Source organism: Rhea pennata, chromosome 4 (genome assembly GCF_028389875.1).
Source record: "Rhea pennata isolate bPtePen1 chromosome 4, bPtePen1.pri, whole genome shotgun sequence".
Lineage (NCBI taxonomy): Eukaryota > Metazoa > Chordata > Aves > Rheiformes > Rheidae > Rhea > Rhea pennata.
Window position 1 is genome coordinate 43,261,049 of NC_084666.1, and position 576,716 is coordinate 43,837,764.

The window sequence follows — 576,716 nt, forward strand, 5'->3', positions numbered from 1 at the left end:
TAATCTGAAGAAATTATTAATAAACAGCAGATAAAATGACTATACACAAGATGGTATGCTCTTAAGCTGTAACAGCAAAACTGCTATACAGCAGATATGTACTTCACCCTTGTCTCTTAGAGCAGGCATAGGCATTATTTCAGGTTAAAGAACTAGTATCTCTATGCTGGAAGTCTGGTGCCTTATTCAGTGCACGAGGAGAGGTGGTTTCCTGAGCAGGAATGAGGTCACAGAATGGATGGGTCGTGGAAGGGTATGGAAAGGTGGGTACGGGAACAGGTTCAGTCGCTGGATCTGTGGCACCAAGGTAGAGCACTGCGTGTGCTTGTAAACATGTGAGGTCAGTCTTAGTGCAGGGGGGGAAACGCATCCCATTAAAGGTAATATTTTGTGAACTTCATTTTCAGGAGTAAATGTAGCCCCATGAATGAATGAAGATGTTGGATGCAATCACCAGCTGCAGTCATTCCTATTTATTTGCACAGCATCATGAGCTAACAATCTGGTTTGTTTTGATAAATAGTAATGTTTGGTAAAAAATATATTGCATGTAATATGGAGGTCTTTCTGAAGCCTTGTAGAACTTCTCTAAGGATGTACTAAGGCAGGCAGATAAGGAGATTTTTTGATTGTTTTAGAAGAATGGGAGTCAGTTTATTGGTTTTAACACTCATATGTGGTGAGGGATTTTCAAATTTATTTTCAAATCTATGCGAAATCCAAACAAATAACTGTATTGGTAGCAACAGGAGACAGCAGGAACAAACAATGATTTCCATTGCTCAGTAAATTTGAAAAAAATGAACTGTGTATTTTAGTATAATTATAAATCTGTTTTGGTGTGTGTTTTTAAAGGGCTAAGAGACAATTTTTAACAGTCTGTTTTGTTAGGCCTTTGCTTAACTCTTGATGTTTCTGAACCTAAAATGCAGAAGAATCCAAGATTAATTTTATAGCCTTGATCATAAATTAAATATTACTGGAAATGTTAAAGGTTGATTGAAGACACTGACATATATCCAACTGCATATTGTTCTTTGACATTTCAAAAGAATCATTTTTTTTTTTTTTTGTGGCTATTTGACATTCACACCTGACATTGCTTTTGAGAAGCCTGTGGCTAATTTCTAGCTCTAATTTCACTCTTTCCTGGGATGCTTTACAGCTTTGATGGGAGTTGCTTAAGATTTACAGTTGGAAAGAGAATTCCACCCTAAGCTTTGGAGAGTGTAGTCGATGAATCTTAGATACGGGATGAGCTTCCCTACTGAGTACGGCAATGCACGTGTTGGTAATTTTATCATTTTTCCGTGGAATTACATCAGATGGGCAAAACTAGGTAATCAAACAGTGCTTGACCTGATACGTTTCTGGTTCAATTTAATTAATTTTCCTAATGTGCTAGTTTTCAGCCTATAAATAAGTTATATTTGTATCTTTGACCAGATACAGGAAAAAGGAATGATAAATACAACTGTTTGGTGAGTGCACTAATGATTGATTATTACCACTGCATTTCAGCAAATGGAGAAAAATAAACTATTTGGCTAAGCTATTTGCAAAGCTGCATTCAAACAGTGGTAGATAAAACTAAGTATTTATATACTGATGTCTGATTATTACTAGGTGTGCAGGTTTTTGAATGTTGGCATGAACTGAATATGTAAAGAGCAAGAAAATGATTTATGCATCTAGACTGAATAATCAGACTATCAGTAAAATGAGACACAAGACACAATCATTACAAACACAGGCCTTATTTGGATGCTTATGGAAAGAAGGCAGCTGAATGATACGCAAGAGATTGCAATTTAAACAGCAATTTAAAGGTAAAAAAGTCTTCCTTTTCCAGAAAAAGGTAGATGTGGTTTTGCTGAAAAACATTCAGTTTTATTTACTGAAAGATTACAAAATTTGCCTCTAATTTTATGAAGAGAATGCTACAACTGAAATATAAATTGTTCTCCAGGGCATTTGAAAAAATATCTTAGCCTTTTGAATAGTGTTCTTTTCTATTTTAAATATATTATGTGCTTTTTGCAAGTGAGTCATACTTTTCTGCCTAAAGTAAAATAATTATTCCCATTGAAGAGAGCATCAGAAAGACTCTGATAGATATCTTTTGGTACCTTTTAACGGGTATTAAGACAACAGCAGAATTGCTTAATACAGCACAGAACCCCCCCCAGAAATTATCCATCTTCCTTTTATATATATTTTTTTTCCCATGGCTTATCAGTGGACGCAGTGCTGATATTCCATTCGCTTCTTCCGCGTCGCAGTGACTGGGCAACTTTCAATTAAATTAATTATTGTGCCTAAAAAAGAAGTGTTGAACAACGAGCAATGTCTGGTGCAGGAAGAGCACTGGGGGTATGGAAGAAAGGCAGGGAATGCTGTGGCTGTCTAATCTTTTCACAAACCTGAAATGATGCTGGCAGCCGAGAGAGGAGAGCCATCCAAGATGAAGCGACACACAAGGAACTCAAATATTGCTGACTTTAAGAAGGATTTCATGGAACCTGATATTTGTCATAAAACATTTAGTTGATGTTCTCATTGCTTATAAAAACAGTGGAAGACAAAACCCAGCGCTACCATCACTCCCACCCAAAACCCAACTTAAGACACCTTCAAGAAAGATGTTTTTGAGCTATCATTTCATGGAACTTCTAATGCTTTATCTAAGCAGATTTTTATGTAATAGTAGAATAAAGGTTTGATAATATGATATAATAATGATTTAACTTCACAGTATATGATTAGAGTTAACTTCTCTCACATCTAATAGGATCTAGCTTACTGGGGAGTTTTTTTTTTGTTGTTGTTTTTTAACTTTTAGGTGCTCTCTAAAGCAAGTCTACACCGTTAGGCAAAGTGTACAAGATATCATCTAACTGGCACCAACAGGATAAGAAAAAAACTCTCTAACTAGCACTAGAACTACACCTAAGGTTGTAGTAGTTCGCGTGGTTTGTGGGTATAACAGGTGTCATATGTCGTGTTATTGTTAGTTACTATCGTCTTGCTGGTTGCCAGGTTTGATTTCTTGGTTTCTTGACTCAAAGGGAAACTTCCTGGAGCAAATTGTGGCGGTTTCTTTGTCAGGTCGCTGCGGCTGCCCTCCCTTGGGCATTGCTGGGGGCTGCTGGGCTGTTTGCGGGGCTTTGCAGGCCACCTCCTGCGAGGAGGCACCTTCTGTCTTCAGGCACAGGGTCCTCGTCGTCCTCGTCCAGCACCTCGAGAGGAGCTGGGGCAAGAAGAGGGGCGCTCTGTTTTTATCAGTATTTCAGAGTTGTGGCCTTCAGGAATTTTGGTCTCCAAATACAGAGGCTCTATGGTAGCATAGTCCATCCATTAAGGTGAAATATAGGAGGTGTGTCTGGCTTTCTTTTCAATATACCTCAGCTGAGCAAAGTAGATTTCTCTGTATTCCTTTCTCACCATTAATCTGAATAGCCTAAGATTCTCAATATTATACAGCTTTTCATTATTTTTTCTAAGACGTTTCCATTGCTATTTTTGAATGTCAAAAAATGTTATTTGAGGCATTTTCTTTGGGTAGAGAGAAAATAAAAATAAAAAACCCCAATCTTCAGCAGCATAGATATATGTATGTTCTACTGTGGTATTTTAACAGAGCTATGACGTTATCTTAGATCTATGTATTAAAATGTGTTTTGGTCTTGCTTGACAGGGCAAATGTGACACCTTTAGTATTATGAAGGTGAAAGAGCCTATAAATAAAGTCAAATGCAGTACATATGCAATTACAAGGGTGTGGGAGTTTGCATGCTGATCTTTGAGTGATATGCAAAACTGGCCATTAATATTTAATAAGTTTTGGAGAAACTTCAATAAATATTTCACATTAATATTTTTGAGTGAATACAGCAGAAGAAACCTGATTAGACTGTGTAAAAAAAAAAACGATTCATAAACAATTAAGGAAGCTTTATTTAAAGTCTGATTTTGCATAAAGTAATTCTAAATGCAAACTAAATATATATTCTAATCTACTGGAGACTGGTTGTTTTGTTTTTACTTTTTTCCAAGGGAAAATGTCAACAGTGATGTTTGCCAGTGCCAGGCCAAATTATCACTATTTACATTCTAGTTTAAAAGTCCCATCAAGCATACAAATGAAAGTTAAGCCATACAATAAATACTGCTTATTATATTTTACCAGTAGTGGTCTTGCTTTTAATGGTAAAGATTTTCTTGTCCACATTCAGTTACTAGTTAATGCCTTCTCACTCAAAGCACATTTTTTTTTCCAGACGTACCTATGGTAGTATTCATCCTGCAGCTATTTGATTTGCCCTGAACGTAATTTTGTGTGGGGAAGCCCCTTGGGTCCGCGCTGTGTGGCAGCCTCGTTACGAATTATTCTGTGCAGAACGATTTATCATCTCAGAAATGGTCTGCACAGAGCAGCAGCTAGACTCTTTCTGGTGCCGGATTTATCTGCTTATCTCAGGCAGGCTCTCAGTGTAGACACAGAGCAGGTATTAGCAGCTTTCAATGTACCTGTAAAATCAAACCCTGTAACTAGGCCAGCTGAACATGTCTAGGTCATATATCTGAAATTACTGCTGTCTGAAACTCTTTCTGTGCTATCTGAGCTTATGGCAGTGTCTTCATTAAATGCTCGCAGTTAAGAGGTCTGCACCTGTCAGACGGGTACACGGAAGCGCGTATTCGAGCCTCTTTGAACCCTACGGGATTGAAGCAATGTTTTAAGACAAAGAGTGCATCAAGTGTTTTGCTCTACTTGGGCCTTAACACATCACTCATTTTACAGGACTAGACTCATGTTTCTGCATACGACATTAAATTTGCAAGTACTGTTCTCTATATGCATAGCACAGGCTTTGGCAGATACTACTTGAGCAGTCACTGAATGTAAGAAATTGGTATCTATCAACGGGAAAGACATTTACTCTCATGATGTGACAGCAGAAAAGCTATCCACTATCTGTGTTAGTCTCTCAGTATCTCTGAATATTTCTTACAGAAATGGCTGGTGTTTTGTTTCATACTTCACTTAAAATTTCTGTAATGACACAAACACAGTATTTTTAGAATAAGGATTTGCAAGATGTCAAGTTACAGCTCAGCAAAAATTCTAATCAGAGTAATATACATTTTTTTAATCTCAGTCTCTGAGTTGAAATTGTACAATATGCTTACTGCAAACCAGAATCTCCACAAATACACAGTCACTAGTCAGGAATAATTTACCAGTCTTCTGACATTTCCAGAAGTTCTACTTGGGGTCAAAAGTCTTTCCTCACCCCAAACGCATCTGTTTTGGAAACTGGGTTGAGAGCAGGACTTCTGGGAGGGAATACTTTAATGAGGTCAGTGCACACTGCAATACTCTTTCTCCAGTCCTCTTTGGAGATGCTGGAAAAGAACGTCTCAGAAATATGTAACGTGACAGCTCTTTGCAATTTGTGTGATAGAAAGCAGAAGTTTCTGCATGTGAAAGACAAAATGAAGTCTTCCAAAACTCCAGGCATGTTTAAACTGTGCTGTTACCTTCCGCAGGTGAAATCTGTAGTACTCACTTCCAGATGTATAAATATTTCATTTTGTGCTAGTTAGTGCATAGCTAAATTCAGTTAAGACGACAATGCACTGGAATGTGAGGAATTGTGCTGAGGTATCTGAGATGCGCCACTGACCTTGACTCATACTCTGTGTAGTGTAGATTACTCGATGAAAATGTTGTGTGCAGATCACTATAATGTGCGGTCATCAGACACAAGTTTTATCAGAGGCAGAGTGAAAAAATTTGCTATTTATTTCTTTTGCATATTATACAAAGAGAATATTTTTATGCATTTTCTCTTGTCTATCTTCTTGGGTTTTATTTTTAGTGAACAAACTCTAGGGGAGCTTATCAAGTATTCTCTAAGGAAATAAAAATGTATTTGGTGTTTTTAATTGAAATATCAGTTCAAAAATATTTGCTGAAAGAGCTATGGAGTATACTTCTCTTTTCAGATGGTTATTATAGATATGGATGACTCCAAACTTAAGAGTTTCATTTCCAGAATAAGTAATAATCTTGAATTTATTTAAAAATTTGCATGAAAGAAATAAAAAGGCTAACTGACTTATCACAAAGTAGTCTGCTAGAACATTGTAGAAACTAAAGAAAAAGATTGAAAACTGGATGAGAGACCCTGGGTATGTATCACAATAACTCATTTACAAAAGTAAATAAATGTTCTTTAGTCCATGCAATGTTCACCTAGAACTGAAGTGTTAAAATATGGGATATTAAAATAGGACCAGTGTTTTTTGCTGAAATTAGAATAGAGGCTACATTACATTAATTAATATTTAGATCAATATTTAAACAGTAATTAAACAGTGTTCTAAGCATAATCCAGCTACTGGCTACTGCCTGTGATCTTATAATTGTCCTGCTACTTGACAAAGCTAAAGCACATGTTATGCTGAAAATATTACAGGCAAAAAGAAAACACACCTTTTAGGGAAAGCCAAGAATTCATTATTACTATAATTGAAATCTTAACAGTCTAATCAATATACTATCATTAGTCCAGATTTAATTATTATTTAATTACTACAGAAAAGAATGAATAAGAAAATAAAAAAATACTACTACAGGAAAAAGAATAATAGAGCAAAATTTGGCATATACACACTTCCTAACATTTACCCCTTTTCTAGGTGTTTTTCTTGTCCTTCCACTGCTCATCTGCGTCCTGAGGTTGACATCAGTCTGACTGGGGGCAATGGGGAATACAAAGACATCGGCATCCCTTCTCTTGGAGGAGCATGATGGTTTCCTCCTCCTTGCCCTAGAATCCACATGGGCATCCCATGCCTGGATGCCTCTGCACCACATCCTGTGTCCTCACTTCTCTAAGCCTCTGCTATCACTTCAGGCCTGTATTCCTCTACACTACCTCATTACATTAAAGCCATAAATATCCTATTCTGCACAGAGTAACTACTTGTTACTACCGTTGATCTAAAAGCTATGGTTATACTATATAAAGATAAGCAAACATAAATAATTAGACATAGCAAAATTCTTAATGTCCAGGTGGCTGTTGCAGCTAAACCAAGTACAAAGAAAGCTCCAGGTGAGTCTAGGCAAGATCAGCCAGAGCAAGCCTGATAAACCTCAGTCCTGAGGCCTTGCAAACTCAATACAAAGTTTGTGACCTATTGCTAGCAATGGCAATGTTGTTACTGGACTAAAGAGCTACATAAATAGATTGTTGTTCATCTACTCATAACAGGACAAATCTAAATAATGCTGCTGCTAGTCCAATGTCTGTTTTGATTAAGTATTTACATCTAATTTTAATTGCATGAAGAAAATTACATTATTCATAGTCAATGCAAATATTGATACCAACCGAAATATGCATGTTTCCATTCAGAATAAATTGTTAGACTTCCTGTCTGTTATGTTGAGAAGGTCCTGTTTATTTTAAACAGTGCTCTCACATCAATATGCTATTTGCAGGCATAGCAGCAATAGTTAATGTTGGGGCAAATGACCTTCACCTATGAATTTGTATGGTCAAACTGCAGGTAACTCGATTACATTTTTCAGTATTACAGCATACATTATGGATTTTAGACAACAATTTTCTCAGCAAGGGTTTATCTGGGTGCAGTTTTTCTTGTCCTTTTTTAATAAATTCAAAACAAAAGACTGTCTGATTGGCAGCATTTAAATTCAAAAACTGTAGCTATTCAAGAAATGAGCTCTGCTATGAAGAGGTAACATTATATTAAGGATCCAACATATTAGTTTTTCCATTAGAATACACTTGGTTTTCTAAACCTCTTTAAAATCATCCCTTAGTGCTTGTTTATTGACTTTTTTGAAGTTTGTGGATTAAAAAGCATGAGAATGACACTGGAAACAGATAAAATTCTTACACTTTTCCATGAAATTCTTCATATAATTAATATATTATAAATTGTGAGATTTATGATGTGATCTATAATCAGAAAGGTATAATCTTGGGCTAGGTGCATTATAACTCGCATGAGGAAATGCATCCATTTCTTCCAGTGCACCGAGGAGCTGCAGAAACATGGATCGCTCTCAGACTCATAGAGTAATTTTGGTTAGAAGGGGTTTCTGGAGGCCAGCTAGTCCAACCCACCACTCAATGTTGGATGAGATTGCTGAGCCTCTCATCCAATCAAGTTTTGATTATCTCCAAAGACAGGAATTCCTCAGCCTCGCTGCACAACCTGTTCTGATACTTGACTGCTCTTGTGAAGAATTTTTTCTTGCATATAATTGGAATTTCTGTTGGTGCAGCTTCCACTTGTTGCCTCTCTTTTCTTCAACTGTTTCAAGAAGTTCCATCTTCTCTACACCCCCATGAGGCTGTAGAAGATAGCAATTGTCTTCTTCCTGTCCTTCTGGTATCAGGACCAGCTTTCTCAGACTCCCCTGGCATGTTTTGGTGCTCCCAGCAAAGGGCTGATGGGGTTATGACAGTGGTTGGATAGTTCCTCAAGAGCTCTTTTGGAAAATAATAGTGTCCTGATCGAAACAGGCCCTCCTGATTATTAAAGGCTGAAATTCTGATGTTGTTTTTCAATAGGGAAAATAGATAAAATCAAGCAGAAAGAGGGAAAAAAATGATTTAAATGTTTATAGGGTCAGCAGGGTCACCTAGAGCATGGTATACAGGGTTGCGTCCAGGCGGGCCTTGAAGATCTCCAGAGAAGGAGACTCCACAACCTCTCTGGGCAACCTGTCCCAGTGCTCCGGCACTCTCACGGGGAAGAGATTCCCCCTCACGGTCAGGCGGAACTGCCTGTGCTTCAATTTCTGCCCATTGCCTCTTGTCCTGTCACACGGGGCAACTGAAAAAGAGTTTTGCCCTGTCATAAAATAAGCCAATCTCTTCATAGCTAGTGAAAGCCATTTAATTATCCCTTTCACAGCAAGCAACATTCTTAAAATAGGTAGGATTGGGAGGCCTTTTCAGCCTGAGTAGTGTATCTTCTAGAAAACTGTTTCAGAGTGGTACTCCTGGGATTGCTGAGATGGATTTTTTTTTTATTGGTCTGAATCTATAGCCAAGCTATACTTTGTCATTTATGCCAGTATTATTGTTCTTCTAACATAAGAAGAGAACTTTGTTTGCTTCGTTTTTCACATGAAGCTTTTTTATAGAGATGAATTGCCTTCCATGTCAGTCTCTTTTTTGATGAAGTTAAACAAGCTAAGATCTTCTCCTTTACTCCTGTAGCCTCTATTCCCCAACCTAGCATTTATTTATTTGTTTGTTTACGTGCGTCAGTTGTAGTCTGAACTCATCTCTCCTGAAAACGAGCAATCAGAATTTTATGCAGTCTTCCATGTTAGACTGCGTGTGCTACTGCCTATCTTCCTTGCATGGGAGTTTAAAACCAAGCTTCATTTCCACACGGGAGTTATAGTTTGCCTCTCTCTTCCAGACTGCCAGCTCCTTACTGCTACATCACCCTGCTGCAACTGTTCCCACCTTGGACTGCAACTCCCCAAGCTGGAGGTTCCCTTTAAAAAAAAAGTCAGTTTGACCTAAAAGCAGACAATCATCTGCTTTAAACCTCATAAAACATATAAAAGGAGAGCAAACAAATGGAACAGGCAGGGGCTTTGCAACTACTACAAATGTTCCTCAGAACTCTTCTAAAAAGTTCATTCAAATCTCATCTGACAGTTACAGAGCAGTGATATGCCTCCTGTGACCCCAAATAAACACAGTGGGCACAGGGCTCGTTCTACTCGTTCTATTCCAAGTGCTTACAATTCTGCTAAAACATATATTTGCACAAGAGCAAACAAGGCTTTGACTGCCCCCCCCCAAAAAAAAAAAAAAAAAAAAGCAAAGACTGATTCTAACAATTATTTGTCATACGTGTAAATTCATTTAACTCAAATCAAAGAACATCTACTCTTTCAGTTGAGTAATAAATTCTGTATAAGTCTATTTCTCTAGACCTAATTTTGCAAGACTCTGGTTAGAGTTTAATTTTTGCCATAAAACTACAAATAGAGAATGAACAACGTGCACGACATTAAGATTTTAACTAGGCTTTTGATATGTTGTCTCATGAAATTTTGTTTGCAAAATCAGTTTCATTTGGCTTGAAAATGCCCATAAAAAACTTCCTAAAAGAGTAATTTTTCAAGCTTGATTGATTAGATCCTAAATAAACAAACATGATACTTGAAAATATTTTATAAGTACGTATTCAGTCTGTTGAAAGGAATGGGAAACCATTACTTTTTTGCATAGCTATTTTTCTCTTAATCAAACCACATAAATATTCCATGTGTTGGTGACAACTTTTCAATTTGTACTTTACAGCTAGTCTTACACTTTACAATATGACTTTACCGAGTCTTATTTTATATTAATTACTATTTTATGCAAAATATATATTTTCCCAATATAGTAAAGAGAGGATAAGCTGGCTGCTGAATTTCCAGATGATAATAAAAGAAACTTAAGAGGGCCAAAGTTAGAAGTTGAGTACTTTAACAAACTATGTATAAGCTTGCTGAGCAATCAAATTGGTATGAGAATGAAAAGATGGGAAATTTGTCACTGACTAGGAGTATATACTAAATGAAAAATAAAAGTAATGTGGCCTTGCATCTGAGTTTCCTTTAAGGAAAAAGTGTAGATCTTCATATTCTCTAAACGGAGCTAAGTCATCCATCACTTTCAGAAGCAGAACAAAAGTGATGTGGTTTGCTACTTTTGATTAGAAACCATTGAGTACGTGCATAAACGAGTAGGTAGTGAGCTAAGGAATAACAGATTTACAAAGTGAAACTTAATGCAATTTATTTTGAAATAAATCTTCCTGCAAGAGAAATGTCTCTGAGGTCATATTAAAAAAAAAAAAAAAAAAAAAAAAAAAAAAAAAAAAAAAAAAAAAAAAAAAATCTTTCCAGCGATGTTTTCTATACCGATTCTGCAGAGATTTTATTCAAAATATTTTGGTTTTATTATAAATAGCTGTCATTGAGCATTTTCTTGAGGTAATTTTCTATCTATCTTGAAGTATTTTTTGCTTTCCTTTTCTTTTAAATACAATTGTTCTTTTTTTTATGAAAGATATACTGTGAAATGCCTCAGCTGAAGGTCAGGCCACACATCTTTGCAACACTTAGCTTTCATACTTTAATTAAAGTGCCAAATAAGCACACATTTGCCAATATGCAGAATAAGATATACAGACATATATATTTACAATAACAGCATATGTGTTCAGAAGCAGGAAATGGAAGTGCATGTCTAGAAGTTACTCACTGCAAAAGATGTAGTCTTCATTGCCCTCTCTTTATGTACATAAACATATGACTAAAGTACTTTTATTTTCTGTTATAAGGCAGATCATATTGTACATTCATAGGAATCAGCTTCCTGTTGTCAGAGTGACTCAGGTGAAAGTGTTAGTATATGATTCATTTCGAATAAAGTCAAGGAAAGGAATGCATTCTAACTGCTCAGTGCAGCACTGACACCTGACTTTTATATGTCATAATACATTTTCCACTTAACAGTTATTTTTGGCATTTTATAATATCTTCAGACCTCTCACTCAGTGCAGGTTTATTTTTGGTTGTTCCATTATTAAAATAGTACGTTCTTGGGGTATAGGATGGCACGTGTATGTGAGAGTTTTTAAAGGGGAAAGGCTGCTGAGATGAGACTGGAGACTATCGTGGATGATAGGAATCTAACTAGGCATCGGCCATAAAAAAAAAAACTATCTTATCATCAGCTCTGTCAGAGCTCTTGGAAAAAATGAGTTGTTTTTCTCCAGAAGTACATTACAAAAGAAAGTTCAAAAGTAGTATATTACAGAAACATATATTCAGCTGGACAGTTAAGGGACAAGGCCCTGGAGTGAAATAGGAAACACTGATACCTCTTCTAGTTTCCATTTTCTCCATTTCTGTTCTGTCCTTGTGCTTACTCTCCATGCTTAGCTGCTCTGATCCTACCACCTACATGCTGTACATGTAGCAATATACAAATGAAGAATACTGGTAAGCCAACAACTTGAATTTTTCTTTCAAAATAAAAAAAGCACAGTTGTATCTTAGCATTGTGTTTCTTTTTAGTTTAGGATCAACAAACTGAGATTTTATCCTTGATTGGCTTGTACATCATTATTTGCACATTGTTCAGTCAAACCTTGTTCTCCTTGAATTCAAAGAAAAAACATTGGCTAATTGTAATAGGAACAAAGTTAAGGTTTTAGGCATTGATTCAAATTAAATTTGAATCAATTTGAATTTGACTTGCAACGAGCATGGGATAGTATAAAATATATTCTCAGAGACTCAAGTCTTGCTTTTTACTAAATCACTGTATTTTCCATGATAGCCAACTCTTGTCTAGCCTGTACTGTCATCATTCATTATTATTGTGTATGGAGTTATGGGGAAAAATAAGATGACAGGGAATAAGACATATAGAAGGCAAAGTGAAGTACTCAGGAATTTATTAAAGGTGGTTGGCTGGTAATGGAACTGCAGCTGCAGTTGTGGATACTTATGTGCACCATTACTAAAGCATAAGCTTCTCTACATAGCTGTCAGGAGAATCAGCCAGCACGTGAGAAGTCTGGAGAAGTTTGGGGCTGATTTGCTTGTTTTAATTGAATGCTACAATATTTATAGGACTCCAAAGGCTCAAGTACTGATAAAAAATTTAAGTATTGTAATACTTATGATAAAAACAATAGATGGCTATGCTACTCAGTTGTTCTCTTCTTTTGCTGTGTTGCTTGGTTTTTAAAATAATAGAGTGCTCCCTTGCTCCCATGTGTTGTGGTAAAACAAAACTAAACATCCTAAAATAGCTGTGTGACAGTGAAGCCATGGTCACCGTGTTGCAGCTGTATGTTTGCAGATGTGATCTCGCAAGCCAAGGGCCGTGGGAACTTTTCTGTCATAGAGAAGACATTCAGATATGATGCCAACAATGCTACTAAAGCTGGTACTGTAAGTTATTAGATGCACACAATGTGTAGCTGTTGCAGTTTTGGAGCACAACTTCAGTATAGATATTGCTGATTTAGACATACATGAGTGAATTCAGTTAACTCATTTAACTACTTTGGACCCGATCTAGTCATAGGCTTTTCAGTACAAAAGCTATCATAAGCAGTGACTATCAATAAAGAGCACTAAGAAGAGGTTATGGAACTAAAGAAAAGTTATTTTTCTAGTCCAATATTGCCAAAAAAAGATGAGTGCTGTGCCTCCCAATTTATAGGTTGCTAGAATAAACTTTATAAGCAAAGTGTTTATAATCTCTTCTGAAGACTAGACAGAACATCTGAGTGTGGGTCATGGACAGAGATACGGACAAGGACACCACCACATTTATAGTCTCCCTCTCTCTCTCTCTAGATACATAGATATAGTTACAGCACTCCTTTTTATAAACCACCATCAGTTTCAACGTGTCAGCTTTAGAAAATAGCTACTGTGTATAATGCTGCATCTTCAGTTGTTTTGCTGTTGAATAAAGCCAGTTTATTCTTGTATTTAATAAACATTTATATGTATTTGTTACTGCATCTGTACCCTTCTGTTAATTTACTTGTGTCCTTTTCCATTTTAGAAATTGTGCTACCATTTTGTCTCTTTGTGGCATATAATTGCCTATATATTAATTCTTTTTCTTTTATTTTTTTTAATTTTTTTTTTATTTCCCCAGTTTAAACATGGCTTACAGGTTTCTATTTTTCTTTTTTGTAGGATGATATTTTCGAATCCCGTAATTAATTTTTTACCATGTTTGTGCTCACTTCAGTAACAACCCACAGCTCAAGGAGCTTTCAGAAAAGGAGGTGAATCAACAAACAATTTTACAAACAAATAGCAGTATTCATTTTCAGGTATCCAAATAGCACAGTTCTCATCTTCATTCAAAACTTCCTGGAGGCTGAAAAAAAGCTTACTTAATCATAGTTCCTATCATAGTAGAGATCATTTATGAGCACAAATAATACCATAGGATGCAGAGAAAAGAATAACAAAGATAGATTTTTGGGGATCTAAAAGTCACGATGGGAAGCGGAAACACGATGCTCTGAAATGGTATGTGTTAGTTTGATGACAAAGCATAGAAAAGTCTGAGAATTCGGTAGCAGCAGTGTAGTTTTGTGGTCAACAATATTCAACAACATTAAATGGATATGCGGTTACAATCTCACTCAGCATATAAGGCATTCAGGGCAAATAAAGTATGTATTTCAGAAGAGTGAAGAGATTGACAGAAGACTACCGGTATAAGCCATTTGATACAAATACATAGAATGTGATTTTTATCTGACTTCTTGCAGACGTGGGGCAGGATCAGAAAATGGAAGATATAATTTCCTATTAAAAAATTATACCTTTTCAATTCAAATGCCTTTATATCAGAAAAAGGGCAAAGCAAATCCCAGAATGGGTGAAATCCTGTCCTTATGTATATATGAAATTCCCCCCCCCCCAAAATTTAACAGAATTATGTTTTTATATTGACTCACAGAGAGATTGCACAAAGATGTTGCCTGTATGAGAGGATTTTAAATAAAAATCTTCAGTGGTGCTACCAAAGCTCTTGTGCATTGATGGGAACCACTGAATAGTCTGGCCATTATACTCTCTTGCATGGGATTTAATAAGATTGAAGTGAGTTAAAAGATAGGATAAAAATAAGAGGCATATAATTGTTTTGCTAAAAAGAGTTTAGCAAGAAGGGAGTTTTACAGAGGCACCCAACACAGCTCCTGGTAAGCACTCTCATAAAGTAAGAAACGATTGATGCTACTGAAAAGTGACAAGTTAAACCTGGTAAAAATAAATGGTGTTTGTACAACTCTTTCAACTATACAGTTGAACTGTCAGCAATACGATAATCTATCAGATTAAAACATGATTAAGCATTTAGGTAAAAATAATAAAAACAAACCTTGAGGAACCTCAAGTGTCGAGGTGTGTGTCCAGTCTCTCCCAGGTATGGAATTGAAAAAGGTGTTCTCCTCAATCTTGTTGATTTAATGATTTCCTACCACGAGATATTTAATTCTCTGAGCAGGATCAAGAAAATGAATGGTGTTACTTTAGGTGAGAAACTGAGAACCTGCTCTTGTACAGCACTCTTCATGTTATCTGATGAAAATTTGCATATATTAACTCTAATATTAATTTGCTTAAGGTCATTTAAACATTAGCAAATTTAGAGCAAGTTATGTAATCTGCAGATTAAAAGTGTTCTCATACAAAATTAAAATGTTCCTTTTCTTTCTCAAATTAGTTCCCCAGGTAGCTGCACTAGAAACCAGGAAGATGCAAAAAGTATCACTCTTAAATCAACTTGACACCAGAGAAACTTCATATTTCATAAAAAAGAACTGACAATCAAAGACTGTCACTCGGGCTACCTGTGGGTGAAAGCTGGGTTTCTACCACAGAGTCAAGATATCACAGGCAAGTTTTGCGTTGGGGAGAAATTTAAGATTTCTTACATGAACAAGGTAAGCTCAGTAAATTGCATATCATCCCTGGAAGTATTATGATAGTTCAGTTTACTTATTCAACTAGTTGTATTGACTCCTCTAATGCTCTGTTTCTTGGAGCTAGTCTTCTCCTGCTCTCCTCAGGCCTTTGATTTTTCAGTGTTGCTACCACAGGGACTAATACAAGCAGAGAAAGCGACTGTTTTCTTTTAATAGGGTCTCTGGGTAATGCACTAACAAAGTAAAAACAGAACTTAGACCATCCTACACTGTACCTCAGCTAGCTTAATTAGCAAACAAAAGCCAAGCAAACAAAACAAAAGAGTGCACAACTCCGAATGGTTAAAGCTATGTGCACCATGTAGTGATAGCATGTCACTCTTTTGGTTTCTGTGGCAGGATATAGCAAGTGCATCAAGGAACAGGTTTTTTCTTCTAAAATATTTGTCAAACAATGATATAGATATTCACACCTTTGGTCTTTCTTTTATAATTGCTGGACATGCTTAACCATATTTGTGTTAAGTCGCTGATACCAACACTTGCTTCTCAGTATTGTGACAATGTATTGCTTTCACTGTTTGTGACTTTAAGACTTTAATTATTTAACGATTATTACCAGGAGACCACCAAAGGCAAGTTTTTTTTTTTTTTTTTTTTTTTTTTTGGTGCTGCTTTTTTTTAACATAGCTGGGATATAGATTGAAAGAAAACTTCCTTAATTCTTCTGTTATACACAGCACACAAAGGTAGAAGAAAGAATAATGCTGTGTAAAGAAAGAATGTGATTAGTTGATTCATTTTAAGTAAATGTCAAGTTATAAAAAGGAAACAACTATAATCTTTCATCTTACTTGCGATGCAGAATTAAATTTGAAATGCTCACACTTCTCAAGAGAGTACTTTCTCTTCTAAAACTTCTCATCTAAATTGCTCAATGGCTTCCTACAGCTCCACAGAAGATACTTTTAAGCATACCACACACATTCTGAATCATGTAAATGCAAAAGGAAAGGAAGAAAACAAAATATAGTGAATGTTTAATGTTTTCCAATTTTTTCAATAACACAGGTTACACATGTACATTTACTCTGCAGAGTACTGCACGTGACAGATACATTACAGCAGAGCAAATAGTTTTTCCCTTGTTTCATGTTTGATGAAAAAACGTTCAAAAGATAACAGAAAACTTAGCTTTGAAATAAAAAGCACAGCTGCTAATGCCAGCAAGAAATTCAGAGCTACATAGAGTAACAATACAAAATTGCATATGATAGGGTGTGCCAAAATACAACAGAACATTCATATTGAGAGTTTTCAAATTATTTTACATTTAACTAATCAAAACAAACACTGTTGGAAGTGCTCAAGTAGAATGATGTTGATTTTTATTCACACTTAAAATTAAGTATCTAAATCTTCAGTTGGAGTATGGAGCTTATCTGGTGTTCACCTTAACACAAAAGCTAAAATATGAACTTAGATGCTTGGAGTTGGATTCCTGTATATTAAAGTATTTGTGTCCTTGCCTTAAAGCACTTTGCAGGAAACAAAAGAGGATTAGTCTCGGTCATATGCTAAATAAAAATTAAAACCTCTGCCCTGCACTTAAAATCACTAGAATGGTCCTTCCTGGGAGATTTGGAAAGTTATGTCAGATTATATCAGGAATATAAGTTAACACCTGCTCATAAAAGGAGAAACGTTTGGTTGACACAGAAAAATCTAAGGATTTGAACAGACCAAACATCTTGAGTGAGTATGTTGGTGTCAGACCATGCACAATACTATGTAGCATGTAAGATACCAAATATTGAGGGTGTGCAGACATGCAAAGGTATAAAGTGACTCCAGAACAGGACTAATATGATCAGTAGATTCAGATTTAACACTGAGCCTTGCTGCTGTGTAATAAAAAACTGGAGAGCATCGGATATTACAAAAACTGGAAGTATTGTGCTAATCAGATCTACACATAATAAAATCATGAATTTCTATCTGTGTGTCAGCACAGAATGGAAATGAATTGTTCTTGCCATAGTACAAATTGGAATTTTAAAGTCAGAAGCTGGATGGATTGTATTAAAATATAAGCTAAGGGACTCAGCCGCGTTCTACAGAATTGGTTTTGAGTTAGGTGCCGTCTTACTGAAGTAAAGCCAGCTAACCACTGAAAAATGACTCAAACTATTTTGCAGTGAGAAATACTTAACATCTCAGGAATCGCTTTGTTAGTGCATGCATCAATCTATCTGGATTCTCTTTGTACCTGTCACCAGCTTCCTGGGTGACCTTTGGAAAACCATTTAATTTCTCTGCCTATGATCCAGTTCTCCTTTCTTTAGAAACAGGACAGCCAAAATCAGACATAGTTACTACGGCTGGAATTTTATTTTATGAAAATAATTATTGGCATTTAGTATTGGACAAAAATGATGCCTTTTTTATGAAGTGAAATGTCAGTGATCAAATCAGCCTAGCAGTAGGTCGCTCTCTTTTGTCTGGGGTGGGGTAGAGGGGAACCTGATCTACAGTGAGGATTTTGCTTTCTCTCATCCTAGACAGCTGCTCTAGTTGCTGTACTTCGGATTGTCTTTCTCTAATTGTTCTGACCAGCTCTATTAATTAACCTTACTTACCTACTTCAGAGTTGCTGTGATGTTTTACTAGCATATGTGAAATTCCCAAATACTATGATAGTGAAGAACATCTTAGAAATACTAGTAAATTACTAACTCCTAAATTTTTCTGCATGACTTTGAGAGTTAAGGTCATACTATTAAACATGGTAACCGAACAGAAAATGGCCAATATTCATCTTGGCTCTAATAGAAAAAAAAACCAAGCAGCACTAGTATGGGTTTCAAGTAACATTCATACCGACCTGATCAAGGTCTCATGGGAAATCAGCAACAGAAGTTCCAGTGACAGCAAAGTTACAACATCTAGGATTTTACCAGAAATTGTCTTGTGTATGCCAACTTGTGCTAGCAAATATGAATTTAACACGTCACACAGTAGAGAGCATAAACAATGTTTGAAACCATATAGATTGTTTTCAAAAATTCTGAGGAATGAAGATTGAATACTTTTAAATTATCAGTTAGCTCACACTTTACTGGCTAAGGCTGTGGAAATATATAACCAAATAATAGCATTTACAGAGGAACCATAGAGGTAAGTCTTGTTACAGATTCTGATTTATTCTTTGTAGTGTACAAAACTGAATATGACAAATTGTGCCCATATGCTGTAGATTGAACTATGAAGTCTTCCTGCCTACCTTAAAACAGTAAAACTATGAAGCAGGTTATTATCTATAGGCAGTGAACAGCATAAAGCAGTTAGAGGAAAGTATTAGTCATTTGTTGCTCTTATATAGATGTTATTTTTGGCTTGAAAGAACTATATTAGTTTTCTTACTAGAGTTCTAGCTGAGATAAACTGGCGGATAATCCTGACTGCAAAAGATCTAACTGATGCTAACTTCATCAAGTTAGCTGGTAGACAGTGGTGGGATGATCTAAATTTAGAATTATTATTTGTAGGAGAAACCTGTTTTTTTTTAATTGATTGCTTTCAAATGGGAATGAAATGCGAACTTCTTATGCAAATACTTCTATTTCAGAATTTGGATGTAGAAAATCTAATAAAAATAACATTTTGATTCAAAGAAACACAAGAAGTTGACATAACAAAATAACTCCAAAAATAAATTTAGTAACTTCAAACCAAAGTTTTAATATTGAAGTAAAATATTAAAGCCTTATTAGAAAAGCTTCTATTACTTTTTTAAAAAAATAGTAAGTCTCAAAATTAACCCTTCCCCTTTAACAAAATGATACTTTCTAACATGAAAAATGTCCTGCCAGAACAGTTTTAACTGTTTTTCATAGTTGGCCTGGTCTCTGTATTCCTACAAATAAAACTTTTTAAAAGTTGCAATTAGTAGTCCAGAAAACTTTCTGGTTATAAAGGTCCAGGTTCTCTCTCAGAAGATTAGTAGAGGAAAGAAAACACTGAGTCTTGTAAAACAAAGTATTTTTGGTTCTTATGTTAATTTTTTCTGTTCTTCTCACAAGGCAAACAAAAGTGTGAAAGATAAACTACCAGAAATGATTGCAAAGAATTATTGTTATTTCGTCTCTAAACAGAGAAAGCAAATTATACACAGTTTAATAGGTTTGATAATAATTATAAATATGCATCTTTAAGTCCTGTTTCATAAAAACACTTAAATTTCACCACAGTGATTTCCTCAACAGGGACAGATCTCACTGTGAGTTACAGTTCAGAGATCACCTGTGAATAACCCTTTCTGTAGGCATGGATACAAGCCACACACATGCCATTAAATTTTGGTCTCATGTCCCTGGTGATCTTTGTCATGATTTTCAAATTCTGGCTTGAGATTAGAGTCTTCCAGGATCAACCACAGCAACTCACCTGGATTTGCCTGTCCTGCAAGATTTCTTGCAGTATCACTTTGAGATACAAAACACAAGAAACTGTCTTACCTAAAACTTAGGCTGAATTATCCCAGATCTGCTGCTGCTTTGGTGGTATAGTAATGAGAGTCTAGAGGGAAAAAAGAGAACAACAACATATATGCTTCTAAATTTTTCTTTCCTCTCTCTCTTAACTGTCTTTACTGGTTCCTACATCACCTCTCCTATATTTGCTCTTGCCAGTTTTAGCCTTCTTCAAAGGTTTTTTTGATTGTTCTGATCCTCCAATACGTCTGTAAACTACCCTACTATTGTGAAAGGCATTGAAGAATACAATTAATTTCAAGTCTGTCTAAAGAATTAATTAAAAGTGTCATTTTCAGTTCATTTCTCCTGTTGGCCTGCATGATACCTATTTTTGTGGAAGAAAAAGGTTTTAAATACATAGCGAGTAACAAGTACACTGAGGAAAGCTGCTGAACATTCAAAAGATGTTTTCCACATCTTTTGTAAAAGTTTCATTCCTAAACTGAGTTCTTTCTTCTTTTTACCACTAGGTACTTGCTTAAGAAATCTAATAAATAAACTTTGTAGGTGAGAACGGAATGATATTTAGCTTGCTAACAAAAGCTACTGTCATGAAACCTGTATACCTTAAGCTCCAGAACAGCTAACAGAACAAATGCTGTAAGACAAAATCAATTGCAAATATCAATTACAACTGGGATCAGTAGGAATTTGGTATAATTCTTTCAAAGACAACTCATGGGAAGAATCAATATAACTGAAAAACGTGTTACGGTGATTTTCCTTGTTCTTCAAAAATTTTTTTCTGTTCAAAGTAGGTGTTTTAAGTTGGCCTGTAGATAGAGCATACTATTGTAGACTGATTGCTAATATGCTTAGAAGAAGTGTTCGGTGTATATTTGTATAATGAATAAGGTCAGGTAGTTTAGTGACCTTCCTTTGGCTTTCATTACCATCAATTAATTGTTTCAAAGGGATAATGAATGAGGGATTCGAAACGAAGACTTGAAGGCCAGGATGGAACTTTCAGCAGGTTAACTATACCTTAAAGTAAGATTTATCAGTCATTATTTATAGGTTTGAACTGGTGCTTCTGCATCATAACATAGTGTTAGTCTTTGACGAAAGTGCACTCAGTAAGTACTTTACATATTTGGGATAGAAATAAGTTCCATGCATCAGAATGTTTCTGTATATTCCAAATTATTTTGGTATCATGTTTCTATGCACTCTTCTGACTAGGAAGCTTTTTAATGTACTCTTCTGGCCAGGAAGTTTCTATGTACTCTCCTGGCAGCAAGTCAAAGTGCTTGCCATAATACTGCATTAATGTTTGAAAATAGATGCAAGTTGTATCAATTTCATATTAAGAGGGATCTTTTCTGCACTGTTTGTTTAACTCTGCTCTTTCTTTGCTGCTGGTGGAATGCTTCAGTATGTTCAGAGCGAAATGAACTTGATTTTGCTTTTGCATATCCTAGTCTAGAGCAAGGCTACTCTGTTGACTCTAATTGTATCTCTGGATTTATAAATAAAGGAGACCAGAATCTAGACAAAAGTCCATAGCACAGTTTAATGCTGGGTTTTATTTTAAAATTATATTTCAAAGAGTGTTTATGCCAAATAAAGCTGCACTATAGATAGGTCATATCTTAGGCTGCTTCTCTACTACCATTAGACTGACAGGTGTACCCACGCTAGTGCTAAACTAACTAGCTGAGGTATCTCCATGTTGCATGGATGGAGTTAGCAGCTGCCGCTGTGATAGCCAAGAACTTCACACTTGCTAATTTTGTACTACATTCACAGAGGCTTAGGCTATAATATGGCCCCATGTGACCCCAAAGCAGCTGTTAAGTAAGAGAATGTAATTCTGTTATGCCTTTGTGGTTGGTATAAGCAAGTCTGCTAGCAGGCCTTGGCACCTAACACAGGTTTGAGCTGTAAGACGATTTTATATTGGAGGGCTTTGGGAGATTATGTGTGATCCAGTCATATGATTGCTGATACCACCATAAGCTCCATCATGTTTGGTAGAGCCTGTGCATGTTAGTGCTTAGTACTGGAATAGATATTGTCCTCCTGATTAGTTTTTTTTTTCCTTTTCCCTTTATTTTTGAAGCTGTGTCTAATAGACCTGAGCAAATAAATCACATGAATAACTCATTAATTTTGCCTTTCCTATATTTGCTAAGTCATTGGTTCTTGAATATATTCATTATTCAAGCTTCTACTGGAATTTATTAGAGGAATAAATCTTCACCTGTAGGTAATTTTTAATAGATGATTAGGAAGATTACAGATTTACATTGGATTTGTTAAGTTCTGTAACAGGAGATGTAGGAATTCTCGCACATAATTGCAAATTGTTTCTATGTTCAAACAGACAGATGCTGTAACAAGTTTCCTTAGTCAATGGTAATACAAATATAATTATATTTGTATAATATATATATGTTTAGTTATGTAATTGCCTTGATTGTAATGCAAATATGTGTACAGAGAAATTATCTTATCCTACTTTATCTCATACACAAGAAGAGCAAAGGTCTTAATATGAGCAAGGATTACATAGTGGAAACCTTCTATACAAACAATCTTTTACTAGTTGCTGAAATTTAAATTTATGTAGTGAATGAGACGGCAAGACTGCAGGGGAAGCAAGAAGAGAGTTGGTTTATCCATTTAATTGCTACCTTGAAAATAGTGTGCTGCCTCTGCAACGCTTAGTAAGTCGCTAAGGACATGCATCTTCACAGGTGATTGGCAATTACCTGTGCCTTATTTTTTATATGCCCACTAGGAAACAGCTGAGGCCAGACTTTATAGAGGTGCTGAAACCTCATGAGTACATTAAGCTTAAGTGAAAGTTGACTAAAAATGTGCTTTCAATATACAAAAGTATTATAAAAATGTGCTTTTAATATACAAAAGTATTATGAAAATACCTTGAAGAATCTGTTCAGTTCTCTAATTAGGTATCTATAAATTAGTGAACACTTTCAATTATTTTGATTTAATTCTCTCTGTGTGTCAAGTCACTATTTATAAAATGACAGCAGTGAACCCCTGTGATCTCTACAGATTATTTTATTTCAGTTAATGAAGCATCATACAAAAGTTTATAGAATTATGTATTTTTTTTTACCTTTGTTTCAAAGTTTAAATGGTATATAAATAGGTCTGGGATAGAAGAAAGTAGCTTTCAAAAGTGAAAGACCCTAGAGATTGCCTCATCAGTACCATTTGCTAAACAGAGAGGTACTGAGGAAAAAACAGTTGCTATCTGTGTAAATAGAGATTGTGCTAGAGTATGTGTGCTCACAGAAATGGGCAAATTAAGCCTGCATGTTTTACCTGCTTTTCTAACCCTGTGATTGACTTAGAAATTTCAGAGTCCTTTATTAAAATATTCTAACATAATTTCATATTAATGTCACTGTATATCTTAAACAGGTATACACAGAAGTAGCATCTAATGCGCTTTTTATAATATATACTATAAACTGTGCAGATCTATGAGTTTTAATACCTCAGAATGATGTTGACTGCCTGACTGAAAACAAGCAAATGGCTTAGCACAGATACAGATCTGGAAGTATTGCAGGTATTTTGATCCTATTCCAAAATGCAGATAATATGAAAGCACTGTATGTACCTTTAGAGTTTTTTAGTGACAGAATACAGTGCATGTAAATTAGGTAGCAGGCATTTAGCAAGTGAACATGGTGAGAACATTTTACAGTGAATATAAATAGTTTTACTGAATCAATAGTATTGAAGTAAATCGGGCAAACAGCAGTAAAATTTATTTTCAGGTATCTTTTACATTAAAAGAGGTGCATACTGTGATTTTTATGAACTCTCTATCTGAAGTGCAGTTGTACATCTTTTTCTATTATCATCAGTAGTGATCATCTAATATTTGAATATATGTAGTCATTGCTTTTAAATTTATAAATTAATTGATAAGGAAGTATTATCATGCGGTTAAGAGTGAATGAGAAATGGGAAATTTCTGTTCCCAGCACTGCCCCAGATTTCCTTTGTGACACCTTAAACAATTTAGTCTCTCAGTATTTTTTTTTCCTGTTTCTTTCTTTGTGAAAATATTGCAAGAGTAATAGGTCCTATATTCATGACTACTAGAAAAATAATCAGACATATGATGAGGATCAACACATAAATACCATCTATAGCGAATAAGAACTGCTGACTTATAACCGCTTTTATAAGTGTAATAAGATTTTTTTCTGGCATTTTTCTACCAGGTTTCATTTTATTCACATGAAATTGGGTAATCTTTTTTAAACAACTTTCCAAAAATTTAGAAATAGTAAAGAGGAAGAACATATTCAGCCTGGTTTTGACTCTAATAAAAGCTACACGAATGGTGGGATATTCTGCAAGACATTGCAAAAAAAAGATCTTTTAACTGAATATTTAACAAGCTATAATGTACTCTTTTTTTCTTTTTTTGAGGAAAGCATTTGGAGAAAATCTGATATTTTTGACAAATCCTATAAATTTTCAAATAATACAGTACTGGTGAAAATAGATTTTATACTTAATTGGATAGTTTGTCATATGTAATTAAAAGTCTGTCATTTTAAATTAGCTGAATTTTGGAGAAGAATTAGTTGAATCATGAAATGGGTTCACTGAGATGTACAAGCACTGCAAAGTTTCAAGTAACCCTTTCTCACCCCTAAAATTATTTAAGAAATATATAGTGCCTCTTGACACTTCAGACCACATTACTTTGTATTTTACAGAAGGTTTGAAGCATTGTAACTGTAATATGAGATGTTACAAACACTGCTGGTTGAGGGAGTAAGAGACTACAGACTCCATTGCTGGTTGCCCTAATTGGTAAAAGGATAATGTGCAGAGCATCAGCTGGGCAGGACAGACGTGGTCTCCTATGAATGCTGAAGTTTACAGATATGAAAAAGGAAGGAAAATAAATAAAATAAAATAGATGCAAACTGGAAGTCTGCATCTTTAACTTTGTCCCTTTAAGTATGTTATGGGAAAGAAGCATCAAGATATTCTTCCTGCATTAGGATCTGTCAATATTTAATTGTGGCATGCTGCTAGCCTTTCTGTAGTATCCCATTCCTCTGTACAGGACCAGTACTAGTGGAAAAGTGGTTAAAAGTTAGTTGCAAAGTTGTTATATCACAGTCTGGAAAGACAAAGGAGGATTCCTGCTAAGTAGAACTGTGGACTAATAGCTAGGAGTAATATTGTTCCCTGACTGAAATGTGCTCCATATTTTTACTGTATCTAACTGTCACAACACCAATATGGACTTTTGAAATCTGTCTCCCAGAGAAATGCAAACCTCAGCATACCAAAGTCACAAAGACATTAAGACAAAATATTTGTCCCATTGAATGTCCCTCGCACTCTTCTGTGACAGGCTGGTTGATATCAAGGAGACACAGAGACAAATTCCACTTAGAGGTGCCCTGCACTGAATATATTCTGTTTTTGCTCTTCTGAACTGCAGGAAATGTCTCTTACCCTATACAGATATGGTGGTTCATAGACCTGATTTCTTAAAAGTCATTGAGCACATTTGGTAGAACAGGTTCCTCTGTAGCTTTCATTTGTCTTGGGATGGAATCAGAATCAGATACAGGGTAAGCCAGATGAATAAGCATGGATTAGGCTATACATCATTGTATATTCATTTAAAACTGCCTTCCAGACATCCAGTCGCTATTTGGGTTGGCTTATTCCCTAGCAAAACCCCGCCTGAAAACAAGTGATGGGTGCTCCAGCTCCAAGACACAGGATTAGGAAAGATGAAGGAACTCTCAAATAACAGGAGAAATGATTTTCCAGCTCTGTAGCAACCGGACTCAGGCTGCATTGGACTTTTGAACACACATGATGTTCCAACACTACCTCATAAGTTCTTTATGGCCTTTTACAGTGAAGATTTGTTCTTTCAGTAACGCATAACAAACAGAAAGATAAGGTTTAGGTTGTAGTTTGATATTGCTGTATGGGAGAATCTTGGATGTCTTGTTGAACCAATTAATCCAATGCATAAGGGGATCCTTTTGTGGGGAGGGTGTTACCTAATCTGCAATAAAAGTGGATAGTAACAATTTGCCAGTGTACCTCTGCCTCAGAATAACATTTTTTTTTTTCATTTTTTTTAATTATTATCCAGGTCAAGCTTGCAGGTGACTATTACAGGTCACCATCTCTTGAAAAGCAGAAAAAAATATGTAAGGGGAGTTAGAGATTTGCTGTTTAAAAATAAATCCAGCTTAATGATCATGAAGTCAATATAGGATGCTTGTTACTTCATCAATAAAATTTCAAAAGCTGCCATTTCTGTTACATAAATTAAACAATTCATTTTATTTTATCACAAATTAACTAAAAATCCCAGCTAGGCAGTAACTGTTCATCTCCAGAAGTCTCCCCTACGTGATGCTTTGAGTAAATGAGATGATACAAAATAGTATTTGGTGTTAGAGGACACAAATAAATTATGGCAAACATGTAAAGATGTCGGAATTACTACAACCAAACTTCATAGGCAACAGTTCAAAATGAAAATGAACTAGGTAAGTAGTAAAAGCAAGTTAAAGCCCACACAAGCCTAATCCAAGAACTTGATCATTCCTGATAAGGTTGGGTGCAGGTTTAGCTCAGCCGGTTAGAGCGTAGGTCGCAGGTTCAGTCCCTGTGTGGGCTATGCTGAAGGTTGGACTAGATGATCTCCACAGGTCCCTTCCAACCTTACCATTCTATGATTCATCCTTAATCGCAAGTTAAATGTTCATTATGGTTTTAGTAAATTCTTTATGTAAAATGAATTTTCAGTGTTCTACAGAAGCACACCATGCTGTATTCAGATCAGTACATATTTAAATATTCAAGACTGGATGAGCTAGTAAATTATGAAATGTAAAGTATTTGTTCTTTCATTTGCATCAGTTAGTATTTTCAGCTGTGAAGTTTGAAAGATTAGTGCTAAAACACTTTTCTCATTTGGTTGTTTTCTTTAAATGCTCCAGTCAATCTAATGAGGATGGTTCAGAAAAAAAAAAGTTAGAATTAATTTTATTGTTTAAATCTCTTACTCGCATAAACACTTGCTCTTGTTTTCTTACTCTTTCTAAAGGCTTTCTTTGGAGTGCAGTACTAAGATTCTCCAATAGATGCCCTAAGAGATCTCTTATAAACATCACTGCTAAGGACTGAAACTAAGTATCTTCAGCTTTCTGAGTGTATATTTATAGAATCTGTGTTATCTAATATTGAGTGGTATTATGTTTTCAGATTTCAGTGATATATTGAATGTAGTTATTTGATCCTAAATTAAGTAGAAAAAGGCTGGATGATAAGAAATTAAATATTTATCCTCATTTTCCAATTATTTTTCAATAGTAATTTTTAATTTGGATATGAATTCTGAAGTGTATTATCTCTTTACCGTTTAATAACTTGTTACTTTATATTCAGAAAATGAGAATGGGGGCAATGTCATCTTGTCATAATCATTACCATAACAAAGTTGCTACATACCAAAATGAGCCTATAGCATTTATTTGATTAGAAATAATGGGAAAATTCACAGACCTAACCTCAATGTCAATTTTTTTAATGTCTTTACATCTGTTATTTTGTGGTATACATTTACATTATTTTGTTGCATATCAAAAATAAGTTTTTTGTGGGTGAACATAACAACATATTCCAACATATTTTTTTCTTGAGGGATTGAGTTCCTTTCTGAGAACTGGCTTTGATGAAATGTGGGGTAAACATTAATGTGCCTTTATGACTCTTTTGCCATTTGGGAGTTCTCCTGTGGCAGATGGTTGGCACAACCTCTCTCCAAGCCACAAGCAAGCTAATTTTCTTCTGTATCATTTGCCAGTGTATGCCATCGTGGTGCTCATGATGCCCTGCTGTTATAAAAGCATCGGGCCAGGTCTCAGTTCTCTTTATCGCACTTTTTGATAAGCACAGAGCTTAGAGTGGATTCACCGTTGTCTTTCAAATTCATTAAAACATTAAATAGACACTGACCAGTGGAAGACGAGGTAAAGACAAACCCTTCTGCTTCCAAACTTCACACTGTGCACAACTGAGAGAGAAAGAGATTTAGAGGATAATTCATTTCTTCTCATGTTAGAGCAGGCTGAGAGTTCTCTTGCTGTCATTCGCTTCAAGCTAATCAATGATCTTCACCAGGAGCAGCTGCAGTGAAGGGGCAGCTGCCTTCTTCCAGTAATAAAAGGAATAATTTGGACAGAAGAAGTGGAAATTAAACCTTAGAGTAGGGTGATAGTTTGGATTGTATTTTTCCGAAAGAACATTTATTTATTGCCAAATCTAGCAGACTGCCTAAACCTACTTTTGATACTAGACTACAAGTAGGAGTTTGTTTAAAATATTGAATAATCTTGATTCAAAGAATATTTATACTCCATATAAATAAAAGTATGTGTGTGTGTATATATGTATATTCAGGTTTGTCCAATCTTGTTTATTACTTTGTAACTGTCAGCTTAGCTGGGACAACAAATTAATTGATACTTGGTAGTATCAGATTTTACATCCTGAATTCTCTGGTAACTTGATAATCTGTTCACAGGAGCACTTTTTCCACTTTGATTGTTTAAGGATATACTACAGAAAAACAGAATAATTGAAGTTAATTATCTCATTGTAAAACCTCACTTCATGTTAAAAGAGGAGAAGGAGGTTTCTGCAATCTAAAATACTTTATGATGTTTGGAACACTGCCATTTGGTGTTATTCTGAACCTTGCTAAGTCTTTTATTTTAAAAAGGCATCAGCTCCATTCAAAAAATGCAGTGTGGTTGCACTTACACATGTTGAGTGGTGTCAAGCCATACTAAAGTCACTTGTATGATCTGAAGAGTGACTAAGTGTTAAAGTCTCTGAAATTTCCTTTTATTTTCCTCTCTGTCTTTACTGATTGCTAATACAAAACCACAAGCACAGAAAAAAAAAATATAATTTTGAATAGCTTTAGAAGTGCTAGCACTGGGAAAGCTAAGAAAAGCAAAATATCTGCCTCTGAAATACTATACTTACTCCTTAATTCTACATTCATTTTGCATCCAAAGCTGTTTGCAAGGTAAGTAGTTCTGGAGAAGGGGTACTTGTAGAAAAGCAGATCCAAACTAGTCAGATTAAGAAAGTGGCTTTTAAAACCAATGGGTAAGATGATTCCTTTCATAATTTACAACCTATGTTTTGGACAAATACTGAATAGGTCTCTAAACTTCGGTCATGTGCTCTTTTGTATCAACTTTCCCTTGAAAGATTGAGCCTTTGATCTTCTCTTTGTCTTGCAGAGCTTCTCATTATATTGAATCCTTTATTAAAAAGTGTTCTCATAAATACCAAACAGACGATCTTTATTATTAATAATAGTCTTAATAAGCATAACGCAGCTTTGAAACTCCTCTGTTTCTCAGCTTTACAAGCAAACCTCATAACTTACTATACAACTTCTCAACTGCCCAGTAAAAAATAGCAAATGCTTCAAATGCAATATTTATGTAGAAAAATGAAATCCAAGTATAAGTAACTGTCATGCACATGGGACTGTTAAAGACAACAATTTGTGAAAATTGTGTGGCATACTACATGGCATCTGGTAAGACACTGTCATACACTATCGAAATTGAGCAGTTATGGATATCAGAAATAGCATCAACAATGTCTCACTAACAACTGATTGTTAAACACACTATATTCTTCCTAAAAGAAGGCCTACACTGGCCTACACTGCAGAAAGTGAAGTAATACTCCACTAGAATGCTCTGTGGGCTAAAATGTTTTAACTAAACACAGGGATGGTGGAATCTATGCACCACAAAGTAATGAAAAAAGTTTTTGTTTATTCACAATTTGTTTGCAGAAAAATAGAGCGTAGTATACACAAAATGGAGCTCATAAACCTCAGCCAGCCAGCAGAAGACACAAGGCTGTCAGGGTAAGAATAAGCAGAATTTATTTGTAAATATATTTGTAACAGCTTATACATTTTGTAATTTTTCACCTATTATAGCTCTGTTTGCACTATAAATACATAAGAATAACTTTAATTAAATACAAGCTGTGTAAACTAGATGCCCCAGTGGGTCCAAAGAAGAAAAGAAACAAGGTAAGCATGATGAGATACATATAAAAACGCAAGAATACACAGATGTTGTTTCATATATTACATGGCATTGTATCATTTTTTATACTCAGATTTAAGAACATAATTATCACAAGATTTAGAGTTTTTAAATTTTTTCCTATAGCCTTCCACTGGGATTCTTTGTGTACCAATTTGCAAAGCCAAACCGAGTAATAACATGTCAGACCTTGCATAATTTGATAGACTTCCGAACTACTTCATTAATAATTAGGTCATATATAATAGTTATGTTGTTGTTGATGGTTTGTTTCATGTACTTTCAAAACAGCAAAGGGGAATGGAAAAGCAAGGTCCCTGTTTGCCGTCACAGAATTTCAATTTCTCTTAGTTTGGAACAAGCCAGTTCTTCACGGTTGACCTCTCTCCCAGGAGAGTGTCTAGTGCAGCTGTGCTGATACTACTGACTGTACCTATCAGTTTCGCACCCCAAAAGTTGTCAATAAGTAGTGAAATTTTATTGTGTCTGTAATTTGAAAGCAGCCTGAGAGGGCATAAGAGGCAAAAGAGGGGGAAAATAGACCCACAGTGGTTTAGAAATCTTAAGTGGTTGCCAGCCAATCTGCTTTTCACGATTACTAGCAATTATAAAGGGTTGTATCAACATAAGTCTGATTTGGCTTTTTATCGTACATTTTGTCTATGAAAGTGTGAAAGTTAATTATATTTCTTCTTGCAGTACCATGACCTAATTAGCAGTCCAATAAGAACTCCCTTACAAAACAGGAATAAACTAATGTAGTCCAAAATATCCCATTTTATTATTTCTTATGTTAACTAGTTCAGTTCTTTGAGTACTGGATTTATCTAGTTTTGTTTGTCACTGCAAGTTTATTCCACATATAGAAGCAAAGATAATTAACTTAGCATGCTATTGTAGATCAGAGCAGCTGACCTCAGTCTGTCTTACCCTAGTCATGGATGATTTGAAGACAGTTTAATACTTTAATCTGTAAGATGTTTGCCCCAAAGGCTTGAAGCAGGTAACCCATAATGCTGTGAAAATTAGATACTTAGTTTTCATAATAATTTCATGTTGAAAATTAAGTAGCTATTCTTTAAAGGTGGTGGACTGGATGGTAAATTAATTAAAAAAATACTAAATCAAAGAATTCAATCTGATATAAAGTAGATTCAAGTGAGACTTCAAACTGTTTCTTTGCTTGACTTCATATAAAGATATTTCTAATTTTAGGCCATTTTCTTCCAGTTTGTTTTGTTTCTGTTTATCCAAAGGTATCTGCTGCCTTTCTTATGAGCAGAGGAGCATAGCTAATAGTTTTATCTCCGTACGATTTTTTTTCCTTGTGTTTAATAACTAAAGCTAATCCACAGTAGCACGTCCTTGTTTTTAGCCTGAGTTACCAGTATCCTCGGTTCTGTGAACAGCTCTACCTCAAAACTCAGGCACTAAAACTTGATATGGGTGGTAGGGATTACCGGTACAGGCTGCGCAAAGCCTCCGGCGTACTTGAGCCTTCAGATAGCCGCTTGATATATTAAATCTTATAAACATTGCATCCCTCTCCGCCCCCCCGCCCCAGCTCCCTGGCCTTACAACAGGAAGCGTTGTGCTCCGCGTGGGAACCAGCGGCTCTTCCGCGGCACTTGCGCTCCCTCCGTGCTGCAGCCGGCCCAGGCGCGCACGGGCTGCAGCCGCGCGGCCACCGCGCTTCGGTCGCCGCCGCTGGCTGCGGGCAGCCCGGGGTGCGGGCTGCGGGGGGGTGGGGAAGAGGTAGCGCAGGGGGGAAAGGGAGCGGGGCGAGGCGTGTGCCGGGGGGGGGGCGGCGAACTCCGCTTTTGCAGCAGCCCCCCCAGCTTCCCCCCCGGGAAGGCCGGGCGGGCGGGAAGCCCTTCAGCGAGCCGCGGGGCGCTCCGAAAGGCGCGCAGCCAGCCTCCCCGCCCCGCTAAAAAAAAAATCATAAAAATAAATAAATAAATAAATAAATAAATAAATAAATAAATAAATAAATAAAATTTGTAAAAAAGCAAAGCGACGGCGGGGGGAGTTAATGGCAAGTTTCGGTGCGCGCAGGGTGAGGCGGGCAGCGCTGGGCGGGCGCGGGGCTGCGGCGGGGGCGGGCCGGGGGGGCGGGCCGAGCCGCGCCGAGCCGCGCCGAGCCGCGCCGCGCCGAGCCGAGCCGCGCCGGGCCGCGCCGAGGCGGGCCGGGCCGGGCCGAGCGGGCGGCAGTCGGGCTCGGCGGCGGAGGCGAGCGGGGCCGGTGCTGTCCGCGGCGCGGCGGGTGCTGAAGGGCGGCCGCAGCCTCCCCCGCGGCGCCAGCAGCCGCCCCGCAGCGCCCGGGCCCCCGGGGGGGGACTGGCCTCCCGCCGGAGGCGCCGCGCCGGGAATTGGGAATTGCTTCGGAGTTTGCTCCGGACTGCCTGGCCGCCTCGCCGGATCGCGCCCGGCTCCGCTTCTCGCTTTGCTGAACAAAGAAGTGTTTCTGCGTTTGCGATCCTTGCACGAGGACCCAGCGGTGCATTTTTTAAATTTCTTTTTTTTTTTTTTTTTTTCTTTTTTCTTGGGGACTTTTGTGACTCTTGGATCGGGTAAGCAGTTGTTGTTATTCTTCTTATTCTTCTTATTACTTTAATTGATGCCTGCGTATAAATCACAGGTAGCAGGGTGAAGAGTGAGGTGGAGGGGCAGGCAATTAAAGGCAGAGCAAAGTTGGGAGCTTGTTAGTCCTTAGGTCAGCGGAGGGGCAACACTTGGAAAAGATGTGTGTAGGTTTTGGTAAAACGGACTCTGGAAACAAGAGATGAATCTAGAATGAGTTAGAGGTTTGTTTTTGTGGCAAACTTGCTCTCAGAATGATGCTTAAATGTCTGAAAATATTTGGTTTTAGAAATCTCATAGTGTTTCAAAATGATATTAAAAGGCATTACAGAAGCTACTTGGCATAAGCCCTAGTTTTGGGGGAGACAGGAAAAGCTCCAATTGATCCTGTCTGGAGGAAAAGGGGGTATGTAAGGTCATTCTGGGAAGTAGAGAGCAAAGCAGGAATTAAAAGGGATTTAAAAAAAATAGCCTCACGTCGCTCTGTGTGTACCAGAAGGACAGTGCTACCTTGGGGTACTTGGTTAACAATGTAACACGGTAACAATGCAAACTTGTGGAACAACAAGGTATTTCTTTAAGGGCTCATCCTCACCTCTTTCTCCAAGGTCAGTGTGTGTGCTGGGATGTGCCTGCGTGCGGGAAAGTTGTGGGCTGTTTGCTCTGATATTGACCGATGTCAGGCCTTCCTCCAGGCTACAAGTAGATGTAAATGTGGGTCTCTGATTTAATAATACAGCATTATGTTGCATTATAGGACCGCTGCTGTTGGTAATTGAATGGAACGGGGAAGCGTGGGCAGATGAAATGCTTCGCTATTTCAGCTGCGTTTAACCCCTTGCGGGCTTGGCAGAGTGCTCGGCTTCACAAAGGGGCTTTCTGCGCGTCTGCGAGTTGTCAGAGTCCTGCGCACGCAGAGCAAGCACCGAGCAGCGATGTTTTGTGCTCCCAAAATAAAGGGGTTGCTGCTGCTTGTAGCCGGTGCTACTGAGACGACTGAACAGAACAGGCAGGGAAATGAGGTCCTTGCCACGTATTTTGTAGCGTTATTTATTGCTTTATACTGTAGCAGCTGTGGCAAATTTTCTTTAGAATCAGACTTAAAACACATTTGTTTCTTTACATAGTTGTCCTCTGTGAGTGCTAGCAGCTGTAGTAACTATAAACATTAGGTGGTATCATTTGTTTGTAGTATAAAGCTGATCAAAGGAGAACCTTTAACATTATTTATTCCTGTACTATTTATTTAATGTTTAAGTGGGATGCTTTTACTGAATATATTTATCAGCCAGAATATAAAGAAAACCATCCAGCAGTAGCACAAATATACTGGGGAGTAAAGTTGAAGGCAAGGAAATTCAGGAGAGAGCACTTTAGAATGCTAAGCCTTCAATTAAATTTAAGTAGAACTAGGAAATACAGATGATTTACTGTGCCTTTTTTTTTTTTTTTTTGCTAATTAGAAAGCAGCTATCATCTTATTCTCTTCAAATGGTAGGGAAAGAAAGTTTATTATACAGTCCTTGCACAGGCTGTAAACCTTCATTAACAGTCTATGCATCTACCCATCAGTTAGGACAGGTCAGATCATCTGTCATTGACATGAATATTCATTTGTTTTGACATGTTTAGATACTATTTTAAATCACAGCACTTTTTAGAGTGTGGAATTTCAGGAAGCTTGCTTTCTAAAGTAAATATTTAAAAAAAGTCTTTTGGAAAAGTTAATTTTGAAGCATGTGGTATTGACAGTGCAGTAAAAATTGTGAAAAATACATTAACTATAGGGCCAATCTGTAAACATACAGGGCCCAAACCTGCAAATCCTCATTCACTTGAGTAGTTTTTTGTTCACATACAAGGTCCTGTTAACTGCGAAGGACTTATGTCCATCACTACGTGAGTAAAAGTCATTGATATTGCTGGATCAGTCTTTTTACCAGCAAAAATCAGATGACAAACTTTGATGCTAAATCATTACTTCTCCACTTTTAAATGTGTGTCTTACATGTGATTCTGGTTTTCCGTTTTTAATGTTTCATCTTGATTTGCATTGTGCTACTTTATTTTATAAATCATTTTTAAAAATGGAGTTTTACAAATGATGTGTAGACGCTCAAGGAAATAAAATGGCATTGCTATGTTCCGACAAAATGGTTTTCTAAAGGAACAGATATATGCACTGAGTGTAATTTATACACTGTGGTCCATAACAATTTTAGTCAGCTGTTGCAGTTAGAAAAAGTATGTCTTCAGGAGCAAACGTTTTCCCTTTTTTTCCTGGCACATTTGTATATCTGGAATAATGTGATTGTATAGTGTGAAGTTTCAGGAACTTTAAAAATAACATTCAGAAGTTGAAGAAAAGTTGATGTTGATGACTTGATTAAATAGTTATTGAAAATCTAATGCAAACTCAAGGATGAAGTGTTACCATAAAACCATTACTGAGGCAACCCCTCCGGTTTAACAAGCGCTGCTCTCTGGGCCCCGCTGATGGTGACCACCACGTGTGTAGGCACAGGTGTGGGCATACACTTACAATTATTGGTGATATCAATGGATATACAATACTTCAGGAGCTCCAAGCTTACACTGGATAACGAATCACTTAGCTGCTTACTGGGATAGCTATTGATAGTAAATGGTGCTGATCAAAAAAAAAAAAAAAAAAAGTTATGTTGCTCAGTTCTGGTTGTGTTCTCCATTTATCTAATTATGCTCATTTGTCATGCTGATGTTTTTTTGTGTGAGCTTATCCAATCACCATCAGTATTTACTTAAAAAACAAGGATGCTTAATACTAGAGAAGGCAAATGTTACAATCACATACATTGCATCTGTAATAAATAAACAACTTTTCCCCTTGGGATATATGTAGTTCTAAACCATTATTTTGTATAGTATTTTCTAGAATGTAACTGTTATATCACTTTTGATTTCTTGAGAATTGAATGCAGTGAAAGGAGTGCTATACTTGATTTTAAGTAAAAAGGTAGAACTCCAATACATACAGCTCTGCCCTTTAGCAGTTCTTGATTTGACTTAGAAATTTCAATACTACAAGGCCAAATGAAACTTAGGTTGCCATTTCTCAGTAATTTTTCCAGATTGGCAAATATAATGGAATGATGCATGTTATTAAACATCCCAGGAGTTAATGGCTGGAGCAAGGGAATGAATCAAATGCCACTCTCAACTCTAGTTTTCATTTTTTCTAAGTAAGAGCAAGCAAAAAATAATTAATAATTCAGTGTAGTTTGGTTTATAATGTTACATAATTTTAAAGCAAAGCAAATAGGTTAGCAAGTTTATTTGAAAATCATTTTAAGTCAGCTTTATAGTTCAAGCTTTTTTGATGCATAGGGAATAGCTGTCAACAAATGAAAAGGTTGGGAACTTGTTTACATAAGATATTATACATATTTAATACAGTGTGCTTTTCCTTGCCTTTTGATAGACAGAAAAGACAATGAAAGCTCTTTTATATTAATAAGAGAGCAGTAAGTTAAAACTTTGTCCAGTTTGCCATGTTCTACAATAAAGAGATATTGAGAAAGCTCTGGTTTAAGTGAGAGTTGTGGTTTTCCAGCACTTTTGAAGACAGTGTTACATGTAACTCCCTTTTATAATTCCATTAAAATCAGAGATTATCACTACCTAGGGAATGCAGTCGTGTCTTTAGGAGGGATCAAATCTACCTGTTAACTCTCTTTTGGGCTATTTTCCAAATACTTTTTCTGAGTTCTGCGTTAACTGAGTAATCTCTAGTTGCAAGGTCCTTCTTCCTGCTAGGTGGGTTGTGTTCTTCTCCAGCACTGACATTTAGTAGAGACATGTCTTCATTCTACTCCTGTTTTGTCAAAACAGTAATGATGGACCAAGACAGATAAGGAAATTTCTGCACTGTTAGTGTGGCAGAGAAATTATGAAACTTTTCCCCATCTTCCAGTATCTCCCACTCCCTTTTGTCATTGATGGCTATGGTTGTAGTGCCTGAGTGTATCAGCTCAGTGATGTAATGAACTTGGTTCAAGGCAGTCAAAATTTTGTGGTCCAACCAGGCCCAACCAATTTCTTACAAAGTGCATATTGGAACCACTTGAAAATATGTACTTCTTATCCATTTTTCTAGCTTTATTTGGGTGGCAGTATTTATGCAACTATTAACCCTTACTACCCTAGAAATTATATTAACACATCTATTCAATTATTTGCACTTTTTACCATACATTCAGTGAAATCAGTGGTAAATTATTTGGCTGCATTGCTGATTTGTGCAAGTCCTGAGAAAATAAGTTCTAAAGAGTTAAATGAGAAGAGAGTTGGCAATACTTCTACAGATTGCTTGAAGTGGGTTGGCCCTGATTGCTTGAAGTAGGTTGACATTCATGGTTTATTTGCATTTGAATTAATTGAGATTGGTGTCCAGCAGTGCTTTTCAGAGCATGCTTCAGAAAGACTTTTTGTATAATAAGGTACTTGAAAATGTTAGTTGGAAGATGATAAAGGATATTTTAAATACTTTCTTTCTTTTTCTGAAAGAGTGAATTTTTTCTTCAGTTTTCTTCAAGTAGCTTATTGTAATTCTGAAATATTTTTACAGCAGATTATGCATTCTTGTGTTAAAATGTACTATCATTTTTTAATCAGCATACTAAAAACTTTCTGATATCGGTTTTAGTTTCTTCATGAAAGAGTTATTAATATGTGCAAAAAGAAATAATATAATTTTAAAACAGCTCATAGCATTACTCAGATGTGACTTAATACCTTACCAAAAGTGCTCTTTGAAATGATAGGAACTTCAAGATTACTATTTCATATACTTTTGCTTCTATTAGGAACCATAATATTTTAGATGCTTTTTGCATTATAACTATGAACTGTACATATTTGAATTATTATTACAGAACTTATATTTCTAATTCATCTGTAAATCATTATTTTTTTCATCACACTCAAATAAGTTAGGGGTGATGAAACAAAAATAGAGCATTTTCGTCTTTCATGATGGGTAGTGGAAAGTAAACTCCTTTTTTAAATGCCTTGTGGATTATGATATGCTTCAAAGTAGAGCATTTCTTTTACAGATTTTATTTTATAAACTTTATTTATAGGAAGACTGTATAACTGGTAGTGCATGTTATTAGTGAGGTAATAAGCTCTGTGTCAACCATAACTACTAGGAAGGAAGGGAAAAAGCTTCTGCATCATTGTGACAGAATCAGTGGAAACCTTTACTCATATATAAGGGCAGTCAAAAAAGTAAATACAACTTTGTTTCCATGGAGGGTGAAAATAATATCACCAATATTAGAATTATATAAATAACCCTTTAGCATGAGTACTGTATTCGATGACAGTCTTGTTCTTCCACTGATAATAAGAAACAGGGGGCACCTTAAGGAAGGAACAACAAAAATATTGGATGCATTCAAATGCTAAGATATCTAGGAGGATTTCGTTAGGAAAAAAGGCAAATAAAAGGGATCACGCTAAAAAATAAAGTAGAGAAGGATATGAATAAGGTTATTCACATGTAAATGCATTCCAGTTTAGTCATTATCAGTTATTTTTAGTAGCAGCAGAGGAAAATTAATAAAAACCCTGCATTTTAAACAAAAATCAGGCAGGGAATGAATATTATCATAGAATATAATACAATCATAGAATAATTCAGGCAGGAAGGCATTTCAGGAGGTCTCTGGTTCAACTTCCAGCTCAAAACAGGGTCAGGTATGAGTTAGCCCAGGCTGCTCAGGGCTTTATGCAGTCAGGTCTTGGAAAACCTCCAAGGACGCAGATGACATGACCACTCTGGGCAAGCTGTTGACTGTCCTCATGATGAAAAAGTTATTCCTTAAAACCAGTCTGAACCTACCACATTTCAATTTATGGCTGTTGTCTTTTGTCCTCTTGTCCTTCACCACTGTGAAGAGTCTGGCTCTATCTTCTCTGTATCTTCCCTGTAGGTGCTGGGGGGCTACTTGTGGCTCCCCATGGAGTTGCTCCTTCTCCCAGCTAAACCAGCTCCATTTCCTCAGCTTGCCCTCATTGGGCAAGTGCTCTAGCTCCTCAACATCTTGATGACCCTTGCTGAACTTACTGCAGCAGCCTTCTTGCATTGAGGAGCCCAAACCAAGACACACTGCTCTACATGCCATCTAACACATTGCCTCAAGGTGTTGAAGATGAGTGCCTACCAGTATTCAAAAAAGTTACAATATGTATATATACTTAAAGACAGAATATATGTAAACAAGAAAAGAATTAAACTGAATTTAAAAAAAAATATCTTGACATTAGCCAAAAACTTTGCCTATGAATAATATATACCATAATTTCCCACAGTAGGATTTCTGTTTCTCCCAGAAAATAAAACACTAAGTCCTCTGGTCAACCTGAGCATAAGAATTGTTATTTTGACTATTGTTCTTGGATGTATTTGTTCTCTGTATGAACTCTATATAAAAATATAAAAATAACTGTTGAACCTGAGTAATGAAATCTGAGCCCAAGTACCTTTTGTTTAAAAAAAAAAAAAAAAAAGCAAAAGCATATTTTCTCAGTATTGTCAAAGTGTTCTTCAGGTCTGAGAGGGGAAGGCTCAGAAAGTGGTCAGAAAGATAATACTGTCTCCAAACATTTGCTAGCTAATCTCTGCAGTATTCATAAGAGTGCAAAATTGATATTAAAATGAAATAGCTTATTTTAGCAGTGAATTCTCATTTCCTCTTCTCTCTTGTTCAAGATGGGAACAAGAGTACTGTTCATCATCAGTTTTAGCAGTGGAAAGACCACGCACAGAGAAGGAAGAGATGCTTATCCTGACAGTGCTTTTGGCTTGTCCTTGCAAAATGGAATAAAATTCTGTGGCTTCTCCCTCTCTTTGCAGCAGCAAAGCTTAGCCATAATCTCACCTTTAGTTAGAAATCAATGCCTTCAATTTAGAGTGCTGATTTTTAAATCGAAATACTATTCATATCATTGCTGTTTTCACATGTTATCAAGTCCCTTGATGGAGATAATTCTGATTTAAATATACCAAAAGACACATGGCACTATTGTTTGCACTGATTGTTTGAAGACTAATCATGTTTTTTATGTATTTTGCGTGCCTCTTAAGAAGAGCAAACTTCAGCTACTATAGTGGAGATTTAAAATATTAGTTTTAAATATGCTGGTCCTCCAACATACATGTTATGCTTCTGTCTTCCATTTATATTACCTTTCAATTCTTAGGTAATTCACTAATAATTAGTAAAATAGTAATATTTAAAAATGAAAATGACATTCCTTAGTTGTTATGATTTTTGTTCCAGGGTTCTTTTTGATAAAAAATAATATTCTGTAAAAAAAATGTTCTTCACATTGATACATGAGGTAATTTAGTTATTTGCTTGGAACACTGAAAGAAAGAGAGGAATAACATCACTCCTGAGATTTAACTTTGGTATTATTTTAATATTCTTTGACCTGGAAACAGTTTTTCAAGAGAATTTAAATTGTGTTGCTTAGCTATAATTGCATTTAAGTCTACTGTCTAATAACAGGCTGATTTTCTTCTTTAATGCTTAGTGAACTATTGTCACAAAAATATTTGAACACTCTGCATTGGTATGTTTTGTTGCATTCAGCAGGGGGAGTTGGATACACCTTAGGATTTTCATTCGAAGCATTAGCAGAGTGCTTCAGGCATCAGAACTTAGAACTGGTGCCCCCTGTAGACCAAGAAATCTAATATTTTAATATATTTGTGTCCTTTATATCTTTTCAGTGTGCTCTAGGCTCGCAATAATTTTTTTCATGCATAAGGAAACTTTTCAAAGGGGTCGAGTGTTTGCCTTCATCTGCTCCAGACACATATACACATACATATCCACCATATATATTTTTCATATATAAGGTTAATAAAGCTATAGTGAAGATTTGATTTATATTTCTAAATTCTAGTAAATGAATATGGAAAATAACAACCCCAACACTCTCCATGTTATCATAATTTCCTACATAGAAAAGCTTTCATATTCATACAAAGAAATAAATTACAGTTTCTAATATAATTCAGAATTTGCTGAATGTAATGAGTTAAAAAGTATTTTTATGTAGTTTCATGTGCTACATCTGGCCCCTTCATGAACTACGTGACATGATATGGATACCCATTTTGGTTTTATCATTCTCTGACTTCTTTCCTTGGGAGAGACAAAAGGGCGAAAATTAATGAGTTAGCCTTATATTTTTGATAAATTGAGTATTTGTTTCTGGAGTTATCCCATATGCAAGTGCTGAAAGAAAGTTGGTAAATCTGATTATGAAGTTCATAATGGCAGAAATGTAGGTTGGGCAGCCTTGTATCTTTGTTTTCTTCCAATAAAGAAATTGAATAATAGATTGTATGTATGCATAGAAATTCCAGATTCTAAAAAGCTGTGTTGTTTAAATATTAAATTGGAGTTCTTGCAAAAAGAGTTACAATGCTTTATATATGAAGTGCTTCAAAAATCGCTGATAGGCTTTCTGTAAATTTCTAAGTGAAAGCTCACTTTAAACATCCCATACATCTGAGATTCTTAAGGGCTCAGGTTAACATTTTTGTTCTTCAACATACACAACCTGCAGCAGAAGGATGCTGTCATGCATTATTTTATATCCTTTAGCATCCTTGTAAACTCAGTTAGGTGCTTTTTGAAAGGAAAACGCTTAGCAACTTTTTGCTTTCTTCAGCATTGGTTAGCCATTTCCTACTTGACCTGGATTTTTGAGGCGATGTATGAGAAGTTCTATTGATTTACAAGCTACAGGTAATTAGGAACAGGAAGAAGGAATACCATTTCCTGAAAAGAGTTATTGCTATCACCCTTGTCAGGGAGTAGTTAGGAACAAGCAGCTCCTTGGGGTATTGGTTGCTTTGCATGTAGACTAGCTTTGCAAGCCAACGATCATTGTGACATTTTCATTCACTGCTAGCTTTAACTAGTCTCTGAGGGATCAGTTTTGTCACAATTTTGTTATTATTGCATCTCAGTTATTTAGGTGAGGTGGATGTAATATTTGCCCTACTTATAACTTTACTTTTTATTTCTGGCATTTATGTCCACCAGTAATTATGCACCTCTATTTTTATATTTTACATTTTTTTTTCTCCTTTTGCTAGTCATCTGTTTCTCAGATGCTCTCTTCCTGGATAAACTGAATCATATTTCGATGTTAAGATTCTGTGCTTAATTATTTCTCAGTTTTTAACATGTGCATCTTGTAGTCTCTTACGGAATGCAGAATGTTTTGCAAGCTGTAAAAATTCACAAGTTAAAGCACTTGCTCTGACTACCTTAAACTGTGGCACAGTCAATTCAAAGACGTAAAAAAAAGTGTTACAGAAGAAAGTCAAACTCTTTCCAGTCAATACTGAATGCAAGAACTGAATGAGTAGGCAATGTGCAGTGATGGTTAAGTTAGTTACAAAAATGAGTGATGAAAACAAAGCTTCAGAAATGAAGTTTCCCGGTTGTGTCTCAAGCAAAGTAAGTATTTAGGCAAATATATTCAATCTGAGATTTTTAATAAGCATAAGTGGGCAGAAACAATCCAGAGAAAGGCTCTTCTCAGTAAACTACTGGTAGAGTTTAATGCAACTTGAAATCCAGCCCCTTCCCCTCACACCCCCCCAGAAAGCTGCTATTATCACTATACAAAAAATTGTTATCTTTGAGTTTTCAAACATATGTCTCTCAAACAAGAACCCTTTAAGAAGAGTTACCCATAAATTTCTAATTCAGTAATTTCTGAGCCTGCCTTAGCTCTCGAGAATATTTGCACAATACAGCCAGTGGAAATGGAGAGAGTTTGCTGGATATCATAGCATTTGAGGAGAGAAAAAGCTTTTGTTATAACAATCCTAAAATAAAAAGAATATAACTGATGACCTCCTCAAAAAGGAGATAACTATTTCCTTTAAAGTCAAAAAGGAAGGAAGTTCACAGTATCTACACTTGTGCCATTGCAGAAACTTTTTTTTTTCTCCCACTTTCAAATGGAAAATAAATTGTGGAATTACTTGGGAGACAGGAGTGGAAGTAGCTTTACAGTGTTCCCAGACTGACTGGAAACTGGTATGGTTACATTTACATTAAAATAGCAGATTTATATCAGTGAAAAAAATTGAGGTTAAATCAGACCTTATATGTGCAACTGAAGACTACAGTTGTTAAAAGAACACTTCTGAACTGAAGATTATGTCACATTTTTAAAATTTGCTTCCTTGCATGTGTGTTATTTCTGGTAATATGCAAGAAATATTAGGAAATCAGAGTCATTGGGCAACTCTAACAATAGAAGGATATTAATGGTAAAAATCTGTATTGCTAAGGAAAGCTGCTAAATTACTGGATGCTCGCAAAGGGCTGTTATGACCCACAATGTCAGTCCAACTTTTTTTCTGTTCTGTAACAAAACTACAAAACTGGAATAGTGCATTAGAAATTTCAGGCTAATGAAGCTGTGAAGCTTTCTCGCATGGTGAAAACAAAACTTTGTGGAAGAAGTCTGCAGGATTAAAACATATCACTTCAATCTAGATAATTCAGAATACCAAGAGGAGAAGAGTCTTTTCAATGCTGTGAGTTTCAGGGTTAATTTATAAGCAGAAGAAAGTGAGGTGGATGCCCATCAGCTGAGTTAATCAGCATTTCAGTCATCTTTTAAGTAGAGTGGATTTTTAAAAGTTTATTATGCTCACTTTGACATAATATGGGTAATAAAGCCGTGAATCAGAGAGTAAGTGATATATTTTTAAACTGTAGCTAAATAGATTAGTCCTTATTGGACTCAGATATTTATCAGAAAAAAGAGAAGATAACAGTATCAGGATATAGCAATTTATCATTTTGCAGACAGACACTAACTGGAATTAGCAGAATGATTTAGAAACAGTGCATCTGAAATCAAGATGCTCTTCCAGTGTAGTCTAGAGATATTGAAAAAGTAGGTATGTATCATGCACAAAACTATAAAAGTAGTATGAATTAACTGTTTTACTTAAGCACCAGTTTAAACATCCTTTGGTTTGTCCAGACCTAAATCTGAAATTAAAGCTCCATTAGAATGCTAAGAAATTTCAAAGAGTATGTACTGAAAGTAAGATTAGAAAATATTAGCAAAGCCTTCATAAAACAAAGATTTCCATGATTATAAGACTGAATAAAGGCAAGACATTATTCTGTAATAAAAGGTGAATTTCTAGAGAAGTATGTACTGACCTATTTTGGGGCCACTGCTGTCCTTGCCTACCTATTATACCCATCACTCTGCTCTTCCTTTCTATCTGTCGAACGATGAGTTGGTGCTCACATGAACAGGTACTGAGCTCAAGCAGGGAACAGATCTGGACAAAGATGAATCCTTCCCTGCACAACCTTCCTCCTCAACTGGTTTTCAATTGGAATAGTTTGCTGGTACAATTTATGTCGCCTATTTATCATGTTCTAAGATCAGCTTAAACTCTCATGGAACTGCAACAAAAATTAAAAGATCTACTTTATTTAAAATTATGCAGAGCTGGTTTAAACTAGTTTAAACTGGTTTAAACTTCCTAAAAAGGAAGTTGGAAAGAGCTGGTTTGCTAAGCTCTGTACAAGACAGTTCTTCTGGAGGTTTTATATCTCTTTTCTAGATTTGCATCTCCCTTGGGCTTTTAGAGTAGCTAAAACTGGGGCAAAATGAACACTTGAATCTGATCTTTCATGGGTGATGTTCAAAGTAGTGAAATAACTTTGAACATAAGGGATAATTTTGGATTCTTTGAATTAATAACCTTCTTCTCTTTCTCCAATATATATTGCATACTATTGTGTTGCATACTCTGTATTGTGCGGCACTCAGAGGCTGTAATATTTGTATGGGTATACGAAGCAGTAGGTAGCTGCACTTCTCCAAAGCAGAGCTTGGGCTGTCAGTCAGGGCGGGCTGTAGATGTAGGAGGCTGCCCAAAGCAGAGGACCGTTGGGCGAGAACAGCAATGGCTCTGCTCCTGTTTTGTTTCCGAAACCGTAGAGTCTGGAAATTGCAAACATTGACAGCAGTGCCAACACCGAGTGTTGGCAACCCGTTAATATGGGAGAAATGAGGGAATGTGAGCAGTATGTACGGCTATGAGGGGATCGCTCTTCTGCTACTTCAGCATCACCCCCATTATCCTGTGATCTCCTGACTCTCTGGCAACAGCTGGAGGAGCAGTCCAGGTTGCTCGATACCCTCCTCCATGTTCACTGCCTTTTTTTGCTCCCTGAGCACTCTCTTCTTCCCCCTGAAACTTTCTATTACCAAAGGAATGACTCAGTCCCAGGCCTTTCTTCTTGGAGAAGGGAAAGACTGAGAAAGCTTGACCTAGGTTTGCCATCAGCTGTGATTCAAGAGGATCTGTATGCTGCCTTACTCTGGAGGACAGAAAACGTCATCCTCTCCGTGAAATATACAGTTTTCCTCATTCATGCGGTTAGATCCTTATGCTGATGAATATGAGGGAGAAAGGTGAATTTTTCCTTCTATCTGTAAGCAGATTCTACTGTTTTTCCACACTGGTTCAAACATAATATGAGCATGATTAGTTCAAAGAAAAAAAAAGTTTTTTTCCTCATCTGAATAACCTCCATTGAGGCTCTTTTCTGCTCTCAGTAAACACGTAAGATCTGCAAGAGTCTAAATCTAATAGTTCTCAGATTGTATCAGGCATTGCTGAACAAACATGACTACCTTTTCTGTGTGCATATATATAATCTCCTGCAAAATAATCTTAAAAATTTTTTTTTCTGTTTTGTTTTATCCTCTTTTGCCTAAGCAGTGATGGATTGCAAAAAATCTGATTTGGACATCAAGAAAAGCTTCAAACTGTTGTATGGTAGAGCTTCCCAAACCTTGGAAATACTGAAAAGCAAGAGAAGCTTTTGATTCTGACTGTGTAGAGAGAGAGGCTTACCTGAGTCAGCACGGAGGATGCATTCATGGCAGCAATAACTGATTCATCAATAAATGGCCTGTGTACAGTTTGAATATGCTGCTGTACTTGGGCATTTGCCACCAATTACCTGATCAGCTTTTGTGACTGATCAGGAGGAACAAGCTGCCGTGTTCATCAGTGTCTCCTGGCTCCCCAGCCTGCATTCCTGTGCCTCATATAGGTGTCATAGACAATCCCAAAATATGAATGATGTCAGGGGAGAATGAAAAAGGGAGTGTATAGTTATGCCTAAGGGAGGTAGGGAGGCTATGCTTGAGGCTGTTGTTTCAGAGGGATAGATTTATGTGAGAGGAGGAATGGGATCCTCTTGCCTGTATACACAATACATACTGGAGTGATGGCTGATGGCCAATACCTGAAACATTTGAGCTTGGAATTCTTGTTGAAATATATCTTTTATAGTAACAGGCTATTGCTAGTGTTTTCTGGCACTGAGTATGGTCAAATCTTGGCTAAGGTCAATTTCACAATATAATTTTTCTGTATTTCCACCGTATAAATAGAACTGAAGAACTTTTTGACTTGCCAAAAGAAAAAGGTAAAAGTTAACATTTTTTTTCTTAGTTCAACAGCTGAATGCAACAACTGCTTGTTGTTAATATATGTCTACCTACAAAGGTGATGGGGAGAGTAAATTCATTCCTATTGCAGCTCTTTAATTTTTGTTTTGTAATATACTCATTCTGTTCTTCTAGAAATGACAGTTTTTTTTAGCTACAAAGTATTCAAAAACTTATTTTACAACCCATTTGAGATACAAGCTCATCAGGACACTTTGAGGTTTATGTTTTACTGTCAGCTTTCCAACATTCATTTGGAAGGCTTCTGTCTAATAGATATATTAAGGCACTATAAAACCATACTCAATAAAACCCTTTAAAATGGAATAAGGCAATTAAAACATAGTAGTAAGGCATGAAGATTCTGATCCTAATGAATGGGATTCAGAGCATAATGCATTATTTTATGAGAAATATCTCTGCAAAATTTAAAGGACACTGTAGTATTTCAATAAAATATTAATATGTACTATAATGAGGCATTAGATTTCTGTCAATAGTAGAACATAAATGATCAAGTCAGTTCTTACAGTTAAAAAAAAGCAACACATTTTTCTTTAGATATGACAGTCCAGGAGTAGATAAGACTTAGTATTTTTTTTTCTTTATAGCCTCAGAATTATATATGTTTGCTTCATTTTGTGCTCAATTTATTCCTTTCATTTTACATTGTAGAGAAAGTCCTTATTTTATTCATTTAGACGTTAGTGTCCAAATGAAACAGCATGTCTAGCAGACATCAGAGTTTCATTTCAAACTGAGGTCAAAAATGCGTCTTCGAGCTTGTTCCTACAGTATTCCCAAAGAATGCAGCTAAGCTGACAGGTTCTGGACACTTCCTCAACTGATGGATCTCAGAAAGCTCTTGAATACTTCACGTTGCGCTAGCAACCTGAGCCAGCTTTATGACTGACAGAACAAGTGCAATTTTCTGTACTTGCTTTCTGACTATGCCAGATTCAAACTTACCAACAAATTTGACCTTTGTGGCAGTAAAGAGACAGAGACAAGTCACTGCAAAGCATGAAAGGAGAGAGGGGAAAAACTCTGCAGTGGTTAAATAAGAAAAGACAAAGTACCCGTAACTATTTTTGCTATTAAAGTACAGTATGCTATCGAATGTTTAAATACGTCTACAGATCTATATGATTAGCTACATGTTTTTTTTAAAAAAGATAATCAAGAGCAACTTTGGATTTCCTTCATTTTAGTTAACAAAGTTTATTTCTGAGGTTTTTTTCCTTCCTTGTGAAACTTCATCATCACTAAATTCTATAAATGGGGTAAAATTCTGCAGCTAGCATATTACATGTGGATTTTAGGACTGTATCAAATTAAATCAGGGTTTCATCTGTAGTTGACTTAATTATATTAATGAGGACACTAGGAGAGACTGCTGTAGAGCAAACATATTTTTGTTTCAATCCTGATAAGGCCAGATTGCCCTCAGCTACAAAAAAAAAAAAATAATTGTTTATTGAAATAGCTGCAACAATTGTCAGTTGTATCGGTAAATCATCGAGACGTAGCTAGATCTAGTGATACTAAAATTCACGTGCACTTCCATTCTCTGCAGTCCGATGATGATATCAGTCTTTGTACCGTTGTGTGTAGCCCCCTCCATCATACCAGGTGCACCCATATCCTGGTGAGAGTGAAAACCCTCAGAACATCTTCTTGTCCGGAAGAGCAGTCTCGTCGCCGACTCTGGTGCAGATACAGCTGTTCCCAGATGCTTTGAAGGGTGCGGGATACCTGCTTTATGTCCTAATGGCAAACTGAGGCAACCTAAACTTGCCTAAAGCTTGTGTAGAAGCAATTTCTAAACATGGACTGCTTTTAAAGAGAAAGTAGGGGATATCAAAAACATTAGGAAAGGAAGAAGCATTTATTGAAGACGTCTTTTTAACCTAGTACACTCTTGCTGTGTTACTTGCTCACCTGTGTTTAAGGAGGTATGGAGCTCATAGTTCCTTGGCAGTCTTTCCCTGTCTGCTCTGTCATATGTCCCATAGCTATCTTCCCATGTTGTAAAGGTTCCTGAAATACTACTATCCCTGCCTAAAATTTCCTAACTCTTCTCTTTACATTTCTGTCTTCTACCATCTAGTTTTCTTGTTTAGTGGTTTATAATTTTTCACTCCTTCAAACTCTGTTAGAGATAAGAAAAACCTGCCTGTTCCAACCTTAGCCACTTCCATAGTGGCCTTTAGCCCACATCTCAAGGTGGACTGATCGAATCAGCTGAGATCTCAAAAACCAGCTGAGTTGTTCAACAAAACATTTTCACTGGATAACGTAGATGGTACTTGGCTCTATTATCTAGAGCATTTCAATACAGTGAGTTTCAAAGAGCTGAGGGGTAATTACATAATATTAACCAGAGTATTTAAATAACAGAAAGACATTTTCTAAATTATTATGGTACTTTTCATCAATGGCAGGCATGTCTCCTGGTTCAGCATTCATTCAAGGAGTCCATTAATGCCAAGGCTTCACTATTTCTGTTGATAATTAAGGTTTTACTAAAAAGTAAAATTTATTTGAATAACAAGAGAAAGACCCAAAGATGGTAAATTTGTGTATTATAGCAAATACCGAGGAATCTTATTGTTTAATTTACTAGCTTGTCCGTTTAAAAATGCTCTTCTAGCTTGAATGCCTGTTTTGCCTTCTCCAGGACTACATGCTCAAAAATAAGCTTAACTAATAAGCTATGGAAGTGTCAACAGCTGTTCTTGTTTCTTTTCATTTATAATTAATGTTTGCAGCGAGTAATTTAACTAGGAAAATGAAATAAAAAACTTGAAAAATAAAATATTTGTTTTCTATTCCAACATGCCCAGAGCACACAGTTACGCAGTGGTATGTCAGGTGTTACTTGAATCTTAGCTTAGGTGATGAACAAAAACCAGAAATTGAAAACAAATTTTGTAAAATGTTAACTGTGTAAGAATACTTGACTGAATTAAGGTGGTAGATTTTATACTTCTAATTTCATGACATAAAGCAGTTGAATTCCTGTCAGTGCAGGAGCTGCCGTAATGTTAAACATTAATCCTTTAGGATATTGAAAAAACAGCAGCGCCAAGCTTACTTAACTAGGGAAGAAGGAGACTGCCTAACTAATAGTTTAACTTCCACAGACTAGCATTTATTATAAATATATATCAATAACAGTAAACACACCATTTCCTGAGAGTGATTTTTGAGGACTTAGGAAAAAATTAAGATCAATAGGCTCAACTCAATTCTATTAAAAAAGCCCCTCTGAGACTTGTGAAATACACTACCTTCATTATGTTCTGCTTCCTGTAATATTAAAGAACTTGTGAGATTGCAATTGTGAGATTGTGTGAAGACCAAGATGAGAAATAGCTAAGTTTTCTATTTCTCTTTTCATTGTAATTCATTTAAATCTAGGTCACCGATACTAAGCAATCTAGTCTCATCCTTTAAATAAATAAAAATACTTAAAATTGATAATATTAAATCAGAACATGGAATTAGCAACAAAGATTTCATTTAGTAAAAGGAAGCTACTTCTTTAGTTCACAGTGTTCATGTGGCTGTTTACCGTCATGGGTAACATTCTCTTCTAAAGGTAATGGCTCTACCCAAGCGCACGTTGCTGTTCTCGAGGAGAAGCGTCCCTGCTGCGGCACGTTCCAGGTGTTTTGGGCCTTTCAGAAGTCGCCGAGGCACACGCACACTACTTAGTTCCCGGTTCATGGCATCTGCCTATCAGCCTTTAGGCCCAAGCTAAGCTCTTCCAGAATAGGCTCAGCCCTCTGGACTGAGAAGTGTCACTCACATCACCACACTGACACCAAAATGATGCCCTTAGGGACACATTTCAGAGCCCTTTGACATGCTTCTAATGTTTACACAAGTCCCATGGTAGTACAGGAACAAGGAGTGAGAGGGTCTGTGTTCCACCTTCTGCTTGTGCAGCATGACAGATTTATGATTTAAACCAGCAAAAAGTGATGGAGAGATGGACAGGAGTCAGCAGAAGGCAGGATGTGCATCCAACATGATAAATGTTTTGCATGGGATTAAAACAAAAGTTTTCTCGCTTGTGTATTCCAGCACATAAGCTGTCAGCAGCATTTCCAGCTGTTCAGAAATGCCTTTTTGGTGGGTGAAAGATGGGGGCTGTGCCCGAGTACTCAGTGGCTGCCGCCACGTGAGGTAGCTGCTGAGAGCCAAAACAGATCGGTACACAGATGCACGAGCTGTTGGTTGCCGCGGTGTTTTACTGTCGCAAGCCCTGTAAGCCTGCTGTAAGCAGTGCGGGTCACCTAACAGCTGCTTTCTGGAGAGCGGATGCTGCTTCTGGAGGCGAGTCAGAGGATGGTGGGATGGGGTGTGCTGCGTGTGAAAGCTGGCACCACCACCCGCGCGCGGCAGCTGCTGTTGCAACTTTCCACAGGGAAATCAGCTTTCCGCGTATCTTTTTGAGGAGAGGACGAACTTTGTAGGTGTAGATTGCGGCTTGTGGTCATGGAGAAGATCCGATACCGCGATTACATCCTAACAACCCCAAAGCTGCTGTAGTAGCACGGTCAACCTAGGAGTAAGATCCTTGCTTGCTGTGAAGTTTTTGCAGATGCACTGTTGTGTGGTATAGTGGAGGGACTCTGCCTCAAGGCAGATTAACAGGAGCGGACATAGCTTTGGCTAAAACGGCTGCTACTTCTTCAAAGTTAATGTAATATAATACTCCTTATTATTTATATAGAAATTATTTTATTTGCACAGTGCTTTTTCTGCCATGAAGCCATAACTGTAAGTGAAAGCATATTTAAGAGAGGATGGCTCTATGTTCCTTCGTGGCAGGTATTTGTATCTGTCAAAATATACAATGAAGTGCTCAAAGTCACAGGCAATGAAGCAGGGTTGATATTTATTATGGTAGCTGTATTACAAACCCATTAATAACATTGAATATGATAATGGAACTTAAGCTCTTTGCGTGAGCCATACAAAATGGTCAATTAATTATATTCTGTGTTTTTTAAGATTAATAGTATGTGTAAGATAGAGACTGACATGTCCTAAGGGTGTATAGTACTACTCCTTGATATGTTGAAAATGACCTTTTAAATAAGGTCAGGCTAATGTCTGATGCGTCCTCTCTCTTGCAGACTGGACAAGGAACACAGTGATCTAGCCGGTGCTTAAAATTTCATTTATTGGCCACTGTATATGCATTAAGTTGTTTAAAATAGTTTATTTGGATAGAATGGTTATATTTCAAAGCAATTCTGTTTCTGTTCTTAATGCCGAACAACCTGGCTGGTAGCATTTTAGTAGCACCACACAGCTGTATTATAGATGAATAATTTCTGAAGCAATTTCTTTGAAAATGGAAAAAAAAATCTTAATTTTAAGTATATACACATTTTTAAAATAGAGCATTCTCATATATTTTCATCACATAACTCTAGTTAAGTCAGCTTTCATCAATTAGATCTTTTATATATTGTGTATATGTATACACTATTTATTGCATGGGTACTGGCTGTGTGTAACGTTATTTTTAAATCTTCCCTATTTATGAAAATTGTAGCATTGGGAGATATAAAATAATACTTAGTATATGTTTGCTTAACTCTCATAATAGCAACATCACTTCTAGTCTGTCAGTTCCAAAGCAGACGTAGAACCAAGCTTACATTACCAACAAATGGCTGGGAGGATTTAGAAAGCATAAGGCATTCCTTTGAGAGGAGGTACTCACCATGGTATTCCAGGGTACATTAATCATGATTAGATATTCATAAAGACAGTGTAGTAACTGGGATTTAGTTCATTTTCCACAAAATAATGAAACATATAAACAAGGGTGGAAAGCACTGGCAAGAGAGAGAAGAAGGGAGATAGAGACTCACATTGCTTTTCCTCAAGAAGTAAAAGAAATTATCACTCGGGTGAGTAGCTCAACAATAGAATAACTTTTCTGTGCCAATTCTGTGAAGTTCACATGAACTTCTTTGTGTTTTTTTTTTTTTTTTTTTGTTTTTAAATGACAAAGAAATATTTGACTGAAATCATATACTACTTTTGACACATCCTTTTTTTGGGTAATAAAAATAGATAAACTACATTTTCCCCTCCAGATTTGTTGTTGCTGGTGGCTTCATAGCTGAATAACAGAAACAGTTATTCTCAAAGTAGTTTTCACCTTTCTATTATGCCTAATGACATTAATTTAAAAATAAATTACATGATCTGCATCAGACATGGGTATCATAAGTATCTGTAATTTGTATATATGTGTATTGAAGGTAACATACAGCTTTCACTGTATGTCGGTTTAAGGTGCCTAGGAAATCTTTGCTTAGAGGAGAATGTACACTGAACTTACTAGTGGTGAGTAAAGTTCAAAGAGGTTAGATACTCAGTTTACTTAAGACCATCTACCTCAGAATTTCAATATGTGTTTGAATCCTATCCCAGTTATTAATAGTATTTGTGATTCTGAGAACACTTCAAGGTTAAAGTACCTTATGACTAGAAAATAGTGAAGACTACCCAGCATTAGTTATCAGAATTGGAAACAACTGCTTAATACTTTAACATCAGTAGCCTAAGCTAAGTATAGAGGTATTATATATTTTTCTCTTATTTTATCATATTTTTAAAAAGCAAAATAATGATTTAATTCAGCACCTTGCAGCATAGAGTACTTCTGAGACTGCTGGAAAGTTTCAAGGCTGAAAGATGAGTCTCAATTGCTCTGCTGACCAGACTAAATTGTGCTTGATTCCATGGAGCCAAATGTATTCAATGACTGCTTTTTTAATTAAGAATGAATACAGTTACATTACCAAGCAGAATTTTCTTTAACAAAATAAATGGTTAAATAAAAGATAAAAGAATCTTCTTACGAATAATTTTTTTTTTTTTTTTTTTTTATTTTAAAGTAAGTGAAATGGATAGAAATCACTGGGGAGAATTCTGCACTATGCATCAAATTCATGAATGCTCCAGAGATGGGCTACAAAGTAAGATAGCAGAGCTTCCTTAAGATCCAGAGGAGTTAGGCAAATCTAAATTTAATATGGAAGAATTTCCTATGCAGTGAAAAATAAGGAATATCCGTTCTCTGTTCCACATCCTTCACTTTATCCCTTCTCAGCTTTTAAGGCAAATCTAAGGCTGGCAGAGAAAACTGCAGAAGTAGACTACAATACAGATCAGCAAATTAATAAGAAGTGGTAATTAAATAGTATTTGCCTCCCTTTAAAGTATCGTATCAGCTCTTAGCACAAGTACAATCAGAGAGAGGATTTTGAAAATGCAAGGTACAGTTTGATTAATAGCTGCCTAGTGGCAGCTGCTGGTGAAGCAGATAAAAATTAAAAGAAATGTATACGATAAAGAACATTTAACACAATAGAGTGGTGAAAATACGGTGGCTGGACTGAAATATGTGCCTTATTTTGCAAGGCCTTAGGAGTAGCTCAATACTTAAATGATTCCAGAAGACAAAAATGGGTCAGATGATACCCAGTGTCTAGAAAATGTCAGCTAACTGTAATAATCAACATGTGATTGTCCTATCTTATCTTGAAATCTCTACAAATATGTAAGAGCTGTATTGTATTGTGTAGAGCTTGCATTTATATATGGATATTATACAAAGTAGTATCAGGTATGAAGAAACACATAACTGAGAAAATGGTGAAGGTCCCGTGGGAATGCAGCTGTTTGACATGGATTTCACTATCTTCACGAGCAAATTCACACGCTGCTTTCTGGGTGACAACCCAAGAAGAAGAGAAGTATCTTTCTAATAGCATTTCTCTGAAATTGCCAAATATAACTGAATAGCACCTGCCTAATTCTCATATTGTTTCTTTCAAAGCCGGCCTCTCCTGTGTCTTTTCTGCTTGTGCAGCTGCTTAATGCAGATCCTGAGTGGTGAGTGCCTTGGGAGACAGAAAGCAAGATTAATGCCTTATTCATCTTTAATTAAAAAAAAAAAAATCCCCCCTCCTCTTGAAACTTCAGAGTTCTCAGAAATATATAGATAGACTGTGTGGAGAATTAAAGTAGAACTTTCTTTTCCACTCTTCCAAATAGCAATGGCAGAAAAACATGAAAGACTCTAAGTTGATTGTACTGAGGACCTCTCCAAGGAGTTGTATTTGTTTGCCCTCATATTTAAATCTTTTTAAAATTCATATTACTAGTGCTTTAAATCCTTGATTTTCAGCAGTATTTCCTGAGACATAACTTTGATATTATATTTAATTCCATCAGCCACTTATTTGACCCTGAAATTCCTTAAGCCTACTTATCTTCAGTTCTTGTGAAAGATGCTTTATTTTATATACTATCCTGTGCATTTAACAAAAGCGGTCTAAGTGTCATTCATATGACACTCCCATATATGAATGACTTCAAGTTATTCATATATTCGACTATAATGAATAGATTATTAAAAAGGTTTTTGAAAACTTAAAACTTCATTCATATATATGCAGCCTGATTTGAAACCAATAGAAAAATAAAAGTGGAAATTAAAGCAGTCACATATAATAAGCACCCCAAAAGCAACTACTGTGTAAATGTGTAATTAACAGAAAAATTAACAGAAAAATAAATAAACGGGGAAAAGAGATTATCCAGTCATTCAGACACAAAACCTGTCGGATTATGATAAACATGTAAATAAGATTTACGATACTATTGCAAAGTTGAGTTCATAAATACATCATTTTGACTATCCCAAAGGGGTATGATATAGGCATCCTTTAAAAATAAAAATGACATTTTTTTCCATGATATTTTTGTGATCATTTGGTAATATAACCATTACAAGGAATGCGTCGGAATTGTTTATTTGATATTTGTGCTGCACCTCCAAATAAAAATAAGGACTCAGTTATTTTAGGTGTCACAATTATGTCAAGGTTGATATTCTACTTCTTTTTGCCCATCGATAGAAAGTAATAAAATCTAGATTTGAAATGACACTTTTAAATTTTGTTTTTCTTCTATCTATTTAATCCAATTCATTAAAATCATATTTTTTCTTAAAATACAGACTTAATAATAGTATCATTTTAAGGAAGAACTACGCTTCTGGTACTACATTATAAGGAAAAAATAACAACTGAAGTTGTGCAATAAATTCAACAGAAAATCTGTGAGACTTTGCAAAAAAAATTTTTTTTCAAAAAAGACAAATAAGAACTGCAGACACCATACACACTTCTGGGATTTTAGACAGAGCCTGTCCTAAAAGCTGACTTCTTTTTTAATTTACATTTAAAGTGTTCATCCAAGTAACAGGCAATGAAGTCAGAAGACTGAACATGTAATAATTTTCTCTTCTTTGGACAAGTACAAAGGAGCTGCTTTTTAAGGTCAAACAATTTTCAAAACTATAAGGACTCCGTTCTTTTACACCACATGAGGCTAAAACGTATGCGGTTTAGATGGGAGCGAGGTGGAATGTGGCTGCCCTTACCGTCCTCTTTGAAATGATGATTCTCCAGCCAATTTTTCACTGCACAGAGAGATCGTCCAAAAGTGCACAAAAGGGACGAAGGTTCGAGTGTGCATAGCTGGTTTTAGCATGTATAACTGTTAAACTAATCTGATTCTGACCCTGAAGTTAACAATTTCCAAAGAATGTATTCAATAAGCACAAATAGAGGGTAGTTTTTTCAAGATTAGAAGGCAACGGGTTTCTTTTTGTTTGTTTGTTTGTTTTTGGCAGTGCACTTGGCTTCTGTTGCTGTTACGGGAACAATAACGTGGAGGAAGTGGAGGCAAATGCCGCTCCATGGTACTTGCAGAGTTCTGAAACGATCTTTTATAGTATTTTATGTCACTGTGTTAGAGTTGACCCCCCATTTGAAAGTCCATTGGGACACCTGCCTAGCAGTTCTGTTTCGGTGGGAGTGCAAAGGTGCAAGATGAAAAACAACTTTTCCACTGTGTCCTTTTTTATTATCACTTTAACGTCCAGTTACTGGACAGGTGTAAAAGAGCAAGCTTTAACTTGTTCAGGTAAGATATCTCTCTGTAATAGAGCATGTTATCCTTGCTTCAGATCATTCACTGCTTATCCTGCCCTTTAAGGGATTTCATATAGGAGATATTCCTCCTATGTATATTTGAAGAGCTAGAGTACAAAAGAAATGTAATTTGAAGTGGGAACTGTTGGAACAAGAATAGTTAGTAAGAAGAAATCTTAAATTTCTTTAATAGGGAGACCGAGTATGAGAGGGTTCATGATGGTGGATGGTTTTAGGGTAACATGGTATATTAGTCTCAAGTCTGAGGCTGAGTTAATAGTCAGTGAAAGCTGGGAAGGCTTGTAAGTCAGCAGTGATGAGAACGAAACAGGCAGAAACTGTTAATTGGCTTCAGAAAGGGTGGTGACTGCCCCGAAGAAGGGCGGCTGGCTCACGTGGGGTCCCGTTACTGAGGCTCGGGACAGAGGTGAGGCTCGAGCCCGTTTAATACGACTGTTCTTGATACCTCCGCCCGAATCAGTTCTGTGCAGCCCCTGCCTTCAGGCGAACGGGGGGCTGCCACTATGTGAAGAACGGTGGTAGTCAAAATCACGGTTTGTATAATGGTATTGCCAGGAGCGTGGCTGTAAAATGGTACGGGATGATAAGCGATTCCCTGCTTGCTCACCTGTTATGCTCAGCTGAGTTCCTATAAAAAAGGAAATGATCGGCAAGACTTTAACATTCTGTGCACACGCCGGGCTCTTAGGACACCCTTCTGACTTTTTATGCCTATTCATGTATATCTTTGTTCTTACCAGAGATCTCTGCATTGGCAGGATAAGTTTACAGCTGGGGACGAGGGGAAAAAATTAATACGCACTCATGTGTAAGCCAGCTTGTGTAGAAACTGTGCCTCTTGATCCCCTATTTCTGGATTGAAAAATACTGAACAGAATGGCTTGCACGTATCTCAGAGTGATGAAGAATGGTTTACTGTGTTACCTGTTTAACATAGTTTCAATACAGATGGTGAGTGTCTATAGTAAATATTGAATATCTACAATAGGCACTGAGGCCCATAGTGAAATGAACATTTGTAGGTCTAGTAGGAATCATATGAGGGGAAACTCTCATGCCACATGTACCTATAAAATCTGTGAGTATGATTATTTAGGCTTTCTATGATTCTGATCTTATTTTTACAGAGTTTTAACGTCTTTGTCTTCCCTCAGAAGGAACTCTGACACAAATTCTCTATGATTTTCCAGTACCCCTTGCAAGGCTCTTCTCTTTCCTCTAAAGTTCAGAATTTACGTTTCTTAAGATTTTCAAAATTGGAAACAGTTCTGTTCTTTTTTTTGTAGATTTTTTTGTAGATTGCTGTGTATCTCCCTGTCTAATACCAATATTTAATATCCTTATTTTAAGAATATTAGGGATTAAAGGTTCTAAACCATCCTCTAATTTAAATGTGTCACTGTAGCTGGGTATAGTAGGACTAGCTTATCAGATCAGTGCAGTTTTGTCAGGAAAACTCAAATTTGGTATTCAGAAGAATAGGAAATAGTTTTATGATGAGCTTATGATGATTTACAAATGTACCAGAACTTTGCAGTCATCACAAACTGAGATGTCCTGGTGACTGCACGATGACAAACTGATTGAGGGCAGATGAGGTGGGTAAGATACGTAACTAACTACATGTAGTTGGTTACATACTACATGCATACCATACTGTATGCAATCCACCCTACAGATAATAGTATTTGTTGTTAAAGTTTACCTTTATAATATAAATTTTGGAATTTTTAAGTCAACCAGTTGGTTGATTTAATAAATAAATATTTAAATTGAATAATTAAATATTCAGATTGCAAATGGATGTGTGCGTATCCTTCTGTTCTTTCTCAAGAACAAGAAGTTGTATCAGCCATAGAAGATGGCCTTACCCTTTCCTTTTCTCATTCTTTATAAAACACTTCAATTTATCTATGAAGTGATGTCTAATCAGCCTACATTTTTTAAGCTTTGTGTCAGAATAGAAAAATTGGATGTAAATATTACTTCCTTCAGGTTTCAGTGTGTCATAATACAGTTCTGTAGTTTTGTTTGACTTGTGTGATTTTTAGTACTCTTATACAGCTGTCGACAAGGTTCTGTTTATGCAAGTAAGAATAGCTATTGAATCCCTTCTACACTCAGAGTAAAAGGTACCATGTTACAATATTGTGAAATGTTTATTAAGAGTTATTTCAAAGTCTCCTCCTGGATGAAATTATTTTTCCTGTTACTCACAAAACAGCTGTAACAAGTAGGAAGTGATATGTACATACAAATCCCTACCAACAAAAACATATGTAACAGCTATTCCTGGGGACAAAAAAAAAAAAAAAAAAAAAAAAAAAAAGAAGAAGAAACCAAACAAAGTAAGCTTTTTTGATTAATCTACCTTTGCAGTTTACAGTTTACAATGCTGACACATACAATAAAGCTTATAGAATACACAGAATTTCAATAATGTAATTTAAAAATTTGTCCAGAACATTGGCAGAAAACGCGGAGTTTTGCTCCTGGTTTAGATGTTCAGTGCCAGTAAGATAATAATAATAGAGTATAACAGATATTTTACACTAATATCTTTCAGGATGTGAACAGTGTACCAGAAGAGACTGTACTTACAAACAAAAAACTGGTGACTCTGCCACTGATGATCACTTTTTTCTTCATTTGAAAGAATAGTGCTGACTTTTTTAAATCACTGCTTTTCTGTTATGTCCTATCTTCTTTTGGAGGCTTTTCCTGATTGTTTCTTCAGTCAAGGTCTCATATGAGTACTGAATGCATATAAGAAAATGTTCGGCTCAGTATATCCCAGTTGATTGTGTCCCAAATACTGCTACTTCTTTTTTTCCTGTTAGATGGATTACGCTGTTTTGATTGTATTTATTCAAGTCCGCAAACTGACTTGACTAGCAGTATTGTAAGCTTATATTGTATGACTTGCACCAAAATTATAGTGCAATCTGTCACTGAACTATGATATTTTATTTTGACAGAAACAGACCTGTAAAGATGTTTATGTTGTGGTCCGCTGTTTTATTTCTTGGATGCATTTTGTTGGGAACAGACGGGTGGCCAGCCAAGGAAGGATACAACTTTAAGCCCTATCAGCCTCTAGTAAGATTACGCCACAAGGTACTGCTATTCTCTATTATTTCTCACTTTTATTACATGTTCAAGGGATAAGTTACTTGCCAGCCTGTTATTGCTTGTATTTATTGGAGTAGTGATTGGAAATTAAAAATGACCCGATCTCATGCATTCCTATGTCATTGTATAGGGAGAAGGTACTCATAACTGAAGCCATTGAGAGTTCTGCTTAAATACAATTAAAATGTTAGTCTATTAGCCTATTATTGTAACTGTGTATGTTAAACATAGGAAATTTCTAACAAATAAAAAATAAAATATGCAAATTTAAATTTGATTATGAAATCGTGTGTCCTCTGCGGAATGGTGTTCAACCAGAACAAAGAATGCATCACGCCCCCGTCAAGGAAATACCTGCATATGTGCTTAACCACAGCATTTCCCTCTGAGCTTTTGGCAAAACCAGAAAATTTTCACTTATTAGTTTATTTCTATTTGTCAGCTTTAAACAAAGTAACAACAACATGGTGCAAGAAAAACACTCTGAAATCTAGAAAGAATTAGAGAAACTAACAGGGTATCCATGGAATAAATCGTAGGAGAGAGAAAGTACATGTACAAAAGAAACACTTCAAGAATGTGAGAAGAATCGAGGGCAGGAGGTGAGGTAAAGTAAACACTTTTTCTCTGATATAGATGGCCATCGGTATTAATATTAGGTTACATGTGGAAGTAACAGTATGTTGCCGTTCCCTAATAATACTTCTTTTCATCTAATAACTCTTGCATTGGAGGAGGCTGTAATAAACATTACAAGGTTAACATTGACAGGACTACACACACACATCACATATATATGCATCAAATGTAGAGAGATTTTCCACCTATTTTTCATTCCTTATACTTTATTAATTATATTTTATTGAAGAGCATATGTAAAATGAAAAAATAAAACTGAAAAAAGCATACATATACAACAGAAGCAAATGCTGTAAAATGCAGAAGTTCATGGCACATCCTGTATGTTGGTTTTGTATTTTTGAAAAAGCTAAGGTTGAATGATAGAAGAGACTATACAGAAATAGGAAAAAGAATAATGAAAATATGAAATAAAATTTTATTCTGGTTTTAGCAAAGAAAATGTGGGCATTTATTATTTTCTAGGCAATATTCTTGGTAAAATGCTAGGTGGTTTAGTAGAGTTCAGTTCTGGTATTATGGATATGCATTAGTTTACAGCAAATAGAAATGCAAAACTATTCTAAAGTGAATTTTTAAAATCAGTTCTGGCATAGATATGGATATTCAAAATATTTAAATAATATTGTTAATGAGATTTGCTGCTTCAATCAAGCATTTAATATTTCAAATGTTTAGATTAAGTTAATCAAGATAGAATATTTATTACAAGATGGTAATGAATGTCAGCAAAGTAGTATTCACTGTGATCATGCAATATATATGCAAGTTTATGAGTGCATAGATTAAAAGAAAGAGTAATCACTCTTGCCTTAGTAAATGGGAATTCGATCTAAATTGGACTGTAGTCTAACCAGAGCAGCTCCAAATGTTAGAATAGAAAAAAACCCAATCCCATTGATGCTTAGGTATTAACACACAAAAAAATTGTGTTCCTGTTGAGAGCAGGTATTCATATCACAAAAGTGGTGATGATTAAAATGAATTATAAACAAATTTTGCTCCTTATGTACAGAAATTATATAATTAATTATATTTAATAGAATTATTATAACAAATAATTAAATTATATATATTTTACAATTGATATATCCAATATAATAATTGTGGGGTTTTATTGATGCAACTCAAGAGGTTTAAAGATATTTTATCTCATTGTGTTGTGAAAATAATTTAAACATCATATGGATATAAAAATCTAAATCAATTGCCAGATATATTACTTGGGAAAGAGATAACTGCTATTGAAGGCAGCAAAATCCTTCCTAATGACAGTGAAAAAGATAAAATATTCCTTAATTTACTACTGTAATAAAAGTAAAATATATTATGAACTAAATTGAGAATTTCTTCATGTTTCAACAAATAATATTTGTGGCACAAAGTCTGTTGATATGCTGTTCACCATAACCGTTTGAAAACATTTTACTCAGGAAAACATTTGTATTGCCTATCTTTATACTGACTTGGTTTCCTCCCATTTGCAAATACCCTCTACAATGTCTTCAATAGTTATTGAAGACATCTTTCTTGCCTCATATTCATCATTTATCTGCAATAAATAATCCAACTTGATAATTTAAAACATTTGAAATGTTCAAATCTGTCTCAGATGATTAATAATATTTATCTTATTAATAAACTGTGGTATATTTTGAAAATGTGTCTGTGCCTGAGTTGATTTAAAAAAACTGATGGGTTTTGTAGTTTACCCACTACTGTTGGATGCTATTTTATCTAGGTCATAGAAACAATGGAAGTTTCTTGCCTCACTGGAAGAAAGAAAAATAAATTCCACTATTTTCCTCATCAAAAGACCTTTGAAATTCAGAGCTTAATTGGGACCTTGTAAGGCCCCAGAACGTCACGTCCATTCTGAGAGTTCCACCTCCTCTTTCTTCTTCCCTCTGTGCAAATTAATTAATTAATTAATCTCCCTTTCTCTCTCCCTGTCCCTCTCTCATTTTCTTGGTCGTTTGTTCATCTACATCTCCACACCATTGATTTCATATGACGGAATTTAGCCTAGAGCTTTTTCTTAATTTTCAGACCCAGGAGGTATGTGGTTTGGTGGTTTGCTGACTTTATACAGGAATGTGATGCAGAGCTGCGTGGTCCCTCTCGTCCTGGTTATTTCCAAAGGAAACAAATCCTATTGACATGCAGGTCAGTAGGAAATTCCCGGATGTTTTGCCAACTAAGTCACCTGGTTCTTCATAGAACAGTAAAAAAAAAAAATCCCTGAAGCTCGTCTACCTCCCAGTTTCGACATTGCCTCAGGACTTTTCTTACTTCTCTGTGTACTTGAATTGCATTCAAAAAGGGGCTATAAACATACATTTCTCTTATAATAGAATATTCAAATATGTCATTATCTTTCTCTGCTGATGGCAGTGTCCGTGTTCTTGGTTTTCACAGTATACCTGGGTTTTTTAGACTATTTGCAATAGACTATATATAATACATTTTATATATATATATATATATATATATAAAAAATATATATAATAGTATACTTTGGATAATACTTTGATGATAATATGGTCATATTTTGCTAGTTTAGCTAGATTAAGGCATGGAGCTGATTTAAATTTTGACACCATAATTGGGTGGAACTCATATCCTTCTTCAGTGTTGGAAATCACTAGTAAAATTGGTCTCACTGCTAGATGTTTTCAGTGCTGCAATGTGTGAGAGTCTACGTGCCGTTTTTCCTTAGAAAATCATTTTTCCTTAGAAAATCATTGTGCTGCCTTTAATTAAGAGACCAGCACTTCACACAGGCAGTTTCAGTCTCCAATATTAATTTTTTTTTTGTTAGAACAATGCAGAAAAATCATAGTAAATATGCCTTATGTATTTAAATAACTAAGTTTTGAGCCTGGGCCACAATATTTGCTTGGTTAAAGCCAGGGTAATCTGTTATAAATATGAGAATTTGCCATGTTTCGATGGTAACCAAAAGTTAGTTCTAATGCCATGGGTATTGCCCATTTCTCAACTTTACTTTTTATATCCTGAAAATACACAGCAATTTATTACTACATAGAAATGTAGTTCTGTGTGTTTAACTTAAGCAGTAGGAATTACAAGATTTTTTTATTGACTAGACTTGCTAATTCATTTTATAGTCTATTAATAAAAAGTTTCCACTTTGAACGGTTTTCACAAGAAGATGATTTTTATCTGAAGGTCTAATTTTATTAGTCATTAATTGGAACTACTTTGTTATTACAATGGTACTTTTAATATCCAGTATCTAAAATGAGCAGCTGACTTCCAAACATTTGGTCTATTTTTCTGGAAAATTTCTAACAAAAAATCTGGAATAATTTATGACATATAGCTCTAAGCAATTGGTTTCCAAACCCTTATAATTCAGACCGTGTAGCTCTAAGCCCTGCAGTTGTTCTAGCCTGACAAAGATCAAATGTTTGATTGCATGGTTTATATATGAAATAGGAAAACAAGGGAAGAGCTGAGTTCTTGTGACTGTCTCACTTTGTTTTAGACAGGGACTATTCTGCATATATGAACACACAAGTCCAGGCCCTCCAAAATACCGTGGTGCCCCCAATAAAAGGTGCATATTTTTCCACTCTTCAAAACAATGCTACTGTTTAGCTTTATTTATGTAATATCATTAATTATCTGGTCATATTTAAGTAGCTTATCTTTAATAGTTTCTCATGAAAATCATCAAAATGCCCTGGAAAAAGAAAAAAGAAAATGAGCTAAACAATAACTGTGTTGTTCACTGAAATCACAAATATATCTGTAGCCAGTGAAGGTATAAAAGGTTTCGTTGGTATAATGTGACCATGTGATGGTACCTAGCAAACTCAAGAAAAGAAGGAATTATCTGCTCTGGAGTAGCTTGTAAAATTCTGTAAAATACTGTAGAGTAGCTTATAAAATGAGAACTTCCCAACAGGCCTCCTACTTTTGGGCAACATGAGGCTGGATATCTGAGGTCCAAAGCACCCCAGGAATGTTCATATCAGCATCTTCTACATGCTTCTTCCCCCCAGTACAGACCCTCTACCAGCATGTATAGTCCTAGCTTGTGTGCAGCTCTTCTGGTTTGCTTGGAAGTCAGACTGGCCTCAAGAAGGTAGAACTGGCTTTGCCTGAAATAGATTGTAGCCATTTTTTTTTCTAAACAGGTAGACATTGGTCTAATTCTGCCTCATCTATCATATCTATCACCACTGGCTTGACCTAGAAAGGAGAAAGATCATCAGAGCATTCCTGAAAACTTCATTTCCAGTCACCTTCAATCATCAAACTGCATGGATTACATTTATGTGGTTATGTTGAAAAATATCAGACTATATCACAGTACGTGAATTTCTTGTTAGGCCAATTAATCTTTCAATCTGCATTAGTCAAAACAATGAAAAAGTTTGTAGGGGACTTTCCATTTGGGAACCTTTCTGCACTGCTGTTGAAGTATTGTAGATAATTTGTTAATACTTAGGTTCCCACCTCAAATCACTAGAGAGTGCTTCTTGCATCCTAATGAATTTTCTTATGATTTGCATGGCTCTGACAATGAAAGCGATGTCTAGGCAACGTCTTCAGTGAACAAATGTATGCTGTGAGATTTACAGGTATAAACAGGAAGAAGGCAGCCAACGAGCAATGACAGTCAGTTGCTGATTCTTTGCCAGAAGCAAAGAAATGCAGAGGATAATCCATACATTCACACGTGTGTTCCAGAGCAGGCTAAGCCTGCCTAACACAGGCTTGCAGAGTTCTCCTTTGCAAGGCAGGTGGATTCAAACAGGTAATGGATGAAAGAAGAGGATCCATAAAACTAACTACAGTGCCTCACTGGGTATCATATTATTATGAGTAGGGAGTTTGTTTTTAATCTCAAAAGGTAATCAGTGAAGACTGCTAATTTAGTCATCATCATTATCATCTGGATACCTCTTACTTAAGCCTGATTCTGATCATCTGCAGTTAATGTCTTTGCATCTGTTAAAGTCAGGGTGGTATTGCAGAACTAAGAGCAACCGGTGGCTGGGGAGGAAGGAGGAGCAAAGATCAGGTGAGCGAGGATAAATTTGAGAGTTCCAGCTTAGTTTATGCTTGTGGTTATGGCAGGGAGAGAGCTACAATGCGGGGAAAAGGTATTTGCCCAATTGAACAGGTGGGTTGTAGAGACACTATGGAAGAGGGGATGAACTTTGTTTTTTCTTAATAGTCTTTGTGGACAACTTTTAACTGTCTTTATCAAGCTAATTCAAGCTATTTCCTATCCAGTTGCTATTTTGTCTTGTTTTATAGAAGTGTTAATGGGATCAGATTCAGGTGCACACCAGTCAGTGTTTTCTACATTATTTCTGTAGATCAGAATATTTTTGTTCGGCATTCTGTGAAAAATCTGCCTCTTTCTTCTCTGTGCCCCTATAGCTACTGGTTGCTGTTAGTGAGGAAGTTCAGCTCTGCTTCTTAATTTAAGCCTCAGTAAAATCAGATTTAGGCCCAAGTAAGAGGTACTTGGGCAATAATGACTTGCTTGAAATAAAAAAAAAAATAACAGAAAATAGATATATAATATCAATTTACTAAAGACAAATTAGAATGTGTAGGCACAAAGCTCAAAATGCATGTTTTGTATTTAGTATTTTGCTTAAAGATTATGAATGGTCTCCATGACTAATAGCATGTTCTACATTATAGTGAAACATCTCTACAATATAGACAGGCTTAGTGTTCAATGACCTTATTCCATGTAGGGTTTTATAGTCCAAAAAAAAAAAAAAAAAAGGTAGTATTCAGGATTCATAAATAGTCTGAGTTTGTGTGTTGTTGTTGTTTTGTTTTATTTATTTTATTTTATTTTATTTATTTATTTATTTTTGGTGTGACCTAGTCTCCAAATAACCTGAGGTTTAAAGTTCAGTGTTTATCTGAAAATCCTGTTTGCCTGCAGGCTCTGACAAGTCATAAAACTTGATCCTCTTAACTTCTCTGCCCTAAAGAGAGAGAGAGAGAGGGAGGAAAAAAATGCATTGCAGTAAGATGCAGCAGTGAATTCTGAAGATTAAGAACAGAGATTTCCTTAAGCATATCAGTGCTGTTGTCAGTTCTAATGTATATGAGAATTCTCTCTATTCGGAGGGTCCCTAAACCCTGTATCTGTTCCCTACGGCTTTGATCCTTGGTCTAACTGTCATCAAGAAATCTTATAAAACTTAATTTGTTATTCTGTTTTTCTCAGAGGCAGAGAGAAAATCTTGCATTCTAATCTGCTAACCCTTTATGAGCAGTAGTATTCAAAAGTGTAGCTTTTTTTTTTTTTTAAGACCTGGTACAATCATTACATGTAAATAAGCTGATATCAAATAAACATGTTACTTATGCTATTTCTCACTACATATTCAAAGTCTTTTTTTCTTTTTTTTTTTGAAAGACTGTTAGGAAAGACATCTATAAAATCTCTCTGTAAAACAACTTCTGTATGGCTTAATTCATAGGCATTCTGTGTAGGGGGAAAAAAAGGATGTCGAAGTCTGGAATTAAAGGAAGCATAAGGTTTTTGTATCATGCTGTTTCCTGATGCTTCTATTGCCAACTCTTTAGCAACACACAGCTGTAAACTTTTACTCAGAAAGTCTCTGGGGCTAGAAGAGGAGGAAAAGGTGTGTTTTTACAATTGCACTGAACCTCTTTGTGTACTTCTCTTTTGTGTTCCTGACACTGAAAATCACTGCTGTGGAAAAGGTTAATCTCATCTTGTTATTTTAATGGATGATGAGGTCCACGTGTCTGATCTAGCTTTTAATTAGCATTGACTTATTTTCATGTGTCATGTACATGTTGCACATATTGACAACAAAGACTAAAATATGAACTAGTGTTATATGGAGTTAATCTGATTATCTTTTACCTTAGTCAATTTGACCTTTTCACATTGTTTCCTAGGAACTAGCTTTCTAGTTAGCCTCTGAATAGATGAGATAATGGTCTTTGGGCCTTCCTAATATAATTGGGGTTGATGAAAATACAATCTATATCATGCTGATGTCAACTATGTTATGAGATTCTTGATGCATATATTTTTTCATGTTATATTACAATGGCAAATCATAATCACAAATTACAATCACAGTGGCAAAACAAAGCTAGAAGAGATTTGGTTTATATATAAGGTGGGTGAACCTTCACTCCTGCTCCCATTTGCACAAATTGCATTTCTAAGATTATGAACGATGCTAGAGGGTTGAAGTGGTTGTTGCTACATAAATTTATGCATTTCAGCTTTTTTTTCCCCACTCCTCCTTTACTGCCTCTTGTTCTTCAGATCATCAAGGCTGTTCTTTATATTATTCAAACTCTTCTAACTTTTTTTGTCAGCCGAACTTTTTAACTCATTCTTTTCCACTGCTTCCCTTTTTCAATAGTTTCCCCACCCCCTGCCACTCCCTGCCACAGATTTAATATCTATTTGCATTATTTAGTAGATGATATATGTAGGCCTTTCTAGTGCAAGAGGAGGGCAGAGAAATATATTTACTTAACCTTTGTTTTGGCTTTTTGCTTATGAACCTATGTAGAATATGGGAACTTGAACAGCATGGGGTGTAGTAAATACATGGTCTAAATGAACTGCGGAACTTAGTGTACATATTAGACTTCTGTGGTGTGTTCTCATAAGTAAGGTTGAATCATTGAAGTGAAAGTTATGTCCTGTAGCATGCATAGTGTTTATAATGTGAAAAATATACAAAATCAATATACAAATATCACAGAATGATGAACTTGGGTTATAATGGTGGCAAGTGCAATCAGCTTTATTGGTATGTAGACAAACTAGGATGTACCTTAGCTTCATCATTTTAAATAAATAATGATCCACTTAATATATGATTTATTTTTTTTCACTTTTCTGATTATTATTTGCTAATTAAGTTCTATTTTGAAATGAGAGGAATTACGTACTTCACTTTTTTTTTTTTTTAACACCAGTATACCCTGCAGCTATGCAGTATTATATTGTCAATGAAGTAAATGCAGCACTGGCCTCAAATAAGTGTTGTGTTTTGAAAACTGTAAATTATATTGCCAAATTATAAAAATAGAATTAGATTCCTTTTAGATTGACTCTAGTTAGATTGACTAAATGCTTGATTTTAAATTTGTCTCTTGTTGATATCTATATTTTAAAAACATCCTAAGACTTCTGTTCTATGTTTTCTTTGGTAGAAAATGTTTCTTTTTAACACTAGGAAAATACCTCAGGAGTTTCAACTCTTTCTTCATTGGTTAATTTATCCTGATCACTTTTCCAAAAGAAAGTATACACAATGTCTTTGAAAATTTATTTTCATTTACAGATGTTTGAGATTAAAAGACTCTAGTCACTAACTCCTTTAACTTGATTTTAGATGGAAATTGGAAAATGAGATTTTGTTTTGAAGCCTTTTTTTTTTGACCTTATAGCAAATGTAAATTCATCTAGTTCTTTGTGTAGCTTCATGAATTTTTATCTGATGTTTCTTTTGCTTTTGATTCACTTGGAATAATTTTCAGCTGTCTCTTTGCCTTAAGCCTTGCAACTTTTTTAGTATGTAGCAAAAATGTTTTTGTCATTTTACATCTAAACTTAGATTTTTTTTTTTTGGTCTTTTCTTCCTTAGGAGTAAGACTTCTGTGTAGTTTAATGTGAAATGTGTTGTGAGCAACCTAGAAAAAATTACAGCAGTGGCCCATCTTAAGAAAACCGTCAGTCAAAGTTCTAGAAATTCTTTGCAATACTTATTTGGTGGCCTTTGAAAATATTTATTGATGGGCTTGCTGCTCTATTGTGATTTAACCTGATCTGAATACTAAGTTTATGCAAAAATGCTTCTAAGATTACACTTCATAATGAAAATAAAAGAATATTGGTTGCAAGTGTCTGTCGCTATTAGGAATAATGAATCCAGTCCCACCTTGATTTACTCAACATGCTTTAACAGGTGGCAGAAATCATCCTAATCAAATATTGGGCAGGAATATGCTTATATTTGTCTATAAGCAATGATGAGAGAGACCCTCCAGGAGACCAGACAATACTCTCTCAATGTATTGATTTGGAGGTTTTGAATCAATGCAGGGAACAAAAATTGAACTGAGGAGCTAAAGAATAAATTGTGTGAAATGAAGAGCTTAAATAAGCTCTCATACTGCACAAACTAAGAGAATAGAGAGGTTGGATGCTTATAAGATTAATTGGTGGTATCAGTGAGCTTCTGACAAAATACAGTGATGCATCAAAAAACATTCTGCTTTCCTTTGAAGAGCTCTCTTTCCACATTAATTTTATCTAGTTTCAGCTTCTAAAGGCTTTCACTTCTTATGCCTTTTTTTTTCCTAGCAGTATCTAGTATTCTGAAATGTCCAGTGCAAGTATCTTTTATAGCGTGATCAATTCTCTTGTAACCTAGCGTGTCTGTATGGCTGCAAGAATGGTCTACCCAATTCTCCAACTCGTAGTAAACTTCTTTCTTTCTTTTTACGAAAACAAGTATAACAACCCCATTTACTCACAGATGCATACTAATATTTTATATTAATTTTTATAAGCACCATTTATCATTATTTGGCATGTTAAATATTCTTTGTCTGCTAAAAATATTGTTCCCAAGCTTGTGTTTTTCAACAATTCATAATAATCATGCAATAATTCCCATAGAAAACCATTCCCCACTATTATTCTCATATCCAGGTTTTTAATGAGTTTAACTATTATAGTTAATTTGGACTGTGATATTTTTACTGAGAATGTGATCTGCACTGTGAGCACAAATCCAATATATTTTGGATGAAGCTGTTTTGCGAAATGTTACTATATCTTTTTTGCTTTTACAATATCATTTGTCCTGATTTCATGTTACCAAGATGCTAGTTTAAGCAATCCAGCTACACTTTGTGAACAGTGGCTTTTGTTATCTTACAGTAAAATTATTTACTATTCTTCTATGGTATAGAGGGTTTATTTTCCTGACCCTTTCTATTTTTTTTTCATTTGAAAACTTTGCAAAGAAGCCATGGTAAGAAAGATATACCTAAATTTAGGTATGTTTAATTTATTTTCTTTCAACAGTCTTTCCTTTTGAGAGTTTTGTAACTGTAAAACTTAGGCCATGGCTTATCTCTATTGTTTACAAAATATCAGTAAGAAAGTCATATAGACTCCTACCTTGTGGACCATGGCTATCTAAATAGGTTATGCTTACCTCAAGATGGCTTCAGATCTGGGTTTGGTGAGTTAGTAAGATTACAATAGTTGAAGTGACGTGTGTGTGTTCCATTTTTATATTTGTTGTTGGGGTTGTGTATGCCATCCAAGCCTGGAGCATTCTGTTTGGTTTTGATAACTTATTCCACAGTAGATCTTCTCAGACAAGAGTATTAAATCCATCATTATGCTCAAATCTATCCAACCAAAAAATAAGTAAAATCAATATCTTTCAGTTTCAAATTCATTCTCCTAAGAAAATAAGAACAGCTCCACCCACCCACTCTCTACAGAGACCTCAAACACCACTTTTATTTGCCTTTCAGATATTAGGGCTAAACTTTAAGAGGCCCATTAAGAACTTAAAAGGTTTTGATAACTCTGTTCAGGTCTGACACACAAAGAAAAGGAAAAGCCTAATGGGAGTTTTAATTAAAAGATTCTTATGCCTATTTCCATGGATTGATATGCATTAGTATGATTGTGCTTAAATACTTTCAAGAACATGGCATGTTAAAACTTAAAATAATTAAAAATTCTCCCAAATTTTAGTAACAAGAAAAGTTTTCTATTTGACCTTACTGAAAGTCGTCGAGGAAATAAGCTAGTGATTATTGTTTTACTGGAACTGTTTTCTCAGTTTTTTGGCAATTCTAACTTTGCATTTAATGTAGCTTGTTAAATAGCAGTACAGACTCTTTACACTTCCTGAAACAAGTGTAACAGCAATAAATATATTTTTAATCATTACATGATATTAATGTCATCTGTTTTAATGATCTGTTCATTGCTGGTTCTGTCAGTTAATTTATTGCACAGGAATTCCCCTATTCCATACATTTTAACAAAAAAAAAAAAAAATCTAAGAAGATTGTTTCTTTTATTTCCCCCTCTCCTCTGAAAACTAAACCAAAACTGTCAGTCATTTGTTTCTGGTTTAACCTGTGCATGTGGGAATGCAGCCTAGAATAAGCAAGGGGAGCAAGTAAAAGCAGGGAGCTGCAATAAGAGGCCTCAATTCAGGAAACATCTGATATCCTAAACTAATTGATAGTAGTGTATTTTTTCTATTACCTGCTTCACAGTAGAGAGAGAGGGAGAGACTGTAACCTATTGCTGGTCTATCTGTAGTGTATATAGCTCTACTTTATAATTCATTTTGAAGAGTTAGTTTATATGCAGTAATCATGTACTGAACTAATCTTGAATTTTCCAAGATTTGATAGATAAAAATCTTAGTTTTGTGTTCTTATTTCCTAAATGTCACATAGCAGGTAATGTAATATAATCTCTCCTAAAATCTCTGGTTAGGATGAGCGTATTCCTCAAATACATGTTTTATGCTTTACAAAAGGGCAGGTGCAACTGATTAATATTCATATCATGAACTTCTTTTTCCTTTTCAACTCTACTTTATGTGCTCTTGTAAGATGATTGGTAGAAACAACACACTGTTCCTACAAAATTCTCAGCATAGGGACTTTAATCAATACTAGTAGGTATACTACAATTTTACCCACAATTATGTCCTAAAGCAGACTAAATATTACTTACCTTCCTGGTTTGTAAGAAGGTAATTGATATTGACACTGACATGTCTATACTCTCTAATAATCATTCTTCCTGCAGCTTTCCTTTTATCTTGACAAAATTTGCAGAGAGGAAAGATAAGATCTGAATGAGCTTCAGACAGGCTGAATAATAAAATGCAATGCGTATTATGTGGCTTTGAGAAAATTACACTTTAGAAAATTACACTTAAAAACCATCTCTGAAATTTTAAATACAGAATAGGGGTTTTATGCAAATTACTCCCATTAATGTCAATGGGAACTGTGCAGCTAAAATCCATCTGCACTGTTTTTTGGGAAAAAAAATCTACTGTATTGTCAGGAAATATAATACTTCTCAGTAATTGTGAAGTACTGAAGTTTTAGGAACTCACATGTGGGAATGTAATTGAATACCCAGTAAGATCTGTCCTTTAGAATTTCTAGTGATAATTCAATATGGTAAAATATTACAACTTAGATCTATTTCCCTCTTTGTCTGTTCAAATCTGGAGTGTCCTCAGATAATTCCAAAATAAAAATAAATGCTGAATGTTTTTGTTGCTTATATAAAGAGATAGGTATGCTCATTTATAGCATCAGCTTTCCTGTGTTATCTCACTTTTTTTTGGTAGTTTAAAAGAAAGAAAATCTGCTGCTGTCTGTATAGGGAAATGTAGTTCTACATTGAGTACTTAATATTACTGCACATTTCGCATTAAATTTTATACATTTTTATAATCACCTTTCATGAAATGTTAATAGCTCTTCCTACTTAGCTAAGCATCATTGTAGCCTGGATTTGATGACACAAATAACATCTTGCTCTCTTCAGTATAGGAACTGATATTTTGGTGGTAGTGGTAGTATTCTATGTACTTTTCAATGTATACCTCGTCTACTACTTAAACCATGCATTAATTATTTTAGTGATTAAAGCATTAAGGAAGATTGTTCCTTAAAGTCAGTTTTTTTTTTTTCCTCCCCTGTTTAAGTAACAAAATCTGGAACACAGGCCCTTTTCCGCCTCAGTAAGAGAGACTCTCTGTCCTTTGTTCACTGCTGCATTGGGCCTGTAGAGTGAATCTTAAGGAATACTCTTGGACCAGATCTAGATTGGAAATAAAACGACAATAGGAAAGTACTTTATGATCCTACTAAAAACCAATGATTTAGTGAAATGAGGATCCTTGAATTTAAAGATGAGATAAAAATTGAAACTACTTCTCAGCTTCTCTTCAGCTACAGTACTAATCGGGGCATATGGGCCTAATTCCATCGAGGGTGCTTAGCTCCCTTGGGAGCTATTTGCAACCTGCTGCACGTAGGTCTTTTAACGTTAGGCAGCAGTTTTAGGAAATGGGTCCCCATGTATCATTCACAATTCTGCATGTGGAAGCTCAGCAGAGGAACTTTTGTTTTTAAGATACACTTCTTTCTCATGTCATCTTTTTCAGAAAGAAGTATTACTTGTAGAATATAATCAGGTTTTCAGAAATCTGTTTGGTCTGTATAATGTTACTGTGACATTAGCATGCAGTTACTTCAATGCAGTTGACACTGAAGAAAGTTAGGACTCAGCCTGTGACTTTAGCCCTGAACGGTTATTCCATTTCAACCACCAGGTTTCTGTCTCTGTCTTACATGGGCCAAGGCTGACATTAAGAGATTTGCTTTAAGACAGTCAGATGTGTCTAAATGGGGTGGGGGAGAAATGTGGATTAACTTTAGTGTGGAACTTCTGTGGATGGAAAGTGGACAGGAGAAAGTGCATGGTATATAGAAGCCAGACCTGGAGATAACTTTCTTTGAAACCACATAGGCATAGACTTTCCAAATACTTTTGGGTAAAAATAATTTTGAGTACAAATTGTAGTGCAGTTGATGTGAGTTGTGATGAGGTCTTGAAACATAAATGTTTAGCATAATGTCATCGATCAAATTTATTCTCAAAACAAATTACGAAATTATGTGGTGCTCTTGATCTCTACTAGCTGTGACTGTACTATTATTTCATCCAGAAATAATAAAAAAACTGTACATAATCCAGCTCTTTCAATTAAAATTATTATATTGTTATAAGCTATTATGTTGTTGTTCAACTACCTTAGCTTGTATATTTTCTTTAACATCATAGTAGGAATATATTATCTTGGTATCTCTCTCACTGAAATATTATCTTTAATAGCAACTATTTCTCATAACCCATAAAAAAAAAAATTTTAATATATAGTAACAGTGTACCCTCATTGCAGAATGCAGAAGGAATGTTAAATGTAATGAACACAGAAGTAATTTTCTGTGTCTTAACTACATTATATGGTATGATTGATAGATTTTTTCATTGTAAAATGTTAATCAAGCAAATAAGTGTAGAGCCCCTCTTCCAGCACAATTTCTTTAGTTAGTGGTTTGTATATTTTAATTTGTTCACTTATGAAGGACAATCTAAAGTATGTTTTAGACTAATTAGTACTTTGTTTATTTTAAGAATATTATTAATTCAGCAGTTACTTTTTAAATACAACCAATATGTTCAATAACAATTTGCCTTAGAGTTTTGCAAGAAAGAAATACAGCTCTTTATCACTAGTCTATTCTGGCAGACAGATGTCTAGAATCCAGACAGATAAGCGAGGCTCTGGATGCGGGAAGTATGCATTTGGTTTTTAAGAACACACAATTAATTGGAAGTCAATATGCTTCTACAAGTAACCTCTAAATAGTTTATAAATACCAACTGTGCTTTGTCCGGAAAGGGAAAAACAGCAACATGAAAGCTAATAGCATGCGCAAAATCACATTTCAGTGGGGCTAAGAAATTAAGTCTACTGTTTCTAAAATGTCCTGGTGAATTTTAGTCCAAGGTTATTATCTACCTGTACAGATCAGTTCTGTACTTTTTATTTTAATGAATATCTGTATGTATCTTTGAGAGTCCATTTCACCATCCAGTTCAACTCTCCTTGTTGCCAATAGGAAGCCTTTTTCCTAAATAAAATTTGGAATCACATCCAAATTACTTATCAAATGTGTCACAGCTGACACAAACAACAATATTGTCAGAATGTTTTTAAAAGAAATGGATGTTATTTGTACATTTAGACAAAGAGAAAAGAGCATGAAAGAGGGGGCTTTTTACATTGCAAAAGCATTTCTGGGTATTTAAATCAATTTCTTTACAGCATGGGGTCTGAGATATCTTGCAAGTAGCTTATAACTCGTGATTTACCAGAATAGCAATTTGTATGGTCAACCACCCATAGTCTTTTCTAGTTCACAAACACAGTGGAAAATTTGACATTTTCTCAACTTTTGTTAGCTGTGCTTTGAAAAGTTTGTGCTGAATGCAGTCTGTTGGACACACAAGGCTTCTTCACAGTTCCATATGTTCTGCACTGATACATTTCATGAGACTGATGCAACAGAAAATGATGCAAAGCCATGGAAACTTGTCTGATTAATTGGGCTGGAGAGTATTAGATTCAAAACTGTTTGGGTACACTGATGCACATAAAAAATCCTAGGATGCAGGATGATTTGTTCTGCTTACAGATGACTTACAGCAATGTATAATAATATAACATTGTGGTTCACATAATCTCGTATTTAAACTGTATATATACATGTATCATAGGAGTAAATTTCTTTGGTTGCTAACAAGTGAGATGAAAATGTTTTGCTTATATATAAAGTTTTTCTTAAAAACATATATGTGATATATAATGATACATATATATCACAATGCAACGGGGCAGCAGAATAGCATAAGTGTGTGATAGCAGCTCTATTAACTCTTCCATACTTCACTGCTTTTACAAACTTAGTGTGATAATGCAACAATACTTGCAAACTTACATTTATTTGCTAATGGAATATGTGTGGAAATGTCTCTTCAGGACAGCTTCAGAGCCCTAGTGTACTGTACAAATGCAAGTTGAAACATGTCTGACAGTTTCTATTTCCGTGAACATCTAAACTTAATTTTGCTAAGTTATAAGCACCTATAACATTTTCTCACTAACCTAAGTTATTGCTGCTCTGTGGTTTTTTTACCTAAGTTAGTCCTCATACTTGTATCTTTTAATAAGTTACAAAATATCTTTTACCTGGATTCAGGTAAGGAGGACTGTACTTCTGCACCTTCAATACAGGTTTCTTTTCTATATTTTAAACTCTGTTTTAATTTGAAAAGTCTAATATTAGAGCAGGTTTCTACTAGCCAGGTGAATTTCACAATTCAGAGGTGCTGTGCACAAATAAATGGACAGTCCTGAAATAACGACGGGCTTTTTTTTTTTCTTTTCTTTCTTTTTTCATGGTACAAGGTGTATTGTGCAGAGGCTAGTATGTGATCTGCTAGCAAAGGTTTTCTTAAGTTCATTGGTAGCTTAACACTAAAATTCATAGCCTTTTGAGAAAAGTAAGAGCCATTTTCAGTTAAAATTTAAGTAGTTAAAATAAAGATATTTCCAGCTAAAGCTTTCTTTCTTTAAACTTCTCTTTATGGGAGCACTGAAATCTGAACATGGTTCAAAAATTCTAATTTTTATGATTTTAAAATTTCATCTGAGTCATTTTCCTCCCCCTCCCAACTTGTTATACTCTTTCTTCCCCCCAAAAGGCTTTTCTTTTCCTTTTTTAGTGTTTCTAGTCTTCTCCCTTGAAACTAAGATTTGTGTTCTTAAGATTTCTTTTCTGCGAGGCTACTCTGATTTAGTAATCGATGCTTGGATTGAGTCTTCAGAATCTACTTGTTGTACTCTGAGCTGCAGACAGAGTGTGTAACCTTGAAGCTTTGTCAGAAAAATTTCCATTCTAATTGCAAGCGAAAGCTGGGGGGGGGAGGGGAGGGAAGAGGGGGAAAAATGACTATTGAGCTTTGTGGGACTACACAGTTTTCACTGGGCCCTGAGCCTACGAATTGCAGTATCTGAATTGTAGCGTAACTTGGATACAGATTTGCTCTAAAGCTTGCTTTTATTTATTTATTTTAAGAGCTGGCTTAAAATGAATAAGGTTCCATTGAGTTTAAACTGGTTTGATAGAGCAAAGTCTAAGTTTTGTCCTCTGACCTCTGAAGAGGTATAAAATGAATATGAGAACAAATTATTCTTTGTGAAGACCAAAAGAAAGTACTATTTAGATCTTCTGAAGCAAATGCTAACTGTACTTGAAAAAGAAATGTCAAAGGAATTAAGCAATGCTGAAACTAATGTGGCATGAGAATTAGAACTTTAGATTTGCTTTGCAATTTAACCTACCATATAGTATCTTATATTTCAGAAAATACTTGTCATTGTAATTAGGAAACACTCTGCATCTATGTGAAAATGCTTTATAACCTAGTATACCATATGTTATTGACAGTAAAGGCAGAATTACATTTTCAAATTTGATTGTTTTTTCTTAGTCTGTTTAACACAGTTAAGTAAAATTTTGAAAATGTACTTTCCAGATGGGTACAGCTTTGGCCTACTTTTTGAATCAATAGGAAAAAAAGTCATTGACTTTCCCTATAACCTCATGTTACAAATGTAATAGCATAAACAGTGTGTCACTGACCATATTATTCTACAAAATGAGAAACATTTAAAACAATTTTTTAGTTTTCTGTAGACTAGATGGCCTCATATTAAGTTAATGGTAGCTAACCAGTTCTATGTATCTGTGATTTGTAAAATACTTCTACTGCTTTTACCAGTTTCAAAGCTACTTAGAGTTTAAGCAGCTAGGCGAGTTTACAGAGTTAGCTTCAGGTAATATTTTTCCATGCAACTCATGCAAAAGTTGGTAATAGCTCTTATAAAATTATTTGCTTGATAACCAGAAAAAATACTATTAAAATGGTACTGTGCAGTCTGGGAAGATGTGCGTATGGATGCAGATGCTTGGTTCTTTGCCTAGATTTATGTGGGCATTCTGTGTATATTTAAGACTAAACAAAGCTGGTAGGAGCACCGTCATAACAAATCTTTGGTATTTATAGATCAATTGAAATAGTGTAATTAGTCCTGCATTGTAATCTATTGATTTACTTTGTTGCCAGTAAGTTATAGAACCCTCAAGATACCACTTAGTTTTATTTTTGCTTTTGTTGCCACTTTTAAATAAGTTATCTGTTTTCCTTTTTCTGTTCAAATACTCAAAATCAAGATATTTTGTAAAGGAAACAGGCTTTCAGAAGTATTTTGTTAAGCCTACTCCCTATGCCGTTCTGCTGGCATAAGCTCATAAAGAAGAAACTGTTTGAAGAATACCTCACAGTAGACAAAACAGCATTTCTTTGAAGGACTGTTGTCTGAAATCAGAGTTTGAAATCTTGGGGACAGCTTGCTGCCATGAGTAAATTCTCACAGGGTTTTCTCATATCATTGAGGACAACTAGCTCAGTATATATTCAATGCTGAGTATCATTATGCAGCAAATTTTGTTTACTATGTTCTTTCTTTTGGGAATGCTTAATGAATATATATGCAATTCTGTACAAGGAATAAGGAATTCTGTACTAAGGAATATTCCTTGAGTTACGTGTTTTCAAACTCTTGTATTACATGGACTTCAGCATTTCTGAAGAAATAGCTTGTCAGGAAATAAAATATGCCTAAAACTCAAAACTCAAAACTCGCTGGCTTTTTGAAAGTCTCCTGTTTCTTAGCAGCATCAGCATGTCTCTTGACTCATTTCTTTATTTCTAATAATGAGCTGTTAATACTAACCATGGAATTTGGGCTCTTTAGTGAAAACTGACAAATTGTTATAATGTTTTAGATATGGAAAGTGGACCATTTAAGAGGCTTCCAGTTTAAAAATTAAGTTTCTATGTTTATAATTTTCAGATGGATTCTCACTCAATATTTCTTTAGCTTATGCCAAAAGTGATACAACTGGGAAAATGTGGTTTTAATAATGTCAGTTCAAACAAAATCACTTCAGCAGTGCTCATATTTCATTGTTCATAAACTGTTGTAAGAATTGTTCAAGTGAAATTACATATGGTAAAAAGGTTTCTGAGCAATTATCAAAACACATTTATAGCAAACACGAGGCTGGAAATGCTTGTGTGTTTTGAACAAAATATTGTTTCGACTTCATATTTTAGCTCAGAATATTAAAAGGAGAAATTTCAGCCACTTGCAAATTTCTCATGATATCTTGAGCTAATACCTTTGAAACAAAGGTTTTCCTATAAATGATATTTTGATGTCTTGTTGCTTCAGTAACTTAATGGCAATATCAGTCAATGCATTTAAAAAGCAAGTAAAGCAAACTTGAACAGCATTCTGATAATGTTTTCAGGTTTCTCTTTTGTTTTTAAGGTATAATAATAATCCAAAGTGAGGAATTACTATGCAGATGACAGTGCTATATTGGAGGTTACATGGTGTATGGCCAAGGGGATCACAGAGGAAAAACTTAGAAATGTGTCACACTGCTGTCAAAAGAGACAAGTTACTTGGAAATACGTTAATATATGTTGTATATCGCTGCTGTGGTGATAAGATGAGGTGTTTAAAAATCTCTAGTTCTAGAAAGTTCTCAATCAGGGTATCGGAATGCTTTTGGCAACAAACTTAGAGAAAGGAAAAGATCAAAAAAGACTGAAAGATAAGTGAAAAGAAGTTTAAAAATTAGTTATTGCAGTTGATGAAAACAAGTTGAAGTTGTTTTACTACAGAAAAGACTACTTTCATTTGCTTTAAAGATTTTTTTTTTTAATGTTTACTGGGATGCAGGTGAGCTGGAAAAAAAAATAGAAGGCGGGGGGAAATCTGCTTGTAGCTGAGGAGATCTCAGCTAAGTTTGTTCTGGGATAAAGCTTTGTAGTGCTGCGGGTAGTTAAACTGTGCTCCAGCAATGAAAAGTTCCAGGAATCCCCACGTAGTATCACGGAATAATTCAGGCTGGCAGGGGCCTCTGGGGTGAGCACGCCAGGGAGCTTAAACTCGGGCTAGAGAGGGATCCTTCTGCAGCAGGCAGATGATACCTGCTCAGTACAGGAAGCAGGAGGAACTAGACTAAGTTGCTTTTGGATCTCTGCATGCATGCTCTCCCTATGGTAATTATCACTGTAAATAATATTTTTTTCTTTTTTTTTAATTGCAGCAAGAAAAGAATCAGGAAAGTTCAAGAAATAAAGGTAAGTGCTAACTATTTTCAAAATGTAGAGATTCCTGTAACTGATGCATAACACCTACGGTTGGTTAAATTGTCCAGCCACATTGTTTACTGAGTGTTGCGGTATTTGAAAAGACTAATACATACCCAGGGAAAAGGGAAGGGGAAGGAAATATAGAAAATACAGTAGAGTTACTGTCTTTGCTTGAGATGAACAAGGCTGGCTGCTGCAGTATGGATGGGATGGGCTGCATGGCTTCGCACTAACTTTGTGAATTAACTATGAGTGTTTATTAATGAAGCATCAGTGCAGTCACCCTAGGTTTTTCCCTTTCCATTCAGGAAATCCACAATTGGATATGATTCCAATTTATTTGCAAATTAATCATGTCCTAAGTAGGCTTCCTTGAAAAATAGCTGTCATTGTGTTTTTACGCATACAAATTTTCATATTTTCACAGTACCTTACTCTCTGCCATTGGCAAACACTACCTGAAATAAAATATCCAGGTTAAAATACAGCTCTGTATCAAGGAAACTAAAAGAATCCAGAATTCCAAATTGTAGATTTTTGTCTGTCTTTCCAGCAAAAAGCCCAAACCTTTGTTGAAGATTTGCCAAGAAAGCAGTGAAAGGTGACATTGCCAATACAACGGGTGCAGAGATTGTTGCCTTGATACAATAGATGCTTACAGAAGTAGACTATGGTGGAAAACAGGGGAAAAAAAAAAAAAGAAAACAAAGGCAGACGAGGGGAGGAAAGAATGTCAGTCAAAGTTAAAAAGAGGAGGAATTAACCTAAATGAGAAGCTAGCCTATATCTTTTGTATTGCTTTGGGAAGCAGTGCTTAATTATATCATCTGCACTGGCTGTTCTTGATTCACTTATGTATCACATTAATCTCAATTTCCATGCTTTCCCTTGCTCTATGGCTACATGGGCATGTAAAGATAAGCTAAATCTGAAGTTTGGGTGGAAGTTATGTTAGTGCAATGAAGTTGTTCACGATGATATGATAATTTGCGGCATGTGAAAGCCCTTAGACCTTCATTTAAAGAGTGTGTTTACATAACAAGATAAACAAAGAAAACATTCAATTTCACCCAGTTTGTGATTTACAACTTTGTTTTCTCTTGAAGTTTTAGGGTTTTTTTTCCCTCAGGTAATGTAATATAAAGTTGAATCATCTAGAGATTTAGTGAGTGTACCTGTGATGTAGTGTTCAAACACCTTACCTTATGATGTAGTACAAATTATATGAGTGTGAAAACTGTTTAGATTACAGAAATCAGGTATTTGTGAATAATTTTAGATAAATTGAAGACTTAAAGCCTTTTTCTACAAGGAAAGATACTGAAATTGTTTGTTCTTTTAAAAAATCTAAATGATTTCAAAGTTATGTTTTGGTGCTTGACATTTTTTTTTTTTCCTCCGTGTTGTCAGGTGCTCAGTCACTATGCAGTGAGGAACAATTAAATGCAGAAGCAAAATAATGAGCTAGTTAGGAGTGTGCATCGTGTTCATTAGCTGTTAGTTTAGCTGACTAATTGAAGAAATAACTTTCAAACGCTTACGAAATTGCTCACAACTACAGCCAAAAGCAAAGTGTCAAGCCCTACTTGAAGGGAGATAGCCATTAGCTCCAAACACATGGTGAAATTGGTGCTCAGCTGCACAGAATTGCTGTAGTTATCCATAACATCTCTAGAGGAAATCTTTACTGAATTTTCTAAATACTCTGCATGTCTCTAAGATGACAATTCAACTTGAAGATTTCAGTGGTTTGAAAGAATATTCAAGCATAGGGCAGGCTTTGAGAAAACGATGCCACTTTTCTACATATGCAGACATACTTACAGTTAGTTGCTGAATTTTTTAGGGAGGGATTTCTCTTTTTGTATTCTTTAAATTTCTTCTTTGTCATTGCAATGTTTCAGAAAGTATTGATATTTTATTAGTTATTGTATGTAAGATATTATACTTCTGCTGAAATACCAGATAGATTGGATCAAATAATGCTAAGTTAATGTTTTTGTATAAATATTCCTGCATTGTCAGTGATCCTCACCCTTTACAAGCAGCATCTGAAAGCCTTGAGTTCTGTTTATGTTCTTGTGAGAGAAGTAAATTATACCCAAGTTCTCAGGGCAGAATTTTAACAATATTCCTTACACTCAGTGCATATGACACTACCATATATAGTATATATTTTCCTATCTGTTACTTCTACTGTCAACCACAGTGTCAATCACTTATAGAAGCCAATATTCAAATACACCCCATTTTGCACTAATCCTATCTCTCTGATTTGTGATTTTCTTTCTTGTTTCATTTAATGGAGAACAGAACTGCACAAACACTGTGTAAGCAAAAAAAAAAAAAAAAGCTTTTATGTAAGTTTTTATATGTATTTGCAAACTTCTTGATACTTCTGAGAACTTTCCTGAATTAGAATGATTCACTAGTACACAATACGAATGAGATGAGCTGCATAACATAGGTTTTCTATTTAATAGTGAACACATTTAAACATAACGACAGCAAAATAAGGTGCCAAAGTGTGAAAAAGGCTATGTATAACATTGTTTTATAGAAAATTTTTAAAATACATAAACTATATAAGCATATAAATATATAAATGTAATGGAAGATATTTAATGTGTATTCTTATATGTATATACATGTGCTCAATAGAGATACAGAAGTAACGTGCTGTATAACTTGTTTTGCATTCAAATACCAATTGTTTAAATCATACTTGTTTATTAACATACACTAACTAAACAAAAATACAATCTAATTACAGATTCAGTTCTCCAAAGACACATTTTCAGATCACAAAAATAACAGGGCAAACAATCACTAACTAAAATGTTGTTGGCAAAAGTTACTTGCTGATTTGGAGTCACAGTTTAACCCTCCTCATCTCACTTTCCCAGTGTTATCACCTATGGACAAATGAGCAGCATTTAATTCCAGATCTACAGAGTATGATAAACTAGACAGTTTCTAATGGAATTGGAAATATGTCCGGGATAACAGAATTGGTGTTGTATTTAAGCAGCATGAAAAAATTTTGTTCTTAGCTTGTATTTAATTCAGGAGACTGTTAGGTGCTTTTTAATAGGGAACCTTGTAAACTGTGTTAAAGTGGGAAAAGATCATCATTTTGCGAATATTGAACAATGAGATGATACTGTACACAACTCCCTGTTTTGACCATCTACTTTAGCATCTTAAAGAGAAATTAATGAAAAGCATAAACTACTCCATCTGAGATCTAGAAAAAAATGCTTTTCATAGCATTTGCAAATAAAGATATATGCATGTAAGTAAATGAATATTAACTTGTAGTTAACTAAACTAACATCATACACTTTAAAGACTGCTATTCAGATTTTTGCAAGGCACTCTTGATCATCTGGACTTTGAGTGTCTTTAACATACAAAACTAAACCAGACAGTATTGACTGACAGCATTTTAATTACAAGCTTAATTCTTCATCCTGTTTGATACTTTTCATTTTATACTCACCTTAATAATCTGAATGCAAAATCATTGGTGACTCACAGATGAGTTTCAAGAATGTAATTCTTTATTATGAACATATTGTCAGGCTTTTCAGATGTTATTAACAAACATTGTTCCTTTTATGATCTTTAGCTACTACAAATAAGGAGGATACCATACAGGCATCACTTGCATATCTTATGTGCGTTTTGCTCCTTTAAAATAAACAATAACCCTCGTGGCCTTGTTTAGGATTCTAGACTGTCCTTGTAGTCTTTTTCTATACCCAGATAAAAGTAAACAAGAAGGAGGAGTGATAAAAAGTTAGTGCTCAAAATTGAAATAAACTACGGGACAGAATCAGTATGGCCTTAATTCAACAAATGTAATTTTTTTTTGAAGTGACGAATTGTCTTAACATGTTTTGAATGCCAGTGGGTGAGCAAGCTGTTATAGCTACCTTGCAGTATGGCCCTCTTACTCATTTTGGTACTGAACAAGGCTGTATATGCTATGATGTAGAATATATTCTACATCATGAGTCTTATGTCACATTAAAACAATTAACTATGGCAAAAAAAAACCCACTTTATTACTGTCTGTAATGCATCAAGTGACTCATACTGTGCCTGTGAGTTTGCAGATTCATACTACTCTAAATTCAAATTATTTCAGAAACTTCAACAGACTTGTAATACAAGTTGATTAGAAAGAACTTCTGTATCTTGCCTCCTGGGTTGAACTGATTAATATTTTGGTATGCTACACTGGTAGAACAACTAGTATCAGAAAAATTTATAGTGTATTAGAGAATATATATAAAATCAGGCAAGTTACTAAATGTTTGTCCCAAGATGTTCTTTATATGAGAATGCAGCTGTTAGATACCTGAACTATAACATTTTCTTCTAATCGTCTTTTCTTTATAGTTATGTTCTGACTTACCTGAATTAGAATACAAATTTATGAGGTAGACTGAGGATTGTCTGATTTCAGTGTCTTAAATACTATTTCCTTTTCTCTGTTCCATTCTCCTTCAAAGCCAACTCAGAGTTATATGTCTTTTGTCAGTTGAGCAATCCCGTTAAAAATGCAGATCTGTGTTCCACTGGGACAATTCTCCATTCTTTTTCCTTGCCATACTCCTACAAGGCACCCACAGATGCGATCTTATTAATTTAATGTGGCTGTTATGCTATTAATTGAATGCTAGTAACTTTTTATTCTGCAATGACTTGTTTAAAAAACACACAACCCCCTCTTTTTTTTCCTTCAGTTTCTGAACCAGTTCAGAGTCTGGTTATGAAACACATAATAAAGAAACAAAACTCTTATCCATTAAAATAATTTTAATTTAACTATTAATTGAAAAAATTTTTAAACTACTTGAAATTCATTGTGAGGAAGTAAAATGTGTGGATCAGATACCAGTCCAAATTTAATTGTATAATAAAAATTTAAATCTTCAGTAAAATCATGGAATCATGAAGTGTCATAAAGTGTTGATTTTATTTTTGCTTTTCAACCTTTAACTATCTTCTCACTTGAGCCAATATAAATCTAGATAATATATTTGATAACAATATAATTACACAGGTTTTGAAAGTGCATATTAAAAGTTTATGTTGTACTAAACATCTTTGTGACAAGGTTTCCTTATACAATGTTAAACAAAGAATTAATTGAAAAAGTTAGATCTTAAACAGAATCTATCTGTTAAGACAGCACAGTATTTGTAAAGTAACCTAATCAGACTCATTACTAATGTAATGCCATGCAGATGCTGCAGGGATAACTGTCTTGAATGTTATATTCAAACTATTAAATATTGAAATAGTTACTTGATTTAGTCAAGAAAGCAAGTGAAAGCACGTAAGCAGTAATAAATGAATAGAGCTGGTTCAACTATAAAAGAGCGAATGTAGAATTACAGCATTTAGCATATTTTGAAATACAGATATATATTCTGTACTACTGAATTATCTGCAGTTTTAGTGTGGTGGCATCTCAGGGTGAACAGTATTCATATGGAATTTTTTGACTGCTGTTGCTTTTCTTATAATGTACTTATTTCAGCTTTTATTTGGATTTTATTTTCAACTTCATGTTGGCTCCAAAGTTTATAGGTCCTCTTCTACTTGGACTAGTTATGTGTACTAAAATGATGATAACCAGGAAACAAAATAACTGAAAAATTTTGTAAAGTTGTTATAGGCCACGTAAGAATTACTTAAGTATCATTTTTTTTTTTACATTCAGAATATTGAGACAGGACTAAGTTGTTTTTTCCTAAATGGACATATTCATTATTTCTGCCAATAATCTAAAGCTACTGGAGACATTATGCTTCTTAAATTGTTATGTATACTAGTGATTTTATAATGTACCAGAAGTAGGACTCTCCTGATCTATGAACACACAAACCAACCGCGATAAGGGAGAATGAGTTTAACAGTTGAGCAGGTCTGATCCTCTGTTATATATTAGTACACTAGAAAGGCCAAAACATGAAGATGTTTAAAAAACAAGGCTTATGTTTTTAGCATTTAAAAAAAACCCCAGAATCTTAACTGGCAAAATATAACCAAAGAAATAAAATAGTGTTATCTGGTATAGAGCTATGTATGGGCATTTATTGCATTTGACTTCAAAGTTTATAGACCACTTTGGTGAGAGAGAGATGTGTGCGTGCATGCACACACACACACACACACACACACACATAAAAATAGTAATAATTGGAAGACATAACCTCAAACAGAAATAGAATAAGTATTTATTACTTACAATATTACCTACTGATTATCTAGAGCTTGTAAATATGCATATTCTGAAAGCTTTAGAGGCATGCGTGGGCCAAAAAGGAAAATTAGAATTTCAAACCCTAATATACCAGAAGATGCTCTTGTTTCAAAAGTAATTATTATTAAATATGCTCAAGAGATGTGTGTTTGTGATGAAGTAGTTCTGTAGATAAATATAGGAGGCTAAAATTGTGGTCTTGCAACAAGGCCAATATGTAATGCTGCTTTGTGTTGAGATTTGGATTTTGCATGTTGGGTAAAATGTATTAAACTGCCTTCATTTTATCACTATCTGTCTTTATTTTTCCTTAGGTAGGAGGAAAAACAATGCATGTAGTTGCTGGGTTAGGTTTAGCTCAGTTAGAGCATGGTGCTGCTAATGCCAAGGTTGTGGGTTCAGTCCCCATATGGGCTACGCTGAGGATTGGACTAGATGATCTCCAGAGGTCCCTTCCAACCTTACCATTCCATGGTTCTATGAATGGTCCTTGTCCTATGCCCAGGACAGAAAATCAGGTGTTGCAATCTGCGCAGGAGGAACTACACAGTCTCTCTCCTTTCCTCGGTCATAGCTTACATGTTCATAGGGAATGGTGCGTGCGATGGCCACATAGGATGGATGAATTTAGCTTAAAAAGTAGGGAAGCCAGTTTAGGAGGGATTTCTTGGATCATTTTCTGTCTTTGCCTAGTAGTGCAGGTGCATTATGCATTATTAAAACTCTGCAGGGGCTGATCTTCAGCTATGTAGGAAATAGGAGACCTTGCCAATGAATTTTGCAAAATTAGGTTGAGGGTCTATAAGCTATTAGAAAACTTTACAAAAGTAATTTTATTTTATTCCATGCACAAGTTTAGACTTCGTTGGCTAATTCATTACCCCCAAAATATATTAATTTGTACCCATTCAACAGGTCAGAACATGCAGTCTGTGCCTCTCAGATCTCAAATGTTTTTTATTCTTAGATAAGAACAATCAATAAAATACAAAATTAGAGATATTACTTTTTTTTCCTGAGAACTTTATTTACATATTTTACTGTTGTTTCAGAATATATTTTATTTCTGGAAGAGAAGAAAAGCACTAATTTTCTTGTTTTTATAAGTTAGCACATTGCTTTTGGTGACAAAGGGATTTGTATACAATACACAGTACAAGCTTTTGTGTCTTGAGTAACGTGTGACTGATCCCATTGGTGTGGTGGTTGCAATGCATTACAGGATTAAGTTCTACTCACCTCATGGACTGCAGATAAACAGTTTAAAACATTCAAAGATAATATCTTGGGAGGTGGAGGGAATACAGGATGACACCCTGAAGATCACTATAGAGATACCTGCTGATAATGAAATCCATGTATAGTGGAGAAAATGTGAAGACAGATAGTATTCCTACTGTGTTTTATTGCATTTCTAGTAGAAAGAAATTCATGTGAGCTTATCTGACTTGGTAGCTTTAGGAATTAGATAGCAGAACGCAACTTCCTTATGGCAGAGAAACTGGCATTTACTCCTTCCCCTGCATGCTCCCCTCCGGGCCCCAATATAGTATTAATGTCACTCAGGATGTCCAAGGGGACAAAACGCTCTTGGTCAAAGGTTCGGGAAAGAGCTCTTCAGCGAGGTGGTCCAGCTGTGCTAACGAGAGGCGCAATGGTTGCTGCTGCAACCTCATCCCCCCAACTGTCACCTCCATCCACGTCCTCCTAAAAATGAGTTTTCATTCCATTAAGTTGATAAATCTTTGAAACAGACACTTGGAACTGCAGTAGAGAGAACATGCTCTACAGTAATCACAGAATTTCCCTCTGTAGCGTCCAAAAACTGCATTTGAACAGGTACAAACGATAAGAGGTTCAGTACTAGGAGAAAAACCAGGCCTGAATACTTACTGAAACATTGTTTTCTGTTAAGACTCTACTTTAGAAGTCGTACAAAGGACGAATGTAGTGATTTTTATTTATATAAATGTTTTGACTAACAGTCTGTTTTCTTTTTCCATGTAAAATTAGCTCCTCTTTAATTTGAACACTGTTAGAAATATTTCAGAGAGCTTCTTGCACTATTTTGATACTTGCATTTCTGGTGTAGGCTGGAGAGAGGGAATGAAACACAGAACATCTTGTCCTTTTTTTAATTCTAAGTCAGCCTATTTTATGCCTTCTTTTATTATTAGAGCTGTCAGTTAAAAATTTCTGTTAACAATTTCATAATCTCCTATATTAACATTCCTTCCTGAGCTTAACACCAGATTGACCTTAAAGAAGAAACATTCTGAAGTATGTTTTTTTGTTTTTTTTTTTCAATTATAGTAGACTTACTTCACTTTTTTTTTCTCCTTAAAAAAAAAAAAATCACAAAGCACAGATTACTCATGAAGTAGTTTGAAGTGGCTCTTAAGCACTGAAGACCTAGGCTAAATTCATAAAGAGAATACAGTGCAATGAGAAAGTATTCTTTGATTCTGTAAACCCATACTGTAAACATCAGTGCAGTGTTTGTAAGCTGTGCATGTCATGTTTGCTGTGTGTAGGGAATATTCATTTGATTACCCTCTTAGTGTTTTACTGTTAGTGCAAAATGGGTCATTGTGTGTCAACAGCTGTAAACCTCGGAGCTTTTATGGCTTTGGTGCATTTAGCTGCACTGGTTTGAGTTGTTACTACCCACCTCTTCTTTGCACCCTGCTCCTTTGTGGAAGGTCTTTATTTTTGTAACAAAGAACAAAAATGATTTATATCCTCAGTGTAGTTTGGCATGAGGGCGAGTTATTTCCCAGTATGCGTGATGCAGATGGCAATTGTTATGACTAAAAGTAAAAAATACACAATAAGAAAAAGTAACCTGTATCTCATGTAGCAGAATACTGAAGCAAGATAATTTTCCTATTTAACACTTCAAAATTTTCTTTGTAGAAAGGATTTCCAAAAAGAATAATGTATGTGAGAAACTTACAATGCTATTATGCTAGGAATTATTACATTTAAAGTATAAATCAGTAAAAAAATGTAGTAGCTAATAAATTCTAATTTAAGGGAAACAAAACTTTCATTCTTTAATTTTTTATTTTACTATAATGTAACTCTTGCTGTATCAGAAAATCTCAGTATAATCTCATTTAAAATAGTCTGCTATGGTATCTTGTACCTGAAGAAAATGACAGCTATGATATATGTACCACTAAAATGTACATAGCGATCCTTTTAAAAATCCACAGGGATCTTTAAAAGCTCTACAAATATACTTTTTTTTCTCTTAGATAAAGATTTAAATAATAATATAGTTGATAGTTTGATGAGGTGGTTCATATACAAGTACTTAAAGGAGAGGAGTAATGCAGTATGTGAAGAAAGTGTTTTAAAAATAAGCAGTTTTTCTGCAAGAAAAAATGAAGTCCAAGTGGAGGATATAACATCCAAAAGCCACGGATCTCACACACTGTTTCAGAAATAAATTACATTCAATCTATACTGTTACACAATAAATACCTGTAAATAGATGTTTTTTAATTTAAATAGCATGCCAGTGGTTTTTACTGTACACTTATAACAAAGTTTAAGAGTGATCAGCTACCATATGACTTGCAGATAATATTTCTGTGCTATTTATAGTCTATAAAACATTTCTTTTAAGAACACTTGAGCAGAAAAAACAACAGATTTGTTAAACAGGAGCAATTTCCATACCCATGTCAGATGTAGAATTGTGTTCTGCATTCATTGTGAATTCTTTAGGCTACTATTAATAAATAATTAATAATTAAATTTTCTCATATCTCTTACATGCAGATTAAAGGACAATCAAAACTTACTAACCTTGAAATATAATTTGAGTGAATAAGAATATTTTTTTCCCTTCATGCCTCCTCCAGAATTACAAGACTGTATGTTAAGATACCAGCTGAAACAATCACAGTAATCATTTTACACTTTGCATGGCACGGGTTGATGCATTTCATTATCCATTAAGGTCATGTTCTAGTTTACTCCAAGTATGCTCCTTTGCTACTGCTTAAGACACTAGAGCGCGATTAATAGTGTCAGATCCTGTTAACGTTTACATCATAACTGGGAGCAGATATTAAAGTGAAGTGCAAATTAAAGACTGCTAAAATGCCTGCCACTAACAATTATGGTGGGGCAGTATTAAATTTCTCATTTGTTTCCAAAGGTCAGATTAATAAAGCTGCATGGCACATTATCATAAAGGGTGGACCCAGCTGTCTGTTTTGATTATGCTTAAAAGCCTAGTGTTTCTAAGGAGACTTTTCAAGGAATGAATGCATCCATTTTAACTAGCAATTTAAAAGTGGGTAATTATTACACCCTTTTCTGAAAACATCCTACCTAGAGGTTACTGTGGATCAAATGTCTTTCTATTTTTCAATTTAGAAATACAAAATACAGGTTTCTCTTCTAAATTCCTCTTAATTTTCAGTCCTTAAATTTTCAATAGTTCCTCAAGTAGCTGAAAATCTATCCCATTAGATGTATCTGTACGCTAAGCTGCATTTAATATCAAAAGAAGTAGACCTAACCAAATCTATTCATACAAGACTTAAAATTATTGCCTTTGTTTCCCCCCCCCACACACACACATTTTCTCGATTTAGAAATACTTTTGAGAAGCTACTTGAAAGAAAGTGTCCTCTTCCCAGAAAAGGAACAGCAACAACTTCCTGACATTTTTATATGTAGCAGAAATATGAAAGAAAAAAGTATTCTTTATCGTTATCTTCCACTATGGAGAGCTTAGAGATCTTTAGGAAAAGTGTTGATTCTGTGGGCATCTAGTACCTATATGAATACATGTATATGCTTAATAATACTACTACTATTCTAATAACCTATAAATAGGAACAATTTCATGGGTGTCACACAAATGAGCATGACTCTTGATGTCACAGGCATATTCCTCATTAAGTACTTGAAACACCTCTAATGTTTTAAATTTAGGGAAAAACAACTCTTAGTGCCAGGTGGACACCAATTCTTCTCCCCAGAAAATATACACAAGAGCTGAGGCCCATTTGTGCACAACTTCAGCAAATAATTTCAGTTTGAAGGGACACCAATGAGTGCATCTAAAAAGATGTACTTTTTGGACTGTACAGATGTTGGTTAGCCATAGTTATCCCATAGACCACAACAGGAAGTAATTATTTAAATTAAAATGTAATTCAATTAAAACAGTGGATAAATAGTTTACAGTTTAAACTTTAATTCTCTGCAGTCAAATTAAACATTATGTTTACACTGCAGGTACTTAAGAAATTAATAGAAAAAGATGGAACACATCTTTGATTATGCAGTTGCACACATCTTTCAAAAGAAAACAAATATTTCCATCTTTTCCTCCCATCACTGAAATTTTTAGAAATATGTTTTTAAGCTGGCTCAAATGTAATATGAATAAGACCTCGGCACAAACACAAAGAAAGGAAAAGTAGTGATTAAAAAAAATTTAAAATCCATAGAAATGAATAGAAATTACAGCATACTGTGAAGAAAAAGAAAACTATTGGTTTGGCAAGAAGTTACTAGTAGAGTTACTATAGTCTGGACTTTGCACTGCTTCTATTTTCCATGTTCTAGTAATGGTCCTGTTGCAAAACTGAATTCCTTGATAAAATATGGGAATTACTGTTGTTGCAGGGAAGGATCTCCATATACTGCTGAAAGAATTGAATCACTTACAGGATTATATTGAAAATGACATTAAATTTATTGGTACAAATTTCAAGGAACTGGAAATTTCTTTTTGCTATATCAAGGTTATAATTTTGAAATAGAAAAGGAGCAAAGAAAAAGAATATTAATCAATTGCCTGTGACGTGAGTGAAGAGTATGACGGCATAGAAAGATCAGTTGTGATCGTATCATTATCAAGGAAGGTATTTCCCACAGAGAAAGGAAAATAATAAAAAGTATTATATACGGCACTATTGAAACTTCATCTGACATACTGTATCCATGTCTGAATGTTCATATTTCAGACTGAATGTAGGCTTGACCAGGTACAGGGAAGGCCTGCTGCAGTGATCAGACAAAAGAACAGTATATTTTATATGTGAAAAAGAAAGAGCTTAAATTGGTTTGCCTAGCAGGACTAAAGACTATAAGAGTTGTGACCTCTAGCTTCCAAACACTGGAAAAGGATAAGGAACTACTAAGTTGAAGAGGTGCCAAGATTATCCTTACTTTAAAACTTAGAAGAACGTATACACAAGAATGCACCGCTGCTCTTTTAAGACTATATTTTCTCAGATGTGCTCTGAGTTCCCTGTAGTCCGAGTGAAAGATCCAATTAATTTGTTCTTTGGGGAAGCTAATCGTCACTCCTCACCTAACTGCTGTTGGAGACAAGGCTTGACATGACGTTTTTGAGACAGGACTTTCAAGTTAACGGATCCCTGTCTTTACACAGTTGAAACCCAAAAGTCTTAGGAGAGGTGTCTCCTCAGCTCTGAGCCCTCTGATCTGAGACACCCCGAACACTTTTCACCCTCAGGAGAATTTCCATAATTCTGTGAAACTGAGGAGGTAATTTGGTGTTTTTTGTTGAATGAAGAAAACTCATGAAAATTACCATTGCCTGAAGGAAGAAAGACCCCTACCCACTCCTTTAACTGATGCCATTCTTCTCTTATCTAGAACACTAATTTGAGGCAATGTTTACAGGGTAAAGTAATATGGTTCAATTTTGAGTATGATAAAGCTCATGTTTTCTTGCCTCCTGATTTCTTGTGTAAAGATAACTCTATTTGTGTAGCCATGGCCTGAGTCATTTTGTCTAAAGCCGCCTTCTACAGTGCTCTTTCCCATCTGTGCCCCATTTTGTGGAAGCAAAACTTCCATTTTTCATACCAGCCATTCGTAACTGGTTATGCAGAAAGTAAGCCATGTTCTCAGCAGAGAAGAGACTATTTTTTCTCCTCACATCTAAGGCTTTAAAACATGACTGCTCCTGCATATTCAAGGGTAGAGTATGGTCTTTGAAGCTCTATGGCTTTTATAGATCTTCAGGTAGTTAAAGTGCCTTCTAATGTAGTTTTAATGTAGTCATCAGATGCACAGCTTTCATTTTTGGGGGTCCAAAGAGCAGAGGATGGTATGGAATAGTCTGAGTGAAATAACTCAGATGAGCATCCGGTTTGTATCGTGTAGTTGCCAGGCTTTTGTTTGTCATTTGGATTATGCTTCTGTGTCCCATTAGATACCTTGGAGTTCTGATGAATCTTCAAGAGACAATTGTATTTTATTAATTAATATTTTCCTTCAAATTTCCTTCCTTTTCCTTTTCCTTCCTTTTCTTTGTTAAGTCTTAAATGACTCCTCCTTAAAATGATTTCTTTTTTGTTGTATATAGCATATGAATAATTGTCAGAAAGAGTTTGTCTTATAAATTGTAGTAGTCAAGAACAAGGTTTGCCATTTTTAATTTTGCTCAGATACTTAAAGGAGAGCCACATTGTCACGTACTATCATGACAATGGCAGCAACAAATTCTCATTCTATGTGGCCCTGCACAACTGCAAGAGAAGGCATTTGGCTGTTCAGGCAAGAATTGATCAAAAAGTGTTTATCAGCATTTCCAGCCTGGCAAAGAGTATGATAGAACAGATTTTTGTCTGTATACCTCTTAGAAGAGTCTTGCACGGAGACTGGTTAACAGGTAAGTCCTTGACTGATAAAACTCCTGGATGGTCCTTGGATAAATACTCTGAGAAATCCTTTGACACAGATGACTGAACGTCTAAATACTGTTTTATATAAGCAAAGTTCTCTGTATCCAAAAGCAAGGTAATATAGTAGGATGTTTTCTCCTCTTCATGCTTGCTGAACTTTGTAGAATACAGACTCTATTTGCCTATGCTATGCACTGGTTAGAAATTTTTGTTTTTCTAGCATTTGGCTTCCTGTCTAGACTTAGTCTAAGTATAGCCTTAGATCACTATGCTGGCAGAGTCTCAATGCAAAAATTCCTAATAATAAGATTCAAATTGTTCTCAGTTCAGATTATACACAAAGAAAGCAAATACAATTGTGAATGCTAGCCCACTAGCAATAATTAGTCAAATCTTGATGTCTTCACGCTCTTAAAACTCCATAAAAATCATTGACCGTGCTGCTTGAATAGAAATTTAAGAAAAAGGCATTTCTATTATTATTCAAAAATAAATAAATCTCAGAATATTAAAGTAAGCATTTTTCTTAGCTGTATAAAATGCTGCATAGAGCTGATTAAATGAAGGCTCTCAGGAGGAAGGGAAAAATAAAGAATTTTAGCAAATAGACATACAAAAATCCTATTTGTACTATATATGCCACAGAGGTTTTAATTAGTACACATTGATTCTTCCTCATAAAATGTAAAAGCTGTGATTTTTTTTTCTTTTTTTAGCTTTAAGGATAATTGCCCACTAAAAATGCACTACAAATGACTGAAAAATAATAAAATAATATTCTGCTATCATAATTTCTATGCCCAGAGGATCATTTATGCAGCTTGCACTCTGATCTAATTAACAATACACTCACCTTCTTTCCTCCAGAAGTACTGAAAAATCTTGTTACTGTTTATAATTGTTATTGACATCTCAAAATAAAAGTAGTATGCCATTACAATTATGATTAACAAAATAAAATTGGTAGAACTCACACAGCATGATAAAACTTAGGGATACCAGGCTGCTTAAAGAGAGTATTTCTAGGGTTGTCCAATATGTTTGCATACAGATATATATGAATAGATATGTGTGTACACATGTGCATATATATACACACAAAATATCAGGATTAAGCCATAAAAAAGACTATTTTTATTCAGTTTTTCTGTCCTTTTTTATTGCTGGTGTTTGCGAATTGAGCAGGGAATGAGTCATATGAAGTGTGAACATAGATTCTCACTTGCTCATAATGAAGTGTCAGTTACTATACTTTGTAACATTTCCGTCAAATGCAGGTTAGTTGTAATCTTTATTACAACTTGACAAACATAATTTATAATTACATTAATTGATCAATTTAGATTGTTGTTGTTGTGCATCACTGAAACATTTGTTGTCTTAACATCTGGAGACTCTAAAACCAAGGGGACTTTCATACGCTCTACACTTCTTTACATGTCTGTCTAGTGAAGTTATGACCCCTCTGCAGGTACTTGCTATTTTCCACTAAGTTTGAGAGATTTAGCTCTGATGCTGAGGTAGGAGGCTTAAATTAGACTCCTAGAAGAGTCAGTGCAACTATTTTAAGTACCTTGCTTTGGTGTAAGAGCAGCAAAAGCAGGTGGAAACAAGCCTGTGTAATTTTGTTTTCCAGAGTGAAAATTCACAAAAAGCTTGATAATGATACTGAATGCAGACATTTGAACACATGGTAAAGATTGCTTAAAATTATGTATTGAGCTGGTAGTACAGATAATTTTGCACATAGCTAGTCAACATATAGACTGTTGATTCATTTGAAATAGACACTTCTCGTAGGAGTGTACGCTTTCGAAAGCAGGGTTTACATCATCTGGGGAATTTTACCAACATTTTTATATAACTGGGTATTCTAACATAGTTGCTGAACATATTGATTGCTGATTGTGTAGGTATATTCTCTTCCCTTGCTTATTAAGAAAAAAGAATATTTTCAAATGCCCACTTACATACGAGTAATTTATAATAAACAGTCAGTTACAAACTGCATTTCTTCCTTTCCTTGCATCTCTAGAGAGACCTTATGAGACACGAAGCCTGTTTACCGTCTTTCAAGCTTTCTGCCCTTTTCCAGATATTTTATTCTTCCAACTGTGGCAACTGCTTAAAGGTTAGGGGAATCATAAATGCAAGTAAGCTACATGCTAGCCTTACAGAGCACGAAGGTCAGTACTGTTTCCCGCAATGGGATTGCAGTGTTCCATCAGACACTTTAGCAATCTGATCTAGTTGCTATCAGAAAAGTCAGTATTTGCATTCTGTTGAATATGCATGCCCACCAGTGTTTGGAAAAAGGGCTACTTGGTATCTGCACTTGTATGATTATCTTGTTTGCATTCACAAGATACTATCTTCAAAGCCTCTAATGATTCAAAGACAACATTGTATGGAGTTATTTCATTATTAGGATTAATTCTTTGCTATTCCAAACTAAACGGACTTAGAATTTTATGCTCTTTAATTTCCGCTAGGGCACTGGAAGGACAACTTGAAGAAAAATAGGGATGAACACTTTTATTCATAGAATGTTAAGTGGACGCACAGAAGCTATTATTCTAGTTCATGCTGTGTTAGCATATTGATTTACTAACAGCACTTGAATCACACTGGTTACAGAGAGACATTAGTTTACCTGCACATAATAGTGCAACAGAAATTTCTGATTTTTAAATGGTCTAATAATTGCCTATTCAATATCCTTTTAATAAAAACTAGATTGAAAATGGAGAATTTTTAACCCACATCCTATCATGTTTTGCAGGCTATAGACCTAAATGTGTTCTATATGGGCAGAATTCTACATACATACATTAAACCAAGCTGACTTAATGTTAAGCAGTGGGATTGTACAGGTGTGCAGGATTTTGGTTGCAGACAGGGACTTAAAGCAGATTTCATCATTTGAAAGTCAGTTTTCTGACTAAAGTGAATTTTCTACCCTTGGAATAAGTGCCTGTTGTTATTTTATCTTTCATTTTGACACCTTTTCAACAGGCCTTTTTAAAATAGGGGGAAAAAACTATTTTGAAGATCCATGAAAGTTCCAGAGCGATACATTTACCAAAGTACTCTCTTATAATTTGGGCAATAATGGATAAAGATTAGTCATTTAAAAGTTTGCAGCTCTGTTCATCCTGGTTTAGTTCACAAACATCCTCTTGCTTTCCAAATACCAATGATGCAGACTAACACATGATATTGTGTGTCACTTGCCAATAGTATAATTTCTGCCTGCAATCATTGATTGTATTGAAGTAGGAGGAGTGAGCTGTGATTAGCACAAAATTAGAGGCCACTGAAATCCTGACACTTGCCAGCAACGGATAGAAAGAGCATGTTTTAACGTTTTCTTTTCAAATGAATAAATGTCTGTTAAACAGCATTTCAGCCAAGCAATTTGTTTTTGCTCCTGTCATCTAAGATGGCATCTGTAGCAGATCGAACAGAGCAACCAGGGAAGTTGGTTGTTTCCAGACACTTGGGGGAGACCTGGACACTTCTAATAAAATAATAAAAAGTAAGAGAGAAAACTCTGCACACCAGTGAGCAGTGCCTTGATTTTTCCCTTGGTCTTCATCTCTGGTCATGTGAGCTTTGCATCTAGAGAGATGTGAGAGTCATGTCATCCACAGAAAAACAAAATAATCATTACTCTGTCTAGAATGTTTTAGAACTTGAAATTGTGACACTGATTTGAGAAATATGGGAAATTTTTCTGCTAAGCTAGCAGACAGTGGGGCAAACTTTGTTAGAACTCAGTGGCCAGAGTTTAGGGCTTAAAAATGTTGTTCTTTGTTAAAATAAAAAATAAACAGTAACAGTTATTCAGCCACGAAATACAACAGAGAAATTGCAAAGATACTGTTAAATTTAAAACTGTCTGTGTAGGTCTTCTAATTTGAGAGTAATTACACTGTAAACATTCTGAGGCAGAATTATCATGTTAATATCTGTTTTTGTCAAAGTGATGAAGCATATATATAATTTGTCCAGCTATTTAAAAAGATCTGTATTTGCAGTATCTGTGTACCCTCGGGTGTTAGTAGTTCCTCTGCTCCGAAGAACCCCAGGAGATAGGGTAGGACTTTCAGGATCAGAAACCGAAGTCCATGCTCCATTAAATGAGTTAGAGCCAAGCGAAGCCTTTGCTGAAATGACTGATAGGTGGACACTTGCCTATTGAGTCTATGAGTCTGCCCTGCCTTCCCACCCACGTTCCCCCACACGATCAAGAACTTGAAATATTTCTTGTATTCACTTAAATTCCAATACTCACATATGGATTTCTGAAACCTGGTTATGTCATCTGGAAAATTGAAACTGAAAGCCTCTGAACCCCTGAAGAATGGAAAAATTGAAAACATTTTACATATATAGGATTCTTACACTCAGCTTTGGAAGATTCATAGATTTGGCTTCAGTATGGTATTTTCCTTATTATTTTCTCACTACTAAATATTTAATTGTTTCTCCTCTTTCACTTTTTGGAGGATTTTTCTGAGAAAAAGAATGGGACATGTCTCTCGCTTGTTTTTTTCTGCTTTTATATTTTGACATCGCATTCTTCTGGAACTAGAAAGAATGTCATCCATTGAAGAATGTCAAATTGACTTTTTGAATGTTGGGCCAAAATGTTTGGCTAACCCTATACTCAATAAATAAGCAGCAAACGATAAATAATGTAGTAGTTCATTTTCTTCTACTAAATAATGAAATTCAAATAATGAAAAAATAAACCATTCCATTTTATGTTATCTGAAAAATTGATAACTAGTTTATGGTTTTTACATTATTCAGATAACAGAAAATGTACAATATATTTGGATTTGATCTAATTCTTTCCTTCAACCACACAACCACAAGGGCTAGCAGAATATATATTATCTGCTCATTTATAAACACAGAAATATTGTATACCTTTATGTTACAAAGTAGATATTTGAAAAATCTAAGTATATTATATTTGCCCTCTTTTTAACAGTGCAGTAACAGTCTTTGGTTATAGCCCAAATTATAATCTGAATAGCTGTTGGATTATAACTACAATTAATCTGTATGCATTTTTAAAGTTGCCTGCCTTGCTAACAGAATGTGTTTAACTTGACCTGAAAAGCCCCTTTAAAATTATAGAGATATGATTTGCTTATGCATAAGGACTTTTTGGAAATTATCTACTGATGCCTCATGCTTGTGATTATGATGATCTTGATCTGGAAAGTTGCTAATCACATCAAGTCTCACTTGTGGTAAAGCTGACCAGTAGCCTTCAAGGACAGAGGTCTTCATGTTCCAGTGATGACACATAACAATAGCATTTGGTAAATAATAGCATATTTTAAAATTAGAGTAATATTTTAGATTGTATTAACTTAAAGCAGACTGCTCCATTCCAATATTGATTACAGGAAAACATTAAAATTCTTAGTTCTACTCCCAAAGATAATCTATAGGTTTGGTATGATCACATAGTAATAGTATTTACTGAGGAAGTTCCTCAAAGATGTGAAAATAAAAGCTCATTGCTTGGTACTAAAACAATATTTGTTATTTGTAGTTTAACAAGAGAACTGCGCTTACTAGGTAGTACAATATTTCCTGCTTTTTCAGTAATAATTAATGCTTGCAAAAGTAGTGTTACCTTGATTTCAGTTATCAGATATCACCAACAGAGAGAGAACCATGTGCTAAACATGGAAATTCACACAAAAATGTCTTAAGGATACATCAAATCTTGGACTTCATATTTTAGATAATGTGTTTGTAGTGTATGCTTTAGTTGCCAATTTCAAGATCTGCTGGAACTTTGAGCTTTTTCAACGTGCTATCATATCAAAGAGCTTTGTTATACGATATGCAATGCAGCAAAGACACAGTATGTACTTTTGTTAATACTTTGTAATTTTTTATAGCATCAAAACTCAAAATGGTGTGAAGTTTAGTCTAATCTAAATCACATAAAAAATTTTTGGATGAACCTATGAGCTAAAACCTGCAACATTTCTATCTTTTTAACAGATTTCTTTCTTTTTTATAAAAAGTGATAATTTAATATGTTAATAGCCAAGGAAAAATGAACACAGAAAATTAGCCTATTGCAGTAAAAACTTTTGCATAAGAAATGAAAAGATTTATGGATATGTGCAAGGCCAGCAAAACTCATTTCCGTTCCTTTCCATTCCTTTTTCCGTTCCATTCCTTTTCCATTTTCTGTTGCGTTGTGTTTAAAATAACTCATTAAAATCATCACTGGAGATTATTGTTTCCGGGATATTACAGTGAACCATAAATCTAGATGGACTAAGAACAGAGAAGGAAAAATACCCATAACTATACTTGGTATTTTGTTTTGGAAGATTTCTTCTATCTTCCATCAGTCTTCTATTTTTGGCAGCAAATCTGAGCAGCAAATCAAGGCAACTGTTTGGTTTTGAATGCCATAATATAAAGTTAAAAGCCTTTTTACAACTTTGTTAGTTTAAAAGGCAGTTGACATTAACAATATAAGTGTTTGAAAAAATGCTGAAGTTAAGAAAATGGTATGTATTTTTGAATTCCAAAATTATATTTTGGGGACAGCTAAATTCTATATTGAATATAATCACCACATTTCACCATCAAAGGAGAGGGGAAGCCAGGCTATATACATATTTATATGTGTATATAGGCTATATAGAGCCAAGCTACGTATAAGCCAGAGCCTATGAATGTTCCCTGATGACAGCTGTCACAAAGGTGGCAACTCTAAACTTTTATGTAAAAATTTTCCAAATAGTATTATAAAACATGCATTTTTATGGGTGAAGTCAGATAGGTAGTTTTGTTTTGACTAGTGGACTTACATGTATGTCTGTCCACATGGAATCGGGAAGAGGAAATGTGCTGAGCAAGAAGCTCCTTGAAGTCTGCAGGTACAACGCGCAGCTGCAGCAGCGGAAGGGAACAATCAGGAAACAGATATGAGTCTTTAATCTTAGTCTTTGAGTAGCTTACTCGGAACTACTTGGAGTCATCTCTGTCACTTAATTTTGGGCAAGAATCACTTTCTTAAAAGGCGATTCCATTTTCATTTTGTCATGTAAAAGTTAATATGCTCTGCCAGGTTTTGAAGGACATGAATTTGAGTCAGCTCTTTCCGCTCTTGCTGCTGAAATCAGGCCATGCTACAGGCCAGAAATAAGGGCCAGAAAGAGAATTTGACCCTGTATGTTTAGCAGACATTTTATTCATTTTAATTCAATTTTATATATTAACATTTATTAACAAGGTCTGATCACAAGATGTTTGAAAATTGCTTACTTAAGTTCATGAAGCAGCTGTAGATATTTCATGTTTTAATGACATTCATTCCGTAGTCTTTAAAAAATGCAATGGAAGAGTTTAGAGAAGTTTTTCAGGCAGCAGAACAACCACTGTTTATGATCTTCATGAGCTCCTTTCCTAGGTAGGAGCTCCTGTGCTTTGTGTTCAAACATCTGCTATTGAACGCTCATCTGGCCACTGTTGGTGCTATGTGCAGCTTTAGGCTTCCACCTATATCTCCGTAATGAATAATCCTGTATGTATGGGTTGTCCTACCAAAGATACTGGAGTCCAGTTGCCTAAACTGCAGATGCTAATACTAGTCCACTCAGTACTCTTATGTAGCTGGTTCATACTTCCAGAGTTCTACCGAAGTTATGGTCTACGTACCATTTCTTTCTTTTTTTGCCACTAAATGACAGTAAATGTATGCAACACACCACCTTGGTCAGATACTTTTTTTATGGAGAAATCATATACCTTTTGGAAAATAATATATCTGCATAGACCTTGCTTGTCCTTCTTTACTGTCCTCAGGATTTTAATCTAAGTGTTATTCTCCTGTATGTGTTTTCTATTAGTTTTTTTCATGGTACTCCCTCCCTAAAATACACAAAAACCTCTTCTGGTTTATAAACACCAAGTGGATCACAAGTCATAGTCTTGTGTGCGTAACAGATATTCTGTTGATTTGGTCAGCAGAATTTTGTACTGTGAGATTACATTTGTAATCCTGACTTGCATTAAAGGATTCCAGACTTTTTGTCTCAGAGGGAGCCATTAAACTGTTTGCAAACCAATAATCCGTTGAGGGATTTTCTGTTGTTTATCTAGGACAAGTCTACTGGCTAGTGATTCTCTTTAGTATTTTCCTGTTTAAGGAAACAGTGTTTCTGTAGATAATGCAGGACAAAGCAGGACAGAGTTTGTGCAAAGAAAAAAACCCCACAGTGTTGTCCCAAAAGACAGTAGAAAAGAATCATAAAAATCAAACTACTATGAACAAACCTGCATGGATTCTAAAACTGATATGGACACACATTTATCAATTAAAAGTAAAATAAATACCAGAAAGAATAAAAATCCAACTGTGATCTGGGAGAATTCATAACTCTAGATTCATAAAAACTTTTACTTGACTCATCTAGATGTGATTGAAAGGTCTAATTACATTAGAAAATACTGTGCTGTTGTTAAAATGTCTATACACGGTGTAAGATGACTGTGAATGTGAAAAGGGATGAACTATTTGTTGATTATTTGTAAGTTTGCTTACAGATCCCTAATTTCATTGCAGGAAAATGAGAAGGGCAGACAATGTACATCTGAGGAAATTAAAAAATTCAGTTGTTCAAGACCACATTCCTTAAGATTTTATGTTCTCACTGAATCAAGTGTGTAATCTGGAGGAGATTTTGCTTTCCTCTCCCACCCTCCAGATTTATGTCAATATGCAGCAAGATGATTTTATTTATATCAAGGTTACTTACAAAGGCAAACACACTCTTCAAATTGAATTAGTTCTCTTATTTATTTGGTTTTCATTTCACTTGCAAGAATCTACTTTAATATTTCTCTTCCGGACTGTATCACTCTGTCATAGAGAAGAGAGGCAATTTTTATGTTTTCACAAAACCATCTAAGGTTAAAATTGGAACTCTATTTGGAAATTAATGGAACTCGCATAGATCACAGTTCAGTTTCTAATGTTCCCTGTGAACTTCTCAATTAATAATCTGGCAACAACAGTCTCTATCTGCCTCTCTTTTTCAGAGTTTCAGTCCTGTGTATAAAGTTCACTTATATACTTAAGACAGCAAAAAGACACAATTGACAGTTGCAACATAGAATACGTGTAAGGATTGGACATAGACGCAAACCAGTGTCAAGAACCTAATAATCAGACACCTTTTTGTTTGTTTGTTTGTTTTTTGAATGTTTGTATTCCTTCTCTGGTTTGCAGATTCTTAACATCGCTAATAATTTATCCTTATGTTCTTGGCTTTAGGAAACCAGTTACCAGAATTTAAAAAAACAATTATTTCTCAAAAGATCCTTGTAGTATATCTTGATTGGGTAATATGGAGCATATTGCTGCAATAGAACATAGACTCTCATTGGCTTAACTCTTGTCACTGTTACCTGTACATTTTGAGTGTGTTTCTGCAGTTAAAAAAAGATTACACAAACAAAAACAGAACAAAAACAGAGGTTGAAATAATTATGTGTCCCAAGTTTAGAGACAATGGTAGAAACAGAATAAAAGTCACTAGGATCAAGTACAGTGTACCATAGCCTAGGCCACGTGGCTTCTGAAATACATCTGTAATATCTGTAGATACCAGAATTTTGACTATTATACAGAATAATGGAAAACAATCAAGGTCTGAAAATAATTTTCCCCTTTTCTTTCCAAGTCTTATTTTATATTATTATTTCTTGAAGTTACAATGGGACTGGATGTTATGTAAATAGGAACATCTGTAAATTCACTAGTTAATAAATATTTGTTTATATGATAGTAATTCCCATTTTTCTGGGAGCCAGTCACACTACCCACTACAATAGAAAATAAAATTTCTATGCCACGTTTTATAGTTGACAAGGACTTTATGCTATGTTATTCTAGGCTAGCAGTCTCTGTCCTTCGACCTCCCTTAAAGTAATCTGCACTGTCCATTAGAAAATAAAATTCTGTGATAGGTGCACTGTAGTGTTCTTTCATTATTGATGCTGTTTTTTAAAAAGAAGAATTGTCTTCCTAAATCTTTTTCTAAAGGAAGCATAGTAAAAATCAAGGTAAACTGTATCATGAAAAAGTACATATGTTCAGAACTAAATTGGATAAAGTCCCAGAAGGAAATTGCATTTTCATGTTATCTCCTTACTGCAGAACAATTTTTTGTGTAAAAGCCAAAAAAGCTTGCAAATGGAAGCCTGCCTCAGATATACTGGGATTTCCTTAGGTGAGTTGTTTATATTTAGTATGAGTTCGATATTCCTAGTTTAGACACTTTTCATCAGACAGTTTTGCCTATCCCAGAAAATGCCTGACTTCTGAAATCCCCTGAGTCTTTGTAGTAGCAGCTACAATGTTCTATGCAGCAAGAATGTCTAATGTTAGGAACAAATAGTGCTAATTCCTCTCCGTAATTATACTATTGTAGCATAGTATTAATGATGAGATATTCAGAGTACACAGTGCCTTCTTAAGTATCCCACATCTATAAGCAGCAGTCCATGAAATCTGGCTGCTACCAAATTCTCTAGGTCCTAGGACAAAGAAAAGAGAAGATGACAAATAAGGAAACATTGAAGGACTTCCATTCTTTCACCTCCCTGAAGCTCAATATTTTAGCTTTAAGCTCCCTGTATTCTTTCATCTGTCCTGCTGTTTCTAGATTTGCTTCTGCGGTCTAGAAATTAGTAGTGTGTCAATTCTTCTATGTTATAGAGCAGAGATACACATCTGAATTGGGTCATGGTGAGACTGGTGAGAAAAGAGAAAGATTCAAACCTTGGGAAGAAATTTCAAATATTGGGAGAGTTTTATACTGGTGTGCTGAGGAAACTGAAGATGAGATAGAGGAGCTTTCAGACTGATAGATGGCATTTTTAGTAGAGCTTTAAACAATAATCAGTTTTTCAGTGGTTGATTTCAGAAACGATACTTTAAAAATGTAATCTACCTTAAATACTGAGGGAAAATTTCAGTCTGTCTGCAATTTCAGGCTTCAAAAGTTTGATGCAAGTGTTTAGAATATGAAATGTTCATGTTGTTCGGCTGCATTACCCATGGGTTACTCCAAACCACTTGGGTCCCTCTCCCCCCATCTCCATAAAAGCAAGATGTATTTTGCATATTTCAAGGCGATCAAGATGTCCTATGTAGTAATTAGCAAAATCATATTTAAAATATATTGATTTAAATAGCATCAGGCTAATGAAGTTTTATTTCTGTTGCAGATAAGATTTAAGATTTACATCCTGCCCACTGAAAAAATTCAGAGGAAAAATGGTATATATATTAAAACCTCTCCATATTAATGCATATGGCATGCATATTGGTCACAGAAACCATTTATGATTCAAATACAAGTTACAGATAGAAATGAATTTTAAAAGGACTGCATATGACTGTATGATTGTAGCTCTGAAATGCCTAAAATTGTAATGAGTCATGGTTAAAAGCTCTTTATACTTTTTTAAAAAAAATAAGAGTTGGGTTTTTAATATGGAACTTAGGGCTAATTAAAAGGCCACTCCAGGTGATAAATTGTTAGAGGAAATTATAAGCAAAATTATGCACCAGTGAATACAGCTAGTGGTGAAATAGCCAAACAAATCCATTGGCAATGCTAAAATGAGCTCATCTTACATTCTTAAGATGTGGACTGCACTTGATGAGTATACTGAAACCACTTGCTAGCCCTAGGAATGTGCTTACTTATGATAGATCTTCTAGGTCTAGTACAATGACCTTAACTGCAGGATCAATTTCATCTGGCATTTAAAATTTTGTGAAACCATTTATCTCCTTAATAAAGCTCCTGATAGTTATTCTACTTCATACAGTTTTTTTTTAATAGTTGGCTCTGTCCAAAAGTAAATTAGCTCCTTCGTGCTCAGTACATTGTTAGCTGCTGATTAGCTCCCTGAGGATTCTTTATATTTTTCTCTTCCTTCTCTTATAGTGTGGCTTCCTTAGGAAATGAAGCTTGTGCAGTCACACATTCTGTCTATCAGTCCCTTCATAACAAATTTGGAGATCATTGATCAGATTGAGTCAAATTTGAGTGTGAAATAGGAGTCTCAAAAACATATTCTACAAGTTTTGTTCAAATCAGCAACTTGATAAAATGGAGTACTTAGTTGGTATCTCCCAGAGAGGGAAGGCAGGCAGAACTCAGGTTGTGCACGTTAGTAATGGCAAGCCAATTAGCCTGTGCATGCTAGCGCGCGTGAGACATTTGGTCTAGGCGCCACGTGCCCTGTGTATGGTCTGGTAGCACTGTTTGCACAGCAGACAAGGGTTTCCTGTGAAAGGGGAGATTTGGGGCAAGGAAAAGAAGAGCTGGGAGATAAAGGACAGAAATCTGTGAGCAACCAAGCTTTATTAGGCTCATGCAATTTGTAACCTTTATTTCTTATGGGACACTGTCAAATGATTGTTGTTTTCATAATAAGAAATCAGTGTAAGTTCATTATAAGAGATGGAAAGGACAAAATGGATCATAAACTTCACCTTTCTGCAAAGAGAGGACAGAGTGCCCTCCAAAGAGTGCTCCTCGGATTTGGAGTTGGCAGTACTCTGAATTTAAACCGAAAAGTTTCTGAAAGATCTAATCTTAATCCTTATTGAAGCAGACATGCATGCATTCCCTTCTGTCCTTATTTATCAGGGCTGAATCATGTGGTCAAAGACTACATAACTCAAATGAATCAGTAGCCCATGAGGGGCCGGCTACGTGCAAGTCTTCTGTCCCTGGCTTCCAGGTCTACTTCCAGGTCTTCAGAGGTCTGCATGGTCTACCCCAACAGCTCACTGCTCTTTCAAAAGTGGCATGAACTACTCTGTTTTACTGTAATGACCAAGCTAGTGCCCAGTACTTAGAGATCTGGAGGAGTGTTAAAATGGCTTAAACCTGCCTTCTGACTGATTTGTATTGAGTGAAGCTCAGCTATCTTAAATAAATGTTACAGAAAGTTATTCAGTATCAGGCTGCATACAGTGCTATCACAACAGCACTTCGTTATTGACAAAGCATGAGTATTATTCTGTGATGTTAATATGTTTATTGGAGCATTGCTGTGTAATGACAGTTACAGTGATACAATATTCTGTGGAAGAACTAAATTATTAAGATTGCAACTTCTTTAATAATAGAAACTTCCTTCTTCTTACTTGTACTGGAATTTAGCAGATGTGCATGAAAATTGTCTTGGGGATGAGTGGGGATTTTTTGGCACTTTTATCAGTTTGACTTGGAAGGAATAGCAGGAGGCATTCAGTAGGCTTGATTATTTAAAGGTGGAGTAATAGACATGAGGAGAAAATGAAAAGAAATAAGTGGTAGATTCTATACTTTAGGGCTAATGAGGCAAAATTCTGCACTACAGTATTCGAAGTGACAGAGGAGAAGATGTGCATGTGTATTAGTGCAGAATGAGTAGTATTCATCATTTCCCTTTTCTGAAATGACACTAAAAAGAATACTTATCTCACTGCAAAAGGATGGAAGACTTAAGGACTCTGAATAGATTATAGCAGTCCTGTACTATGTCATCTTATTGTCAGATTTTTATATAGTTAAAGCTTAACCCTAGGTGTACCCTCTATAAAGAAGCTTTATATTTATTACTGAGTACCATAAATGTGAATAGTATTAATGGAAAGCAAGCTGTGAAAGGAACAGAAATTGCTTTCCAATACAGAAGAGACTGTGCTATTTCAGCGACATATAGGGAAAATTTTCCCTGTGTGTGGAAAATATAAAATCTACTCAAGCTTGGACAAATTTGACATTGAAGTCTGGTCGTCTTGTTTCAAAAAAGCAAAATTCCACAGTAACAGTGAATTTAAACTTCTTAGAATGTCCTTGTCATTTGTTTAGGGTTGAAGAGGTTCTTACCCTCAATAAATCCTATTGCTTTCATGTGTGTTAAATTTGAGCTGTTTTAATCTCTTGTATCCTCAGTAAACTTAAGTTTAAACTTAAGTAAAAAACATACTGTTATCTGTTATAGTAATTTCTTTCTTTCTCTAGTTTTCATTAGTCTCAACTGAATCCACTTTGTCCGGTAAATTTTTTTCAGTTGGATGTCTTCCCACAGAAAGCTTTGTTTTCAATGAATTTATATTCTGTAATAAAATGTAGTTCAATGTAGTTGAAAAACATGCAACCAGTTCTGGTAAGAACAGTGTTTTTCAGTCAACTTCATTCAAGATGCTCAGTGTCTTTAGCATCAAAAGGTTTATTGTGTGCATTTTAAACTCTTCAATGACCCTAAAATGTATTGAATAATAAAGCAAATGAGATGACTTTAACTGTATTCTGTGATTTTATCTAATGTTGGAAACCATGTGAGAAGGGTTGAAAATTTGAAGTTAAAGTCCTCTCTGGCAGCAAATAGTATTTATATTTATTTATTCACCAGGATTCTATATTCTTTAATATTTTAGTTAATTTTCTTTAGCTTTTAGGAAGTATATAACAAGAGCATAAAGGATCTGAATGATTTTTCCACTGTTCTTTATCAGAATCTACCATCAGGAAGATTTGATTTTGAAATATAGAGTTTTGATTATTTTTTCATGTTGCTGAAATACATCATCTCTCTTCAGTACAAGTTCAATTTTGGTTGTGTGGAACTACTCTCCATATATTATATAGATTAGATTGCTTAGAATCCGAACAAACACAAAGTGAGAACAGCCACAGCAGAGTAACATGTTATTTACCTGGCAGGTCTGCTTTCTCTAATAAAACACTTAGCTTTTAATGTTAAAGCCATCCTTGAGCTTTTTTAAATAACATAGTAAATTCTTCCTACCCTTTTGATTTACTTTTCTCTTTTTTCTATAGATTATTTGACTTTTCTTTCCCTTTCAGAAGTTCCATATTTTATTGAGGATTTAAACACATAGAAATTTGCCTTTTTTGCATCGAGTTTCATGGAGTTAGCTACCATGTATCATGGAACATGGTGGCAAAATCTAGGCCCATAGCAATACCTGACAGATAATTTAATAATGTTTTTACTTTATTCTTAATCTTTAAATACTGGTACCTTTTGACCTGTTACCCTCTTGAAGACATCATCCAAAGACACTAATATTTAGAGATTGAGTTTGCATGAAGAATAAAAATTGATGAAATGTGGTATTTCTTCTCTTTTATTTCAAATAATATTCTATCACAGTATGTCAAATACTACTTAAAAAAACCCTTTATAATGAGGAGCAGGTCTACTGTGTACAAGAAAACTCTAGAGGTTACTATGTGGGGTTTTTTTAATGATAAAACCCATTAAATTTTGTTCTAATTTTCTTAGATTACATATATAGAAATATTTTATATTAAAGTACAAAGTGCTGGACCTCAGGACTGCTTGCTCCAAAATTTGAAAAGATTATATGTCATTTAAATTATGACAGAAATACTAGATTTATTTGTAGTGTCTTTGATAATATATCTTCAAGTCCATTGGGGTCCATCTGCCCTGAATTTTGATTTCAGAAAGATGATTTAATTGGGATGGTCTTTTGATCCCAATTTGAAGGCTCTCAGTAAACACAGCATGGGCTGGGCCTGCAGCAGGTAGATATGTAGGAGCTGAGAGACATCCTCATTTTGCTCAGTCCTGGTATCTCACACAAGAAAGAGATTTATTTGAAGGAATTTTAGCAACTGACTGACTTTTCTTCTTGAACTGGAGTAAATGATCAATGGCAACTTCCCTCTCTAGATATGCCAGTTTGTCAGTGATATGGATCCCTGTTTAGGGAGACTTTGCCCACTGATTTATTGAAGGCCTCTTTATGTTCTTTTAGTTTTTGTCCAGGGCTTTAGGAAAAAATGCAACCCACTGTTTAATGATTGATATTTTCTTCTTCACCTGTGATAGCTGTTAACCTGGCCTGGATGATGCATTTTAGTTTAACTTTTGACTACTCAAAAATATACTGCTTAGAAAAGAAAGAAACCATATTTTAGATCGCAACTTGACAGTATTAATGTACAGTTTCATGATAGAGTTTTGTATCGAGAAACAGTAATGCTTTCTATGAAGCTTGAAGCTGCTTGCTGTCCTCTGTCAACAGAAGCTGACTTGTCTACACGCTGTTAGAAGCTCATTCTCAAGCTAGTTTTCCTTTAAATAATGCTATAAGCATTGTCCTACTTCATGTATTTCCTAAGAAATAAATATGGAAAAATCATCACCTATTAGTTATAAAGTTGTAATATACTCTGTTTCTCTTCTCTGTGTAACTCTTGTGTATATGTGTATACAGACCATGCCTTTCTTTTGTAATTTTGTGGTACTCTAGAAGGCTCTGAGTATTCCAAAGAAGTCGTTTGATGACACATTGTTAGAGAGAAACTAAGTCACAAGGCAACACAGCTGTCTAGCAGAGCATTTCACATTAAGCAAGTTATGGCTAGCTAACAGAAGGGTGTATGTGTTTGTGAATTGTATGGATGTTTGAGGAAGAGGGATGTTTCTCTATGGCACAAAGAAGAAGGTCATAGGAAGAAAAGAAGCTTTTCTGGAAAGAGAACAGGAAATGCTTGATTGGAACACCTTATTTCCCCGTAAAGAGCCATTATAGTATTTTTTAAGCGCTGCAGACGGCTGAGAGCCACAGCAAGAAAACATTTTTTTCTGAGGGGGAAAAAAAAACAACAAAAAACACCCAACCAATCAACCAAAACCCAACCAACCAAACTAAATTCAACACTTTACATTCTGCTCTATTTTCATTTTACTTCCAGAAAGATAGTAGGATTAGGAAAAGCAATCAAAAATAGTAGGTTTCAGGAGAAGACCTCGCTTCCTTTAAAACATAGAGGAGAGCGCAGGTATCCTTTGCTCTTTATGCGTTCCTATTCACAAGCCACATGAATTATGTTATACAGTCTTTCACAACTGGTTGGTAATAGCAGCTCCACGTCACCTCAAATTTTACTTTCCTTTGTTGTTTTCCTTCTTTCAGAATTATATGCATTTCTGTATTTTTTTACTCAGAACATAGTAGTATATAGCAATATTATATTAAATTCAGTTGTGTAATAGCTTGCAACTCACAGTTTATAAAATAGCTAGATATGTATAGATATTAATATACACATATATGCATATATATATACACACACTAATATATGTATATATACAATACAGAGTTATATGATGTTACAGAGATTATATGTAGTTTTTGACTTATTCAAAAAATATATTGTTCAGTTGCATTTCATCATTCATTGTTCAGTTTAGCATTGGATTGTGTTATACCTATTTTTGAAGGATTGTGTCAGCACTAGAAATAGAATATGTTTCTTTAATGCTATTTGAAGTGATTTTGTGAAGCCTTATATAAGATGAATTATGTACTATTTTATGCAAGCAACACTATCTTTTTAAGAGTAGATTTCATTTTATAGTAGTAGATGGTAGATTTCCTTTCATTTCACAGTTTTATTTAAAACTTATAATCATCTGGGCCTTTGGGCTGTGGATCTTCTACTGTTTTCCACTTCATTTCGGGGTTCATAGTCTTTCTATTTACCTTCTGTTTCTTCCCAAGCCTTTAACAGTTAGCTTTTCTTCTTTGTTTCTTCATTGACTGTTCTTTAGGAAAGCATATTTTAAATTAGATGGTTTTAAAACAGTTCAACAAAATAAGAGACTGATAAACACAGAGTTTCTTTAGATAACCTTTTATTTTCTGATGTTCCTCTGATTCTATGGGGAGTACAGAAAGCAGAAATGATAGTGTTTCCTCACAATCGACTCCTTGTCACTATTTTTTTTTAACAACTGCCATGCATGAGGGAATTCATCTTGCTGACAAAAATTCATAATCTCAAGAACCAATTTCTATTGCTATCTCCAAGTCTCTTAAGATTTTTTTTTTCCCACCTCGCGTAGAAACTTAGGCTATTCAAGGCCCAGAATTTACAGCTGACTGAATTAATGCAAAATTGGATTCTCTGGGAAAATATTAAGAAAGTTAGGACAGGGAAAAATCATAAGTGTGCAAAATAAGGCTCTTGTGAAAAAGCAATAAAGCAACACACACATCCTTACATTGCTTTACATTGGAAAAATGAATTTTGCTTTTGTTACTGAAGAGGGTGAAGCCTGTAGTTCAATACCAGGCTTGTGTTTTATTTTCTTTTGTAGTTCCCCTGTTATTTAGCTCCATCCTTTTCTTAGAATAATCTGAAGCCAAATTATTTTCCGTATGATCTCTGAATGCTTAATCAAGTCCACCTTTGAATGTCACAAACTGAAGTGTTTCATAGTGGCAGAACTCTGATGGATAAATGTTTCAGATTAGGGAAGGTAAAAATTTGTATGAATGGTTATGGGTTCTGGATTCATTTTTTCCTCTTTTCTGTGTGAATTATAAACAATGGAATGGTACCTTGTATAAATAGGATAATCTTTCCACTGAAAAACATCTCAACTAAACTGGTATTGAAATCACATAATGATGGACATATACATTATTAACACATGCTGAGATCATAACAGAGACAGATTTTTTCCCTAAATGTTTTGACTACAGCAAATAAAGAGAAAGAAACAGATATTTTTACTATTTCTATAGCCATATTTTGAGTAATCTCTTGGAAGTGAAATTAGAAACCATATTCACGTACTTAAGATCTTTTGTATTAGAGTGTTGTTCTTTTTCTTTCTTATTCCTCTTCACTCTTTTTTTCTATTTTTGTATATTCCATCAAATTCAAGAGCAGCCGTGGCAATTTTATTTTCAAAGCATTTTACTGACTGTTTTTACAAGCTGATGATTACCCCTAAGCAGCCTAAGTTCTAGGGAAGCTTTTTCCTCCCTATCACAAATTGAGATGAAACAAATAAACATAAAGTAGTCAAAATGATCTTGAAGCTGTGTTGAGAGGTAAGTAATAAAAGTTTGTGTCCGTGTTGATAATTGTAAGGTTATAGGAGTTGAACTGAACTGGGGGAAAAAAGTAAATACTTTGTTCGTCTGTTTTTCTTTGTGGGATATTTTGTCTTAAAAAGGGTCTTAGTTAGACACTACCATGAAAAATTGCAAATTATTTTACAGTCAAAACCATTAAATGCTGAGAAACTGTCAAGATAGATTTTTCCCTTTTATTAAGAAATAATATTATCAAATATGCACAGGATTAGAGAAATCACTAGATATAATAAATACATGTTTTGGTAGTTGTTTTTTCTTTTTTACTTCAATATGAACTTGGCTGTTTATGAATATTTTATTTTATTCAGCATGCATGAATTCAATAAAGAACATAGCTCACTTACTCCACTTTCATATCAATGTAGATATAATGACCTAGGAAGTATCACTCATGAGCTGTATCTGTTAATGACTGATTAAATTCAGGATCTATAGTCTAAAGTGTTATTTCTCTGACTTCAGTAAACAGAAATTGATTGAGGCACACAAAACACACAGCTTGACTTCTCATTCTTACAATCTTGAAGTTAAGCAAATGCTAAACTAAAATGATAAATAGTCCATTTATGGAAAAACAAACAAACAAACAAACCTCAAACCTTGAAAGTCTGCCAAGTTTAATCATCATCACTTGGTATGCTTTCTGTGTTAGCTGCAGGAATCAAGATAGTATTACGGCAGCTTCAGATGGTGCACTTAACATTTCACTCAACTATTGTGAATATTCTGATTTCATGTCTTTGTTCTTTGCATGCAATTTGAATAGTATACATAACACTACATATACAATTATTTTCTTCTAGTTGTTGTTGTTTGTGTTGTTTTTTTTATAAATGGGCATATAAAAGTTGAGATTTGCATACAGTAAGTACAGACTGTGTTGATTATATAGAGAGTCACTGTACCTGTTAACCGTAGTTTTATTTAATATTACATCATTAGTATTATTGTCAGGCCATTAGTGGCAAGCTCAGTAATGAGAGCCAACACGAATATGTTTAACTTCTTGAATACTCAGTGGGAAAACATTTAAAACTTAAAAAATCGGGATTTTTCGTTTTATCAAATATTTTACCCGGGAAGAAACACTTTGGAAGATTTTTTCCCCAGAAAGTGTTTTTCCCTGTGCTTATTTTTTTTTGTTTGATGGTATTTAGACTTCTGAACTAAGACAATAAATGGTGAAAAAAGAGAGTTAGTTTTACAAGATCTCAAGCTGTTGACAATGTTGAATGTCTGATTCTGATTACTTAAGTTCAAAATAAGATCAGCACAGACAAACAGAAAGGGCTACCAAAGACAGTTAAGTTATTATAAGCATTTTATGTTTTTGTACATTTAATTCTGTAGCTGATATTTCAGAAATGCTTCATGATTGTCTATTACTATAGGCCTAGCTTAATTCACGTGTAGCAATACTAGGGACTTGGCTGGGTAGATGAGGGGAGAGCAGTGGACGTTGTGTACCTTGACTTCAGCCAGGCTTTTGACACTGTCTCCCATAACATCCTCCTAGATAAGCTCAGGAAGTGTGGGTTAGACGAGTGGACAGTGAGGTGGACTGAGAACTGGCTGAAAGGCAGAGCTCAGAGGGTCGTCATCAGTGGCATGGAGGCTGTGGCTAGTGGCGTCCCCCAGGGCTCAGTACTGGGTCCCATCCTGTTCAACTTCTTCATCAGCGACCTGGATGAGGGGACAGAGTGCCTCCTCAGCAAGTTTGCTGATGATCCCACGCTGGGAGGAGTGGCTGAGACACCTGAGGGCTGTGCTGCCATTCAGAGAGACTTGGACAGGCTGGAGAGCTGGGCAGAGAGGAACCTCATGAGGTTCAACAAGGGCAAGTGCAGAGTCCTGCACCTAGGGAAAAATAACCCTAGGCACCAGTACAAGCTGGGGGCTGATCTGGAGAGCAGCTCTGCAGAGAAAGACCTGGGAGTGCTGGTGGATGACAAGCTGACCATGAGCCAGCAAGGTGCCCTTGTGGCCAAGAAAGCCAATGGTCTCCTGGGGTGCAGGAGACCCAGCAAGTGGAGGGAGGTGATCCTGCCCCTCTCGTCAGCCCTGGGGAGGCCTCATCTCGAGTCCTGTGTCCAGTTCTGGGCTCCCCAGGACAAGAGAGACATGGAGCTACTGCAGAGAGTCCAGCGTAGGGCTACAAAGATGACCAGAGGGCTGGAGCACGTGCCGTACAAGGAACGGCTGCAAGAGCTGGGCCTCTTCAGCCTGGGGAAGAGAAGGCTGAGGGGGGATCTTATCAGTGTGTATAAGTACCTGAAGGGAGGGTGTCAAGGGGACGGGGACAAACTCTTTTCAGTTGTCCCATGGGACAGGACAAGAGGCAATGGGCAGAAATTGAAGCACAGGAAGTTCCGCCTGATCGTGAGGGGGGATTTCTTCCCTGTGAGAGTGACAGAGCGCTGGACCAGGTTGCCCAGAGAGGTTGTGGAGTCTCCTTCTCCAGAGATATTCAAGGCCTGCCTGGCTGCAACCCTGTCTAACATGCTCTAGGGGAACCTGCTGAACAGGGAGGTTGGACTAGATGATCTCCGGAGGTCCCTTCCAACCTTACTGATTCTATGATTCTATGACTTTTATCCATTTCTAGTATTACCCAACAAAAAACATTTTTTTTCCCATTTTTACAGAAGGGACAACTCATCACTGAAGCAGAAGTTATGCTAGCTATTACAAAAAAATATGCTAGTTGGAATATCTGACTGGAACTGCTCTTTCTGTCGAAAGCAAAATGATTTCTCTTATATAAGCACTTCCTTATAAATCTTGATTTTCCACTACGTTGGAGATAGGACTCTTGTATTTTGACTTTAACTTGCTTTGACATATTTATTAATGAACAGAAAGAATAAAAATAATTGTTTCTATGCTGAAATATTTCTAACAAAGAATACCAGACTTATAAAAGTTGTGGTTTAACAGCAAAAATATTCTTTATTGTTTTTTAGGAATTATATATCAAAGAAATATCATTAATGCAGTGTGGAAACAGAACATATGTTTTCAGTAGCTGCATTGCTTGACTGACTTATCTCACTAGTGCATTATATTTTGTTAGTGAAAGAAATCACTTGTGTGTATTTATTTGAATGGGCTTATCCCTCTTGCTTAACAGGTACTTTATAATATTTAATGAGTATAAAGATGAATACATAAATTTAGATTTAATTTTAAATAGGCGGCTTATGTTGACTTCCTTTTATAATTTTTTCAAAAAGGAATATTCTTATGTAGTCTTCATGTCATATGTCAAGATGAAGCAATTTTGATACTTCAACTTTTCATGTATTTTTTGCTTTTTGTGGAGCAGTATTCTCTCCAAATGGAGGGTGAGCAAATCTTTTTTTACCTTCTCTCATTTTAGTACAGTCTAGCTGTTAGGATGCTTTCTGATAATTGTAGATGCTTTGGGTTAACTGTAATTCCTTCAGATGATTACTTTTACTAAATATATAGAGTTGATAGGCTTGATCCTGCTTTGGGAAAAGTAGTGTACACACACTTTGCTACACATCACTTTACAGATAACTTTGAAAAGTAGGATTAAGTCGTGAAAATTCTAGTCTATTCAAGATGAGGATTTTTGTTCTAAGAAGGTCCAGAGGCAGATGATGTAGCTTCATCATGTCCATTCTTAGCAAAGACATTATTTTAAAGATTCCTTTTTACTGTCCCTCGAACATCCTTTTCAGATGTGTCATACTCATAGGAATGACACATTTTGCTCATTTCCTTTTTTTCTGAAATCCAAATTCACATAGACCATTTGTGTCAAAATTTGTGGGCTGAGTTAAGTGTCTTTGAGAAGTATATTATTTTGTTACAAAAAATAGTAGGTCGAGTCTGATGTGTAATTCTGCATTTATTTTTTTTTGTTCTTAACAGGAAGAGGGTGACTGAGAAACAATATCCTATGCTGAACAATATGTAGCATTTTTTTTCTTATGTATTTGGTCTTCATCTATTACAGGAAATACTTAATGACCAGAAATATCTGGTTGTGAATTAGTGGACAAAATTTCGTGTCTCCTTTGCATCTACCTGTATATGCTGTGTCAGAACCTTTACTAGATTTTTATAGTAAAGTGAGTGGTTCCATAAATGAATAATAATTTTCAGTGTAGAAGCTTTGAACAGGTATCTACATTCTGTGATTGCTGGTAGTCTTCTGCGGATGTCAACAGGCATTTGTAACTGGAATTATGTATGGCTGTGGATGCTGATGCAGATGTAATGTATTGCAAAGGTCTTACCTATTTTGGGTCTTATGCAAAGACAGTTGAGCACAGTTTCTAAACTGAGGTATGATGTATGCAGTGTTTTGCTGTTGTTCTTTCTGACTGTGAAGTTTATTGGAGACTCTTGCCCACTTATGCTGTTATGTTCATGAATTTATGTTCCACACAGCTGATGGAAAGGAGATGGAATAGGTTAGACTTAGTACTTTTCTCAGAGAAAAAATACAACAAATTACAGCAAATTGCTTTAAAGTTCTGTCTATAAAATTTGTCCTCATAATCTTCTAGATCTCAAAAATTCCAGTGATTGATGGTTTACAAGTTATTGTGAGATTATGTTTTTTTACCTGGGCAATTTTATTATTGTCTTGTTTGGTTTTATTTTTTCTCTGCTTCTTTCCCCTTCCTCATTTTCTTGCTGGATATCCTAATGGCTACAAAGTGCCAGCAAAAGTTAAGCTCTTGCACTGTGTTTCTTACTACCAACTTGAAATACATGGACAATGTAAACTTTACTAGGAGCAAATGTTTCTAATCGCTAAAACTGAAAATGTTTGACATTTCTTTCTTAGCCTTCTCTGAACAGTAATGATTCTGCACTTTAATCATATGGTTTAAATGGTTCAGTATCTGTGCTGCTTTTTTCTAGTGGACCTCTCTGGGGGAGGGAGCAGAACAGTTGCATCTCTCTTCTGCAGGGAGGGCTTCAAACTATGTAAAAATTTTTGTTTGAGTAAGTCATACATCAGAATTGTATAACAGCTGCATTATGTTATGCTAATTTGTACCAGGTATAGTTGAATGATCTGGTGATCTACTTAGTCAGAGGATAAGTTAAAATTTCTGTTTATAACATTGTTTGGTACATGAGTGTATTTAATCTCAGTGAAAGTCATATATGCCTATGGAAGATACAATAGGCTTTTAAGTATATAGTATTAATCAAAAATTGGCAAATCTGTTCTTGGTGTGAGAAGTTAACATATGGAGCAGTTAATATCCTGCCTGAGACTGTAGCTTTTACCTTAGTTCTTGAGGCCAAGTCCTAACAACTTTACTGATTTTTAACTAAGCCCTCAGTAAAAGGAAAATTCCAGTCAATAATTTAACAGAGTTTTGCTTCATTTGATCAATGCCTCTAACACTAAGCAGTTTGTTTTTTTAAATAGCAAATGAATAATACTCAGACTGCTTTGTCTGACTGAAGGCTAAGCTAAGCCAAGCCTTTGGGATTTTCAGCAAGTTATATTTCAAATAAATGTTAAAATGTGAGAAAGGTTGTTCAGACTATGACCTTTTCAAAACTGCAGCAATGGTGATGCACATTTCCTGCTGTTACTTGGTGACATTGGGTAGCACAGCTGGCAGGACAGAGGATTGCCCGCCGTGCTGCTGGTGAAAAGCAAGCAGCCATTTGAATACTGGTTCCTGTAACTGTGGTGAGACAAATATGTCACTTCTCGCTTTGTTTCAGAGGGCGTAGCGTTTGCCCCTGGTTTGATGTAACTGAATAATATGTATTTTTTTAAATACAGGATAATATACGTTAACATTAGTTAGAGTTAATGTTAGGTTACAACAAGATATAAGTAAGGATTTGTTTAAACATAGTAAGTTGCTGGCTTGAAACTGCTTGAAGGACATCTATCTACGTTTACGTATAGGCCCAACAGTGCTCTTACTCCAGATCTGTTCAGCTGCTTGTTTCCGGCCTGCGTGTGATTTCCACTTCTCTACAAAGCAATAGCAGGTCTTGAGCTCACAGCTGAATTTACTCAATCTAATGACCACGTGCAAGGAGGAAGACCAGTGAAGGGGATTTTTATGGGGCTCAGTACGTTGCCAGTAGCTTGCCTCCTAGCAGTGGCAGACTGCTGGTTTTTTTTAGTCCCCACGAGCAGGTGAGTAAGTTTATAGAGGGAAAAATCCACCAACAGTTTCACTGGTGGAAGAAATAGAGGCTGTGCAGCTACTAAGCCTTCTCCCCTGTGAGGGGGGGAAACTGCCCGCAGGTGCCTCAGAGGAGCTGGTGAGCCCTGACACAGGTGAATGCTGTCCCTGGGTGGACGCTGGGGCTGGTCAGTGTGGAGCAGGCACCTGCTGGGTCTGCAGGTGTGTGGGAGCCACTGGAGAGGTGGAGGAAGTCTGGGTGGGTATCTGCCAACAGGAGCAGGGAGGAGATCCTCAAGGAGCTGGGAAAGCCTTTTACTAAATAAGGAGATGATTTTATCTGTGACCAGTTGGGACTGTGTTTTTAACCTCTTTTTCCTGCGTGGTGAATTGCACCTTACTCCTCTGAGTCAAGCTGAGGAGGTATGATATGATTTTTCTCCTTTTCTGAGGAAGCAGATTCTTGTGAAGCTTGCTTGAGATAGCGGTGAAGTGCTGGTAGGAGAGAGTAGGGTTCAGATGGGAGTAGCTGCTAAGCTGACTGTTCTTGACCAACACCTCTAGGTGTTTCAGTATTTCAAGTTAATAGTGATGCATGCAACACTTAGAAGTCTTCTTGTCTTGAATCCTACAGGATTTTTCTTCTTCTTGTGCCTGCTGTGGTTTTCTATTTCTTTTCTTTTCTTAGTGTGGATTTTCCTCCCTTTTTGTTCATAATCTACCTTTTCAAGAATGTAAGAAAACTACTTTATTTGCGCACATAAGGCAAGCCTGGCTTTCAAAGGAAAGAAAGATGTGCAATCATGGTGTCTATGCCTATTTCTGTCAGTCGTGCTAGTGGGCTCAGTATTATCATGGAAGGAATACAAGTTGAAGTATTTGAAGCCCTAAAAAAGGGGTAGGTTTATTTGTTTTCCATTTTTTTGGGGGGGGAGGGACTTGACCTCAGCCTTATGGCAGGGACAGGCTCTTCCCTCACTCCCTTTTCCTACTAATCCAGCAGCAGAAGGGAAGAAAACAGATCCTTGTCCCATGCACAACTGCAAAGTATTTTTGATCCCTCTCCTTTTTGTCTTTGCCTTCCTAATGCTGCCAATAGAAAGAGCAGCAAAACTGAAATTTGTGAGAAACATCAAAGCAAGCAGCCAATGGTAACTGGGGCCAGTAAAACTCCTTTGCCACCACATTTGCTGTAGCAGCAGCTGACTAACCAATATGTGTGATTTTTAACTCAAAAGTAGGCACAGAATATTTTCTCTTGCCTAGCAGGGTGGTCATAGAAAACAGTGAGTAAAGAACAGATTAGGGAATTTGTGACGCAATTCTGCATCAAAATCCAATTTATTTCTGTGAATTTGTGTAGTGGCTTAAATTTCTTAAGCTTCTTTCTACTCAGCATGAAAGACCTTGACATTGCAGTTGCAAGAAATATGTTGTTGAAAACAGCATGCTACAAGGAATTGCTTCAGAGGGCTATTAAGAGAAGTCTTTCCTGATATGGAAGTAGGACTAGCTCAGCCTTGTTCAGTCTTCTTTAAAGCCAGTTTACATTTCTACTGTTGAAAATCTGCCCAGGAACCTCCCAGGAGAAGAATGATATCCCATCAAAAGTTTATTTCTACCCCTTAAACTTTTAAAGAGGTCTGACTCTGCTATACTACTATTTTATAATTTTAAACAACTACATAATAGAAAATACTTATTTTAGTAAGTCTTGCATTACTTTTTCTGTGCAATTATCTTATTTTGAATCTTAAACTGTGGTTTAAAACTGTCCCTCACACTGTGTCCATTCATTTGCATAATTCAATGTATGTGCAAGCATTTTGGTTTGGCTAATGAGAGTGATGTAGCATATTAATGCCCCTATATTTTCATAATCTTTAAAGTTCTTTTAGATCCTATGTTTATGAAGCTTGCTCAGTTAAGCTCCTACTCTCAGGAAAAAAATCTGCATTTTGGCTTGATATAACTGAGATGGCCTCCTGCAAAATGTTGCTGACTCTAGCTTTTATTTTTTCCCTTCCCTTCACTGCCCTTTCTGCTGTCAGTGGTGAGAACACCTCTGAACCTACAAATATTGTTAATTATTAATTATTTCTTGGGAGGCAACTTGCTAGGTTCCTGTGAACAGGCTCCGTTGTCACTTATCTGGGTACTTTTTCACCGATATGAATGGATGTGTAGTCCAGGTGGCATTTTGCTATTTTGCACGTAGTCATTTTAGTCATAAAGAGAATCTGAATATCTTTCAACTGCTTCTATAACGATTTTACTGTCTTCCCTGAACTTGGTTTCTTTGTACATGTGACATGGCAAATCTTATTCCTTTCTCCTCTGTAAAATTTAATTAGAGGAAAAAAAATAGCTTTCTATTCTATGAAGAGGAATGAGCTTTGGACATGATTATTGTAACTTTGGATTTTTTTATTTTTATTTTTAAGTGCTAGTCAGACGCAAGGACAAAATGCTACTATCTAAATAATTTTTCTCAGCTATGATTTCTTGCCATAGGTCCCCATTCCTTTTGAGTCCTTCTACTGTCTCCACTGCTGCTTTTAGAAGAAAACTCTGGAATATGTTGGACACAAATGATTTTTTTTATAATCTTTTTGTAATAATTTTTAATTATAACTTTCACTTACTCTAAAATTATCCACTCATTGTTATTTTTAAAATATTCCCCAAAATGTTCCCCACTTATTATTATTTAAGTTTTTTTACCAAGAGTGCTGGAACATGGGGTTATGCAGGTGTAGTTCCTTGGTCAGTCCATGCAAATAGAGGCTCTAGCTAGTGATCTCTCAATTTGTGTAAAAACTTCTGTTAAGTACTACAGCTTAGAAAAAGAAAAGTCTAGGACTTTTAAAGTATTTATGAGCAGATACTCACTGCTGAGGCCATGCTCAGTGTTAATGCCTTGATAAAATCTAGTAAGATTGAGTAAGTGATCATCAATCTTGTTCCTCTTCTCTCTCTCTTCCCCCCCCCCCCCCCCAAAGTTTCTACTTTGTGTGACACTTAACACTACAGGGAGCATTTACTAGCATTAGTAATTGGGCCATGCATGAGTAATATAATGTACAAAAATACAGCTGGGACTAACACTGACAGAATCTGTAAAAGTCATTAAAAAAAAAAAAAATGAGGGGAACTGACCCTAAAAATCGACATCACTTATTTTCACACAAAGTATTCCATATCTTGTTTCCCAGCATAGCTGCCACCTTATTTTAAATGTCATATAGATAGTGCTGTAAGTTATGACAGAAGGCATGAATGCAAACCATGTTATTAGGGAAGAAAGAAGTCTTGAGCTTGCAGTTCTGTTATTTCCTAGGCAGATGGATGAGCCTGGAGTGAGCAATCAACATATAAAAAGGTTTTGTGCTTTCCAACCTTAGGCGAAGTGGAGAAGGCAGTGATTCACATTCTCATAAATTTCCAAAGGTTCCACATGCAATGTTTTTCTAAACTGATTACTTTAGGAGAAAAAAGTGATTATTCCTATGATCCTTTTGCGCACTAGAACAGCTATATAATTCCCAAGTGTAAATGGTGCAAACATGACCTAAAACTTGCTCAACTCTGAATACTGTTGAACTGTCCTTGTAGCTAAGAAACACATGAGAAATCCTAAGTAACAGCTTGAAATTATATTTATTAAATTTGTTTTAAAAAAATTGGAGAAAGTGAAAACTTTGATTTTCTTTTAAGTAAAAGCCCTTTTTGCTTTGTTTATTATTTCATTTTATGTCTCTTTAGAGTTTCAATTTCAAGAGAATATGAAAAGTGTGTAATGACTGTTTTAGTTGTCCTAGGTATAATACATTTTTCATGATATTTCTTCAGATGTGACTTCTTTAAACTTATGGCTATGGTCATTTAAATGTATGCTGACCTATTGACAGGCACTTTCAAATTGAACAAAGGGCATTTTATTTTCCATTATATTATAGACCACCTAAGAGGGCATAGATATGATGCTTTTTTGCCTGAAAATGCAGAGCACACTAGCTTAGCTAATACAGGTACATTGCTATAACTGTATGCGTGCCATTTGGAAGAAATAGGCCATGCCTATTTCTGCATGTCCAATATCAATTAAAGTGCTGTAAGAAGATTAGTATTCATGGGTAGATTATTTTTCTCCTTGATGTACTTGTTCTCAGTCTTTCTTAGAGAAAATTTACAGCTTAACGTATCTAATACTACTAAATTACTGAAAAACACAGGAATCTCAGAATGGTTGAGGTTGGAAGGCACCTCTGGAGATCATTTAGTCCACCCTTCTTGCTCAAGCAGGGTCACCTAGAGCACATTGCACAGGCAGGTTTTGAATATCTCCAGAGAAGGAGACTCCACAGACTCTCTGGGTAACCCGTTTCAGTGCTCAGTCACGATCACAGTGATTTTTTTTTTTTTTCCCCCTCGTGTTCAGACAGAACTACCTGTGTTTTGGTTTGTGCCCGTTGTCTCTCGTCCTTTCACTGGCATCACTGAACCCAATACAGGAGCCTGGATACAGGAACCAAGTTTATCCCAGACTAGTCTACTGTCTGAATCAAAATGTTTAGATAGAAGAGTTGCCTTCAGAAAAATGTGTGTGGGGAGTCTTTAAAAAAATTTTTTTTTCTTTTCAAATGGGATAGGAGGAGGTGGCTCTGAATGGGTGCTGTATCCTAAGCAATGTTGGACCATGAGATTTATCTACACTAGCATTAAAAAGTCATTCCCTCCCCCACCCCCAAAACTTCCATTATCACTCTGTCAACAATACAGATTCATAGATAATAATTCCAGATAGGCAAAGCAATAATGGAGATTTCCTGAGAGTTACTAGAATAGCCAGATGTTTCACATATGGGCTCAAAAGATGATTTATTGTATGATAATGAGAAGATCCCTATAGCTGTATTTCTGGATAAGAAGATGTTGTATTCCAAGATTAAAGTTATTGAGTTGACAAAAAAATTTTGGTGTTTTTATCCAGTAGCTAATAAACGCCCCTTACAAAGGCTTTTCAAAACAACTGGTATCTCCATTGTTTCAATTGCTTGTTCTTTTGTGGATTAGACATCTGATTCTCCCTATATTTCCCCCAAAATTTAAGGAGTAACATAAATAACTGTGGAAAAACTTGATATGGTAGTATTGACAAATAGTACTTTGTGGTATTTTCTTTCCTTTCTTGAAATATTCATTCATGGCCCTTGTTGCTATACCGCTTTTCTCAGGCGAAAGAAAAATCTAAGAACGTGTATGTAATCTGTGCCTTTTAATAATTTGATTTGATTCTTCACACTAAAGGTAATCAGTGTTAACTGGTGCATGATCAAGTCCATGCCAGTACATATAACCTTGATTTCTGTTGATGATGTTATAGTTCTTAGGTTTATGTGGCACTAGTCTTTTCAAAAATACGTTAGTCATGCTTAAATCCATTTATTTTTATTTCACTATCTATTAGTTTGTTTACATTTGCAGATCTGATCCATTTTTTGATTCAGATTTATGTTAAAGTTATGTTTATGAACATTAAACATCACCTGATCTGAAATTGAAGGTATTCCTTTTTTCCTATGAATGTTCTCATAATCACTGTAAGATGATTATGGTGGACTTTTTAAGAATAAACACTTAAACTATTTCTCTTAAATATGTATTGTAAAATGCTTTCTCTTGAAATAATGCATAGCTGATCCTTTCATGAAAGACATTAAAGATCTGTAAGTTTTTAAATTAAAAACAACACAAAACAGCAGTGCTGTGCTTGGTAAATGTGCTGACAGCGCTCCATAATAGCTGAGCTTCAGGTAAAGACTAACTGAAGGTGCAACTCTTTCGACTGAAGCCAGTAGTAAAACTCCTATTGACTTCAGTCCAGAGAACTAAGCATGCAGTGTTGCATACAAACATGTATGGGATTGGAATAGTTTACAGTATAAAATCAAGATAGTTATAAAATCAAGAAATACAATTTTACATTAAGACTTGTATATTTACTGATGTATGCGATTGTTACACTCTGACATAGACCAATATTGTAAACATCAATATGTATTATGCAAAGCATTCTCCTTCCTGTAAAAGTGTCTGTTTTGCATTCAGGCACCAGATTCAATTATAGCACTGAAATGAAGTCCGGAGTGAAGACTCCAATCAGTTTCCATTCCCACCGTAACGTACACATTGCTGAGTCACCACACATCTCCCAGTAATTCAGAGCAGTTGTCAGTCTGAGATCTTTATCTTCCAATTCAGAAAGCAGAAATAATAATGATTTATAGACTTTGGCCTCAAACTACAATAATTCTTTTGCTTCGAGGGAACTTTTGTAATGTGTGTATGTAATCTGTTCTGTAAAGTACTCTCAGACATTGAAAGACTTGACTTTATTTGAAGTTGGTGGTAGTAGAAGAAACTTGGATTTTCATGACTTTTCAATCGGTTAATGTCTATTGCTGACATATATGCCTACATATGATGATACGTTGGCACAAGGAGTAAGGTTTTCAAAAGCTTATAGCAAGCTTATTTTGAATAGAGTTTGCAGGTTCCAAATCAGTCTAATGCCTTTGAAAATTGTACCCACTAACATCAACCTGGCCTAGTCTTTTTTTCATCCATGTGCATAAAATGTCACTGTAATGTAGGTATGCCAGATATTATTCCTGGGGTAAATACAGAGACCTCTTAACTTTGTGCTCAGATTGTTATAAAATAATACAGCAAAAGGATTTGTCATACTAGAGCCAAATTTTATAGTAACTTGCTTTATGTAGTAGATTTGTGTGCAGAAAACAATGGGATTTATAGTGTAGAAGAAAGCAAAGAATGAAGTAGTATTGTCCTAGGTCTAACAGTTTTGTAGACTTAACAAAAAAGGGACAAGAATTTACTTCTGCTATTGAACTGAAGGGTGGTGGTGGTGGTGAAAAACTACATTCTCAATGGATAGAAGGAAAAGCTGTGTCAAATTGTGGTATTTACATGTTTGCTCTTTACTGAAGAAAATCAATTTAATGCTACCAAACTACCATTTCTTTCTTCTCTTTTGATCTCTTGCTACTTGATGTACAAAACTACACTAATCTTTACAAAGGCTTTTATGTTTTGTTTAGGACTTCTAAGACAACTAAAATACAGTAGATCTATTGTACAGGCGTGATCGACTGTGGTATACAGTTGTAGGCCAATGCATCCTGAATGTATTGGATAACCTGCCCAGGCACAAAATATTCAGCCTCTGCATGGGCAATGGCTATTTGTTAGGCAGCATTAGCACTCCACCTGGAGTGGTGACTATCCAGAGCAGAGGTGCATTAGTTCTCGCAGAGCTACGCTTCTAGACAGAAAATGAGATGCAGAAGCATTTGAATAGCTCTATTCTTTCTTTAAGTTTTTTTTTTTTTTTTTCCCTGTGGTTCCATTTTTTTTCTTAAAAAGCTGGGTGATTAAAGTGATTTTTTTTTAATAACATTTCATTCATTTTCTAAATGTAAATTGAATACCATTTAGATCATTATTTCCTTTTTTTTTTCTGAGGGAAAAAGCCACTTCATGGCCCCTTGCAAGGCTTGTTAAAACTGAGTGGGCCTCTCTTGTGCATTGTTTAAAATAAATACTCAGTAGAGATAAAGAAGCAGATAGTAAGGGCCTTATTGTATTGATGATAGTGTACTTTCTCTAAAAAAAGAAAAAAAAATGAGTTCCTATATTAAAATTTCCTTAAAGCCTTTCTTTCTTACCATGTCATTTTTACTTACCTTTTTGGTCTATTAGCATTTGATACTATTTTGAGGCCTGGGCTTGAAAATATTTTCATGTTTATTAAATACATTTAGTAGCATATATTCTGAGATTGATAACCTAATATTCAGTTGAAAAGGAGAACAGATGATAAAATATTGGAGCAGAGTTTAACTAGATGATCTTAAAACGTAGCAGAAAAGGATCATCTAGCAGAATAGATGAGTGTGATAAGATACCCAAGTAGTAAATAAGAGAGCAACAAATGGAAAGTAAAAGCACTCAAAGTGAGAATGAGAATGTGGAAAGATGAGGAATGTAATGGAGAGAGAGAGAAAAAAATGATAAGTGGGTGAGGGTTTTTTGGCTGTTTTTTGGGGGTGGAGGAAGGGATTAAAAAAGAGGAGGCAGGCAGGGAAGAACATTAGCCAGAACTGAGCTTCTTGCCCAGTGAAGACTCTTAAAAATTACTCTGAAGTTTCACCACCTCTTTTTATTACCTTTTATTTGTCTTGTGTAGTCATCTAATTCAGTATTTTAAAGAAAAATGCCAGAATCATTTTTCATTCCTTGACTCTGAAATCATGCTTGCTTAATATTTTGGTGTCCACATTTACAAAAATAGTATTTCAGGTTAGCCTGGGGTGTCTGGAGTTAGTGAAGTACTGAGTTTCATTCTGGGGGAAGTGGAGGGAGGAACAAGGATCCACAGCTGTACAGATAGTTAACATGATTGGTTTTGGTTGGTTGTTTTTTATGCCCTTTCCAGTGTAACTTCTTGCCATAAAACTTATGCAGACTTCTTTATCACAAAGAGGTCTGTGACCAGGAGTGGTAAATTTCTCCTACTTCTTTACCTGCCCTCATCCTTTAAATAACAGAATTCAGAGTACCAAAATGCAAAATTATTGCAAGTAGATCCTTATGGTCACAGTGTACTTACTGAAGCAAAGATATAATGCTATTAACATCCTTATCTCTTCTTTTGTTGCACTATGTTTTACTAAGTCATTTCACTCCATATCATATTGCTCCAGTAATGTTTATATTTCTAAAATTGCAAACATTCATACTTGTTTGGTTAGAGGAGAGGTTTTTGGTAGAATTTTACTTAGTTATTATGGTCTATATCTCATTTCACTTTTAGCTTTTACTCATTTCTGTCCTCTACTCGTTCATGTTTCAGAGCTCTTTTCTTTTTTTTTCTTTTTTTTTTTTTTTTTTTACCCACTTAACATCTACTCTCTGCAGAGAGTAGATGGCAGGTGTCACCAATAATTACTTCAGCTTTAGAACAAGAAGTCTGTTTTGCAAATACATAAAAGAACTAAACACAGAAAATACAGAGTTGGTAAAATTGAATCAGTTTAATGGAGCAACATTATCTGTTATGATACTTACAGTACTATTTATTTCATGCATTATAGAATTATGTTTTTTCTCATTACACTTCCCCAATCTGTTAAGTTCATAAGACATTTTTTATTGCAATGACTTGTAAATATTAACATAGAGGACCTATTTCTGCTTAAAAAGAAAGCCTTTGGGTGGGATTTCATATATTCTATTACTTTGTCAGATGCTTTACGTACCATTTGACAGTCTTTTAACTTTTTTTTTAATTTATTTATTCCCAGGTTATATGGGTCAAGATGGCCACATTGGATCATGTGAAAACAAGTACTGTGGTCTGGGTAGACACTGCGTTGTCAATGGGGAGACTGGGCAAGCTGAGTGTGTGTGCATGGAGCACTGCAAGCCACATTACAAGCCCGTGTGTGGTTCTGATGGTGAATACTATGAAAACCATTGTGAAGTGCACAGGGCTGCCTGCCTGAAAAAGCAGAAGGTCACCATTGTGCACAACGAAGACTGCTTCTTCAAAGGTAAGGATGCTGAACAATATCGAGTATGATTTCATCAAGTGTATGTTTTCAAGAAGGTCAATTAAAGCTCTATAGAGGCTGTGCTGTGTATATAGTAAATACCACCCCCCTCCCCGCGCACACGCTGCATTTGTACTCAATGTACTCTACAAGCAGCCTTTTAAATCTGAATAATGTAAATGGCTCTTTGGGACCAAACCACTGCAATCTGTCTTACAAATATAGCTGGTGCCCATGTTCATGTGAAAGTACTTGCAATGCCAAGGTCCAAAGTATGCTAATCTCTTTTATAGTAAAATGGAATTTAGGATTTCGATGGGGTTCTGTAAAGCTGCAGGCCCTATGCTTATATTCGATGTTGAAGCTGGAGAGTTGTTGATAGACCAACAGCTTGTTCGTGGCTATATGGGTCTTGCTTCCTGGACAGAGAAAAGTTCACTTATATATTTAATGTAACACACAGGTTTAGCCAGTTCTTAATCTACTAATATACCTAATGTTGAGCAGCTTATCGAACAGAAGATATCAACAATTGCAAGTGCACACCTTCTAGGTTGCTGGAACTCTGCCAAAACAGACCTTGATTAAACATATTTGACTACTACCACAGATTTGTAGGTTTTTTCTTTTTTCTTCCCTTTTTTTTTTTTTTTTTTTTTTTCTCCTAGTTAAAACAGACAGATGGCTTTGAGGAAAAGCTGTTTTAAAAAAGGCCAGTTTTAATGAGTCTATGCAGGGGTCAAAGTAATTTATATTCTTTTTAATGACTGTCTTGTTTTTGTTAACACTTTCACATGTTGTGAACATAGTTGTGTTCTCCATAATAGCAAACTTGAGCTACTCACTATGTCAATAATTTGCTTGAATATTATATTAAAAAATACCACAGGACAGGAACAAGTCTACTGAGACTGCTGAACTTGGCTACATAGTTTACTAACTAGTAAAATTGCTAATACTGAAAACATTTCTATTCAATGAAATTCACCTTTGTAGTGAATGCTTGATTTAAGCTGAATATAGCAATTTAAACAAAAATTACTATAAAAGGAAAACCTAAAGAGTTTGTGATTTTAATCAGAATTTTCAAAATATTTTGCTGATTGTATTACGGCATACAATTGTTCAAATACAACAACTATTAAAGTTCTCAGACTTTAATTTTTCACTGATCTGAGGGTCTAGAAATGGTTCTTAGTGAAAAATTGGACTTTCAGTCAAATGCTAGAATTCCAGCTTTTGCACAAATTACAGCATCATGAAGAGGAGTTTTGATAGTAAAACAAATGCATATTCAAAATAGTTCATTTTATTCTTCAAGAACTTAATTTTTTTAAAATTCTTACAATGCTCACACAATTATTTTCTGTTGAATAGATGGGGAGAATGCCACAGTGAAGTGCCTTTCTTCTTTTACCTCTTTCAACAGATGTGTTAGGTTCTGCAACAACATCAAAATATGTGTTAAGGAGTAGTTTTCTAGACCAATAAAACCATGAAGCATTCCTAGTTCCAAAACAAAGAAACTTTTATTAGCAAAAGCTTTAGGGTTTTTTCTATTCTCTCTCTTTTTCTTTCTTTCTTTCTTTTTAGCAACCGTAAAACTTTAAGTACATTTAAAATTAAATGTGGACACTAAATAGAAAGTTGGTATAACATCACAATGTACAGATTTGTAAGTAAGTAGCCTATGTTCTGACGCAGTAGAAAATTAAAATTTGATTTTAGGATTAGAGGATATTGAGTTTATAGGAATGGTTTGTGCAATAATAAAAAACATGGATGCTTTCATCTCCTCTCCAAGCAACCACGATCTCCTTTTTTTTTTTTTTTTAAAAAAAAGGAAGTAATATGTTTTCCTAAGTAGATTAAAAAATAACGCCCCCCCCCCCCCAGAACTCAGTAACTTTTTGTCATAACTGATGCAGCACTCTGATACAGTAAATGACAGTAACAAACACAAAGCTGTTTAAAATTATGGAGCTAATTTGGGTTCATTAGTGTGCAGTATACACTATAAATACATTCAGAGCTTGTTCATGGAAAAAATTATAGTGTTATTTTTCAGAAGGGGGAACAGCAGTAAGAGAACCATTTATTGAAATGGAAACTGAGACTGTGCTTTAGCTAGGAATATTACACAAATGCTGCCAGAAATTCTGTTAGCTCATCTTCATGTTTTAAAATCACATTATTAGCCTCACGTGTACTGTAGCTTATAAGGATGATTATATTCAATGGTATTCAACTTCTAGCACCTAATTTAAATGGTAGATTAGAAAAGTAGGTTTCTGCTTTAGTCAGTGGCAGTCTTCAGAAAGTGGTTAGATTATCTGAGTGAGTTGCTCCAAATTGCCTTCTGAAAATGCTATTATTAACAAGATACTGACATCATCTAATTTGGGCACCTTGTCCAGATGCCTGTACTTAAACAGTGTAAAATATTTTCCTTTCTCCCTGACCTTTCTCATCGTGTGTTGACTTCAGTGGTATTAAGCAGGCAAGACTCATGGCATTTTTTTTCCCTTTATGTTCTTTGGCGTTACATGGGCCTTATAAAGCTTGGGGGCAGGTTCAGCTCAGTTGGTGAGAGCGTGGTGCTGCTAATGCCAAGGCTGTGGGTTCAGTCTCCATACGGGTTATGCGGAGGGTTGGACTAGGTGACCTACAGAGGTCCCTTCCAGCCTTATGATTCTATGATCTTGACTCCTGTTTTCTTAATTGCCGTCCATTGACTGGTATAGGACAGCACAACGAAGGTAAAGCATTGCTGCCATCCATGACTCCTGAACATTTCTCTGTCATTCACTTCTAATAAATTTAAAAAGTGACTTAATTTGCTTCATTTTGAAAACTTTAGGCATTGTTTCCTTCCAGACTAATAAATTTAAAGATTCACATTGTTGACTTTATGGCTTAGATAATGTAGCACTCAGGATAATTATAAGGTGGTGACTTGGGCTTATCCTGGAGAAAATAAGAATTAAAAGGACAAAACAGATGGGATTCATGGATGAAGCAGTGAACCCTCCCACTGCCAGTGGTATCAGGAGGACACTGCAACATTTCCTCTTTGATAGTTTAGCTGGCATCCTGTACCACAAATGATCTTACTTTAATGAGTTGGTGTGCAGAGACCAGAAATATTCAAAATAGGTCTTACAATCCGATTAAACAAAACGCTCATTATTTTTTTTTTTTATCTTTCACTCTTTAAGTGAAACCTTGATTCTTTGGGTTTTTTTTTTGTATTTATTTTCCTCTAGTATGTGCTGTAACACAGCATCAGTAGTCAATGTGAACAGTGACTTGATATACATACAACTCAGTGGTTACAGTTAAACATTTTGCTTTCTATGTTACAGCTAATTAGCTTTTTTTTTTTTTTTTTTTTTTTTTTTTTTTTTTTTTTTCTCCATATCAGGAAAATATGCATTTGGTCACTTTCTTTCTAAATTTCATCTGATCTAAGCCTTGTACTTATCCTAACAAGCTCAGACCTTGAGTTCTGGTTTTCAAATCCCCATACAAAGTTGATTTTTGTTTGGAAAATATTGTTTCGTCAGGGAAAAAATTTAAGATATAAATAGATTAGGTAATATCCTAGAGCGGACCAGAGAACCTATGAAGTATGCTTTTTTTAAAGAAGTAAGCTAACTGGAAAATATCCGGTTATTTAGTGACTAGAGAATAAAAATGTGTAAGCAAATGTTCTATACCCATGATTCGGTACACCTCAGAGTAGCAAATAAGCAGCTATAAATGTTTAAATAATACATCTTAACTGAATGATTTATAAGTTGGTCTCAACATGAAAGCTTTGCTTAATGGTTTGAAAATTGCTATTTTAAACACTTGCCTAACAAATAGAATTAAAGGTATGACTTGCTGAATGGGAAAAGGTCTCTGGTTTATATGCTGAAACTTCATTGACATGACTGAGAAATGCATATCTTGCCTAGGTTGTGTGAGAAATGGACAAAAGCCATCAAATCCCTTTGTAGGACCAGCATCTCAAGCATTTAAAAAATGCCTTTTGAGACTGCAAAAACCACTTATATCCATGCTATAGTCTCATGATAACACAATTTTTCTAAACTAAAACTTTAAATACTTGTCGCTTTGTTTTTTGTGTGGATTATTTATCACTAAAACTGTTTAATTACCCTTTTTTTTTCTTGCTTAAATACCATTGCATGCTCACAGGTTGTGTGGGTAAACAGTTAATGTAACACATGAATCGTACTTCCTACTCATATCTAACATGCACATACACAGATTCATCAGACTCCTTCCTTTTTCATTGGCCCTTGTCATCTTTCTTTCCCCACACTAAATGAAATCATGTTTCCCCTGTTGAGTGAAAGCTTGCATAAAACAGTAAATGAGGCAGAAAGGCTCAGGTTTCTTTGTCTTCCCTGATGACTGCTTCTTATGCAAATTGTACATTTTTAACATGGATCAAGATAATGGCCATCCTGAATTAGAAAAAGATTTTTCTCCACTCCTTTTGTAGTTTTTTCCATCAGTTGCTTATGAGCATGTCAGTACAGAAAAAGGAACTTGCATCAGAGACAGGGTGATTTTTTCCTTATTTTTTGTTAGTATTGATTGTGATCTTTTGTGAATTACTCAATACATTGTCTCAGTTTCTTCTGAGGGGGGGATTTATACAGAGGTGAAATGTATTCTGTAGGGAGGCTAATCACTTTGAGATCCATAGGAAAGGGTATTGTATTACTCAGAAGTATTTTCTATACCTGTGCAGTCCTCTTTCTCACCTGTGAAGTCCATTTTGTGGTGACTGTCAGTGAATTAAAGGATCACAATTTTTCAGCAACGCTCACAGTTCTTATAAAATGTACATGCTTAAAAAGGGTTTACAATCTTATCAGAGTAAGATGGTCTAAACACTTCAGAGAGCATCTTAGGAACTATTTGTGATGTAAGGAATGTGCTATCTAAGGATGATCTCAAACTATCATTGCAGCTACTATAACAGAATGAAGGAATTTGGAAGGAAACCAGCTATCTGGCTACAAGCTTTGTTAGCCTTAGTGATTTATGACTTTTATATTTACGACTTTATTTTCTACTTGAGCAGGACATAGGGGGAGAAAGGCAAAAGGGGAAAGCAAGGGAAGGGAAATAGAGAAGGGAAGGAGGGTAGAAGATAAATTTATCGAGAAAAGTGATTGCTAAGCCCCATGAGGATGGGGTTAACTGTGGTAAGAGATAGATGGTGATGTGATGGTGTGTAGAATGGTGAACCAAAGAAAATACTAATGGAGAAAATTCAGAGCTTAGAATCTTCACTGGATCTGGTATCTGTAGTCTGAATGGGGAAGTTTGATATGTAGATGTCATTCTGGTTTGCTGGCACCGCTTCTGTTGGCTTTCTGACTAGGTAAATCTTTGGAAGTGGGGAGCAGCGTAGGCCACCTCACCAGCGTCCTGGCTGTTTTCAGGCCATGCACTTTGTGTGTCAGAATAGCTTTAAGCTCTGTAGGAGAAAAGAAATTCAACCATCTGGCTGCTACTGCACTTGAAATTACTAAATGACCCCTCCTTCCTGGCTGTTGCCCACCATAGCTTTAACAGTCCCCTGTGGGTGGTGATGGGCTAGAACTGCATTACTTGGTGCATCTGCCACTATCTTTGCTCCCTGCAGTCTTGGCATGAAATAATGGCTTTGCGCCAAGTTTAGAAGGCTGGAGCTGTTACTCTTCTTGGGAACTTCGAAGTTCCCAAGAAGAAGAATAACAGCTCCAGCCCTTCTAAAAAAGTTAAGCTGCACCTTTGTGTGGGAGCGTGAACTACGTGATTGAGCCATGATGTCACCAAACGCTGCTGTCAATGAGCTTTTCAGGCGCAGGGTGCTGATTGCCCCGTGCTGGATGTTGGAGAGGCTCCAGTTAGGTGGTTCTCCTTTGTGTTGATCTCAGTGATTTCATTGCCCTAAATTAAGGCCACTAAGTCTGGAAAAGCTTACATCTAAATAGGAGACTAAAAACTTTCCCCATGACAAACTGCATTGTTCACTTACTCCATACCCTGGTGTCCTGAGAGTTTTATGTAGAAATGTGTTTTTATACAGTGACACACACAGTCATTGGCATGATTAGGCCAAACTACAGTTTACTAGGAATTTTCTGTAATGTAATATATACACTAATGTACTAGCAACTTTATAAATAATACTAGAATAAAGGTCATTTTGTATGTAAGGGGTGTTTTGTGTGTGTGTGTGCATGTGTTTTTTCTTAGAAATAGTTTCTGTAGCATTTTTATGACAATATCAACCACACTGTATTTTCCTTTCCCTCTCCTTGTCTACCTCTAGTTTGTGTCCCGTTATTCATTTGGTGAAACTTTTAACCTGTTCAGTTGTCTGAACTGTGTCTCTCTTGCTAGTACTACAAAAATGGCTAGATTTCTGAGGACTGTTATAATGTTAGCTATTCAGCCTGTTCATAATTGACACAAAAGAGAAAGTGGAAACTTTGAGTGAGAGAGATGATGATATCAAGTAGTTCAGGGCAGTGAAGATAAGAGCTGACTATGAACAATTCAAAAAGGGCGTGGGTGAACTAGAAAAAGCTCAGAAGACAGCAACAACATTGATCGAAGATAACAAATGCCTTATGATAGATACGAAAGAGGTTTAAAATCATCATGCTTGCGAAGGGTAGGTATGAATAGATTGTTCATTTTGTATTCTAATACAAGAACTAAATACAAGAACTCAACTCATATTGAACTCAACTTCAGTACAAGAACTAAAACTCAACAATTTCCCCCCCCCCCCCCTCCTCTATGCAACAGGTCTCATGGCTAAAGCAACACAGGATTTTACAGGTAGACTAGTTCATTTTGCACCTTGGAACCATAAACTACACCCTAAAGCTTTTCACCATGTCTTCTGTCTCCACATGCTTCGAGTTGCACTGCTCTTGAAACTTTGATTATTAGCACTGTTTTTATTCAAGCATCTATCCAGGCTTGGTCACAAAAATCTCTAAATAGCATTGAATGTCTTAAATTTCTTAAATTGTTTAACCTAGAAGAAATGCAAAGAGTATGTATGTAATACTGGCTATTAAATCTCCAAAATGATGTTATATGCAAAATATTTATGAGAACATGCATATAACATGTTTAACTTAAAAACTCTAAAATTCTGTGTCTCCTATATTCACCATTTGTCAAATATCTTTCATTGCTTTGCAACTAAAGCATAGGCCTTTACTTCCTTTTCTTCCCCTTTAATTTAAATTGGTACTTCTAAAATGTAGCATGGGGAGTGACCAGCCTCAAACACGTTGCAAACACAGCTTTTGACTGGCTGAGAACATACTTTAAAAGCATTTCTTATTTTCAGTGGCTGGAGCAGTCCTAATCTTTGCATTTTAAGTCCTGCACCACTGGAATAAATGTGTTAATAAGGTCTAACCTATTATGTATTCTGCATTTGTGTAGTGCTGTAGAATTAGTGTTCTCAAGTTAATCTCTGCACAAAACATAATGAAGTATGAAACTGTTTGTAAGGGCATCGTTACTGTTTGTTATTTCATAAGGAAATAGGTGTTTGGCCATCACAGATTTCAGTGCTGGAAGAATCTGAGTTCCACGTATTTCATGTTCTAGTAATGAAGTAAAATCTGTTGAAAGAAGACTGTACTGAAAGTTGCATTTTAAAGTCTCTACTTATTGCTCATCTGATTCAGACACTATTTTCATTGTAGATACGATTATTCAATTTGTCTGTCTAAGCTGAATGGCAACTTGGCTCTTATTTGTGATAATATACTTTCACAATGTAGGAGCTTAGAATTGTAGTTTTACTGAAACCTCTATTTTTTTTCTTTCTCAATTAAAGGGAAAAGAATTTAGGAAAAAGTAAACAAACTACTACTTAGAGATTTCAGCTTAAAATAGAGATACTGTATTTGCGTGAGTAGTTTCACAAATGCTTGTAACTCCTACACGTATGCCCAGTATAGTACTATAGTTCTTCCAAATGGGTATGCTTAGATAATAGCCAATGAAAAAGGAAGAACGCTGAAGTCTTTGTCATTAGAAGTGCATGTATTGTCATACAGTCTTTAGAACAAGTATGAATATTATTCTTAGGCACTTTATGCATTGAACGAAGTGCCTTGTTCACTTTTTTACTATACCAAATACTGCCTAAAGTGCAAGTTTGTAGTTCACCTGTACTTGGCTGTGGTGCAACCAAGTAAACAACTTAGGGTTCTTTATAAAGGCAGAAGATGTGCACCTGTCTGTTAATTGCTTTTCTCCATATGAGGAAGTGATGGGAGGGAGATCCTGTAGCATAGGACTTATGTTATTGGAAGGTAAAGGGATAAGAATCTCCTACACTTGCCCTTCATATACTAGTTCCCAGTACCCCCATCATGGGGGACCTGGAGGGAAGAGAAAAGAAATGAAGAAAAACAGAAGAGGCTCTAGCAGAGGGAAATCTGTGCAGAGGCAGTGGTCAAGTCCTGCTAGTGCCATCTCATCTAACCTGATAAACTTGTGCCTGCTGTTGCAACAAGGGCAATAAAAGTACAGGATATGTTTTCTTTGCTCTTCCCTTACTGCTGATTCAGTGTGGTCACTGAGTGTTGCTAGAAGTATGTGTGTGTGACACCAAATGGATGTGGAGGTAGGATTTGAGTGTTATCTGCATCCTCAGTTTCTGTGTTCATGTGGAACACAAAGTTATGGAAGAATGCAAAAAAAAAAAAAAAAAAAAAAAATCCCTTTCTGTGGCATTCTAAAATGATTATTCGTTCCTGAAACTTCAGTGTTCGCTCAAAAAAGGCCACTGTAGTCCATAATGTAACCACAAAATGACTGCATATACTCCAAACGTAAAACTTATTACTGCCAGCTTTAATTCTCTATACTTCATAGAATCATGGAATGGTAAGGTTGGAGGAGACCTCTGGAGATCATCTAGTCCAACCCTCAGCATAGCCCATATGGGGACTGAACCCACAACCTTGGCATTAGCAGCACCATGCTCTAACTAACTGAGCTAAACCTGCCCCCTATCAAATCTCATGGTTTTTAATTAGAGGGATTATAGGATAGTGGATTGATTATTATAAATTCACAACTAAAAATTTTAATTTTATTTTGATTTACTGTGTAACAATCAACTTTGAACAGCCCATAACAATGGACAGTCTTCTCTGCTAAGTATGTATTAATATTTTTCCAGTACTAGTAAATAGAATAAACACAGTAGCATACTTCTAAAGATGGCAGCGTATATATCCTATAAAAGACTCTTATGGTTAGAAATCATGTTTCATTGTCAGTATTTAATAGTTCTTAGGTACTGTGCTTATTATCTCAGCAGATAAAGAAAAGCAAAACAAAATGGGAATAAAGTTCTCCATGCTACTTTGCCATAAATCATTGCAAACAGAAGACAGTAATTTGAAGCTAGGTGAAGAACTCTATCTGGAGTGATCCAAAGACTACATTTTGTATATTTGTTATGGAAATGTTGATACTATACTTTTTAAACGTAAACTATAATAAAAAAAATTCTCAAATATTAAGGAATGGAGTTTGTACTGAGATAAAACAGACATGGCTCATAGTAAAAATTTATATGGAATAGCCCAAAAAATCCTGCAAGAGAAATTGTTTTTAAGAGATTAATTTCAGGAATACAGAATAGTTATCGTCTCCATCAAATTTGGTTCTCTTTTTGTTTGAATTTGAATTTATCCCTTTTGCTGTCATTGGATTCACAGAGCTTTGCTATTGATACAAGAACTATTAACATGAATAATGTTTGTACTAGAAGTTTTTACTTTTTTTGAAAAAACTAGACTGTTAAAGAAAGGTTATTTGAGATTAGAAAACACTTCCACAGTCAGTGGAAGTCAGTGCCTTAGCAAAAGTTCTTGTCTTAATAATCAAGCATAAAGTAAATGAAATTTGATAAATTGAGCAATGAAATCTAATTAGATCCTTTAGTTTTCTCTTTGACTGGAATGATAATACTGATTTAATTTAAAATTGTTGAAAGCAACAAACAGAAACAAACAAAAAGAGATTACAGCAAAAATAGGTTAAAATGTAGCCCCAAGAAATGAGCTGAAGTAAAATTATACAAAACTTCCATTTGCTATGAATAATGTTTTATATTTTTTGCATTTACTTGTATTGGCTTTGAGTGCAATTAAATTCTGAACTATATTTTGCCAGGGAAGTTCGTCTCCCTCAGGGCTGGAGCAGATGGTGGAAATACTTTTTTTCACCATTTAGAGACCAGCACAACTGAATCTCTAGGAGAAAAAAGTGTTTTTGCCAATGAAAACTGCTGATGTTAGCCTTAAAGCGGTAGAGCTCCAAGCTGTATTCTCTGTAGGATTATTAATAAGGCTCCCAATAAACATGCAGACTATTGAAGCTTTGCTATTAGCAGTGTTTTAATATGGATTTGAGATCTATTTAGTAATACTAGGCATGTAGAATACAAAAAGTGCTACTGTTTATTAACTTGCAAGCTTTATTTTCTTATTCAGCATTTGTGTTTCGTGAAATTTCACCGGGCAAAAAGGCAGTTGTGCATTTAGCATTCCCCAGTCATCGCTTGGATAATTAAAAGAATAATAATGTTTTAATTACACGGAGAATCTTAATTCAACTTTGGTTGAGAATATACAGTTTATTCCTGCTTATATGATAGTCCCTCTGGAAAATGAGGGGGGAAACACTGTTAGTCTTTTTAAATGGGTAGTGTAATATCAGTATAAAAATCTGACAGTAAGAAAATACCTTTCTAGTATTAAATACTAACGATGGTCAAGTTTGTTTTATTAGTGCTTCTAAACTTAAGACAACTGCTGAATGGATCATTTCTGTGTTATTTGCCTATTTCGGCTTCTCTTTGATTAGATCCTTGTTATTCAAATGGAACATAAAGATTTTCATTGGTCCCTAATGATGCAAACTACAGTTGTGCGATCATCATTTCAGAATATGGGCTCTGTGTGCCCTTAGATGTGCTGTCACTTTATCACAATTGTAGAAGCGTCTTTAAGTGTATTTGCTTAAGCAGATGGTGAATGGCCACACTGGGAATATATCCATCTTTTTTACTGTATGGTGAAGTTTTAAAGCAGAAATTTTAGCTATGGTGGTTAGAGGAAACATACTTCTGTAATAAGCCTTATGTGGGGGGAAGAACTGGGATGAGATTTTAGAGTCCCTAATAGTACTGAACATAGGAAATCAGTATATGTTAGATGCATGAGGATATGTGATGACTTACACTATGACTATGTAAGAAAGGTAATGATTTATTTGTACAATATTTTTCAACTAAACCCTTTTTATGAAGGTAAAAACTGTCTTTCAGATTTTAGTACATAAAAAATAAGTGGTAAGGATTCATGGTGGGGGAGCTTCCATTTAATAAGGTACTTTCTCTGTCATTATCTTGATTTCTTTAATTTTTAAAATACTTTAAATTGACTTTTTTATGAAGGTAGGAAACCCACTTGTCTTGTTTGATGATTATTATGTACAAAAAGGAAGAAATGACAGTAATGAGAGACACTATGAAGACTTTCAATAGGCTCTTTAGCCTCACAGTTGAAGCACCACCCTTGCAGATGGGGAGATGTACTGCAAAATCCCTGTTCCAAATCAGTATTTCAGAGTTTAAATACTTTTTAAAAAAGATTGTTGTGTGATGCCCTTAAAGTCTTAAAAAGTTTAAAGGTATTTAAAAACTTTGGCTGCTTCAGAGAAATAAACAGAGTAAGTTTAATTTCTTATTTTATCTCCACTGCTTGTAGAGAATATATATTTTCTAAAAAAAGGCAAAAGGAACTTGTATTCCTTTTCCTGTCTCTGTTGTGTGTGTGGTTTTGCTTAATACTGTTTGTAAGTCTTGAGATGGCAGAATTTAATATATCTTCATCAATCTTCTGCTTTATATGCACTTATGATAAGATACAGTCCTTTTCCTACGCAGTAGGAAGTCTAAATAGACAAAATTTAGGAAGACTTTAATAGATGAAGTCTTGAGACAACAGTGCAATGGGTGACCCAAGAAAAATAGGCAGAACACCTTCCCAGGCCAGCTTTTGATCTGCTGGACTGATGTACCCTAGCATAACCTTAATGTTTTCTGTAGCTCGTAGATAAACAAGATCTACACACATAGGAGTTGTCTCTGTAGCCTCTCTTTAACATCAACCTGATGATCATAATTTTGGTCAGAACAACTCTCACCTCCCCCACAAACACAAAAATCTACTAACGGGCACTGACCCTGATACCCAGGTTTGTGTATTTGTTTCTGGGGGAGGAAAATCTGTTTAGGTGGAGTAGGAAGAGTTATTTTGCTGAACATTGCTGTTACCTAGGAAATCAGAGGACTGGGACACTAGAATGCACTGTGGATACATCTTCATACGTGTGGATAGTCTCCATCTATTAAGAGTATTTTCTTGAGTTGTATGCAAATGCTTTACCAATTATTCTGGGCCTTTCAGCATAATTAAGAATAATTTTCAAACTGAAAAATGAATGGTGGCACAGATAAATTACTAGATCTGTTCTTGTTTTTGTTAAACTTTAGACAGTACTTTTCTCTTGTTTTGACAAAGAGAATGGGACTTTGAAATGATAATTTGATAGTGTGGAAAATTTATTCAGAGTTCATCTGATGAATGGTTCAATATTTGTGATATTTAAATGATCTTTCAAAATGCATTATTTAAGGACTTGTACTTTCAGTGCAGATAGTTGAATAGGATATTGTTACTTTTAAAAGCCAAAAGAGAAATCAAAGAATAAAAGATTCTAGTTCTCTGGCTTTCGTAACAGGTGGTAAGTGAGCATATGTAAAATACTATAAATATGCAATACCTTAGTTCTTGTATGTAACCTTTTTCTATTTGCTTGCTTTGCTTTCTATTAGGCTTGTTCATAAGAAGAGGTTTATTCCACAGGAGGGAGAACACAAAATTTGTGATAATGAACACATGCAAATATTTACAGGAATGCTCACTTTCAAAATGTTTCTATAATAATTTTGAAAAATATTATTTAGAAGTATCATTATTTTCAAAATTTTCAATATTTGCAGGAAACATATGAACACAGCTTTTCTTTTTCTAACACTGAATAAAGGCAATGCTACATAGATTTGCCAGTTAATACATTCGGCATGAATAAGGCCTATTAATTCTTCAGAAACTTTGAGTTTAACTTATCCACAGTATTTATTTATAAGCAGTTAATTTTTATTTCCAGCTTGTGAATGACTTATTTAAAAAATTAAATATTTAGTGCCAAGAGATACGTATTTTCCCTTAAACAAGAAATATTACTAAAGAGCAGTACAGCCACATCTTTGACCAGTTAAAAGAGGACTTCATTTCCTAAAACTAGGAATGCAATTTTTTTGTGGAAAGAGAATAGAAGAAATACCTTGGGTATAGCGTTCTAACCAAAATTTTCTAGTTGACTTTCCTTCTTTGCAGCACTGCTAGGTTGCCTCGTTATTGTGAATCTTGTAATATGTATTTTTTTTTCCCCCTTGTATTCCAAGTAGTTTGGAGGAATTCCTACTTATATGCTATTAATTTTTTTTCAGAAACAAATACTCAAAAGTGCCAAAATAGAAGACTGAGAAACTGAAATGCAAATATGAATGTAATATTTCATATTTGTGTTCATATTTTACCTTAATTTTCTTGGGAAATGGAGAAGGAGACTTACAATTGCCTGTAGAGAATTAAAAGAACAAAACCAGAAAAAAATCAATACTGCAGATAACCTTACATTGAAAGAGCTTGTAAAACACACCACTGAAACTTTGAACTATTTTTAAGCCTTTTAAAATTTTGATGTCTGTCTTTTCTGAAGTCCAAAGATCTTGGGTCTATCTTTTAAAGTTCATAGAGTAAAGTCAATGAGGACGTTTGGCTTGGATAAACCATGCTATTAATGCTGTTAAATGTTTTGTTTAACATTTGATGAAATCTGTTAAACTGGGATGGTCTTAACAGTGCTGTAGATGTTTATTAATGAATATTAAATGCATGCAATATTCTTATCAGGCTTACTTTAAGCATTCAGCTTTAACTCAAGCATTTCTTAAGCTTCAAGTGATTTTGTTTGTAGCTGTAATATTTAGCTGTGATAGAGAGGAGGTAAATGTGGAACATCAGGGGAAGCTCGCAGCTGGAGGTGCCTGGGTTTCTGCAAAGCACTTTGATTTGGCTAGTGGCCTATGCTATGTGTTAAGACAGCCCAGAACCAAGCTCTTGCTAATTAATGCCTAAACTAACAGCTATAGTAGCTCTACCCGGGACAAGAGTCACACGCCTTTTTATACAACTGCCAAGCTGGAATTCATCTCAAGACAAATACTAAAAAATAGTTACTACAGGCATTTCACACTTTTCCTTGGCGGACAAATGTTGGCTGCTCCAGCCTGTGAATTGGCTGCTGTTCTTGTTCTCCCAAGCTTCTGTCACACTCATGGGACCTGGCAAAATTCAGTCATGCCAGAAAGTAGCCCAGATGAAGCAATGATACCAGTTTAAAGATGTCTTATCTCATTATCAGATTATTAGATTTAAAAAAAAATCTAGTATCAGAGGCTTTGCAACAGCACAGGTATTCATACGCTATGATTGTATCACTCCTTTAATCTTTTTCTTGATATATGAAATGGAGATTCTTAAAGATGCTCTCTGAGAGCTGGAGATGCGCAGCTGCTCTTTGTCCCCCTCCGCCTCCAACTACCTTTCCACGGGAGCAGTAGAAATCCCATGGGCAGCTTTGAGCATTAACTCCTTGTCTGATATGAGCTATATCTTTTTTTTTGAAAAAAAAAAAAAATGATCTGTAGGCAGGTAGAAGGCTGTACAATTCCCTAATAGCAATTTTCTGCATTTCTCACTTAAGGATTGGAGGAAGGTTCCTGTAACTTGATGAGAGGTACATCGACCAGCTGGCTCTTAGCAGCCGTTTCAGGATGAGTTAGACTCTCACCAGTTTTTCTGGAGGCTGAGGGAGGAGACTAGACACATTTGAGCCTGGTCTGCTTGTTTTAAAAAATCACTATGTATTGAAGTTGCAATTAACACATTCCTAACCATTTTTTAATAAATGTACATTTAATATATGCATATTAATACATGCATAATGGTATTTAGAAGAACATAGGGCCTTTTAAGGCAGAGCTAGCACTACCTTGTAAAGGAAGAGTGTATGGAGGGGGGAAGATTTGCTGAGGGGTGCTACGCTATATCCTGTTGGCAGGCTTCATAGGTCTCAGCTCAAAAAAAAAAAAAAAAAATCACGTCCACAGACATATCTTGTAGGTTATCCTACTCGAGAGACTGTTGCTAGAAAATCTTTTTTTCCCTGAATCACTTTAAGGTGTTTATTGTCCCTTCTGAAGAGTGTGGAGTTTCATTACGTGAAGCCATGATCTTTCTATTTTAGGGAATAGAGTCTAGTGGAGGTACCATTGAGTCTGGAAACCTTATTATTTTGCCCTGTTCTGCACTTTGAAAGCTGTGTCAGGGTGTTATTTCCCTCTTTTACGTGGCAAGTGTGACAGTTTGCCTCAGTTGCTGTAACATTAGTGTTCTGTTAGTATTCCTATTAGTATTCACGATCAAAGTGATCTGGCTCAAGGTATTTCCTGGGGTTGAGCTTGCAGGTTTCTTTCTCATCTCCATCAGTGAGATGAGAAATTATTTATTAAAAAATGGTTAGGAATGTGTTAATTGCAACTTCAATACATAGTGATTTTTTAAAACAAGCAGACCAGGCTCAAATGTGTCTAGTCTCCTCCCTCAGCCACTCCATCAGTGTGGCTGTAGGGGGGAACTGTAGCTCACTGGGGTTTCAACAGCAGACTCCTTTTGTTGTGTAAACTGTGAATTTTTATTGTAAAATAGTGTTTGTTGCAATAGTTGCTGAAACAAAGATCATCTACTAAATTTCATGGTGTCAGTGTAATGGGATATTGTTTGTAATTCATTATTTTAAGTCCGTATTTAACTTATAAATTTTTACACATTTACTTGCATCAAAAAGGAAGGATTTGTTTAAAGGAACAATGAGACTTTTTCCTTCTGCTGCTGAGACTGAGTTCTCATCCCTTTATTTTGAAGCTCTGCAGGGTATATTTTCTTCTGTTTGAACATTAGATGACCAGTTCAGAGTTAGCTATGGAATAATGCTCTCTGATTACCTGATTATCATCTTTGCTGACAATAAAAATTGGTCTGCTCTGGGCAGCGTTTTTAACTGCTTTGCAGACTTGAATTTTCTTGACCGTGTTGATAAAATGAAGAAAGGAAAATCAAATAGTTTTGGGATGTATTTCAAAGTACAGGTGTTTAATAGTATTTTAACTTCATTTGCAGATGGTGGTACCATTTTCTCTTCTTAATAGCGTAGAAATCTCTAAAAGGTAGACATCAATTGAACTATTTTCAGTTTCCCCTGCCAACATGCAGGATCAGCTCTCAAATACATCTCATGCTGTTATGATAGTCAAATTATGTCATAGCAATTCAGCCAAACAAACAAACACACAACTGTTTCTGTAATTCAAAATTTGAAAACAATGCCTTTAATCAGTCCTGCAAGCATGGTTTCTATGAGGTATTCCATAAAATGTGCTTTCAGTTATATACGCGTAAGCCTTTTCTTGAAAAATCATACATTAGGATTGTGCAATATTTCTGACTGTGGTTGCAAGTGCAAAAATGTTTTCCTTTAGATGTGTTTAACAACTATGTTAAGGCCACCTCATATCATCAGTCAGTGAGTTGCTTAAGGCTATTTGGCTTCTTTGAAGTGAATTTAATGAGGGAGCTGCATTTCTTAATGCTAAGTCTCGATTTCAGTAAATAACCCACTCGTTGTCACTGTTCCTTGCTCGGAATGGATACACCATAAAAGCATAGCTGCCAAATTTTGGGCAGCTCCAAACTTTATAAGAAGAATAGAATACTTTGTTTATTTGCATATAACCATTTGAAAAGGTTGAAAGAGTTTTGTAAATTCATAGATTTATTGCTGATTAAAGCAATATTATTGTAAACCACTGTATTTAAAACCTTCGAATTAGAGACAGGCAGCATCAATGCAAAGTTTAAAGTTTACCTTCTTGCCATTTAGCCAACATGCTTTTTTTTTTTTTTTTTTTTTTTTTCTTTCTTTTTTCCTTGGCATTTCTGCTGAGTTCAAGGAGAACTTTAATAAATCAGTGGGGCAAATAACTTGTTGGATGTTGTTCCAGGCAATAGTAAGCAATCTGTAGGGTTGAGCAGGACCTTGTGCATCTCCAGGCTAGGGCTGGGCAAGAAATAAGCTCTGCATAAAACTACTGCTGCATTGTGGAAACAGTCACTTGCATGTGCCAGCCCACGACTGCAGATGCTGTTCGCCGGAAAGCATTGCGACTCTTCAGACTTGTTATTTTGCTGGAAACATGAACTATGTTTGAAGGGCTGCCTAAAGTTAACAGCACGTCCCTGTGATATTCCCTCTCTATTTTCTAATATAGAAAAGTGAAAATTGTAGTCATCTGGAGTACATATTTGAGTCTTCAATGGCAAGGGTTATAACTGTATGGAAGTATTGGCAGGAGGGGCGTGTGGCGTAGCCAAGCGTAGACAAAATCACTGGGGGAGGCTCACGATAGCGTGCGCTGTCCCTCGCGCGTGTGCTTCCTCTCCCTTTCCCCCTCTTACCGCAGGTGTTAGAGCTGCCGCATGCCCGTGTTGCACTTTGCAGCCCTGCTTGTGTTCTGTCCCTGTGCTGATCTGAGCTTTGCACGCACCGGACTCCCAACATGTCCTCTGATGATAGCCTCCGTGTAGTGGCTTGATCATATAACATTTAAGGCAGCAACTGCCAACCACCTCCATAAACTAATATAAGCACATGAAGTATCTTTGTATGTACATAACTTTCCAGGGTAAGATTTTTCAAATGACTTGCTAAAGTATATCCTAATAAATCAAGGTCTGTTTTCTGAATGGTTTGGTCAAGTGTTGTATGTACAAGAGTTCTGTGGTGCATAATACAGAATTCTAGTGTAGAAGTTGAAGATTTATGATTTCAAAGTAGTAAGTCAACAGATATTTGAAAAAAGCCTGAATTACATGGAAAAAGTCAAGGTAAGACAGTCAGTCACCAAAGGCTATGTTACTGTAGGCTTACGTGCTGCAGAAAGAAAGAGGTAATACCTGTAGCCATACTGACAGCAATGACCAGTAGGGGGAAAGAGAGACTGAAAATAATCTTAGAGATTAGTGAAGGATAAATGAAATTCCTTCAGAAATGTAATTAGAGCTGCTTCTATCTGTAGGAAAGAATGAAACTGTGCCTTGGTCACTTCTCACTTCTACTGTATGTGTCCTCAAAGTATCTGTGTAAATCTATGTTTGGGGGAAAAATAAGTGTTTAAGGTTTAAACTCACCAAAAAAATAAGAAAATCAGAAATCATCAAGAAAGTATTTTCAGGCTTACAGATCTAGCCTGCAATAAAAATCTGTTAAAAAAAAAAAAAAAATCCAAGCCTTGGACAAGGAAAGGTATTTTGGAATGTTAGATAATTATTATGTGACTGCTGTACAGATTAATTCTATATTTAAAACAGATCCATAAAAGATCCATTTTAGAGCTCTAAAACCTTTTGTCATCTTTCAGCAAGAAGGGGGAATGTGAGTTAGACTAATTATATAAGGAAGCAGTGGTTGAAAAACTACTAACCTTGAAAAACAATCCCACTGAAAAGCACTTTATCATCATATCAAAGCAGATTATCATCATATCATGTACATATCGGTGGTGATTTTCAGAGGCATTTTCGTAAAATCAGCCATGACTGATTCTCCTTATGAAATTACTGTCAAACTGAAGGGAGGGGAGTATAATTATCATCATATATAATAATATTCATATCTTTTTAATTAGTGAGCTATAGTTTTTTTTTCATTTCACATTTTGCATTACCTATAGAAATATTACACTTAAATACAGTTTAAGGCTTTTTACTTTAAATGTTTTTTCTAAAAGCTAAATCCAGTCTAGATAAACACTTATGGAAAAAAAACTTTTTTTTTTCTTACTGACATACTTTTTTTGTGAACCATACAATGTTATAATTTCCAAATTGCCTATCTGTTATTCCTAAATGATACGGCTTTTTTTTATCTATTATTCTTAATGCTACATATTTAAACAAACTCTGGATTATATATTACCCTATTTGCTTTGAGAAGAACAACAATATTGGAGTATTGCTATTTTCTGCTGTAGTTATAGTTTTACAAATGTGTTTCCGTATAAAGTCCTACTAAATACCCACAAGAATAAAAGTGGTATTATCTACTTTCAGAATATAGGTCTCTGACTCTGGTCTTATTTGCTGTTTAGTGTAACTCTATTGGACTCTTTTTTCCAGCTTTGTATATCCCCCCTCCTCCCCCCCCCCCCCAAAAAAAAATCATGAGGGTTGGATGGTACTTATAAGGGATTTTTTTCAGCTAGCTTATTCTGTTTCCACTTTGATTCCAGAAAAGCCTTTCCAAATTCATACCATATTATTTATTTGATAAAATCTTGTATTTAATATTAGAATCTAATGAAAGAAGAAGGGGCATCTGAAAGTCTTTATGCAAGTATACTTCTTAACTAGATGCCCTAGTATGTAGAAGAGATCACAAGAAAATATTAATGATATCCTATAAAACTTACTTTTGGGTTCACAAACTGAAGTGATTCAAAGTTTCATCTTGCATTGAACTTTAATTGAACTGCTATTTTGAAATATTGGTGACTTCAAATCTCATCAGTGATTGAATGCTTTATTCACAGCTGAACCTAAGCTAAAACAGAAACAAGCTGAAGTTTCCTTTCACAGTGCCATAGACATTTCTCTCTGTTGTTTAAACTATTAGAAAATAGAAATTTTTGATGAATGTGTAAGGCAGAATCTTAGATGAGACTACTGATGCCAATCAAAGGAAACATCTGAAATTTGTTAAAATCATACTTTCATCAGTGATATATAAACATAATTATTAGAATAGGTTCTTAAAAATCAAAATGTATGTATTCTTTGTAATTAATATTAAAGAAACCTTGTGATTTAGATGGGGAAATTTTACTGATCGTGTGAGTGGAGAAGGAACACATTTTTAAAAGAAAGATTTCTCGTGTGTAAGATGAGAGGAGGAAGATTACAGAATGTGAGGTTGAAGAGGAAAGATTACAAAAAAATTACACAAAATTCTTTGAGGAATTAGTAACTTTTTGTACAGTATCATAACTTTTTGGGGGGCTGGAATTTACAGGATTACTTTATTGAAAGAATAATGCATAAACAAAATTGAGTCTCTATTTGATATCAATAATTTTTGAATTTGATGTTGCATGACTTTGAAAATGGAATGGAATGTTTTTGTGGTTTCAGACAAGTTCTATTTCAGACAATTTCTATTTCTTTTAGACAAGTGAAAAGTAGATGTCATACTTGAGCTCCACTATTTTGTGAAATAATTAGGTTATATAGAAAGTCTACTGTCCAAATATAAATGTCTGACATTTTTTTTTTCCAGTACTGTGACACTTTTTACATGAAAAATATTGGTAATTTAATTTTCAGGAGATAGGCTGTAAAAGGGTACAAATTTATGACAAATGTTCAATTAATAAATATGAGATATGCAAAGTGTATTTTGCCGGCATATATTTCATGTTCCATGTTCATTATGCAAGGTTAAACTGTATTAGCTTTTGGAGTTTGAGTTAATGATTCTCATTATTTTTAAATTGTTTACAAGACCCAAATATCCATAATGAATTGGCTAAAGTTTGGCTTTATAAGTTAGAATGTAAAGCACTATTTGACTGAAACAGTATTCATATACTTGACTTTTACTTGCTTAGGGTTTCTGACCTGAAAAGTATGATACTGATTTTTGCATATAAAGTGTCCTTATTCATAATAGCAGATTTACCGGAGCTAAGACCCCTGAAAAATGAATACTAACTTCTTGCATTATACTCAGTGACAAATTTTTTGGTGATACCATGAAGAATGATTCTACAATATATTTGCAGAAGATGATAGAATTAGCATTATATATGAAACTTCATTTCTGCTTAATGTTATAACCTAGCTCATTATTTAAGGGCCACCAGTATCTATTGTCTATTTAGAGTACTATCTATTATTTCTATGCATTAGAAGGAAAACTTACAATTTTCTAGTGAGCATCACGGGCGAGAGATTCACTTTTTCAAGTCCTTTGAAAAATTCACCCAGTTTTAGCTAGGCTGAAGGTATTGGTTAATTTGCAGCAGTGTACGCTCAGTCAATGTTTCTTTAAGGTGGTGTAAAATAATCTCCAAAGATTTAATTTGACTTGAGTGTGCAGAGCTAGAAGGCCTGGGCAAAGACGTATCCTCTACTTTACTCCTGGAATCGAAGCAGAACAGAAAAAAGAAGTACTCTTGCTACCACTCACATGAAGAAAAAGTAAATCAGGGGAAGACTGGGTGGGCATAATGAGGAGCAGTTGATGGAGGAGACTGATTGCCAAGTACAAGAGGGAAAAGCATAGTGAGGAGACATAGGCACAACATCTCAGGAAATCACTGTGGTTTATGTGAATAACGCTGTTGCATGAAGGACCTCTGACATAAATTGCTGAAATGAGATGCCTGCTGGTTGTAGGCAACATAAAGCAAGCCAGACTCTATGGACCTAGTCCCCTTTAGTTATGTTATTTTCTGGGCATGCCTAGATGCCCTTTGTTGATGTAATTACAGCAATACAAAGACAAAAAAAGGAAGAATGCTGCATTTCTTTTGTCGTCTTGTTTCCTCACTGCCACAAGAGGAAATTGGGATATATCTTCAGCAATCCCTAAAGTCTCTTGACCTCCCTCTCCCCCTCCTCAAGTGTATCAGACAATCATATTTTGACTTCCTAGGCTCTCTATTCTCTTTTTGCCTTTTCTCATGTATTGGCTGGTGGCTTTGACTGCAAACTCCAGAGACATTAGTAAAAATGCTCTTTTCACTGGAATTGTGGCTGCAACAGCCGGGGCAGCAGATCGAGAGAAGGGGTGAGAGTAGGGGAGGGACCTTCATAAATACCTGCAGAAGAAATGAGAGAGGAAGTGTGAGTTTAGTTACTACATGTGTCCAGAAGGGTCGTAGATGAAACTTTTCTGTGCTGCAGGGACATACTGACTGTATTTTCTGTGAATCTGCTCTAGATCATGCAGAGAGGAATAACTCGGAGTTGGTTGCTATAAGAGTTGCACAGATGACTGTAATGGGGAAGAAGAGAGGCAAACAGGGAGGCACGCAGGTCTTAGTGTTTATAATATCAAAATTGCGTCTGTGTATTTCAGAGATTTTGGAGTGTTCAAGAGATTGTTCTGGTGCATATATGGTCAGTGGATGAACGAGGACCTTAGGATGGTGCCTCCTCACCTTGGGGGGTAATGACCCAGTCAAACACTGGAGCGCACTGCTTTCCTTTCCTCTGAAAGGAATCTAGTTTGAATCAAAAAAAAAAAAATCACTTAACAGAATGGAATCAGATAGGAGTAACTTTAAAATTGCTATGTTCCTCTGAATCTACTGGCTGACACAGACATTAACATTAATGATGTTAATTCTGTCATATTCACATCCTCAGTCATAGATTTTCCTATGTAGTTTTTTGTATGTGTATCATGCTGTGAAAACTGTGTACATATAAGTATATATAGTATTCTTGACTGAAGAGTGAACCAACTGATGTCATTTACCGACAGAGGCTAGGTAAGGTATCATGGTGTTGTTTCCCCTTATGATGATCCTGTGCTTAGAAAAACAAGCTTCTAATGGTAGCTCCTATGTATGTTATACGTATATATAAAATACACCTCTGTCCTTTTAAGGTAAAATTCTGTTTAGAACAACTAGATAAAATGTCAGTCTAGTCTATGTTCTAAACTTAATGTAATTCATTAATTTTTTCTAATTACATTTCAAATATTCTATAATATAAAACTTAAACAAGAAGTCTAGAGAAAAAATATGTAGTTTAGATTTACTTGTTTTCTGTTGGACTTTTTCATTGCTTGAACTTGAAGTAGAAATTCATTATAGTACAACTTAATATTTCATATTCCTTTGATCAGTGACACACCTATGAATTTCAGTAAGACAGCGCCATATAGCATGAAAAATTCTGATTCAGGGAGTCTCAATTCCTACTATTTTGAGGCGTTGTGTATAGTTTTGGTGTTGAGAGATGTCAACATTAATGAGTGAGATTTTTGGGGTTCCCTACCCTAAGTATTTATCTGAGCCTCTTCCATAATGGGCCTATTACTGAAATGAGATTTAATAGGCTGCTTGTCCTGCCTGCTAGCCTGTGTAGGAGTCGCAAAAAACTAACTCAGCTGAAGTCACGGGGAGGTTTCTCACTGGCTTCGTTAAGGCCAGCAAATTGCACCATGGGGTGGGGAAAGCACACGTGAGGAGGCCAAGGTAGTGCCATGTTAAGTATCGCATCATTGGTTTCAATGTTAATTGGTGTCATTCTGTTGTAAGAAGTATTTTATGTGCGCTGTGTCCTTATTCTACAGAGTCAGTTTGTAGGAGTTGTGTTTAATTTATAACAAATTAACTTTAATCTTTGTTAGAAGATCACTATTTCAAATTATTAGTGGCTTTATGAGCAGGAGCTGTGGTTTTGGTGGCAGCAGTTCATGTGAGGATAAGCAAAAATACTATTTGCTAAGTTTTTTGTCAATACTTGCTAGATTTTTGAGAGTTAGAGATACACTTTGGTGTAATGGCTTGGTAATAGGTATGAGGAATTTACCATTGATAAGTTTACACATTGTTTGGATGTTTTTCAGTTAATACTTTTTGGCAAAAATTTTAAGTTTAACTAGCTGAAGCACCAGGTGTATATACTACACTAGAAATTATTTAAGTATTTCTAGAAACATACAGGCATGTGTTCAATGCACTGACAGTGCAAGATCTTTTAACAGAGAACCCTCTTTTAGATCTGGCACAATACGGTCTTAATTCACTCCTGACTATTAAAATCATTAAGCTGTTAATTGATACTGAATTTAGTTGTTAATGGCATTAAAAAGTATTTTAAAATTTTGAAACAACAGCAAAAAGCTCAAAGGAAATACAAAAACATAATTTTGTGATAAACCAATCTGTTTTCATGTTGTTCTTGTGTGTAGCTGTCCTTAGACTAAATGATAATGAAAAGTAGAATAGCAGCAGCAGCAGATTAAATTTCCAGATCTTGGCTAGCTAATAGCTAATAAATGCAGGGATAATCGAGCCTTATTTTGGCTGATATATTTATTATTTTATCGTGCCTTTAGCAAAACTGTCTTTAGATGCTTCTCAAAGCTGCAATAGCTCCTGTGCTTTTGATACTTTCTTAGTATATACCAGTGTATTGACATCAAGTATATGTCAAGTTACTTATTATGTAGAGACTGAAGTGTAAGGAACATATACCTAATTTTTTCTCACGTTTTTTATTTCTGTCTTTCATAAATACATTCATATCCACATTTCTTTAAATTACAAGCAATGTTCTCAGTTGTAATGCTTTTACAGCTTTTTCCCCCATGCTTTTTTTAAGCATTCAGTGTTAGTAGTAGTATAAAATTATACCTGTATATATGTACGGAGAGAGGGAGAGATTTTTTTTTCTAGTTACTTAAGGTACCTAGGTACTTAATATCCTTGTAAATCTTAACTTTTATTTTTCCTTTATGAGGACATTTTTTTCACTTTCTTTACATCAGCATATTGCTTTCTGTGACCATTTGGTGTTACTTCATTTACTAATGCAAAATGTATTTTTTAGAAACTTAAATATTTAGGTGATGGTCTTTCATATTTACCGACTTTAGTCATTCTTCTACTCAATGTGCTGTCACTATTGCTAAGCACATACCTCAGAAACCTATTGTAGAAGAGGTGTGAGTAGCAGTCACACTGTATGTGAGTACAGTAACAGTGATTAGGTCAGATTAAATATCTGTTTAATTTGATATTTTGTTTCTGGTACCTGACAGTGGTGGACATTTATGGAAAAAAAAATATAAAAAGTAGCACATGCATACAGTGATTCTCCCCTGCTATGTATTCCCAGTTCCTGATAACCAGGAGTTCAAAGACTTTGAGCTGAAAATTATATTTGAATATTATGATTAATATCCCCCAATTGGCCTGTTCTGCAGATAATCCCATTTATGCCTTTGGTTTATACAACATCCTGTAATAAGAACTTCTGCAATTCAGTTGTGCCTCACATTCCTTTTATGCTTTAGATGCTGCCTGGATGTTCATTTTCAGTTCCACTCATTAAGCAAGGTAGTTCTTGTATGGCATGGCAATACTTGGCATCACTGTGCCCAGGTCTGGCATTCTTGAGCTGCTTATATACTGTTCCTAGGGCAAATTTTGCCTTAATAAAAATTGTAATATTTACCAGTGAATTTTGAAGATTAGATAAATTTTATCATAGTAGCAGAAGAAACAGATGTTGGGAAGAGTCTTTTAAACAAATAATCAGAGAGTAAAGATGGTTGAGCTGAGTGAGGCAAGCTACTCAGAAAATACTCTCAAGCTAATGATATTGCTAATCAAATAAGAAAGACTTTTGGGGGGAAGAAAATGGAAAAATTCATTGAGATACACCAGTGAACTTTCCTTTCTTTCAGTAATTTTCATTTTAAATATTTCATTTCCTCCATAAATCTCTTGAAGACTAAAGAGTGGATTAATTAATTATTTTTGCTTAGCTGTCCATCTGACATTTTAGTTCAACATTTTTGTAAAAACAAATAAGTACTTTTTTTTTAAGGCAACTACCTAGGTCTATACTGAATTACTAACTCATATAGACAATCAGAACTTAGATTTTTTTCTGTGCACTGCATCAGTGGGACCCATTTTGCTAATTGTTCTCAGCTCACCTGAACCACTCATGAAACTCATTGAAATGGAGGTGTTTTTCTGTCTCTTTTGTTCAACAGACTGTGGGAGACAAGAATCAGATTTCTTTTCAGTCTAACTTAGGATGGAGACTGCAACTAAAGAATTCTACCTCACAACAACAGTGCTTATAATTAACCTACAGGAGATCTGAATATTGGCCTCTTCTGGGTGAAAAAAAAAGTCTTGTTTAAAATAGTCATTTTGCCACCTAACGGTTGAGGAATTTTTTTCCAGCTTGGTTGCTGGAGCACTAGTGTGCAAGGATCAGGTTGTAGTTGTTGCTACAATTACTGTTTAAGCAAGAAATGGAAGCTCAACAGAAGAGATTGAAAGGTACCTTTTTTCATAATACTCTATAATCTCAGAGCTGGGGAATTTCCTGGAGATACAGTATCTGTAAAGAAATAACTTATCTAAAGGATAAATGTTTTAAGTGAAAGTATGAATTGAAAGAAATATTCCCTGCTGTTTTACTTACTAAAGGCATATTCTATTGTCTGATTGTTTTGTAAGTCTGAAGATTTTGTAAATGGAATTCAAGTTAATTCACAGAATTTAATATTGATTTGAAATGATATAACTAAGAGCAAAATTTGGTCCCAAATGGTGCTTTGCTATAAATGTGCTGTTTATTATAAAGTCACTCAACAGTCTTTAACTAGGACTGCTAGAGGTAAAGATTTTAGGGATATTGTTAGCTATCTTGCAATGAATAAAGCAATTTCTTTCTAAAATCTGCCTTTAGTCAGGCATACCATAGAGCTGAAATTAACCTTTTTAAAATCCCTATCTTTCACCTTTGAGATGTCTAAGAAGTAGTTTGAAGTGACTTTTCTTATTTTGTCCTGCTACAGAAGTTCTTATATAGCAGACTCTTGTTTAAGAAAACTTTCTGTGGTAACTTTTTTATTTGTCTGTTTGAGTTGAAATACACTAAATTTTTTGAGTAAAATACTCTATTGTAAGAAAGCTAGACTTTGTCCGATTTTTGTTTTGGATTGCCTTATCTAGTTCAGTTCTTGTTTACAGTTATAAATGAATGAATTCCTGTAAGTGAGGCTGAAATGTGTGGCCTGAATGGCCTGTAAACATGCATCCAGTATTGAGAAACATACTTTGTAGAACTAGATGCTACAGATGGAAACTACTAATCATCATTTAATTAGCAGGAGTCGTGAGATATTTGAATCAAATAAGCTGCTGAGAAGTGGTAGCTTGGCTTAGGAGTTTCTGGCATTGATGCATTCTCTTTGGTCTCTGTGCTGCTTCCCTTTTCTCAGGTCCGAAACCTTTGCCGTGTCACGCTGTCTCCTAATCTTGTCCTGCCCCGGTCATCTTCCTGGCTTCTCCTAGTCTGTAAACATGAGTTTTAAAGATGCTAAAGGCAACTTCTTTAGTTTCACAAAAAGAAAGTTGTGCTAGTACTTTCATTGTATTCTTAGAATATTTTCCCAGATAGTCAAGTTAAATACCTCATTTCTTAGTTTGATATCGTTATTCCTGTTCATGCTTCCCATGTCGATTAGCTCCTCTCCAGCCATATTATTTAACCTTACATGCGAGTTGTTTCTATTCTTTTTTTAGTCCTTGCTGAGGAAAGCAATTCATATTTAGCTCACCTAAATCTTATCATATAAAACTCCATCAGGCGTTTAATTCCTTTGCGGTTCTTGAAGTGTGTTCTAATTTGGCAATAATTTTCTGGTAATATGCCCAGAACTGAACGTGCTGTTCCAGAGGCAGCTGTGGAAGAGCAATATATTAAGTACCCAAGTACTGTCATATATAGTTTTTGATATACACAACACTGCAAAAGCTTTCTTGCTGCCAGTTCACACCAATAAAATATATTGGTTTTCTTCATAACCTCCTTATTTTGATATTGTTGTTCTGAAAATTCTTTTATTGAAAACTGTTCCAAATTACTATTTTCCTACTTGAATCAAATTTCATAGTATTCAGATCATGTTTTAGAAATCTTTGTCTCATTGGTATTGCTTTATCTTGAAACTTATATAATTTGAATATTTCTTTACCTTGCTACTTTTGACTCTTCTAGGCCATTACTGAGGATGCTGAATACTAGGCCAAATAAAGATCTGTGCATTGTCCTAGAAGGGAACTTTCACTATTGAATACGTATCACATCCTAAAACTCCACTGAGTAAATATTGTCAGTTCTCTTTCCTTTTGAATTCAAATAAGTGCGAATTAATTTTGTGACTGTATTAAATGACTCACTAAAACAGGAATAGTTTTAATGCATTTTGTTGTTTTGTTTCTATTTTTCCCCATGCTCTCCTGAACAACTATGAGATTCAATCAGAAATTGTATGACTAAATTGAGTGACTGTTCTCCTCCATGTGAATCGACACTTCTACTTTTTCCATTTTTAAATTAACTTTTGATATTACTTACCCGCATATTACAAATCCAGGACACTAGGTTGCTTTAGATACAAATGACCTTATGTGTTTTACAGTCCTAATTCAGTAAAGCAAACAAGCATGCCCTTAATCGGTCTTAGAGAAGAAAGCATTAATATTCTCTCAAGCCAGTGCGATCTGTCCTCTCTTGTAATATATAGAATATAGCTTTCAGGGCCCAAAAGATACCCTTTATTCAGAAAATAGTTTCATTTTTTTCATCATGGAAAGTACATACCTGAATAAGACTCAGTCAGTTATGGGTAAGCTATGGTAATTACTCATAATCTACTATATAAGTTTCTGCTCAGACACTTTCTGGCTCTTGCAGGAATAATAAGCTTTCTTCTCTTCCTCTATGTGCCCTCTCTGTATTAATTCTTCAGCCTTTCTTGAGGCTAGATAGAAATGCAGGCAATTTTAAAGTGAAAAGTCAGCTCAGGAAAGCAGCATATCCTATAAAATGCTCTTTAAATACAATGTTTTGGTTTTTTTATCTGAACATATGTAATTGTTTAATGTATTATACTGAGGCAGAGATTTGATAACCATTTCTTTGAACTATAATATCTTTTCTGAATGCTCTTTGTCCTATGCATTTAGTGATAACAGGACTGATATTTGTTCCTTTAATTAAAACTGTATTTGAATGGGTATGTTCAATAGAGTTAAACTAAGTTTGAACTAAGTAACTTTAGTTTGTGATTTCCTAAGCTTTACTGAGTTATTTGCAATTCTTACATTCCTTTGATATTTTTTAATGTATTTAAGTATTTTTAATACATAATTCAGAACAAACTAATATGTGGTATCATGTGGCTTCCTACTAGTTGGGCTGGAATTTCTAGATGCACAAAATCTCTCCTGGACGGTCAACTAGGACGATGGGCAGCAGTAGCAGAATACAATCCCTGGCAGGCTGTCATTTAAAAAGAACCAAACACCTATTTGCCCTTAAGTTTTGATAGTTTTTTTCTAGAAAGTTGATAAAAAAAATAGGAACTCAGGATCAGAGTTCAATGAGTTCAGCTCCATCTGACTGTCCTCTGCCATACAATTAGTCCCTTCTCAGTGAGTAGGCCCTTCCCCACCTCCCACCTCTTATTTCCATTAATAGTTCCTTATCCTTTTGTGTACCCTCTAGGGTGCTTTCTCCCACATATCTGGGCAAGAACAACACTGAGATGATAGCTGAAACAAAATCTCTGTTTTTAGTGTGTAGCTTTCTTGCCGTAGCTTCTTTTGGAATCTAGCAAAAGCAATTAAAAAAGAGAAAATCCTTTTGAGATCTACAATCTTCCTGAATTTGAAGCATACCTGTTAGAGTGGGAGTTTGCAAATATAACCACCAGAGTCAATAAAAACTCCATTGAAAATAAATTTTTGAAAGAATCACAAAATGTATCTTTGTAGTCACAGAAGAAATCCCAGTCAGGTATCAACTGTTTGCACTGAAGACATTCTATCTACAGGAAATAAGCATTCCAGAAATTATAGAAAAACTTTAACCATTTAAAAACAGTGAATTTTGTGTATATCCTTATTAAAAAAAAGAGAGAGAGAGAGAGAGAGAGAGAAGGAAAATCCTAATGGTCACTGTTGAAGTTTTAAAATGAGAAAATTGACTTTTTGCATGAAAAATTGCATTCCAAATGGTAAAAATTTGGTTTAATTAAGAACAACTTAAAACAGGGCATGTAATGAAAAACACTAAATCAATACTTGTACAGAGACTTTTATAGCAGCTGTCCCTTAGCAACTGAATAGCAGTGATAATATTTAGCTCTTATAAAGTAATTTCCATTTTCAAAGTTCTGTGCTTAGTTAATAAAATTGGTAGAAGGGAAAATGACTCTCATCTAAAATTCTTCCATTACTTACAATCTTCTCTTAGGATTGAGTGAGGAATCCTTTATAAGGGAGAAGTGCTGCATTCCTATAGAAAAAACTGCCTGATCTTTTTACGGATTCTAAATACAAGAAGTAAATGGCCAAAACTCTCCTTCTAATCTGCCAGGACAGATATTTCAGAGTATGTATGTATTTATTTATTTATTTATTATAGCATAGAGGTATAATCCAGAGTGTAGAAACTAAAGGCAACTTTCATTTACATGTGTCACAACGAAATGTCTCTGACAAATAATTTCTCTCACCATTCAGACTCATGACACACTCTTATTACTTTTAAAACTTGACCTGTTTATATAACTGAAGCAAAAGAGAGAGATACATTTAAGAGATCTCATGAGATCACCATTGACTCTAGAGAAAGTCAGTATAGGTAAAAATGAGATGCAACAAGGAAAGTGAAAACAAAGGACTGTAAAAATATTTATATAGTTTAATAGGCATTCTTTTTTTTTAGGTAGCATTTATTCTTCTGCATCGTATACTGAGTAGAAATGAAGAAGGTGTTAAATTAATCCACTCTTGCAACTATCTGGCGAAAGTAATTATCTGATGCTTACAAGCTGTTTCTAGAACAGATCTTTTCTAAGCTATGTTAAATTTTACTATATCTGTATATGAGTCTCAGATTAGGGTGGATCACTTCTTTAAACAGTGTAAATGTGGCTCAGCCAGAGCAAGTGGAGCAATGCAGCTTTCCTCTCAGGACGAGACAACTCAAAGTAGCAAGCATTTTTAAAAACAACCTGACTCAAAGAAAACAGTTTAGCTAGGATCACAGATTGAAGGAGGATCCTGCTTACAGACTACTCTAAGAAGAAAATATTGATTTGCCATCTTACTTTGTGCATTAGCTGTATGTGTTTAAAGTGTTTGTATTAACTCTCTCTCTGCAGCCTATGTATAAAGCAGGCAAGATAGCGCACGCTTTCATTTTCTCCAGATGTAGCCTCTTTCTTTTTTTCCCCTTAGATACTGGCCACGGCTTCCACAGACTCTTGTGTCTTTCTTCTTGCTTCATAGCAGCAAGATGAAACCCAGCTTGGTAAGGCTTTTGGAACCTGGGAGCCTGTCCTGCTGTGACCGCTTCTAAGCTTGGCATGCCTTTACCAGGAGTGGCAGGCTAGCTATGTTGATCTGAGCTTGAGACAGTCATTTCTCTTCTCCAAATGTGGAAAACAAACAAACAAAAAAACAAACAAACAAAAAAAAACCCTATTTTTGAACCTCAGGTGCCCAGGAATAATGTCTTTACCTGTTAGCAAGTAGATGTTTGCAGAGCTGCTCTCAGGTACTGTTGCTGATGACAATAAAATTGTCAAGGTATATTAGGGCAGTGAATCGGGCTTGTATCAATTCCTTTGAACACAGGTATCTTACTGATATAAATTCCCTAAACATTAAGCTAGGAAGACATTCTCACTGTTACGAACACAAAAAGTCTTTTCTAAGATTTATAAAGTTTTCTGTAAGTGATTTTTTGACACCAGATGAATAATCAGAAGAATAAGCTAATATTTAGCAAGGAGTTTGGTATAAAATCTTGACCTTCTGAATTACTCTCCCTTAGTTGACTTATGACATGGTCCAAATCTGTTTTCCAGTAGTTTTAATAGTAATTTCCAGACCTTATGAAAGCCTGAATGATGTGAGTACATTATCTGTATCTGATCATAATTTACTAATCACACTATATCAGATGTGAAATGTGAACATTAATACTTTGTAAATTGAATAGGATTTTTTTTTAGTGAAAATGAAGTCCATTTGTGCTAGAGAAGTGAGGCAAATTAAAAGTTTATGGAAATTTAAGCCATTCGCTTTTATTTCCTCCCTATGTTGATGCATTTGTATTTGCAGTAATGGGGTTAATCAAATTATACAAAGATGGATCCATTAGAAACATAGAAGTTCAACTTTCAGTAACTTATAATTATATTGGAGTATCAAATGGAAATATGTGAGATCCTTAACCAATATTTTGCAAGGTTTTATTTGGATATTTGGCATTGCTTGCAGTGTGATTTTCATCTCTGATTTGGTCTTGAAGATTTTTGTTTAAAAATTGTCTTTGAAGAACAACTTCTGCACTTCAATCCAACAGCAACTTGATGAAATATTAATCTGTGAAAAATACTGTGAACTTGCTTAGGCCTGAGATTATAAAACAGAACGCTGAAAACGTCAGTTCACTCTCGTAGGTGATGCTGGCCAAATCGCTGTCTAGAAATCAGTGCGTTTTATCAGACTTGCTAGAGGGCAGATAGTATTCTCATATTTGGAGACCTGGCCTGCTTGTTAGAGCTGGGAAGACCTGAAGATGAATAGTTCCTAGCAAGCCAGAGGCACAGAAGCTACTGAGCAAATTAGGCACGCTTCCATTGGACCCCATGTGTGATTACACTAGTTCACTGGGATTCTGCAAGCCTTTAGGGTTAGGGAAGTTAGTCTTCAACATCACATCCTTGTTGGAGAATTCTTAGGCGGTTCCAGCCTTGATCATCTTTCTTATCTGTATGGAGATTTCCAAATGATTTTCTTGCTATAAATTGGAGTGGAATGGTAACTGTCCCCTCTGTGATGTGCTGTAAGATCTACTGATGAAAGATGTTATACAAAGTTAAAGATTTCCCATATGGCTGGAGCTGTGAAAAACCGTGTCCTTAGTGAGGAAGAGTATTATGCTTAGTAGTATTCATTTACCCTATCCAAATGCACTTTCTAAAAAGAAATAAAAAGAAACTTTTATTATATTTGAGCTTTTCTTAGCCAATGAAAAAACATTCGAGACAAAAAAAAAAAATCTATAACACTGTAGGCAGTCGCTTAGTACATTACCTTTTCTAATTCTTCTATTATTGTGAATTATCTTATCTTGTGCTGACAGCTTATAGCCTATTTTTTACAATAAAAATCATCCTTGATACTAGTTCTTTTGTTCCATCAAAATGGATCTCAAAGAAGTATTCCTAGATATTCTTCTGTAAGCCAGTAGTTCTGTTCTTTTCATTTCTCTAAGTTATTGCTTTATTATTTGATATTGCACCACCTCTTGTCATGTAATTTTATTTTTGACATTTTGAAAGTATCAGTGGTAGCAGTTTAGGGGAAACAGCAATAGCAAAAGTGAGCAAAAAAAATCTACAAAATCTTAAGCTTTTTGTTGTGATTTAATCATGAACAGTTTGTAACTAAATCAGAATTCCGTGTTCCTTTCCCCATTTTCTAAACTGATATTTTTTCGTTTTTATATGAATACTGATTCTTTTGTGGGAAATGTTATTGTTGAGGCTCTCCAGTTTTCTTATGAATGTGATCACACATAAAAGTCATCATTGTATTTGTCCTCGTTGTATGCGTGCCTTACCCATGCTGTTACCCACTGAGCCTTTACTTCAGTGTTGAGGCCTTTTTTAAAAAATATAAGAAAGACTCCTGAATTGACATTGAAAACAAACAGAAAAGCTAGCGTACATTGTAATAGCTGTCTGATTCTTTTGGGGTTTCATAACAGATGTGGGGGAATCTTTTTCAAAGTAAAAAGACACCTTTGCTAGGAATAAAACTGTCCGCCAATGCCCTCTGTTTTCATAGCCATATGAGGAAGTCATATAAGATTATAACTTATTTTCCTGGCATCAGTGCATGCTTCTGGTAAACTTTGGAAGAACACTTACTTAAAGACCACCCTGCAAGCCAAAGGAGTGCTGTTACTTTAGATGCATGCAGTTTACTTTGTTAAGAAGCTGTGTACAAAGTAAATCATAAGCACCTGATTTTAATCCAGCATGAAGGCAGCTGTGGGCAATCATACAGCTTGTGTCTCTGAAATGTAACTGTGAAGAGTAATAGAAATACATAAACTGTAGCAAAAGTGCTTTGTGAGTTGTGGTTTTTTTTTTTTTTTTTGTTTGTTTTTTTTTTTTTTTTTTTTTGCTTCCCCTCCACCTTCCACCTTTACCTTTTTTTCGGTGTGTGTTGTGTTGTTAGTTAACACAAACCAAATCTATTAGATTTCCAGAGTATCTTTTTTTCCCTCTATGGGATGTCATACCTGACGTAACGGGAGTAAATTCCTTAATCTGTCTTAAAGATCTATGAGCCACCTCAAAATTTATCAACAGAGTTGTTAATAACTGTTACCCTGTGGTGAAAGGACCATGTATGCTCTGTTGCCTATCCATTTCACAGCCTGTCGGTAATCCAGAAGTTTGACATTTATCTATCAAAGAAAACAGTATGTTGTATAACAAACTTGGTCCAAGATCTGTGATTCTTTTCCAACTTGTCTATACAAACAGTAGTTGCAATGGCTGGAGTTCCTTGTCCGTATGCAGGTGACATACATTTTTTTTCTTCTGTGTAAAAGATTGGATGAGGTTAGCTCAATTTCACTGAAACTGGCTCAGTCTGAACTTAACTGAATCATGCATGAGGTGATGGTAAAAGAGAGAATTTTTCAAGCCACTGAGAAAGTTAATTTGATGGGTAGGATTATAAAACTATGTAGCTATGGAATGATGCAGGACTCGCCAGAGGTGTTGCTATTTGAGGAGCAGGAATCAATGAATAATACTGTCGTCTTTTGATACGTCTTAATTTAAGAGGTTACCTAAGGTTTAGGTACCACATTCTGGAATATGACAATATTGTGAAACCTGAGTATATGCTAAACTCCAGATTCAGTGTTTGGCTTTAGTAAATTCTACATCCTTGATCTATAACAGACTACCTGATGATCTCAGGTGAGCAAAATTAACAATTATCCTCCAGCAAAAAGTAATTTAGAAGGAACTCTGTGGAAATCGTATCGGTGCGGGAAATGATTTTCTTTGGAGGCCTCTGTTCAAGAGCATAAATTGAATTCTGTCAGGAAGCTTTGCTATATTCCGCTTCAGTACTGCACACTTTTCTTGAGCATTGCTTTCTCTAACAGCAGATACATATGTACAACAGAAGACATACTGGCTTTAACAACACCTCTGCTGCACACATGCTAATGAAGTATAACATTGCTCTGCACGCGCCCTCTGACAAGAGGATGTGTGCACAAGAAGGTGAATGTCATGTAATTTCCATTACTTAATGCACATCCCAAAAAGCAATCTGACAGTTGTCTGATGAGCTCTGTAAAAATTATCTTAGGGGAAAAAAATCAGTTTAAAATTGCATAAGCAGGTTCTGATTTCCTTAAGTTATTGCTGATCAGAGTTTTAAGTAAGCTCCATATGCTTTTAATGATGCAAGAGTTAACTAGAGTTTTTTTTTAAAAAAAACAAGTATATGTTTTTACCATTAAAAGAAATGATATTCAGGATTGAAGTGCCCCCTTTTCTCCATAAATTATATGATTTTAGTTGTATGGCTGAATTTGAGTCTAGTGTTCTGCCATCTGTCTTTCAAAACGCTGTAGTGTGTCAATGGAAAAAAAAAATCCTTGGTCCCTCCTTGTAAACAAAATCTGTTGTTGGTTCTTGCCTGAGTACTATTTCCTAAGCCTTTGCAATATGTCTTGGCACTATAGTCAGTCTGAGATATCCTCTCACCACATGATAAGCTAATGATAAGAGCTGATGAAATTCAAAATGATGTTCTTACAGCACACCTGCTAATGCACAGGGACATTGACTGCAGTGGGGCTTTTGTATGCCAAGTGTTTAGTGAACCAGTAGCTAGCTTAAAGAAACATGTCAAGGATAACAAATTTAAAGTTTAGTTTATTCTAAAGCCACGTTTGTGGAATTTTAAAGAATCCATTTCTATCTTGGGTTGTTGTGATCTTAATCCTGAAGGTATCACGTCACACCTTGAAGAACTGAAAAAGAGAAAGGGTGCATGATAAAGGTGAACGAATATGTTTGCATCTAACTCTCATCGTGGAGTTACTTTAGTAAAATGGAACTTTGCTGAATCCTGATTTATATTGAAAAGCAAACAAACCCTGAGGATAGGTGGTCTCTTTCTGGTTCCCTGCTGAGTTTTCAGTATCAGAGTCTAGGATAGCAGTCTGATGTTACCCAATTGTAATTAATTTTGCAAATCGTTATATTTTATCATCTTTCTATGAGGTATTTATAGTAATGGAGCCCATCATAAACTTAGGTTTAAAAGTGTAGAATGTTGTTTTAGTATTATCCTTTCTATTTTATTTCCTTTTCTATCCTTTTCTATATAGGGTATGAAGGTGGAGGCATGCACACTAAGGTCCTAGTTCAGCAGTGTAGTCAGGCATGTATTTGCCTATCCATATCCAGCATGTCACTTAGATGAAGATCTGTTGTCTTTAAGGGAATTACGTGCTACTTTTTTTTTTTTTTTTTTTTTTTTTTTTTTTTTGGTGTGGTTCTGTGTGTCTATCCTTACCTTCTGTAGGAAACAACAGTAAAAAATGAGCATTCATCTAGATTCAAGGATTTCTATTCTTTTGAAATTTGGTGAAGATGTGTGTTTTTCTGCTTCTTGAGAAAGTTATTTTATATTTTGTAGTACGTGATTTTATTAGTAAAGTAAATAGAAGCTGATAAGTTTTTACTTGAATCTTTCAGAATATGTTTTCCAGAGGAAAGAAGTATTTGTAATTAACAGGACAACGTGTGATACCATATGTGTAATCACACTTTGTGAAACCCTTAATTGGTGTTGGACCCTAGTTGTAAAATTTGTAAGTGCAGTCAGATTATTAAATCATTTCAGGCTATATTATTTTGACAGGCTTGATTTGTTTAATGTTAAAGGTGAAAAACTCTGTGACACAGGAAGATTGGAGGGAGAGGGGAAAAAAAAAGTAAAAGCCAGGAACTTTGTTCTAACCGAACAACATACTGCTGGAAGCCCACTGAGATCATTAAAATTACTTCTGGAAACACTACTCCCTGATCTATGTTAACTAACGTAAGCAGCTAGCTATCTTTTAAAGTGCTGAATACCTAAAATCCAAATAAAAAGACTATTCAAATGATAATTTAACATACTCTCTTACTTGCACTTGGTCAAGGGCATCATTATTATTAACATTTTGGTTTGTTGGGTTTGGGAATGTTTTTGTTAACCTTCTTTTGAAGTTATTTTCTGAGTTTTGCAATAGCCAAGAGAATTACTTTAAGAAAATTATGGAAAATTCCAGTATCCTGATGGGGTATTTCAGAGTGGGAGTATCTGTTCAGGTCTACTGCTTAATAATTTTACTTTCAATTGACTTATAGTTTCAAACACATTTACTGACTTTTTCTATGATTTTTTTTTAAAAAAGAATACTAAAAATATTAATTTATATATTTAGTGGCAGCCTGATAAATGCACTCAAATTATATGCTTAAACTTCCACATACTAATAACCTTAAAATCAATATTATAATCTAGCATAATGTACTATAATGTATACAATATATTGTTCTATTTTTTGCTCTGGGTCTGCATAACATATGTTAAAGCTTCAGCATTAGTAGTTTTAGATACTAAATTAGGATTGTGGAAAAGGTGAGGAAAAAGAGAAGAGGAAAATCTGCTGGCTTTTAGGAATGCCACAGGCCCATTAAGAAAGGATGGCAGCTTTAGCATTCAAAAACAAAAGCCATCCTGTGTCTACAACATCTGAACTGAAGAATGAGCTATTTCTTTACTAACTAAAATCAAGTTTTTTTAATTCCTTTGAGATGACATTTGCTTTGTCTTGCGGAAAAGATTTGGCTGCGGGATTTTACACCAGAGGATTAGGTAAAGATCAAGGTGGACTGAAAATCAGCACACGCCGCCCCCCCAACACACACTCTTCACTCATTTTCTGCAGAATTAAACACATTGAAATTTTGCATGTTCTCAACCGTATAGATATCTTCATTATAAATGAAACCAGAGTACAGGTGAGAAAGTTCTAATACCTTCCCTTATTTTTTTTTGTCTAGTGTCAGTTTATTTCTAATATTTTAAAAATAAGTAAATTCTATGTAGAAGAAATTTGAGAAATTTAATAAAAATATTTGTTTTAATACAAAGCAATACATATGTGTAATTAGTTGGACAACACTGTAAATTACAGGACGATGTTAAGTGTACATTCTAGAAACAACATATGAAAACAAGTAAAGGAATTCTAGGAACTCCTGATGTTTTCTTGTGTACTCTGTTTGGAAACATTTATCTCTCTCATGTCACCTCTCATCAAAATCTCCTCAGAATGCATTTCCAGCTGGACTAATTATCTCTGGCTGTAATGTTTCCAGTATTTTGCCAATCTCACTTTTCACTCTGAATTAGTCTAATTTAAACATAGAGGAGATAATAACTAATACAGGTATATGTAATTGCTCTATGTCCAGCAAGTCCTACCCACAGTCAGGACAGCAATGCCTGTCTGTATTAAATGTTCTTTATGATGGATAAAATGAGCATTTATTGACTACTGTAAATACTGAGAATCACAAGATATGTGGGACTCAAATACAGAACACTATATTTTTATTAAACTATATAATACTATTTTTATTAAATGTTTTATCCCAATCAAAGCTTTTTTAAAATATGTATGCTAACACACAGCTAATACAAAATCCTTTTACTTCCTTAGTAGTGTCAGCATTCATGGAACAGATATATGTAGAGCAAGCACCTAATGTCAGTTGGATTCTGGCTGCTTCAGATTTGAGGAAGCCTAAGCAGTCGCTATAAGGGACAAATGGATTTGAATTTCCTTGGAGGTCTACACTCTGCATCTAGACTTAATAAAATGCTCTCAAATTTTGTTTCTCAAGCTCAGAGAAGTGGAACAGCTGCACAATTGGAAGCTTCTTCTGTAACTTTCTGCTCCAGGGGCTTTAAAATCATGTAAATAGTGAAACCTGTAAAATGTGTGTGTGTGTGCATGTGTATATGCATGCACACATGTGCATATGCACATTTATTCCTGAGTTTAAGAGATTTTTTAAAAAAATCTTACTAATTAAAGACGAAGATATGAGGAAGGTCTGCATTGATATTCAACATGATGTTCTTCCAATACACTTTAACTACCCTAAGCAGTTTTAACAGGCTGGATTGTTGCATTAACTTTTTGATTCAAAATTGCAGCTGATCTCTTAACAACCGAGCATTGCAACAATATTGTCACACCTCCACCATTTTAGGGGTGCTGCAGTAATCTAGCTTTGAACCATTCTGTCTTTCCAGAAAAATGCAGACAACTACTTACAAAGTGAGGAGATAATCATGGTTGAAAATAAATAGTCTTTTAAGAATGCATGTAAGATTTCTGGCACTACAAAGAAGCAACCTCAACTCCACATGGTATCCAGTTTCTTAAACTTAGAAAGAAGCATGTCTCTGGAAAAGAGGATTTCCGTTATTTTACCTTAGCTGAAATCCTAGCTTTAGATCCTATTTTCTTGGGGAATGGCAGTCTATATGTTTCTCCACTCTACAGAAAGGTATACAGTTCTTCATACAGAAACATTTTTTCCCTTTATTTTAATGATATTAACAAGATTCAAAAAAAAAAAAAAATAGCAGGTTTATTTGAGAGCTTTCAGGACTAAATTTTAATATTTGATTTTTTTTTTTTGGCTACCTTTAGTCTTAAAATTCTCAGGCATGCAAACCTGTAGTAATTATCTGAGAGCTCCAATATTACTGCATAATTGTGTTATTAAAACTACTATATATATTGAAGCAAATAGTGAAATATGCTATGACCTATTCCAGCATTTTTATTCCATCTTGCCAAGATACAAAGGAGCATTGCTGATTATGTCCTTGTCACTTTGCAGTTACTAGTATTGACAAAGCTGGTTGTTTTTTCTCTAAAATTTTGTGGTCTGTTGTATGGTTTTATATAAATACATTGCATATGTTTGTCCAAAGGGAGATAGAAAGATAGAAATACTGTAGGTGGGTGAGTGGATTTCTTTTTTTCTTTTCTTTTTTTTTTTTTTTTCTTTTTTGATTACTGAGTGTATTGGCATGCGTATGCAGGTGGCAACATGTGAATGCAGGGCAATAACCATTATATTCATTTACTTTACCATTTAGGGAGCACAGATGTTAACTATATAACAACAAGGTGGTTTTTATTTTAACAGACCTGCTGTTAAGTCCACCTGCTTTTGCAGTAGCCAAATATATCCTTGCTTCTTTGGAATATATGAGACTTATTCCTGGAAACTGGAACTTCTAACTGTGTTGCACAATAACTGTTTTATTAATACTGTTTCTAAACTTGTTATATACCATCTTAAGTGAGGAAATTTGTTTTGTGTGTTCTTCACAAGATATTTGAATTTCTGACATTTTAGTCCTAAAGAATATGTTCCTTGCTGCCATAGATGGATGTATCTAACATACATTTGGAATAATAGACCATTTGCTCTAACTCTTTAAGGGTCTTGCTCCTTCTGTTATATGTAAGTGTAAATTACTATCTTGGCTAACAAATACTCAGTTTAAATGATCAAGAATGTACTGGTAAGGCCACTTTTATTCATTCATATGTCCTAAATGATACCAGTATACAGAATACAGTTGGATCCATAAGTTCTTACAACTGTAATTTTAGTGACTAAAAGATCTTAGCTCCTGGAGAACAAGCAGGAAGCTGAAGCTGAACGACGAGACAAAAGTCAGAACTCGGGGGGGGGGGGAGCTTTTGTAGAATTACCCATTTTTGTAATGTCTCTGTTCATCAAACACTTCCTGTCCTTGAGTTAATAAGACCTCGGGGCACTTATGGAATCCTCAGTGATACTACTGCCCAAGTACTTATGTCTGCTTAAATTAAAAAGAAGAAAAAAAAATCCACCTGGAGCTAGCTAGAAGATGATGTCTTGTAATATGTGGCTCCAAACTTGATGATCCATAAATGACCAAAGTTCAAGTATTGATAACTGTTCATAGAAAGAAGATTCAACTCTGAGAAATACTTCAGTATGTTTATAATTCAATAGCCTGGTTAATAACAAAAGCCAGCGCACCGCAGCCCCTTCCTTGCTGTACTGTGCTCGCTGCTCCAGCTCCCTGCTTGAATACCGATTGGAATTCAAGGTCTCGGCTCTAATCGTCAAAACCATCCGCAGGGCTCATCCAAGTAAGAGCGAGTGTCTCTTGATCTGTGCCCGGCCTCCTCCCATAAGAGCTGTGTTCTTCTGGAACAGCAAAACTCTCGGGCACGTCCCTGAGCACCGTCAGTCAGCCCAGAGCTATTCCGTCACTTCTGCTATAAGGGAAAAATGCAAAAAGGGACAATTCTTAACAATACTGTCAGCATTGTTAAGGAGGAACATCTCATAGTATAAGTTAATAAGCAGTTTGGATACCACAGTATGGCAGAAGTACATAGGTATTTTTTCCTGACAACTTAAACAGATCCTTCCCATCTGCTCACTTTTACTTTAGTATTGCTTTCACTTTTCCAAATCGTAAGTAAAAATTACAGAGTGTATGTCCTTACTATTGATCCTGGAGGGTTTTCAGTTGGTGGATTTCATGACAAAGCTTTTGAAGATAGTTACTTCAAATTTTTAAAAAATTCTTCCTAGAAAACATACACATTTCAAGTAACACGTCACAGAATCTAAACTGTCAAAATTACTTGACTAGGAAAGTGGAGCTGGTCTCTCCAGATGTTAAAGGCATATGCAGGTCTCACGGGGGTACCAGCACGGCTATTGTCAGGGTATAATCAATGCATTAATTTTGTTGGTTCCATTGCTAAGGCTCAGCCATCTAGACCTAATGAAAAAAAACTAATATTTTCTTGGACTTCAGAGCAAAATGTTTTCTTCTCTCTGGAAAGCTTGTTTCCTATATCTTTGCAGCATACAACTGGCTAGAGTAATTGATACAATTTTCAGAAAGAGACGGCAGTTCCTAAACTGGAAATCACATCTAGTTTTCTCTTTTGCCTTATCTGTTGCTTTTTTATTTCTCTGCAGGTCCATAGTGACACTGACATTAGTTTCCAACAGTGCAAACACACTTGGTTTTTTCTATTGTTGTTGTTGAATAAAATGTCAGCAGGTGACAATCCATAATTTGCTGGTAGCATTCTGTAGTTTAATAGTCCTGAATCCTGAAGAGAGTGATTTCTTATCCTTTTCAGCAGGTGACAAAGTATTAAATAAATACCTGTGGGTGAAAATAATCTTGGAGAACGAGGAGTGAGAGGTCTTTTTTTTTGTGTGTGTGTGTGTGGGGTAATAAGTAGTCTGATTTAATCTAAATGTGTGATCCGGTTACCAAAGAGGAGGCCAGTTATCTGACTGTGTTACCGTTACGCTGTAGTGACATCCCCAGGCGCTTTGTGAGGGGATGAGGGAAGAGGTTAGCAATCTCCTCCCTACTGTACGCTTTGAGGCTCGTGCCCAGTAACCCATGTGTAGTGTATACCTTCCAGTTGTATCACTGCTGGTGTCTTGGGAACCATACTGGCTCACACTCTTGAGTTTAGCTCAGTTATCTACTGGCTGGTGGTTTGCTTATGCTCTGCTTCAGTGTCTTCCATTCTCACTCAAGAAAAGTTTTCTTACCATTTTTGTCCATTCTGAAGCCTTCTAACTCAGGCGAATAGGTTGCTGCTCTTTTATTTATTTTGTTTCCAGATACTAGATATTATCCTAGCTTGTAACATTCAACACAGTGACCTACTGCAGCAAGTTTTGTGTTCTCTGACACTGAGTTCTGTACGTCTGTCTTATGGCGTTCTTCTGGTAGGCTTTTGAATTCTCTATTACAACTCAATCATCTTTGAGATTACCTTGTTCTGGCGAAGTCTCAGTGCTTCATGAGGAGTTAAATCATGCTATTGCAATGATCTAACTGTTTTGTCCTAGCTGCTTGCCAATCTTTTGATGAGGGGTTACTTATTTCCTTCTGCGATCCAATGAATAGCATATTGCTCCCTTAATGTGGGTCTTGTAGTTGTGAAGAATTTTCTTTTGTTTTGATACTGTCTCAAGATTTTATTGTAGTTAGTGATTCAAAGTCTTTGTCTCTTCTTTCAGCAGTGCTATTTAACTTCCTCTATATAGTTAATAGAAATGGATTAAAATAGCAATTCCTTTAGAACATGCAAATGTTTGAAATTAGGCTGCCGTTTGATGTCTCTGTCTGACATCCATCTGGGCAGGTGTACAGAGCGTTACTGACCAAGTCATCTCCATCTGTCGTCCTTAATTCCAGAGATTTAACTCTGGAATTCTATTTGGAGCAAATTCCGTGGTCAAAAAAGGTGATCAGAAGGATGAAACTGCTTCCATGAGAAACAACTGAGTCATGAGAAACAACTGAGCCAGGCTAGAGGTTAGTACCACAGGAAGAAAGTGTGGTGGTCACCTCTGGGTTGGAGAGAGAGAGAGAAAAAAAAAAAAAAAAAAAAAAAACAGTAGGTTGGAGATAGTATGTTCCTTCTTCCCCGATGCATGAAATCCCTTAGGGCAGCTGAAGTACCAAAACCTAGATTACTAACTCTTCCATCCAGATATATTTTTGAGCTAATCCATCTACTCTCATCTTGAATTTCAAGCCAAAGGTTTGACTTATGAAGAACCTGTTTACTTGCTATTCATTGCTACTAAGTTTTCATTGGACTAAAAGAACTTTGACCTTTTTCTCCTTTTTGCAACACAGATTCCTCTCAGACAATGCAAAATGTTCTATAGAAACACTGTAGACCCTGTTTAATTCTAGTAATAAAGATCAAGGGAGGAGGAGAAGGACATTACTTAGCATAGTGGGGAGAATATAAAATAGTAGAGAGATGAAGAATAAAAAAAAACTGAAAATTTTTTCAGTAGTTTTGGAGGTGCTGAAAAAGGTTCAAAGAATATTGCTGTGCCTGTAGAAATGTGTATTGAGTAATTTTGTTGAGGATTCAGTACAAAATAGTTATTGCATTTTCCCCATAAATAATGTTGTGTTTCTTTCTTGAAATATGTAAGTACCCTCTGTACCTCTTATTATATAGGCTTCAGTGAAAACAGTTGCTTACATTGAATGTTTTTTTAGCAATTTTTGAACAATTATAATTAATTATGATAGGTGGTTTATTTATAAGCTTAAATAATATAGATTAAGTAGCCTATTTTTGCCACTTAGACATTAAATAGAGATTTTTGCGGAATGGTTTCATAAAACTCATCAAACTTTTGTGGTCTGTGTTTATTTCCTTCTTGTAAACTTTAAAAATTGGGTAAAACTTTTACTTTACCTTTTTTTTTTTTTTTTTTAAGTTTACTTTAGTAAAAGTACTCGAGTGAGTGTTTGTAGTTCCTCATGTCATTGTCATATGTCTCTCTAGTCCAGTCTTCAAGATTGACTGGTCTATTTATAAACTAATCTACCTAATTCGTCTGCTGACTTGCTCTATTCAAAACTTTTTTCAAATCAATATATGTGCCAATCATACCTCTTTCAAAATTGTTTGTGTCTAAATGACATAAAATTTGACCTTTAGTTTATATATATTTTGTGTTTTAGTCCTCCTAATAAAAAAAATAAACAAACAAACAATAGAGACCCCTACCTCCAGTGTTTGGTACTTTCAGAAAAATCTTACTGTGTGGAAGCAAGAAAAATGCTGTGTTTCTGGTTTTGGCATAAGCGCAATTGAATGTATTAATCATACTTTGTCGTACTTTATAACTATTTTAACTATTTTACACAAATATTTTTAAACATAGATAGTCAACAGAGAAAAGAGATTTTTCTTGATTTTTACAATCAATTATGATAGTAAAAATTCATAAGAATATGAACACTGATTTCCAAAAGTGAAATCACAGACGTATTCAGGATGATACTCTTTGAGAAAATACATTTGTAGCAATATGAATAATTTAAGTTTTCGTCCTTCAGACTTATTAAAAGTTCATTAAGCCATAAGATTTGAACTGCTTTACTTCCCATTTTCTTTATTTTAAAGCTTTGAAGTCCATAGTAAGAAAAATTGAATGTCGATAGATTCATTTTAGCTGTAAGTAGAATATAGCAAAAAGGTACAAAATCTTTCAGTAAAACCTTTAAAGGTGTTAGAATTCAATTGGACTTGAGATAAGGCATTCCCACACAGGATGGTGTGAACCACAGTTTGAAATTTTCTAGCTATAGATTTCCCAGACCTGTTCTGCAGATCACTTTCAAATATTCTACAGGCTAACAGGATGTGCAAGGCAGCTTTGAGAACTACCACCAGTAAGCTCATGTAATAATTTGAGTCCACTAATTTAGTTTTATCAGTGGAGCTATTAAGAAGCTCCAGCTTAATTTTTTAATTTTTTTGGGGGGGGGGGGGGGGGGGGGGGGGGGGAGGGAATGGGGATTTTTTTTTTTTTTTTTTTTTAACTTACTAAATTTTAGAGAGTTCATTCAAGCATGTGGTTTCTACCCAAGGTAAAAATTCTTTGTGTGTGTGTATATGTATATATGTGTGTGTGTATGTATAATACAGGTATAATGCATGTGTGTATGTATGTATAATGTATGTGTGCATATATATATATATATATGTGTGTGTGTTAAATTGAACAGGGTTGTGTTTTCTGTCAGTTTAATTGCCTATTCATCAACCTATTACAATTCTTTTGGATCCTATTACCTATGCTAAGAATTGAACTCTTAGGCTATAGATAGTTTTTTTTTTTTTTCTACTTGAGCCTGAGTTCTCTTAGCTGTATTTCTGAAGTTACCAAAAATGTTGGTGAGATAGTAGCTTGAAGTGACCAGATTTTAGTGTAAGAGACTTTTGAATGAAATAAATGAGAAATACTGGTTCTCAGTGTTAAGAAAACAAAAAGAATCAGGCACCCTAAAGTACATCTGTTGTATTTTTGGCAGCCCATTAATGTTGTTTGCACTATGGAACGTATAAAAATTTAAGGACAAACCATGATATGGTCATCAGTGTCCCACCCCCGGTTGTTGCCTATGGACAAGCAAGGTTGGGACTGTCCAGATGACCATCGTACATTCCTTCTGCTTTGTGTCGTAAATGGCAAAACAATTTTGGAAGGAATAACACTTGATTATATTCAGTCTTATTTTGCTATTCATGAAGGGCTAGGGTAAATAAAAAGAAGAGAAAGAGTGACAAAGTAACAATTGCTGTCCAGTATAATCCACTGTATTCTGTCTCCTAAAAGCTGTTAGATGTTTAAAAAACAAAACAAAAAGAACTTTTAGCTGTTCCTTTAGAAGCAGTTGTCTGCTAGAAACAGCATTTACAGTGCGTGTGCAGTTTGTTTATGGTGTCTGAGATGGCTTTATTTAAAATTCCTAATTAACTGCAACGGGGCAACATTTGTAGGCTAAACATACAAAACAGTTGCTTGACAGAATAAAATTGCTGTAATTTTAAATTCAATGTAATTCGGATACATGTTCACGAGTGTTCTTATTTTTAATGACTTAGTCATTAACTCTTCCACCTACAAATGCTTCTCTTCTTTTTAGCAGTATTGTCAGTGAATGAACTGGTCAAGTCCTATTTTTAATGGATGTATGGTGGGTCATGTCCTTTAATTTACTTATGGTATAGCCATTCAATTTGTTAAAGTATCTGAATTACATTATTGAAGAAAATCGGTCTAGAGTACAAATTACATCTGAAATTAGAGACGACCGCTTTCAAAATTGTAGTGGTTTGTCAAAATGTAGTGGTCTGCCAGCAAATCACAAAATCCATGTAGAGTTTCTTCAACTTTTGAATGGAATTGGATACAATTGGTAATGTATGTATTTTTCATACAAGTATAATCATAATTTCAGCTACAATGAATATTTTTGGCAACAACTTTGCTTGAAAAATTTCCTGTTATTTTACTGCAAATATACTGTAAAACGAGTTAAAAATGATTACAGGTCATTTTAAGATTAATTTTGCAATTTTTCTTGAGTGAAGTTGATTAAAAAATACTTGACACAAATTCTAGAATATGCAAAACTGATTAAGATTCACTAGCATGTTAAAATCACAATTTATGTTGTTATTGTCTAGATAGAACCTGAATGGCTGATGGTTGTAATAATATGTTTACTGTTCACATAGGTTTTGTTTCTTTGGTTTTTAGTGAAGAAATATGTTTCACATAAGTCACTCAAATAAATAGCATATTATTTTGAAGAAAAATCAAAGAAAAGCAATACAAACCAGTGCCCCCAAACCATCATCTTAACTTGTTTCTCATTGTGCTTTTTAGAATGAACTGGAATATAAAATCAGACAAATTCCAAGATAACTTGTATTAATATATAAACATTGGTTTAATATGATAATGCTTTGAGAAAAAGACATTTTAAAATTAATTTATTCTCTTACGAGAAGTTGGAGTTAATTCTATGGCTAGTTTCTTTCAAACAGCAGTGTAAAGTAGAGGATTTTTTTTTCTCAAGTAATGTAAACATTTAACAGAACAAATGGTTGTTATTTTAATGTAAAACTTTTGAGGTTTCAGGGTTTGTAACTTAATATTGCATTAGGTTACCAAAGACCTTTACAGATTAAGAAAAGTATTTATGGTGAGACTAATTTAAATTAAATAGGTTTTTTAGCATAAATAGTCTTTAGCATAAATAATCGTTGTCTAAAACCTAAGTACATTTTCTAGGTAATAATAGAATATTATGAGTACGTAAAAAAGTTATTAAAGAAATAAACTGCTGAACTCTCTACTACAATTTATGTTTCAGTCTTAGTGTAAAACTTCTGTTCTTTAGAACTAGGAATCTTGTTCTCTATTTCCATGCCTATATAGAGTTAAAATCTCATATTCTTTTGGTCCTATCTTTGCAAACATGTAGCTTCTGGAATAAGCAATACTCCTGTGTAAGCTCAAATACTGGGCTAGACATTTTCTTCTAAAATAATATCCATCTTCGATAGAAATGCTGATCTGATTATTCTAGCAACCCATGTTCTGGCATTTGTTAGAAATAGGATGTGGCTGTGAATAATCCTCACATTGTAGCTCCCCAGAAGGAAGCAGCAGCAAGAAACTCTTAGCAGCTGGGAAAATACGAGCTGATGGAGAGCACTACATACTTACATGGCTAGGTGGTCTGCACACCACTCTGTCATTGGTGTTGACGGGGTTCACCGACTGATCTTGCTCTTCATGACTTCCCATAGATTTGCAGTTGCTGATGTACCTGAATCAAAGATTTGCAAAAGACATTGCAGGTTCAGCAGCAGCAATATGCCCATCTGGCATAGATTTGTATCCATCTGCTGATACCGAAAGTCAGGTGAGAGAAAGGGAGGGGAAGATGCCTCACTAGCTGCAGATACCAAGTCAGTTTCTTACATCTGTGAATAATAATTGATTCAGTAGGATGCTTACTAATATTAGTTCACACTTAGGGGAATGTGGTAACCTTGAAAGGAGATGGACTAAAAAAGAACAACCTCAAACTGTACTGTTTGTGCTTTTTTTTTTTTTTTTTTTTTTTTTGTTCCCCCCTTCACTTTTATCTTGCTCTCAAGGAACACAAAACAGTGGAGCCTGTCAGTAGGCATAGAGGAGTCTATAGCTTGTCAGAAGATGGGACTGCAGGATGCAGTTAAAGACCTTTGTAGACAGCTGTTATTTAAGGCTGAGCATAATGTATGTTATCATGGGTATTTACACTGTGCCTCTCCTCAAGAATGCTTGGCAGGTCTGCACTACGTATGGTGACCAAGAGATGATTTGAGTCTTAATATGATCATATCTGATAAATTAAAAACAAAATGTTTTGTTCCTTTTAACATCAAATTGAGCGGAATGCTCTTAATTTAGTTCAGAGTTAATGTTTTGTCCACTGCAAGAGGTTGAGTTTGCTCTTACTGTAATTTACATAAGTCACACCTCCACAAAATCCTTCAGCCATCTGCCATCAGACAATAAATCCTTTTCTAATTTCCATTAATTCTTATTAGAAAGATTGAGGAAATCCACCCATCTGTTTCATATAGAAGCATTATATTCATGGGGAAAACACATCAAGCCTTTTAGCACCATCCTTTCGAGGTGAGGGAAATGGAGGGTGGGTGATGATCTAGAACAACTGCAATAAGCAAAAGCATTGCAAGTATGCTGGTGAGAAACTTTGCATGCTGATTCACTGAGTAACTGGGAAACAAAATATGATAGTTGAACAATTCAGTGCTGATGTGTGATTGCATGGTCTCACTTGCTTTTAACATTAATCATTAGTATGATTAATTCTGCTGTGATGAGTAAAACTACTTGTGCAACAGTCAAACTATCAAGGAAAATTTAGTGGTAAACAGATAGAATGGGGCAGGGGGAAGATAGCTGCAATCATGTTCTGTGATTTGCCTCTAGGATATAAATTCTTCAGAAATTACAACAATTATATTCAAGTGCAGCAAATTTTGTTAATGTTGAACAAGTAATTGATAATATAAATAAATTGGACCTGATTGTAGTGTCAGATGAGAAAGGGACAATAGTAGAAACTGTATTTTTCTTGAAAGCTGCTATTTAAACGGTCAGTTCTTGTTGCTGACTAAATATTTTTGTTCTGACAAAATATTCGCATCTAACAATATGCTAATACAAAAAAAAAAATATTACATTATGCCTGGTGAAATTCTGCTTAGAGGACTAACTTTGGCAAAAAAGTCACTATTCATCTCTGTGATGAGAACTAGATTTGAAGGGAAAGTATAGACTACTGTCCCAGAAGGTCACAACATGGCAGTGTTCAAGGAACTACCGAATCATGTATTCGCTTGGGAACGTTAGATGGAGAATTTTCTGCTGTGAAGAGTTTCTGACTATGCTTCAGTGTTTTTGCTGAGATACTTATTGGACAGTTGGTCTATCTACAGAGAAAGTATAGAGTCCAATATCTGTAAGAAACTTTGCAGCAAACCAATGATGCATTCAGTTGCATTCGGTATGGTTTTATATATGTATTTTTCAATATATACATATTTTTAGGAGTATTCCATGTATATGCTCAAATATTAGAGGTCACAAATGGATGTGAATGGTGAGTGTTTTGGCCTCAGCAGTACCTGGTGGTAGTGTTTGTACTGATGCACAGATACAAAAGTCAATGTATGTCCCCACACCTTTCATTCTGTCTCTCAGTATGATTTAAAATATTAATTGAAAGTAATCTTGTTTTGGAATCAGACTTACTAACCACCTCTTGCTCAACCTTTTCTACACTTGTTCTTACCATTATAATTTTCTTTTTTACATGTTTGGTTGCCTGGGAAGAAGGGGAGAAGGGAATGGAAGAAGAGGTTTGATAATTTATCTGTGACCTTCATAGCTCCTGAATTGCTTGAGCTGTAGGCCATAGCATATCTGGCACATATGGATGTGTAGATTTATTCTGTTGAGGATTGTTCACTTTCTTTCTCTTGAGTCCATTAGAACTATCAGAAATTGGGAACCTACAGGATCATGCCCAGCAGGTTATAGATCAGTTTCTCAGCTCGTAGCCGGAATAGCCGCTCTCAGAACCCAAAATGGGACCAGCATAGTGGCTCATAACCACAGGGCTCCCACTATGAACCCAGAGGGATTGGCCTGAACCGACAAATGGCTGAGATGCCTTAGGTAGCAACAGTATCGGTGCTCATGCCATGGTTGTCACCATCTGCTCTCCTGAAGAATGTGACTTGGAAGAGTGATCTCAATTTTCTAACTTTTTAGTCTCATACCTCCTCTTAAATCTCTTCTGAAATAGATCTTGTTGTCCAATTCCTTTTTCTTCCAGTTCTTGGCAGCCTCTGAAGCCTTATGTCCTGCAATATCGTACTCAATGAACCAAAAATCAAGAAAAAGTAATAGATTACATGAGAAGGATGTCACTCTGAGATTGAGACTTGTTTAATATCTGAGACTGAGTCTGCCAAGATGCTTCAGGGACATCTCTGAAGTCTGGGCACTGGTCCAAGGACAGGAAGGCTGTTCCCACCCTCCTCAGGGTCAGATAGTTTTAACAGCATGAGCGCTTGTGCTCTTGGTGATATCTCTGGCACAGGTATTGATTTACTTGCATTAGAATTAAGGTCATTGAAGCAAAATGTCCTTTCCTTCATCACATCCTTTCTGTCCTACCTGGAACGTGTGAAAGTCAGTGGGCACCTCCCATGCTGTCCTCTCTTGGAACATACTGTACTCTAAAGATACCCAAATGACTTAAAGGCGGTTAAAAGAGTACTTCAGGTTTTACCCTTTTAATATGAGAACTTAGCTGAAAAAATGAGTATCAGTCTAGACAAATAAGTATTTTGACATAACTGATTTCTTTAAATCCTTCCTCCTTATTCTTAAAGTCAAAAGGGCCTTCTGAAGGAAGCCCTTTCACATCCACGTCTCAGGAATTAATTGAAGTACTCTGTCTTAGGTAATAGTTTTATTATTATTATTATTAAATAACCTATTTCTAACTTTAGAAGTATGTCATCTTGCAACATTGTCACTTTTTTCAGTCACAACTTTGTGAAGCTGACTATGTATCAAATGCTAGATGTCAAATACAGTCCCAGGATTCCTGACCATTTCTCTCTGAAATTGAGAGGAATAACAGATTGCCCTGAAACTTCTTACAAATGAGGCAAAGTAGAATTGCCTGGAAAGCTCATAACACATTTCAGTTGACCTACAAATTTTGCTGTAACATTCTTTTCACTTATGTCTATATCATGGCCCGTTGCTGTTTCTGTTTGCTTTCATGCAGCAGTGAATCCTTGCGGAATTAGCTGGGGCTGACGCAGCCTTTAATGAAGATCCTTATTCAAAGGAACGACTCGAGATAATTTTGTGTGATTGTGCCATTTCTCGAAATCACTAAAAATTTGAGTTGTCATGGTGACAGATCCAAGGAGGTTTGAAGAAAAAATAATTTATCAAAAACTGAATTCTTCAAGAAGTGTAGTCCACGTGCATACTGACTTCCCATTCTTTTCTATTTGGTGTAATGCAACAATATTCAACATGCAGTTTGGGCACAAGGGAACGTGTTCCAACTTTAATGCACTGTGCTAGCCCATTTATTAAAGTTAAAAGAGGTCTGTTACCCTAACTCATCGTAGGAATCAAAGTTTTACGTCTTAGAAAACTCTGGTTGCTAGTGATTATTAATTTTTTTCAGACTTCAGAAAGATTCATTCTGCATATTTGTGTTTTTGATTATTTTGATTATTGCTTCTAAAAACAGAGCAGCTGATGTTAGTGAGGTGAAATAAGCTTATTTATTTGTAAAGGTGAAAACTTGTATCTAAACTTTGTTTATTGTATTTCCTGTTATTATATATAATGGGAGAGTAATGAACTTCTAGGAAGTAGTAAGTGAGAACTTGTTTCTGTTACTGTTTTTCTTAAAAATATTAACGAAATCTTCAAAACATGAAGAAACTGTCCCCATAGTCATAACTCTGAAAAAAGGAATAGAGCTATGGCTTTTAACATCTTTACCTTGCTATAAATTGAGTATTATTTTATTTTTTTTAAAGATAATTTGTGCACTTCCCTTTTTGGCTAAGGAAAATAGAAATGAGAAAAAATGACAGTTTCCTGAAGATTATTTTTGAGTGACTTCTTTTCTGGCAAAACTGCCTTATATTATTTAAGTTGGAGGAAAAGTAGGAAATCATTTTTTTTTTTCAGATGGTGGTGAACAGATGACACACAGGCTAAAAGGCTGGATCTGACTCATGGGCAAATTTAATCTTGCCAAGTTAATTTATGCAGTACTTTATGCAGTATCCCGCTGTTTTCTCAGGGCAAGAATAGTAATAACAATAAAAAGATAGAGATTTCTTGCCTTTACTGCATGAATGTTGTGGAAAGTGAAACCTGTTAATAAATGATAGAATTCAGTCACTGAGTTTGATGACAGACTAGGGTCTGGTGACTCACTAGTGCTAGAAAGCTATGAAAATTAGGCAGTCTGAAAATAATTTTGGAAAAGCCTAAGGAAATATGAAGTTCTTTCCCATATTTTCTCATCTCCTTCCCTTAAGCCAAGGTCTAAAGGAAAATTTAGGTTAAACCTACTCAAATTTACAAATCAGTAAAATAAAAATGCAGTCCCTTCATACAGTGGCATACACCTCAGAAAAATATTTTTTTCCAATTTATTTCTTTGTCTAAAGACTTCAGTCTTTAAAATCAGTTTTATCTGCCTAAGGCTACTAGAGTTAGAGGTCTTCAAGCTGAATAGGAGTTTTTATTTAATTTTTATTTTATTAGTTTTCGAAAATACACTTGAGGTAGCAAAGTTTTAATTACAGAAGAAATAAAAAAAAAATCACAATGCCAAAAAAAAACACCCCACTTTTAGAGTATGGAGGATTTTCTTATATTAAATTCCAAGAGGATTTTTTCTTTTTTCACTATTTTTGAATACCTATAAAACAGATATTCAACCACAACAAGTTTCTATAATCTCTCAGTACTGTATTCAATAAACTATATTTGATCTCTTTATCATGAAATTACATCTAAAGTGATCCCATGAAGCACAGTTAACCAGATATTTAAATACAAGTAAACTTTAATATTACCAAGGAAAAAATTTATTTAGTTAGATTATAAAAATAGTGAACCAAAAATTAAGGAATTATTTCTCTTTTTATTGACAAGAAATAATCCAGACCTAGAATAAGGTTTTAAAAGTCTAAAAATTATGATAAGAATGTTATATATGTTATATATATTCATAAATGGCCTTCAGGTCAGATATTGTAATTTGGCATGAGCCTGGCTTGATTCTGCATATGCTTTATCCTAAAATTTTACCTGAAATCAGAGACTTTTGCAGTAAAAAAGATGTGCTAACTCTTCCAGGAAAAGAAATATGGTTGCAAAATCATTAAAACTTTCTAAATTGTAATTTCTTTCCATGTTTACTTTGAAAATTAGCTCTATTTGGTATATACCTTGACAGTAATATGTGAGACTCCATCAACAAAATTAACTCAATGATCAAATTACATATTAGAATCTGTTCTCTTTGCTTTGGATGAAAGATTATATGTAAAAGATGACCGGCATATAAACTTTTGATTGACCATCTTAATAGTCAATATTGACTGTTGATTTTTATAACTATTTTAATATGCCTGATGGTCACTTTGAATTACTGTTAAGAAAAAATAGGATAGGAAGGCAGTTGTACTAAATTGGTAAGAAAACACTATCCAACAGTCAGAAAAAGCCAGAAGATATTAATTAAGATATTAATATTTTCCTCTCTAAATTTAAATTGAAACTCATCTACTATATGAACAACTTGATGAATAAAGCATAGTAACTTTTGCAGTGTAGGCATATCCTATTGAAAAGTATTTTTGATGGAACTTGATTTGTTAAGCAATATCACACAATCTCTTAATAAATATTCTTTGCAGAGAAAACACAATTGCATAAAAAGTACCCTAACTCTTTAGGAAAATTCAGTGTGGTGGAACTTCCAGTATGCTTTCTATGCCATAGAAACTCAGCTATTCAGGGGCTTTTACAAAAAAGTCAGATTTACACAAAATGAAAGTAGCTTAGTTTATGTACTTCCATGGTCACACACTATAATTTAAATGCATGCCTGTGATTATAATTTATCTTGAGAGGAAATATCCATAGATTAAAATGAGATTGGTTCTACTAAAGGAATGTATGCCAGTCTGACATAGTGAAACTTCAAAATATCCTTTAGATGTTCCTGGAACAAACTGTTAAGCAGGCAGACTGGGACAAGAAACCAGAAGTGATGTAGTTCTAATTTCAAAGGGGCAATTCTTCATTCTTCAAGAGAAATAAAAACAGAACAAACTTAAAACAGAACAAAACATATGGATACTGAGAAGTGAGATCAGGGTGGAGAAACAACAAAATTCTATAGTTCTCATGAAAATTTATGTCCTCAAATCTTTGGTAAGTTAAAGTGACTGAGTTAGCATTGCATGACATAGTATTCTAGCAATTTCAGTCATAAGTTTCCAGCTATTGACTCTTTTTTGAATTAAATAGTATCAAGCTAGAGCTGAAAAATTGAGTATGTTTTCAGCTGTTGCATGTTTGTTTTCTGCATCTAGTTGGTATTTTACAGAATTAAATATACTTTATTTTTAAATACGTAGATTTAAGAACTGTCATAATATTCAGTAGAGAAGCACTCAAGCTAGAAGCAGTACATGAAACTAGTAAGACTTATCAGCTTGAAAATAGGCTTATGCTGAAACCAGACCAGTGTGGTTAGGTCACAATCAGTTGTGGATTCAATGGCAAATTGGCTGTTCCTTACATGAGTTTAACTTTATAGGCCTCTTTTTCCTTCTACTATTGCCAAACTAGCGTTTTTCCTTGTGCCTCTGTGGAAAGAATGACGATAGTGGAGAACAGGTACAGAACTGTGGTGTTCAGCTTGGGAAATGTTCTCTACATGTCTTACCTAGGTCACCTAAACTCAAGTTGTTTTATGTGGATTTATTGGTTTTGGTCGCTTGTAGCTCAGATTTCTCTGAATCACTCTAGCTTATACTTTAATTGTACCTCTAAGATGGATAGCTCCATTAAATGTCATTTTCGCCATTGCTAGTTTTTTTTTAAAAGAAAAGAAAACAAAACAAAACAAAAAATTGTATTGACTTTGCGGTGCAGAGTCTCAGGACTTGTCTGAGCTTATCCTGCCCTAAACTCATTTTACTTGTCTTAAAAATTGCCTAGTGGTCAAATGACTATTGTCTAACCAGTTTTATCGTAAATCCTATTAAAAAACGTGTATGTTAAAGGCCTGAAAAACCTGGTTTAACAAATAATAGCTCCTTATTTTGGTTGAGCCTGGGGGAAGATTTGTCCATCTTTCAAACATAAGCTTAACCAGAAAAAAGGAAACAGGCCCTGATAAGGAAACATGTAAAAATAGCCTGAAGCAGACCCTGGGGCTTGGGAAGAGGAACTTCTCACCAAAACTTCATACTCCTCCTGAGGAACAATGTTAGGATGCTCTTGACTTCTTATAACCCTTTGCCCCTACTCCTCCTGAGGCAGAGTGAAACCTTAGTACCCAGAGGAAAATTGGACTGAAGAAGACACTAGGAATTTTTTTTTTCTTTTTAATGGTAGTTTTATCTTATTATTGAGACTTTTCTGAAATAATTACATAAATTATGCTAATAGATTGTTAAAGTGTTAATTGGTACCTTTTTAGCTCTGGATTTGGAATACTTGAATACTTTTTAATCTTTCATTATTTATTTTTTACAAAAGTAAAACTATAGCATTTTATAGCTTCCATAGTATCACTCTAAATAAATATTGCAAGATAAAAATTATCCAAGCCCTGTGGGAGGAAGTCTAACAGTGATGGTTGGGTTAACTCCACTAGAGGGGAAAATATAACACTACATTAAACTCTTGTCCCAGCCTTCATTTCATGTCTGCCTTTGAGACACTGCTTTTGTCCTTTTCCTTCCTCTCTCAGCTTTTCTTTAATAAACTACAGGGAAGTCCAGGTTATCTTCTTATTAATGTTGCATGTTAAATTTTTCTAGTAAAATTGGAGTTATTTTTGCAATATATGGAACAAATACAAAAAACAAACTGAAAGCTTGAGCCAAATGCAAGGAATCAAAAAGAAAAAAATATATTTCAGCTAGAATAGACACCTTTTTTTTCCAACAGATGGTGAAAGGATTACTTATTCAATAATCTGATATGTTTGGAAAATTGGGCACACTTACTAAATCTTCACATTTTCATCTTTTTGTTCTTACAGTAGAATGTCCAGACTTAAGACTTAATGCTGGCTTCTGTAGTATATTTGTGAGGATAAAGACACTCAATGAATATTAATGGTTCTTGATGCCTCTGAGGCAAGAGTGATTACTTTTTTGTTGATGAAGATACTAAGACATGGAAGAGTTAAAGGCTTATATTACATATGAAACCAGTGACAATAGGAATAAGAAAGCTTGTATTTCTTTTTTTTTCTTAAATCATACTATGTTTCTTGTATACTCTACATACACCAGTATTTTCCAAAAACGAGATAAAAACATCAGATACTTGGATTTAAGGAGCTGTCTCCTAAAAATGTTATCGTGGTTAAATCTTTAATATTTTCTATAAGTGCTAGAATTATGCTGGTGCAATGTGCATTTGCTAAGTTTTCCTAAGTAAGTAATTAGTTTTTCATATGTCTCTTTTTACAAATTAAGTAAGACTTAAATAATCAAATATAATGTTTTTTCCAGTATGATGGGCAAATATCATCTATTCAAAATTGTCTAGGAGGACAACAGCACTCAATCTCTAACTTCAGCTGTTTCCTAGGTAACTAAAACGCAGCTGCAGAATTGTGTTGTACAGAATGGAAGGAAAAAAATTGTCAAGTCTTTCCACTTTTCTGCTATTTTTGAATTTGTATTAAGCAAAGCCTAAGACTACTACTATTTCACAAATATTTTGATTTCTTCGATCCTTTATTTTATTTTAATTTTAGATTTCTGCACACCTTAGGTGAAATCTATAGAAGATAAAATAAAACTTTGACATAAATCATGTTAGAGAAACTATGTACTATGAACTCTATGTAGTAGACTTAGTCCCTTCCCTAGATAAAGCAAGTATTGACATGACAGAACAAGCAATAATGATAAATTAATGTTTATTGCTAGTAATTTTTTAAAGTTTTGTTGAATGTTCCACACACTGATGTTCCAGTGTTGTTCAGGCTTTCATAAATTGTTATGTAAAAATCAGGAATTTTGTATGATAATAATAATGCAATTCATTAATTAATGATGTCTAATTTTATAGTTAACTGAATTATGATTGAAAACTTTAAAATATAAAATACATTAAGGATTTTCTGTGAAACCATAGTATTCAGAACTGAAATCGTACTACATTTTCTTTATCTGTGCTGGTCTGAATGTAACAGTATAATCATTGTGATAAATTTGAAAATGTGTCAGTGGTCTGAAAGAGTCTGTTATCATCATGTATCTTGATAACTGCAAGATAATCCTCTCAAGTTTTGTCAAATGCCATCTTCTTTGGCTTTTATAACATTGCAAGTAATGCAATTTATAACATTTCCAGTTTGTCCTTCTCCATTACGTTAAACACAAGCTGCTTTTCCTCACCTTGAAGGTTGTCATACTTAATCTCTTTTTACCACTTGTGTGCCATTCAGACAACTATTTCACAAGTAATTCTTATTAAATTAGAATGTTAGTAAAATAACTCTTAAGTCTTTCTCTGTGCTGCTAGTCCAGCCTGGGAATAAACATCAGCAGAGCCTCATTTTCCTAATTTAAACATTTAAAGTTTCTTATATATTACAAAAAAAAAAGGCAGTTATGTCAGGGAGAACAGGGTGTCTTTCAAGATAGTTATGTACTGTGTTGACTATGATCTCCTTGTTTGTCACTTACATTCATCTATCATTTTTGGCCTTATGTTGAGTTTTATAGTCCTTGGTGTACAGTCTTGAATTTTTTATAAAACTCAAATATTGTAATGCAGTGCAGCTGTGTAATCCTGTTTTATCACAACTGTAATTAACCTAGAAGATAAACGTGAGGTTAAATTGTCACTGACTTAAAATCTGTGTTGGAATGCATAGTGAGATTTAAGAGATGGACATTAGATCAACATTTAGGAAATAATGTTCTGTTGTGTTCTATTCTATTCAAAGAGATTACTTCTCTCTGCCAAATACAGCGAAAAATAACATAGAAAAAGTAGGAAGTACCTACATTTTTGGGGTAGCATTGCCATATACTGTTCAGGCTATTTTTGAGGCGTGTACACATTTATTTAAGTACACTGATTAAAAATTATAAGTTTCGGACAATACTTTTCTCCCTATTATCTTGTTTGATTTTCTGCAACATAAACTGAATTTAGTGTGAAGAAACTGAATTCTAAAGAAGTTCACTAGCGTTTGTAAGTGATTGCTGCTTATATTTATGTATTTATTCTCATCTGTAATAACAAAGCACGTTCACTAGTTTTTATCATACACTTTAAAATCAATTTGATTATCTTGGTCGATATAATAAGGTAGGGGAACAGATGAGGTAACCATTCATCAAGTGAAGCCTGTACCCTGTCTGCCCAGGCCTCTGAACTTCTACCTTCCTCCTAAAGTTTACCAAAAAGATTAATTTCACACTGTGTCTGAAGGACAAATAAGCCATGTTATTTTTATGTTATTCATTGTGAAGTGTCAAGAACACCCCTTTAAGAGCAACAGAAATGAAAACATATTTTTAGTTTTCTTTTGTAAGCTTATTTTTAAGATACGGTAGACTTCTGCTACTGAAAGTATGCTAAAATGCCCAGATATTGTTTTTCACTCTACCATATGCAAACGGTGTACTTGCGTGCAATCACTTTGACATAATTTTCAGATAGAGGGGAAGGGGAATATTTCTTCTATGTTATAGATAGAGAAGTGCAGCACAATGTGGTCAAAGGAAGTATGATGCATCTGGGAAAGCAACTGTTGATAAGGAGGGTCTTCTATATGGATTAAACTAACCTCTTTAGATAAATGAGAAATAAAATAGCATTTCTTTTAAACCATGATTGATGACTGAAGAAGCGATTTTCTGAAAGGTGTTAGCAGTGTTTTCATCATGAGCACTGGCTCTCAAACTCAATATTAAAAAAAAAAAAAAAAAAAAAAAATTGTCCTGGGCTCTACCAGGACATAGTAAGCGTATGAGAAGCAAACGGATTAATATAACTGGGACTGTAATTCAGACTCAGGTTGATCTGTAGAGTGAGCAATTACAGCTGTTATCTTTCAGAAATGGTACAGACCATCCCATAGAGACAATAGGCTTTAACATTGCTGCTGAGTATAAAATAATCATCTACTGAACATGGGTTATAGAAAGATGGAATGGCTTTGTGAAGCCCAATCACCTTGTTTGTACCTGGTTTTCAAAAAACTGTTATTTTGATTAATGTTTCAGAATCTATAAAATAATTTACTATTTTTTTCCTCTGTAGTTAAATAAGTCTCTTTTCCTAATTCTATTTTCCTTGAGATCAAAGAGACTTTGCTTTTTTCTGTTGGTAATTAATAGAACATATTGACAAACTTAACCTGCATTTATGATGAAAAATATTTTCAAAAGAAATTATGGGAATAGGAAAAATAAAAATGAAATGTTATCTCAATATAGAATGCCTGTAACAGAAATTAGCAACATATTGTCAAACAATTATGGTTTTTTTGCTGATGTGGTAATATATAATACAATGCATGTACCAGTGCAATTTAATGTAAGGTATTTGATCAGAAATAACATTCTGGTAGCATAATTAGGAATGCGGCCAAGAATTTAACTGCTTCCTATTCTTTATTTTTTACTACTTTAAATTTCTGAAACGAAGGAGTCTACTCTGTGTACCAATAGGACTCTCACAATTGACTTTGTATGAGGTACTGTTTATGTTGTATTTCAAAAAGAATGCTAGAAATAATTTTCCCTTTTGGAAAAACGTAAGTATAGATTATAAATATGTCATAATATATGCCCTTATGTGATTATACAGCTAATTTCAGTAATATATGCTAAGTAACAAGAAGCACAGAAAAAAGAAATATATTGCAGAAAATACAGCATTGTCTGCATTTTTTTATTTGCTCACAATACTTCCTCAGAAAAAAAGTAGTTGATTCATTCTGTAAACTTTAGATCTTAAGCAAAAGTCAAAGGCACATCAAAAGTCTTAACTATATCGAGATTGAACTTTTCAGTTAATCTTTTTTAATGAAAATTATTTCAATATTTTTCATTGCAATATACAATATACATTTTTTTTTCTTTTGAACTTAGTCAACTTTATCTTCCATGTGGAAGGCTTTGTATTACACATGTTAAAAGAAAAATTGATCTTTAAAGTTTTATTGAACACTTACATAATAATCTTTTTATAGATGGCAGAAGTGAATGTATATTCACATCCACATCCCAATCAATCATTAAAATGAGAGGCAATGACCTTTGCCCCTTTTTTTTTTTTTTTTTTTTTTTTTTTATGTGATTCAGACATGTAGGGACTCATCACAGATGGGCTCAACTTTTATGTGTTGCGTGTCCTCAGTCTCCATGCCTCTGGCAGGTCAGGATAAATATGCAAATACTATATGTAGCTTATATCGCTTGATTTTTGTTTCTTCCCGTTACTCCAGCTATAGGACTGTCAGCAGCTACCCACAGGCAGTGGCTTAGGGAAGGATCTTACCCTGGGGTGGTTTAGATTCTTGGGAACATTTTGTCTCTTATTTCCATGTTAGGAGGTTAAACTCATAGTTCCTTATAAATACTTGTTTTTTTATCATAGCACCTAAAAATAAGCACGGAACATTCTTTGTGAAGCAGCATAAGTGTTGGGGCCTTGAATTCACGACTTGGAGCTTAACAGAAGAAATAGCTAGGTGTAAAAGTATTTTTGCAACAAAGACATGGTAATTGTATTGTGTTGGTCTGGATTTACATGGCCTTTCTTGACAAACAACTATTTGAAATTTTAAGGTCATCTTTATAAAACCAAAAGCTTCTAAACGCATTGTTTAATTTAAAATGTACACTGATTGATGTGTGAGAATAGCAGAAATAGGCCATATTGTATTTTGTTTTAGAACAAACAATAACTATAATTGGTATTTCCTGGCTGTTTGCTGTAGCAATTTCAACTTTATAAAAAGATTTGATAATGAAGAGATTACTGGATCTTGTCATACATATCCTTTCTCATGCCCTGGCAAAACCACCTTCTCCTATTCAAATTACTTTGGTATGTCCAGTAGATAAAAGATAGGGTCAGTCTATGAGCACTCAATTGCAATTTCTCCTGAAGTCAAATGTTGTTATAAAATGTATTCTTTTTTCATGCACCATTTTCTATCAGGTTTGCTGTTTTTACAGCATATATTACATTGCAGTATTCACTTTATGAATGTTTATACAAAATGCTTTAACAAATAACGCTTTTAAAAATCTTCAGATATGGCTTTCCAGAATGATCTGAAATGGAAAAAGAGTGGCCTTAGAAATTATTAAAAGGCTTTCTTTTAGTTTCTGTATGCAGAAAACTTTCTTAGCACCAAGTACCTAGAAGCACAATTATTTTTTGGCCTATTCTGAAGATCAGATAAACAAATGATTTGGATCAAATCGTTGCAGAACAAATTCCTTGCCTCATAAAGCAATCCTGTTAATGTTATAAGAAGTCAAAACATTCTGCTTTTTTTTTTCTTTTTTCTTTTAAACCTCTCAAAAGAAATCAAATTCAAAATAAGCTTATATTGTTATTTCCTTTTCAGGGGATAAATGTAAACCTACTGAATACAACAAAGTGAAAAATATGTTACTGGATCTACAAAACCGGAGATATGTTGCACAATCGAAAGATAAAAGCATTGATGAGAAAATGTCTTTAAAGAAACTTCTCGTAGATCACATGTTTAATTATTTTGATTCTGACAACAATGGACTTGTGGACAGCAATGAATTATCTCAGGTAAGATTTAGATTTTATTTCCGTTAGCATAATATCTAGTCAACTCCCTTTGGGGTAAAAAGTGATGCCGTTTGCGTACATGGCATATTGTTAGAATGTTTTCACTTTAGAAAATACATATGAGCCTCTTAGATGAAAGAATTTATTCAACAACTTTGAAACAACTTAATTATTCAGAAATTTGAATACAATATTAAAGAATTTAAGCTAGGGGGTTAAAATACTTACAGCTTGTTTTGACTGTGAATTATCTTTTCCTCTCAGTATTATCTTTATTATTCTCTTCTGTGTATGAAACAATTTCTCTATAAGAAGGAGAGGGAATAAATGTTTATGAATGTATTATTAGTGGTTTTTTTTTTTCACATCTCTTCCTTTCAAAAGCAACAGTGTTGTAAAGTCTGACCATATGGATGTATCTTAGAGTTATGAAACAAGAGTGATCTCTTAAAACACTCGTATAGTGTAATGTATTCTTGTTTTATAAGAGGTCTAGAGGAAGAGAGGAGCAGTATCAGGAAGAGAGAGTTCCTGGGAGTCTCTAAACAGGAAGCACGAGGAACTCATCAGAGATCTAAGCAAAAAACTTGCTTGCTTTGGCAAGCATGACCGTGCTAGCTTTAATCTGCCTAAAAGGGTAAGAATAAGTAATAAGTATAGCAAATGAACTTTGGTTTACCAGCCCATGCAGATTTACCAGCTTTGATTTAGCAGCCCATTTCTCCATTCTTGAGAAATCTGAGTGTGACAGAGCTTCCTTAAGGAGTCAAATACTGTGAAGCCACACAAAGTTCAAGAGAGGTATGGTTTTCCATATGGCACTGCTGGACAGAATCCCATATTTTTAAGTTGAGTCACAAATTTTAAAACTGTTTACAGGTGAAGGTATACCTACAGTTTAGAAATGACTGGAATTATCATTTCCATTGCAATTAACTTTTGAAGCTTAAGAGGCAACTTCAAGGATAAATACATTTCTTATGAATAAAATGCAAATGTAAGTGAAATTTTAAATAATAATAAATTATCCATTTTAAAAAAAGAAGGAAAAATAAATCATTCTTCCATACTTTATAAGAATTTTAGATTTTTTCAACTTTTGCAGGAATTTGCATATATGTACATATTACAAATAATATTTTTTAGATTTACATACTGTATGAATATATAACTGAGATTTATAGATATTTATATTTAAGTTTAATACTTGATAGATATGTATCATCAACACTTGAAACAGAATGTGATAGTGATTAATACATTGGTTGGCAATATAAACTGAATTTTAAAACCTCCTGTATTTTACTACTAGGAAACAGTTTGGTCTCTTTGCCACAGTCTCACTTAGGCACTGGAAAATAGCTGAGTATTTTTCATCACTACAAATCCATCACCTGATTATCAGAGAATAGTAATCTTTTCAGGAGAGAATAAAGATTAAGGTACTAGTGCCAAAGATCAGGATCAAGGGACATTCACATGTTTTGCAAGTGTATGTAAAGAAACAATTTTTCTCAGTTTTCAGTTGCTATACCTATACTTTTTTTTTTCTTCCTGCTTTTTCTTCGTGTTGAAGTGTTTTTAAAAACCATGTAGGTTCTTACGATACAGTGTTGTCAGCACATGTTTTACATGCTTTTTTGCATGTCTGTAAAAATGAATTTATAAAGGGAACAACAAGTTAATTCTTTTTTTCACAAGTATGGAAACCTGTCAAGTAGCCTTAACATCCAATCAAGACACTTTAAATTATGATTTTTACTGGAATTCATAGCAGAAACATTGTTAACTAATCCAAAGAATAATGGAAAATAGATTCATTACTAGTGCTTTGTGGCTTGTTATGGCATGTTTTGCGAAGAGAAACAGTGAGCTAACCTGTTGCCCCCAGAAACTGTTCTTTAATCGCTTTGAATGAGGAAGAACAGTGATGAAATTTGTGCTTCTCTTGAAGCCTTCTGGATAGCAGCAGCTTCAGCTAAGAGCCTTTGTTTCCCTTCCGTATGTCGAAAGCAAGCACTGATCTTTGATTTCCGTAATAGCATGCAACGTGGTGGTTAAGACCCAGCACTTTGAGTGATTGAGGGAATTTTTAGCCTGCGTATTTGCTGAGAACAAACAGAGCACGTGATTCAGTTTTCTCTGAAGACTCAAAGCAAGAAGGCAATTTAAGAGAATTTAATACAACATTTTTAAATTAAATGTGCTTTTTCAGGCATTATTGTTGAATGCTTGACAAGTTTAGATTCTACTGTGATTTATCCAACTGAAATTTTTTTTGTTAAACATAAATTTGATAAATCAGAAATTTTTTTGCAAAGTGAGATTAGGCTTTTGCTGTCTTCTGTTCTTAATGGGTGTGATAGCAATCAGTATTTCTGCAAATTGGAATTGTTTTAACAGGAGAGAAGAAACAAAAAGTTAGTCTTGAATATCCTATCTAGAAGATATTGATTTATTTTGTAGGTATTGATTTATAATGTAAGAGGGGTCGCTTGCTGTGAGAGACTAGTGGGCCCATTAACTCTGAAAAGATGGTTTCCCGTCCTTTTTGGGGGGTGGGGGGGATGAAGATGGAAGTAAGGAGGGCAACATGCTTCTGAAAGGTCTTGATAATTCCATTTAACTGAACAGGAGACCTTGTACTCTTGAAAATGTTCTCAAGATTAACATAATTTTTCATCTCTAGTCTGCTCGCAATTCCAGCAAAATTTTGCAATACACAGGCCCATTATACATAATAGTGCTTTTCTGCATTTTAAATTTAAATATATTAGTGGAGTATGAAAAATAACATTTATTACAGAAAACAAGAAGTAATACTGAGTAGTTCATATTCATATGAATTTGAGCTAAAACTTACTTTTTTACTGCACCTAAACTTGACAGCTCCTTGAAGAGTACAGGAGCAGTCAGGTTCTTTGACTGCATTTTATTATCATATCTGTGTATTCATCCTACCTAATGTAAAATTCAAATGAATAACTTGCAGATTTGAAATGATGACATCAGCACTGGAAATTTTATTGGTATATTTTTGGTTCAGAAATTGTAAATTTCTTGTATTTACATCTCGGCATAAAAAAAAGGATTACTTTTTTCTAGGAAAAGATCTTTGTCACAGAAAAGTTTTTAAATAGCTATTTCAAGTAGGGAGAAAGTTTAAAAAATATACTCCAAGTTTTAGAGTAATAAATCAAAAACTGTCAAGCTGTTTTCTTTCATTTGAACAATTCTGTCATCTAGATATGATTTTTTATATGGCTCTGTAATTTAATATAGAATTATAGTCAAAAAATAACTATAGCCCTATTTACCCAGTACAAACATCAGAAAAGACATTCTGCAATGAAGGTTGGAAACCTGCGGGATCGTGCAACTCCATGCAGGCTAAGCGTAAACCTTTTTTGTGGGGGTAAATTTGCCGTATTTCTCAAACTTGACTGCTCTCACTGCTTGGCCAAGTTCGTTTTGTGTTCAAGAATCCAAATAGTACACTGGCAGGTGAGATATGGCTTTGGTTTTTGTAAGCACTGACTGATGATATTAATCTTGTAGCCCACTCTGTTTGGAGGGACAGCTACTAACTAGAAAGAATATCTGCCGCTCCTGCAGCGTAGCAGACAAAATTATCATCACCATCATCATCATCATCATCACCTGTGATTTAACATAAATACAACATATCTACAAGGCTTTAGTAATTGCATCTCTTGGGGTTGTTTCTTGAAGGGATTTAGATGAATCCAAAATAAAGGAAGATAATTTATTCTTCTAGGTTAGTTATGAATTTTCTGCTGTGAAATGACTTTTTTTTTTTTTTTATCTATTACCATTTGCAAAAACAAGATAGAATTTATTACAAATGATCTTCAGTGTTCCTGTTACTGTGGAGTGCTTGATTACTACATATTTCTGTTGCTGCATAGGGGAGAAAAAACATCAGAACTATTATGGGGAGACAAGGGAATAAAATACATTGGGTTTTTTTGTTGCCTCTCCAGTGATGAATGCAGTTATTCCTGTATGGTGGAATTGCCCTTTTATAACAGAAAAACTTCTCTGTTTACCATCACTGAAAGATACATAAGCTTTAAGCACACTTTATCTTGCTCAAGAGTGAAATTAAATTTCCTTTTGTGTGTGAAAGTGAAATAATCTATACTTTATTAAACTTAGAGCTGTTTTCCTTCTGTTTATTTGCTATACTAGTGAATTAATAAAACAAAATTTAATGTAGAAGGGAAAATTTTCCTCAAGTGCCATGATGCAAAAGCAAGTTGAATATAGGATAATTATAAATAATAGATCTTCTTCTTCCTTTTCCCTCTTTTTAATGATTTACTTTCTGAAGTCAAAGAATTTAGCATTCTTATTTATTATTTAATATCTCAAATATCAGGCCATGTTTCTCTTATTTACCAGCTTAACATAGTACAGATACAAATATGGTACATTTTTATTAAAACTCATTTTCATTCCTGCCTTTTAATTCAATATTTTCTCAATGTCATTTAATTCTAGTTATGGAGACCAAAACAAAAAAAAAAAAAAAAAAAAAAAAAAAAAAAATCAAATGAACCGCTCATTCTCAGGAAATTTTACAAAGTTCATCACATTCACGGAGATTTGCATGTCAATTTTACATGCTTCAAGCACAGGTGATATCAAAGTGGCAGACTTTATAAAGTATGGTGAACATTTGAACAGTGTTGCTAAAATTTCTAAATTTCTCTACAATGGGGATTTGTAGAGAAATACACGAGGCTGATGCATGTATAGCATAGCATCTTTATAAACATCAACTCGAGTTCTTATGCAAAATAAGATTTTTTTAACAAGCAACAAATGCCAGTGTTTATATAGCTGTGTGCGTTAGTTGTTGTTGTCTGTAATTTGCAAGACTGCTGCATCGTAGTAGAACAGAGTCTTCTATAGATCAGTAGAACTGTATCAGTGAACAGCTTGGTTATTGTATACTAGCTTTAAAAAAAATCTAATCCGAAGGTATTATAAACATAGTTTTAATGTGTAATGCAGCATTAATTGTTGCTAAATGTAATGATGAGATGATTTTTAATTAGTTTCTTCTTTGGTCTTTATGACCCTTTTCCTCAGATTTGCTTCAATGACTGCCAGGTGTTACATTTAACAACAAAAAGTTGCTCCTTTACTAATGGAGAATAGATGTATGTCTCTCTTTATGCGACTGACAGCTTGGACTGAATTATGGTTGCATCTTCTCCTTCAGAGATTAAGATTCCTAAGCCGTGTTCCCTGTGTTGTGCCACTGAGATCTGAGAAAACAACAACAGAATTATATCTTCAGTTTTTAATTTTGCATTAATGATGTTGCACTTTGTGTCAGCTGATACTCCGTGGCACCTGTTTGCTCAGCTGTATCTAATATAAATTACATCTTTACTTTCACTATTGATATCCCCCCCCCCCCCTTTTTTTTTTTTTTTATCAGTCTACCTTGTGGAGCCGTAACTTTTACTTTTCTACTACTTCTTCATGACTTTTGGTTTTGCTTTTTCATTATTAGTAGAATTATTTATTCTTTATTTGGAGAACTTGGAGCTGGGAGAAGTGGTATTGATCATCTTTCCTTTTAAAATTTTTTTAACGAACTTTGTTGCTTTCTTTTTCCCCCATGCATCACAGGCAGAACTGCATTTTGTCTACTAAACTTGTTTATATATTTTCTCCCTGTTGCTTAAAAATAAATTATTATATAGGTTACACTATTTATTTTTACTATCACTAATTTAAGAAAGACTTAATGCCCTATATTCTATTCTGGATGCAAAACAAAAACAAGAATCCTACAAGACAAGGCTAAAATAGGGGGAAAGAAAAGAGAAGATGTTAAGAACTAGAAGTGGGATGTTGCTTATACTGTGATCACAGTCCCAAACGCCTGACGTCTTGATCTGTGTTTGCTGACTTTGTTTTTAACAAGTAGAAGCACTTCCCATGATTTTCTTGCATTATGAGTAATTCTGGTGACTCTCATGATTATATCATAACTCTACTGGATTAGATAGAATTTATGTAGTTAGCTATTTGAATGGCATGTGGGGAAAAGGGCTATTACAAATGTTTTTCAAAATACGATTTATTCTGATCTATGTAAAGTAAACACTGTATTTATGGAAATGCAATGGAAAATTTGCTATACTTGAGCATGCTCTGAAATGAATCTCAGAAGAGTTTGAAATCAAGTAATTGCATATATGCCTTGCATGACACACTCATAAGAGTATGCAGATCATCTTTATTAAGTTTTAACATTTACAACAAGAATTTTATTTCTAGCATATGATTCACTAACATTTTGTCTGTTTCTCTTCTCCATAACTAATCTTTTTTTCTTTCTGTTTTATTTAAGCAAGGACTGTGATTTAAACCCGGACCATGATAAAGAACTGGTTCAAGAGTCAGTTTCCTTGAATTTTACTCTCCTCTCTTTCACAGAGATTAATAGAATTTAAATCTCAAGGGAGACTATTACATCATCTAATCTAACTTTATCATAGACATGGAATTTTGTTCAATTTGTTTTACATGTTTAGTTCAGAAACTGTAATAACTTGTTTTTAACTAAAGCAAAAAAAGTACAAGAAGGTATGCAGCCTTGATTTGAAAATATCAAGGAAGAGCCCCAGAATTTAAGGTTAATTGTTTTTCTTCTTTGAATTTTAGAGTCTTTATTCAAATTTCCTGTCCCATTAATGTCTGTTTATTAAATTGAAGAGTCCCTATTTATATATATTTTTTCCCCTATGGAGGTACCTATAGAATGTGATAAAGGGACTTGTTAGTCTCCCTTTTGAAAATAAACAATGAAGGTAGAAATTTTTAACTCCCTTAAGGTAAAGTGTCTTCAGCAGATTTCCAGTTACTTTTATGGATCCATTCTAACTTCTAAGTTTTCTTCTCGTTTTTCATTAAATTTAGTATGTGCAAGTCAAAACTGAATGCTGAGTTTTAGTATCAGTCCCACCGCTGCAATATACAGAAGTAAAAATATTATTTCTACTCCCAGTTACCTTGTTAAATAGCCAAAATCATATTGCTTACTTGCACTACAGAATGTATAATGACTTCTGTATCCAAAGTAACTCCTGCCTATTTTTCAGATTTCCAGGGTATGTTTATCCCTGTTAAGATATAGTCTAGGTTCTTGTTTTCGGATGAGTGACCTTGCTTTTGGCTTTATAGAACCACATATTCCTTTTCTGAAAACATGTGATCCATTTCATTCCATATGCTGCCCTGCCTTCCACCTCATTGTTATTCACCTCACCAGGATTTACCATCTGCCAAATTTCTTTTAATATTTATATTTAAATTACCAAAAAGATTGGGATGAGTCCCAGCCCTTTCAAAATCCCACAAGGTTGTTTCAGCCATTGATGATTCCTCATTGACATCTATTTCTTCAGGTTTTGCAATTACTGATGTTTTTATCCATGCAAGAGGTGCCTTATTGATACTGCTTAGTATTAATTTCTCTTGTAACACTGCAGGGTGCTAAATTAAAAATACTTGCAAGAATGTATTATGTTTACCAAGCTGCCTTTATAAACCTCTAATTTAAGTAAAAGAAAATGAAATCAGAGTTGTCTCACAGGCTGTAGTTCCTAGATGATGATGATTAAAAAAAAAATTCTTTCATGGCAACATTTAGTAATACAAAAAATATTTACAATCTTTTTTGTGAATTCCAGTGTTTATTTCTTGAACTGATGTTGTTCGTTCTTCTTTCCCTGTTTGAATATTTACACTGTATCAGCATGGGTCTCATCTTACAGAATTTCTCTGATATTTGAACATGTATTAAAAGTTAATATCAAGAAGAAAAAAGGTCGTGCAGCCTGTAGTTTAGGGACTATAGGACACAGGTTGTTTGATCATGCTGATTTTAAAGCATTTGACCATAAAATAAGTTGTTTAACATCAGCTCTGCTAATCGCTTGGAAAGTAGCAAGTTTTACTGTGCAACAGTCTCATATAGGTTGTAATTTCCTGTAACAGTCAATCTGCTCTAACTAGAGTCTGCTACAGAAACATGTAATTCCACTTTTTCAAAATCCAGATCCCCACATCTTGATGTGTATTTTGTCAGATCTCATGACAGAATATTAATCTCTGCCCCTTGAAGAGAAAGGAAAGAAGAAAAAAACCAACAAAGATTAGTTTTGCTTTCAATCGAGGAATTGATCTGATCCACAGACCACACATAGGGGTGAGAGTTGGTGAAAGTTGGAACTGCTCTTTTGACAGCAGATCATGGTTAATTCAGATTAATGACGGTATAAAATTGCTTCTTTACCTTCTGAAGTCTGTACTCACTGACATTTTTGAGATCTACGTGTAGGTCAAAACTGAGTGACTTTTTAAAAGAATACCAAGGTGTGTTGCTAATGTAGAGGTTATGATATATACAAAGACACTGAATCTCAAATCCACTATCAAAACCATGGGACTACTCAATGTTAAAATTAAATAATCAATAATAAATCAATAAATATAAATTAATCTTACCTGTGTGTAGCATTATTCTTGAAAATGTCTGAAACATTCTGTCAATTAATTTATATAAATTGGAACAATTCTAAGTGAAAAACAACAGAAGATAGATTTCAGACATACAAAATTTCAATCCAAGGGTTTTTAGCTGAGATTGCTGATATTCAATTAAAAATACTGTATTATAATGGGAAGTGTTATGAGACTTTAACAGTGGGTTTTATTGCAGCACCTTAAAATTTTAAAGTTTTAATCCTTGTCTGTATGATCAAAGCTAATGAGAATAAGTGCTTTAAACTAGTTTAGAGCACCTTTTATCAAAAACAAGGAAAGTAACAAGTACTTTTCACCTGAAATATTCTATTTTCATGGATCAAATGTGTTATCAAACACCTTTTGTAGCCTCAAAAGCTTAGGGATTTCTTTTATAATGAAGTTTTCAATACATATCATTTTATCTGCAGTACTACCTTTGTAAAAATAATGGGCTTAGGTTTATTAATTTTTCCTGGCTACATTTCTGTCCCTTACAGAATACAACTTCATTTTTCTTATTCCAGTTTAACGTAAGCCTAATAAACAGGCTTTTAAAGTATGAGTAGTAGCTAGCACTAATGCTCAGGAAGCACAATATGTACCTTTAATAATAGCTAAAGCTATCTGTGTGGCAATTTTTGATGTCTTTGAGTGGTTTTCGTACTTTCTAGCTTACTAACAAGGTTATTGTCATTTATAATGCTTTTATATTACTGTATAGGAGATTAAAAACATTTTTTGCTCTTTCAAGTATTCTGTCTCTTTGCTCTAATATTCCTTTTGTTCTGTGTTTTTTGTTTGGAAATGTTCTATTTACATGAATAAAAACTGAATCTGTTCATCTCTACTCCTGTCAATTCCTTTGCAGAGCAGCTGAAAAAAGTCTCTGTATCCTCTACTTTTTAGAAGCTATCGTATGATAATACAAATATAATGGCTTTGCAGTTCTCTTGGGAGACTGATGGAGGGCAGGAAAAGCAATTATTTTACAAAAAAACTTGAACTATAATCTCTCTTTGAATGTCTACTAAAAAAATTAAACCATACAAGCTTTCAGCAAGGAGTTGTTTTCCCTCAGTTAAATGGATTTTTTTTGCTTGTTTGTTTTTAACATATGCAATGTAAGATGCAAATTCAGAACATTTGTGGTTATTAATATCTTAAAATTCCTTGGCTGGAATCCAGGTAGATGTCTGCAACACATACAGACTTCAAACCTAAATAGTACACAAATTAAAGAACACTTCTCTGGGAGTTCACTTGAGTTAAAATCTAACAACTGTTAATTATAATCCATTTCCAAAGTGGATGTGCCCCCTGTTGAGAAACTGAGCAGTCTTTTCAGGTTGGCTACTTTTGTAGAGGTCTTTGGGATGATAATAGGCTTGTCAAAAGCCTGTAAGAAGCTGATATAATTAGTAATGTAATAGGAGTCTGTTTTAGTTAATTTCAAAAGTTCTCAGTTGCTTTTGAGGTTAGGAATTAGGACTGAGAGGAAAAGAATTACATCATTATTATATGCAGAAAATTATCTGGTGCATATGTTAACTTACTCACCATCCTATGCATGAACATGTGTGCATCCTGCCATTCACAGTATCTTTATAGTGCTTCTGTCTAGCCGCATTATATACTCTATACATTCCAAAAGCTTTTGTATAATCTCAGTGACTCTATTCTAAAGGTATTAACTTTTAAAACTGCAATAAATAATTACAAAGTAACTGGAAATCCCTGACTTTACACAGTTTGCAGTTCATTGCCCCAAAGCAACTTTAAAATGATCTATTAAGTGATTATTAGAAACAATTAATTATGCCAGAGAACTATAAGAGCTCAAATGTAATTTCATGGTTATAATTTTCTTGTCAGGTAATAAAACGGGCTGAGCTTGGCAAGGATCTATCTGACTGCTCTCTGTTCGATTTGCTGAAATATGATGATTATAACAGTGACAAGCACCTAGCTCTGGAAGAATTCTATAGAGCTTTTCGTAAGTACAAAGATTAGCCTATTATTCTCTCAGTTTTCTGTCTCTTGCTTTGTCTTTCTAAAAGAGTATTTTATTTTTGATTTTTTTTTAATTTTGAAATGTCATGACACGGTACTTAAATCATGAGTACAATTTAACAGTTGTGGTGTAGTAGAGAACTTCATAGCAGAAATCAATAAGAGATCCATTAGTGGCCAGATTTCTGAGGGATTCTGGTAATGATGAATTCATAGGTAATCTTTCTTAATGCAGACATGCACTGATAAGTTTGTGTTGTGCACTAATGAAAAATTATTAGTATACTGACATTATCAGTGTAGCTGAAAAAGCTAGGGTACTTCCCCACGTTCTTTATTTATGGGTGTTGATGAAACCAGTTCTGACAAACTGAGCAACAAAAGTAGCACTTTTAATAGGTATTTGATCTCTTCAAAGGAGACAGAAAGAGAGAGATGGATTTGTGGTATAGTTTATGGTTTATTTTTCTAATGATTATATCACAGTTGAAAAATTAAAGCAACAGTGTTTGTAGTGGACATTCTCTGAAATATTCTGGTTTTATTTGTTCTTTAAAGAAGTTTTTAAAAATCAGCTACTTTAACTCAAAAATGTTTAAACCACAGAATATTTGACTCTCCCCACAGTTCTCTATCGCTTGAGCTGACAGAGAGTGTTCATCTTTGATTTTTTCATTCTTATATCTTTTTCCATCTACATATAGATACCAATCTCAGTTAAGAATTGTTAAGATTTCCTCTTCCTCTTTAAAGTATATATGCTCAGCAGCTGGAACAGGAGTTACAGACATTTACTCATTCCAAAGGGTAGTAGAGAATATTTGGGTATGTAATGTTGAAGAAACGGATCTTATTCAAAACTCTGTGCAGAATTTCAAGGGTTCTGTGTTTTGTTCCTTTGTGATTTTTTTTCTTAATATTACTGTAACTCTAATGAATGCTCCTTTAAGTAAGGAAAAGGAGTGGAAGAAAGCAGAGAGAAAATTTGACTGTCATCTAAAGACTGTAAATTCAGAATCAACCATGACAGCGAATAATACTGCTTTGTGAAGAGTTCCCCACAGACAACAGGAACTATTTTTTTTTTTCTCTCTCTATTAGTAGAAAGTAAGCCACTTTAAGGACAAAAATTAGTCATTGCCTATCTTAGAAATGTTAACATGCATATACAAGGGTGTGTGTATATGTGTATACACACACACACACACAAGTGTATATTATGCAAATTACTTTGAGCTCATTTTGTCTGACAAAATGAGTTTAAAATAAACAGGACAACTAGATGTGAATAACTATGCAATGAGATCTGAGATCGAGCAACATTAGGATCATAATGAAGTAAATCTGACAACAGCATCTACTCTGTTGTACTTCTGTTGAAATGTTGGAAGCAAAGTTTCTTGTAGCGTAAAAACATCTTTAAAAAAAATCCTCCAATTAAAATACTAGAATGGACAAATATGCAAAACATGCAAGTAGAACTATAAGGAAATAAGTATCAGTATTCTTCAGTAAGTACTGCGGTATAACTTAGAATTTATTCTGTAGATTCTGAGCTGAAAGCACCTGTAAAATATACGTTAATAGAGAGACAAGCCTACAGCAAAGGATGAAGAGAGTGATAGTTTGGGAACACCGAAACTGAGACAGGTGTGGGTGTGTAAAATGATTGTAATGTTATAAAACCAAGGGATTTAATTTGTCTCTGGGCCTGTTTAGGATTATAGCATAATTCAGGCTGGAAGGAGCCCCAGGAGGTCTCTAGCCCAAAGTTCTACTCAAAGCATGGTCAGATAGGAGGTCAGCCCAGGCTGCTCAGGGCTTAATCCAGCTGGGTCTTGAAAACCTCCAAGGACAGAGATGGAACAACCTCTCTAGGTGCACTGTGCCCATGGGTGACTACCTTCATGGTGAAAAAGTTATTCCTTATATCCAGTCCGATCCTCTTGTTTCAGTTTATACCTTTTGTCTCGTGTTGTTCCACCATGCACTGCTGTGAAGAACCTGGCTTCCTCTTCTCAGTGCCCTTTCCATATGCTCTGGGGGCTGCTCTTGGGTCTCTCCAAAGCTATGTCTTCTCCTGGCTAAACAAGCCCTGTTTCCTCAGCCTCTCTTCACAGGCCCAGTGCTCCAGCCCCTGAACATTGTGGTCATCCTCCTTGAACTTGATTGACTGTTGGTGTCTTTTCTATACTGAGGACTGTGATCTTCATTAAACTTGACTTTTAACTTGTTTACAAACACAGAAGATGCTAATATTTTATTATTATCAATTATGGATTATGCCTCTAAAAAGTCCACGAAATTAAGCTAATAGACTGGACTTGCTTGAGATAGGCATAAACATACCAAAAACTGAAAACTCAACAACTGTCAAGAATATTTTGTTTATGGCTCACTTGATACAGATCAGCTGAAGCTGATCTTCTCTCTGAGTGCAGCTTGCTCCAGATATGTGGTATCACTAGTTATTAAACTTTTGCAGAGCTGAGAAGATACTCAAGTTGCACAGGAAAAGTAATCAAAATAAACTATAAATGAGGGTGCTATTTTTATGAGAGCCTAGATGTGCAAATGAGAACTGATTCTAAGTTCACCGCATAGAAAAGTTGTTTAGAATGCTGTCATTTAGTGCTATTATGAAAGAAAGGTGGCCTGTTTGAGCATCAGACAGACAGACAGATGGCTGGTGCCTAAGAGGAGTAACAGGTCATTCTGCAGCAAGGTACAATGTGTTATTCAGAGAAGAAATGTGTTGTCTACTATGTTGAAATTTGTGTTTAGCATATATTAACAAAATAAAATTTTCAAGTATTGTAGTGTTTGTATATTCCTCTCCTTACTTGTAAGGGAAAACTTTTCAGTCAACTGACAGCATGTCTTGGTTAAAAAAAAAATAAAAAAAATCTAAACAGTGAAAGCAATCTGTCCTCAGATTCAGTCATTTCTCCCCTTTGGAAGATCGAATGCTGAGGTAACAGAAGAGAAGGAAAATGTTTAAGGGGGTGCCCCCCCCCAAAAAAAAAAAAAAAAAAAAAAAGAAAGAAAAAAAAAGCCTATGTAGATGCTTATATCCTGGTAAAACATGCAGTTTTCTGGATATCAGATATTTTTTCGTATATTGTGAGGCGGGTTTTTTTGTGTATTGTGGCTTCTCTCTACTAGATATCTATCTGTTAGATACCCTAACATGTCTGCTAGAGACAGCTGTATCATACAACACATATAGTGTACCATAGCATATATTCCTAAGGGTGTATGAAGAATTATTTCTGTTAGTATAAGAAGATAAAAGTGGAAGGCTCGGATCTAGTTAGACCCTAGGAATGTAGGACTGAAGGAAACCAGTTGGAACGTCAAAGGCAATTCTCTACTGTTTACGGCCACATTATGTAAAATTACATTCCTAAAGAGATCAATCTTTGTTTTAGTTTTTCTTCCCTCAACCTCAAGCTAAAGGATTTTAGGAAATGGAATTTAAGCACAGAAAAAAATATTTAGCTTTTTCTCAGAGAGATGGCTGAAAGCATAAGAAGATGGAGCCAGCCATGGATACAGATTCTTGAAAGCTTTACGTTAGGTAAACTAAAATTCAGCCAATATGTGTCATTTATTTTTCAAGGATTATCTTTTTGTGATGTGCCCTATAATATCAAAATAATTTTGCATTTGCTCTAAATGCTCTCTTTTTTTGTTTGCCTTTCATTGCTGTTTTCTGAAATAAAATATATGCTTTTCTTTCTCTAAAGTAAATTTTGAAATGAAATTTCAGAGTAGGTATTTCAGGTGGTCTTTATGGTGGGTTACAAAATTTCAAGGCATACCACAAGCAAGTAAATAGTGATAAATTATTTTGTTTGATCATTTAACAGATGCCATTATATATGTAGATACTTCCCTTTGTGATCATAGAAGAAAAAATGATGGTAATTTAGAGGTTTATGAATAGAACTGATTAATTACAATGAATACAAATAACAAGTTTATTGTAAATAACAGAACTATTCAATTACTCTGTGTAACAATTGAAACCCTGTATAGAATGAAAAAAAGGTGATCTTTCAGAATCACTTACTATCTTCAGTGTCTATTTTCCATCTATTTTTGATGCTCTTTTATGTTCAAAAGGTGAAATTAAACATTGAGGACTTATTTAAATTTTAAAATTAACACTAGATATACAGGAAATTGTCAAAAAGAATTAGCTACCCAAAACCATATAGGACCTAAATTTATTACTTCTGTTCCAATAGAGAGACCCTATAGTCTCAAAGGAGCTACTTGTTCTTTCAGTTACCACTCAAAATTCTCAACAATATCTTAATCTTTCTCTCAGCTGTTGTTCAGAATCATGTATATTGTTATTGTAGATAATATTGCTTAATATATTTAAAAGTACCTTAAGTTTTGAAATGCTATTCAGGCCACAGATGTCAGATTCAGGTTTTAAACACTCCTTATTGCCAATGTACGTGTGTGAAATAATGTGTAAATCTACAGCAGTAGCAGCTGTTCCAAAAAAAATCCAGGCTGAGATCACAGTGCTTCTCTTTAGGCATAGATTTTAGAGAAAACGTGAGAGACCAGGGCCTGCTGTGGCTGTCCAACTTGGCGCTTGGTGCTATCTTGAATACCGTGGAAGGGCAAGAGGTCCCTGTAAGCACAGGGCCTATGACTGGTTGTGACCAGATTCTCTCATTCCCCTCAAAATGCTTCGAAAACACCACTGTTCACACTGCATGCCTTAAGACAGCCTAAGTTCAGTTTTAAATTTACCAAATGCAATTATCAAAGAGGCACGTTCCAAAATGCTGTTTTGAAATGTTTCTCTTTCTTTCCAAAGCAAAATTGAACAGAGTTTTTTTTTTAAAAAAAACAAAGCCTATACTGAACTATTAACTGAAATAAATGAGTGTCACCGTTGGCTTCTATAAGTTATCCTTAAGGCTACAAAGCCTAACTCAAAGAAATCTTAATCGAATTTATACTTCCATTGAGTGCACTATGTGATCCTAAATATTGTTATTTAATGTGAAACATGAGTCGGAGCTTATATCCATGATAAGTCTTCAATAGTAAAGCAAGTTAACAAATAGTGGAGGAAAGAGTGTCTGAGGGAGGAAGATGTATTAGTCTGTCTCCTGCCACCATTAATTCCTTCTCCAGCAACAGCTAGTGAATGTTCCAGGGGTGTTATATTTTAACACCAGTCTCTGAAAATACCAGTTAACATCCTTTTGAGTAGGAGCTAACGGACGTAGTGGTAATATTTTTCTGTCTAATTTAATCTGTCTTTTAAGTTCCTGCTCGTGTTATACGTATTCTCCATCTAGAGGTTGTAAGCTGGGAAAAGAATACAACCTCTTTTCTTAAGTGGACAGAATTGTAAAGCTGATGATTTCAAAGAAGCAAATATTTGAAATGTTACATAGTGTTTCATGTTTTAAAGTATTGTCTGCCTGAAATTTCTGACGTGACACTATCATAATCAATTTATTGCTATACCAAGAGATTCCCAAATAATCAAAAAATGTGTGTTTGGTGCTTTCCCATTACAACTATGCTTATTATTTGAAAAAAGGGTCTCTGAAAGTAAAATAATGGATTTTTCTTTCTGAAATGTGTTTTAATAAAAGTGCTTTTGCATTCTACTATACATAAAAAAAAATTAAGTATTCCATTTACCTGGGAATCTGGACTTGGAAAAACTTATTCTGTATTGAAAACAAAAAACAACTATAATTCTATTTTAAAAAAGACACCGCATGAAAGACTAAATATGCAAGCTTTTTATTTCTAATTAATTTTTATTTATAAGTCAGTTTCCCCTGTTTGCATTCTCTGTCCATATACAGGCTAAGGTTGAAAGCTCAGTAAGTTTTTCTAAAGATTTCATGCAGCTTTGAAATGAATGCTTTGAACCTCTGCCAAAGGTGGACCCAGCAGTGAGGTGACTGTGGACCTCCGCTGGGCTGCAGTCACTGCTGCTCTGTGTGATTCAGCACAAAGCCAGTAACTCCTGTGCAGTGCTAATATGTTTCCCCAAGTTGGTTCCAGTGCACACACCACACGTAGTATGCGTTATATATGTCTTGAGTGCAGCTTTACCGGTATCGACCTGCTATGTGCACTATAGCTGTAAAAACTGTAGTAGATTTATGCCGTGGTACTAATTCACAGGACTTTATATGCATCCACATTTGTGGCAAAGCTGCAATTAGGATTTTATTTTATGTCAGAAGCCTTACCTCCCTCTCCATCTTTCTACTTTCCACAACACCCTGAATGTATTTTTAAATCTTAAATGTTGCTATTTGGCAAGTTGTGTTTTTGTTGAAGTCTTCAGAGAAATGCTGAGCTCTTAGTGCATTTTTTTTCCTACTCAGATCTGGATCAATGTAGCAAGCAAACACGTGTTTTTAGCATATATTCTTTTTGCATATTCTTTATGCCATGCATTCTGAACACTGGATAATGTCTAATAGTATCATACAATAATATTATGGATGAACAAAGAAATGAAAGATTTTATCAAGGTATACAACATGAGCAGATGTTGTACATGCTTCTCTTGAAGCTCTGATAAGATACCTTATTCGTGTTTTTATGTACCCTGATACTGTCAGTCCTAGGCCTTAGAAGGTTTACACTGAGCTAACTTATGAAATGGATAAGATTTGTCAAAATAAACCAGTAACCTTTGATAGTGAATGAGCCATTATTTCCTAACCTCAGATATTTAGAAATGGAATACTAATATTCATGCTGATACTGCAACTGTGAATGAGTTGTGTATTGAGTTGTATATGAGTTGTATGTCTAGAATTTCACATTTTGCTAAGGCCAGGTGTCTAAGGTTTACTTTTTCATATTATACAAATTACAATTAGAATAACAAATTAGAAGCAGAGGTAGGTTTGCAGGAATAATTGAAACCAATATTTTGCAACATCTTTGGCTATCAGGAGGGTTTAGAAAAGAGAAAATTAGCAGACTTTGTTCATGACTCCAGAGGTCTGCTGGGGGGAGAGATTACTGCCTGCGTGATATTTGTCATTAGATCAAAATGCCGAAGAGCTGACTCTCTTAAGCCGTTCAGTGAGTTTATGATCTGAACTCATTTAAATACTATAGAGAATGATACAGAATATTCTGGAAAAAAATAAGCCCAGAGCAATTCTGAATTTTTGGCTATGATTAGCAACCACCACCTGTCAATGATCGACTTATGATTTATCTCTTGGAAGTCAAATTGCTGTGCACTGTGACTCTCAGTACTGTTGCAACTATTTTGGTTGTTGTTATTTCTGAGACTATTCTCATTTGTGCAGGAGAATATATTGGTAAGATTAGGCTGATGTTTCAACATCCACAAATACCTCTGTCTAGATGTTGTAAGGAAAATTTTAAAATAATAATTTAAAATTTTCAAAATAATATGTATTTAAAATAATAATTTGTAATCACAATGGCCTTTACTAACAGTTTTAAAGGAAGCTCTGTTTCTCCAAAGCAGATGGGGGGAAAAAAAAGGATCTACCAGAATGCAAGTAATGGCAGTGGATTAAAGGAGACAAGCACTAGCTAATCCAGAAGCAAGAACATTAAATATCTGCTTCAAGGCAGAATTACACTTATGGAACTATACTGAATACCGAAAGACTCAAAATACTATATAGTATGAAAGTCTTTAACTATTGCATTGCTTGTTTCCTTTGCACCCATAGCACTGCCTTTTTATCTAGATCTCATAGTTACAATATTTCCCCAGTTTCAGCCTCCAAAGAAACTGGCTATAAACATTGTTAGCAAACAATAACTACTCACTTAAATTGATAGTTTTAAAAATAATTTAATATAAAATTACATAATATTTATTTCTCTATCATAAATATGTATCATATTTATTTCTAAATAGGTGTCCCTTCCCTTAAAAAGAATTATTTTATTAATATAAATTTGTATTATATTAAGACAAATATGTGTCATTGTAAGGTATGAAAGGAAATTCCCTTTTATTTGAGAATTTTGCCGAGTCAGTTTTTGAAACTGAAAATAAGGATAATATTCCTTGACCAATTTTGAGAGAAGACAGGATGAGTATTCTGAATATTGTAATAGCCAAGGCATTTGCTGCTAAAAAAAAAAAAAAGGAAAAAAATTGACCGAAACAAATTTGATTATTTCAGTCAGCTGAATTGGTATGTAACAGGGCTTCAACAGAAATCATATTTCATTTTTTGATTTCATTAGGAACCAGCAGAGAAGCATCCTTTTTCTCTTTCACAAAACCGAATGTATAAGTTTGAATTTAAGTCATGGGTGAAATTTCAAAAATGAGTCTTTGGTATTTTCTGATGTGCATAGATAAGTTGCTTGATTTTCCATGTTACTGAATACAGCCATTTTAAATCTATTTAATAAAAACAAGATAAATCCTGCCTGTGGATGTAAACTGTTTTTTAGTTACGTATTAAATTAAAATAATAAAATATTTGCAAAAATTTTTTTTTAAAAAAAGAAATAAATCTTTTATCAGAAACTCCACTAACCAGAAATCTGAGGTAATCTTGCTGCAACACTGTAAGACTTGCCGGTTACTAAGGAAAGGGTGGTTCTAAGTCGTTGTTCTACATAGTGGTCTGGGACAACTTTTTGAGTTCTAGTAGAATTTATACATTTCAGATGAAGGCTGCATGAATAAATTATCTTTTCTGTTAAACAATTTGTTTCTTCAGAGAATATTTTGAGCTGCTTTGTGTTACTCTGTATTCCATGCAAGGTTGAGTTTACTGGTGATCCTTAAGTATCTAGCACAAGGAAAGTGTTGCTAAGTATGTTTGTCCAAAAGTTTGGACCATGTGCTGTTTCGTTGTTATACCTCATAGTCCTTCCCTCTAGATTTTTGTTCTTGTTCTTGTTGTTGTTCTTTTTCTTTTTCTTTTTCTTTTCTTTTTTCTTTTTTTTTAACTTATCTACTCTTCCTATTTTTTCTGGCTCTGTTCTGACAAATGAGTAAATAAAAAATAATTTGATAAAATATTACAGTCAGAAGAAAATTGAAAAGGCTTTTAGCAATTTCTAGGATATCTGGATTTCTTAAACATATCTGACATTTGCACTATAATAAAGAATCTGAAGATGAAATTTTGAGATGAAAAGAAGATCATATGAAAGTATACTGGAAATGTTGAAAATGAGATTAATAAAAGAATAATTTCAACTTTGCAATGCTTGTGAGCTTTTCTGTAAACCTGAGGGTTATCGGAAAGTATATTATAGTATATTGGGAAAGGCTTTTTTTTTTTTTCCTGATTGAATGCCCCCAAAGATGCACTATATATAGTATAGCTAAAGATTACCTGCAAAATATCTCCATTGCAGAGAAATATATTACAGAAGAAACTCTTTTAGTTTATTCTTATTATTCATACAGAATAAGATTGTGGCAAAATGTTCTATTTCATGGAATTTCATTACTAAATTCATTTCTGGAACATAGAACATTTCAAGTGATGTTATATTATTGCTTCATACCTTTTGATCCTGCTATTTTTTCCCCTTTAATGTTCTGTTTTTGTAGTGTGTTTTGGTATGTGTTATGTTTTTGTAGTTTACTCCTTCCCTGGCATACTAATTGGTGCTATTGGAAAAAAGACTATTTTGGGCAGCTGAAATAAAGAGTGAATGAATTATTTGCATATAAATATTTCACAGAAAACTTCAAAGAAGATGTGAATAAAATATTTTTCATTATTTATATTTTAGATTTGGAGTTAAAATAAATGAAGAGAATAAATGATTTATCTATTTTAGCATTGCAGATTAAATGCTTCAGGAAATATTTGAAATCTATTTGATACTCATTTGATTACTCTTTTAAAAAAGGTCAGTTTATTACAAAATTGTGCGCCATATATGGAGATATATGTATGAATTACATATATATGTACACATTTATAAAGCTATATAAGTGAATAGCTTAATCTGATGAGTACTTTTTATTTTATTTGAAACTGATTGTGTCAGTTCTGAGAATACCTTTGGGCCAGTTTCACGATCCTGAGTTTAAAAGTTGCTGAAGAGCTTGACCCTCTGGTCAGAGGTGTAGAAGTATTGGAAATAACAGGAAAAAAATAAGTTTTTAGTGTTACTCTCCATTATATATTCCTTCTCATTTTAATCCTGCTTCCCCCGCTAAGGAAAAATAGTGCAGTAGCCTAGTAAGTAGGCAAGAAGAGAGCATCCAACTCACCTATTGCCAACCCTTACTGGTAGATCCTCTATGGCAAAGACATTCAAACTGCATTTTATCGTAATGTTCTTCATAGTTGTTCATACGCTTCTACTCTGTTCAGAGCACGGTCCATTTCTTCTCTCTTCTGTTTAGCATCTATTCTTCCTCAGTTATTTATTTATTTAATTTATAATAAATTATTTCTGTTTAGTTTCCTTCTAGTTAATGTTTTCAGGCTTTGGTTTTGTCTTTCCCTCTCTATTCCCAACTAAACAAGATTAAATAAAGGCAAAAGTTGTGCTTATATGAGTGCTCTTGAACCATATGCAAAAAGATGCCACGGAAAAAGAGTGAGAAATTCGATACAGTTATAAGCTTCCTGAGCTTTTTATCCTGTGTTTGTTATATATATATATATTTGTAGCTGTGTGCATAGAATATGTCAAGGGAGAAACAGGAAAAAGCAGTGATTTTCAAGGAACCTCATGATGCATTTCTTGGGAAAGCAGAAATATATCCTGCTAATATATCCTGCTAACTTGTGACTCCTGAACTAGCTTGAGCTATGGAGGGAAGAGGCTAGCTTCTAACTTAAAATCATGTTTCTAGTAAGCCATGGGTTTTCAGTGCTTGACTCCCTTCATAGATAGAAAGCTATGAATTTTGGAAAGGGTGGGACTATTACAGTATTAGTTCAATATGGCAAATACATTATTACTACAATCTAGTTTCTACATAGTATATTTAAGATCTGTTTTTCAGATTCAGACATGAAAATATTTACTACGTTGCAAGCTCTTTGAGGAGGAATTTCTTCACTGTGAGAGAATTGGAACAGGTTGCCCAGAGAGGTTGTGGAGTCTCCTTCTCTGGAGATATTCAAAGCCCACCTGGCTGCAACCCTGTCTAACATGCTGCAGGTGACCCTGTTTGAGCAGGGGGGTTGGACTAGATGATCTCCAGAGGTCCCTTCCAACCTTACCGATTCTGTGATTCTGTAATACAATACCATCTCTATACCTGCCTGATTGCCTGCCTTAAAAAAAAAAATGCATAGGTTCATGAAATTAACTTGATAGTAGATTTTCAAGGCTGTTTTTCTAAAAGATTATGATCTCAGAGTATCTTAGCCTATGCAAATATCCTATGTAAGGTTAGCGAATGATTTATATGTGGAATTCAGTTTTGGTCATAGGAAAAAGGACAACACTTTGTACCTTGGAAGTGTTGAGTTTATATCCATTTAAGTACAACATATGTGTAACAACAACTGCCACAAAGATCCATGTAGTCCAGTATCTCATCTCTAGAAGTGCTTAGGGAAGATTACCAAAAAAGAACAAGCATGCAAGATTTCCCTCTAATATACTTTCTCAGCTCAGGTGATTTGTGTCTCAGAGACTTTTTGAGCCTACAGAATGCCGCTGTCTTTAATAGCCCCTGATGGATGCCTGCCTTATAAATTTGATTGCCTTTTGGGTCCAAGAGAAATTACCATCTACAACATCCTGTTTCAGAGATCTTCACAGCTTAATGATTTCTTGCATTAAAAAGTATCTTTTTTTTTTTTGTTTGTAGTACATGCCTTCAGTTTAGTTTATTTAGTTCCTCTACGATAAGAGATTCTGAATAATTTTGTCATATTCTTAGTCTCTATAACACTATAATGTTAATAAACTCTTGCCATATTTTTCTAGTCATCTCTTTTCTATGCTGAAAAATCCCTCATTTAATAGCCTGTGTGGAAGGTGTCCTACACCTTTGATCATTCTGGTTGCATTTCTCTCTTCTTTTAAAGCTTTACTGTAACTTTTTTGTAATATATACATACACACACACACACACACACACACACACATAGATGTAAGGACTAAAATTATGTACAGACCCAAGTTGCACATACACCCTGGATTTTTACAGCGTTGTAATGTTTTCTGTTTGGATACCAGTCTTTGCCTAGTAATTCCTTTTATTGTTACGTTGTCATGGCTGAGTAGATGCATACAACTGCCTATTTTGCTTTCACAATCTCATACCTAAGCAATAATAGCTAGTTTGGAGCCCACCACTGTGTGAATAAAGTTGGGCTTATTTTTTTTTTCCCTAACCCTGCATGCAGTACTTCAGTGTATTGAATTTGGCATCCCACTATTGCAAGGTCTTTATGCAAATCATCTTTTAGTTTTTATTAACCAAATTACTTGATTTCTTGTTCTCAGAAAATGTTATCACTTAGTTTTTCACCCCTTCTCCCAGATCATGTTGAATAGCACAAGATTACAGAGGAGATTAAGCTGGTACTACACTGCTGACTTACCTTCATAAGACACCTGCAGGCAGACTCCTTTAGTAGAGAAATTAAAGATTTTTTTGGCAGCCCATCATAAGACCTGATGCATGTTTTTTGTGAAAGGGTAGACTGATCAGGCAGAGGTACTGTGAGCAAAACTGTGGCATGCAAGACTGAGAGCCATAGCTGAAGCTGGTCTCTTTTTTTTTGTCCTTTAAGTTTTGTGCTGATATTTTTAGATACAGGTAATATGCTTTGATCTTCAGGAAATATATAAGGCCTCAAAACCAAAAGAGGAATACACAGAGTATTCATACCTAAAAGTAAAGTTAGGTAGTTGCTTTACATCATTCTTCACATAGTAAATGCAGAATATCTATAATTAAACTTTTTATAAATTCATCTCATGTTCTACTTAATGAGTTTTTGAAAATATATAAATATTTGTTATATAAATGTGTGTTTATGTGTATATATATATACACACACATGATTTTTTATATATATACATATGTGTGTATAGGTGTGTATATATATACACACATCTATATGTGTATATATATACACACATACCTTTTGATTCTTAAAAGGTGATGCAATGATGTAAAACTCAAAATTGTAAATTTTTAAATACATTTAAGGATTCTTGTGTTCTCAGTTTGCATACACACACATCTTTTCTTGAAAATTTTTCTTAGTAGAGATAACTATACAGTGAAGCTACTTTTCCACTGAAGACTTTGAAAGCAACAGCTAAGTATTTTCAGAATTAGTGTGTAAATATTCACCTCTGCCTGTCTTCACAGACCTTGTTTTGATCAGAACTTTTAGATTACTGCCAACTCCTTCTGGAATATGTATCTATTCATTTCAAACCACTAGAACAAAAAGAGATTTCAGGCTTACAGATTTTCATCACCACTTTTGGTATAATCTTTCTCATGTGGGATAAGCTGAACTATTACTGTGTTATGCTTGTTTAGCTTAATGGATTCTAATTCTCATCCAAACTTCAGTAATATCTTTGAAGATCCTGCCAAAACCCTGCTGTATCATAGCATGCAGTTGGGGATCTGATATGGCATAGCACGTTGATGTCAAGAAGACATAGGCTAAAAAAAGGCTTAAAGATGAGTACAAAGTCTCGTACTCAACAATTTGTGTTTTGTGTTTCACATAAGGCTGTGGTCCTTTACATGGAAATCTACCCTTTTAGGGAATAAAACTCTACCTGCCTAATATCAAAAGTTAAAAGCCTCTGTACAGTCAGGTAACAGAGCTTACCTTGAATTCTGTTTTTTTCTTCTTCCCTCTAAATCTAAACTGTCATGTCAATCAGCTGACAGACTTTTAGAGTGATTTTCAACCTACTGCTACTCCCATCCATGCTTTTTCCACATTATAGATTTCTGTAAGGAGCTACTCCATAACTCTACTTTTCAGACTCTAGGGAATTATGAAATAAGAGTTGCATGGCCCCCTTCTTCTTGCAATGGAAATAGAGTAGTTCTGTTTTGCTTCATGCTTTCTAACACCTTTTTGCTATTTTTTAAGATAATTTAATCCTGAATTACCATTTTAGAGTATTGTTCTTTTTTTTTCCTGACAGAATTGGAAGAGGAGAAAACTTTATAAATAAAGTCAGTTTGTTTTAAAACTTTGGATAAGTCTAGATAGCTTAAATGTTTAGGTATTCTGTTACCATTCTGGGCAAGAAACTTTGAAATTTAAAAATTTAATGAAGCTGTGCAGTAAATAAAATTGGCAAATTACTATATTTTATAAACGGAAACCTCCATGCGTAAAACTGTGAGTTACTGGTGTTGTCAACTCTTCTCTTAAAATTCCCATTTCATTATTGATTAGTTCCAGAAATACTCTGTAGATTGAGCTGCTGCATTTCAAATGTTTCATTTGAGGTAACTGCAAGTGTGCAGTATTGATGTTCAGCATCTGTATTTGCAGTAAACATAAGCAGCATTAAATCTGGATCTATACTAGTAGAAGTACTTGAAAATATTTATGTCAACTCTTAATATTTAAATAAAATGTTTTTACTTGAACTATTCATGTGCAAACACAACAAACATATACGGAAATTGATTTTTGCATGAATCTTCTAATCTGGTTAAACAATTTCACCAAGATATTCTGTGATAAATAAGGTCAAAACCAATTGCCACTATTATCTGACTGAATTAACACTTGCACATGACCTAGGACAGAATGCTATATTAACAAATAAATTTTTCCTGTGAAATCTGTTATCAAGAGGAAAATAAGAAAAAATAAGTAGTGATATAGATAGATTAATAATAGGAATCTATTAACCTAGATTATTAGATGAGTGTAGTATTAGTGGCCACTACAGTATAAGTAATATACTTTTAAAATTATGTTACCCTTCTGATCATTTTTACCCAAATTCTGCTCTTATTTGCTTACAGGCAGATATCATGCAGTTTTTAATGTATTTGAACAAGCATAGCATATAACAATATTTGATTTTGCATCTCTGAGTAATACAGTATTATGATGTTTTTAACTGTTCTTCATCAAGGCTGCATTACAAGCAGGTTGTCTAGATTTACTGTTGTTTTGAGGTTCATCTTAACTGTTGAATTAGAAAAATAGAATAAGAAAATATCATCTGTGGTCATGTTTACCTTGGGTTACTTCAGGATATACCTTATTGACTGGAATGTTTGATCATGCCTTTTCACTGAGAATCAAGGCCCTTTTATCTTCACGTTTGCGGCTGCCAATACAGAATTTCAGATATAGTAGTGTGTTACGATTAATATTAAAGGTATCAAGAGGATGTTCAAATGATAATTCATATTTTTTTTAAGTATCTGTGTCTAATGCTAATGTGTTTAATACTGCTGTGGTCTAGACTGCTTTCCAGCTGAGTACCTAGAATGCCGCAGAGATTTAAAAGGTTATATGGAGTCAACTTAGGGACTCCAGTTGAACTTATAGATGATAGAATTTGTGTATTTGAACCAAGCTTGGTAGGCTACTGTTTTACATGTCATGTTTGTTGATATACATTATTTATGAAAACAAGATGCTTTATTATTATTGAGACATTATGTCCTGATCTTCCTAGTGATTTAATAGATAAGGACCTGCAAAAATTCATTGCATCTTGCAGCATATATTGGCAGAAGTACTGCATATTTATGCTGGAGGTGATGAGGTTGACTGAAACTACCTGAGTTAGCTTTAAACTAACCATTTCAGTTAAAAGTAGAGTTCTGGTCAGGGCAATATGTAGCTTGCAAGGACTAATAGACACACCAATCTGTAGTAGATAGGCTTCTATGCGTAACTAAGCATTTTGATAGCTTTCTAGTCCACAGCATAAACGGAACCATTTCAAGCAGCTGGTTAGTTAGTCTATCAGGTATCATGTGATATTCAGGTGAGGCTTCCACTAATTTCAGTTGACTTAATGGCAATAGCTAGCAAGTAGATAAAAGAAAGCACTGGGGGTAAGAAGGGATGAAGAGTCAATGCATGCAAGGAGGCTGTTTTGTGCAGTGTTGGGTCGAGGGAGAAAGAAATTTTGGTAAGAAAAAAGATTCTGAAGAATGTAATTAGCAAACCCTCCCTCAGCACCTGAAATTGAAAGCCATGATGCTTAGTGTTTTCTGTTGGCTGCCACCGCAGGAATTGTGCATGCTGCCCATGGGGGATCGGTGGCTACAGTAGCTATTAGTACTACAATCCCTTAGATTAATTTGGAGTTTTGTATACCCTCTGAAGATCTAAGCCAGGCAAGCTAGGCTTTCAGTAAAGTTCTACATGGTGAGATTTTCATTATCATCCTTTTTACCTAATTCATAATTACAGTCTTGTAATGATGATGTTAAAGAGAAATTGGTATCAACATTATTTGCTTTGCTATTGCATTATGAAGCAAATTTTAATTATAACATTGCACGTATTCCTTAGTGATCCTGTCTAATTTGATAAAGAGAGTGGAGAGTGGAACAGAAGTACAGAGTAAAACTAGCTTTTGTCTGTTAAGACCTCTGTCTCTTTTGTTGTTGAAGCTAAAAGTGTTCCATGACTAAGGCAGATAATTACAGTATGAAAAAAAGAGGAAGTTAATGGTAAACACACATCTCTATAACTGGCACAGTTGTCTTTGCTTTTGCATCAAAGCTCCTAAACTGCATAATGCATACAGCCTAACATAGTTTATTCAGTTTAACTGAATTGTTTAACTAGACATAATTGCATGTTCCTCACTTTCAGGATATGCATTTTGAGAATAGGAGTCTCATCTGTACAAGCTCTGAGCACCCTGAGATGAGGCTGAAGTTAACTAACACTATACTTTGAACAAATAAAATCTTATCCAGTGAAAGAACAGTGTCATGTTGGGAACCTAAGTACCTTAAACACTTTGAACAGTTTATCTTTTCCTTGCCCCAGTTGAATGCCTGTATTATGATGGTGATAATACTGCTCCCTAGACTCACAGTAGGCCATGAAAGCACATTGGAGTTTGAAAAGTACACTGCTGTCTCTTTAAAAGCCCTTGAAGAAGGCTTGAGGGACACTAAGAGCCTTCCAGAAATCCAACTAGACTACAAAAACTAGATCACTCAGCCTTTAGCAATCTTTACCGCTATTGTTTCTAACTCAGGATTTGTCATAGAGTCCTTCACAGCTTGATCATGGAATCAGAGCGCAGGTCAGAGAACACTTCCTGAAGGTATTTAGCCAAACTCCTTGTTGGTTCTTGTTTATCCTGTGATCTGACAAGAGTCTTGGATACTTTTCTGCAAAGGTGATTTCTACTCAGTTGACTCCCATCCTCTACTGTTGTGTAGACTTACCCTGTCTCAAGTGCAAGACTTTTTTCATTTATCTTGGCTGTATTTGTCACAGTTTGTCAGCCCATTCCTCCTGCTTATAAAGGTCCCTCTGAAGGGCAGTCTTACAGAAGCCTGCCTTGATCCTGCCAGTTTGGTGCCATCTGCAAGATTTCTCAGGTGTGTTTTGTCCCATCACCCAAATCCTCAAAGAAGATGTTAGTATCACCCTCAATATTGAAATCACTCGTAATTAGCCAACCTTCAGGCTTTAAAATGTTGACCATTGCCCTTTAAGCCTGGTATGTTCAGGAATTTACTTGCTCACTTTGTAGTCCACTCATTCAGTCCATATCTCCCTAGCTTGGGCTCAGTGTTGCTACAAGTGACTGTGTCAAAAGCCTTGCTAAGGTAAATGACAGCTGCTACTCTTTCATTATCTATCCAGCTAGTCATTTCTTGTAGAAGGCAGCTCAGACTTCAGTTTTAGGCAGGTGCCCTGCTAGATAATCCATGGTATTCCAGTAGATACTCCCTACCCAGCTGAGTAAATACAGATTTTTTTTCATTTCAGCAGGAAGTCTTTAGTGTTAACATTGTCTGTGTTTATCCATGCTGCCTACATTTTTTTTGAATTTTTTTGTTATTTTATATAAAATTATTATTCACTCATTATCAATGTCTGTATTTGAATTTGCCATCATCACAGTGTGCATAATTTAAACATAATTTATTTGAAGTTCAAAAAATGAGCAAGTAGATCACTTTTATCACATAACACCACTCATGAATACTTACGTGAGCCACCGTTTCCATGGAAAACATTATTTTCAACTTTACTAGCATTCTATTTTTATCGTTTCTGATTTCCAGTATTGAGTGACTCTTCTGCTAGTAATGTGCTAAATATGTAAAATTGGACTTATGACTCAACACTTGATTTTATTCCTCAATATATTTCCAGTGAGGATTTAGAATATATAGTGTTTAATTCTTCTATGCGCTTATTGATACTCTTGTCTTTTGTGTATTACTTAAATTGGAAAGTTTTTGTTATCATGGTTTCTTAATTGTATCTAGCTTGAAGGCTTTTTTAAAGACTTTTTTATAGGAAGGTACTAGCAGTGGTTAAGTAAATGAACATACTGTAATTCAGATATATGTACAAGACTTTTGTAGTGTTCTTTGATCACTAATGTGTCAAAACATGAGAATCTGTCTTTTAGAGATGCCTTAAGCTTAGGGAGGGCTGTATGGGGCAGATGGTGTTTGTTTTGCTTTTGGTTTGTTTGTTTATTTCTGTTTTTTTACAACATCACCTTTTCAATACCTTGTGGCATTACCTGGTTTCTGTAAATCAGCAACCAGTCTCAGTTTTCGTGAAATACTTGTCTCATAATGAATTTCGTGTAATGCATTTAATTATAGCTAGGCCTCCAAAGGCTGAATTCCATTCAGTGAGACAAATATTTCATGAACGCTGGGCAGGTTGGATATAAAGTTACTACTAAGAGATTTGTGAAAGTTAGATGAGAAGAACAAATCTGTTGTTCATAGCTTATGTTCATTATTCAGAACTTCCACAGCAGCTGGATAACTTGTAGAGATCTGCAAATCAAAAAAATATTGAAAATGTTCAAAGTAGAAACTGAACAGTTGTGAGGGCTTATTAGGCAGAATAGTCCTTAATATCAGGTCTTGTCTCAACATTGTAAGCTTTGCTTATTCATCCTGGAATTAGGCTAGAAGTGAGAGTAAGATATTGAGCTAACTAGAAGTACAAAAGCTGATTTTAAGATGACTAAGAGTTTTTGCTAAAATTTTAGTTTAGATTTCCCTGATGACACAGATTTTCTCGAGAATAGGTGGTCTCCTGTGCACCATATGAATCATCCTTTGACTTTATGCTTATATCATTGGAATAAATCAGTAGTTGTCATAACTACTGTTATTATGTGTAGTGTATATTGACTACTGTTTTCCTCTGATAGTATAGGTTTCATTTCTTATAGAATTTAGAGATGTTACCTACTGACTACTTTTGAAGTCTAACTTTCATTGATTTAGAGCATAGGATTCAAATGGAGTCCTTAGATATAGATAGTTTTCAGCTCAGGAGTAAGGTTTGTTTTTAATTTAAAGGTCATAAATGTTATAAAATCCTAGACATGAGGGATTTTTTTTCTTATAAGGAAAAAAGACATTTTTAAACAGTGTTGAAAAACATGTTATTATGTATTATGATGACAGTACTTGATTTTTTTTTTCTGCCACACAGGAAACTGCCTCTTCCATTCCAAATTAAGGAACTCCTCAGGTGAAGGCAGTAGGAGTTCTGATTCTTTTCAGCTAACAGGCCAGCTAATGCTAGTGTTATGTTCCTATCCTTATTCCTTCCAGTTAATGTACTGTTTTTGACCCCTTATTTTAGTGTCGCTACCACAGAAACTGCCTCTGGTTCCTTCAGTTGCATGCTGATGAGTGCTGCAATGGAATTCAGGGGAGTTATCCTTATATACTTGCCATACATATTTTCCTGCAGGCACTTGCCATTGGCCATTACCAGTCAGAGCGCTGGGCTAGATGGACCTCCTTTCTGACCATATGTTCTTATGGCAGGATCCTTCTGCACTTCCTGCCTCACGCTTTTGGTAGTCATGAAAAACTGTAGATTTTTTTCTTCATTTCAGTAACATTTGTGCCCGTTTTATAGCATGTAAGAGCTGATATATTTTTAACCAGGATAGCTTAAATAGCTTAATATACAGCTGTGTCATTGTGGCAGAATAGGGAATCTATCTGTAGAGCTATGCATTCTGCTTGATATTGCAAATTCAGATATATTAGGTTTTGAATTTAAACTACAGAGGATAATTTTTGATTTTTTTCTTCCTCTCCCATCATTTCTCCTCTTCCCCACCCTATCTTTCTCATCTATTTTTCAAATGCACTTATCAAAAAGTGTTGCCGAAGAGAACCATTTTTCAAGACCGGTCATTTATCAACTGTTATTCAACAGGAATTATTTTATATTAGAAGCTGATGAGGAAAAAGTATAAAAGAATGTGGCTGAAGTCACTTGCAGCTGCCATGTTCAGCAGCTTAAATTGAGGGAGGACTTCCTGCACCTGGAGCCTGATGAGTTGGCTTCTCTTCCTGAGCCCAGATTCTGAGGGAAAGATGATGTGGAATAGAGAGAACTGATACGAAGTTTATTTTTCTAATAATCTGTGGATTCTTGAAATTAAAGTGCACGAAGTGTTCAGAAGCTTAGGAAAAAATGTATGTACTTGCAGTACGTATTGGCTTCTTCTCTGCGTGACTTGGAAGAGAAGAAACTGTAAAAGAAAAGAGTCCTAGATGCAATGCTGGGAAAGTGTGTGTGGGAGCAATGAAGGTGTTCCAGAGATGTCAGGACTTGCTGCTGGAGAGACAACAGGACGCAGTTCCAGCTCTCTGGGTAAACGCTGTGCAGGAATATCGGAGGAGAGTGATCGAGAGAGCAGTTTCCAGATTCTTTGCTTTATAGAAGATTGAATGCCCTGGGGACCCCGTTGCTGGATTCATGACTGGATTTTGGTGAGCAGCATCCGCAGGAGGCACACGGAAAGATATAATCACATTTATTTTGTTAAGTATTTGGTGCGCAAATGGAAAAATCTAGCCAATATAAATCAGTACAAAGTAACTTTATAATCTATCAGTAATCAATGTTCTGAAAACTACCTTTTTCTCATCTCAACAAAATAGCAGTTTAGTAGCAATACAAAACGCAATTAATGCAATGTTTTCTATCCCTAATTGTATGTATTTCTGGTGTTTTGAGTGTTAAAAAGAGAATTACATTACACTAACACCTTCTAAAAGGATGCTTTGAATTGTTCAGTTTAAGATCTAAATGTGAATACAATAACTAGAGAAAATACTATCTATAAGACTTAATTGTGCTCACTGTCATGACCTTCTTGTTTCTGGACAAGAACACACAGTGGAGAAGGAGTCAGTCCTGTCTAAATTCAGGCAGGAAGTGGCGAGGGTGAGTTTCCAAGAACCATGATTTCTGAGCACACTGAGACATCCGCAACCGTGAACCTCCTCCTTCCCTCCTGCCCCACCATGTGATAAATCCAAATAAATGAATTCCAGATATAAAGGAAACCAGCTAATGCTCACTTTACTATCTAGAGTTATGGTATAAAAATAGTGCCTGAGCATGGTTAAGAAAGCACAGGTGGGAGCGATAAAATCAGTGCACGTGAGCAGTGCAGTTAAGAAATGAAAAGGGAAGAAGGGATGAGGAGAAAGAAGAGGAGATGAGATGAAGAAAGGCATAAGAGCAAGATGAGACACTGGGAAAGGAAAAAGTGGAGCTACACTAAGAACAATAGAAGAAAATACAAGTAGGCCTATCTGTGTGGCTCGGAAAGGAAATACAGATAAAAGCAAAGAATTATTAACACTTTTTAAATTCAAGTTACTAGAGGGACTTCCAAAATACTTCTTTTAAATGAGAGTCCTATGCAAGGTTGCAAGTACACATATAATATCAAGGAATATCCTTTGACGGAATTAAAGATTTGTGGAGAACCTTGAGGCTGTTGGATTTTAACTTTCTCTTTTACATTCCACAAGGTATCATTTTTATAGATTTTTTTTCCCCCCCTCTGGAAGAGATGTAGTCTTTGAAGGTATTATTGAAAAGCAATCTTTTTTGTCTTTTGAGTGGAACAGATTGCATTGACTTATAGACATTTTTCAAAGCATTTTATTTGGAAAAAGTATTCTTTTTTGTTTTATTTTTATTTTTTAAAGAGATTTATCTATCTTAGTGATTGGCACTTTGACTGGTCTATTCAGAAGCATTTGCTTAGGCTGCTTACAGCTGCAAGTTCACTTGTTCTCGGAGTTTGTAGTTTGATCTGCTCCCATCACATTGCTTCCTCTTGCTTCTCTGAAATTGGATTGTCACCCATGGCAAATTTTGGTGCATCAGAGGAACATTTAATGTCTTATTAAGTAGACTTATCCCTACCTACTTACCCCTTTTTTCTGTCTTCATCATTCTGAAATTGGAATGTAATCTCCTAGGTTAATTATTAACGCCACACTTAAGTGAATAAATGCAGTATTTTAGATAATTCTGTTCTGAAACAAACAAAACCTAGAAAACTGTAAAGTTTAACTGAAGAGATGCAAGCAAGAGAACAAACAAATGAAGTAAAGACTCTCGTTTGGACAGAGCCTACTAATCTCTCATTAAAAAAGTTGTATCTCTGCAATCACATATGTATCCATGATGCACCATGATCCGTTAAGATCATGATACATCACAGCTCATAACTCCATAAGGTCACTCCGGAGTGCATTGCTCTCCCTTTTAAGTCTAGTGATGTAGGGATGTGTTTTCAGTGGAAAGCAAAGGCATCTTTACATCTCACAGTATTCAGCATTTCCAGAACCTACAAAATTATTTCAGCTATATTTATTTTGGCCCAGAGATTAAGCTGGTATAACTCCCTGCTCTGCTGTAGAGAATATCCGATGTCTAGAAGAATGTCTTGAAAGGGTTGCTGAGATACTGGTTAACAGAACGCAAAGTGAAGATGTTCAGAGACTTGACAATGTGGATAAGGAGGCTGCTGCTGATGTCACACTATAAAGAAAACCAGAGAAGTGTTTGGGGATGCTGTTATACTTGACAAGGAAGAATAGCCCTCACTTGTCCCTAAAGAAACAGGATAGAGTATGCTGTTACATTTTTATTTTATTTTTCTCTGATCTTGAATAGTATAGCTAGAAATGAATGTAGATAATACACTTGTCTGTTACAACTGTAGTTTTAAAAAGCCCACACAGCTCAGTCCAGTTCTGCAGCAGTTGTTATTAACAATACACTGGCATAACAAGAACTACTTTTTTTTTTTTCAAGAGAACCTGCCAAGTTAAGTGCAACCAGTGATCTATTTACCAACAATACCAGTTTTATTATGAAGAGTCTTCTCGTTCTCAAAATTCTGAGCTGAACCACTTATTCTCTGCTGAATTTACAATGAACACAAGCATAAAGTATTAAATGTTGCACAGTAAATGAGCACATTCAGTTGCAAGTCCCTGAGTTTTGTCTAAATTCTTTAACTATGTACACTGATTAGTTCAAGGCCTACTACATTCTTATTTCTCCCTTGTTTTTGCTCTGGTTTCCCATAGCATATACTCTCCTCCTGTCTTAAGATAAAAAGAAGGCATTTTCTCATTGATTTTTGAAAGTGACTATTTCTGTAAGAATAGCTATGTTAAAGAAAACGTCAACAGGGACTTGCAGTGCTGTGGATGGATAGTGAGTAAGTGCGTCCATAAGAAAAACTGGAAAAGTAGGATGTCATTTCCAGAATGTCATATTATCATATATCATGACAGGTATGATTGGAACAGCTTGATTCTTATGAACATTTAAGGGGATATTTTCTTGGACAATAATGTGGCATTGTAAGTGGGAAAGTTGATCACGTTTTCTGGACTGCTGTGATTTGGGTTTCTTGAAAATATTTTTAGTGTACAGTTGTTTTAACTTCATCTTACCAATCTTAAGTACAGCTCTTAAAATAGGATTAATAAGAATGGTCATAGGTTAGTAAACAAAAAAAAAAAAATCAATTTCATTTACTCTGAGATTGTTTTCCAAACATGCTTTAAAATTAACATTTATAACAACTTTATTGACTAGAAAAACATTTGTTGTTCTATAATTTTGAGTATTCTATAAAGGTTGCAGCTTTATATATGCATAGATGTAGGATGCCATATCTTACTACTTTTCTGATCAACAGTTTCACGTGCATCAAGAATATAATTTAACACATCACACAAACTTTGAAATTTCACTCAGGATTCATTGAATGCTGTGTAAAATCGGTTACAGAACATGTTGTGGGGAGATGTTGAGGTTGGACAGGCAGTTTCAGTCTGGTGAGATGGTAGTCTCAGGAGGGAGAGAGATTTTATTCTTCGCCGGTTCATTTACTGTCTCTTCCAGGAGATGAAAATTCATAAAAGTAAAATTCCATCCTACTTTGTAAGGAGCAAGCACTAGTCTGTCAGTCTGTATGGGCAAAATTTGGATCGTGTTCCTCACCCCTAGCAAATTGGCTATGGCAACCAAGTTATCAGTGCTACAGGAGTAGATAACTGATTTTCTCTGCAGCACAAGGCTTTGAAGCCGTATTACTAATGAATTGGCTTTGTTGGCTTGTGTTTTCCTCTAGGTTGAAAAAGTTCCCATAAGAATGGTTTGGCCTCTGTTATGTTAAAGGGTTCCTATAACTAGCCAATATGTAGGATGAATCCTTAGCTGTACTATTCTAAATATTCTTACAGTAAGTAGTAGTAGCAATACTGTTCCAAATATATTCAGCTTTATCTAGTATTCCTGTAGTACTGCTATAAGAATATTAGGTAAAACTTAAAACATATATATATATTCCTTTTTATTTTCCAAAGCAGCATTATGCAGATTTAAGTGGTGTGTCTTTATAACTTTCAATATTTCCTGAAAGCAGAAAACAAAAATTGGGCTGTCGGAGATGATAGCTTTTACTAAAATAATTAATATGTAATTCTTATGAATTAAATTTCCTCAGCGAACTAGAATTTTGTTCAACATTATAATCTAACAGTCTCTGCATAGTAAAGTGGAAATTTGTTGTCCTACCATTGTGGCCCTTATATTTCATCCTAATGGGTAAAGATGTATAGAGAAGCTGCAGCTTTTATGCCAGAAAATGCATATCCTTTCTCAATACATGCAAATAGTAAGCACTGAGGTTTTGAAACTGTACATTAAATTAAAAACAACATTTTTTGATATTCTTAGTTGAACGTCAGCTATGCAGAAGTTAATAACATTTTAGTATTAAAAGAAACTGCTTCCTTAAGTGCCATGAATGTTGCCATATATGTAGCACTATGCCGGAATAGGTTGGGATCCTTTTGCATTGCTCCCAGTTTTCACTATTTGTAATTGTGTAGCAAATAGGAATACTTAATTCAAAATTTAGGAAGTGAAATATCTTTAAACTTTAATTTCCTTTCTTCCATTTTTCCTTTTGTCTTATTAACATTAGGAAATACAATATGAGATTTTTAACTGGACACTATTCCCTTCTTATATCTTCTAAATTGCATGGCTTAATGTATGCAGCATATCTGATATATATTAAATGGAAATAGGTAAATACATATATAAAGAAGAAGGAGTTTTTGGCATCTTATCTCTTTTCCAGAAAACTAAGCCCTAACCAAAAAAGGGTGTTTTTTTCTTAGATTAAAAAAAAATGGACTGGAACAGTTGTTTTCAGTAATATCAAAGTCAATTGTCTATCTTTTACAGCGAAAGGAAAATGCTATCGCCTGGTTAAGGTTACTGATTTAACTTGTGCTAGATCAGTACAAGCTACTATATGAGTACATCTGCGTTGTCCAGAACTTTCTGGACGAAGCAGATCCTCATTCTCACTGACTCCAGTGTGATTTGGGAATGTTTCGCACTTTGCAGTATTCGACCCACAATGGTCAGTCCTAATAACACTGTAGGTAGTTTCATTCTTTAGTGCTGTAGGCCAGCACTGAAAAGAATTATCTCAGCCTAAAATGGCTTCTATTTCTCATCAAACGTCTTTTAGATCTTGATAAAATGCAATAAAATAATGAAGCTTCTTCATTAGTTTAGAAGCTTGTTAACTGATTATGCTTTAAATATATAATTTATTACTTCTATTAGTATAGTTATATCTAAAAATATGTCACTAAAGCATCATATTTTTGCTTGTAAAAACAGCAACTATTAACAGTGTAGAAATTAGGTATTCACTTTCTTATTTATCATTAGTTTTGTGCTATTTATGAGGAACATGAACACTATCAAGGTCTGAAAACATGATAATTGAAATTAATGGATTGTTAAGTTTGAGGGATGTTTAAACTCAAATATATGTCAGTGCCTTTAAGAATACAGAGCATAGTAATTTATGGTTGCATAGCAAACATAAGAGGAGTTTACTAGAACAGAATGACAAATGTTACACTTCATCTTTATGGAAATATGTATATGTGAGGTAAACACCCACTAATTGTATAATTGTACAAGTACAATTGGTTGAATGTATTTATAACTAGGTTTAAAGACGAGCAAATTAATGTTCTAAATGTTAAAATTGCTTGAAATATCTACAAGGTATTCATAAAATCTGAATTATTTAAAAGTACTTATGATACTGTGTTCATTTCATGTTCAACAGATTTGAATCTTCTGTTTTGGTGGTTCTGTCATTTTTGCTAACTTGTATTTTATGCATTTTCACAGCTGTATTTTGATTTAGCCTATCTTATCCACTTATTAGGAGACACAAATTCCCCTGATTCAATTACCTGTTCATGAATCAGATAATTGCACGGGCTTTTAAGGAGCTGCAGTGATTTACATTGCTACAGATGCTCTGTAAAGTAGTTCCTTTTCTTACAGCATCCAATTGTAGAGGTTATTTTTCTGTGCACATTTTTTATTGACAAAAGACATTATTCCTTTCCAGTACCTCTTCTTGGAGAAGTTTGCACATAATAAATACTTTCATTCTGAGTGAAATGTGTGGGAATGAGTTAAGGATTAGAGCTAATCTTACTGTTTTTAATTGAAATACTCTGCAGCAATTGTATCTGCGCTGCAGATATTACAGACAGTCCATAAAGCAATTCTCTGTCTATCTATCTAGTTCAGGTATTGATACAATGTAATGGTAATAAGATAGTTACTTGAGAAACTCAGTTAAATTTTTGTTTTGTCAGTCAATGCATCCAGCACTACACTACTGGTAATTCTTGATTTAGCGTGATATAGTCAATGAGATGCATCTAGCATGATATAGCAAATGAAATGCAGCCCACAGCCATGTAGACACATTCTGCATTTCTGCATATGATGGCAAGGGAGTCATAAATAATCAATGACTTCTCATATATTTCCATGAACAATGCTTCGGAACTATTTTATAATGGTCCTAGTGCAAGCAAAGTAATAATCCTAGCAAGTAAAAGTATATGTTTTATTGATTTTTATGAAGACTTTATAAAGACTTTGGTGAATCATTATAGTCCTTGTGGCAATCATTCATAGCTTGAGTACTGTCACATGCTATACTCTGTGCAGGCAACTTATGAAAAGGATTAGGTCTCGAGGAATAGTTTGAGTCAATGTAGATCACAACTGAAATACATTTAATTAAAGTAATGATGGCAATTAAACACATATATGATGAGCTATGCAATTTTGTTTCAATTTTGTTAGCTTGTGACTTAGAAATAGTAAAAATATTAATGATTTTCAAAGTCTGTATTGCCATCATTTGCATTTCGTTTTCTTAAAGCAAATATTTGTAATGTATGAGAAAAAAAGTGCAGAAAGATGCTTTGACATCCAAAGACTCCCTCTGTTAAGAACAATCAGAAATATCAGAAGATTAATTCACTTGTTGAGTAATGCAGGATAATCTAATTGGGAGGTAACACTTACTGTTTGTTACTTAAGCTGTGTTACAACTAAATTACTTTCTAGTTTAGTTTACAGTTCTCTCTCTTAAAACTAGAGCCTGTAGTCACTATAAGGAAAATTCAGAAATCAGATTTGCTGATTTTGCTGAAATTACATGTAAAATGAAGAAGCATGTTGTAAGAATGTAAGAGTGGTGGTACTGGTTCAGACTAAGATCCAGCTAGCCCAGTACTTTCTCTGAACCATGGATTTAAGTTGATGCCTAGAGAAGAATAAGAACAGGATACTTCCCTCATACTCTTTCGAGTGATTGTTCAGTCTCTCCTGAGCATGTCAGCTTCTTAAATCTGTAACGTCCTTTTGATAAGAGATATTTAGATCTATTGCCTGAAGATGGAAACTTACTATCATTTATTTTGAACCTGACTCCTGTTTGCTTAATTTGATGGTCTTCCAGTATTACAAGGAATAATGAACAATCAATACCTTTTGCAGCATCTCCATGGCAGTCATGATTTTGCAAAACCTGTTTTTAAGATTAAAAATCCTAGCCTCTTTAGTCATTTTTCGTAGTTAAATTCTTCTGTGCCCTTATCCTTGCTCTCTTTCTCTGAATTTTTGCCAATTCTGTTTTTATTTTGCAGAGGACCCAGAGCTGCATCTATTATTCATATAGACAAGCCATGGATTTATATAGAGGCAAACACGTTTTCTACTTGCTCTCAATTCCTTTCGTAATAATTCTTAACTTTGATTTGAATTTTTGACTACTGTAGAGGACAAAGTCTATGGAACTATCTATCTTCACTCCTGCGGAGTCAACCTACAGCCCATTGCTTTAGATACAAAGTTAAGATTGTTTTTCCGCTTGTGTAACACTTTTATTTCCGTACAATTTATCTACCATTTTATTGCTCAGCTTCTCAGTCTCATAAGGTCCTTCAGCTACTCTTTGCAGACTGCATTCATTCTTACCGCTTCAGACTACTTTGACTTTCCTGTAGCACAGTGTTCCTGTGGCTGTTTTCATTCTACCCGTTTTCTGATGTGCCTAATATGTCTTAATTTAATGTAGGGCATTTCTGTCTTCAATCTTAGACTATTTGTATTTTGTGTAGGAGTGCGTGTACCACTTTTTGGTTCTTACTTTGTCACCCGAGTTAAACAGCAGTTCCTTTCTGCTTCGTATCCTATTTGAAGTCCTCTAACATGTTCATCTCCCACAGATACAAAATTTTAATTTCTGCATCCTGAGCAGCCCATTTCCATGTCTCTCTTTCCACTCTACAGCTTTTGAATTTCTAATCTCTTAGATTTATGTGGCACCCTGCTTTTCTTCTAGGTCAGGTGAAGCCCATCTCTGTTTTATTACAGAAGTGTCTTCAATAGCTGATGAATCTGACACCTTTATAAACATAATTCTGAGAGAAAAAATTGAATAGATTTTTATTTGATCTAAATCAGCTATGCAGTACTGAATTTAGATGCATATTTGCAAGCTAAAGATTTGTTCTTATTTTTAGATAGGATGCAGTAAACTTTCTTAAGTCTCAGGTAGTGAAGACAGCAAGCAAAAATATTACAATATATTCCAAAATTTAGGAATAATTCTGATATGACTGTTTCTTACTGCATGTATGACTGAAGAGAATGATTAATGGTCTATTAGTCATGATGCAGTCTGAGGACCAAAATGAAGTAGTCGTTCATGTTACTTGTTTCAAAGTAAAGCCTTAATACACTTTTTTTTTTTTTTTTTTTTTTTAAGTACAGGTGCTCTCAGCAGAGCGATTTGTTAGAATATAATTCAATAAATTCCCTGGTTGTTTTTAGCAAAAAAGTGTCATTGTTGAATATAGTTTCTTTTGTTTGTATCTGCGACCTACAAAAGCAGGTTCCAGAAGGTTTTGGTAGTCAGTAGACTAGCCGTTCCTCCACATTGGAGTTACTTCTGTGTGTCTTGGGGATAGACTGGCACACAAGAACCAAGAAAGAGTTGATGATACAGAAGAGAGGGAAAAGTTCAAGCAGAAAAGAATAAAACTTGGTTGATCTCCTTCCATGAAGCTTTCTTCAAAGGATCTGAGTTAAGGTTGCAAGGAGCAGGAAAGTCACCCCATGTTTTCCTATGGCATCATGCATTCCTGTCATGTAAAGAAGAATGAAGAAAGGAGTGTTGTGCAAAACATTATTTCCTAAACTACATTTTGTTTGAGAAATGTATGTTTTTATGGGATTTAGTTATCCTTTTTCCTTTGCTTTTCCAGATCATTTTACCTCTTTATAAGGCAGATGTGAAGATTTTGAATAGGGAAACTGTCAATGCAAAGCATCCCACTTGAAAGCAGCTGTTAAACTGCATCCGTGTTGTTGTTTTTCATTGACCGAATACTTAAGTCCTTACTTTAACTTCAGCCCAGGTTTTCTGAAACCGTGTGGCAGAAGCCATCATCTTCTTATGGGAGGTTGAATGCCTAGACAGGTCTCCCTGAAAAGCCCGTGTCTGTCACGTTGTACTTAGAAAAGTCTCTGCAGCCTGACAGGAGGCAGCTGCTCTTCTCCCATTAGGGATGGATGCATTTCTTCCTTGAGGTTCAAAGCCCCCTGTCATCCCAAGGACTGCAGTCCCCTGATACAGAGCTGAACATGGCTTTCCGTGTTTGGGTATGCTATAAAACTGAAGCAAGCCCTGGTCAGATTGTTAATGCCTTCTTAGAATATCAGATTGCTTTTCATTCCTTTAAATACGCTAAAATATTAAACATAAAAAAAAAAAGAAATAATTTTTCCATTGTTTATTGCATAAGAGTGATCAAGGAACCAGATTTTGTTGGACTGTTTGTACCCCTATCACTTTCTTTAGGGTCAGTATATTTTATGGTGGAGTTAATATCTTCATAGATATTGTAATGGTTGCTATATTTCATGTTAAGATTGAAACATAAACAAAACATTAATTTAAAATGAGAAAGGACACTTATATCAGGATGGTGCTCACTGGAAGTCAAATGATTAATTATTATGCTATTAGTTCTCTGATATTTTATCTCTAGATATAGTCTTCCTTTGATAATTTATGCACCTAATATTTACACTAGAGGCCTTTGAAGGATTACAGAATCTCTATATTGGTGGCTTTGGGTTTAGGAGATGAAACTTCCTTCACAGCTTATTTTTGTAGGAGGATATGGTGCAGAGTTGTGATAACCAAACTTACAAGATGTTGTTGGAAAGTGAGGAAGACATAGAAGAGATCTGTAAAAATTACTTTAGGAAGTGCCTTCCAGTGAGAGACAGAAAGGTCTCAGTCTAATTAAGTTAATAAAAAGAAGACCAAGTGGTGAGTCACCTTCAGTAGTTCAGTTAAAAAGAATTTTCTAGACCAGAATGTGTTTGGAGAATGAGTGAATGAACCAAAAGTGAAGCAAGTTGTGTTCAAATTACATAACAAAACTTTAAAATGTATAAATAGTTAACCTATGAACCAGCTAAAATCCTGCATTGGTTCTTTTTAGTTACTTTTTTTTTTTTTTTTTTTTTAAATAAACTACCATCACATCATCTGTTCTCTTGTAATTGTCAAACTAGTTTCGTATAAGAGAGACACTAATCTTTTAATTTAGCAAAACAGCAACTTATAAATAAGCTAAAATCTTGCATTGGTTCTTTTTTAGCCTCATAAAAGCAATACTTTGTAATTAACACAATTAAAAGACAGTGTGTATGTGTATATGTGTGTGTATGTTTGTGTGTATATATACATGTATATAATTCTTTTTTTCTAAATGCATGTCTCTGGAGCATGCTCTGAGTCTACTGCAGGAAAAGCTGACATTAGCACTAAACAAAGAAAACTATTAAAAAGTATTGACCTTTGCTTTAAAGATTTTATTAATGCATACATTTTTCTACTTGTTTATGACATAAACTTCTATAGTTTGTTTAGTCCTTTTACTTACTTAAGCAGTGATACCCTTAGGATATCTGCTCGTATGATAATTTGGTGCTAATACAATTAGAAGATGAAAATTATTACAGTTTCAGTTCATACAGGTATTTGGTGCTAAATGAAGTCATATGAGATATTTTACTTTATTTTTCCTTATTTTTAAAACTTGAAACATTCTTAATGTGCCTAGGTATCTGAATAAAGAATACTGTATTCCAGATTTGGAAACAGAAACTGTAGGTTTTTGCGTAATATTTATCTTTTCAAGAAAGTTCCTCCATGAAATAAATGTTGCCTGATCTATAAATTATGCTTTACTATATTGTATTGACCAACATTAAAATTAAAGCTTGTTTTCAGACAAGTTTGTGCTTTTTAAATTGTTTATATTAATTTATGGAATTGATTTCCTCAGAAGTTTATAAAAACATGAGCTATTCTAATGTTGACTGTAATTGTCAACAAAAGTTATTTTCAAATTTCTTGTCAGCAAAATGAAAGATGAATATATTTTAATTAAAGTGATAAGCTTGTTAAGAGTTTTTGTTGTTACAGTAATAGAACAGCGGAAAGCTCTGCTAGGCTGGTTGTAACACCTGAAATAGGACCTCCTCAGTTTTAACACAAGCTCTGCAGCCAAAATGTGAAGTAATAATGAAAAAGCTACTTATGTAATTTTTTTGTCTGGTTAAAGTCATTATGAGAACAGATCTCTCTTTTTTTTTTTAATAGGTTTCTCAGATTTCTAAATATTGATGATTTTCAACACTTTGATTATGAAAGTACTACATCATGCATTTCTTAAATTCTCTCCATATTTTAACTCATTTTGATTATTTTTTTTTATTATTCTAGGTTTAGGAAAGAAGCTGCCTCACTTTATCATCAGTATCAGTTTTTTCAGTCAGCAGGAATACAGCTCTTTGGCTTTCATTTAATGAATAGAGAGTTTGCCTTGTGAAAAAGATCCCTTTGTTGGCATCTTACCTAAATGGCTTTATTATTTTTTTTTTTTTTTAGTAACCATGTTACCTTACTTTTCGTACTTTCAATTCTTATACTTAAATACAAAAATAATTTGTTTATGACAAATTCAAAGCAGGAAATACATTTGCAACCTGGGACTCATGCATATATGATACTGTAAAGTAGTTTTTCTCTTTATTTGGTCTCCTGTGTTGCCTGGCTTTGGAAAACTACTCTGATGTTATGAAACATCAAATTGATTTCTGCATGGAAATACCGGTATGGAACAGTATATATTCACTGTTCCCTGTAGGGGAAAAATAGTGTTGCTATGTCTGTGTTCCAGTTTTTATATACTAATAAGCAATAAGCTTAGCAAATTTTGGAAGACTGCACCTACTTGCTGTCACAGCTGAATTCTTCATGTGGATCGATTTTAGTTGAGAGATATAAATTCTGCTTGAGCAGGATTTCTTCAGGGTCATCAGGGCTCTATATACTGCTTTGTACTGGCTCTGTGCTGTCTCGTTGTGGCAAATGAATTGACAAAGAAGGATATTATTCAGAAATAATAGTATATTTTTTCTGTAGGAAAATCACTTTTTCATTAAAACCTCTTGATTTAATGAAGTAACTTTAAAAATCTTTCTTTTGATGAAATGTACTAGCTGTGAAATACAGCCTCTGGACAGACTGAGTCCTGGCCTCCCAGTCTTTATGTATTTTTCCTTTATTTGAAGTATAAATGCTTATTTTCAGATGCACTGTGTATTGCTCTAAGCTTATAGGGGAAAAAAGTGATAAAGACAATTCATTTTTTCAGTAGTTTCATTGCACTGTAAAATGAAATTTGATATACTTTCTTCAGCCTAACATGCTAAAACTAGTCTGAGCTATATGAAAACATGAAACCCTTTTGCATCATTTAATTTCTAAGCTGACAAATCTAGTCATGGTACTGTTGCTGATTTTTAAATTGGTTCAAAAGAACAGTAAAATGAAGCTGATGGAAAAGCTCTCTTTACATCATTTTGAGAAGATAGGCTTGACATCATGAAAAGAATTATTAAATATTTGCATTTCAGCTATCAGGAAATGTTGTGGTAAGACTTGCCACAGCCAAATGGCAGTAAATTCATGTTTTTCCTCAGTTAACTGAAATAATTAACACCTGATGGTGTTTGTTGAGAACTTTCTTTCTTTGGAGTTTTCTGTTGGTGGAATACATCCAGCTGTTGATTGATTTCAAGGCCTTTGCATTTGTTGATACGACATTTTTGAAAAATACTGCTCAGAAAATTCCTAGTAGTAAGCATTTTGTGCTTCAAACTTCATATCCTTTCTATCTTTGTGGCATTTTTCGTTCTTTACTTTTCATCATTGCAAGTTCCTTAAAAGTGTTATGTCTAGACTTGGTGGTTCTAAGCATTATTTAATTTGTTAATTACTTTTAAGTGCATTACAGGTTTTTATGACTTTGGAAACAGAGCCAAGAACAAAGAGAACATTTCATATTCTGTTGAAAAGTAGTAGCTGTAAATACCCTGTAGTTACAGAGTACTTTTGGAAAAAAAAAAGACCTGGCAGTTTACTGTAGCAGAGCAAAAGGCAAAAATTTATCCTGGAAAGGCACTCATTTAGGATCCTTTATGCTAGATTTTATATGCTATCCCTTAAGCTTAAAGCGTACTGTAGGCCATAGACAAAAGGCTTCTTTACATGCTTTTAAAAGTTGATTGCTTTTAAATTACATTCTAAATAGGCAAACAAAATAAATACAGGCTTAATGCAGTCTTAATTTTAGAAAGTGAGTACCAGTCTACATAATGTTCATTAGTTTAGACAAAAAAGTGTTTTGTGGCTGCTGTGAATAAATACGTAAAACTTACATAAGTAGATGAGAAGACTCAAATTATACATTTGTTAATGGAATTTAATTAACCCAAAGAGTCTACAATTATATAAGGTCTTCCTCCCTGTAATAGGTAATCAATTATTATGTAGTATATGAAGTCCAAATACAACATCTTCATGTACTTCTTATCTTTTGAAAACTTTAATTCAAAGTGGTCTAGTGGCTGGTCATATGAAATTGGTCATAGGAAACCTGTTCTTCAATCCCATGTGAAATGTCATACATATTGACATTTCTTCCTCTATTAGCCTGATCCAGTACCCGACGAGAATGGGTATTGTAAAAATGTTTAGTGCCTGCAGACTATATTGGGTCATGAAGGGAGTTAGGGATGTGATTTTTTCATAGTAGGGAGAGATCTGAAAAGCCCCAAATTATACCACCTATTCTTTATCTTCTTCAGAAAACTAAAAGAGTTTCAAGTGTACCAGCTCTTTTTATAAACAAGTTGTTTTAGAGCTTTGCAGAATGTTTCATGTTTTGGGCAGAAGCTCATTGTCCTAAGGTTTAAGAAAATGAATAGATGGATCAAAGCATCACACAGCTATTACTATCTTTTTTCTCTAGCACTAACCTTTATCTGCTATGTTTTAAAAATATAGTGATACTGTTTTATCTTCTAGCTTGCAAGAATATTGATATAGCTTAACTATACAAAGAAAGACAAGCCAAGATGTATGATTCTTTGAAGAAATAATGACTAAAGTAATGTTTCGTTGTTGATTTATCCCTGTTACTGCTGGGATATTTTCACAAAATGCCAGCTTTAAAAAAAAAATCCTTTTCCCTATTTTTCATAACTTGGTTACTAAACATCTGACAAATGAAGAGAACTGGAGCTCTGATGCTCTATCAGTGTTTGATAATTGATCATCATTTGCAATACTGTAATATCTTCCTCAAAGATATCTCCCTGCTTCCCTCCTCCCAACCCCCAGGAAAAAAAAAGAGGGGAGGGTAAGAGAAGTCTTCAAAGACTGAGATTTGGAAGTCATCATCAACATAAAAAAAAATACCAGATTTTTATGGTAGAGGAATAAACAACCTTTGAATTTGGCACAGTAAAAATGAGATGAAACATTATGTTACAAAGTAGCAGATCCTGTACTTAGCTAATAGTAAGAAATTCTACTTCAAGCTGAGAATTCATCTATTGGAAACAGCAGGGGAGGAGAGCTCTGTGGACTTGTCAGTCATGGGTTGAGCATGAGGTGCCGGATGAGGTCAATGTGAAAATGGCAACTGCATTCTTCAGATGTGTTGGTTGAAGTCACTCAAGAAAAGATATGAATCAGCTAATAGATCGCACATTTTTCATCCAAAATGTTGTGTACAGTTCTAGTTCATCTGTTTTCAAGAAGGAGGAATTGGAGTTGGATCTAGTATAAGTGATCAGATTATTAGGGAAAAGTATAAGGGGAGGAACCAAAAGAGCTTGGCTTTGGACTGTTTGGCAGAATGAAGGGTAGAGGAGTTAGCGAAATGGCTGCAGCAGCCATGAAATCTGCCAAAGCTTTTCAGCCATCTAATGTGCATCGCTCAACAGCACAGGGATGTCTTATATTTAAAACAGTAACATTTTTTATGTCAAGTATTTCTGAGCTCCTTCAGCAAGAGTTTTATCTTCCTGGGCAGTGTTAATGTTATAAAATGTCTTCCAAACGTTTAACATTTACTTTGGATTCACTATTTCTGATTTCCCTAACCTCCCTAACATTTTTTCAGACCCAAATATTTTTGGGTCCTTCCTTTTTTTTTTTTTTTTTTGGTTGGTCATCGGTAACTTCTTGTGGTTTAGAACTCAAAGTCTTTACTGACCTGATGATGTACCTGAAAGAGCCAGGTAATGAACAACATTCATTAATACAGTGTACCATAGTAGACCTTTCACATTTTTGATAACAGCAAACTATAAGCTAAAACCAGCTTCCTGCATGTTTTTAATGTTACTGTGTGGCAGAAAGAACTTGCTCTCAGAGCTAGGTTCGTTCCTTTGGGGGAGGAAAGAAGAGATGGTTCATGCATCTCGTAGCTCCTGAGCCTAGCTCTGCTGTTTCCTATGTGCTATCATAGCCTGGGCTGTGAGCGCTGTAGTCAGTTAATTAACAATGATTTTCGGGGGTTGCCTGTCAAAGAACTCTGCTCCAGGTACTCCCCCTCCTTGGGCTGGGGAACGAGGGTGTTGGTTTTTAAGAAAATGCAAATATACACAGCAGATTTATCTGTAGAAAATAAGAAAAAATATTTCAGTTCCATCACAAACTTTTTTCTAGAAAAATTAATCATTTAAATTATTGCTCATAATTGCATAATATATGAAGGTTTTTATTTAAGTGATATTCAATACTTTGAGGGGAACAATACTTCCAGTATATTTATTAAAGTGTTTGTTTTTATAACTGTTAACAAATATGTAACACTTCAGTACATTGATTGGTTCCAGGTGTGACACTGTGCTTAATTTTAGAAAATTATGCATTTAGCTTCTTTGGTACAATAGGGGTAGATGCTAAAAGTTGTAAATGGACTATTAACATATATCATATTGAAGATTGAGAATTAATTAAATCTTTTTAGGTAATTCTTCTGGCAAAATTAGTATTATCATTTTATTTTTTTATTATAACTTTTTCTTTCTTCTTGATTGTTATTCTCTAAGGCAAGGCTATGATTACAAATAGATATAAAGCAGTTAAAAATGAACACGATGAATCTAATGAATCAAATGAATTGTTTAGTTTCAACAAAATATAGTAATACTGCTCTCTCTTTTTTGATTTCTGAATACCATCTTTGTTACGGGGGCAAACATTACATTTGTTAACTCTTCCCTTTTCTGCTGTTGTGTTTTGATTAAAAAATGGTAACTGCTTCTGTAATAGACGACTACTGGCCTTCTGCATACAGACATCCACAGTAATAATTGAGTTAATTGAAAAAAGACTTCCATCTCTGGTAGACTTTGAATTACGTAGCTCAATTTATCATGTGAAGTTTAGCATTTTTCAGAGGGGGTCCAACAGCAAAAGCTCATTTTATGAGCATTGTTTCATGACTATCTTAAATTAAACAGTGACTTTGGAAAATGCAAATAATTACCCCTCTATAAAATGAGTTTCATAATATTTACCTTCCTTTTGAGATGTTTGCGTAGTGAATTCTGTAAAGAAGCAAAATATTAGCGTTGGCAATTGCTGTCTGTCAGAAGTTTTGAATCTTTTGCTATTCGTGCAGGTAGGTTTCAGGAAATCTAGGTTGTCACCTAGATTCAGCATCGCCGAAGAATCATGTCCCGTAGGATTGGATAAATCATCAGATGGATGCAGTACATTTTAAAAACTCCAGACAACAGCACAATTTTCGATTCATTTTCTTTTCCTGGTGTTGCAAGTTTTGTCACATAGTGTGTCTAGTTAGAAAATAATGAGACGATCACATTTGCATGTATCTAGTGAGCAGCGTCACTGAGTTTTGAGTCATAGAAAGTTCCTTCTGGAAAAGAAAAAAATAAGCCTTTTTGGTCCCATTTCTGCTTGAAAATTGAGACATTGATTTTATTCTTTAATTATAGAGCAACAAAGCTTTGCTTCCTGGAGCTATTGAAATGCTTCTTTTATGCTTGCATGGGGTGGGGGTGGGGGTGTAAAACAAAATATATTGTCGTTTAAATTGTGTTAATTACAAAGTATTGCTTTCATGAGACTAAAAAACAGTAACAGAATCTTAGCTTGCTCATAGGCTGCTGTTTTGCTATAATCAAAAGACTAATGTCTCATATAAAGCTGATTTGATAATTAAAAGAGAATAGATTCATGATGCTTTTTGTAGTTAATTTAAAAAATGAAATATAAGATAACCAGAGATTTTTCATGCTTTAGCAGCTGAGCTGAAGAATTGCAATTTGGAAGGCTGTCAAAGTCAAGTAGAAAGGGTCCATTACATGGCAGGTATCATGTTAAACCCCTTCAACTTCTATACCTCTTCTGCCTAGTAGAACAAAATCCTTACAAAGATAGAATTCTAAGATGTTGTATTTAATCAGACTTACCTGAAGTTTAAAAGACAACTCTCAACTGTTCAGCCTCACATACACTTCCTTCTTCTGTAGCTCACTGTATGCAGTATCATCAAATCAAATCAATGTGTACACCTTTCTGTGTAAATGTTCAAGTGATTTTTGCAGCGTGGGAATGGCCTCCCTTTAAATTCAGAGCTGTTTGCTCTATGGATTATCAGAGAAAGTATTTATTATCTGACTCTTATTGTACATGCCAGAATTTTTGAATGATCACTCAAAAATACGAAAAAATCTGAAAATGAAAAACTAGATCTTTCTCTTTGGTTTAAAAGGAATGCTCACATAGCTTTTTTCTTTTTTTTTTTTTTTCCCTTTTTCTTTTTCTTTTTCCCTTCTTGTTATTTGCTCATTTTTTTCAGCTTTTTTCAGCTGATGTAGACATACAAAGGTAGTTCATGAGCTTATGTATTTTTTTTTTTGCTATATGAAATTCCAGAGGCAATGAAAAATGGAGGATGATATACTTTATAATGTTAGTTTGAAAGGACTGGGAGTAATTCTCTACTAATAGTATTTTTGAAATAGTTACTTGCCTTTGCATCAAATAATTTTGTTCCAAAATTGTATGACAAAGATTTCATTAAATTAAAATTAAAATACTTTTCCTTTAAAGGTTGTACAGTTTATATTTACTATTGTATTTATTCATACTGAATTATAATTTGTTCAGTCATTTTCTTGATTTTATTTTTTTACTTATTAAATTGTTTTATAATTGTATTTTTTTGATATTTCAAATACCATACAAAAGATAGTCCTCATTCCCACAAGATATTAGTGAGTTTGAATATACTGCATTGATATTAATTTTAGAAATGTCACGTACTTTTCATGGCCAATATTGTTTTTTTTTTTTTCTATGAACTTGCTATGAATGTCAAAACATTTCAGATTTCTCATGTTGATTTAATGTTTTCTTATTCATTTATCAATGCAGAACAAATTTATTTGCACATGTTCTTAATGTTTTTGCTTTTAAAGGGGTTAGCAATACTTACCAAAAAGAAAAAACTCACAAAAAAGAGAAACTCCCCTTCCCTCCCTGACTCCAGAGAGACACTTTTGGAACTTCATCCCCTAAATTTACTGATTTGCAGATATTTTATAGTAAGATATTTCAGGTAATGCTAAATAAATCAAAAGTGGCTTACAAAGCTTTGTAAAATACTTTATTATTAGCAAAGAATAGGTGGTGAAACAGTTCAGGATATTTCAAGTGAAGTAGTGCTCTTACTTCAGGTTTGTCTTTCCCTGTTCTACAGTGCTGTACTCTGTACTTGTGCTAGGTGCTGTATTCCATCATAGTTGTGCTGTTTCTTGGCAGATACTACGGTTTGAGAATTTATATTACAGAGTGCTCTATTTTTGGTATTTAGGAGAGCTTTATTAAGGTACTTTAACTATTTATTATTCTTACTCTGGATGTCTCAAATTATAAAAGGAATAATGTTTGGCCAGAAAAAAATTAAGAAATTATTTTAAATTTGTTTTCTGAAAATGACATAAACTGATGTGTTTGATGGCCATGAGTAATGAGTATGCTCGTGACACTGAAATATAAGAGATGAGTAATACCAGTTTAATTGCAAAACTGGATTCTCATCGATACCGAGAAAAAAAGCTATCAAAACAGTGGCCAAAAAATAATCTCTCCAAAAACCATATTAAAAAAAAAAAAAATGGTAAACCAGTACGGAAACCTCAGCAAATACTTTCTTTTTGTATTATGAATGCAGAATTCACTTTATCCCTTTCATTTCCATCTCTGTCCTGTAGATTTTGTGCATTGAGCTCCATTCACATTTTCACTTTTCTGAAAATGAACTCGTATGCGTGACTCCGACAACCACACTCTCGTTTCCGTTCAAGTGCAGACGCTGACTACTATACTGCATTGCCCTAACAATTAAATAACTTCCGATGTCTATCTTTGGGTATAGCCCGTCGTGTTTGTTATAGCCGTGTCTCTGGGATTCATGTTAAGTGCTTCCATTCCTATAAGGTGATACTTGTCAGTCAGTTGAATAGAAATGTCATGCTGACCTTTAATTTGAAATACTCTGAACCTTCCTGTGGTTGTTGGAAGTTCTCTTTACTTTAATTCCAATTAAAATCTCTAAATTACTCGTGTACAAAAAGTGCATGCTAATTAACCTTATGGAACTGTATGCAAATTAACATTACAACAATGTATCGTTTGCAGAGGTGGTTCAGCTGAGTCTGCCAGAAGATCAAAAAATAAGCACCACTGCAGCGACAGTAGGACAAAGTGCTGTCTTAAGCTGTGCGATTCAGGGCACTCTGAGACCTCCCATCATCTGGAAGAGGAACAATGTCATTCTGAATAACTTGGATTTGGAAGATATCAATGTAAGTAATACAACAGTCATTAAATAGATGTTATCAAAACTTTTCATAAGGAACAGAAAAGTGCTATTTAACAAGCTCCTTAGTCCTGATGTTTTTAGTCACACGCTTGCAGATAAATAAAAATAAAGAAAGGAACTTACAAAGAAATGTTTGCAAAACTCAATCCTTTTTTGTTTTGCTGTGTAATCATGCCTTCAGTGCTCTGAAAGTTTCTCTGAAATACAGAGAAAACAAGTTTCACAGAACAGTCATTAAAAAAAAAAAAAAAAAAAAAAAAAAAGAAGCACATGAAGACAAAATCACAGCCCAAAACACCATCAGTATTGTACAGTGTAAAAAACTCCTGTTAATTCCTGGAAAGGAGGTTTTCAAATACCTAAAAGGAGGGGTTGGGGGGAGTGAGAAATCCATAAAATAAAGATTTTAAGGAATACATAGTAAGTTAGTACAAATGGATCATAGTGATAATATTAGTTCTGATCATTTAATAAAAATATATTTTTTCTAAAATAAGTATATTATTACAAAATGGATATTTTGATCATTCCTCTATGTATTCAGTAGTGTATACTGTATTTCCTAAAGAACCATCAGTGAGTATCTGTAACTTAAAAACCTTTTTTTGGCGGGGAGGGGAGCGAGGAGGAGCAGAGAGGAGAGGAAGTAAGTATCTGCTACCTGATTTTGTCATGACCTCCAAAAATGGAGCAAAACAGAAAACTAGAAGAATTAAATTTAACTTGCTGATAAAACTCTGAAATTAAGCTTTCAGCTAGCTGTTTTTTGTTTATAGATATACTTTGTATATAGATATACTTTGCCTTGGCCATTTTAAGCGACCACAGTTACAAATGTGGACTTGCGTACAACCTTTAGAGATGGTTACACTTGGTCTGCTTTACCCTAGTGAGTCCAAGATCACTGAAAGTGCGATGTATGCATAGATTGCTTTGTACAGATATGGAGTGTCACCTCAGTCAAATACTTAGTGTATTCATTTATTTAATACTTCTGTTTATTTCTAAGGAGACATCATCATCATCATGGTTTTGTTTTGTTTACTGTTTTTACATTAGCTTTGTTTGGTAAACTGGACTTTACAGTAATGCCTTACAAAATAAAGGACACTTTCAAAGCTCAGCTTGCTTGAATGGCAACTTTAAGTTACTTGAGAGCCTCAGCATAAATCCAGCATCCTACTAAAAACTGTCACATAAATTTTGCTTTTACTAGTTTTGTATAAATAGCCTGATACAAGTGTCACACCCACTCTCAGAAGCTCCTTTCTGCCATATTTGTTAGCTTTCTGTAAATATTCATGATGAATGTAAATAATGATTTGGAGTGCTTACTAATCGCTTCTAAGTATAATACATGGCATGAGCTATAGCAATAGAAACAAGAATGCATCTGGACATGCAGAAATAAAAGACATAATGAAAGGAAATAATCTAACAACTCAGTCTGAAACTGAGAGATTCAGTAGGCTATATTTGCAGAGATGAAAAGAGCAAGTGTTTTAAAGGTTGATTTTGAATGTGAAAATTCAAACACTGGAGAAAATTCGGAGTTATTTAAAAAAGCTGGAAGACAATCAAATATGAAATTTTGAAAGACTCATAGTATGTAACTACTTTGAGGTCAGTCTGCAATGGTGATCAGAGATCTAAAGTTAAGGGAAAAAAGCTAAATTGTTGCAATTGGCCAGATTTGTGAACATAGGAAAAGAGGACAATGTGACAGTCAACTGCATCGCCAAACCACAACATGAAAAACAAATGCAGAAGCAAAGCAAAGTGACCTTTTTTTAAAAAAAAAAGGGGGAGGGGGGTGTCTGCAAACTGTTTTTGAGTGAATTTGCAGGAAGGCTAAAAGATGACATGGAAGAAAAAGCAGGAAGAAGAAGGGAAAGCTCATCTCTGGAAAGACAGACATACATATCCTGTCTCTGGAAAGATAGATATACATATCCTGCACGGAGAAGAATCAGTGACCAGTTCTCTCTATGGAGTGATGATCTCTGTGTGTGCATTGTGTGTAAGGGTACGGCAAGAACAGTACAGGGAGTAAAAACTCCCAGTGACAGGAACAGGTCTGCGCACAAATGTGTTCACTGGCTGTGTATTGGCTTAAGAAAAGCATATGAAACAAAAAAAAAAACGCTTGGAAGTGTTTTTAATCCTAAATTTATGTTATGGCGTAGTCTTTTGAATCATTACTAAACTGCTAGTGCTAAATACAGAAAAAGGATGACAAATCCAATATTCATGGAGTGAAGCACTGAAATATATAGTCCTCAAATATATATAGATGATATTAATCTACTGTGTCTTTGTAGATAAACTACAAACAGTGGAAGGAGTTGATGCAGTCTCGAAACAAAAGAGATTGTCATCGAGTTAAATTGGGCCCCAGAGTCTCTTTTCTTCAATATTAGTTTTAGGTGTTCCACTGTTTTCAATGGTTTTATCCTCTTGTATTTATTTCTAGGTCTTTGCTTAGAATTTGTTTTCATACTTTTTTGGTCATTTCATACCTTTCTGAACTTTGTTTATCAGATATTCTTTATATACTTCTTACAGTTTCCAATTTACTTAGAGGTTGCTATGTAACCATAATTTAGTATCCAGTCAGATAACATAATAAAAATGAAAGCTTGGGGAAAAGAAAAAGAATAGGACAAAAAATTACTTGTGTTTTATGTTTCACTAAGGAAAATGAATTTAGTTCTTAAATAAATACTAACTTCAAAGGAACAAATGCAGAGAGAACACTATGTGCCCCAGTCTGTCACATTTTAAATACCAAAGAATGTGTTGGACTTACACAGGCAGTTTTAAACAACCAAAAGCCCTAAGCTCTTGTATAATTTCAGATGTCCCCAGAGGCAATGTATTTTGTGCTTCACTTTAACTCTCCTGTGAACTGCAGTGATGTTTACCTAACTCTGGGAATTATTAATTTACTCAGTTAAATGGGAACTGCATTGTGTGAATCTCAGCACTAATAATCTTGTGTAAATAGTAGTATGCTTTCTGGAAAAAAATAAAACTCTGACCTGCAAGGATCGATAAATACTTCTTGCCAGCAAAATGCTTAAGAGATCATCTTTCCTGGAAGCTAGTACATAACATAGGAGTTGGCACATATGTTTCAACTTAAGCAGTAGTGACTGTGTAAAGAGATTTTGTAAATCAGAGCAAGTGCTCCCACTTACGGTGCAGAAATTAAGTTTTTGATCTACAGAGTTTTCAATATGAGTCAAAGCATTGGCTTCAGGGAGGGACAAACACAAATCAGTATCACATCCTCGTGTTTTTCCAAATGGAAAAATGTCCCAAGAAAGAAACAAGCAAGTCTAAGTTTAAACTCAAATTGTGGCTTTTTACTTTTTATTTTGAAATTTTTGTACTGAAAATACTCAAGATATATGTTTAAGGCTGTCAGCCATGGGAGTGTCTAAGAACCAATCTTGCATAGTAAATGGTATTTTATAGTTTATATTTTTAAAAATAGAAGTACTGTTTGTCTATCAGGAGATGATAATGAAAATTTTATTTAAGCAGTGCTTTAAATATGATAAAATAACTTACAGATTATTATCAAATGTGTATTCAGATAATCTAATTATCTAATAATCTTATTGATTATATCCAGATGATAATTTTAAGAGTTCTTAGTGCTCCTTAGCTTTCCTAATAGTACATATGATTACTATTTGTGTAAGTAATACATTTTGCTACTGATCTTTCTCTTATTTTAACTAATGGGAATTACGGATATCAGCACCTCTATGAATGAAGTAATGGAAAGTTAACTGTGCCTGCGCCAATGTTACTTAAGTTGTAATATATTTGTGCTTTGACTCATTACAGAATTGATATGAGAGGACATTTTACTGGTATTTTAGTATACATCATGCTATTATCCTACATCTTAAAATTCAGATTTGTATTTTCACTTAACTCTTTGAGTATATTTTATCTAACCTATTACTCATTATAGACAATAATTCTCACTTGTGAAAATTTAATTTTCCCAAATACAATGCATATTACGTTATTTTTTGATGTTAGTTGGTTCTCTTTTATAATTGTTTTTATATCTTATTTTACTTTATTCTTTTTCTGACCTTTTCTTTCAGCTTTTGCCTTCAGGTGTTTCCCTACACCTGCCAGCAGTAGCACTTTTCTTACAAGATTTCTGTCCTTTGTTCTTACTTTTATACAAGATCTGCTTAGATATACACCTATATACCAAGTAAAAATTGGGGCTCTGTGTTTGTATTTGTTGCAGGACCACAGGTTAGCCTGAAGTGTTAAGGCAATCTGCCTTAACCTTTTTTTCTGATAGTGAGCTCACCAAAAACAACTCTTCAAACTCAAAAATCTCAAATTCTATTTGGCTATAAACTAGATGACTTTCAATTTTTACACAAAGTGAAAATTAATAGGCAAAACAACAGAAATAAATAAGTCATATAAAAAAGTTTCCTCTTTCTAGTAGAATGCTTACTGAGCGAAGCCAGGGTTGCCTTCAGTCAGCTTGGTGGCTTTTGAATTGCAGCGACGTCTGGGTGGTCTGCTTGAATCCCCAGGAGCGTTTCATCTCTCCTGAAGCTTTGCCATTCCCCCTCTGGTCTTGCAGGCTGGTTGCTCTGACTCTCGCACCCCTTCAGCCCTCAGAGATTCTGCCAACTTCTACCTGCTCAGAGGACACTAACTCACAGTCCAACAAAGAACAGATCAAACTGATGCAGTATCCTGGTTCTGTGCTGAAAAGCTAATAACCTTGTTCAATACCTAGACTGATTCCTTACCAGTTTATTTTAAATTTTTCTTAGTAAATAGTAGTCAAATAGCAATGTAGAAAGTGCAGTGCTACATTTTCTATGTGGTACAACAGTCTTCTGCATGTGCTACTACTAAGCTATATCAAGTTCACTTTAACAGCCTAGTTTTAGGTTTTCCTCATACATTATTTTTATAACACCACTCCAACGCTCATCTGTTATATTGTTCTAATACCTTTCTAGTGATATTTTTTCTGAAGTAGTTTTATTTAATTAACAGTGACTCCTCAAAGTCAGCCCATCTCCATTTTTTCTGTATTGAATTGTTCTTTATCTATTATGCATTCTTTCTTTCAAGTGAGATGCATTATTATCCTTTCTCTTTTATTTAATGGCTCAAATACCAAATTTATTTTGCTCTATTTGATTTTGAAAGTTAAGTGAAAATAATTATTGTCAAAGATGCTGATCAGCTTCAGCAAACTTCTAATGCTTTCATTTGCTCTTATTCAAATATTTATTTATGGATTATGCATATATTTGGCATATCCATTTCATGTGACTCATCCCCGTGCTAAAGAATTAATAAAGACTTAAAATCAGATTCCAAAAAAGGGAGGAGAGAAAATGAAGGATGGAAGAGAACACCTGAATGAAATGATTACATTGGTCAAGACTGGAGTGTTTATTAATTCTGCAGTTGTGAAATGGATCACATGAAATGATACACATATAAGACTTGCAAGATTTTGGCTTGTTTCATTTGCATTGAGTATTTTGAATATTATTATTATATTTGTTTTGTTTGTTTCAGTAATGGCATAAGAATGCCATGTTTGATTGCACATCAGCTTTTCATTATACTGTAAAGAACAGACATTTAAATGAGGTACTACTGGTCATCTGTAAAGTTTTAAAGATAATGAAGTAAGGAGAAAAGATTGCAATGAAGCTCCATTCGCATGTCCTGAATGCTATTTAATCCTGACATGCAAATTCCGTAGCTCTAATAGGACCATCTGACCCCTGAAACCTTTGGCAGCTCCCCAAGAGTCCAGGCCTGGTGTCCCTCTGTTTATCCTGGGAGGAATCTCCCGCAGTATTCATGTTTTGCTTCATAAACTAAATCAGTGGGATACTGGTTTTGTAAAATCACATGACAAGTTTAACTTTCCGCATTGATTGCATTTAGTTGATGTACCTACAAAGAGAAAGCGTTAGTGATACTGTGGCAGAGTCTTTAAGGAGCTTTGCAGCCTGAAAAAGGGAAAGGAGGAAGCTAGTAGAGAATACCATACCTGCAGAATTTTATGAGAAGACTGATTATGCATGTCTTTTTATAGTGGAAATACTGGTTATTTTAATTTTGAGCCAGCTGAAGAGTCTCTGTTTTTGTAGAATCATTAAGACATTCATGGGCTTTCTCTTCTCCTGTGACAGCCTTGCACTAGATCAAACCGTTTGATTTTATCTTTGTTAGAAATGCAAGTGTTGGTTTCAGAGGGGAAGAGAATCAAACTGAGCGAGCCGCAATGTACTGCTGTGCTTCCAACACTTTAAACGAGATCACGGTCCTGTCTTTTTTCCATTAGAGACAGAGAAGGAGCAGAGGAGTTCCACGTTGTGGAGCAACAGCTCCTGTCACGCCTGGCTGCCCCTAGAGCTCGTCTGGCACTCTGAGTGCTGTTTCTTATAGTCATGTCTGAAAAAGCTGAGTCAGTAGAACTTTTCCCATTTTTTGTTCAGAAGTTGAAAATGAAAAGCTTTGTGACACTGAAGGGTTGCAGTATAATATGTACAACCATTCCCCCTTGCCCTGAAGGAATCCTTGAAAATAACCTCCGGGCAAGTCATGGTAAGCTACCTGGAAAGCAGCACTGTACATTTTTTTATGTCTACAGAGAAGAACCGTTATTTCATATTCATGCTAACTATTTTAAATATTCCTTAAACGTATTAGTTATCATGCTCAAAAAATTAGAAGGGGCACTGTGCATTTTTTAAGTGATTAGTGCTTCCAAACCGATTTCTTAATGCAGCACATTTAACACATCATCAGAAAGTAGCTAAAATGAGTGTTCTGTTAATTATTTAAGAGGGTTTTCTGTGTGAACTGAAACACCTGATCACCAGACCTGTTCAAAACAGTTACTTGCTTTCTTTGTGGCCATATCCTGTACAGTGCTGCTGATTGCGTCTAGTTTCATTTTTGCTAAAGCTTAAGAAAAAGGGAAGAGGGGGTACTCCAGAATATGTCAGCTACACGTTTTTGGTATTTTAAGCATGATACTAATGTTCTTATAGTAAGAACTACCACATGTACTGTCTGCACTAAGACAAGAAACGGGCTCTTCTTTTTGCAACTTTTATTCAATGTTTAGCTTATGAGGTATACAAAATTAATTCCTACAGTTTTTAGTATTTTAGCATGCTGCTTGCTTTCTTGGATAAACCTAGGCTTGCCTGTTGTGTCACTGAGGCAAAAATTCCATAAACACAAAATTTTATGTGCAGAAATGTGTATTATGTGTAGTGCTAAGCATCATAGAATCGGTAAGGTTGGAAGGGACCTCTGGAGATCACCTAGTCCAACCTCCCTGCTCAAACAGGGTCACCTACAGCATGTTAGACAGGGTTGCATCCAGGCAGGCCTTGAAGATCTCCAGAGAAGGAGACTCCACCACCTCTCTGGGCAACCTGTTCCAGTGCTCTGTCACTCTCACAGGGAAGAAATTCCCCCCTCGTGTTCAGGCAATTAGTTTTGTCTCTAAGGTAGTTCTGTGATACCAGCTACAGTGGTGCAAAAATGCCAGGAACAGCGATGAGAAGTGGTGCCAGGAGAGGGCTGGGGTGCAGCCGAGAGGGCGCCAGCCAGCTTCCACTGGCTCTGCGCCTCCTGGGAGAGCCGTGGAGTGTCCTAAGGTAGGACCATCTGACCCCTGAAACCTTTGGCAGCTCCCCAAGAGTCCAGGCCTGGTGTCCCTCTGTTTATCCTGGGAGGAATCTCCCGCAGTATTCATGTTTTGCTTCATAAACTAAATCAGTGGGATACTGGTTTTGTAAAATCACATGACAATTTTAACTTTCCGCATTGATTGCATTTAGTTGATGTACCTACAAAGAGAAAGCGTTAGTGATACTGTGGCAGAGTCTTTAAGGAGCTTTGCAGCCTGAAAAAGGGAAAGGAGGAAGCTAGTAGAGAATTTCATTGCTATGGAAGGATGTAGTCCCCTCAAAAAGAAACATCGTGAAAGAAATATAGTGCAAATTCATTTCCTGAAGCGCTGTTTGATGTAATTTGCAACACACTTTAAAGTCAAACACATTTAGATGTTTCAGTGTGCGTACTTAGAAAGCAAAATATCCAAAAAGAATATCCACCTCTGAAAGTCTTAGCTTAGTAGTTCTTTTAAGAATGCAGCAAATGTTTCCTCGATGGGGAAACATTCAAGCCACAAAGAAAAGATACAAAAGCTGGGCCAGAAACTCACATATTCCTTTTTTTTTTCATGATATAGCTCTTGTAGTACAGAACTTTCTTGTAGGATTTTTAATCACATAAACATTAGGAACATTATTTAAATATTATGGCAGCAGCAGAAAGATTTTGGAGAGATTGGCTCTACCATAGTTATATTTTCAGTGTAATGGGAACGCTTAGGGAAGTGTAGTACACTTACGATGTTTCACAAGTGTATTTGACATGTTTAATGCTAAAGAAATGCCCATTTTCTCTACATTAGACATAGATTAAAGTTACAGTTTTCCCATTAGTCTCACATTTTGGTCAAATTAAAACTGAAAAAAAAGGTACAAAAGAAGATTTCTGCCTCTGTACAAATTTCTAAAGCTAAGCTTGTGACAAATAATATGTTTCTTGATTCATATCATTATTTACATTATTATGTCTGCCCCAGTTCTATTTTTGAGTTGTCTATGGTCAATACTAATTAAATGATTCTGTAGAAACATAGAGATGTTTTTAAGAAAGAAGGATGTATAGATTTCATTTATATTAATGTCTTGTATTTAACAAGCAGTCTTTTAAATCCATCTTGAATTTCTACCGTATTATTCATTCAAACATTTATTGTCCTCCTATTGCAATAACAATCTTTACTCCTTTTCTCAGAGACACCAGGACTTCTATATTGCTTTCCATTCCTGCCCACCTTCCTTGCATTTTACTTTAACAGAAAGTCAGTTGATCTATTCTGTTATCAGGTGATTTTAGAACTGACATATATGCATCTTTGTCATTGCCATAGTTTCTTTCTTCCTCAGCTCTTCTATTCAGTTCAAAGTCTGTATATTTTCTCTGCTCTTCTATTTCTATAAACATATATACAAAATATATGTATATATGAGTGTGTGTGTGTATGTATGCAGGTTATGTCTACACTCTATTGCTGAGTAGTGCTAGCAAATTCAGCTTGTGCTGTTATTTTCTGATTAATGCATGAAAAAATTAAAGTTTGGTATTTACGTACAGATATAGTTATGTTCTCATTTGTTTGTGCAGTTCATATTCCCTCAGCTAGATGAAAAACTCTCATCGTTTCTGAATGCTAGTCTATCTACATATTTATTTGTCCAACTTGTCCAGGTCATTTCGCAGTACATTTGCTATCCTAACAGACTTGATGTTGTCCAGAGATTTGATAAGAGTTATGTGGAAAGAGCTGTGTAGGATACAAAAGGAATACTAAGGTTTTCGGGTTATTATTTCCAGGGAAAAAAAAGAAAAAAAAAAAAAAAGAAAAAAGAAAAGAAAAGCTAGAGAGCAACCTGGACTGGGCTACAGATAGCAGAAAAGGTGTGTGTCCTGTCACACCTATACAGACAAAATGTTAAATTTTAAAAGTAGTATATTTTACAGGCTTTAATTATTTTTATTTGCTTACATTTGTCACTATTTGTGTCATGACGCATGTCACGACATTTGTATATCATGACCCTGAAAACCTTGGAACATTGGTAACCACTTTGGGAACAATTGCTCACTAAAGCAATGATGCTCTTTGTCTATCTGTCATCCCGTCTCATGCTTCAACTCTGAGTTAAAGAAAACGTTTCAAGGATGGTCATCTGCAGAGTCTCCCTTTGGCTGTGATCAGCTTGGCTCCTCTTGTCTTTTGTCGTGTTTGCTACTCTGTCTTATCCTGACAGTTTTATTTTGACAATTCTTTACAGGTAATAAGATTGATACATCCAGAATTTTTTGTATAGTCCTTGGAACAGCTGTGAAGCACTGACGTATTGTTTCAGTAAATCGCTTGAGCTGGACTTAATACCTCTGGAGGGGGAAGCTTCCATTTGCTCTATCTACATTCCAAAACATTCTGCCAAGTCCTAATGGAGAATCAACTTTTCAGGCTTCTGTCCTGCTCTTCACAGGATAAGGCAGTCGTTTTAATGGCCTTTTTCTTCGCATCGAGCAGAGAACACGGCTGCGCGTTTCATAGCCTTTCTTTCATTGGTCATCTTGTGACACCCAGACTATCTCATTATATGGAATTAGTAATCATCGTGATAAATAATTTGTATAATTGTGTGGCCTTACTAATATTAGGTTTCTCTCCCTCCTTCCTCCTCCTTTTCCCCTTGATCTCTCTCCACCTCTCCCTCCCAACCCCCTTTTCTCTTTGCTTGCTCCCTCTTCCTCTCCCCTTTTCTCTTAGTCCTTACTTTCTTACCTCCCCTATGTGCATTTAATTTCAAATTGTCCTGTTGGACAATTGGAAAGTTGTCAACTTAGGGACTATATTTTTCTTTGTAGAGTATATCCTCCAATCAGGAAAAAGTCTTTGGGTTCTAGTTGCGTTAATGAGAAATAAATATGATAACATTCTGGCATATTAAAATACCAATGCCATACCATTTTTGGCCGCCAGATTTTATAAGCTTTGTGCAATAATTTTGTGAATGTTAGGAATTTTGTGAAGCTTTTGATATTGTCGTGCAGTTAATGATGGACTACTGAAATCTTGGTTTGTCTTCATATTTTGATGTGATATACATTAGATTTAACTTCAAACAACAAATACATGATGAAGGCTTTGAAATTTAAGCTGTGAGTTTTAAAAATTAATATGTTAAGTTATAGTAAAAGGAAGGGAGAAAATAAAGCTCCTTGTCTCCTACTCTTTTGAATTAGAGGTTTTACTTCTGTCATGAAATACGTGATCAGTCAGCAACTGTTGATGATAAGGATATATTTAGAGTAAAATATAATTGAAATCAAGGATATTGCTGTACTGATCAGCAATAGAAAAACATCATGTGTACATTTCAGTCTTCCAAAGTAAAACTAAACTGTGCATAAGTAAAACTAGAATAATAGCATTTCAATAGTAGTTACATATGTTGAGAGTAGCATACAGGTTTTTCAAGGAATAGTGCTGACGCATTGTTTAGTATGAAAACTATGAATATGAGTTTGAGTCAGTGGAATACTCTAATTTAAATGTAAATGTTTTACTCATGTTTTGTTGAACAGTCTTTCTTTCTGTTGTGCAATTGAAAGTATGTGTGTTTAGTTGTTGCATGATTACGGTACATAGAAAATACATGTGCCCTCAATTACGTACTTTCCTTGAAAACAATGTATAGTTTGCTAAGAATTCTGCAACTAGCAGGATATGGCAAATTTTACATACATAACATAGTAAGCACTCTGATCGCTTGTTATATGAGAAACAAAGTAGCTCAAAGCACTCTTTACAATCCCTTTAGGAAATGAGGAATCCCATCCTCATTTCTGTGCCTTGAAGGCAGACCAGATTAAATAGAGCAAACATTTTCTTAACACTGTAAGATTAATCTTCTTTTTGTTCCAAAAATCTACCTGCTTTTAATTGCTTACACTAGCAATATCTAGTTCAGAAACTAGGATAAACCCAGACAATCATGAAAAACCATCTTCATGATCCATCTAAAAAAAATTTGAAAAAAATTCTTCTTAAATAAGTAGTTCTAGTCATTACCGTGAAAGTCTTGAGGTTGCTGCCAATGACAGGGTCTTTTTTTCACTTTCATCAAAGAATTCGTCTTGTGTAGTAAATCTTTCTTACAAAAGATTTGACTAATGAGCGTGTGACATTGTATTAGTGGTTTGAGCAAAGGCAGTGTGCATGTGTAAAGTTTGCAGATGACTAAGATTTGTACTAAAAGTAAACTGCCTCAGTTTCCAGTTTTTAATTAGTATATTTCATACTTGCTGTATTCTAGCTCATACTAAGTGCTTAGTTCAGAATGACTGGACTTTGCTGTTTGATCAAAGGCTCTATGTAATATAAAATGTTTTATGAGTGCAGATTGCATCAAGCTATGATAGAGCCTTGCTAAATGAAACCACTAGAATAAGTGTGCAAGCTTTTAATGTTTTAGTTTTTATAAATAAGCAAAGAGCAAAGGATATCAGAAAATGTCACTCATTTTCTTGTATATATTCAGCTATATCCTTTTTTCAGTCTTAGGAATAGGAATTCCATTCAAAATCTATCTTAAGAGTGTTCTTGGAAGATCACGTATTACTGCTACATATAAAATAAGAGCTCAACTAAAACAAATATTCAAGTTAGAATTGACATTTTTTCCTTGTACCTGAAAAAGAACCTAAACTGTGTCATCTGGACTTTCAAAGTCAGTTTTGAATCCACTACTAATTTTTCTTTTTTCCCCTGTATGTCATCTTCAGTTAGTCAGAGGTCTGGAGTCACAGTGGGAGACTCCTACCAATCTCTCTCTCTTTTCAAATAGTTTTCAGAGATATTTGTCTGCAAAATATTTGAAAGTCAGCTGTGTATATATATTTGACAGGGTATTTTATTGCCCTTCAGTTGGGTTATCATATGTATGCAGGATAATTTTTGTCTGTAATAAAACAAAATTTGTTCTACAGAGCCTTTGCAGAATGCATAAAGCGCAGACACTCTCTGCCTGTCTCACTTCTATATGGATATTCAGGAAATACAGTTGAATGAAAATTTTAGTAATATAGAAGTTTAAAGGGTCCTTTTTGTATCCTTTGTAGATTTTCTTGAGTTTGCATTGAAACACAATGAGAAATTTGTTCCTCTGAAATATAATAAAAAAGAAATTGAACTTTACCACTTTGATTCCTAAATGATGATCATCTGAAAGTTATGAGTTATTGCTATCATAAGAAAAGCGGTTGGCACTCGTGAAACTAAAATTGAAACTTAGTGTTTTCTACGATATGAAGAAAAAAAAAAGTTGCAACATTATAAATCTATTTTTAAAACACAAGATCTTCTGTGCGCAGTAATTAAAAATTGATTCAAGCTTCTTTATGTAATAAATAGTAAGTTTTTATATATAACTTATGTATATAATTTATATATATATAAAATTTATATATTATTATGAAGAGCTATTTTTAGAATTAGGAAAACTTAGAAAATATTCAGTGCTTTTTTTTTTTTTTTTTTTTTTTTGTCCCTTTTCCTTCCTTGAAATAAAAATGGCCTCATTCTCAGCTGGTGACATGTAAAGCAGTAGAATTTGTTGTTTTTAACACACGTGCTTCTGGCATGCTAAAACATTACTTCTGAGATGTGTTTTTGATATTGTCGAAATCTAGCATCAATGTGTGCAGAATAATTGCCTAGCAGTAATTTCATTAACATTTTAATGATTTCTAATCCTTTCATCTGTGTACACTTCTTTTGTGTAAGAAAAATGTTGTTGAAGCGAGGAAGTAGAGATGGGAGGGATACCTTGCCACGCTGACTTTTGACTGTGGTTTGAGACGTTCCAGCACATCGGTGGAGAGGATTTGTCAATGGTCGTATGATTGTCCCTACCCTGTTACAGATCTGTGCGCCGCACTGAGCGCTACCGCGTGGGAGAGGTGTCGTCCCCGTAGCCCCTCTTCCACAAATCTGGCCCTATGTTGAGTCATCTTGAACTATAGCTTGGATCAGTACTTCTGTTTTGGGATCACCTAGCACTGAGATATAGAATTAATTTGTATAACGAGAAACTAGTTTCTTTTTGCTGATCTAGGCCAAAGTGTAATGACAAATACAGCTTCAGTTACAGTTGATTTAAGAGAAAAACAATAGCAGTTTGTGGGAGTTGTAATGAATTGTAATAACTGGGTAATTAGTCTAAATTAATGTCACTGATTATTGTATTAAACCAGTTAACATTTAAAATATATGAAGAGAATGTCAAATAGTGTTTAACTCTTCTTTCTTTTAAACAAAATAAATTGTTATACAATCATACTTAATTGGATAAAACTATCTGAGTCATTCTGCAGATCTCAGTGCATAGCATAAACCAGTAAAAAAGTAACAGCTGTATCAGAGCATGCTGAGATTACCATTAAAAATATGCCATATTTAGTCAGCTGGAGTTTTTGAGTTTGTACATAAGTTAATGGTCATGATTGCTGATTCATAACAACATAGTATAATTTTACAGAGTTTTCCAGGAAGTGAAAAAATTAGTGATGTTTTATGGTGAGTCTCAAGAGCTCTTTGTAAAGCTGTCACTTGTATGTAGTGCATATCTGCCATATACAGTATCCAGATTCTGTTTATGTGACTAGATATAAAATGAAGGTACTCCTATTCCCACCAGTGATCCAGAAATGATGTTTTTATGGGATTTTTCTCTGTGGTCCTTCTTCAGGTAATGAGGAAATTACTAACATTATTAGTTTTCAAAATAGCAAAAACTGCATATGTTTTATAGAATAACAGATGTTAGCCTATATTAGGTGTTACCATTAAGTAAAATTGTAATCTTTACTGTATCCAAGAGAATAAAGAAAAAAATCATATATCTCTACTTATGCAAGTAGGTACGGTGTTATTCTATTAATTCATAACCAGAAAAATGTGAATATCATTCTCAGACTTGGTGAATAGTTACAAATCTTGTTGAATTCAACTAGTGCTCATTGCCCGTGTATCACAAATCCTTCTCTTTTAGGATGAGATAATAATGTGTGATCTCCGTGCTGACCATTTGTAGATAAGGTTAGGATGATGTACACAAAGGCAGTTTGGGATATAAATAGCTAATTCTCTAGGCTTCTTCAGTAATTGATGGAAGGATATTGACTTCGTCAAACTCTGAAACAGAGATTTAGTTAGATGTTCTGAGTTGCTCACTGGATGATCCCATTTTTACCCTTTGACAGTAGGCTGATACTGGTAAGGATTTTTTTTTTTTTTTGTTTTTCCCCTCTCAGTCTCCGCAGTGTCAAGAAAAAGAGAGAGGAGACAAGTATTCAGAATTGCTAATTGTAGCTAGAAAGTTTGTTCCATGGTCAACACAGAGTTAGGAGGTAACAAACAAAAAATAAAACCAATCAGCAATGAGCTCCACTAAACTGTCTTGTATGTATACTATACTACTGTGTGCTATATTATTACTTTATTCTTTCTTCTTTGAGTTTTGACCTGATTTTTCCATTTTCTATCACTCTGGTTCTTCAACCAGCTGATTTACACTAGACTGATGATTTCTTCTTACTACAGCTGTAAAATATGAGATTGAGAGAAGGTAGGCAAAATTAGTATTTAGGAAGTCTTAGGTTTTGTTTCCTGCCTTGAGCTAGAAGGAAAAGCTTAAAAAATCTTGGATTGCTGCCGTGTTCAATTATTCTCAGATTTCTTTATAAAATTTAATTTCTTTCTGACATGCAGTAGCAAACCACAGAGTTGTATTGCTCTGCCAGCATGAACAGAGAAACTGATTACTAGGAAAGTATGAATTGTAAAGTTGACATTAACATGAAAAGTGTAAGCAGTATTTATCTGGCAAGCCAAGCATACATCAATATATTTTTTTAATTCTTCTAGTTAACCCTCAAAAGATTATCTACTTTCTGTGTCATTGTAAGAAAGTAAATTAGAGAAACTAAAAAACAAAAATATTTCTTGAAAATTCCTTGTCAACTAAAATCAAATGCTAAAAGTGTGGAAGGGGTTGTTGGAAAAGAAAGGAGTGCTTCTGCTTGTGTTTTGCAGCCAAGAAAATACCTGTAGGGCTGCAATTATTGCTACAGCCTTCCTGTAACAGACCAGTGCAAAAATGTAATTCTTTGGGACAAATTCCTTCACCAATCAGTTGAGAGAGAAAGGTTTTCTTCCTTTTCCCAGAAGAAAATCAAGATTTCTCTTTAAAAATGGGGAGGGGAAATATCCCTAGTCAGACTGTGCTGCCATTATCACTGATATGTATTGCAGTGTTTGCATTACTGGCTATCAGTAAAAAGATACCAATCATTATAATTTCCTTCTCTGTTGCATGTTTGTCAAAGACTGTGAAAAGAAATACAAATTTCACATACTGTCAAAGAGCTATTAAATAAAAAAGAATTAGAAAACAATGAGAATTTTTAATAAGGAGTCATCTCAGTTTTTCTGTTTGAGGACTATTGATTATATTAATTCAAACCTCATGTCCTTATTCTTGATTTGTTTTTTTTTTCTCTCTTTTACTTGTTTTCTCTTTTATTCTTTTTTCTCCTTCAAAGTATGTAGGGTTAGAATTCTGACTAGTATTTTCAAGTACTTCAGAAGCTGAAAATTTTAAGCCATAGCGGCATTATATTTAGTATTTCATGTGACCTGCATGAAACAAGTCACAAAATTTGACGACTTTGTATGTTTATATAAGCATAATATGTTTTTTGCACTTTGGTGCATAAAAATGCCCTTTTTACTATACACCAATGCAAATGCAAGAAAAATCTTTAAGAGAGTAGAATACTGATAAAGAACTAATCATGGTGTTAAAGAAAAGATATTGCAGTCTCTATAGCAGTACACAAATTAAAACAGTCTAATTATACGTTCTTCTATGACGAGAAAGCTGGCAACAGTCATCCTGGATCTATTAATGAACAAGGGCAAGCAAATGATCACAGACTTTCTCATATGCAAAGAATTAGCATATGAAAGCAAGTTATAAAACCGCAGGAAATAATTACAGATTTATAAACAAAAATCACCTTTAGGTTTCTGCTGTATTGTAAGACAACTAAGCAAAGATCCATTATCAAAGGCAAAAATCTTCTCTCCATATTCCTTTACTTGTTATTCATGACACATATCATGATTCTTAAATGTCAAGTCCTTCAACAGAAGAGAGAGCTATAGTGGAATCACTGCTGAATGATTGGTCAAACCTATCTTTTTTCTAGATGACAAAAATAATTAGTTTCTCAATATAATTTTAGAAGTTCTGTGGCATTTCCATCTGAACAGTAGTCAAATTACAGTCTATTGTTAAATGAATGTGTTGGACTTGTAGCAATGTTTTAGGGACATCAAATAAGTTTTCAAAGGGTAGCCTTTCTGCTGAAAGTGCTGCTGTTGATGTTTGAAGGCTCTGATTCAGTAATGTTTACATGTGTCCATATGGATGTGGGCTTTTTCAGTGACTTAGCTTGTAAGTTAGCCTAAGTAAAACTCAACATTCACTCTCAAAGAACTTTGTCTAAGCATCACCGTCTCCTTCCAAACACTGTTTACAGTATTCAGTTTTCATTTTATTGGATTGTTTGTTTTAATAACGAAAAACAAGCCTTGAACTCAATATAGTAGTAAGCTCTTTATTTAGTAGTTGTAAAAAACACCTATAAAAACATAAACATTTTGAGTGGTGAAATAACAGTCTCATGGGGGGAATCCTGTTGCAACATTTTGGTGTAAATTGACAGCTCAGTCTTAGCTCAGTTGGTTAGAGCATGGTGCTGCTAATGCCAAGGTTGTGGGTTTAATCCCCGTACAGGGCTATGCTGAGGGTTGGACTAGATGATCTCCCGAGATCCCTTCCAACATTACCATCCTATGAAAGGACTAGACCACAGAGTTTTTCTATTCAGGATTTGTATGGGAAAAGCCTGCATTTACTTAGAAATTAGCTATGGTACTTAAATATATCATCATCTTAGAGCAGATCAGTCAAAGGCCTGGAACAAGTAAGTGTGCTTCAAAGCAACATGTAATAATTTAGCATAAGTAATGAGAAAGATGGGTTAGGCTCGTTTCCAGACTTTGCATGGTGGCAGCTAAATATTCATACATTCCGATCTGTGATCTGGTTTTGTTTGCAAATACCTTTGGCACAGATTACTTAAAAATGGTGGACAACAATATTACCTATTTGCTAGATGAAAATGCATGTACCTCCAGTGTGACTCTTCTGAAGGTTCATTCTTTCACTAACAACTTGAAGAGCCACATTTTGAGAATATCTGTTGAGCTAGTAGGGGAAAAAGATCAAATGAACTTTTATTGCTTTGTACACCTCTAGAAAGAGATAAAGATAAGAAATATAGAACTATGATAATTGTTAGAGTTATTTAGGTGGAGGCTTTTGAGGGGAAGTCCAGGTTTAATGGTTCAAATAATTCATCAAAGTGAAAAAGTGAGCATTAAAGGTGGTTGTTTTTATCTAATGATAATTCTGTTAGGTAGTGGCATGTTGGAGGATCTGTAGAAATATTGTGTATGTAACTAACTGGAACGTTAATATAGGTATAGTTAGCTTGGAAAGGACAAGTTTTTTTCAGGTCTACCAGGTAGATTAATTATTAGGTTTTTTTTTTCCTACCATGGGAAACTAGCAGAATCATCTGAAGCACAGAATGTTGTGCAATATGAAATTTAGTTGCCCAAACACTTTTTTGGGGGAAAAATACAAAAAAATACCTATTTCTGAATAAGTATTAAAAAATGTAAAAGGTCAAGAGGAAATACTTCTGGATTTTAGTTTGATCAGCAAAGCAGCTTGTGTGAAAAATGAATACACGATCATTGAGCTTGTGACTCCTAGGAGAGAAGAAAAACTAGAAAGTAATTCAGTGGGACTGAAGAAAAAAGATTCCAATAAATTTGGAAGTGATCAGTGAGATCTAAAAGCATGTAAGCATAGTTACGTTGTACCAGTTCACCTAGACCCGTGTTTTCTGTGGCAGAGTTCAAAGGAATGCAAGAAGAAGCCAGCATATAGTGATATTTACCCAAATTGTTTTAGCATGCAGTTTACAGACTTCCTGATCAACAATCTATAGCTGTCTGTATTTAAAAACCTCTGATAGATTTTTTCTTCTATGAATTTCAGGAGAAAAAGTAAGGATTCAGGTAAATTCAGTTCCATAAAGAAAAGATAGGCATGCAAAATTTACAGAGAAAGTTAAAAAGTTTATGAGGAGATGACTTATTAAAGCCTAGTGTTCAAAGCCCTGAAACTCAGATTGAAAGTATAGAAAATGAAGACTGAGTTGAATTTAATAAGGTACATAGAAGAATTATATAAATATAAAGGCACAGCATCAGAACAAACCCCTGTGTGGTGTAGCAGGAGGAACCACAATGAACAAAAAAAAGGTATTTTGTGAAAACGTTAAGTGGATCTCCTACTTGACAAACAGCTGTCAACAGACAACTGATAAGACCAACACGTTTAACTGTTTTTCCACTTCTACCTTCATTTAAAATTAACAAAAATATCACAAGGAGAAGAGAATATTTTGATAGATTAAATGTGTTGAAATTGCTCAATCTAGAACTGACTCAATAAATACAGAAGCAAGAGGATTAATTTCTGAAGAACAGATGGGGCCTTGGAAGACTGGTATAAATGGAGTGAGGAGAAGGTGTGAGCCGTGGAATCTGTTTAATCTAGTTGGCAGAGCCTACCGGTACACTGTAGCAGAACTCTTACCCTCTCGCCGGTGGTTATGATGGCAGTCGTACTCATCGTTAAATAAAGTAGATGCTTGGATAGTTTTTCATCCCATAGACACTTTCAACCTGCCATTGCAGCATCTTACAGAAACTTCCTTCCAAGAGCTTGACTTTCCCTTTTAAAATGTTACTCCCATTTCTCTATGGATAAAGAATGAACTCTGTCTTAAGGTGGCACCCTGAAGGATGTGGAAGTTTGTTAGGACAAAGTTCATTTCTTTCAATGTTTTTTCTTTTCCTCCCCTCTTTATTACAAATTTGAATACCCTGGAAATCATGCATCATCTGAGCTTCTGAGGGGAACTGTATTACACTTGCTCTCTCACATTTTCTGTATTGTGGCAGGACACTTTGTACTGTAGTCAGCACTATTGATTTTATGCAGCAGAAAATGGTTTTCCCCTGGATAGTTCTCAGTAAGTCGCTTGCATCCCATGGCTATCCCTGTTCCACCACTCAGCTGATGCAAAAGCAACAGAAGTGGGGCTGTGCACCCTCGTGCAGAAATTCAAGTTTACAAAAGTAATGAATCACTGACTGTAATGAGATATGTAGGTATTTTTAACTTGGCGATTGTCGCTGTTCTAGTGAATCAGAGACCTGTTGGATAATTGGGCTCTGTGCAAGCCTGTGTATGCCTCTGTGTATGAATGTGTATCAATGTTATGTACTGCAATACGTGTGTGTGTGTTTTAGCTTTGTATCCCGTGGTAAATCACAAGGAAAGGATATTTAAGTAATTTAAAGATTTTTAAGCATACTTAAAAGGCTGTTTATGTTAAGGAGCAAAAAAATGGGTATAAGCTGACCATGAATAAGTTTAGGATAAAAATAAAAAGAAAGCTCCACTGTATTCATAAGGATATTGAGAAGTTTTGAAACAGCTTTTTAGCAGAAGAAAAGTAACTGTTTATGACAGATTATGAAAACATTATGCATATGATTATTTAGCATAGTTCCCTTCAATAACAGGGTCTGACTAATATGACCCAGTGTACCTCTTCCAAGTATAAAAATGAAAGTGACTAAAAGTTCCATTTTTTAATTATAGTTTTTCCACTTTAATTTCTGAATTAAAGATATCACAGCACAAACTATCTACTAGGTTGAAAAACATTTTTCATATTTTAACTTTTTTATTTTATATTGTTGTTCAAAATAATTTAACCTCTGTTTTATGAAAATATACTGCATATATAACTGTACAAAGATAACTAAGTAAATCTGAAAGGAAACAAGTTATCAAGAAGTGTAATTGAAAAAGTAAATTATGTAAAATAATGTAGAAAAACAACTAGCGTGGTTAGTATAAACTGTAGAATCTGTGGAGCATAGAATGGAAGAATCTAGATTGGATTAGGACAATTATTTTAGAGTAGTCCTTGAAGACATGAAAAAAATAGCATAAGGAAAAATAAAGCACATTCAATAATTATTCCATGCATCTTTACAATAATTTAAATAAATATTGTTTTAAATTTACTGTTGTAAATGTAAAATTATATTATACAAAAAAAGATATTTGAGAATTGCACTTGAGAGTAAAGTTTTCTGCTCTAATCTACTGGAATCAAAGATTTTTGGAAGGTAAAGTTAAAAATATTTACTCGAACATGAAATAAAATGAGCAGTTTTTCTTTTCCGGATATCTCTTCATTTCAAAGAATGACCACACTTTCACAAAATGTTACTTACCATGTTAAAATGCGGTGAGGTTTAACTTTTCTGTCTAATCAAATGCAAGCCTTTCTTCTGCAAATAACTATCAGAGCTAAAAAAAAACAAACCAAACCATACCAAAACAAACAAACACCTTATTACCGGTTCTGGGTTTAATGCATCATTAAAATAAAATTTATATTTTCTTTTGTAGACAAAAGATTAAAGATTAGTTAGTCAAGATTAAACACTTCAGCTGTTCGGGAAAATATCTGCGTTACAGTTTATTGTCAGCTATTCTGGTTTAATGTCTGTGGTGATTGATATTTGCATCACAACTTTGTTGCCAAGATACAGAGTATAATCATTGTACAGATACTGAAGTAATTATGATAACCTTGTTTTTAATCTTTCCCTGTAGGACTTTGGAGACGATGGGTCCTTGTACATTACTAAAGTTACCACAACTCATATGGGAAATTATACCTGCTATGCTGATGGCTATGATAAGCTCTATCAAACTCATTTTCTCCAAGTGAATGGTAAGGAAGGTTGTTCTAATTACCAAATCATAAGAGACTTGGATTTGGATTTTGCTAAGTAGCTTTGTTGTTGCTCTTGTTTTACTTTTCAGTATTGTGTTACAGATCAAAAGAAAAGAAGATGTAATTAATTTTTCTCATTCTTCTATAAATGAGCTTGCAAAACAAAAAAAAAAGAACCGTTTTCATTTAGTACTCCTGTATGAGTAATACTTATTAGAAGAAGTAAGATTAGTTGTTCTGGACAGTGAACTTATGCACTTATGTGCATGATGAACAGTTATTGTCTGTAAAACATTTTTTTATTAAAAATAAAGTTTTGAGTGCCAATTTAGTAGTGCTGAAGAACACACTGAGAAAAGTATAATATGTACATCTCTTGTGTTAAAAACGTATTTAATTCAATGTAATATATATTTATACATAAGTATATAATAGATAACAGAGTATATGTAATATAATAATTATGTGTAATTATATATAATAGAGTAAATATGGAATGTATATTCTATATAATTACATGTATTATATTTAATACACAAATATAGTATATATTAAAAAGATACAGTACTCTAAAATCTATTTGGAATTGATGATGGATTGAAAAGTCAGGCTTGACTGCTGCTCCTCTATATCATTCAGTCATTTATAGCTGCCTAGACAACTCGCCTGGTCCATATTTGTTCTACTCAGAGAGCTGGTGTTTCATAAGTCAGCACTAGAGTGGTACCTCTTCCCGCAGGATTTTGGATGTTGCTTTTCTGGGGAATGGGGTAAAGGAGATAGGAGTCCTTTAGATTAACAGGATTGTGTGCTGTTCAGAGTGTGCATATTGTAGATAGATAAAGTCCAAAACATTTAAATTAAAGTTCTAGTCAAACGAGTGGGTCATCCATAGTTTATATCTGTACATTGAAGCAGCGATCTTCCTAAGCACAGGCGTGATGGTTAGTACTTATAGCCGTGATAATGATGAATTAATAAGATGACACTTGTATTAACAGAAGAGTCAGATAAAGGTTAATGAGATTATGAGGCTTCATTGGTCTCAAAATCTAATGTGAGGGTTCTGTGAAAATAGTGCAATTAGTTTTTAAGCTCTTTCTTCATGTACGTTTGTATAAATCTGTATTTGCTTAGAAACAATATTTATATAATTTTCATCAAATACTTTGCAAATATTTTACATATATGTATATTTTAACTTTAAGCTTAAACTGTTTAGAACATATTTTTAGTCTACAATATTGAATTGCCGTGTTCAGTGATGAGCTTCCATGGGGATCATTGAGCAATACAGATAATCAGCACTGTAAAAATACATGTTTTATGGTTAGAAAATTCCATAATTCTATATCAGCAATCTGTAAGGGACTATTGTAATAAATTGGTATTTAATCGTTTTTAATACAAACTATAAAAAGACCAAGCAATACAAAGCTATGATGGTGCAGGAGTAATTGCTTCACTAAATAATGTAAACAATGATAATATTGACATTTTATATAACACTTGACACCTTCCAAGTGTATAATTTTGTGAATGTATGGTTTTGTAAACATTTCTATTTTGAGGGTGGTGGATCTGTTACAACTGAGCTGAATTACAGTGCCTACGTACAAAAACTTTTACTAAGTGTTGAGGACTAAGTAATGAGGCTAATTCATAGTTTACCTACTTATGTACAAAACATAGGCATCACACTGGAACCTCTAATCTAAACTCATAATGAGCTTCTTTATAAGTCTATATACAGAATATAGTTTCCAAAGGGTTTATCAGCACACATGCATTTATGCATTTAAATGCAGACATGCATTTATCTCATCCAAGAGGGACTGACACTTTCAGACGTACTTAAGAGAAGTAACCAAATGTTGTTTGGTTGAACTCTGAAAATACTAGTCAGTGTAGAAAGTCTTCAGGATGCCCTCTGCCAAATCTAAAATGAGCTGGTCTTCTTAATTCTTGAAATGGTTTCTTGCTGAGTCTTCAATTCCACCAGAAGCCATTTTTTCCTCAAAATTTTCTTTTCAATAATGAAATGGTCATACCAGTAAGAGAGAGAGTCTGCTTTTTTTGCTTTGTTTTGTTTTCTTTTCTCCTCTCCAAATATCTGTGACATTACAATTCATGCTGCCAGGGTTTTCTCCTTTACTGTTGTTGACATCATGTAGCATAAAATCCTTGAATTAGGAGGTCTGTTCTCAGATGATGATGGGCATGTTTAATGGTTTTAATACTATTAAAGACAAAGAGGAGGTATGGAGTTCACTCTCCCATAAAATATTTATAATATCCACCCCATAATTTGTCTTTAAAATCCTTTACTGAAAAAGCAAACAATGCAAATAGATCAATATAAATGCCAAGGTGAGTCATCTGTACTTGAGTAGCATTTGTGTTATTTCCCTCATGCTTGCTTGTTAGCCTCTGATTTTTTTTCCACAGCAACCGCTCAAGAGGTTACGTGTGGATGCTGGCAGAGTTCTTTGAACTATGGCCAGAGCAAAACAGTTGTAACAAATATTCTTGTAATATTGGTCCTTTTACTAGCAGGGAGTTACTACTCTCTAAAATGCTGTTTCAAGGTATTAATATATTCAATTAACCACTTTATGTAATAATTATTCAGCTATATGGGACAGCAGAAATTTATACATCATTTCAGTTGGGGAAAAAAAAGAATAGTTTGAATAATAAAATGAGATTTTTTTTTCCCCTTATGGCTGGACTATATTGCTTATGTTAATTGGAAGTATTAAAAGATCATTGTTAAGAGTATTTACTGTTTATTGTTATGGTCTTAGGATTACCTAAATATTATATCACCAGAACAGTTTGCGCAAACAGAAGTTTTAGTCTTCTGCATCTGAAATACAAGAGCCTTGAAAATTGCTATTGGAAAAGCTGAAATGCTTTATCAAGATTGGCCTCTTGCATTCGTTCAGTGCTTACCAAGTTATGGATCGATGCTCTACATACCCAGGGATGTTAATCTTATTGATAACAAGAATAGTCACAGTCACAATACCTAAATTAGTTAAAATAATTATTTATAGCTCAGTTTTTCAATTTTACGAATGGAATGTGTATAGATGTCAAAACCTAAACTTTTCAAAGTGTGAACTTGAGGAATTTTACTTTTGGTAAGGTGTTTTTGGACAAAAAATATAATCAGTTATATTACAAAAAAGAGTAGAATTTTCAAATTCAAACCTGCTATACAAGCAATAGGAATTTATTGTATATGGGACAAGTTAGCTTAATATAACACTAATGTGATTTTTTTTTCTTTTTGATTATGTAGTAATGTTTATCTCCTTCACCCTGTGTTTTTACATTGATTAGCAAGGAAATTTCAGTGCAGGGCGATGACAAGAGTTTTCCCTGTCTTGGTTCTCAGACAAAAGGTCTATTAAAAAAAAAGAGATTTTTTTTTAGTACCTCAAGGCAAAGAAAAATGAGTCCAGATCCTTAGCCAGATATAAATCAGTGATTTATAGTGTCTGAGAAATTGTTTAACACCTTTGTCTTTCCAAGCAAAATATCTCAGTTTAATCAAAAAGAAAAGTTATCATATGGAGCGTTAGAAGAACCTATTTAGACTATATATGTTATATATATCTTTCTTAAATGGATACATTCTCTGTGGGTTCCAGACAGCTCAAAGAGACTATTTTTCTCTCATAAATTTTTTCCCATTAGATATGATTGAAGAAGTCTTCAGGGATTTTTACAGCAATTGTAAGCTGCATTGAATAGTTATATATATTCATCATATTTGGAGCCAGTATTCTCACATGGCTTGTTGAGCTGAATGATGAGGGATGTAGGATGGGCAGCTCTTTGCTTCAGCTGGTTATGTGTTATGCAAGGCTCTGCTAAATACAGTCATGGAACCTGCCTGCCCCTCCCAACGTTTTTCACCCATGTGGTGATCGCTCTCGTATGGAGTAGACTGCTTTTGGTTAAGGTACCAGAACGTACCTCTTTAAAATTCAACATTAACAATCACTGTTCTTCCATACTTAAAATTTGCTTTCTGTGAATATTTATGCTCAGTTACACAAAAAAAAAAAAAAAAAAAAAAGTGAGTGAAGTAAATCGAAAGAGGTGAGAAGCACAGACATATCAAATTCATTTTTGAGACTTAGCTAGTACTAAACTAATATTTTGATAGTCTGCATGCCTCAGTTGCACAGTTATTGAGGACGTATTGCAGGTTGCCTTCAGGATGATACGAGATCAAAAATTTAAATGCAAGACAAATATTGAAGAACCTTTTTAGTTGTGTAGATAACCAATCAGACACAGATTTGGTGAAGAAAGTTGGAGATGGGAATAAATGGAGGGCAAAAAAATAGGGCAAGAAGTGAAGACTATTGTTACAGCTCAGGGAGTTCATTATCTGTGCCATAGCTTTAGTGTCATAGGGGTACCTCTGTGGCTGGGAAAATGTCACCGAAGGAAATAGCACCTACTCCAGAAAGGTGGACTAATAAAAGAAAAATCAGCCATACCTTCAGGGTTATTTTGACCTTCACGTTTCCTGGCCTTTGAGTGATTAATTTAGCAACAACAGCATCTTCTGAAGCAGAATTTTTATGCTGTTGCTTGTTTTTGTTTTAGTTAGAATGTGGTTTTTTTTTTCTTATTTATTTTCTTAGAAAACTGCTAAGGATAAAAGTGGCCAAAAACCTATCATCTGCCTACAGCAGATGCCTGCATCTACTACATCTTTGGCACCTACAGTGTGGTTTGACTGCTAGTAAAGAAGGATGTGTAACTCATCCTTCATAGGCAGGAGTATGTATTTTAAAGGCAACATGTATCTATCGGTTTCCTTCAAGAGGGATTGTAAACTTCCTCTATTGAAGTTCAGGTTTCTGTTTCCAGGCTGTGTATATTCCCAGTGGTGTTTGAGGCCTTGTAAAATAACAGCTTTTGCCAAAAGCGCAGAATTATTAAAGTGATGTGGTTAGCATGTACAGTCTGATTTGGGAAGTAAACAAAAACAGGAGCAACAGCTGGAGTCATGACAGACTGATGCTCTTCATTATAAAATACTGCTCTCAGTTGCTTATAACTTTGTGTAATTTAAACCCTTCAGGCTGAAATATTCTGTACTGGATATTTGCCTAAAATATCTATTTAATTTGCAGCTAAATCATCTAGGGGTTTCTGAGAATGAAGTTGAGGGAAAATACACTGTTTTTCCCAAACTAAACTAATATGTATCTTTTTCCAGTCATTGAAAATTCTGCAAAATTTGACATTCAGAATTTTCTGTTGACACTGAGTAGAAGTTTATCAGGTGTGGCAGATTTCATATGCAAAGAGAATATTCCATCACAGGTAATAGGTGTGCAATGACGGGCAGTGCCTTACAATTAGACCTGGAAGTGGTCTGTGTTGCTGAGATATTGCGGACTGGGCATGGGAGCAAGAAATGACAGGAGTACTCTCTGTAAGGGTGTCCAAACAAGAAGGAAAAAGAAACCGTTTGGTTTTGATGCAGAGGGAAATCCGCAGCAGAGGGCAGATCACTAAAGGATCAACCTTATGTTGAGAAATGCTCAAAAAAATGGTCTCTCGGGAGGGAATTGGAGTTGGACCGGGGGGTGGGGTGCTGAAAGAGGCTCAGGCCACCTGAGCGTGTGGTCCTGAGTGGGGCTCGCTCAGGAACGCAGTGGGGAAGGCATATCTCAGAGCGACACGCACCAGTGGCATGGGAAAGGACACAGCTGGGAAGAGGTGGAGAAGAACAGAAACGGGAACGGCAGGCTTGAGATGAACAGAAGTAGAGAGGTCTGTGCCCATAAAACAAATTCCAGAAGCCAGATGGAAACCTTAAATCCCTAGTTTTTATCTGCCCATGCTCTCAGCTGGTAGTCTAAGCAACTAGCGCTCACGATTCTCACGTTTTTCATCTTCCATGCTCTTTTCATGTATTTTTGTATTTTGCATGTAGGGATTATGTGTACTATTCCATGTATATTATTTGAAAAGATGATCTTTATTTTTTAAAAAATATCCCTGAAATCTCCTATTTTCACATCCTGAGATGCAGTACGTTTGTGCATTTCTTACAATGTAGAAATCTGAGGCATTTCTATGCTCTAATAGGACAGCATGCTGAGACGTTTCTTGTAAACAGTTGGATAGCATTTGAAAATATTTAAACTCTTGCTGAAATAGTCACAGTTAGTTTTTGAGTTTGTTACCGTTTTTCGTTATCAATGGATACTGCATCCTCTATCCCGCTGCGGTTTGCGACAGCTAAGTATTTCACATTTTTATAACTGTATTAAATAAAACTTTGCAGATTGGGAAATATATGTCTTTAACCTTTGTTATATTTTTTTTTCTTTTAGAAACACCCTCAAAATAGTTCTATCTATATGTAATTAAAAATAAGGTTAACAATTATTCATGTAAAAAATCTAAATAGCAAGACAATCACTGATTATTAATAGGAGTATGCTCAGCACACTCCAATCATATCCCCCCTCTCTACCATTACTGCTACAAAATACAGCAGACTTAGTTGATAAGCATGAGTAGTAACTTGCTTACAACAGTTGAGAAAGTGACCATTATTTTTTGCTAACAGTGAAACTCAGAAGACTATTCTGCCCTATATACCACTAAAGTTCAAAAAGAAATTATTCAAGCCAGATGCCTTAGCACCATCACTTGAATAAAATTAATTTATCTGATTTCATCCTCAAATTCAGATAGTGTGATAAAATCCACAGCTATCCAGTCATATGTGTAAAGCATACAATATGAGTTTAATTTTCCAAAATGGCTACATATACTTGTATATCTGTGCTGATTAAGATTAATAATTCAGTTTATCATTCTGTTGATTGGCCTAATGGGCAAGAAATATGATATCAAGTAATCTATATGACATAATAAATGAATATTTTTATTACAGTCAAATGGGTAGTCTTTCATTCTAGGACTATGTTATTAATTACAATTGCTAGAAAAATAGGTGATCCAAATGTCCCCATAGTCCAGTAGCATATATCTAACACTCATTCCATACATTTTATAAAAGTATTAAGGAGTATTTTCAGTAGGCATAAGAAATTCCAAGTAGACATGTTAATATGTGTAATCTAGGAGCTTGAGATTTTACATCACTTCAGAATAGTGTCATTTAATGTAATTAAAGATAGTGATAAGTATTATAAACCAGATTACATTAGTTATATGGGTAGTGGGGATTGCTAATAGATGTTTTGGAGAGCAAAAAAAGGTGGAGGTGTTAAAAATAAAAGGTTTGTAAAAATGGACTATTCTAATCTCTATATATCGCATTATTACTTAGTGGAAAGTCCTGGTACATTCTACAGTACTCACTTTTTTTAAATAAAGAAATGTAAGAAAAAATAGCAATCTCTACTAAACTGCAGAACTACAGAATTAGAATGCAAGCTGTTGATACTACAGGCAGTGAAAAAAGGTACTTCTTACAGAACATTCTTTCTTCTTCATAAACTTATTTTGACATAGTTCAGTGTTAATTGTTGCTGAATATATGACTGATGCCACATCAGTGTGTTGCAATGCTGTTATATATAGCTGCAGGAATCTTCAGAGTTGCTTATAATTTGTTTTCTTAGGGGAAGTTAACATTCTTCTGCACTGAATGATAATTGTTTTCTGCCTCTAGTTCCACCAGTCATTCGAGTCTACCCAGAGAGCCAGGCAAGGGAGCCGGGTGTGACAGCTAGCCTTCGGTGCCACGCTGAAGGTATTCCCAACCCACAACTTGGCTGGCTGAAGAATGGAATTGATATCACTCCCAAGTTATCCAAACAGCTAACTCTTCAAGGTAAAGGGGCATATTTATTATTTTCTACAGGTTGGGAGTGCTTTATCGTTGTATCCTTTCTGTAGCACATCTCCCTCTTACACAGTTTTAACCAAGGGTTGAAGTCTAAACACGTCAGGAGACATATTCAAGTTATTCCTCAAAACACATCATCTCTACTTTCTCTTTACTGGACTATTGGTAGTATTTATTGGCAGGATTACCAGTAAATTCCAGTATGCTATTCTCTATTCAAAAATGTGCAGTTTCCTAGTGCACTAAGCAGTCCAAGACTCTGTCCAAACTACAGTATTATTATTTGTCACTACAACTATATTAATATATTATGCTTCTATTTATGCTTTATTTATTAGAAAACAATATTTGCATCTGTAATGAAGACTTTTTTTCTATTGAAGTGGTACTAATGCAGTTATTTTTCCTGAGACAAGATATAAATTTAGACCAGAACGTGGATCAAAGATCACCTTTACTGCAGTTCAAATGAAAACAAAAAAATATAGTTTCTAAACTCATGAGAATTTAAATGAGAGTTAGGGACCTGGTGGTAAAGAACAGGAGGAGAAATATCTGAAATAGGTTTGCTGTTATCTAAGGAGTCTCAGGAGATCTACAGGGGAGATGCAAGGGCACTGCGCCAAAACAAAACAAAACAAAACAAAAAAAAACAACACCCCCCCCCAACCTTAAAGGAAAGCCAAACCTTTAAACAACAATAAAGGCCAGTCAGAGAGATTCTGTAGATCTTTAGACCTAGGTGAATTTGGTGAATTTGCCCACCTTGGCATCCTGCCCAGCTTGAGGTTTTCTTGCTTCCTGCTGTCACACTGATGATCTTCTAATCAACTGTAGAAAAAGGTCTTGCGCTGCCCATTTTCTTTCTCAATCTTTTCTTCTTTGTGTGCAAAGATAGGGCATGCATTAGAAATGAACAGAAAAGACCAGAAATGAGACTGCAGAATGAGAAACAGTGGGACAGGTGGACAACAGCTGCTTCTGTGAAGACAGAGTCTTGCCTTTGTTATAGATTTATTCTTTCATGGCCCTCTCCCAGATGTACGTGAGCAATTGCCTCACAGAATCATTTTCTTCTATGAGAGCATCAGCCTCCAGTGGACTCCTTTCCCATAGATGCCTTCTGCTGATTTTTATCATAGGGACCGAGTGAACAGGTTTTTTTCTAGCCTCTGTGTTAGATATTACTGATAAATAAATAAGAATGATTCTTCTCTAAGCAAAATGCATCTAATTCCATTTTCTTGAATATATTTATTTGAATAACATTTGACAATGTCACTGCATTTGCTTTGAGGGTTTTTTTTCTGTCCAATTCCCAGAGTTAAACTATTTATGCACTAGCTTCAGGCACAAGATGGTCTAAGATGAGTATTACACCACAATTCAGTGTCTTAGTCCATGTAGTAGAATACCTAAATTAAATAATTTCCAAGTCTAGTTTTCAAAGTACAGATTTTACAGTTGAACAAGTATGCTATGCTTCAGCTGCAGTGAGTTCACATCAGTATTCACATTGCATTATTTAAAAGTCTTCTGCCTGTGAGAACTGGACTGTTTGTTGACATTCCTACTCCACTGGACATACAACTTCTCATTTGTATGCAAATACTCATTTTTTTTTTTCATGTTCACAAACCACCTATGTTTATTTTGCCAGAGATTTGTCTGAAAATACTTCTGAAATTATTTCAGGCAGTAGTTTCTGTAGACTCCTGCATTGACCTCGATATTAAATTCCAACGGGCCTGCTTTTCTTTTTTTGCATAACATTCATCTGAAAACAAAAACAACTGCCTATGGTTGCTAGAAACAAATAATTATATTAAAATTATTAGTTGTGTTAAAAATTTAGACCATTAGGTTCCATGGAAACCCTAGTTATTTTGTGTAAAGCCAATGATAAAGTGTAAAATGATCAAATGCAGCCTAATGAAAACATAGTATCTTCCTGTGGGAGTAGGTATGCTGATTTTAAAGATGTACATTATCATTTAAACAGGTATAAAAAGCCAGATTGATATTTGGCTCCAAATTGCAAAATCAGCTGAGGTGTTCCTGTTATCTGTGAGCTGAATAATAGTATATGTACTTCTCTAACCCATTGAATACTTTAGGAGTCGTTTGGCATGCCTCCAAGTTACAAATTCAGGAAGGAAAATGGCTTAATTAGCATGAGCTGAGGAAGCTTTCTGAATATATAATCTGAAAGCTCTGTAGCAAAACTTAAAGTTTTTGTTCGCATGCTGAATTTTTCCTCTCCTTTCAGCAAATGGCAGTGAGGTTCACATTAGCAATGTGCGCTATGAAGATACAGGAGCATATACTTGTATTGCAAAGAATGAAGCAGGGGTAGATGAAGACATTTCTTCTCTTTTTGTGGAAGATTCTGCTCGAAAGACCCGTAAGTATTCTGAGAAATATAAATATACATGTAACGCTTGCTTAACATTAAAAGAAAATTGGTTTTAAAATTAGCACGAAACATTAACTAAATTAAAATGACTGTATCTAGATAGCTGATTAAAGAAGCTGATTTAAGTAATGGTGTCCAAGAGTCTTTGGAGGAAGAGTGCATAATCGGAAATATATCTAGGAGTGAAATGAAATCTCTGATTCAGACTGTGAATTGACATATTTTCCACATTAGTGTGGCAATTTGTATCATTTCCTCATGAAAGGTTTGTCAGATGTGAAGGGAATATGAAGGGAAAAAGGGAACTGAATCCCTAAATGAGGCAGAGCAATACTCCTGGTGTGGTCTTTGGAGTGGGTGGGAAATAGAACAGAAAGACCTTTTGCAGTTTTTCTTCCTCTGTGGTCTTGACGTATCAAGGGTCAAACCCTGGCGCTTGTGAGATGAGTCGTCACAGGACTTGATCTCAGGTGCTGGAGTGCTCCAACACTTCCAGATCAGCCAGCCCCTGCAGTCTTTTGCCCTTGATAACTGCAGTTCTCCAGGAAGGTGGAGCAGCAGTGCTGTCATTCGCTTGCTAGGCTGGGAGTTCCGCTTGTCAAAGAAATGCATATACTACCACCCTAAATGGTCGTCTTTATTCTTTGTCGGACAGTAGTGGGGCTGATGCACCCTGTTTACTTGTCTGTCTTTCCACTCCTTTTTCTCTCCTCTGCGTAGAAAACTCCGTTCTTGAGTTTATACTTCAACTTTTTTATTAAAAAGAAATCTGTTATTTTAATGAATGCTACATATATTCATTGGAAATAGATCTAGTAAAATGATAGTTATTTTACTAGCAAGTCTGATTGCATTAACCTCAGGGATTCCTATTTATCTGGAAGCTTATTTGACAATGACGATTGTTCAGAAGATACTACAAGCAGAATTAGTATCACTGCGAGTCTGTCTGACACTTTCTATCATAAGACACTGACTTCAGTTACATATAGGTTTATTAGGCTTTAAATATTTGCAAGGAAATCTTCCATGCAGGAAAATTTTATAACCTGAAGGTGAATATATTTACATAGCTACTTTGAGTAACACTAGTTATAGCTGTCATTTCAAAAGTCTTAGCATATTTTTTTAGAGTGTCATGAAAATGGTTGCTCAGACATTCTGGGAAGGCAACTGAGGATAAATAAGTTGTTTTGATCATTTTGAAATTCTAGTAATCTGGTGGTATGAAGTGGCTGTGTCACCTCCTTGTGTCTTTAGCAGTCTGGAAAAAAAAATGGTGTGACTGTTACCAAGTTACAAGCCCTTGAAAAACTGGAATTTGTCTGAGGAGAATTGTTTGGTCTTAACAAAACAGTTGTATTTAACTGTTGAGATTCCATGTAGCTATTATTTTAGACCTGACCTACAGTGATTGTGCTCCAACAGGAATTGCTACACCTATGCGAAATACTGCTTTCAGGACTTACAGTATGATGCAAGAATTTTGGATCATCTAACTTCACATCTAACTTCACATCTAACTTCACATCTAACTTAACATACCATCACCTACCATGCAAGCAACAGCTTTCAGGTCCACTAGCAGGAAGGTGGAAGCTATTAGGATAACATCAGTGGCATGAAAGATGTAAATGAAGGAAGATAGAATATATGCCTAATTATTTCTAAGTTAATTCATCCAGAAGACACAGACTCTCATTCCTAGAAAATATATTTACACTAAGTTCTATGTCATATATCAAAGAGAGGCATTTTATCATTGTGTTCTTATGTATCTGAACATGGTTTTCTAAAAATTGGTGGATTTATAAATACAGGCATAGTACATAGAGGCATCATTATATGAGTAAAATACAGATTCAACAGGCACAAGATGTTTACTGGTTACTTTACTCTGGTTCAAAAACCCGTTTCTAAGCATGCAAAGGTAAATCCTAATGAAAAGGAAAAATTACTGTCAATATTAGCGTCACAACATTAGTCTACCTTCACGAGTACAAATTTTGGCAGACATTGAAAGTACTTGTATGTTTTTTGGAAGTGCTGTTGTGCTCCTGTTTAAGAAAAAAAAGTCTCTTTAGAAAGATAACTTTCTAGTTTTAGAAAACTGAAATTACAGTATAAGAGCTTTATTGTTAACACTATTCTGCATGTTTTTGTACTTCTCAAAACACTGGTTCATGGACCAAACTAAAGATTGGGAAAGAGAATGACATAGGTAAAACTACCTGGTTGAGACTTTGGTCTTTTGTTTCTCCCCTTTCTCCAGTGTTTCTGTCCTCTAGTATAATCTAATGCCTGCTGTTGAGGCCACAAATTTAGGTCTAAGGATATTCCCTAGCTAAAATTGGAAATGTGCTTTTATATGATCTAATATAAACTGTACCTGCTATAGGTTTTCTTTTCCAATAATTCTACTTTTGACCTCTTTTAAGGGAATAAAGCAGACATAATTATTTCCTTAATCAGTCTTTTTGTTTGTTGACTTTTTTTTTTCTTTTTTCTTTTTATTGGAGTACAAAAGCCTCCATCCTGGAAATTTTATAATAGAGTGTTGCTTTAGGATGAAAGCAGAACAGCTTGTCACTCTCACTAGCTTGTCAGTTAATCTGAGTTTATCTACTTTTTAAATGTCACACAGGGTAAAACTCTTCACAAAATAAAAGCATTGCAGATTAGTGAGCTGGTTGGCTCTTGAGAAAGTATTGGTAGCTTTTTTAGTGGACCTCCAAAGTATTATAACTATAATCACATTGCATTAAGCATGGCAGTAATTTTATAGGCTACATAATTTAAAACATGATGCTGTTTTTACCAGTGTATGAATCTTATTTCCTGGAAAGGCAATATTCAAAGGGAATATTCACATCTGCATTTATCCAAGCCACTGTTTATATGCATATGAACACTTTTGGCAATGAATTTTAGTTTGCATAATAACCTAAATTTTTAGTAGGTGTCTGTGGAGTCTCCTTTTTAACACAATAAATTTGTTGTGTGTAAAACTCAACATTGTGTTTTGAGAAAAATGTAATATATGTGGCAGAACAGACATGGTTAGCTCTTTTCTTTGGAGATGGGTAAGTCTTGCTAGTGCAAACAAGTCCTCAGAGAAAATACTACATTTTTTAGTATCTCTGTCTAAATTAGAATCAGTGCCATTATTGATAAAAATAGCTTTTCTTCAATCATATAACTAATAAAGTTATGAAATTATTAGCCTTTCAAAGTTCACAGCATTGGTTATATTCACATTTAATATTTGTGTGTCTAATATAAACAAGAAAATAGTGGAATGAAGGGCAAATCTGTACTGAGCTGTGGGAAGTGTGATACTGGTAGCAAAAATAAAAGTATAGAGTGCAAAATGTGACTTAGAAGAGCAAGGGCATTATGTGTTTTAAAGTTTCTAGTTACTAGCATAGAAATTTGACACATTCCAGTTCTCTAGAAAAGTCAGTATACTTTGATAAAGATCTGTCGTCAAAATAGTAATTTGAGACTGAAATGAATGAAAAACACTGTGAAAGTGGCTTGCCATAAAGCTGTTAAGTAGATGCCAGTGCTAAACACTGAACAATTCTTTTGTCACGCATTGGTAAGACTTTTAATAAGGACGACAATCTCAAGAATGATTTGGCCTCCTCTTCGCACCTAAACTTTTTACAATATGCACTAAAAATAAGACTTCTGAAAATATGTTTTCATTTTGGCATAGTCTCTGGTGAGAGGAGTTAAATAATTTTCTTTAAAATAACTTAACTTCGGGTAAATATTAATTTGCCGGTAAACTCAATTTGTAGCTGAAATTTGACACATTTAACGTCTGTGTCCAAATACATGCATATATTTTAATAGATTCATGAAGTTGTGATGGAAATTGTTAGTTTGTATTATCTTGCCCCAAACATCTGTTATAGGCTCTACTGATAAATGTCTGGTACTATCTATTATTAGATCCTGTTCAGTTGTTCAAATGTCAGCCATTTAGGTTGAAATATTTCATTATTGCCATTGCAAACAGAAACATGTTTTTGTTTTTCTTCTTTAAATATTTCTGCTAATATACTATAGCTACTCCTGAAACAGACATTAGGTGGAAAAATTGTTTTTTTTTTTCTCATATTAAAAATGCTATAGTCGTTTTACTGATAGATTTTTACATCACAGTCTGGGACTTGATATTGGTGATTCATGTGAGGAGGTTATCACTGGAAGGTACTGCAACTACAGTAATAATTTCTCCAGGGCTGGACACAGAAAAAATCTGCAGACAATCTGTGATTTAGATATTGGGTAGAGACTTCAGAGTTTTGTAGCTTTCTGAAGATGCTATCTGCACTCCGTAGCCCCAGTCTTTAGGACTATCAGAGCCGAAGGGACTCTCAATGTAAGTATTTTTTTTTCCTTTGCTCCTGGGGCTGTTGACATGAAAATGAGGAGTCTTCATGTGCTCTTGGTTCCTCCAGTGAGCCTCCAAGTAGCATTTAAGGGACGCTAGGTGAGGAGGAGGAGGACTTGAGAGAATTGAGGTGAAAGAGTCCTGAGGATGGTGCAAAAGAAAGTTGCTCCCAGCGGAAGCCACTGACATAGGGAAGAAATGGAGGAGACGAGCAGCAGCAGGTGAAAGTGGACGGGTTAGTGAGACTACTTGAGCACCGGAGGAGAGAGTGAACGCGCTGTACCAAAATGAGGGAGCAAGGGATAGGAGCAGAAGAGTAAAATCATCTCTTAAATGCTACATAGCAATTCCTCGCAAGATGTGGATTCACACCCAGGAGTCACTGGTGTCTTTATCGTCTTGTTGTCATTAAATAACTGTGATTGCACAGTGACAATGTGTGTCATGTAGGCTGTTGTTCTAGTGAGTGGAACGTGTTTTTTAACTCACATTTTTAAAATAGGCAGAACTTTAGAGTACAAATATATATTAAAGGAAAACCTGTAAACCTAGGAATAAAAAACTGGTCAAAATGTTTGTAGGTAAAAGTAATTATTAGGTAATTTAGATAGCATTTATTTAGTTGTTCATGTATCATGTAGACCATCTCTGACACTAGGTAGTTGGTTTCCCTGGTCTAAGTGTTTAAATGCAGTTTAAGTAATGACACTTTAAGGAATTATTCTTCAGGCTTTGAAGTATGCTGCTTCTGTATCAGACCTGAAGGAAAGGCCTGTGTGCGTGAAAGCCTGTTTGCTTTTTCCAGCAATACCCCTTGGTGAACAGCCTGGCTCTGTCGTCTTGATGACCTCCTCCTGTGTACCGGAAGGTGGCTGATAGGTGCCTCCAAAGCCTTCTCTTCTCCAGGCTGGACAAGCCCAGTTCTCTCGTTAATTTTCCCCCTGTTGTGCATACATTTTATGATGTGGTCTTTGTTCTCCTTCCCAGCCAGGCCTTTGCCTGAGAATTCGTAGGGGTTTTTTTTTATCTCTATTGGAAGGACTTCTTTAGTCTGAGAAAACTTGGCCGTAAGCTGAAAGTAGATGTTTCATGAGAATGCTGTAATGTAACTGGAAACTACTTACGATCATTATGTTTTTGGTTTGGAGGATTTTTTTGGCTATTCCCACTAGATATTGATCTCTTCTGTGTTAATTAACATCTTAGATTAACATAGAAAACATGAATATTAACTACCTCTGTATTTCTGATGCCTCTTGATGCTTCCTTATACAGCTTTTGAGAACGTTCATTTTAATGTATTATGACTTTTGTACTCAGCGAAAAATATACCATGTACGTCGTGAATAGATCTGTATATCCTATTCGTGCAGCAGGAGCATCTAAAATATTTATGGTTGTAAGAACTGTGCTGTTTTAACTCTGCAGAGACTGGAAACTCCTTCTGTGCTGTGAATTCCATTTTCTCTTAAGTTTGTGGTTAAAGCCACCAAGCATGCGAGATCTGTGAGATTGTTGGGTAACCCTGAGGTGACTGGTAAAAATCATTCTGAGGGATAATAGTCTAATGTAAATCTCAATGAAGATAAAAGCTTCTCCCCCACTGTCATGATCTTCTAATAGAACCTGAGAGAACTGTATTAGAAAGAGTGTCTGGTGTAATCACATCTGTTAGACACCTAGCAAATTAAAATGTGGTTTTAGTTTCATTACAGTGCAGTTTGTTTTTTTTTCAGAACAGACATTTCATAGATTCACAGAATTTAAGCTTGACAGAACCACTTTATCTAATTCTAATCTGGCTTCTCCATTCCATAAGTCATTAAATTTCATCCTGTTCTGCCCGAATACAAATCTAATGGTGTTTGTTTAAAGCATATCCTCCTAGAAATGCATTTAGACCAGAGTTAAAGATGCAAAGAGATGGAGAATCCCTTATATCTCTTGGTATTTTGCTTCATTAATTAACCAATTTCACTGATGTAGAAGTATACGTATTTGGTTTTCAGTGTGAACTCAGTAAGCTTCTGTTTCTTTCTATGATTCTTCTATTTTTTCATATAAATTAATGATACTTTAAGTATTTTTGCCCTATTAAGGTACTAATGTTAAATATTGATTAATTTTTCTTTCACACACTAAACAGAAATATCTCAAAATAAACGGATACCATAGGACTTGGAGATGATTTGTTTCACGGATTTTTTTTTTTTTTTTTTTTTTTTGGGGGGGGGGAGGCAGGGAAGTTTTCTTATATCTGATTGAAAATGGGAACAGCTTTGCAGAAATAAATATGTTATTTGTTTCTTTAATGTTCTAGAGAGATAAAGTCATATTTGCCAAGTCTTTGCTTCCATATCCATTGATTCCTTTGCACTTCTGTTCCCTAGAATCAGCAATGGAAGTTTATTCATAAATTATCTATCGTGTATCCTAAAGTCTATCGAGCCTCACTTTCCAAATCCTACTTCCTTGCTCCTTTTCTCCTTGCTCTTTGTCCATGCTCTTGTTCATTCTAGCACTTCATCATCTCTGCAATAGCTGAAAAGGTGGCTTTTCCTTTTCTAGCTTGCAGCAAATGCAGATGCTTTTTAAAAAACTCTCAACTCTTTCATCAACTGATACCTTTCCCCTCCATACTACTGGATTTAGTAGCACTTAAATTATGAGCACACAAAATCTTTGCAGCTCCCGTGCTGATTTATGTCAGTGAGAATGTTATATAGTCACAAATACAAACTTGGATCAACCCTGATTCTAGAAGCCACAAGGCAAAGCAAAATCATCAGCTTGCTTTTGTTGAAACAATTTAAATATAGAACCAAGATAACTTGGCAGCGTGTCTTGACAATATATATATGAAGAGGATAGGGTGGTCCAAGATATTACTGTCTTTTTTTGTTGTAACACAGTACAATGTTAGTTTTGAAATGAGGAGAGAGAAATAGCAATGTCTATCTGTGGACTGTTTGTTTTGAGGTTATGTTCAGGTGGTAGTAGGACCGATAAAACATATATTGCAGTTTTTAGCCAAAGTAATGTTAGTTGTATGTGGAATATAGTGCATAGCTAAGAAGTACAAATAAACCATTTAGTGAGCTTAAAAAAAGATAAGAACGAGAAATTATGCTAACATAGGAATATTTAATGGATTAGTGGAATAGAGTACATCAGTGTAATCTAGATATCAGAAGAATAAAATCTGACAACACGGAAAAAGGAAAATAAACAGAATTGATTATCAAAGACAAGAGAATACTTTCATTTGCAATTTTCACATATTTAAAAACTCTTTACTACTGGTAAAATAACTTTCCAAATCCATTTATTTATTTTGTTTCTCTCTGACTTTGACAGGTATATCAGTTCTGCTTTAGTTTCCTCTCAGTTTCATTTTAATATAATCCTATCGAACTGGAATCATAATTTGCGAAAGCATGTGCTGTTCCTTTTAAAGCTAAACAATTCTATAGATTTGCTGTTTATTGGATTTTTTTGTGCACTGTGATATTTTCATTTCTCTTGATGTTTTCCAAAACCTTGTTTTATAAAACATGTTTTAGTTTCCCATTCATTAATGCCTCCTTTAGCACTTCTCTTGATTTTTTAAGTATTGAGACATATATGTGTACCTTAGGCAGTCAGCTATCCTGATAGAAAGTTGCCAAATAACACTGCTAAGATTTTCAGGACCAATTTAACACTATTTGTTGCTATTTTAATATTTATAAATTTTTCTTGGTTATCAGTCACAGGTGTTACTCAGTTCACCGCCTATGACATCATCGTACGCTTTTTCCTATAAATTCTCTAATCCATTTGCACAGAGCAGGCTGAAAATTATCCGCCTCATGCATTGTGTCTTGAGACTGTAGTTAAAAAATAATATGTCTTTCCATACCATTAAGTAGATCTATTTCTAAACCAGTGCCTTTTTTCCATAATGTCATAGTCCTGTCACCTAACAAGAGATTATGTGATCTGAATCCTATTGCCTTGACAGGTTTATGGCCTTCAGAAGCAACCAGGCATCTCCACAGCCTAGAACTTGGAATAAGACTAAAACCCTTTTGACTGTGATTTATGGCCTAAATTCTCCCTGAAAGGCTTTATACATATTTAATAGAATCTTCCTGTCTCATCTTATACTGAAGGATACCTATTTACGTAATTCCTTGGAGATAATTTATGCTAGTATTTTATTTTATGGCTGAGCTAAACAAGTTTATACTTGTTGACAGCATCATAGACAAAGATTCTATCCCAAACTTCCAAGTAGGGGGTAGAAACTCAGCCATGAAACATTTTTATTTCAATACTAGTGTAGACTGTGTTGTATTAATGTGCTGTGAGAAAGGGATGCAGCATGACTCATTTTGAGGATTTATAGAAAATAAATTAGAGAACAGTGAGCTAACATGGGGGGTAAGCAACAGATTTGTCCTAGATTTATACAGTTTAGCTTATTGGATGGTGTGAATATTTACTCGTTTATATTAAGTATATCTATCAAAATGCACATAGATATGCAAGTGAAAAAAATATTTCATCCTACATTGTTACCTGTTCTAAGAATATCTATATTACCACAGCTAAATATCAAACAGCTCTTTTGAGATTGAAGCTCATATGTGACCAAAGTAGCGTCAATTTTAACTGATAACTAAAAGTATAATGTTCACATAAATAGAAGTTTGATTATTATATTAGCCTAACTTGAAATTAAGTCAAAGTGCATGTTACATGAGAACAGAATGGAATTTTAATAGAATTTGTGTTGGCATAATTACATTAATACTACTTGAAACAAATAATAGATAACTTTGAAAAAGTATGTGCATTTATTTCACAAATAAATATGTTTATATATATTTGTATATAAATCCAAGAAATCTATCTTGCCTATAGAATAAGAATAAAATTAAAAACCGATGTCTACAGAAATGTTTTCATTCTACTTGATGGTGGAAGCTGAAGAAAAAGTAAAACATCTTAATCTCTTCCTCCTTTCTGTCTTAAGCATTACTATTTTAAAATAAAAATAATAATACAAAATTATGTAGCTCAGCAACCAGACAGTAATGATGGCATACTTTAGCCTTGTAACATAAGGGCATGTGTTTATATGTTAGAGATATGAGAACAAACAAAAATATAACGGATACGTTCTTTTTATGATGTGTTTATGATTAACCGGAACAATTCCCAAAGGTGGTGGCTATCAGAGAAATATGCAGACAACATCTCTTCAAACATCTTGAAATTACTTTTTTTAACCGTTATTCTTACAGCTATGAGATAAGCAGTAAAAGTGTATTGCAATTACTTTCTCAGAATTCTCTTTTTCTCTCTATGTTCATTTAAATACTACTACAGAGATAGGCCTGCAACTTACTTGGATATTATTTTTATGACTCTTTTGGAATAAAGGAAACTAGATGGAAGTCACCAAATCACAGCACAATATGTAGGAAATGAGATGAAAATCTTGAGAGAAAGAGTTGAGACGTTGTTTCATTCAACATCTGGGAATCTGTTATTTTTTAATAACAAAACCTGGGTCTTCCAATGCTTGCAATAAGGATAACACCTTATATTTCTAAATAGAAAATTGGAGGAAACTTCAGCTACAGTTTTTGGAAGCATCCTAATGTGCATCGCAGACTCTGGAATGGCTAAGACTGTTAAGTTTATTACAAAGATCCTAATTATAACTTTGTTATTATGAGACATTGTATAACTTGTTGATTCCAAATTCAAATGCATGCAACATTTAATTAGTTTCAATTTTTATAAAAAAGTTATTTCAGAGTCATTTGAAATAGTACAAGCTGTGTAATAAAACTGGATAACTCAGTAGGAAAACAGATGCATTTTTATGGATTTGTAATTTGGTTAAAATTCATAGGGAGTGAGATATCTTACTCAATGCTAATGAAACATTTGGAATTTCTGCCCTACAGCATTTGATGTTTGTATTATTCCATTGCTAAACTGCTGTTTAGCAGCAGCAGAGAGAACGAGAGGAATTCTCTGTGATGTTCCTCATTCTAGCAGAGGGCAAGACCCAATGAAGAAGGGATTATAGAAAGATTTCTTCTTTCTCTTTCTTGCAAATATGCAAGTGTGCGAAATAACACGTTAGTACTGAAGAAGAAACTTGGGGGAATGGTGAGAAGGCTCTCAGAAGGAATGTATATACACAGGTAAATGAAGAATAGGAATTAACCCACAAGTGAGAGAAATCATGCTGATATTAGGGGAGCAGAGCAGATGGGGGGGGGCGATTCTGGAAAAAATAAAAAAGAACGTGGAAATTTTAATTCCAAACTTTTTTTTTTTGGCCATATGATCCTACTGCATTTTCCTTATTTCATCCTATTTTCTATTATACCTACCTGTTGCCTCCTTCCCTGACTGGATAGGAAAGCAACAGTGATTTCCTCTCTGCTCGTGCAGTCTAGTACAATGAGGCAGAAATGAAATTGTTGACTTCTGTTCATTAGCTGATATATTCTAATAGAAATTCAAGTAAAATATTTACAGAATTTTAATAGCAAAGCTGGTATTTTGATGAGACAAAATCTAGAGGTAACAGTACATGTTGCTGTCAATATATGAACAATCAGTGTTTGGATTTCAGAAGATACCTTTTTTTTGTTATTGTAAAAGATACTGCCAAAAATATTTTATCACACCAACATATAAAGCAGAAATGATGTCTTTTTGCTCTTTTTTCACATTCCTAAAGCCATTTTGAAGTGAACTGTACTTTTAGTGCAACTACCTAGGAATATTATTAGCTGTTAAGGTTTCAGTTGATATCTATTTTGCTTATGAGAGCCACTGCATCAAAATAGCATTTTATGAAAATATCTTATTTAGCTTTCAAGATATGTAATGCCAAGAGAGAAGAATGAATAACTTCAGATTATTTAACCACAGATACATAAAATTGGTAATAAAGAACAGCCATCTTAAAAAATAATTAAAAAATAGTTAATAGATTTTGAAGATCATTCAGCATTTTCTCAGATAGTTACTGCTGAATCATAAGAAATGAGGAAAGACTATTTGTGAAATTAAGTGAAATATGGTACTTGTATTATTTTGCCAAAAGGAAGCAAACCAGCTATGTTTAATCTCTAAACCCCCTCAGTGTTAATCTTCAAAAAACACCTTATTATGCGATTTTTTTATTATATTAGATTATATTACAAACTAATATAAGATTATATTATATGCTTTCAATCTTTGAAAAAAAAGGAGAAAGAGTGACCTCTGTAGCTGTCATGGAAGCTTGGCTGTTGATACAAAAAAAGAAAGTGAATGTAATGGTGGCATTTGTTAGCAGTACAATGGAGTCGGATACAGGCTTTATTTGGAAAGTGATTCTGTAACACCCTCTCCCTCATTTAGTAACAGAAATATCATGTATTTTTGGAGTTGTCATATCCACCCAAAGGGGATGAGAGTCCATACTGCTGTTGCAAATTGCTGAAGATTTTCATGAAGTGCTAAGGACAGAGTTTACTGACAAATGTGCAATCTGCTACCCTTGAGCCAACACACAAAAAGAATAAAATAGATGAAGAGTAGATTTTCAGACATTTGGTTAAGTACTCGTAGTCAGAGGGAGAGACTGAGCACAAAAGGATAGAGTAGCTATGTAAGGACCATGAAAAGTGATTTTTATGGAGTTTTAAGTGTGCTAAAAAAGCTTTGAAGAAAACATGTGGATTCTCCACTGATATTCTTTAGTAGTGATATGTTGTTTTAATACATTTCTTCTTATAAATCATGGAAATTGGTCCCAAGAGAAGGTAGTAGTTCTTAATGACTTAAAACATGAGAAACTTTTAATGAGATATATCAATAATTATGTATTTTTCAATCTTAAATCTTATCAGAATTGACTGTAAGAATTTGGGTATAGGTTGTAGTTAAATACATTAGTTCTTGTTTACCAAAAAAGGAAGCTAAGCAGTTTGTTCCTGCCATACTTTCTACCTGCAGATGTTGTACCCAGTCCTTGTCTCAAGACTGGAGTTTTTTTGAATATAAGTTATAGGACTGATTAAATAATAACTGAAGTTTCTTGACCTGACAACTCTAGAAAAAGCCTTAAAAAAAATAGAAAAATAGAAGTTTATGGCTAAACTTAGGGGACCTGATGTACCATAAAAAAACCTCTAGGATCCTAGGAAAACAAAATTTGATTTACTTCAGGGAGCAGCTACACTTCTTCAACTCTTCTTTCTGCTTCTGTGCTCTTTTTGCCTGTCAAAGTACAAAGGAAAGAGTTAATACTTGGGCAAATGGGAATGAACATATGTACCTTAGCTGTTCCCTCTTTAAAATCGGCAGTTTTTGTACTCACAAAGACTTGACTGCATGGTGTTTGCAAAGCAGGTGCCATGTGCAGTTGGCAGGAGGGACATGGACATGGACACGTCTCCCCTTGGACATGGAAAATCTTTGAATAGACTTCAGTTACTTTCATCCTGTTTCCTATAGTGAAGGAAAGTGGTTTCTGTAGCTCTACAGCTGCATGGATACACTTACTCTTTGAAATCTGTATTTATATCCTTAGTCCATTCTTTCTCTAATTGCTGTACTGATGATCTACCAATAGATCTTTATTTCAAAAATAAAAGCTGTCTATAAGACATCAAACTAATATTCCATCCCTAGATATTTAGAGCTTACAGTGAAATATCTAGTTGAGGGGAACAATCAACTTGTTAAAACTTGAGCAGCGAAGCATTACTTTAAGATGTATGTTCACGTCATACTCTGTTCATATTTGCCAGTGAAATATGCTACAAAACAAAGCCATTCTGTGCTGTCAGCACTGGATCTAAATGAGACCTATGCTAGCATTTGTCGGCAGTGTAGTCACCAAAAGGTTTCACTCAAAGCGGCTGGACATCCAGAGGGGACACACTTAGCCAATGCAGCGAGGACTTTGTTGGAAGCCAGTCTGTTCTGTAAATAAGAACCTGAAAATCAGAAAAAGCAAATATAAAAACAAATGATTGAGAAATAAATTTAAAATATTTTGACTCTGTTTTGAGTTTAGCGCCACTTCAGCAAAAACTATGCATCCTGTTTTAAAAAGGTAATATTCAGCTTGGGTGAGCAACAAGATGGCACACTTCATTAATACTGGATATTGACAGTTTTTGATATATTAATGATTTGCATATTAAAGGAAAGGAAAGAATAGTACTTGAAAACAGTGCACACATAATAAGCAAGAGAATTTAGCTGTTTTACAAATAGCAAAACAATGATTTCTGTTGTCAGCAAAAAAAAAAAAATTATTCTAGCATTCAGCATTGCTTCAGTGCAACAGTATTACTGCTACTTTCCACTTACATGGGGATATTTCGTATGTACATTTCAAAGCCTTGAGTATAAAAAGTCATTATCACCTTCATTTTATCAAGGGATAACCAAGTGACACAGTTTACATACTGCGTCTAAGATCATATTTAGGTTGCTCTGTTGAGAGAGTTCATGAAGTACAAACAAGAGAGAATTAAAAAAAAAAAAAAAAAAAAGTAGAAGAGAGAGACAGACGAAAACCAACCCCCCCAAAGCTCTATTGTTACAGGCCTCTGAATCATCATCGTTGTGTCAGAAAGTAAACTTACACCTTCTGCAAAGACCTATCTACATATCTGATGCTCTGTCTCTTCTTTTAGAATGTGAGAAAAAGAGAAATATTTCACTGCATGAGGCAAAATCCCATCTAGGGTACAGTCCTGTCGCCAGCAGTGGCCAGTAAAAGATGTTTGGGAAAAGCATAATACCCGATACAATTTTCTGGAGTGATGGTTGTTCTTGCTTGTCCTCTCAGCCCTGAGCAGTCAGTGGGTTAGGGACTTCCTGAGTACCAAGGTCGTTGTTTTTAATAATGTGTTTCCCATTACTTTCTCCCAACTTTTTAAAGCACATCAATATATTAAGCTCTTGCAGCATGATCTTCTAATAAACATCACAATTTCATTATGTCAGTTTGTGACAGATGTGCGTGTGTGTTCTATGTGTTGTAGTCTTTTCTCTTTAAAATTTTCTCTATTTCTTTTGATTGTTATTTTACTAAATACTTTATTTTTTAGTGGCCATATTTAAAACAATTTATTCCATGGAATGTGGAGCTCTAAATATTTTAAATGTGCACAATTATATTTGCATCCTTTTTATTTTCCTCAAGGAGAAAAAAGCAGCAGGGTAGTAAACGAGTATAATTAATTTTCATGGGTCTCAAATGTCCAAAACCCAAACACTGTAAGTAAAGTATTCCTTAAAGACATAGTTAGTTGCCATACTATCTAACAGTTCACATCTGGGCCTTCCAAGGCTAATGTTAAACATCAAATCAACTTCAAAGTAGAATAACTGTGTTAGAGCAATAAAGAAGAGTGACTTTAAGTATCATTTATACATTTTATTTTTACCTCTTTCTCTCATAACTGTGTTCTGCAATAAATCTAATTGTGCTTTTAAAGGCACTGATAAAAATCGCATCAGCTCTAATTTATCTGCATAATTTCTGTGTATGCAAATGCCATGAATTTTTTTCACGGATTATGAAACACACTATTGATAAAGGCTAAAGGAAGTAGTTTGGGGGAGGAGAGGATGATGTGATTTACCTTAACCCCAATAACTATGATGCTTGATCTTGACTTTACCCTTTTAGCGGACAGAACCTTATTGTATTATATTATTATTAATTCACAGTTTCCATCAATTTACATAGAGAAGTAAAAACATGTAAATTATTTCAGGATTGATACATCATTTCATGTTTTTTTCTTGTTCATTTGTGTTTTCTGTTCTTTCTCCTACATGCTGCAGTTGCAAACATATTGTGGAGAGAGCAAGGTACTGAAACAAATCACATTTTTTTTGTATTTTTCTGTATTACAATGAAATGTTTGTCTCTTGTACCTTATACTTTTTTTTCTGTTCATAGACTATAGTTACATTAATTATCTTCCCCCTTGCAGGATTTGGTGGGTTTGATTTAACTGACTTGGTAAACTTCCAGCCAATTAGACGATCTGATGTTGGAATATAAATCTCTTGTATAAATCATTCTTATTTGTCAAAATTGTCATCTTAAACAGTTTCATTAAATTTGAGATTCTTGTTGCTTAGTGAGACAAAGCATTTTCTTCTTTACATGCTCATGAAGGGCTTCTAAGTTTTGGACTGGGGAATGGAGGTTCATAATTGTTTAGTAACAAACTGAAGGACAATACACCCAATACAGACAGTATTGGGTGTTACTAATAGAGAAACCATGAAAAGTACCTTTTGTCTTCAAAGACAGGTTATTTTGAAGTATATGTTGATGTTTTCATACTGTATACTACAGAAGTGTGTGTCACCATGGAAAAATACCAAAATCAAAGTGTCGGCATGAGCTTTTATCTCTTGGCTCTAAGTAGGAAGTAGGCTGATTTCAATTTAATGTTACTATTTAGGAATTCAAGTAGTTCAGCAATAGGAAGTTTTTCAGTTATTTCCTTTGGAAGATTCGTTGTGCTGTAAGTGGTTCAGGCTTTGCTATGAATTCATGCTGAAAACAGTATGTGTGGGTGATTCTTAAAGATATATTTTAAAATAGTTGCAAGATTTAAAATTTGATGTTTGGTTTGCTTAGTTATATAGCAATCTTTGGCATTTTCCACTGTATTTACAAATATGAAGAACTAGTTTTTTTGGATATTCCTCCCCTGATGTAAACAAATAAATTCTCTAACTATAGTGGAGCTCACTGATTATCCTCCTGCTGTATTGGCCTTGCAGAGTATGGATGACTTGTTCAGGGTACTGTACCATTAACTATTAGCAATTAAGCAAGTATACAATAAGATTCTAATGTCAAAGTTTTCACATGTGTGGTATTCCCACTGCTTGTCGAGGTTTTGCTCCAAGGGTTCTCTTGTGTTTTATCTTGAAGAAAACTGAAAACATTGGAAAGGTTTTTTGGAGGATTGGCTTTTCAAGCCAAGTCCTGGGTTGCCTTCAGTGATTATAAAGCACTTAGGAAAATTTGAGTTCTGTAACAATAAAGACTGATTAAAATAATAGTTTGCCAACATGCTTATGTATGCAAAGAGATTCAGTTTCTCTGTAACTATCATGAAATTAAAATGAAACCAATTTATAGTGGGGATTGAGAATGTGAAAAGACAATGTCCTTTGCTACAGCAGATCTTCTTGGTCTCGCCTACGTTTCTTCTTAGCCAGTCCTTATGTTTCCAATGAATGTCGTGACTGGTTGCAGTGATGGAATTTCTTTGCAAGAAAACAATATCCAAAAGATGCCAATAAGCATCAACATTAATAAGTATGGAGAGAGGAGAAGAATGGCTGTTTAGTAGGGCAATTAAGATTCTTAAACCCTAGATTTGTTTTAATACTTACAAAAAAAAATACATATATATATGTATATATATTCATATGAGGTATACAAAAGCCTTGTCACAGCTACTTGCTTTTGTAAGTTAAGAGACTGTGTCGGAAAACCTGAAAGGGTTTTTGAAGATACTTTTGTATAAATTACAATAGTAACATAATACGTATGTAAGCATTAACATACTATATATTATCCATTATACATACAAAACAAATGCAAACATACCACCATCATTTTTTTCAGTGCTAGCCAGATTTAAACATAGGTTCAGATCTGTTTAAATGCAGCAAATACGTTTAAGTATATTCTTGTTACACAGCAACTGTATTGTGAAAGTGCTGAGGGGTTTTTTTGTTTGTTTGTATGTTTGTTTTTTTCCTTTTGCAAAATTAGGTCAGCTGTCTTTAGGCAGGAGCAGTCCCTTTATTTGTAAATAAGTCTCCCTGATTAGATATTTATAGCAGTATTTATAGAGAGGTGCTCAGAGGAAGAATTTTGGGGTCATAATAACTGAGGGGATTATTTCAGTGGATTTGTAGGCAGCTGTTGCATATAGAAACTGACTGCTGAAATGGAGGAAGGACATCTACTGTTTCTCCCTCACTGATTTTGAAGAACAGTTGGAGCATTACTGTTGGGACATTAGCAACAAAACCTTAAAATCCGGGGCTGGTTTGCTATGTGCAAGTATTATCTGTACATTGGAAGGCCTGCTTGTGAGCACTGGCAATTGAGGAGGAAGTTTGAGTAGTCGGTTTATCAAAGGTCTGTATCACTTTGAGCTGATTTACTTCCTCATATTCTGGGCTTACTACTACTTATTCTAGTAATAACTGTAGTATACTTTAAACACAGAGAAGGTAAAATCTTGGTCTGTCCTCGGCCAGGTCAATATTTACGTTTGTCACCAAGATGCAATAAGCCAGTTGCTCAGCTCTAGGTGTCCTCGCTGTTCACCCGTAGGAGCAGCCCAGCTTCAGGTTTGTCTACAAATTCCAGCTGTTCTTACAGGAGGCAATATCAGCCCTTTTCTAAAGAAAGATCGTGACTTATTATGTGACTGAGGCTATACAATTTAGCATCAGGGACATGCAGAGATAGCAGAGTAGCCAGATGGGGGTGTACTGTACATAGGCAAGCTGACAGAGGTGCTATCTGTGTGCTAGCAGATCGGTAAAAGTCCATGCTAGTGGTTAGTTTTAGCTTACGTTTCCCCTACTTAGTGCACTCTACATGCAGAATAGGCATGGGTGACAATTTTCTTTGAACTTGAGCCTGTTTCTAATGCAATATAGACAGATTCCTCTTCCTTCTCCTTTTCCATGTCCTGTTAATTGATTTATTTTTTATTAAGCTAGGAAAACCCTCTTTGGAAACTGTTTCCTCTTTTTTAATGGAAACTCCCCAAACAAGCAGGAATGATTCTCCAAGATTTCTCAAACGTAACTGAACTTGCTTTTTCTGGCCGTGAGCTGACAGCCTTATGCATCTTGCTGTCTTTTAAAGGACTATAATATCTATGGAGTTCCTAACGCAAACTGGGAACTTGTACATATGTAGGTAGGCATGAGTGTCTGTGTGTGTGTATGGACATATACATACATGCACATACACGCATCTTTTTTCCCCAAATGCATTAAGCCTGTTGTCCTCATTCTTTCTTCTGATATTGAAGTGTCTTCTCCCTTTGTTAAAATAAGTCTTACTTGTGGATTTAGTACAAGTGGAATTTCTGACTCAAATTTATTTTTCCTGCGATATACACCCCTGTGTTCCTTTACCAAATATTGTTACATCAGTGGAAGCTTAGGTCATGTACTGGGAGGCATCTGCATGTTAATTACTGTAGCCTGCAAGTTAGTTGCCACAATTGATTTGAAGGACAATTTTATGAATAAAGTGGTTTTCTTCTTCAGAGAATTTTGCAAATATTATCTGATCATTATAGCATCCACACAGTATTGGTCAATAAATGTTATCTTAATTGATGCATGGAAAACTCAGAAGAGTGGGTGATATTAATTGAGCACAAATATTATTATACCTGATGCTATAGATTTGGTTCCCATGAAACACTGCATTGTGTCCCTTGTTCAGCAACATTACACTAAAAGAACTGAATAGTTCTATGAACATTTGTGGCCCTTCAAGTTTGCAATGAATTTCTGCTCTGTTCTGGCTTTTCAATAAAATACAATGGAGAATATTTTCTTTACTGAACTGAAAGAAATGTCATATACAATAAAGAATATAACAAAAATTCAGAACTTCTCTGTCAATGGGATATAGAAATTGTTTTAACTCTTCCATTCCTCAGAAAAAGAAAGAGAGTACACGGAGAATTCATATTTGATTCCAATGTGAATGATTTCACAAGATCACTTTCATTACTGCAGCTGTCAAACTCTAGCTTACATTTCAAGATCTGTATTCATAAAGCCATTGGCTTGCTCATGGAAAAAAATAGGTGAAACAAAACAGTTTTGTTTTAGTTTTATGATAAAAGATCCCACAGGATTATCTGTATTAACACTATACGCAGTAACAAATTGATCTCAAAGCCGTAATATGATGAGCACAAGTTCAACACAAGTTTAGTTGTTTTTTTCTTAATTGATGGTTTAACTTTATACATTTCAGTGTGTTTTTGTTCCTAAGGTCTCGGAATTGGGAACATGTTTTATGTTTTTTATGAAGATGGAATCAAAGTAATACAACCAGTGGAATGTGAATTTCAAAGGCATATTAAACCCAGTGAAAAACTCCTTGGTTTTCAGGCAAGTTTTTTTTTTTTTTTATTATTGGTAGAGTTTTCTCAGATATATTTGTCTTTAAATAATAGATGTCAATTTACTGTTTCTTATTTGATAAATCTTATTTATTTTCTTGTTTATTATCTTATTTAGATAAATTTGATAAATTCAGACATGTCTTCTCAATTAATAAGTAGTTTATAGTGGTGTACGCTTCACTATTTCCTATGTTTTTTAAAATTGAATTACAGCTCTTAAGCTATCCTTCAGAATAAATATTCCCAGTGTACATTTCCTTTTCTTTGGCTGTCTTTCTCTTTTCCCAGTACTTTACATTAACAGCTCTCTGTCATCTTCTCTTGAGTTCTTTTTCCCCCAGCAGTTAGGTGCATCTCTGTGAATCACAGACTGATACTCTCGCTATTAAATATGAGATCTAAAGTTGTTATTTTTTTCATGGTGCCCTTTACTCCATTGGATGTTCATTTATATCATTCTGCCATGCATTTTGTTTGTCCGTATTAAACTGGTATCATGAGACAAATTCCCTGTGCAGACATTCTTGCAGCTCCATCAGTAAGTAGAGATGATTGATGCTTTTGACTCCAACTTATAATTCATGTAAGTAGTTTCAATAAATTTATTGTCAATATATGTTTAGCTGATTTCACTAAATTCCTTGCATTTAAGGAATACAGCTTCCCTATGCAGCATTATATAAAAACAGTAGTATATTTTCTACTTCCATTTATTCTTTCTTTGTTTTTCCTGTACTGCTGATCAAATCTCTAGTTGACGAGTTCTCACCTGAACACTTGGGTACAGTCACCACATTAAGATTTGTTCTATAGGATCTATTAGCTTTTGAAAATAATATTTTTTTCTCAGAATTTGCATTTGCATGAGTGACCTTGAAGTGAGAACTAAAATATAATAATGCATGAACTGTACACCTCATTTTTTCCCCCTACTGCCTAAAACACATGGAAGTAGCAGCAGAACTGTCTCAATAGATTTTACTTTTTAAGCTATCATTATTGATGTCAAAGGCTGCTGTACTCAACAGAAAGATTTATTTTAGTATGAATAATTATGCTTTGAATAACTAATCATGCCTTGATTTGTGCTGCTTAAGTGAAATTAGGTTGACACAGCCAAAAATAAGCCAAAGAGCTTTTTTATGGCTGTTTAGTTCAAAAGCCGATTATTTTAGAAGCTTGCTAAAATTTTATTGGTTTAAAGTGAAAAGTAAGTGCAGCCTAGATTTTAAGAGTTTTTTTATTGAAATGCAGTGATAATCAGGATGGCTAAGTAAGGCTTGTGCTAGACTCAATTATTTTCATAACTTTAAAACTTAAATTAGCACATTAATTAAGCTTCACTCACCAGAAACAAAAACAAAAAACAGAAACAAAAAAAGGTGAGGGAAGTGGATTGTTTGAGGATCTTTATTTTTAAGTGTGTATGAATTTGTCCTTCTGTAAGATATATCTGGTTTGGGTAGCTGTGGTGAACACAGAGCCAGAAATTAAACACTATACCTGCATGCATGTCATTTTGCTTATTAAATTCAACAATATTTCTGCTTATTGCTCTGAATGCTGAAATTTTCTTCCCTGGCATATGGTAGTTAATAAATCTTTGTTCTTGAAAATCAGAAATATTCAGAAAATATATCTTTATGTATTTATAGTTATACTGACATCATTCTTCATTTCACTTTCCAAAGTTTTCAGTAAAAATTTTTGAAATATAACGAAAACCTTTAAAACTGCTTTTGTTCTACAACAAGGATGAATCATAAATGTAACAGAATTTGCTGCATATACTACTAATGTTAAGACAATGACATACAAGTGAAAAAACTCATAGACCACAAAGCTTTAGATAGTGGTTGATGCCTTTGCAGAGTATGCAAAGTTTCTTCACCAAGCCTCTTTGGAAAAATCTGTTTTCTCTTAAAAAAATATATATATAATAATAATAAAGTTTTGGCTCAGAGTCTCAGGGTCAGAATTTATCAATTTTAGCTTGTGATCATTAAATGGTAAGAGTTCATATGGTAAATTCTTCATTATTAATTCTTTTTGATTCTTCTGTCATACAATTTTACTAATCAAAGATGTTATATTTCATATTTCCACATTTCAATATATATCCTTTCACATCTACGACACCTACAATTGATGAAATCTCCATCACTTAACTCCTTGAATAACATACACCTAAAGGAAATCATTTCACACTTTCTTAAATTCTTTAATTTCTGTTTACTTTTTTGATGTAGCTGCTCAAATGATTAGAAAAACACCAGGAGGGCTGTTTCATTGTCAGATATTTGCTATAGTGCAAGAGCAGGTCTAGACTGTGCAGCACACTTTAGGTACCAGAAGTGATGTACACGTTGATACCACGATGTTCATCCCTGGGCTTCCCGTTTGCTTCACGACAAAGTAAAGTTGTCCTTGGCTGGGCTCCTGGGAAAGAGTGAGCTCAGGTGTTTCTGCGTGGCATTGTGTTATACCGTGAATGAACGTTGCCGTAGGAATATGTACGCAGTTAGGTATGTTAATTTTGATAAAGGTAAATACAATTTCTCAATAAGTGTAAGCTTGAGAACCCTTATCTAATTATTTAATTGCCTCTTATGCAACCAAGTGTCAATATAGCAAAGCACTTTAGTGTATGCCTAATGGAGGAATCAATTAGACTCTTAACAGGTTTAAACTGAAGCGCAGGATCTCATGCTTTACTGCATTGTTGTGGTCTGCTGGAAATTATAAATAACTTCCTCTTCATTCTAAAATCTGCTGAGTTAGTAGAATCATCTAAATTAGTATCAAATGAAAGTGGACTTTGCTTAGGCTGGAACTAACAATTCTGGATGCAAAGGGATACAAATAAGTTTATTAAATTCTACCTCATATGGAAAAAAAATTTTTCCCTCTCAGTGAATTCTAATTAAAAAAATTATTACTGCCAAAACAAACAAATATGTGGCAATTGAAAATATGTACTTGTTGAAATCAATGGCAAAACATCTGTTGGATTTCAACATAATCGTGATTTTACCCTTTATTACAAGAACTACTGCATAAAAGTCATATTTCAGTAAAGCCTGACATGGCGTGCATGAAATTCAATGTGTGCTAAAGGTGGGACCAACAAACTGAATTTCAAAATAAAAATACTCGTTATTCTATTTTATCATTCTACCAACAGCATCTCAAAATAATAAAGTGTGTGTATGCTTATATAAAAAAATATATAATAGAATATATATGATATACTATATTTACTATATATGTTTTACATGTATAAAGTTATATATATACATTTTATATATATATATATATATTGCTGTTATAACACACTATATATAACAAATTTTATAAAAACTATAAACAGGGTTTATATTCCAAATAAATTTGCTTGAGAAACTTTATTTGAGATCATGATTCTGTCCTCCCAAATGACTATATTTACCAGAATATATCTAGCACTGTAGATGACATGCTACTGCGTAGTAGTTAAAATGATACTAATTTACTAGAGAGTTGTGTACACCATTTGCGCTCTTTTTCAGGTCACTGGAATATTTTGGATCAACTACACTAGCATACAAAAGCTGCGTTTAAAATGTGAGCCCATACGCATCTAAATCCTTGAAAAAAAACTTCCAGTGTTTCCATAGGCACAAAGACAGTGGTATTTTTTCAGAGATACGTAACAGCTTTGTGCTATTCATTTCAAATAGGAATCTTGGAAAACACATGCATTTATATGTGGAAAATTTTTTTCTTTGCTTTGATATGATAAGCCCTAATCAGAGAGAAGACACTATATTTGTCGTAATCGTGGTATAAAATTATTGATGTGACTAGAAGACAGAGCAAAGTTACCACAGGATACGAGCTTGAGGCTCACTAGATATTCCGAAGAAATTTCCTTTGCGCTAATATAATAATATAATATATAATACTAATATAATGATAGTAAGCATAATAAGTGCAAGATGGTTAATCTCTCTTTTTTTAAAAAAAAGTGTGAAGATGATCCATGGCTTGAATAGCTTGAATAGCTGCAGAACAGCAGCAAGTAGACAGGAAGTTAATATGGAATTGGTGGTGTATCATTTAATATACACCATGTTGTAAACTGTTCGTGTCTCAGACGATAGATAGACTTTTTGTAATACTGCGTAAGGAGCTTGACTCAAATCTTACGAAAACGCTGAGGACATTTGTATTAAATGTAAATGCATAAGCATGCAATTTGCACACATAAAATACATAAACATATACTTTCTCTTGAGAGAAATATCTTGCTTCAGACTACCTTGAAGAGCTTTCTCCAAGGATTTCTTTTCTTCCATCTGTTGACTTGAAATCGGGTGATTCACTTTTTTGTTGAAAAGTGGAGGGAAAATAACAATGAAATAAATTAATATTTTTTCAGATGCTAGTTTTTTCAGAGGGAATAAATTAGGAAAAAAGAATAAATTAGCGAAAAATGCTCATATGCTAATTAAAATAAAAAAATGGTGTGTTTGTACTTATATTTCGAGGAGAAATTATTTTAACCAATTACTGAATGTCTGAGGAAATTAATATGGAGCCTTAGAATTACTGCCTGAAATTTAAAAGAAATCCAGATTGTCTAATCAGACAAGTATTAACTTTTAAAAAGTGAGATTTCATCTCCATTAATTGAAGCTATTTCTGGGACATCTAAATATATGTGGACTTGAATAACTAGCAAAACAACTGCATAAACTGATTCCTGTTGGGGGAACAAACAAGTATGAGAATTTTGGTGCAACAGGGATTTTACTTTCATTTCAAAGAAACAGTGTGGAGAGTTTTTTGGAGGTATTTTGAGCAGAGTGAAATTTGAGATAGTGGTATGGAATTTAAAACATAATTTTCTAGAACCAGTAAATTGTATTTATGCTTGTAAATACATTTTTCTCTTTCTATTTTTGACTTTTGGTATGAAAAGGTGTGGTGCTTTCTACTTGCTCTATTTAAAGCAGAACAAGAGAAGCAAGTTTCTTGAATTATCTATATATAAAGAATAGAATCATTATAGTTTCTAATTAAAAAAGATGTTTTTTCAGCTTTTAAATTGAGTGCATATGTAGACATATATTTAAGTCACTATTCAGTTCTCAGATTGAGGAGAATATTTAAGGAGGTGACTTAATTTTGAATACAGTTATTAGTGTTTAATTTAGAGTATTTCCCCGAAGTGGGTCTCTAGTTTCTGTTTTCACTTTTTACATTCTGCTCCTTCATTCTGTGCTTATAGCTCCGTTCTTGTATATCTCCCACAAAGGGGATGATAGCATCTTGCAATAAAATGCTGCTTGAGAGAAATACAGGTTCCTTCAGCAGGATTTGATGTTATTTTTGCATAGTATATTGAATGTGCCCTTGCAGAATTCACAGTGCCAAAACTAAGGTGAGTCCAGAAGAAACATGGTTGAAAAAATGTCCTGATATAGAGTTATGATAAACATCTTCGGATGCATTATATGAAGACAGTGTTGTCTGAGGAAGAAGGGGGATGATTAGAGCAATCTAAAAACAGTTATGTGTTTAGATAAAACATGGACTAAGACAAGATTTATTTATCATAAAAATAAACAATAATTTAAGATCTATAATCATGCCACACAATAGGAATTAATGAGGATATTTGAAGGTGTTCATCTGGATGGCTTTGCGGTATTGGTGCTTAAGGGAGCTGGAAAATAAACATCCAGTTGAAGCGACAACTGCACAGAAGGCAAATGACAATAGCTAATTGATTTGATGATTGCGTATCACGTTAGAGACAGGCTTGTTTATGTTGGCACTTAAGTTTTACACAACGAAAAGCTCACAGCTATATTTAAGAATGTGAGTTCTGTTTAGCGCTATGCCCGTCATTCTTTAAAAACAAATTTTAAAATTCTCCTTTTGAAGTACATTGCTTTTTAACGGTGAAAATAAATCTTACTGTTCTTATTTACGCTCAAGTTCTGTTACCGTTCTTGCTTGTGTGCCACCTCATGGCAGCTGGCTTTGGTGCCCTTGCGTTATCAGTGAGATTTCTGAAAGACCTTCCCTTTGTCGAGGTTTAAGGGCCCCACAGAAAGAAGTAGTCACTATTGATCTCCAGTAAAGAAACTCCACCTGCTAGAGTTGGAAAATGGTTTATTTCTTATTTTGACTTATATTTTCTGAAATGTGCAGAGTCACAACAGCCAAAGGATGTTGCTGATACAGAAAAGTTAACACTGAAACACATCTGCTTCTTGGAAAAACATGTTGTTTAGGACTGGGTATATTGTTTTGTCACCTTTTCTTTTTTCTCATTCCTTTTAAAAACAATCCAATGTTTAGAAGCAGAATACATGTTTAAGATCTCATTAACTCTTATCCTTCATTCTACATGGAAGTCATATACTCTGGAGATTTACCATAATTATTAACACAGTGACCAGTAATGGTGTTTCAGGGTGTTTTAAATTAGGAATAAACAGTAGACAAATGTTAAAAAAAATAAAAATTATGATTTGATGAAAGGAAATTTTCAATTAAAGGAAGAAAAATACTGAGGAAAAAGAGGTCAGAAAAACAGAAATAGAACATATACTTTAGCTCTCCAAGTAGAATATTTTTCAAGTCCTTGTTTTCACATAAAGCTGCTAGAGTTCATTATAGGAAAAATTCCTGCTATTTCATAAAGGGAGTTTCTAAATATGATAATATATTTGTCCAAGTATCTTTTAATTTATCTAAAACCAAGCTTTTACTGGGAGTAAATAGGAATAAATTGATAGAGTTATATATCATGAGTTCAAATGGACTTTCACAGAATGTATCTGTGAAAGATCATATCCTTTCATACAGGTCGAGAATCCTAAAATCTGCATAAATGTCCAGAAAAGATCTGAAGAATTGGTATATGATTTACAGCTGAGCTGCGTGTGCGTTATGTGCTTCTTCCAACATGCAATTTGGCTGACTCCAAAACTGAAAAATTCAATAAATTTGGCTAACTCGATGTCCTGGTGTCACCCTTTCCTTTCTCCTTCCCTAAAGTTTTTGAGATTTGTATTTGAGAGTCAAACGGAGTTGGGATGGAAAGTAAGGTTTGGATTGTATTGTTAACTGACCTGATTCTGATTTCTCTTACTCTTTGCCTGTGTCTGTTGAATCGTAGGATGAGGTCTGTCCCAAAGCTGAAGGAGATCCTGTCCAGCGGTGTGTATGGGCGACTGCTGTTAACGTAAAAGACAAGTTCATTTACGTAACGCAGCCCACACTCGACAGAGTGCTTGTTGTTGATGTACAGTCCCAGAAGGTTGTACAGGTACTGATGCCTAATTTTTAAATTAATGACCGGTTTGGAGGCAGGAATTTCTGCTTTTCCATTGTACTTTGAAAAAAATGTGATTAGTATGAAAGTAAAACACAGTATTCAGAAGCAAGCTTTTCTGCTTTCTTTGGGCCTCAGTCGCTGTTTGTGTAAACAGGCAATTGCTGAGGAAAAGGCAAATCAAAAATGAATAATAATCAATTAGAGAAACAGTTGTTTGGAAAATTTCTGACTTGATGTAGTTTTCACTTGAAAATGAAGATTCATAGAAATAGAAGCTTATCTTGGGAATGCATGTATCAGTTTTGACAGCAAAAGTCATGGTGGTAGGTATGGCTACAGAAGGAGGAGAACTGTTATTTGGTAAACTTTTGGATAGAGAAGTTACTGGCGTTGTGGAAAATCCAAGCCCACACTTGGCTTTAAACTCTGGATTAGAACTTTTTCTACATTCCTACCTGCCACATAGGTGATACTGTCTCTTTCTAAGTCTCAGAGATGTTGCCAGAGATACTCTGCTTGATCAAAATAAATATTCATTGGATGAAAGAAAGAAATTGATGCCATGATCGAGGGGTTAATATCGCCATTAATTTAGTTTTTGGAAGACTAAGGTACAGGTCAATGCTAAAATGAATATTAGTTTTTCAGAGCAGCATGATTCCTTCAGTAGAGCCTGATGAAGTCACAGTACATCGCAAACAGTCAGCAGTCTTGTTGGTACGGAGTAGAAATTTGAAATTTGATTGCCACTGCTCAAATCAAATGCTGTAACTCTCATCCTTGTGGCTTGTCATTCTCTCTCTCTCTTTTTTTTTTTTTTCTAATTCCCCAGAAGACTTTAAAAGTTTTTTTTCATCCTATCGTCATCATAAAATTTCATATCCACATTTTTTGCTAGATAAGTCAAATATGTAAAATAAATAAAAAATCCCCTCTAGCACTGAGTTGATGACAAGAATTATAAATATTTATAACAGAATTTAAAAAAATCTTACTCTCTAGAAGAGTAGCAAACAGGTAACACACACCCTGTGAGAGTTTTAATGTCATTTGCGGCCGCAGGTAACAAATAAGTTAGATTAGGAGCTATCAGGGAAAGTCTCCATCAGGTCTTTTAATTGCATAAAAGCCGCGACGTTTTGCAGAGCGAGTATTTTCTGCCGTGCCCTGGTGCATGACTTTGTTGTAGAACTTCAGATGGAAACTTGTGTGTGCAATGTTACGTGTCCAATATCGTCTGAAGATACAATAGTAGTAATAGTGACCTCACATACGTACATACCATGGTTTAATAGGGGATTTACGCGAGGATAGGCTTTGTTCTGTAGTACGTGAAAACAGACTTAGAAAGTAATAGCCATAAGCCCAGTAATATTCTAAAATATTTCCTGAGTATGAAGAGATTGTTTAAATTTTTAAAATACTTGTGTTTACAAAGGTGATGGAAAAGGAAAAATCGTAGTATTTTTGCTAGTTCAGCTCCTGCCTAATGTTCTCAACAACATGTTACACTCATATTTTTTTTAACCACACACATACAATAGAATATATTTCATTATATAGTCTGTATTCTTTCAGCCTGATGTTATTTGACCAGAAAGATTAGCTTTATTTTTGTTCAGTAGCGAAGAAAGGTCAAGCAGTTACAAGGTTTCAGTCTCAGATTGTCAATAGTCTTCTGCAAGCTTTTTCTGCTCTATAAATTTATATATAACTTTGCTATAAAAGGAGAGCTCTGCTTTGTCTGAAATAAAATTATTTCCTGAGCAAGGAGCTCTGAAGTTGGTTAATGACTATGCCTGTTAACTTGTTTAAAATTCCGCTTTCATCCCCAGAAAAAAGGGCACTTATGTGTGAAACTGATAAAGAGGTTTTGACACCACAATGGGAGTTCTGATTCAAGTTTTAATCATACAAAAGTGTCCAACATCTACAGGGTTATTTATAATAACATCACATTCACAGGAAGCAGATGTTCTTTAGCTAAGTCAAACATGAATTTTTACTAGAATTTTAATCTAGTATGCTATTAAAAATATTTCAATAGTTTTCTTCATGCCTTTTGCCTTTTTTGCCTGTAAATGAATTTAAATCCATTATGTACAGGTTTATATTAGCATATATATTTTTAAATGCATAATAAAATTGCTATCTACTTTAAAACTAGCTTGTCTTAAAAAAAATCAGATTTCATATTTTTAGGTTCTCTAAACATCTCTATTTTCTAGTATTTTCTGTTTCAAATGCTATATTGGGTATAATTTCTTTCAGAAACTTAATGTCTTCAAATAGTGGCAGGGAGTGATGAAATGTTTTACATGTTTTATCAGTATTTTTTATCGTTTACTATTTTAGTTAGGTTGACCATAGAAAATCATATCAAGGTAGAGATTAACAGAATGGATCATTAAATTTTTCTGAAAAATAAGTTTTTTTATAGCCAACTCAGTATTTTTCTTCAGTAATATTTCTAAAGGAAGAGAGACTGTATAAGAAATCCTCAAAACAGAAACTCCTGTCATTAAGATTTGAATGAATGGAATTTCTGGCAATAATTTCACTGGCCCCTGACTGTCATTCATTAATCTTGTTGTTTTCCTTGTTTTCTTGTGTTTGATGGGTGAAATCCCTACTTAATTGCATTTATTAGCATTTAGACTTTAGTGGCAACAGCATGTTTTGCCTTTTGGGCTTATTGAAATGTGTCAGAAAAGCTCGAGGTTCTTTTGGATTGAGTTTATGTGGAATAGTTTGATTGATAGACTCGTCTAATTTGCTTTAGGTTAAATTAGTTATTATTTTACCAATTACTTCACTTTACTATTACATATAAGTTTATAGATAGTTACCATGCAAGTATGTGTTAACTGAAAAATATTGTAATTATAAAATTCAGTAAATTAGTCAATAATTAAAATCATATCCTTCGCCCAGAAATATATGAAGAAATTCTTCCATTTTTGGATGGAATTAGCTAGTTTACACACAATCTGGTCCACGTAGTGTTGCACACAGGCTGTGCCTTCAGCGAATATCTTGAACTAAAACCAATTACTCCACAAGTCTTCATGCTAATCTAATGGAAAAGAAAAAAAATTTTCAAAGAAATTTTATTTTGAAGGATGGAATTGCATTGCTTTTCCATGACTTTAATAATATCCAGGCTATAAAGTTAGGGAAACATAGAATGCAATTTATGCCCTCTATGCAAGTATCTTGTAGGAGTGGAAATCGTAATTTTGATGATTCTAGGATATTCACATTTTAGTTAAAGTTTGCTTTCCACGTCACAAATTGAAAATACTTGACAGGGAAATTTAGTAAGAGAATGTGTTTTTTATAAGTAAAAATTAACATTAGATTGGTTTTGCTTTTTTTGTTTGTAGTGCTAATGGATATGTAGCCTCTATTTATACTATAAAAGTTAATATTAGAGACAAAACTGAAAGCGCACATATATAAGGAACTGGATTTTAAGATTTCTCCTAGAAATAAATCTTCTTAGAAGATCCATAAGCAGACATTTTTGACTGAAAAACAGTGTGTTTCCAATCCTGAGAGGAGGGACAGTGCATCTTTGGGGGCTCCGTGGGCAATTCCTTCCCTTGCTCCTTGCGGTGCCACAGCCCAGGCCCTGCACGCGGCTGGCGGAGCGCTTCTGCGTCCGGCCTTGGGTGTGAAGGAGCTCGGTGGAAATTTGGCGCAGGTGAACAAGTGAGCGGGGCAACAGCTCAAGTCTTCTTGTAGACAGCCCGTCTTCTGACCTGCAGCACGAAAATGTTATCAGGCACGAATGACCTTTTCCAAGGGGTATCCTTCTGCTTTTAAATGAGCCAGGGAACAACCTGGCTTCAATATTGCATTTCCAAAAGGAGAAATGAATTCTGCCTAGATGAAGCTGTGGCTTGCAGCACCTCAGGGGTACAGTTAAGTATCATCAGCAGTCTCAGCCAGCCATTAGTGCATTATCTTGAGGATCTACATCATTAGTTTAAATTAGGTTCACTTAATTAGCCAGCTGGTACTCTCCTTGACAAACTGGTAAACAAGCTGTGCTTTACAGTTCCGCAATGGTGAGACTGAAAAACAATTTCCACTTGCAATTTTTTTCCTACTACAGTGATGAAAATAGAAAAGTAATCCCCACAATTGTCTGCCTCATGGAGAATATCTCTTAATCAAATATCCTGTCCTCCCGTTTAATACCTGTGAAGTGTTCGGTTCAACTTGTAACAAAGGCAGCTTAGTGCTCAAATGCCTAAAAGAGTTTGCAGTCTTTAGACACAGAACTCAAGATTGTGCAGAAAACACTTTGGTATTGATCATTACAGTTTGATCAGAAGGCTACCAAAGGTAGCAGTTGTAATTGGAAAAAGTATGCTTTATATATTAATATAAGAGTATCAACTTTAATGAAGTATATACAATTTAGCAGAGACTTTAGAGAGCTTTGGTGTAGCAACATTTCACTGTTTTTTTGCATTACTGTGTATTAACACATTGCATTAGTTTCAGTATGTGGCTTGAGAATACTCTCCCCTCTTTGGCTATTTTCCAATAATTTGTGTAGTTTTTAAACTGATATACATAAAGTGAGAGACATAATAGGGAAGGAAGATAAGTACATTTTTACTTGGTTTAAAAATTTATTTTCAGTTTCTTAATAGCTTCAATATAATATAATTTTGATCCAAATGCTAATGGCCATAATGAACAAAAATCACTATTTGAGCAATTCAGTGATTATGAATTAGTCAGAGGCCTATTTCGACAACTGACAATGTAATTTTTAAACATGATCTGAAAACAGCAGGAAATGCATGTCCAGAAATCATTTTAATTCCATCATATGTATTATTTTTCTTTTCAAAAATCTAAGAGAATCTGATGATTTCTACTTTCATTTGGCTGCAGGCAGTAAGTACTGATCCTGTTCCAGTGAAACTACACTATGATAAATCACATGATCAAGTCTGGGTGCTGAGCTGGGGAAACATGGAAAAGAATTCACCAACTTTGCAGGTGAGCATTTTGTTCAGAATGATTATATGATACCGTATCTAGACAAATCGGACCGTTGTATAATTGCAACGTTTTGTGAGTTTTCCTTGAAGCATTACTATAATGACCTCAGCAGTGATGATAAAATGAATGGAGGCAACCTGAGAACAATCTGGATAACTGACTTTACTAAAAGAAATAGAAAAGTCCATGAAATCTTTCACCGTCTTTCTTATGTTTTCCGTATACCTAAAGAATAAGAGAAAAAGAGGCCTACAAGCTTAAAACTTGAGCAGAAGAATTAGTAACATCTGAAAAATGCCTTTTTTAGCACCTACAGACCCTTAGTAACTGTCTGTGAGTAGACCAGGTAATTCTCAGGAGTTTAGCTGTCACTTCTCCCCAGAAAACAACTGATAACTGCATCAAGTGTTCCCTGTTTTAAGATGAGTGATCATCTTCACTGCCATTTTTCCCGGCATTACACATAATCAACTCTTTTGATTTTTATCTACTGTCGAGTGTATGCGTGTGAATATCATGGTGGCTATTAATATACACTTGTATTTTATTCACTCATAAACATTATACTCAGAGAAGGATCAAAGATTTGTGTTTTCAACCTTTTACTTTGGATGAAGTGTTCAAGAGACTTAATCTTCTTCTAGGTTTGTGTGTTAAAAGAATGTAGAGAATTTAGTAATGTAAATGAATAGAGACTCAGCATTAGAAAAGGAAGACAATAAAACCTTAAAAAAAAAAAGGTAAACATGAAGACTAGGCTGTCTGGCATGTAGCGGTTAATTTTCTGAAATCTGTAGTGTCAGTCAGCTTTATTCACTGTCACTTGCATTTTTTTTCTTCATAACTAAAGAATAATATAAAAATATAAAAGAAATGGGATGCAATGGCAATACTGTGTTAATTTATTTGGACATACATTAAATTTTGAAGGGGTATTTCTACAGTGTATAATGATGTTACCTTACATAGGTGATAACACAAGCCAGTGGGAGCGTTTCTCATCACACGATCCATACTCAGCCTGTGGGAAAGCAGTTTGACAAAGTGGATGACTTCTTCATTCCTACTACCACCCTCATCATTACCCATATAAGGTAAGTTTCAGCTCAGTTATAATTAACTTTCCAACAAACTATGCCATCATCTGCAAATAAAATGTGGCTAAAAAGATGTCCAATATCTGAGACCAGATCACCCACTTCAAATTGCTTTGAAATATTCTTCACAAGATGACTTTACGGAAGTTTGTTAAATAAAAGATGGATATCAGAATTAAGAGATTTGCAAGAGTTTTTCTTGTCCCACCAAATACTCAAAAATTCAGCTGCTGTCAGTGGGAATTCTTCCATGTATTAAAGGTAAGAAGTGATATTATCTACCTTTTGGAGGAATTGATAACTACAATTCAGGTAATTTTGTAGTTTAGGAACAGGGATCTTGACTTGTTAATGATGCATATTAATTTCTACTACTGCTCAACATCATTTTGTCATCTATAGTATTTTACATACTATGTTAAACATACACTGTATTTAAGTTATTCTCTTGATTATGGGATCGGAAAAGCCAGTTTAGAGTTTTGAAAGGATTTAAGTTACAATATAACTTAAGTCTTTATGAACAGGCTTGACTCTCTCACTTCCTTTCTTCTGTTTTTTTTTTTTTTTTTCTTTTTTTTTTTTTTTTTTTTTTTTTCTTTTTTTCATCAGGCTGTCTGTTTTTAAAACAAGTCATGTCTGAGTATGTAAAGCAAAATTTATTTAGACACATGAACAGAATTGGTCTGATTTCATGGATGCCTCTTAGAGGTTTCAGTGGTTCTTACCATAGTCCTGGTTCTTACCAGGGAACACTGTAAATTCTTGGGACCTTGGTTATTTCTCTCAGTGAATGTAGGATTATCTTTGTGTTTGCCTAAAGAACAGACAAGCTCTGGCTGTGATAGAAATATACCCAGTGTGGAAGAAAGAGACCAGCAGGATTTTTGGGACCTATAGGACAGAGAAGGATACTGCATGCAAAAGAGGGCAAAAGAGGTTTAAAATGACATAAAGCAGAATGCCAATACTAACCACATTAATTCGGTAGAAAATACACACTGTGTCACTAAACTAATGTACAAACAGTGCTCACACTCAAGCTTAGAAAACCATTAAATAATTGCTACATTTGGAATAGCTATGATTTCGGAGAACAAAAGCTATTGCTTCATTAAGAAACAAGTAAGGAAATCCTGACACTCATATTGGTGGAGTCTGGTTGTTTATATCTTTGTCCTGGGAGGGCAGTTCCTCAGAATTTTATTATTAAGAGAATGCAGAGGTGGAGATTCTTGCCTGGATACTTCCTGCAAACCCTTACCCCATCACTAATGTGGCTGCATTGAAAGCAAAGGGCTGGCAGTGGTCTGTGGTGACTGACCGACAGATTCAATTGAGTCCTTAGACAATTTTTAAACTATCGCATTGTGTTGAGCGTGATGGTAAATGGATTCAGTTCAAGCTATCTTAAAGTATGCAAGTCTATTAAAGTCAAAGCATGACTGCTAGGAAAAAAAAAATATTAGAATAAATTAATCAGTAGTTATTTCAATACATACTGGCATAGCTTTACGATTTAAATTAATATATCCTGCAGGACCAAAAATTTGCTTTGAGTTAGTAAAAATGCTTGCTTTGCTTCATGGAACATAAAGCAATTCTACACACTTTAGGAAAATGCATTTATTTATATGAGTCTATAATGCAGTAATTATACTCTCTGATGGAATAACTATTCTTGCAGATTTTTGCTGTGAAAGGATCAGTAAAACAGAACTGACATTAGGTACCTTAATTTTCATGAAAAGAAGAAAAGGAAAAGATGGGTAGGAGTATACATAGTACGAGGAGTAGAGCCACAGTGGGAAAAGAAAAATAGACCCAGTTCAAAGCCAGAGTAACTTAAAATAGTTTAAGTTGCTGTCTTGTCTAAATAGGTCACTTAGGTTCTTTCTGCAATACGTGGTGAGTCAAAGCTAGCTTCAGCTGATGAGTCAGTTCATCTGTCCTACATATGATTTAGCAGAAAGGAATAAGAGAGAATTAAAGAATAATAAATAAATAAATATGAAATAAATATGAATATTTAATTTAATATTCAGTTTAATTAATTTTAATTTTCTAAAATGGTACTTGAGTGTCTTTTCTATAAAAAGAAAAACTAGAGAAATATTGTATTTCTACTTTTTACGTGCTTCTAAGAGCTGTTTATATAAAGCTAGTAAGTTATTAAAGAATTCGCCTTTCTTCTGGCCTTTGAGTACTTTTATTTTTGTTTAAATAAAAATGAACTTTGTGAGCAGTTTGTCAGGAAAGTTTTTAAATTGACTCTACAAGACAAATCCACCACATTAGTGGTGACGTAGAAGAATTGTCTATTAAATCTAAGTTTTCATCAGCCAATAATAAAAATACTCAATAACAGCATATGTGCATTTAGGACGTTGGGTAACAAATATAAAACTTAAGTGCCTTTTTTTTTTTTTTTTTTTTATATAAACCAACTAAGAGAGCATTTTATGAATGTGTGTAGTGAAAGATAGCTACAAGGGAAATAACCCTACTGGCTGAGAGAGTTGGTGTGGTTAACTACTCAATGGCACTTTTTACTCTGTGTTAGAAATCAATTCCCATTGACTGTACAACATCAGACTTTTCCAGAAAAATGAAAGTGATCTGTAGCTAGATGCTTTTGTCACCTGCATACTAAAATTTTGAATGCTGGAGCAGATGACAGAATGTGCATAGCTTACTAAATTAGCAACTATAGTAAAATTTGGATGTCTGGATAGAAAAGGAAATTTCTAAGGTAAGGACACGTCTTGTAAAAGTATGAATTTACAGTTTGGTAATACTGTTAATACAAACCATCTGCTATGCCTTTTGTCCAATCAGTTCCTCCCTAATCACTAGAGAGGATAAAGGAGAGAAGGTAAAGAAAGGTAAGCTTGTTGACACTTAGGCACTGACACACAGACGAATAATTTGTAGCTGTGGTGGCCATTAACTTTTTTTAATACTTAGGATTATCTAAAAATGTCTGCTGTTATAATATATGTAAATATTTTTAAAAAAAAGGTTTTTGTTGTTTATTTAAAGATGAAACTATACATTCGGGCTACCTAGGCAGGTAGTTATTTTATATATTAAAAAAGAAATGGGCTGCCCTCAATTCTTAAAAAGAAAACTCCACACACAAAAAAAATCAAGCAAAGAAATAGATAAATACATTGGACCTGCCAGATTCAATTAGTGTTAAATTTGTTCATTTGCTCTGGTAAGACACACTTTGCTAGTGCTACCAGGAATGAATTATGCAAGACATGTCTATTGAGAACTGCACTTCAGTTATTCACCAACAGAACCATTGTCTTACAGTTTTCCAACATTTAAAAATTTAAAAGGCTTAACAGATGTGGACTTAGTATGCTAGACCTGAGACTTTCTAAAAAATAGTCCAGTAAAGAAAAGTGAATTAAATTATCTGTACCTCTGAATACTTGCTGTAAAGTATATGATTTAAGTTTAGAATTTGGTAACTGCCTGTCTGAACATGAATATATTTTTCAGAGTTAATTCCAAGTGCAGAATATAAAGTACATTTCCACTGTTTGGCCTATAAAGGTAAGCAAATGAAATCACACCATGCAACAGATGGGCTTAAGCAGCAGGCTATCATTTTTATTGAACTGAATTAACTCACTGTGAACACTGCCCTGAAATGGAGTAGGTAAAACAGAAATACATAGCCTTGCATGCAACGACATCCAAGGCTAAACCATCTGTTTTAAACTCCAGAATACCCTAACAGAGGTTGAGAACTCACTGAATGTTTCTTTTTTTTTTTTTTTTTTTTTTTTTTTTTTTTTGCATAGAAGTAAGGCTAAAAGATTATGGAGTGTATTTAGTAGCTGAGATGTAAGAGGCTCACCTCATCCAACCAAAAATAATTAACTATTTTACTGCTCTCTCACGTACTGATTAATCTAGGTTATGAAAAAGTATTAGCAGTTTTAGTCTGAGGTAAACAATAATTGATCCTAAGATAAAATGTATTTCCAAACTTTTTCTACTACAGACTGAGGCAAGATTTAACTGTACCTACATTGTAGCATAAGTTCGGATGAATCACTTTTGTTGGTTTGATAACCAGCAAAAGCGTCTATGCTCTGAACACCTGTGATGAACCATCAAAGCAACAGCTAATCAAACTGTGTAGGCATGAACCAAAAGGAATAGAGGCAGAAAGGAGCAATTCTGTTATTGTCAAATCCTCATTTTTTTTTACTTCGTGTATAGAAATGCAGAAGAGAACAAGAAAAGAAGCTTCATCATTTTGGGAAAGGAAATGCAGTACGTTAAATATCATCAGTTCAGACGGTTTCCTCTGAATATCTCGCTAATATTCTGATCTCTCTAATAACCTGTTGAGCACCCTGTACGTGCTTCTTGATAGCAAATCCCTGCTCACTAAGAGATCCTCAAGTGCAGTTAGGTCAGGTTGACACCCCCGATAAGGCCTTAAAAATGTGAATTTTTACTTAATTCTAGAATTAATTCTAGAATTTCCATGTGATTCTCTGATAAGACTGGTCCACCTGCTGACTCTAAGCAAGGGATTGCCTCATGCCCCTGAATATTTCTTAATGATAGAAATAAAACCCTTCTCTTTCTTACTGAACTTTTATAATAAAAAGAGTCTCTAGGGAAAGCCAAAGTTTTCCTTGACTTTCTGTGGAGTTTCTTGTGCCTCTTAGTTGTAGTGCAATGCACTAAATTCTTAAGTCAATCAGCAACCAAAAGGAGGCTATGGTACAAAGCATTAAGAATAGGAAGAATCCTAGTAGTGACTAATAGAAAGAATCCTAAAGAAGTTTGTTCATGCTTGATATTGAAAGTCTAGAGATTTCAAAGGGAAGAAGTTCTGTGTTCATCTTGCATATGCTAAAAAGAAAAAAATAGCAGGCTGTCAACATCTGCTTTGGTTTACCTTGGGAAGATGCACTCATTGCCCATTTATGTGAATTATACCAAAAGAATGAATGAATGTAAAAAGTATTATTTTTCACACACACTGTCATGTCCATATTTTTGAGTGCACACAGCTTGAAAAACATCCTCCATTGCCTCAATTGCATTAAAAGGTCATCAGATACTGTGGCCACAAAGGTAGACAGAGTGGAATCTATTCATGTTATTAACATATTCATATTATTAATGGTCCAAATTCCAAGGTCCTTTTTCAGTTATTAGTGGGGAAAGCGTATAAAAAACCTTATTCCCTTGATAGATATGCTGATTAAGAGCTGAGTATATATTTTCAATATTTGGCCTTATAAATTTACTGAGAAGAAAATTTTAATCAGTGAACTACTCTTTCTGCCAAGGCAGTTCAGTGCAACCAATGATCTTGTCCTTAATTGTCTGTTAATATCTATCCTTATCACAAAAATAGACACTTGTAATTAGTATATGGGATGGCTGCAAAAAGATGACTGGTACAATCCTCATGAAAATATATTCTTAGCAGTCTGAGGAGCAAAAGGGCTGATTATTTCAGCTCCACAGTTCCTAAATCGAAGTGAACAAAAGATAATTGGAATAAATTAAGGTCTATCATTACACTGCTGTAAAATGTTTCAAAAGCTATATTAAATGAACTCTCTCTAATGGATTCACTCTAACCCTTTAGATGTTTTAATCTTTTAGCAAGCATTTTGAATGTCATAGTTACATGACTTAACATGTGGAAGAATGAACAATCAACTCGCTGGTGAGATGGCTTAGGATCTGAATAGAGTTCAAACATTCTCAGCTTGAATTTCTTCTCTCTTTTATTTCTTTGTTGTGCACGATAATAGGAGAAGCAATCGCTCTAAAATTATACTTACTCATTTACACAGAACATTACAAAAACTAAGCTTTTCTTTAAGAGGTAACCGGAATGTGCTGCCAGTGCATTCCTGTGGGTGTTCTTAAATGAAACCCATGTAGGGTGGTGATTCTGTGTGTTCAGAAGTTGGGATTCAGAGATTCACACTGCATTTCAGAGTTTAAGCCCCTGCAGAGATAAAAAGTGGCTCAAAGACTATGAGAGTATTTTCAGTTTTACTATGCAAATAAGCACACAGAAAATAGCACTTTACTTCAAAAATCCTATACAATCAGAACGAACTTCTTTTGCTTCCTTTGGTATGTAAGTCAGACAATGCAAGCAGTAAATTTTGAGTGAAGTTATAGACAAAGCATCAACAAAAAATATAAAATTAATTTTGGATTGAATGTTTCACATAGCCAATACGGTTTAGTTCAAAGATAAAAGACAATAATTTAATATTTTGCAAATTAATATTTGACAAGTTCCATTAGGAAAGTGGCCAGTTTGCAATCAGTTCTTAGTCAAAAATCTATCAACATAGTTAATTAATGATGTGGGAGAAATCACTTGAAAGGCTGAGAAATTGGAAAAAGAAGCTCAGTAGTACCAGGGCAAGAAAAGAAAATCTGGAAAGTAACTGCAATTTCTGATAATGACCGTAGACTCCATAAACGAATCTTATGTCACCCATAGTAGCACAGCACACAAGGGAGGTCTGTCCGGATTAGGGGCCCGTGTTTGGCACTCTCTTCATCTCTGTAAGTTTATGTCTTTGTGAGAGTAGCACTGCATGGAAACATCTAACCCATTTTACCCCATCTGTATATTTTCACCCCCAAAGCAGGTGGCTTTTGGTCCATAAATGCATTCTTTATGAAAAACAAATTGAAAAATATCGGGGGGGGGGGGGGAGGGAAGAACGGCAAAAAGTGTCTAACTGCATCTTTTTACTTTAACTAGGGAATTTTACAGTATCTTAGTTCTGAAAGGAGTATGAAGACTGAACAGATTAAAAGAGATTCAGTTCAGACAATTTAGGTGCTCTAAAACTTGCTTTGTTCAGCTGTTGTCATTGGCAATATCAGCCACTGCTGAAATAAGTACCTCTTTAGAAAATGTGCAAGTACTCTTCAGATTATCAAACATATATTCTCCACGCCATTCCTCTTCTATTCACACATCCCCAGCCAACAAACTAGGACTCTCTACATCTGACCACTCCATATCTTCAGGCTAGGCAAGCCCCAACACCTTTTGTACATGCAGAAGGTGCCATATCACCACACCTATGCTTCGTATATATCCTCCTCCAAATCCTCTCCTGTATTTCACACTGAGAGTTATGTTTGCAGACACTTTTTTGCAGACTAGACAGTAAGGACTCCCAAAATTGTCTGTGAACAAACCCCTGTAGGAGCTGTGGGGTAACTGCTTCTACTCTGCAAACACAGTGAAGTCTTGTCCTCACTATAACCTGACATAGACCTAATATTCTGAAGGGTAGATGACACCTTTTGATCCAGGTCATTTTGGAATTTATGGAGAAAATTTTTTGAATTTCAAAGTTAAAGTTTAGCTCAGATTACATTATAGACATTACAGGAAGATTTACCGCTGGGATATTGTGATAACTCTGTCCATCTGAAGTGACCAAATAAACTATTATTATAAATAAATAAACATAGTACCTATTTCCATTTTCCTTTTAAAAAGCAGCATGTGTCAGTGCATCAAACAATGCAACATATGTAAAAATGCAGTCAACTATAGAAACAAAAATAACCCCTGCAAGTATGACATACACTTTGTTGTATCCAGTGTTAACAGAAGTTAACTTATCTTGCCTTAGTACTGCCTTAATTACTCATTGATATTCCAAATAAATGATAAGGATTCAGTTATTAGCTATGAGGTGATCTTAAAATTATTTTAAAATAAACTATTTCTTCTGTATGTTTGTTGATAAGTTTCCAGAGCATGACTATTTAAAAAGTCAGTCATAATAATCTTATTTTTAACTGAAGTATGAGAATTAATTTTACCCTAGTCATTAAGCTTCTGAGCTACATAAAATATCGAAATGACATAATGGCTAATGTTTTGGATTTTTTTAATAGGATTCTGTGCATTTTGTTCTTAAAAGAACAAAGGTAATAGTGAATGCGTTTTCTGAGCCTCAAGAGTTATGTAAAAATTATGCTTTCACAATCTTAGGAAAAAAGTGAAAAAAAGAATAGGCACAAAGGAGGATTTTGATCTCTTTTAGATTTACTATATAGATTTTCAATAGTATATGAAGCAAAAGAAAGTGAGGAGTTAAGGTTTTTTTTGTAATAGTGAAGATTTGATTCCAAACTTGGTGTTTTCATCTCCATTTTGAGCATTTAGGAAAAGTTTTGTTCATGATGTTTCAGCTTTTCTATCTGAGGTTGTGTTAGAAAATTCTCTTCTTCTTTTTCTTTTTTTTAATAAAGTTGTGATGCTTGTATAATCATATGAATAATTGATTTTAAGAAAAATTCCAAATACAATCAGACTCTATAAATCTGCACGGGTAGATTGTTTTGTCTGTGTTCCTTCTGTGGTTCCCAAACAAGCAATATTTTCTCTGAAGGGTTACCCAAACCTGCATCTTACTAGAGAAAAAAAAAAATCTTTAATATCTACAAATTAACATAAGAATGACTTTTTCTCATGATGATCTTACATTTGCAATAGAAATATTGTCTCTGATATTTCTATGTGTCACAATTCTATCAGGTGTTGTTAAATATAATATTAGTACAAGTCAAAATATGTATTTTTCCTAATTCGAATCACTAGTAAAAAGAGAAAAGGAACTGTGGTAATGTTTAAGTTCTTCTGAATATTTTCTTATACCCCCAGATATCACAGTATGTGAGCTTCATTTTTGAAGGAAAAGATCTTTTGAGACTGTTTTGACATACATAATTTATCCCTTTGCAGTCTTTATCTCTACCTCATTATTCATTTTCTATTGGTGCTGACTATTTCTTTTGACATATACAAATTCTGCTGCGCATCCACATGAAATCTGTCCACCTTGGTGTTACCATGTTTTCTGGGGAGTGCCAGATCTTCTTAATCCTCTCCTCCTTTGTACTGACATTCAAGACTATCCTTAGGAGTGTCCTTTGTTTGCTGTCTCAGTGTAGCTAGCCCTTCACTTGACATTCATTTCTTAAAAGTGAAGTGAAAAGACTTTTATTAAATTGCTGTCTCTCCCTGAAATATACAGGACAGAAAAACATATTTTCTGCCAACACTATAAAGGCTTTTTTTTTCCTGAGAAGTAGTTCCTTTATGATGTAGTACAATTTTTTTATATATTCTTAGATTTTAAAATCTAGAAATTAAAATGCTTTCCATTGTTCTAAAATGTATTGGATTATTTTTTTGAAAACATTGTAATCATTGCAATATTGCTTTGCAGTAATGAAAATGTGTGTTGCATGTTCTTCTGATGTAGGAACTCTACCATAAAAACCTCAGGCAATTCATAAACTAGTACCTCGAAAAATAAAGATTTGTCCCTATCTTGTGCAAATGTAGTCTAAATATCAGTCAAAAGTCCTAGCCTACTTGGGACCCAGCTATTCCAGTAAGGCCTAAAGAATGACTCATAGAGCCACCTTAGCATCTGACCAGCTGTGGGGGAGGCTCCCCAGCTGCTTTTTACTCATGGATCATTTGAGGATATTCTTCAGCATGAATTTAAGATAAATTTAGGACATTCCACTTTCCTCCTCTGGACTGCCAGTAAGATGTGCCTTAAATATTCTGCTGGTACAGAATTAATCTGAAGTAGTAAATATAAAGCCAAAATAAAACAAACAAACAAAAAAAACCAATAATATAATTTTTAAAAAGACCAGAGGCAGTATCCTATTTTACTATCAGTATGAGGATCTAATTAAGAAATTTCAAACTTTACCTTGTAAGCACATGAATTATCCATTGTCCCTTGTGGTCTAGAAATGGAATTTTACTATTCAAATTCCAGCTCTCAGAGCAAAATTTAATTTGAAGATACCTGATTATCCAAAGAACATTGGAGTTGTCAGGGTTCCTACAAACCCTTGCAGAAATGACATTTCTTCCCACCTGTCTTGCATGACGATCCTGAAGTTCCTGAGATCCTTATTTTTCCAAATAATGATCAGGATGTACAAAGAGAAGATGACAAAAAAGTCAGTCACTTAGCCTCAAGTGCTCAAATTTTTTGAGACTGGATCCTGAAGAAACATTTGAGAAGAAAGGCTCACACAGAGAGGAAGCCATTCGATACCTGTGGTCGTTCAGCTCCCTTCAGAGTTTTCTGGACAGCTGCAGGAGTTGCTAATACTACAGTAAAGATCTGTGATGAAGAGAGTGTTTAATTTGTTCTAAATCTCACTGAAGGAGATGAAAAAACTCTTCTCATGAATTAACGAGATGTTTTACCAAAGCATGCAGATGGCCTGCCAGCCATATGTCGGCAAGTTTGTTGTTCAGGTGAATTCAGCCCCTTCCAAACTTTTGAACATTTGCAGAGTGAGAGGAAATTTCGTTGCTGGTTTAGGAGTCAGCCAGCAGTAGCTTATCCTCTATCAAGTGCATGTGAACAACGTAGAACAGGAAGCGTCAGGCTTCAGCTGACTTATTTCAAGTCTCTAGATCTCATTCTGGGAAAAAAGCAGATCTCTCAATTTTGAATTGCTCATTTTTGTTGTAGAGTCTATTCATACTCTCATTCATTCATGTCCTGTCTTACAGATAGCACAGATGATTTGCGGTGAACATAAACTGGTACTAAACTTGTATAGTCCACGTATGAAACATCCAAACAGGCAAATGACTGCTGCTCCCCTAAAAGCTCAGGAATATCAGGAAATCTTTTTAAAGTATTTGACCATCACACAATCATTTTCTTTGATTATGGAGGCTCAGCCTTCTAACTTAATCCTCTTTACTCTGCCTTTCCTGATAGAGAATGGAAATGGAGATAACGTATTCACTTCTATGTCCTAGATAAAAAATAATAGCTAAGAGAAATAAAGATTTTCAGTGCCTCTGGAACCAACCTGTGGATATCAGTCTTAGAAATCATGGCATACTTACTGTAAAGATCACTCCTCTGTCATTCAGATCTCTCGGGTAATGTCCTGCAGTTGTTATAGTGAAGCATAGCAGGATTTTTTTTTCTAACTTTTGCTATATACTCCTCCAACCCTCTCCTATTCCAGTGTGTTTTGGATATAATGAGGGATTTTATTCTTACTATGAGAAATAGTTCCCATTAGATCTAAAAATGTTGGTTTCATAGAGATTGAAATTGAATATTAAGCTCCTTTCTGAATTAACCCATGTAGGACCTTTATTTATTTGTAACAGTATTATCGTGTAAACATGTGACACTTAGGCAACTTCTGATGGATGAGACTTCTCCTTGTGTATATTTTCATCCTAAAAAGGTATCCTTTAATCCACACCCATGGTCAAGAATAAAAATAGTGTTGATTTTCAATTAAAGCAGGTTGTTTCTTCATCTTAACTTCCCCTTTCCTTATATACAATGTATAAATTTCAGAGATTTCCTGTTGTTGTATAGACAATTTTTTCTTCTCATTGGAAAAGTACAAATGCAGTATTTAATGTGTAGGTTTGTGAGCACTAGAAACTTGAAGTGTTCTCAAATCCAGAACTTCGTCCCAAGCAAGAGTGAACTGAGTATGACAAAATAGTCAGTACTGATAGAAAATGAAACCTGTCATCAAATTCCATTTTTCATCAGAACTGACCTTTTCATTCATTTAACAGAACTGGTAGTGATGTTGGTGTTTTAAACTGAAATTACTAGTTTTCCATCAGTTCACTGAACTAAATTGACCTCTCAGCCTTCTACCCTGAGGTTTTTAATTTTCTTTTTTTACTGAGTTATTTTTCCATTTCTATTTCTTAGGACTACTCCGGTGAGATTTCCCAGATGCATTATCACAGTCATACATCACTGCTGCAGATATTATTTGTGTCTTTTTAGGATTAGTATTTTTTAATATTTCAATCACAGTAGTTGCTACAAGTAAATAATCAGTGAAGAGGACAGAAACCTTGTGCATATACCTGTGTGTATGTGTGTTCACACGCGCACACACACACACACACACAGAGCACATATTTACAATTATAAAAATAGAGAATTATCAAGAGATGCCCCAAGACCTAAACATGTCCTTAGGTAGGAAAATACTTTGTGTTTAATACAGTTGTATGCAAATAGTAGAGGAGGAGGAGAAAAAGCCATCTCCCACTGCAAAACAGAAATGTGAAGCAGGAGTTCCTTGCTGTCGTATAGAGCAACAGGAAGGAAAAATAAAGAAACGGACTTCAAAGGTTAGAGGCCGTAAGAGTGCCCACAAGTAAAACAACTTTCAGACTGATGAGCGATAGACATTGGGCAAAATCCACTTAGCATTTTATTATCAACAGACAACCAGTTTTGAACAGCAGTTAACTGTATGGTGTTTTAAGTAGTATGAACACAATGCCTCAATGAAGAAAAATAATCAGTGAAAATAATCTTCCTAAGAATCATGTATGTAGGGATAGAAAGTGAGGAATAATTTCAACAAAGTAAATACAGGTTGCAATGTTTTATGTTAAGTTCTCAGAAAACTCGGAGTTAGAAGGAAAAGTGCATCTTCTTTTTGTTTTGTTGGTGACAAAAGCTAAAAGGATCACTGAAGGCAAAGCTAAGGAGTACAGCTTTAATTGTTAATATTTCCTTCTCCCAGGCTACTTCATTTCATCAGGAAAAATGTATGGTGTATAATACATTTCTATTTTTGAATCTTATATGACTGATAATATTTTCCTGTGTGGCTAGATTAGAAGTTTTTAATGGAATCAGAACCTACCCTGATTCTATAAAAGAAAATTCATGAACATTTAACGGTGTTTGCTTGGAGTCCCAGAAAAGTCATGGTCAGCAGATTTGATAAACATTGTAGTGATAGAGCTTTATCTTCCTGAGTTGTTTTTTTGCATAAATTTTGAAATATGGGCATTAGTATATAGAATTTTGGGAGTTTTAGACAAGAATGTCTTTCATTGACTAGAACTTAAAGTAAGATTGCATCTTCACTATAGCTACTGGTTTGAGTTTAATCCTTCACTCTGGTTAACTACTAAGGATGCAGTATTTTCATAAGAACTGAGTCTATTCAGATGCAGCAAATGAACACAAACTTTGTTCAAATAGAGCTGCCTAAAGTCTACATTGGGTTTCAGTTCTTCTTCACGTTTTTTTTTTTTTTTTTTTTTTTGTGTGACCTTTGCTTTAGTATGGTTTTGTACATCATTGTACAAATCTCACAGTATTATGAAAGTAATACATAAAGACAAGAGGTTAGGCCAAGCTGTCCTATAATTTATATAGTAGGCTAGAATTTCTTCCTGGGTTATCCACCCAGCACCCTTATTCTAGAACCCAAAAGACTGGGTCACATAGACATCTCAATATCTGAACAGTGGGAAAATGTGCTCCTTGCTCATATTGGTGTTAAATAATGGTTAGCAAAGTCTGTTTTTTCAGTTGAAGCCAGGGTGTTGATATGAGATATGGATCTTGTATTTTGAATTGTGGATACATATTGAATGTGATTATCAGTTCTGCCTGAGCTGAATGCCAAATTCCTCGTGTACTCTTTCACTTACGTAGCCTTCATAGTTTCTTTCTGCATATACAGAAATGCTTTTTCAATTTATCTTTTAAAAACAATGCAGTTCCTAAAATTTTAAAATCAGTAAATATAACATGATAACTAATCATATCCATACAAAAATCACATATTTGTAACAGAGGTACAATACTGCTCTAATGCCCTATGGATACTCTTTTTGTATGTACTTATACATATATACACATATACACTTAAAATTCTAATATGTTAAAGTCAATTGTGTTGTAGGATAAGACAGGATTCACTGAGGAAAAAAATCAGTGTTCAATGTAGACTTTAATCTTTCTTGAAAAATATTTGTGATAATTTGTAGATAGGATATCCAAACAAGACTTACTAAAAGTCATCTGATGGAATTCCATTTTGACCTTTTACAGTCAACTATGATGTCAATGCTGACAGACTATGTCAAATCCTTTCATAGTGACATGAACATTTAGTTCACTGAAATATAGTGATAAACAAAGTTACCTGTGGAAAATTCATTGATAAGTTTCGCATATAATGTGAATAAATTCACATGTAATACCCTAAGAAGATAAAATACTCTGTAAAAAATGAAAGGTAGATTCTGAAGAGGTTTTTTTCCCCCTCTTTTTCATAACTTCCTAACCATGAGAAACATCTAGACTGATCATTATGGTTGGAAAAATGTACTTTTCCTAAAAAGCAAAGTAAAATTATAGTTTTCTGTTGAAGTTACCTTTTGAGAGTTATGAAATCCATCTGCAGAGGTCCTTGACAGTTCTGAGAGGCACATCCTCTATAGCCTGTGGCTGGATCAGCTGCCTTCAGAGAAAGCTGGACAATATTTAACCTCCTTGTATTAACTGTGTATTTTGGTTTGAAAACAAATGTTTGGTTTGAAAACAGTGTCAACCTTTTCCAGGCAGAGAAGTGCTGCAGCAAATTTTGGTGAAACAAATATTGTTGAAGTTCAACAAGAATTTCCCCAACTTCTGGCACTGGGAATAAGTTTGGCATGATACTTTTGCCCCATACTAGAAGATAGGAAATTTTTTGCATAGCTAGTTCTGGGAGAGCTAGAAATGATGTGGATGGGTAGTTGTATACAAAAGGGTAGTGTCTTGTAACTGTGAAATCTTCCATAAACTAGTGGAATCACTAAGATTTCAGTTAAGTTTCTACTCTTCTAGTTCATTTACTGCTACTAATACATAAAAAGCTCTACCAAGGATGTTTCTAAAGAACATATTGCAATTAATTTGAAATTGTGTCTCTTGTATTTTGCAGAATAAAAGTGCAAAAAATAGCATATGCACGTTTTAAATGTTGTATCACTTTCAAAGCGTTTTTGGCATAGCTATAAGAACAGTGAGAAATTTAAAAGGAAAAAGGAGTTCTTATTCATTCCTTATGAACAATATATTCCTATTGTGCTACAGTGAAGGCTGTTAAATCTGAGTAGTCTTGATAAAGAAATTGACAGGAAGTGTTTTAGAGAATCAGCATTTCTTTTACAAAAAGATAATGAATTATTTTTATACAATAACAGAGGGTTGGATCTAGTTTGAAAGTAGCTCATCACTGTAAAAGACAATGGTGAATCTCTTTGAAAAAATGTTTTGGACAGTGGAGGGGAACTAGCTATATAAATTCTGTTACGGCAACACACTTTGCTCTTACACATTTTCTTATAAGTGAAAGTAATCTGTTGTATAGCTGGTAAAGCTACATATTAAAAGACAATTTCATTTTATCCTTTGTACATGTCTCATACCATGGAAGTTAAGATGATTGAAATTTTTTTTGAAAAATGATGCATAGATTGGATGCAATAACAGAGAGGGAAAAGTAAGACTTGCAAATGATAGTGTTGACATAATGTGGATGAATAACAAGAACAACCATTAAGCTTTCCAGAATTAATAATTTTTAAAATCTGAATTTCATATTTGTGCTTCAGGGCACAAGTTAGATGACTAAAAATATTCCCCTGCGAGCAAGTTATTCCAAAACTGCTTATTGAAGATCTCCTGTACTTTCTTCTGGGATATTTGATACTATCTTATGAAAGCGATATCAATAATTTTGGTAAAATATTAATTTGGTTTATTATGTGAATTCCTATGTTTGTCAGAGGGCTTGGCATTGAAAGGTTTCAAGTTACCAGTTTTGCAGTGGCTAAGAATGTAGGGATATAGAATGTTGTAAATTTTCATAACTACTGTGGGAAAAAGCATGATACAGTTAACGACTTTAATATTCACTGTTTTGCCTGCACACTGGTTTACAGTTCTATATATCTAGGACCCGAACCCCATAATTTTAAATACATTCTAGCAGTTGAATGACAAGACTTATCTCTGTTCTGGCTATAGCATTGTAACAGGTGTACCCATTTGTACTCCACTGTACAATTCTCTACTAAACACAAATGGATACTACCATTTAACAATGGATATATTTCACATCAATTTTCATGTGTAGTTCAGCTGGTAAGCTATTTCTCTGATATTTTGTGTTGCATGTTGCTCAAGCCTTTCCTTAGAAACAAACTGCAAGAAATAATTGAAGCAAATCTAAATAAATAAATGAAGGAAAATGCAATAATTGAAAATTTATGGTCTTGAATGTATATTTTTAGACAATAGAAGAAGTAATCTGTTGTATCATGTTGTTAACATAGTCATTACAATTATTCTACTCTTAAATATATGTGTGAATTTTTTCATTAAAATTAAGAAGATAAGCCACTCATCTATTTGGGCTGCATTTCATTTTTGAAAAGTGTGTTCTGCAAATAATACTTTTTACAGTATTCTTCTTGTATCTCTTGTCTTACTTTGGGCAAATCATTTAATTTATCTGCCTCAATTTCCCTTAGACTGGGTACTGTGAGGCTCATTATTTTTCGTAGAAAGTTTCATACAGAAAGTGCTAATAGAGTTGCAAAGCCTTATTATTGATATTTCTAACTATTACTTACAAAATATAATTGGTCTAAATTCTTGAAAATCTAGAATTAAAAATCTTTATTTGTCATTCATAAAGTACATATAGAAAGAAACAATCTCAGATTTCACAGTTCTGACATATACTCCACTTGGAGTGATATACCCAAAGGCTATAGCTTCCCACCTGCATTAACTATAAAATAAATGATTGGAAATGTGAGATTTTACTTTCATGTCTTGCAGGCTTGAGTTGCATGAGTTCCCAATATGCACTCTGACAAACGCCTTATAGGCTGTCTGATACTGTGCATGATTTTATTGCACAGAAGAGACATTAGGGTTGAGATTCGCATAAATATTAATGGAGATTAATGAACAATGGGAGGCCTATGCATATCAATCTACATGAGAGGAAGCTTTGCATTAAATACACCGCCATCTATCTATAAATCATTTGGGCAAAGTGAAGGTACTCTGATGTATCACTTGTTGTTCTCCAGCAACCTAATCATAAAAAACAGCCTAACAGCACATAGGCAGTGGAAATAATTTCATGGCATGATGGTGAGGGACTGTATTTTTTTTAATCCTTCCAGAAAACTAAATGCTTTTGAAAAGGTGACAGATTGTGATGGGCTCTGGGGTCTGAATTCAGCTATTCATAGAATAGAATGAAACCTTAGGTGGTAGTACACACTTATTTACACAGCTTTAATAAAATTCCTTTGTTGGGGGGGGGGGATTAGGATAGTCAAAACTCAGTCCATTCACTTGGTGACTGGTCTACAGAGACATTGACCTCTGTACTCAAAGCTTCTCTTAACCTTAGTGACTTGTAATGATGTTTTTTGACATGTTTGCAAAGTACAGATTATTTTTACAGCTACTCTTGCCTCCTCATCAAAAAGAGAAAGGCCAACCTTGTGCAGTTAACAATCTGACAGCAGCAGACAGAGGAAGTTCTTAATATGGGTTAGAAGGAACACATTGACAGATTCGCTTAGTGTCAAAAGGTAGCAATTACGTGATTGATCAGTTGGCTAAAATTTATTTGCGACTAATGTGTGCTATATGTCAACAGGCAACCTTTCTCAAGGAGGGCTGCACGACCTGTCACTGTTCTCCACCCTATCCACTCTTATCTTCTACATTTAGATCTATAAACCTCAAAGGAATGACCATTCCAGACACAGAGCCTCTTTCTTCCCAAGTGAAATTATACTTGTAATGGTTGTATAGTCATAACTCTATACCAGCAAACCTCACAGTTCCTGAGTGTGGAGACGAATGTGTTGTAGAGTATGAGGGACAGTTATTTTGAACATATTTCCATATGTGTAAATGATCATTAGTTGGAAATGTTAGTGAAACTCTGTTATTGAAGATAAACGAGGCTGTTGTGTCAGTAATAGTCTGTTGCTATTGAATAGAAAAGGTGGTGCTCACCTGTGTTTTTCCTTCTGCCTCCCTGCAGTCAGGTATGTGGCTGCATCACTGGCCCTGCCCCAGTTACGGTATTTTTCAGACCCTCCACTGAGCCCATTCAACCAATAAAAGCAGCCAGAAGCTATCTATCCATTGCTTTGATTGACTGTTTTTCTGTACTGGATGGTTCGCAAAGCAGGAGATATAAGCTATTAACTGGCATGTGCTGTCTCCACAGTGACTACAAATTCTCAGTTTCCTCCATCTCATTTCATAGCTGAAGTGATGCTGTTAGAAGTTAGAGCTTTCAGTTCTAATCTATAGAATAATGTAGCTTTTGTACTTATACAGCTTAGTATTTAGTTAACATGATATGATGGCCCATAGAGCACTGCAACAGGTTGGCCAGAGAAATTGTGGAGTTTTCTTTCTTGGAGATATTCAAAACCCGCCTGGATGTGATCCTATGCAATGTGCTCTAGGTGACCCTGCTTGAGCAGGGGTGTTGGACTAGATGATCTCCAGAGGTCCCTTCCAACCTCAGTCATTCTGTGATTCTGTGATATGAAATTCATAATGAATGAAGACCAGAAATAGTGCAAGTTTAATTTATTTTAAAAAAAATCTCTACAGTGCATCTAAACCTCGGAACTGCAAAAGCACAGATTCCTCTACATGCTACTTTCTTTTATTTTTGGTCTATGAGCTAAGATATTGTGTCAAATCATGTTTAATTTCATGAAATTGGAAGCCTTTCTCCTTTTTTGAAAATATTAGTACTAAATGCCTGACTAGTATGAGGTTAGAATCTCCCACACTGCACTTGTGTTCGTATCTTTGGGCCCTTGAAGGAAAATCTTTAATCAAGAGTAAGACTTTTGTGGCAGCTGCAGCCTCCTCGCTATTGAAGCACTTGAGGGGATCAGAACAGCCAGAATGCTGTGACTGTCAGGGAGAGTTATTCAATAAATCCTTGTGATAACTCTGGAGCAGAGCCTACTGCCTAATACCTTTTCTTCTTATGAGAAGTTCCAGTGTGTAAAGTTACCATCCTTCCCCTCTTTAGAGAATTATGTATTCTTTCCTATCATTATTATTACATGACTGTACACTTAAAGGACCACAAACCAAGGTCAGGATTTTATATACCTGAGTGTACATACACTGTATATCTAAACATGAAAAGAAGTTAGAATTATGAATGTTGTTTTGCAGATTTGTAACCAAAGACATTGTATGAATTACTGAAGTATGCCTTAAGAGAGAAGATAGGTCTAGTAAGTGAGGCAACTATTCATATACTTCAGTGCCTTAACATAAAAAAAAACTTCCTTTTCCTTTAGCAAGTGATTCAGAGCAAAGGCATGACGTAGTGATCTGAGTCTGTTCTGTGTGGAGAGACTTTTATGTCTTTATGAGCATACACAGAGGAATGACAAACTAGCAGTATTAGTGTGTCTAAATCTGGACACTGTGAATACCACTCCACTAAGCGATTTTATCAGCTAAACAAGGATTAGCAGATTTTAACAGATGTAATTGTTCAAATTGTTGGCATGTCAATTTGGTTAAAGTAGATGAAATTTTGCTCGTATGAGCAGGGGCAAGGATTAGTGCCTCGTTTATTTTCATATATTCGTAGATTAGAAGAGACCACATAAGCCTCTTGTCTGAATATACCATAGATTTTGTACATTCCAAGTAGTGATCCACAGATTCTGATAGAATCTGATATTTCTAAATCTATATCATGATTTGTGTTTAGCCAAACCTTTCCAAAAACTACACAGTCTTTACCTGGAGACTCCTAGTAAAGACGATTCATCACCTCTATAGTAGTTTGTTGCAATAGTTTGTCATCACCATTGTTAGAAAAATGCCTACTTTTAATTTTAATTTATCTGGCTTTAGGTTGAAGTCATTGCTATACTTTCTGTATGAGATTAAAGACACCATTAGTAAACAGCATGTTCCCTCCATTAATGTATATAGATGTTGTAAATATGTCACCTTTCAATTGTATTTTTCATAAGCTAAATAGATTGGACTCTCTCTCAGGCTCTTGCTTAAAGGCATTGTCTCCATCACTCAAATAATTTTTTCCTCCCCCCTATTTTTTTTAATACTCCTTTCTGTAATGGCAGCAATAAAATAACATGAAGCATTGCAGTTTCAGTATCGCCAACGCAGAGCACAAAGAAGCGACTGCTGCCTTACTGTTACTCACTTACCTCCGTATATTACTGCAGGGACTGTATACGGGATTTTGGTCTTCTTTTGACTCATTAGACCCAGATATCGTATCGAGCTGCTTGCCTGCAACGTTCCTTAAATCCCTTCGTAGTCACTACTTCACAGGATGTCGTTCTATATGTGTGTCCTGCATTCCCGATTTCTAGTTGCATGACTTGGCTACATTAGAACACATTTTGCTTAAACAAGCCTTGCTTTACAAGTTCTGTACCGTTTCCTGCTATTATTTACAACTGTGGTATTCTTTTTGTGAAGCATCAAGTTTAGTACTAAGCGGGAGGAAAACTGCCTTGTAAAATGGTTCTGCATTGACAGCTACTTTTTATTTCAGACAAAGATTTCTTCCCTTATTTACCACTTTTTATTCCAAGGAAGGTATAGCTTCTTCATATTCAGTTACCTTCAGCAGGTTTCTAATAGGGAAATTAAATTAAGTTTGTCTGACAAAGTATACTTTTCCATAAACCCATGTTGACTATGTTAATTATGTTCACATTTTCTTTAGTTGATTCTCATGTCATCTATTTTATTATTTCCCTGGGATATATGTCAAGTTAATCAGGTTAAAGTTACCTTTATTGAAATGCTAAGCTTTCAAAATCCTCAGCAGCAAATTGTCTTACTTTATGAATATGTATTTGTAAGAAAACTGTTTATCATCTTCCTCATCTGTGTTGGACTGAGAATATTTCCTCATCTTTAAGTAAGAAAAGCATAATATTTCATTCCTTATTGTTATTTGCTATACCGGACATGAAACCTTTAGCATTTCCTTTCAATTTTCCTTATTTCTCCTTTTCCTTTCTGTTTCTTCGCTGCAGAACTTCTGTTACTTTTTCTATGCTTAAGCCTCTGCCTGTCAATATCTCATGACCCATCTATTAAAGCTCGGCTGCGCACACCTCACAGACGTACGAACAAACAGACCTCTCGCTTGTTCAGCTTTTTGAAAGCTCAGATGCACAGCTTTCATTGAAACAAGCAGATAAATAAATATATCAAACACAAAGTTTGCCACATCCTTTTACAACCAGGAAGACTGGCAGCTTTGAACTCTTCCCCCCCCCCCCCCAACTTCTTCATCTATATTGTTGGGCTTTGGGGTAATTATTTCTGTTCAGATATACTGAATCTTAGCCAGGAAAGTTAGGGCCAATATGAAAGTCTGAGTTAAAGAATTATATGAACAATATTAGTGATAAAATCCTATTAGTCATAATTAATTACTTCTGGCAGACGTTCTTCTGGTTTTGAGGGAGGATAATGTCTTCATTTACTTCATGAAGATTTACCGCCTTCCCACCTTGAATCTTTTCTTCTTCCCTTGCCTGTTCCCTACCCAGGTCCAAAGATCAGTCTAATTTTAATACTCACAAATATTGTTTTGATAAAGTGATTTCCTGTATTCTTATTTAAAAGGATATATTGTAGCTATCTGCACTTGTTCCCATCTGTCTCTTTTAGGACCTTAACTGCAATGGTGTGACTAGCCTGTAGCATGATCAGTTACAAGCCATATCGAATGTTTGATAACCTGTATTTTCACCCTGATTCTGCTTGTGGAATAGCCTTAGACAAGTCATTCAGCTTTTTGCTTTAGTTGCTATAATATTTGTAAAGTGCTTTGAGATCTGTAAGTAAAGCTTGCTATTTAATTTCAGTGTATGATTATTCTGCTACTGTAGTTATTCTTATGCTATACTCATCTTCAAAAACATTATCTTGTATACTAGAATCTTCTGTGTTACATCTGTGTCCAAAGGTGGTCCAAAGGTAAACTTAAAAAAACAAAAGGCAAAGGAATTTTCAGCATGTTAACATTGCAAGATAGTAGCATATTTTTCCTGAGTTTCATAAATTGCTATTAAAAGAAATAGAAGGAGGGCATATCTCATAAAGCTATGTTTTCAAACTTCAGAAATAGGTAAGACGTAATTAATGGTATGGTCAGTGGTAAATGATTTTAAGGCCACAAAGTTGAGAAAATTAAAGAGCACTAAACTGAGCAATCACAGTAAAAGAAATTGTATTAAACTGCTACTTGCACACTTTAAAAAGGGCATATATAGTAAATGGATATTGACCTATTGTTGATTATCAGAATTTATATGGCAAGCTATTGCAGCAAAAGGAGATTATAAAATCAAGTATCTTAACAGAGCAAGGGACAACAGATCTCCTAATTGCAAATGCAGTATCAGGATAAGGATCTTGCAGTCTTGAAGCCAGTTTCGTTAAGTTTGCCAGCCTAGACCTGTAAATGCTATTAGCAAAGCTGAAATGACCTTTAAATGTGGAGACCCAAGATACTGTAAGTTTTTATCTTTCTGTTTTGGACTGGGAACTAAGTAGGGCAAAGAGGTGGATTAAGTTGGACAAGAAACTAGAATGCTTTGGAAAGTCCTGGCTGAAATATTTGAGAAATGTATCCTCAGTTGCTTTGTGTTTTAAAAAGTGTTTGCTGGTTAAATCTAGAATTAGTGTGATTAACCCTGAAGATCTGGCATCCTTTACAGCTAAGACTGTAGATAGACATCCTTTATTGAATCCACATGTGCCGGTAGAAGAGGATATACTAACATTTTGCTCCCACTCCTAAACCATTTTAAGCAAACCAATTGGGTTAATAAACAGACCTTATTATTTAAATGAATCCAGGCTAACTGGATTCATTTTACTGGCATACATGAGGGAGTGCTTATACAAACCTCTGAGCTGGCAGACCTGAGGGGATTCCTCTGGAAAAGAATGGAAAGGAGAAGCTGGAGGACGCAGCAGTGGCAGCAGCCTCCTCTGTGGGCAGAGCTGTTTGTGGAATGCCACCGCCAACCGATGTAATGCTTAGAGAAGTTGCCCGAGACCTTATCGTTAGTTTAACTTGAGGAAATGTGTTCATTGCTTTGGTTTTATACTACCAAAGTTAACACAGGCTGAGTGTAGCTGTAGTTCAGAAACATTTTAATGATTAATAACTTGTTATATATCCCCTTATATGTTATACATATATGTATATATGTTATACGTATATAAATAAAATATATCAGATATGTTTTGAATGTAAACCAACTGATTTATAACAGAAAGCAATTTTTAACATATTTAAATAGTTTCTGAAAAAGATAGGCTAGGTTTTCAGAAGTATTTAGGTGTTTAATCATATAGATGGTACCTGATGGGGTTTTCAGAATCACATAATTGATTTTGTATATGTTTAGATATATATGAAAATCCCATTTGGGCACCAGTCGATATTTGGTGTGAGTCTTTTCTTTCTCTTTTAAATACAATTTCTCATTTTTCAATTCATAGTCTTATACGGGATGAGAAAAATACTATTTTCATCCAAAGTCAGCTTACCAAGCTCAAAAGAGAAAAAATCTTTTTGTGCTCACTATCTAAATTGAGATCAAAAGCAATTAAAGCACAAACCGTCTACACAGTGTGGAGCATTCAAATTAAAAGAAATGTAATAATACTGTAAAAACTGAAAAGAAAGTGTTTATGTATTCAATGCATGCCATTGCATTGACCTCAAATTTAGATATTTTCACTTGACTTCAGATACCTTTAACTCATTAAAATAAGGAGAACTGAGCAGCATTCATAAAAGCATTTTATTTATAGCTTAATTTATCTAAATGAAATCACTAGATGAAAGTAGGTTTATATTTCAAAACACATTGGCATAAATGTAATTTGAACACATTTGTTTTAAGGATAAATATTTTTATAAACATACTAAATAGGAGCAGACCTAAGTGAAATCTCCATTTTTATTTGGAAACTATCATTTTTATCTATTTTTCTGAAAAAGTCAAGAAATTTTAATGTATTCCTAATATTCACAACTTTGTATTATGAATTCCTGTTCTTAGAATTATGCATATTAATTCCCTTTTAAAATAAATTTCTTTATGCCTGGAGAAACTAATTCAGCCTAATGAATTTTTTTTCCCCTGTATCATGCCAAACCACAATAATCACATCTTCCCATGTATCGAGTTTCTCCCTGTAAAAATATTCTCACTCTATTGCATGTACCAACCATCTTTTTACCAACCAGTATGTCCAATTTTTTATCCATGTTCCATATCTGTTTTTTCTAACCTGCCATCTGTCCTTTTCTAACTTCCGTTCATGTGTGTAACACACTGGTTATTTAATCCTATATATACCTTAAAGATCTGAAGCCAGAATTTTGCTTGATAGTTTACAACTTCTATTAAATGATGATTCTGTGCATAATATGGTACAAGTTTGTTTCTCACGATCAAAAAATACATACTGTGTTTGGGTGTTTCATGATGGAAGGTGGCCTATAGTTTGCATATAGTCTGAGAAAGATCTGAGGATATTTTCTAAATGACAATAAAAGCACAAAAATGGTTTTGTCATGATGAGCTCTAGTGAAAACTGCCAGTTTAAGACAGTGACTGTATAAATTTCTATATAGGTTGCTTACTCCTGCAGAATCATATGAGTCGTGTCTGGTGGTATAGGGGGACTTTAATGATCTGGATAGCTATTGAAAAAGGGCTATGAGGTTTTACACTGATAACTTAATACAGAGGCTAGAGAAGGCAGCTGGATGGGAGGCTCTTTTGGTTGCAGATGGAAAGGGTTGGTTGAGAATGCAGAAGCTGAAGACAACTTGTGTACTGATGATGCTGAAATTGCACGTTCTTAGGGCAAGAGAAAGAACAATACAGTAAAATCAATTCATTTCAAGGAAGCAGAATTCACATTATTTCAGAGAACTGGTGTGCAAGATTGTATGGGTAGCAATACGAAAAAGAGGAATTCTGTGAAACTGCTGATTTCTAGACAAAGCAGTGTGAAAGGCTGAAGAACAGCTTATCTTAGTAAGAATAAAGTGTTATAAGTATAGTAGAAGGCCAAACTGGCTAAGTTAACCTAAAAATCAGGTAGAATTGAACAGGTGAAACCTAGGTCAACTTACTAAAAAGAAATACAAAAGAATTAATATGGCATCCAGGGACAAAATCAGAAATACTAGGAGAGAATAAAATACAAATTCCAATGAACATAAACAGTAAGACTAAAAAGAAAACCTTCAAAAATCTGCATTAAGTCCATTAGTAAAAGCAGGAAGACCCAAGACAGAGCTGAGTGGCTGGCCAATAAGGAGGAAATCTAATAAGAATTAATACTGTGAAGAGTAAATTTTTAATGTCTGTCTTGCCTCAGTGTTTGCTAACCTTTGTAATCAGACTTCTAGCTCAGCTAATGTTTGTAATAGATCAGTAAGTGCTTGAGTTAAAGTGAGGAAAGAATAGATGAGAAAATATTTAGATGTTATCCAAGATACATGACCTGGTTCAGTTCTTCATGCAGTTTTAACAAAGCTTATTGAAGTAATCTTCGAATTTTTACCAATTATTTTAAGAATTCAGGGAAGAGAAGCGAGAATCCAAAAGGCTATCAACATAAAGATTTCTTTCAATTAGGGGAAAACATGGAAATTATCTTCAGTCTAACTAAGCATAATAATGGAACCAAGAATCAATGTCTTTGTATCTACCCGAGGAGATTAAGAAATGGGTAATATTAAAGGTAATATCACAAAATCAAATTCTGCCTAGCAATCCCAGTTTGGCTCAGAACAGCAAACCTTGCGGACAGAGAGGTGGAAGTAATCATCAAGATATCTTGACTTAACTCTCATAAAGCCTCACACGCCATTTTCCTAAGCAAGGCAATGTAGTCCAGATATCTGTGTACAACTGGCTGAATAGTCAGAGACCAAAGTGATCTTGTAATCACTTCAACTCATAATCACCTCATAATCTTTAGCAACCTGATCACACTGGCCCTTCTTTGAACGGGAGTGGACCAAATTGCATCTGGAAGTTCAGTTACTAGAACTGAAATTATTTTACAATTCCCTGAGCCTGTGATACTAGATTTGCAGTTATCTAACTGAAGCAGAAGGCAGGGATTTCAGAAGATGAGGCTAAAATTAAATGTTATGTTATGAAGTCTTACAAAGAAAACCAGCTGTTTGGGAAAAGTGCTTAGAATGCTACTTAGGCAAAATTAATATACTCTGATGTAACTCCAGAATATTTGGAGTGGTGGGTGTTGCATATGTACAATGAAGTGATTGTACAATTAGAGCATTAGAGAATAGTGATATAGTTTGTATTGAAAATGTAAATATCAAGCTCTAGGATTTAAGGTTTCACTATATTATTTATATTCAATGAAAATTCCTTGATATATGGAAATGAATAAAGGGTCATTTATTTAAAAGTGTAAAAAATATGAGGGTTGGATAGTTGGAAGGCACAAACCTAAATCAGTTTATGATATTCATTTCTGCTGAATTAAAATGAGGAAGATTTGGATAATTATCTGAATAGGAATGAGCATTGAATTAATTTGATGTTTCCAAGAAAGTCTAAGAATGAAATGAGTTAAAACAAGTGGGATGTGCTATGTATTGCTATTTAATTTTTTTGTCCCTCCTGTGCTTTTTTTTTTTTATCTATGAAAGTTATAGCTGAATAGATAGGCTCAGAGTAATGTTTACTTTTTCTTTTATGTCAGTAGGAAAAGATACTTTTCCAATTAATCATAAATATAGTTTTAGACATTTTGTTTCATGCATTCTAAATACAACTGCAAGAATACTAAAAATTATATATTACTACTGTTTAATATCTGAAACATCTGAAGCTGAGATATATAGGAATACACAGCTGCACATATTAACCTGCTTATTTGCTTACATTGTGCTGTCTCATTTGTACATAATGCACACACTAATTCTGACTTTGTTTGATTTTTGTACTTTTCCTTTTAGATTTGGATTTATTCTTCATAAGGATGAACCTGTGCTCCAGAAAATTGATCTTGAAACTATGTCGTACATCAAGACAATTAATTTAAAGGATTATAATTGCATTCCTCAGTCACTGGCTTATACACATCTTGGAGGCTATTTTTTCATCTGCTGTAAGCCTGACACCACTGGGGCTGTTCTACCACAACTTATACTGGACAGTGTTACTGATTCTGTGATTGGATATAATGGTGATGTGACCGGCACACCACACATCTCTCCAGATGGACACTACCTTGTCAGCGTTGATGATGCAAAAGGTCTTATGAGGATCCAGTCCATTACAATGAGAGGAGAAATACAGGATGCATTTGACATTCACACTAATTTGCACATATCTGATGTAGCTTTTCAGCCATCATTCACTGAAGCCCATCAATACAATGTCTACTGTAGCTCCAGTACGCAGACTGATGTTCTCTTTATAGAGCTCTCCTCTGGCAAGGTTAAGATGGTGAAGAGTCTCAAAGAGCCTATCAAGGCAGATGAATGGCCTTGGAACAGTAAGAACCGTCTTATAAAAGACAGTGGCCTTTTTGGTCAGTATCTCATGACCCCTTCCAAGGAATCTCTGTTTATCCTGGATGGACGGCTCAATAAGTTAAATTGTGAAATCACTGAAGTTAAGAGAGGCAACACAGTCGTTTGGGTTGGGGAAGCATAAAGATCCATGTTAGATATTTACTGAATTACGTTGCACTTAAATTACACCATTCTTAAAATTTACACAATTTCCATTTTAAATGTTAGACCCTTCTATACTTCTTATTTCTTTGACTCAACCATAATTTGAATCAACTTTGACATAAAAGTTACTAAAACAATGGTTATTTGATAATGATATTCTTTATTAACTATCAATTGAGATTGTATTAGTTGACTGGGATTACCAAATGTTGAAACTGATGATAAGTATCATACATTATTTTAAAGGTAGTCAGAAAAAACATAAAGCTTCAGGGAATTTGATATGACCCTTTGCATTTGTAAAATGAAGGCATAAATATTATTCAAATTTTGGTTTGATTTGCTTCAGACACAAAATAGATGTTGTACAACCTTTGACTCCTTAAACTGAATTGTTCTGTACTATTCTGCCCAGTCCACTGTTTAATCTTTTTGTGCCTTGAAGCGAAAGTCTCACAAGGAAGGTAAAGCATAGAAATTGTATAATTCATTCCCATAGTGGCTACAAGATTGCTTGTCATTGGAGAGAAACTTTTCGTATCAAATTTCTAATCTCAACTTGTTGAACATACAAAGAGAAAAAAAATGGAGAAATTGCATTAGCAGTGCACTATTTTCTGATCACTGCGATTTGAGAAGTTTAGTTTTTTATGGTGTGTTTTAGTTTGGATACAGCCAGTTGCTTGCAAAAGTGTAATCCTTTTTTAGAAAAAAAAATAGATGTTAGGATTTCAGCTATCAGAAGGTTTCATTAACAAGGCATTTGAGTTGTACTAAAGAGATACATTGCACTTACCTGTTCAGAGTAAACCACATTCTGAAAACCTGACATTACGAAGCTTCACTTATACAGACAAAAAATCTGTTATTTAAAAATACAGGTATGCATTTTAAGAAACTGGAAATGAGAGAACTGAAATGAAGTGTGCAACTAGTGGATGACATTTTTGCTTATGTATTTTATCATTGACCCATATTTGTTAAATCATTTGGTTTACTCAACAGAATTTCTATTCCAAGCATCCAATTAGATTAGTGCAAAAAAACCCAACAAAAATTGGTTTTTTTATAAATTATTAGTTTAGTATTCTAATTTGAACAATGCTTACACATCTAAATGGGAATAATAAGATTCTCAGAATAACAATAATTAATAGAATCAGAAAGCCAGCAGTAAAACAACTATTCAGACCTAGAGCAATGACTTGAAAGTTTGGGGGTATATTTATTTTTATTATGTTTTTGTTAATGCTTATAAGCTGTTAAACTGACCTCCATTTACTAAAGGCAATCAGAAAGAAATATCTTTTTTTAAACAAAATTTTACTCCAGTTTAGATTGTGCAAAATTGCTTAGAAATCTGGAATTTTCTAGCATTGTAATCTTGTGTGTATTTAGCATCCTGCCCTGTGTGATACGGTAGATCTCTTTAGCTTGAGCAAGCTTCCCGGTAGGTAGATTTAACTAAAATAAAAGTCTGCTTACATTTCTAGCTGCTGAATCTGTTTTCCTTTTTAACAGTTTTTCTCCATTGTGAACAAATGAGAACCATGTAAACGGTCTGTTACTCAGTTATTTACAGTAGTCTGTCTCCTGCATTTTTCTTCTGTAACTTACACCATGTGGATGTTCTGTATGTAGATAATGCTTGACGAAAGGAGAATAAACCCCATAAGTTTTAAACACTCCTGGCTTTGGTGAATACTCCAATGTAGCCATGTTCAAGCAGCACATAACACTGGTTTTATTTGAAAATAAGGTAGAAGGAAGTTTATCTGTCTTTTATTACATATGTATACAATAAATAATACACTATGGGGCAAAAAAAAAAAAGCTTTTAGAAGAGCTTAGCTAACTAGGAAACTTTCCTTTGGTTGCTACACAAAAAAGGTCGTTTGTTAATTAGGAACAGAGTAATTAGAGTATAGACAGACATCTTTTCGTATGTTTAGCATCTGGAGCCAGAAACCTCTAGTCTGGAAGTCATATAAGCACATAAGCCAAAACCCAATAACCATGGCATTCTTGCTGCACAATTAAATTCCTTATCCAGCCTGCTCAGTGTAACTGGAATATATATTTCCTTTGCCTTCTCCTTGCCTAATTGTTAGTGGTAAAAAGATGAGAACTTATGACAGTTGTGAGATTCCCGTGACAATGAAAGCTCTTCTGCATCAGGCATGATCCTGTAAGTATCTTTTCTCCATCAAAGTCAATCGTCAGTTTTGGCAGTGGCTTTTTCCTGAATGTTAGCATTTGGCAACTGGGGAAGTTTTAAAGTGTAAATTAAATATATTAATCTTTATGTGTAACGGGAGACATAAATCTCTGCTAATGTAACTTAACAAAGCTTGATTACATCAATAATTTTTCAGTAATTTGTATAGGAGAGTATTTGTCCCCATTACTTTAAAATTCTTGTTTGAAACCAGTTTCTCTAATCTCACTCTAGAAATATCTTTAACTCAAGAATTAAAGCAATTTGGTAGAGGACTACTGAAAGGTCGCACTATATTCCTGTACACTAATGAATTTAAGAGAAGCACGTCTAAAGGATGTGAGGACAAGACAGAATGTTTTTCATCAGGGGTTGCAAGAATGAAGCTTCCTTTGCTCACATATTCAAAAAGTAGTGCTTTATGAGCCACAGAGAAAGGACTGTCAGGCAGTTCTTAAAATTTCCAAAGGAAAGGAAAATTGGCACCAAAGAAAATGGTGTTCTTTTTCCCTTCAGTTTGGCAGTAGACATTTTTAATAGTGTGTGCCTGATGGTATCTTCTAAACTGTTCTTCTATATTAATAATCAGCTAAAATATATGCTGCTCTTCTGTGTCCATCAAACAAAAGGTGTAAGGAAGAGAACAGAGACTATTCTGAAAGTTCCTCTGTTACAAACCAGTGGAGATCTTATTTCAAAATTTGATCTTGCATTTTTCACTTTTTGTGTGGTGTCCAGAGTATCACCAGCTGCCTTCTATTTATATACTTCGAGACTTCTCAATTTATAAGTGTCAAAAAGTGTGTGATTACTAATTAAGTTCCTGTACAAATAGGTAAGCTAAGCTCAGAACAACTCAGAACAAAGTAACATGCTTTATCATTTGTAATCCATAGCTCTGAACATCTCATCTTAAGCCGAGGATGTTGTCATTTTTACCTGTGTTTTACCTCTGATCAGTTTGTATTTTGATTTTCATTCTAAGCAGGTCCTAAAAAAAACCCTGATGATAGAGTTGCCAAGATGGGGAAAAGCGTAGACTCAACTCTGCATCTCAAAATCCTAATCTCAGACAAATTCAATCATAAAAAAAAGTAATTCAGAGCAAAAATGACAGTCAATTAACCTGTTTGAATATGGGGGTCCAGCAGTCATCACCTTTTAATCTGTGTCATGTGGACAATGTTTCACCCACTACTACTGCATTTTATATATTATCAGATTGGAGAAAACATTTCTTGGCAGTTACAGTATGTAATGGGATCTCAAGACAAATGAAATTTTGAAGAAGTGGGCAAAATTTTAGTTCTACTGGTATTTGGAGTACTCTCATGGTCAGGGTCATTAAGCAGGACGTAGTAAAGGCAACAAAGTCAATCATCTGGTGAGGTGTTTCATTCCTGCATTGGGGAGGGAAGAAATTATGATGGTTCTATAATTTAATAGTAAAATAGGTATCTTACACTTGCAAAGCAGAGATGTTTACACTCGTAGACATCAGTAGTTAATTTTAACTTCCAGATCGTATATTTTAAAGAAATAACCACATGGAAATAACTCTTTAGAGAATGCATTAAGAAGACTGTTCAAAACAAAAATACACTGAGAATAATTAATATAAAAATTTGTAACCAATATTTATATATTTCACTTGAATCTATCCTGTCTGTCACCTTTTAATGGGTTAAATACTCTGTTTGGTGTGCTGCTATTTTAAAAATGATTTTTAAACTATCTTTGGTGAGTTGTACCTCGCCTAGTACGACAACTTCGGTTTCTGGTAAAAGACTGAGCGATACTGAGACTGCCTTTTCCTATTTAGAAGTACTGCATCATTTCTTCCTCTAGCTTATGAATATTAAAATTGTTCTTATTTTAATCTACTAGATGAAAAAAATCGCCTACTATTATTAGTCATAGTGTTAATGTTCTTATTTTTAATCATCTTGACGCCCTCTATCTTTCCATAAGGATGGACAACTGTTCTCTCATTTCATAGTAATTCTTCTGCTATTTTTCTCTAGTAATTAAAATTTAGGTACCTTCTTTCCTTTTAATTAAATGTATATTGAACCTATGGCAGAAAGTGATGGTTTCTCTGCCAATGTTTTTCACTGCTTTCCTTGTATATGTGTAAAAAGAAAACCAATTCACCATCTCCCAGCATCTTCTTGGGGTTTCTTGCAGCCTTCTACAAGAAGACTACATTGCCCCAACTGGCTCCCTACATGTTTTCACTCACACTTCGCTCCATTCTATTTATTGCAAGCTTTCTATATCTTCTGTTAGAACAAATTCACAGTTTAGCCTACACCCAGCATGTTTTAAATAGGAACATATGTTACAGAGAAGCATAAACAAAGGATCTTATGTACAAAATACATTACACATGTCACAATTTTAAAATAATAAAGATGTTCTCTTAGTTCTGTGAAACGATTCTACAAGTTTTTTAAAAAAGATTGTTTTCCACCCAGATCCCAGTGCAAGGTGTGCCATGCAAATTATTAGGCAAACACCTTCTTTAACGGGTGATATATAAAATAAATAACACCATCTTTCTCTTCTCTTCATGAATGATTGCACATAGGACACAGTAAAGCTGTGCTTATTTGAGGGTAAAAGCAAGGCAAGATTTTCTAGGAAGGGATAATACTATTAATAAATTGCCATCATGTGGTAAAAAAGACAGCAAACAGAAAACTTATAGGTGGATGAAGCCCTTCTTCAGTGAAACCTAAATATCTAAGGAAATTTATCTAAAAAAATGAAGGACTTGTTTGCCCAACACCTTGCATTCTTCAGCTATACCATAAGTTTAATAAAGAATACTACCCCTTCTTACAAACCCTTGCTCTTTGATTATAGACGTATGCATGTCACATACATTAGGGTATCTAATGAGCTAGCTGGTATTCCATAGAGTATGCTTCTGGTTTCCTAATGTGTATAATTTTATGTAGGCCAAAGATTGAATATCCTCAGTTCAATGAATGTGAAAGTTCTGCAAGAATTTTGTTAATACTGTAATACTGCTGTTGCCTTATTATCTAGAAAGAATTTTGGCATCAGATCAATCCTCTTTTTAATTAGAAAACAGTTATATTATTAAGAATAAGAATTTAACTAATAAACTCCATTTCATTTAGAGACATAATTTTTCAATGTAGATTTTCATAGGCTGTGACTGATCATGATTTATGTACTGCAAAGACAGAATGATAATTTAATAATGATAATTTAGTAATATGTAAAATTATAGAATTCATTCTCTATTGCCTTTCCCAATATACTTTCAGTTAAATGTCAGTTTTGGGGGAGTCATGATAATGTATTCCACCCTCTCTTTTATCTTTTGGTATTAGTATTATTCTTCTGTAATCTTAATTTTTTCCTGACTCAAAGACATATAATAGAATTTACTCTAAATTTCAGTAATTTTGAGGTTTCCCTCCAATTTTCCATAACTAATTTAATTACAGGTTTACTGCATAGTTGAAATTCAGAAACTTTTGTGTGCAGTTAGTGGTATATTGCCAGTAAACAATTGTTCAAGGCAATATTTTGCTTTTTTTTCCAACTGTATGCTTCAGAATTCTGCTAACGTTATTCTTTTTATTTGTACCTGAGAACCACTTAACTCATAGGAGGAGCACAAATTTTTAATATATCCTTTCATATCAACCAGAATAATCAAGGAATCTTACACTTAATTCAAAACACTTAGTTGCTTAAGAATAAAATCTTTGCATCTTAAAATCTTCACAGAGAAGAACTGAAATATTTGCAAATTTCAGCTACACCAGAAACGTTGACTTAGCATGGGCATACTATATGAAGAAAGTCAACAGAAAATGAACTGTATGCTTTTCTGTCAATATTTTTCTCATCTAATTCAAATGTAAGAAGTATTATTGATTTTAAAAGCTGCAATATGATTTATCTTTCTTTCCAGTTAGATTGCATCAGTTGAGAAGGTTCTAAGAAAGTATACCTAGTAATTCTACTGGCTTTTTCAAATACGCATAGTTTTAGGCACATAATAGATGACTAGATAATAACACTTCTCCACCCGAGCAGAGAGATTACATTTTGTTTTGCCTTTTTCCTTAAAATTTAACAAAATAATTTAGTTCAATTTTTAGTTCAAAGAGTTCAGCAATTTAGTACCCACTCCCTTCTCCCTGCTTTCCTCTGAAGTGGGATGCTTATTATACCAGTCAGTTTAAGAAAGTTCCCTCCATTAGGAACTTCTTGTAATTAGTAGCCACAGGAATGGCTTTGATATAGAATATAAAACTCATAATAAAGTATGTTATGGATTAACCGCATTTCAAGTTACGATTTTTTTTTCCTTTTTGCTGCTTGAAAGCTATTATTATGTCAGTGGATGAAAAAGAAGCCCAAATTAGTGTGCTATTGGCTTCATTTGTGAAGAATGGTAACCTCAAAACATCTTTTCTCCTTACTGATGTTCAGAAGACCAGAAAGGTATGGGCGTATAGTGTTACACCTGTAAAGAAACCTGTGCATTTTGAATCGCAGAGAAAAGTTGGAGGCTGCTTTACCTTTTTTTTAAGCCTGTTTTTTCAAGTACATTCAATTTAAAAAAACCCTTCCCATTCCTTTCAGGTATTTAATAAACAGGACAGGAGAATAATCTCAGCATACTCCAGTGGCTGAAAGGACCTGAGGAGAAAATATAGATTACAGCAAAGTATATGTGAATCTAAGGCTGAAGAATTTATATCGATAAAAAATTCTTTTGTTACTACAGCATTCAATCTACTTTAAGAATCTTGAACCAACTATTTTTTCTACTGTAAAATATTATACAGGTTTCCATTCTAACCTCATATGTTGGCTTTGCTTAGGGCGATTTCATTGATTTTAGTGACATTTTTCTTGTCTTCCAGTAGGATAAATCAGAGCAGGTTTCAACTTATTGTTTCTGAAATTTCTGAATATGCCATATTTGTGGTTAACGAAATAAGTCTGTTGTAATTTGAGAAGGCAGAGAGAAAAAAAGTGAAAATATGGGAAGGCTCATCTGAATGAAAGAAAGCAATATATTCAGAGCCATTACAGAGAAGAAACTTCTTTTTCATTCAAAGTAGATATGACTACAGGATATTCATTCTGTTAATAAGAAGAGTTCTTTCCAAACAAATTGAAACACACACATACATATCCTAGCTTTCTGAAGGGTAACATTTGTTATCAGGCTTAACTGTCTTCTTAGTATTTACATCTTGTGTTTAATACAGTTGAGCATTTCTATAAAGAAGCAAAAATGATGGATGGTTGGACTAAAACAGAACTTACAGTTGCAACACTAAACCTTGAGGGTCGAGTGGCATTCACAGCTCAGAGTCAAAAGCCAGGTTCCTCTGACAAAGCGAGGCACTGAGGTGGGTGGGCTTTCACAGCTTAGCTCTCCCTACTAAACAAATTCGGTGACAATTTCTGAGTTTCCAGGAGATGCTTTTAGATTTGTACATTTTGAATATTATGGATAGATATTTGTTCATTTGGTGTGTGCATTGGGCTGAAAAAATCCTTGTTCCTTATGTTTGTGTGGCATTGAACAGACGGTAAGAAGACCCTGCAGAATTGAACTCTATTGACTGCTTGACAAAATAGCAGCCTAATCAGTGAATTTGCTGAAACTCAGGCTTGAAATGAATCCTTGAATTGCTCAGCTCTGTTAAAATATAGTCGGTTCTTGATATGCCCCAAATCAGTCATTTTGGCTTCTAAAAAGGTACTGGAGGAAGCTGAGGTGCACATCGAATTTAGGAGCCCATGTTCCAGAGCTAGACGTGCACAGATTTTATGGATCTAAATTCTGGACTCAAACATCTTATGTATTTTGTACATCTAACAGTTAAGACTATCAGGCACCCTCAGGATTACACAACAAATGAATGGAAGTTTTGTGAGAAAACATAGGTGCTTTAAGTGCGTAAATCTTCTGTGCCTCATTAGCCCAGGATCCAGTCACAAAGAAACTTTTTTGTAGTAGAAACTGAATATAAGCTCTAACCAATATAGCCCACATATAGCTATGTGAACGCAATCTAATTAAATGTTTTCTCCTGCCTATGGAACATATGTGTAGGAAAGGAACCATTTTGGACACGCAGGTAGCTCAAGCCACTGCTTGCAGGACTGCAGGGATGGCAATTGTGGCGGATCTGAAAAAGAGCTCAAGCAAAATCTGATCATTTGTGACTTGCTTAAAATACCAAATACAAAAGAGGACTACATACCAGAAAGCTAGTTCACTTTTTGTTCTCTTTCTTTAATTAAGCACTAGAAATAGTGACAGGATGAAAATGCTGAGAGAACTGTGCTATTTCCCTGCAACAGCAGCCACACGGTTTCCACACTCGTGCAAATTATTAGCGAAAGCCAGTAGGTATTTTTATACTAAGTTGCTAAGAATTGCTCATCTGCTGCACAAAATAACTATTACTACTTGTCTCTTATCTCTGGAAAAACCTAGGAAGGCCTTGCAGGTATGAAAAATGGGCCTTTCTCGTTTTTGCCTTCAGGCTGTTAGACTCCAGTTAAAAAAAAAACTGTATGACTTACTTGCAAGTAAATAAATAAAAGCTTTAATCGGCCTGCTGGAAGCTTCAGTCATAACAGAAGCAATAGCAACCCATATGCTGGGTTTTTTTTTGTTTTGTTTTCATTGAGTGTGAATTGGGAGGCATTGCCTAAGAGGGAAATAAGACCTAATGCATGTGCAGGGAATGCTCTATCTACAGGAGTTCATCACGAGCCTTCACAGACGTTGCTAATCATCTGGTGTCTTGCTTCTGAGGAGACATTTGTTTTCAGCTCCTCTCCTGCCGAATTTGGAATCATATTCTCATTTTCTTATTCTGCCACCAGTCGCAGGTTGACAGTCTCTTCATGTATTCCCTTGAGGACTAAAATACATCTTTGCATTCAGGTATATCTGCTAGCTCATCTATTACTGAAAATCATTTGAATAGTGTAGACATCTCTTCTTTTGATTGTTCTTCATATAATTTCTTCCATAAATCTGAAAAAGTGATCTTAGGTACATTGCTGCAACACTGGAGTCCGTTGCCAGTGACCTACTGCTGGATACAACGACCTTGGTCATTGCCTTTGGGTCTGCCTTATCACAACACACTTATCTAGCAGCTTTTGTGGACTGATGCCTGCCCCTGCTGATCACTAGCTCTTCTCTCCTTGTTCAAAGGACTGCAGCTCTTGCTGGCGAAGTCACTGTCCCTGCTGTCACACTTTGTCCTGGCTTGCCTTCCTCCACAGAGCAGCCGGCTTTTGCTTCTTCCTGATATACTGCCCACGAACTGGTAGCGGGGTTTGACCCTCAAAGGTTTCAGGGCTGCAACCGCAGATGACACTTATCCAATGAATCTTGGCTTCTTTCCTGTACAGTTATTGCTTCAGTAAGAGGTATGGAGATTGATCTCTATATAAAAGTCCTTTAACTTCATTGCTAAACCTTTCTCCTGGGAGGTGGAATTATGAGTCCCATAAAATAGAGGAAATTGGAACTGATTTCATTTCTCAGTTCCTGGAAAGTATGCTTTAAGTTTTAGACACAATGCTCCTTGCAGCCTTCTTTCAAAAGAAAGCTGTGTCTCATCCTGCATTTTGCAGGGCACTTCTTTCTTACTGGGGTGTGATAAGCTTTCTCCAACCACTTGACTGAGCTTTTCAGGTAAAAAATATAACTATATTTCAAAAACCGAAAAGAAATGCTCTTTAGTGAGACAGACTTTCCTACTGTTTTAGCGGTCCTTGCTTTGACCTATCCCAGTACTTGACCATGGAGAATTGAAATTCATATATTATTTGACATGAGAGTTCACGAATACTTGATACAATGGCATTAATTTCTCTACCTATCTACTGGTAACTATTTTTTAGGACTGTATTTACTAGAGCTGCCCCTGCATCAATGACTCATTGGTAGCTTGTGTTCAACCAAAATATTTCTGTCTTTGTAGTTTCATGAACTCCTGAATTCCCACTACTGGTTTTTAAGACTGAATATACATTATGTGCTATTAAATTTCATCCTGTTTCTGTTACTCCAATCATCACACTATCCATTGCCTTCTTATATAAACTTTTAATCATACAGTTCTACTCGATTCAGCTTTTCAGGGGAGACTGGTGAAGGAGCTGCTGTTTTCTGGATCCAGATTATGCTGTGTCGTGAGTGAAGCATTAAGCTCTTCATCCCTGTCATAGATGAAGTACAGGTGCACCAAAGCAGAACCCAACCGCCCGTAGGATGAGGGAATTTTAAAGTCCAAACTCAAGATAGGTAGGCAGCCTCCAAGCCTAGACTGTTATTTAACTGGTGTTTCAAGAATTACAGTTTTAGACTTTTGCAGAATACACATTATTAAAATGTTTAGCTACAATATGACTGAACTTTTTTTTCTGTTCTCTGGATGTGAGTAGGTTGGTTTCATTGTTTGTTCGTTTTCTGATGTTTCACCTTTTGCCATCTATGGTGTGCTTTAACTGCCAAATTAGATTTTTTCCTATCTCTTTGACCATATGATTTTATTTTATTATTCAGATTATTCAGTTTTTCATTGCATCTTTGGTCATGGTGAAATTCATTTCCTCCTCCTAAACTGTAATGCCCATCAAAATCTGTGAATAATCTACTAAAACACCTTGTTTATTTGATGAGCACCACTGCTGTCTTATTTTCCCTACCTATAAGCCAGCGAGTATGATTTTAGGCATTACTTGTAAAGATTACAGGTTTTGCATTGAACTGGTGGTGCAGGGTCTCCAGATTTGCACAGGCTTGCCTTGGCTCGAGCTGCTTTCAGCACAACAATTTTCTAGTGGTCCAGTGATTATTTCCTAATGTGTTTTTGTTTAAGCCCTGTGAATACCTTATACTGTAAAAGTCTGACACACTGACGTCAAATGAAGCTGAGCGAGCCTATTGTGCAACTTGCAAATTCCAGCTGCGAATCGGAAAAAAAACCCCAAAAAAACCAGACTGCGGGGTTAAAAAATCTTCTACTGGACATCAAGACTGAGGCAACAGACACACCTGAATTGACATCTCACTGACAAAAAGCCTGGGCATGGACAGCTTGATGCAACACCACCATCGTTCAGTCTCCCCCCCATCACACACTTCAGCCTCGTGATCTGAAGAGGTGTGGCAGGTGAGCAGAACAACAAGGCAAATAGGTAGATATTAGTAGGTTTTCTTGTATAACAATTTTAATGAAGTTTATTCCTCTGTGAAACCTATAGTGTCAACTTGATATGATTTTTCATCAATAGCATCATTTACATCTTCTATCAATTGGAGGTGTGGCAGCTATTATTTGCACCTAAAAATCAATTACTGATTTATCTGAATTATATCTTTTTTTTTTTTTTTTTTTGTAATATTGTGGGCCCCAAATATATACTTGGGGTATAAATTTAATGGGATGTTAAAAACTCTTTTTGAAAAATATGACCCTTTGTGTGAAATTCAATATTTATGATATTGTATACAGCTGGATTATTTTATCTTAATTCCAACCTATTTGACTTGTCCAGGGGACAAAGATAGGTGAAATATATAAATGAAATGAATCTTTCTGTACATGAAAGTCTACAAAGATACTGTGAAGAGAGGAAAACCAAAAAAAAGCTAAGGGATAATTATTTTCAAGGATGGGCTAAGAATTTGGTGTATCAAAGGAAGTTCCATCATTATCCAGACTACCAAAAAGCCAGTGAGTGTGTGCAGCTCTTGTGGATGTTATGATGCTTTCTTAACATTTTCTTAATGCTTTCTAGATGCTTGATGAAAATGTATTCCGTTCTGTTCTAAGAAAAGCAACATGCGTTACATCCAGTATTTCAAGAAGGATCTATTAACATGTGATTTGTCATACATGGTAAACTTTCTTCGGGAGATGTGTCCAGAACTTTCCTTGGCATTTGCAATTGCTGTCATAATGAATAGTATGTCATTTGTGGGTTATTTTATTTTATTTTATTTTATTTTATTTTATTTTATTTTATTTTTTAACAGTAGACATTGTTAGGTTCCATTCTTTCTGAAAGTGATTGCTTTTTAGGACTTCCCACTAATGGGTGGATCAGCTTTTAGCCTGAGTGTACAACAAAGAGCTGGCTATGCAGGCAGTCCATAAAAGCTGTCAGAGAGAGTCTTTTTCTTTCAAAGTTTTATGGCAATTTCCTTTACTTATATATTCTATCTTCTCTTAAAATGATAGAAAAGAGTAGGTTTAAAAAAATCTCTTTTTACTGAATGGAAAATAGATTTAATTGGAAAGCAAATGACTGCAGACTCGTGATGATGAAGAAACCATCTGCACAAAAATGCCTGTGTGTCTAAATTCAGTGATGTACCACATCGTAGGTTTGGTGCAGCTGGTTGCCTGCTCCTTGCTGGAGAAACTTCATAAAATTCTCAGCACCACCACCAACAAGCATCATAGTATTTTTTATTAATTTCCATTACAATAGTTTTTTTTTGTTGTTCTTGTTGTTCCTCTCTCTGAAACTGATGGAGATGGGGAATGGGAAGCAGGAATACATCAGGATCTTTTTATGCTACCATGCATGAACTTGGGTGTATATTCTGGATTTTCAGAAATCTATTAATTACCACCATGTGCATGGCGATTAGAGACTTGTAAGAAAGGAAGCCAGCCATTGTCCAGAAAAGCTTATACTGCTACGAAACAATTTTGTCCTTTAAATTTACCTCACTTTTATATGATGTTATAAATTTGCTGGAAAACATGCACAGATCTGTTACTTACAGTTATGTTGGATAACCTCACGCTCTGAGCACCAGAATCCAATCCAACCGAAATCTGTAGTTTCGCAACTTTTCCGTCTCAGATAACATAGCCCATGTCCCTTAAATGCGAGCGTTTCTGGAGGGGGAAAAACAACCAACCAACACTGGTTGCTGGGGCTTTATCAAAATCCCTGTTACATAGCGAAAGATTTACATGACAGATGAAATTTTAAGACTTCTTAACCATAAGGAAATTAAAAAGAAAGATTATACTGTTCTTCAGCCGTTTGTTGAGGTGAATTTTCCTCTCTCTAATAAAGCATTATCAACTACTACTGTTACAAGAAAATATATATTCAAGTTTGAAAGCATAAAGTTAGCTGGACAATTGAGATGCAGGAAATCTGTTAACTAGAAGCTGCCTGAATTTCGAAACACTTCAGGAATTAAGGGGCATCAAAGAGAATCAATAAATCACGGAGTTCAGATGATGAAACATGCTGAAGATGCCAGCTGCACTGATAACCTGCAAATCTATACCCCAGATTACTCCTTTAGCTAACAGTAAAAAATGTCTTAGAGTGTCATTTGTAACAGCCTCTCCTTCTCATCTGTAATCATACTTTTTGTTCTATGGTCCTAATTTCAGTCTTTTGCCAAGTATCTCAAGAGATTTCTGTTCCAGCAGCAATTGGCCAGAGTACTGTAAAGAAAAAATAATAAAAAAAAAAAGATTTGCTTGATAATACTCAAGTGCAACTAGTTGATTCTGATTTAGTGAATTGATAGTAGATAATTTCAGAAACAGAAAGCTTTGGGGTAGTGTTAGAACTTTTTATAGTATGCACAAAATTTTCTTTTCTGTTCTTATTCAGATGCTAACTTTTTATGTATTACTTTGGAGTCAAATCTTCAGACTAATTTGTGAAGCAGCACGGAGAACTAGCATACCTGTTTTTTCAGTGCCTACTAAAATAACAGGCTAGACAGACTTTCCAGCTCAGAAAATCCCTATACCCTTGTCAGAAGCTGGAAAGGATTATTCTTTACTTTTCCTCTTTCTTATGTTTTTAAGCAACAGCTACTGACTTCTATTAAATAAACACAGGAGACCAGATGAATCCTCAGTATGACTCTGTGTAAATTCTGACATTCCGAGAACAAAAGATAAACCGGCTGCAGTCTTTTAGCACTGCTTTGGAAAGCCACAGTCAGTCTGTAGTTGAAATGTGTACGATGGTCTTTGTGGCATGGGGTGCAAGATCATACCCACATGCTACCGAGGGCATTCTATATTAAGCATATAGAAATTTGCATTTCCACTAATTCAATAACAAGGTTTTGCTTGTTTCTTTTAGCATGATATTTGCTAAACTTAGTTTATTGTCTTCAGTCAGTGTGACAGCAAGGGGAAATAGCCATGTTGTCTTACAAGTGGCAGCCTTTCCTTAGGCTCATTCAGTATAACTGAAATATCAGCAGAACCTTAGCCACTGACCACAACAAATCAGCATAAAGTTTTTCTCTGTCCACTACAGGTTCCTATTACTCAGAAAAAGTTTTATTGCCCTGTTGGAACGTCAATAAAACTCTTCATAACTTTCTTTAATGCTTCCCCTATCTATCATTATGATTAGTAGTGCCAGGGTTCTTAAGAGTAATTTTGCAATAATGTTCTTGGAGCAAGGCACAGCTAAAAAAAAAAGACTCAGGGAACACTTTCAAGGCTCTTTTGCTGGTCTTGGATTCATATTTTTGAGAAGATTCACCAGAAAAATGATAGCTTACTAAACAACAAAAGTCTAGCTTCATGTGTTTGCACTTGCAGCTTTAGAGCAATCATTTGTACGCTTGCCTCAGGTGTGCTTTTTGACCATCACTCTAAGGAGCTCTTCTGTCTGGCTAGAACAGCTGCAAAGGGTGCATGACTGATTACAGAAGGGATTGCCTTCAGCTGGGACAACAGGTCTTGGCACTGCTCAGAATCAAGGAAAAGCAAACATTTCGACTGCAGTCTTCTGCAGCTAAACTGAATTCCTTGCCTCTTTCTTTTCTCTTTTCTGAGTGTCGATCTGTCCTCTAGAGGTAAGAAACACTTGTTCTGCTAAAACCAATGAGTTTTCCTTAAAATATTTGATTTGTATTTTTTCTCAAAAGAAAAGTGCGCCTGAGCTCTGTTTTGACTCTGTTAAGGTTAGCAGTTTCTCTGCTACTGAGTACCCTGCCTCAAAAGGTGAGGTAACCTCTTAAGAAATGCAGCAGTCCCTCTCTTTCAGGGCAGAGTCTCTGAATGGGGTCTGCAAGTAATATGAGATGAAAGAAAGATAACCGTATTGAAATTGTTTCGGAGACATGTTGCTCAGCCAGCTTGGTCAAAAATTGAATATTTTAGAGGTATTTGATCCTATTTTTACATATAGGAGGCTGTAGTAGTGGGATTGGTTTAAATGACTTCTTATGGGAAGCAGAATGTAATTGTCTGGTTTGTAATAGCCAAACAGATGTATAAGAAATCAGGAGCATGTAAGAGGTCGGTTTTCTTTTGTTCTCTTATTGTTTACATCAACTGTTTAGCGATGGATTATGTTGCTTGGCTGAACTCAGCTCTAAAGAAATGGCTTCTATTAAAAGACTAATTCTGATTTTTCTTTTTAAAAAAGAAGAAAAATACTTTTTCTTTTGATATGGGGTATATGAATGCTTGATATTGTGATAGTCCACTCAAAATCTCTGTGTAGAAGCTGAATAATATTATGTAGAATCTTCCTTTTCAATTGTCAGTGAATAGCCAGCTGCTAGGACTTAATGTACTAACCCTTGATTCACAGAAACAAATTTCATTTATTTATTTATTTTTCTTTAATGGCAGTAGCTGACAGTATAGGCTTCTAAGACTTTCAGTAGAGACCTTTCCTCTGAGGTGCAGTCATCAGGATACTTGCTAAATGCCTTAGATGGACAAAAATTTTACGTAATAGTCTGAGGTATCTAGTAGTATCTAGATCTAGTATCTGCTGGTCTAGGATCAGACAAAGCCATGAGCTCTCTATACGAGTAATATAAAAAAGGGCGAAACCTCTAAAGGTGGTGCTACATCTGTTCATAAAACAAGTGTCCATGAAGTAGTACATGTGATCGTTGAAGTGAACTTGTTCAGGAAGCTGTGGAGCACATATGGAGGTATGAAGAGCTAGCTGTTAAATGTTGTGGACTGGTCTTCAACAAACAGTGTTCAGTTAGTTCAGTTAAGTACAGGTAGTATCTGTACTTAAACAAAAAGATTTAAGTAGAAATTATTCTGTGCACCTTACATGGTAAGCAAGGTGTTTCCTGCAGAAAATCTTAGGACCATTATAGAAGTTACTGGTGAAACCTCCTGCGTGCACAACTTTCGTTAATCATTTTCAAGAATGAAACAGCCCTGGAGAACGACTGCCAGGATAATAAGGTAATGGAAGCTTGTCTGGTGAGATGAGAATAATAATAAAAATAATAAAAAAAATTGCTTACTTTGGTATAATAAAAGTTGAAGGGGGTATTATTCCTTCTAAACACTGTGGGGTTGGGGGGAGGAATAAGTATTGTTAAAAACAAAAGACAGTAATGATGAAAAAGCTAGCATTTGTAAACTCTCCATCAATGATTTTATGCTGAATGTTAGAAGTCAGTTACCTAGGTTCTCAAATAGTTTTGCAGGAGGAGTGGTGGCAAGATACATTTTAAACATTTGAGCTGGAGCGGGATCATTTTGTGAAGGGATTGTATGACCAGTTTGCTGCATCTCTCATATTGGATTTGAGAATTGTAAATTTAACAGCATATGAGAGAGAGAGATGTTTACTGTAGTGTTTCCAAGGTTAATTCAAGTTCTTAAGATCTAAAGATAAACCAGCTTCTTAACAATTTGCTGAGATGATATATTTTCCACCTATTTCCACAGATTTTATAGGATTTGCTAGCAGTATTACCATCATTTGACTCTCTCTGTTAAGTGGAAAAGTACCCCCTACATTCTTTATCTTTTTTTTATTATTATTATTTTATTTTTTTTAACATACGGCCCCCAGAATCACCTGCCTCTGGCTATAATTGAGAAAGTGAAGAAAACTGAATTCTTTTCATTGTGATCCTTGCTTTGAAAGTTTCTGAATAGTTTATATTGAAATATGTCCCAGTGAAAGCACTTAAGTCTTTTTTTATTGGGACTTCCCTTTCCTTACAAAATATCAATATCCTTCCTTTTGTGAGAGGAGGCTGCAGTGTTTCTTGTTTCTAAATAAAGTATTTCAAGTTCAGAGATGAAATGCATAATTTCAAAAGACTTCTGCAGCACTTTCCAATACACACTGAGCTCTTTCTTTAAAGTTCTGATTAAAGATGTGCCCTTAGGGGCAGGAGGCCAAAAATAGGGTTATGCTTTTCAAACTGCATGAGAAAAAAGTCAGCTATGAAGGTGAATTGCAAGACTGTTAAGTACCAAGTATATTCTACGCGTAAATGCAATCTAGCTCCCACGTAAAAAAGAAGCAAAGCCTCAGATGGTGATATCACTTGCACAAATCATATGGCTTTGGCCAAAATCATCTTATCGGAAAATCTGAAGTTCAGCTGATGTTTGTGAGCACCTGATATTATATTAGTTTACTCAAAAATATTTTCAAGTATGACATACGCTCTTATTCAAGTCTTGCTTATTAGGTATTTGTTTAAATAACACAAAATATATTTGAGACTTTTTTAAAACAAAGGTATGAAAGAGCTTGAGCTTTTTTGGACCATTTTTATAAAGCGTGGATAAGGTTCAAAGTGCAAAGTAATACATTAAAAAAAATTAACTGGCTGAAAGTGAACAGTGAATCACAGGGATTTGTTATTTGTCAGAGATTCTAGTCCATACAGGTTATTTTTTTTCTGTATTACCATATAAATGTGGCTGAGACCTAGTAAGTGGGTTCTAGGATGAGCAGCATGATGATGGCTGGTCAGCTGAACAGCGCTCTGCCTGCTGTCGTGGATGTATCTCTATTGACTGTGATGGGAGTTTAGAAAATTAGCTCAGATGTTAATACCTAATGGGTATTATGGAATCTTGTACTCACAGACAGTACTTAAGGGATTTGCTATGATTTAAGCTGGCAGGCACTGCTGATATTATGGCATGGATGCATCTTTAAGTGTAAATATTTTATTATACTACTGTTATGTTTAAACATTATCGGTTACTTCCAAAGCTTTAGTGCGAGAAAACGCTGGATGTTGTTCTGACATTTCTTCATGTAAAAGTGGCATTTCAACAGAAAAATAGCAAATTAGGACAGGAAGTAGGTGGCAAGATTGAAAGGTTATTGTGTGTTTGTGTGCGTCTTTTAAATGGCAGAATCTAATTATGTGAACTTACACTTCAAAGTGCACCCAGCTTAAGACAGACACACTTGAAAACTATCTTGAGCTCTTCAACTGGTCCTTAAAACTTATATGGAGAAGAACGCTTTGTACACCAGAGTAGCTTATAGTCATGTTTTACGCTGTCCATTTAATGCCGATTCGCAGTGGAGACCACTGCTGGCCGAACCACGGCTGTTTTATGAAATACCGGTGAGCAATAATTGCCCAACGTCTTCTACAGTTGCAGCCACTTCTCAGCTTTTCAGATTTAAAACCAGGGGGCAGGCACAGAGGAGCTCAGCTAGCGGTGGCTGGCAAATCGGGGTGCACCAAGTGTGTACTCGTTACTTGGTGAGTAGGTAGTTGCGTTGAAAACTCTTCTGTCAGGAAATGCTGATTCATGAAAACTATCAGTTTTGTTGGGATATTCTAGGTTTGACCCAAAAAAACCCAAAAAAAAGCTGCGAGGCTGTATGTATGAGGAAGGGGAGGGGCAGGCAGCAGTCAGGCAATTAAAGCGTTTAATTGGGATACAGGGGATGTGCCCAGATTCCTGCTTTGTGTGACTCTCCTTGGGCCTGTGCTCCCCTGCCTCGGCGCTGAGGCGAGTGCTTGGCCCTGTTGTGGGGATGGTGACCTGCCATGTACCTACTCTTTCCTTCTCTCTCTCTCTCTCTCTCTCTCTCTCTTTTTTTCTTTTTTTTTTTTTCTTTTTTGCCTTTTCCTGAGGACTTAAAAGGCATCAGTTTTGTTCTAATGCAGGAAGAAAACACTGACATTTTTCATGAAAATGCATTCCTGTTCCCCAGGCGGCCCTTGAGGACGGTGAATAGATGAAAGGCATCGCAAAACCTTCCAAAATAATCCACGTCGCTTCTGACAGGTCTGACAAACAGACCGCCGTTAGGGGAGTCCCAAAGGACGGGCCAGCCGACCAGCCAATGCCCGGCTGGCAGTGTATTTATCATCTCCGTTATTTTCAAGGTGATAAAACGGCCAGTTCCGGAGGGCAGTGGTCCTGCTCCTGCAGAACAGGAGCTCCAGCGCTAAGGCGGCCCAGGCTGCCCAGTGCGCAAAGGCAGACGTCGGTGCCGTGCTCAGAGTGTTCAAAGTTTAAGTTATGGAAGTTCCAGGACATTATTTAAAACATCTAAAAGTTACCCCAAACCTTCAGACCCATCACTAGCAAAATATATATTTTTTCTAGCTCCAAGTTTATGTGAGGGTGCTTTTCTTTTATTATTATTATTTTTAACGGACCATTTAAGTTGATTAAAGAACAGTTGCGTTTCAAAAGTCTCTTCTTTCCAAATTCTTCTGTTACTGATTATTCATTTATTCAGTTATTATTCTTAGTATCAGCGGGTCAAATTCTTCCCAGATAGGGTTTGGCTGCTTGTTTTGCTTGATCAGAATAAAGAATTTAACTAGCATACAAAAGTTCACTCTTGCGTTCTGGTGGTAATATAGGTAAGTGTGAATTCACTTCTGGGTAGCCAAAACCTCTTCTCTCTCCCCCCCCCCCCCCCCCCCCACCCCCATGACTTGGGCTAGAAATGTGACAAGAGCTCCTTAAGTCAATAAATGAGCAGGAATTTTTACAATGATCTGCAGTATTTTACTGCTTCTGCTGTAGCATGGGAACCATGCTTGACAGTACAAGCCTAGATTTACCTGAGATGTAGGAAAGGGGCCCAGATTTGTGCTCCACCTGGTTCTGGGTGGCTCTGTGCTCCTGAGCACTGGTGCTCAGTGAGCACTGGGCCCTGTTGTATGGATGGTGACCCGGCCTGTACCTACTTTCCTCTCTTTTGTCTCTTCCTGAAGACTGAAAAGAGAACATTTTTATTCTAACGCAGGATGAAAACATATTTTTCATGAAACTGTATTTGTGTTCCCCAGAAGACCCTTGAGGACAATGAATGAATGAAAGGCTTCACAAAACCTTCCAAATAATCCACCTTTTCTAATGGACCCTCTGAGGAAGGGGTGGGGGGGAAAGTTGTTCAGGTCAGTTGTACTTAAACAGAATATTAACAATATTAACAACCCTCTGTACACAAACACACTTAAACTTGCAAAGAATTGTCAAAGGATTTTCCTTTTCCATCTGATCTAGTTATTCAAGTTTTAAATTATTAACAGATATTTTCTTTCTAGGTCTTTAAACTGTACCTCAGAAGCTGTATCTCAGTTTAGTATTAAATTAGAGTATGCCTTGGCCCCAAAACATGGGCTATGGAATATATTTTAGGAATTATCGGAAATGTCATCATTGGACTATTTGTAAACTTAGCAATAACACATATCAGACTGTTAAAGCAATTTTTTGAAATCTGTTTCTATGGAACTGTAACTTTTTCCTTCCTACTGGCTCCTATTTTATATGACAAATTGATGTATGAGAGTTGCTAGTGCATACTTAACACTTCTTTCTCAGTCACTGGGGAGCTAAGTAATCTTTCTCTCTGCGAAGAAACACGTAATGAAATAGCAGACTATTATACAGAAGACTTTTGAAAAATGTAATTCATATGTAAATGCCATTAGCAGTTTTTTTTTTCTTGTAATTTTCTAAAGGTATGTTTAGGTTTTACAAATATATTTATGAAGTAATTATAATTGGATATAAGTTTCTAAGCATATTTCATACTAAAAATATCATTATCTAATGATACTGAATTATTTTAACGAACAAGACGCATGCTGTTATAGACGTGAATAAAATTTGAAGCTTAACTTGGGGCAGAGCAGAGGAAGCTCTTTACACGGAATGGGACTTATGATCCCCTAGTGAATGTCTCCTATTTCCATTATTCTGCCTTTGAATCCTGGCATCAGGACCACCTTCCTTTTAGTTGAGTAAGAACAGACGGGTCTCCCGTTGGAGCCTGGCTCTCTTATCCAGCCAGAAGGCTCGCTTTTAAGTTACGTGAGCAAGAGGCAGTCTCTCTCCCAACGAAGTTAAGTGAGCTGTCAATCTCAGCCCCTGCTGACCCAGGGACAGGGAACCAAGATCACAGTGATACAAGAAGGCTTTACTGCCGATGCGCTCAGGTGCCAGAAGGAGATTCATTAGAACTAAAATGCCATTCTTAAAAGCACTGCCTTCAGTACAGCGGTTCTTTTGTTCTCTGATGCTTTCGCTCCTTGGTATAGCTAGGCCACGTATCCACCAGGAAAAAAGATTTAGCCTATATATGTAGACTAGAGCGGCGTTGCGAGAATAAATTATAAAAATGGCTGGAATGATAGATCTAGTGCATCTCTATAGCTAAGCAAGGTTAGAATTAATGAGCTGATGCTCTTCTGTAACTCAATCTGTTTTTTTTTTTTTTTTTTTTTTTTTTTTGTGGTCTTTCATAGTTTGGGCATCAGTTCTCTTAAAACTTTCGGAGTATGTTAAATTAAAAGTAAAATCAATAGATTTTTTTTCTCATTTTCCTTCTTATTGTTCAAAAACTCCACTAAGATCATAATCAAAATGTAAACTATGTTTGTGCTGTTTAAGATTATAAGTCAGCATAACTGTTTTCTTTGAGAACTTGCGGAGCACAAGTAAGCTACATTTTTAATTACTATTCACTTTCACAGGGCTTAAGGCAGAATGAGCTTTCACAGTGAGTCTTAATCATATGATTGCTTTTTTCTACCCACTAAAATACAGCCATGCCACAGAGAAAAGCTAGCTTTCACTTTGCACCTATGGACACAATTAGGTAGTTGTATCATAGCTATGAGCTTTATGGTGCTATTTAATCCTAGCTAACTCTACCATCCTCAAGGAACAGGCATTTAAATCAGGGCTGCATATTATTGTGGCTTGGCCTTTTCTTTTTAGCTATTGAAATGTTGGACATGATATATAAATAACATGTGCAGTTGGGACCTTTTAGTTTTCTGGGTCCTACTCTGTAAAATCAGGATAATGGTCTTTCACAGAGAACGTATAAAGATAAGTGTGTTACTGACTGTGGGGTTACCACGCTTCTGTAACGGGCATTTATAAGTATCTAAAATGGATTGATAGTTCTGTTGTAAGCTCCAAACTTATCAAGAGAGTTTAGCACGGATTGTAACTGAGGCGAATTCAAAGGCTGCAAATAACCTTGCTTGTGTATACTAGGGAAGTGCTGATGCTGCTATGTCTGTAACTATAAGTAGGAATATATTAAATAAGGCTGTGATTGTGCCTAAGCACAAAGTGCCTTTAGTTTACTTGTAGAGACAAAGTGGAACAGGCTTGCAGCAGTTTTGGGAGCAGTGTCTTGGGAAAAGCAGGGATATGAGAAATTGTTGGCAGGCTGAAATTGTTCAAACACAGCTGTGTTTGGCGGAGTTCTTAAAGGGAGGTTACACCTGTGAATTGTAAAATTTGCTACTGATATTGCCATCAAGACACCTGCTCAGTCATGCATATTCAGTCAAATAACTGTGAATAAACCAACCTTGGATGCTGATATTCTCTGCTGGTATCTACTTATTTCTTTCTCAATGAATTAATTAATTACAACACCTGGAATCCATTCTTTCCCAGCCACTTGCAAATTATGGTAATATCTCTTTCCCAGTGCTTAGCATTTTTGTACTTGTATAGTGAGTACTGTATTCAATATGGTATTTTTTTCATACTATGATTATGGTGTCATCACTTTGTGTTCTATAGAATTAGGACAACCTACCATGTACACATGGTAGAGAGAACCCACCTTTTGCCACAAAAATCATTCAAGACACTACAATCTGAAAGAGCATGGTTAAAAAACCTAAGGAAGGAGAAAAGTAAGTGTAAGAGCTAGAGGGTTTCTCACTAGTTTATGTCAAAAACTACCTGAGAGATTCTTATCCTGCGCTTGTGCCTAACTCATCTTTTTTTTTTTTTTTTTTTTTTTTTGCTGTAGGAAATCTAAAATGTTCTATAGAGACAACTGCTTGACTTTGCTTTATGGCAGTAATCCTTTTTCTAGGGCTTATGATCATGATGGACTTTATTTTTCATCTTAAAGACATTACTGATCAGATTAAGAAAGCAACAGAATCAATGAGTGGTTAGTGCTTCCCAAGTATTGAAAAACAGATGAAGAATTGAGTGTTTTCTGACAAGTGTCAATGGTATTGAAATAAAATTTTTCCCTTTTCCAGAAGGTATAATGTACAGGTGAATCATATATGCATATAGTGAAGAGACTAATAATAAACAATCATAGAAGACATAAGCTGATCCTTCAGCTTCCAAAGTACTGTGCTGTGAACATCAGCATCAGAGGATATAGCTTGTTTTTTTGATGGTAAATGCAAGCTATTAAGGGGCATCATTATAACCATTTATTGTATTTGTTTAACGGCTTAGCTTTTGTAACTTGCAGGAGCACGGTATGGAGCAGAGGCCTGGATATAAAATGATCCTTAGGCACCTTTCTCTAAATCCAAATGTCTCTCTTGTGGTAACAGGCTAGACTTGTAGATGCCTAATTTAAGGAGGTGCCTCCCTGCTGAAGAGTTTGCGAGTTGTTTTCCATTTATTTTTGGAGCTCTATCAGTACCAAAGACATTGGGCGTGTTGATTGCCAGCAACGATGACACAGGACATGATACCACATAAACCCTTTTGGAAAGGCAATTAACCTCTATTTTTAGATGACTCTGGAGGGCTGTTTCAGAATGTCTTATGGTTAGATAATTTTGTCCTACTTTCCTATCTACAATACTCATAAATGATGTATACTGAGTAATATGAGGCTTTTCTCTAACTGCTTTCTATTATGAATTTTTTCCTTAGGTGTGGTAAACGTGAACTGGGAAGTATGTGTGATCTGATAGTTGATATTCACACTTACTGCACAATAGCCATATTTTCAAAGAATATTTATTTTGTATTTTTGTGGATTGTGGAGAGAGTCTTTACATAATAATTCCTAAAAAATTTATTTCAAGTGTTCTTAGAAAAAAAACAAAGGAAATATTTGGAATAATTTGACAAGGAATAAGTTACTTGCTAAGGCTAAAGGAGATTTGGTGTTTAAAATTACAGATTTTCTTTAGGTTATGGTAATCTACTTTAAAAGTATGAATGTGTTTAACTTTGTTTATAAGTTCTTAAGTAAAGTCGAGGATATTAAACTTGTTAACTTTGTACTGTAATGATTTATATAGCAGCTTCTCTTTTGACATTTTCCTTTCATGTTACAGATTTTGTTAATTCTTTAGGAAAGTAGATGAATTCTATGTGTGTGTATATTTGTATTTTTTTAATGTTTAGAAAAATTATAATAAAAGGAGGAAATAATTTGAAGCTTTGAAATGTTATTGAAGTAAATCAACTATAAAATTTTGAAAATTAATATACTACCTGTTAGAAATAAAATGCTTAAAATTGAAGAGTATGTTCTTAATATTGTAGTCACGCATAAGCACCCATTAGAACAACAGGACGTTATTACCAATTACTCGGGAATAATGGAAGCTTTACAAAGCTTTTTAAGTATGGTAGCAGAAATTTTCATCAATGATGACAGTTATGGATTGCTAAAAATACTTGCAAATTGGAAACCGAAGGTCACGCTAGCTATTTCAGTGATGGTTTTGGAGGCTTAAAATTGATTTGCTTCTGTAAAAATAATATGTTTTTATAAGGTATGCATCACTTTCAATTCCAGTTAGGAGTGATAACCTTCATTTAATTAGAGACTATTAGAGTAGCTGTGCTATTTCACTGATTATTAACGTGGATCAATGGCCCACATGGTTGCAGTACAGCATGAAGCAGTCCTTTGCAATGCTGCAGAGAGCTGATACTGTGAAACTTTTTACATGTGTTTTCTTTTAGTGGTATTCCGTGGGTTTTACTTCACCTCTTGAATGAGCTTGCTGAAGAGATATTTATATATCTACAAAGCATACCTCGAGAGTAGATAATTGATTAAAAGTGTCTTGTACTTATTAGAGGTTTTAATTATGTATTACAGGAGATATGATGAAGACTCATTCTTGTATGAAACCTTTATTTTCAGTTTAGGAATGCCAAGATTTAAATTCTCCTTTGTATATCACCATAGGAGCTTTATGCCATAAACTTTTATGTTTTTCTGCATCTCTGAAACACTGCTCTGAAGAACAGATTTGAGCTCTGGAGGCATGGAAACAACTCAATTTTTGATTTCATTGCTATCACGTCTATATCTTCCAACAAACATTACAGCAGTTTATGCACTGACTTATGTGTCTTCCAGCTTCTGTTTGACCAAGGAATGAATACCAAGTAAGGCATTTATACTTACATCTTAAGTCTGGTATCAGTGTGCATTACTGTTAGCAGTAGAATTACTTAAGAAGAAGGCTCCATTCACATCTTTGAATTTTGTCTAAGAATGGGTTGATAAGATCTTTTTTTTTTTTTTTTTTTTAACTTGAGAGGCAAAACCGGTATTTTAACCAAAGACTCTTCACTGACCATGAATTCTGGATTTCTTAAAATACGTGAAGAATTTTTTTTTTTTTAAAAAAAAGGGGGGTGTTTTTATTTTTTTTCTTTTTTAAAAATATTGTTATCAAATAAAGAGAAGTTTTGCAGATCCCTGAGTGGTTTCACTGTACAGGCTACATCCTCTTGATGATCACACATGACTGAACAACAACTACTAATTGCTTCTGTCTCCGTAAATCACGGTGATGAATGACAGTAAATGTATTCTCCACGTAAAATCTAAGCATACTATAACTTGCTAACAATGATGACAGCAACAGCAAAAGGTGCAAGACTAGTTGAAAATAAGATTTCCCAGGACCCTGCATCACTTACTCTGGCCCAGCTTTGCACGAGAAGGGGGAAAGTAGCCGTATCTTTCATCAGAGCTGTTTATTTTAAGAGGAAAACTTCCTCTGAACTTGTAGTCCTCAAATGAGCTAGAGGGCAAGATGTGTCTGAGCAGCTGTCATTTTGTAGTCTGATAGTCATTCTGTCCTGCGGCTCCTGATCGGCCCTTGTCAGCAGATCTCAATTTCCTGCCAGGTGACTTTGCTAGTAAGGTCATTGGCATGCTTGATTGGAGAGAGACTTGTGCTTATCCTCACCACTGTTCGTTTCCTGGGCTTTTAGCCTAAAGTAGAAGAGAGAAAGTGGAAGAAACTGCACGTTTGAAATAAATAAAAACACAGTATTGATTAGCCAGATGCCCTGGTTACTCAATTCACCAACGTCGGTCACCACAACCTCATGTTATTCCTACACGTCCGTGTTTTTGTGGAGCCAGATGAGATAGCATCTGGGGGCCACAGAACTCTGCCTTGACTCGGGTGATATCAGTCTCTCTGTGCAATCAGAGCACAAGAAAGTAAAAAAAAAAAAAAAAAAAAAAGTTAAAATAATGCAGGCGTGAAAGCAAAAGCGGTGAACAGAAAGAAGATATGGTTACCTAGAATATCACAGCGTATGATTTCCTTAAAGATCTTTTCCAGTACACTCTCAAAAATAGGCTTCGGAGGACTTTGTCCCTTCAAAAAAAGAACTCAGACAAGTAAAATGACTGGAGTGTTATGCCTGAACTACTAATAAATAGGAAGTATCTTCTAGCTTTAGTAACTTGTTTCTTAGTTGATGTTTCTATTTTTGCCAACTAATAAGAAATAAAGTTTAAGAGAAATATTTTTAAAAATATATAAGCTGTCTTCTGTATGGAAGTTTTAAAAAAAAGTTCAAGTATTCTTCAGGCCTCTTTCGCAAAAGCCAGATATACCACACTTTTAATGAAAACTTGCTCCTAATGCAAGGAAAACACAACCTGGAAAAGGCCAGTCTTTGAAACTATCGGATACTTTATGTCATACTGTCTCTTTAATAAATAACGTGCACAGACAGATAATTTTCAAGAAGCAGCTGTAACTAAGATTCGTTGCTTTTAGATGTCATAATATATTTTAAGACTTGGGAAAACACTTATATTTTGTTATAAAATATGAGCAATAAAAGTAATTTGTAGATTTACGCATCTTGTAGATTTGATTAAAGGCTCTGGCAGGTAAGGGTGCTTGCAAAGATTACCGTACCTAGAGTAGCAGAATGAGATGTCTCGTGGTTAAGACTGCATAATCACTTGAACTACAATGTTCTGTCTTTTCAGTTTACTACTCTGGGTGTTGGGGGAAACACAGTTTTTAGATTTTACATGTTTTCTAAGCTTTTGCATTTTTCAATATTTTGCAAATAGTATGGGGTATTGCACATGACTCTACAGCGCTCTCTCTAAGCAGGCCATATGCTACCACTGTTTTTCTGGGGAGCCTAATTTAGCAAATGTATACTGGAAAGTCTTACGTTATCCTAGAAGAGAAAAGAAGGTTGTAGGAAGCCCCTAGTGGAACTCCAAGGGGCTTCTGGTTTTGTTTAAATATCCACTCTGCTTAGTCAGATAGGGAATTTTAAGGTGTTTCCTATTTCTAGCTCCCTGTAAGTACATGTATGTATGTATGAAAGCATAAACGCCTTCTGGTTTCACTATTCTCTCCCCCTACGAGAGAACAAGTAATATAGGTGAATTTTTCCACTGAGAAGAAAGTCAGGTTTTCTTGTTTGCCTGTACTTTTTTGATAGGCTACATAAATACTAAGAGAAATGCTTAGGAACATTTTTTTCACGTTTTATCAATTTGAGGGAACAAAACATAGTCTAATGATGTATCGGTAGAAAATGCATTATGTTATGTTTGATAGCATGTACGCTAATATGATAACTAAAGAGGATTACCCCGCAGTCCATTAGCTCTACACTTTAAAAGGCCTGCTTAAAGTTAAGTGCTTCATTTGATAGATGCAAGGGGCTGTATTTTTGGTAGATGTGTAGACAGTCATCTTGGACATCAAACAACATTATATTTGGATTAGAGGTTTTCTCTTTTACATAAGCAACTCCATCTACTTTTAATTGTTCTTGTATCATCAAAGTAGGAGGAGCAGATGGGCAACAACAGAAAGATCCATTGGGTAAACAGTGAAAATCGCTTTATGACTAGTGAAAATGGCAACGGAAATTAACACAGAAGCACATCCATCTTAGTTTTAAATAAATTTGCAAGACCAGCTCCATGCAACATTTTAAATTCTATTACAATTATTTTCAAGAGCTATGTAACAGCATTTTACTTAAGTGTGACAAATTGAGTACCAAAACCAAAGCAACTCCATATTGCTACCTTCAAACTCTTAAAGGGAAATAGTCTTCTACTTGAGAGTGAATTCTCTAAGGTGGAGATCTTAGGCATACTTTAGGATCAGCCATGGCCACCAGGCACCAAATGATGAAATCATCAGCACTGAAGAAAACACAGAAAACAGATCCTCTAAAGTCTCTGCAGGAATATAGCATTATTCGTATGACTCTTTCTATTGAGTGCCATGCAACCACTGCTCAGGGAGTGCAGGTATGGATTCGCTATGATCAGAGCCAGCCCTTGTCTTATATCTGTTGGAAGAGACTTTCTCTTTCTTTTTTTTTTCTTTTTTCTTTTTTCTTTTTTTTTCTTTTTTTTTTTCTTCTTTTTTTTTTTTTTTTAACCAGGCCAAATCTTTTGGTGGTAATGCTAGTACTATAGTTATTGAGAAATCATACCATACAGCTAACCTCTGATGTGCTCTGGAAACAACTGCCTTTAGATCTGCCTTTAGATTATGGATTTTTCTGATCTCTTAATTTTCATGCCTTCAGCCTCTGAGCCCTTTGAGAGATGTTTGGTTTTGAGATCTCAATGGTTTCATTGTGTGTTCTGTCAAGTGCAGCATCTTTCCTAACAGTTGCATAGTTTATTTTGACCACTACTATGCTTTAAGCTGATATTTTGTCAGAACTGTCTATAATAGCTCAAAATTTTGTTCTTTAGTACTATTAAGTCAATCATATATAGACAGCAGGGATTTTTTTCTCACATGCATCACTTCACATTTACGTCGAATTTCATCTGCCAATTTAGTATCCAGTCACTCAGTTCTATTGTCTTTTTGCAATCAGCCTTCAACTATTCTATTTTGAACAATGTAATTTCATCAGAAACCTTTGTCACTTTACTGTTTTTTCCACTTTCCAGGTGAATTATGTATTAGTATATTGACAACATATGTGAAGCCTGCTTCACAGCCTTTTTCTGCTGAGAAAATTCAGCACATCCAGGTTTTCAGTAATTTACATATTCATGTGAGGACCTTCTTTTTATCCCATGACTACCTGCCAAAGGCTCTTAAAGAGGCTAAGCAATCTCACTGAAAGCCTTGTAGCTGACAGTGTGAACTGGATCTCCCTTATCCATGCTAATTATTTTAAATGCTACTTCACAAGCCTAATGGAATTCTTTCACTTTTGAAAAGCCTGATATCTCTGATACTGTATTTAACAATGTTCCTGTAAATTTTTGTCTTTATGGTAGTTTCTATTAAATTGGCCAGTGCAAATATTAAGCTTACAGCCATTTATTTTCCAAGGCTTTGTGTGGAATGCCTTTTAAAACTTAATTTCACCTTTTGCCAAGGAGACTGAATATAGTTAAAGCCTATACATAAACTCAACTAAAATTGGCTGCTTGGAACCTGCTAAACATCATTATTTTGGTAGCACGTAACTCAGCATGTTCAACAGCAATAAAACTGAGGTAAGTACTGACACAGTGATAGTAATTGCATTAGTACTTTTGAAATTGGTTCATATATTCAAATGAATGAGCTGTGGTTGTATCTTAACTGCTGTGCAGAAATACCTGGAAATATACCAGTGGAAGAGACTTGAATCTGGTCTTCAATGCTGTGGCAAAATATTCCAGTTATGAGGCTACAGTGAGGAAAAGCAATTTAAGAATAGTCTGAGGATGCTTCGAATCAGGCCTTTAGAATCAGCCTGATAAGGCTTTCTGAAAAAAATGTTCTGGGATTTTTGGGCAGTGCTTTTGTTTTTATCATTTCCGGCATCACAGCGGGAGGCATAAGTTAGGAACCTAGGTAATGAAAGAAATTTTGTTCCTTGAGTATTAGGCAGCAGTAGAAAATGTCGACCTTGTTTACATAGTAGACTTAGTTGCTTAATTATCTGTGGATGTAGCTCTTGGGTTTCTCACCTCAGTTATCACCTTTAAAAGTGGGAATGTACTTCACATGCATTTGAAGAGCATCATGAAAATAAGTACACTTAAAATTCTCACTGCTTGCATAAATGGAAGCTACATAGATGCTAAAGCAAGTAGTGAGCAAGCACTCAGATATTTGTGGGCCCTACTGAAAATTCAATAAAATGAAGAACCTGTCCATAAAATGTATGGTAGCATATTTTCACTTTTGTTGGAAGGCCATAGCTAGTTCCTAGGTGTCCCAGTAGTGATGTTGCAAGGTTCCCCCTGGATAATAAAGAGCTGAGGATCCTGTGAAGGCAGGCTTATCTGTGCATCACTGGTGAACAAAAATACTTTTTATTATTTGAAATGGTTAGTCTCTGTATTCTTGTGAATCTCAGGGTAGAATGACTTGACCTTTATATTCCACTCATGAGAGAAATGTCCGTAGTATATCATGGAAAAGATTTGGATTTGTTTCCAGAAAAAAAAGGAACAAGTTAGCGGAGATGCTGAATGGAGAATCACAGTTCTAATTCACAGTGAAGTGCAGCTCTTCTGTTTTCATTGTGTATGTTAATCTTGTTGAAAGATAACATCATAGCTGCTTTGTTGACTTTTTTTTCTTCCTACTTTGTTGTAGGATAGCAAAAACAAAAAATATTTGGCTCGGAATCTTTGCCCTCCAAAAGCTAGAAAACAGTTACAAAAACAGGAGTGCTATCTCCTTTGTGATTACTATGAGAAGTTTTGGTTTGTAAAATGACTGAACGTTTAAATGTTGACCTTGTTTAGTGTTGTTTAGAACACAGCAAAAAATTTTGAGATCCATTTAGGCTGTGATGCATGTTGTACTGATGATCTGATTCACAAAAACTTCTTGGATTGTAAATCAAATTATGGCTTTACTTTTGTCCAGTACTCAATGCTTTGGCTAAAACTTTTAGGATCACTTTTTAGCTGTTACTATAAATAGGATTAAGTAATCAAGTTCAAGTTTCAGTAGCAAATTTCCTGCTGTTTCCTCTAGGTGAGTGTTTAAAGTGCTAGGATATAGTGTCATGATTTCTCTTGCTGTTCATTCATGACATGTGAAATGAAAGCATTACAATAAGAGAAATTATCTCTTGTTTGAGTGTTTTCAGGTGGAGGAGAAAAATGAATTAGCATCTTTGGCATAACCATTGTTATATTTGTTAGATGAAGGATTGGTGACAGCTCTTTATCTTCTGGGAGCTTTTTAGAAAGAAAAGCTTTTTGAGAGAGAGGATTTAGACACTTAAATCCAAGAGAGAATTCAGGTATGTGAATCTCCAGTGAAGAGAGTCATTGCCCTGCAGCCTTAATCTAGACCTCTAGGTACTACAGCAAAATGAGTTTTAAGACTCTCCTCTCCTAAAAGCTGATTCAAGGCTTTTCAGTGGTGTAAGCTAAACTGAAACTCTCTATCTCAAGGATAAAGACAAAATAATTTAGTTACTTCATAAACTTGGAGAAGAATAACTTTCTCTCAACAGCAGAGATCTTGAGGCTACTGATGAATGAAGGAGGCTGAGATAAGTCAGGGCATGTGGGAAAGTGACTATTGAGAGTCTGTGGTGTTTGAGGAGGACGTGAGAAGTTCTGGAAGAACTTCAGAAGTTCTGTAGAACTTGGGTAACTCTCCAAATTGTCCACCTCTCTTAATTCTTTACAATTCCTCTCACAGAGCTGCCTCATGTACCCTTTCATAAAAAGCTTATCTTTCTTACTGTAAGCATACCTTAGAAATAGGAAAGTGGTTTGATTTTTGGCAGGAGAGAAGGATCTTGGAAATGGAGGCCTGGGAGGAGTCTATGGTTGTTTGCTGCTGTGGCAGATGATGAAAGTTGACTCAATATCATCAGTTACAGCTGGCAGAGGCCCAAAGGAAACATAAACTGAACCCCGAACAAATATGCCTTAAACGCATGATTGCCAAACGATTCCACACAGTACAGTGTATGTGGAGAAACTGGTAAACAAACAAACACAAAATTTGGCTACCATGTTGAGGAAGGTAAATACGTATCCTTGCTGATGCTTTGTCCTTTAGAGTTTGCCATTTTTTTTCTCATGGAAAAGAGGTAATATCTCCTTTGACACTGTGAGCCAATAGACAGCATTCAGCTGGTGAGAAGGATGACTTGTTTAAAATCCTTGCTTTCAGGGCCAGGCAGCTTGGTGTGATCATGTCTTTGTTGGTGGCACATCACAAACACGTAAAGTGTAGGCAGACTTCAATAGCAGAATCTTGGACACTGGGACTTAGGTAACTACAGTGTTAGACAGCAGCTCAATGAGATCTCTGACACCATCTCTAGTGTTCCAACTCCATGTTGGAATTTCCCAGTCCTTATGTAGATCTTTATTCTTGTTTCATTTTTTATTAGCTACGAGAAATAAAGATGTAGGAATAGACAGAGAAGAATTTGTACTTGTAAAACAACTGGAATCCATCAAAAATGCACAATCTATTACTGATACAATACCCTCCTTACAAATTAGGTCTCTGCCTGGACGTGTGTCTGTGCATGTGACGTGACAGTCCTTGCGGAAACATGTTGAGAATAATTCAAGGCAAATCTGTTTCAAGCAAGTTTGTGCTCTGCTTGATTTATCAGCTCCATGCGACAGCACTGGGCTTCCCAGACTAAGTACAACCTGAGGTGATCTCCAAATAGATTAGTTAATGAGGTTAAGGCAAATAATGATGAAAACATTACCTTTCCCTTTGTCATCTCGTTTTTATAGTAATGCAAATAGAATCTTTTCAAGAGCTTTTAACTCCATTCTGAGGCCTTTCTTTGTCAATAGTTTTCAACAATGCCTTCTTCACATACTATTATTCCCTCTACTGCTCTTTAATTTCAGCCAGCTGTTTATTCCTGAGAATTGGAAAGTCTCTAATTAAAGCCATACATATCCTGAACTTTCCAAATGTTATCAGTATTTTTTTAGGATCAAGCTGTTAATCAATTGTATCTTATGAACATACGGGGGAACTTTTCAGTGAGGACACTCCATATAACTTGTTGTGTAGGTTAATCACTTGGGGAAGACTTGTAAGATGATATAGAAGTTTACATCCTGAGTGTCAGCTGTTACCCATAATGCTCTGAAGTCCAGTAATTGGCTGATATATCAAAATGGTTGAACTATTGACAGAAGCAATGGGATTTTGCCTGTAAGAGAACTTATCCTCTTTTGTTAACAATAAATAACAAATTAGAGTTATACCTCCGTTATAATGATGATTTACAAAACACTTTCTGAAATCTGAGGATATCCTTGGGGTCTAGAAGTAAGCACCAAAGCTAAGCTTGGAGGAAAAAGTGATTCCAATGGGACTGAAATAATTATTCAATTCTGGTGAAGTGAGTTACGATTTCTATTTTTATATTTTTTGCTTGAGATAAAAACACCACCACCTTTTCTGATTGTAACAATCAGAAAAACTTGAAGAAATATGTAGAGGACACAGTTTGCAGCTTAAAGAACATGTTCTTTGTAGACACCTTTGAAAAGTGTTGTGTAAATATTTGCATTTTAGAGAAATAGGATATAAATAGAATTGAGTGTTTATCATTCACAATACAATTCCTAGTCCTGGGAGAGGATACTCTGTTGTTATATATCTGCTTTTATGAAAGGTCAGATTAGTAAATTGTGTGATTTCTTTCTCCCTTCCTCCAAAAGTAGTGTACCTCAATGATCAGGGAATTTGGTGGTGGAGTGGGAAGCCTACTCAAGCTTTTATTTCACATGCGTAAGTTGCCAGGCAAAAGTTTCTCTCAAGTAGGAATGGATAAACCTTCCACATAGCATTAATCTGGTGGTGTATGAAGTATAGCACCATTGTTCGTTTTAAACTCAACAATTCTGGTTCTTTTTTTCCTTTAAGAAAAGCTATTTGTTTTTAATCTTAATTAGTTTGTTTCTAATCTTAATTAGTTTAGCAATTCTACTAATAGTTACCTCTAAAATATAGAGAGTCAGTTTCATACGATCCTCTGTAGATCACATTTTGATCTTGATCCTGAACTGTAGAAATGTTTAGTAGTGATATTTGTGGTTGAAGGAACAAGATGGAACAGAGGCAGGCCAAAATTTTGTGTTTCAAAATGTCAGCATTCTATGTGTCTTCACCTAATGAAGTCCTACTTTCAAATTGTAGATCTTCAAAAATGTAGTTGAGTACCTATGGCTTCCCTGGTTTCTCAAAAGTTACTTTATTTTTTTTCTGGCTGCCTCAGCTGACTCTTATTTTAATTCTAGTTCTCGGTGTCAGAGATCTGATTGCTCAAAACTGCAAGTTAGGCTTCTACATAAGGTAAACCTTATGTGTACGCAGGGTTATCCCTGGATGATTGACTCAGTTTGTCAGCATTGATCTTTTCTGTAGCTCCTAAATCCGTGAAATCCAATTTCTATCTCTTCCAGTTTTCAAATGTCTTCCAATATTTTGATCTTTCAGGTCTGAACAATTTTTTTCTGGAAGCATATTTAAATGTATTAGATCTTTGATTTATACACACTTGCAGTTCTAACCAATCCAACTGTGTTTTTGCAGATGTTGTTGAACTTTATTTTTTAACATTATAAAAAGTGGTGTTCACATTTTGCCATGTACTGTTGTGAAATTCTTTTGTCTGTTGATATCAAATAGGTTTTGAAATGACACCTTGGATCACTGACTCCAGTCCCATACTGATGTAAAACATCATATTACATGGTCCCACTTATCTCTAAATTATTTTTTTACCCTGTTTGTGTGGTAACGAGATCTCCCATAGAAGTAGTGATGGACAACAGTCAAACTGTCACCTCTTGGCTTTTGATACTCTTCCAGTTTCTGAAGAGAGGATGTTTGTAATCTTTTATAGGTAGTCATACTGAGATGTTCACAGTAAAAATGGTAATTCAGAAATGTTTCTTTGCTCATCCTATGTTGCATACGCTGTTTTATAAAGGATATTTTATCTCCACAGGGCTTTATTATGAAAAACTTAGAGGAATGCTTGGCAGATCAGATCATGTTTCAATTAGTAAACAGCCTAGCTTAAGTTACATGCTAAGTAGCACATGCATATTGCTCTTGAGGATTTCTGCTAAATGATGCTTTGAACATCTCCTGTTTTTCCTTCCGTTTTGATCAAATGTTACCATATCACATTTACCGCCTGGGAAACTCAAGTGCAACACTGGAAACTCTAATAAGGTTTTGGTTTTGGCATTTGCGCTCAATTAAAATACTCAGATGAAGCCCAAGAGTTCTACGTAAAGGCGTTTCCATGCTTCAATGCAATAAATCTACATTTATTACGTTTATAAATACATATGTTCTGTTGTGTAGCTATTTACTTCCTACTGGTTCCACAATATTGTGTTGCTATCCTGCTTGCTGCACTGAGGTCAAAAATTGCCTGCTTCAGTTGCCAGAAAAATTAGATACCTTACTTTGAAATGTATCTTTACCCTTCTCTTGTCCTGCATTAACTTGACAAGTACTTCAAATAGAGAATCAATGCTGAGAAGTTTGAGAGAAGTAACTGAGCTGAGTGAAAGACGAGCGTGAGTATATTGCCTGCCACAATGTTACCCAAACATTGAATTTGTGTATAGCCACTTCAGTGAGCCCCTTCGTGTCTTAGCTCTTCCATCTGAAGAGTAAGGATAATCAAGTTTGTCTTTATTTTCCAGCACTTTATATTTTAGTGCTAAGAAGCACTTGAATTAGTTCTCGACGTTAGTAGTGGAAACAACAAAGTGTGGGGGATATGAAAGAACAAGGTTAGAAACCGATGTCATTATTTGAGTTCCAACCTTTTTTAAAATGTTATTTTTAATTATATATCAAATGAAAAATTCAAGGTGAGGACAGGAATATGAGCACCTTTCTTTTTTCCATTTCTTCTTCAAGCTGAGTTGTAAGGTTAGAAGAAAGTAGAAGAGGCATTTGATGAATTTGACTGCACTTGAAAGAGTTGTTTTATTTTATTTTAGTATACTATGGCTTTCCTGTGGCTTTGCTAAGCAGACTACAGAAATACAGAGCAGCCTATAAGTTAATCTTTTCTTTAAAGACAATTCTTCACCAGAACATTCTCTTAATTGATGTCCTTTTCCAAAAAGAAATAAAGTTGATAATATAGAATAGATCAAGCTCTCCCAGAAGTTCAAAAACCGAATATAGGTCTAAGTATTTCAAAACACATAAACGTCTTTAAAGTCTTTTGGCTGCCTCTCCAATACAGTGGTTCTTTTCTGATTAATGATAAATTGTTTTCACGCATTTTTGAGTAATAGCAAAGTAACTAGAATGGGCTTTTAGATTGAATTTAGTCAGCTGTTATAACAGAAAAACATAGTAGTAAATCTACAGACAGTACAAAATGTCTGTTAAGGATGTTTCCCTATGACCTTGTTTCATGATCGTATTTGTGTGAAGTTTATGTAAGTTATGTATCTCTTTCTTTTCTTCTTTCATCACTTGATTTCTGACTCCTCTGCCTTGAATGATGCTGCATAACATTGTGAAAATTCCTTGATTAGAATTTCAGGCAACGATAACAAAAATAGTTTAAAATATTTATTTAAATAAAATAATGGAATCTATAGATAAGCGATCATGTCCTTTATTATAAGTTAATGTTGCTACAATTTCTTCTGAGAGGTCAGCTGATTTACATTATCTGAAAATGTGGCTCTATGTATGTGGGGGGTTATTTTTGTGTGTTTTTGTTTTCATGCTCATAATCTTTCAAGATTAATTCTAAGTCTGGAAAAATCCAATATATCAAATGTAGCATCTGATGCATGAGTAAATATCTGTATTTCAAAATAGGATGTAGTGATTTCCCCCTGCCCCTTATGCATCAACATCCTTTATGTAACATGTGAGCCAAAATGCTAGCTTTAGTATTCCTTAAATGATTGGTGTTCCCCTAAGGAATTTACTTAGAACTCCAATGATCTTTATAAATATTTCATAGGGCTAAATATTAATTCATTTGAATGAATCTATACCAGTATTGCTGGAGCCTCTGTTTGTGCTACTTCTATGCAAAAGTATGTTTGCACTTGTTTAAAAGTTGTACAGAAAGTTTCACATATAAGCAAACAAAAAAATTCATCTGTATCCTTCAGTTATTTTGGACTTTCCCAAAAGTAAGAAACTAATAATAGTTAGGTTAAAGATTAGAAGCTAAATGAGTTTAAGGGAATAATTTATAGAGCTGTCCTACCACTGATGTTCCAATAAGCCTTAGAAATATGTATTTTGAGGCTTCATAGTATTAATTATTTAACATCAGTCTAAAATTCCTTATACATAAATACCAAAATATTTTACAAAAGAACAAGCTGTCATTATGTATGCTTTCAGATTGAGCAGAAAGATGACATGACTTCTCCTAGGTTTCTCAGAAGATCCAGAAAAAGATTCCTTAAGACCTATTTGTAATCCAGCTGAGAGAGAGGAAGAAAACCCATCACAATACACTTGCAAAACTAACTAAGTTCGCAATGTATGTTCATTTGAATTAGCAAAGAAATTGAGTTAGTATTTAATCAAGAACTGCAATCATTTTTAAAAGTAGCTTTACAATTAAAATATTTGCTCTGTTTAATAGAAAACACAGACCAGCAGTGTAAATACAGTGTAAAAGCGATGGAGAATATACTTATAAACTAAAATAAGTGCCCTGTAGGGTAATGCCAAATTAACAGTTTAGATGTCTGCTTCTACTGCTAACAGAAGAAACAAATCATATTCTTACAAAACCCACCTACTAAAAAAATGAGCAAATAACCAACAAACCCCTTTGAATTTGCTTCAGATTACAATTTGGATAACAGACAGACATCTATAAATAAGTAAATATAAAACATTTTTAGAGAGTGTGAAGGTTAATGTGTGTAATACAAAAGAAAGCTTGTTGTGATACAAGTTGTATAGTACTCAAAATTGCACGCAAAAAGTTCAATTCTGTTTTTAACTACTCAAATAGGCAAATATGCTATAACCTAGAACTATGTTTGCCCCTGTAGCTGTTGATGCTACGTATGTGACGATAAATTCTCCTATTTTGTAGGGCATTACGTATGAACTCAAATTATCTTGCAAGAGGTTAGGTGTTATTGAGGAGATCCGTCATGATTACTAGCAGTGTACAATCGTATCCTCCCTTTTTATTAGGTGGTGTGTGTGAGATAAAAGCTGTACGTGAGCTTTGAGAAACTAAAAAATTAATGTAACGCAAGAATACTTTTCAGTGATTTGGTATAGTAATTTTATTTCCAGCTGCTTTCTGTGTTCCTGGAGTTGTCTCACTTCCTCTTGCAGTTCAAGAGGACTCTGTGCTTGTGTTGGACAAATGTAACCCCCTGGCTCAGTTGACTTATTAGAAGTTCACTTGGGTCACTATTTCAACTAACAGACTACTGAAGGTGAAGGCAGTATTTGTAATGCTCAGGAGAATCTTTCAGAAGACGAAAGAGTGATGTTGATAGTCTGGAGATTTAAGGAAAGCTCAGTTGATTTACAAAGGGATAAAACAGAAAGCAGCCGAATCACACTTAGCAGAGCTTGAGGGGTATTTTGAGTGGACTTTCATGTAGCCTGTCCTTTTCTGAGTGTAAAACAATGAACTTACTTAATGCATGTTGTGCATGTTTCATAATTATCCTCTGGACCTAGTCGCAAAAGCTTGCTTTGATGCTTAAAACAAGCTAGCACCTTTGGATGAAACCAGTATTGTAAACTCTTCAGATTACTTTCATCTTTTTTTTCATGTAATGAAGAAATAAATATATTTAGACTCTGTAGTGTGCCAACGAGTGCATCATCTTCTGTAATCTAATCAGTGCGCTGTCTGAGTAGTTGCAAGTATTTTGGTGTAAATCAGTAAACTAGTGTTCAGTATAAATGCCCTATGCATCAGCACCTAATAACCAGAAAAACACAGTTGCAGGGGGTGGAGGGAAAGGTAGAGGGAAAAAAATATATTTTTTTTTAATGCGATGAAATCAAATGGAACTGGAAGATTTTTGAAAAGCGAGAGTGAAAAATATTAATCGTTTTGTTCAAAAGCTTGCATTGTCCCTTACGCAGAAATAATTTCCATATATAATATTTTTATTTGAAAATTATTTGAAAAAAATTTAAACTGACGAAATGATTAGAGTAAATCATAATGGCATCTAAATATATAAAATACCAATAATATAGAAAAAGGAATAATATTACCAGATTTACCTGTGTGCCTTAGACCATTCTCAGCAGCTTACCTTCAAGGTGCTGAGTAGTTGATTTTATGTAGCGCTCTCTTCATTACTGCAACCTAAGGTGTTTTATTCATGAATATGGACCTCGTTGGTCAAACACACTGTGCAGTTACTGCTCCAAAGAGATTCCTGTTGACATATAAAGTAAGAAATAGTTTATAGCTATAGACATCAAGACCTCAGGGAAACAATGACATACATTTTTCAGTATCATAGCTCTATATGCACCTACAACTCACCATTATATATTTAGGCAATTTTTTGATTAAAAAATGAGGTCTTAAAGAAGTTTTAAGCCCCTGTGCTACGTAACACAAGTTCATCCTTGCAGCCTCTCCCTGAACTGAACAGGCCCTTTGGCATCACCCAGATAAAACTGTTATGTTCCTCTCCATTGAGATCTCAAAACAAAAATGTTCATGCCTCACTTAAATTGCTGCAAAAATACTGCCTTACACTTCAGGTTTCTTCTATAAGCAAGGAATTGTTACTGTTGTTAGTCATTGAAAAATTATTTTGCTGAAGTTGTTTTTGGTAGGCAAAAATACCTTTCATGGTTGCAAAGATATTTACCTGTGGAGATCCATAAGATGGACAAGATAGACCTTGTTACACTGAGAAGTATTAATTCTGGAACCTGTACTAAGGTTAAGCTGAGGCATTTGGTGTTTTGTTTTTCATATAGAGAAGGGAAAATCTGGATAGTGAGATTAAAGTCCTGCACTGAGCATAGTCCTGAACTTGGTAAGAATGTATTTCTACAGGAAGTAAATCTTCAGTGCTCCTTTAAATGAAGGCAGACTGTTGTGATATCTTCCAGAAGGAAAATATATGCTGAAGTAAAATCTTCCTATTTCTTTGGGAGAGAAATAGAGAGGCACTTAAGTGATGTGCCTGTAACGTGCATCAGCTACAGAAAGAAAACTTACAGTCCCTCTCTGGAAACCTCAACAAGACATCATTAAATAACGAATACAACAATGCAATATCAGATCCACTTGATTCTCTACAGTACAGTGGATTTAAAGGAAGGAAATACAGGACAGTGTAGAACTCTATTGTGCACCTGGGTGGTAATATTCAAATTCCATGAAATCAAAAGCACTGTAGAAGTGAAAAATTTCTAAAAATTGACACCATAGAATATAGAATACTCCAGAAAATCTGAAATAACAGCATCTTTTATCGTCTCCGTATATTTTCTAATCCAGGAAAAGTCTACAAAACAAAAGACCAAAAAAAAGAGAGAGAGGGAATGTTTACAACTTAAAACCAATGTGACGCTTAATAATAAAATCTTGGTTTTAAGATATTTTATTCTTAGTTACTTTCTAACATTTATAGCAAAAATGTCTCTGTGTGTGTGTGTGTATATATATATATATATATATATATATATATGTATAATTATATAATATTATTTGTAGTTAGCCAGCATTCAGTCCTTGGCTACATTGGAGACCTTTTGTTAAAGGCTTTCACGGGTCATCATTTTGCCTAGCTAATGGAATTAATGTGAGCACTTTCCAGCAAAAAACTCTAAAATTCAAGTTATAAGAGCAAATCATAATTATCTTCATGTTCACTAAAACCCTTTCATCATGTACAGGGAAATTAGAAGGACATTTTTTGTTATTATAGGGATTTTATAGTTCCTTTAACTTTCTACACAGTGTAAAGAGGCAATATTGTATCCAAGAGTTAAGACCTATCGCAGCCTGTGGTGATTAGTTTTAATTTCAACAAATAATAGTCTAAAATATTAATGCTCTCATCCACATGTAAATAACTTGACTTTTTGAACTCTGTTATATTAACAGAATCTTGCAATTTGAAGTAAAATAATATTTCCTTCATTCCTGCATATTTAACTGTGAAAGTCAGATTACACCTTCTATGCATGGAAAAAATCATTCTATGTAAGATGTTTTCATGAAATCAAGAATGGATTTGCATCCAGTTATTAAAGGTTTTTTTTAAAAAAAAAAAAAAAAGAGAGGGAGGGGAGAAAACTAAATAGTTTCTTTTGTTTGTGTTTTACTCCCATCTAAGATTCTACAAGTATTGAACAACTGGTGCATTTCACGGTCTGAAATTAGACAGATGCTTTTAGGAGGATTTTTAGTGTTTTCATAATAAAAACATATTGTACTGTAAGAGGAAAGCTGAAATTGTTCTACTTTTTCTTTGAGGAGTTTGATTTTAAAAGACACGGAAATAAATGAATTTGAAACGTAAGAAATGTTTGTGAGATGTGTGTTTGTAGGGAAGCAACCCTATTGTTTCTCATGTAGAGTCTTGGTAGATGGAAACCAGGAGAAACACGATGAAATTGCAGTGCAGAGAGTCAGTAGAAAGTATTTGGTTCCCAAAGATGAAAAAAGGACGGAGTAAGAAATGACTATTAATAAAACTGAAAAACCTGAATGTTGTCAAGAATGTTGAGATTTTATTCTTAATTAGTTTTCCCCAGTTGATTAAAGCCCCTTTTTGAAATCATTAAAAATGCATACCAGATGTTTTGCTTTCTTTCACCCATATCAAATGATAATTCTCATTATTTTCTAATTATGTATGCACCTTTCTGTATTCCTATTTAAAATATGGTTTTTAATGTTTTTACTTCCACTCTGAAGATGGCAACACAAGGGCTACCACCTACAGCTTTCTTGTGATAATTTATTTCTTTGGGACTTGTTTGGAAAAAGGTACATCCTATTTCTTAACAGGAGCTGAAAATGTGGAAATAACTTATTTTTACCACATCTTTAGTGTTCCTTAACTTCATTTGACAGAATGCAGTTTTCTGGTGTAAAAGACTGACTACTTTAAAAAGACAGATTTGTAATGCTTTTATCTGGAGAGGAATTAATGTTAGTTCTCTAGATAGGCGTATACTGAAAAGAGCTTTAAAAAATATTTCTAGGACTTGGTTGTTGGTGCCTTTTTTTCCCTCCCATACTCACAGGCAGACTCCTGCAGAGCTTTAAGCAAATGATCTTCAGACTTACCAGAATAATGAAGACGTAACATTGCACTTTATCTGATACGTTTCTATACAAAAGAATTATTCATTTTATGATCTATTAATGACTTGTTGAAACTAAAAGGGTTTTGCATTTCATCAAAGAAAGAGCATCTCATTGTAAAGCATATGTTTCAATATGATGTTCTAGATTCTGGCACAGAACATGTTTTATTTCTTTCCTAAGCTCAGTTGTTTAGGTTGCTGAATTATTTATAATATAATACTGAGCAAAAATTTCCTTGTATCTTGATATTGAAAAACCTTCAAAAAAGGGGAAAAGCTTCTATACAGACATGACACTTTAAATTTAAAGGGAAATAGCAGAAGCTTAAAAACATAGTCTCAGACATAATAAATAATTGTAGAGATTTAAGCATCATTATCTAAATGGGTAGACAAACTATATTAGAAATAGGCATATTGTTAACAGAGAGTGGGAATATAAGTCTAGCAAACTAATGAATTTAAATTAAAAAGACTAATCAATTGATATTTTTTAATTGCTAAACCTGACAATTTTCCTATTGCTTGCTACGCTAGTGTTTAAAATCTAATCTATAGACCTCAACTTGAAAGCAAAACAACCCAAAATTTGATGAGTTCTTTGGTGGTTTATCTTTTTGTGCTGTGATGGAAAAACGTGAATTGGACAGCTTTGATCTTTATGATTTCATTATTGTTCATTTTTATTTGCATTGATGCATGCAATATATTAATTGTGCAGATTTCCTGAGTAGTTAAGGAGGATGTGTCCTGTTCAATGTGGGTAGCGGAGCATTGCTTTATAACGCAAAAACGTGAGTCCCATTGGGTTAACAATGGCTAAAACTTCTAAATACTGTTAAAATCTTCTTTGTTTTCATTTTGTAAGGGAAATATCTTTCCTCACCCCTACACAGAGTGACTCTGATTGTAGCCCTACTCCTTTCCCCAATAAGCATTGTGCAAGATAGTCACTTTGCTATCTTACTTTAGGAAAAGGAAATGGATAGCTGTGCTGCCGTAGGAGCAGATTACTTCTGGTTACCTCTCAAGTTTTCCCAAAAGTGCACCTTCTCCATCAGTGCCTGCTGCACCTTTATCCCGTTTGTGCCACATAGCAGTGGCACAGGATCTAGCACATCAAATGTAGCATTTTTAGACATTGATATAAGCAAAAGGCCAAAAGCAGAAGCCTAATAATGGTCAATTTTAGCATTTTTTAGAAGTACCAGGAGAAACAGGAGCTGGATAGGTCCAGGTCCCTTTACCAAGTCTGTCCCAGGGTGTTCCAGGAGTCACTACCCAAAGGCTGCACAAGCTATTCCCCTCCTCACAAAGTGGCTATCTTGGACTGGTGAGTCTATGCAGTGGTTTAAATTCAACAGCTTTCAATTGATTGTGTAATTACAAGCAGAAAAAGAAACTCAGAAACTTTCGGCAAAGAAAAAGAAAGCTTTTTGTCCTGTGGCATGAAAAGTCACAATATGCAATATCCACATGTGCAAATGCTTTAAGGAGCATCTCTCTGAATTTTTCAGTACAGTATCTTTAATTTTTGATATAAACAAATACCTGAACAATGTGTACAATTTTTAAATAAAAACTTGATGCTTGACTGTCAAAAACTACTTTTTTAATGAAATGAACAATGAATTTTAATCGATGAAATTTTTGATAAAACATTCTAGTTAAAAAAAAAAAAAAACTTAAGATTTAGGCCTTTTGTTAGCATAAAATCAATCCATGTCTCTGAAGCTGTCATTGTCTGCACATTCATGTAAGAAGAAAAACTATCTATAAATGTTAGAAAAAAATAAATTTAATTTCTTTTAAATGCTGCAAACTCACTTTTTTTCTCTTTGCAAAAATCCGTCAATGCTCAAATCCCATTGCTCTTGTAAAGAACAAATCTACCCCAGATTGCACAGATATGCTGAAGAGCAGAGAACCCTGGTGTGATGTAAATGGACTGAACAGCTGCTGAATGCAGAATTCTAACAATGCTTTAAACAGCTGAAATTGACTGTTTCCCTCTGGGAGATTAATATTTAAACTGCAAGTGGAATAAGACCTTAACTACTGAAAATTTTAAGCAACTTGAGATAGCCTCGAATTACTGAATAGCTAGCATGATTTTTTGAGGGTATGCTCAAAACTCATGACAGCTTTCAAAATAGTGCAAGACCGCAATGAAGTTTGTCACATGTCACATGAAGTGATATTCTTCAGTGGGGCTGTGTTTCTCAGAAACATTGAAAGTTCTTAGATTTTTTTTTACATTAATTTATAATTTGATGTGAGTATCCCTACACATAGGGAAAAGAATGCTCAAAAACATTTAGAGTTTGCAAAGTTGAATGATGCAGCATGTAATTTCCAGTAACTGGTTGCTGAAAGGTTCTTCAGCCCTGATCCAGGCATTTAGGGTGGCCCCAGGAGCTGGGAGCAGGGGTAGTAGGAGAAGATTCTGTATAGGCATCTTCTTATAAGTGTATTGAAAGTGTATAGTAAGTTGCATGTAAAAGTGTGAATGTTGCTTATGAATTGAAATGAGTATTGCCTCAATAAACACAAAAGGTGCCCTGATAGCAGAGCATGAGGAGAGATGATGTTCAGTTTACACTGATTGTCACAGCTAAGTCAAAAGTCACTTTATAGTTAATTTAATATAAAATTCTCCAAATAAATGTGTTTTCAGGACTGAAAGCTCTTTATTGGCAATGAATCAAAAAATCACAGTAATGACTCTAATAGACTCGCATGAAAGTTGGCTGAATATTTCTACAGAATTTTGGGTATATTTAAAAAAACAGTTGTTTCATTAGGAATATTGTATAATAGATGAAAGATGCTGAAATACTTGGTTTAAAAAATGAAATTTAGGAATATGTGAAAATTTTGCATGTTAGGGAGAAATTTGCTTTTCAGGCAGTTCCGGTTAACACAGTGCTTGTAATAGTCTGTATGCAACAACTCTGGGCTGAAAAACATTTGACAAATGCAAAACATTATTAAAAATTGAACAACGTATGCTCTGAAATGATTTTAAATCCTATCTCTTTGGTGAATTCGCTAACTAGTAATGAATGGGAGAGAGGTAGCTCAAAGAGCCTGCTAGCAGTTGATATCAATTATTTGTGAATTGATTTTCTTTATAAGAGATGTCAAACCCGTATAAAATTTTGAAAAAAAGTAACAGTGTTTGGGAGGAATTTTTCCGGGATTAAACAACAAATAATCAGTACATTTGATACAGTACTTAGTCACAGGAAAAACATTGCTTATCAAATGGAAATATCATGGCAGATGTTTATGAAAGAAAATACTAGACACTTAAAGGTAGTTCTTAAAGCCATATCTAATTAAATTTATCAATGTTTATGCAGACCCTCTGGCTCTTAATATTTGTAGTCATTTGAAATTAAATATAGATAGTTGATATGCTTTTGTCAAAAAGCATAAAATGATACCTTGCTGCTAAGGCAGCTCTCTTTTTCCCAAGGCTAATGTGGACCTGTTAAATATCTGTCCTCATTAGGAGGAGGAGTCTGGTAGTTAAATTGCTTGAAGCACATATGATGGTGAAACTTCAAAAGTAAATGCTATAGGACAGAGATATTTTAGCTACATTAGTTACTGATGAACACTTCTATCAAAGCCAAATCTTTACCCTTTCATTATATATACATACACTTATTCTGATCTAATGGTCTGGAAAGAAGATAAGTAGCCATGTAGAAACTATAAAAACCTGAGTGTTTTTTTTTTTTTTTTTTTTTTCCTTCAGTGCAATAGGAGCTTTGCTTTCCAGCCCTTCCTTAAGTGCTCCAGCAGGTAGGACAAACCGAATCTACTTTTTTTTTTTTTTTTTTTTTTTTTTTTTTTTTTCCAGTTTCCTAAACACAAATTCTGCTACCACAGTCCTCTACAGTCGAATAGCATTTCTGGTGTTGTTTGCTTCTTTATAATATTGCAAGCTAGGTGAGGAAAGAGACAGACACTGTTTTTTCTTTAAGAGTGGCAGTTTCCACAAAACCTGGCATTACTCTATTCAAGAGAGATTCAAAGTCTCCTAAAGCTTCCATTAAATATCCTTCACATACCAATCCTATTTGTTCTTTATTAATTACATCCTTATTATCTTAGGATAATAGATTTAAAAATAGCTATAGCTGTTTTTCTTTTAATGGTCTGTATCTCTTTACTCTCCTTCAGATCTCCTGTACCCTTCCTATTTCTCCATTCATGCAGCCAGAAAGCCAGTAAAATACAGTGACTATGAAATTCCGTAGAACTTGATTACAGAAAAAAAAAAAAAAAAAAAAAGGAAATGTAACTAGAAAGAGCTAGGGATGTTATGAATAAAAATGAATTAGCACTTTTAATTCATGGATAGTTAAAACCCTAAGGTACTTTTTAATTGCATTTTAATTCTTTGTAATTTTGTGGGTTTTAACCTTTTAAGCTTACATTCTGTGTGGAATAATTTGATAGTCTGGTAACACAAAAATGCTCAAAATTCAAGACTACTTTTGCGTCTTTCATACGAGAAGTACCTAATAGTAGGGTTTAAATAACAATGAAACCATTCTGGATTTAGATGAATGTATTGGTATCTGAGATGGATTTCAGCATATTCAAACTAAAAATATAGTTTTTCTCATTTCTTGATTTAAATCATTTGCAGAAGAATTACAGATAGCAAAAGTGCTTGGCATTTTCACTCTATCTAGCTTTTTTTTCCCCCTCACATTCTTGCAGATTAATCATAAGGACAAGCTGGATTATGAAACTTGTAATATCCCTTTTCTGTAGTTTTCAGGAGCAACTGTTGGTGTACTCCTCTTACAGAAACAATAAGCATCATTGCATTTCCTGGCTCATCAGCAAGAAAACTGAGACTTAGAACACCGACCTGAATTTTTTTTCAGTCTCTAAAGACCAAGGCCAAGTTGGGAACAGGAACTAGAGCTTCATCATGCGATTTCAGTGCGCTGTAAGGAAAGACCTGCTGTGATCATTCCACGGCTACAGATGTTTCTCTCTGCCTGGAGCACTCCAGTGTCCTCAGGCAGGCGTTTCTTTTAATCCTCTAGCTCACTGATTTCTTTCTCTTAAATTCTCCAAACAAAATGCTTTTTGGTATGAGATTTCTGAGGGTACTTCTATCCCTACATATCTACTGGCTAGTACAGCACCTGTAATGCCCTTCAGCAGTCTGTTTTACACTGTGCAACTTTTTTTTTTTTTAAAAAAAAAGTCCCATTTCCCCCCCTCGTTTCCTTTCTTTGCCCTTTTGAAAACCTTGTATTTGAGTTGCTAGTGAGCCATATACATCCTGAACTTTTCTGAATTCTCTTGTTTCTTTCTGAGCAAAGAAACCCATTTAATCCTCTCATTTCCTCTGGTTTCAACCAGAACAGCACCTTTATTTCTCACTTATATGTCTGAACAACATGATCACGTTACCTGTTCACAGGGGAATGGCTTTATACAAAACTTCAGTTTGAAGTATGGTTTCAGTGATGGAGAGGGGCACACAGTTTGCTTGTTTCTCATCCATCTTTGAAGCCACCATTTCTTTTTGTACAGGGCCTTTGTTATGGTGTCACATCAATTTTTATCCTCCCTCAGCACATCCCAGCTACAGGAAACCAAAATATAATCAGAAGGTCAAAAGAGAAGCCAAAAAGTCAGATGTTAAGCACATTCTTGAATTCTAACCCCAGGTCCCACCGGCTCTTTTGGTGACTTTCCGCAAGTTACTTAGCGATGGTAATCTCTCTCTTATGTCCAAACTTTGCTTAGTGTTGCAAACAGCAGGGGAACTGAGGTCATCAGAGATGTGGATTTTGGCCGACTGCAATAGTCATTCTTGATCGACAGGCATGTCAGGTGCAACCTTCCCTCTCTGTGTCATTTTGGATATTTTTTGCCATGTGCATGAAGAAAATGCAAGCAAGATATACACAGCTCAGAATTTCAAAGCGTGGCACCAAATGAGTGTCATGCTCATGATGCCATATGAGTCTTTACTGGCCAAGCTGTTGTCAGTCAGGTAGGGAAGGGTTGATTTCTACTGTTTGGAATGGGCTAACCTTTGTTGTTGCTGAGTTGCCATGTTTGAACTTTGTGTTTTCTTTCTTTTTATTTATTATTTGTAATTGCATATCTTCTCCTATTGGTGTTTTCCTCTTGAATCCTTGAGCTGCTGCTGATCTTAGCTCTGACTGAAGTTCCACTATTCTTTTAAGAAAGCACATATATCAGAGCAAACAATTTTCTGGCACTTGGGACCTTGGCAATGCAGCTGTGTCCTGTCAAAACTAGACTTTGGAGTACAAAGAGCTGAGCCCTGGAAGGGAGAGTCGCATAGGTCTCTCAAAGTTGCAGCGTTTTTTGTGTGTGGGAGGGGGGGAAGAGCAGGCCAGACTTGTTTTTCATTTCATAATGCTTGGAAAATGAGCAGAAATATGAGGCCCAGTAGCATTAGCTTGGAGGTGCAATGAATCTGGTTGCAATTGGATTAACATGTTGTAACCCCACATTTCCCTCAGAAACAGAAAGAATAGACAAGAAGACACTTCCTTTTTTTTTTTTTTTTTTTTTTTTTTTTTTGATGAAGGCAGAAATAATGAGATAGTAAAGGTGACAAAGGCTGGAGCAAGAACAGGAGTTAGAGGAGCAGGACAGAGCAAAGTGAGAGAGGAGAAGCATCCCCTCTGATAGTAGGCCCTGTCATGTCATGTATTAATATGTATATCCTTACCTTAGGATTAGCAAGTGATAATCAAAGATGTGTTTGAGCATGGAGGAAAGAGTGAAGGGAAATGAAGAAGACAACTATTTTTCAGACAAATAAGAAAATAAAGAGAAAGCAGATGAAAAGAGTAATTGTTTTTTTAAAAAAAAACAAAAAAAACAAAAAAACCCCCAAACCCACAAATGTGATGTAGAAGTGTTCTGAAGATGAAATCAGAAAAGTAAAATGGAACAAAGACCTGATAAAAATGAGGATGGGTAAGGAGCAGCAACCAAATATATAGATGAAATATCTCAATAAATAAGACACAGAATTTAATATATTTCTATGTTCAGAGAGTCCTGATGCTTACTGATGCAAGTATATGGGTCTATTGATGAATTAAATAAGCTTATTTCCTTTGAGTAAAAAAGAACAAGAGAAGGCAGGATTGGATCAAACATTAGACATTTTTTTAAAAAAAACTTTTTGAATATCTGATTTCTAGCTGTTAAAATAACAAAAGACTTCGTCACTGTTGTCCAGTTGTCTGTCTTAAATTTGTAATATGTTGCCAATAATGCATGCAGTAGAAAGGTCATGTCCTATGTTAGCACCACGTTTTCTTAAAAAGTCGCAGGAATTCTTACCACTTGTATTATTTAAATAAATTATGCAGGGTACCATTTTTCAAGGAAGAGTGTTAAAACTTGTTTTCATTCACCATCAGAAAGTTAAATATGCTGCCAAGAGAACTCATAAGAGAAGAAATATTATTGGGTGCCTTGGCTGACATTTTCTTTGTATCATGATATCGTGGCAGGTTAATTGAACCTGTGGTACATATTTATGGCTATATACAAGATGCAGTACAGGTGGTGTGTGGATATTATCATTGCGGTACAGATTTGTAACTCATTCATCCAGAAAATCACATAGCAATGTCATATCACATGGCGGAGCCAAAAACAGATTATCCCTTTCGTGAGAGAGGCTCTTCATACCCAAATTTTAGGACTATTTCATCAAGCAAGTTTCCATGTAGTATAATCTGCATCATGGTCAGAAATTTCTCTCTTGATATGACTGAATTCCCCTGGTAGTTTCTCTGAGATGTGCAATATCAAGACTGACTGCCCCAAAATGCCCCAAATGGGTAAGAGGTGGAATATGTCCAACAGCAATAAAGAAGACTGTAGAAATTTGCATGAAGAAATGGACTTTCTGTATTGAAGATTTCTGAACATAAGCATTTGGATATGTCTTTTTAAATGATTAACGTTATTTGAGAGTGTATCTAAAATGCAGCAGCACTAGTTATCTAGTTGCCACTCATTTCCAAACAATTTATAAAGTTATTACCTATTTGGAATATTACCCACTTTTTTTCATGCAATCATAAAAGTTTATGATGTATACCCTTCAAATGCTTGTGTGGAAGAAAAAAACGAATAACAATAAAAGATGATGAAGTAGAAGCCACAACTTCATTTTTTAATTACCTTTATCTTCTTGACAGAGACTACATAGTACTGAGGTAAATTGTCTGCTGCCTCGGTTTAACAACGTGTGATTTGTCGTCTAGCTTCCTATTCTTGTATCAGTGTGATGAATGAACTGCAGCAACTATATCATCCAAAGGTATATTGTACACTAACAACACCTTACGCATAATATTCATCCCTTAGTGGGGAATTCTGGCACTCGTATGAAAAAGCTGTGGGCTTTGTGTGGAAAAAGCGCTGTATCAGCACGTTCTACTGGCGATCTATACGAAAACAGTTCTTTCAAGAAGCATAATGCAGAATTTAACAGTATTCTTCCTGCCCTAGCTTATCCTACACATATTCCAGAGCCATGGGAAGGTAAATGACAGTAATAAAGTATGGGTAGTGTTAATGTACCTTTAATGTGTGTATAGGTAGATAAATATAATAGAAGTACTTGGACCGTTTTTAAGTGAACCTGCCTGAACATATTCCTAGAAGGGAACTCTTTAACACTACTTATACCCTATGAAATTTTTCTAGTTTGAAAATCAGAGGGAAAAAAAAGAGTACAAACATATAATTCTTAAGTTATTTCTCTGTAGTTCTTAAACAAAAGCCTGATGCTGCTGGCAACAAGAAAAATCACATAAAAATCCAAGGAAGAACTACAAAGTAAATAGCTCAGTTTTTATCTCCTATTTCTAACTAGCCAATATTCCTGCGACCATTAAATGGTGAATGAGTTGAAACTACCACTTGTCTTACTGACTGAATTCCCAGAGTTGTAGTATATAAAGATGGTTTTATTAAAGTAATTACTGGCACTCGTGTTAGTTGATAATTCTATCTGTACTAATTTTTTTCTATATCACTGTACCATGATAATGCTTCCTTCAAAACAACCTCCCACCCCCAAAGCTAGCTTTCCTACTCTTCTATAGGAAATATATGTAAAGAATAGAATTAATTGCCACCATTATTAAGAAAAATACAGAACTAAAGAATATTCCTGCAGTTCTACATCACAGGTAAGAGAGCTGAGTTGAAGTGGCATTTCATGTAATTTCTGATATATCATTTAAAATGATTTAATCAGAGATATTTGCAAATGCACCATATGACTTGCTTTTAGCAATATTACATTTGCAATGAATTATTTTTATCATACTTCCCTGAAAAATCAAGATATACAATCGACTATACCTTTCACAGAGGATCCTGTTAGGAAAGGTGATAGCAAATGATGTTCAAGTTGAGACTGTGACCTGTTAATGACTTCTGTATGTTGTTATTCTCTCTCCTGCACAAGTAGGAGTTTAGAAAAGAGACAGTATGAGAGAATGAGTGGGGGTTTGGTTTCTGCATTTGTTGCAGAAAAAAAAGAGAAGTTACACACTGACTAAGATTGGAAAAAAAAAAAGATTCTGGCAAAGACTTTGCATTCCCCTTTAAAATAAAATGCAGGCAGTTATACTGGAACCAAGCATTCAGGTTCTGCAGCAGCTAGGGTAGCTGTAAACACAGTAATCCAGAAGCTTTGTCCATCTTCAATGGTTTAGCAGTCTCAAACTAGGTTGCATTGCTACCCAGATTAGCATCAATTTTTACAGTGCAAGAATAACACACTTTGAAAATTTAAGTAATAACAATGCTTTTTCCCCCCTCAGAATACTTCTTCCTTCCAGCTATGATGAGGATAGAAGCACTGACAGTGGTGATACAAAGACAGAGGGCTGGCATTAACTATGCAAGCAGATGTGTTACTGTTAAGAAAGGATCAAAAAAATAGAACTTTTCAAAACTAAAAATGGAAAAATCTTTATAAAAGCCATCACATGTGGCAACTTCTAGTCTTCTGATACAGATCATTTAGCAGACTTCAGTGATATACCAATACCTTTCAACCTCAGCAATCATCTTTTCAGACACAAGTTGTAAAATAAATGAGTATTTTTCATGAGGGACCTGTATGAACAGATTGATATCTCTGGAAGGTATTAGCTTATCTTTTCTAGTAACTAAGTGAAATAGAATGAAAAATTCAAAGCAGTAGGCTCTCTTGGGTTGCAGTACCATGTGGGACTCTCTTTGCATTTTTTAAGAGCTTCCTACCTTTCCTACTATACATAATACATTATTTCTTTCCTTTCAGATAAAGTTGATAGTATACATGAGTGATAACCGAATACGTCATCTGGGATGTATGAAATGTTCACTATGAACTTTAAAATCCTGTTAATTTAATTAATATCTATTTGCTTCCAGAAATAATGAAGTTTCATAAAAGTAGTTTTATTATTACAGGAGACTCTAATTGTAGTAGAGCAACATATCTTTTGTGATTTTTTTTTCAAATTTCATAGAATCATAGAACCGGTAAGGTTGGAAGGGACCTCTAGAGATCATCTAGTCCAACCTCCCTGCTCAGCAGGGACACCTACAGCATGTTAGACAGGGTTGCATCCAGGCGGGCCTTGAAGATCTCCAGAGAAGGAGACTCCACCACCTCTCTGGGCAACCTGGTCCAGTGCTCCGTCACTCGCACAGGGAAGAAATTCCCCCTCACGGTCAGGCCGAGCTTCCTGTGCTTCAATTTCTGCCCATTGCCTCTTGTCCTGTCACCTGGGACAACGGAAAAGAGTTTGTCCCCGTGCCCTTGACACCCTCCCTTCAGGTACTTGTACACACTGGTAAGATCCCTCCTCAGTCTGCTCTTCCCCAGGCTGAAGAGGCCCAGCTCTCGCAGCTGTTCCTCCTAGGGCAGGTGCTCCAGCCCTCTGACCATCTTTGTAGCCCTACGCTGGACTCTCTCTAGTAGCTCCATGTCTCTCTTGTACTGGGGAGCCCAGAACTTGCAAATTTATTGCAAGTTATGGATTTGTTGGTATGACTTGATCATTTGCCTTAATAATTGATGATAGCTCAATTTTTGTGTTCTATGGGGGATAATATTGGTTAGAATTATTAGAAAAATAAAGAGAAAAATCTTAAGTATTTCAATTTTGTATTTTTAAAAAAGGTGCCTGTGAAAATACTTTTAATAATTTCTATCAAGCATAATATTTAATCGATTATCAATAATTCCAAGTTCCCTTGTCTGCATTTAATGGACAAGTAATTTAGATTAGATTACTTTTATATTCAGTATTAGCCTTGTTCAAGGTAGTGATTTGAGTTTTGTTCCTACAGTTGAGATCATTCGACTACTTCATGTGTATAGTACTGGAGATGACCATAACCTGGTTTTCAGTTAATTGTTCTTATAGTTGAGGTTTGTCTACCTGGGAACTACAAGATTTTCTTTGCCTATTACACTGCATCAAAGATTTAGTCCAGTAGAAACCCATTTTCTGAAGATGATAGTGTAATAAAATAAGTATTCGTTGAAGTGGGGATGGAAATGATTAGTGGTGTGGATTTTTCTAAATAATAAATATGGACTAAAAAAATTAAGTTAAACTCACTTTTAATCACTAATAATGATTCAAATCACGAGCTCTACTATGCTATGGAAGATGTGAATTAACAATATTCTGTGAACAACTCCAGTATTTATTTTACAAGTATTCTGAACAGAACAAATCTAACCATTTTATTTTAAATGCTTTATGTAAGGACATATTTAAAATAAACTTTGCGGTCTCACTTGGACTCTAATTAGAAAATAACATAAATTTTTCAGAGTGTTTGAGACAACCAGTCTTTGCTTTGCTGAGTATGGTGACTCAATTACTCTTATCTCTGGAAAAGACCATTTTTATAGATCAAAGATTGAAGTGCAGTGGTGCAGCAGAAGGCATAGTTACTAAGAGAATAATAAAAGGTTTTTGTCTCCAGAATCTTATTTAGTAAGTAAAGTAAATAAATAAAATAAGTAAGTAAATAAAGATAAAATTTTTGAACTTTCAGCATCAGATAGAAAAGAAAATATATGTAAATATGCAAATGGAGAGGTGTGAAACACAAACAGCATATTTTCCAGCAAATATTTAGTAGCTAGAGAACTCATCTTCTTAGTCTTTCCAGTTTGTGTTTTGAAATTGGTCATGTGGGTTCAAGTAGCAGTTTCAATGTCTCATACAGTTAGCAGATCATTTCAGCTAAATTATCTATTTTTGTAGGAAGAAAAACAATCATTTTTAGCTTATATCTTCTGTTCCATTGTTTCAGTCCCTTTAGGTAATTAAACTCAATTTTAGATAACATTAAAGCTAAATTGTGTTAGTAATTATAGTACAATGATAAAACCCCAGGCTATTGATCCTGGTGATATTTGTACTTATCTTTTATTCAGTGCACTGCTTGAAAATGATTTATTATTGCTTCAGGCCATAGTTAGTAAAATGAAAGCTCTGAACTTATTTCCATTAAAACCCTTTGGTGATTCACAAGAGCATATTGTCTATCTTTGCTTTGAGAACATGGTCACATGTGTGAATGAATGTAACGGGAAAGACTTTTGACTTCACTTTTAATAAATAGCTAGGGTACAATAACTTATGTTTTATTGATGTAGTCTGTGTGTGTGGAGGTGGAAATCGGCATGTCAGGAGAAAAGAAAGTTACTCTATAAGAGTGGTTGACACTTCCTATAATTTTTTTCATGCTGGATAAGGGAACCTGGGATACACTGTGAAAACATGCAGCGGCAAAACATAGACAAATATATATGGTCATGTTGCTGCATCAAAGTTGTATATTTGACCATTTTGGTTGTAAAGTAGTTATTCTTAGGCATGTATTTTCCAATTTATCATTTTATTGTTTAGATGAAACAAACCTAAAAAAAACAGTAGAATTGTACAGTCAAGAAGTCTGTATTTAACAAAATAAATAACTGAATGTATTCTTAGGTAAAAGAGAACTGATGGACATGTCAGAACAATTTTTGTTGAGGGTAAACTTCAAGTTCCAGTAAGGCTTGTTCATTCTCTCTCTCTTTCTCTCTGTGAGTGAGTGTGTGTGTGTGTGTGTGTGTGTGTGTGTGTGTGTGTGTGTATCTATCTATATATATTTAAGGTGGCAGCAGGGAGGAGAGAGAGAGAGAGATGAGGATAAGCAAACTTCTGGAAGGAAGATAAGGTGGATATAGGAAGATAGATCCAACATAAGATCTAGTATTTTCTTGAACCCAGATTGAAATATGAGTATTCGGGTTCCTCATATTGCTTGGACAGTGAACCCGAACATTACATTTCCTACGGGAAAAATAAAAGTTCAGTGATTACAGCATAGTCAACAATAGAAACCTTTAGTAAGAATAACTGGAGTATAAAAAGGTAGAAATTTCTATTTACAGAGCACAAAGAAAGGGGATATAGATAATAAATAAAAAAGTCCTGATTAATTGATTCAGATAACGAAAAGGAACAAAATCCAACAGAAAGAGAGGTTTCTGTGGCCTCATTCTTCAAAGATGTTATCGTTCCCAGGCTGATGCTGAAGCTGCCCCACTAGTGTGGCTTCTTATGGCCAAAAGTGCTTTGCACTTGTAGGGACTGGGACTTCACTTGCTGCGTAGTTCAGGAAAAAAATTGTGGTTACCGTATCAATTCTGGTTATCAACACTGAGCGACTACGTGACCCAAACTTTTGAAGTAGTTCTTCAACTCCAAGTAGGATGAATATGATCTGAAAGAGAGGAAGTGCATTGCGCAGTGAGGCAAACACAAGCAAGCATTTAGCATAGTTGACAAGGGATGAGTTCCAATTACATTATTCCAGAAATTTTCAGTTTCTGAAGGCCCCATGAGTGAAGATGATGTTTCAGATGACTGTAAGGCTTAAATTCCAACTTAGCCACAGAAGGGAATATTTTGAAGTATCTGGAGGACTTGGTTAAAGAATCTGAAGCGAATTCATAAAAGATGAGATGACTCGTTGAGGCTTTTTTGTCTTAGAGTTTTGATTTAGGTTAAAAAAAAAAAAAAAAAAAAAAAAAAAAAACTAATGATCATCGAATTCCTTTTACTCCAGTCAGTGCATCTAGAATTTAGGCATCAAGGCTAGCTGGTCATACAGACCTCTGCAAGGAGTTGAAAGGGAGAGGTCTAAGCTATAAGGCAATCCATTCCACCTAAGATCAGCAAAAGTAATCTTCTGCAAGTGAGGCTTAGGCTGCTTTAGTCTTGCCCACCTATCATTTAACGAATGCACCATCCCCTTAAGTAACTACTGGGCAACACTAACCTACTGGCTACTTAAGATGTGTATAGTATATTTACAAATAACCATTCCTGCAGTAGTGATGAGGTCCGTGAAGTGATTTAAAATGTTTTACTCCTTAGGACTTGTAAAGAAAGTTGCTATATTTACAATGTCTTGCATGTTGACAACTGCTGTATAATTAACATTATTGTTGTTACTTTTTTAATCAAATGTTACAAACTTGTCATTTTGTGTAGGAAATTGTAACCAAAAAGAATATTTTTTAAAAAGAAGAAATCAATGCGGTGGGGAGGCAAAAAAAAAAAAATCAATCTTGATGTCAGTTTTGATATGACTGCATTCAAATACATCAATGATCAGTGCATTTAGGTTCTGAATCCCTTACACATAGAAATGGAAAGTAGCTTTTACTATTTATTATAGCTTGCAACAAAATTCTGTTAGTAAAATAGTTATTATTTTTCTCCAATTATTTTTATCTGGTATGTAAGCTGGCAAAATCAGCCTTCAGTAAGTGATATTGTCAGCAAAATTCTGATTTGAATTTGCTTGTAGATAACTAATAAATAGATTCGAGACAGAGGACTGAATTATTATCAACAAAATTAAAAAAAAATCATGTAGAATGAGTATTAATGTCTTGTTTCAGCATTAAATTTATTTATAAAAGTATCAGAACTACAGTCCCAGAACAATAATATGCCACAGGCAGAGCTGTTCTTAAAAAGATTTTTCTTAAAAATGAAGATTTACAATATTACCTTTGTAAAATATCTAGAAGATTTTTTTCCCCCTGAAAAAGTGTGTATATATGGTTTAATGAACTGTCCTGATCTAGCTTCCATGGAACAGTTTTAATCAGTGGAGCGGGAAGCACTTTACAAGAAGAGGGGAAAGAAAATTGTCACAGTTTCATCATATACTTCATTAGGAATTTAGGACTAATGCCTGCTCATTTTCTTTAGGGAAGATCATGTTCTAAATTGAGTTCATCGCAGTATATTTTCCATGAAAAATATTAACAGTATTTTTTTTCTTTATTTTGGAATTTTGGAACTGCATATGGAAATATTAAGTATAGAAATAAAGAAATTAGAATTCCTTACAATGATGGTCACTGAGACCGTTTTCCCCTTCTGTCTGATGAACAGAAGAAATAGCAGCCTAAACCTGGCTCCTTCTCTGCTGAGCTTCTTTCATTTTTCACATGTTGAGAGATTTGGTAAGAGAAGAAAGTAATATAAATATCAGTTAAATTTTTTAAAATATTCACCAGAAGTGATTTGATCTTTTCAAACTTTATTTTTTCCTAAACTTGCAAAATGTTTTTGTGTCTTAGACAAAATCACAGCTTAAACCTCCAGAAGTTTTTTGATCATTTCCAAGATCTCAGTAGTTGTCATTACATAGATGCTACAAAAATTTTAACAATAATAAAGAATGAACAGGTTGAAATAGTAAGTAAAGGTATGTGTTTTTTTCTTCAGTTTACGTTTTGATTGAAATTAATAACATACATCTTTTTATGACAAAGTAGATATACTTTAATAGTTTTTCTGGAGAGTTGTGCTAAGCATGAGCTGAACTAAATAAATCCAGGAGTTGTAATGAAGCCTGAAGGGAGCAATGTATTACTATGTTTCCAGTACACTATTCCTAGGGCTGGCCTTTGCCTTAAATTTTTGTCTATTAGGAGACACTTAATTAGTTGTTCCATCATGTTATATGACTTATTCTGGTTATGATAAAATAACAGTCATGACCATCTTATTAAATTCATTATTTATTTATTATTTTGAAAAGAGAAATTTATATAAAAAATTGCAAGTGGCTGAAGAGTACAGACTGTGAAGTAAGCTTGTTTTTATTTTTCTTCAATGAAAGTTCTTCATATCCAGTACTGCAATCTGTTTCTATATACTTCATGCCTATGGGGAGGACCCAAATAAATGAAGTATTTTTTTAAGCCAATTGTAAATTAAGAAGGAAGTGGTACACTCAGGCTGTTTTTAGCTTGTGGATGATGAGGAAGTGTTTTGTAGTATCATCAGACAACAATTTAATCACAGCCCAGAATTTTCATTTCTCTTTTAAATCATCTTGACTCATTGCTTATTTTTAAGACTTTTAATAAAAACATATAAAAGAGTGGCACAGTGTAGGTCTGGACCTATCTATCTGCAAACAGAATATATCCCAGCTGATGAAAATCCTTGAAATGGAGAAGGGAAATGGACTAATGATACAGACCTGATTTGGGAGGCTATATTGATGCTAATATTACTGAAGGGTTTGAAAAAATAGAGGTAGTAACTAACCAGATGAGGATATTTGGGGTTTAGCTGCTATATATAGGTTTTTTATTTATATATACAGGATTTTTATTTAGCAGAGATAAGAATGTTTATGTGAACCACATGTGTGTCTAGTATTACCAGTGTTAAGAGCCTGGGCAAACTACATGGCTAATCAGCAAATATTTAATATTTATATTTTACGTGTTGTTATGTTTAATATAGCAGCACATGTACTTCCTTAGAAAAGAGCCAAAACAGGCAGGTTTCATACTCTTTACTCTGCACCAGTTAGACTCCAGGGGAGGAAAGTGAGGTGCCAATGCTGTGTTGCTTGCCGTAGATCTTGAAGAGTAGCAGTTATGATCATGGATGAAGGAGGATCATGGGGAAGGAGATACAGAGGTAGCCGGGGTGGAAAATGCCAGGAAGCTAACGGGGACCTCCTTTTCCAGTGGCAACTATCTCGTATACTGCAGCTAAGCCAGTTAAATTGTGTTGCCCAACGCTAGATCGGAAGCTTTTTATAGATTAAGGAGTACATTAATCTAACATTTGATTAAGCAAAGTAATTTAAAAGTGAATACATTTAAATGCTTTGGAGGATTAAGCTGCATTTACTTGTCTTGGTGAAATTACTCCACATTGTAATTGGTGTAACAGAGCTAAGAACTTGAATTCCATATCAACAACATTGTCTTAGCAACAAGGCAATTTTCTTCCTTCCTCAGAACTCTGCAGTATTTTACACTTGAATCCCAAATCAACAAAATATATGCAGGAAATGACAGTTTCTTTGTGTTGAAAGGCTGGAGCAGAAAACATACACATGAGTGTATGTTACTCTCTGAAATTCCAATTTTTGCCTGGTTATACAGTGAAAGACAATACTTTACAGATGATTTCTGAGATTGCAATAGCAAAATGTGGGAAGTGACAAATCAAAAAGCAATGTTCTTCCTTTACTGAAGGGGAAGTGGCACCTCATGGCGTTTAAGTATTGGCATTGATTAGGTCTTGCAACCTTAATCAGGGAAGATAATGCTGGAGTCATTCTTCTTTCTTTGTTCTTCCTTGGTTCTCATTCTTATAGGGGCTGCAACTATCTTCTATATTTTCCTCTTCTCTCTTCTGTATTTTCATTTTATATGGGATGTTGGATACATGCTCTTTGTTCTTATTGCTTTTGTGTAAAAACAAGTTCTATCCAGCTTTCTTTTTAGTGACTAGTAGCTAACCCTCTTGGTTTGTGATTTTACCCTTGGAAGTCTCTGTTATTGTCCTGTTTTTCTGTTATTAGGGACTTGTGCAGAGCTCATGTTTTTCTGGTCATTCTCAAACCCTAGTGGTTAACACCGCTTATCTACCTTCAGTGGGAGGAGCACTACACTCTTTCCCCATTTCTCTCTTTTTCCTTAACACCTTTTTTTTTTTTTTTTTTTTTTTTCTCAAAATCATCAGCGGCTGTTGAACTTATAAGTCATTCTGGCAAGAGGAAGTGGTCCTAAGGGTCCTACCAGAAAAGGCTTAGAATCATTAAGTTAGAATCTCATGGGAATGTTATTCCCCAAGACAGACTACTTGCCTGCACTCCAGAGCATCACGATCATGCTGTAGGACTTGAGGGACATCACATTTCAAAGACTGGTAAAGTACCATGTTCATATAATCCTGCAGATCTTCCCTGTGCTTTTTGAGTCTTTCTGTAAGATTACAGAATAAATCTCTACTTCACTACTATTCAAGGGAAATAAGACTTTTTTTTTAGACAAAATAGAAATATGGCTTGTGTCAAAAGATTTACTTTAAATATTTTAGTGGAATATGTACCCCTTGATTATTAAAAGTAATATTATCTCCTTCATGATTTTGTTTTACTTTATTGAACAGTTTACAGTTGCAGCTAATGAGAGAAGGTAATCAATAGTTCCCAGACAACTTAAAATTGATTCATATTAGGTTCTTTCTGTACTAATTTTTTTTTTTTTTTTTTTGAAGTATGATAAAATCTATGACAGGCAAAATGCATTTGCGGAATTAAATTGGTGTATTAGCACAACTGTAACAGGAATTTAACAAATCACTGCAGAAGCATAGCCACAAACCAATAACAGTATCCTGGATTTGTTGTATATTTGTGATTTTGTTTTTCTCTTCACTGACTATATATATAATTAAATTAAAGTAGTTGCATTTTACAGAGAAAAATAATTACTTACACTTTACCAATGATACTCTGTATGAATGCTAATCAGTCTTAGTGAAACTTATCGTGCTGTCCCTGATCGCAAGCAGAATAAGTGAAATGCTCATTATATGTGTATTACCCGTGTTGTTCAATACATAACTATTGGGAAAAAATAGACAAAGAGTTGGCAATACTGTTTCTTGTATCTCTTTAAGTACATGTTGGGCTTAAAAAGGAAACAGAAGAGATGAGATTTCCAAGAAAGGCTTAGATTTCATCTGAGTGCACTACACGAGGTTCGGTTCCAGATGACACTGCCATAATGCATGCAATTTTTAAATTAGTTGCTTGCCATGACACAAACACTACGATATCATGTTAGCAAGCAATGGAAATATTCTCTCGTTCTTTGAAACCAATCTAATTATATAATGATCTCTAATTCATTAGGTTGACTGCTACGTGGATTAACTATGTGGTTAAGCATACTGCAGATTAACAGTAGCCTTTCAGAGCCTCCTGTCTTTTTCCTGGTCGTTAGGAAAGATTAGCATGTAACGCAATGTGGTGATAGGCCTAAAGTGGATGTCACTGTCGTGCTTAATGATCTATATTTTGATTTTCTTTTTTCTTAATGTATAAACCTGTGTTTGGGAAAACTAGCTGTGTTACTACATGAAGTGCTTTACAAAGGCAGTGGCTTCTAGGAAGGAGAAGAGCAGCAGGGAGATCTGTGCTTTTTCTTGGCCTGTGGTTAGAGTCTGCTCTCCAGGCAGATGTCTTGGTCCAGCCAGCTGGTCTGAGGCCACAGGCATTGCTTGACCAGCAGAACAGGCACAGGTACACTAGTAAAGTAAGTTGCATTCTGACTTTTTTTTGGTCATTGGAAGCTCAATATCTTCTACCAATTTTCGGACATCAGATAACGAGCACTGACATGCGGGAGTGTACCACGTCAGTCCATATCATATGGTCATATTGTTACACAGAATATTGTGCTGTCAGCTCTGTGAAATTACGGCACGTTTCCCTTTAGATTTCACCCCAAATCAGTGAAAATGATCAGTGTCTTTTGCTTCCTGCCCTGAACTTTGTATCTAGATGCTAACGATGCCATGATGAGATATTCTAATGATGGATTTGGGATTTATAGTCCTGACTCTAAGCAGAGTCAGTGAATTCAACGTGAGCAGTACCAGTTTAGCACCCTGACTGTTGCAGCCTTTTGTGTATGGGAAGAGGGATGTAGTATCAGATTCACAGGAAAATGTGATCTCTTTACAAGCAGGAAAAGAATACAAAACTTGTGTATTGGCAAAAGACCATGTATATTTGCGACACTGGGAAGAACAGTTAGTAGACTGAACTTTGGCATGACGAATACCTCCGACATTGCAATTTATATGTTTTTATAAAGAGAATGGCAGTGCTCAGGGGCAATGCTGGTTTAAACTGCTCCTTTATTAGAAAGCTACAGAAGTGATAGTGACAAAAAAGTACCACATCTGATCAATTGCTGTTATATGTAGTTTTTATTCTTTAATAATTGAAAATGTGAAATGGACAGTAAATTAAGTCAGCGGCTCCTAGAGTACGTTTTAGCTGAGTGGTTTTAATTAGCAGTTGCATTATATTGTAATATAGTAATGTCAGAAGTCTGTGAAACATCACTATGAGAAATTTGCCTTGTTTGTCTGTTTGCTCTAGTCTTCCAGTGAATCATGCAGTAACTATATACAAGTGCCTACTTCCCAAAATTTCCCAGATGTTTGGTTCTAGTTTGCAAAATCATGCAAATAATCTCAAAAATGCCCAAACTTGCTATCTTGTGTATTCATTTCCTTCAGGAAAAAATAAGTGCAGGAAGGCAGATATCAGTTTCAGAGAACTAAATGAAATGGCATGAAGAATAAACTTGTCATAAACGTGTTCCTCTTATACTCCTCACAGAAATTCTGTATGCATATGAATTTATATGAATTTAGATTTAGCAAATAGTCGGTTTTCTAACTCCTTCAAAACTTCATCTTAGAGAAAAGTAGGCTCCTGCTGCAACCTTTTAGCAGAGAGAGAAAAAATGTTTGCTTTTGTGCTGAATTGCTCATACCAGTGGGCTGTTGCTTGACTACTGCCTTTGAACGTTACAGCAATAAGCAGTGAGTACAACGAGCAGCAGGTGCTCTTGGGTCTGTGCTGCCTTGCTGTTGAGCAGCCTGACTTCTTACCATTTTGCATCCTTTTGCATGCTTGCAGTGATGAACCCTCTAAGATGGGCTGAGTGGATCTGCAATCCCTAATTCTGTAGCTTTCAGTAATTTCAATATTTAATAAAAATATGATAACTAAGAAATAAAATGCTCCCAATGAATCAGCCTATCCCTTGGATAGATGATACTGCTCTAGAAGCTGTCTGGAGTGTCTGACTGAACAATTTCCAGTAAGTGAGATTTCTGTGAAATAGCGTGCACCATGGCTAGAATTCAATTTTCTCGTTAGGGCTATGTTGCTAATTCACTGCGAAATTTTCCACCTTTGGCAAAATTTTTTGCACTTAGGTGATTAAGTGAATTTGTAATTCAGGCCAAGGCCTGAGAACCATGTGGCTTCTTTTATGCGAAAAATATATATTTGAGCTATGCACTCTATTTTTAGAGTTCCAATTGCTTCCTCTGTAAAGTGGGATAATATCCAGTAAGAAATGCATAGATTGTTGTAAAATTCCATTTGCTAATTTTCATGCCTGACATGACCAAAAATCTTCAGACAGGAAAAAAAAAAAAAAAAAAAAAAAAAAAAAAAAAAAAACTTGGGTCCTAGAAGCTTTTAATCCATCGCAATGACCTCCCTTCTAAGCCGTTAGGACACTGCTTAAGTGTTGTAAGTAGTCTTAGCTTCTCTGGAGAGTTAACACAGCTTTAAGGTTTCCTTGAAGTCTCTCGAATCTATTTTCACACTGAGCTGTGCAGAAGACAGCTCCAGATTTACACAGATTTCTGTGACTTCTCCTAAGCAGCTTAATTTTCAGCTAGTTTAATAGCACCTTCCAGTAGAACAACCCAAACAATTGTCTCAGAACATGGCATACTTGGGGGGAAAGAAACCGCAAAACCTAGTGTTTGCTGGATGGATGAGATGGCATAACTGTGTGTTTATTATTTGAAAGGAATCTCAGCACAAGGAAGAAATGGAGTTTGAAGAAGTTTTGAAAAGTTAGAGGAAAAGAATATTTTTATTTTCGTAGGTGCACCTATGTGTACCTTATTGCCCATTTTTCTGTGTTTTGTATGTATTTTGTTGCTGTATTTTCCTATATTCTTTTTTCCCTAACAAAGTAGGTCCTTATTTGTTAAGACAGTCTCAGAATACCCTCAGGTAGGAAATTCTGCCTAAAGGTGCCAAAGGAAGTCCACATATTTATCTCAAGAAAACAGTTAGCAGTTTGAGATGGTGTGTTTGGGGGTTTTTTGGTTTTGTTTTCTTTTCCCGTAATCACTGAATCTAGCTGCTTTTTGCTATGTTAATTATCACAATAGGCTGCTGTATGCCATCCCACTTTTGGGATGTATGCCACCGCCCCTATTTTAAACATCCCAATGTTTAGATTAGACCGAAAGTACTAGTACTGCAGCAGATACTTTGGAGGAACAAAGGCAGTTCATCTCTCCCCCGACCGCCTTGCTCCCTGCTGTGCTGCCAGAAACGGGGCGCTCCTGTCACACAGCCTTTCACTACACCTGAAGATGCTGGCTTGGGAAGCTGGAGCTTGTGGCATTGCAGAGGATGAGGGAATGTATGTTGCTTCCTGTTTATAACCTGGTGCTGAGTGCATCCACCTCTGTTTGATGTAGAACAGCAAGGGCTGCATCCACTCCTGGTAGTTACAACCCAGCACAAGCAGCTGCTTGCACTGTAGCTGGATGGGGTGGACCTATGCGGGATATGCACTAGGGCAGGGGGAGCAAGAGAGTCTTTTTTCCCCAGTTTGCTTTTATCACCTTTATACTATCCAACACCTTGTTCCTTTAAGGTCTCCAGCATCCCTTGATGGTATATTTTTATGTTTGAGTTTCAAAGCTGCCCATGTATAGTACATATGATCTACCCTAAAGTGGAGAAAAGGTATATGAGTGAATAATGAGTGAATTTTTCTTCTTTAAGTCCAGGACAGGTTTTGGAGTAGATGTCTAATATGCCCAAAGTTATAGCTGTAGCTTAGTTCATGACAACCTGTATCTACTGTAACTTACCAAGATATAACTTATGATTTCAAAATTATAGAAGATTTCACCCTTAAAAGTCTGAGAACAGTAATATCATGTTCTGAGGAGTAAAAGTGTTTCCTAGAAACTGAGGTTAGAGAGCTATAAATCCATCAAATGCCCAGAAATTTTTGGTGCTAGGAACAAAACCGAGGGTCTCATTTAGAATAAGTAGCAATAAGGGGGTGCTTTTACCTGCAGGAAGATTACGTACTTGATATCAACTTTATTTTTTAGGGTTTTTTCCTCTGTTTGCTGAGATGCAGGATTCATTCTAGACAATATGAAAGCCCTTCCTGCTGTTTTGATGTAGAGCCTTCTGGAACTTATAAATCACAAATAGCTTTGCTGTTTCACTTCATAGCTCCCGCACCTGCAGTTCCATGTATTCACTATGTCATTCAAGGAAGATAGAATTTCATCAATCTTCAAAATGTGCAATGGGATAAATTCCCAGTGGTTAATTTTTCACACTGTCTCAAAGTTTTAGCCACAGAAGAAGGAAGATAAACCCATAAAACAGAAACCTGTTTAGAGAATAAGGAGGAGAAAAAACAAAAAACAACAACAAAAAACCCAAACTCAACAAAATAAAACAACAACAACAAAACTATGATGTCTAAAAGAGGCAAAATTTTAATTAATAACAGAATGTGAATCAATCTGATATCTCGGTATTCTGAGAGGAGGAGAGGTCTGGAAGTTTTCATTTGGTTAAAAAGATAAACAGGCAGCAGAACCTTTATTCCGGCTGTGAAGTTTTGTCTTTCTCCTTTCAGAAACAAGTTGTTTGAAAGTTTTTCTTATTATTTTTTCTGTTTTGACTTTTTTATCATTTAAGTAATCTCAACTTTTTTAAAAAATATGGCCTGTGAAGAAGGATAGACAAATACTATCTGTAAAATAAGTAATTGTAAGCTGATATTTGTTAAATAAATGATAAGTACCAGGAAACTGGACCAGTGTCCCAGGAAATCTCTTCCAGTCTACATAAGAATAAATATTTCATTATTTCTAAAACTGGAAGTGCATTATGTCATTTGGGGTCAGTATATTAGTGGAGTAATTCACGTCTGATGCCAGAACTACCACGCTTTTATCTTTGTATGTGTCATCAAAGTGGCTTGTAGCTTTCACCTAGCTAGTACACTTCTTGATTTCCCTGAAACCAAATAACTTGTTTTATTCTTCAGTAAGTGAGTAGCATTCATTTTTACCATTGTCCTCACATGATGCTAAAAAGAAGAATACCAAGTCAAAATTTACTGCCAGCAAATAACGATTGTCTGTAGAGCTTTAATCTCATATACAAAAACCTTATCGCTCATTTCAAATTTCTCAAATACAACGTTTTCCCCTTAATATCCTTGTACATAATTATGATACTAGGAGATCTGTAATGGATTTATTTAAGGAGAAAAAGAATTGAAGTTTGCAGTGATATGCTTGTTATTATGTTATCCGTAATAAGAATGTACTATGGGGAAAATAACACAATAAAAAGGCTACTGTGGGCTTTTCAAAAGGTGTATAATTTTAAAATTGAAAATGTTAGCCAGAAGGAAACCAGAGAGGAGAAATCTTAGAAGAATGAAGGGCAGGGGAGGAATGTCTTCTCAACAGCCACAGGGCAAATGACTGATGTGTCTCCCGGCATAGTTTGTGTAGACTGATCATGATCTGGTCCCTTTTCGCTCTGTTCTGATCCTGAGCAATAGGGACCCGTTAAAGACCATCTTTCCTCTTTGCCCATACAAGGCCGAAGTCTGTATGAAAGGGTGCCGTTGCCAATTTTTGCACTTGTTCAGAGGAAAAGATACAATCTTTCCCTCCCTCTCTTATTACACATAGTTGTTGATATGATGCTATTGTCAAATGCTGTTTTTTTTTTCTTACAAAAAACGTGGATCAAACCAGTTGCACTCTCTTCATAACGTGGTATAACTATTGTCTCTCTTTTTAGAGTAATAAATTTGTCTGCTCTGTTGTACCACAAGTATAAGCTCATAAGCCGCTATAATATTTAGCTCTTTCATGTTTCTAGTGTTTCATCTAAAAATAATATATTTTATAATTAAAATTGTACATTATTCAGAGACCGTCCAAAAGTCTCTTTATACCTTCTGTCATACACCGCATCATCAGTAATCACTATTTTATTCACATAGCCAAGAATTTAGAACCATTTCAGCAATAACTGGAGATATAATCCATTTTCTATATTAATCTCTGTGATAGCAAACATTCTCATTAAGACATCACATCATCCATTTGCTCATTGACTCACCCATCCATATTAAAAACGCTTATGAGTGAAATCTCGTTACAAGGAACAGAACAAGTTTTAAACATAGATTTTATTACAAAAACTAGGCATTAGCAGATTTTAGAGCTATTAATTCCCCAAATACATATTTTTCAAAATATTTGTCCTGTGATGTTTGTTATGAAGTGATGGGAAAAGAAATACCGAGTATTGTTCTGCTATTGCACCATTCTGGTGCAGGAGCAACAGAATGAGGTAGAGAGGACCAGAACAGGCACAAAGCATCTTCTTTAAATGTCCAGCCTTGCTACTGGGCCACAGCTGCAGGGCAGCACCCAGACAGAACTCGTATTCTGATTCTTTAATACTTTTATTTTTAAACTTTAATATAATAACTTATTTTTGGTGTTTATGAGGTTGGAACTCTTTTCAAAAGTTATCTAGCTCAGTTGAGAATGAGAATAGTTAAATTCCATTTGGGGTTAAAATGGTAAAGACTATTACTCATGCTGTGGCACAGGTAAATGTGTATCACCCTGCTTGATATTACTTGTATATTTATATCTATATTTAAAGATTTTATTAGACTTTTTTACCACACATCATACCAGAAAGCTATACTATGTGCTATACTATAACGCTATATGACTTCTGAGTCCTTTTCAGTGTTTTATTAGGTCAGTCTCCTATTCTGCAGAGATGGCTTTTTTTCCTTCTGAGACATAGATTTTATTTATTTATTTATTTATTTATTTATTTATTTGCTTATTTTCAAGTCTTGATTATGACTCTGGCATCTAATAAACTCTCTTGAAAATCTCCTGTTTTCACTCACATTTCCTTGCTGAAGTACCCTTCTGCTGATCAGTTCTTCCCATAATGTTCTGTAGTTTGGGGAGGTATTTCTGGAAGCAGTAAGTCTATGAATTCCTAATTGTGACTGCCCTTTGCTTCCTCGTTTTCTAGTGTGGCCATGATCTATATCTGATGGCAGCTATCAGCTTCCAAGCAAGTGGTTAGTTTATCCTCAAACTGCCATGAATGAGTGGAAGGTAAAGTTACATCATGGTTGGAGTGGCCTATTTTTGCATTTAAAAATGGTTACTTTTCATAATTAGAAAACGCTGTGTATTATTACTGGCAGCTTGAGATTGTATGTCTCCAAAATGAAAGTCCCTGCTACCACCACAGGTTTAAGTCTGCATTAACCTAGAGCTGTTTGCATAATAAGATGCCTTATTCTCTGCATGCACTTGGTAGTCTCCAGGAGCCAAAGGAATTGTCTTCTCCGCTTCTGTTTGTTAACACCTGACCCCTATTCATTAGAGATCCTAAATACAAATTGTTAATAATCTAATTACTGACAGTGTACAGTGCTACTTCTAACCTCTTTTTCTCAGCTCCTCCTGCTTAAAAATTTAGTTAGTAGTGATCTGCAAATCATCCTGTCTTGGTCCAGTAATTAATCAACATCAAATCACCACTGATGCTTTGAACATTTTTATTTCCACTTGCCTTTACTTAAAATCCCCTTACTGATATTTATGAACTAAACAAATCAAATATGTTTAAGACCTTCTTTAAAGATGTCAGACTGACTTTTTAACTCTATTTTGGTAAAACACTGAGATGTTAGAACCAGTAGCTGCTGTATGTACATCCAGTACGACCTAGACTGTAGTAGTTACTCCTTGTCTGCATGGCATTCAAGAAATATGATTTAAACAAACAAACCAGTGCCCCCTCCACCAAAACCCCCAAAGCCCAGTAATCTGAAGAAGCACTCAGAAATATTTTTCATCAACATTCATAAATTTCTGTGTTTTTGAGGTATACGATCCTGAACATAGGCAAAGTAACTGTCCTCAAAATATCTTAAAAACAAGTGAAATATATTTTTTTTCAAAAGCTAAATACGACTTAATGGTGCTACTGAAGTTAGTGGCAAATTCCATTTGATTTCAATAGGATTAGGATTTCATCAACATTTATAGCTTTTAATATGCTGGAGCACAATTTGATATTACATGAGATAGATTCAGCAAAGCTGGCAGCTGTAAAAATTCTCATATCTGGAAAAGTAAAAATGTAAATGAAATTGCCTTAAAATAAAACCACATGAACACAACCACATATATACGTATATAATATTTATATAACCACACAAATACATCATTATTTTATAATTACTTATCTCCTTAATAATAATCTTATTCTAAGGCAAAACACTGATGTCCTGTGAGGACTTTATAGATGCTTTACTGTAGAGTCATCGAATTTATTGTAGAAACCATGCCCCAGGCATGTCCCTGCTCTGGGTGACTGGCGAACTACTGAAGAATCATGGATCACTTTCCAGGATGTACCTGCTTAAACTCAGTTCGGACTCCAAGTCCACAGTTCCTGGGCTAGTAGCAGACAGCTTCCCTGTTTCAAGCTTCATTTTCATGGTAGATTATATACACAGTCACTGTGAGGCACAGAGCCATATGATTCTCATAATTAGATATATAATTTAGCAGAAACTGTATCTTTTTCCTGTTTTCAGCTTCTTTGCCAGAAAAGGTCTTAAGAATAAATTATAGCTCCAAATTCTTTACTTAATAATTAGATGTTAATTAACATACACCTTGTATGTAGACAATTCATTCAAAGTTTTTTCTCTGATGCTTGAAATTCTGGTTCCTTGGATCAAATCAAACTTTGATTTAGTTTCTGTTTCCAGGATAGCTGAATGTATCTTTGGTCTCAGGTGTTGATCATTATAAATGAGATATTCATTTATCTTAAGTATAATGCAAAATTCATTTAAACTACGCTGTTCCCACGAATTTTCTTGTTCATTACTAGAGTGAGTCCTTCAAATGTCCTCTCTGTAGAAAAAATAACTCTTAAAAACAAGTTGAATGCAATGTTAATGCAATTACAACAAGTTTTATTAGAAAACTGGATTTTTAATGATAAAACTCCAATTGATTAGACGTCCCAAGCCATAATTTAAAATGGAGGACTTCATAATTTTTCCATATAGTACATTTAGCTTTTTCTACTGCTGCCCTTTAGGCAGCAGAAAATTAAAAGGGTAAATCACACTACAATATTTTCATAAAGATAAGTTTTACATAATATAATAAAATGGACCTGACTGTACTTTATGGAGTAAATGTTATATTTTCTTTTATGTAGTAATATTTTAAGATATGAAGTTAATAGACTAAACTAGACAGTTGTTGTAGATGTCTTAAGTAATCTCTTAAAATGCAAAGTTAGTTATTTCAACAATTACTCCTTTTTAACTATAAATTCTATTTTATTTGACCCTGCTTGAGCAGGGAGGTTGGACTAGATGATCTCCAGAGGTCCCTTCCAACCTTACCGAGTCTATGATTATGTGAATTTAATTTCTTTGTGTTGTTCCATAAACCATAGTTATTTAAATTTATTGTTTGGGGGCTTTAGTTTCTAAATAGCATTATTTTAAGGTGGATGTTAATTAAAAGCAATTTTGTCATGGCTGTTCAGGGAAACATTAGTGCCATATTTCTCTAATTCTGCAACAGTGTAAAAAATTCTTGAACACTGTAAAAGTAAATAAGAATTTAAAAGAAGAAGTTGTACTACAGCTGATATTAATCTAGTGAAACTGAAAGCCTAATGATTTTCAACATATAGCTTTCATCTGTGGATGACATTATGAACCTAAGAGATCAGTTATAGTGGAAATTATACTGCAGGAAGAGAGTCAACCAGTGAATTTCATGTAAGTTTTGACAACTTACATATTGGCAATTGCAAAACAGCTTTTTCTTGTTAACATAATAAAAAAGCATATTTAATGCATTTTGTATTGACTTCTTTGTGGAATATGTAGCATCCATTATCAAACAAAATTATCTTTCTGTTTAATGGGCAGTTTTTAGTAAAAGGAGGAAAGGAGGAAAAAAGAATTCTGGGAAGTAAAAAGATTAAAAAGTAAGCTGAAGAGTGAGAAGAGGATTTAAAACTAATCCAAAACTTTCCGTAGAGGTTCATTGGTGAATGTCTTACACTTACAAGATTGCACAGATTTTCAGGAGACTGTCACACTGTAAATCCCGTTATTCTCAAAAACTTTAAAATACGGCTACTTTATGTGGGAAACTAGTAGAAGCATGAACACTTTTGAAAATTGAATGAGAAACAAGGACAGATACAGGAGCAAATATGGATGCAGTTGGAGGTGGGGAGAAGCAAAGGATAGAATGGAATAAAGAGTGACTAAATACTTTTCTGTATTCTCGTGCTTCTTGCTTATAAAAAGCAAATGCTTAGAGAATGTAGTTCTGGTACTTCAGCCTGTGAAGACAACATATATATATATATATATGTATGTGTGTATATATATATATATATATATATATAAAGTGTGAGTAATGGTAGATCCAATTTTGTTAAAGATAGTAATGATAATGGTCATTTAAAAAAATAAATAATAATCTTGTATGAACCCAAAGTGAGCCTGACCAGATTTCATTTTTGGCCTACTTGTATTTAGCATACACTATATCACCAGGTATTAATATGTAACCTTTGCTAGTTGTTTCTTTCTTAGTCTTCAATTTTAATTTAATGTATTTGACAAGAAAATAAATTTTCTCATGTTACTCATACAAGGTTTCCAATGAAAAATCTTGACAGTGTTAGAACAGATTGCAATTCTGAAAATAAAACTAGGTAGAAATTGAACCCCTTCATTTCTGATTTTGTTTGTATTTCACATGTGGAAACAAAGTGGAGTGCAGGGTTACTCCAGCCATGAAGAATTTCTCAAACTGTTTTGGCTCTGATGACTCCCCTTTCTGCCTTTGACTTCAGAAACGTGGCCTGTGGGAATCAGGTTGTCCCATGTGAGCTGGAAACAGCCTGAGGATCCAGGGAAATCACAGAGCAAGCAGCCTAGACACCTGAAATCTCTCAATCTGGAGTTTTCCATGCCATTAAAATAAGGCTCCTGGATACTACAGCTCTAGAAGCCTTAGGCGTTTCCGCTTGAGAGGTATTTCCCTGCACCTCCAGGCTCCCAGATGCAAAGCCAGAGCACCTGTTTTTCCCAGGTTCCACAGCAGGATGCTCTTACTGCTTTTAGTTATCTAATTTAGTTCACAGCAGGATACTGATATATGCTCATCCAGAATGCTCATTTTGGCTAAACTGCATATATTTTAGGTTCAGCAAAATGAAATAGTGCACTTAATTGGGTTTGAAACAGCTGTCAGTGGTGCCGGCCACTTCAAACTCTTGTTGTATTATTAACTAAAAAATAAACACAACCGAGTTGTTTGATGCCACAGCCCTAAGACTTTTGCTTGTGCACAACTTCCGAAAATTAGTAAATTTTCTAGTAGAAGATGCTTTCCTCTGCATATCTACATAAGGAAATGACTCTGACCTCTCATCGTGTCCCAAATAGCTAGTAAAAAAGGAGGTCTTCAACCCAGACTTCCACTTTGTGCTTGTATCGTTATTACCACTTTTTAACCCCTTTTATACCTTCCTCTTTCAGCCAACCTAGTAGGTAAGGTTACATCTAAATTCTTCTAGATTTGGCCTAAGCATCATTTATTGTAATGTCCTCTCTGCTTTCGTCTCTGAAATTGTTGCATCTGTATTACCTCATCTGAACTATGCCCCTTCTGGTCTGGATTATAGGTTTGATATCAAGTCTAAAATCTCTTGGTATTAAGTCTCGGCCCCGTCCCTATAGCTCAGATGATACTTCCAGGAATGAGGTATTTTTAAGTGCCTCTGGCAAGCCACCCCATTTGGTGATTTATTGGATTATCTGATTAATCTTCCCTCAGACATATAGAGGTACTGCAGCAGGCTTTTCAGTGGGAGCCAAACCTCTGCATTTGGTAACTCTATGAATTCCACTCAGAAAAGGTGTTTCTAGAGCAAGCTTACCTCTTACGTATTTAGCTCCTTAAAATATTAAACAAAGCCCATAAGGATTCATCTCTTTCTTTCCAAGGTAGTATTGTGCTCAAATCTTACAGTGCTCATTACCGGGCTTCTTAGAAGTGTGGCATTCCTCTGTTACCAGAACTCCAAGTATTTTTCATGGATTTCTTACATATAGTAGGCATTTGCAAATAAGCATTAAAATTAAGCACGAGGTTAATATTTTTGGAGCCCAATACTGTGACAGGGATGCTATTACATTTGACTTCGCACCTAGCTGGAGGTTTGTTGGTCATTGGCCTGGTAACATTGCTGAAATAACATAGTTGAATGGATGGCAGCTACCATCTGCAGGATGAACCTTTAGATCTGCTAAAAACCACGCTGTAAATTTCAGTTGTTACATTTAAAGAGTAAATTGCTGGTTCTTCTTTTCCTGGAGAAGATGTGAAATCAAAATATACATTTTCCACAGCTTTTTACTGATGCTTGTGGGCAGACATTTTTTTTCCTTTTGCTTTTACATTACTTTCCAACGTATATGTATCAGATTATGAGACCAGCATTCCCAGTTGGTTTCTTTGTCTTAATTCTTGGAATCTTTAGTGTGAGTCTGTGAATTGTTCTACGCTACTTGTTATCATAATTTCAAACACTTCCCTGGACAATTAGACTGACCTTGCTATTTGGAAGCATGCCTTTCAGTATTAATTTTGAAAACCTGCTACATAGTACAACCCTAACAAGCTGTCTTCCATCTGAGGGTCTTGTAATTGTTAATTGCAAAAGCAAATTTACCAGTTCTGGGGTTTGGGCTCAGTAAAAATTTCTGCCCCTTGGTTTCAGCTTAAAAACTAAAACCATCTCTACAATCTCTTTATGTCACTTTATCCAAAATTACAGTATAATCACACCTTTTATCAGTTATCCTCACCTCTCAAGCATCTTTTACAGCAAGAAATTCTGGCTGATTTCCAATTAATTTTAAACCTAATAAAAATATCTCAAATATTTTCCCCTCATCTTCTCATCTTTATTTCTCTCTGACCTCTCCTGATGCAACGTTAAAACTTGATTTGACCTCTATTGCGATAGACAACCTTCAGAACTCATTAGTCCCCACTGATATTTGGGTCCCAGCAGTTCTTTAGCTTTTCTTCTCCTGTTAAGCATGCTCTAGTCTTTGTAGTAGGCCTTACATGTCTGGTGGAAGACATTCATGTATTCATGCATGTTCATTATGCTTTCAGTGGATGATATCGTGAAAAGACTGTTTATTTACAGTATTAAAACAAAGTATTTTACCAAAAAGTATGTTCGCATGGATGCTGTAAGTGGAGCTGGCATTCTGATCATGTAGATATGGATTGATTTCCAGGTGCCTATTTATACTTGCAGTTTATTTAGTGAGTAAGAATATGTAAGATTTTTAATGGATTGGGACTTACTAGTCGTAGTACTTTTAATTTATCTACAAGTAACAATGTTTAATAAAAGTGAAAAAAATTGACAAGCAATTGAAAGAATTCTACAACAAATTGTTTTTTTTCTGTTTCTTTCAATGTCTGTTTAAACAATGACGCATAAGTATTAGGGTAATAGATATACTAATATGCTGTGAGTAGACGTAAAGTAAGTATTTTTCCATTAAGAATTAAGAATTTGACTTTTTGTTTTCCCAGATTACCATATTAACTTGAGAGCCTTTTTATTGCCTGCTTCTTGCAACGTGGTTGATGTTCTATGTCTCCAAAAGAAATGCTTCACCAGAGATCCACAGCATATGCTATCAATCCTTGCACTACATCTTACCTTGGTTTGGTAGAAGGCTTTAGCTCTGTAACCCTTTAAACAGGTATCTGACATCTGTAAATCCTTTAGAAATAGCCTGTATATACAATTTGATTTCAATCTGTTGACTCTGGAGCAAGGTAATGCAACTTCACTTAGATGCTTCCCTATCACAAAACAGTTTTTGGGGCAGTATCAGCACAAAATTATTTTTGCAGATCAAAAGATTTCTCGTAGGAGCTTGTTATTGCAGATAGTAGTAGTGGACAGAAATAATGTATCTAGGCTTTTTAAAGTGTCTTTCCATGGTGACAAACATTAACAAGCAGATTAAACCATGGTTTAATTGTAGAAGGTTACTCAAATAGTGTGCCTTCAGAGCTGTCTCTCCAAGCACAGCCTGCTACAGAACAATTATTTTGGCCAGCACGCAGTGTTTTAGAAAAGGGAGGCTTCATCTATTTGTGATGCTGGGATCAGTCTGTGGTGATTCTACAACCCTTGCTTAATTAATCCCATTTTGGCTTTAGACTTGCATCTCTGTTTGGCACAGCAAATACAGCTGTGCTCTGAATATTACTGAAGGCAGACATAACTATGTGCAATGCACTCGGAAGGTTTTCCTACTGAATATTTATTCTTTTGACTCATTTCATAGTTAATATGTGCAGGCATTTGTGACAGGTTACTACTTTCTGACTGATTGGTACAATTAATTTCTATGTTCCAGTTGAGCTGCAATCCTGAAACGCAGTTTGCTTATTCATTATGGGCTATTTCATATAAAAGAAAAAAAAAAAGATTTCTCATTTGAAAGCTGACCTTTCAATCAGAGACTGTTAGTTCTCAGGCTGAGATTTTAACATATTCGAGTGCCTTCTACATACTAGTTGGGTAGTAATTTTCAGAAACAAATCCATATCCTCAACTGGGACTAAGTAGTACACAGCAGAATTCAGACTAATGATGTTAGAGATCCAGGGCTGTTAAAATATGCAAAGAATTCCAGTCTGAGCTCTCCTTTTGTGGTCTTGTCCCATCCCCTGTAGAGTGGTATAAAACTCCCATTTCTTAGGTGCTATATTGTGTCTTTATGCAGGTCTTATCTTAGATACAGTCTTGGGCTAATGCAACTATATGACTTCTAGACAAACTGGTTCATTTCTGACAAAGTATTGATGTGGCTTATTGTGTCTCTTCTCATATGCTCTTCATTATTCCTCTGTAATATCTGGAAATAATAATGTCACTCTACAAGGTAAGAGTGGTGTTTGTACTGGTGCTTCTTGCTTAGTTAAAACAAGAATGAGATAGCTGAAGAGCATAGGGAGAGCATAAAAACAAGTGATCACATGGTATCTGCTTACAGCTTCTGAAATCAAGCATCACTTGAGTTTAGGAGAGGATGAAGTAAATGTCATATGCATGAAACCCGTTTGTTATCATTAACTGTTTCCTCCCCACCCCATCATTTTAAACAGCTATTTTAGTGGAGATTCGATTGACCTGTGTTCCTTTGAGTCAAGTACTGCAGCACAGGAACTAAATTGTTTTCTAGTGGACTCTGCAAGTGTATAACTTACCCGTTGTATTATTTACTCTGTGAAAGCGTGCTTACTCATGCCCACTAGGAGACAGAAACAGCCTCAAAACCGTAACTGTTACAGAAAAAAAATGTTCTAAACTCTGCCTTGACACAGAAACTTAGTACCTACTCCAAGAAACTGGCCTTCTAGACCACTGAAGAGAGTCAATTTTCTTACTGCTTACTTGAACCATCCAAACGTTGTTTTATATTAATCTACATTTCCCATAATTAATAAAAGAAGCGTTTCACAAAAAAAGTAACATATTATATAATCAGAAAATGATACCTGTCAGGTGGAGACTAATCAAGATCAAGCAAAGCATAGGCTAATGACATTGTTTAAATGTCATCTCAGCGCGGCACAAATGAGATCCCTGCATTGCGACACAACGCTCAGCAATGATTAAGCCAGAGTTAAACAAGGAGTTACTGTACTGTATAAAGCATGTATTGTACTGCAGACTTCTAGAATAGAAATTAACATCTTAATAAGTTGTTAATGAGGTGCAGTCAGCCATTCAGCTGTAAAACAGAACAAATTAATACAGGGCATTTTCTACCTGATAAGAAATATTGTAAAGCAAATCAAAAACTTTATGCACTACCAAATAAATAAGAACTCTTCCTTCCTGTCTGGCTCAGCAGGGCTTGTGTAAGAAGACGGCTCAGAGATGCCAGCGTAAGTAAACATATCTGATTGTTTCACTCTGTAAGCTAACAGATGCTCAACGGTAACGATGCCTTATGCTGATGTAAGCACAGGCCACATCCCTATAAAAATGGCATAACATTATTTTTCTTAGAATTCTAATACATACTTCATAATCCTTTATTCTGAGGTTATAATTATCATTTAACTTTCTTACATTATAATTAGCTGGAAACACAGGTTTGCAAGTGTTTATTCATTTTTTTTCTACTTCTCTGTATTAATGTTAGCAAATGTCCTTTCCAGAGGGGTAATTAAGGACTGGGAATTCTGAGAACTTAAACAACCAGTCACTTCAGTCCCACTCCTCCTCTTCACAAAAAATTATGTGGGTTTCTAGGCAACATGATACCAGCTCCACTCACTTGTGGTGCTCTTGGGCTCTAGTAGGACTTCCAAATCTTTGCAGCCTTCTTGTTCCTCCCACACGTAGCTGGACTGTGGGTTAGGGTCGCAGTTCTTACTGTTGGTCAGCTGCAGTGACAATTTCTTCTCTTTGTTGACTGGCCCCTAAATGAGGAAAGTGGCTTTGATGGCTGAAAAGAAAGTAATAATGAAAAATGATTTGAAAGAAAGGAATTGGCATGGATCAGATATGGCCTGATGTAGGACAAGCAAGAGGGAAAACTGTTAACGGAGATCTTTGTAATCTTTTTATCCTACTCCTTATCTCAATCAAATAATAATCCCTTTTAACATGCCCTGGTAGGACTCCTAATGGGAGGGTGCTTTTTTCCTCATTTATTGTTAATAGCAGCTCATAAAAGAGGCATGTCCTGTCATTTGAAAAAAAAAAAACATGATGTATTGCAAGATGACCAGGGAGCTGAAAGGATAAAATTGAGCTGGAAGCAGACTGAGAGCTATGCTTAAGGGGTACCAAGACACATGAAGTATAGGTTGTCACCTGCTAACAGTTTTCTCAGGAGAAAACTGAAGACAAGAATTCCTGCAGTGTAGAAGCTATTGTTAGTGTTACTGGAACAAAAAAGCGCGTAATTTGGGGGCCCAACATATGTGTCATTTGTTACAGAAATCACACTGAACAAATCTATGAAGGTTGCCAGAGGCAGCACTGAGATGATGCTTTGCACAAAAGGTCTCTTGCGTAGGAAAGATCCACCGCAGACTGCAGTGGCCGAGGCCAGGATGGGTTATGTTCAGCACCGGTGAGCTTGCCAATGTCTGAGAACAGCAGCTAGCAAAGCCGGTATCTGCAGTGAAGGAATCCTCAGGTCCAAAGACAAGTGCAAGGTGTGTTGGAGACTAATTAATCATGTCTCAGTGATGCCATGCAGTAACATAATAAATTTAAATATTTTAAACTGTATGTGATCATCACAGTTATCAAACTTTAAAAATATATTTTGGAAAGGAATAAGTGGGATTTTCCCCTTTATAAATCTCTGGCATGAAGAGGTTAGAATTTACTTTTGGTTGGTGTCTTATGTTCTGTGCTCCTGTTGACCACTTAGGACATAGGCAGTGGATGAAGAAATTCTTTTCCAAAACATCATTTGAAATAACAGGAGTCGACTAGTACTTATTTTTAGATTTTTTGTATACACTAACTAAAGATGTATGTAACTTGCAAGATTGAAATCCGGCTATCATCCTCTCGTGAATCACATTTCTGGATGTTAATCTGAGATCCTTCATCTGAATTTATAAAATATGAATTCACCTAAAAATTTGCATTTGGATTATTGAAAAACTCCACTAAAAATGTAAATAGCTTTTCAAAATTCTTGCCAGGCTTTCTTAAAAGAGGAAACTTGACCTCCCCAGCCTCCTGTGATCTAAGCAGAGCATCCATGTAGTCTCTCCAACCATCACTACTAAGGCTAAATAATCTGCAGTGGGACATCTATTTGAAAATATTTACTGAGTCAGAAAAAATGGCAAAGGTTTAAGACAATTGCCTTCCTTGTCTTTTTAGACTATTTTCTTTCAGATTCCTGTGACTTTGAGATCCATGTGCTCTCATTGCTGACCGGAATGTATTGCAAGACTTTTCTTGGAAACAAAATTGATTTAGCAATTCTGTTATATTAGAATTTCAGTGCGTGAGTTTAAAAACATTTTTCCCTACTTTCTTAGGTTTCTTAGATTCACTAAAATTCTTTTATGCTGTCATTAAGAATACATATAGTCAATTCAGAACTACTTTAAAAATAAAACAATTGAGGTTACTTATAGCTAGAGGTAGAGGCCTTCACATACGTTATATTGCATATAGTTGAGCATTTGGATTGAAAACTACAATTTTTTGCCACCGTAAGAGGTTTGGATTAAGGCACTTTTTATTTAAATTGAAGCCTTAACATTATTTTGATGCATCTTGGGGCTCATGTTTTACTGATTATAGACAGTAAAGAGGTTAGTTATTTGCTATTTGCTGCGCCATATTGGGCTACAGTAAATAATCGCTTTCTGGATAGTACTTACTTTCATTCTTCCAGACTAATGACATGATTATAAAGAAGAATTGTTGTGTTTACTTTTGCTTTCAAAAGGCTGTGCTATATAGTTCAGTGCTGATGTCAGGTGTTGCTCAAATACACAAAACCGATATTGCAGAAACCAAGGTAATCTTTTTTGCAAACAGTTTTATTTGCTTGGCAGGTTTTTCATCATAAAAAATAGACTGCCTGGTAATATTTTAAGTTGCCAGATGTTTGCTGGACCATAGAATCTTTAGCATCCTGGAGAGCAAAGTGGGGTTTTTGTGTGTGTTTTCTGTGTGTGTGTGTTGGGGGGGGTGGGTGACTTGGAGGAAATGGGTGTTTTGTTTTTCCTTTCCATTAGGTGGTATCCTAATGTTTGGTGAAAGCTCTGAAACAAAAGAATTAGGCAGAGATAAAATATGCCATTACTCAAAGTAAAATAGCAAACAGTAGTTAACACTGAATTAACCGAGGACTGGAAATCTTCCTTGTGCTCTTGACTAAACTCAGTATGTGCACACGGTAATCCCTTTTTCATCTTCCTCACCACAGAAAAATAATTGAGGATTTAAAAGGGCATATTTTGGTAATGTGATATAAAATGAGCTGGTGAGTTATGTGCTATATCTAATGTTACTGATCATTGTGGAAACCACTTGAAGGGCAAAATGCTGTCCTCAAACAAAGCTGTAGTAAATGATCTTGAGGAGATGTTTACCTCTATGGTTTTGCTGGGCTTGCTGGTGTAAAACTTTAAGTCCAATGTAAATACTCTAATAGAATTAAAATAGGACTGAAATGGGGCTAAGAAGAGCCTGGTCCTTTCACTCTCGAAAGAGATGGGTCAATCCTTTGTATAACCAAGAAATAACATTTTGCAGCTGGGATGAAATTCTGTCCTGTAATCAAAGCTACATTATGTCACTGGGCCTCAGCAAGATAGAATGCTCAAGAGGCCATTTCTTTTCACTTTTCACTTTTTCATTTTTTTTAATATTACCTTAATTAATGGAAAGCCTCACCCCAAAATACACAATTTACTATTAACTATTATAGACAGTGTCATACAAGTGCAAGAGTATAGTACATTTATTGACTACAATTTATAGCCTATTGTAAGTGGGATAATTTTTATTTCTTTTTAACTGCTGTCATGGACAGCTCAGAGTAGAATAAACATTGTTGCAATAAATCCAGTTATAAATAGGGAAAGCATGAGCAATAAAATGACTTGTCCGAGAAAGAAACCAAACTCTTCATCTAATGTTTCTGCATCCTTATTGCCTAATTAGATCTGAACTGTGTTGTTTACTGCAGGCTAAAGCTTTTATTTTCTTTAGAGCAAAATCTATTATACAAATATTTCTGAATGCATAATTTTGGTAAACATGTTAATTACAAGGCACAATCTACAGGCCGTTGAGTCATAATTTGCCCTTCTTCTAAGCTGTGTTTACGAAATAAGTAATTAAGGCATAGAATTAAGACATGACAAAATGACTGATTTATTTGTTTGCTTTTTTCTTGAGGATGTCTTTGGGTATAGAAAATTTCTGTTTTAATCATTTAACTTTCCTTAATTTTGTCTTATGTTATGAAGGACCCCAGAGATGTTTTCCTTACCCATGAAATCCTTGCTCTTAGGCTGCAAGCTAGATCACCATTCCTAGCTTTCACTAGCGGGTTCCGTGATGTGGCAGTAACAGAGAAATCAGGCTTATGAAACAAAAGCCACGTAAAAGTTAGTCAGTGGTAGAAACTTCTCTTTCTAGGAGTATATCAATCACCCCACATCTCTGAGCAATTAAGACTTTTATTTTAATTAGCATCGTGGTGATGTTCAGAGTGCCACATGCTGGAAAATATTTTTAGTGGTTTGGGAGCAGGAGTATGTATACTCTAAAGCAACCCAACCCTCTCTGAAATGATCAGTGTTAGAAGCCACTTGAATATCAGAAGGCAGATACATGCCTAACACACTGTTGCCCCCAAACACCTCTCTACATCATTTATAACAGTTTATTTCAGTTACTCTGACAAAAGCTTTATTTAACTTACTGTGATATATTTCACTTTTATGAACTACAATTTTTTTTTCACAGTAATCGTACATGCAGATTGTTGGTGCTAAATTCAGTGTATCAGTGGCTTTTAGGGACTAAAAGAAGATATGTGGGATATCTTTACCTTCATCAGGATGCCATATTTACATTAAATTTATACAACGGCAACTCTGAAAGAATAAATTAAAAACATCTACGGCCAAGTCCAGACACTTATCTCCCAACATACTCTGCATCTCCACTTAAAAAAGCATACTTGAATAGTGATTAGAAGGAGCATATCCAAATCCAATACCTGCATGCTATTCCTACTCAGACTTTTTAATAAGTATTTTTTCCCTATTATTTCTGTTATTCTTCTGGAGAATGCAAAAGATGTTTTCCTACCCTTCATGAAAATTGACTGTCTTTTCCTGTGAGTTTATATGTATGGTACAGGGCGTTTGCCTTTGAGATTTGACAGTGCTGCTTGTTAACTTGATACTAATTGCATTTTGAACAGAATAAACATTAAGGCTGAAAACTGAGTTGTGTGTTATCCCAGGAGATGCATTTATCATTAAATTAACAGGGAACACTGTCAGAATTTCATTGTAAAGAGACCCTAGGAAATTCTGCAAATTAAATGATCAATAGCCATGGCAGCTTTCTATCAACGTGCATCAAAGGTTTTTTGTTGTTATATTTTATTGTTTTAGTAAGAAAAAAATAACAGGTCAAAAGAGAATACAGAGTAGGAAGAGTATAAAATGATATTGATATAGTTGATGAAGAAGGTTACATTTAATAGAAAGCAGATGAAATATAAGAGAGAAGAAAAGGAAAAAGAATATGGTCAAGCATTGGAGAATAAAACCTCAAAATCCTAGCAGAAATGCATGCATTATTCTTAATTTTGTTGTCATTCACTTAGACTGCACAGAGTTATGATTTTTTGATTTGCGTGTGGAGAGTGAAAGATATGGAAGCACATTTGTACTCTAAGTCACAGACAATGTCCTGTATATGTTAAGCATTGCTAAGTATTTTGCTGGCACATTGGAAAGACATTGGAAAGGTTCTTTGGAAAGGTTCTTTGGAGACCTGGTATTTCATTAACAAAAATACATATACTACTAGTTGGGGGAATATTTTCAAATTACACTTATTCCTGAAATTCAGATTTGGAATTTAGTTTGCTACTGAGCAGAAATGCTTTTCTGCAAGTGATCAATTGTTTTCTGCTACTGAGAAACATCAAACTTTTTTTTTATTATTAATTAGTTTAGTTAGTTTAGCTTAGTTTTATTTACCTAGAGGCAAATACGGCGAAGTTCAAGCTGTATTGACTCAACTTACTGTGGACTAAAATTGTCCATATAAAGAATTTGAGAAATAAATTGCATACTTGCCTGTGTTAACTTTTCCACCAGGAAAAGACCTTACGTGCTGAAAAATTAGGGTATGATTTATCTCAATTTAAAGTCCTTTATTTCACTCCTGGAGTGAAATCAAGAAGATCAGGTAGCAGATGCTGCAGAGTAGCTTGGAAATGGGCAAACAGAGTCCTCTGAACAGAACCCAGAACAGCTCAGTTTTCTCAGCATAGTCATCTTGAAAATATCTGTTGAATCCTTATCTGCTTACTGTTGGCCAGTAGGTGGCAAAAAAGAGCGTTTCTTAAAGCCTATGTCTGCTGCCCTAACCCTGAATATATGAGGCTGGAGAAATATGTGTGTCTGCTCAATGGTACCAAAGCCTGTTCTTAAATATTAAATATGGTTAAATATATGAACCATCACTGGAACATGCGGCGGAACGCCATCTCTGGCACAGACCCCTCCATCAATCAAACTGACCATTTATTCTCCTCTTGAATTTCTTACCTTTTAATTAGTTATTAAGCTGTGAGGGGACCTTCCCTCTTATCTTGGGAAAGCATAGTTTCTTTGGGAAAAATCTTTGGGAAGTAGCCTTGGCAAAAGCTTTCTGAAAATGCAAATAAATGATATCAATTAATGCTCATTAGCTCTTTCAAAGAATTCTGACAGATTTTGTGAGATTTCTGCCTAGAAAAGCCACGTGCATTCTTACCTAGTAGTTCATATTTACTTATGCATTTATTAATTCTCTTCTTTAAAATTCCTACCTATTTTCTTGGTAGGATATCTAATTGTACTAGTTTGTAGCACCCTGAGTCATCAGTGAATTCCTTTTCGAAGAGTTGTACCTCTTCAGCGCAGTCTTTTATTCCTCTTACCACAGCGTGATTTAAGGAATATGTCTATATACCACAGCTGGTAACTCAGCAACTTTATTCTGGAGTTCCTTCATTCTTGCACAAATTGCCTGGTCCTGACAGTTGTTACTGTTCGATTTATTAATTTGTGCTAAAACCTCTTCCATTGACACTTCTTTTCGTAATAGTTCCTCCATCTCGTTCCTTGTGAAGTTGGGAACCTTCCTGACCTTCTCCATAGTGAACAATGATGAAAGGATTCACTTACCTTTTTTGCAGTGGTCTCACCTTTCTTTAGAGCTCCTTTTGTATCTTGATAATCTACTGACCCCAGAGACTCGACAGTCTTCCTGCTTCTGATGTGTTTGAAAACATTTTTATTATTACCTTTCATACCTTCTGCAAGTTTCACCATACAGTATTTTCTGGCCTGCTTTACCTCAGTTTTACATTTAACTTGTCAGATCTTTATTATGTTTTCTTATTTGAATATGAATTACAACATTTATGCCTTTTTTTTTCCTTTACTACACTGGCTTATTATTATTATTATTATGGTTATTTTTTATTGTTGGCATATGTTTATTCTAAGATTCCAGTGTGGTCATCGCCTTTCCACATAGTTGCCCTAACGTTTTGCTATGACCATAATCTGAAAGATCAGTACTATGCGCTCTAAAAATACCTACATTATGACATTCTAGGAAAAGCTGAATATCTGGACTCTACAAGAGATAAGCATGAGTTAGCAATCCTGCTTCTTCCTTCTGGTCATGGAGATGTGCAGAATTAGAACTTCTATGTTCCTGTGGAAGTTAAAGCATTAGATGGCCACTGAGCAAAGACTTTTCAGGAGACTACTTCTAGGTAGTTTTTAGTGTGCCAAAATTTTTCCCTTTATTTTAATTAGCCCTTGATCCCTTAGTCCTACTGGGTACTCCTTCCATACTTATAATACAGCTTTTTCCTTAGGCTTTTGCCAGGGTATGGCCCGTAGGCCCACCATTTTACTGCATAAGGTCTGACACAACTTTTTCTGTCATCCAGTCACTTTCTTCAGTGCTTAATTCTATTGGCATTCCTAAGTCCAAGTCTTTCCAGCACATAAGATCTAGATAGGAATATATGTTAGGAACTGTTGTCAACTTCTAACAAGATTTTTTTTTTTGCTTTATTTCAACAACATTTTTTCTCATGATAGTCTCTGACTGCATATTTGTTATGTTTGTGTTATCCATATTCACAGCGTGCCTGTTATGGTATTACATTATGTTTCTACAGTTACTTTTTTTTTTTTTTTTTTTTCCTAATGTGAATGATCATTGTAAAAAAATAAAGATCTTTGCAGGACAAAATAGAAACAATCATAGCAACTGAAGGTGAGAATATTTTTATACAAGTATAACATTTAGAAGTACAGTGATTTTTTCCTGCCATTTTCATTAGCTAGCTTAGCTAAATTGATTCAGATGCTATGACAAATGGATTTACCTTCCCCCAACCCTCCTTTTAAATAATGAGATGTAACAATTTAATCTGGAAGGAAAATTCTGTCATTACTACTATATATTTTTGTTTTATTCCTAAGTCAAAAAAGGGCTATAGTCTAGCTATCACTGTAAAAGTACCTATCAGGAAATTGGATAAAATCTAGCACGTCCTCAAAATATGCAACCCAACCAAGCAGGGACTGCCAAGACTATGCTATTTGGCAGAAATTGTTCATAACAATGCATTTGTTTGCAAGCCAGTGATGTAAATTATTAGTTTTAAAACAATCCCTTCTTAAATGCACTTATTCTTGCTTTATTAGTATTATATCTCTTAAACAAAATAGGGCTTCAAAATAACCTTAATATTTACCTATCTTTAGAAAATTACTTAACTTTTGGTCACTGAAAAGTGATCTTAAGCTAGTAAGCACGAGTGATATCAAATGAAGTCTCACAAATGTCATTGGAGGCATAAGGATGACCGGGAAAAGAATAAAGGAGGTATAATTAAAAAAAGATATATCAAAAAAGTATGAGCTATGAAATGAAGCTCTCAAATAAATACGGTGCAGAGTATTCCATGGATAGATTTTAGTTAGTATGTGTAGAAATACCTGTGGATTTTGCCTGTGGTTACATGACATATGAATTATTGACTTTTTCTTCACTTGTGAAATAAAAATCATTTATAGTGTGACATTTTCTATATAAGTACAACTAGAGGCTGTCACGTATACCTGCTTACCGTCCCATACAAGAATAAATGTGCAATTAAAAATAATTTGTATTGAAAAATCCTCAATGGGCCTGAAAGAGAGACCATTCCCTTCTCAAGAACCTGGTCTGTTTCCTGAGCTAAAGGCAAAGCTCTGCACAAACACAGTCTGCAGGAAATCTCTCGTTCCTGATCTGCAGTTCATTTCTTATCCAGCAATAGCCTGCTATTATTCTTCACCCAATGCTCTTGGGCTAAGATCAACATTGATTTACATTTTGTGTACTTCTATCGACTGTGTGGGGAGTGCTCCAGGTAAAAATCTACAGTGAGTTTCATCAGTCATTCGAACTTTTCTTACAAGCTAGACGTAACTTAGACCAGTTTTCCAGCATTACATACTTTAAATAAAAATAAATGGTTTGGAGATATTTCTTTGCATAAAAATGTTTTTTTTCCATTTTAGCCTTGAGATGAGAAAATAATCTTTTGAACATCACACAGATTTTGCTTCCTAGTCTTACTTACGGTTTATTTTCTTATCCAGAAGAAAAGATTTAGGAAAAAAAAAGACAAATGCAATCCTTTACATTAGAAGCAGTAATCAGAAAACAAACAAATAAAAACATAGCTTTATTTTGGCTTGATTATCACATTACAAAGTATGGACAGTTTTGAGAACTTACAAGCTCTAGTTTTGCTTTTTTTTGAAAAAAAATTGAAAAAATAATCTAAAATTAGAAGGACCTTAACCAAACATGATACAAGGCAGACAAATGCATGGGGATTTAACATGAGACAAGCTTTTAAGCCCATTTGGGAAGCATTCGTTTCAGGCACTTCTAGTTTAAAGTGTAGTCATTTTATGTCTTGATTCTTTTTTGACAATCAAAAAAGAAGAGTGAAAATAGCAGTGAAGAGCAAAATACTTTCAGGTCTAATCCTTGAGATGTGCAGGGTCAATAATGGTTTTATAGCCATATTAAAAGATACAGTTCCCATAATGTGCAACTTTTAACTGAATAAATCTGTCAGGGAAAGAATGACAATAAAAGCCATCAGTATTAATGGTTTTCATTTGCATAGTATCATTTCATGTCATGTTTTCTTCCTTTCAGATTTATACTTGCATGAAATGCTGCAAGTTCTGATGTGGAATTTAAATAAATTAAGTACAGAGTAAGTAAAAATAAAGATTAAAAAGTCTAGGCAGACCAGAGGGATTTTGACATCATTACTATCATATTAGAAAGATTCCCAGATGAGAAACTAAGAAGAGCTCTAGAGTGTGACTTCTGAAGGGCACCTGAGTTTGACATCATACTATTTTGTCATGTTGATTTCCCTCAGGTAACATTGTATTTTGAAACTCAAGAGGAAATTCAGGGATGTAAATGAAGAGAAAAAATTCTACCATGAAGGAAAAGGAAGTCGTAAATACATAAGATACATATATTTAGTGAGTAGAGGAGTTTTATATTTATTGCTTTTCATGTGCCTGTTGAATTGACATGACACTACTAGCTTGACCAGAAAAATATGGGGTACGGAATTTCAACTAGCAATTCCTACCTGAAGCCCTTGATTTGCAGCTGATTTACATGTGAAGGGGAATCAAATTCTGCTGTTTAAGATAGCTTTTTTACAGAACGTGGCTGGCTGTGGCTGACAAGTAAACAGAAATATGATACATTTCTTGTGGGAAACATTGGAGTTCAGTGGTCTCTTTGCTACTTGTAGTCCTTGAAGAGAAAGAGGAAAAGTGAGTGTGCCCATACCATTTATACTTCTTCAGGGATATCCATTTCTTTCTGAATGACTAATTTCAAGATTTCTGAAAATTTTTCTGTCCTCTTAAGACAAGGAAAAATATGCCATTACCTGTATGTAAAATGATAAATTCATTTTGCTGCTGGAAACCCTGATGATACCACATTTTAGTGTTAACTGATGTAATTATTCATAGATGATAAGTCAAAAATGTGACTACTGTTCCTCTATACACACTAAATAGGACTTTCTTATATCTGAGAAAAAACAGCCTAGTTTCTTGGAAAAAATAAGTCATCTCATCAGATGTTATTAATAATGACAGTAACAGAATATCCATTGCAATCATTGCTAAATTGCTCCAGTGATGAATTTCTCATTGTAAGAAGTGTTCACTGTGCTGCTAGCCTGAACTTGTACAGCTTTGTTTTCCAGCTCTTACATCTTTGTTATATCTTTATGTGCTCGACTGGAGAACTCGTTATCAAAGTTTTGCTCTTCCTGTAGATACTCACAGCCTGGGATCGATTCACTCCTTAACCTTCCATTTGATAATCTAAATAGCTTGACCCCCTTCAGTCTTTCATGACACGGCATGTTTTCTAATTCTTTATATAAAGCCTGTTTCAAGTGAGGCACTTGAAACTTGCTAGAGAAGCCAGCAGAAACAGAAATCTGCTAGAGATAACCCTTTTTCTAATCTATCTTTAAAATTGGAAGTCTCATCTACCTCTACATTGCCTCTTCTCTGACTTTCTCTGAAAACTAAGAAAGGACTCAATTAATCTGACTGTACTTACTCTAAAATCAAGTTAATTTTCCCCAAATGATTTCAATTATTAACCTATCTGTGGCTCATTTTGGTGTAAGTTTAGATAAAGCTATTACAACATGAGGATACAACACAGTATTTTCAAAGTACTTACTCTGACGTTGCAAAGCTTAATAGAACAGACATTACCCCTGTCACACAGCTGTGTTTTTCTAGGTAAACTCCACCTGACATACTCTTTTCCAGCTATACAGTGTACGCCAGCACTTTTAATTGGAGGTGGTGGAACTTCTGATTTTTGCACCTATGCAGAATGTGCTTTGTTTAATCTTACTGCTGTTAAACAGTTGACACCTTGCACAACAACAAAGGCTAGATCTGACTGTTCTGTGAAAAATGAAAGGACTGCTGGTAGGATGTTATTTATACGCAAACAAAGGGCTTTAGCAAGTTTTATTATCTGTATTTTCAAAATGGAGCAATAGAGGTGTGAGCACATTAATTTCAGTTTCTTTAGTCACTAAAGCATGATGGCACTTAAGGCTCCTGCCAGAAACAACAACAGATATAGCAGTAATAGATTAAAATATTTCCACATCTGGCTCTCTGTGTTGTGGCTGCAAAAAATTATTGCCTTTATACACTAAAAGCAGAATCAAGTCAGTAAAAGCAGAATGAAGACTGATTTAGGATGCAATACTAAACAGCGAATTGGGGTACATGTGATAAGAGCATAGGTTTGCTTTTTGTTAGCTCCTCTTTTATCCCATGCAATTATTTGCCTCCACCTGAGTTGCAACTGAGGCAGTACTGGAAAGAGTTTGATAGGACTAGTTGTAAAAATGATGTCTAGTGTCCAAACTGCCTATCAAAAACATCAAGAATGTCACTAGCTGTGCTCAGCTTCTCTTTTCTCTTCCTCTGACAAAACTCAGGTCCAGAGATCCCCATAATGAATGTGGCATAACATCATCCCTTTCTGGATCTGTCCCATTCATCAACTCCACAGCAGCTTATACTCATTTGATAAGGGCATCTTGGTAAATTTAGAAGTACCATAAAGTCCTAATTCACTTAAGGGCTTTTTAAACTTTTGTCAAACACCTGTAACATTAAGCTAGATTTAAATGTTAATCTCTGTATTAGCTTTGTCTCCAACTATCAGCTATTTTGAACTAAATCAAAGAAAAAAAGAGTTTTGCTATCTAAATTCACAAATATAATTGCCACTTTAATGATGCATATCCTTGAAAGAACCTCTGTAAGTACATTGCTTTTCCATTTAAGCCCTAAAATATCAACTCACACAAAGCTAAACGAGTTTGTCTGTCTTATTCTTAACTTCTATTCTTAACTCCAGACAGCAAGCGCTCTTTCAATTAAGTCCTCTGTTCATTATGCTCAGAATGTATTTCACATACTTCGACAGAATCGTGGTTCACACGTAAAGTGTGTTTTGATGGGCACGGTGGTAGGCCAAGGTTCCTGAAGTTCTAATTACTCAAGCCAAGATCGCATTAAACCACCTCGCAGCTTCCCTCTGACTTGCATACCCAAGGTTTATTCCTATGGAAACCAGAGCACAACGAGGGCAGAGATGCAAAGTCTGCTGTATATCTAGGTGCTACAATGACCTTCCAACAGGTTGCAGCCGGACACATGATCAGATTAAAATGCTGGCAAATTCTCAGGGATCCCGCATTATAGATATTTTCTGAGTTGTTGTGGCTTTCTTTGAAAACTCTAGAGGTGGAAGTGGTTGCCTTGTGATCCCACTTTATAGAGCAGTTTAGTGATTAGAACATTTCTCCACAAGGTTGGAGATTTAGAGTCAAAGCTACAATTTACAATTCCATCTAGAGGAACATGAGTTCTGCAGTCCAAATAGTCTTCTGTGTTAAAGATGGAAATGGGGGTCATAGTCTTTTTTTGTTATGAAAGTAAGGAATAACCACTCCTTTTTTGAATGAAAGATCTGAATTTAAAGAAAGGTTGTTGAATGTGGATCCCAAATAATGAGAGGATACTCCATTTAATTCTGGTATGGATACTTGAACTAAGAAAAGCTGTCTTCTGTATTTTCTGTAGACTATCTCTAATTAGCTGGAGATTTAAGCAGCTGCACATGTAAGGACACTGACTTTAGATGGTTTCTACCATAACTAAGCTGGTCATTTTGGATCACACTCTGAGGTGCCTCATTTCTCCTGCACTAGGCTTCCATGGATATCTAGCACAGGATTCCAAATTTTCACAGAGTGCAGACTACCTCAAAATGTCATTTGCAAAACTTCTGTGGGGTATGTGCTCCTAAAGTAAGCTGTAAAACATCCTTTTACTGCTGCATAGCCTGAAAATCTTGAAAGAAAAATGAAGTTGCAGAGCAAAGCAGAAATTTCTCTATTTTTTTGTCCTGAATTGCTGTGTTTACAAGATCCATTTTCTTTAGTGTTCTGTGAGTAGACTAGATACAATCCAAAAGCTTTCAGTTTCAGTTACTTTTCACAGGGTTTTTTACTAATGGGTTACGAAAAGTCTGACTGTAAAATACAAATTTTTGTCTCAGAAAGAAAATGAAATGATGTACCTTTCACATTTTTCCATAAACTTTCTACAGCATTGTCATTTTGGCAACATGCTGTATATCGTAAACCCTTGAAAGAATGCTCATTTTTTACTCATATTAATGAAGAGACTCCAAGTGCATAAGAGCCAACCTGCAAATTCATTTAATTTAATCTATTTCAGCAGCTGAGCAACTCTATTTTAAAATATGTCTTTCTTGTGTGAATATTTTTCAGTGCATAATGATAAAAGTAAAATGCTCAGTGCATGTCTTTCATTCTCAGTGACAGGCTAAAATAAAACCACTCTATTAATGAAGACTTTTTTCAACATATTAACTATAAGAAAAAAGTTAAAACCTAGTTTTTATTGGGAATTTCTTGTTGACAAGTAAAAGTCCTCAGGCAAAAATAATAGGCCTTTGCTTACTTTTGTTTCTCTTTCTTCAGGAAAAAAGGAAGCTTTATTCTCTATTTTCTCAACAGTTTTGACAGCAGCAGCCTAGTAGCTGATTCCAAACAATGCAAACTGACAATGTGAATGTATAATAGTAAAATGTAATGACGTAGCAAATTTACTCCTGGAATTTGTTCTGCAAAGGTACTATCAAATTAAAAATTTTGGCAGGAGAATTAAAGAATTTTTCTCTTTTTTAAATAAAGAGGGACTCTACATATAAAGAAAAGATATGTATCCTAGGAGAAAGTTTTATTGCTAAGATTTCAATAGTTTTCCTACTGGCAATTTTACTTATCCCTCTATACCATGGTATTGCTACAACTGACAATTTTAAATACAAAATAGATTTTGTATCAGAATAACATTTAAAACCTATATCAATACAAATTGCAAGATAGATTTAGATATTACCAGAAAGTTCCTTCTTGAAAATTGAGAGTGAATTTCAAATAAGGACTTAATTACCCTAGATGTATTACAGACAGTAAGCCATTTATTGAAGTAAAATGTGCTGCTTTGAAGCTTCCCTTTTGTATAAATGACTTCAGAGTCTTCTAGATATATTTTTGGCTCCTCCTGGGCTTAGTGCTTGCAGTTTACATACTGTTGTAAAAACCAGAAACAATAACAGCGGTAATGGCAGATGTTAAATAGGAGAGAAACGATAACATGCAAAATCAGCCATTGATCTGCACCAATTTCCTTCAGAAAATAACAAAGGGGAGATTCAGAATAGAAGAAATTTAGCTAGCAAACAGAATTCAATGCCAGTTAGTTTTTCTATTCTATTCAGATCTATATTGAAACATTTTAGAAAATAGATAGGTTTTTGCTTATTTATAGTAACATTGCAATATTTTCTTTTTGCAAAAGGAAGTTAGTATTATGCTCTATGTATCTGAGGTGTGCTTGTATCATTTCATGATGATATTAGCAAAAAAGGAAGACTTGAAAGAGATTTATGATTTTCCCTTAATAATTAGTGTGTGACTAGTTTCAGAAATTCCTATAATCTCATATCTCAGGCCTCAGTGGTTTTACTAATGTGATGTGGCTTTTGGATGAAAGAGATTGGATAAGATATATCATGCACAGATCACTCTTAGCAAAATATAAGTTAGATTTATGATTGGAGACAAGAAGAAACAAATATTTCTATATTATTTGTTATTAATACTTAGACTATTAGTATGGCTATGCTGAAAATTTAACTATGTTAGGCACTGTGTAAGTGAAGAAATAAGAAAGAATAAAATAAAAAGTAATTCCTGTTTCAACAAGTTTTTAATCAAACTAGAAAAAGAGGAAATGGAGAGACAAGTAAAGTGTCCATTGCAGTGAGGGGTTACATCATTTGTGTTCTTCAGTGTGAGGTTTGGAGGGGAGGGGTGGGGGCAGAGGATAAGGGTATCCTTACAACCAAGTGTAAGGATATAAAAGACAGCAGCCAGTTCAGAAAAAGAGGAAGATAACAGACTAACTAGTTGTTGGAAGGAAACTTTTCTTCCCCTCAGATCTTGGAAAGGAAGGACCCCAGGTTATGAGCGCTCTCATACTGTTTTAGGTTGAAGGTTTCAAGGGACTGCCTATACAGTAAGATTAGACTTGGAGAGAATTAGCCTTCTTTATGAGTGACACAGCACAAACGTATGCTTAAATCCTATATGAAAAGAGGAAAAGAATGGAAGTGAACGAGACAGAGTGAGGCACGTGCATGTAAACAGAAAGTGGGAAAATCTGAACGCTTGAAATGTGAAAGAGAGAGCTGGAGAGGGCTCTGAGAGTTTGTTGTCTGACTTGTCTGACCATCACACCAGCACTCTAACAAGCGGCCTACCACATACATTTTATTTTAATTTTTTTTTTGGGGGTGGTGGTATAATTTTAAGAGTGAATCAGTGATTTTCATCTTACTGTTGAATCCCAGATCCAGAGATCTCTAATTCCACAGTAAAGTAACCTTATAAAAAGCAAATTTTTGGTTGGTTGGCTTAGTTAATATGCAAGGAAATATTTAGAGAACTAAAAAATGCAGAAATAAAGAAACTGAAAAAGACTAAATGAGGCAGGAAGAAGAGGAATTGCAGGAAACAGCCAAAATGCAGAGGGGAAGGTTCAGAATAAGGGCACCAGTACCTGGTGGTGGTCCCTATTGTTATTTTACGCTGCTTTTCTGATAGCTTCAGATTCTGAGCTGGTTTCCCTTTCCAGTTCCTTTCCCAAGCCTATATCTCAGACTGAGGGGAATTCTATATAAGCCTTACTATGATTCCATAAGGCCTCCTTCATTCCCTACTTGCCTAAAGTATTAATGCCTTAGGTAAAGACCTCAAAGCAATTCCAGATTCCCTTTTCTCTGATGAGGTAATATCTTCTTGAACTGCTTTCTGGAGCTGTTTTACTAGATTCAGGCTCTGTCTGGCTCCTCTGCACTGTTTCTTTTTGAAACCCTGTTGAAGGACAGTATAGCCATTATTGTTCCAAAGAGGATCTCTTATTTGTAATCCGGGAGGGGAAGAGGAGAGGAAATGAGGGGACAGAGAGGTAGTACGGAATAGAGTCAAAATACATCTCTCACATCCCCTCTGTAAATCATTTCTTAAGAAGCTTAATTTTAGGCCCTGAATTCCATCCACTCATCAGCCCTCCCCCTCCCGCTCTCCTAAAATACATTTCCTTCCCTCTAGTGTTGGGCGATAGTTACAGGGCAGCTGCATCTACTTTGGGGCTTCCCAATGCAAAAGAGATGTTGACAAATTAAAGAGAGGGAGGAGCAGCTGAGAGACTCAAGATAGTTAGGGGCTACCTTACTGACATATGAGTATGTCATATATAAAGACAGGCTAAAGGAAGTTTAGCCTGGAAAAGAAAACTATGGGAATGGGGAAAATATAACCACAGTCTTCTACAACATAGAACAGAGCTAAAGACAAGACAGAGCCAGACTCTTCTCAGATATCTGTAATTAAAGGACAAGAGGTAACAGTCACAAGCTGTAATAAAAAGAAACTTTGATTATATGTAAGGCAAAAAGTTTTTTGCTGTAACAGACCTTTTTGGATGTGCTGTGGCTCCCTCAGCCATGGAAGTTTTTCAAATTCTGCTGGATCAGGTTCTGAGAAACTTGATCTACCTGTGAAGTTTTACTTGCTTGGAGAAGGAGGCTGAATGGGATGATGTTCAGAGTTCTCTCTAAAGCTAAGTTTTATTATGATTTTATGATTCTAAGTAGCCCTGAGTCTTACTGTTTCTTGGGGTATGGTTATGATGGTCTGTTAAAGATAAAAAATGTAAAACTTGATATCCTATTGGAAATATTGAAGGGTGGGCAGAAGGGTGTTAGGTGCCTGGGGACTTATATATATTTATAGAGAGACCTGAACAGAAGAGGAGCTTTCTTTCATCTTGTTAAATTGGTTTTTCTAAAAAATATTCTGTTTAATAGCTTTCCCATCGTTTTGTTGTTAGAATTACTTCTAGTGTTGTAACTAGCAAACATAATCCATAACTCAAAAGAACTACTTTTTTTTTTTTTTTTTTTTTTTTTTTTTTTTTTTTTTTTGTTATTCCATAGTGGAGACCAGTAAGGTTTAAAGTCCTTTGCAGAAGATAAAATTGACCTTTTTTTTTTTTTTTTTTTTTAAAGAAAAAACTTAAAGTTTTGATAGCAACAATCCAGGAATATCTGGGGGGTAAAAAAAAAAAAAAAAAAAAAAAAAAAAAAAAAATCCTGTTCTTTCCATTTTGTAATGAATAGTGACAGTATGAGTATGTTGGAAGTTTCTGTGTGAGAAGGGACATAACACATTTGCAAGAGAGATTGCTGATGCCCTTTCACCAAGGAAGAAATTTGCAAAGGTGTGTGGCATATTGCGGAGACAAGAGTTAAAAGTAGAGAACCTCAGCTTAGTCTGTTACTCGTTTTTCTCATGTTAAGTGGTTTGGCTGTTGAGGAAGACAAGCAGCTCTCTATTCCTAAATGCTTTGGTTGTCTAAGAATAGAGTGAAATTATGCCATTTGACCAAGTAGGAAACGGATGTTCCTGCCAGACAATGTCACAGAAATGAAAGGTGAATTAATATTGATAGTGGGCCTCAAAAGAGCACCAGCAAACATGTGCTAAACCCCGTTCTCTTCTCTGTACTTCTTGCTCCAAATGTGGCTTACACAATTTAAAAAACTTTTGCAATAGCTCTTAACATCAGCAAAGTAGAGATGTTGACTAACACCCACTGAGTTCAGCTGTATTTTCTTAAAATCTGAGAGTATGTATAAGGTTTCTTGGCCACGCATGTTCATGCTATTATTGTGATGCATAAAGTATAAAATTTAAATAACTAATATTAAAAATTAAAAAAATGTGGCATCCAGAGACTTCTTTTTCATCCCAGCTTTCTTAAGAAAGTTTGAAGAGGTGCCATCAAAACAGGAAGATTTAATGGAGGTGTTTTGTTTATTTCTCATATCAAAAATATAGAATATGTCTGAAAATCTTGATGTCTTTTATATATATGCTGTATGTATATATACAAAGACTGCTCTGACCAGCATCTGTGTGCTTTTCACAGGCTATGTAGCTTGGGTTTACTATTATGGCAGAATATAGACATTAATGATGTAAAGCAGAGGAGTTTCCAGGTTTTGCAAAATTAAGTTGCAGATTGTTACCTCTACTGATTACCACAGGTTTTCTGTTTCTTGCTTTTTCTCTTACCCTGGATTTCAAGAGAAAAGTTTGCCTGACCTGATTTTTACCTGGCTGATGATGATTGCAGGGCATTATAGCTCAACATTTCTTACCAGAATGAACCAAAAAGCCTCCTGACTTCTGTTGGCTCCAGATCTGCTCTAGCTGGTTAGAATAGGTGGAACAATTGGTTAGTACCGTTTTTGAGTTATATTGGCAAGTATAGTGCACTGTGTTAGCTGTAAGCAAGCACCAGGCTTTTACCACGGGTTCCAATGTGACAATATGTAGCTCTTTAGGATGATGGATGTTGGCATGCAGTACGAAAACATCCGTTGTCCCCAATAACCTATTCTCTTCAACTTTAGTTATTTAAAAAGGAATGTGAGACTTACTGCCTTCTGAAAGCAAAGTCTATTTAAAAACCTGATATAAGAACAATTGCAGCTTCCCCCCCCCCATTGTTGTTTATACCAGTTATGTCCCCTCACTGACTTTTTACATTCATACAAACTATTCTGCCTTTGTCTCCTGTGCACAGTAATTTATTGTAATTGAAGAACTGCCTTTGGCATCAACTGATTGCCTCAAGCAACTGTGAAGTACTTGTGCATACATGAACCAATTCTAGTTACTGAGACTCTTCGCATAAGGAAATTCTTCTTTCCTGAATACATTTTTCAGAAGTGATTGCATTACTTAGACTAAGCCAATAGTGCTAATTCTTTTCAATGCTTTGGGGAATAAGGCTTTGCCTCCTATGTTCTGTAAACACTTCATAGATTTATATATACAGATAGATATATTACATTTGTGTATGTTTGAGCAGTTAATTTGAGTTTAGATGAGAGATAGACAAGCTAATTTAAATGTATTGGAGCAGGTATAAATGCATACCAGAAAGTAGTTATCAAACCATTAAAGATTTTTGTCTATGTTTTTATTTTTGTAACTAACTTCATATATTTCTGCAATCTTCCATGTCTATGGAGCCTCCAAATCTGTAGAAACTATAATTAAACTGAAATTATTCGCTTGAATTCAACTGTTCTGTGTACAAGAAGTTTGGCAGCAAGATGGGGTGCAGTTACTCTGGAAAGTGCATGTTTTGAATATTATGACCATCAAGCCTTGCTGAATTAAACTATCCAAAAATATCAAGATACTTAGAAAAATAAAGCAAGTGTATTTTAGACTAATTTATTCTAATCTGTAACTCAGATCTTGTATAGTAGAGTCATGCTATTTCTTCATAGTACAAAAAGATAAGTAGTAAGGCTGAATGGACTATTACATGTCAAAGGAACAGCAAACAACTCACAGGAGCCTGTCATCCAATATTAGATCTAATATTAGTTCTGCCTGGTTTGTTTGTTTTTGTGTACTTCGAACTACGAGTTTTTATCTAGTGCAAACACAGTTCCTCCTGGAAATACTTAAGGAAAAAAACTTTTCCCTGTACTACCTTCTGTTCTTGCAAGCTAGCTATTAAGCATGCTAAAGTCTAAATGTAGTCAGCTAATTGTATCAGCATGAAAGGACCAAGGATCTATGTGCAGTACAAAATCAGCAGTTCTTTCCTTCTAAGAGTTCTTTCTTTATCTTTTCTGTCCATCTTATATGGATGTGAGGATGAATAAAAGTTAATATTACCCTAAGAATATCGCTGGTGAAATGAGGTGTGGATCAACAAAAGGAAGGCTAACGGTCTCTTCTATTCATTATTTTGATCATTTTGTCAGTCTCTCTCTCTGGCCCTGAAATAGTGGCAGTTAGGAAATATCTCACTAGATAAAGAAAAAAAAAATAGTTTAAGTGGCACAGATAAATATTATATGTGATCTTCACGACAGATTTGGTAATGTTCAGTTGATATTATTGTACTTATAGAGAGCTCTGCATTGTGTGAGGACCGCTTTACCATGCGCATTTATTATTTAACTACTTGTGTGTGGCTGAAGCACCTGATCAAATGCCCTGCTGAAAGTGTTGTTTTGAAATGAAATCTATTTATATTTGACCTTATTTATGAAAACAAGTCTTAAATATTCTTTAGAGATGGGTCCTCAGACCCTTCAGTGCAAGTCTTGCTCTGCTTTGTAAGTTCAGCTGCTTATTCAGCTATTTTAAATTTTTGCACTTGTTTGGATTCTAATTGAACAGGGTAGGAAAATGAAATTGCACAGTAGAGAGTAATTGATGGATTGATTTTAATCATCTCTAGGTTTTCTTCCAATAATTGCTTTGAATACAGTGAAGATGTGGAGAATGAGAAAACTGAGTAAGACAAAGTCTGCTGATACTGAGTTTATCATCTGCATTAATATTGTGTCATCTCTATAAGATTCTAGAGGAACTAGATGCTAGCAACTGCATCTTAGAGGAAATGCATATGTTGTGAATAATGCTATATGACTTGTAGAACAGTTTAAAGAAATTTAATTTTTGTGAGCCTTTATTGACAGTCTTCCTAAGCCATATTTCCCTGTGTATCCATATGCAAAACCAGAATGCTGGATTCATATATGGCATTTTCTCCCCTTGCATTTGAATGGCCACACAGTCACAAAAGAACGAAAAGAGAGGTGAGAAGGAATAAATTCTAAATGAAAAAGAGCAGAAATGAGCACTCTTAACAGCTTGGAGGGAGGCATCAGTTTTGGTCCTCAGTTTTCCACGCTATTTTTGGATTTAAACTCTGAGGAGAAGTCAGAAGGTATGTTGTTTTCTGCACCTCAGTAACTGTGACACATTGAGAATTCCTAAGAAAAAACAAACTGTATATCTAAGCGAAAGTCATTTTATAACTCAAAATTTAATTGCAGTCTGCATTTCTTGTTAACTTAGTTCCAGCTTTATAACCAAGTTTAGGAATTTGGAACTGCTACATCTTCTGATGCACTGTGAAAACAGTGTGAGAGCAGGAATGAATTCTTTCTTTCTGGTAGGCTTGAACCAGTATCTCTGCGTCTACTTCTGTAGAAGAGAGCTCTGTGGTACATTCTGCATCCTCATGTTGGCTGTTTAATTATGTCATGATTAGAAAGGCTCAAGTGGAAGGGTGGAGAAGCAGGAGAAGAGGGGATTCTTGGAGAGTGGATGTCTTTGTGATCAATAGAACTTCTTTCGATGCAGTATTTTGTCACTGCTCCTTAGAAACTTATGTTTCTTCATAAAAATCAAAATCCTCAACTATAACTCACATTAGGAAGAGAGTTTGCATGTTCAATGACATTCCAAGTATCTGAGGATCCATCAGAAGTAGACAGGGTTGGTTTCTTTCTTTTTTTTTTTAAGAATGTTAGGAATTTCACTTAGCATATCCTATACCATAGCAGACAGAACCACTCTGCAATCTATAACAGTCTAGCATACTGACTTCTTTTCTTGATCACAAATATAACAATTACTTTAGACCCATAGGAGCAGGGCACTCTAACTCAATGTCTTCTGTCTAAGCGTGGTTGTCATCCAATGTCTTCAAATACCTAACAGTTACTTTCCTTTTGTCTAGAAGCCAATTACTTCTATCAGAGAGGAAAGAGGAATTCCTTATTAATCCTTACAGCTGCCCACAGGAATTCCTGAAGTATGGAAATAATAACTCTGCATATTAGTTCTAACAACTACTACTGCAATGACAGTCTTCTGTAAAGCAACATTTTTCTTAGCCTTCTGCTCTATGAATGCTGACAAATCACATATTCAAAGTAACTCCTAAATTTTAACTCTTAAATTTTAACTTTAATGGATTGTCCTTGAAAAATTGATTTACTCAAAAGAGTATCAAAACTGCTTAGAGTCTTGATCCTACAAAATCCCTATCCTGCTCAGAGAATGGACTGAATTATGATTTTCAATTTTCCACTAAGACTGAAAAAGTATTGATTCCCCAGTGAACATTATTTTGAGACTAGTTTTGCTAGACTTCTCATGCATTTTGAAGAGATTATGTGATTAAAAAATATATTAAAAAAAATCTGTATACAGTAGAGGACAAAAATCAGCTCACATGCTGAGCAAAACCATCATTTCCGTAGCGATACAGCCTGATTCTTAACTTACAGGCTGATTCATCAGCCTTCCTCTACTGCTCAAATCTAATTTAGCTCTGTGTATCTGATTTCTTCAGGTATATCACTATCTGGCATTCCAATCATACTTTTTAAGAATAATTTCTGTTAAATCTTTTTCTTGCTCTTCACTTAGCTTCTAATTAGATATCTGATGTTTCTCAGCAGTCACTTCCTCCACTTAACCTATTTGAATGCCTAAGCAAAACCGGCTGATAGTTCTTCTCTTGCACTCTGTAGTGTTTTAAAATGTTATGTTCTCTTAGTTCAGAATGTCTCCAGTCTTTGATTTTGAAAAAGGGTCAGAGTACAGAAAAGGAGAAAAAAAAAAATCAGTGGTTTACAGATTTTTTCTCTCACTGCTTGAAGTTCTGAACCATTTTGGCCCAGCAGTTAAATTTGATAGAGTGGCAGCAGTCTTAGAGAAAAGTAAAATCTTATAGCTCATGGTGGCTTGAAATTGGGTGGATAAGTTGGTCAATATCAACCTAGACAAGCAAGTTTAACTCAGTTCTTACACAGTATTTGACCAATAGGCTAGCATGTGTGGTCTGGTCAACTGGCTCTTGCCTGTTACCACACACAGCTATGTTTCAAAACATTTTAATTATCTGATTTGACAGGATTTCAGCTTTCCCAGAGTTTTGTAATTGATCTGTCTAGGCATTTCTCTGTGTAAGAAGACGCCCAAAGAATTAAAACTCTTTTTTTTTTTTTTTTTAACTTAAAACCTAGTTTTTTCTTAAAATATGAAAATGAAAACTTAACTTTCTAAATAAAAGACTTCAGCTAGTTAAAACATTTTAAATAAATAAATAAGGTTTATACACAGGTCTCCTGTTGCCCACAGAGTCATTGCAGAGCAGATTCTTGTTTCAAGGCTTGGACTCAAATCAATTCAGTGACCCTGAATTACAGCTCCCTTCGTCCCCAGTGACCCATAGAAAGGTTCACTCTGTCGCCTTCTGACATTGGACTGAAAGAAACTTTGAGGAGGACACTTAGTTTCTTTTGCAGACTTTGAGTTCTCTCACGATACCCTGTGGTATCTGAATCTTCTGCCCCTGGAGCCTGTTTAGTTCCTACCTAAAGCAAGAACAACTGTCAAGGAAATTCTCTTGACCCAGTCACTCTTTCTAAAGGAAGGGCAAAGTACAAACTGTGAACAAACTTAAACTATCATATCTTATCAGCTAAACACATCATTGGGATATGGAAGAAAAAGGGAAATAAGGAAGTTAGAGGGATAATGATACACATTGTATAGGAACCTGGATTTGGTGATGCCTTTAACAGAAGAACCTACTTATGATAAACTCCTGTGATCTAGATGAGGAAATATGTCCTTGAATTAAGAAGCTTTAGTGAATAGATTAAAATCTGAAAAAGTATGAATCAGAAGTAATTCACCCACCATGTTTTTTTATGTTAGATTAGCTTTTTGAAACTGTAGTTGAGAAAATGTGATCTACAGAAGAGGGTGGCTGAATATTCTATGAATAAAATTACCAAAACAAAGATAACTAGGAATAAATACTTTGTTCTGAGACTTTTTATCCTAAACACAGAGCCTTTAAAACCTTCTGCATTCTTCTTTCTTGCACACTGTACTTTATCATTAGAAGAAAATGACATGTTGCTCTGTCAACCAAAGCAGTCTTGGTGCTTTGGAAGGATTAGCAGCCTATGTTCTGCCTTACAGCAAAGTATCCAGGAGGAAAAGGTGAATGTGATACTTTAGTGGCTTTCCATAACTCAATTAACACTAAGTAGAATTAAGTTGAGAAGTTTCAGTATGTTCTCCAAGAAATAGATGTGACTGTGAAGATCAAGGTTGCTGCAACAGTATATAGGAACCAAGATCTTAGGGACAGAAATGTCATGGCTCAAATCCACTTTATGCCTTGCCATTTGGCACTACAGTGCTTGTTAATGTTAACCATAGGAACAAGCTATTGTAGAGTTCTCAGTTGACATTTATAATATTGTTGTGGTGACTGGTGCTGATAACAAATGTCGGAATACTAGGAAGGGGCTTTGAATATGAGATAGCAGATATTTTCAAGGTTGCCAAAGAGCTAGAGGCAGTGCATAGGAACTTCCTATCAGGAACTGAAGAATGAAGTTTCTCTTTGCACTGTGAAAAATCAGACTTAATTCAAGCAATATTAGGCAAATCAGGAAGCTAAGCACAGGAAGCTTTGGCTTTAGGCCAAAGTTTTGAAATAACCTCCTTTCCTCCCACCCCCTAATTTATTTTTCCCATTTTATTTTATTTACATTTTATTTTTTTCTTTTTTCCTTTCAAAAGAAAAATAAAAAACTAGCTGGATTCCTGATACTTCTGACTGAAGAGTATGAGCTGATTGGGTACCAGAAAACTATCAATAGATGGCTGCCGCAGCCCATCAAGACACTAACTAGACACTAGCAAGACAGAAAAGAACACACACATCAATGTGATGCAAGTTCAGTCCACCTTATTATTCTCCCTATCTAGCTTATATATCCTTTCAGCAGGCTCACGTGTTCACGCACTTTACAAAGCGTTGCTATTGGTTGTCTAGCATTGTCCAGGTGTATCTGCTCAGTCTCTAATTGACCACTGTGTCGACTCCCTTCCCAGGTGCATATACTTCTGCTTATCTTGCTGTAAAGTAGCCAGGGCCCTGACAGATGGCTATTTCTCTGGTAAAGGAGATTTGATTTGTTACTTATACCACTTTTCTCTCTCTGAAGCTTCTCTAGGCATTTAGTTGATATCCTGTCCCTAGGAATCTGAGGCAATTCCCAGTCTCTGTCTCACTGTTTCTGTCCTAATCTCTAAATGTTCAGTAATACTAGTTTTTTTGCCTTAGTTTAAACATGCTTTTATGCTGCCATTTTATACAAGATCATTGCCCATTGTACCTCAACAGTACTGGTATCTCTACAATGACATTTATGATTTCCTTGATGGTTACATGGATGGACAAAAATAAAAGAAACACAACGCATCCACTTTAGTATAGTACTTCAAGAGAAAAGAATTGCTCTAAGGCTAAGATGATCCCCAGAGCATGCAGATTCAGAACAGAAAAAACAATAGAGCTTTGTATCCTGTAGTGTGAACAGCATTCTTATGTTATATTCTATTCTTCTTTGATACTTCCACTTTTATGTTGCCCTTTACCTAGTAGAAAGCAATAAATTATGTATGTAGAAGTGTGATGCTGCATAACTTGTTTAGATTCTCCAAGGGACTAATAAAATAGATTTCCTTCTTTTGTTTTATGGATAAATACTAATTTATGTTTTTAACAGAATCTGAGTGACAAGTTGTGAATGATATATGATCTCCATCTAGTGCAAAAGACCCATAAACAGGACTTGAAACAGGCCTTCCATTCTCATTTGTAAAATTATTTGCATGCTGCAGTACAAACAGTGTTGAGCTGATTTGCAGCTGGATTTGCTCCTGAGAACATTAGTGAAGCAAGAAGCATATGAGCTGTGCTGTGGGCAGCAAACAGCGGTGCATCTAGCTTTCCCGTAACAGCAGACCTGGAGATGCCGCCTACTTCAGGTGGAATAGTGTGCCATGTAACACGGTGCCTCAGTCGCTTAAGGTTGTCCTTTATGAAGATGTGCACAGTTAGGCACACGTTTACACTTGAAACACCGGTTACAAGCTTCAAAAGCAATGTGATCCAACACAGCCTGTTGAAGTAACTCGGCTACTGAGTTTGAAAAGACCTTGTTCCGAAAATTTCTTTCGGCATCTCGTGGCTACTTCTCTCCTCTGAAAGTCTAGAGCTTTTAGCTAATTGGTGGTATCAGTGTAACACTGAGCAGCCTTAGGGAGACTTCAGTTGCTTTATGTGATATTAGGAATATGCTCCCATATGGGAGCATATTGGGAAGAAAATGTGAGCTATTCATTAAGGTTCTGCCAGCTTCACAAATAGTGATGATCTACTTTAAATGAAAACTAAATTTTGATCACTGCTTAAGCTGTTTTTTCAATCTACGGTTTGCATTTGAGAACACCCTGTCTTTGATCTCATTCCTGCTCTGCTTAGGATGTGCATTTGGTATGTGTTTTGGATTAAGGCTTTCCTACACTTTTGAACTTTTAATGTAAAACTTAGTTGCAAGTATGAGGTTGATCTAGAATTAAATACCTTCTCCACAGTTTAAAAAAAAAGGGGGGGGGGAGAGAAGAAAAATGTAACCTGCCACAATTTCTCTCAACAATCATATGTATCCTGTGCAGTCTGTGCTGCTCAGTTTCCATACTGGCATTCCAAACTAGTACACAAGTGTAGTAGCTCTTGTGAGTAAACTTAAGTATTCAGAAGAGAACAGGACTTAGCTTTCCAAGAACTTCATATATACAGCAAACTTACTAATTAAAGTAATTCAACAGGATTAGATAATGTGTCTGGGTGAATGTTTTCCATTACCATCAGAGTTCAAGTTGTCATATTTGCTGAGTGGAAGTTGCTCCAGTATTTGGTCAGTCTCTATGAATCTTTTTGAATTTTGAGGTGCTCTAGGTTTGAGTTACACCATGGGAGATACAAGCCATAAAATGCAGAATACTCATTAGTATATTAAAAAAATATATATGACTTCAAAGGAAACGGTGAAATGGAGGAAAACTTTCCTTCTTCCCTCTTTCCCCTAGTAATTTTTATCAGTGTGCAGCAAGCAGATGTGTTAAACACCATATGAGTTAATAAAGTTCTCTACTTCTCTTCCTTAATATTTTTCTTTTAAAAATCACATTCTTATTTCAATAAAATTCAAATTTCTTACCCTTTGTTGATATGCCTGATGTACTGTGCTGTGTAGGGCAGAGTGCTTTCTGCGTTTTAAAGACAAAACTTTGATTGCTTTGACATTAATGTTATCTAGGACACCATTAACACCAGCTTGCTACGTTTTAAAGAAAGTGATGATAACTGTGCTTCTGAGTGATTTGTACAAATACCTTGGAGAAGAAGAAAAAAAATCCAATAGTCCCTAGGGGTGTCAAATATTAATTCACTCAGTCACAAGCACACTGTGTCATTTCTGCTTTTAATCATGGTTGCAAACACTTACACCTTGTGAAGTGTTCCAAAAGCACTAGCTTTTGAAATTAAAACTGCATACTGATCAGTGTGCTGGATCTCAGAGCAGCTATGAGCTAGAACAAACATTTTTGGGATCAGAATTCTTTAAGAAATTCTTTACCCTATATACCAACTTCTTTGCAAACACAAACAGTATTTGCAGGGCCTGTGAAAAAGGTAAGAGCTGGAGATTTTGCACCATTGCTTTAAGGCAGAATGGAGGACAGCTGCACTTAATTTTCAAAAGCAGTTACAAAGAGAATAGTTCTGCGGAAAAGGGTTGTTTCTGTATGAGAGGATGGACTTGCTGATTCCTGGAAGAGTACGCTATCCAGGTAGGAATGCCTGTATAGAGCTAAGAATCATGTTTTGAGTAACCGGACAAAGGAAACAAAAGCTTTCAGATGTTTGTGCTGACTCTCCCAAAACAGTCTTTCTAGCGTAAGTTTTAAATCAGTACTATTGAAGACTTATCATCCTCATTTGTGGGAGACGTTGCATGGTGCTTGTATTTCGGCTAGATAGCAACAAAAGTTCTTATCTTTATTGTTTGCCAGCCGCTGAGTCTGTTGGGAAACCTTATTAGGCTGAAGAAGTGCTTCATATGCTCATATGAAGACTAGAAGCTAGTTCAGGATTGTAAAAAGATTTCAGTGGGAAAACTGTGAGGGTTATCTGGCTTGATTTCTTGGGTGATCCCCTGACCCCAGAAAGGGATGTAGCTGGTGCTTGTGTCACTTTTCCTAGGACAAAATGAGCCAGTTCTTGAGGGCAGGACTTAGAACTAAACTTATTTTATGGCGTAACTATATACTTGTCATGAAACCAATAACTGAGAAGGAAAAGGTGCTTGTAATACATTCTCATTAACTTAACACAGACTATGATGGTGATCTTTTTTTTGGGAGTTCTGAAGAGAGATTTTTTTTCAGCAGTTGTGAATATCTACTATTAGCCTGCATGTGAATTTATTATTTTGGGGATATGCAAAATGATTCTTGGTACTAAAAATGTTGTTGTTTCTCTGTGCTCATGCAGTTAAATACTCATTAGAGTAGCGAAAATAGCAGAAGCATAATCTCATCTCTGAAAATCAGAAACTGAGTCAGTAATGGTCATTTTCTCACTGGTGCTGTCGTGGCACACAACTATGAGAAAGCTACTGATAGTTTTATTCAGTTCTGTTGCTACTGGTCCCCTCTGCCACTGCAGACAATTTACATAAAGTCTCACTATCTCGTGTTATCCAGCCTCGCCTCGGTTTAGCCCAAATGTTCCACAGCTTTCCTAGTGTAATGGAGACATCTGTTGTCCTCTCGGAAAGCAGAGGAAGACCTTTCCAGGGACTTGAGTAGGCCGTTACCATGCTGTAGATAATTTAGTTACTTATGCTTTGCCCTCACGGGTTATCTAACCCAAGGAGAACATAAAATAACTCCTCTGTTATCGAATCTTGTGTACTGAAACAAAATACTCCTTAAGTTGTTTGGTTTTTTTTCCCCCTTGAAACTTGAAACATTGCATCCCACGGGTGGAAGAGAATTGGTTGTGAAACATTAAACAGAAAAGCAAGTTAAATAAGTGTATATGACATGAGGGAAGCTTGAATCTCTGTTGTTGTTTGATAAGGCTTTTTACCTTTTCTAGTGTACATGACTTTCTATGTCTCTTTCTTTTTAAGTTCGCATAGATTTGGTGCGTGCAGTGCACCTCACCTATCTACATCTCTTTAGATTGCCTGGGAAAAGCAAACAGTTAGGGCTTAATTTTAAGTGATTGAACATCAAGTGTTAACTTTAGTCTCTTAAGTTTGGAAATCCTACATCTATGCAAGCAAGTCTGACAATTCTAAACCCAACCCACTATGCCCAATATTATATTGATCCTTTATTATGCATTTCTAAATGCTAGAGGTTTTGACAAATGTATTTCTCAAACATAAAGTAGCTCTCAGATCGGAAAAATGTGGTAATAAAATGGAGTGTAATATATGGGACTCTTTATCTTATAGAAGAGATGTGCAGCTGTAGCTTCTGTCAGCAGAAGTTGCTGATAATAAATGAGAAAAATGTGAATGATTGATTTGCCTTACAAGAGGGACTGTTGTAGGTAGGTAAGGTGCTTTGTAAAATCATAGACACTGCATCTGTGACAGATCAGAGGTAGGTCACGGTAACAGATAATGAGCTGTGGAACCACAGATCTTAACTGTCAAGTGCTTAGCAGGTAACAGAGGAGCAGAGAAGAGCGCTCTGAATACTTTTTAGGCATAGAAAAAATATATATTTATGTATAAAAAGTCTCAGTGCAGTGATAATTCCTTGAGTGAATTGCATAAGTTTGGAATGGTTTGCAAAACCAGGTGAGTGTTCCTGTTAGGTAGAAACAAGTATATATTCATGTAGTTCTGTACTGCAGACAGTCTGTGCCTGATAGAAGTCTTATAGAAGGAAAAGGCATTTGTTGTCAACAAAAAATATTTTGGGGATCTTAAGCTTGTGTATAACCTTTTTGAGGTCATAATGCAAAGTAAAAAGTGTTCTAAATTACTTTTGCCTGCAAATAGATCTGATAAGGTGCTGGAAAATAAATGTTTGCATAAGGTAAGTGAGGCTCCAGTTTTAGAGATACAGGAAAGATGGATGTGGTGCAGGGATAAGAAAGGACATACATGTCGCAGTACTGAAATTTGAGCGCAACATAATGTTTGGGATCTAAGCTACCCGGAGGAATTTCCAGCATGTAAGTTTGTTATCTAACTTCCCTTGCAATGTCTGAGAACAAGTGAAAGTTTAACAGCATTCACAAAACTGGGTCAAGTGGATATGGCACGTGCCAGAGTGGATTTGGCTTGTGCTAATCTTTGCTTTTCATGTTAATTAGTTTACCTTGATACTGACTCAGTCTTGTGCTTCACTCCATAGGCATTTACAGCTTTATTTCTGCTCTTGAAGTTAGGTGCTTAAGTCCTTCCATTCAGAAACTGAGGATCAATATTTTCTTTCAAATCAACAATTTAAATGCATCCTCACAGCTCTTATCACAGTGTTATGAGAAGTCATCTATAAGGTAGAGGAATAAACAGGGGAAAAAAGAGGATCAAAATGGAAGTATTATGGGTTTAGTTTGCCTGATATGACCTCAGTTTACTTCAGTGGAATTACCTTGTACAATTTGGTCTAATAATAGAAAGAATTTTAAAGTGTACCTATATTCCAGCTTTGTAAGATGACATACAAATAATTGTAATAGAAAGTGACAATGAACATGGGAAAAATAGTACAAGGTTTGAACATATCTCATATGAATAGAGTGGAAATGTTGGGTCTATGCTTCTTATTAAAAGATGCATTAAAAGGGGCGAAGGCTGACTTCTAAATGATGAGAAGAGCAGAGGCTGAGTTAACAGTTCGTGAGACTTTAAAGTATGAATGAAGGTATAAGGAAAGATTCACAATGAAAGGAACCTGATAATTTAATGTTAGTATTCCTAAATATTCTGTTGTTGATGTCCCTGATTTTTGACTCTCTCTATCATATGCTTTCACCTGTTCTAGATGGGATATGGTTCTTGGCAACCACAGCAGAATGGTGATAGCAAATCCCATACAGATTGAAATCTATGGGGTTTTTTTGTTTGTTTGTTTTGGTTAGGAAATGATTTTCTTGTTGCAGAAGATTCAGTTTCATGATAATGAAATAAGTTTAAAAAAAGAGAGAGGAAAGATCATGAAAACAGTGATGAGAAGGGAGGGAGAGGAAGAATTTTTCAGGAGAGAAGAAACATACATTAGACTAAGAGCAAGAAAAAGAGCTTAAAGAAACAGAATTTATATAGTGCTTTAGCTGTGCATCCAGCAATATTATCAACATACAGAGGAATCTTTTTTTATATATGTTGACTGTCAGAACTGGAGGTTCTTAGGGAAGTCAGGTGCTACCAGTAGAAAAGCATATCTCTATTAATAGTACAGGAAAAAAACTTTTTTTTAAACTCAGATGAAGTTCAAAGCATGTTTATCTTTTGGAAATGTAAAAACATAATTGGATTCAGCTTTTCCACTCGAGGATCTTCAAGAGTTTTATTTGCATGTGATTCAAAGTGCATTTATCTTTTAGCCACATACAAACTGCTCAATTCAGCTTTTTGGACCAAGTGACCTTCTTTGGGGAAATATGAACTTTGAACAGCAGAAGCAGCAATTAAAATCACTCTTGCTGCAAAGTGGAAGTGTGTCCCCAGGTCAAAAGTGAGTCCGTTGTCAGCAAGATTCCCCACAGCTGAGAATGGAGACCATCACACTCTGAAGGATACATGAATAAAAATATTTCCTCCAAAATGAAAGAAATGGTTTTCATACTGAGAAAACTGCTAGAATTCTGACCAAAAATAAAGTGTTCTGAAAGACCCAAGTAATGAAGGAAAGTGGATAAGAGAATTTTTGGAGGAAAAGAATTGTAATTGATGTTATGTTGAATAAGGAAAAACAAAATCGCTTTAATTATTTTGAAGAAAATACTATTCAAGTAGATGTGAAAAATTTGAAAAGAAAGCTTAGAGAATAAAGGGGATATATATATAAACAGCTGCTTTAGCAAAAGTAAATTTTCTTTTTAATTTGACTCATTCTGTGTTTTCCTATCTTAAAAAAAATGCTGTGTGCTTTGAAACACTTCAATAATAATGTAGTTGGGTTTTTTTCCAATAAAGATTTTTGCCTTACTGTAGCATCTGAGAGGCACACAGAACAGGAAAATGCTTTGCAGAGTGCTGTGGATCATCTGAAAAGTGTCGGTCGTTTCCCAAAAATCTCTCAACTCTCAGAAAAGAGATGGATGTATGCATTGAGGAGTGAAAGGAGACAATAAGGCCTAACTGATATTAGATATTAGAAAACAGAGATAAACCAATAGAATTTAATTAAAATTTTCTTAAAATACTGTTATCCTACTCCTAAGTTCCAAAACATGACAATGAATAGTTTCTGATAAGCCTAATTGATCATTTTTGGCTTCTCTGGGCAGCCAAATAGCTTTTCAAAGCCAAATAGCTTTTCAAAACCTATGTTGTGATGGCTATTTTGCTCAAAAGAATGAGAGAGTTGCTAACAATGCTATAATTCACCATTGTCAGGTGACTAGACCAAAGGCTATTTTTCTGGGTCTTAACAGGAAAGTCAGAAAGAAAGCACACATACACTTAACAGAAGGGGTCTTTCTTTTTTTCCTTTCCCTTAAAAAGTATAATCTGTCTCATCTAGGGAGGACTGAACTTCTCGATAGTCTTGGTTCATCAGGCACAGAGAATAAAACTTACAGATGTGACCTATACTGAGATGATGGTGAGCTACCAGTTAAACTTTGCAACTATTTTAACAAAAAAAGAAAATTTTACAAAAGTTGTTTTATGTGATTTACGGACAAACCATATTCAAGCTTTTTAAAGATGCAGTTTGTTTATTCTTGGGTTTGTGCTCTGATTCTTTTTAGACCATCAAAACAAATTTAAAGCTTCAAATTTATGTGGTGTTTTACTTAATGTTTCTTGCCTTGGCCTTTTGAGTGCGGTAAATAAATGTTCAAGAGTAACTTTACACAATATACCTTTAAGGGTAGAATAGTTGTTGCTCTTACTTTGCTGCCTAGGATCTGTTTTTCATCTGACAAAGTAATGATTTGTTTAAAAGGTCAAATGTTCCTTATAGCAGGAATGTCTGTTAGGACAGAAGTACCTTAACTATAAGACTGAAATCACATTCATTTCTGTGTTTTATCTCTGGCATGATAGATCTTTATTCCTAACTGCAGGGTGCAACAGGAGGAACTGTGGAAAATTTCTGATTAGCTCCAGTTCCTACTGATGAATCTGATTATTCTCTACCGATTTAAAGTTCAAGCCTAAAAGTCAGTTCTACAGAGATGAGTAAAACATCCATACTTATAGTCTCTGTTATTTCTTGGAACCACAATATACTGGCTTCCCTTTTTTCATACAAGATCTACTTCTTTCCTACCGGTAATGCAAATGACCTCTTACATGAAACCTCTTTCTACACTCAGTTTATTTTACTGCTTCAAGGCAGAAAAGTTTTTGTGTACAGCTCCAGTTTCTGGTTGAGGTTGCTTATTCCTCTCATTGGTATTGTTTCCATTTATGCACATTTATATCTGTCACATCTCGTCTTCACTCACTATTTTTTTTTTTCTTGATCCCCCCTCCTAGATGTCTCTCTTGTTCCTTCTTTCCATTTGTATAGTTTGTTTCTCTGAACCTTAACTACTTCTGTCTTATTCATGGTCTCCAATCAGAGTAACTGCTACCCCATTTTTATTTATTTTGGATTTGACACATTTCATAAAGCTTCAAGCACATCCTTTTTGCTCTTGCCCAGCAGGCTCCTGAGAAAAAGGAGGAGGACAGTGTTATTTTCATCTTTTCAATTGAAACTGCATTTTTTTTCTTTAACTGTAGATTGCACATGCAGCAGTAGTAGTGTGCTGAACAATCATTCTCCTCTTGTTCTTCTTGGCAGTTTTACTTACTGTCTCAACTGGGTGATATATAGAAGATGGGATTAGATCTAATATATGTGTATATTATTCGTGTGTAGTATGCTGATGGAGAAACCGCTATTTGTCTTCCCTTTCCGTATCATATATGACTTATCATCAATCCCTTTTACTTTCCAAGGTTTTTAATTTTCTTTTACGGTAGACTCCTCATTACACTGCTCTATATTTACTGTCATCTTTACTTCTCTGTTCTTGTTCCTATTATTTAGAATTGTTGTGTCAAATCATAGCTTAAAGGTAAAAGCTGAGGCAAAAACAAGCTTCTGAAAGAATATCCTCTGGATTTCCTGATAGATAGCCGTAAATTTGATATTTCAGCATTTTCATCTTCAATAACTTTTGCTTAACTAATACGAGAAAATATTAATTATTGGCACTATTCATTTAACTTGGTGCCTGTGATGTTAGCCAGACTCTGTGAAAGCACTATGTCACTTTTGAGATTAGTACTTTTATGCAAGTGTAAGATTGGCCCACTGTCTTAAATATCCACTCGTAATAAAATTTCTCCACTGATTTTTAGTTTAACTGGTGATTGATCCATTACTGTGTTGTCTCCATTTTTCTTTTTTCTTTTTTTTTCCTTTTCTTTTTTTTTCTTTTTTTTTTGTTAGTGCAGAGCTGAGACTTTTAAAGAAGATGCATATATTTGGAAGTAGACTCCTTATTGAACCAGAAGGTGCTAGTTTAATTGCTTCTTATTACAAATATACTTGAACTCCACCTCAGTGATGAATTGCTCTCTTCACCTAGGAAAGGAGGATTATCTGTTAATTAGTATGTGGTGTAATAGCAAGAGAAAGGGCTGTGCTGGATGAAAATTTTTACACCAGACCTATTCTTGTAATAATTAACTTTGTTCTTAAATACTGAAGAGCAAGTGGGATCCCTGCATTCACGGTCCTCTTCAAGAGATTTGTGGGTAAAAGGTGTCTGGAGGTGCTTGGCTTGACCAGCTCTACATCCCCAAAATATGTCCAGCCCTAAGCAGTAGCAAGAGGGCTTCTTAATCATCAACAGGGTTCCAAGGGACACAAATAGCTTCTGATATTTAGTCTGCTGTTGAGAAATCCACGATGGATTTATAGCCTCAGAAAATAAAGACTTTGCCATAAGCAAAATGGCACATGAAAATCCTGCCAAGAATTAAGCAGGGTGCAAAACTGTTAACCTGGCCTGGATCAACTTAAAAGAGAAACTTCCCTTCTAGAAGATTATCCATTCAGCCATAAAGACACACACACACACACACACACACACACACACACACACACACACACACACATATATATGTATATATATATATGTTACCTATGTATTTCCTATACTTTAAGATTAATATCTTCAGCGGAAGCTGAGCTACCATTCACCCAGAACATCAGAACTAAAACAGCATCTCTTATGTCTTGGTTTCTTTATAGAAGCAGCCAAGCACAGCCTGGCACAGCCAGGCTTGCACAGGAAGCCAGAGGAAGAGTTCAGCTGACTTCTCACTTTCTATCTTTCCCCTTGATCTCCCAGTTTTTGTATTAAAATTCAATGCATTTATGTGCTGTTTTTTTTTAAAAAAAAAAAAAAAAAAAAAAAAGATTGACCAATCTGTATTCAAACATGAACAGTAGGTATTCTGAAGGTGTTAAACCTTTCATATTAATACAACAAAAATTCTATCTCCAATGAAATCTTAGAATTTCTTCCAGTCCTCTTTGCCCAGAAAATCTGGAAGACTGGGAGAAACCAACTAGCAAAACTTTCATTTAAAGATGAATACATGCAACAAGAAAATCAATGCTAAAAATACACTGAGATACAGGTATTTCAATATATTAACTCTCATAATAGCAACTGATAATTTGGCACACTGTCTTCTTAGCTGTTTCCTCTCTCATGCTTACTGGATGAGATGAATTCCAGAAATATGTTAAGCTTTTAGTCAAGGAATAATAGTATAGAAAAACTTGAAATTATATTCTCTAAGTGCTTCTGTCGGACTGGAAACTAAATCAGTCCAGTGCCTCACAGCATGATCCACAGCATTAGCACAAAAAGAAAATCAAAATAATGAACAAAATGAAGATAGGATACTATATTTACTCTGCTTGCTCTGTTTTATGGCTTGAATTCACAAGGGAGCCTAAACTAAGGCGATGTGCACCTTTTTCTAGCCTCTTCTTCTGCCCCTCCCAATTGAGATAACTTATTGTGCTGCCCTAAAATATTAAGACCAACTTTGGGTAGCAGGTAAGCTATACAGCACAGATGGACAGACTTACTTAAGAGACTGGGCAAATAGCAGGTGTTGGTTTATGCTGAATTCAGCAGTACGAGATTGCCACTGCAGTTATATTTGGGTTTTACTCCTGTAAAAATCTTTGCATCTCCTTTGGTCAAGTCGCAGCTTTTCAAAATCCTTGGCTTAATACAGCCTCCACTGCGTTGTGATGGAGTAAGTGTGAGCCAGCCCTGAGCTCTCCTGAGTGCACAGACCCAGCCTCGGGATTATGCGGGATTAAACAGAGCAGCTGAAGGAAGGCTTTGGAGGCAGCAAAGGGTTCGATCCTCTGAATCCGTGTGCGCTGAGTGCTTCCTTCAGTTGATGCAGTGGCTTGTTAGTGGCACTGCAGTGGTTTGGTATGGCCCCTCTGTTGCATAAGATTTGGGTGTGGAGGCCACAAGGACCATTCTGCCTCTGAGGTCCTGCATTAAATGTAATGTAAAGCAGCTGCCTTCTATCATCCCTTGAAGAAAGTATGCAATGTATACTTTCCTTGGTGTGTCACATTGAGACATAAAGAAACTTTTCCACCTCTCTAGCCATTAAGGTAACTATTAGTGATCAACACCGTTTTATGTAAATGTGAGCTCTGAAATCTCAGTTGGCCTTGGGTAATGGCTGTGAGGGAAGACTTCTTGGGTGGAATTCAAGACTGGCACCTAATATTACATGATACCTAGCACATATGTAGACTCCTAATTCTAGTCATCCCAGTCTTGAGCTCAGTTTCATCCAAGAACTGTCTCTCTGTTCATGCCCATTTACATATACAGACTTGCATGTGACTCCAGAATCTAGCCCACTAAGTACTAATGTTATGAATCTGAGTATAATGTGTACATCATGTATCTCACCTAGATTTTGTCTTTTTGCAGAAAAATATCTTTTAATAATTTCCTATTTTATTACATATGTCAAAATATACTGTCACTTGCTGCTCCCCTGTAATGATAACCAATTCATAACCTGTTCTCATCATTTAGAAGAAAAACACAATCTGCTCTCATTGCTTTTTTGGTCTTCTAAAACGTTGAGATGAGTTCAGGTCAAAAGATAGAAATGGATACTGAAGGTTCAAAATCTAGAAGGAAATGAACCGAGGCTTCTAAAAGCTGTTTCAAAACTGACAGTAAAACCAATTGTATGAAATAGTTGATATCAACTAGGAAAAGACTGGAATGCGTGTCTTACAAATTTCACTGTGGCCTTAAAATACAACTATTACTATGAGAAATGTTAAATTACATGGCTTGTGTTAAGAATACCTGTTTTCAAGCAAGTTATGAGCAGTTAAAAAATGAAAAAATCCATTTTTAAGAATTTAGCTTTACATGCTAAATACCTTTTTATTAAATAAAGTCACATAAAAATTAGCGTCTTAATTTACTGTGAATTTTGCTGTGTTCATACTTCATTCAGTTTTTCTCCATGCATAAAACAGGGAGACATACATAAAACAGGAGTGTGATATTAAGTAGCTACCTTTTCAAACTCTTTGGAACAAACTGCTATCTAAACTTGTATAATATCCATACCACAGATTTGATAAGGTGATAACAAACAATACACCTCAGTAATCTCTAAACAACCTGACCACTCCTGATAGGTTTCAAAATAATCTTTTGGGAGCTAGGCATTCAAACATTCTCACAGGCTTATTTAAAATCTTGACACTCATTTTTCCTCTAAATTAAAGTAAAAATGGTAGTCTTCTGCCCTGGTAAATAGCTGCTCTGTATAATCATTTCTCAGATGCTCTTTCCTTCTGCAGCAACCCTGTGAGATGGTGAGACCCAAAGTTCCTAACCAATAAATCAGACCTCTTTTAGATATCATATGTATTATGACATTTAGAGAGGGTAGTAAGACGAATGTTAGCAATGTTATGTTTTCTTAGCATTATTTCTATACTTACAAAAAGGTATTCCACCTAAAAGAAAGGCAATTTATCTTTATTTCTGTCTCAGACTTTAATTTTCTGTTCATCCAGATTTCAACCTGAAGAGGGGCAAAATGTTGATGTCTGTTTTGAAGTCCTAATTACCCCCACTTACATTAATGAAAAGTATAATTCTTTTGAGACTACTTTGTGTTTTAAGGCACTGAAGTGCTTTCCAAACACTTGCATCTCTGGAAGCAAAGGCCATGTGCCTTTGAAGTCGATGAGATTCTCTGTCCAGCTCTGAAAGTAGCCTGAAGGCTTGACCTTTCTTAGCAAGGTACTACATTGCACAGACTTTTCTGTGCCTTTCCTGTTGGGAGCTTTAAATAGGGACCAACTAATATTCATTTTTCCTTTTTAATTATCCTGTGCTGCACATTGGATTCTAGTGGCATAATGTCAGTTAGTCAGAAACAAATGAACTATAAACTTTTAACACTGCAAGAATTTCTCTTCTGCCCTCTGAGAATTGGTTAGAACTGATTAGTCACAATTGCAAAAGAAAAAGAATTTTGTCATTTAGCTTTGTTTGTACCTTTTTTTTTTCTTGCACTCACTTAAGCTGGGAAATGTTTATGGTTTCATTTTGATGGAAAATAGTGAAATCATAACAGAATATTTAATTGTTAGAATTTATTCTAAAAATGTCCATCATGGCACATAATTTACTTAGCTCTGTCATAGCAAGTTAAGTGCTACATTCCACATTCAGTGAGCTATTCTGTCATGCCAGCTTTCAAACATTTTCTTCTGTGTACACCTTTTCTTCTCCCCATCCACACATCTGACTCAGTCTTTGATATAGTCTCAAAGAGAAACAGAAGAAACCTGACTCAAAAGCCTTAGACCACTTTCAGCAGAACCATGAAATCCTTCTCACGTGCAAATTCAGGGTTTGGAGAACACATTTCCTTTGAGATAAGGTGTTCCATCTCCTCTGCTGCTGATGATGGTTTTAGTATTATTTCTAACTGAAATATTGATCATCACAACAAGCTAGAGGAGACGAGATCTTCAGGTGTGAACTTGCATAACTCTGCTGAACCATGGAGCTATACTGATTAGAGCAGCCTCAGAGCTGATTCCCAAACACTTAACACTAGCTAGATTTCTGATTAAAGGGGTTGCCTCAGCTGTAATGGTTCAAATGTATACATCTCTTTTCATGGATCTGTTCGCAAAGGTCAGCTGGATATCTGCGTAGTCTCACAAAAAGTGGGTTAATTAAAGCAGCTCAGAAGATGAGTGAACATTATTTCAGATCAAAATGACATAAGAAATGTGATTAGTGTATGGTTGGATATCCTTGTCTGGATCTGACTGTATCGGTGTAAGAGATGATTGCCTACAGCTTCCTCCCACGCGTGTCACCTTCCTCTGCCTTTTCAGAGGTTGCTGTTCTCCAGGTACAATCATCAGAGATATTTCAATCAGAATGAGCAGAATTATCTTGCATAAGTCCTTTACTAGCCCTGCCTGTTCTGACTGAAATACATTGGTAAGAGCTCACAGGAGCATCTCCATAGACAGCTGTGAGGGGGCAGCAACCTCTGGCAATAAAGTGGAAAGCAAGAAGCCTCTCAGATAGTGTGCATCTATCTGTCTATAGAAATAGGAAAAAGCTTAAGCAAAACTGCATTAAGCCGTACCTGAACCAAAACTAAGGATGTTCTCAGGAGAGCTTGTACTAATTTAATTCAAAGATTGCAAAGCTTCTCAATGAACAAGTGCCTCGAAGCAAGGTAAAAGTTATCAGTAATAGATGAAATTAGAAATGTTTTTGGGCTGTGTCAAGAAAATCTCAATCAAGTTGCCTTTTTGCTTGCAAAGTATAAAAATTTAGGATGATTCATGTCACGTCACTAGATATGAGATTGGCTTTACACTCGAAGTAAGTACATCAGGTAATGAATACAGTTTTTGCTAGAAGAGAACAAACTAGACAATTCCCCTTCCTACCACCCCCTTCAAAAGACAAAGTCCATAATCTTCGACTGCCTGGAGGTGAGGGTTGGATTTAGAAGTCTGTCTTTACTACCTTGTATATTGTCTAAAATGTCATCTTGCTCCTGAGAGCTATTGCTAGTTACTTTGGGTCAAAATATATGCTCCTTTGGAATGGTCTGGTTTCAACTAAGTCATATTTGGTAACTGTGAGGGAAAATGTAACATAAATTTTGCTGTTTAGTTAGTAACTTCCTTCAGTTAGGATGCTTTTGGTTAGTATTACTAATAGGCGATTGGATGTAGTTTCTTGGATTCATTCTGGAAAAGTGAGGTCATGTGCAATGTCCATCACAAGCAGATGGAAACTGGAAATTTTTTGTGTGTCCATACTATATTCAGAAATATTTGTACTGCCTTAGAGGCAGCAAGAGGTACATCTGTGCCATCATCCTTCTGTTTCAGACAATCTTTTAGCTCTCAGATATGGCAGTCCATTGTGCGACGCAGCAGTAGCCTTTGTTCCTGTCTTGCACCTGAAGATGCATCTTTGAATTATACTCAACAAAAGTAGGATTTGAGGGGGAAAAAACGGAAGGAGTTTTTGTTGTCTCTGTTTTTGTGCTGTTTCTACTTCCTCCAGGGAAAATTTTATGAGCCCTGAGATCTCGAATCCTTAGAAATCCAGAGATGAGAGAAAAAGGTTTGAGAGGAAAGTTCTTTCTGAGTTGCTGCACTAGAGCAAGTAAATCATTACAATTAGTGGAAGTCTTATGCACTTAGAAAGCACTTCCTTATTTGGCTTTCTTTTAAGAGATAAAACACATTATGTATTTTAGTGTATAACAGGTCAGGTCTTTGGGAAAAGAAGTGGACGTGACATATTTCTCTGCCTCCTGCCAACACAGGACCGAGCCTGTGATGCTGACCGTGTTTCAGAACTCGGATAAACATCTGATCCTTCAGACCCCTCAAGACAGAGGCTAAGTTTGGTAACGCCGACCAAAGTGTGCATAAACTGCCGCTCCTTGATGCTGTAGTAACAGGGCAGTAGCGACCTGCGGCAGCCTTTAAGGTCTCTGATTTCCATGGTATGCTCACTTTCACTCTAAACACCTGTTCACGAGGCAGCACGGTTAAATATGCCCTCCTGTCCACTTTTTTAGGCTCATCTCCCTCTGCACACCCATACACGCCTAGTACACAATTAGATATAAAAGGCAACAGCTGTTGTGAATAGATTGTACCATATGGTTATAATGTAGCATATGAATGATAAATATTCTTAAAATGCTAGTGACAGAAGTTTTCCACAGTACTTCTCGGATGTTGTTCAAATGGCTGCATTCTGCATTTTACTTTTTTTTTTTTTTTTTTTTTTTAATTTTGCTTTGCTTTTTGGAAGGTTATGAACCTAAGCAAAAAAGTACAAACAAACCTAACTTCACAACTTCTTGCCACTTTCTAAATGTCTGCTTCTATGTGTTTTTCTTATATAAGGACTCTAGAAAAATGAATAAATACATATCTTGTAAAATACCTTATATTGTTTCCGGGTACAATTTAAGTTATAACAAGATGAGAAGAGAAAGGAAAAATATGAATGAGGATATGAATCAAACTGTCATGAAAGGAATGGTAAATGTAATTTTGATTCTAGGTTAAGCCTGTCGTTAATGCAAAGAGAATGTTTGATATTTGACAATATCCATGGGACCGTAAATTATTCATGCAGTCAATAAAGAATAGGGTAAGTGAAAAGCAAGAGGAGACCTGGCTTTGATGTTACCAACTGTTGTCGTTTTGGATCTGACTAAATAGGATGATAAGATGATGTGGTTTTGAGTCGAATTTTGCTTAGTCACTTCTCTCTAAAAGAACTAGTGAATGTTTAGGGTTAGAGACAGTGGATCAATTGTCCTGGCCAGACTTTCATAGTTTGGTCTGTTCCAACCAGACATAGAAAAGAGTGCATATCTGCCTTTTAGTAAAGTTTTGATACAGAATTATAGTTTAGAAACCATAAATGCTTTTTGAGACTTTGGAAAAAATTGGGGAAAAAAAAAAAAAAAAAAAAAAAAAACTTCACTGGAAATTCAAGTGAAGGAACAGAGTGTCCTCTTCACTGCAGAGTTAATTAGGTTAATATCCTTGGCTGACTCAGTTCTCAGTACTTCTGCTTTGTTAGGAATATTGTGATAAGATAAGCACAGCAATTATTGTGTGCCAATATATTCCATACTTTGAAATAACAGTATTATAATGATGTGAATCAAACATAAGGGCATCAGACAATAATTATTTTTACACTCCAGAGGTTATACTTGAAGGCACTTTGTATATTGCTTGCCTTGTATGCCTATAGTGAAGTGGGACAGAAGTCTGTCTTGTATAATTTAAATGTTTATAAAATTATGTTTGATTGAAAATGGAAGTACATTCTCAGTAACAACATGCAGAAAAAGACTTCTATCTGATCTTCAAAACAATTCCTCATGGTCATCATGTAAAATAAAGGCTAAGAATAATTATTAATTACATGATTATATACATTAATTGTTAAAATTAAGGTAATATTTGTATTGCTATTAATATATTTACATAAATAAAAGTGTGAGTTTAAAATATGGGCAACGTTCTACGCTAGAAAGTTTTTCTCTAGCTTGGTGGAAACATTTCTGTTAATTTTTGTGAAGTGAAATGTTAAAATTAAGATGCTAATTAAGTTTAATTTCCTTTCCCTCAGAGTAAACGTATCTGAAAGTTACTGTGACTGAGACAACTATCAAAAATGGTTAGAGTAGCAAAATACTTCTGTTTGATTATTTTGGAATACTGCAAAGATAAACAAGTTTTATGCACACTTTCCCATGTATAGTGGGAAAATTTAGTCCTAAAATTTCCAGTAGGATTAGTTGCAGTCTCTGTGCTACAGTAAAAGTGAATACTACTACTTTGCCATAGTTGCAGGCAAACGTTATCTCAAAGGTGATATACCTTTCTGATGGTAACAGAGATGCATTTTTCATACTCATCTGCCTGTTTTCTCAAATGCTCTCCATTACTGTAGCAACTCAAAAAAAAAAAAAAGAAAAAAGAAAAAAAAAAAAAAAAGGAGCGGGGGGGGGGGGGGGCGGGGGGCGGGGGGGCACCAAAAGCAACCACAAGTGGTTTATGAGCCACACTAGCATGGTTTGCTTTCACTTTGATTTTCTGATGCTGAGCCTAAGAATTTCAGCATTTTAGCATCAGGCCCTTTTAATTAATACTGTATTTCAGGCATGGTAAAATTTTCTTGAAATGATATAACCCATAAAAACTTCTTCTATATGACTGAAAAAGCAAAATCATAAATAAATAATACTAAACCATCAGTCAAAACTGATTAGTCAGATGTAAATCTGCAAAACTGTAAGTACAAAATATAAGCAGCTCTCTTAATATACATGGAACAGTATCCTACATACAGATTATTTACTAATTACAGCCAGTGCCGGTATTGAAGTGTGAAACATTTTCTAACTAGCGTTCTACTCTCCCTGAAAGGAATCCCTAGTCTATTTTGATAAAATAGTCAGTGTTTACTTAAGTAAGATAAATAGCGGACCATCACCAAACTAAGTCGTTTTGACTGAAACAGGTTAATAAGCAGTTACATGAGAACCTTAGCCAGCAAAATCAGAAGGAGCAATAACTTTTGGTTGAAGGGTGACAGTAACCAGCTGGGCTCAGGTTGGATCCCATCCTATCTAAACATGTATATTACATACTTCTTTCAAATCTGCTTCTTCTCCTACATTGCTTGCAGGTAAATAAGTTATTTTATCTAACCTACTTCTCAGATCTTCCAAGATGTAACTCAGTTCTACTTGCATTGGTTTCTTTTTTTTTTTTTTTTTTTTTGATTAGAAGAAAATATTAAGTTACCTTAATAATACAGTAAGATTTTTTTTTAAGCTATGTAGCAATAGTTGTACAATTTTCATGATGAAAAAAAGAAAACAGATTGTGTACTATTTGAAAGTAGCAGAAGTAGCTTGACTAGTTTCTTTCTTCCTTATATTTCAAGTGTTGCTAATACACTAGACTTAATTCCAAATTAAAAATAAGGTGATATGAAGAACAGCTTTATACAAAATATTTGCTAGCTTTAACAGAACAGAAAAATAAATGAGACCCAAGGGCATGACAGTAGCTATACATCTGTATTACATATTTATTTGATTCTGATGTTGCAATTTTAATCTTCTCTACAGATATTTTTGCAGGTGGTCTATGTGTGAGAGTGTGTGGATTATCTTCAGTAACTTCTTTTTTCTTTTTTTGGCTCTGTTGTTCACATGTTGATTCTATATTGTAGAAAATGTTTTTTTTTCAAGTTTCACAGTGAACAGCAAAACCTACATATGTTCTCCACAATTGCTAGCACTGAACAGCCGTTAAGATACATTGTCTAAGTAGCATCAATAATTCCAGCGTTCTCTCTTCAGAGAAAACAAAGTGCATCACACCACCAGGAGACAGAAAAACTGGAGCTAGAGGATTGTTTGTTTAGTTTTATGGTTGGAGAAAAGAGTATCTAACCAAACTGTGGTAAAGCATCAATTCAAATGAAACTGAACATATATATTGAAATTATAATGTTATTAAACAAAAGACTTTGTTTTAACAAAATTACTCTTGCAAAAATATAAACGGAAAAGAAGATAAGAATTTTATATCCAGATTGCCGGCAGCATGAATTTTGAGTTGTTGTCAGTCCCTCTGTTTTGCCTCTATTTCCCTAACTGGTTTAAGAGCTATGACAAAAAAAGTGAGATACCATATAGACCATGTGGGTGATGAAGGAGTTGTGAGCCAAAGTGCAGTATCAAGCTCCAAATCACACGAGCAATGTAGGTGTACTCATGGAAAACAGAGACTAGACAAATGTGCAAGGAGTCTCGTAAGAGCGACAGCCTAAAACAACCAGCCTCAAGAAGTAGCCATCCATGTAGATTGAGATCTAACTAGATCAAAAATAGATATTTGTTATTGATGGTGATCTATAACAGACTAAAAATTTTGGCCCCTTGAAATCGGAACTATAAAAAAGAAATTCAGCTTTTCATTTGCATACTTTTACACTCGTGTAACTGAGAAGAAAATCTGGCTCAGATTTCTGTTTCGATATACCCTGGAGAGGAATATTACCCAAATCTTCAAAGCTGATGCACATTTGGTTTCCCCTGGATAGCAGCACTCATGGCCATCTGTTAGGCTGGCATTACTCCTAGGCAGAAATTGTTATGACAGCTTAAAAAAGGCATGGAGGACCAACTGGTAGAGAGAAGCAATTGTCATTTCTTCTCCCTCCTGTAGTAGCTTTCATCAGATATTGTTCTAAAATTTACTTCTTTTTAAGTGTGCCTGATTAACAACGAAACTAATCATAAAAAAATTAATTGCCCTTTTAGATCTTTAGCCAGCATTAATCTTTGTCAAAAACTAAATTTGTAGAGGTCTGACTGTGTTTGAGAATTTCAAATTCCAAAAAGTGATGGGGATAAATAAAGACATTAAGGCAAATCTTAGGAAAACACCAAGAAGTATGCAAAGCTTTTTAATGGCTTAGGTTCTGTAATAGAATAAATGTACTTGTACTAAATAAACAAATCATCTCACACTAAGAAATTCTGCAGGAATCATGGCCCTCGTGTTTTAATTTAAGAAAAGCTACCAGTCTTAGTAATGCTCTAACAGATCTCTTTCAGCCCAGCCTGGGACAACACCCAAAGTATGTATTCTTTTAGAATAAGTGCAATGATTCCTGAAGTGTCCTAAAAGAGATTACTTCTCCATATTGTCTGGAAAGAGGCATGCAAACACGCTATCTGCAAAGCTGTGTTGAAAACAAGGTTTATTCCAGACCTACAGTCTTTCAGTGCTTCAGCTGTGAAGGTTTCAACTATTTTAAAGCTTCTAGAACTAATTACTGTTATTCTTTAATGTGGGAATCCTTTAAATGGTCATATACAGTGCTAAAAATATCAGCCAGGCATCTATTGCCTGCCATCTGGCTTCACACTTAAAAATAATGCTTGTCTATTGCACACAGCAGTCACGGCATGGCCTTTGCCCACGGACAGACTGACAATCACGTTTAATTCTTCCGCAGCAGACTTGCTGCCAAAGAAGCTTGCAGTCTGATTTTGAAGGAAATGTTGGGAACGCAAGCAATGAAGCAATGGGTAGCTATTGTTGCTGAAACACATCCTGTTAAAATTTAATTGGCAAAAATGCTTCCACTATGAGGTGCTCTTCAAAAATGCAGTACCTCTATTATCTGCAGCTAGAACAATATCATGTATATTCCACACAATTTAATAGTACCAAATGTTTATTTTGAGACTAACCCACAGCTTCGTCTTCAATTAACTATACACTCTTGGTAGTTTCTTTGTGCAATACTCAGCTATACTCTAAATTAACCACTCTATTTGAAGAACTTCCACGTTCAGTTGCATTGCCTGGGTCTTTTGGGAATATCTTTATTTTAAACTGTTACGGTTTCCTGGTTTTATTTTTACAGAGAACTATTCTGCATTCGTAAAAGTTTCATTTTCAGACCGTTATGTTTGTTCATTAATGTTTTTAATGTCCCTTGCTGAATTACTGTTGCACTTTTACTGTCTAACACACATCAAGCTCTCACAGCTTGGAATTTATCTCCTAGTAATGAAAATTTGGGACTGAAATTGTAATTGTAAATTTGGAACTAAATTGTAACAATACAAAACATTCTGCTGCCACGTTGTACACACTGGTGTTATTGGTTTGTTGGAATTTTTTTAATTGCTTGAATTATGCAATTATGATGGGACTTGTGAAATCACAATAGGAGAAATAGGACTGTTAGGAAAAGAATTGCATACTGAATGAAATTGGGGGGGGAAACAAAACACCGATAGAATGTTTTATAGTGTCCCATTTCTAAAAAGATCAGAAACTTATTCACTACAACCAGCTATGCCACTGGTTAACTCATAATAGTTATTATCCCATGATAGCTTTGAGTATCATTAGTTCAATCAGGTTTGTGTCTGGGCTTTTTTTTGTTATGCTTTGTTTTGTTTTTTCCAAGCACTCTTTCAAATTTTTTATTGTCAGTGCAATGACCAATGCTTACTTGAAATTTGCCTTTACTATTTTTCTCTAGATACCTTAATAATCTATTTAGAAACACAAGTGACAGAAATGATCTTCCAGCATGTAAAAACTAAAAAACAAACTAAAAAACAAAACAAAACCAACTTTTTATCATCTATTTTTAGCCAAGGATGATTAAACAGCTGATGCTTTCAATGTAACCTGCACTGAGGCAGGAGGGTGGAAAGTGGAGGATGGAGTAGAGAGAAACAGAGTCATCGGCAAGATTAATATCATTATTTGCAGTGGAAAAGGTGCGCAGAACTTGGTAGACAGCTAGAAAGTGACTTAGCTGGGGGGATAAGTATTCCAGCTTGATACAAGTATTATCTGGTTTGTAGAGTATAATAAAGTATTGATAACTGTAGTAAATTCTCTTTGTGATGAGAGAACAAAAATTCCTTGTTAAGGGATAAAAGTGGAATGAGGACCTGTGATGTCCTATTGTCTTAACAAGATGGACTGTTAATTCTTATGGACTATGCTTATGCAGCAAGATATTTCAACTATTTGTTGTTATTTCAAAAGAGCCGTTATATCAAGCTTAACAAAAAAATTCCAAGATACTCAGCTATTCATAGCAGGAGATATGGTATGCTATTGTGACTTGTATAAAAAGGTGCTTGCTCTGGAAGAACAGTTTAGTCCTTTTGTAATCACATATCCTCTCTAAACCAAAGATTAGCAGAAAACTATGTGGAAGTAGATATCTCTTGGAGTGAGGAATTGTCAAAATTGCTTTTAGTAATTGCATAAGAAGTAAGCTCAAGCAGAAAGCTGTTGAACAGTTTGTATAGATGGAAAGGGACAGCTGTAAGCTGATGCGCATATCATGCGTATAAACTGCTCCTGGTGTAGAGGAACAATATTCCTCAAAAGTAACCAGTAGCTGAGCATGCAGAAACAGCTGGTGATCTAATGGCATTCCTCTTCCAGTGCAAACCTGGGTCACTGATACTGAACTGGTTCCCTCAGATGACGGTCTGTTGCTTCTGGTAATCCAGAGTCACTTTTACCGTACATCGAGTGAGCGAGCAAGAACCTTCTAGCCCTTTTTGTCATTAACGAGGGCTTTTTTTACTGGAAGACAGAAAAATGTGCAGTGAATTTCCAGTTTCATTGTTTTCAGCTGTGAAGAACTGAAGGGATTTCTGGTGTTATTTTTACAGAAAAATTCAGCTCCATGTGTTTCTATGCATATGGAGAGTCTCTGTAGGGAAAGGAGAGGATAGATCTAATCTAACTAGCTTGAGTAATTATATTATCTAGTGATACAGAGGAAAAGGAACTGTGGTTTTTTTCAGATACACTCTTAGCTTAATAGGTCACCTTTTTTCCCCTCATCTCAGAGCTATATCTATATCTATCTCTGTGTGTGTGTGTGTGTATTCCCATATATAAATATATGTGAATACACATGTGTGCACACACACGCACACAGATATATAAACATGCTCACCAAAATAAAACACTCCAATTTTTTTAAATGACTCAAACCAGGAGCAGCTGATGTATAGTTTTGGCATTCATTTCACCCAGAGAAAAGATAAGAATGTGGTTACCTGAACTTGTCTATCATGTCTTTATCCTTGGACATCTTGTCATCCACTGTATCAAAAGCTCGTGAGAGATCTAAAAGAACCTAAATGGCTCCTGCCTTTCTGACCATTGCAGAAAAATAATTGAAGTGTGAGGCTACTGCTAACTCTGTAGGTTACTGAAACCTGAATGTGGATGTGCAGAGGCAAAAAATTCTTAGGACATCCAAGTATAGCTAAAGCTGTTGAAATACAATCTTATCAATAATTTTCTTATTAAGAGGAGATAAGATAGAGCAATAATTACTGAGATTATTGATGTCAAGAGAATCCCAATGGCCATAGGATGCTAAAATTTAACAAACACAGAACTTCCCCCTCAGGACTTGGTGCGCATGCAATTCTGCTTCTCGTAGGTTCTTCAAGGGTTCTTAGTTCTTAATTTCCTGAAATAGTCTTTGTTCTCCTTCTTTCCTGCCTTCCTTTGAGTGTCAAATCTTCTTACGTGTAAGTAGCGTTATTGTTCCCATTTCCACTTATGTCTCTGTATTTCCTCAGTAAGGACCTTGACAAGTTTTTTAAAAACACGGCAGTAAAGGAACTGACACACTCTTTTGCTCTTGCTTGGGTGCTTTTATTTGAATAATGGAGAGGAAATTCTTCCTGTCTCTCCAGCATGGGGAATAATAATTGTGTAATGTTTGAGAATGTGGGACATGGCATATTTGATCAAAGTTCCTGCAACACCTATCTTGCAAATATATATCAACCGTGAACTAACTGCTAAACAGGAAATTATACAAATATTTTCTAATTTTATAACTTATGTATTTCTAACATATTGTATGTTAAGAAAGCAAACATACTAGAAGGTCGCAAGATACCTTCTGTGGATGTTCTCTATCTGTTTGTGGTGTGGAAACTGGCAAAAATATCTTGTTTGTTTGTTGAAATCCACTTGGTTTAAGCTTCAGTGAAATTGTATAATGCAGGATGCTTGTGTGACACTGACGATGAAAAATTTCCTTTAAACGCCTGTTTCCAGGGAGCAGAGCAGTGATATCAGGGTGCATTCCTTGTCCAGCTAGCAAGCCCACAGAAAACTCAGCTTCCGTTTTAATTGTTTGTAATGCACATTTATAGAAATTAATATCAAAGCTGTGAATCACAAATGAGATACACATTCTGTGGGTCTGGATCAGAAATGTTCCTGGATCTAAATCCAAACGGGATGTGAACAAGGCATCTGTAGCTTCCTAAAATGTGTGCCTGGTTTCACAATGACTTTACATCTTCTGATTCAATTTTGAGATGAATGGCACATTGCTATCTGCCTACTTTACATAGCACATTTCTGCAACAAGAAGCAAGCTGAATTCAGCATTCAGAGGGCTTGTCCTCTTCTCAACAAAGCAGAGCTCGTTATGAGACAGCCCTGTTTATCTACCTTCTTTCAGCATGTACTGCCTGAATGCAGTGTCAGCTTCCTCACGTTTAGTATAGCTACAGCAGTGGAGAGCCTGTGGAGAAAAGCCCTTTACAAGCAACAACTTTTCAATACATGCTAAAGTTCTGAACATCCTCGTCTTTTGAGAGCTTTCTAAAGTAGCAAGAGATAAAAATATAAATCTTTAAAAGGGGCTTATACTAAAGGGGGCTAAACACTTTTTGGACTAAAATTTAGCTTCCTCCAAAATAATAAAAGGCAGGACTTGAGTTTGTTGCCCTGGCTTTTATTCTCCTGTTGCTCACTCTATTCATCTGCCCCGTGGCCAGGATTGTACCGAAGACAGATGTCAGAGAGACCAGACCTATGTGTCCACAGTTTCATGCTTCATCTCTGCTTCACATGACATACTTGTGTTCACAGATCACCCAGTAGCATAGGAAAGAGAGAAACAGAGATTACTGCTTTCTCAAAAAGGCATTAAGAATCCATAATAACTGTAGCATTAAGTCACTGTGCCACAAAAGAAGAATCTGAACTTAGTTTATGTAGGATATCATGTTTACTTTATGTAGGATATCATGACTAGTTTCTAATCATGTCATGATTAGAATTTTTGATGGAGTGGTTAATGGAAATGAAAACCACTTCTGGTGAATACCTCAGTTTTAATGCAATTTCTGTCTTGAAAGCAAACTCAAGTTTAATATAAAACTTCTCCCCACGACAGGTAGCCAAGGCCTAGTGAATGTAAATTGACCTACAATGTGAGAGCCCCAGGAGAAAGTCTCTGCTCTGAAGCAAGCAGCCAGGAGGGAGCTGGAGCTTTAGGGCAGTTTGCCCCCATCCACCACCCGCTGTCGGTCCTTGCACTTGTGCTGATCTCTTCCTCCAGTTTTCCATCAATACGCTTCTAAAGCGGCTAGCTTCACCTCCTGGCACATTTGCTACTGCATGGAAGAATATCTTCCCATTCAGGTGTACGCTTTGCTCTTTCTGTTACTCTCAGCCACACTTTTTCAAATTTGCAGCAGCTGTGGAGGAGGAAGAGAAGTAATTACACAGCAGAGAGAGCACAGATTTGACTTTCTGCATCATTCACCTTTACTCTTTTTTGAGAGCTGTGGGTCGTTCAGGAGGCACTGGTGTGTTCCTGTGGGTCCAGGGCAGTTGCACTCCATGAGTAAACAGGGAGATGAAAGTGTTCTGTTTGCACAGGGTGACAGAAGACTTGATTTCAATTTGTACTTATAAGGAAAGAGAGAAGATATGAGAATATATGAGAAGATATATTCTTACGTACATATTTATTCAGGGTTTTAGTGCTGGTTAGTAAATAAGTACCATAAATGTACAGTGTATTTTGTATAAAAAAACACTGACTAGTTTTGCTTATGGTTTTTCCTTGTTTTGATCAAGTTTTCACACCGCTGCTGTGTAAGAACAAGCCAGCCGTGGGGTGAAAGTGACTGCTATCTGCAGGAAGCCTGTGAGAGTCCAAGAGAGAGAAGCACCACTGTTTTGGTTGTTTCTGAGGAGCACACGAATTGCAAATTGCTCTACTGAAATAATCCTATATTTACTTTGAAAAGTTATGTAAAGAGAAATGTAATGTTGCGCTTCTAAGCGTTGAGCAGTTATGTAAAGGAAGAAAGCCAAACCATGCAACTTCTACTACTTTTCCTATGCGTGTGCTAAAAATGCTTTCCATGGCTCAAGGTACTTTTCTCAGCATTCTCAATGAGGCCCTGAACACTAGTGCAAGAAAACAAATATCATTATTACTACATTACAAAAGACCAAGAATTTTCCTTATTTAAATATAAGCTTTTGAAATGCACAAGGTATTTAGAACTTTGCGGAATTTCCATTCTCGGCAATTTTATAATTCAGAATTATAAGGAACCGTAATTAGCCACTTCAGATTTTCAAAGTCATTTCAAGAGAGCAGTTTTTAAAACCTCTCTCATTACATATGGGATAAATCTTTCTCTCAGAGATTATAAAATACAATATATATTAGTAAGCGGCATGTCAAGAGAAACAAACCTGTAATGTTACATAAGTAAAATCCTTCTGCATTACCGAAGGATGTTGAAAGTATCCTTAAAAGGGAATAAATAGATTAAAGCTATTTATGTGAATTATATAATGAACATCATCCTTTTCCCCCTGCTGCTGTAAAGGAACTGAAAAAAAAATGACTTTTTCTCACTCTTCCACCCCTTGGAGTGGAATTACATTGCTTGAACAATTCAAAAGTTTTGTGACAGACACCATGCTTGCCTTCATTTTTTTGAACAATAGTTAGATATCAGTGAAGACTAGGGCTGTGGTGTTCTCTGAGTGCTGTCATATGGCAAATGCTGTATTTTATATTTCAATTTATTATATGCGTAAGTCTTCCATGCAGAACTTGGAGCATCTCATTTCTAAGAGTAAAGTGGAAAGTTTATTCCAGCCTGACTAGTTTACACAAGCAGTAATATTTTTCAGCCATAATTTTACTCCATGGTGGTGTTGCTATGGTTAAGGGCCATTTGTTGTAACTGCAGACATACTAGTAAGTTATCCAGACTTTTTTAGTCAGACAGGCATAGAAATTGTACGGGATGTTCCCCAGCTTTCCTAAATCACCATAAACGGAGGAGTACTGGATTTCATGTTGGCATTGCGACCCCTGTGCTGCAACAGTTCCTGTCTTCTATTTTTGGAAGTAGTAGGGATATGAGAAACAGATCCTTTTTGATTTTTGCGCCAGCATTTCTGCCTTCAGAATCTGCATCGTATATGTAGTATTTCGGTCATACTGTACTATACTGGGATAGCTTGGTGTTTGGGGAATGCACCAATAGGACTTGACTATTTTAGTAGTAATAATGCAGAAGAATTGGTTTTGCAATTAAGTTGAGCTGAACATACCGCTGCAACTGCGATGTCTCTACAGCCCTGACAGAAGGGTACAATCCTGAACAGTGGTCGTATCACCTTAAATCACACTCCTGAAAAAACTGAGCCAACATTGTAATAGAAATTGGCAAGATTAGCTGCAAGGTGGTATGAAGCATGACTAAACACTACTTTGAAGTCTGGAAGAGGTTGGATGAGAAGCAGTGTTCTGCACTGCGGTTTGGTTTAATTGCCTGCTCTGAGTGGATGGTGGATGCACCAGGAAAAGTGATTTGAACCTTTAGGAACCCAGATGTGGGGGAGGGAGGAGCCTAATTGCTAATGCACTGACTTGTGTAACTTTTGTTAATACCTATTTTCATTTACATGTCTCTTGTGATTATTTTTGTAGCAAAGAAAGAACTTTAGGACAAGCTAGCAGCTTATACTTTAAATACCGTACATAGAAATAAAAATAAGTGTTTGGAGTTTCCATTCTGGAGATATTCAAAACCCAGCAGGACACAGCCCTGAGCCACCTGCTGTACCTGATTCTGCTTTGCATGGGGTGGGTTGGACTAGTTGATCTCTAGAGGGTCCCTTCCAACCTCAACCATTCTGCATGGACTATCTCCAGGCCACAGATAGCATTTATAGCAAAATAACTCTTAGAGTTATTGAACTTGTTTTTTTGTTATCATTGGTGCTGGTCAGAGGGGCGATAAACATGAAGTTCAGCTCTTACTTCAAACTGTTTCCTTGGCATAAAACTTCCCTATAGTTAACCCAACGGGGCACTCTATAACATGAGGAAATCGCGCTCTGACGTAAAGCTGGCTATATGCTCTATTACTGCCTCGGGATCTCTCTCTGGAGAATAGCGTGAGTTGGAGAGAGCTCTTGAGACTTTTTCTTACAAAGTGTCCCAGCTTAATTTGTAATAGCTGTGAAGCAACCCCAAATTGTTTAAAATCAAGTTGGCTCCAAGCAACCCAAAACATTGGGAGAGGAGTAGAAAATTTCAAGTTAATTTGCTTCTGCCTTTTGTCCTGTGACTTGGCTTCACTGAAAAGGAATTGATACTGTTGACGACCTGGATCAGCTGATTTATAAGGGAAACAGCAAACAAAGTAAAAAAGAAAAACATTTGAGGCAACAAGTCAGAGCTAAAAATGGGTTAATACCCTTAAGTAACTGAAGAAAATTATGACAGACAAAAAGAAAAGGGTGCAGTTTGTTTGCTCTGAAATAGACCCTGTCACACATAAAAATCAAAGAACGAGGTGGAAGAGAAAAACTACTATTAGGTATACTTACACTAAGAGGAGCAATTGGGAGAAAAGCTTGTTATGGAAAACAATTCAATTTTATAAGAATATTTTAAAATTTGGAGATGACGGACTACTTAGATACTATTCAGCCTGAACTAGAGGAAAAAAATAATTCACACTTGCTATGTTTGACTGACTGGGATTTCTTCTTTACAAACTTTTCCTCTTATTTTAGGTAACACAGCAACACCAAGAGCTTACGAGAAATATTAAACAGAATCTGATTATCCATTTCACTCTTGAAAGATAATGCAAGAGGTAGACAGGATGTCTGAGTGTGTATGTGTATTCATTTCAGCAGAAATGTTGTTTGTAAATTCTTCACATATACACATAAAAGTTTGTTATGTAATCAGCAGCCCTTTGAGATACTTCTAACAGGTCTCATTGCCAAATAGCTCTGAACCATAAAACAAAATAAAAATGTAATTTCACTTTGTGACAGGGAGATCACTAATCAGGTCTTCATCTTTATAATCAAAAGTTTGCAAGAGGGAAAAAAAAAGATCAAATCTGTAAACACATTATTTGTGCATTTCTTTACAATAAAATTACTGTCTGTGTCTATTATAAAAAATAAGTATTCTAGCTTCTGCAGCTCCATAGAAGTCTATTGCATTGCTCTGTTTGCATGTTAAATGAAAAAACAAAGTTCTGAGAAGCAATTCTGAATATTAAAATAAAATCTTCATACTTTCACTTCGACCCAAAGATGACAACAAAATATTAACTTCCTCTCAATTCACTAGCTAGTGAATTAAATCCTTTTCATATTGGACAAATATACAAATCAGAAAGCGTCTTTTTTTTTTTTTTTTTTTAAGTTGTCAATAATTCTAGTCTTGATGCACAGTAGAACTTAAATGGGTTTATGGCACTGTGTTCTCGTCTCTTATATGTGCCAGGTACACACGTATGACTAAAATACCAAGGTTAGCATAGCTGAAAGATAGTCTATGTGAGCTGCAGATATTTCAAGGGAGGTGTGGATGAGCACTTTGCATGATTTCTTCCTGGCTGCATGCAAGGCCATTCCTGATGTGCTCTTCTGGGTACTTTCACGTGTTTTGAAATTGCACTTTGGCTGCAGTGTAGATGAGCTATTGTCTATGCAGGGCTATGGCAAGCATAAGCTAAATGATATAACTGAGCTTTTAGAAAAGCTGTTTTAATTTGTGTGATTGAATAATCATTTTGAAGCAGCTTCTTTGCCAGCTATGATAATCAGAGGATTGCCAGGAGGTTGCTTTCAGACATCCAATTCTAATTCCATCCTGGAAATGCTTCATTCTCAGAGGTCCAGCAGAATTTATGTAATCAAAATTTTTTTCAAATCATGATGTAGATGACTGAATGAGGTAGAGTAAACAGAAAAATACAACAGGCTTCCTTGAAAAGGACTTTGAGGAATTATATTATTTAAATATAAAAAACTAATTATACTGTTACCTAGTAAGAGAATCCAGCATCAGACATATGTAAGAAAACTCTATTAGTGTTATCTCACTATACACTTAAATCCTAATCCAAAATCCCTAAAGAAGTTGTTGATGAAATCTAGAACCCATAAAACAATTCTGTTAGTTCACAAGTATTGTGAATAAGGGAAGAATTAAGCAGACTTCTCTTTCAACTGGAATTTACTCCTAGTACTATTTTTACTATTTTTTTTTCCCTCTATGTAATTATAGGTTTCTAAAACATGGTTTCAGAGTGGGCAATGTAAAGAAAAGTAGATTGCCCAGATTTGAATAGTTGAATCACGTGTACCTGAGTTTATTTTTGGCTGCCATGCTGCCTGTTTGGACACATCAGCCCTCATCTTCCTCTGTTTTCTATCTATACCTTGATGCTCCTGTACTTGAGCTGTCTTCCATTAACTCTCCTGCCCATAGTTCCCAATCCACACAACAGGTAGCTGAGGTTTCCTCGAGCAGGCCTCTCCGTTACTGTTTTGGGGAGATGCACGTTCCCTTTCCTGTGGGTTGGAGAATATCCTTTTTGCTGCCCTTGATTTCCATAAAGGAGTCCAAAGCCCTTTTACAACAATAATGCAGGGCAAACAATTGTTATTCCCAGCAGTCTGAAAAATAAATTCTGGCATGAGAGTACAAGGGAGCTGTATAATGTGAAATTCCTAAGGTGGAACGGGTGAATGTAGATTCTTGTTACTACTCTAATACACTGTGCTAATGTTATGCATAGATACGATTGTGATAGGGTGTTACATAAACTTGCCCCACAAGAGATGCAAGAGAAAGCTTTAATAACTCTTGAGAAATCAAGTATTTCAGGGAAAGCAAGCTTATTCAAAGTAGAATTATTGTATTTCTCTTCTCAATTGCATTGCATGAGGCTAAACCATAACAGCTGGGTTTGCAAATCGGTTGTAGATATATCAAAGCTAACCTCATATTTAAACGGGTCAGTAAAGGTATGTATTTGTTTAAAAGGATGCAGGATTTTTATAGTGAAGTGCTTGGTTGGTAAAGAGATTGTAGATTAACTCATGGTTTCCATTTCAATGTAGCAAAACAGAAATATAGTTGTCGTTTTGTACTTTGTGTTTGCCTAAAATAGAGATATTCTGTAAGGGTAATCTTTTGTTCTAACATAAGCAGCACACAAGAATTCATTTGACAGCTATTACAACAATCACTGTAAATGTGTGTTGTCTCTTACTAGAACTGTAGGAGATTTCTAGTGCTGGCTTTGCTGTAGTAAATTCATGTATATTTTTGGTCTATACTACCAGGATTTTTGACTGATAAAAAGATGATCTTTCACCACAGATTGCAGATGTGATGTTTTAAGAAGTTTTTTCAAAGCACATGTTCTCAAATTATCCTAATTTTGACTTAGATACTAGTTTCTGGTGTGAAACATAGCTATTCTGTCTGCACATCTTTTCTAAATAGGGACCAGATTGTGTTAACAGCACATTAAACCTCAAAATTAACCCTTCTACTTATGTATTTAAAGTCAAGTGTACGACACAAAATCAGGTTTACATATCTGGAATATATATACATATCTATATCTCCCTTCTTTCTCTTTTCCTTTCTTTCTCTTTTTCTCACTGCTTTTCACAGTTGGACAGAATTACTTTGGCATTCATTTAATCCTAATTCTATTTAGTAGTATTTTATTTGTCTCTTTTCTCACCTGGAATTTTGACATTTCACAGTAGGAACACTAAAGAAAAGAAAGAGGTAGGGCTTGTTTTATAATAGGTATCTCATCAGGCTTGAATGACACATGCATCCAAAATAGTAAAATATTTTTCCTTATTTGAAATTAACTAACAATTAAAGATAGCATTTAAAATGCACTATGGAATTTATTTCATTTTGGCCTAGTGGAACAAAAATGAAGTGACTCTCAAGAAGTAGCTTATTGATTTGAACAGTTATGCAGCTATAATAATGTAGAAAATATTACATCATAAAATGTATTATATCTCTACAGAAAAGAAATTGCGCAGGAATCTCTGAAAGAGTAAAGAGAGTTCATTAGAAATAATGGACACTTTTCCCCAAAACTCTGGCTCTCCTGATTAGTTTTGCTGCTTTCTGTATGTTGGTGCTGCCTCAAAGGTTTGAATTATTGGGGCTTCACAAAAGATAGAAGTCAGTTTTGTAGAGCTTCTAATGAAAAATTTCTATCTTCTGCAGTCCAGTATGGCTGCAGATAATAAACACTGAATTCTATACAGAGAGCTTCAAAGTGATATTTAATATACCAGCCTCAGTCCTCTAGTACTAAACAAACATTTGAACATCTTATAGACAGTTACAGAGTTCTCAGGATTCTCAAATGTTTTTAGCATAAGAATATATAATAATTTTGCTGAATGTGATGAAGAACTACCAGCAGTAAAGGTGTTTTGTAAGAGACAGAGGTGCCTTAGTGATACTTTATGCCACTCTAGAAATTGCAGCACAGCGCTGCATTTAAAGAGAAGAGAAATTTCCTGAGCTATGGCTGCAGGAAAACTTTTAATTCATAGAAAAGAGACCAAGTTAGAACCACTTCTCCTGCTCTAAGCAGCCTGATGTTTTCGTGCTTTTTCTTGCTTAGCCTAACAAGGATTCTTTTGGAGGTAGGAAGAGAGGTGTTTTTGTTTTCATTGTAAAGCACTAGTAAAGGTACTAATTTCTAGGAAATATTTAAGGAATTGGAAAATTCAAAAATACCAGTGATAAAGGTAAACTTCTGGTCTAAGCCATTATAAATTGTAGCTTATGTCTAGGTGGAAGTAGGCAGTAATCATTAATAGTTCTTTTAAGGATTTAATGTATTAATTTAAAAATATACATTTTTGCTTTCTAAGTCAATTCCAAAAATCATATCCTAAAAGGAACTAAAGACAATCTATTTCATCTATGCAAGTGCACTGTACCTAGTAGGAGTGCCTTTACTGCCACGTTAGAAAATTATTGGAAAATAAAACCAATTTTTATTTAGAAAAAATAATAGATTAACAAGAATTTATTTGGTACTTGGTAAATTATTCTATCCCACAGCTTAAAGGAATTCACAAAGAAAAGTGAATTGAGCCCCCCCCCCCTTTTTTTTTATCTGAAAAATGATTCTGCCAGTGAAAACAGACTTATCCATAGCTGAAGCCATTTTTACCTATATTGATCTGGAAGGAAAATTGAGCTGTGTAGGGAAAGTAAAGCAGTCTAATTTCAGGCTGTACAGATTACTTCAAGCATTTCATGCGCGAGTTAAGCTCCAGTAGAGGTATAAAGCATTCTACTGCATATTACAATGAAGGTTTTAGCTAATTAGACAGAATAAATTGATAATGAAGTTGTGCCTTAAATAATCTGCCTCATATCCTGTATAACTTCACATATTTTACAAAAGAACCTGGTAAAATAAGGGAATCTGGATCAACAATTAATCAACAGCAGGTGCAGATAAGGGCATAGTAGAGGGCATCTGCCTGCGTTGGGACTGCTCTGCATTGCCTTCCTTGGTTACTTCACTGTCACGGGCCTAATGTTTGGCAGTGTTTACAAGAGGACTCGTCCACTGGAGTAATGCACTTTAAGGATCGGACATTCACAGTGTTTAATGTAGCTTTTGGTTAAATTATAGGAAAGGTATTTAGCAAGGAGATTTGTTGGAGAGAAGTGCAGTTTGACCTGCAATTCTGTATTTGTAGTTAATGCTAATTTTCCATGGTTGTGAGAAAATATTTCTGTAATGAGTGCATGAATTCTGTATTTCCTGCCATTGATAGTGCTAAATCCAAAATTCAGTGCCTTTGAGAAAACTCATTCAGATTTGAGGGAAAGAATAATTTCCAAAAATAGATGACAACTACATCCAGTTTCCAGTCTGAAAGCTTCTATGTATAAAAAGGGCACTTGTAAATTATGGCATCAACATCTGTGTCTTTATCCCTGGCTGTCAGTTATAGCCTGGAGTTACTGTTCTTTTGCCTTTCTATGCCTGGTCTTCAGAAAAAAAGTGGGACAAACAGACAGCAACTGCGAAGACCTTTTCTGTATAGATCAAACCTCAAAACACTAGTTTTCCAGGCAGTTGAACATTTCAAAGGCAATAGAAAATTTCCCACAAGATGTGGATGCCTTTCTTCTTTCTTTTAACCCTCAACAAGTAGGCAAAAAAAAAAAAATCACCATTACAAAAATAGTCATATAATAAATTTATCAGTTCAAAAATTACACATAAACAAAACAAGAAAAAGAGGAGCATCCTATCATTTTGTAGAAGCGTTAATCTTTACCTTGCAATCTTTGTATACGTTTCAGTACTAGATAAAGAACTGTAGCCAGAAACCAAGTCATTTTTCACCTACTTAACGAAAAGTTATCAGGTCACTCTTTTGCCTTCTGTTAAAAAGTCAAATCGGAGAAAGACCTCTCCAAGTACGCACCAATAATACTGGGTGCACCTCTGGCTCAGGCGCTGTGATGATCTCCAGTCACTGTAGAATTGCCACCAGTTCGCACTTTACGGGGTATTTCTAGGATAGGCAGGGTCCTTAAGACTCTGCGGACCACGTAATACTGATCTCTTAAAGCTTTAGCAACCAAAGAGAAATAAAGAAGCACAAACAGACATTTGAGATTTTTGTTATTTCTCACTGAAATGAACTGGTGACATATCTGTGCAGAACAGAACATTCTGCATGCTACTTCCAGGATATTTCAGCATTTCTAAGGAAGGCAAGGAAAAAATGCTAAATCCACAAAGCTGAGGACAGGGACAAAATCTCATTTTTTTTCTCCTCTTTTCTAAAAGGCTGCTCTAACCAGTTGTGCTGGAGGTGCAATTTCTTCTTCATAATGATAAATTTAGGTATTATATGCAGAAGGAAGGGTGTTTCACCAAGGGAAAATACTTTCTCAGAATATCCCTATAATCTGCTCAGGATTTTAGAATTTGAATTTTGATTTCTTTTTAATTTAAGAGAATATTTGAACTCTTGGAAATTATTTAATTTTATGGCAGTTTTGTGCATCTGGTCTCATAAAGGTTTTCCACCTCAGTTCTGTGAATACTTTTGGAATGGCTAAAACCATATTTTTTCAAAAAATAAGCATTTTGCACATCAAAAATAAAAAGGGGGGGGCTGTTTTTCCATCTATGTTTCTTTGTTTACCTAAGAAGGGACTTGATGAGAAACCCGCAGGTGACATTTATGGCAGTACTCAGCTAGAGAGAGTTTCTCTTACCTGTGCCTTCTGCTCAAGGTCCGAACAGTCACGCTAGGCGAGTGCAATTCCCCGGGTATCTGCCAAAGGCAACTTTTTCTTTCTCAGACCTTTTGTTTTCTTCCTAATACAAAATGAAGTCAAATGAATATTTTAATAGTTTCCCGCTACATTAGTGAAGTTATAATGGCAATTAGCCATTAGGGAAATACTGTAGCATACTGACTCCCTTGAGATGTGCGTGGTCTAGTCTGGTGCTACATATTGAACTTTATGCTCAGGATTATAAGGATATTTAGAGGATTGTGAAATCGTTTGCAAAGTTTCAAAGTCAGTATTCTCCCTTCTCCTTGTCCTTTTTTTTTTTTTTTTTTAAGTTATTGATAAAGGTTTGAATGCTAATAGAATTTTAAATGTTTTTTTCTTTTTTTTTCTTTTTTTTTTTTTTTTTTTTGAAGAACATCCTTAAAAATTGATTGAATTTACCAGAACTGACAGAAATTAATAAACTCTTAGTGAAGGCAATCCTTAATTGTTTGGTGATCCTATGGGCCAGGTGAAGGGCATTAAAGTTGGTGGCTAATTATGAAAAGGCCTCAGTTCGTCTGGTACAAATCAGACTCCTCATGGATCCACATTATAGTGGTGTAAAGTTCTGGCCATTTCCATTGGAATAAAATATGGTAGGATTGTATGTGTTTTGTAAATCAGCTTCTCTGTGTTAACAGCATGAGATACAAGTTTGTTTCATTTGTTTATTTTTGGAGCTGTCAGCCATGCATTGCTTTGTCTAATAGAGGTTTTTTAGTTATAAAGTGGGGAAAAAGCAAACAAAATTAGGTATGTTGTTCTGGGAGACTTTCTTGACAATGCAAAATATGCATAGTATGGCTTATCTGTTATCGCCTTCCAGTGAAGGAAATAGTCCAGGTTCTATTATTGTATATATGCACCCAAAGCTACAGAGTTCAAAAATCTAGTCCCATTTCTAGAATAAAAATCTTAAATAATTTAATGTACTGTGCTTAAAAAAGAGGAGCAATGCAGCTGGAAGTCCCATTTTCAGAAATGTGTTCATTCCCACTTTCAAGAGAACTTGAATATCCCTAATATCAATTTGTTTGAATAATTCTTCGGCTTTGTATCATCAGCAGAGAAAAGAATTAAACTAGAGGTACAGTCAGAAAAATATCTGTAACAAAACATGTAATACTTAGAATTAATTCTTTTAAAAATAATTTTATTATAAATTCAGCAATTAGGGGTAAAATATACTTTCATGTGATTAAAATCAAATTGCTTATCAAATTAATGGGTATGTTTGATGCTGAAAAATCTTCATTCATTCCAAAAGATATCAATTTCTCTGAATGAAGATAAAAATCAGATGTAGACCTATATAAGAGCATATAAAATATACGTGTCTTAGGGATCAAGACATAAAAAGAGGCACCACAAAGTCTTTTTATTTCTTTGCTTGCTTGGGACTTTGTTGTTAACCTAAAGCAGTACAACAGTATGACAGTGTACAGCTTCTTCTTTCCGGTGTATTATTGTTTCTTGGTTATAATACACAAAACATTTTTTATGAAATCTGATTTTAGCTGTGAACATGAAAAAATTGGTACTGATCAAAGTCTTTTCCAGATCTACTTTTTATCTAAGTTCTCACCAAGTTCCCTGGAAAATCCTATATCTTGCAGCGCTAGCCTCACAGTCTGTGCAATGTGGGTGTCATGATGCATTATTCAATTATAATGAACAATTGACAACTTTTTTCATTATGTGTAAGAAAATATCTGAGAACAGATTTAAAGTTTTAACTTACTGTGATGCAAAGATATTAATATTTGCTATATATTCTGTTTAGTTTTTTCAATTGAAACAGATGATGAACATATGAAATAATGCAAGTGACTCCATAGCAGATATCTTTTGTTTAATAAAAATTCTTTCTTCTTTGCTACTCCAAAGTTGATGCTATTGATGAGTTTTATAAATATGCCAGAATGCCACAGTGAATTTGTATCCAGTCCCACGCCATCTGTTACTTTCTACCTATCATATAGCGTAATCATTTGGAAACTGCTAAAAATTGGTATCATTGCACTAGAGATTTGTTAATTAAATATATTATGCTTTTCTATCTCTTTGTGGGACCATTCCCAGCGATATCCACTAAAGAAAAATAAGTGGCATTGAAATTTCTGCTACCACTGCTGTTTTAGTTATCCATGCAGCTTTCGATGAGCAAAGCTGAAACTGTGTCTGTGGAATTAATATCATTTATAACCTTGCCTATGTATGCATGTTTTTATGAGGTTTCTTCCATTGGTCTGCATTACATTTGACTATTTTATTCATTCCTATTTCCAGGAGTGAACAGTAGCTAGAACACATTGCATAAACCCAACTTTAAGTGTATTGGTTTATAGATGCAGTGCAAGTATATCGCATCAGACAGATTTACACAAAGATATATATGTGCAATGCATTTATAAATACAGTGCATCATTGTACATACATTTATGATTTTGTGGGGACCTTTTTCATTAATCTTTATTATACTATCTTTTTCATGTGTTTTCTAAGATTGTAGTGTGTTTTACTCAGGATCTTGAGATCAATTTATACATACTAGGCTTGCTTCTCCTCTTTCATTGGTGAAAACTTGTATGACAGAGAAGTTTCAGGAATGTAATACATAAAAAAACTTAACTGCATTTTTTCTGCTAGCTTCCAGCTCCTGTACAGCTCATTGATGTAAGAGCAGATATGTTTATACTCTCCCATATGAAGATCTTGAGCATGACTAGGATATTCTAGAGAAGGAGTTTATAACAACCATGGCATTTTTAAATTCCTTTAAATATTTCTTCTAATCTATTAGCATATGTGTTACAAATTTTTCCTTTTGTCACTCCCTGCTGATTTCTTATACCTGTGGGACTCTACATAGTGTACCTGAGTCTATATAAGAATGCTTCTTCTAAAAGGCAGATGGTTTGAGCATTATTCCTGTTTCATGCATAGTGCAAGTTTGAGTGGCGGTTTAAGAGACCCTGGAAAAGCTCTGACTGATGGGCACTGCATTGTGAATATAAGTATTTTTAATGAGGAAATGAAGATTCTCAGAATTTTAGATTTGAATCCAAGAACTAGTCATAATTTTTATAGCAAGCTTTTGAATCTCTGCTGTCCTTTTAGAAATCCCTTCCTCTTCCTCTCAGTAACACTTGCTCCTCTGGTAAGATGAAGTTGTACTGACAAAAGATTATAACTACCCACCAGTGCGCTGGTTCCCATCCCATTTTCTAAATCACTGAGGGTTGTTTGTTTGTTTGTTTGTTTTTCGGTCACTTCTGATGGATGGGCTCTCTAATCTTCCTCTGTGGTATAGCTGTAGCTGGTTACATACTTGATGGTCTTTTCCTGTCTTATCAGGTAGGAAATAAGGTCAGAGTAATAGCTTTATTCATTAATGGTGGCTGGGATTTTTCCTTCTCTCTGAAGTTGTTTAGAGTAGATGAATGAACTTATATAAAAAACGCCTAACCAACGTTGAAGACGCATTACGTTGTTCATATCCATCTCTATAAAGAGGTTGTTTACTTTAACAAAATTGAAAAAGCTATTTGAAAAGAAAATTGCCTACAGTTATAATTTCATCCTCAGTGTTTCTTTCATTCCGACAATTGAAAAAATCACTACTAGATCCAAAGAGACTATTAAACATGGCCACCATTTTTTCCATGTGCTATTTGTTCACAAATATTGTGAACTGTGATATTTCTCTGATTGCTGGTAAATTTATTCAGGGAATAATTCTGAATCGTGAGTTTGTTCAAACAGTATCAACAAAGATTAATTATCTTCAGTAGGGTTGGTTGGTTATCCAGGTCACATGGCTGTGTCTGTCTTCTGATTCAGTAATTCCTCAAATCAGCCAACACTCAAATAAATCATGAATAGTTGATTCTTAGTTTAAGGATTTTTCAGTTACATATGCCTAAATATACTGTTTTTAATTAACATGAACTTTATTAAATCAGAATTATTTTAGAAGTTTAAGATTCAATTATATTTTTTTCTGGTATTGTCTTTGCTGCTTAGACTAGTTTAGTTTACCAAATTACCCTGCCCTATTTCTAAGAGGAAAAATATTTCAAGTGATGTATTTTGGGGAATAATACTCTGTAATATATTTTAAATTAGGACCCCAAATAAGCTACAGTCTTTGTCTAGTTTCACCCCTCCTGAATAGCATATGAGGCTAGCAAAATACTTACAAGCAATGATAATTGCAGATCATAAGAACAACTTCAGATAATTGTGAATGATTTCTGCATGTTGTAACCTGAAATGTGCTGTTGATTGCATCATTCTTATTACAGTAAGTTGCATCATTTTTTTGGTAAACACTGCTTTCAGAAGTAAGCTGTACACTGTGATAATTAAATGGATCAGCTACTTACAAATTAGAACCAGTTTTAATTTTGCTACTGTTGTTTAAGTGTGTTAACTACTAGGGGTCTGAGTTCACTAAGTGACAGACCACTGCCTGAAAGGAAAATAACAGAGTCAGGAGCCAAGGGTAAAAAGATCATTTCTGAGAGAAAAATCTAGTAGAAATAACAAGACTAAGACTTATGTTGTGTTATACCATTTATATGATTATACACTACTTAAAAATGAAGTGAATATATTTTTTTTTAATTCGGGAATATTTTAATAGCCTAGAAACTGACTGTGTGTGAACTGTGATAAAAAACAGTATTGTTGCACTGTTTAACGAAGTTAGGAAGTAACAGCAGCATTCAGCTGTAGTTTTCCATTTCTTCTGAAGAGTTTCTGCTATTAGTTTCCCCTTTCCACTTACAAATAAACAAACAGTGCTATCACTCTCTCGTGCATATAATCCATATTTTAAGTAGCCTACAGAACTGGTTCCTGAAAATAAATCCACAAATAACTTTTTCCATTTAGTGTTTGGTAGGGGCCAGAACAGGGGTAGACCCTGAGCTAAGTGAGAGGGAATGGAAGTTTGGAATAAACTTTGTACGTTATTTGCACTAATATATAACACATCGCAGCTCACTGACGGGGCTCACACCTGCCAAACGATAATAACTAAGAGCTCTGTGTTTGAAATGTATTATGTAGTATTATTCTTAAAAAGTGCATAATGTTTCAGAAATGTATTTTGCCTTAGAAATTGGTCGTGGTAAACACGTAAACCGGTATAGTGCAGAAAAGCGAAAGCTGGGATTTTTCCTTAGTGCATCAGTGGATTGCACGCTAATATGCTACAGGCACGTGGAATTCCCAGCGTGGTGATAGTGTCCTGTGAGGCAGTTTTGGAGACACTGTGTTTTGCTGAAGCGGAGAGCGGCTGCTGAGGCACAGGTTCAGAGGAGGCCGTACTTTTTAACATTTTGATATATTATTTAGATCACTGGTGGTTTAGAATTCTACCGCTTTCTTCTGGTAGGGAGGCCCAGTCCTCTTGTTAAACACAGGAGCAAAAACTCCGTTTCAGAAATAAATAATAACGATGGTTCCTGCTAGGAAATGATAATGTCTTATCTAATTTTCATTACACTGGTATAAATACAAATAGTCCTACTGAAACTAATAGCTATTCTGGATTTACACCAGTGAAATATGGAGCTCAGACTCTGGACCAGTGCCTAGCTCCTTATCATAAATTCATGCATGTCTGTTGATAGCAAAAGACAGTAGATGGGAAAGAAGCAGGCTGGAAAAATATGCATTACTTTTTAGGGATATGCATGCACTACATAATGGGAGAATAGGTAGCGTGCAACGTGAATTTCTGTTAAAATTTAACTTTCATCTTCTGTGGTCTGTTTTTCTCAATGGAAAATTGGATGTTAATGTTACTGCAAGGAAGGGTTTCATAAACATTTTGCCATGTAAATAAATGTAGGGATTTCTTTTTTCTCTTCGAAAGAACATAATTTAGAACCCCTTGATACAGTTTAACAGTTTGGTTTTAGACAACGAACAATGACAGGTAACACACGATTTAAAATACAATCAAATTTCCAGATTAAAAAAAAAGATGTGTAATTTTGAATTTATGATACTTTATGGAGATATTGCTGCTGCGTGCACATGGATATGAAAATGTTAGCATGTTTAATCACCATCTAAGTACGCTGAAAAAGCCTGAGCTTAGAATTATAAATCTAAGGTCTTGATTCAGAAAAGCCACTAAGCACATGCTTTACCTTACTGAAATTTAAAGCTAAAATAAAGCCTGTATTTCCATGCTTGCCAAACTGATCCTTAAATGAACACAAGTTGTTTGAGAGAGAGTAGAAATATGTTTGATAGCCACGTATCAAAAAAGGAAGCCATTAGAAGCGTGGGTTGCAGGACAAAAAAAAAAAAAAAAAAAAAAGGCAGAGCTAGGAGTGAGGAGAAAAAAAACAAAAAAAGAAAATAGCACTAAAAGAGAAACCTGGCAGGCTAAATACGGTAGAAAGGAAATAGTAGGGACCATAAAAAAGACCTCGGAGATTCAGGACAGAACAGCTCATGGGTAGGAAGATGGCTAAAAGTTTGGAGATCACAGTGGAAACTGAACTTTAAGAGAAGGCTGCAAGATGGTTCTGGTGTCCTGACATCCTGACTCATGCCCTGCAGAACTTCCTAAATATTCAGCCAACAGAGTAATCTTCCTCCCTGGTATCTGAATAAGGCTAGTTAGTTGATTAGTTTTTATTGCTGCCAGCCTTCCTCTGTTACCGAATGTGTCCTACCCTCTCAAGTTTTACTCTTTGAATCGGTTACACTATCTTTTTAGCCAGTCTCTACCCATGTGTGTTTTCTGGAGTGCTGGTATCTATTTTATGTTTAAAAGGAAAAAACGGTTTTATACAGACAGACTGTAAAAGAGTGTGATGGTCCTTTGGCATTCATAAAGAAAAATTTGGGGAAAGAAATGAAGCTGCATTGTTCCTAACTTGTACATTTTTTTCTCTTAGACAGAATTGCAGAAGGGATATTGGAAAGCTGAAAGACAACACATAATTTGTTAGAACATTAGAAACTTATTTAAAGAAAGTTAATAAAAACATTACCTATATCAAAGCAAAAATGTAAAATGATTAGGAGGGGAAATGGATCAGTTAGAGCATGGAAGTTCTTCTGGGGACAGTAGAGTCCTCTCCCATCAGAAATGTATAACCCTTAGCAAAATCGTTGACTCTCATTTCCTTCCTCTGCTAATTGTGGACGACACATGTGCTTGCACCAGCCTAGGCACGTCAACACAGCAAATCCTTCAGTGCTCACTGAAGCAGGATGCATGCTGTGCCTGTCCAGCAGCCCTTGGGGGAAAGCAGGCGTATAGCAACTTGGGCTGCATGCAGAATTATCACGTAGGAAGAGTGCAGAAGGTCCCAACGCCCTGGCTGTCCTGGCATTTGTAAGTTGAGTGGTGAGAACTGACAGAATAACTTCGTGCTTTAACCTTGTTTGTTCAATAGTATGAACAAGATATATATCTTTTCATTGAAAAACAAGCTCTGTTAAATGCATTACAGAGTCTTTGTGCACACGTGTACTTCCACAGGAACTCTCAGTGGGGAATTTCCTGGCTCTCCCCAAGCTCACAGAGCTGAATGCAAAAGGAGACATGCCAGTGAGGCAAGTTAAAAGGTGTTTTACAAAGTAATGGCCATTTTTTTCCCTCTTCCAACATGCAAATGCTAAATATTCTCATCTTGCTACCATATATATCTTGGTAATGAATAATCTATACTTTTTGTGTTTTGTATGGTATTTTTCTCTTGAACATCTGTTGTATCATGCACACATTCACACATCTACTACAAAATTTTTTGTTGACATCCCATCAGCTGAAAGGCAGAAGATCATAAGTAAGCTAACGGCACTGGCTTGAGTCACGGTCTGGCAGTGCAGCTGATGAAACAGCAACCTCTAGTGGTAAAACAAAGCAGAAATCGTTAGGAGGCAAATTCTCAGGAGATGTGTGGCAAGGCATCTTGTTTCCAGAGTAATGCCAAACTTTTTGATCTTTTTGTAGTGTAGTTGCAGTGATTATCAAACAAAGGCATGCACAGGTTGTCTAATAGTTTCCAGAGGGAATAAGATTCATTTGCTCATAGACTAGGATGATCTTTTAATTCCCAAGTGGGACTATTAACAGGCCTCCTCATTAAAGAAACAAAGTCCAAATCCCACTGAAAATTATTAACAATGATATCGTAATGCTGAGAAGAAAAACACATAGAAAAACAGCAGGTATGTTTTGAATATCCTATTAATCCACTGAGATTAGTTGTGGTGTTTGTTTTCTCAGACCTCCAATGATAGCAATAATGGGTTCACTTTAATTCCATACAAATAGAATAACATTAAAAAAATCTGCCTTTTGCAATGCTCTTTTTTGAGATTCTTTCTTGCTATAGATTTCCATGTCATCTGCATTTTAGTTTTCATCAGCAGTTCTGGTACATTCATATATTAAAAAGAGTATGGCATAACAGGATGTTTCAGGCATATATGTGTGTGTGACATCAAGGCCAAATATGTGTAGAGTATGATGAAAGTAAAAAACAAAAACAAACAAACCTATCAGTATTTGACTTTATTAAAGGCTGGCTGACGACTGAACCATTGAGGAAGGTCCTGAATTCCACCAAAGCACCCTGCTTTCCTCTGTGGCCCAGGTTAGAGAAAGATTGCTCATTCTGCTCAGTTCAGTGGGATATGACAAACTTTTTCCTTCAGCAAAGCCTCTGTCCTGCAGAAAATTGTGGAATCTGGAAGGGGTAATGGTTGTCTCAGCCCTGCTTGATCCCAAAGGCAAGTTGTGTCTGTGGTAGCGCACAAAACATTTGCAAAGTATGGGCTGGATCAAAAGTTGAGGCTTTACATTTCTATCTCTTCGCATGCTTGAAATACTATGGCCTGTATTGTGCATTGCAAAATCAATCTTAATGTGCTTATGTTGTAGCTTATATTAACTCTACACCCAGTGTATGCTTCTGTGATAGGAGATGAATTATGGCTGCAAGAGGCCTATCAGTTATATTTGTGGAGGTGGAATACCAATTCTTAGCCTGGATGCCGTTGCACTTACGAACAGCAGGCTTACTGTCAAGCAGAGCAAAAAATGAATGAGCTTTGCAGTGGAACTTAGAGTACTTTTAAATTAACATGGCATTTTTTTTCCCCCTAGTGGGAAACAGTGTATTTAAGGCTCTGGCAAAAATGTGTGTTAGTCTGTCCCCTTTGCAACAGCTACACGCTTTGTATGCAGTACAGAGCACATGCTGACTCATGAATCCGGGCTACTGCCCGGATGAGTGGAAAGAAGGTACACCATGCTTCTTCATTGCTTAAAAACAGAGCATGATCCAGTGCCAGGCTCTTACCACAACATTTTGTATATGATTCATTATCTTTTATGCAATGCAATAGGTGGAGAGAATGTTTTGAGCTGGTGTATTGGTACACATAGGTAGCTAGAATCTGTTCCATCTTGTAATAAGCCCTACCACAGTCTGTGAAGATTCTTCTGATTTATTTATTTATTTTAGTGCAACAAGATCGTTACATACATGCAGTATATAGGATTAAATATTTGATTAAGGAACTTGCTGGATCAAGATGTTGCATCTTTTTGGCTCTTTCTAGGAAGATAAACAGTGGTTCTTTGCTTGCCATGTAAAGAACTCTATTCCCCTGCCTCTAAAAATATTGTTAAAGAAAACTTGCTGTGATTGCTGTTATACTTTCTGATCCTAGTGCATGCATTAGAAGTTTACAACAGCAATTGCTGCATTAGAAATGGTCCCCATACTGAGTTACCATGCTGCTAGCTAAAATGGTTTAATCTTCTGCTGCAATGATTTTTTTTAACATTCTTATTGTTGCTTAGTTCATAAATTAGATGTAGAGTTTTCTTATACTTTTGTAGTTGATAATATGCCCCTCTCTGGGACATAATTGACTTTACTGCAGTTTCAAACTAAGAAGTGAAAGGCGTTTATTTGTTCCAAGTGATTACCTCATGAGCTTTTTTCAATCAACTGTTTAAAAAAATATACAAATAATAAAGAAAAGGAGGAAGTTTGTAACTGCAAATCTATGTTCTAGCATTCTGTATAGATAACTAAATCGAGAGTTTTTTTTTTTTTTTTTTTTTTTGAGGCTACCCAGAGAATCAAAGGGCCATTTATTCAGAAAATGGTCCTGCTCCAAACTTATTTAAACTTGTCAGATCAGAAGACTCAAAAATTTATTGTTACTATGACTACAGTCCATGCATGTTCAGCCTGCTAATAGAGATGAGAGAATGATTATAAAGACACAAATCAAATGGAACTCAGGGAAGGGATCAGCTGATGGAGTTACTTAAGAAACAGACCGTTGCTCTAACAGCAGTGTTTGAGAGACCCACGGGCTGTGATGCATGTTTTTCTCAGGAGGATTCTAGTGACTGTTGTGTTTCCAATATTTTGTCTTTTAATAGCAATGGGAGAACAAAGTAAATTCTTTTGTCATTTTCAGCACTAGGATTGAAAGCAGTATCTGGCCCACACAGAACTATCAATTTTGTGTTACATTACTGTAAGCTGATATGGTAGACCGTCCTTCAAATACAGGATAATCAACAATAAGCTCTTAGATGTTTTGGAGCTTCTAAAACTCTCAGGGGAGTTGACTCCCAAGCAGGTTACCCCTCCTTCCGAAGGAGAATAAACAGCAGGTACTCAAAGCTTTCCTACCGGCTTCAATAGCGCTGTAGAAATGTGAGTGAAGGAAGAATTTGGCCCACGGAGAGAGCTGTAACACGGATGAATGAATTTAATAGATTTTTCAAAGGCTTATACTGGAGCAATACTTTGTCTTTATTTAATTTTAACTCTTCAAATTTAAAGAGCAATTTAAATAGAAAATAATAGAAACTAGAGGGGGAAGACACCTGTTAGATCATTGAGCTAATCTCCTGCCACGGAATAACTGTTCTCTATTGTGCATTTTCAAGTATTTTGTCCAGAATTGTTCTTAAAGTCACAAGCAATAGGGTTTCCACCTCTTGGAGAGGATTAGGATTTTCTGGCTAATCATTCTTAGGACATTTTTCAGGCACAGTCTTTCTTTTTCATTTCATAATTTAATTCAAGTAGTTCTGATGTTTCGGGGAAACAGGAGGAGGTTTAATAAAAACCATTACTGCCTGCTTTCTATTGGCAGCCCACAAGAAAACAGTAGCTATAGCTGTTGAAGCAATTCAGCTTTTCCTCTTCCCACAAGGCTGCACTGAAGGTTCAGCCCTACCCTCGCGGTCAGTCAATGCAACCTCCTCCCTGCTCTGCCTTATACTGAGCCCTGCTCTTTGGCTCTGGGCTGTTTGGCTGCCTCCAGAACCTCCTTCAGTTTCTCTCTTTCTTCCACAGGGAGAAATACTCATTTTCTTCCTTGCTCTTTCATGAAGATGTCAAACCAAGCAGTGAAAATTTCTTTATTGTTTGTTCTATAGCCAGACATTCCTGGGCTTTTTATTTCTTTGCTCCTTCTGACACAGAGAATTTTGTTTTTGCTGACATTTTTTTTCCCCTAAACTCTGGAATATTTTCTGATCAATATTTTTTTTCCTCCCTTCCTCCGCAGGGTCTGTGATGTGACCTGCACCATTTTCTTCTCAGTTTCTTATGCTGCTATCTTTCAGAAATTTATCTTACTGTCTATTATTCCCTTGCCCTATTCCCCTTAGTTCCTCTTTCCAGCTAATCATCTACTTCCCTCTCTGCAACTTGTAGAATTAGCTCCTTTCCCTTACTTTCTTCTAGATATTGCTTTATTCATCAAAAATGTTGCAGCTGCTGAGGCATAGGATACTTTGGGGTGGAGATACTTCAGTTCCTCCTCCTGCAGCTATTGTATTTCATAGGATATTCTTAAACTGCGATTAGATCAGAGCTGGTAATGACATCAATCACCTAATGCACAGGAGAAAATTAGTTCCAGTCCCAACACAAAAGAATACCTAATGTAAAAAAATGTAAAACATTCACTAGACTAATGAACATCAGATATCGTTAGTAACAAAGCAGTGCCCTACTGATAAATTGGGACTCTTGCTGACACTTTCACTACCTTGCAAGTCCAAAAAATGCTTAGACTGGCCATTAAAGTCAGCACACCATAAAGAGGAGTAGCTGAGAGACTCTACTGCATCCTTTATCACAGGAGTTGAAGATCTACCATGGCTTCATATCGCTTCAGGCAGAGGAAGGAGCTCAATATAGGTCTTGTATATCATGGATTGGATGATAACCTTTGGGATACTGGTTTAAAAAGTATTCTTTATAATGAGTTGCCCTTTCTCGCAGAGCTTGGCATTTTACATTGGCTGAATTAGGTGGCCGGCTGCTGACTGTTCTGTTCTTTTAGGCTGTTTACACATGGCATAGAGGGAGCTACTGTTGGGTCATATGGACTGTGTTTTGACTTGGAGAGCAAACCACATAAAAATTAGTGCTGCCATGTTTCTCACTGATGTATTAATTGATTTGTGGAGCTATACTTAGTTACCGTAAAGATGGCAATGATAAAAATTTGAGCAGACAGCTGGGACAAATCCTATAATGAGGGAAAAGAAAATTGATGGGTAGGACAAGAACTCAAGAATTAATTATGATACATGAAGGCTGGAATATATTTGTGGACGTATATTTACAAAACTTAATTTATTAAAAATGGGATGAATGCCTGAGTCGGTGAATTCAAGGAGGTGGATTTAAGAGTTGATGAATGTGGTTAGGGTCTAAGAGATGAATAGAGAGGTGATGACCAGTAAGGCAAGTAAAGATTCAGAGTAGGCAGACAGACAAGGAAATTCAATGGGCTTTATTCTGGCAAGTTAAAAATATGTTGTATATTTTAGCTAGATGAATCTTGATGACTGAAGGCCTTGGTGCTGAGTGAAGCAAAATTGCTTTGTTTCATATTTACCCCTTAGCCAAACTCAAGTGTAAGCCACAGTTATTTTTGCAGTATCTGCTTATCTAGTTTGCAAAGTTTTAACATGATGATTGCTTTTTTTAAAGAAATGTAAAGGACTAGAAAAAGTAAAAAGAAAGATTAATTTGTTTCTAAATATCAAGAGGAGTACCTTCTTTTCTGAAAAGGAAATAGAGAAGAACACTCCATATTCTGTCATTACTCAGAGGTATTGCATTTCTGGGCATATAGTATGCCACAGCCTACTACGAAACGGCCTTTTTCTGGCTCAGAGAAATACAGATTTATAGATTTGGTTACTGACATACTATAAACTGCAATTAGATAAAATATAAACAAACATAAATATATTGAATTGACCTTATAATCAGCTGGCACAAGAATGAATAAAAGAGCATAGGATTTTTCACCTGCAACAGATAATTAGTTTTCCTTATGCTTTTCAAGTTAGGTGCAACTGTTGTGACATAAGAAATGCTCTAATTTGATCTCAGAATATGAATTGGCAAGCTGATAGACACTTTGTTTGAAATATGTTAGGCAAAACCTGATTAAATCTGGAATAACTTGTTATGCAGAACTCATCTTACTGGGTACCAGGGCCTGGAGGGCGCGCACATGCATTAATTGCCCTGACCAGCCCCAGTGCACCCACATAACCTCTGCCCTGCGGTCTAGGAGCTCCCTCCGGCTGTGTCCCTACTCCTTGCCTGAGCTGCAGTGTATGTAGCCCTGTGCCCACCCCATCCTTTACTGCTCCTGACTTGTTCACTGGACTTCTCAGATTGACCTGAAAGCTGACAACCTCGGCACATCTGTCTGCTGATCATTGGGCTGTCAGCTGATCCTGCTACTGCCATGAATCCTGCTGGGGACCTGCAGGTCTGCCCGCTTGTTGGCAAGGTCCCTACCTGGACTGAGGTCCTCTGAGCTCATCCTCCCGCATGCAGCAGTCCCACTCTTGCTGCTCCCTGCTGGTTGACTACACTAAACACTTCCCCTGAGCTGCTGGCTATGCTCTTGCTGTGCTAATATGGTCCAATAGGAGGTTTATATTTGTTACTGCAAGGCCACGTTGTTGCCTTACATTCAACTTGTCCAGTAGGACCTCTCTGATTATTTGATAAAAAGCTGCTTTCCAACTACTAAGTCCCCAGCCTGCACTATTGTGTCCTCTCAGATGCAAGATTTGGCATTTGCCTTTACTGAACTTCATGAGGACCCATCAGTCCCTCCTCTAGTCAACCAAGGCCCCTCTGAATGGCAAGCCAGTATAGACTATTCCCCCCAGTTTGATGTCATCTGTGAACCTGATGCAGGAGCCCAGGCCACTAATGAATGTTTTAGAGGATTCATATAACCAGATAAACCTCACTTTCAACCAGAGTTTTAGAAACCAGGAATAGTAAATGTCCAGAGCTAAAATTCTCATTTGTGACTTTGAGAATTATTAGAGAACTAAAACCTATGCTTTAATGCAAGTGAGCAAAGAAAATGAATCCACAAGCTATAGCTATGAGACTGGATATTAGCCAGTTCTGAGTATTTCCCAGCCAAACTGAAACAACACATATCTCTATTTTTAACTTTTCTTTCTCTTTTCCTTGGAAGGCACTATGCATGTGAAATTGAGCAATTTTTCTCACAGATAGCTTTGAGGATGTCTCAGTCATATTCACGTAACAAGATCCTTTAACATTTCAAGCAAAGCAGCCACTTTTGAAAACAGCTTTTTAAAAGCAAAAGTACAAATACTCTTATTCCAACAAAACAGAGAAATACTTCCTTTGCTGAGCCATTTTGCACAGTGGCCTCAAATCTTTATTGTTCTATGGCAATCTTTATAGCATAAATCACTATTTCACTTATCAGATTCTAAAGAGTTTTAGGGGTTTTTAAGTGTTTTCTTTTTTCAAAATTTAGACGTACCAGTTACATATCATTAAAGCCTGCACAGTACTGTGAAGAGGCACAAAGTATCTTAAAATCTCTTCTCTTTCTTCACATCTCTATAAGATACTGACAGTGATTCAAGAGTTTTGATTGACGCATGTATGTAAGTGCTTTTCTGGACCTGTGCCAGTGCGCATGGTTGTTCTTTCATTGATTAACGATTTCCATGGATTAAGTCTCTATTAAGACAGATCTCAAATTGCTGTGGACAAAAATTCTTGCTACAGTTTAACGTGGTAACTAGAGCTGGCACTAAACCAAAGTTTTGGTTTCAAGTACCAATAACAGTAGAGAATTCAGAGCTAAAATAGGGTTTGAACTTAGCTCATTGCTAATCCAAAAGAGACTGCTATGAATCCAATTGGTTCCAACCTGTGCCAACTGCGGTCATCCCAATGGGCTGCAGAACAGCACGTTGTTTCTGCATCTTAGTGTAGCTTTTGGTTACATTTCAATGATTTTTTATTTTGGTTGTCTTTACTTACAGTATGTGTGCTTTTATGGCCTTGTGGCTTAATATAGTTTGAATTTGAACTATCCTTCATTTAGGATGTTATGAAATACATGAAAATGTATGCTTCATTTTTATTCAGCTAGTTGTAAAAACTTGATAGTATAATGCTTGACCAGAAAAAAAAAATCAAGTTGTATCTCAAGTCATACTTAAAATGTTGTAAGAAAACAGTAGGTCGTTCTTACAGCTAAGTTCTTGGACAAAAACAAAAGAGCTTGAGTAGGAGCTTTAAAAACTGAAACTGTGATAGCCAGGAAAGTAACTGAGGAAACCAACAACTATCAAATGGAACAAAGATGATATTCAACTCTTAGTATGATTTAAATAAATTAGAGCTGTTCCTTTCCTAAGATGAGAGCTGGGCTTGTTTGGATAAAAGAGCAACATGTATCATTATCACCTTCTAACAGGAAAGCAGTAAAACATTTCCCATATGTGCACAAGAGCTGATATGCTTGTCTATAAACGTATAAATAAGTACTCTTGTCTGATTTGCCATAAGCTGCATTTAACTGTGTTACTTTTCTTATGATAGGCTAAATTTGTAACTAAGAAGAAATAGTCTGTCAGAATTTTAATTATGAACCTCATAAAAATGCTCTGCAACATATCAAAAATGATTTAGTAAAAAAAGCAACTTTAAGAATCAGAAAAATCCTCAATATTAGGTATAAAATTATATAAAAATACTATTTTAAATGAAATATATATATGAATAAAAATAAAATATATAGAAATATGAATCATTCTAATGCATTTCCTCCATTAGAAAAAACTTTTTTTTTTTTTTTTTCATGAAGGCCCTTTAAAGTTACTTACTATCATTTCTACATGTCCAGGAAAAGAGAAAAACACTTTTTAGAAATCTTTCATTAAGAATGATTTTCACTTTAAAATATATTGTTATCATTGTCATGACCTGCAACACTACTGAATATAAAACTAACTGTTTTGTATCAGTATTTTGCTTTAGCTGTGTCAGAAATTGGATCTTCTGCTCCTGAATATTGCAAAGACTTTCCTAAGATGTTGTAGATATGACACTTCCAAAGTGTCTTTCAGCTGTGTCATTTCCAAAGAAGAAGTCATTAAATTACTCTATATAGCTCACTGGTGAGATCATACCCAAGTTAGCAGAAGTGATGAATCTTTCATTCATTCATTATTAAATAATTTTCAGGTTAGTGTTGGTGAAATGTAAGCCCTTAACAAGAATTTTTCATGTCATGCTTTTCTTCTTATTCTGAAAGATATGATTTTCTTTATGCATATGATTATGCTGATATACAGCATAATTATTGTTGGAAGTAATACAATTTTAACAGGGTATAATATTCCTAAACCGTCTTGAAATAAATATGCATATGCTGGTCTGGCCTGAATGTTATGAAATATTTAGTATGTGACAAGAAATATTTCTAAAGGTGGATATGTGCTGGCAGTGCAGTAATTGGGTACATGAATTGTGTCCAATAGGGATGTGAAAGTTGCTTTTCCTCTTTCCAACTAATTTCACCAGGGGATATGAAAAAATGCCATCTTTAAGATAGTTTAGGAGAATGAATCTGCTTTAAGAGATTAAATACTGAATTTTTGACTGTTTTTTTTTTCCAATGAATAGAACAGGTATTTAGAGACACTAACTTGTGCAATATCAATCTAACAGTATATGCAGCATATTAGAGTAAATGGGGAGTATTCATACAAAGATATACTACCAGAATGTCAAGGGAACCCCCCCCCCCCCCCCCCAGAGCTATGTCCTTCTTTTATAAGAAACTGCTGTAAGAGGAATGTGAGGATTTCTTAAGGGAAATGTGGGCAATATTTAGGGAATGCATTCACTACTTCTGTCGAATAAATAGAAATATCTGCTCATAACCAGGGAGAGCAATAGTAACATTTTCCAATGCATGCCTAATGAATACATCTTCTGGAAATGTTCGTGTTTACTTATGAGAGGAACAATATTGGTTTACCGTATGTTAAAGATGAGACACTGCTAGAGACTAAGGTATCAAAAGCAGTGGTTCTGTTACCAAATAACGAATGTGGTAACCCAGGGCACATCCAAGAGTCTGAAGGAACACAGCAAAGGAGCAAACCTAACTTAAAGAGGGGGAAAAAAAAAAAGAAAAAAAGAAAAAAAAAAAAAGAGGAGCTTTGACAGTAGAAAATATTTTACATACTGTTAAAAGAGCTTATGAGAGCCTTGAAATCATAACCCTCAATAAATATTTTGGTTGAAGCAACCATTTAAAAATCAAATTATAAAACACTTAATGGATCATAACGTTAAAAAGAGATTGGCTTCTATAAAGGAAAAAATGTGCCTCTCTAACCCAGTGTAGAATGTAGCAGAATTCCTTGAGGGTGTCAATAAAATGGTGAATGAAGGAGAAAGGTAGACACGTTTGTCTAGGGTTTTGAAAAGCCTTTGGCAAAGGCTTTAACAAGAAGCCTTTAAAAGTAAGCAGTCATAAGGAAAGATATAAAATTCTGTCACAGGTCGCTAGATGAAGTTAGATGAAACTTGGAAGATGAAGGGACAGAATAACTTACCGTGTTTGAAGAAGGCTAAATGTTGACATTGGTGTATTTGAGTCTTGAAAGAGATCCACTGTGGTTGAATGTACTGTTTGCATTAATGATCTGGAAGAGTGATAAAATGAGCAAATTGTGGGTTGTTTATGACAGAATTAAGAAAAGAATTTTTTAGTACTAAAGCCTGCTCTGTGTGTTTCTACTTTCATGGGAGCAATAGACTACTTTAGCTACGCAGGAGGCAGATTACCTGGAGGACTGAAGGTTTTTTTTGTTTGTTTGTTTGTTTGTTTGTTTGTTTGTTTTATCTTAGTGGCTAGGACACCCTCTGGGAGGATGACAGGTCTGGGTTCAGGTCCCTGTTTAAAAAAGCAATTATGCATTTTTCGTGAAAAGGTTAATAAGTCGAAAATAAAAATCTGATGATACAGACTGATGAAATTAATGAAAAAGTGTTTGCTTTTTAGGCAAGTACAGCGAATACAAAGTGATAGGGACTAAAATTTATGGGGAAAGACAGATTTCAAAAAGTTATTTCACTTTGCTCTAAATCATCTGGTGATGACTGATGTCAGTATAACATATTGGACTAGGCAGAGAACTAATTTGATCTGATATAACCATTTCTATTTTCTTACAATTGTCTGACCATTTCAAAGACATAATTATAAGAATCGTTTTCTACAGTAGCTTTCATGAGATTTCATTTTCTAACACTGTCTCATTCATTTCATTACCTAAATCAGTTCAAATAGTATCTTATCAATTCTGTTAAAAACAGAAAACTTTCATTGAATAAAGTCTTCTAAAAATCTTACATTTTTACAGTTAAAAAATCACCTAGGTATCTAGCTTAAAACTTAGTGAATTGAAATGCTAGTCTTATTCTGTAGGCTGTTTAGCTCCATCTTTTTCCCGGGAAGGTCAAACAGAAAGCCTAATAGAAATTTGTAAAAGGAGGACAAGGCATGCAAATTATTTTTAGTTCATATGACTTCTGTGCTGTGCTGTGCGAAGAGTCTCGAACAAAAGTTATATGGAATAGTTATGTAGTCAAAAAAAAAAAAAGCTGTTTTGAAAAATCGATGGAGCTCCTAATAAATGAATAAAAGTGATTTTCACTGCTGACTGAGGTAACATTATTAATAAAAATATAACAGTTAAATTTATGGCAGCTGAAAGGAAATATAGCTGTGTGGCACAGTGTAATAAAAATACGTCAGTGAATTGGTATACTTGGTGAGCTAAATGTAACATAAATAAAGTAACTAACTATACTGAATATGCAACAGTAAAAATTACTATTTACATAATGCTGGATTCTAAAATTCTTGCATTCTCTTAGCATCTTGTTTTGCAAATAGGCACACTGCGTAAGTTTGATACCAATCTCCATTAAAACTGGTGCAGAGGCTGCCATTAACATCTGTAGTGTGAGCTGCATAAGGGACTAACTCACTATTCAGTGGTGAGCAAAGGAGATGCAACCAGGCCTGCAAAGCAAGCAAGTTCTTCTCTGTTGGAGCAAATGACCTTAAGCTCAGTAATACAGGAATGCCTTCCATGTGTTTTAAAATAGATACAATATCTGCCTTTCTTTCTCCTCAGTTTGTAGACAAAAAAATCCTGGCTATTTTAAAATAAAGCATTTCAATTATTTTTTTTTAAATAAGACTTTGTGTAGTGAATGACATAGGAAATTACATAATATTGAGGAAAAAGTAGGCTAAAGAAAATGAGTTCTGGTGATGGTCACATGGGAAATCCTTTTTTTTAAAAAAAAAAAAATCTGTCATTTACAATGAATTCTGTTCTCTGTGCCTGTATATCCATAACCGTGTGTGTATGATGATGGTAGAGATACGATATGAATTTGTTTACAAAATAAGCATGGAAATTCCTACATTTTTATTATTCTGTAAGGAAATAAGAATATTTAAAATAAGATTCACAAGTGTTTTGCATGGGTGTTAAGGAAGCAGCTTCCCTCTAGGTGTTCAGCATATCTTAGCAAACATGGACAAGATGGGAGGTCCTCTCCTTTAGTCACTGACTCAAGCTTTCTGATTTTTTGCTTATTTTTGTAAACAGAGAAGGGGCTCTGCGGCTGTATATCAACGCTCTTCTCTCTTCTGTGCTGTTTCCTTATCCCCAAGCTTCTCTGGCATCTTGCTGTGGGGAAAACTCTCTTAGAAGTGCTGTGTGCAGCCAGTCAGCAATATTCAATAAAATACTGCAACTCATATCATTCTTGGACACCGAAACCACACATTTGCCAAGGGAATTGCCACGGGCAGATCAGTATGGCTGGGAAACGCAAGTGAGCACTCCCACACCAGGCTGGAGGGATACCTGCTGCGAGGTGTGTCGTTATTAACCTGTCTTCAGGAAAGGACAGGTCAGACATTTTTCTTTCTATTTCCTAGAAGAGTTTTACTCTTTTCCTTTAGTTCATTTTGAGTTCAGCCTCATAGAGGACTTCCAGCATGTTTAAATTCCCTGATGGGCTCTTGCATTGCTCTGTAGTAACCTTGATGTCGCCTATTATTTAAGAGAAAAAAATTATATTTTAAGGAGCTTTTTCTACCCCAGATTTGGTAGTAAGCTTTCTTTCTTTCTTTAAGGAATAAACTATTTAAAGTACTAAATACAATATTTCTGAAAAATTCAAGTCATCTAAAGATAAGTACAATTTTCAATTTTCAAATTAACAGGCGTTGTTCTGTTTCTATGTCAAAGCTAGAAAGATTTGCTCTGCAGCTATTCCAGTGTACACATGCAAAACTTATTTGTAAGAATTCAGTGCAGTGTTATCACAATATCCTGAAATATTTTGCCAAGAGCCAAAGTAAACATTATAGGCGTACGCATAAATAATCAACAATTACCACCCCTCAGATTCCATTAAAATGAAGCAGGGGTAGAGGGAAAAGGGCAAAACATTTGGCGTTTGACTATTCCTCCTCTAGCATCTTTTTATGGTGGCTTTTGAGTAATGCTAGAGATATGAGCTATATAAAAAGTAGAGACCCAGCAGCCCAAATTATTGGCGGGGCCAGTGAGACGTGCTGAGAAGAGCAGAAGCACAGATTCTGCGTCGAGCTAAGCTGCGTACGTAACATTTCTCAAATTGTTTCTAGGAACTCAAACTGCTAAGATGACATTTCTAGAAGTGTCCTTTTTTTTTTCCACCAAAAAAAATGTTCATCTAATTGAAAGCAGTCTGACATTTTGTCTAACTGAAAGGAGAGACAAGTCTATATTTTAATAAAATATATTTTAGTTTCTGTTGAAGTGAAGGTGTGATTGGACTACAGTAAGAAGGGCAACCACAGCACCCCGATTGCTCATGTTCTCTTCAGAGCAGAGAACAATTTAAGGGAGGACTTAATGTAGTAGAGCTTTTTCTCCATGTGTTTTTCCACCCTGTCATGCTCTACCTTCCAAATGGTCAGAGCTGGGACAAGGTTAGTATTTTTCTCAATCAGACTTTATCTTGCATTAAACACAGGCATTTTGGTCACTTTTTCTGTTCATCCACAAAATCCAAAGAGCTATTATTTTCCTGGTTCTCCCTGAGTATTTGCCCTTTCCTCCGATTCGAATGACTGGGGAGGCTGGCAAATGAGTTACTGACAGTTCTCTCTTACCCATCTTTATACTTGCGAGATATTTCTAACACAGGAGGAGTTTTCAGGAGAAATTTCTGGCTATTTAAAGTCTAATTTATAGACCAGAGAATTCTATCACTTTTATCTCCATATTTGATGAGAAACATTTTCCTTCTTTTAAAGGAAACAGCAACTCCGTTTATAGTATTTCTTCCAATAAAAATTCTAGCAAACAATAAATTGTAAATCGGTAATTCTGATCAGCTGCTGATATTGGAGGTAAACTTATCTATGCATTTCCTCATAAGAAGCAAAACTAAGCAATTGCGTCTGGGATTTTTTTTTTCCTCATTTGCTGTTATTTGAAAAGGCATACACCTTCCCCTTCTCAAAAGCCTTTTCTTGTGTCAAGTATGAATTTTGCTTACTGAAGCTGAAAATAAAGTGTCAAGTTGAAAAAGAGGATGTTAAACAGTAAAATTTAGCTTTGTGTCTCTTCTTGAGTATCTCTCTAACGGAGAGATACCACTGCAGTGAACTCCTTATCTGAAAATGAATAGCTTTATTGCCAGCTGTCTTTATCACACCTACTTTATGTACTAAATGGCAGCTTTTCTTATTTTCTCACTTCTCCCTTTTCTCCCCACGTTGTCCATGAGAACTGTTGGTATGGATACACTAACCTAACATGCTACTGAGATTGTGCTAGGTGAGACACAACAAGCAGTGAGGAATTCCTCCTAGTTTTCCCTCAGGGAAACCAGTTAGTATCTTTCATACATTATAAATAGGGATTTTAATAGACCATTTTTTCTGCCCATCCCAAGCGTTCATTTATTCTGTAAGGTAGACAAAAGACAAATTGAATTGCAATTGAAAAGTCAATTAAATCAAGCATCTTGATAACCCTGACATGAAACATAAGCATGTTACTAAGCCAAGCCAACATCTGTGAATTTGGTCTACCATGTACATGGCAGTAGCTAGAATGAGGAAGAAAATGCTATTATCATCTGTGTTTTCAAAAATGTTTTTAGCATTACAGCTTTTATTATCCTTCTGTATTCTATGTGGCCATAATCAGTGAATGCAGGTAATGGACAATTTGGTAGCCCTCAATCAACAGGGTTGTATCACTGGACTCTTGCACATAGTCCCAGATAAAGTTCTCTGTTTTATCTAGCCACATACACTTGTATGATACCTACACATATGCATATTACTTCTGTATAGAGTTGCAAACAAAATGTTTCAATTTTCTAAATGTAGGATTTTTACTCCATTTAGCCATTTCTCAGCTTCTAAATTATTTCTTTGTTGTCTAGTTCTAGTCAGTTCTTCAGTGGAGCAGCTTCTATTTTACTTGTGCAGACTCCTTTCTTCTTTGCCAGGACTTAAGAGTTACCTGTTTAACACCAGTTTGAGCATCCTACATAACCTCTCTGTGATATGTGCCCCAGTTGTTCTGCAGTATCTTGGGATATCTGAAGCTATAGAGGAAAGAGTTAAATCTGCTCAGCAGACACTGCCTCTGTACAGCAGATTTCTTCTAGATGGTAATAAAGGTTCATACAGACCAGCATTTATCATAAGTAAGCTGCTCTGTGCTAAGAATCGGTCATGCAGCTTCCAAACTGTTATTAATCGTAACCACTAAGATCTTATCTTTTTTTTTTTACCATACTTGCAGCTGAAAGCTTAATCCTTAAAATTTAATCATTTATTGAAAGAGCCCCCATGGATTTGTTAGCCATCCTATAGCATGTCATAGCAAAGTACATTCCATCTCATGGAGCACACCAAAAAAACTTAGAGTACACTTGTGTTTTTTTATGCCATAGGATTTTTACTTATTTCCATCACGTACCTACAGACCTTTTTTTGTTTTGGGCATAGTAAGTTTTAAGGGACTTTTCAAAAAGGAGCGATTTAAGGACTGACTGTGATTAGGCAGCGTGGGCTGCACGAGGGTTTGCAGTGCCCTAGCTGCTCCACGCGCAGTCCCGGCGGGTGCAGTCGTCCACGGTTCGTGCCGAGGGAGAGAAGCTCGTGCCACTCGCTGGCTGTTGCGAACTGCTCTGCACGAGCTCACGCTGCACTAGCTTGCCTCTAAAACCAACCTCTAACAGTGTGTGCCCTCTTCTGCGACACAGGTTTAGTCCTCGCAGGGCTTTAGTTTGAAGTAGCTTATTGCACACTAACATCCTTGTATAGACAAGGGCTGTTTATTATGTTATATTTGATACATCCTGAAGCTGGCAGGCAACTACAGACTGGGAGTTCCAGTGAGAATGGAGTAAACAGCTGTTTTAAGCAATATATTTAGTCTGTAGATCAAATAATGATTACTGACACTTTTTTAATTTATATTGAAGTATACTATGCATGATTTATTTTCATTTTTTCCCTTAGCAATACAAACATTCTTTTCATTTGTATTCCTGTGATCTCTTGACTTTACAAAACAGGAAGCAATCAACCATTTATATCAAGGTTAGCGTGTGCCAAAAATACTCATTAATTGCCAGTGTTTGAACATCTATCATATCTCTAGCTTCTTTTGAAGCATAGTTATGATCTGATTTACTGAAAAAAGCATTTGTGATAATTTGGGCACAGCAGTGGCCAGCCAGCTTGTTCTGTTTTGAGATATGTTTTTATACAATTTAGATAGCTGCAGTAATTGCAGCCACAACTAAATGAAAAAATAAAGGCAATGCAGTCTTTTTCCTCCACAAGAACCAGTTAAGGTGAGGAAACTACATTGCTTTGTCCAAGCTTTGAGACACGTCCTCAAATGCGGTTGCATCTGTATAGCTGTATCAGTTTAAGGTTATCTCTGTATAAGAGATTGCATTCCTGTTCACCTCTATAGATTACCTTTAAAAAAAAGACTAAAAGACTAATGTCTTCATCTTTCTCAAGCCTGAGGACAGGTGGTATTGGTATCCCTGTCACACAAGATGAAGGATAAAAGTAAAAAAGAAGTAATCTCCTGAATAAACTACATTTGCCCTCAGATTACAGTTTTAATATCTTGGCATTTCCAATCAATCATGAACAAAGAATTTAGGCAATCCTCTATTTCTTTCTGAGATGATCGCTACAATTAAGTATGGTGTCTACTACTTTAGCCTAGTGTTAGTGTTTGCCAAGGGGTCTTGTTTATATGGGATGTGGTTACCAAAGGTTTTGTCATTTTGAGTGTTTGTTATTGATTTTTATGACACGTACCTCCTTTTCGAATTCGGAATAACACATTGAGTGCTGGCTGTCTGAGAAGTGAATGACTTTGCCAACTGACTCAAAGGTAAAGCTGGCAGGCAGCAACTATGAGGGAATAAATGAGAAAAATAGATCATTGCCTTCTTACCTTCTTTTTTTTTTTTTTTTTTTTTTTTTTTTTTTTTTTTAAGAAAAGGTTTTCCACGTGCCCAAAGTGAGAGAGTTCTTTTTTTTCCATGTGCTTATGGGGATGCTTAAAACTGAAATTTACAAACTTTAAAAAACCGAATGTGGTTTCAGATGCTGCAACTCTCAGTCCACAGATGATGTATGTGTAAATATAGGGACTAAAGCAGAAGGTAAGCTTTGCGTTTTTTAATTATTGTCTGTTGGTTTTTAACAGGTATATTAAGAAGCATGTATGTACGTATGTACGTTTGAGGTACCTTGTGACATTAAAATATGAACACAGAACACCATTATTATATACTGAAATTACACCCGTTTTTCTCTTTTTGTTTTTGGAGCATCTCTCATTTCTTTGTGTTTACAGCTAAATATGTAAAACAGATCAACGTTGTGTTTCAAAGTGTGCTTCTCAGAGTTTTCATTCATTTGTTATTGTTCCCATTCTAAAAAAAGCAGGAGAGATTTCAGCATGATCCAAAGTCATTGTATCATTAAATTACCAGAAAAAAAGTGGAATATGTTATATTTTCATTCATCTCCCTTTTTGCCGAGTTCGCCTTTGTGTGCTGCATTGTTGCAGAGTAAAATAGCTGCCTCACCAGGGTGAACCGCTGGCGCGGTGGGTCTCACGGTCAAGACCCAAGCCAGTGATGGCCCCAGCAATGAATGTGCATGGTGGTGCGGCGCAGCGGTACGATTTGGTACATTTGGGGGATGGAGAAAGAGGCACTGAATTTCCGTGGCTTCGTCAGAGCAGAAACTGCGACAGTAAGAGTAAAGGTAGAAGATGCTGCACTTCTGCACGTCTGTTTTAAACTGCGCAGCAACAGCGTGCAGTCCCTGAAAGTAAACAGAACGTATGAGTATTTCTCTGTATTTCAGTACACCCCTCACCCCGTTATTCATAACTGTCTTTCAATCCCTGGCATTCTACAGAATTAATGTACAGAAATTGCCATTCTTTCTTTTCTGTGGGAGATGTGTATCTGGTTGAGATCTCATAAGCTTGATTTAGAAAGAGGAAGTATTTTTTGTTTAAAAATCTTATTTAGTCAATTTTTTGGCTAAAAAATTACAGAAAAGTTTATGCAAGGACAATTCTAAATTTAAGAAAATGAGAGCTTTAAGAAAATAAGTTTCAAATATAAAATGCTAAATATTTCTTAAATTTTGCTAAATTCACTAAATTTGATGGTTTAGTATTTTAGCTTGCAATTTTTGTCTATTAGTATGTTTATGGTTAGAATATTCATACATTCTATTTTCATTTACTGAGCTAATGACATGGTATCCTGAATCACAGAGAATAACAGAGAATCACCAAGTTTATCTATGTGTAAGCACACACAGCAAGTCAAAATCTTAGATTACTCTGCATTAGTAGCAGGGAAGGTAACGATCAGAAGAGAACATCGCTAGGATTCTGTACGTGTTGCCAGCCAAAGACTTCGGTTTTGAATCCATCTAAAGTAAGTTAAAGCGCTCAAATTCAATGACCTAGCTAGTGCTTTTTCTGCAAACCCGCCTCTCTGCCATGCTTTCTTTAGGTGGGTCCAGGACCAAAGATAGCATTACTGCTTTTAACACTATTAGTTTCTGATTGTAAAGTTCTAAAAGTTAATACTCACTGGTGTGCCAAAAAATTATCAACCACTTAAGTAACAAGAACATTTGATATTGGTGTTTCCATTTTTCTGGACATACTCCCATATTATGCACATACGTGCATGTTTTCTGTCTCATAGCTATGAACGTATAAAACTTGAAAATATTTCTAATAGAAACTCTGTTGCTATTAATATATAGGGAAAAGACAAGGGACTGACAGTAAAATACAAATTAGTGAGATACTTTTTACTCTTTACAATAAATAAAAAAAGATGGGTTTATGGCCAATGCTTTTCTGAAAGTGTTCTTTAGCAGGAAGCAACAAATTATGAATCATCTGTCAGAATTTAAAAATTAGGCTACATGCAGCACGGCATTTCTCCAGTTACACTGAAGTAAATCTGGAGTGGTGTCACAAGTAAATCTTTTGGCATTTATAAACGGTGGCCATGCTGTCATCTGCCTCTCAAACATTCTCCTATCAGTGTAAAATATACCTAGCAATCTTTCAAGAGCTATCTTTTCAGTATCATTGGCGAGGGCTGGATGTTTAGGTAATTCACTATCTCAGGAGACGGTAGATGGCTTTCACAGTACGTGGCTGTTTTTCTTTTCTTGCTGTAAAGATGCGACTCCCAAAACCTCTTCCCGTTTTAGGGGGAAAAAAGTGTTTTTCAATGCAGGTGGTATACAGAAAATAAAGTTTGCAGAGAAAAGTGGTTTTTTTTTCCCCCTAAACAATCATCTCTACTTTTTTTTTTTTTTTTTTTTTTCCCATATCTGATAAAATTAACTGGCCCTTTTTAATGGGTTTCCTCCTCCCTACCACTTTTCACTACCCAATTAAAATAATGGTCTACATTCCCATAATGGCAGTGCAGAAGATCATCATCCAACTCTGTGTTTCTCAAACTCAATTAGTGCTTGTACTTAGCATTAAATATTCATAATTCTGACCTGAAACAACCAGTGGCTCTTAATTAACAAAGAGATTGATAACAGGCATTATTTCAGAAGGCTACATTTTTCCCTGTTTTGCAAGAGTGCTACAGGTGCATCCAGCAATTTTAATGCCAGGAAAAAAACTGTGAGTTACTCTAGCTATATACTGCTCTTCCAATATGACAGACTTATTTTTTTGTATTTATAGGGGATTTATTAATATTATTGCTATTTATAGTAAAAGTGATTTTTGAAATTATTAACATCAGACAGTTCACTTCCACGGATGATATTTGCCAACCCAAGCAAAATGCACATCATGATGGAACAGCCAGCTAATTAAAATAACATTTGCAGCCACATATACACAAAAAAAGTAAAATTAAATCCTACAGATTTCATTTATCTGTCATCCCATGCTTTTGTTTTTTTTATAATCATTTTGTTTCATATTCATATTCAAATATTTTTCATATAAAACAAAGAAAGGGAGCATAACATTTTATAAAACCTTTCTAATGCGTAAGTTTTGATAGAGGAGTGAAATTTTGCTGAGTGATACATAATTGTGTGCTTGGACAGCATAAGTGTTCTTGGCTATTCTTTGCCAGAACACTCTTTTCCATCAGAAGTATTTGATTACTATATAGTGAAATATCTACTGTTCAAATATTAATTTCTCAGATCTCAAGTCTAGTTTTTAGATCATAAAATGTAGTAAGTAGCAATAAATCCAGAGAATGGAAACAAAGTGGTCTTGACCAATTCCTGAAAATGTGTATGGGAGAATTAATTTTCTTTGGCACAGAGAAGCCAAACTGTAAGTCAGGAAATGTGAAAGGATGTGGCTTCTTCTACTTGTTCATACTAAAATGTGCTTAACTGAAACCATCTTTCAGGTGATGAGAGCCTTTGGAGTATATTTGCTCTGTGATCTTCACCATACTGAGTTAGGAAGATGGATTGAGGAAGTAAAGCTGGTTGGATAATTTTCTAACCTAGGATTTTCAGTTGGCAAAGGTCTCCTGTTTTTTATAACCTTATATGAGTATTGTTTATTTTGTCGATATCAGTTAATTGATGGAGGAGGGGATCCACAACTGCTTCCTGAGTACACCCTGTCACCTTGTCTCAGCATTGAAAGAAAATAGTCTGTAAATTTAGACTCACTGAAAGTTCGGTCCTAATTTTCTGGAAAAAAGAAAAAGAAAAAGACAGGAACAGTACAGGAAACTTTTTTTGAGGTACAGGTAAAATATTACGTAGTTGTGAAAAGCTTTTGGAGTGTCTTAGAATTCAGAAAGTTCATGTTTAATTTACTGTAGACTTGAACATCCCATTAGCAGCATGTTGAGCAAGTTGTCATGCTACCAGACAAAATCTTTTCGCTGCAAGTCACCAAACCTTAGAGTGACCTCTAAGTCACCAAAGTTATAAAAAGGAAGTTCCTGGAGCCCTGGCTGCTACAGCTCTTTACTGGTAAAAGAGCCCAAGGGAAAAAATGTCTATGGCTTTGTCTTATTTCAGTACAGAAATGTACTGTATTATATAAAATATGCACATGTAAAAATAGATATATATCTATAAAATTACCCATACACATGCACACACGGAGCTATAAATATATATACTACTGAAACAATGCTTGATTGGCAAACAAGGAATCTTCATGGTTAGAATAACACTCTTGAAATAACATTTTTTTAATTTTCTCTCAGTTTTCCTAACTGGGTGTGTGTATCAAAGTAGTTTTCTGAGAAGGTGCTTGGTGAATCAAAATCCTGATTCATATAAGCTAGAGATAAGGGACAACTTAATAGTTTGGGTTGAGAGTACTAATAGCTGGTTTTCTTTTCTTTTATTTATAATAAAGGAACATATATTTCATTATCCTTAGATACATACATTGAAAAGGAGTTAATTTCTACAGATCAGTTAAGACAGTAGAATCTGTGCTCAGTTTATATTAAGATGTTGATAAACCAATTCCTTTCAATAAACAATGAAATGGAGAAAATTAATTATTGCCAAAAAGCTATTATCATTGTCCTAACCTTGCTTTATTAACAAACCATATTTTCAACTGTATACATTCCGACCTCAGGATCACTCCAATCCATTTAACCTACTGGCATTTTTTAATGTTTCCCCTCTATCCCTAAGCATGCCACTCCAAGCATACACATGCTAAAAGATTTATACATCACATCAGAATCATGTGTGAAGCAAATAATCATTTCGTTAACTTTCCCTTTCACTTAAGCTGGAAAAAACAGTAAGCTAGATATGCTTTCACCAATATTATTCATATTAACATTACTATATACATATTAATATTAACATTACTTTGAGAATGTATTCTGAGCATGTGGGTTTTTTTCCTAGCCTTACAATTGCATAACAAAAAAAATAGTTTTGTTCATTTTATTAAAGTATGTATTTGTAAATTAAGCAAAAGAGCAAAAGCTATGTGCCTCTCTTTTCTGACCTTATTTTTTGACAGTCTTCCATACCTTCAGATGTAAATAAATGGCAATTTTCAGATGAACTACTGTGGTGCTGCTTGTGCTATAGAACAAGATATTTGAGAGGAAATGACAGACGATGTCTCTCTTCTCCTTTGATGTTTCTTAGAATCATAAGGAAAAAAACTATCAAATTGATGAATCACTAGGGAACCAAGGTATGTTCCAAAAAAATCACTTAGAATATCTTATATACTGTGAATGACATAAATAGATATTAAAGGAATGTACACAGTAGATACAAGTCTAACACAAAACTAGCATCTGTTGAGATGCTCTTATTATTTATACAATAGTCACTTTACCTGGAGAGTGTCCAAACAAGGAAATTATAGTACAAGAAGGCATCACTTTTACCTTGCAATTTTTCAAATAGTAATCAATCATGGATATGTTAGATTACTTATTCACAGCCTATAAATGCACCATATAGAAGAGGGTCTCATCAGCTCATTTCTCAATCTTGACATAGATGTTAAACTGAAGCGTAGCAAGGTGCAGCTTGATGTTGGCATCAGGACTAAGAGCGCAGGCTGCTGAAAGCAGCCTTCGGGTATCCAGGCAGAACTCATTTTCTTCTCCTCAGTAACTAGAATAATGCGGAAGGCACTCCGAGTACATTTGCTAGGGGTATATTTGACGTTTGAGAAAACAAGAAGACTTGTATCTGTTTGTCTTGTATACATTTTCTGTTAAGGCTACTGTGTTATTATTATCTATGTAATATTGAGATCTGCTATTTTCCATGGATCTAAATATCAGGCTCTTCCAATGCCTCTCTTTTTTGAAAGCTTCTTTTCAGTTATTTTTGCAATTGTATCACCTGCTCTGCTATCTCAGTTCACGCTTAGTGTGATCTCTTTAAAGTGGTAAATTACGGTTTCTGGTTTAGGACTCAAATAGCTTTTTGGCTAACCCCTTTCACAATATTTTATTTACAAAGCTGCAGAGATTTAAACATTGATTCCTGAAAATATTAATAGCCCTTTCTAGAACTGTGTATTATAGTGTGGTTTATGTCACTTTGATACATAAATGATATTACTAACCAAATGCAGAGCTTTGGGGTGCTTTTACTTTAGTAAGTGACTGTAGGACATTTTTCTTTTTCTTGACATCTTAGAGATGAGTATGAGCTAATGATGCGAATGGCTAGGACATTTTAATTGTCCTTAGTCACAAGTAAGTCACTTCTCCGTCTCAGAGTCTCCTACTGTGAAATAGTAAAGATATTTAATCTCATATAATTATCTGGTGTACAGCATAATTAACAACATAAGGTATAGGATATATTTTGACATTGTTCTATTGTTGAATTGTATGTTAAACTATTTGCTTATTCCATGAAGTATTTTTAAAAGTCTACTTTTTCTTTCCTTGTGTCTTTTAATGACGCTGATCTATGTGCAAAAGATTACACCTCTAAACTTAAATGTCATTTTAGTTCATAGAAACAGGAGCAAAATTTTTACAACTGACTCAATCAGATGACAGGAAATAATTCATGTAACTCCTCCTCCTCCATCTTCATTCTTATCTGGTATATCTCTGTCTCACATACACAAATATGCATGCTGATGTATACTTCACAGAACTTCAAGATTTATGATTTGAAATAAAATCAATACTTATAAGTCTTTCAAGTAAAGAGGAGAAAAAATCTGTAAAATACATATATGCATGTATTAGACTGTGTTGTGACTGTGTAGCAGGCAAACAATTTGTGTTCAGTTTTAGCTACTCACAGACACTCTGCTAGCATATGACCTGTTCTTAATGTCATCTCCATTGCATCCAGGACTTGGAAATTGTTTTTTTAAGACTGTTCATGATACCTGTGAGGTTGTTTTTTCCTTTTTTTTTTTTTTTTTTTTTTTTTTCTCCTCTTGGTCCCCTAATGGTTATTTCTTGCAAGCCTCCTGCTGCAGAGAGGGAATTTAGAGATATGAGTGGGTATCATCAAGAGCAAGTATCTAAATTTTAATGTATGAGGTAGAAAATGATTTGTAGTCTAATTACTGAAAGGGCTTCCTAAGATGTCTAAGTTCATATGTTTCTCTACTTAAAAATTTAGCAGCTGTAGTGTGAATCAATGACGTTATCCGTGACTGACTGACAGCAACAAAACCACTTCCAGGCTGTCTGCCATACGCCAGCCTATTTGATGAGAGGATTCTGATCCCCTGATGCCTCTGTTTGTCCTTAACCAGGCTTTGGTGTTCACTATTCTGTAGTGGGCAAAGCAGAGCCCTATTTCTCCCTCCAGCACAGATATGTGCTGCTCTCCATACTGCTCAAGGTATTCCAGCGGATACTTGGGCTTCATAAGCACTTCCATGTCCTTCAACCATGTACCAATGCTTGTGCATTTTGTTCTCAGTGTGGTACAATGAGAAGAAGTATCTGGTGGTCTAAGTTAGTCATCTCATTTGCATGTATCTCTCATAATCAATGGACCATATATAAAGAGGAAAACTATGACCCATGTCATAATTTGCAAGAATAATGCTTACATTGACAGTTTTGTGATAGGGAAATCTTCTGTTCAGAACATAAAGAAATAAAGTTGATCTGGCTAAGAAACCTTTTTTCTAAATCCTCTTTCTGTTACCCTTTGCTGCTTCCTGAGAGACCAGAGGAGTGACTTCCTGGAGCTGATTCAAACTGGCAGATCAGCTTGATACCCCAGGCAGTCCCTGATGGGATTGTATAAGCAAAGAGGAGAAGGTCTTCCAGACTTTAATATTGTGTCATCCAAATGACTAAGCCAGAAGGTCTGCCTCAAATAAAAATGATTGAAAAATTCCTGAATACATGTAGAAGGAGAAATTAGCTCTCTGGTGAACTCAGGGGAGCAATTGCCTATTCTGTGCCATGTTACACGACAGCTTTGGGAGGAATCTCTATATCTGGTCTTTCAAGGTTCCTCATTTTTTTGCTAGAGACAGAGCTATACCTGCAAATGCCTTGTTTTTCAAGCCCTTTTGGCTACAGAGACGTATGAGGACTATATGACAGGGCTCTCCTTCCCTTCCTACTGCTGGAAGCAGCCAGCCGAATGTTCGCTGTGCATGTCCTGCAGCAGGTACCCTTGGTTGTGTGTGTGTGGAGTAACGACAGAGAGAAGGTGCAGCAGCTGCGTCTAAGGCCTGAACTCGACACTCTGCCTGCTCTGTGTTCGTAATTAGAAGACTGTGTCTTGAACAACAGGCACTTACTCTTCGTATTGATGTACTTGCTGGGTCCTGCTTCTCATCTAGTCAAATAATTTACTTCAAGATATTAGGGAACTGCTAGAGCCAAAGGTTGACCCCAAGACTCTCCCATCTCAGCCCTTAACAGGAGCTTCTGTGTCACTGAATTCAGATATCTTTTCAAAACAGTCATCCTGAGGTATTGCCTGCAGAGGAATGCATGCAAAAGAAGCATCTTTCCATTAAATCGTGCAGTTTAGTCTCTAGATTTAGATGCTGCAGGTATCTGGGTTTATGCAACAGAGTACTATATTTGAACATCTCCAAACAATACCATCAACTGACATGTCTGCTCTTTCTAATTGCATAAATATTTCTGAAGGGAGGACAAAATCCTTGGCTTTTTCAAGACCGTGTCCAGTTCCTAGACTCAGAAAAAAAAATCACCTGTAGGCTGCTTTGTACAGCCTCGTAGAGAGCACTGTGGAAATAGGACGATGAGGCTTTCTGAGAGACGCATGAGCCTTTACCAGATACAAGAGTGGGGGATCAATCTAGCCATGTTGCAGAAGGGCCAGGCTGTCAAATCTGGATTGCTCCTGTCTTGGTACATTGATGTATCTGTTTAAGTTCAGTTATAGGTATACAACTGTGTATGCTTATGTCCTTTTTGACTAGTTTATTCCAAATAAGAGTACTGTTTCCCTATGCGGCCTATTTGGCTATAACTAATTACAGCAATAACTTTATTCAACAGTATACTACAGTCTAATCCTTATCCTTCAGCTGAGTCCTTTGCCTTCAGAGCAGAGCTTCAAAATTTTTATCTTTACAGTTACCCACAATTCTTCTACATCTGTGCTCTGCATGTCTTCTTTTTATTATTAGCTATCTTCTTTGCTAACATGTATTAGCTAACATGCTTTGTCTAAGCACTATTCCCTGCCAGCAGCGTGCAGAAATTTTGGCCTAATGTTTTTTTTTTTTTTTTTTTTTTTTTTTTTTTTTTTCCTCACCAGCTTCTCCTTTCTGTGCTCTAATTAGAGAGAGATTTCAGAGTACAAACAGTCTTAAACTGTAGATCTAAAAATTGAACTAGATGTCTCACTAATAATATCTGTTTTCAAATTACATTTCACTATTGTTATTTGGATACTTAACTCTTTTTTCTCTTTTGTTCCTATAATAAAATGGCTTGTATATGAGTTCATGATTACTATGGAGAAATTTCTAGATTTCTACAGCTCTGGATAATCAGTGAAAATATTGAATTAATTTATATTTAAGGGTAGCTGTTAACACTCTCTTTCAAAATTTTCCTACTGACCTATTATTGCAAGAACTACATTTAACATCTGATTAGATTGGCCCTTGATTATCATACCCCTTTTATATTTAGATTCATATTAATTCATCAGTTTCTTCTCAGTGATTTTAAAAGTTCACATACTATTTTTAAACTAGATTTCTCTCACCTCTTCCTGAGGTGAGATTTCTTAAATCTCATAAAAGATATTTCTTTTTCTCTTGTTTTATTTATTTGATTGATTTTACTCCATGTCAAGAAAACCAGGTGTATGTCTTGGAAAGGTTCCTTAGATTATAGCTAGCTGGTTATAGCTGGTTATTTGATTAAAAATAATATTTCAAGTTTCAAAACTTTGCATGTTTAATTTGAAATCTATAGCACATACAATCTTTTCTAAATTAAAAAAAATCTATAAAGTATTATAGTACATGGGCACTTTAACTGAGTGCTACCTAGATGAAGAGTGCACACACAAATATAAATAGCTGCAGAGAAGACCTGGATTTTAAATGCAAAACTTATCTAACATGAAGATGTTTCATGGATCAGAAACTGTTGAATTAGACAGATTTTAAATCAAACAGAAAAGTTGCTAATTATACTGCTACAATAATAATGCAAATGATGAGTTTTCATAACATAAAATATCATAATTAATGCCTGAACCATATATTGTGCTGGTATTTTCTGTATTGGAGCGGAAAAGATCAAAACACTCCTCTCCACCAGATAACTAGCTGAAGGCAAGACCAAAATAAGGTGTTCCTATCTAAGCAATGTACAAAAGTTTATACCATATTACAGCTGTTAAACACACTTCTGTCACTAGTCAGAGCAACATAGCTGTTGCTTCTCTAAGTATGTCCATTAAATTTAGAAAATACATTTTTTAATGAAAGTTCAGAAGAATAACTATTCTTTGATTTTCATTATTGGATTAGAAGCTCTTTGCTTTCAGTGATTGCAAGATAGATTTTAGTAGGCATGCTTGAAATGCTAAGTAGGCTTTTTGAACAAAAGTTCAGATTTTACATATCTTCAAGTACGCAGGACCCTGGGAGAAGCTAACTCAATTCATTCCTGTTAATTTTTAATTAGATTTCATAGTATGCATGCATTAAAAAGCAATATATTACTATCAATTATTAGCTTTGATGGCTATTTCAGCACATATAGTAAAATCTTTTTAGGAAATTATTCAAAATTTAGACTTGGAGAGGAGAGATATTGTCTCAGAATACTGCTCTATCCAGCTGTGGTGTCAGCTCTTGCAAGGTCTAGTAGTGAGAGCGTGTTAGGCTTCTTTACCTCTGCAGAACTCATCTGCAGACAGCTCAAAGACAGTCTGTATAACTGAATAATGAAGATTAAAGTGTGTGAACATTTTTGTTGTTTGCTTGGAAAGAGGCAGGCTAAAATCTTTCAGAAGTAGGTATCTATACTCATAAAGGGCAAGAATGCTTCTCTGGTGGAGAATTTTGGGAAACTGATGGTTTGACCTCGAATATTTTGATCTCAGATAAGTGATATCTCAGATAAATTCTTTGAGGACCTGGAATGTTTCATAAATTGCATTTTACATCCTATAATTTCATAAAGGAATTCTCCAGTATTTTTATTATACACAATATCTGGCAGGAAGTGCTGAGAAGATGGGAAGTATTTAAGGGAACTAGATTAATTTAAGCCTATATAAGTCTACATAAAGTAAGTCTACATAAAAATAAGAACTAGACTCAGTCACTTAAAGCATGTTTTAATAAATAGGGGACTATGAAAACATTACAGTTTTAGAATGTTAATACTGGAATACTGGGTAATTAGTAAACCAAGTTCTACTGAGTAATTAGGTTTCCATCATAATCTGGGCTCATTTTTCAGTGTGGATTAATATAAAAAACCAGGAAGCATGAAGGAAGATCATAAGTCATATTTTTAGGATAGATGTCTGATTCTTGAAATTCCTTCTTAGCCATTCAAATGGATGAAAAATGAATAGAGAACCTAAGAGGACTGCAACTGCTAAAAAGGTAGATTATATGAATGAATTGAATTGGAAATCCATGCATTGCGTGGGATTGGAGAAAAACATCAAAAAAATCTTTCCTACCATGCAAGTCATGGCTGATTAAGCTTATTAGGATTAAATTAAAGAAGTAATGTTATCATCACCTATCATTAACTACATCAATGGACCATTTCTGTAAGATAGAAGTGTCTTTACCTAGACAAAGGCATATCACAGGATCACAGAATGGATATCAGAATTTGTCCCTCAGAAACTGATGTTCGGTACATTCAGAATAAAAATTAGGTGCAAATTTTAATAGTGAATTTATGACTTAAAGGTAATAAATGGATAGAATCATTTAAAAGGACAATTAGTAAGTTCTCCAATAATAATAGATGCAAATGAAAGCTAAATATATTTCTAAATATGCGTTCTATTTCAGTTATAATATAAAGACTCATTGTAAGATATTCTTGATAATAATCTATCTTAGCTAAGACTTTAAATTAGTTCATTATAATTCTTCTCTGAAACCCTATGGGATTATTAATCTTTCTCTGCTATCCCAACCTTGATATATTTATTTTAATATTTTACTTTTTCACACAATGATGCCATATATCAACACAGAATGCAAGTCTGAAAGACACTACCAAGAATTATTTTGTGTCACAGCCAATGTCATTGATTGTTAAAGGTGAATCTGCTTTATCCTAGGAGCCTATAACTAATGAAGATTTTCAGTCTTATTAACTGACAGAACAGAGATTTTGCAAGTTGTCTAAAATTTATCATTATTCCTGAAGTTAGACAGTTATCAGATTTATGCTTAGTGAAAAATAAGTTGGCCAAACACTTCAGTCCTACTAAAAATATTTCCATTGCTGTATGATGCCATCTAATACCTGCATAAAAGCAAAAGCCTAAACTAATATCCAATATTTTTCTTCTGGATCACAGTAGTTTTTTTATTTGATTTGAGTGTTCAGATATTCTGTGTTAAAATACTGACATTTTGCTGCTGGAGATGTCTACTGCAGAAAAATCTTTGTTTCCACAATGTGAAAAGGAAATTCCATTCTCAGTCACTATTTTTTTTCTGATTTCTCCTTCACTTAAAAGTTATTGACAAGGATATGATTACTTTTGTGGGAGAAGTCTGGATACTTAATGCCACTGCTGACTGTTTTATGAAGTAATCAGTTGCAGTAATGTCATAAAAGTACTCTCCTGGTGTTACTTCCAAATATATTAATCTTCATCTGGGGAAGATTAATGTTTTTAGGAAAAGCTGGAAACTGCAATGTACACATACTGCAGTATTAAGTATTTTAGAAGAACAAGTAGGTAGGTAGGTAGGTAGATGAGAGTATCTTAATAACTAGCAAAACAGGATCCTTTCTTTTCTTTTAATTTATTTAATAACATCACCTAGAAGCATGTGTCATGAAGATTCAGTTCAATCTACCATATCAACTACTATCAATAAATCCTAAAATTCAAGGCACCTGTCTCTTATAACGTTTATGAGGTAAATCAAACAATATGTATTATATGGGTTTTTTTGGTAAATGTATAGTGTAGTTTTTTTAATATTTTTTGCATTTAATATTTTGACATTTCAAACATTAAAACAGTGCATTCCCAGGAGAGAAATGGAAGTCCAAAACTCTGCAAGCAACCAGGTTTCATGTATGACTATGGACTTCTTTCTTTAGAGAAGGTATATTGAATAAGAAAATAAATATAAGTAGAAAATGATTAACAGAATATGCAAGAATTATGCTAATAGCTCTTTTTTTCATTTTCTCTCTCTCTTTTTTTTTAAGTGATACTGGCTTATAGTATAGTTTTGAAAATGGAAATAATTTGGTTGAATATATTACAAGAACATAAGGAAATTCCTAACAAAACAAAATGTTATTGGAAAATGTTAGTTTGACGAACCTGTCAGAGGGTTAGGGTTGGAGATATTTTCCAGTCCAAGACACCTAGAGCAAAGGACCCTTTTTTTTCAAGGTCCGTATCTCTGGAACAAAATACTAAATTAAAGGCCAGGTCCCAGAAACATCACACGTTGGTGTTTTTAAAAATAATTTTTCTTTGAATTTCCCATTCAAAGGAAATTTGGAGGCTCTGACCTGGCATAAATTTAAACTAAATACAAAATACATGATGCTATGTTACTTATAGCTACTTCTGTAAGCATGTTACTTTAGGCCACATTTATAATGTTTTAACATTTATAACACATTTACAATAGTGAGTGTGTGGTTAGGTTAGGAGTGAGATGGTGGATTCACTGAGTTGGGCTCCTGTATGTTTCAGATGAGTGTTTGCTTTTTGGCTATGTTATTTTTTTCAGATTTGGAAAAGTAATTTCAGGCTGTACCTGCAGTAAAAATTAGGAAGATTATGTAACTAAAAATGTTTGCTGACATTTTGTGTTAGCTGTTACAGTAGCCAAATTTGTTTTTTTGGCATTAAGAATTAATTTGTACTTAGAAGAAAAATAGTTTTCAAATTCGCAATATGATTTTGAATGAAGTGATACAGGCTTGTCGAAGTAGGACGGAAAAGCAGGAAATGAAAAAAGAGGAGTATAGCATTCCTTGTTATTCAAGCTTTATTAGTCAAATAGATTTGGCCTCCCTGAATAACTGAGATCTTGAATTATTAAAGCATCTTCTTAGTTTCTTCCAGAAGAAGACATCAGACTTACTTTGAAAAAGAGATATTAATTTCTAAGTGTTAATTTTTAACATCTTTTGTTCAATACCTTAGTATGATTTAGTGAATTCATTCTTTCTCATATAGCATATTACCTTGAATAAACCATAAAGAAATAAAATTGTTCAAGTTAATAGATGTTAAAATTTCCAAGCCTCCCAGAGGTTATCTTCAGCACAAGAGAGCTGTCACCTTAAGCTTCGTCTGTTTTTGGGAAAGGGCGTCACCAGAGGATGGTTTGGAGCAACCTACTCTGACTTGTCCTAATTGCGCCCAATAGTCAGCTGAGGATGCCTAGATAAGGGAGTAAGAACAGGCAAATGTATAGTGACACATACCAAGAATACTAACCCTACTTCCAAATTTCAGGGGCTTTCTCAGCCAGAGGTGGTGTGGGTACATTTAATACTCTGATGTATTTTTTTTTTCCTCCAGGTATTTGTCCAGTGACTTTTTCAGGCCATGTAAATTTTAGCACCTCAAACATGCCGTAGCAAACACTCCTCCGTAGGGGGAACTGTTAGCTTAGGGAACTATCTTTCCGGTTGCTTTGAACGTCCTGCCTGATGGTTTTACCCGCTCCTCCTCCTTGGGCTTCTTCTGAGAGAAGAGTGAACAATCAGTCCCTAGCAAGGAGAGCAAAACAAGGGACTCAAAACAATAAAGGATTGCCTGATAGTCAAAAAACCTGGGTCCATGAGCTCAGTTATAAAGGAACTGTTATGAAATTTTCCCGATTTCCTTTTGGGGAGCCTATGCAGACATTGAAATGCGCACATGTGCAGACCGCTCTCATTCTCAGCAATCTAGTCTTGTGCAGATTACAGCTGTGAATGCAGTTTTCAAAGAACGAGACAGAGAATTAATTTAATTGAACTCAGGTTAAATTACTTCAGCAGAGATAAGATGAATGTTGATTAACAGAGTCAAATGCCAATTCAATTAAAGTACTTCAACCTTAGCAAGAAAACATCCATGATATATTTATTGACATAAAGCCTCTTGAAGCAAGATTACATATGTTAGCTTTGACAATACTAAAGTTCATGTAAGTCCAGGACGATTATGTGAGCAGGAATTCCTCACAGAAATGTAAGTCTGGGCTTGTTTATGAAGTTTGTATCTCAGATAGGCATTACACTTACAAAGCAAATTAGGTTACATTTGTCTGAACTGTTATCTTTTAATGAATTGTTAGTGCAAAAATGGGTGCAAATGTTGAAACCATAACGGTAGTATGTCAGGAGAAAAATTATTCTCTTCAGCCATAAAGAATATGGGGTTTGGAAGTTCTTGTGTTATAGTATTCCTGTTCGTTTCTCAGATTGAAAATACATCCTTTTAACTGCTGAGTTACCACAAATTTTACTCATTTTAAATGATCTCATTATAATGTTACCTTATATTTTGATTACAGGCTGCAAACTGAGCTGCAGTTTTTACAATGTATCAAACCACATAGAAAATCACAGGGGAAAAAAAGCATAACACAGCTCCACTTTGCAATGCAACTCTGAAGAATAAACTGCCCAGTGAATAGCTTTCTGAATATTAACAAGTGAAATATGCTCATTTGAACTCTAGCCTTATATTAAAGAAGTAAAGCTGTCTTTATGCTTCATCTCCACCTTTTTTGAAATGATGGGAATTATTATCGTTACGTACTCCATATTTAGTGTCAAATGAGTTCCAAGTGTTTTACTGATGAATAAAAGAATAAGGAGATTACCATGAGTATTTTGGAAAGTAGGGCTCAGAGTTGCAAAGACTTACTGATTAGTAACTTTGAGGTCATTTGGGGATCCACGTAGAAAGGTGGTTATACCTTTGAGAAAGTCTTTACAGGATCACACACTGATTTAAGGCATTTCTTAGTGTCAATCACTGTAATCAGCATATAAGTTCTAATAAGAATATTTTGTTAATTACTTTGAAAACATTTTGTAAATCATCTGTAATATATACCTTGTTGAGGTCCTGAGACAGAAATTAGGCTGGAGTCAAAGAGGCAATCCTCTGTAGGAAATGAGGGGAAAAAGGTAAAATGACAACCTTTGCCAGATTGTGAAGTTAATTATAACTCATAGTCTTCAGTCAGTCAGCTCTTTTCAGACATTGTTGTATTGTGCCAGACAAAATGTTTATTTCAGAATTTCCTGAAAGATGAGCAAAAAATCTTGCATTTGGGAATATGAATTCTTATTTGAAACTTGTAATAAGATCTGTTACTGGCTGCATTTTTCACAAGAAATCCATTTTAAGTCTAGTTCTGCTCAAACACTGTTGTTTTAAGCTACTACTTTAGTGTGGTTTGAGAACATCCCTTTTCAATTATTTTTTTTAATTTGTTTATTCAGAGCCAGTGCTACCCAAGCTAAATCTTTTGCTTACAGAGCATAAGAAATCATCACAGAAGCAGCTGTATGTAGTGCAGACATTAGAATGACAGAAAATCTCTCTAGATAACTGGCTAGACGTGTGTGTTAGATAGCTCATAGAATATGGAGGAACAAGTAATGAGAATGTAGGAGGGAAATGATAGCGAAAAAAAGGATGAAAATGTTTGCAGCAGAAAAAATGTGAAGTCTAGAGATCACCAGCCTGATAGCAGAAGAGGGCAATCTGAAACTGTGAGACAAGACTGAACTCAAGAACATAAATTAGTATCCATCTCCTGTAAGATGTTTGAATACTGTATAAAGGCAAAATAAGGCTGTGTTCGCTTCTTTGTTTGACCATATTGAAAGTAAAAATTACTGTCTTCTGTTGATGTTTGATCAGTGATAGAAATTTTCAGAGCATACGTAGCTACTTAAAGAAAAGCCAAGAACAATACCCATGACTTCAGTCAGTTTTGTGGCTTGTAAAATTCTTTAAAATTTCCGTCGAGTCCTGTCTCACTCTGCCATGAACATCAATGGAGAAACAAACCTATTTCTTTGCTATGCTTATTCCACCTAAGTATTAAAAACATTATTTATTCCACCTAAGCGTTAAAAACGTTATTTTATGATGGTGACTGACGATATTGCAAAAATCAATAGTAAAAAGACAGGGGCTCTGTACTTCAAGCACTTTCCTCAGTTTTTCACAATTGGAATGTATTACAGTAATGTGAGTCGGTCAGTATGAGTAATTCTGTAATACAGAATGGAGTTCTTCATACAGAATGGAGATATCAAGTGTGCAGATTTACACTTTCCCGTTGGTAACACTCGTGTGAAGTTTCTAGTTGAGCCCTTTTCTCTGTGGTCTAATATTACTGAAAATTTAACTGTTCATGGAAAATACATAGACCAGTCTTCACCTAAAAAAATAAATTTTGCCGAATCTCTGAACTTCAAAGTTCACTGGTAAGAACTCTTTCAGGAATCGACTTCATTCTAATTCTAATCTATTTTACAACTTATTTCTCATAAAGAAAGAACCTTAGCTTTGCCAGGTCCCTAGAGTCAAATGAAAGATGGTTCAGCCTCCCTATATGAAGTGTTTTGTCATTGCTTTACAGTTATCTGCTGTTTTACAGTATACACAAACTTGTCTCCCTTCAAAGGGCATAAGAACAAAATCTCATTCTGTAGATTGAACCTCCTTTAGGATTACCACTTTATCTGGAAGATGCAGGGGGTTTAGTGGTCTAGAATACTGTTTCTAAATGTAGCTTAAGGAAGGAGGAAAACCCCTTGGGAATTCTGTCTGGATGAATCTCAGGGCATTATCTGATCGTGCTCTCTGGAAATACTACGACAACAGAACGGTGTGCCACAGCTAGGGGACAAAAAAATTAATGTGGTCTGAGCTTTTCAGCCTGTCTTGAGCCTGCCACGTGTTTGGAAAAATAAAGGAACTGTTTTGCTGATAAACTCCTATTCATTAATCAGGAAGGGCTAAGTGTGCATAAGGGTTAATGTTCATCAGCTTGGGAAGCAGGAGAACTGGGACAATATTCTTTAAATGCTTGCTGCCAGAAAAGAAAATGGTCTTTTATCATTTTGCAGGAATACTGCAGAAAAAAAAAAAAAAAAGAAAAAAAAAAAAGAAAAAAAAGAAAGAAATAGGAGAATTCTTTCACCTGCCTAGGTTTTTAGCAGTTCAGGAGCATCTCTTTTGAGATGCTGCTATAGTAGTCACACGTCTATCTTTGTGACAAAGTAGCAGAGACTAAATGAAGAAAATAGTGGGGTTTTATGACAAAAAATATCAAATGAGAGATGATAAAGGTTCTTTTCAAGCAACCGAGGTAGAAAGTACTCTACCTGCACTACACAGCAGAGAGGTATACCCCACTGCAAGGAAAAAAAATATATATATTCCTGAGAACAGGAACAATAATAAGAGTTGCAAAGACAAATTAAGAGTGACTAAACCCATCACTGGGCTACCTTCATGCTATGTTTGTTTACCCAGCCTGTAATAAACAGAGAATACAATAGCATTCTCCAAGTTAACTATTAAATTTAAGTTGAATAATAGATTGCAAGATTCCTAACTCTTGCGACAGGTATGGTATCAAAGAGTTTTATTTCCCAAAACTTCTCTTAGAGATTGGAAACACCTGTATTGTCCATCTTGTACTTCAGAAAGGTCTAAACTCGGCGTGACAGAGAACACTTGCAGATCTTCTCTGAGGCAGCATTATAGTAGTAAGATGGATAGGTAAGTCACATTTCTTGCACAGAGTAATTATTTGTTTTAAATAAATGATAGAAAAGGTTGAATAGACTGTCAGCAACATGTTAATCTCCTTCAATTCTGCTGCCACTAACTGTTCCCTACAGACCATAGAAGAGTTTCTGATTTGACTTTTAGATGTGTGGCCATCTGCTTCCTAAACATCTTGTATTAATTGTCTTAAGGCATAGAGACTTGGCAAACACGTGTAGCTTAACCTGCCCGTTGTTTCACGTGAGCTGCATAGTTAGTGCTGTACTATTTGAAGTTCACAGTTGTCTCCCCCTGTTATAAGTGATCATCTATGCGCAATGTGCAGCCTGTCACCCTAGGAGAGCCTATTGTTTGTACTGCCTCATCTTTGTGTAAACTGTCTGTCAAATTATTGCCTGTAGCAAAAGGGGACAGAATTAATATATGTAGGGCTCTCTTGACAAATAATGAAATTAGCTGAAGCCCCTCTCCTCATCCCACTAAAAGCATAGATGACAGCTATGTTTTTTCATACCTAGATAACCTTGTTATCTTCAGCCAAGTTGGCTTTGAAGATGGAAGAAATATAGCTGTTACTGCAGATGCTGTTAGCTCAGTATTGTGAAGTCTGGTGATTGACTTCGTATCCTAGATGCTACTGTAGCAACAACAGTCAATAACAAGAGCAGTACTCTCTGATTATTTCTTGCAAGTTTGGTGCTGTAAGATATAATATCAGACTGAAAGGAAGATGCTAAATTGCTTTTTCTGTTTTTTTTTTCTTTTTTAACTAAAAGAATTCACTTTTCTAAAAGGTTGTGAACACCATACAAGCTTTGTTTATGAGTTCTGTAAAGCCTCTAACAGATTTGTCTGTTTACTTTTAAAATAGAAACAAATGGTAAAAGTTTGAATCCTTGAAATATCACCACAAGAATTATATTTGGTGAATTTCATGGCACATAGGTGAATTTCAAGGCTACATCAATAATCATAATCATAGTTTTAATCGCATTAACTCTTCTTCCTGGAGTAGATCAGCACTGACAGACCTGCAAAGTGGAAGGACAAGTCCAAAAGCAGACAGAAGACTGTATTGTTATTAACAGAACACATTTTTTTGCAGATAAAATAAAACATAAGAAAAAAGATCAAAGAGTTGGGTTTCATGAATATGCCTTGAAAGCTGAGGCATAACAGTAGAAGTGCAGACCTGCATTTGTATGTGATAGCCAGTAAAATATACTGCAGATGAAAACTGGTGAACAGAGAACATCTCTGTTTTTTAATGTGTTTGATCATTAGCCACTGTATGAAAAATATTTTCTTTTCTTTTTTTAGAAATTGTTTAAGAACACAGCATCTCAAAATGCATGAAAAAGTAACAATAATTGTTCTAATTTCATAGGTGATTACATACATAAACTATTTAATATCATATACAAAATTTATCGAGTTCTAGATTACCTATCAGTTTACTGTATTAGCAACAAAACCACTTCTCTGTCCTTCTTGCCGCAAGCTGTTACCGGATTGATTTGACCGTGAGGTCTAATTTAAAAATCATGCACTCTAACAGACTGATCCATAATCACCATTAATAATTGATATGAAAGTTATTGTGAGTGTTCAATACAATTTTGACCTAAGAAAACGATTGTGTGTACACATGTGTGTACATCTATATATACACACGTACATATATGTATATTCTAAAGGACTTTTTAAAAGACTTTCCAAATGTATTTTTGAATTAAGATCTTTTCTCAAATGTAAATTTGGCAGGTATTTTGTGCACCTATATTAATGCAATTTGCACATACTGTATTTTCTGTTATTGTTATACCATTTTGGAAATGCTTAATACTTTGAAAAAAATGGCTCAATATTGGTCAAGCAACCTTTAAATATTCCTCAGCTACTCTTTATGGAGCTTTATATAACATTGGATAATTTTCCTAGTTCCTCTGGTTTCACTCCCTCATCCCCATTTTTTGCACGAGTTAGGATAATCTTCAAAGCAAAATATTTCAGAGGGACTGAACAAAAACTGTACTACAATACCTAACCTCCTGTAATTCGGTCAGATTAGGTCCATGGCAGCACAGGAGGGAAGGCAGGCTGACTTCGAGCAACCCTTTCTCTTATATCTTCTTTTGAAGTAACTTCTGTAGACAGCAGTTATGAAACTGAGGTAGCAAACTGTGCTTGAAAAGTGAAGATAGTCCTGAAACCTTGAGCCAAAGAGTGCTGCCAGAATTTAACAGTAACTGAAGTCTCCTTCCTCAAAATCCATGCTGTGTTCACAGAGCTGCAGGGTGATGTCTACCCGAGAGAGCTCTTCAGCATGGAGGAGCATGTGCTTCTTTTATATAGTCATCACCAGGCAAAAATAAAAGCTTTAGACCGAGTTATGAAAGAGCAAAAAACACACTTCCAAATTTAAAGATGAAAGTTGTGGACAGTCAGACATTCCAAACTTTCCTACGTTCAGAAAGTGATTACATGTAGGAAGGCACATGCCTTAGTTATGAGAGGTTGTTTTCCCTCCTTTCCACACCTCTTGCTGGAAATCTTAAAAAGAATATCTTAAAGAATATCTTAAAGCATTTTAATCTGGAAATAATGATAGAAAATAGAATAGTAAAAGAATTCACTATTTTCACTAGAAATATTTGCCTCTCTCATGAATGGCAGCTGTGTTTGTGATGTCTCTGTCGTCTTTGTTCTCTTATTTTCCTGTTTATGTCTCTTCTGGTAGATATGTACAGGAATTTTTTAATTACATTCTCCTTTCCCTCTCACAAGGATGGGCTGACATACACTGAATAGTGGCGCTTTCGTGCTGGTCAGAGGTTTAGAACGAGAGAGAGCAAGAGCAGAAAAGGACAAATAGTTTTGATATGACTGCTGCCTCACACGTTACACTTCTTATTGCTGATTTACAAGCTCCTTTCTCCTATAGCTTTCAATTTCAAGCATTAATTTAGAGATGGTTTAGCTAGGTAAATGGAGAAGGATTCAAAGGGGACAGAGCGTGTGGAGCAGGAACGAATTATTTTCAGATATGCCTCCCCTAGGCTCTAGAAGGTGTGGAAGCTTGCAGAATCAAGCTAGTACGCACTTTTGGAGGTTGACTTCTGCTTGGAGTGCACTGACACCTGGCACTACTGAAAAGAAGCAAAGATCAGTCATAATGAAAAACCAAAGTCCAAAACTGTGCGAGATACTGGCAGGAGAATCTGGGCAGATGCACACTGTTTGCTACAGGGGTGCATCCGTGTTGAGTTCAATGTGGGAAAACTCATTCCACATCTCAATAAAACTGCTTTCGTATTAGGGCCAGAAAAACATTTGCAAAGGCTAAATGACTCACAGAAGCATTTTGCCTGTGCATTCAGGGCAATTCAGCATAAAACAACTCAAAATTACCACCTGCAAATCAGAAGTGTAAGCAAGGCGTACACATGCCAGAAATACCTATTTTGAAAAGTACAAATTTATCATTATAAACCAAACCAAGAAAATGCAATCCTGCAGAGAATAGAAATAGTAATGCTGAATCTGTTTCTATTCAGGATGGTTTTTAAATTTGTTTTCCAGCCCCATTGAAGCCCAGCAGGGACAATGTGAAACGTACATCTGTGTAAGTACAATTCAGCTGGGATGTTCTTCTGATCCAGTTCCTTCTTACAATTGTTTCTTCATAAGGAGTGTGTCTGTTTTAGATAAACTGTTATTATTTTTAAGATGTGGCATCAAATCCCCAATTTCCCTATCATTTAAGATCTGGAAGCCAGTACCAATAGCTGTTAACCTTTCCTATTCAGGTTGAGTAGTGAAGGCCACTCAGCATATCCAGGATGAACCTCCCGAAAAGCACTTGCAGGATTTGAGCCTATATGCAGGAAGCATTATTAAAAGTCAGGTAAAAGTAGTGTCATAGTAAAATAAAACTAAAATGCCTCATTGTTACAAAATGGGCTATCATGAAGTTTTCACCTCCAAAAAAATAAAGCAGAGGCTTCAGATTATCATTTTAGGAAAAAAAAAATACATCTGAAAACTCAAAAATATATGGATTTTTAAGAGTTTTAATCTTTCCTTTTTTGGGGAAGGAGAATATTAACTGATCACTTAGCTCACGAAAACTGTTAAGAACAGTTCTTTACGCTTTGGTGAATGAATGTATAAAGATTCCTTCACAAGCCAAAAAAAAAAAAAAAAAAAAAAGAAAAAGAAAAAGAAACTAGAGGAAAAAAAAGGCTTCATAGTTCACCTTTGATTTTACTTTAAAACCATTTTCTTTCTCTTTCTTGCTCTGAACTTTGATTTTTGGATCCAATATATTAGTACTTTTAATATCTTTCACATAGATTAGCAATATTTACTTTTTGTTTTTATTTTTTATCTCTTTTTTTCTGAAAAGATCCTTTCTTAAGTTGGTTACAAAACATACTCCAATGGAAAAAAAAGTATGTATGATAAGAAATCTGAAGTAAGGGGTATATTTTTTTATCTGGTTGAAAAGATATTTAAAGTTGTATAGAGGATGGAAAAGACCTTGATATTAAAGTTTTTGTGCACTCTGTTATCTCTGATATAACATTTGTACCAAACTTTTTTTAGTTACAGCAAATTTAAAATTATAGTTAAGATACAATTTTACTATCTTTGAGTTCATGAAATATCCATTATTTTGTTAAGTATTCCCTTTGGACATGTCAGCTTATTTTTACTTAAATGGATAGAAGTTTTAAGTCTTAGAAGTCCTTAGTATCTTTATTTACATAGTATGTTGAAGTCTGTAATCGTCTGTGTCACTACTGTTGACAAGTTCATCTTTTGCAACCTCGTAGTGTCTTACAGGCAGCAGGAATGTGCCATGCAGCCTCAGGGAGACTGACTGAAACTTCGTTATTTAAAATGTAAAGGAATTAAAAAATGTGAAAATATGGAGTGGCTGACCATCACAGTCCGGTGCTCTGCAGACGTACTTACAGATGTCTTTGCTTTTGCCTTGTTTGTTTGTTGCTTATTAGCTTGGGTCATGGCTGGAGAGGGGAAGAGTTATTAGAAGGCAAAAAGCACGAGTGTACAGCTGTGTTTTGCCGCCTCTGTCAATGAAAAACAGGTTCTGGTGGCAGCAGGGCTTTGTACAAATCTGGGTTATCAGGAGGCGTCTGGGACAGTCCAGCCCCTCCTCGCTGCAGGGAGTGTTTCGTCTGGCTTTGATGTTCAGGCTCCTCTGCTGGGAAACCCGGACAGAAGTTCTGCCTCTGGATAGGAAATTCTGTTTCAAAATTCCTTTAGGTTTTCAGTAATTCATATTTTATGTGTTTCAGTGTCATGTCTTATAGCCTAAGTCTGAGGTGCAATTTTCTCGCCATGAAAAGTTGCGGACGAAAGCATTTTCTTTTGCAAGTGTGATGAAGATAAAAACTGCAGGGCAGGTTATCAAGATACTAAAAGGATTAAATGAGGTTAGAGATAGCTTTGGGGTTTTGCTTTATGTAGGAAAAAAGACCTGTGAAGAAAAGGGACTAATAGGTTGTATCACCTGAAGGAGTTCACATTCTTTTTTGGGGAGGTCTATTGAAGTTACGATAGAACCTTTTCTATGGCAAAAAAAAATAGACAGATAAAAATCTCTTTTTTATTATTGGCGTAGGCAGATGTAAAGGGAAACATAAGATTTGAAAATGTTTTATATCATGTTTTCAATAAAAAATATCAAATATTTTGATATCAAAAATATCAAAAATTTAAAGACTTGAAAAATAGTTTTCATTTGTATTTTTATTTGTTATTTTTACCTGTTGATAACATTCTTGGATTGTGCTAGTAGCTGGCCAGGGAAATATTCATTTGTACTGCTTTTTGTAAACATTTCTGTTTCAAGTGATCTGCAAACTGTGAACAGTAAATAATTTTTCTTTTAAACTTCTTAAGTTATGAAAAACTTTGTTGACTTTTGGCATAGTCAGTCGTTTCTCTTGGAGCCTGCTTTTCAAAGAAGCTAAATGTAGGTCACATGCTCAGGAGCAGTTTTGACTGTATTCGAGGTAAAATTTTAGCAATAAAATTCAGCCTAAATTACTCATTTTCTTATTAATATATTTATTCAGCTAATTGTTTACACTGAGAGTTCAGAAAGTCTATTCTCCAAGCTTATGTTTTTGTTGAAATTGGCATAGTATGTGGTGACTAGTGTCAAACAACTTTGATGCTGTATTGTAGGCCTTTACCAAATGATACCATCATTACTTACTTAACATTAAAGTAGTAGATTACTCTATACAGAGCAAGCAAGTGTAGTTTAATCATGGTACATAGCTAGTTACTGTAATGTTTGTATAAAATTGTAAATTAATTTAACTGCTCCAGCTGAATAGTTCCTGGCATGTCTGTTAATCTTAGGTGTCTTCCCCAGAAGAAATTTTGGACAAGAATACTGTTGCATTCCATTTTGTGAAACAAGTAGAAAGAATTTCAATTTTAGCTACTAAAGTGCAGATATAGAGATGTGCCTTTATCTACTCAGGCATAAAAATGTTGATCTAACAGGATGTACTATCATCCGATCTTGCAAACTGCACTTAATATATTTCCTACTCTTTTTTTCCTCATTGACCTCTGGTCCAATGACTACCAGAACGTGCTACATAGGTGCTTTGTATGTGTGGGCCATCTGATATGCCTCTCTATTCATTTCAACTCCTCTCACATTGATATGTTTAACCAGCTACATTTCTAGAAAATCTCAATGTGTTTAATATTTAATTATTGTTTTCCCCTCTTCCTTCTCCATGGAGAACACATCTGTTTAGCATTCTGAATTTTATATTATCTAAAAATCTGTCATGTAAACAAATATATATATATATCATCCAAGGTTGAAAATTTATATGCACAATTGTCTTGAAAATTATATTCCTTTTTAGAGGAGTAAAACACCAGTTGTTCATGCAGAATCTGTCATAGAAATCCATAAAAGCAACAGTCTTCAAATTAGCAGATTCAAACAGCTTTCTTCCTTATGTAAATGTATAGACCTAAACAACATGTTCTCATGGTCATACATCATTGCCTTTGTTCCCTGCTCTGTGCCATCTCCAGCCATATTGTTTTGGGCCTGGGAAATGTGTTACTTACCACTGCTTTACTATCTTACTGTACAATAGAACCTGTCTTACTATGCAATAGAATATTGCTTGTTTCACAGGCAATAGTATAGTTTTTATTAAATACAGAGATATCTGAATATTTTGTCTTAATCTAAACTAAAGTGCAGTAGGGGTTACAACATAGTCTTAATGATATTCCCTTGATGGCAAAAGAGCAATCTTATTTAAAAGACTAAGATCTCAGGTATATGTCATTTTAAGCTCTTTCTCAGGGAAACTTTCTCTTGTCTTTGAAACTTTTTAAGTACTTCCTCAGCTGTTCAATCTGAAATTATTCAGTGAAGTATTAAAATGGAAATTATTCACAAAATATAAACTCAATTCTGGTGGAGTCAGCTGAATGGAATATAAAGGAAAGCCATCTGTACAAGAATAATTAGGACAGTTAAACTGAAATTTCATAGATGAACAACTCAAGTTACAAAACAAATAATATAAAAATATCTAAAATTCAATATAGGGTTACTCTAGATTCCTCTAGTCTCTTCCCACTGCCTTCATTACCATTGCCTGGGACATCATGTCATGTAACACAATCACAAATTTTTGTGCAGTGCAGCATCACAAATCAGGCAGAATTCTTGTCAACCCAAAATTTATTAGAAAGAGGCCATCTGTGCACGAATAGGCAACATGAGCAGCCATTCAGAATCCAGGCCAAAAAGAAAAAAAAATAGACAACAAAGATAACATTTAAGAGAAGCAAAAAGATCTGAAGTATCATTTTTCATCAGTGAAGAAAACTATGAATAGGAATGAACTAGAAGACTGTAAGAGATCTGAAATCAGCAGTCGTGTCATGCTGAAAAGACGCGGTGACTGACTGCGGACCAACCACAACGAAGATGCTACTGAAGTGGTGGCAGTAAATGTAATTGAAAATGAACAATGACAAACAAGAGGAATAAACGGTAAGAAGCCGTTTTGGCTGGACTAAAACAAATGCTTTTCTAGGGCAGTGGTTCTCAAACAATAGCGTAGAGACAATTAACTGTCATCAGACAAGCTGGTACACAAGAGCGACTGGGGAAGCCACACAGTGTGATCTCGGCTGTTTCCAGTTACTGTATCCTCTAAAAGGCATGTAAAAATACTTTTCTCTTATCACTTGTCCATGTAAACAACTGTTGTAATTGCCAGTGAGACAGCTGAGATGGGAACATCCATGGGCAGTTCTGTTAAGATACAGGACACAGAGTGTAAGCACTAAGAATTTCTACATAGAGTGCCTAGTCCAAAATAAGAATCAGAAATGTCTGTTTAACAGATAACCTACCTCTCCGCTAAACACAGCTGTAAGCTGTTCCTGCTGCTGTAAGTTAGTTGTCCTGGTGGTATGCTGATTGCAGAAACCTCTTAAGAAGCTAAGTTCTGCTTCACACACATTTTTTTCTTTGGAGTTTGTGAGAAAAATCAACTTTGACTCATTTCTATAGAGTCTCACTGAACAAGCTGCATTACAATATGTCAATAGGGATTTTACTTATAAAAGGAAGGAAAAAATGTAGTAAGTAATCAGAATATATTCATTGTGCTTAACCCTCAATGCTTCAGGCACACAAAAAATAAATAGTATATTGTAGGAATTCTCTCTCTTTTCAGTGCCTATATTGCCTGTATAAATAGTGTATTGCAGGAATTCTCTCTCTTTTCAATGCCTGTATTGCCTGTATGACAATTTTATACAGCAGATTTTGCTTTTAGTCCATCTGAAATACTGGAAGGTTTTAGTCTCACCCTAAAACTTGCTAATGGATATAATTAGCTGTTTAAGGTATGATGGCTAGGCTTTCTTATAATATATTAATCTTATATTATATATTTCTTCCAGCTAATCACTCCAGTCTAATAGTCTGTGTTACTACTATTAGAGTTTTGTAATTTTTTGCTAAAGCACAGCATAGCTGTTGGAGACAGAAAAGCTATGGTCAGCTCATCTGTTTGCTTGCAGTTGCAGGTTTTTTTCCTGTGATATATCTTTGAGTGCTTTGATATAAGCATATTGCTTAAATGATGCAAATGATTTAATTCTTCTGGTTTCATTACGAGATTGTTTCACAGTTAAATAGTTTATGCTATTATCATATGTTTTGGTTTTACTCTTCAGATCTTTATTTTTCTTGGCTAAACGTTATTCCTACTTCCCTGAACCTATCAGTCACTCCTTTCACTCAGAGTGAAGAATTTACGTTCTTCGGTAATCGTTTGTTATTGTCCTCCGTCATTCTTTCCTGATATACATAATTTCCAAGTTAGACAAGCTTTATATGTCTTCTTCCTCTACGTTTCAAAAGTTGCTTTCATCTGTTGTCATAATGTTCTCATTTTTTGAATCCTTTTTGAACTGTTGACAGCTTGCTGGTAAGGCAGTCATAGGACTTTCCATGGAATCTATGCCCTGCCATGTTTGCAGTTGCTGTCATGATATGCATCTTCATATTAAATTCTAAGAGGTTTATTTGGCTACTATTCCACATTAGAAGTTCACCTATAATGTGCCAGTTCCATTCCAGTTCCATTACAAGTCTTTCCAAGTATCTTCTTTCTGTCAAATAGCTATTTCTATTTTTTTTTTTGTTTTGTTTTACCATGAATCAGTTTTTTTTGACACTGTGGAATTCATGACTAACTGAGTGGCGATGAGCAAACATTGTTTACAGGGAGTGTGGTGTGCTTTTTAGTGTATAAGATTTTTAAAAACAAAATAAATATTAGGATATTAACTCAGAATATTTCCAGGGTTTATGAAATTTCCTTTATGATATAATGACGTGCCAAAGTTCACACATTAGCCATTGGAATCATTATCTTTTTGGAAATAATTTATATAGTTTAGATTCAAGTGCTTTATTTTTTAAAAATAATGGATCTACTGACCTTTTAATCATCATCAGTACATTCAGTGGTAAATACCAGTACTGCTCAATACCTGTTGTTCCCTTGTCCCATGGGCATTTAAATATTTATTACATCATTTAATGAAAGTTTTGCATTACATGACAATTACCAAGTGTTTTTTCCAAGCAATGAGGACTTCTGGATCTGCCTCAGTATTATTCAGTCCCACTGATTTCTTTTTTTCTTTTTTTCTTTTTTTTCCATGTTCTTGATATTAGGCAAGTGTTTCTATTTATGATAAGAAGACTCTTCATGGTAACAGTGGTGGGCTGTGAATGAAGATAATAGATTCTTTCCTAATGATCCTGTTCCTCTTCATAAAACCATCAGTACTTAAACCAAGGAAAAGTTGAGATTCTCTCACATTTGTCAGTGGCACAAAGAGGGCACTTAATGCTGTAAAGTAATGAGGGTAAAAGGTTAATCACACTGTAGAAATCCAAGTAGCACAGTAAAAGCAATGAACGCTTACTACAAGCATTTCTGGAAAAAGAAATGAACTTCAGAAGCCTTTCATAGTCGTCATCTTTTTGCAGTGCTCGGTAGACAAGACAGCAATTTTCTGTCTTTTGTAAAGCAGCTAAAAATACTTCATGGTGGACTGCAAAACGATTAATCATCCTCTGGGGTCTGGAGTTCTCTAGGATGTTGTATTTCTAAACAACTGTTTCTGAACTACACCTCAAGTATTTTTCTGCTTTTTTTCAGCCTTCTGTATGCAAGTCGAAATAAAGCGACTTTTCTCTTAACCTGTTATGTTTTCAATCTCAAATTCTTTTGTAGTGCTATTTTTTTTCTCAGTTAATTTGCATTTGTAATCATTATACGACCCAGGATCATTTTTGAATCCTAATTTCTTCAGATGAATTTCTGCCATTATAAATAGGATCAAATGTTTTTTTTTTTTCCTAAACAAGACTTAATATCAGACATGGAGTCTGGTCCAATGCCCTTAATGTAAACATACATCTTTCCATTTGATATCATTCTGTGTTCCATCAGACTTTTAGATATGATTTGCTTGCAGATATTTGTATTTCAATTTTCAGCTTTTGTAGGTCTCCTGGAAATCAGCACTGACTATGCTAAAGACTTTTCTCCGCTTTTTACTTTTAACTGCTGTGAGTATTGTTACAACTAAAATAACGTATGAATTAGAAGAAATGCTTTGGAACTAAACAAAGACAGTTTACTGTGGTCAGATTCGCAAGAGTACAGGAAAATTTTAAGAAGACTGAACAATTCCTATATGGCATCCCATATCCGCTCTATTTATAGAGCAACACTGGAGTGAAGGGAAACTAGGCTTGGAATAAATAAGTTATTTTCTTAAAACTCTGATCCTTTTAATATGACAGGGAAGAGCTTGATTTTTGCATATTAGCACCCCTCAGCACGCCTACCTTTCGTCCATTCCTAGCAGTGTTCATCTATTGACACACCTGTAAAAGGTGAGAGTGTGGTAACTCTGTTAACATCTATTCTTTGCTCTGCAATGGGTTGTTGTACCCAAAGACTGTAAAAAGTTACTGGTTCTTTTCTCTTTCTCTCTCTAGAAGCCACCACATTCCTCATCACTGAGAAAAATGACCTATGTGACAACAGAGCATAAATTCAGAAATCCACTACATTCTCTGAGCCCAAAATCCCAGTAGGACTCAAAGCGGGTCTGGAGACTTGAGAGGATCAGTGATCTAAGGCAGGGAGCCTTAGTGTGTTAAGCAGTCATTTCAACTTTCTCTTTTCATTTTTCATACTCTGGGACTTGCATAAAACAACCTAACATTTTGCACTCAGGTCTGAGTTTAAATCATTTCACCACTGTACCAGATGAGATTAAAAAAAATTCAATATAGTAATAACGGGCGCATATTCTCACTAGTAAAATTAAAAAAATAAATAATGGATAAAGGAAAACTATATTGTTAGAATGCTCATATAAAGATGCCACATTACTGTGTCTGTGAAAAGCTCTCTGGCATTTATCTATTTCTGCATTTTAAAGAACAAGAATTGAATAGAAAGTAAGAACAAACGTTGGGAAAAAAATGATGTCTTGAACATTTCCATGGCATTACATTTAAGACCTGATCATTATGGAAGATATCATATGATAATCACACCACTGGCAAATTGGGAGTGTAGAGATTAGAGGGGCAAGCAAGTATCTCTAAGCCTTCAGGGATATGAAAGTGTTATGATATTCACCTATCCTTAGAAAGACTTATTATTGTTATAAAAAATTTTTATTGCTTTGGAGAAGAATGATTTTCTGAGCTACAAGATAATGATGTCATTTTAGATGGTTAGATCTTTGGTTCATGAACTCTCACACTTATAAACTTACCAGTCAATCAGGTATTTTAAGTGAAGCAGTTTTACTGTATGTCTTAAAGGTGGTTTGCCTAAAAGGGTTGTATTTTTACTGACACATTCTTCAAGTGTAAATAAGTTTTACATTCACTGTTTATTTTGCTTGTTGCTTAAATGTGTGTGTTTGTTTTAATTTATGAGAATCTCATACAGCCTTATTTTCCACTCTGTTGTAGGCACTATTTTTGGCTGGAGTTAGCTGTATTTTGAGTAAACAATAATTGGCACAGGTGTATGTGTCAGCATTTTCCATGAGCCACTTAATTAAAAAAGAAAAATCAACCTATACAAACCTGAAAAAAAATTGAAAGTGGAATTCCAGGACTTTGGTATGGCTTTTATGTCATGGACTGGCACAAAAATCCTTACTTCTAAACATGTACTTTTGTGCATTACTTTGCTGGTATCCTGAACATGCATTAAGTGTCTACAGCAAAATAAGAAAATTTCCATTTTAGCTTTCTGAAGCAGATAATATAATCACATGTATCACATGTCACTGAGACATGTTTTTTCTGTCCCAGTTAAGGTGATCACCAGGCCATCTATCAAGGTCAATATAGTCCTTTTAACCTGCGTTCTCATGGCTTTGGACATTTAGACTGTCTCTTCATTTCTGCTATTTTGTTAACATTTTGAGGTTCTCCGGTATCGTTTCCTCCTTAGTGAAGAAAAGATTGGTACTAGTCAGAATTAAGCACTCGGGTTATGGCATTTTGGACCGGCAAGATAATGCTCCTTATTATGTACTGTTTACTTCACCACCACGTAAAGGGGCTTGGGAAGCTATGATGTGGTTGCAGTTGGACCAGATGATCTGCAGCGGTCCCTTTCAGCCCCAACCAATCTGTCGTCTATGAGTGTTCATAATGTATCTGCTTGCTTAGCATATAACCTACAATGGTTTATACATGACACTGAGACTATCCTAGGGCCCCATTTAACACCAAAATGTTTTAGTTTTAAGCTGGTATACAACTCCACTCTAACAGACTCCAAAAAATTGAGGAAAAAAATGGCCATCAACATTCAAGAATTTGCAGTCTGTGTGAGAAACAGGAAGACTTCACATTGGAGCATTCATTTGTCTTGACTTTTGCACTAGTTCAGTTACAGAACTGTGCTTTAAGGATAGAAGTGTTTCAAAGTAGCTTAATACGAGCTTTTTTAAATGGCCTTTTAGATCATACCCCTATACTTTTACCCATGTTAAGTTCTGGAAAATTATGAGAGTTCTTGCTCTTGACAAAACTACAGTGGTGGAAGAGATTTTCTCAAGCTTCTTAAATCTTTTGAACTTCTCTGAATCTGTATGATTTTCAGGCCATTGGCCATGAAACCACTTTGGCCATTGACACAGATATCCGTTATTTCAATGTTCCTCCCAAATGCCTGATGCCAGTAATGCTGCTGCCTCTGAAAGAAAGGTTAAAACAACAACAACAAGAAAAACTGAATATGGAGCTTTGCAGCTGATTTTCTGAGAAATTAACACCTTTGAGTCCTCAAAAGAAGCCATAGGTATCATAGACATGGTCTTCCTCTTCCACAGTTTTCTGTTATGCTGCATAGTGTTAGTCAAACTCTATTCATTTGTTTTGACGGCACTAATCCACATTGCTGTAGTATACTACAGCAGATGGTCTTCCAAGGAGCAGAACTAATTTCCAGTGACACAACTGGAAATTTGCCTGGAGCATGTTCCTACAGCATTTCTTTGGTTTCTTTCACCATTCAACCGTTCACCATGCAATCAGTTTTAACTGGTCATAGAAAAAGATGTGAGCAATAGCTAGTTCATATCACATGTCAAGACCACCATAACTGATCTTACTGAAGCAAGGTTTTGAAAAAGTGCCGAGGATCCAGTGTATGGATCTGGGATAGCATCTTAGGAAAAAAGACCACGAAGATCTAGCATGCAGAATTGACTAAGATATTTTATGTAGGAACTTGGTGATGATGAGTACGCAGGTAACAGAATCAGCATTTGTTTTACAAATTAATCAGAGATGCTAGCGAGGCCAGTGCATCCTGTAAACAACCTGGACAATTGCTGAGGAAGCACTGAAGAAGCAGCATTTCAAGAACTAATTACCAATCAGCACTTCTGAACAGTGAGTACATTAGATACGAGTGTTGGAAAAGGGACAGAAAATTTCAATTTTTCCTGTGGCAGTAGCCCACTTTCCATATTGCAACTTCTCTTAGTTGCAGTAATTTTATGTTGCAGGATTATAAGTTATTAGTTGTAGAATATCAATTATCTTAAAATTCTTAACTTAAAGAGTGATTCTTAACTTAAATTCTTAAAGAGTAACTCAACCTTGAGTTATACAAATTCCATGAAGATGTAGTCACAGAGTACTAGGAAGGAAATACATATCTCAATATTTTCTCAACGGCTCCCCTCTGTGGACAAGTGCAATTAAGTATTTCTTGTCCTAACTGTAATAAGTTAACTATATATGTTTAGAACTAAGTCTTGTTTTGATATAGTTGGATCATTTAGAAAAAGAAGAATCTTAGAATTAATGCAACTGTCATAAACGCTGCTGAGCTTTCCTGAACCACAAGCATTAGAGTTCCTCTTTGGAACAGACTTAAGATGACCTAATACGCTCTTTTTAAGCTCAGGTATTTTTTTTTTTTTCAAATTGTTCAACTTGCTCTTAATCAAGAACCAGAACAGCTCAAGCCGGAAACAGCCTAAAGAAATCAAATAGCAGGTAGGAGCAGTAGCCCTGGCATAAACAGAAGAGGAAAGTGTAGATCCTATGCAGTCTCTAGAGACTCCTTTTTCTCCTGGCTACAGATGAAAATGAGAATTCACACACTTTTTTCTCAGCAGTGACTTGCAAATGCTGGAAACAAAGACCAAGATGCAAAGGCATCTGTCCAAGGCCACAACTGGTGAACTGGAAAGGCTGCGTTGGCAAATCTAGCAGGGAGCACTTCTGTCGGATGTGCCGCCCTTCCCCTCAGCAGACCGTGCTTCTTTCTACTCCTCCTTCTTTAATGGAGTGCTCCGTCTTTCTAGCCCCAATTATTTTTGTAATTTGCTTTTTTGTAGCTTCTTGCTGAATTGCTCCCTGTATTTCTCCCTCACAGCAACCTGTGCTTCTCATATTACTGCTTGACTTTTGCTGTGCCCAAAGTTTTCGAAGCAGATCCTTAGCAATTCACGTCCTCTTTCTCAGCGCATGCCTCCACTTACCTGCTCTGTAGTTGTTGTCTCCCTGAGCAGCCTTTATCAGTGAGGTGGTTGAATAAGCCTCCTCTCCCTCTGTTTCTAGCTGTATAACTTATAATTGCTCTTCTTGACTATTAGTCTATTAGAAAAGATTAAAAGTTGGTGGTATCTCAAATTACAGTTTACTTAGTTTCATTCATGTCTTGTTACAGGAGGTTTTCTGAGATGTAGTGGAAGAGAGATATACAAAATGTTGATCTCAAAAAAGAGAAAAAAGGTAGACCTCAGTATGTATGACTTATGCTGTTAATTATTTTCCTTTCATGTTTTTCATTTGTATTTTTGTTGCAAAAAGTTGTCTCATCGTCAGCTACAGTTTCTCTACTTCTCAGCTAAAATAGTTAACTTAAGATTGCTTACTTTTATATTCATTAAGTTCTATTAACAGTAATAAAATTATTTAATTTCAAGGATGAATTTTTACCCCAATTACCATTAATACACTTGATATTGTAACCCAGAGCAGCCATCTAAATGTCAGTCTAGAAATGAAAGCATTTAACTGGTGGATAAAGCTAGCCATGCACATTTGCATCTAATTCTAAATAGGAAAGCAGAGCTAACAGTGAAGAAATTTACTCAAGAAGAAAGTATAATTTGATTAAATATATAACTATTTGATTGGAGTTAAATTATTCCAGGAACAAGGGAAGAATATAACCCTATGACAAAATATGAAGCAGCAGTTTACTAAACTCCTAGTTGTCGTATATGCCATCTTAATACATAAACTTATATAAAACAGGAAGAAATTTCAGTGAAGGAAACATAAGCCATATTAAGAAATTTGAAGTTAAGAGGATATACAGGATCATTTGTTAGTTCAGCTGAAGATGAGTTTGCTACTCCTTTATAATCTGGTGACATTTGTGCATGTAACATATCTTTATATTGAAAAGCTATGGGGCAACGTGTCTTTATTCTTTCTCTGTGATGCACCTAACGAAATAATTGTGTGATTCATGGATGGTATGGTGGGATAAGAAATAATAACTTGTACATGAACAATGAAATAATTTAATCTTTATAAACAACCTTTATAAAAATAAGAATTGATCAAGCCAGTCTTGTTACAGGAAAAGATTAACTAGACAATTAAAAAGAATTATGTCAGTGTAATATTTTAGGTTGTTAAAAAGGAAAATTTCATTAGAAGCTTTTAGAAGGTTTTTATTTCCATAGAGAAAGTGCAATGCTGAATAACAAAAAATTATCCACCTACACCACTTAACTGGAGATAACTTGATTTTAAGCTTATGATAGACTTTTCCTGAAAAATTTGAAAAGAAATACTGAAGCAAACAGAAGTATTTTTCTGTGCAGGCAGGAGTTAAAAGTAAAGTCTTCAAATAATAAGAAAAAGTAGATAACATTCTTCTGATTTCCCTGAAGTCTCTAATAACTGGAGACAGTGAGGCACGTAGGCCTATACAAACACACACACACACACACACACACACACACACACATATATATATGTATATATATATGTAAAGAGAGAAATAGAAGGAATTTGAAGTGATATGATATTAAACTGTGATGGTCAGACTAAAATCAAGAACAAAAAGTATGTATATTACAGCAAGTGGCTTTTTCATAATGTGCTATTCTATGTGTCTTTGATGTTAAACTAAAGTCTAGATGATTTTTGTACAAAGAAAGGAAACAGCAAAAACGGTACTGTGTTTGTTGGGGAAGATAGAAGGATGAAGAAATACAGCAGAAAATGGATGGATAAAAATAGATTTTACTGACGATGAAAACAATGAACGTAAAGCAGGTATGGTCAGGGTTTGGCAACTTCATTGAACATGAAATGAAGGTATCAGAAGAGGATGAAAAGGGAAATAACAGAAACCAGTCAATAATAAAGAAAGTGAGGTTAACAAGCTGGGAAATAACATCAGAGATGTGTCTGTTCAAAAAGCTGAAAACTATTAGTAAAATGTTAAGGGAACCAGTCCTGCAGATTTTTGAATCGGGGTAATTTCATTTGCAAAATAATAGAAATACTGGCAGTGCTCTTTCTAGAATGAAGGGTATGAAAACTGCATGAATGATATTTCATCCAGTCTGGAAATAACACAACTACGACAAAAACAATTGAAGAGGGAGAGGAGTAGGTTTGATTCTGACTCTGTCCCATCATTTCATGACAGTAAAGGTGAGATTGTTATTTTGTCTGAGCATCACAGCATCTACAGAAATATTCTGATAGTCACTATCTTCATCTTAATCACATCATAGGGGATACAATCCTCTTTTTATCCTTTGTAAGCACACTGTCACAGCAGTAGCCTTGCTCTGTATGTGTATCTGTATAAAACGTGATACCGGACTGACTACTGCTGCAGAATAGATGTACTTAGGCTTCCTTCTAGAGCAAGCTCCCAAAGAGTCCAAAAGGCTTTAAATTCAACATAAGCCCAATTTTGTTAAAAAATAAATATGAAAAAAAAGGGGAGAAAGAGAGGCTTGAGTGAGCAGACAGAACAAAAATACAAAGATTTGTACGTTATTCACCTACTGCCCATTGCGTTCCTATAGACTAGTCCTTATTTCCATGTTTGGGTTCAAACAACTTGTGATTTTTTTTCAATGGCAGCAAAATTTACTCATTTTCCTCCTGTCCCGGAGCAGCTCTTTCCACAATGTTTGTGCCCTTTCCTGCCAACTGGTTGTCTCCGCAAGCTTAGCTTAGCTTCCGCGTGAGCTCCTGGCCGCGCTGCGTCTCCCTTTGCCAGCTGTGCCTTGGAGCTCCCAAACGTCTTCTGCCCTGGTGATGCTCCACATCCGCGAAGGATGTGGATATATATTGATGTGATATCCGCAGCAATGCCCTCCCTGCTTCCCAGGCTGCTCCGCCTGAGCCGCCCTCTCCCTGGGAAAGGTAAACACATGGGAGGAGACACACAAGTAAAAGACTGAAAAGGCGGTCACACTGAGCAAGTATAGCTGTCTACTGCACATTAAAACATAGTCTATTTTCTGGTGGACATTATATATTCTTTCCTTTATTTATTTAATATTTATTTAGCATTTAATTAACATTTTTTAATATCTGGTAATACCCAGTTAGGCAAACCTTGTAGGCTAGGTTAGATGAGAAGATGTTTCTAACAGAAATACTTGTTTTTTATGTGGTACTCGTCCCTGGTGTATGATTATTGAATTATTTTATTTCGATAATTCTTTGATTGCTTTACAATTACACTAACATATCTTTTACTTATTGGACAAGATATGGTTTGAAGCACTGGGAGGTTATGTGCTATTAATAAAATGTAGCTGGCTAAATGATACAGCTCCATTTTAGCTTCTGGCTAAAATGAGTCTGATTTTATGGTGCTATTCCTACATACACTAGCATTGAAATTCTGTTCCTTACTGGAAATAATTTCTAGGAAATATATCAGACAATTAAAATTGAAATATGTCTGCTATTTTTCTAATGATACAATAATTCTGTACACTTTTACTTCGTTGGCTTGCTCTTACACTTGTACCCATTTTTCATACTGCTTGTATGTCTTTTATCAAATACAGCAATGGTAATCCACTTTCAGTGTGCCCATCATAGTTCTGAGTGCTCTGTTTTTTTGTACTCTTTTTTTGTACTCTTCCAGCCTCTGTTTTTAGAATTCAAGCCAGTTACATGGAAGTAGTTAATAGCAACACCTGCTGATTGTGGGAGCACTCAGAAAAAAATGCATTTTATAAAGCTCAGGTAAGAATTTAATTTCAGCATTGAGAAAAAACTCATCTCACCAACCTAACAAAAAACCAGCAAACAACTCAATGAACCAACACCCCTTCATCCAAATAAATCATCGCATCCTGTTTAGACTGAGAACACTAACCCTGCCATAAATTTGGAAGTAACATTCTCTATAGGTTTCTTTTTTGCAGTCTTGATTACTCCAAACCTAGAAATGCTTCTCTGAAGAAATTCATTCAATATCTGGCACAAGTTCTTGCTTCTTATGGCACAATAGAGTGGATTGGTTGAATGGTGAAAGACAAAGTTTCAGTTGCTGCATCAGAACAATCTCTATATAAAATGATTGTGTTTATAGGAATTAAGTAATAGAGGAAGAAAAAATTGCTTGAGTTGCCCCTACTGTTAAAAGTGTTGCAGAGAACATTTATTAAAAAAATCAAAACTTGTCAAAGGATTATATTTCATTGTATGTTACGATACAGTTCAATGATGATAACAAAAGGGTCTCAGGAGCACGCTTTAACTGCTCTATTTTTGTTGAATGAATCATTCTGTAAAGGTAGGAGAAATTATAAATCTGTCTAACCAGTATGTTTTGTATCTTGTAGATCATAAAATGCGATTTGGTTGGATGACTTTGATCCTAATTAAGCTATAAATAACCTTGTAAAGGAAAAGGAGTGAGAGAGGAGAAGAAAATAATAAATAGGGGGTACTTAGCTTTTTTTTATTTCTAATCCTGAGTGAGGGTTGGTGCCTATCTAGGAATCATGTAGTTCCCTTGAGGCAAAAGAGAGTAAAAAAAAAAAGCCAGCCACAGACAACATAAGTGCGATGGTACCTGGGACGTGGGAGGGAGCAGGAGCCACAGGCGGGGGCTCTTTGCGCTTGCGCTCCACCAGGCAGGTTTGGGACAGGGCAGGCAAGAGGCACCTTGCAGCCTTTGCACATTCTGTCTGTGACTGCGTCGCTTCCATTTAACGTATTCATTCATAATACTATACAATCAATATTTTTGTTAAGTACTTTTTGTTAATTCTGAGAAGTCTCACCTTTGTATTAAATTTATCTTTTTTTTTTTCTTTTTCCTCTAGGGAAGGATTTTCTAGTGTGGATTTTTATTTTATTTTATTTTATTTTTTGCTTTTGTTCTTAGCAATGATGGAGAGATTCCAGTGATGTTACACAAACAGTTTATTCCCCATACCTGCATGCATGCAAAGGCCAAAGGACGCAGTCTGGCATACAGCCCTTCAGATTTTATGTAAAGGTTTTAAAACACAGAAGATAAGTGAGGTTGTTTCAAAACTCAGAAATGAAACACAGATCATATCAGCAAGGTTAATTAGTGTTTAAAGAATTGAACTGTTTATTTGGAGAATATCTAGTGAATAGACTGGAAATAATTTGTATCAGCTCACTTTCACTTGACTATTTTCTGCTTCTTTCTGGAACAACTATTCCTGAATGTTTGGAGGAGTTAATGAAACTTAAAATGGGATGTTCTGGTCTTGATTCAGCAAAAAATAATGTTGTGTTACTTCTGTGAATTCGATTCAGACCATGAAAGTTGCGGCAAATATATTTTCACCAACCCAATTCAAAGTTGTATATTGGGTTTTAGCCTGCTTTTGGTTTTGTTCTCTCCAATCAGAGAAAATTTAAAAATGTTCTCATAAATGTAGGACTACAGCTCACATTTCTGTACATTTTGAGGCTATTGTGTGCTACACAGGGGAAGACCTTCATTGTAATAATAATAATAACTAGTGGAAAAAATTTAGAGAATAATAGTAGTAGAGAAAAGCAAAAGTCCAAATTGTTTGAAAAATTAGAATACAAGTCTATCAGGAGATTTTATAAAATATTGTTACTATGCTTTACTTCAGTTCTAAAGAATGGTCACATAGACACAGTGGCTTGGAAAATTTCCCCCTCAACCATTTAAACGACATAATCAGTTTTCCCCCGAATGGAAGCAATAAGAACTGTTAATGTTTTGGCAATGCATAATTTGAATTTTTGTAGGGAAAGTATGCTGAGAAACTACAGCTTTCTGTCTTTTTTAAGTATATATATGTGACATTTGAATGTTTTATAGTATTTTTGCTGGAACATAGAGATTTTCAGTTTTCTCTAATACCATGTATTACAAACATTAACACTGTGTTTCCAGCTCAGGCAGATTAACAGACAGCCTCTTGTCTTTCTGTGGCTAATGTCATACAGAAAAATAAAATTAATGAAAACAAGCACAATTTTGAAAAGGGAAAAATATATATTTCACTTTACCTATCTTCACATCATTTCCCTACTGCAAATATTGTTTGTCGTCTTCTCCATGGGACACACTGTTCTCTCCCTCCAGCTCCCTCTCTCTCTATATATATATATATCAAACAGTTCTCTACTGTAATATTAACTTCTGTAGTATAAAATTAAAAAAAAATGTCCATAAAATATAAAATACTCTTCACAACTGTAAATTGTCTGTCTTGGTTTTCTCAGCCAGCTATTTTACACTCATTTGTTGTGCAGGTGTTCTTAGCTCACAGTAAAGACAAGGTAGCATATGACTGATTTAAAGAATTCCTGGTCTTATTGTACACGTTTTTCTTTCTTTTTAACGTGTTTAATTTGTATTTTAGCATCATCAGCGTAAATAATATAAATACATGGTGAAAGTATTCTACTTAGCTACAGAGTCTTTTTGCCCATTTTGCTAACCCTTGATTGTAATAATATACCAAAGCAGATGGTCATTAATGTTGATTTAACATAAAGGAAAAGCACCTGTTTATGCAGAAAAGATGAAAGCAGATAAATAGTTGGATGTCGGAGAGAGTGGAACTGCAGCTAACCCTTACAAGCACTGACACATCTTCTGTGCTTTCCCAGGCGAGTGTGAAGCAGGCTTACTTGAGAGGGTAATTTCATACGAAAGTATCTTCTGACACTGATCGCTTACAGAAAGACAGTTTGGTCTCTCCTCCAGCAGAGTTTTCTCAGAGGCCAGGGAGGGGTGAGGAGGAGATTGTAACCCAGCAATAAGGTTGAGGCAGTTACTGGTCACCCAGTGGCAACCTATATAGACAATCGCTAACCAGTATTTTGCATTTTATATAAATCATGCCATCACGGTTCCAAAAAGCAACAAGGATAAGGGGAATGGTCATGCCATGGAGAAGGCTACTCCAGTGTTAAAGTTTGGATACGGCTTCACAACCTTCATAAATTACAGTTCTTAACTAGAAGAGTAAAGTCAACACTTGGAATATTTAATGGCACTTGGGAAAGAGAGAGCTGCTTAATCCAAAGAAAAGATAGGCTACGGACTATAATACACCTTGAATGGCACGTAAAAACTTATGTACTCTTATCTGCTTCTACAAACCTTGCACCTATGATTCCGTAGCAAAACTGTTAGTTTGTTTTTATTCAAGAAGTCACATTATTACATAGACTGTTTCATCCCAGGGCAGACATTTCATTTTCATTTTATTCTGTTTAACTAATGTTTATTTTATGATAGTTTTTTGGAATTATTATTATGTTTTCCAAGGTGGGTTCTTATTTGCATTCAAATTGTTTAATACTTTGCAAATATGAAGTTACTTTTATTTTAAGGAAATGTCATGTCTCAAGTATAAAGTATATGCTACCCCCCCGTGACAAAAGATTATTTCATCTAGTACAATATAACAGTATTTGTAGTATTAAACTTCCTTAGGTTGAGAATATATATTCGCATTTCTTTTTATAAATCTTCGATATGAATGCTTTAAGATCATATGAGTTCATGCATACTATGTATGCCGGCCTCCGCATTTGTTCACGTAAATTGTCAAATGTACAGACATTTGTGTGTGTGTGTATGTGTGAACAAATATATTCATACATCTGTATACAAAATACTGCTTAAAATTAATATTTATACAATTTTGGTTTATTGTACATATGTCTGTCCATATATATCAGAGGATTCTACAAAATATATATTTTATTCATTTTTTATTTATTTATTCAAAATGATCACTTTATGCTAGCCCAAAATGATATATAATATGCTGCACTGGAAATATGGTCAATGAAACATAGTTGTAAATGTCTTTAAAGGTTGGAGAAGATTTAAGCCTGAGGATATTTGCCAGTAGAGACTGAAAATGAATATTTTCATTCTGATGATGATTTCTTTAGCATCTTGCAAATATTTCCAGACATCACTTTCACAGGTACTGCCTCTGGAAAGAAAGAGACTTTGAAGAGTTATTATAGCACAAAAATGCTAAATTCCTAAGACTCTTATTATGTCAACATGAGCTGGATATAGTCTACAAGGGCTCTAGCCAGTACTGACAAATGGTATGTATTTGATTCCTCTGCAGTAGTATACATTCGGTTGCAACAGATTTCTCATGATGTTTATTCTTTTTGAAAAACAGATCTGTAGAAAGAGCTTCAATATAGAAATATGCTATAATAATTTGCTTTGCCATAGCATCCATGAACTCATATGTTATGCTGCTAAAGTCATTTATACAAAGAATATTTATCAGAAATCAAAGTTTCTATAGCCAAGCATAATTGTCTGAAAATTCTAGTTTCTACTGCATAGGAGCTTGGTAGCAATCTTGAACAACACTTCTGATCTTTAAAGATCGTTTTCGCTATGCGCAAGACTTGATAGAAATGGAAAAGAGCAATCATGCTCCTCTTTCAGTTTCCGTAATCCATTCCTGTCTGTAAAGGGTTATTCTTTGCAGTATGCCAATACTGCAGCCTGTAAGGAGGGTAGGAGTGCAATCTTGCATAGTATGGGCACCCAATGAAAGCAAAGTTGAAATAAAGGGTAAAGTTAAAAAAGAAAAAAACAAAATATTATTTCACATAAAACAAAATTGAGTTGTGGGATTCATTGCTATAGGATGTTGTAAAGGTCAGAATAAGAACAAGATTAGGCAAATTCACAAAGAAATATGAAATTCTGTCAGTGACTATTAAACAGGATGGCCTAGACGAAACCTCCGCCTCTAGAAATCCTTACAAACCAGTTATAACCAGTATTGGAGGGAAGAGCAAGGATGAATGTTACTTTCTACATTTTTATGTAGTAGTGGATACTTTGGGAAGTATTCGATAGATTAATAGGATAAACAGGCCTTTAGTATGACTCAGTGTAGCAATTTTTATTTTCTGTGTTCAAAACAAACTTGAACTCATCTTGAAAATTTCTTCATTCCTTCTGCTTCGCCGCTTGGTCATCTTCTGCTTTAGCTGGCTCTCATTTTTTCCCCTAAAAATCACGAAGTCCTGGGTCTGTGGTTATTTGAAAAGAATGCATCAGTTCAGGAACAAAATTTGCTTCACCAATACGCTATGCATACATAATTTGAATAGCTCCTATCTTAAATGAATTAGGAAAGGATTGTATTGGTCATTCCACTACACTGAAAAGGAATATTGTAAATCTGTGTATTTGTCTGCTGCCTTGGCAAGCAGTGTACTATGTGAAACTCTTTGTTTGTTCAGCATATGCCTTTAAGTACAACAAATCTTTGAAACGTAATTGTAACTCAGTCTAACTTGGCCAAAAGGTCTCACAATTCCTCCCATTATTTTGGTGAATAACACACTCAGATCTTGGGTGGATATTTAGTGTGCTACAAAGTTTCTATTATTTTGCTATTTTTCCTAAGCTAGCAGTCAAACAGAAGTGGAGAAAGGCTGCAATCAGTCTTGTTATCCCCCAGCCGAGAAGGGATCATGGGGTACACGGCCAGCCAAACAAAGTGAGATTTTCATTCGGTAGGAATATATTATAGTTAAAAAGAAACTATACCAACAAATTTTAATTCAGGAGATAGGGCTTACTCTGTAGAAACGTACCTGGCTTGCTGTATAAATGCTCCTAAACTAAAAGATGAAATATGCACAGCATTTTTATTCATGGACTTTTTACTTGAAGGTAATGTGCATGTGGAATCACAAAGAAATAAATTCACCCCTAAAGAGCAGGGTAGCAGACTGCAGGAGATTCAACAGTAGTATCATTACTCTGGATGAACCTATAAGCAACCTCAACTGGAACCAAACTTTACATACATTTCAAATTAAAGGAAGATTTTAAAGAAGTTCAGTTATTTCTAGTCCACTGCACCCACTAAATTTCTTGTACAGACTTGAGCTTGGAAGTTATAAACTCCTAGGGGCTAGGACTCACATTTTTTTCGATATGATAAGAAGAAATACGCAGTGAACGAATACAGAGTTAGTCCCCTCTTGCAGAAGTACCTGGATCATTTAAGGTGACAATAAGTATCTGTGCATTGGAATGCTTATCTTAGCTGAATTATACCTCTGACTTTTTAATTTGTTCTTTAATTTTGTCTTTCCAGTCTATGTTACCTATTATTAGGAGGAATATTCTGCTCTCTCTGCAAATTGCAATGAAGGTAAGTATTGGACATACCATAGGAGAATGAGAAAATAAGAGGGGAAAAAAAAACTTAATGTATGGTAATTCAAAGGTGATGTTTTTTAAAAACTTGCCTTTTAGCTGTAAAATCATCATGCCTACATGCCACCTGTACCACACAGATTGTAGCATTAGTGCCAGCTACCAGTGATTAAAGTTTTCTGATTGAAATGACAAATTAAGGTATGAAACAGCATTTTTCCTCCAGACTGCTGCTTGGAAATTTTTTTATTGCATTATTATAAGTAGTTTGCTGAGTTTAATGGTTTCTCCCTATGCTAATTCAAATGCTGTATTTCTCTCCCTGCTGCTACAATACCTGAAACAGCATACATTTAAAATGATTGAAATGAATTTCAATGTCAAACTTTCATGACTAAACCAAAGGGAAAATATAACTAAAAGAAAAATGAGTTTAAAGTACAATGCAAAGAGAACAGGGGAGATGTAAAAGATTTACCAAGGTTCCAACCAAATAAAAAATAAAATAAAAAATGACCAAGCTGGGAAAAAGCAGAATTTTCTCATGCTTTCTGCTTAAACAAATGTGGATGTATAAAAGTCATGCAGTAGAAAATAAAAACAATGTGAATAATTATTATAATTTTTATTTTACAGCATTATGTAATTTGCAATAGGTTTTCAATTAAAAAATCATAGACAGTGAAAATGGTTCGATATTAATTTGTATATTAAATGTATTTTATGTCGTATTTTTCTACACATTACTCTCATTCATTTCAAAGGGAGTTCTGTGAATGAATTAAGGGTGTGTTTTGTTTCTTAAAAAAAAAAAAAGAGAAACCTTCTCATTTAAACAATCCAGAAAAACACTCTGGAAAAGGTTTTTTTTAAAAAAAGAAATTAATACTTGATTTTTAAACAATTACCTTTTCATCTTTATTGCTTCACCAGGAAATTTTTTGTAGCCTCAGACAGTGTTGACCCACCACTGAGGATCGCGTGTAACCAGCTGCACGCCGTTTGCTTCTGCCCCTCTTTTGGAGGCATTTGACACCACCTCTGGGATGGAAGAACAGGGTATGTGAACAGTCATTATCTGCTTTGCTGCAAAGTAGGTTCAAACCACCTTATTGTCTGTTCAGACTACCGCTGCTCACCTTAAAATTAGGTAGTAACAGCCTTCCTGTAGCCTTTGGGCTATGGATAGGATGGTGGAAGATAATCTCTTAAAATGCCAGAGCTGATTTTACCATGAATATTTGTTTCAACAGATTTGGGCACCTTCTAGGATGCGTAATAATATCCAAGCTACAAATGCCTAAGCAGAATATGAATTATAATTTTTATTTAAATCATTCTCTAAACTATATTCTGTAAGCTAGGGCTGTCAGCCTATAGTCAGTCTAATTTCATGTTGGTCTTTCTCACATAAATGCAACCCTCATTTCTGTATTATATACTTCTCAAACATTTAGTTCTTTCCTAAAAATTCCCAAGGAAACATAACTGTCAAACTCAATTTTATTTTGACTATCTACAGTCACTGGAGAGAGGCTACAATTACCATAACAGGTTCTTCACTAAAGATAGTGACATTTTGAATAAAATAATGAGATTTGTATTTTTATATGTACAATATTCAAACCTCAAATTTGAAAGCATGTTGTATTCATATGGTCAGATGGATTTGATACAGTAGTTCACCTATTTGCAGATCTTTGTGAGAGTTAAGGGTAGATTTTTTATGACTATTTAAAGTTTTTTCAGGCAAAAGGAAGACAAATAGATAAGTCACTTGTGATATTACGACAGATAATAAAAACTAATCATACCTATGCCAAACAGCCTGAAGACCTGAGTACAGTCAGGCATTATGTAAAGTCTATATACTTTTTCATCCATGTTTGTGGAATAGACTGATCAGGGTAGGAATATACTGGAAAGGAGAGAATTTATTTACAATATTTTACCAACTTAATAGGTATTAATCTAATGTGATAAGTCTGAGTATTATTACAAGTAATTTAAACATAATTACAGCTTGAAGACTCTTCTATAAAAAATGATAATTCACAGTTTGAGAGACCAATCACGAATGAGAATGGCTTGCGCAAAGCCCTCAGTTATCTAAAATATCCCAAATGACTGTTTTAGACAGAAATAGATGGAGTGACATGAAATAAATAAAATCAACTCTTTTGCTACCTTTCTGAATATTGCCCAGTGACTGTAAACTTCCATACTAAGACTCCCTCTCTGTGACAGTCTTAGTGTCACTATAGAAATCTTCACTTATTTTTGGAAAGCAGATAAACCTGTCAAAAACCAACCAGTAAGTAGCAATATGCGTGATGTTTGATATTGTTTTCAGTCTGTCACAAACAGACAAGAGCAGCTCCAGAAACTACGGTATGTGGCACCTTATATGTGACAGCTTGCCCGAAACTTCAGGACAGAACAGAGAGTTTTTTCAATGATAATCTTTTCTTTTCCATTTTCAAAGGTAAAGCAAAAAAGAACCCTCCAAACTTCAAACTAGAGCTTGGTGACATTTTTGTGAAGAAGGGAAAGGAAAGGGAAAAGCAGGGGGGTAGAGGGGATTGCATCAAAGATTCAGATAACAGTTTCACTATGGCAACCACTGTACCACAGAAAAGTCAATTAATGTAAACCTAGAGATTAGAATGGAATGATGTAGTATAACTCTCTTTTCTTCCCCCTCCCCCGTGAACTATAAATGCATTCAGTTGTCACAGATAGACGTGTCTTTTCTTGAGAAAGACAGAAATGGCCGGAGAGAGATGTAGAATATTTTGTTCTTTGTCCCCTATAAAAATACAGCTAATCATAAAGCATCTGCCCCTGTGATGGTATTTGGGAGTAAGAAGTCCTTCTGGTTCAAAAAAGAAATCAATTTGTATATATAAATGAGGGTCTGCATAAGCCCTATCTATTCTGAGAACTTTGCAAAATTTTGTACAGTGTAGGGTAGCTTTCAGAAGAACTCAATGTAAAGGCTTTTTTGTCCTGGGGGGTCCAAAGTTTCATCCAAAATGTTTTGTTTTTTTTCCTGCCAGGAGTTCTAGCCCTCAGATATGGGTGTCCTTTGATTCTTTTAAGACGTTGTCTTCAAGGAAGACGAAATCTATAAATCCATACAATAACAAATGAAGATGTATTTTAGCAGAAATGTACAGTGTACAAAACTTAATGAAAAGACCTTTAATGCTGATAAATGCAAATACAGCTGATATGTCCTGTTAGTCCATTCATTTGAATATATGATTTATTACAGTAGCTGCAGTGACACACCTCCCCCTTAAAAGAATTCTAGTTGTACTGAAGGCTGCAGCAGAGTCTTAATCAGCATTTGCAGGTACTGTCTGCAGTAGCATAGCTACTGCTAGCAGAGCAGCCAGTTGGCAGCAGAGCGGAGCATTTCCGCACGTAGTTTGGGACATGGGAGTCTCTGATTATAAATGCATTTAAAAGGGACTGTGTTGTATTTGTGATTATTATGAATAATGATGCAATGTGATGATGTGGTCATTTTAAGTATGTCTTTACGTCTGGTTCCATCTCTGATCTCCTCGCCCGTATTGCTGACTTTTTAATCATCATGCCTCTGAATCAGGGTTGCCAATACGGAGTTAGCTCATAAAGAAAGGAGATTTTATCTGCAAAAGCATCTACAATTCTTTAAAACCAAATAAGCCTTTCAGTCAACAAGATATGTTGCTAGGCATAACCTTGCTAAGCTGGTGATTACAAAAGTAGTACATGGAAAAAGCTGCTAAATCTCTCTGAGGTAGTCCAGCCCAAAGACATGCAAGAGAGGAATATGAGACAGACCAAGTGAAATGATAAATTTCCCAGGAGTCTGAGACAAAACCCAGGAACGCAGTCACCTACACTGGTCAGCACTAGTGAAAAAATAAAATTGCCACCGACAGGCTGGACCAACGCTAGGTGTCTGTGCCACTCCCAGTATATGTGGGAAGTTCTTTCACTAAAAATAGCCCTGGCATTAATATTAATTTATGATAAAGCTCCCAAATTCTCCAACTTATTGCATTCTATCTATTGATTCCCAAAGTATCAAAGTGATCTTGTGATAATAGAGAGTTATCATTTTATTTATAGACATGTTTTAATAGCACATATAAATAGTTTTACATTTTCAAAGTACTACTCAAAAATTAACAATTAAACCATTAAATATCACTTTATGCACACTTTCCGGAAAAGAATATCAATTTCAATAGTTAAACTAGTAAGAAAGTGATGCTGAGAACAAATATTTTGGAATGCAAAAGTTTTAGCTGGATGCTGGCAAGAAGTTTGTTGGAGGTCAAAGGTACAGCAGTAGCAGTCGGCTGATTACGATATTTTCATTTCTGACTCTACAGAATTTCTTTTTCTAGGTTCTTGTTTCACTGAAGTGCATCTGAACTATCTCCTCCCCTAAGTGCAAAAAGTAATTCTCTGTAGAAAGCCACCAGCTATACTGATGTGTGGAACAGAATATAAATGACAGAATACAATGTTCCCAGAGGGCCTGTGAAAGCAAAGACTGACAAAAAGTTTTCTAGCCCTAGAAATCAAGAACAACCAGAATGTTAGTTACCAAACTAATGTAAGCAATGAGTATAAAAAGCATGTAAAAAAATATAGATTTACTGAAATTGTATGATCTTATACGCAAAGCCTCAGTCCTTGCTACCACTGAAGACATGAAAAGAGATGGAGGCAAAGTAACAAAAAGTCTCTGCTCTGAAATCATATCCAAGCTTTTCAATCTGTAACAAGCTACCAAAATGGTTCACCATTGCCAGCCTATGCTTAGGCTTGTGTGTAGCATCAATGCGTCTGGGACTGATGCTCCAGGAAGGAGACTTTGGAAGTCGACCTGAATTCTAATTCAGCCTCTCGCTTTGCCGTTGATTGCTGTAAGGGATGGAAAGAGTAGCTGAAGGCAAAGATTTGTTTTCTGTTCAGCTCTGAGAACAAACTCAGCCTACACTTGTTGAAATTTCCTCAGCTAGGACTGACTTACAAGGATTCAGAAATAAAATGAACTGTCTCTGGCCAGTTTAAGCACAAGAATTGCCTGTTAAAATTTTTTTAACATTTCCAAACACAAAAACCTGCACCTGATGCCATATCCTAATGGTTTTGCAGAAATAAAACACTATTACAAAGATTAAAGTGTTCTTAACTTTTTATTTTATCCCAACTTTGACTTCTGTGCTATGGCATATTGAATTTCTTCCCTGGTTTCATATTTATATATAGACAGCAGCAGCAAATGAAAATGATTTTTCTTTTTTCTTTTATTTATTTATTTATTTATTTATTTATTTATTTACAGTTGTTTAACTCAGGAGTGACAATGCTGTGGACACCTGCTGTGACCAAAAAAAGCTGCATAGAAATGAGAAATATTCTTGTAGTCTGAAAAAACGGATTCTATGATGCAGGTGAGAAAATTTTCAGCAGTATGTTAGCAAAATATTCCAGTGCTTTTCATGACATATATATCCTTGAGATGTTCATAATCAGTCAAGAGATGAAGCTGTTGTCAGTCAACTTTAGGTTGTTAATTGGAATGGATATACTTCATAGTGGAATGATATGGATTTAATTTTGAGTAGCTGGCACATGTTTATCTATTTTAGGAGTAGCAGTAACTCACTGAAAAATTATTTATTGATACCATATGGCATTCCCTCAAACTATGGCCTAATTACACTAAAATAATGTCATAAAAAAATTGTCATCAGAAAAGGACGTAAGGACTCACAATGTTTCTTAACATAGCTTGCAGTTCTTTTTTTTTTTTTTTTTTTTTTTGATTTTTTTTTTTAAGGTATTTAGAGTATTTAAAGCATTATTCAAGGTATATTGTGCCATCCTAAGGAAACAAAGTTGAGGACTGTTTTTTGCCAAGCTATTGGAGTTCTTTTAAGTGCTGCTATTTTGCTATTTTGATAACCACTTAAAGCTGTTTTGAAGGTTTTCCTCACCAGAAGTCTCTGGATCTCCAGAGATCGATTAGAGATATTTACAAGATCTCTGTTAGAGATCCAGGCGTTATACAGACTGAACATGCAATAAACTTTGTGATTCAGCAAAGCAATCTAGCAAGCAGCCCTTCAATCTACCCTGAAAAGATAAAGCAAATTAGGAGCAAATCTGCTTTTAAAAGGATTCTCTCTCTTCAATATGGTAATGCCTGTAAGAGTAAAAAATAATGTATCTGAAGCTATGACTGAAAACAAGTGCAGAATTTTTGAGGAAGAACCACTTTTGAAATATTTAGATATGTCTTCAATAAGCATACTAGAGAATCAGATCAGGAATGCAAAAAAAATACATCAAGAGCAATGTTAATCAGTTATGGTATTGGCTGCTGCATCTGCATGATAGAATTGAGCGTGTCTTGCAAACTGCTTTTCTATTGTACCCTGTGGGTAATTAAGGCAAGTAGAGTCAGGAAATTTGATGCTGAATAGCTGTTTAGTTTTCATGTATAATGCAATCACTATTTCTTCTACAAGCTACTTCTAATACTACCTACTCTTCTGAATTTATGGTGAGCATTATTACATATAGTGTTCTAATCATCAGCTACAGGATGTCTGATAATTACATGAAATATCGAGTTTCATTTTGTGACATCCTCATGGGAAAAGGAATGACAATCTGAAAATATGGCTTGAACAACTGCTGAAAACTACTACTGAATACATATGAAATATGACACATGAAATGCAAATATATTTAAACTCAAATATTTTCACTACTGTATTTTTTATTTCAATGTAATTATTGGGAAGCTTAAAACTGTGATTGGCATTATAGATTCCATTACCTAGTAAATAATATCCTAAGCAAAAATGGAAAGAAGAAAGCAAGATTATCTGCATTTAATAGCATCAAAAACTACAGCAGAATAGTGCAATTCTAAAAGATTTAAATATATATTTAGGTATACTTTTCAAACAAATACAAAGATCTTATAAAACTAGTATTTCTGGCAAGTACATAATATTAAAACCTCAAATAAAGAAAAAAATAAGGCAAGTTTCATTTTAAAGCTAGGCTTTTCCTCATCTAAAGCAAGTTGAAGATGTGTATTCCACTTCACTTGATGGGACACAAATTTGTGCCCTGCTTAAGGAGTTTGTCTATTATACTACTCAAGGACAGTGCATAGCAACTTTTGTCATATATAGCTAGGTGCATTAGGCAATTCCACACGCTGCAAATTAGCAAATCTCTGTGATGGTATGTTCCATGTGGCACACTTTAGAAACAGATTTTCTAAATTTCATTATAACTATTTAATGCAGCTAAGTATATCATTTTATTCAGATAACGTAGATTATATTTCTCCTTCCCCCCTTTTTTAATCCCTATTATAATGATATAATATATTGATTATAAGCAGATGACTATTTCTGATTAATTAATTCCAATAATATTTTGGGAGAAAGATCAAAGATTTGTTTTATTTTTTTTTCTATTCTGTATGTTTATATTAGTCATTAATGGACTTATTTTCCCAAATGTAGTTCTAGATCTTACCATTCCTGAGCAGGAAGTTCAACAGAAGTGTAATTTAGATGTAAATATACAGGGAAGGGAATATAATGCCTCCTCTTTAACCCATTCAGGTGCAGGAGGTGCTGCAGAAGGCCCACATTTGTGTTGGGGAAAAAAAAAAGAAACTTCCTTATGAACAGAACTTCAAACGCTCAACCAGAAATGCTGCTGACTTCTCTGATTAGAAAGGAAGGTTATAGTCATTTCTGTCTCTTTAAAATCCATAAACCAGACATTTCCATGCTTTATTCTGTTCAGGATCTGAATAAGTGTTCTTAGATCATTAACACTGGTAGTATTAGTATACATTGGTAGCAGGCAACTCAAAGCCCTGTAAAGGCTTAACTTTGTACTCAAGCACCTTGCCAAACTTTACATCTTTGCATCTGCAGCCAGAATTCACATGTTAGGATCATGTTAAGCGCTTTTTTAGATGTGAGCCATCTCGTCCCTCTGTTTGAAGCTGGAGCAACATGTAGCTGGAATTGAAAGAGCTGCGACTTTAGAAAGGAAGTAAGAGAGAGTCCCATTGGCCATGACATTCATACAGGAGAATCACAAGTCTGGACCTTCAAGACTCATCCTTCACACCCAAACATCCGAATCACCTAAGCTAAAGGAGAATCTAAGCAGCATAAACACCACGGCCACTAGTTTAATAAAAAGCATGATTCAACTGCCCATGTCTCATTGCATGAGGTATGCTGCTTTCCAGGCAAAAGAAATGGATTCAGACTCTTCACAGAACCACTAACCCTTAAGCCTTGGCATAGGCACATTCTTATGCTCAAGAACAGAGTTTTAGACACAGTCTTCCGTTCTTGTTTCTTCTGGTATCTCAGTGTTGATTGCTGCAGTTACCAGTCCCTTTAGCACAGGGTTTAGGATGGTCTGGAAGAAACAATCTGAGATTGGACTAGAAGAATAACGAAAAAAACTATGCCAAAGAGGTAAAACATCTCCGAGATGATAAGCACATTGTTTTCCCATGGTTATGTTTAATGCTTTAAGAATATACTTTAAGAAGGAGATTCTTTCAGGGCTTTGCTCTGGGCAAAATGTTCAGAGCAAAAGCTTCTGAGAAACTCCGTTGTGGTGGGAGAAGTGTCAGAAAAAATCTGCAGAGGAGGAATGGCCAAGGAGAGGAAACAACAATTCTATTTTGATTCTAAATGTTACTAATCATTAGGGAAAGATATTTTAGTTTGATCAAACTCTTTTTCAACAGTCTGCAGACTACAGGCTGAAGGAGAGACTGAGACAACGCCCAGAGAATTTATTCAGTCTTTGCTGTTACAGAATGAATACATGTTCAGATGATAATGTTCTTTCTGGGTCATCTAGGCATTGCATCAAAAAAACATAGTGAAAAAAAATTCTTGTGATTTATGACTAGAGTTTTGGTCCAGCTACAAGAAATCCAGAGGAAAATGATAGAATCTTCTGTGATTGTTATTTCTATCACATTGCTCGTACTGAAGTTTGCTTAAAAAACTTGAATTCCACAGGATGATTTTCTGCATAGTTCTAGCAGTTATAAAACAAGTTCTCTGCAAGGAAATTGAAGTTCTTCTGGGTGAAAAATTTTAAACCTTTAAAAAAGGAAAAGTTTGAAGTGGCAAAACCAATAGGTAGCCATTAATTTGAACTCAAGTGAGCAGCCTTATATACGTCAGGAACTTTAAAGGCTTGGGATTGTGGAGGGCTGCAGCGCACAGTCATGCAAGAAACAAGGAAGTAAATGTTAAAAGGCTGTAGGAAAAGGTCAGGGGTGTTAAGAAGTGTGAAAACCTACATATAAGTGATATTTGGTAGAAGAAAATAGATCCAGAGAGAAATGAAATGAGGAGTCTAAGTACTGGCAGTTACAAGATATAGATGAGAAATTATGAACTTCCTTATACTACTTTGTTTTTCGCAAAGAGAGATTTAGCCCTTATCTGCACCCAGGGCTGGTAGAATGTGATTTACTGTGTGACATTAGAATAAAGCCTTAGGAGTCTAAAAATCTGTGCTTGATATATATAAAAAAGGAACCCAGGTACATTTCTGATTTTAAATCATTTTCTCATCATAGTTGTAATGGCAAGAATATTAAGAACAGAAGCCGGAGAAAGAAAGAGAATGGATTCTTCTTTCAAACACCTATGTTTTGAGTGACAAGGTATAACTGGAAATTTCACAGTGAGTTTCTCCACATTCTCTTTAAAAAGGTAAACCTATATTTATTGTTTGGAACATCTGAGCAGCTTTTAATGAAATATCTGAGCTCATAAGAAGTTAGAAAAGGTTTTTTAGGTTTCCCAGGTTGGTTTGTTGAGAAATCTTATTCCACTACGATGGAATTTTTATCCTGATTCCAAAGGATCAGGAGCTAGCAGTTACTTGGTTCTCAAAGGATTGGAGAAACTAAGGAGTTGTCTGAAAAAACTCTCAGAAGGCAGCCTTCCTGTATCACCTAAAAGCAACATTCCATAATGTTTGAAAAACTACCGATGAAATTAAATGAAGTCAAGAACATACAGAAAATAGTTTTACAAAGTGAAAATATATAGAAGATGCATTCAAAAGCAAATAAACTGGACTCAACTGTTCTCTCGATATGCAAACTGTTTGTCTCTATAAAGAAAATTAAATTAGATTATTACTACCAGGTTTATTTCCGGTTCAGCTTTTTACTATTTCTAGTTTCCACTGTTTTCTACAGACTGTCATAATACAGCAATATTATGGTAGCTAATGTTATCCCAGATTTCCAACTGAATTAGCTAATTAATAAATATTCATTGTTTGTTCTTCAGATTTTAAAATGGACAAACTTTTGCCTCTCTCCCACCAGTGCCTGTTGCAATTAGAAAAATAATGCAGAGATCTTACTATGATTTTCCCTTTCTGGCTGATCTGGCTTCAACATGGGGATCACTGACTATCAATAGGCTTGCTAAGACCAATTTGTCTGTCATAGTTGGTAATGCTCTGATTATATGTATCTGATCATCAAGTAAAAGATTTTCTCCAGAGTGGTCACCTTGATGCTCACATTTCACTTCTTTTATCCGGTAGCTGGAATTTGGCTCTGTATTTAGTCATGGAATTCACTCTAATTTGAGCTAGAAACTGCTCAGAAGATTTTACAGCAGACCTTAGTAATGTGTACTTTTAAAGTTGGGCATTTGGGCATGATTAGAGACTCATATATATATTTGATTGATATATTTATCAATCAAAGTACATTGATAACGCACATAATAGGGTGAGTAGGTAGGGAAGAGGAATGCTTGGAGAGGTTGCTGAAGATTAGTCAGATGACGCTGGACAAGAGTGAGAAAGAAGCAGGAAGATTACATATACTGTAAACTTAATATATCTATAAATTCTTCTTATAGATAAAGTCTTGAAAGCATGATGAGAAAAGAAGAAGCTTTCTACAAGGAAAATATAATAGTTTTATAGGATAATATGTCCTCTTTAACTTAAATACGAGACATCTGCTTAGTCATTAACATCTAAAAGATCCATGTGGAAAGGTTTATACAATAATTAAAAACAGGAAATCGTAGGAAATAATGTTGGTTAAAGCAACACTTTCTGCATCTGAAAAACTAGAGGATGAACAGGACAAAATTGCCGTAGATAGCAGATGCTGTGATTCAGTCCTGTAGTCACTGTTGTTATGAGTCTCTGAAAGGTGTGTTATGATGTTGGAATAGGACTAGTTACGATGAATGGGAGCCAGCTCATTTTCCACCTCAATTTTATACCCGTATTAGGTGACTTCCTGTCATAATAAAGAGGAGCTGATCTAAGCCCTAGACAGCAATCTTGATCTATGTCATTATACATGTATATAAAAGATGCATTTTAATGGTAGGAATTAGCAGTCATGCCACAGTGACTGTCCTTTGTTCAAAGTCTTTACAATGTATTATTGAAACTTAGTCTGTCAGACACGTCCTTAATAATTTTCCTTGAGATAGACTCTGTTTGACTGTGCTAATGTCAACCCTGACACAGAAAGGCCATTCAGAAACCGTAAAGTGCATGCATATGGATAGCCCAAAGTAACAGCATTTTTTTCTAAGTACCATGATACATTTTTGTAATTCAGACTGACAGTTTAAAAGGTTCACATCCTTACAAAATGTTGTTGTGGCTGTACAACAGCCTGACATTTTCAAACTATTTCCTCATGTTTTTCTCTACATTTGACATGTCTGAAACTGTAGTAACTACCATCAGACTGTGGCAGCAAGCTGAGATTTTGACACTTCACCAAGACACATGGCAGAACATAAAAAAGAGGCCACTGGGAGATAAAAAGAAGTCTGTTATTTAGTTAACCTACTTAGGTATAATATTGTAAGTACTATAATAAGCAAGTACTTAATCAATCATGAGCATGTATAAAAAAATATTAGAGAAATACTTTTCTTTTTCCAATGCTTAGTCCTTCCAGAAAGGGCATATGAAAGCTCAAAATTAAATTCTAAATTCTTACATAAAGAAAACGTATCTTTTTTTTTCTTGTCTTTTTTGACAGAATATTGCATATAGCACATTATGTAGTGCAGTATGAATAACGTGTGACAAGCTCTGCTATAATACTGTTGAATGGTCTCAGCAATAGCTCAGAGATTAAACACTGCAGAAGTGGAAGAACAGAGAAAGATGGCTTTTCTAAAAAGTTAATAATCTAAAAATAGAAGAAAAGACAGTGGTTGACTAAAACAAACATATGGAGGGGAATAAGAAGCCAGTGGGGCACATTGATAAGCATGAAAAGCAGTGGTCACAAAACAGCATGCAACCTCTACACTGTCCTAACTAAGAATTCAAATCCTTTTTCCAGTCTTCACTCTTTTGTCATAAGAAACAATTTAGAGGATTAACTGAAAACAAACACAAAGGGGGCATGAACTGAAACAAGATGAATGTCTTAAGAATTTGATAGATGTACAGAAAATATTTTCTGACATGTGCTCTGATCAGGCTTCTGTCCTTGTAAATATGCTCTTTAAAATCACCACAGTAGACAAGTCTGTGTTCCTCGAGAGGAAAGCAACCAATTCAGGCAATGTCTGTAAAAGAACTGATTAAAACAATGATTAAAAAAAAATGATTAAAACAAGTTCTTCTCTCCTATAGCATCAAGCAGACAATCACACAAGAGGTTATGGCACGGCATATCTGAAACTACCTTCAATTTCTCTTTTGAAGTGTTAAATGAAAATACATATAATAATATTTCAGCCAGATGAATGCAATAACAACAAAATCAACAGCTCTTAATGTGCCTATAACTGCTCACTTTAAAAAAAGGTCTTTTTTATTAACTCACAAATATGGAGTGAGTCTCTTGCCAATGTCAAATCTTCCAAAAATAAAGTTTGCTTTTACTTTTTTTCAGCTTTAAGAACTGTACTGATTTTTTGGAATCATTCCTGCAGGCTGTAACTACACAAAGTGAAAATTCTTTGCTTAGTGCAAAAGTAGAATAGAGACAGCACTTTACTAAGGTGATGCAATATCCTGAAATATTCATTCTTTTATTTTTTTGAACTTAGTTGAATACTGACAAATCTGTCAAACACTTCTGAATTTCATACTGCTGCATGCCTTTTTTTTTTTTTTTTTTTTTTTCCCCAGTTCTTGGAAATTGGACATAGTTGGCTATTTTTTTTTTTGCAAGACCACATAACCTTCCTTATTTTACTAAAACATCATTCCCAGATCATCTTCTAAAGTTTTTAAGCTGAATGTCTCACTCATTAAAATCCCAGGAAAGAGCTAAAAGGAAAACAGATCCAAGTCAACCCAAGGGAGGGGGAATTATGGCACAGATTTCTCCCTTCTGCTAGCTTTGGTGCATTTCCATATTTATTTCCATTTCTGTCTTGTGCAGATTAGGAAAGCTTTAGATTTTGATTCTACTCAGCACTTCAGAACTTTAGCAAATATATGCCAATATGCCTAAAGTCAGAGGCATAATTAGGAAGTGTTCTCTCAGCCAAAGAAAATCTTAAAAGCTTGCCATCTTATTGACTTTCTTAATAATCTATTTGGAGAATACTTTAACTGAATGATCTATTCTTTAGTGTAGGTACATTAAAATCCTCAACTTATTCATGATGTCCGTTCAAAAATCAGTAAATCAATATTTTAATTATTTCAGTAGCACAGATGATCCAAACCCATCATTCTTAAGGCTGCACAAATACCACACCAGCTCTCCCTCTAAACTGATCAAACAAACAGTGAACACATAGCTAAGTTAGCTGGGAGGACCTCGCAGTTGTGTTGGCCGCAAACAACAAGCACACTTTGGGTGATGGTAGCAGCACAAAGTTCCTAGAAACTCTGTTAGGATTGCTCCTTAGCATTTGTATTTAATTGTTTTTTAGTACTTCTGATTCTTAAAAATAAAACCACACACACACACGTACCTACATATAAAAATAAATATTTCTTGTAAATAGCTTCAGCTTCTTGATGATTACAGGGCTGGAGCATCTCTCTCAGGAAAAGCTGTGAGAGCTTCAAGAAGAGAAGACCGAGAGGGGGATCTCATCAATGTCTACAAATACCTAAAGGGAGGGTGTCAAGAAGATGGGGGCCGAACTCTTTTCAGTGGTGCCCAGCAATAAGACATGAGACAATGAGCACAAGCTGAAATACGAGAAGTTCCTTCTGAATATGAGCAAAAACTTCTTCACTGTGAGGGTGACAGAGCACTGGAACAGGTTGCCCAGAGAGGTTGTAGAGTCTCCTGCTCTGGAGATACTCAAGGCCCTCCTGGCTGCAACCCTGTCTAGCATGCTCTAAGTAACCCTGCTGAGCAGGGGGTTTGGACTAGATGATCTCTAGAGGTCCCTTCCAATCTGATCCATTCTGTGATTCTCTGATTCGATGAAAAATATGATAAGTTTCTTTGAAGTCTAGGACTAGGATCCCACCATTTAATTTCAAAAACTATTCCCAGCTCAGTATGTGTCACCTCTGCTTCAACTGTAAATCTCTACTGGTGAAAAAGGTTATTGTTTGCCATTGGGAAAAGTAGTAGTATCATGTCAGATCACTGGCTTTGTGACAGATACCAGTCATGTTCCTAATGCTGTCAGTAGCTAATGAAGAATTTGATTATTGCAAAGTTCACTTCTATGGTGTGCTTAGATCTTTGTTAATAAAAAATCAGAGTTTTCAAAAGGAGTCTTCAATATAAAAATAAATTATCAAGCAGGAAAGGAAATAACCTGACATACTGAAAAATAAGCATGTCAGCTTTTCTTTGATAATTATATATTTGACTCATTTGGAAAATTGGATTCGTTAGAATGAACCAATAGTGTCTCATTTTAGTAAAAGAGTTAGATGGTCTTAGCCCTTAGGTTAGTAAGAGCATTAAAGAGCTTTTCGGGTTCAGAATACTTGGTTCATTTTTAGGTTAGCAAACTCAAAATATAGTGTAATTGGTTAGCAGGTTAATAACTGAGAATTCCCGGAAACTAAATTGCTCTATTTGCTTTAAACACAGCTGAAGCACACCATCTTGTGCTCTTTGATGGACATTATTGATGAATGTAGCTGTAAAGAACATGCAAGTGAAATAGTAGAAGTCTGTACCCTAACTGCCTTTGTTTGTCACTTTGTAGGTAAATAGTGCTTCCATTTCCATTCTTGTTTCTAGTTTTCAAAAAGTATATAACTGTTGAAAAGTAGAAGACAAATATGAGAACAAGTTTTCCACGTTATAATAAAAAGTAATAATGGATTGCTATTACAACAGTTTTGCATAGATATAAGAAATACTAAATCACTTTTTAGCTTATTCTTATGCTGCTTTTTTGCTTATGTCTTGTGCTTCACTACAAAGACGTTATTGATCTTACTTGATCACTAGTTAACCATTCCTTCATTTTCAGTACCTTTCTTTGGCTGAATAGTCTTCACAAAGCAGCGTTTAATTTAATTTCCTATGAGAAAAAGTATTAAAGAAACAATTTAAAATGTATTTTTAAAGCCTTTTAAATTGAATTTTCAGTCTTTTTAAAGGACTTCAACTGTCATAGGGGAAAACTACTCAGTTGACATAGGTTAAGCCAAATCAAGATCAAAGCTGTTTATTGGTTTCTTAATGACACATAATTAATCAGCAATCAGTGAACTATGTATTCAAGATCTGTATTAATAATACAACAGATGAGCCACAATAGCAGACTGCTAGAAAATGTTAAGAAACACCAACAAATTTCTAAACACCCTTCTGTAACTAATCCCCAAAATTCCTAATGGCAGGCACACGTGCACACACACAGGTTCCCACAGTTACAGGCACTCTCTCACTGACCAAGGGTTTGCAGTCACCCCCCAGGTCTTTTGGCATATGGGGTCCCCTAGTTGCACACCCTCCTTTGGGAGGTGAGGGTGCTCCCGTGTGTGTCCAAGCAGGTCCCTACAGTCCCTGAATCCGCACATGGGTGAGAAAGCCCTCCAAGAAGCCCCCTATTCATGCCCTAGCTGTGCGTCCCCACTTGTTTCACCCCATGCTGATGGTCTGTTAGCAGAGTGCAAGCTGCTCCATCTGGTCTAGGCAGAGGTTGTGATGCTGTGAGTTGAATTCTGTCAGCATCAAACCAGGTTTTGACTACTGCTGTTTCCTCCCTAAGGTCTCTTCTTCACGTTACTCATTTTCATCCTTCTTTTACGCCTGTCTTCAGGTTGAACTTTTGTTTCAAAGGCTCTTTGAAATTCTTCTGTCATTGTTTAATCTGGCTGATAGCCCTCTTCTGCTTTCAAATGACCAGTATTGGGCAAATGCCTTCTGGACCCTGTTGTGTTTTTGGTCTAGGCACACACTGTTTATGCTTTCGTTCTTATCACAGAATCACTTTCCCTTTCTTATCTTAAAACGTGTTGATATATGGGCCATTTGTCAAGGGCGGGCTGTGCAAGCAGCCTCATATTTGACCATGCTGCAGTAAACCTGAAGTTATCCTTGATATTCTGCCTGCTATATACCTAATTGGGGACAGATTTTATTCTTTTTCTCAATAGTTGCTGAAAAGATTATTCTTGAATAAGTTTATTCTACTGTTTGAATCATTCACAATCAAAACAACAGCAATAGTCTATTCCTTTAGACTTACAAGCAAAAGACTACAGGTTAGAGCTGGAGATTCCTAAATCTGCAGTATGTTTCAAGGTTTACAGATCAACATGAGATCAAAATCTTTTCTAGGAGTTAGATCCATTTTGGGTAGTGAGGAGGATCACTGTCTGATCTTTGTCTGACCAAAGACTACATTTTGAGGAGGCACTTGGAACATTGGGGAATATTATTTTGTTGCTCTTGGATTTTTTTTTTTTTTTAATTTTTAATAGATACTACTATAAAAAGGAAATGTTACAGTAGTCGACAAAATAGCATTTGCCAAGTTTCCTTCTCTTCCTCAACTTCCTCAAGCAGAATTGAATAATTATTAAATACCTTAATATTATAATTTAACTATAAGAGATTTTTCACTTGCAAATTAAAAAATTCATGTCTGGTTTCAAAAAAAATCAATGTTTCTCAGGCACTTGCAAACTAACTTCGCACAACAGAGAGAGAGTCAGCCAGTCTTGGTGGCTTCAGTGGCATTTTATAACACTGGTACTGGACTCTGTTATTGAGGCTGAGTATAACTGGGATGTTTCAGACTAGTTCTGCTGAAGCATTTCCAGCGGGCATCAGTAGCAATTTTTCCTTTGGGCATCCAGAAATCTATCTGGTTCTCCAAAGATCCATGACGACCCAAATGTTTTTGAAGTTACTATATATTGCTTTTTTAAAAGCTCTGTTAGAGGCTTAGACTAATATATATGACTGTTAGGAAGGTGAGCTCTGACTACATGTCTTGTGCTCTGTAACAACTGTAAGAGACAGTAGACCTTTTTGCCTTTGTACTAAAAAAAGTCCCAGAAGAGCTGTTTATAGGACTGAGGCTTTAAATTGCAAGCTCTTCAACAGATGGGTTAGGTCATCTTAGATTTCAGCACAAAATCCAGTCAATTCTGGGTAATATTACTATTAGAGAAATATATCTGCTTTAAACATTGCACATGTGGAAACATAATAATATTTTATTGAATGAGCTTTAAGAACATAGTCTCAAAGTTACAAAATTCTAGAATTTGCCAGTAAAATATATGATTCTCTTGCAAATGTGTAGTTTGAGAGAAAAGCAGATACTTAATAGACATGTATACAAAATTGGTCTGTTTTCTTACTCCTTGTTGACTCCTTGTTGATCAACTCCTTTTCTTATTTCTTGTGTATTACTAAAATCTGTCTTAAAAAAAAGAAAAAAAAAACAGAATTACTCATTTTCATTGTGGTTCAGCTTCTTATGGATCAATATATCTCACAGCTGAATTAATATCAGCCATCTCAGATACCAGACTTACCCTCTCCCCTCTTCCATAATGATGAAGTAAGGCATATTCCTGACCAAGCCTTATCAAATACTAGAAATCTTTCTCATAATACAGTGCTTCAGTTCATCACAGAAGAAACTCTTAGAATAGCTTAGCACCAATAAAAAGTCCCTTTACTTACCTAACAAAGAATATATTATTTTGGCTTTAATCTTCCAAAATTCAGCCCAAGATACAGCATATTAGGAGAAATTGCACATAAAATAATGACTTTGGAATTGTAATAAGATTCTAACTTCATTCTTATATACTATATATTTATAAGGTTGGGCAACCTTATAGATAGGTCATGATAATATAAAGCGTTTGTTATTTTATTTCTGTTTTGTAATTTCCATAATCTAAAATGAAACATGAAATTGGCAATTATCAAGCAAAGAAAATTGTTTAATAGAGCTTTAGAAATGACACATCAAATTTAGCAACTTCTTTGTCCTAATTTGACAGATTTTTAATTTTATCGTACATATTTTGTCTTTTTAACATGATTCATGAACTACATATTTAATTCTTTTTGCTAAATACTATAGTTTAGTATGATATATAGTAGGAACAATGCTGAGAATAATCATACTCAATGAACAGATGCTTAAAACAATTTTTATTTGTTCCATTTTCTGACTCCCTCTTAATCAAAATAAATGATTTTCAAATGACTTTATTTTCTTGAAAATTCTTGCTGTTATAACTAAATAAATATAGGAACATTTGAGTAAATCAACATATAGATACATATGTGTTAATACTGATGTGGTTCAAATGTGTTCTATCTTATTCTGCAACGAATATTATCATTTTAATCTTTTATTAGAATTCCATTATTGAAAAAGCGAGATTATTTTAAGAGTTCTCTTTATATAAAATTCAGGTGAGAGTTCTAGAAAAATGAGAAAATAAAACCCCCTTTGAAAATAATGTATCATTAAAAGTAATATCCAGCCAACACCACAGTAATCCTATTAAAAGAAAAAACATTCTCACGAATCTCAGTGCTCTTTTTCTTGTAGCACTTGGTTATATTTCTTTAGACAGATGTTAAATGCAGTGCTGCAAAAGCAGAAAGGTATCATGCCAAATACGTGGCAAGAAAGAAGAAGGAAATAAAGCCCCTCATCTCTTTTTCAGATAATAAATTATCGAGAACAATGCAACAAAAAGAGCTTGCAGAGAAATAAATCTTTATAAGAGAACTAAAAAAATGCATACAGGATTGGGACAAGAAAGAAAAGGGAAATAGAAAAAAAGAAGCTTTGGAAAGCTCGAGCTTTGCAGAAAAAGATGTTAAGAGTGGTTATACTGTTAGCTATCTGCAAGTTAGGCACATTTGCTTAAGCTAGTTACCCAGATAGTCAATAGAGACATAAGCAGCCCCTGACAAGTGTCTAAAATATATGAGGTTTAGTAGCCTGCAAGTAACTAATTCTCTCACAAAGGGAGCTGTAAGGGCAAATGTTAAAGTGGGATAAAGTTAGGAGAAATGAATCTGATACTAAGTGGCAGAGATAGTAGATGCTTGAAAACTGGTAAAAAAAAAAAAAAAAAAAAGAGAGAGAGAGAAGAAGAAGAAGAACCTTAAACTGTAGTGTTAAAAAAAGTCATGGTTAGCTTAATTTGTTCCCAGTCCCAGACTACTATACTGATAATAATGAAATAGAGTAAGTCAAAAATGTTCAAAAGACCCATTACCTGAAGTGTTCAGAACTGCTAAAAAACAGCTACTCTTGATGAAAATAACTTAAATATTGAATAGTGAGCCACAAAAACAGCCCTACTCTGCACACATCAGGCATCTTGCAAATCATGCAAGTGCAGTGTAATATCATATAGACCTGGGGATGATTTTGAATGAGATGGTCCTCTGTGGAGAGGCTGTGTGAGTGAGCTGAAGGGCAGTTCTGAGGCTTTCCCTGTGCACAGCTTCAGGGCCTGACTTTGGGTATCACAGCTGATTATGGCCAATATATATCCTCTTTATAAACAGAATCTAATAAAAAGCTTTAAAATAAAAGGGGGGAGAAAATAGTGGCTGGACTGAATTGAAATGGCATGTGAATATTTGATCAAGTCATCAAATTTGAAATTAGATTAATATTGACATTTTTATTGTGCTAAACACGATTTCTAAAACCCATTTCTTTCTATTCATGTCAGATGATCCACCAGATCACCTTATCCCGGTAGAAACAGATACAGGTAAGCAAAGACAATTTGACTATTAACGATTTTATGTTCAAGTTTGTAATATCAGTTTCATAAGTTAGTGGTAAAGAGGGACTAAGATGGTAGAAGTTTTCTTTCTGAAATTAGATTTTAGCTCATATTAGTGTTATGTTTCTCATTAATGCATTTTTCAGCTCTATTCCAGCGAACAGGGTCTTGGAAGGGATGAGATGCTTGATTTTTAGAGAGATAACATAAGTTAATGCCTAGGGCCAAGTGCTCTAAAAGAAGCAGGATATGTTAGACTTTACTATGAGATGAAATATTTTGCAGAATTGGCATTTTCTATCCCTTCCACTACTACCTCTTCTACCTAATATTTTTTCTGTATTTTCCCACTTCCTTTTAGGCTTTCAAACATCTGTCTTATATCTGGCTTAAACCATTAGTGCAGCTACATTGAATAATTCAGCTTTTCTTTGTGAAAGTGATGTTCTGTTAAACGGTATAGCTTTAAACACTTATTTTTGTAAATGGTCTTGCAACACTAAGAGAACATCATTATCTCAATCCTATTCTGCTGAAATCATTCCTCAAACATTATATCAGTGAAACCACGTCTGTGCTTGACTGTTGTTTAAAATATAATCTCTGTCCTTCTGTAATAGCTGTGTTTAACTGGGCCATATTTTCATTCATTTCGTATTGTTTCTTGTGTTGTGCATTCACAGAGAACATCGCTAGAAATTATGAACCTGTTATAGTAGCCTATAAATTATAGTACTTTTAATTTGGTTTTTAACTAAAATTAGTGACTTAAAAGCAAAGTTGCAAATAGCTCTCATTACACCTTATTCCTAATAAATAGCTTGATAATTATCCAATTTCCTGGGAACAAAAACATATATTCCAAAGAATATCAACAGTTTTGAGGGTCTCAGTATTTTAAGTAGACTTGACAATTACCCTAGTGAATGTAGACATTTTAAAGTGGCAAATCTGGAACATGCTTTTCAAGCTTGCAAAGTCTCGACTGTTTTCTAATATCTCAGCTTTTTTGTATAAAATTAATATTCCATTTTGTTCACTTATTTCTTTTTTAAAAAGTGCCTTCATTACTATGACCTAAGAGCAGTTTCTCATGATCTAGTTTTCTCTCTCTTTGTCCAAAGAGTGTATTACTTGAAGAAGTAAACATTTATAATCCCCTTCAAATAAGAACTCTGAAGAGAAAGGCCTTACTGAGAAAACAAATCCTATTAAAATATATTACAAAACTAATTTGATTCATCCTTTATGAGAGAAGAGGAGGAGGAAAGGTACTTTTAAACTTTGCCTCAAAGACATGGTATTCCTGTGTAAACAGGAATATGTTTTCATCTGGTAACCACTCTAGACTATCAATCACTGTGACCATCCTTCTAAAATGCTGCTTTAATTCTATTATTGTGTAACCTGATATGTTTTAATGAAGTGGTTATATTCTAAGTAGATATAAATTAGAACATTCTTTAGGCTGTATTATTTTTTACTTACTGTGCTGGCAGCCTGTAGCTGCTTGTTAGTTAAAATAAATAAACTTCACAAAATAAGTATCCTTTTGTGATTGCATGTGTGTGTGTGTGTGTGTGTACACATGTGTGTGCATGTATAGATATATATATGTATGTGTGTGTATATATATGCATATATATACATATATGTGTGCATGTGTGTGTATATGCAGATGTGTGTGTGTGGGGGGGGTGTGTATATACACATATATAAATGCTTTTAGTGCCTGACTCTTCCTCTTCACACACAGAAATTGACCTCACTCCAAGCAAAACTTCATAAATTGGTGGCTTGGCAAGGGCTCTCTGGAAGCAATAGACTTGCTAGAGATCAGCCCTTTGGTTCAGTTCCTGATACTCCATTTGCAGGGCAATTGTTCTTCCTTCCTGGGTCCTTCCAGCCATTAATTCTACTCATAACCAGTTTATTTCTCCCTTCTTCCTTCTTGATCCTTTTCCAAGAGCCTTCTCAATACAGTGACTCCCCATTTAGCTGACCACCTGTCTGACCTCTAACCATGTTCTTGCCTAGGCCCTATTGGGTTGCAGAGCATGAACTTACAGGCATACTGGTCCTGGTCTGGTTTTAATCTCAGCCCCACTCTTTCCCTTTTAATTAGTACTTCCCTTTTCTCTGTAGTGTAGACATTAGCCTACCTTAATTCTAGTAGTTATCATGGTCTTCTAATCAAATGCAGTGTAGCCTTAGATATTCAGCAGGACCTACAAGCACACTAACAAGTTCTCAGAGTACATCTTAAAAATCATTTCCTACCTAGAGTATAGCAAAAGTGATCTTTATTTTGACATTCATATGATTACCACAGGAATCAAAGTAACTTCTTTTTCTACCTGATGTGACTTCCATTTCTTTTAACCTTCGACTAACTGTTTATAGTTCATATCACTCAGGAAAAAACAAACCCCAAGAACAATAAGAATCGTCTTTTAAAATATCAGTTTTATTTCATAAATTGGATATCACTCTGCTATTAAAAAAAAGCATCTTTTTAAGAGTCTATGTAACATGAACTTGCATATTGGTCTCCCAGTTGTCTTAAAACTCCTTGAAATGATGCTGAATAGAGCAAAAAGAATTCCTTATACAGATGGAAAAATTGTAGATAGTAGTAAAACTTTTGCAAATTTGACTAAGATTAATCAGATAGAATTAAAGAACATCAGTCCTGCAGAGAACACCATTCTGTACAGGCTAATGCAAAAGTTTTCACTGTAAGCTTCACTGGTTTTGGTGACATGGATAAAGTGATACATGTCACAAAGCTTTACAACATTAAGATGGTTGATTAAGGGTCACCTTTTCACATATTAACATGTTGATAGTGGAATCAAGGGCTTTTTAAACTGATAATTAGAAATATAAACTAATCCTAAAAGTATGAAGACTTCCATCCAATTTACAGCTGCTTCCTTTGCTCTGAAGTGCTTCCCAGCCTTGCTGCTACACACCCAAATAGGTGAAATAAATAACATATCATCTAGACCTCTGGAGAGGCAGTGAGCAAATACATTACCTCAACGAGCTGTTTACATGAGATATTCTTTGTACTGGGAGATGGTTAAGAGGAGAGAAAGTTTTCATAATTGTTAACTGTTTATTGTTAGAATAAAATTGAATGCATTTCACAGATTCATCCCCCCCCCCCCTTTCCGCTGTAATTTCAAAAATGTAAAACATTGAATTGTATTCCAGATCATAAAATGTAGCCTGGTAATTGATTAAGCATACTGTAATAGCTGGTTCTGCTAACCCTTAAATCAGACAAAGTATCAGCCTAGAAATGGTTGTTTATTTAGAGTCAGTGATTCTTTACAGACTTAAATAGATTCTTTACCTATTCAACCACATATTTCAATTAATAACTCCCATTTACATGAGTTATAAATGGAATATGCTTGCTTGGTTGTTTCTCTTTCTTTCATATTATTGCAGATTTTAAAATCATAAGGGTTCTTTTTGAATTGTTTCTGGGTGTAAAGCATTACATTCAGTGTGGAAAATCTGCAACGACTGCAATTGGCCTCAACCTGCTTGGAATAAAAAGAAACTAATCACCAATCACAAAACTAATTTTCATATCTATTATAAATAAAGCTGTATGCTTACATTCCGAGTAGATGTGCTCCACCTGTTTGTTCAATGAGATGCCCTAGATTTAAATGGCAGTTAAAACTCATGCTTCTTGCCTGAATATCAGCTGCCAGGAAATGCCCCAACCAGAAGAAATTTTTGTTTAATTAATAGAAGAAAAAATCTCTGAGTGTTTAACATGTGGGTTACTTTGCATTGAATGCTTTATATTTTCCTTTTTTTATGAGGACAAAACCATTCAATTTTATGATTTTCTTCACTTATGAAGCACTCATAAATATGAACTTGATCCTGGAAGATGCTGAGCATCTGGCCCTGGTCCAGAAAAGCACTTCAGCACGTCTTTAAGTATCAGACTGACAGTAACTGACAAATGTTCCAGCCGCCTACGTGATTTCATGGATCAGTGGGACTAGGCAGGAAGGAAAAGACACTGGAAAACACAATTTCTGACTGTTCATGTTCAGAGATAGAGCCTACTGAAATAGAGTTCACCACAGGGTTGGTGGAAGCCTCAGTCTTCCCATGACTTGACAGATCGGTCCTTTACCTTCTATCTTATCTTTTTTTTTTTTTTTCTGTTCAGCAATGCACTTTGTCCTTATTAATACCTCTGTCCTCATATGTGTTGTCAGATACAGCAACATATATACACCAATAAACAAATCTAGACATTTCTTTTAGTGCAGGGTGCAGTCACTATGCGACCAATGTAATTCGATCTCCTGCAAGCCATCTTCTGGCCACCACAACGGGGTGCACAATTCATCTGCTGAAGTAGGAATGAAACAGGGCCAGAATGTTGCCAATAGCTTGACGGATGCAGCCATAGTCTGGTACAAAATAAAAGTTTTATTTTCTTCCGAAATGTAAAGAGACATCCTCTCCTTCGAGGCTCAAGAAGAGGGCAGGGACTGGTCTACTTGTAAAAGAAAGCAGGAAACTTTGAGCTCATTGACCCTAGAACATCTGAAATGAGAGAGGCAAGCATATTTACCCATCCTACTGCAATATACTCTGAACCTTGAACTATTTCCTTCTGAAATGATTCCTAAGCCCAGTGTGTTAGGTCTATTTAGCCAACCACACTGGATGGTCCCTCCAAGACTTTCTGCAGTTTCCCTGAGCCCATCTAAACTTACCGAATCCAGAACATCCTTTAGCAAAAGTTCCAGAAGTATACTAGCTGTTGCAAGAAAAATCACCTTTTCCTTGTTTTGAACCCTGCTCCTGCTGACTTCAGTTGATGGCATTTGGTTGTCATCCTAACAGCTGTGAAGATTTTATCTTTACCCACCTTCCTTTTTTTAACTACCACACTTTGTTCTAATTAGTATATGATAAGCAATTTTAGTGACTGATAGCGTTACAGCTTTACACTAAAGCCTGCTCCTTTTGGAGCCTGTTGGTCCCATTTGTCTGAATGTCTTCCTTCACCCGCTCAGCTTCACAGAACTCTTGTATTAATTCTCTTATGTGGTTATTAATCTACTTAGTACAAACTGAAAACCTCACTGAGCGGTGGGTCAGATGCGTAATGGAAAGGTTTCCTTTTTTTATCATACTCATGATTTACAAAATTGGTCTGAAAATGAAAAGATGAGAAGAAAGCAAAAATTAAAAATAGGGTTATCCCTCTCAGGGACCCAGATACAAGTAAGAGTTATTACAAAATGAAAAGAAGGTGACTGCTTTAGATTGAGTCTCAAGTAAGATGTGTGAATAACTGTAAAATACTCAATGTTTTAGGCTAAAGCCTAAAGCTTTTCAGAAGAAATCAGTATTTCAACCATTTTTGCGAAAAAGTGAAAGGATATCTCTTGTTCATTCATGAATAATTTTGCCTATAGGGGAAATCAAACCTTCCCCTGAAAACAGATATTGTAGTGAATTCTTTATTTCTATAAGGTTAGTATAAAACCTGGACAGATGGTGAGCTTTGGAGAAAGGGAATTGATTTGATTTTTTCCTGTGAACATCTTTGTTAAATTAAAAGGACTGTACAAAGAATACTATGTATGTCATCCATCCAGTCAAACTGAATTTTATGTCAAAACAAGGATTTAAAAATGGTTATTTCAATTCATATTTAAACTGTTTAGAGCCATATTGGGAAGCAACATTTGTAAGGGTAAAATATTTTAATTTTCTAGTTCTTCTAAAATGAAATTTCAGGTTACAAAATAACGCTAATCAAAACTATTAAAATTAGTATAGAAAAACATTATGCTTGTGTACACATAACTACTAGCATTTTGGTGAGTACTTTGATCCTTGTAAGAGTTAAAATTGGTATTACCCCTTCAGCCCCTGCTGTTCTTTAACTTAATTCATTTTATATTCCAGGCCACTGACTCTTACCTAGAATAAAGCAAAGAATAAGCTGTTCACCTCAATTAGCACAAGCCCTTATTTTAGAGTTTGTGCTGGTTAATGAATGGTTAATAGCAGATTTCAGACAGGTAGGCTTTTGGGGCTATAACTAACCTTGTGGTACGGCTAACACTATGGTTCAGCACTGCAGAACTCATGGTTCTGTTTATTAAGGCTTAGTTTTGGATTCTGCCAAACCTGCACTCCTGGGATAATAAGTTGTATATGCAGGACCAAATGAATCTCACTACTTCTCAGGAAAAAAAAATATATTCATATATATATGAGTGTATATATATTTATTTGGAATATAGTTAAGGACCCGGAAAAGAAAAAACAAAAACTTAAATAAGGTATCTAGAATTACAGTGACACTATTACACTTTCTTTCCCTTACTTCCCCTGTCTGAAGCTTCCCTTCTTTCATTTACTTTGGGTCTGATGCCTCTGTGACTTGTTCTGTGCTCATGCAGAGCAATTCCATTAATGTATCATCAGTGTCTTTCATGCTTTCCGGGCAGAATAATGATGCATTCATTGAGTTCAGAGCTGGAGAGCAGGATCTCTCATTACACCATTTTCAATAGACTTTTACTGTCTTAAAAGACCCGGGGTGGAGAACTGCGGCAAAGCAACTAAACAGTGTTTTTGTATATCTTGAAACTGCTATTAAAATGTGATAGGTAAAAAATACTATCAAATTAGATCTTTAAAGGTGAAGCTTGGTTCACCATGCCCTTTCCTTTTATCCAAGCTGCCCACTCTTTCCATTGTGCTCCAAGGCTGTCTCAGCTTTGATAATACTGTTTGTAAATTGAACCTTCAAATCATTTGGATTTCTTACTTGCTTTTCTGTTTGTTTGTTTTATAGACAAGCTTATTATAGTGACTGTATCAGCACGAGCCACAGCACAGCAACTGCTGTGCAGAAGCGGATATGAGTGACAGAGGGCAGAAACTTCCTCATTTGCCTGACCTCCAGAAAGTGATAACCTGAAAGGAAGACAACAGCAAATTTAAGTTGAGCTTCATAAAGACAGTGGATATTATACAGCAAAAGGTATCTTATTACATTCCTATAATCAATATGAAAATATTTTCTCTAACAATTTGCCTAAAATTAGTCTATATTCTTCTCTTATGCTGTATTACTATTGCTTTTCAGTTTGCCCCACTCAGGCCATTTCCAACACTGTCATCTTCTTCACCATCTTCAACTTAATCCTTCTTCTTCCTGCTTCTAGTATCTTCACGATTTTTGGTTTATTCTTTGAACTCAAATCATCTTCTGTTCCATATATAGAATCTGAAATATAGCCATTAAAGCCATTAGCTACAAGTTCTGGATTTTTCTGCTCTAGTGCTCTCTTAATACAATGACAAGACAATTTTATTCTTCTCTTTATTTTTCCTCTAGAAGCTAGAGCACGTTCCCCTCCAATAGTCATTCTGAGTATAAAGACTTCAAATGGTCTTTAAAGGGCATGTTGCCTGCTACATAAAGAGCCTGAAGTTCTGATGTTGCTCCTCTTAGTATAACCACAAGATCAATATTCATTTACTTGACAGTAAATTCTTCACAGCTGATGTTAGATGACCTTTGAATAGCACCTAGGACAAACTTTCTTGTTTTCCTTAACAGCACATCTGCTCCAGTATTCCAAATGATGTTCTGGCAATCCTTCATTAAGTCTGTATACATCTAGCTTTGGTTTTGACACTTAAAATTATTCCTATAAGCAGCTATTTCTTTGGCACTGCTTTATGTTTCAATATCGTGTATGGTGGCCATATTACACAATCTGCTAACACTGCCAACACAACTGTATTGTGAGCTTTTTCATTCACCAAAACTATTATGGTGATAGCTTTTTTACCTATTTCTTCAATGGCAAGTCATAGTAAACAGGTTGTCTTGTTTGGCTCTGCAGGCAATCAGGTCAGAAAGTAGATTTTGGAAAAATAAAGTTTTTTACCACAAGCAAAAAAATATTATAGTATATCATTTCAACATGCAAACCATTACAGTCTTGAATTCTTGCCATAGAATACTATGTGCTTTTGCTATTTCTTGAGCTTCCTGTTTAATCATTTCCCGTGCATCTGACTTTCCAATTCTTCTTTCAGTCCCCATAAAAAATAAAACATTATTCTTCTGCTTCATGGCAATGTCGTCTTTTGGCTCCACATGTGCTTTGATATATTCAATAAAAGTTTCAGTTTTGATTTTTTCTATCTTCACACATTTTCCTCTGTCCTTTTTACTTCCTCCAGGCCCCACAACTGTTAGTTGTTTCTGCATTCAGTACCTTGATGAGTTGAAAATTTGCATCGTAACTTCTCCCTATGGATGTACCTTATGGTACATTCCCTTTTGCATTCATACTTCTTCCACCAGACCAGCTGCCATATCATGATTCAACTACAAGATTCAGGGAGATTCATAAAACTACCAGAAATCCCAGTGGAATTCACTGAGCTACAGCACATCACACAGCCACACAGTGAGAGGGTGAGGTAAACATCAGTAATGATGTGCTCTCACTGTGCTACTTTAATCCCTTTGGGCATATTTGTGTTTCTTGTTCACTAGGTGACCTCCTGCCTCACACAGGCATGCTCACCTTAACCTGAAAGGAGTATGAACCAGAATTTAAGATGACCATCACTTTTTAAGTTAAACTACTTGGGAAAAAAAAACGCACCTTCCTTTCAGGCACATATGATGTCTACTGAGATATGGCATCATTGAAGACTTGATAGGATAAGGAAAGTCAAAATATGAAGAATTAAATTACGAAATACCTACCTCTAGTAGCTCCTGAATGTTTGATGGAAGGTTTTCTAAGTCCCTGTAGTGCCAGAAGAAATGTAAGTCCATCTCTGTGGACCTCTGGATGGAGAAAAGTAGCTGTAAGTTGCCTGGCAATAGATAACATAACTGAGGGCTTCAGCATGGGTTTGAGGTCCCTAGCTCTCTTCAAACCGGTAATAAAATTTATTATAATTATCAAATAGAAAGTATTGATTATTTTAGATGCACCAACTATTAAAACTAAGGTTGAACAAAAGTAAAAGTAACTGTCTTTCTTGTATACATACGGCAAATTTTAATACACTTACTTTTCCTAAAAGTAGACAGAGGTGGGAGATAAAGCAAAAGATGACATATTTCGTGAGTGTCACACAAGTGGATACATGAAATACTTTGTGGTGAAATAGGACACTGTAATGAAAACAAAGGGTTCTTAACAAATCAAAATGAGGAGTTTCCGTAACGTATTTTGCTTCTGATTGGAAAAAGCAAATCTTTTATTTTAAACTAAAACTACTGATTTGACTCTCTTCAGATCTTCTTCAATAATAGATATGCCTCACTGAGTGATTAAGTTTATAGTGAGGCTTTTACTCTTATAATTTAGAAAATGAATCTCTCACATCTTTCACAAAGACATATATTCCACTTAAAAAGACTACTGATATTTGATCCATCCTTGGGACAGATCAAAGACTCTATCACCTGCCTGTTTGCTCATTTAAATGAATAAAACATTTCAGTACCTTTTCTGGCCCTTGTGTACACAGAAAAAAAATCCTTACCCTTATTCAGAATTCAATCTCATTGCATAAAAGATATATCCTTATCTTTTAACTGTTATGGTACTTCTTTAAATTTGAATATATGGTCTTCTTTTCATACCAATAGGACAGAGAGAGCCTTTGGAGATTTCTTTTTC

The 576,716-nt window shown here is 35.2% G+C and overlaps 1 protein-coding gene across 2 annotated transcripts; it reads left to right on the forward strand.

The window, feature by feature from the left end:
• Positions 1 to 59,418: 59,418 nt before the first annotated feature.
• On the forward strand, positions 59,419 to 336,430 carry FSTL5 (follistatin like 5). 2 transcript variants are annotated; one of them, XM_062574720.1, is made up of 15 exons: positions 59,419 to 59,541; positions 80,086 to 80,119; positions 128,647 to 128,895; positions 191,603 to 191,799; positions 202,246 to 202,366; positions 243,391 to 243,557; positions 265,168 to 265,288; positions 272,979 to 273,140; positions 275,425 to 275,559; positions 290,846 to 290,872; positions 295,074 to 295,192; positions 302,381 to 302,530; positions 307,454 to 307,561; positions 308,534 to 308,658; positions 335,647 to 336,430. In XM_062574720.1, exons 1-15 carry the CDS (start codon positions 59,419 to 59,421, stop codon positions 336,347 to 336,349), a joined length of 2,541 nt encoding a protein of 846 aa, XP_062430704.1. In that variant the 3' UTR covers positions 336,350 to 336,430. The 2 variants fall into 2 exon arrangements, with proteins under 2 accessions (XP_062430704.1, XP_062430702.1); XM_062574718.1 differs by lacking the exon at positions 290,846 to 290,872.
• Positions 336,431 to 576,716: the final 240,286 nt, after the last annotated feature.

Coding starts and splice junctions, on each gene's coding strand:
- FSTL5 (XM_062574720.1), top strand. CDS start 59,419: ATGTTTATGTTGTGGTCCGCTGTTTTATTTCTTGGATGCATTTTGTTG. Junction 128,896..191,602: donor CGAAGACTGCTTCTTCAAAG/GTAAGGATGCTG, acceptor TTTCCTTTTCAG/GGGATAAATGTAAACCTACT. Junction 308,659..335,646: donor CTCATCATTACCCATATAAG/GTAAGTTTCAGC, acceptor TTTTCCTTTTAG/ATTTGGATTTATTCTTCATA.